The 576,716-nt window shown below is 41.1% G+C and overlaps 1 protein-coding gene across 2 annotated transcripts; it reads right to left on the bottom strand.

Annotated features, from left to right (window-relative positions):
• Nucleotides 1-132,783: 132,783 nt before the first annotated feature.
• Nucleotides 132,784-495,821, bottom strand: LOC109909554 (cadherin-18). 2 transcript variants are annotated; one of them, XM_031796728.1, is made up of 13 exons: nt 495,310-495,821; nt 435,213-435,307; nt 310,629-311,218; nt 276,023-276,317; nt 261,115-261,234; nt 201,779-201,946; nt 200,586-200,773; nt 193,548-193,801; nt 182,663-182,799; nt 162,782-162,903; nt 158,507-158,624; nt 147,451-147,705; nt 132,784-133,637 (listed from the first exon to the last, which is right to left on the bottom strand). In XM_031796728.1, exons 3-13 carry the CDS (start codon nt 310,863-310,865, stop codon nt 133,102-133,104), a joined length of 2,430 nt encoding a protein of 809 aa, XP_031652588.1. In that variant the 5' UTR covers nt 310,866-311,218; nt 435,213-435,307; nt 495,310-495,821; the 3' UTR covers nt 132,784-133,101. The 2 variants fall into 2 exon arrangements, with proteins under 2 accessions (XP_031652588.1, XP_020364160.1); XM_020508571.2 differs by lacking the exons at nt 435,213-435,307; nt 495,310-495,821 and adding an exon at nt 352,514-352,733.
• Between the last annotated feature and the right edge of the window lie 80,895 nt (nt 495,822-576,716).

Below are 576,716 nucleotides of genomic sequence, written 5' to 3'. Positions count from 1 at the left end.
GCTGTGGTGAAGCTGTGGTGCTTGAGGTCCCGGAACACCTGGTCAGCAGCTGGGGACAATGTGAACGGAACCATGGGAGTGGTGAGTGCAGACAGGGGGAAGCTAGGGTGCTGTAACCCAGGATAAAGCAGCAATAAAAGTTGGCAAATCCCAGGTAACGTTGCAGCTGCAACCACCACTCCTCACCTTCCCGGGATCCATCTGTACATTCCCTTCAGCAATGATGTAACCAAGGAAGGGGGGTGGTGGAGAGATGGAATTCACATTTCTCGGCTTTCACAAAAATCTGTCGTACGTGGAGCATGTATTCTTGGGCTGAGTGGGAGAAAACGAGGATGTCGATGAGGTAGACGAAGACAAACCGTTTCAACATGTCGTGAAGAACGTCATTAACCAGGGCCTGGAACACATCTGGAGTGTTGGTAAGGCCAAATGGCATGACCAGATATTCGTAGTGACCGCTGGCCATGGTGAAGGCAGTCTTCCACTCTTCCCTTCCCGTATTCACACCAGGTGGTAGGCGTTCCACAGATCCAACTTGGAGAAAACGGTGGCCCCCTGGAGTGACTCGAAGGCTGAGGCGATGAGTGGGAGCTGGTAGCGGTGATGTCATTGAGGCCCCGGTAGTCAAAGCACAGGTGCAGGGCTTTGTCCTTCTATTCCACAAAGAATTACCTTCTGCCTGCGGGGGAGGCAGAAGGATGGATAGTCCCTACAGCTAGGGAGTCCTTGATGTAGGTCTCTATAGCCTTGGTCTCCGGACCCGACAAGAGAGTACAGTCATCCCCGGGGCGGTGTGGTGCCTGAGAGAAGGTCGATCCCGCAGTCATAGCGTCAGTGCGGAGGAAGTGAAGTGGCCGGGCCTTACTGAAAACCTCCCAGGAGTCCTGGTATTCTGCGGGACTGGCGGAGAGGTCCGGGGCAATTTCAAAGCCCACAGGAAGATGTCCTGTGGCAGTCTGCGCTGACTTCAGGCAATGGTCATGGCAGAACGGGCTCCAGCCCATGATGGGACCAGCAGTCCAGTCTATGAGGGGATTGTGTTGCTGGAACCAAGAGAATCCCGAATACCGCGGGAGCATGAATTGGATTGCCTCGCTGTGGTTCCCTGACACTCGTAGGTTGATGGGAGTGGTATTGCGGGTGACCCTGCCTAACGTCCATGGGATTGGAGAGGGGCTGAGTGGGGATGCACAGTTCGGACACCAGGGTAGCGTCCATTAAACTCTCATTGGCCCCAGTCGATGAGTACCTGAAGAGATTTCTACTGGTTTCCCCACAGCAGGATGGTATGGAAAGGGGTGCGAGTAAGGGGAGAGGAAAAGTTATCCGTATGGCCCACCAGAGTACTCACCCCTAACGGTGAACCTGGTCTTTTAGTGGACAGGAGGACACAAAATGACCAGTAGTCCCACAATACAGGCAACTCTTCTTGTGAAGCCGGTATAGACATTCGGCTGGGGACAGCCTAACTCTGCCTAGTTGCATCGGCTCGGGAAGCAGTGAATCGGCAGACTTCGGAGACTCTCGGGGGAACTTAGGTAGCCTCGGGTCCTCTCGGCCACGAAGATGACGGGGACTTCCGGGATGCTTCGGAGGTGAGGTGGAATTGGACCTCCTCTCCTTCCTACATTCCCGAACCCGCCCATCGATGCAGATGGTAATGAGCGAGTTGAGATCTGTCGGTAGTTCTCATGCTGCAAGCTCGTCCTTCACTTCCTCCGATAATCCATGCAGAAATGTGTCGAACAGCGATACTGGGTTCCAGGCACTCTCAGCTGCCAACGTGAGGAAATCCACCGCATCATCTGCCACACTGCGGGAGTATTGCCGTAGCTGGAGTAACTTCCGGGCAGCCTCTCTCCAGGACAATCCAAAAACTTCTTCACCTCCGCCACAAACTCCTCCAGACTGAAGCATACGGCTAACTGTTGTTCCCACACAGCCGTAGCCCATACGAGAGTCCTCCCAGACATCAATGTGATGAGCTAAGCTATCTTTGAGTGGTTTGAGGGGAAGGAGGAGGGCTGCAGCTCTATGATGAGAGAACACTAAATGAGAAACGCCCTACAGGTTCCCGACTCTCCAGCATTCCGGGGGAGGTAAGCAGGGTTCTCGGGAAACCGGGTTGGCCGGGGAGGCTGCGCTGCTAACAGGCTGGGTTACTGAGGGGCTTGGAGGTTACCGTCATAGTAGGCTGCCTGACAGACAACCAGCGGAATTGCTCCAGCAATGTGTTAAACGCACGGTCATGGCATTCAGGTAAGGTCTGGAACCCTTCCATAAGACCATGAAACAACTCCTCATGCCTTCCAATGGTGGCTCCTTGGGAGGAGATGGCGTTGCGGAGCTGGTCCGAGTCTGCTGGGTCCGTCATTGCCAGTTCATACTGTCATGGCTCAGGAGAAGACCCAGATGCAGACAATTTTGAAGTAACAAAAGTTTACTACAAAAACAGGGGGGCAGGCAAATGACAGGTCAAGGGCAGGCAGAGGTCAGTAGGCGACACCTGGAGGGAGCTGGAGACAAGCACAAAACAGGTGAAACAAATGAGGGTGTGACAAGCGTATCATTATCTGATGTTTTAGATGGATTTTCCATATCCGTCTCCATCACTAGTAAATTGTTCATGTTTTTCAGGCCCTTTACCATACTGCTGAATTTCCTATTGACTACTGAACAATCATTCAGACAAAACTCAAAAGTTGTAATAATCTGTTTTCAATTAATTCCATACGTTTTTATGCATTTTTCTGAAAGATTGTTGCTGATGTGATTATATTTATTTGTTTCTGATAATCGGTTAGTCTCAGGCTGTTGTGTAAATATGGATTTTGTTTGTAGTATGTTTTACAGTTGAATGAAAAAATATATTTGTTTTGAGCATATTTTAATTTCTTCATTCACAGGTTAAATGTGAAAATAAGAAGTAATATAATTGTGTGGTGTGACTAACACAATGGAATAATTTCCTAATCCACTGAAACTTCTTCATGCCCAAGTTGTTTTCAAATACAGATACTCACACACCCTGAGAGTCTTAGTACTAAAGGTTATCCATATCACATCTTAGGAATCATTTTGACCCACATCGACTATCTTAACAGCCCCATTTCAGATGTTTATTCTCCAAAAATATGTATTTACAGGTGAGTGAAATATTGTTTATTTGTTATTGTTTAACAATTGAGAAAAATAACCTACGGTGAAACAGGGAGACACTGATGTTTTAAATACTACACATATGCAGTTCTAACAATTAATTATACTCTTAAAGGATGTTACTGTATGTATTTTAGCTGTCAAGATATGTCAGGACTGTAGTACTACACTAATACTACATTGTAACATGCTCCGACTGTACAACTATCCTAGATGGTAACCTTTTACAAACGTACCCGTAAACGGGTTGAAAATGGCAGATTTGGGCACTGATAGGTGCCTAAACTGAAATACAGTGGCTGTACAGTAAAAATATATACAGTGCCTTTGGAAAGTATTCAGACACCTTCCCCTTTTCCACGTTTTGTTACGTCACAGCCTTATTCTAAAATTGATTAAATATTATTTTCCCCATCATTCTACACGCAATACCCCATAATGACAAAGCGAAAAGAGGGTTTTAGAAATTTAGCAAATGTATAAAAAATTAAAAACAGAAAGACCTTAGATACTTACATAACTATTCAAACTCTTTGCTATGAGACTGAAAATTGAGCTCAGGTGCATCCTGTTTCCATTGATCATCCTCGAGCTGTTTCTACAACATGATCTGAGTCCACCTGTGGTAAATTCAATTGGACATGATTTGGAAAGGCGCACACCTGTCTATATAAGGTCCCACAGTTGACAGTGTATGTCAGAGCCAAAACCAAGCCATGGGGTCGAAGGAATTGTCCGTAGAGCTCCGAGACAGGATTGTGTCGAGTAACCGATCTGGGTATAGGGTACCAAAGAATGTCTGCAGCATTGATAGTCCCCAAGAACACAGTGGCTACCATCATTCTTAAATGGAAGAAGTTTAGAACCACCAAAGCTCTTCCTAGAGCTGGCCAAACTGAGCAATCAGGGGAGAAGGGCCTGGGTCATGGAGGTGACCAAGAATCCGATGGTCACGCTAACAGAGCTCCAGAGTTCCTCTGTGGAGATGGGAAACCCTTCCAGAAGGACAACTATCTCTGCAGCACTCCACCAATCAGGCCTTTAAGGTAGAGTGGCCAGACGGAAGCCTCTCCCCAGTAAAAGGCACCTGACAGGCCTCTAGGAGTTTGCCAAAAGGCACCTAACAAGATTCTCTGGTCTGATGAAACCAAGATTGAACTCTTTGGCCTGAATGCCAAGTGTCACGCCTGGAGGAAACCTGGCACCATCCCTACGGTGAAGCATGGTGCTGGCAGCATCATGCCGTAGGAATGTTTTTCAGTGGCAGGGACTGGTAGACTAGTCAGGATCGAGGCAAAGATGAAAGGAGAGTAAAGTACTGAGAGATCCTTGATGAAAACCTGCTCCAGAGCGCTCAGGATCTAAAACTGGGGCCAAGTTTCACCTCAAATCAAATCAAATCAAATTTTATTTGTCACATACACATGGTTAGCAGATGTTAATGCGAGTGTAGCGAAATGCTTGTGCTTCTAGTTCCGACAATGCAGTAATAACCAACAAGTAATCTAACTAACAATTCCAAAAAACTACTGTCTTATACACAGTGTAAGGGGATAAAGAATATGTACAAAAAGATATGTGAATGAGTGATGGTACAGAGCAGCATAGGCAAGATACAGTAGATGGTATCGAGTACAGTATATACATATGAGATGAGTATGTAAACAAAGTGGCATAGTTAAAGTGGCTAGTGATACATGTATTACATAAGGATGCAGTAGATGATATAGAGTACAGTATATACGTATACATATGAGATGAATAATGTAGGGTATGTAAACATTATATTAGGTAGCATTGTTTAAAGTGGCTAGTGATATATTTTACATAATTTCCCATCAATTCCCATTATTAAAGTGACTGGAGTTGAGTCAGTGTGTTGACAGCAGCCACTCAATGTTAGTGGTGGCTGTTTAACAGTCTGATGGCCTTGAGATAGAAGCTGTTTTTCAGTCTCTCGGTCCCAGCTTTGATGCACCTGTACTGACCTCGCCTTCTGGATGATAGTGGGGTGAACAGGCAGTGGCTCGGGTGGTTGTTGTCCTTGATGATCTTTATGGCCTTCCTGTAACATCGGCTGGTGTAGGTGTCCTGGAGGGCAGGTAGTTTGCCCCCGGTGATGCGTTGTGCAGACCTCACTACCCTCTGGAGAGCTTTACGGTTGTGGGCGGAGCAGTTGCCGTACCAGGCGGTGATACAGCCCGCCAGGATGCTCTCGATTGTGCATCTGTAGAAGTTTGTGAGTGCTTTTGGTGACAAGCCGAATTTCTTCAGCCTCCTGAGGTTGAAGAGGCGCTGCTGCGCCTTCTTCACGATGCTGTCTGTGTGAGTGGACCAATTCAGTTTGTCTGTGATGTGTATGCCGAGGAATTTAAAACTTACTACCCTCTCCACTACTGTTCCATCGATGTGGATAGGGGGGTGTTTCCTCTGCTGTTTCCTGAAGTCCACAATCATCTCCTTAGTTTTGTTGACGTTGAGTGTGAGGTTATTTTCCAGACACCACACTCCGAGGGCCCTCACCTCCTCCCTGTAGGCCGTCTCGTCGTTGTTGGTAATCAAGCCTACCACCTTCCAATAGGACAACGACACCAAGCACACAACCAAGACAACACAGGATTGGCCTTGATTGCCAGAGCCCGGACTTGAACCAGATTGAACATATCTGGAGAAACCTGAAAATAGCTGTGAAGTAACACTCTCCATCCAACCTGACAGAGCTTGGGAGGATCTGCAGAGAAAAATGGGAGAAACTCCACAAATACAGGTGTGCCAAGCTTGTTGCATCGTACCCAAGAAGACTCAAGAAGGCTATATCACAACCGGCCGTGATTGGGATTCCCATAGGGCGGCGCACAATTGACCCAGCGTCGTCCGGGTTTGGCCGGTGTAGGCTGTCATTGTAAATAAGAATTAGTTCTCAACTGACTTGCCTAGTTAAAGAAAAAAGAAAAAATTAAGGCTATAATTCTTGACGCACCCATCCCGTTAGCGGGATCATTTTCATCAACATCCCCTGAATTGCATAGCACCATATTCAAATTAAATTACTAAAAATATTTAATATTTTCATGAAATCACAAATGCAATATAGCAAAACATATCTTAGCTTGTTGTTAATCCACCTGGCATGTCAGATTTATATAAAGCTTTTCGGCGAAAGCATAACAAGCGTTTATGTAAGAACATCTCTCTCAGTAGACAAAATATTACAAACAGCTAGCAGCCAAGTAGATTGTTCACGAAAGTCAGAAAAGCAATACATTAAATCGCTTACCTTTGATGATCTCCAAAATACCTCCATTTGTTTGGCGCGTTACGTTCAGAAATCCACAGGCTCGAGCGGTCACGACATCGCAGACAAATATTCGAAATAGTATCCGTAAAGTGCATAGAAAGTCAAATGTTTTTTTAAATCAATCCTCAGGTTGTTTTTACAATATATAATCGATAATATGTCAACCGGAATGTAGCTTCTTCCATAGGCAAGAGAGAGAAAATGGCTGTTGCGCATGAAAAACTCTGCTGGTTCGCTCATTTTTCAAAATAAAAGCCTGAAACTATGTCTAAAGACTGTTCACAGCTTGAGGAAGCCATAGGAAAAGGAATCTGGTTGATATCCCTTTAAATGGAGGCAAGGCATCCAATGGAACAGAGAGCTTTCAGGAAAAACAGCACTTCCTTGTTGGATTTTCCTCAGGTTTTCGCCTGCAATATCAGTTCGGTTATACTCACAGACAATATTTTGACAGTTTTGGAAACTTTACAGTGTTTTCTATCCTAATCTGACAAATATATTATATGCATATTCTAGATTCTGGGCCTGAGAAATAGGCAGTTTCAAATGGGTACGTTTTATTGCCAAAAACGAAAATACTGCCCCCTACACTCAAGAGGTTAATCGCTGCTAAATGTTCTTCAACAAAGTACTGAGTAAAGGGTCTGAATACTTATGTAAATGTGATATTTCAGTTGTTTATTTTTATAAAATGTGCTAATATTTCTAAAAACCTGGTTTTGCTTTGTAATTATGAGCTATTGTGTGTATATTGAGTAGGAAACATATTTGATCAATTTTAGAATAAGGTGTGGAGAAAGTCAAGGGGTATGAACTCTATGTGCTTGAATATGTTCCACATACTTGTACAAATTGTACCAACGTGATTGGCAAAAATCTAACTTCTAAGGCTCTGTGAAGTCCAGAAAACTGTTTGTTGATACCCCACTGGGCCAGGTGTGATTGCTTTGGGAGGCCTAAGCCTACCCCCAACCAGTTTGATTACAATGTTGGATTTCAACCCGACCCCCGAAACACACCTCATTCAAAACAGTTTAAACAGGCCCCTCAACCAAAACCCTACCCTCAACACCAAAACCGTTTCAACATGCCCAAACAAACCCCCCTCCTCTTCACCCACAAACTTGATCAAAAGTCACAATAGACCTTGTCTTTCCTATAAATCCTCTTAGGACTAGGGGGCAGTGTTCAGGTGAATGACGTGCCCAAAGTAAACTGCCTGAAATGCATATAATGGTAGCATTGGATAGAAAATACTCAAACGTTTCCAAAACTGTTAAAATAATGTCTGTGAGTATAACAGAACTGATATGGCAGGCGAAAACCCAAGGGAATCCATCCGGAAAAAGTTTTTTTGAGGTCACAGTCCATTTCAATGCTTGTCTATGGGATATTCAAAGGAATTCCTCCCAGATTGCAGTTCCTATGGCTTCCACTAGATGTCAACAGTCTTCAGAAAGGGTTTCAGGCTTGCTTTTTTTTGTAGTTTTAGTTTTTCCAAGGTGTCTCTCATCAAGAAACAAAGAGATCTTCTGTTGAATCTGACAATTAATCTTAATGGTTGTACAGTCGTCTCAAATAAAACTGTGAAGGACCTCGGCGTTACTCTGGACCCTGATCTCTCTTTTGAAGAACATATCAAGACCATTTCGAGGACAGCTTTTTTCCATCTACGTAACATTGCAAAAATCAGAAACTTTCTGTCCAAAAATGATGCAGAAAAATTAATCCATGCTTTTGTCACTTCTAGGTTAGACTACTGCAATGCTCTATTTTCCGGCTACCCGGATAAAGCACTAAATAAACTTCAGTTAGTGCTAAATACGGCTGCTAGAATCCTGACTAGAACCAAAAAATTTGATCATATTACTCCAGTGCTAGCCTCTCTACACTGGCTTCCTGTCAAAGCAAGGGCTGATTTCAAGGTTTTACTGCTAACCTACAAAGCATTACATGGGCTTGCTCCTACCTATCTCTCTGATTTGGTCCTGCCGTACATACCTATACGTACGCTACGGTCACAAGACGCAGGCCTCCTAATTGTCCCTAGAATTTCTAAGCAAACAGCTGGAGGCAGGGCTTTCTCCTATAGAGCTCCATTTTTATGGAACGGTCTGCCTACCCATGTCAGAGACGCAAACTCGGTCTCAACCTTTAAGTCTTTACTGAAGACTCATCTCTTCAGTGGGTCATATGATTGAGTGTAGTCTGGCCCAGGAGTGGGAAGGTGAACGGAAAGGCTCTGGAGCAACGAACCGCCCTTGCTGTCTCTGCCTGGCCGGTTCCCCTCTTTCCACTGGGATTCTCTGCCTCTAACCCTATTACAGGGGCTGAGTCACTGGCTTGCTGGGGCTCTCTCATGCCGTCCCTGGAGGGGGTGCGTCACCTGAGTGGGTTGATTCACTGTTGTGGTCATCCTGTCTGGGTTGGCGCCCCCCCCCCCCTTGGGTTGTGCCGTGGCGGAGATCTTTGTGGGCTATACTCAGCCTTGTCTCAGGATGGTAGGTTGGTGGTTGAAGATATCCCTCTAGTGGTGTGGGGGCTGTGCTTTGGCAAAGTGGGTGGGGTTATATCCTTCCTGTTTGGCCCTGTCCGGGGGTGTCCTCGGATGGGGCCACAGTGTCTCCTGACCCCTCCTGTCTCAGCCTCCAGTATTTATGCTGCAGTAGTTTATGTGTCGGGGGGCTGGGGTCAGTTTGTTATATCTGGAGTACTTCTCCTGTCCTATTCGGTGTCCTGTGTGAATCTAAGTGTGCGTTCTCTAATTCTCTCCTTCTCTCTTTCTTTCTCTCTCTCGGAGGACCTGAGCCCTAGGACCATGCCCCAGGACTACCTGACATGATGACTCCTTGCTGTCCCCAGTCCACCTGGCCATGCTGCTGTTCCAGTTTCAACTGACCTGAGCCCTAGGACCATGCCCCAGGACTACCTGACATGATGACTCCTTGCTGTCCCCAGTCTACCTGGCCATGCTGCTGCTCCAGTTTCAACTTCCACCTGACTGTGCTGCTGCTCTAGTTTCAACTGTTCTGCCTTATTATTATTCGACCATGCTGGTCATTTATGAACATTGAACATCTTGACCATGTTCTGTTATAATCTCCACCCGGCACAGCCAGAAGAGGACTGGCCACCCCACATAGCCTGGTTCCTCTCTAGGTTTCTTCCTAGGTATTGGCCTTTCTAGGGAGTTTTTCCTAGCCACCGTGCTTCTCCACCTGCATTGCTTGCTGTTTGGGGTTTTAGGCTGGGTTTCTGTACAGCACTTTGAGATATCAGCTGATGTACGAAGGGCTATATAAATAAATTTGATTTTGATTTGATTTGATTAGAAATGTAGTCTTGTTGCGGGCGTGAATGAGGTGCGCGCTATTCATTTATTTATCTTCCCTATTGAACATACTATTCTCCGTCTTAAATTGTATAATTTATTTGGATATTGGAGTACCTGATTAATTAGTGATTAATTAGACTTGTTTGGACTTGTTTGGACTTTACTGGTAACTTTTTGGATTTGTTTGTATGAATGTTGAAAGAGTCAATTACTGAATAAAGCGTGCCAACTAAACAGACATTTTCTGGATATAAAGAGGGACTTTATCGAACAAAACAACAATTTGTTGTGTAGCTGGGACCCTTGGGATTGCAAACAGCGGAATATCTTCAAAGGTAAGTGATCTATTTTATCGCTATTTGTTACTTTTGTGACGCCTGTGCTGGTTCGGTAAAGTATTTTGGTGTGAGGCACTGTCCTCAAATAATCACATGGTATTCTTTTGCCGTAAAGCCTTTTTGAAATCAGACAACGTGGTTGGATTAACAAGAAGATGACCTCTTAGGGGGTGTGGGACGCTACCGTCCCACCTGGCCAACATCCAGTGAAATTGCAGAGCGCAAAAACAGAAATACTCATAAAAATTTATGAAACATGCAAGTGTTATACATCGGTTTAAAGATTAACTTCTTGTTAATCCAACCCCGGTATCAGATTTCAAAAATACTTCACGGCGAAAGCAAACCATGCAATTATCTGAGAACAGCTCCCAGCAGACAAATCATTACAAACAGTAACCAGCCAAGTAGATGAGTAACAAAAGTCAGAGATAGCGATAAAATTAACGACTTACTACCTTTGATGATCTTCATATGTTTACACTCACAAACCTCCCATTTTGTTCGATCAAGTCCCTCTTTATATCCAAAAACCTTTATTCAGTAATCCACTGTCTCAAACAACATCCGGTGAAATTGCAGAGCATGAAACTCATAACATAAATTCTCATAATGAACATGGCTTCCTGTTAAGGCAAGGGCTGATTTCAAGGTTTTACTGCTAACCTACAAAGCATTACATGGGCTTGCTCCTACCTATGTCTCAGATTTGGTCCTGCCGTACATACCTACACGTACGCTACGGTCACAAGACGCAGGCCTCCTTATTGTCCTTAGAATTTCTAAGCAAACAGCTGGAGGCAGGGCTTTCTCCAACAGAGCTCCATTTTATGGAATGATCTGCCTATCCATTTAAGAGATGCAGGCTCGGTCTTGACCTTTAAGTCTTTACTGAAGACTAATCTCTTCAGTAGGTCCAATGATTGAGTGTACTCTGATCCAGGAGTACGAAGGTGAATGGTGTGAAGAACTGCCCTTGCTGTCTCTACCTGGCCGGTTCCCCAATCTCCACTGGGATTCTGTGCCTCTGAGCCTATTACGGTGGCTGGGTCAGTGGTTTACTAGTGCTCCTCCATGCCATACCTAGGAGGGGTGCGTCACTTGAGTGGGTTGAGTCACAGACGTGATTTTCCTGTTTGGTTTTGCGCCCCCCCTCGGGCTTGTACGGTGGAGGAGATCTTTGTGGGCTATACTCAGCCTTATCTCAGGGTAGTAGGTTGGTGGTCTGTTGAAATCCCTCTAGTGGTGTGGGCACTGTGCTTTTGGCAAAGTGGATGGGGTTATATAATGCCTGATTGGCCCTGTCCGAGGCTATCATCGGAAGGGGCCACAGTGTCCCCAGACCCACCCCTGTCTCACTCCAGTATCTATGCTGCAATATTCTTTGTGCCCGGGAGCAAAGGTCAGTCTGTTATATCTGGTGTAATTCTTCTGTCTTATCTGGTTTTGTGTGTGAATTTAAGCATGCTCCCTCTAATTCTCTCTCTCTCCCTCCCCTACCAGAGGACCTGAGCCCTATAGGATCATGCCTCAGGACTACCTGACCTAATGACTCCTGGCTGTCCCCTGTCCACCCGGTCATACTGCTGCACCAGTTTCAACTGTTCTGCCTGCGTCTAGGGAAACCTGACCTGTTCACCGGACAAGCTACCTTGTGCTGGACCTGCTGTTTTACGACTCTCTCTCTCTCTACCGCACCTGCTGTCTCGACCTCTCAATGCTCGTATATGAAAAGCCAACTGACATTTACTCCTGAGGTATTGACCTGTTACACCCTTTACAACCATTATTATTTGACCCCGATGGTCATCTATGAACGTTTGAACATCTTGAACTACAATCTGGCCTTAAATGGCCATGTACTCTTAGAATTTCCACCCGGCACAGCCAGAAGAGGATTGGCCATCCCTCAGAGCCTGGTCCTTCTCTAGGTTTCTTCCTATGTTCCTGCATTTCTAGGGAGTTTTTCCTAGCCACTGCGCTTCTACATCGGTATTGCTTGCTGTCTGGGGTTTTAGGCTGGGTTTTTGTATAGCACTTTGTGACATCTGCAGATGTAAAAAGGGCTTCATAAATACAATTGATCGATAACATATGAGAAGAGAAAATAAAAGAGGAGAAGAGGCTCTTCAGTCCCACGTAAAATATGAGAAGGGAAATAGAGAAAAAGGATACATGGTACACACAGCTGGTACTCTTAGGTTAACTGGGTCAGGTGATTTTTCTCTTTGTGGCAAAGCGGGAGAAAATAAGGAAACTGACAGAGGACTTGAAAGACTTGTTAACAAAAAGGAGCTGAGGACAGTTACTGAAAGTCACTGCATGGGGCAAATTTGAACTTGTATGACGGTATTCTTGTATTATTTTCTTTATCTCTTTCTTTTTGTATCTCTCTCTTTCCCTCTCTCTCTTTCTTAGTCTCCCCATCCGTGTTACAGGAGTCGCATGGGTTTCCCATTACCTTGGCTGGGTTGATGAATCAAACCTAGCTATGCAGCTGCAACATATGGCTATTCCCACTGTCAGTCCCAGAGATCATTTCAGATTAGATATCTCTTATGACCTATGTGACACCCCAATTGAAACAATATATATTCAAGCGTCCCAAATGGCACCCTATTCCATATATAGTGCACTATTTCTGAATGTGCTCTTGTCAAAATAAGTGCATTATTACGTTTCAGAAAGGAAACATTAGATGTTTGTATAACCGTTTATTAGAAAAGATTACAATGCATAGTCTTGGTGTAAGGTCTCTGCTCCTTCAGAGTAGCTCACTGCCAGAGCGGCGTGCATATGAAGATGATAAAGATGATAACTACAGGCAGTGCGCACAATATGCTATATCAAATCCCCTGTAGAAAGAAACAGAACCCAGACAGGCGGAGGTGGTGTTTTATCAGAAAACAGCAAGCAAAGCGAGTAACAGCTAGTAACAGCAGAAAAGCAATGGCAGCAAGAGACACCATCACATGCTTATACGTGACATCTGGCATTGAGGAAGCATGTGTAGAACTGGTCAACGTAAATACACTGCATGTAAGTAGAGTGTAAATACCATTGGTGAAATATCCGCTGATGCCACCACACTTGGGTTTCCTCTATGTACCATCTCCACTTTATTTCAGAAAGGAAACACCACATGTACGCCATATTAGAAAATATTTTAATTTTAGGCGTTCGGGCTTTGCTCCTTCAGTGTAGCTCACTGCCAGAGAGAAGTGTCATATAAGGAGGATAATATAACTCAGAGAAGCGACTTTGGTTTTAGAAGTACTGCAGGGGGGTAGATCAGCTTTAATATTGCAGATAGATTGTGGGTTCCATCAATGTAATTGTCTGCATCATTTTTAATATATACAGTTGAAGTAAGAAGTTTACATACACCTTAGGCAAATACATTTAAACTCAGTTTTTCACAATTCCTGACATTTAATCCTAGTAAAGATTACCTGTTTTAGGTCAGTTAGGATCACCACTTTATTTTAAGAATGTGAAATGTCAGAATATTAGTAGAGAGAATTATTTATTTCAGCATTTATTTATTTCATCACATTCCCAGAGGGTCAGAAGTTTACATACACTCAATTAGTATTTGGTAGCATTTCCTTCAAATTGTTTAACTTGGGTCAAACTTTTCAGGTAGACTTCGACAATCTTACCACAATAAGTTGGGTGAACTTTGACCCATTCCTCCTGACAGAGCTGGTGTAACCGAGTCAGGTTTGTAGGCCTCCTTGCTCGTTAACACTTTTTCAGTTCTGCCCACACATTTTCTATAGGATTGAGGTCAGGGCTTTGTGATGGCCACTCCAATACCGTGACTTTGTTGTCCTTTAGCTATTTTGCCACAACTTTGGAAGTTGTGGTCATTGTCCATTTGGAAGACCCATTTGCGACCAAGTTTTAACTTCCTGACTGATGTCTTGAGATGTTGCTTCAATATATCCATATAATTTTCCTCCCTCCTCATGATGCCATCTATTTTGTGAAGTGCACCAGTCCCTCCTGCAGCAAAGCACCCTCACAACATGATGCTGCCACTCCTGTGCTTCACAGTTGGGATGGTGGTCTTCAGCTTGCAAGCCTCCCCCTTTTTCCTCCAAACATAGTGATGGTCATTATGGCCAAACAGTTCTATTTTTGTTTCATCAGACCAGAGGACATTTCTCCCAAAAATACGATCTTGGTCCCCATGTGCAGTTGCAAACCGGAGTCTGGCTTTTTTTATGACGGTTTTGGATCAGTGGCTTCTCCCTTGCTGCGTGGCCTTTCAGGTTATGTCGATATAGGACTTATTTTACTGTGGATATAGATACTTTTGTACCTGTTTCCTCCAGCATCTTCACAAGGTCCTTTGCTATTGTTCTGGGATTGATTTGCACCAAAGTACGTTAATCTCTAAGGGAGACAGAATCCGTCTCCTTCCTATGCGATATGACGGCTGTGTGGTCCCATGGTGTTTATACTTGTGTACTATTGTTTGAACAGATGAACGTGGTACCTTCAGGCATTTGGAAATTGCTCCCAAGGATGAACCAGACTTGTGGAGGTCTACACTTTTTTTCCGAGGTCTTGGCTGATTTATTTAGATTTTCCCATTATGTCAAGCAAAGAGGCACTGAGTTTGAAGATAGGTCTTGAAATACATCCACGCACCTCCAACTGACTCAAATTACGTCAATTAGCCTATCAGAAGCTTCTAAAGCCATGACATCATTTGCTGGAATTTTCTGAGCTGTTTAAAGGCACAGTCAACTTAGTGTATGTTAAGTTCTGACCCACTGGAATTGTGAAACAGTGAATTATATGTGAAATAATCTGTCTGTAAACAATTGTTGGAAAGATTACTTGTGTCATGCACAAAGTCGATGTCCTAACCGACTTGCCAAAACTATAGTTTGTTAACAAGAAATTTGTGGAGTGGTTGAAAACGAGTTTAATGACCCCAACCTAAGTGTATGTAAACTTCCGTTTTCAACTGTATCTACAAAAATTCATCTCACCTCTGTCAGACTGGTCTTCCTTGGCTGCCTGACCCTTCTGAGTCCCCTGTCACCATCTGATCCTCCTATAATGAGGCGCTACAAAAAATTATCTTGGTGTACATTTATACATTATATTATTCGAAAACAGAATCAACGTTTCAAGAATTGAAATGACCATTATTCCCCAGATCTCAGACTGAAGCTTTGAGCTTAAGTTACTGTCCTGTATCTACTGTAGGTCTGCCCATCATTTCAAGATGGAACTTTGATCATTCTCTGAATATAATGCAAAATTCACCTGAGCTCCATAGACTGGATTTCCCTGGCTGTCTGACCCTGCTGGGACCCTTGCCACCATCTGATCCTGTTTTAACATGATGAACATAGTGTTGTGTACTGACTGCACTAGAGGGCTGCATTCCCGCTGGATGCCTGCAGGACCTGCGGTTCCAACAGAGAGCATTGCAGCACGGTCAGCATTTTTCAGGCTGCAGGCGGAAGCAGGCGGTTAGACAGATGACATTGTGATGAAAATATTTTGGTTGTCCACAGAAACGGTCCTCTTTCTGCTTTGTACGTGTTAGCCTAACTACTGTACTAAAATCACATATTTTTCGCATCATTCACACACTTAAAATTCGCTGCTTCAACTTCAGTAGCCTACCTCTCCTAGTTGGGCATGAGAGTTCACGTGGTCCTAGAATGTGTGGTCTCATTGACATAGAGTAAGCTGCCTACATGTGCGGAGAATCACTTGGCAGCTAACTTGAATATGAAATTAACTTAAATATGATTAGACTGTTTCTTCAATGTCTATTAAATAAAAATGTATAAAGAAAATAAGTGGAGGGCGCTCAACCAACGTGAGTCTAAGTGCAATCCAAAAATGTAATCATCATTGAAAAGGAAAAGGTACAATGCACACATAGGTTAGCTACTATGGTGAGCGAGCATGCACCTTTTCCTTTTCAATAAGTTTGGATTACCCATTTATTTTTCTTTGCCTGCAAATCGTCCTTGGCTGATATAGCCCAGTAATAAAATGTAAGGGCCATGTGAGAATATCTGGTAATTGAACTTTTATTTATTTATTTATTTTTGCGCATTTGATATTGCTTATAGGGTGCAAAATGGCTGGCAAGTAAAATGAAATAACATTGTGGGACTGTGGTTGTCTTTGGGACCAGTTCTTGAAGTAGCGGGTAGGAGTGGGACAGAAAGCCAGCGGTGCCAGACCTCTACTGTGCACCATGACAGTGAAGGCTGTAACATTAGAGCTGTTTATGACTGTGTCAGTGTGAAAAGTAGGGAATTAGCTAGGGAAACTGACAGATCAATAACATTAAATTGCCATACTGATTAATATAACTAACTTTGTACTGTAAAAACGTCAGAATATCAATATTCCATCGTTTGGCAAATTGTTTCGCTTGATTCAGGTCTAGTTTGATTGAGGCAAAAATAATAGCTAATGAAAGCCAACTTTTGACCAGCGCTCTCTCAAACAGTATATCAACTGGCGAAAGCTTGCCAAGTTGATTTACTTCTGAAACTTTTGCAACTCGGTTGTATATCCAGTCAGCGCAACACTCTAAACAGCCTACCCTACTGTTCGGAGGCATCCGCATGGTCCTAAAGCATACCGTTGCAGAGTTTTGTATCACATTCCAATGATAAAACTGAGGGGGACAAAAATACAATTTCAGAATGGAGAGGCATGTCCCCCCCCTGTACCAGTGAAAGTTTTGCCCCTGATAGGCAGTGAGCATGATGTGCTATATCAAATCACCCAAAACAGCAGAACCACAAGCTAGATGATTAACTACTGTACAGTATGTGTAGCAATTAGTATTAGTACTTCAGTCTCCCCTGGTTTCTCAGCTGCAGCTGAAAGCGGCCGTCATGGCGGTGGCGGTTTTGTCACAAAACTAAGACCAACGTCAAACCTTCCCAGCTCTGCAGATTTTGCAGAGACAGAATCATTCATTCATTTGTTTCGGTATTGTCTATATGTAGCTTGTTTTGTTTGCAAGTCCAGGAATGGTTGAAGAAGTACAACTTTTACCTGGAGCTAACTCTGTAGATAGCACTACTCGGTGATTTGAAAAGTCACAGTTAATCGATCAATAATATATTATTATTTTTAGCACATATGTTTATCTTTAATTTACAATCTGTAGAAACAATGAGAATAGAAAGGTTCAGAACTTGGGTGAAACATCACAGCACAGCTGAAAAATATATGGCAAAATAAATGGATGGTGTTAAGAGATAGATGTTAGGGGTTGAGTGGAGCTGAAGGGTGGGATTAAAAACAACAAGATAACTAATATAAAAATATACTGTGTCCGTAAAATGTACAGTGCATTCGGAAAGTATTCATCTTTGCCTCGATCATGGCTAGTTTCCCCGTCTCTGTCGCTGAAAAACATCCCCACAGCATGATGCTGCTACCACCATGCTTCACCGTAGGGATGGTGCCAGGTTTCTTCCAGATGGAACGCTTCGCATTCAGACCAGAGTCTTTTAGGTGCCTTTTGGTAAACTCCTTGTGGGTTGTCATGTGCCTTTTACTGAGGAGTGGCTGCTGTCTGGCCACTCTACCATAACACTCTACCATAAAGGACTGATTGGTGAAGTGCTGCAGAGATGGTTGTCCTTCTGCAAGGTTCTCCCATATCCACAGAGGAACTCTGGAGCTTTGTTAGAGTGACCATCGAGTTCTTGGTCACCTCCCTGACCAAGGCCCTTCTCCCCCGATTGCTCAGTTTGGTGGGGCGGCCAGCTCTAGGAAAAGTCTTGGTTGTTTCAAACTTCTTCCATTTAAGAATGATGGAGGCCACTGTGTTCTTGTGGACCATCAATGGTGCAGAATTTTTTGGTACCCTTCCCCAGATCTGTGCCTCGACACAATCCTGTCTCAGAGCTCTACAGACAATTCCTTCAACGTCATAGCTTGGTTTTTGCTCTGACATTCACTGTCAACTGTGGGACCTTAAAGGAGTGCACCTTTCCAAATCATGTCCAATCAATTGAATTTACCACAGGTGGTCTCAGATCAAGTTGTAGGAACATCTCAAGGATGATCAATGGATACAGGATGCACCTAAGTTCAATTTTTCATCTCATAGCAAAGGGTCTGAATACTTAAGTAAATAAGGTATAACTTTTTTTTTTGCAAGAATTTCTAAAAACCTGTTTTCACTGTCATCATGGGGTATTGTGTGTAGATCATTTGTTTTATTTAATCCACTTTAGAATAAGGCTATAACGTAACAACATTTGGAAAAAGTCAAGGGGTCTGAATACGTTCCGAATGCACTAGGTTCAGACCTTTTAGTGAAACAGCACAGGTAAACATATATGGCAAAATATAACTAATTTCTGTGTTTTATTCATGTGCTTTTCTAATATCCGTTTCCTGTGTTCATGCAAGTGACTGACTGAATGAATCCTAACTATCAGTCGCTGCAATTTGGCAGTATGGCCAGACCTTTGTTTTGAGAACAAAAGATATCTCAGTTTCAAGGTCTCAGCTTAGAGAGAAGAAGTCTCATGAGGAATTGGTCTGTCACGTTATGAACCAGTATTGGTCGGTCACATGAATGAAACAAAATGGTAATGATGAATTAATCATCCTAAATCATGCAAATATAACTTGTGTGTGTATAGCGGTATAAAAGACAACTGCTGGGACTGCCCCAGCAGAGCTTTTTGACAGACGTTCACTATGGTGCATTAAGTTTGTTGGAAGCTCTCTAGCGCTGACAATAAACAATGACACATTTAAGATTGACTTTGAGTGTCCCTGTGTAAGAATTTCCACGACATGTCCATAAAATGTATATAGTATACGATGGAAGTAGAAGCCTAAGTGTTGTTGTCCATTAGTTTACTCCAATTAGGGGAGGGGGAAAATAACAAAGGGAAATATATTTAAAAGAGATATGTATATACAAAAAATAGATATGGGGGATTAGAAATTATGCAGACAATTATATTGATGGAAACTGAAATCTATCTGCAAAATTTAAATGTAATAATAATAAAAAACTAAAAGGTACAAACAAAACCAATAAATAATGTTTGTTTTGTAAAACATAATAAACAAAGATGGTTCTGCTGAGTTATTTGAGGAAGGAAAGAGAGAAAGGTTCCACACCACTCTCTCACTTGAGATCCTTACCTAATTATTTACAGATTCTTATTTTGCTCTTTTCTAGTTTCGTCAACTCTGTGTGTGTTTTCTACACCTGTTTGCACCTCTCTCTGTAGGCTTTACAGATGCCCCCCACCGCTTAGCTGCAACCCTTCTAATTTAGTGTACCCTGCATGCACAACCCATGTAGAATTACAGGTATCCAGCAGTGTTTGGATCTGTCGATCTGCGGTCAAGAACACAGAGTTCATCTCAGTCTATGCCGACCCTTCAGTCCCTTGACTCTCTCCTCTTCCATCCTATAATCTCTCCCTGATGCTAAATCCTTCTCTCTCCTGATTCTTCAACCCTACTTTCCTCCCTTTCCGCATCCTATGACTCGCACTGTCCCCTTCTCTCATGACCTGCTTGGCCTTCCCCTCCTGCTCCGTGGCTGAGTGACTCATTCCGAGCTTACAGAACAGGGCTGCAGGCAGCTGAGGGAAAATTGTGGAAAAATAAACTTCTGGAGGACCTATCATCCTTTCACTCCATTCTCTTCTACATTTCAAGCTTCTGCCTCTTATCCTAGGACACTCTTATTCACCTCCTCCTCCCTCTGTCTGCACCACGTACTCTCACTACTGGTGTCTCCCAGTGCTCGTTTCTAGGTCGTCTCCTCTTCTCTCTATACACCAAGTCACTCAGCTCCATCATGTCCTCACATGGTCTCTCCTATCATTGCTATGCGGATGACACTCAACTACTTTTCTCCTTTTCCCCTTCTGACACCCAGATGGCGACACATATCTCTGAGTGCCTGGCAGGTATCTCCACTTGGATGTCGGCCCACCACCCGAAGCTCAACCTCAACAAAACAGTGCTGCTCTTCCTCCCAGGGAAGGCCTGCCCGCTCAAAGACCTCTCCATCACGGTTGACAACTCCACATTTCCACCCTCCCAGAGTGCAAAGAACGTTGGCGTGAACCTGGACAACACCCTGTCATTCTCTGCAAACATCAAAGCAGTGACTCACTCCTGCAGGTTCATGCTCTACAACATCTGTACAGAAAGACCCTACCTCACACAGGAAGCTGTGCAGGTCCTAATCCAGGCATGTGTCCTCTCCCATCTGGACTACTGCAACTCGCTGTTGGCTGGGTTCCCTGCTTCTGGAACTTATCCAGAATGGTTTTCAACCTTACCAAGTTCTTTCATGTCATCCCACTCCTCCGCACACTCCACAGGCTTCCAGTCAAGGCTCGCATCCACTACAAGACCATGGTGCTTACCTAGTGAACAGCAAGAAGAACTGCCCTTCCCTACCTTCAGGCTATGCTCAAACCCTACACCCCAACCCAAGCACTCCATTCTGCAACCTCAGGTCTGTTGGCCCTCCCACCCAACTGGAGGGCAGCTTCTGTTCCGCCCAGTCCAAGTTCTTCTTTGTCCTGGCACCCCAATGGTGGAACAAGCTTCCCCCTGGAGCTAGAACAGCAGTCCCTGCCCATCTTCCCGAAAACATCTGAAACCCTACTTTCAAACAGTATCTTACTTAATCCTCCTCCTCACCTCGAAAATATACTTTCTATGCATGTGATATGTGAATATTCCACCTAGCTATCTTAAGATACATGCACTAACTGTAGTTGCTCTGGATAAGAGCATCCGCTAAATGGCTAAAATGTAAATTGTATGTCAGAATGAGCTGCTTGAGAGCTCTCAATAGACCAGCGAAGGTCATTCTAACATGATATGAATCTAACAAGATTATCTCACCACTATAGATAACTAGTTGGGGAGAAGTTATAAAGCCTCATAGCATGTGGCTAAGGATCTGCAAAAACATTCTGTTTGCACCTGGGTAAAATGTATCTGTGTTATATCATACTGCATGCTAAGAGCAAATTCTGTGGAAGGGGTGGCTAGTGTTGGGAAAGGGGATATCTAGTCAGTTGCACAACTGAATGCATTCAACCAAAATGTGTCTTCCACATTTAACCTGTTTGGGATAGAGGGCAGCATTTTCACGTTTGGATGAAAAGAGTGCCCAGAGTAAACTGCCTGATAGTCGGTCCCAGTTGCTAATATATGCATAGTATTAGTATATTTGGATAAGAAACACTCTGAAGTTTCTAAAACTGTTTGAATAATGTCAGTGAGTGTAACAGAACTCATAAGGCAGGCGAAAACCTGAGAAAAATCCAACCAGGAAGTGGGAAATCTGAGGTTTGTAGTTTTTCAAAGCTTGGCCTATCGAAAAGAAAACAGTGTCTATGGGGTCAAATTGCACTTCCTAGGGCTTCCACTAGATGTAAACTGTCTTTAAAAACTGGTTTGAGGCTTCTACTGTAAAGGAGGGGCTCATAAGGGCTTTTTGAGTCAGTGGTCGCATTCCATTGCTTTTCTACAGACAAAGGAATTCTCCGGTTGGAACATTATTGAAGATTTATGTTAAAAACATCCTAAAGATTGATTCTATACATCGTTTGACATGTTTCTACGGACTGTAACGGAACTTTTGGAATTTTCATCTGGACCTAGTGCTCGCGCCTCATGAAGATGGATTACTGGGCTAACAACAAGGAGGAATTTGGACATAAATTATGAACAATATCGAACAAATCAAACATTTATTGTGGAACTGGGATTCCTGGGAGTGCATTCTGATGAAGATCAAAGGTAAGGTAATATTTATAATGCTCTTTCTGACTAATGTGGACTCCACAACATGGCGGATATTTCTTTGGCTGGTTTGGTCTCTGAGCGCCGTACTCAGATTATTGCATGTTGTGCTTTTTCCGTTTTCTGAAATGTTTTTTTTTAAATCTGACACAGCCGTTGCATTAAGGAGAAGTCTATCTTTAATTCTGTTAATAACACTGATCTTTTATCAATGTTTATTATGAGTTTTTCAGTAAATTGATGTGGCTCTCTGAAAAATCACCAGATCTTTTGGAAGCAAAACATTACTGAATATAACGCGCCAATGTAAACTGAGATTTTTGGATATAAATATGCACTTTATCGAACAAAACATACGTGTATTATGTAACATGATGTCCTATGAGTGTCATCTGATGAAGATCATCAAAGGTTAGTGATGAATTATTATCTATATTTCTGCTTTTTGTGACTCCTCTCTTTGGCTGGAAAATCTATGTGTGTGTTTTTGTGACTTGGCTCTGACCTAACATAATCATTTCATCATCATAATCATTGTGCTTTCGCTGTAAAGCCTTTTTGAAAACGGACATGATGGGTAGATTAACAAGAAGTTTATCTTTCATTTGGTGTATTGCACTTGTTAATGTGTGAAAGTTACATATTTCAAAAAAATATTTTTGAATTTTGCGAGCTGCCTTTTCAGCGGAATGTTGTCGAGGGGTGAAGAAGTGTTAACCCAACCTCTCTTAATTAGAGAGGTGTGGGGGGCTGCCTTAATCAACTTCTAGGTCATCAGTACCCAAGGAGCAGTTGGGAGTTACCCTGCCATGCTCAAGAGAAGAATGGCAGATTCTTTCATCTTGCTGGCTCAGAGATTCGAACCAGCGGCCTTTCGATTACTGGCCCAATGCTCTTAAATACTTGATGCACCCATCCTGTTAGCGGGATCATTTTCGTCAACATACACTGAATTGCAGAGAGCCAAATTCAAATTAAATTACAAAAAATATAACATTTTCATGAAATCACAAGTGCAATACAGCAAAACACAGTTTAGCTTGTTGTTAATCCACCTGGCGTATCAGATTTCAAAAAAGCTTTTCGGCGATTGCATACCAAGCGTTTATGTAAGGACATCTCTCTCAGCAGACAAAACATTACAAGCAGTTAGCAGCCAAGTAGATTGGACACGAAAGTCAGAAAAGCAATAAAAATAATTGCTTACCTTTGATGATCTTCAGATATTTGCACTCACGGGACTCCCAGTTACACAGTAAATGTTCCTTTTGTTCCATAAAGATAATTATTATATCCAAAATACCTCCATTTGGTTGGCGTGTTATGTTCAGAAATCCACATGCTCGAGCATTCACGACGGGGCAGACGAAAATTGCAAATAGTATCCGTAAATTTCATAGAAACATGTCAAACGTTTTTTTTATAATCAATCCTCAGGTTGTTTTTACAACATATAATCGAATCGGACCTTAGCTTTTTCAATAGGAGTGAGAGAGAAAATGTCTGCTCCACTCTGTTGGCGCATGCAAAACGTTGCTGGCACCCAGCCCTCCAATTATGAGATGTGATCTTTCTCGCTCATTTTTCAGAATGAAATCCAGAAACTATGTCCAAAGACTGTTCAGACCATGTGGAAGCCATAGGAAAAGGAATCTGGTTGATATCCCTTTAAATGGAGGGAAGGCATGCAATGGAACAGGGAGATTCATTTCGCTTAGGCACTTCCTTGTTGGATTTTCCAGTTTTTCGCCTGCAATATCAGTTCTGTTATACTCACAGACAATATTTTGACAGTTTTGGAAACTTTAGAGTGGTTTTTATCCGAATCTGACAATTATATGCATATTCTAGCTTCTGGGCCTGAGAAATAGGCAGTTTAATTTGGGTAAGTTTTTCATCAAAACATCAAAATATGCCCGCTATGCCACCACCACAATATCACCATGTGCTCTTGGCAATAACAAAAATAGCAGCCATGACATAACAACTACAGTTGAAGTCGGATGTTTACATACACTTAGTTTGGAGTCATTTAAACCTGTTTTCAACCACTCCACAAATCTCTTGTTAACAAACTATAGTTTTGGCAATTCGGCTAGGACATCTACTTCGTGCATGGCACAAGTAATGTTTCCAACAATTATTTACAGACAGACTTTTTCACGTATAATTTACTGTATCACAATTCCAGTGCGTCAGAAGTTTACATACACTAAGTTGACTGAGCCTTTAAAAAGCTCGGAAAATTCAAGAACATGTTATCATGGCTTTAGAAGCTTCTGAAAAGCTAATTGACATAATTTGAGTCAATTGGAGGTGTACCTGTGGATGTATTTCACGGCCTACCTTCAAACTCAGTGCCTCTTTGCTTGACATCATGGGGAAATCATAGGAAATCAGCCAAGACCTCAGAAAAGACCTACACAAGTCTGGTTCATCCTTGGGAGCAATTTCCAAACGCCTGAAGGTACCACATTCATCTGTACAAACAATAGTACCCAAGTATAAACACCATGGGACCACGCAGCCGTCATACCGCTCAGGAAGGAGACAGATTAAAGACAATGGCTTAAAGACAACAGTCAAGGTATTTTAGTGGCCATCACAAAGCCCTGACCTCAATCCTATAGAAAATGTGCGGGCAGAACTGAAAAAGTGTGTGCGAGCAAGGAGGCCAACAAACCTGACTCAGTTACACCAGCCTTGTCAGGAGGAATGGGCCAAAATTCACAAAACTTATTGTGGGTGGCATCTGGAAGGTTATACGAAAAGTTTAACCCAAGTTAAATAATTTAAAGGCAATGCTACCAAATACATTCAATTAGTATGTAATCTTCTGACCCACGGGGAATGTGATAAAATAAATACAAAGCTGAAATAAATCATTCTCTATACAAATATTCTGACATTTCACATTCTTAAAATAAAGTGGTGATCCTAACTGACCTAAGACAGGGCATAAATGTCAGGAATTGTGAAAAACTGAGTTTAAATGTATTTTGCTAAGGTGTATGTAAACTTCCGACTTCAACTGTATATTTCTCAGTGTTTTAGAATAAGTTGCTTATTAGGCTATGTATCGACGTGTGCACGATTCCGCCCCTCATCTATGACTCTCCACTGGACATGCAATATTAATTGTGACTATAGGCTTTTTAGTGTCGTCTCAATCAAATGATCCATAGCATATAAACTTTAGGCTATGACGTGCATGCTCGGAGAAACAGAGAGCACAGCTATATATCTATGATAGCTGCTGGGATGGTGTTAATAAAACTAGGCTGCATTTCACACTGCTTAACCAATGACTGTGCAGTGTACTCCTATGGTGACAGATCAAGAGGAGAGTCAAAGGTTTCGAAAGGTTTCTTCAGAAAATAGTTTTTATCAGGCCTAGTCCAAAAAATTCACTATCTTGTGAGTGGAGTAGCATATAGCCTATGCTCTTTTCAGTTTGATAGTAGTAGCCCATGCTCTGCTCAGCTTGAGAAGGAGGTCGCGATGATCAGAAAGAGGATAGCTTGCTACTACTATAATTGATTTTATTAAAAACAATATGTTTCTTGCCCATGATGTATTTTTCAAAGTTCTAGACCTCACAATAAACCAGATTAGAGTAATTTACATTTTTGTGCTGAATCTTGAAGCAGCAGCCGTGGCACATCAATCGGAAATGGACAGCTCATGGTGATGGGAGTAGGCAAATTCGAGGTGGCATCATTCATTTAAATGGCAACAACAGTAAAAAAAAACGACATCCTCCTCTTATGATATTAATGCACTGGCATCATCACTGTTTTAAAATGCAGGACTGCCCCACACTCATTATCATTATTATTCTAGCGGGGTTAATACAGTGCCATCAGACAGTATTCAGAACCCTTGACTTTTTCCAAATTTTGTTAGGTTACAACATTCATCTAAAAATTATTGAATCGTTTTTTCCCTCATCAATCTACAGACAATACCCCATAATGACAACGCGAAAACAAGGTTTTAGACATTTTTGCAAATGTGTATATTAAAAAACTGAAATATCACATTTAAATAAGTATTCTGACCCTTTACTCAGTACTTTGGTAGTGACTACAACCTCAAGCCTTCTGGGGTATGACGCTACTAGTTTAGAACACCTGTATTTGGAGAGTAGCTCTATCAGGTTGAATGGGGAGCGTTCAATCTTGGTTTATTCAAAGCAGAGAATCTTGTTTCTTGCAGTCTGAGAGACTTTAGGTGCTTTTTGACTAACGCCAAGCTGGTGGTCATGTGCATTTTACTTCTTCAATTTAAGAAATATGGAGACACATTTCTGTCTCTGAGATCTGCGGACAATTCCTTTGACCTAATGGCTTAGTTTTTCCTCTGACATGCACTATTAACTGTGGGACCTTTCCAAATCATGACCAATCAATTTAATTTACCACAGGTGGACTACAAACAAGTTGTAGAAACATCTCAAGGATGATCAATGGAAACAGGAGGCACCTGAGCTCAATTTCAAATCTCTTTCAAGGGTCTGAATACTTATGGAAATAAGGTGTTACTGTTTATTATTTGTAAATATTTCAAAAAGCCTGTTTTCGCTTGTCATTATGGGGTATTGTGTTTAGATTGTTTTTTAAATCCATTTTAGAATAAAGCTATACACATTTGGAAAAAGTGAATGGCTCTGAATACTTTCCGAAGGCACTGTATGTGTCCTTTGCCCTTCCTAATGTCCTTTAAACACACACACGTTTTCTCTTTGGATTTGATTTGATTTGATTTGTCAAGCTGATTGTTTTCTAGGTTTCTATTTCTGTGGAATTAGTGCTCAGATGATCTTATCTCTGTCTGGGGCTATGGTCAATAGTAGCACACTTTATAAGGAATAGGCTACCAGCCTGTGTCTATCATTGGCAACACAAGAGGAAAAGGAGTCCAATTCCAAAAAAGAATATCCTCCTATAATGCTACAGTATTAATGTACTGGCATCACCACTGTGTTAAAATGCACTCATCACCATAATTATTCTAGTGGGGATAATATATGTGTCCTTTGCCCTTTATACTTAAGAGGGAGATAATATCATGCTTGACACACTGACTTTATTAGGATCAAGAATTTCCAGCTTTAATTGTGCATGTCCTTTTTTAATTAGCATTTATTGCTGCAGTGGGGTGCATTGCAGATGGGCATGATATGAAATATGTCCAGACAGAGTAAAGAGTCCAGTGGACATGGGAGTTGTTTGGTTCTACCGAGGCTTGCATCACAAATGGCACCCTATTCCCTATATAGTGCATATAGGAATTGTTCCTATTTTGTTCAATTCCAACCTGTAATTTATATAGATTTTTATTTGGATTTCAAGTAACGGACATTCAGAAAATAGTCCAAATTGGTGAAAATACAAAAAAATATATTTAAAAAAGTGGTGCATGCATATGTATAGGGCTCTGGTCAATGGTAGCACACTTTATGAGGAATAGGCTACCCGCCTGTGTATATATATATGTCCAAACAGAGTAAAGAGTACAGTGGAGATGGGAGTTGTTTGGTTCTACTGAGGTTGTATCACAAATGGCACCCTATTCCCTATATACAGTTGAAGTCGGAAATTTACATACACGTTAGCCAAATACGTTTGAACTCAGTTTTTCACAATTCCTGACATTTAATCCTAGTAAAAATGTTATTTCTATTATTTCTTTCATCACATTCCCAGTGGGTAGGAAGTTTACATACACTCAATTAGTATTTGGTAACATTGCCTTTACATTGTTTAACTTGGGTCAAACATTTCGGGTAGACTTCCACAAGCTTCCCACAATAAGTTGGGTGAATTTTGGCCCATTCCTCCTAACAGAGCTGGTGTAACTGAGTCAGGTTTGTAGGCCTCCTTGCTCACACACAGTTTTTAGTTCTGCCCACACATTTTCTATAGGATTGAGGTCAGGGCTTTGTGATGGCCACTCCAATACCTTGATTTTATTGCCCTTTAGCCATTTTTCCATAACCTTGGAAGTATGCTGGGGTCATTGTCCATTTGGAACACCCATTTGTGACCAAGTTTTAACTTTCTGACTGATATCTTGAGATGTTGCTTCAATATATCCACATACTTTTCCTCCCTCATGATGCCATCTATTTTGTGAAGTACACCAGTCCCTCCTGCAGCAAAGCACCCCCACAACATGAAGCTGCCACCCCTGTGCTTCATGGTTGGGATGGTGTTTTTCGGCCTGCAAGCCTCCCAATTTTACCTCCAAACATAATGATGGTCATTAAGGCCAAACAGTTCAATTTTTGTTTCTTCAGACCAGAGGACATTTCTCCAAAAAGTATGATCTTTGTCCCCATGTACAGTTGCAAACTGTAGTCTGGCTTTTTTTATGGCGGTTTTGGAGCAGTGGCTTCTTCTTCTTCATTGCTGAGCGGCCTTTCAGGTTATGTCGATATAGGACCCGTTTTACTGTGGATATAGATACTTTTGTGCCTGTTTCCTCCAGCATCTTCACATGGTCCTTTGCTGTTGTTCTGGGATTGATTTGCACTTTTTGCACCAATGAACGTTCATCTCTAAGGGAGACAGAATCCGTCTCCTTCCTGAGCGGTATGACGGCTGCGTGGTCCCATGGTGTTTATACTTGCCTACTATTGTTTGTGCAGATGAACGTTGTACCTTCAGGCATTTGGAAATTGCTCCCAAGGATGAACCAGACTTGTGTAGGTCTACACTTTTTTTTCTGAGGTCTTGGCTCATCATGATTTTCCCATGATGTCAAGCAAACAGGCACTTGAAGGTAGGCCTTGAAATACATCCACAGGTACACCTCCAATTGACTCAAATTATGTCAATTAGCCTATCAGAAGCTTCTAAAGCCATGACATCATTTTCTGGAATTTTCAGAGCTGTTTAAAGGCACAGTCAACTTAGTGTATGTAAACTTCGGACCCACTGGAATTGTGATAAGTGAAATAATCTGACTGTAAACAATTGTTGGAAAAATTACTTGCACAAAGACGATGTCCTAACTGACTTTCCAAAACCATAGTTTGTTAACAAGATATTTGTGGAGTGGTTGAAAAATGAGTTTTAATGACTCCTACCTAAGTGTATGTAAACTTACAACTTCAACTGAAGTTCACTACTTTTGTCCAGGGCCCTATGGGTAGGGTAGGATGCCAATTGAGATGCAACTTGAGGCATACAGTGCCTTGCAACAGTATTCACCCCCTTGGCGTTTTTTCTATTTTGTTTCATTACAACCTGTAATTTAAATATATTTTTATTTGGATTTCATGTAATGGACATTCACAAAATAGTCCAAATTGGTGAAGTGAAATAAATAAAAATCCTTGTTTAAAAAAATGTGTATATATTCAAATGGAAAAGTTGTTTGTGCATACTGTATGTATTCACCCATTTGCTATGAAGCCCCTAAATAAGATCTGGTGCAACCAAATACCTTTAGAAGTCAAATAATTAGTTAGATTGCACACAGGTGGACTTTATTTAAGCGTCACATGATCTTTCACATGATCTCAGTATATATACACTTGTTCTGAAAGGCCCCAGAGTCTGCACCACCACTAAGCAAGGGGCATCACCAAGCAAGCGGCCCCATGAAGACCAAGGAGCTCTCCAAACAGGTCAGGTTAAAAGTTGTGGAGAAATACAGATCGGGGTTGGGTTATAAAAAAATATCAAAAACTTTGAACATCCCATGAAACACCATTAAATGCATAAAAAAAAAAAGAATATGGCACCACAACAAACCTGCCAAGAGAGGGCTGCCCACCAAAACTCATGGACCAGGCAATGAGGGCACTAATCAGAGAGGCAACAAAGATACCAAAGATATCCCTGAAGGAGCTGCAAAGCTCCACAGAGGAGATTGGAGTTTCTGTCCATGGGACCACTTTAAGTCGCACACTCCACAGAGCTGGGCTTGACGGAAGAGTGGCCAGAAAAAAAGCAATTTCTTAGAAAAAAATAAGCAGAGAGACTCCCCAAACATATGGAAGAAGGTACTCTGGTCAGATGAGACTAAAATTGAGCTTTTTGGCAAATCAATGAAAATGCTATGTCTGGCGCAAACCCTACACCTCTCAACACCCCGAGAACACCATCCCCACAGTGAAGCATGGTGGTGGCAGCATTGTGGATGGGGGCTAAATATAGGGAAATTCTTGAGGGAAACCTGATTCAGTCTTGAAGAGATTTGAGACTGGGATGAAGGTTCACCTTCTAGCAGGACAATGACCCTAAGCATAAAACATATTTTGCATCTTCAAAGTGGCAGGCATGTTGTTTAAATCAAATGATACAAAGCCCCTAATTCCAGGTTGTAAGGCAACAAAATAGGAAAAATGCCAAGGGGGGTGAATACTGTACCTATGTAATGGGCTGGGATCTTGCCGTATAGTCCTAAAGAGTTCAGATTGAAGCTACTGTAGTGTTTGGAAGACCTATAGAACCACACAGTTCAGATTGAAGACACATACTGTAATGTATGGCAAGTGTATAGGCTCACACAATTTGGCAGACGTATAGAGAGGCCCCTCAGTTCAGATTGACGATATTGTAGTGTATGGCAGGGCTGTCATGTTCATGCTATAGCTGTTACCCGTAGAGCCGCTATGCTTTGTTAAAGAAATTAAATGCTGCCAGGCCTGCTTTTACTCTCTCTACCTCCATCCATCTTTCTCTACCTCCCTCCCTACATCTCTCCACCTCCCTCCACCTATCCTCTCTAGGCCAGAGGAGAGGCACAAGCACACAGTCTCTCTGTTATGATATGTTCTGCACTGGGCTGAGCTACACTGAGCCTTTGGTTGCATCCCAAATGGCACCCTATTACTTATGGGCCCTGGTCAAAGATAGTGCACTATACAGGGAATAGGGTGCCATTTGAGACATAGCTTTTGTCAGTAGAACTCCTTTGTACCCTCACTCTTCTCATGTATTGAAAGTCTGACTGAATAACTCCCAGACTTATTGATTAATTATTTATCTTTTGATGTATATTTGACCCCCTCCAGTGGAATCAAAAGAGAGGAGGAGGCAATTGATAATGTAGAGCAGTGTTTTGCAACTCCGGTCTTCGAGTACCCCCAACAGTACATATTTTTGTTGCCCCGGGCAAGCACACCTGATTCTGCTTGTCAACTAATCATCAAGTCCTTGACAAGTTGAATCAGGTGTTTTTGTCCGGGGCTACAAGACAAATGTGTGCTGTTGGGGGAACTGGAAGACTGGAGTTGGTAAATATTGCTCTAGAGGTGTCACGCCCTGGCCATAGAGAAGCTTTTATTCTCTATTTTGGTTAGGCCAGGGTGTGACTAGGGTGGGCATTCTAGTTTCTTTATTTCTATGTTTTCAATTTCTTTGTGTTTGGCCGGGTGTGGTTCTCAATCAGAGGCAGCTGTCTATCGTTGTCTCTGATTGAGAATCATACTTAGGTAGCCTTTTTCCCACCTGGGTTTGTGGGCAGTTGTTTTCTGTATAGTTTTAGTTACCTTACAGAACTGCTCGTTTCTTGCGTTGTTATTCTTGTTCAAGTGTTCAGATTGCAATAAATATCATGAACACGTACAACGCTGCGCTTTGGTCCACTCCTTCTTCATCTTCAAGCGTGACTATCCTGTTTTAGTAAGCTTGGAGGTGTGTGTAGGTGTTTCTGTGTGTGTGTTTTTTTGTGTGTCTTAGTCACTTATTTGACACATCTATTTGCTGCCTGATACTCATGGGCTAATTTGAGCTAACCTGCTGACTGTAAGCACTTGAAAGGCCACAGGAAATGACTCCTTTTTCTGTTGCTAGGATGTTTTTTACATTATTCTGCATGCAGTCTCAATTTACTGTTGGTCCCATTTTGTGAATTCTTGGTTGGTGAGTGGACCACTGACCTCATAACCATAAAGGGCAATGGGTTCTATAACTGATTCAAGAGTTTTAGCCAGATCCTACATTTTATGTTCCTCTTGATGGCATAGAAGGTCCTTCTTGCCTTGTGTCTCAGATCATTCAAAGCTTTGTGGAAGTTACAGTGGCACTGATGTTTAGGATGAGGTATGTATAGTGTTCTGTGTGCTCTAGGGCAACAGCGTCTAAATGGAATTTGTATTTGTGGTCCTGGCAACTGGACCTTTTTTGGAACACCATTGTTTTTGTCTTACTGAGATTTACTGTTAGGGACAGAAGCACCAGATCATCAGCAAACAGTAGACATGTTAATCCAGATTCTAGTAGGGTAAGGCCGGTTGCTGCAGACTGTTCTAATGCCCTCGCCAATTTGATGATAGATACAGTACCAGTCAACGTTTGGACACACCTACTGATTCAAGGGTTTTTCTTTATTTTTACTATAATAGAATAGTAGTGAAGACATCAAAACTATGAAATAACACATATTGAATAGTGTAGTAACCACAAAAGTGTTTAATCAAAATATATTTGAGATTCTTCAAAGTAGCCATCCTTTGCCTTGATGACAGCTTTGCACACGCTTGGCATTCTCTCAACCAGCTTCATGAGGTAGTCACCTGGAATGCATTTTAAGTAACAGGTGTGCCTTCAAAGTTAATTTGCGGAATTTCATTTATTCTTAATGCAATTGAGCTAATCAGTTGTGTTGTGACAAGGTAGGGGTGGTATACAGGAGATTTCACTATTTGGTAAAAGACCAAGACAATATTATAGCAAGAACAGCTCAAATAAGCAAAGAGAAACGACAGTCCATCATTACTTTAAGACATGAAGGTCAGTCAATCTGGAAAATGTCAAGACCTTTGAACGTTTCTTGAAGTGCAGTCGCAAAATTCATCAAGCACTATGATGAAACTGGCTCTCATGAGGACTGCCACAGGAAAGGAAGACCCAGAGTTACCTCTGCTGCAGAGGATACGTTCATTAGAATTGCCAGCCTCAGATTGCAGCCCAAATATATGGTTCACAGACTTCAAGTAATAGACACATCTCAACATCAACTCTTCAGAGGAAACTGTGTGAATCAGGCCTTCGGATTGCGGCAAAGACACTACTAATAAACGACACCAAGAAGAATATACTTGCTTGGGCCAAGAAACATGAGCAATGGACATTTGACCGGTGGAAATCTGTCCTTTGGTCTGATGAGTCCTAATTTGAGATTTTTTGTTCCAACCGCAGTTTCTTTGTGAGACGTAGAGTAGGTGAACAGATGATCGCCGCGTGTGCGGTTCCCACCGTGATGCATGGAGGAGGAGGTGTGATGGTAAGGGGTGCTTTAGAATTCAAGGCACACTTAATTAAAACTTCTTAGGGCTAGACCACTTTTTTCTCCACTTCCTGTCTGAATGATGTGCCCAAAGTAAACTGCTTTTAGCTCAGGCCCTGAAGCCAGGATATGCATATAATTGGTACCATTGGAAAGAAAACACTTTGAAGTTTGTAGAAATGTTAAAATAACGTAGGAGAATATAACACAATAGATATGGTAGGAGAAAATCCAAAGAAAAACCAACCATTTTTTTTTTTTGAGAGACCATCCTCTTAGAAATTCAAGAGAAAGGTCATATTGAACATTTGCTCAGGCTTCTAACTTCAAAAACAAATGATAAATATCAGTTTTAGCAGAAGGACACAGTCTTGGAAATTTGTGTTTGAGTCCGCTATGAAGAAATTACGCATCTGCTAAATTCGGTTTCCTATTGAACATACTACTTTCCGTAATAAATATTATAGTTTGATTACATTTTAGGGTATCTGAGGAGTAAATAGAAATGTATTTTGACTTGGTGAAAGAAAGTTTAGGGGTAGATTTTCGGATTCCTTTCTCTGCATGTTGAATGAGTGGATTACTCAAATCGATGGCATCAACTAAAGAGACTTTTTTGGGATATAAAGAAGGATTTTATCTAACAAAACGGCACTGCAGGTTATAGCTGGGACCCTTTGGATGACAAATCAGAGGAAGATTTTCAAAAAGTAAGTGAATATTTAATTGTTATTTGTGAATGTATGAAACCTGTGCCGTGGAAAAATATTTTGATGTGGGGCGCTGTCCTCAAACAATCGCATGGCATGTTTTCACTGTAATAGCTACTGTAAATCGGACAGTGCAGTTAGATTAACAAGAATTTAAACTTACATTTATAGGACACTTATGTACATAAATGTTTAATCCATATTATTTATGATTATTTATTTTAATTGGGCGCCCTCCAGTTTCACTGGAAGTTGTCCCACTAGCGGGACCCCTATCCCTAATTAAGCAGCATGGCTTCTGCAGCAATACGCCATCCCATATGTTTTGCACTTATTGGGACTATCATTTGTTTTTCAACAAGACAACGATCCAACACACCTCCAGGCTGTGTAAGGGCTATTTGACCAAGAAGGAGAGTGATAGTGCTGCATCAGATGACCTGGTCTCCAGAATCACCTGAACTCAACCCAATTGAGATGGTTTGGAATGAGTTGGACCACCAAGTGAAGGAAAAGCAGCCAAAAAGTGCTCAGCAGATGTGGGAACTCCTTCAAGAATGTTGGAAAAGCATTCCTCGTGAAGCTGGTTGAGAAAATGCCAAGAATGTGCAAAGCTGTCATCAAGGCAAACTGTAGCTACTTTAAAGAGTATCACATATTCTTTTATTTTTTTTAACACTTTCTTGGTTACTACAAGATTCCATATGTGTTATTTCATAGTTATGATGTCTTCACTATTATTCTACAATGTAGAAAACCCTTGAATGAGTAGGTGTGTCCAAACCTTTGACTGGTACTGTACCTCTTAGTTCACGTGATGGGGCTTGGGAGGGTGCATTAGTGGGGGTTGGGCCTCGTGCTCTGCTCACGGCCTGGTTTTATGTGTGGCTGTCATGTTGAGGTCCTTGCTGCAGGGGCATGGGGGGGGGGGGCAGAAGGTGCATAGGTCTGATCTGGGGGGGCCTATATAGGGTGTGACCAGGGTTTGTTTGGGGTGGTCTCAGCTGTTTGGGGTGTGGCTGGCGAAGCTGTGGTCTGGGTGTAGATCCTCTTGGCGTGGGTTTTCTCGGTGCAGGTCCTTCTTGAGGGGGTCTTGCAGGTCTGGGATGGTCTCTCTCTGGTCTGGGGGGGGGGGGGGGGTTGTCCGTTGCTCTGTCGCTCCAAAAGTTGGGATTACTGCCTTGTAGAGGTGGGCCTGGTCGTAAAGGCTGTTCAAGTTCAGGGTGGAGTGATGGGACAGGTAGACATTTGGTTTTGAGGCAGTCCCGGGTAATGCTTGCGTTCACCCACTGTAAGGTGGCAAGGTGAATGTCTTTTCATGTAGGAGGGTGGAGATAACCACTTGGGGAAAGTGGAAGAAGCTTTTTCAAACCCTCCCTTGAGTGCTCTGGCCACCCTTTCCTGCTGGGGTCTCTGCTTGTTTGTGCCTGTGTGAATTATAATGTGGCTGGGGGACCCTAGTCTGTCCTCTGACAACAGCTCCAGGGCATGCCTAGTGTTTGGGTACCAGAGTTTAGCTACTGTGTTTAGGAAAAAGGTTTTTCTCTTGAATGTACTTGCCATTTGTGTCAATGAGAAGCACAATTTCTCGCTTTTGTGCACCCTCAGTGGATGTGTGGGGGTCAGGAGGGCTATCTGGGAAGCTTACTGTTAGGAAGGAGCCGGGTCTGTAGGGTTGGTGGGTCCTATGTTGTCTGTCCCATTATGGTGTTGAGATTGTGGTCCGGGTCTGATGTAGGCTGTTCTGCTGGCTTCTCTTGGGGAGTGTCCTGCTCTCTGTCACACCTCAGCTTTCTCACCTCTTACTTCAATGCTGTTAGCTGTGCCATGTGTTCCTCTCCCTCCTCCTTCAGTGCTGTCATCTGTGCCATGTGTTCCTCTCTCTCCTGCCTGAGAGAGCTCTAGTGTAGCCAGCTCTCTCAGGCAGCCATCCATCTCCACCTTCAACCCTCAATTTCTTGTTGGAGGGGGGTGTTGTGCTGGTCTGTTTTGTGGGTCTGTTCTGTCTGGATTGTGTGGACTAGCTCTCTGAGCTCCACCACGTCTCCCTCCAGCTCTGTGAATTTATCCCTCTCAATGATGGAGGAGCAGTGCAGTTGTGGGACCTGGGTGTGTTCAATGCTGGGGCTGATTACTATCCTCATCTGCAGGACAGTTTGAAGAGGTGTGATCAGATCCTCTGGATGGGGGGAGTCGACACTGAGACAGAGCTTTTCCTGCTGTGCTCTCTCTTTGATCCCGTAAAAGTCCTGCTGGAACTGCTTTAGGATGTCCTGCACCATTTCTGTCCCAGACCTGTACACATTCTCTCTCTCCAGTTGTCACCTCTTCTGGACACCTACCATGGCACCTATAACATACCCTCTTTCCATTTACTGTAACAAACATCCTCACCCACTGAGCACCGGCCCGAGACCTGATTTGTCCATGGACGTTGAAAAGTAGTTAAAATTTGGTCAGTATGCCCTGGCCGGACCAAATCTGAACAAATCATAGATGTCAATGTTTCACAAGTTTGGACAGAGCAGTACAGTAGAGAACAGTAAAGTAGAGTTTAGTACAGTAGAGCACACTAGAGTAGAGTACAGTATAATGTACTGTATTGTACTCTTCTGTACTGAACATTTCTACTTTAATGTACTCAACTGTATTCTACCATATTGTACAGAACTCTACTGTGCTGTGCTGTGCTGTACTCTAATGTGCTGTACTGTGATGTCTAAGTTTCACAAGTTTAGACGTCTGTGATTGGTTCAGATTTGACCTGGTCCTTACCAACTGAATATGGTCATGTTTGGGGGCAGAGCTCATTACAGCAATAGCCAGTGTGTTGAATAAAATCCAAATATACAAAATAAGGATATTGCATATTTCTACTTTTGTGTACCTATTCAGGATACATCACCATGATGAGAATGATATTCATATCCATAACTATGTTTTTATGTATACTATAGATCTGGAAACCGTGATGTAATTCCGTTACCGGATGTAAATCCACTTCACCTACTATAGCTCAATAACCAAAATACACTTTTTCAAACTAAAGGTGTCCTGTCATATATTGTAATAGAAAACTGTAAATTCTATGAAGATAAATACTCTGAAAGATTTCACTGCAGCATACTGTAAATTATGGTGCATTGTCGGAAAATGTTAAGGGCGGGGAAATAATTGCTGTATTTCAAATGGTACTGTAATTCCACCCTACAGAATACAGTACTGTACCATATGTTTGGAGAGCCAAAAAACCTTTTAACTACTAGTGGGTGCATGGTAGTGTTGTTTCTGGCTCATTAACATATTTTGAGGTGTGCATTTTAAAAGGCTTTGTTTGTTGCACCCATGAGTGAGAATGCTGTACCAATTTAACTCCTACTGTATGTTGTTATAGTGCCTAAACAATTTGCAGAGGAGACATATTAGACAAACAGCCAGTCTTAAACCTTAAATGGTTGCGCATTTTGCCATATCCTTTTGGTCTGTTTACCCAGTAGTCATTGCCAGTTAGTGCATGTTATATAAAGCACCAAATATTCAGTAAAGGAGAATTTCACCCTGGCTCTGTCACGGCATATAGTCATTACTATGTTAACAATATTTTGTTTTTATCATAAACATCACAATTATCCAAACCACAAGCTAGAACATGAGCATTTGTGTAGGGGCACAGACTGAAGAGTGGGCTCTGCTTAGGAATCTCCGTTCTCTGATGCATTCCAATTCCTCTTGAAAGGCATCATGTTGCAGAGTGCAGATTATGATGGTCTTGGCTTGATCCAGATCTTCAGTGGAGTAGGGTTTGTTGCAAATGTGCCATCCTTTGCAGCTGCTGCCTTGAAGGAGTGAGCAATATGCACAAGCATTGCTGTTGCATGTGTCATTGCTTGCCAGCTTGAGAACCTCTCAAAGCGCTTGGAGTCTAACTTGCTGCTGGAGACATTGGTGGCGTGACAAGCAATTTAGGGGCAGATCTCGTAATCAGATCTGGGGTCAACCAAGTCGAAAGGTGTGTGAAGGGGATCTGGCTCCGCTGACCTGAACAAGAAATCTGTTCCTGTCAACCATGTGCTATGAGTCAAGCTGCCTGCTGGGACTGATCACGAGGCATGATCAGCAGGGTTCTATTCAGTAGATCTGTGCTTCCACTGTTATGGGCTGGTAGATCTCCTGATACATTGCTCCCTGTTATTTACATACACGTAAAATTATTTGGTGTCGTGAATGTAACCCAGGACCAAATTCATGAAAAATTAACACTTACTTAAGTATTCAGACCCTTTGCTATGAGATTCGAAATTGAGCTCAGGTGCATCCTGTTTCCAATGACTATCCGTGAGAGTTTTCAACAACTTGATTGAAGTTCACCTGTGGTAAATTCAATTGATTGGACATGATTTGTAAAAGCACACATCTGTCAATATAAGGTCCTACAGTTGACGTTGCATGTCACAGCAAAAACAAAGGCATGAAGTAAAAAGGATTCTGTGTAGAGCTCCAATAGAGGATTGTGTCCAGGTACAGATCTGGGGAAGGGTACCAAAACCGTTCTCAAGCATTGAAGGTCCCCAAGAACACGGTGGCCTCCAGCATTCTTAAATGGAAGAAGTTCAGAACCACCAAGACTCTTTTTAGAGCTAGCTGCACCGCCAAACTGAGCAATCGAGGGAGAAGGGCCTTGGTCAGGGAGGTGACCAAGAACCCGACGGTCACTCTGACAGCTCCAGAGTTCCTCTGTGGAGATGGGAGAACCTTCCAGACGGACAACCATCTCTGCAGCACTCCACTAATAAAGCCATTATGGTAGAGTGGCCAACTGGAAGTCACTCCTCAGTAAAAGGCACATGACAGCCTCCTTGGAGTTTGCCAAAAGGCACCTTATGACTCTCAGACCATGAGAAACAAGATTCTCTGGTCTGATGAAACCAAGATTGGACTCTTTGGCCTGAATGCCAAGTGTCACGCCTGGAGGAAACCTTGTACCATCCTTACAGTGAAGCGTGGTGGCAGCATCATGCTGTGGGGATGTTTTTCAGGGGCAGGAACTGAGAGACTAGTCAGGATCGAGGGAAAGATGAACAGAGGACCTAAGACTGGGGTGAAGTCTCACCTTCCAACAGGCCAACGACCCTATGCACACAGCCAATACAATGCAGGAGTGGCTTCGGGACATGTCTCTGAATATCTTTGAGTGGCCCAGCCAGAGCCCGGACTTGAACCCAATCAAACATCTCTGGAGAGACCTGATCCAACCTGACAGAGCTTGAGAGGATCTGCAGGGAAGAATGGCAGAAACTCCCCCATGCTTTTAGCGTCACACCCAAGAAGACTCAAGGCTGTAATCACTGCCAAAGGTGCTTCAACAAAGTACTGAGTAAAGGGTCTGAGTAGCTGGCGCACATCTCTGCTCCAGGAACAGTGTGACGTAACCATTCTCTATAATGTTTGTCCTGAAGGCGTTAACTGGTGAATTGTTGTGTGCCACTCTGAGACAAACACCTCCCACTATCACACAGCAGAGGGCTAGGCACTGTGTGAAGGGAGCATGCAGGGGCCCGTTGCCCTGCTCCAGCACCTTGTGCACCTGGATGATGTCTCTCCCTAGAAGTAGCAGGATCTCGGCCTGAGGGTTCAGAGGGGGTATCTTAGTGGCTAAGAACTTGAGGTCAGGGTGGTACCTTGTAACATCTGGTATAGGGATTTCTGCTCTATTGTCTGGCAGGTTGTTTCACCTGATGAGTTTGGGAAAAGGTAAACAGGTATTTTCATCAGCTGATTCCACAATGAAGCCTTTTGCTCTCTGGCCGACAGTCTCTGAGATACCTGAGCATGTCTTTTATAGTTTAAAAAATATATAAATATATATATTATTTAAAAAAATTATGGTGTAGATCAGCTTTAATATTGCAGATAGATTGTACCTTGCATCAATGTAATTGTCTGCATCACTTCCAATCCCCCATATATATTTTTTGCAAATATACATATATATATATATATATATATACACACTACCGTTCAAACGTTTGGGGTCACATAGAAATGTCCTTGTTTTTGAAAGAAAAGCAAAAAAAATTGTCAATTAAAATAACATCAAATTGATCAAAAATACAGTGTAGACATTGCTAATGTTGTAAATGACTATTGTAGCTGGAAACAGCTGATTTTTAATGGAATATCTACATAGGCATACAGAGGCTCATCAGCTAACATCACTTCTGTGTTCCAATGGCACATTGTGTTAGCTAATCCAAGTTTATCATTTTAAAAGGCTAGTTGATCATTAGAAGACCCTTTTGCAATTATGCTAGAACAGCTGAAAACTGTTGTCCTGATTTAAGAAGCAATAAAATTGGCCATCTTCAGACTAGTTGAGTATCTGGAGCATCGGCATTTGTGGGTTCGATTAAAAACGTTTGTTTCTGGCACAAAATATTTGTTTTATTTGTTTCTGGCTCAAAATGGCCAGAAACAAATAACTGTTTTCTGAAACTCGTCAGTCTATTCTTGTTCTGAGAAATTAAGGCTATTCCATGTGAGAAATTGCCAAGAAATTGAAGATCTCGTACAACACTGTGTACTACTCCCTTCACAGAACAGCGGAAACTGGCTAAAACCAGAAGAGGAGTAGGAGGCCCTGGTGCACAACTAAGCAAAAGGACAAGTACATTAGAGGGTCTAGTTTGAGAAAGTCCTCAACTGGCAGCTTCATTAAATAGTACCCACAAAACACCAGTCTCAACGTCAACAGTGAAGAGGCGACTCTGGGATGCTGGCCTTCTAGGCAGAGTTGCAAAGAAAAAGCCACCTCAGACTGGCCAATAAAACGAAAAGATTAAGATGGGAAAAATAACACAGACACTGGACAGAGGAACTCTGCCTAGAAGGCCAGCATCCCAGAGTCACCTCTTCACTTTAGGTGGCTGGTTGTAACGTTGTAGCTTGCTGTTTAATAGCTAGCCATATCTACAGCTAAAAAGAGAACAGGTTTTTACAATCGAGGTACAACTGATCTCCAATTGTAAAACATCTTCGCTATATTCCGTTTGAAACATGTATGGTTGAAAGTCACCGTGTAGCTAATAAATGCTTCATCGTCAAATTCGTGCTGTTGAGAGGAATCAATTGAAGCCATTGCGTCTGGTCAGTACTTTCAGTTTGCCCAAAGGATTGTAGTTATTGTCTGCCTCCTATTTAAAAAAGCCCACTTTGGGGGAGGGATGGGGGCTAGAGCACGAAGCACACTTTCAGAGATTGGAAAAAATGTGTCTGCTTGTGTATTTAGCAATTATACCATATTTATATTACAGTAGGTCTACTGTAATATGATATACAGAATTATTTTTGTCACCGAGCTGCCTTTAAACTACTGTCAAATTCACAGTAACCCCTTTACATTGTAACTCATACTCCATTCTTTCTGCAGAAATCTTTTAATCTTAATTTGTGTTTGGAAAACATGGTCACACAAAAGACTGGGAAATTTTACTGTAGATCTTCTACCAAACTTTGCATGTGCACAGTTCTTCCAGTAATAGTTTTTTTTTCAAATGTTGTGTAAATTGTTCGAAGGAGTCTTTGTACATAGAGTTAGTTGTATTTTTTGTTAAACTTTGAAATCAATGCGTTTTGTTTGGCATACATTTGAAAGGTGAGTTACCATGGAATTGCCCATATTATGATTGACATTTTTCATGCTGCTGCTTCTTGATACCACAACCTCCAACATGGAAATGTGAGTAATATCTATATTTTTTAAAACACTAAAAGATAGGCCTGCTGTATGTTGTGTGATTTGTATCAAGGGAGAAATAGATAGGATATTTATGGTGTTCCTTGACTCATAAAGGTGGTAGCACCCAGGCAGAGGATATTATATCTAAACATAGAATAGATCTGTATCATAAGGTGTAGAAAGAAAACGTAGCATCGTCTCCATTGGCAATTATTTCTAACTCTTTATTGTGTGATGTTCATCTCAAAGATGTGTGTTTGTCTACCATGTCCATCACCAACAATGCAATACTTTCACTCAGGTGGCACTATTCCATCAAAATAATGTTGTGGTAAATGAGCTAGTTGACCCTGCTTGTTTCAGTTCATTTTATCTGTTAACCCCCTCCTATCAGCTTGTCAAATCTGCGGAGGATGCAGCGATCACAGCGTCTACACATTCAACCTATTTCAGTCAGTCAGCCAGGCCCTCCTTTAAGGTCTCTAAAGGAGAGTCTGCATGGATACAGTGAAGTACATAGGATGCATCCCAAATTGATCCCTATGTTCTATATAGTGCACTGCCTTTGAACAGTTTGTATGACCAAAGTGAAGGGTAGCATGGACAGCCGACAGTTCTCTTTCTCTGAAAATTGGCCGCAGATTAATTTCATTCACCACCATTTAGCCCTCCAGCCCTTTGTTCCCAGCGCCCCAAAAGTAGTGCACTATATAGGGTGCCATATGGGATGCACACCATGTTACTACAATAAAATACTCATACACGCTAATGAATGCAGAGGAATTAAGCAAAAGCCTAAGAAAATAGGCCTCATTAATTATTCATATACAACTTAATTGATTAATTATTATGGCAGACAATCTTAATCGGTTTTAATCACCCTGTGTGTGGGGCTGGTATGTACTGTAACAATGCTATTTAGTGAAGTAGCACTTATCTATAATGCAATGGTTTTTGGCGGTGTTTCATCTCTTGACTTGACATTTTTCAATAATTCTGGCATAGATATTTCACTGCTCATTAAATGATTTATTTTCATAATTTTGTGTCCTGGGTACAAATAGTTTTTTTTCTTTACAATAACGTAATTTTCCAAGAACTTGAGCCTGCTTTTCGGAATAGTCCCAAAAGTGCAAACCTTGCCCATGTGGCATTGGAGAGGCTCAATTTAGGGTTCAAAATAGGGATGATTGAGTGTCAATAGTCATAGCCACTGATTACCAGAGGTGGGACCAAGTCATTGTTTTACAAGTCACAAGTAAGTCTCAAGTGTTAGCACTCAAGTCTCAAGTCAAGTCCCAAGTCAAAACAGGCAAGTCCGAATCAAGTCTCAAGTCAAGATCGTCAAGTATCAAGTCAAGTTTCGAGTCCTAAACAAGTCATAATGTTCTCTTCACCAAATGTAATACCATTTCATTTTTTAAACAAGAGGAAGTATATTACATTTACGCAAATCATGAATTATTTTTAAAATGTCTATATATTTATTACATTCCAAATAAATGTTATATTTCCATGGAAATACATGGGTAGTCATGAGAAAGACACACCCCTCCAATAATGATCGAGGATCGCTATGGGGCGCAATTGGGGCGATGTAGGCTTGTACACAATCGCCCAACCTTACAGAAACACAGCACACACAACACACACACTCTCTCTGGGTGGTTACAGCTAACATATGTCAATGGGTTTAGGAACAGCAGTAACATCAGGCAGGATTTATGCTACCAACTGCATAGCCAGTTGTAGATCAATTTTGTTGCAATGATCACGTTCCCACACTGACTGACTGTGTGGAGGCTCATTGATTTAACGTTACTTTACTACACTAGTAAAGTAATAAAATATATAGCTGTCGGCTATATTAGCCACGACTTACCGTTCTTTGTGCAGCTTCAAATGTCGAACAAAGTTGGAAATTGTTGCGCCTCCGTCTGTAAGTTGCAATCCGTTTTTTGTTGATACAGCATCGTCTTTATATCCGAAAATAAACATTTTGGGTATCATCTTTCCAAAGGCTCCATCTGAATTCACCCGCCGACATTCCTCTGCACTGCCACGCACAACTTTTTCTCAGCTGGCACAATTTGATTGGCTGCTGTCCGATTCAAACTGTAATCCGTAGCATAATTTTGGGGAGGCGACCAAAGGGGGGTATCAAGTCAGGTTGAGTCATAAGGCTCAAGTCCAAGTCAAGTCACGAGTCATTGGTGTTAAAGTCAAAGTCGAGTTGCAAGTCATCATATTTGTGAATCGAGTCTGACTGGAGTCCACACCTCTGCTGATTACCCCCTCCTAGAGTCTTCCACCTGCACACACCATCCCCTCTCAACAAGCACTCAAAAAAAGAATGGGCTAAAAACAACCCCATTTGGATTATTTGATATCTCAGTGCTGGTTAAATAGTGAACATAACCCATGTTGGGTTATGTTGACCCAGCCAGTTGGGAGTGAGTGAATAACCCAAAAAGTTGGGTTGTTGAGATTACCCAAACATGGGTCTATTTAACCATCAGTTAGGTTTTTTTTTTTATTCCCATGCTGGTTTGACTTACTGTAGCAGGTGGGTCTTTTTGAAAATAGCCCATTGGTTAGGGGTGTCTTTCAGCTCTATCTAATTGGCCACCCAATGGAGTAAATGTCATTCCTGTTCATCAAGTTACATTTACATACTGTTAATAACATACTGTTTATATTTTTCAGTATAAATTATACAGTTTTTTTTTACAATCACTAACACCTTTTTGTCCAATCTGTAATCATATTTTCAAAACTCTAAACACAATTAGCACAACATCTGTCTGTTGTGGACCATACCTTTAACACAATTCATGTTGTTTTCACAGAATGTGCAGGCAATTAACACATTTCTAAAATGCTTCAATTTTCTTTACATACAAGCTTACCCAATACCAAAATGATGTCTCTTTCTTGTCTTATTTACAATTGCTTGCACACGGCATGCCAGGAATGACCTAATGTTCAAAACTTTAAATATAGTATAAAGCCTCTACTTCTACATCAACAGCAACTCAGAAGATATATTGAAAAAACTGATAAGCATTTTTGAATGAACAGATCATTGAAATATTGAGAAATAGCTGATTTACTGTAAGTTGTGTAAAATAGACCAACCACAGCTGATTCCCATCTCAATGGGAAACTGGGAAACATAGACAGGTGTTGAAGTTCTTTCAATTACATGGACATACACAGTAAAAAGGTGACTCTTTGGATTGATTTAGTTCAATGTGGATACAGAACAACACAGAGGAGCAGAGAGAAAAAATGTCTGGAGAAGGCAGAGGAGTAGCTGGACCAGGGAGAGGAATAGCTGGACCAGGCAGAGGAATAGCTGGACCAGGGAGAGGCATAGCTGGACCAGGCAGAGGAGTAGCTGGACCAGGGACATGAGTGGCGGTACCAGACAGAGGAGTAGTTGGACCAGGACAAGGGAGAAGGAGAGGTAGGGGGAGAGGAGTAAGAATGCATGGTGGTGTTCAAAGGAGAGAAAGAGCTGTTGTCACTGATTAAATAAGAGCCACCATCCTAGACCATGTGGTAAACCATGGTCTATCACTGAGAGAGGGTGGTGAAAGAGTCCAGCCAAATCTCAGATGGTCAATAGTGGCTTCCATTATCTGGAATTTTCAACAAACCAACAGGTAATGCATTTCACAAGGGCTTCTTCTGTCATTACAGTTGCTGTGTCCCACAGTAACTGTAAGCCACCAGTCCCAATGCAAATGCATATGTTGTATTTTTGTTCCTCTAAAGGACGCAATGTCTTCCTCCCGCTGGGGGAAGAGGAAAGGTCCTCAGTGAAGACCAAGAGCATGCAATTGTAGGATTGGTCATTGCTGAGAATGCAATAAAACTGAGAAATTCAGACCAGAATTGTAGAGGACAACCTGGTATTTCACAATGTGGAAAGCATCAGCCTGACTACCATGGCTCGGACTCTGACCAAACACAGAGTTCGAATGAAAGAGTTGTACACAGTTCCTTTTGAAAGGAGCATCGACCGGGTCAAGGAACTCCGGCACCAATACGCCCAGGTATGATGTCTCTCCAATATGTCTTGTTCTATAGTGAGTTTTACACTATGCTACTCTACATGTAAACATGGGTTACAGTACATACAGTAGGACATACTGAAAAGCATTGACACATACTGTGTTTGATTTCTTTCAGAGAGTCATGGCAGCGTAGCCTAGTGGTTAGAGCGTTGGACTAGTAACCGGAAGGTTGTGAGTTCAAACCCCCGAGCTGACAAGGTACAAATCTGTCGTTCTGCCCCTGAACAGGCAGTTAACCCACTGTTCCCAGGCTGTCATTGAAAATAAGAATGTGTTTTTAACTGACTTGCCTGGTTAAATAAAGGTTAAAAAAAATAAATGGAGGTGGAGGCTATTCAGACCACACATTAAATAATTTATGTAGATGAGGCAGGGTTTAACCTGGCGAAAACACTTTGGCGGGGAAGAAACGTAATCGGGAAAAGGGCCACCATTGATGTGCCGGGTCAGAGGGGAGAAAATATCACAATGTGTGCTGCAATCTCGAGTGCTGGTTTGGCCCTGCAGAAATGCCAGATTGGTCCCTACAACACTGAGCGTCTTCTTTTATTTTTAGATGACCTCCACCAACAACTGGTGCCAGAAGCAGAAAGGGAACAGGTGGGAGGACACAGGAGGACATTTGTGATTGCATGGGACAATTTAGCATTCCACCATTCACATGCAATCACAAACTGGTTTGCAGCACATCCAAGAATGGTTTGCCTTTTCCTCCCCACCTACTCGCCTTTCCTCAACTCCATTGAAGAATTTTTTTCTGCCTAGAGGTGGTAAGTGTATGATCATCGGCCACATGACCAAATGTCTCTCCTGAATGCAATGGATACAGAGATCTCTCAGCTGAAGACTGCCAGGGGTGGATAAGGCATGCCAAGCGTTTCTATCCAAGGTGAATAGCGAGAGAAGACACAGGATGAGATGTGGATGAGAACATGTGGCCAAATGCTGAAGATCGTATAGATTCGAACAGGACTGTGCATTTTTGTGTTTTTGCCCTTCTGTGCCTTTTTTTACTGTAATTGTGTTTTATCTTTACACATGTGGACCAAAGGCCATGTATGTTGGATTTTTTTGGTGATTACTAGCAGCAATTTCATGTTTTTAATAAAGCTTTCACTGCAGCAAATCTGTCACTTACAAAAACAATTCTACTGTACATTCTATAAAGTAAAGTTGACTCATTCACTTTTAGTATGTTGCCAAAAATGCACACATTCGACACTCAACCAAAAAAATGTAGAGTGGTTTACAGTGAAAGGAAAATGAATTATGATAAACAATGGATTTCACATTGTCTATTGTATGCAGGTAGAACTGAAACATGAAAAGTAATGCCGTTTTTGTAATGCCAACAGCTGTTAATATTTTTTAAGTCATTGTGCTATGATTGACTATATGTTCCTCTTGGACAGAAAACATGTGCTAATGTTTTGACAGAATTATTAGATATTGAGTCGGTTTTGTCGTGTTTTGATAGTTAGTATATGTAGAGAAAGTATTTTTGCATTGTGAAATGTAGAGTTTGTAATTAACGTCTTCGGGATCGGTGTCCCTTCCCTTCCAACGTAGGCTAATGCGATTAGCATGAGGTTGTAAGTAACAAGAACATTTCCGAGTACTACATATACCTAGGTGTCTGGTTAGACTATAAACTCTCCTTCCAAACTCACATTAAGCTTCTCCAATCCAAAATGAAATCTAGAATCGGCTTCCTATTTCACAACAAAGCCTCCTTCACTCATGCTGCTAAACATACCCTCGTAAAACAAACTATCTTACCGATCCTTGACTTCGGCGATGTCATTTACAAAATAGCCTCCAACACTCTACTCAGCAAATTGGGTGTAGTCAATCACAGTGCCATCCGTTTTGTCACCAAAGCCCCATATACTACTCACCGCTGTGACCTGTATGCTCTCGTTGGCTGGCCCTCACTTCGTATTCGTTGCCAAACCCACTGGCTCCAGGTCATCTATAAGTCTTTGCTAGGTAAAGCCTCTCCTTATCTCAGCTCACTGGTCTACATAGCGACACCCACCTGTAGCACGTGCTCCAGCAGGTATATTTCACTGGTCATCCCCAAAGCCAACTCCCCCTTTGGTCGCCTTTCCTACCTGTTCTCTACTGCCAATGACTGGAATGAATTGCAAAAATCACTGAAGCTGGAGACTTTTATATCTCCCTCACTAACTTTAAGCATCAGCTGTCAGAGCAGCTTACCGATCACTGCACCTGTACACAGCCCATATGTAAATAGCACACCCAACTACCTCTTCTCCATATTGTTATTTATTTTTGCTCTTTTGCACCCCAGTATCTCTACTTGCACATCATCATCTGCATATCTATCACCCCAGTGTTAATGCTAAATTGTAATAATTTCGCCACTATGGCCTATTTATTGCCTTACCTCCATAATCTTACTACATTTGTACACACTGTACATAGATTCTTCTATTGTGTTATTGACTGTACGTTTGTTTATCCCATGTGTAACTCTGTGTTGTTGTTTTTGTCGCACTGCTTTGCTTTATCTTAGCCAGGTCGCAGTTGTAAATGAGAACTTGTTCTCAACTGGCCTACCTGGTTAAATAAAGGTGAAAAAATGTGTGTGTGTATATATATATATATATATATATATATATATATAGACATATCTGATATTGGCAGAAAGCTTATATTCTTGTTAATCTAACTGCACTGTTCAATTTACAGTAGCTATTGCAGTGAAATAATACCATGCTATTGTTTGAGGAGAGTGCACAATTTTGAACATGAAAAGTTATTAATAAACAAATTAGGCACTTTTGGGCAGTCTTGATATAACATTTTGAACAGAAATACAATGGTTCATTGGATCAGTCTAAAACTTTGCACATACACCGCTGCTATCTAGAGGCCAAAATCTAATAATACATTATGGCCTTTCTCTTGCATTTCAAAGATGATGGTACAAATAAAAAAACAAAATAATGGTTGTTTTTTCTTTGTATTATCTTTTACTATAAGGTTATATTCTCCTACATTCCTTTCACATTTCCACAAACTTCAAGATGTTTCCTTTTAAATGGTACCAATAATGTGCATATCCTTGCTTCAGGGCCTGAGCTACAGGCAGTAAGATTTGGGTATGTCATTTTAGGCAAAAATTGAAAAAAAGGGTTGGATCCCCCTTGGGGATAGGGCTGATTGCTGCCCCCTTTGGGGTGATTGCGTGCCCATAGTAAACAGAAAAAACATCTGTCAAAAATTGCTAATATATGCAATAAAAAATTATTGTTGAATAGAAACACTCTAAAGCTTCTAAAATCGTTTAAATTATGTCTGTAAGTAAAGCAGAACTCTCAGGGCACTCATTCTCCCAAACTCTCTCTTGTCATCATAAAAGTTGGCCCAACTTTGACGTCATCGCCCCCACCCTTCCCAAGCACCTACAGTCCTGGGAACAGTTTCTATGCCTTCAGCGCGATGTCCACTTTCAATGGGGCTTCTCATTGTGTGAATCGCGCGTTCACGAGACTTTTGGCGGGCCGAAACCTTTCGGTCACGCGAGAAAACAGGTTACTCTCATGCGCGTTCTGCCCCGGTGATGTCTTTCTTCCAAGATTGATTAAACGATGCGTGTGTTTCTGTTCGTCCTGAGAATTGCTGTGAAGCTATATAACATGCTAACGCTGTGTTCTGAACATAGTTTGACAAGTTTAGTCGACATATAACATGTAATTTCGACGTTTTGGTGCGCACCCACTTTACTTTTTGGCTGCATTTCAACCGAAATATGTCGTGTTTGATAACCGAAAGACACAGACTTCAAAACTAAAGCTGTTTTTGGTAAGTATAAACCCTTCCAGGTCTTCTGATGGAAGAACAGCAAAGGTAAGGGAATATTTCTGTGTTAAATTTGGGTTTCTGTGGACTCCGAGATAGAGGAGCCAAAATGCTAATTCCTGAGCGCCGACTCATATTATAGCCTAGTGAACGAAATCTGTAACGTTAAAAATAAATGTAACACAGCGATTGCATTTAGAAGAAGTGTATCTTTCTATATATATGTAGAACATGCATATTTAGTCAAAGTTTATGTTGTGTATTCCATGTTAGCTGACGGCATCTGCAGAAGCCATCGTCATTTCTCCGGACATTTGAGTAGCATTTTTTTAACATGGCGTCATTGTAAACAGAGATTTATGGATATTTATAGCATATTATTGAAAAAAACATAAATGTACTGTGTAACATGTTATATTACTGTCATCTGATGAAGATTTCAAAAGGTTAGTGAAATTATTTTTCTTTTAATCCTGCGTTTGGTGATTGCATATTTTGTTCAATTTGGCTATGGAAATTAGCTGTGTCTTCGGTGTCTTCGGTGGTGGTTTGACATAAATATGTGCTATGTTTTCGCCATAAAACATTTTAGAAATCTGACTTGCTCACTAGATAAACAAGTTGTTTATCTTTCATTTGAGCTATTGGACTTGTTAATGTGTGGAGGTTAAATATTTCTAAGAATAATTTTGCATTCCGTGCGCCACCGTTCCAGCTGACGGTGGGAGCGCTGATCCCCAATTGGGAACCAACATCTTTGTCAGGAGGTTTTAAGTATAGGTACAGGCTTGTTTGCAATTGTAAAAAAAAATTTTTATTTTTTAGAATGGTCCTTGGTCAAATGTCGTACACTATATAGGGAAAAGGGTGCCTTTTGGACCACACACATTGTTAGAGGTGACAATAGGGAGACAAGTGTGGCCTCAATAACTTGGCTGCTGTCTCTAGGATAAATGTGTGTAATGTAATATGACCTAAGAACATGCCATATTATGCAGTGACAGATATACTCATTGAAGCATAGCTTTTCTCTTAAATTCATTATAAACACATAATAGCATACCGTAGGAAATTCATATTCTTGATGTTGTTCAGAGCTGGCAGATCTGAGGGTAGATAACAGGAGAGAACCGATGTAGATTCCTCGGATTAGGATCCTTCTATGTATCTGTGTACACTTCTAAGAGGGTTCTCTAGTTAAAACGTAATAACTTGTTTCATTCTTAAATTAAATCAGATTCAACACAATCTTTTAAGGTGGAATAATACACTTCAAGATGGGCTTAGTCTAATTAGAATTGTGAACATAAAATCAAAGACTTTGTCTCAAGATGTGAAGCAAAGGAATCCTCTGAAATAACTTCCAATAGGTTTTCTAAATTACAAGCTGTTAGTTCATGATAAAAACCTTTTATATTCCTCATTATTTCACAGCTGACATTTGGCTATTGACCATGGAGCTCTTTTGCAGAGCCACTAACAGGAAGATTGTGCTTGTATTTATGCACTGACATTCAAACCAATATCAATATCACTGAGTCAGTGTTCATTTTTATTAGTATTGGATGATCTGTAAAGCTCGATGAACTGTTTGAACAGGAAATGCAGGTGAAACATGTCAACAATGTTGTACTAAATTGATTATTATTATGCCGTTGCCCATCTTTCAATTTACCAAACCAATTCTACAGTTAAAAGAACTAGAGTGAATACATTGCATATTGTCTCCCCAGGCTGCTTAGTACTCTGACACAATGGAAACAAGCAGCGTAGAACCATCAAAGACAGTAATGAGTTGCCATGCTGGTTTTAATAGTCGTCCCTTGTTTTGAGAAGATGATTGGATTTAAATATGTTTTAGTAGATGTGACTTTAAATGTCTCCATCTTTGTTTACTTGCAAGTGTATAATGAAGACTTGTATTGCAGATGTAAATGTGGGGATTCATGGTTCAATCAAATTATATTTGTACTGTTATAGTGATATGGCAGAACAGTATAACAAATGAAAGACATTCATATCACTAAACTGCAATCAAATGTTGTAATAAATTGTTTATGAATAAAGCACGCCAGTTCGTGTTTTTCCCACAAGAAATCATTTTACTTCTGTAATTATCTTGTCTTGTTTTGGAAGTGTTGACGAGAAAGCAGCTGATCAGGCTCTGTGGATATGTTGACACTTTATACACACTGAGTGTACAAAACATTATGAACATTATGCTCTTTCCATTGACGGACCATTTGAATCCAGGGGAAAGCTATGATCCCTTATTGATGTTACTTGTTAAATCCACTTCCATCAGTGTAGATGAAGGGGAGGAGACAGGTTAAAGAATGATTTTTAAGCATAAAGACATGGATTGTGTATGTGTGCCATTCAGAGGGTAAACGGGCAAGACAAAATAATTAAGTGCCTTTGAAAGGGGTATAGGGTTAGTTGCCAGGCACACCGGTTTGTGTCAAGAACTGAAACGCTGCTGGGTTTTTCGCACTCAGTTTCCCATGTGTATCAAGAGCGGCAACTCAATATTAGGAAGGTATTTTTGGGGGGGTTTTGTACACTTAGTGTACATCTATATCAATTACCAAGGTAATAGATTAAGAACTGGTTAAATCCAAGTCTGACATGGTCAGTCAGTCACATTTGAAACATAACGGTATGGTCCAGAATTACAATTTGGAGATCTGCTGCAGGACATTTTCAAAGAGGTTAGTTGTGCATTTCCACTAAATCAGCCTCCTTCCTGGCTATTTCCTGGATACACTGTAGTGACTGAAAGGTAAAAGTATAGTGTGTTTGATTTAACATTCATGTTGTTTCCTCTCCCTCAGAGCCATGCTGTAACGGTTCTCTTGAGGTGAAGGAGAGGCGGACCAAAATGCAGCGTGGTTTCTATTCATGGTTCTTTAATAAAGAAAACTATACATGAATAGACTAACAAAACAATAAACGTGAGAAAACCTAAACAGCCCTATCTGGAGCAAACACAGAGACAGGAACAATCACCCACAAACACACAGTGAAACCCAGGCTACCTAAGTATGATTCTCAATCAGAGACAACTAATGACACCTGCCTCTGATTGAGAACCATACTAGGCCGAAACATAGAAATACCTAAATCATAGAAAAACAAACATAGACTGCCCACTCCAACTCACGCCCTGACCATACTAAATAATGACAAAACAAAGGAAATAAAGGTCAGAACGTGACATATGCTGTTCAAGTACAGTGAAAACTATATTATTAATAGACCTAGAGGAATGCTACAAGTACAAAACAACATGGGTTTTCATCTCCCTTTGATCACCAGCGTACCGGTCACTCGCAAAACCAGCATTTAGTCACATTATGCTCACTTGCAAAGTGATGTCTAATTCCTATTGGAATATCTGACAATTGTGTCAAGGAGTATGATTCTCAATCAGAGACAACCAATGACACCTGCCTCTGATTGAGAACCATACTAGGCCGAAACATAGAAATACCCAAATCATAGAAAAACAAACAGACTGCCCACCCAACTCACGCCCTGACCATACTAAATAAATACAAAACAAAGGAAATTAAGGTCAGAACGTGACAGTACCCCCCCCCCCCCCAAAGGTGCGGACTCCGGCCGCAAAACCTTGACCTATAGGGGAGGGTCTGGGTGGGCGTCTGTCCGCGGTGGCGGCTCTGGCGCGGGACACGGACCCCACTTAACCATTGTCTTAGTCCGCCTTATTGTCCGCCTCCGTGGCTTTCTCACCATGGCCACCCTTCTCAATGACCCCACTGGACAGAGGGGCAGCTCGGGACAGAGGGGTGGAAGCTCTGGACAGAGGGGTGGAAGCTCTGGACAGAGGGGCGGAAGCTCTGGACAGAGGGGCGGAAGCTCTGGAAACACACAGTGAAACCCAGGCTACCTAAGTATGATTCTCAATCAGAGACAACCAATGACACCTGCCTCTGATTGAGAACCATACTAGGCCGAAACATAGAAATACCCAAATCATAGAAAAACAAACAGACTGCCCACCCAACTCACGCCCTGACCATACTAAATAAATACAAAACAAAGGAAATAAAGGTCAGAACGTGACAAATTGGAACTTTTATTCTCCTACAATCTGCATTCAGAATGACTGCCAGGGTTAGAAAAATGAGAGAACGAGATTACCTAAACCATCTAAACTCAAACAACTATTTTAGTAAAGGTGTAAGTCCAAGGCCGTGTCTACACTTGACAGTTCATACAGCATTAGTATTCTGATCATATAGTTTGTGTCATGCATCTCTATCTACATTTAAATGTGTTTAACCTTGTCCACAGTGTGTCCGGATACCCTTTTCCCATGCTATATTCAAGTGCCGGTATGCATTCTACAAATGTTGGAATAGACAAAATATGATAATAACACAACAACAACTGCTAGCAGTAGCTAATTACTGTAGCGCCAAGTCTAGGTCCAAAAGGCTCCTTAACAGCTTCTACACCCAAGCTATAAGACTGCTGAACAATTAATCAAATGGCCACCCGGACTATTTACATTGACCCCCCTTATTTTTTACACTGCTGCTACTCGCTGTTTATCATCTATGCATAGTCACTTTACCCCTACCCACTTGTACAAATTACTGCCAATAACCTGTACCCCCGCACATGTACTCGATAACGGGCCCCCTGTATATAGCCTCGTTAATGGTATGTAATTCTACTGTGTTCCTTTTAATGTTACTTTATTTTATTTAGTCAATATTCTTTTCACTATTTATTGAGCTGCACTGTTAGTTAACTTCTTTGGGACTTGGGGGCAGTATTGAGTAGTTTGGACAATAAGGTGCCCAGAGTAAACTGCCAGTTACTCAAGCCCAAAATCTAGAATATGCATATAATTAGTATATTTGGATAGAAAACACTCTGAAGTTTCTAAACTGTTTGAAGGATGTCTGTGAGTATAACAGAACTCATATGGCAGTCAAAAACCTGAGGAAGTGGGAAATCTGAGGTTTGTAGTTTATCAAGTCATTGCCTGTCAAATATACAGTCTATGGGGTCATCTACACTTCCTAAGGCTACCACTAGATGTCAACAGTCTTTTGAACCTTGTTTGAGGCTTCTACTGTGAATGGGGAGATAATAAGAGATGGTTGAGCCAGGTGTCTGGCAGAATGCCATGAGCTCAGTCTCGCGTGCGCCCGTGAGAGTTTGCTGCATTCCATTGCATTTCTAAAGACAAAGGAATTGTCCGGTTGAAACATTATTGAAGATTTATGATAAAAACATCCTAAAGATTGATTCTATACACCGTTTGACATGTTTCTACGAGCTGTTATATAACTTTTTGGACTTTTCGTCTGAACTTTCACCTGGACTTGCCCACGCCTCGTGAAGAAGCTGAAGCTGTTAACTCTCGAGGTGCGGGCAAGTCCAGGCGAAAGTTCAGGCGAAAAGTCTGTTTTTGGTGACAAGCCAAACTTCATCAGCCTCCTGAGGTTGAAGAGGTGCTGTTGCGCCTTCTTCACCACGCTGTCTGTGTGGGTGGACCATTTCAGTTTGTCCGTGATGTGTACGCCGAAGAACTAAAACTTGCCACCTTCTCCACTATTGTCCTGTCGATGTTGATAGGGGTGTGCTCCCTCTGCTGTTTCCTGAAGTCCACGATCATCTCCTTTGTTTTGTTGACGTTGAGTGTGAGGTTATTTTCGTGACACCACACTCCAAGGGCCCCCAGCTCCTCCCTGTAGGCCATCTTGTCGTTGTTGGTAATTAAGCCTACCACTATAGTGTCGTCTGCAAATTTGATGATTGAGTTGGAGGCATGCTTGGCCACGCAGTCATGGGTGAACAGGGAGTACAGGAGAGGGCTGAGAACGCACCCTTGAGGGGCCCCAGTGTTGAGGATCAGCGGGGTGGAGATGTTGTTTCCTACCCTCACCACCTGGAGGCATCCCATCAGAAAGTCCAGGATCCAGTTGCACAGTAGAGGGGCGAGACCCAGGTTCCCGAGCTTAATGACGTGTTTGGAGGGTTCTATGGTGTTAAATGCTGAGCTGTAGTCGATGAACATCATTCTTACATAGGTATTCCTCTTGTCTAGATGGGTTAGGGCAGTGTGATTGTAATTGCGTCATCTGTGGACCTATTGGGGTGGTAAGCAAATTGGAGTGGGTCAAGGGTGTCAGGTAGGGTGGAGGTGATATGATCCTTGACTAGCCTCTGAAAGCACTTCATGATGACGGAAGTGAGTGCTACCGGGCGATAGTCGTTTAGCTCAGTTACCTTAGCTTTCTTGGGAACAGGAACAATGGTGGCCCTCTTGAAGCATGTGGGAAGAGCAGACTGGGATTGATTGGTAATTAAGAAGGTGGCAAGCTGACTCCACACTCCAAGACTGCTTCCATCACGTGGACTGGGAGATGTTTCGTATTGCGTCAGATAACAACATTGACGAATACGCTGATTCGGTGTGCGAGTTCATTAGAACGTGCGTTGAAGATGTCGTTCCCATAGCAACGATTAAAACATTCCCTAACCAGAAACCGTGGATTGATGGCAGCATTCGTGTGAAACTGAAAGCGCGAACCACTGCTTTTAATCAGGGCAAGGTGTCTGGTAACATGACCGAATACAAACAGTGCAGCTATTCCCTCCGCAAGGCTATCAAACAAGCTAAGCGCCAGTACAGAGACAAAGTAGAATCTCAATTCAACGGCTCAGACACAAGAGGTATGTGGCAGGGTCTACAGTCAATCACGGACTACAGGAAGAAATCCAGCCCAGTCACGGACCAGGATGTCTTGCTCCCTCCCAGGCAGACTAAATAACTTTTTTGCCCGCTTTGAGGACAATACAGTGCCACTGACACGGCCTGCAACGAAAACATGCGGTCTCTCCTTCACTGCAGCCGAGGTGAGTAAGACATTTAAACGTGTTAACCCTCGCAAGGCTGCAGGCCCAGACGGCATCCCCAGCCGCGCCCTCAGAGCATGCGCAGACCAGCTGGCCGGTGTGTTTACGGACATATTCAATCAATCCCTATACCAGTCTGCTGTTCCCACATGCTTCAAGAGGGCCACCATTGTTCCTATTCCCAAGAAAGCTAAGGTAACTGAGCTAAACGACTACCGCCCCGTAGCACTCACATCCGTCATCATGAAGTGCTTTGAGAGACTAGTCAAGGACCATATCACCTCCACCCTACCTGACACCCTAGACCCACTCCAATTTGCTTACCGCCCAAATAGGTCCACAGACGATGCAATCTCAACCACACTGCACACTGCCCTAACCCATCTGGACAAGAGGAATACCTATGTGAGAATGCTGTTCATCGACTACAGCTCGGCATTTAACACCATAGTGCCCTCCAAGCTCGTCATCAAGCTCGAGACCCTGGGTCTCGACCCCGCCCTGTGCAACTGGGTACTGGACTTCCTGACGGGCCGCCCCCAGGTGGTGAGGGTAGGCAACAACATCTCCTCCCCGCTGATCCCCAACACTGGGGCCCCACAAGGGTGCGTTCTGAGCCCTCTCCTGTACTCCCTGTTCACCCACGACTGCGTGGCCACGCACGCCTCCAACTCAATCATCAAGTTTGCGGACGACACAACAGTGGTAGGCTTGATTACCAACAACAACGAGACGGCCTACAGGGAGGAGGTGAGGGCCCTCGGAGTGTGGTGTCAGGAAAATAACCTCCCACTCAACGTCAACAAAACTAAGGAGATGATTGTGGACTTCAGGAAACAGTAGAGGGAACACCCCCCTATCCACATCGATGGAACAGTAGTGGAGAGGGTAGCAAGTTTTAAGTTCCTCGGCATACACATCACAGACAAACTGAATTGGTCCACTCACACAGATAGCATCGTGAAGAAGGCGCAGCAGCGCCTCTTCAACCTCAGGAGGCTGAAGAAATTCGGCTTGTCACCAAAAGCACTCACAAACTTCTACAGATGCACAATCGAGAGCATCCTGGCGGGCTGTATCACCGCCTGGTATGGCAACTGCACCGCCCTCAACCGTAAGGCTCTCCAGAGGGTAGTGAGGTCTGCACAACGTATCACCGGGGGCAAACTACCTGCCCTCCAGGACACCTGCACCACCCGATGCTACAGGAAGGCCATAAAGATCATCAAGGACATCAACCACCCGAGCCACTGCCTGTTCACCCCGCTGTCATCCAGAAGGCGAGGTCAGTACAGGTGCATTAAAGCTGGGACCGAAAGACTGAAAAACAGCTTCTATCTCAAGGCCATCAGACTGTTAAACAGCCACCACTAACATTGAGTGGCTGCTGCCAACACACTCAATGACACTGACTCAACTCCAGCCACTTTAATAATGGGAATTGATGGGAAATGATGTAAATATATCACTAGCCACTTTAAACAATGCTACCTTATATAATGTTACTTACCCTACATTATTCATCTCATATGCATACGTATATACTGTACTCTATATCATCGACTGCATCCTTATGTAATACATGTATCACTAGCCACTTTAACTATGCCACTTTGTTTACATACTCATCTCATATGTTATACTGTACTCGATATCATCTACTGTATCTTGCCTATGCTGCTCTGTACCATCACTCATTCATATATCCTTATGTACATATTCTTTATCCCCTTACACTGTGTATAAGACATTAGTTTTTTGGAATTGTTAGTTAGATTACTTGTTCGTTATTACTGCATTGTCGGAACTAGAAGCACAAGCATTTCGCTACACTCGCATTAACATCTGCTAACCATGTGTATGTGACAAATCAATTTGATTTGATTTGATTTGAATATGTCCGTAAACACATCAGCCAGCTGGTAGGTTGCATGCTCTGAGGATGCAGCTAGGGATGCCGTTTGGACCGGCAGCCTTGCTAGGGTTAACACGTTTAAATGTTTTACTCACGTTGGCTGCGGTGAAGGAGAGCCCGCAGGTTTTAGTAGCGGGCCGCGTCGGTGGCACTGTATTTTCCTCCTGGTTTTCATTTTGTAGTCCGTGATTGACTGTAGACCTTGCCACATACCTCTCGTGTCTGAGCCGTTGAATTGTGACTCTACTTTGTCTCTATACTGACGCTTAGCTTGTTTGTTTGCCTTGCAGAGGGAACAGCTACACTGACCCACTGCAATTGTGATACAGTGAATTATAAGTGAAATAATGTGCCTGTAAACAGTTTTTGGATAAAGAAATCTGCGTCATGCACAAAGTAGATGTCCTAACCGACTTGCAAAAACTATAGTTTGTTAAAGTTTGATAGATAAATGGCTGGTTCTTTTTTTCCTTACACCGTAGGTTCATGTACTTTGACATGAAGCAGTCAACTTAGTGCTCTATAACCATTTTTTTCCTTTAATCCTAGAAAATGGGCATTAACTGAAAAAGTGTTGAAGCCTCGACGGCATATTGTTTCTGGGCTAAAAGCCCATTTGGCCAAACCTGTGCTCACCAAGTTTCGTCTTTGAAGTCTTTTTCATTTAGGAGAAATGGCCATGTCACTTTGGTGATGTTTTGTCCATTTGCAATAAGCAGCCAGACGCCATCTGGAGGGATTTTCTGGAACAACGGAAAAATAAACAAAACAATAAACAGTTTATTAAATGGAAACAAAATGTCTGAGATACTTTATTTGATGACTTCCTGGAAGATCCGTCACTCTGGCCCACCTGAGTCCATCTGACTATTTTAATAAAACTCGCGGACATCAGGTAATGGACCCTACATTTGCAATATGGAGATCCTCATCAACCATACGGGTAATGGAATCGGCATGCTTATTTAAGATGGTGAGGAAAACACTTTTAAAGAGCAACCAGGCATCCTCTACTGACGGGATGAGGTCAATATCCTTCCAGGATACCCGGGCCAGGTCGTATAGAAAGGCCTGCTCACTAAAGTGTTTTAGGGAGCGTTTGACAGTGATGAGAGGTGGTCGTTTGACCGGCTGACCCATTACGGACGCAGACAATGAGACAGTGATCGCTGGGATCCTGGTTGAAGACAGCAGAGGTGTTTAGAGGGCAAGTTGGTCAGGATGATATCTATGAGGGTTCCCATGGTTACGAATTTAGGGTTGTACCTGGTAGGTTCCTTGATAATTTGTGAGATTAAGGGCATCTAGCTTAGATTGTAGGACGGCCGGGGTGTTAACCATATCCCAGTTCAGGTCACCTAACAGTACGAACTCTTAAGATAGATGGGGGGCAATCAATTCACATATGGTGTCCAGGGCACAGCTGTGGGCTGAGGGGGGTCTATAACAAGCGACAAAGGTGAGAGACTTGTTTCTGGAAAGGTGGATTTTTAAAAGCAGAAGCTTGAATTGTTTGGGCACGGACCTGGATAGTATGACAGAACTCTGCAGGCTATCTCTGCAGTAGATTGCAACTCCGCACCCTTTGGCAGTTCTATCTTGTCGGAAAATGTTGTAGTTGGGGATGGACATTTCAGGGTTTATATTCAAACACAGCTTAGCCTTTTGTTAATCACCCTGTCATCTCAGTTTTAGAAAATATGCTTTACAGCCAAAGCAAGACAAGCATTTGTGTAAGTTTATCGATAGCCTAGCATACCATTATGCCTAGCTAGCAGCAGGCAATCTGGTCACGAAAAATCAGAAAAGCAATCAAATAAAATTTACCTTAAATTTACCTTTGATGAGCTTCAGATGTTTTCACCCACGAGACTCCCAGTTAGATAGTAAATGTTCCTTTTTTCCAGAAAAATTATTTTTGTAGCCAAAAATGTCTTCACGTTTGGCTGAGAAAACGACCGGAAATTGCGGTCTCGGCCACGCCGAAAAATATTCAAAATTAGCTCCATAATATCGACAGAAACATGGCAAACGTTGTTTATAATCAGTCCTCAAGGTGTTTTTCAAATATCTATTTGATAATACACTGCTCAAAAAATAAAGGGAACACTAAAATAACACATCCTAGATCTGAATGAATGAAATATTCTTATTAAATACTTTTTTCTTTACATAGTTGAATGTGCTGACAACAAAATCACACAAAAACTATCAATGGAAACCAAATGTATCAACCTATGGAGGTCTGGATTTAGAGTCACACTCAAAATTAAAGTGGAAAACCACACTACAGGCTGATCCAACTTTGATGTAATGTCCTTAAAACAAGTCAAAATGAGGCTCAGTAGTGTGTGTGGCCTCCACGTGCCTGTATGACCTCCCTACAACGCCTGGGCATGCTCCTGATGAGGTGGCGGATGGTCTCCTGAGGGATCTCCTCCCAGACCTGGACTAAAGCATCCGCCAAGTCCTGGACAGTCTGTGGTGCAACGTGGCGTTGGTGGATGGAGCGAGACATGATGTCCCAGATGTGCTCAATTGGATTCAGGTCTGGAGAACGGGCGGGCCAGTCCATAGCATCAATGCCTTCCTCTTGCAGGAACTGCTGACACACTCCAGCCACATGAGGTCTAGCATTGTCTTGCATTAGGAGGAACCCAGGGCCAACCGCACCAGCATATGGTCTCACAAGGGGTCTGAGGATCTCATCTCGGTACCTAATGGCAGTCAGGCTACCTCTGGCGAGCACATGGAGGGCTGTGCGGCCCCCCAAAGAAATGCCACCCCACACCATGACTGACCCACTGCCAAACCGGTCATGCTGGAGGATGTTGCAGGCAGCAGAACGTTCTCCACGGCCTCTCCAGACTCTGTCACGTCTGTCACATGTGCTCAGTGTGAACCTGCTTTCATCTGTGAAGAGCACAGGGCGCCAGTGGCGAATTTGCCAATCTTGGTGTTCTCTGGCAAATGCCAAATGTCCTGGACGGTGTTGGGCTGTAAGGACAACCCCCACATGTGGACGTCGGGCCCTCATACCACCCTCATGGAGTCTGTTTCTGACGGTTTGAGCAGACACATGCACATTTGTGGCCTGCTGGAGGTCATTTTGCAGGGCTCTGGCAGTGCTCCTCCTGCTCCTCCTTGCACAAATGCGGAGGTAGCGGTCCTGCTGCTGGGTTTTTGCCCTCCTACGGCCTCCTCCACGTCTCCTGATGTACTGGCCTGTCTCCTGGTAGCACCTCCATGTTCTGGACACTACGCTGACAGACTCAGCAAACCTTCTTGCCACAGCTCGCATTGATGTGCCATCCTGGATGAGTTGCACTTGTGTGGGTTGTAGACTCTGTCTCATGCTACCACTGGAGAGAAAGCACCGCCAGCATTCAAAAGTGACCAAAACATCAGCCAGGAAGCATAGGAACTGAGAAGTGGTCTGTGGTCACCACCTGCAGAACCACTCCGTTATTGGGGATGTCTTGCTAATTGCCTATAATTTCCACCTGTTGTCTATTCCATTTGCACAACAGCATGTGCAATTTATTGTCAATCAGTGTTGCTTCCTAAGTGGACAGTTTGATTTTAAAGAAGTGTGATTGACTTGGAGTTACATTGCATTGTTTAAGTGTTCCGTTTATTTTTTTGAGCAGTGTATATCAACTGCCAGGTGGAAAAATGGCTTCCTCTGTCTTTTGAGTGAGAAATACACAAAGAGCCATCAGGTGGACACTGACACAATGTTGTCGCTCAGGCTCATTTTTCACAATAAAAGCCTGAAACGATGTCTTGTGATACTAGACACATTAAGGAAGCCATAGAAAAAGGAATCTCGTTGATATCCCATTCACTGCTCAATAGGGAAGCATAGGAAGGGACTCTTATTTAGAAACCGCTGCGTTCCTGATTGGATTTTTCTCATTCTTTTGCCTGCAATATCAGTTCTGTTATACTCACAGACAATATCTTTACAGTCTTGAAGCTTTAGAGTGTTTTCTATCCTAAGCTGTCAATTATATGCATATTCTATTTTCTGGTCCTGAAAAATACCGTGTTTACTTTGGGAACGTCATTTTTCCAAAAATAAATTAAATGACCCCTAGATTCAACAAGTTAAACCAAGGCTTTTACGGTTACAGAAGTCAACAACTGAGATTGCCTGCTGGGGAATAGGTGTGGTGCTGGAGGCTACAGGGCTTTGGTTAACTTCTACATCTCCAGAGGTACAGAGGAGGAGTGGGATAAGTGTACGGCTAAAGGCTATAAGAACTGGTCGTCTAGTGTGTTAGGAACAGAGAATTAAAGGACCAGATTTCTGGGCATGGTAGAATAGATTCAGGGCATAATGTACAGACAAAGGTATGGTAGGATGTGAGTACAGTGGAGGTAAACCTAGGCATTGAGTGATGATAAGAGCGGTTGTGTCTCTGGAGGCACCAGTTAAGCCAGGTGAGGTCTCCACATGTGTTGAGGGTGGGACAAAAAAGCTATCTAAGGCACGTTGGGCAGGGCTGGGGGCTCTACTGTGAAATAAAACAATAATAACTAACCTAAACAGCAGTAGACAAGGCATATTGACATTAGGGAGAGGCATGTGTAGCTGAATGATCAAAGGGTCCAATGAGCAGCAATAGGGTGAGTCAGAGAGCCATTCGGTAGTCGTTACTACGCTAGGCGAGCTGGAGACACGGCAATTCAGAAAGATAGTGGGCCGGGTGCAATGTCACAACAGAAAATCCTGTTGAAACCTCCGACAAGGAGAGGATATTCAGTCCGTAGATGGAAAGTTAGATTAAAATATATATTCGTATGAAATATATACGAGGAAAATAACAATTTACATAGGACAAGACAAACACGCGTCCGACTGCTACAGCATCTTGGCTTTCGTTTGTCGTGTGATAAGCTTGAAAGGGGCGCCGTCACATACTGAACCTTAACTCTTGGCCTTGAATGTAGCACTTAGGGAACTCCATCACCCACTCTACCCCTGTCGTGGGCTCTTACTCACCACAATGGTCACAGAGAGATGGATAACTATGTGGTTCGCAAAGGTCTTCTGTGTCTAAAGTGATGCGAGAGGGCAAAAAAAACATCTAACGATGCACATAGTTATCCAAACGAGTGCTCTGAGGCAGGCGTTTAATTATGAGCGTACAACATAGATAACAATAGGTTTGGGAAACGGCTTGAATATTTATCAATGCTCCTACTATAGTTCTAACGATGAACTTAGCCTTAAGATGCTATTGAGAAACCGGGCTCTGGTCAGATGCTGACCCGTTCCGATCCGAGTGATGGAAGCAGCAGAAAAGTAATTGATAAAGTTTGATCATAAAGTTACTGATCCCCTCCCCCATGTCAAACATTTGGAATCATGAGGAGGGATTGCTAAAGGGATAGGGTGACATAATTGTATTACACCATTGGTAAAATGTTATTCTCTTACCCAATTTAAATTAGTACGGCCTTGTAAGCAATATTGGAGAAGGCATGTTTGCAGAGGGGAGTGGTTTATATAGTTAGATATCTAATCTACTGGTGCCAAAATTGACTGTCGGCTGTCAGCAAAAAACGATTAAAAGTTTCAACTATTCATCTATGGCAAAGATACTTATATGTTTCCACTTTCATCTATGTCTGGTGTTAGCTAGTTACTGGCTAGCTAGGTCTTCAGCCAGCATGGAACAAAACAGGGGGAAGGGTCATTCAAAACTCTGGCGCAGTTGTCATGACAACACATGGGTCAGGGGAGGCTTATGTGAGTGAGTGACATAGGGGAGCAGGGAGGCAGGGAAAGACAAGAGACAGCAACTAACAAGCTGACTCTTGCTATAGTATAGCTGCCATGCGTAGGTTATTGCAACATGATTGCAACATGATTATATAGTTCCGATTATGTAGTTCAGCTGGGATTTCAACAGAAATCTCATAATTACATTTCTCAAACATACAAGTATTGGACATAATTTTAAAGATAAAAGTCTTTAATCCAGCCACAATGTCTGATTTCAAAAATGCTTTACAGTGAAAGCTCCTCAAACAATTATGTTAGGTCTCCACCAACTCACAGAAAAACCCAGCCATTTTTCCAGCCAAAGAGAGGAGTCACAAAAAGCACAAATAGAGATAACATGAATCACTAACCTTTGATGATCTTCATCAGATGACACTCATAGGACTTCATGTTCCACAATACATGTATGTTTTGTTCGGTAAAGTTCATATTTATATCCAAAAATCGTATTTTACATTGGCGTGTTATGTTCAGTTTCAAAACATGCAGTGATATTGCAGAGAGCCACATGAATTCACAGAAATACTGAAATAACTTTAGATACACTTCTCCTTAAAGCAACCACTGTGTCAGATTTTAAAAAAACTTTAAACATAACCCGAGAACGGAGCTCAGAGCCCAAACCAGCCAAAATAAATATCTGCCATGTTGCGCAGTCAACATTAGTCATAAATAACATTATAAATATTCACTTACCTTTGATAATCTTCATCAGAATGCACTCACAGGAATTGCAGTTCCACAATAAATGTTTGTTTTGTTCGATAATGTCCATTTATGTCCAAATAGCTTCTTTTGTTAGGGCGTTTGGTAAACAAATCCAAAAACGCGTTCAGGTCCAGTCGGACAAAAAGTTCAAAAAGTTACATTACAGGTCAAAGAAACTTGTCAAACTAAGTATAGAATCAATCTTTAGGATGTTTTTATCATAAATGTTCAATAATGTTCCAACCGGAGAATTCCATTGTCTGTAGAAAAGCAATGGAACGAGAGATACCTCTCATGTGAAATGCGTGTGACTGAGAATGAGGATGCTGGCAGACTCCCTTCACAGAATAAGCCTGAAACAATGTTCTAAAGACGGTTGACATCTAGTGGAAGCCTTAGAAGGTGCAAAATAACCCATATCCCACTGTGAATTCGATAGGGGCTGAGTTCAAAAACGACAAACCTCAGATTTCCCACTTCCCGTTTGGATTCTTTCTCTTCTTTGCCTGCCATATGAGTTCTGTTATACTCGCAGACATCATTCAAACAGTTTTAGAAACTTCAGAGTGTTTTCTATCCAATACTAATAATAATATGCATATATTAGCATCTGGAACTGAGTTGGAGGCAGTTCACTCTGGGCACGCTATTCATCCAAAAGTGAAAATGCTGCTCCCTATCCCAAAGAAGATAAAGGTTAAATATTTTTTTTTAAATAAAATCAAAGTAACAGATTGGAATACTTTAGAAACATGTATTTTATTTATATTTGAGTAGGTTCATATTAATTAATCAATCAATGTACATGCAAAAAAAAAAAACTGCAATAGAGCATGCTGGGCGTTTGTTTTGGATCATCTCTGGTTATTAGTGATGTTATGTTTGATACCAGAGCTCTGAGGCATGCGTCTAAATCGCTAAGCAGTTTACCTTATGCAGTGTGCCGATGCCTTTATCACTTTATCAGAAGCATGTGATCAATGACATCTGAAACTTAGTTTCATCGAACAACAACCTGATTGGTTTGGCTTTGGTTTTGGAAGAGTGCGACGTCAGCTATAATCATGTATTTTTTAAATTATTTTGACGAGCAAGTGCCACTAGTTTACATTGTGTGGATGAAAGCCTTAAGTAACTAATCTATTTATTCGACACAATTGTCTGGAAAGCCTCAACGCTTCAGGAAGCTTCGTTTCCATATCACTAATGGTTTTTAACACCAGAGTTATTTTACATCGCCAAGTGTTAATTTAACTCTTTAGAGTGTTCCTTTAACTTGATAAATGTCACATAAAAAAATCAACACTAACCAATTTCCTGTGTGCTATGAAAGGGACAGATCTGCAGGCTTCCATACATTTCCGGAACATTTTAAATTCTGAAGAACCGTAGATGCCACATCAAGAACCCCACACTTAAATTATAGGTTATTTTATCGGACAAGAGTTCTCCAAGGAATCTTTAGAAAGGGAGTCTTTCTATGAACAATAAACACCTCAACTTTTATTATTATTAGTAACTCCTCAACCCCACAAGGTCTTCCTGAAGTGGTAAAATTTTATTTTCAGGGTCTGTGAACATTTTTTGTATATTGTCTACATCCCACACGGCACCTTATTACCTAGAGTGCACTACTTCTGACCAGAGGCCCATTTGGGTATCAGGCAAAATCCTACAGTATATCTAGGACAGGGGTGGGGTTGCTAAAGAATTCAGTAAATCATTAACAATAATAAACACGTTTTTCTTAATCTGGTTGTAATCTAAATTGCGCTAATACACAGCAGTTGTCTTAATCCGTAGCTTCAGGACAATGCAACATCACATCATGCTGTTTTGAATGATATGGAAGGGAGTCTATCTAGTGCAATGGCTGGTCCTTAATCCTATTTTGCAATTAATTACACACCACTTCAGAAACCTGGCCCTGTTAGACCCAGACTGTGGGATGTTTGGAAAACCTGCACCTAAAATCCCAATACATTGTGTGATATCCCCAGAGGGAGTGCTTGGCAGTGTGATTGTTCGTATTTATACTCCTCATATTCATAGCGGAAAGTGCATTAGCATATCTGTCTGGCTGTGCAGACATTAAACGCAGGTGAAGCACAACGAGGGTATTATCACATTTTGTTAATCACACAAAGGGAGGCACACATGCACACTCTTCACAAACACTGTCTCTTCATTCATCTGTCTCACATAGACACAAAACATCAGGTGGGTGCATGCCTAGCATACTCTTCTGAATCCCAAATGGCACCCTATTTCCTATGTCGTGCACCACAGCTCTACACAGCACCTTCTCCAGTTTTAACGGAGAAGGTTCCAATGTGTATATGCTCCCTTCTCTTTTAGTGTTGATTTAACACTCTCAGTGTTGATTAAGTTTAACACTGGTTCCAGTATGGTCACACTCTTTCAGTGTCGATTTAACACTCTCAGTATTGATTTAATACTGGAGTATTTGCTGTGATATGGGCCCTGATCAAAAGTAGTGCACTGTATAGGGAACAGGGGGCCATTTGGGATTCATACACTCTTATTGTAATTGCCTGGCTGCTTATATGGATTCCGGCCCATACTTCATGTTTGTAGCGTCTCGTTAGCTGTTGTTGTATCATGTTAGTCTCTTTATTTAGGTACATTTGTTACTTTTGTTCCATTGTTGAATATGCATTCACCAATGAAAATCCTATTCTGTTATCTTAAATCATTTGCATTTATGCGCACTGTCTATTCAAGAACTGTCTAATTATGTGCACTGTCTGTTTAAGAACTGTCGATAGATGCAATGGTTATGCAAGGATATGAATGATTATCATTGATTAGTGAAGCCTGACCTGTGTATATACATTCCCATATGTCATGTGATTAAGGTAGTGGTTGCTTCTAGAGAATGAAGAATTCTTAAGGATCTGCCCCTTTTTTTTTATTTTTACCTAAAATGACATACCACATCTAAGTGCCTGTAGCTCAGGCCCTGAAGCAAGGATATGTATATTATTGGTACCAATTGAAAGGAAACACTTTGAAGTTTACAGAAATGTGAAAGGAATGATGGAGAATATAACACAATAGATCTGGTAAAAGATAATACTAAGAAAAAACTACTTCTTTCTATTTTTTTGTGTACTATCATCTTTGAAATGCAAGATAATTGCCATAATGTATTATTCCAGCCCAGGTGCAATTTAGATTTTGGCCACTAGGTGGCAGCAGTGTGTGTGCAAAGTTTAAACTGATCCAATGAACCATTATATACCTGTTCAACATTTTGTATCAAGGCTGGCCAAATGTGCCTAATTTGTTTATTAATAACTTTCATGTTCAAAATTGTGCACTGTAATAGCTACTGTAAATTGGACAGTGCAGTTAGATTAACACGAATTTAAGCTTTCTGCAAATATCATATATGTCAATGTCCTGGGAAATGTTCTTGTTACTTACAACCTCATGCTAATAGCATTAGCCTATGTTATCTCAACCATCTCATGGATGGGACATCAGTTTTTAACATAGCCCCTGTGTACTGCCCCTGTGAAGACTTAAGTTTAAGGGTGGCAGATTTTTTCACACTTTTAAACTCGGGCAAAACAGAGATGCTAGTTCTAGGTCCCAAGCAACAAAGAGATCAACTGTTGGATCTGACAATTAATAATCTTAGAACTACCCATCCCGGATCCGGTATATTTGTCATCAGCCATGCTGAATAGCATAGCGCAACAGTCAAAAAATATTACTAGAAAATATTAATGTTCATGAAATCACAAGTGAAATATAGCGAAACACAGCTTAGCCTTTTGTTTATCACCCTGTCGTCTCAGATTTTGAAATTATGCTTTACAGCGAAAGTAATACAAGCGTTTGTGTAAGTTTATCGATAGCCTAGCATAGCATTATGTACACTTAGCATACACAAAAATCAGAAAAGCAATCAAATTAACCGTTTACCTTTGATGATCTTCGGATGTTTTCACTCACGAGACTCCCAGTTAGACAGCAAATGTTCCTTTTGTTCCATAAAGATATGTTTTATATCCAAATACCTCTGTTAGTTTGGTGCGTAATGCCCAGGAATCCACAGGAAATAGCGGTCACGACAACGCAGACAAAAATTCCAAATTATATCCATAATGTCGACAGAAACATGTCAAATGTTTTTTATGATCAATCCCCAAGGTGTTTTTCAAATATCTATTCAATAATATATCAACCGGGACAGTTGGCTTTTCACTAGGACCGGTAGGAACAATGGCCGCCTCTCGCTTTTGCGCAAAAATCACTCTGACAGCCCCCACCTGACCACTTATGTAATGTGGTCGTTCACGCTCATTCTTCAAAATAAAGGCCTGAAACTATGTCTAAAGGCTGTAGACACCTTAGGGAAGCCATAGAAAAAGTAATCTGGTTGATATCCCTTTCAATGGTCAATAGGGATGCATAGGAACACACAGGTTTCAAAATAAGAGTCACTTCCTGATTGGATTTTTCTCAGGCTTACGCCTGCAATATCAGTTCTGTTATACTCACAGACAATATTTTTACCGTTTTGGAATCTTTAGAGTGTTTTCTATCCTAAGCTGTCAATTATATGCATATTCTAGCATCTGGTCCTGAGAAATATGCGGTTCACTTTGGGAACGTTATTTTTCCAAAAATAAAAATAGTGCCCCCTAGCTTCAAGTACTTTTAATCAGTGTGCATGGCCACTGCATTTTCATGTCATCTGACCGACATGAAAATAGAGCTCTTCGGCGATGCACACCAGTGGTGGGTTTGGCGTCAAAAAACGAAAGAATACAAGATAGCTCAGCATTATTTATTCTACACTGTATTTTTTGCTCATCTTTGTTAACACTGTAAATAATTCTGGACCCCACTGTATATTTTGCTTTTGCTTTTTCAAAATGGATGCAACGTAGCTGCATGGGTGCGCACTCGTGCGAGAAGATTTCTGCTGTCCGACCAGCAGGGTACTCGGTAGGGATTGATGGAGCTGCCTACCTGTGTGCCGGGTGGGAAAACTTACTGTAGCTTAGCTGCTTTTGCCACTTTTTGACTGCATGTGTGAAACCAAGATAGGTCTCGAGTGAGGAGGCCGGTGCACCAGTGGCCTGTTGTGTGCATGTGGGCCACTCATGGGACTTCAAGTTGACCACCCTCGTGGACTTTGGTGGTTTCAAGGAAATGTTCATTCAACTTTGTTAACAAAGAAGACTGTAAAGGTGTAGTGAAAGCTTAATTTACACTGTTGGTATATTAGCTATATAAATGTTCTGTCAGTGGTAAATTTTTTTATGTGTGTGGAGATTATAAAACATTTTTAGCATATTCTATGATAGTCTGGGGTAATGTTAGCTGTATCAGGATTATTTGTATAAAATGTATCTCGGCAATATGCATATTATGTTCAAGTATATTGCTTTTAAAAAGTACAGCGTTCCTTTTATGTTTTTTAACCTTTATTTTACTAGGCAAGTCAGTTAAGAACAAATTCTTATTTTCAATGATGGCCTAGGAACAGTGGGTTAACCGCCTGTTCAGGGGAAGAACAACATATTTGTACCTTGTCAGCTCAGGGGTTTGAACTTGCAATCTTCCGGTTACTAGTCCAACGCTCTAACCACTAGGCTACCCTGCCGCCCAAGAAACAATAAAAAAAATTGTAAGAGGGGGACTTATGTAAGGATGTGAATTTCATGTTTATCATTTATAGTAATGCCTGTCTTGTGTCTATAAATTATTGTCTATCACGTAAATGGATTGAGATGGTGCTTACTTCTAGAGAATAAAGACATGTTTTACATAGCTCCTGTGTGCTGTCTCTGTGTAGTCTTAAGGTTTGGACACACCAATAGCGTTTGCCGGCCGAGAGTACTGTACTTAGCACCTCTGAACAGAGTGCAATAGAATTGCACAATAATGTTGGCAGTCAGACGCCCACCAGGGGTGGTTCCTATAACACAGCACGCCAAACAATCGGCAGACAAATGTCAGATCAACATTCAGTGTGGCGTTTGTGGTCCTTTAACTTTCCTATTGTTGGCGTTCCACTTCGACATCCATGCACCAAAAGATCATTGCAGTAATGTCGTTATATAAAAAGGAATGACATTGTGTGAAAATAAAAATGTGGAAACATCTCAAACATCTGACCTTTAGCGATTTCTAAGGATGTAAAGTGCTCTAACAACGCAAATTCTCTGAAGTCACAGCAGGAGCCACATAGCAGCTGAACGTCTTGTCCTCTCCAACACGCCTCAAGGAAGAAAGGAGCAATTGAGTATTTCACTGAGAGTTAAGAAAATTATCTATTTTCACAACTAAGTCACCTAAGGAGAGGATTATTAGACACAATTATTCTAATTTAAAGTAGTGTAAAGCTGTACTTTCAGAATTGAGAACACTTCATATCTATCTGAAAACAGACACTTCTTGTTCAACATAGTTAAGCGTTATTTTATTTTGAACAACTTTAAGCTATTAGGTCAGCTAACAATAAATGCAATTGGTACACATGGAGCACTTGCTACAGATTTGACGTCAAAACATTCAACATTCACACATTTCAAATCTAAAAAGCTTTCTCTAACCAAATATTTAACAAAAACCCACACTCAGACTTATAGTAAAAAGACACAAGGAAAAACCACAATATTATACAAGTTAGATGAGGCTATTTGCAATTCATTGCTGTAGCACAGCTAGATTATTTATAGCGACAATAAAAGTTGGGGCGCAGCTAGCTAGCCAATTAACAGCAACCTGTTTAAATACACAGGATGTGTGATCACATGCTGATTACCACATGGACAGCATTGCGAGATAGGATTTCTCTTCTCCCACCTGCCGGCTCCTCACAGCATGATAGTTGTATGATGATGATGAGGACTCTCATTCAAAACAGCACACGAGCAGGTTTTAATCAAACTATCACATCATTACATGTAACCAGCTCTAACGGTGTTACTCTTTCATTTCGATCATAGTGCTCTTAGACCCGTGACATGTTATTTAGCAATCACCAGACAAATAGGGTGCATTAGGTTATCATGACAAGGTATATGTTATTAGCTTATGATGACAAGCTATATATTATTTAGCAGTTATCATGGAATTTAAGGGGATTAATTGTACCGCATATGTGCAGGTGTTGTCTTTCCAATCTCTACTGATTCAGAACATGTCACCCAACACCTTGGCATATTTACTTAGATTACAATGGATAATGTCATGATCCTCACCTCATAGGGACATAACAGAAAATATGAGGCAACATGTTTAATTCTCTCTCTCTCTCTCTACCACCCTCACTCTACCCTACCTCCCCCGCTCTCTCTCTCCCCTTTGTCTCTCTTTACCCCCATCCCTCTCTCTGTCTGCCAGAGCTGAATGACCTCCTTGATCACGTGTCCCGCTCGTCCGCTCATTTCGATATTGTCTCTCACCTGGCAGGTCAACTAAGCAACATTTCCATTCCCGAGTTGTAAACGTTGAAGTGTGATACGTTTATCAATTAGGCCCAGGTATGTGTCTAGTCGGGCTGGCGGGGGCCCTGCACCGGTGCAGGGCATTAGCGATGTAATTATGTTTTAGATGGATAATGGCTTATTTACAAAACCCAGTGGTTCTCAGGGTCATGTTCTCTCCACATAAAGCAATTTGCTTTGATAGACCCTCAGAAACCGCTTGTGCATGCAAATAGTGGCATTAATTAATATGTGACCGCTCTCCCTATCTCTCAGCATAGCATGGAGAGGCTATTACATTACAGCCAGAGAGGAAATGGTGATGGAGCAGCAGCCATACTCTCTCTTCAGACTGCTAGCTCTGCTGTTGTTTAATTTAGGTACTTGTCTGAGGGAATGGTAGTTGTTATACCTTTCAGAACCCCCACCCCCCCCACCCCCAGTTGGCCTGTGGTTTTTAAATGGGCAGATTACATTGTAGATTGGAAATGGACCCATCGTGCTCGCCGTCGGATGTTGTGTGTGCTAGCGGTGAATGTGTACACAGAGTGGATGACATTGACATGAATGTAGATGGTCCTCATCTTAATGACTCAGGTTGCATCCCAAATGGCTCCCTGTTCCCTATTTAGTGCACTACTTTTGACCAGGGTTCATAGGCCTCTGGTCAAAAGTAGTGCACTACTGTACATAAGGAATAGGGTGGTGTTTGAAAATTCACCCTCATTGATCCCACACAGCACAGAGAGAAGTATGACAGACAGATAACAGTTATACACACCGAACCAGCAGTTTTACGACATTAAGTCCACACTAAAGCTATTCTGCCAGTGTGAACTGAGTTGATAATAAACTCAAATGCAAACAAGCCTTAATAAATTGTTTATGACGTAGTAGTACTAAGCGGTTGTGCCACAGGTGTGAAAAAGAGCCTTTAATGTTTACTTCTCTTATTAACATTGGGAACATTGACAAAGGACTAACTAAAAAATGGACCATGCAACTTCATTCATTGTTTGTTTCTTGTCACAGTTTGCTGCTACAGGATTGACGTCAACATTATCTACAAACAAGAATTTAAATGTTTAAAACCTTGTTACCCTTACTAAAGCCTGGGCGCCACATATGACATAATAGCCTACACCCGTTTGTCTAGTAGTCTAGTTCAAATAGCTGGTTAACAAACACGGGGGCATGGACTCCATGGAGTAATCCAAATAATGATGCATTGCCGTCTGGCATTTCAGGAGATGTTGCATAAGCTCAATGTCTGACAAGCAGCATATGTCTAACGCTGTTCCTGCCCTTCTCCACTCCAATATAAAGTGCTCCTCCCAGCCCAGCCGGAATGCCGCTACCAGAAAATAAGTCAGCACTCTCCAAGGACTGTGTGCAGGTGGGCCAGACAGGAGTCGCTTTGCAGGGGGAAGAGATGGGGGGGAGATATGGAGGGAGGGACTCAAAGAAAAAAAGGAGTGTCAGGAGGTGCTTAGAGAGGACGAGAAACACATTTAGGATACAGAGGAGGAGAGTAGTAGAGAAAGAAAGTAAGACAGATATAGCTGGATGGGACAAAGAGCAGACCAGGAGGGGAAAGAACAGCAACAGGAGAGAAAGACAGATAGGTGTTAAGACAATGCACTGGGGAGGGAGGATGAGTGAATGGGATGGAGGGAGAAAGAAAGAAAGAAAGACAGACAGACAGACAAAGAAAGAAAACACAAAGACTGTGTTAAAGAAAAAAGACTTGGCGAGAAACGGAGAGTAATTGTGAAGAGAGGGACAGATAAAAGGAGAAATAAAGCAGAGTCCCTAGCTGAGGTACTGCAGGGTGGAGAGGCATAAACTAGAAATAACTGTCCACTTTAAGGAATGGAACACAAGTCACTTTAATAATGTATACATTTCTGGCACTACTCATCTCATATGTATATACAGTGGGGCAAAAAAGTATTTAGTCAGCCACCAATTGTGCAAGTTCTCCGACTTAAAATGATGAGAGAGGCCTGTAATTTTCATCATAGATATACTTCAACTATGACAGACAAAATGAGAAAAAAAATCCAGAAAATCACATTGTAGCATGTTTAATGAATTTATTTGCCAATTATGGTGGAAAATAAGTATTTGGTCAATAACAAAAGTTTATCTCAATACTTTGTTATATACCCGTTGTTGGCAATGACAGAGGTCAAACGTTTTCTGTAAGTCTTCACAAGGTTTTCACACACTGTTGCTGGTATTTTGGCCCATTCCTCCATGCAGATCTCCTCTAGAGCAGTGATGTTTTGGGGCTGTTGCTGGGCAACACGGACTTTCAACTCCCTCCAAAGACTTTCTATGGGGTTGAGATCTGGAGACTGGCTAGGCCACTCCAGGACCTTGAAATGCTTCTTACGAAGCCTCTCCTTCGTTGCCCGGGCGGTGTGTTTGGGATCATTGTCATACTAAAGACCCAGTCATGTTTCATCTTCAATGCCCTTGCTGATGGAAGGAGGTTTTCACTCAAAATCTCACGATACATGGCCCCATTCATTCTTTCCTTTACACGGATCAGTCGTCCTGGTCCCTTTGCAGAAAAACAGCCCCAAAGCATGATGTTTCCACCCCCATGCTTCAGAGTAGGTATGGTGTTCTTTGGATGCAACTCAGCATTCTTTGTCCTCCAAACACGACGGGTTGAGTTTTTACCAAAAAGTTATATTTTGGTGTCATCTGACCATATGATATTCTCCCAAACTTCTTCTGGATCATCCAAATGCTCTCTAGCAAACTTCAGACTGGCCTGGACATGTACTGGCACTGCAGGATTTGAGTCCCTGACGGCGTAGTGTGTTACTGATGGTAGGCGTTTGTTACTTTGGTCTCAGCTCTCTGCAGGTCATTCACTAGGTCCCCCCGTGTGGTTCTGGGATTTTTGCTCACTGTTCTTGTGATCATTTTGACCCCACAGGGTGAGATCTTGCGTGGAGCCCCAGATCGAGGGAGAATATCAGTGGTCTTGTATGTCTTCCATTTCCTAATAATTGCTCCCACAGTTGATTTCTTCAAACCAAGCTGCTTACCTATTGAATATTCAGTCTTCCCAGCCTGGTGCACGTCTACAATTTTTGACATCTCTTTGGTCTTGGCCATAGTGGAGTTTGGAGTGTGACTGTTTGAGGTTGTGGACAGGTGTCATTTATACTGATAACAAGTTCAAACAGGTGCCATTAATACAGGTAATGAGTGGAGGTCAGAGGAGCCTCTTAAAGAAGAAGTTACAGGTCTGTGAGAGCCAGATATCTTGCTTGTTTGTAGGTGACCAAATACTTATTTTCCACCATAATTTGCAAATAAATTCATAAAAAATCCTACAATGTGATGTTCTAGTTTTTTTTTCTCATTTTGTCTGTCATAGTTGAAGTGTACCTATGATGAAAATTACAGGCCTCTCTCATCTTCTTAAGTGGGAGAACCTGCACAATTGGTGGCTGACTAAATACTTTTTTGCCCCACTGTACTGTATTCCATACTATTCTACAGTATCTTAGTCACTTAAAAATGTTTACATATCTTGCATTACACATCTCATATGTATAAACTGTATTCTATACTATTCTACGTCATCTTAGTTACTTAATGTTTACACTTCTTGCATTACTCATCTCATATGTATAAACTGTATTCTATAGTATTCTACTGTATCTTAGTCGTTTACATAAACCTTAGCCAAATACATTTAAACACAATTCCTGACATTTCATCCTAGTAAAAATTCCCTGTCTGTAACGATCGTCGTAGGTGGAAGAAGGTGAGGACCAAGGTGCAGAGTGGTATGTGTCTATATTTATTAAATGAACACAGCAATAACAAACATAACAAAGCGAACTACCGAAACAGTTCTGGCTGGTGCAGACACACAACAGAAAACAACTACCCAAAAATCATAGTGGGAAAACAGGCTCCTAAGTATGGTTCTCAATCAGAGACAACGATTGACAGCTCCCTCTGATTGGGAACCATACCAGGTCAAAAGCAGAAATACAAAACAAAGAACAAAAACATCAAATGCCCACCCCAACTCATGCCCTGACCACAGTAAAACAGAGGCATAAAAAAAGGAACTAAGGTCAGGATGTGACAGTACCCCCCGCCCCCCACCCCCCAAACCTAACCCCATAGGGGAGGGTCTGGGTGGGCATCTGTCCGCGGTGGGGGCTCTGGCGCGGGATGTGCACCCCACTCCACCATAGTCTTGGCCCACTTAAGTGGGCCTTTGGAGCGGTGACCTCGGTCTGGGGACCCTTGCAGCGGGCCTTAATAGACAGGAGATTCCGGCAGCGCCGGACAGGCGGGGGACTCCGGCAACACCGGCGCGAAGGGTGACTCAGGCACTCTGGCAGCGACGGCGTGAAGGGCGACTCTGGCAGCGACGGCGTGAAGGGCGACTCTGGCAGCGCCAGCATGAAGGGCGACTCTGGCAGCGCCGGCGTGAAGGGCGACTCTGGCAGCGCCGGCGTGAAGGGCGACTCTGGCAGCGCCGGAGTGAAGGGCGACTCTGGCAGCGCCGGAGTGAAGGGCGACTCTGGCAGCGCCGGAGTGAAGGGCGACTCTGGCAGCGCCGGAGTGAAGGGCAGCTCTGGCAGCTCCTGACTGACGGGCGGCTCTGGCAGCTCCTGACTGACGGGCGGCTCTGGAAGCACTGGACAGGAGGGAGACTCTGGAAGCGCTGGACAGGAGGGAGACTCTAGAAGCCCTGGACAGGAGGGAGACTCTAGAAGCGCTGGACAGGAGGGAGACTCTGGAAGCGCTGGACAGGAGGGAGACTCTGGAAGCGCTGGACAGGAGGGAGTATCTGGAGGGAGGAGACCTTGACATTGATTTCCTTAAGCCATTTTGAAACAACTTTGAAAGTATGCTAGGAGTCATTGTCCATTTGGAAGACGCATTTGCGACCAAGCTTTCTTGAGATGTTGCTTCAATGTAACCATATAATTTACCTTTCTCATGAGGCCATCTATTTTGTGAAGTTCACCAGTCCCTCCTGCAGCAAAGCACCCCCACAACATATGCTGCCACCCCCATGCTTCAGGGTTGGGATGGTGTTCTTCGGCTTGCAAGCCTCCCCCTTTTTCCTCCAAACATAACGATGGTCATTATGGCCAAATAGTTATATTTTTGTTTCATCAGACCAGAGGACATTTCTCCAAAAAGTATGATCTTGGTCCCCATGTGCAGTTGCAAATCGTATTCTGGCTTTTTTATGACGGTTTTGGAGCAGTGGTTTCTTCTTTGATGAGCGGCCTTTCAGGTTATGTCGATATAGGACTCATTTTACTGTGGATATAGATTATTTTGTACCTGTTTCCTCCAGCATCTTCACAAGGTCTGTTGCTGATGTTCTGGGATTGATACAGAAGGCCTGAAGGTACCACATTCATCTGTGCAAACAATAGTACGCAAGTATAAACAGAAGGCATCTCCTTCCTGAGCGGTATGACGGCTGCGTGGTCCCATTCTGTTTTTACTTGCGTACTATTGTTTGCACAGATGAATGTGGTACCTTCAGGCGTTTGGAAATTGCTCCCAAGGATGAACCAGACTTGTGGAGGTCAACAATTTTCTTTCTGAGGTCTTGGCTGATTTCTTTTGATTTTCCTCTTTGTCAAACAAAGAGGCACTGAGTTTGAAGGTAGACCATGAAATACATCCACAGGTACACCTGATAGCGTGACGTATAAGTGAAATAATCTCTCTGTAAACAATTGTTGGAAAAATTACTTGTCTCATGCATAAAGTAGATGTCCTAACTGACTTGCCAAAACTATAGTTTGTTAACAAGAAATGTGTGGAGTGGTTGAATAACAAGTTTTAAAGACTCCAACCTAAGTGTATGTAAACTTCCGACTTCAACTGTATATAGTCTTAATTCATTCCTACTTAGATTTGTGTGTATTGGGTATATGTTGTGTAATTTGTTAGATATTATTGCACTGTCAGAGCTCAAAGTACAAGCATTTCACTACACCCGTGACAAGATCTGCTAATCACTTGTATGTGACCAATAACATTGGATTTGAGGGGGAGAGAGACAGAGAGAGCGTGAGAGAGAAAGAAAGAAAAAGAACGGCGAGACAGATGCCGAGAAAGAGAGACCACAAATACTAATTCCATCTAGACAACGTTGGCCTAGAGCACAAAAAAACTAAACATACCTCGGAATAAGCATCAACGCAACAGAACTTCCACAATGCTATGAACGATCTGAGAGACAGGGCTAGAAGGGCCTTCTATGCCATCAAAAGGAACATAAAATTCAACATAGTAATTAGGATCTGGCTAGAAGTACTTGAATCAGTTATAGAACCCTTTGCTCTTTATGGTTGTGAGGTCTGGGGTCCCCTCACAATCCAGGAATTCACAAAATGGGACAAACACCAAATTGAGACTCTGCATGCTGATTTCTGCAAAAAATATCCTCTGTGTACAATGCAAAACACCAAATAATGCATGCAGAGCAGAATCGATAGCAGGTCGATACCCGCTAATTTTCAAAATCCAGAAAAGAGGCGATATATTCTGAGATTCCCAAACCTTCCATCACAAATTCATCACCTACTGAAAGATGAACCTGGAGAAGAGTAAACCTAAGCAAGCTGGTCATGGGGCTCTGTTCACAAACAAAAACAGACCCCACAGAGCCCGAGGACAGCAACACAATTAGACACAACCAAATCATGAGAAAACAAAAATATAATTAATTTACACATTGGAAAGAATTGTCAAAATAAATTAGAAAACTAGAATGCTATTTGGCCCTAAACAGAGACTACACAGTGGCATAATATCTGACCACTGTGACTGACCCAAAATGAAGGAAAGCTTTGATTGTGTACAGACTCAGTGAGCAAAGCCTTGCTATTAAGAAAGGCCGCCGTAGGCGGCTATGTGCACACTGCCCACAAAATGAGGTGGAAACTGAACTACACTTCCTAACCTCCTGCCAATTGTATGACAATATTAGAGACACATATTTCTCTCAGATTACACAGACCCACAAAGAATTCAAAAACAAATACAATTTTGATAAACTCCCATAACTTTTGGGTGAAATACCACAGTGTGCCATCACAGCAGCATGATTTGTGACCTCTTGCCACAAGAAAAGGCAACCAGTGATGAAGAAACGCCAATGTAAATACAACCCATATTTATGTTGATTTATTTTCCCTTTTGTACTTTAACTACTTGCACTTCGTTACAACACTGTATATAGTCATAATAAGACAATTGAAATGTCTTTATTCTTTTTGAACTTTTGTGAGTGTAATGTTTACTGTTCATTTTTTATTGCTTATGTCACTTTTGTTTATTTTTCTATTTCCCTTGCTTTGGCAATGTAAGCATGTATTTCCCATACCAATAAGGCCCCTTAAATTGAAAATGAAATTGAGAGAGACTGAATAAAACCTTGTCACAGAGCTTATGGTCCAGATGTCAGGGCACAAAAAGGTCTGTGCAGCCCATGATCACCAGCAGCTTGAGTATGGCTATTCAGGCCTCTCAGTGCCTCTCAGCCAGGCGGTCAGGTGGGCAGGGGACAGATATAATAAGATGGTCTATTGTGTTTGAGGGTACTGCAGAGAAGCCGAGGCGGCTGGCGTCTAATAGAGCTCCATGTTCACACACTCACCACGCAAAAACTTTGCAGCATGGCCCTCCGCCCGTTAGCCGCTACCACATGATAACTGTCTGCTCCGCTTTATACCGTTTCATGTTCGACAGGAAATTGAACAGTCGTCTGAGATAATGGAGTGTGTCATGACTGTCCTGACCAGGTCAGGTTACAGGAGACCACAACCCTACAGATTATCTCTCAACCCCAACAGAGGAGGAGAGATCTAGGGGTCTGAAGATGTGGGGAGTTTTATGACCCCTCACGTCCCTGGTAAATCTCAGGCCACAGACAAATTCCTTTGTCCTGTTACTATGGAGAACCAGCCTCAGAACATTAAACATTAAATAAAGGGACTTTGGAACAATGGTTTCCGTCAGCCACAATGGTGGCCATGACGATAGATGGAATATGAAAATGTATGTTATTTTTATTTTGTTATTAAAGGTTAATAGTTCACATTATTATGAAAACATTTTCCTAGTGTATGTTTGATGTTTATACATTGTACGTTGTATGGAAAATATCCAAATCAAAGAGAATGTGTTGGGGAAGATGAAATATTACGTTTTGTTTTTTTTGTCTAAAATTGGATTTGAATAACTTGGTATGCCCAGAGAATTTCCCTAAAGGCAGTTACGCCCACTTCTGACCCAAGGGTATAAAACCTGTGAGTATAGAATTTACAAGAGGACTACGTGACCCCAGCTGCAGCAAGGTCTAAAAAGTCAACGAACCCAGCAAGTTTGAGGACAAAGAAATCATTTTCTACCCAAGCTACGGATGAGTAGCTGTGTCTAAGCGGGTGAATTCAAGTCGAACCACCCAGCCTCCATCTCCCATCGAATCGTGGTATCTAAAGGGTTTCATTCCTATGCTGTGAGCTCTGAGCTACAGGGCTGTCTGTCCTCAGAAGACCCCTTCCAGAGCAAAGGGTGAGGGAACAGACTCCTAAGCCAAAAAGGACACTGACATCGGGAGGACTCTCAGAGAGGTGCTCTGGAGGAGCGCGTCATCGAACAGCTGAAGGCCTACGCAGAGAATCCTCTGAGATCATCCCCACGTAATTACATCATTATATTCTGACCGATAAGAGCAGCAGTTTGGGGCAAGGCTAGGGTTAGAATAGCATAGCTGACAAATTCACCCAAATGTATATTTCTCGTGTACTTTCTGTTTTCTCTCAGAACGAGATTGGTAGAGGCAACTGGTTGATTAGCGACTGCTGTAAAATCAATATTCTGATATTCTTAGAGTTCATTTGGGAAATAGAAACTCAATAAAAACTTGTTTTCCCATGGTGCCCCAGGTTAATGAGTTAATCATTGCTTGATTCAGTTAATCACGCAATTAGAAACTTTAATCATTCGATGAACAACAGTCGTCACATTAACTAATACAACGTCACGACAAGTGTGTGAACCTTTTGTCCTTTGATATAAATAACGATAACAGAGAAAGATAACACCTTGGATGATGTAATGTGTGGGTGTGTGTGTGAGTGAGTGCATGTCTCTGATACATTGATGAGGGTTTTGTAGTTTTGCATGTGAAATGGAACCTGATGTTAGCTTCTTTGTAAGCAAATTAAAAGGGCACCAAGGGGATTATGTGGAAAGCATAATGGCAGCATATTTGGTCCCTCCACAAACCTTAATTCTAGTCTTAACCCTAACTCTAGCCTTAACCCTAACCCTGTGATGGCAGCCTGCCCAGTCTACATGTTAGCACCCTTCCGTTTGAAAGAGTTTAAAGAAAATAACCACCAAACACCCATCCACGACAACAACAAGTTGTGAAGAGGCGACTCCGGGATGCTGGCCTTCTAGGCAGAGTTGCAAAGAAAAAGCCATATTTCAGACTGGCCAATACAAATAAAAGATTAAGATGGGCAAAAAGAACATAGACACTGGACAGAGGAACTCTGCCTAGAAGGCCAGCAACCCGAAGTCGCCTCTTCACTGTTGACGTTGAGACTGGTGTACTATTTAATGAAGCTGCCAGTTGAGGACATGTGAGGTGTCTGTTTCTCAAAGTAGACACTCTAATGTACAGTGCCTTGCGAAAGTATTCGGCCCCCTTGAACTTTGCGACCTTTTGCCACATTTCAGGCTTCAAACATAATGTTATAAAACTGTATTTTTTTGTGAAGAATCAACAACAAGTGGGACACAATCATGAAGTGGAACGACATTTATTGGATATTTCAAACTTTTTTAACAAATCAAAAACTGAAAAATTGGGCGTGCAAAATTATTCAGCCCCTTTACTTTCAGTGCAGCAAACTCTCTCCAGAAGTTCAGTGAGGATCTCTGAATGATCCAATGTTGACCTAAATGACTAATGATGATAAATACAATCCACCTGTGTGTAATCAAGTCTCTGTATAAATGCACCTGCACTGTGATAGTCTCAGAGGCCCGTTAAAAGCGCAGAGAGCATCATGAAGAACAAGGAACACACCAGGCAGGTCCGAGATACTGTTGTGAAGAAGTTTAAAGCCGGATTTGGATACAAAAATATTTCCCAAGCTTTAAACATCCCAAGGAGCACTGTGCAAGCGATAATATTGAAATGGAAGGAGTATCAGACCACTGCAAATCTACCAAGACCTGGCCGTCCCTCTAAACTTTCAGCTCATACAAGGAGAAGACTGACAGAGATGCAGCCAAGAGGCCCATGATCACTCTGGATGAACTGCAGAGATCTACATCTGAGGTGGGAGACTCTGTCCATAGGACAACAATCAGTCGTATATTGCACAAAACTGGCCATTATGGAAGAGTGGCAAGAAGAAAGCCATTTCTTAAAGATATCCATAAAAAGTGTTGTTTAAAGTTTGCCACAAGCCACCTGGGAGACACACCAAACATGTGGAAGAAGGTGCTCTGGTCAGATGAAACCAAAATTGAACTTTTTGGCAACAATGCAAAACGTTATGTTTGGCGTAAAAGCAACACAGCTCATCACCATGAACACACCATCCCCACTGTCAAACATGGTGGTGGCAGCATCATGGTTTGGGCCTGCTTTTCTTCAGCAGGGACAGGGAAGATGGTTAAAATTGATGGGAAGATGGATGGAGCCAAATACAGGACCATTCTGGAAAAAAACCTGATGGAGTCTGCAAAAGACCTGAGACTGGGACGGAGATTTGTCTTCCAACAAGACAATGATCCAAAACATAAAGCAAAATCTACAATGGAATGGTTCAAAAATAAACATATCCAGGTGTTAGAATGGCCAAGTCAAAGTCCAGACCTGAATCCAATCGAGAATCTGTGGAAAGAACTGAAAACTGCTGTTCACAAATGCTCTCCATCCAACCTCACTGAGCTCGAGCTGTTTTGCAAGGAGGAATGGGAAAACATTTCAGTCTCTCGATGTGCAAAACTGATAGAGACATACCGCAAGTGACTTACAGCTGTAATCGCAGCAAAAGGTGGCGCTACAAAGTATTAACTTAAGGGTGCTGAATAATCTTGCACGCCTAATTTTTCAGTTTTTGATTTGTTAAAAAACTTTTGAAATATCCAATAAATGTCGTTCCACTTCATGATTGTGTCCCACTTGTTGTTGATTCTTCACAAAAAAATACAGTTTTATATCTTTATGTTTGAAGCCTGAAATGTGGCAAAAGGTCGCAAAGTTCAAGGGGGGCGAATACTTTCGCAAGGCACTGTACTTGTCATTTTGCTCAGGTGTACACCGGGGCCTCCCACTCCTCTTTCTATTCTGGTTAGGGCCAGTTTGCGCTGTTCTGTGAAGGGAGTAGTATGCCGCATTGTACGAGATCTTCAGTTTCTTGGCAATTTCCCACATGGAATAACCTTCCTTTCTCAGAACAAGAATAGACTGACAAGTTTCAGAAGAAATGTATTTGTTTCTGGCCATTTTGAGCCTGTAATCGAACTCACAAATGCTGATGCTCCAGATACTCAGCTAGTCTAAAGAAGGCCAGTTTTATTGCTTCTTCAATCAGGACAGTTTTCAGCTGTGTTAACATAATTTCAGAAGGGTTTTCTAATGATCAACTATCCTTTTAAAATTATAAACTTGGATTAGCTAACACAACATGCCATTGGAACACAGGAGTGATGGTTGCTGATAGTGGGCCTCTGTACGCGTATGTAGATATTCCATTCAAAATCAGCCGTTTCCAGATACAATAGCCATTTACAACATTAACAATGTCTACACTGTATTTCTGATCAATTTGATGTTAATTTAATGGACCAAAAAAAATGTTTTCTTTCAAAAACAAGGATATTTCTAAGTGACCCCAAACTTTTGAACGGTAGTGTACATTTTACGGACACATTATGCTTAGTTATCTTTTTTTGTTTTTAGTCCCATCCTTCAGCTCCACTCAACCCCTCCGATCTATCTCTGAACACCATCCAGTTTTGAATTTTATTTGTCATATATTTTTCAACTGTGCTGTGATGTTTCACAAAAGTTCTCAACCTTGCTATTCTCATAGTTTCTACAGATTGTAAAATAAAGGTACACAGCAGAAGCCAGGGAGGAATAAGAGATAGAAATGTGGAGTGAGGAGTGGGGGAGTGGAGTGAGAGGAGAGTGGAGGGATAGAGGAAGAAGAGAGTGAAGGAGAGGAGATGGAGGGGAAGAGGAAAGTGAAGGGGAGGGAGAGGAAAGTGAAGGGAGAGGAAGAAGCAGAGGGAGAGGAGGAGGAAGAGATAGGGGAAGAAGGAGAGCACACCCTAGAGGAGGGCCTACGTGTCCATGGCATGTCAGCCCGAAGTCCAACCATGCGCCCTTGTACGACAAAGCCTGGGCCTAAAGTGACAGTGGCAGGGGTTTTGGAGTTGGTTTTAAAAGCGGCAGGAACTGATATCTGCTCCAGTGCTTGTAATGGATTACGATAAGAACATGGGCGGGGTTGACCCTCTTGACCAACTGAGGAGCTATTACAGTGTTGGACAGAACATGGTGGAAGTATGTGTTTTGGGGATGCTCAACATTGCCATCGTAAATGCATACATTGTGTAGGGGATCCTGCAAAGCCCCTCCCAAATACCACAGGCATTCATCCCTAAAGGTGTTCAAAATGTAGCTTGTGCATTCACTTTGTGGTATGGCTACAGTGGCAGGAAGATAGGAAACAAGAGTGTGGCACCGGAAAATGTGGAGTGAGTTGTCACTCCTGTCACGAACCGGCTCAAAGTGCGTAACAAAAAGGGAGACCACGCGGAGATTTTTTATTTTTGAAATTTCACCTTTATTTAACCAGGTAGGCTAGTTGAGAACAAGTTCTCATTTACAACTGAGACCTGGCCAAGATAAAGCAAAGCAGTGTGACACAGAAAAGAACACAGAGTTACACATGTAGTAAACAATAAACAAGCCAATAACACAATAAACAAGTCAATGACACAGTAGAAAAAAAATAAAGTCTATATACAGTGTGTGCAAAAGGCATGAGGAGGTAGGCAATAAATAGGCCATAGGAGTGAATAATTACAATTTAGCAGATTAACATTGGAGTGATAAATGAGCAGATGATAATGTGCAAGTAGAGATACTGGTGTGCAAAAGAGCAGAAAAGTAAATAAAATAAAAACAGTATGGGGATGAGGTAGGTGGGCCATTTACAGATGAACTATGTACAGCTGCAGCGATCGGTTAGCTGCTCAGATAGTTGATGTTTAAAGTTGGTGAGGGAAATAAAAGTCTCCAACTTCAGCGATGTTTGCAATTCGTTCCAGTGACTGGCAGCAGAGAACTTTAAGAAAAGGCGGCCAAATGAGGTGTTGGCTTTGGGGATGATCAGTGAGATATACCTGCGGGAACGTGTGCTACGGGTGGGTTTTATCGTGTCCAGTGAACTGAGATAAGGCGGAGCTTTACCTAGCATAGACTTATAGATGACCAGGAGCCAGTGGGTCTGGCAACGAATATGTAGCGAGGGCCAGCCGATTAGAGCATACAGGTCGCAGTGATGGGTGGTATAAGGTGATTTGGTAACAAAACGGATGGCACTGTGATTGACTGCATCCAGTTTGCTGAGTAGAGTGTTGGAAGCTATTTTGTAGATTACATCGCCGAAGTCGGGGAGCGTTAGGATAGTCAGTTTTACTAGGGTAAGTTTGGCGACGTGACTGAAGGAGGCTTTGTTGCGAGATAAGAAATAACAAAATATATTTCTTAACTGAAGTAAACTAAATATAATTAACAGTGGTGTGTGTGTAGTCAGTAATCAGTAGTGTAAGTGATTGGTTGCGTGCATAAATGTGATAATGAGGGGTGTTGAAAGGTGCCGAAGCAAACAACCAAAAACAGGCACAAAAATGCCACAACCACAATCTGTGTCTGCATGGAGAGAGTCTCTCCAATGAATGGTGAAGAGCTGCATTTATCCTGGGACACACCCGAGTCCAGGTGTGTCCGTTTCTCTGATGACCCTCCCGGCTCCGCCCACCGACATCCTATTAAGGAAAACAAGAGCAAAGAGTAAGAATTTGGCAGACAGAGTGGGAGGGTCGCCACACTCCTTTAAAATCAGGGTGAAGTTTGAAAGGCGCAAGAGAGGGTGTGTGGTGTGCATCTCTACGTGTTCTGTGCCACTTTGCAGGATGGGTGCGTGCTTAGAGAAGTTCCATGACATGTTTTAGGCTAAATGAAAAAACTAAAGTGACAGTGTGAAATATGAAATTGTCCTACAACTATTTTATTGTCTCTGAACAGTTGTTGCGTTTTGTATCTTCTCTCTTTATCTGTCTCTATCTAATATGCGTTGCATTCACAGAATTTTTTTCAAAGTAGGCTACTATTTCTACATTTATGTTTCAGGCCTAGTCTGTACTAAATCTTATTGGGAGAGGATTTTGAAATAGTCTCTGAATAGTTTGCATTTTTACTCATGTTACAGTAGTAAGAATTGTTGTCACTCAAATAGCCTACTTTGTGTGGGTTTTGAAATACTTTCTGAATATTGTCCTCTGGTCACATTTTTGCATTTCTTTAATATGTATATATATTATATTATATTATACTTGGTACATTTTGAGTGAGTAATTGTACTACAATTTAAATACTCTAGTTTTTTGTTGTTGTTGAGCGTTAAACATTTTTTCATGGTGAATGTCTTTACACAATGGAAGACAACATATGTGTTATTCCTATTTACATGAATGCGGTGTCATATTAAAGAAGAGGTTGTGCTCTTTAAAACAAAGTTAACTTGTAATTGTCATATGTTCTGTGTTTTTGAGCTACTGTATGTCTGTTTGTTTGAATTGTGTGAGAAAATTTGCTCAGTAAAGTACAACATCATTCTAGAATTCTATTGGAGTCTAAAAGGGTTAAACCAGAATAAAAAAAAAACCTGTATGGTTCTATATAACAGTTCTATAAATAAGCATAAAAAGGGTTCTAAATAGCCCCAAAGGGTTGTAACTGGGGTTGAATGGCAGGTTACCGAGATTTACCCCCCAAAACCATTCCCCTTTCCCGGGATAAATAACTGTGAGAAACTGGTAAATTATAGTAAATTATTATATGAATAGCATGGTGTGAAATGGAACAATTAAATTATACTGTATGTAATGTCTAAATCTGGCTTCTCTACAGCCTCTGGATGATGAATCAACACTCAGGGTGGGGACAAATAGCCCATCTCAGTACAGAGTGCACTTCACAATGCATGTACACTAGACCTATCATCTCATCATGGTAACTTTTTTTCTTGTCACAGGTAGGTCTACATTTGCTGCCGCATAGCCTATGCTACAGTAATAAAGACCGAATGCGCATCTAATTTACCCATCTCCATCTGGCTTTCGGGTTCACCTTGTTTTTTAATTGTAAAGATTGTAATATGTTTACATTTCAGCTGCAGATTATTGAAACAGCCTATCACTTGAATATTGTTGGTATAAATCAAAGCATGCGCAAGCACTCTCCTGTTCAAGATTGATATAATTTAACTAGAATTACAGGTTCCATTTAGAACCTTATGAGCATGGTTCTTTATAGAACCAAAAAGGGTTCTGCTATGGTTACAAGCCAAATAACACTTCTTTGGCACTATATAGAATGATTTGTTTTTAGTGTGTACTGTAACAATTTAATTTGACACAGTTGGTCGGGGTGAAAACCACAACACTAGATTGAAATATGCACTCAGTCCCCTGATTATTCTGTATCTGTGAATAGGGCACTGAATAGCTGTGAGTGGTAGCTTTCAGCCAGCCAGCTACTGGATGCAATTAGCAGTAATTGCAAGATGAATGATGAATTATGAAAATAACCATAAGAAGAACTTGGAAAATTGCTGATGTTTATTTTCTAAGTAATAGTCCCCTCAAGTGGTTTCTAGATAACGACTGAAATTACTGAGAAAACGTGTGGTCTCTCACAGCACAAACTGTGTAGATGTCTTTATTGAAAAGTAATGCAGTACATGTTGTATGTTTGCAAGTTGCCTTTAGTGGTAAAATAGTCTCTCACAGTTCAAAACGTATATAGAGCATCTTTGTTGTAATGCCAATACACAGTACATAGAATTTCAGAGTATCCTAAATATTGTATTTTAAAGATGCACTATGCAGAAATCGCTCCACCATTTCCTGGTTACTAATATTGTAATAGTTCACCTAATTTCAGTTTATGTGACAAAACAAGCAAGTATAGTGTAGAGAATTATTGTACCATTTAAATTGCTGTGAATTTTGTTTTCCATAACCATAAATATTGTATTTTCAGGTGTTTGAAGATGGTGTACAAAACCGAGAGTAAATTAAGTAAAAACTAAACGTAAGAACGGGAAGCATAGAAATAGCGCACATAGAACAGATCAACAGCTTCTTAGACTTGTTTTCATTGAGCATGACAGATTTATAACACACATATATGTGAATTTGGTTGGGTCACCCAAAAAGTTACATATTGCAGCTTTAAGGTTCACCCTGGCTACATGGCTACCATCTTGTTTGTTCAGCAAATTATCTGTATAGGAATGGTGGGGAATAATGATAAGGTGGGGAAATGAAGGACAAAGGATAGATAGTTCTCTCCTCCATGTCATTATCAAGGTAGCATTAAGATATCTCTCAAAGCACAACCATAGGGCTTTTTTCTTCCCACGTGAAAATGCCAAGCGTGAAGTCTCAGGATTTTAAATGTTTCTCCTTCATAAGAAAGAGTGAGCCCTGGGGTATTTAAGTAGATAACTACCTTTGAGGTTAGGGTCTATACCATCATGTTTAAATTCGGTAGAGAACAAGAGATATTTCTCTCTCTGAAGTCTACACTCTCCAAAAATGTTCTATTGATGGGTTCTTTGTCAGGGGTGAGAATGATTTGTGTAACGATTTTTCAGGCAGAGTTCGTTACTGCTCAGGCAGTTTTTTTTACTGCTGTGATGATGGTTGTGAAGAACCATCCTGTTCTTTCCTTCTCCTCCACCATGTTTTCCTTTATGCCATGAAATGCTATACTGTAAAAAATTTCCTGTAATTTTACAGTACACTACAGGCTACTGGTTGCAGTGAAAATGCAGTAAACAACAAGTTACTGAATGTTGTGTATTTGTGCCAACCGTCGGTAGAAGTGTTGTACCAGTTTAAGAGGTTAACCTTTTAACAATTTCTATCATACCCACAGACCCGGTGGTGTAGAAAACCTGATATATCTAGCCATGATGGAGCTCTCATTTCTGTGTGTGGCACCCTATTCCCTATATAGTACACTTCTTTTGATCAAGGCCCTTGTCAAAAGTAATGCATTATGTAGGGATATAGGGTTCCATTTGGGAAGCAACTTCATCTGTCCAGAGGGGAATTCTTAGTTGGATTTTTATCATTATCACATTATATCAAAATATAAAAAATATTCCAATGATTAAAAACTCTCATGGAAGGAAGAAAAATATCAATTCACAATGATCCTTAAAACATGTTCTAATTTCCTCTCTCTCAGATATTAGAGGGATGAAAAGCCAATTGAGCTGAGACTGTCTTTTAATATGGGGCTAAGGCTGTCTTTGTCCCAAATGGCACTCTATTCCCTTTTTAATGCACTACTTTTGACCAGGGCCCATAGTGCACTGGTCAAAAGCTGTGTACTATTTAGGGAATAGGGTGCCATTTGGCACACAGTCAGCCTTAGCTCCATATTAAAAGACTGTCGTTAATATACCTCCATTTGGAATAAGGGAAGGATCCAGTCAGCAGAACAGAAATATATTAACTAGCTTCATATCCAGTCAAACTAAAAGAGAAAGAGCAGATTGCCAAATGGAGGCTGACAACTTAAAGCGATATCACTGGTATTTTGTTTATAATGCCCATAAATATAAATCTGTGGTGGAGGCATATATAGTCAGCAGATTTAGACTACAGTAAATGCATCATGTTTTGCATGTCTTGGAAAAGGGGATTTTTATAGTAGATGCAAGTTGAATGTTGTGGAACAGCTGTTCTGTTCATTAAAACATGGCCATGTAATATATTATGCCCTCTCAACATACCCGCCCTCTCAATTGAAAGGTCATGGTATGATGACATAATTCTTTCAGAGGTGCAGTAGGGGGTAAATATAAAAGGTTAATGTAAAGGTACATGTATCTTTCTTCTTGTCCTTTCAAACCCCTGACAGTTCCTATAATATTAGGGCCTAGATTCAATCAGATCAAGCGTTAACTGGCAATAGCAGACAACCACATAGCGGATGTTTGGAGATCATTGTCATGAAGCCACATCTGCCCTACTCGCATTAGTTCAGAATGAGAAAGTTTAGGCTATATAGAAACATTTACGGTCAAATTGAAAAATCATTTGACTAAATCATGAGAATTTCTATCATCCTAATCTTTCCAGTGTTTGAACTTGTAAACAAGGTTGCATGGGATTTCTGTTAATGCGACTGTCATGGCAATATCTGCTTTAGGTGTAATGCTGGGAGCAATTTGTGGATTTGACAGCTCTAACACAGTTCCACCTCTGACACCGCCAAAACAACCGCTATGTGGATGTTGGCTCAAGCGGATCTGATTGAATAAAGCCCTAAGTAATATTCCCATAAAAGTCATGATCCACCACCACAATCAAAACATTCTATATACATTCAACAACCTAACTCTCAAAATGAAGAAAGAGTGGAAAAAGCTGCAATTGGATATCTAGTGTGTGGATAAAACCTGGTCTCATTTGAGGTGTTTATTTATTTATTTATGCTCTCCTTACTGATTAAGGGGGTTATCTACGGGACACACAGGTGCATCCAAAGTAGTGCTATAATAATGTGGAAAATATATTTTTTTTACAGAAAAAGCTTCTTTGTCGATTTGAATGCGTCACATAACCTGTTGAATAGCTCTGATTGGTGGGGGCTCTGATTATGATTATCACTCCATCTTGTTCTGAATGCAGCATGAAACAGTCTGTGGTCCATCCCAAATGGACCCCTATTCCCTGTATAATGCACTACATTTGACCAGAGCCTGTCAAAAGTAGTGCACTATAAAGGGAATAGGGTGTTATTTAGGATACACCCACTGTCTGAGGATGTAATAAGGTAATCAAAATGGGAAGATCATTATCTGCCAAGGTAATCAGAGAAACTTTGAAATTCAGAGAAAATAACTCAGCAGCCAGATAAATTACTTGAACAGCAGCGAACTGACAAGGGTATCAACATCTAGACCCATTTTAGAACTACGGTATTACTCATAGAAAACTCAACTTGTTCCACTATCTGCTGTCTAAACAAGAAGTGGTTTTCACAATACAGTATGTGTGGAAGAATTACATGACCATAGCATTTTTTTTGTTGATATTGATTGGACACCAGATGGAACATTTGTTGGATGCTTATCAGTATCATTGATAGATTGGTGAAATACAACAAAACTAGGCCTACATAAATAAACTATCCCAGAATATCAATAAATTATTCCAGAATATGAGGTGTTACCAAACTAATTAACACAGCTCAGGTGTATGCTATACTCAGCATGGGGGAAAAAACGATTGGGTTGGTTTTAAGTTGGCAGTAAGTTACTTATTATTCAAGTCAATGATGTTTGAGTGGATATGTGGATGTGTTTGTCTTAAAACTGTTTGGCTCCTTATTGATTTGGTTTCTGAGTAATGGTAATTGTCTCTATCACATTTCCTTACACCTACTTTCCATTTAACCTTTATTCATATAGATCACATTTTGCATCCCAAATGGCACCCTATTCCCTAAAGAGTACACTACATTTGAGCACAGCCCTACGGGGGAATAGGGTGCCATTTGGGATATATACAATATTTCCCAGTATTCTTCCAACCAAACCTACTCTTCTCAACCAATGTTATATAGTCATTCTAGTGGTCATCCTCACACAACTAGTGTTTTTGCTGTGAGAAATTTTAGTTTTCTTTCCATAAAGAATTGGAGTCTAGGGTGAATCTGACTGGAAATAAGGGTCAACACACTCTGAACAGAATTTAGATCCTTTGGTGTTTCCAATAAACACACAGTGGTCGCAGGGGAACTCCAGAGCAAGTGTTAATAAAGTGCTCGGTAGCAGGGGTTTCATTTATTTCCTCTAAAGAATCATATTAAATAATCTCTCCTCTGAGATTTGGATACCCGGGCCTTGGTTTTTGCTAGCAGGCAATAGCAGTACAGGCAGAACAGGCAGAATAAAATGTTTCCCTTCTCAGTAAGAGGGAGCATGCAGAGATTCAAGATTCAACGGTAGCTATATTATTTTTAAAATTTGGATCACATTCCAGTAATATTTTCCCCGAAGACAAGGGAATGGAGGGAAAGAGCAGTTAGAGTAGCATATACAGTTCATGCAGTACATGCATGATAATTAAAGTGATTCCACTCTAACGTTCTCTGGGGAGTCATCTGAAGGAAGATACTCAAGGCCTGATACACTATTAGTGAGGATCCAACATCTAAGCTCCTTATTATACACTTTATAAAGCCACCTAGATGTTTCAGAAACCTTTCATACGCAATTGTAAAGGATCACACAGAAGGGTTGTGGAGTATCTATGAAATGTTTTTGAAGACTTTATGAATGCTCTATAAAGTTATTGTTGGTTCTTTAAAGTGGGATGGAAATGTTGGTTATGTAAATGAGCTAAAAAGCAAACTCCGGTCCTTTGCTCTGACATTTTCTATTCAAATTCCTCAAGACAAAACATCTCAGTTTCTGAGGTATTTCATGTAGACTAAAGACTTTACTAAAGCAGTTGAGGAGAATACTTTAGTTACCCACTTCGTGAATCTTTGAGGTTGTTCTATATGTAGCTATTCCAGGAACATCACTGTTCGTTGTTCCTTCATAATCTCTGCATATGTTTGCCTTTCATCTCTAGGGCTTCATTCATTCTGATTTGGAGTGCAGCAAGGTGGTGTTTCTGTGTGGATATGTCGTCTACGTGCTTCTCCTAAATACATAAACGGCTCAGGAAATGTGGACAGCACCGGCAAGAAACCTCCCTAAAGGCCAACACAAGCTTTTTATCTCCGCTTCGGTGAGAATAATAAGTCCCCATGTGCCATGAAAATGGTCACACATAATCACGAAACTGCAAACATTAATGATCACTGACAATTCTTACTATCACCTATAGGGCTTTAGTGTTTGTTGTCTCTCACTACAGGTATTCCCAAATCTTTTTGCATGTCTTCAGCATGCTTAATGACACTACAAATGCATAGCGGAATGCACACTGGATTCAGTTGGATGATCTATTAATACCAACAAAACAACCAATGGAATGGCCTCTCCCCATGGAACACTTTACACTGTAAAGTATGCACTCCTATATACACTCCACTACAGAAAATGACTGAATATGAAGTTGCAATAAGCATATAAACAACAGACTGCAGTGCTACACTTTCCCCTACACTCCAAATCAGAAATTGTGATTGTTTGGTCTTATGCATATCATGGATGATGGATAAAGAGGGAATTCGCAACAAATATATCTTAAATTCTTCTTCTCATAAAGTGTAGGCCCTATTTTTATATATTTTTTTGCCACTTGACTTTGTCTCCAAAGAGCTCATTATCTCTTTAATTTCTAATTATTCTGAAATCCCATGGCCCTGCTCTCAATGACATACCTGGGATAGTGTATTGTAGCATCCGCACTCCTGTCTGTCTGTCAGATGATCAAAGAATCCCGTAGACGCCTGTATACCATTTATGCAAAGTAAGCCTATATTCCATAGAATCTGAGGTAGAATTATTTTCCTTCCAAAAAATAATTTAGAAGGTGGAATGTGGAAGGCTTCCTCCTGGGATTTCATGCACAACTGTTAGTCTTCAAGATGAGTTGTTGAGAATGATGCATTATGGGAAAATCTGTCCGATGGGGAACGGGGAGGATCATTTACTCTTGTTTAGGTTTTTACTCATGTTTAGATTGCTCCTCTCTGGAGACTTCGATTTAGAACTTGACTTTAACAAATCAAAACAAAGGGTGAAACTGTTACAGACTACAGTTAGATAACTCGGGAAAAAAATACAGGATAGAGAATACAGATAACAACTGAATAAAAATATGAGACAGTCAACAGGGTATGGATACAGTAAAGGTAAACAGGGTATGCATATAATAAAGTCAGGCCCAACGCAAAACATGGGGATTGGTATATATACTATATATATGCGCAATTTTGGAGTGCCAAGTCTAGGTCAAAAAGGTTTCTTAACAGCTTCTACCCTGAAGCCGTAAGACTGCTGAACAATTAATCAAAATGCCACCCGGACTTTTTGCATTGACCCCCACTTTGTTTTTACACTGCTGCTACTCGCTGTTTATGATCTATTTATTCATAATCACTTTACCCCTACCTACAGTACATGTAATTTTGTACTTTTTTTTGTAAATTATATCTTAACTCTATTTTCTTAAAAATGCATTGTTGGTTAAGTGCTTGTAAGTAAGCATTTCATGGTAAGGTTTGTATAAGACGCATGTAACAAACAAACAGGTGTATAAAATTGAGCACACAGCCATGAAATCACCATAGACAAACATGCAGATCTCAGTGACCATCATAGGGTGCCACCTTTCCAACAAGTCAGTTCATCAAATTTCTGCCATGCTAGAGTTGCTCCGGTCAACTGTAAGGGCTATAAGTGTGACGTGTAAATGTCTAAGAGCAAAAATGACTAGGTTGCACAAGCTCACAGAACGGGACTGGCGAGTGTAAAAATTGTCTGTCCTTGGTTGCAACACTCACTACCAAGTTCCAAACTGCCTCTGGAAGGAACGTCAGGACAATAACTGTTTGTTGGGAGCTTCATGAAATGGGTTTCCATGGCCGAGCAGCTGCACACAAGCCTAAAATAACCATGTGCAATGCCAAGCGTCGGCTGGAGTGGTATAAAGCTTGCTACTATTTGACTCTGGAAATGCGTTCTCTGGATTGATGAATCATGCTTCACCAACTGACAGTCCAACAGGCAACTCTGGGTTTGACGGATGCCAGGAGAATGCTACCTCCCCCAATGCATAGTTTCAACTGTCAAGTTTGGTGGAGGAGGAATAATGGTCTGGGATTGTGTAAAGGAAATGTTACTTTGTGCATCTACGTCTTTGGTGTCATAAACAATCCTTGGTTCCTGCCTGTGCCTTTTAAAGATAGGATTTTCCAATTGTAAGAATGGAGTCCTTGTTGAAGGAAATTGTCTTAGTAATTTGAAGAAGTACATTTTTCCGTATAAGGACGAACAGAGGGATTGAGCATTGGGACTGATATTAAATTACAGGCTGCTCACTCTTCAAGGCCTGGTCCACTGCTCTGGTGTAATCTGTTTTTTGGGTTAGAGATACGATTCCTGTGGAACAATAGATAGCTGCCAGTACCTTCTGAACCTAAAGAGGCTGTAAGAGAGACAGTGGGGACAGTGGGGAAAGGAATAACTGAGGTGTTAACTGAGGTATTTAATAACTGAGGTATTACATTTGAAATTTAGTTTTTTACATTGGATAAAAGTAGAGACTCAGAGCTACACAATGGTGTATTATACACTTTGTCTACACCCATTCAGCATCATCCACCACCTCTTAAGCTTTAGCCCCACCCATGTCTTTAAGGGTTGATCCGAGCGTTCTGTACTAACAACAGCAGTCAAGCACCCAAGCTAACTTGCTAGCTACTTCCAGACACAAATGAGAGAACAGCTCACTTAACATTACCCGCCCTTGCATGGCTGGTTAGGCTGTTAAGTTATCCTGAGCGTTGGTGAGTGCAACTGTGCTGTCAGATTGTCTGTTCGTAAATTCTGAGTGTTTCAGTCTTGGAGCATTCAATGCGCACACTGTATGGTTGATCTGAACATTCCTACCTCACAATGGCAGTCAAGCACCCAAGCTAACTGGCTAGCTTGATAGCTACTTCCAAACACAAATGAAAGAACACCCCATTCTGACCATTTTGCTCGCCCTAGCAGTGCTGGTTAGGTTGTTTTCATGTTATCCAGAGCATTGGTGACTGTAACTGTGCTGCTGACAACACTTTAACGTGAAATGAAACCACTTTCTGTCAAAATTAGAAACGTGTAATGTCTGCAATTGTAGGTAGCCAGACTACTTTACCCGTATACATCATTCATGGATGGATGCATCTCCTGTCGGATGCCATAGTTGCCCTGAGTTTGAAGATGTAATCCAGAGACAGGTGTTTTCTCCATGAGCTATTATACTCGAATTTCACTGATTTCAAAACTCTGTCCTGCAGAGAGTGGAGAGCAACACTTATGCAGTTGTACTGTGTTAGACAGGATTACCTAGACATAATGACCAGCTCAAATAGACAGAAGCATGCTATATCGCAGACTAATCCAGACTCATCGCTCGGCATATCCAGCCCACTCATTATCTCAGCCAATCATGGCTAGCGGGAAGGTTGCTTACTTTTTCTGTAGCTAAACTAACTAGTCTTGTAATTTAACAATTGTATTCATATTTAAAGATGCATACATGTTTGTTATTAAGGCACATGAAAGTTCACATGGTCGAGAAGGCATTTCTGGCAAAAAAAAACACATTTTGCTAAAAAAACAAGGTACGCTCAAATGGCTCTCCTTGTGTAGTAGTGACATATGCCTAAATACTATGTATTTCTAAATTCTATAGTTTAGGTAGAACCAGTGATTTAAGTAAGAAGGTAATGTCATCTAAAACAATAATCTTTTTTCATTATGTGGCACTGTGTCCAGAATTGAAGTAGATCCAAGTAAACGTTTTTAGTACTGAATATATGCTATTTTCTTTTCTTCACATGCCTGCCAGTAAAAGTAAAAATATGTTGGTAATGGTTGACAGTTAATCCACATGGATTGAAGTTTTCCCCACTTCGAGTGAAATGTTTGTATTGCTGTTGCTGCTTTCTTTCTTTTTCTGTTTTTGTCTTGCTTCAATAACAAATCTCACCAGATTGTGTCTGCTAGATGTTCGCGATTTCTCCCTAAGTATTAGCCCTCTAACTCCCTGGCCCTGTGCCTGTAACTCTGCAGTGAGATTGCCAAGATGATAGGGGAGTGTAAGCCAATTTGGGGGAAGAAATGGTTTCAACTGTGTGTTGTTATTCTCTTTGACATTTGTTTTAGAAATCTGTATTAAGAATCAGGTAGTAGTAATAATATGTCATAGAGTAAAGCATTTGTCTAGATTTCCTGAATCAGAAATGCCCGAAACTAAACTGTTGTTCTGGCCTGTCCTTTCTCAAGGTTATGGCGAATGTGACCACAGATGGTATCTAGATGCATGGAAGGGATAATTTGACCAAGAACAGTGTGAACCTCAATCCCCCCCTAACTGGCTGACGCAATTGCGACAATGGCTTTCAGTATGGTCCTTCACCACTTCTACCATGAGACCTGAGTCCGAGCCAGCAACCTGTACACAGCATCCAGTCGAAGCTATCAACTGCCTTTTCTCTCATGCCTTTTCTCTCTCACTCCATGTGGACAGGAGTCCACATGGAGTGAGCATGGAGGGAGATTCCATCCTTCTCTCATGCTGCTGGTGGACTAGTAGGAAAATGGACAATACATACTTTTTACTTTGTGAATCTTGTCTTTGGTGTTATAAACCATGCTTAGCAGCTGGCTGTGCATGGCAAAGATGTGAGGGGTAGCCGTAATGACCTCCTCCTTTAGACTATGTGGTCGAACGCCCAGAATATGTTCTTTAAGGTAAGATAGGAGACGGTGCTAGACACAAGACATCAACTCTATGAACTATGCCTAATGTAACGTGTCTCCAATCAGTATATAAGGGAACTAAATGGGACTGCCTCGTTAGAGCTCACTTCAGACCTGTACTTTATGCATCTAAGATTGACTGTGTCCTCTCCAGCTTGCTGACAATAAAGAATGACCAAAAAATTAAGAAAACCCTTGAATGAGTAGTTGTGTCCAAACGTATTGTAGGTATTTGTAAATCATTATAAATAGTAATTTGTTCTTAACTGACTTGAGGTAGTCACCTCATACAAGTAATTGAGAGTAGGGCTAGACAGTACACTGTCCTTCTCTCAGCACATATCAAAGCTGCAGGCTAAAGTTAAATCTAGACTTGGTTTCCTCTATCATAATCGCTCCTCTTTCACCACAGCCACCAAACCCTACTCTGATTCAGATGACCATCCTACCCATGCTAGATTATGAAGAAATCATTTATAGATCGGCAGGTAAGGGTGCTCTTGAGCGGCTAGCTGGAGACGTATATTTCCCTCACTAACTTTAAACGTCAGCTATCTGAGCATCTAACCGATCTCTGCAGCTGTACATAGCCCATCTGTAAATAGCCCACCCAATCTATCTACCTCATCCCCATATTGTTTTTATTTACTTTTCTGCTCTTTTGCACACCAGTATCTCTACTTGCACTTCATCATCTGCTCATCTATCACTCCAGTGTTAATTCTCTAAACTGTAATTACTTCGCTACTATGACCTATTTATTGCCTTACCTCCTCACGCCATTTGTACACACTTTATATAGACTTTCTTTTTTTTATTTTGTGTTATTGACTGTACGCTTGTTTATTCCACATGTATCTCTGTGTTGTTGTTTATGTCGCACTGCTTTGCTTTATCTTGGTCAGGTCGCAGTTTGGTAATGAGAACTTGTTCTCAACTAGCTTACCTGGTTAAACAAAGGTTAAATAAAAAATATTAAAAATATTCTTTACCATTCGGCCATCAGATTTGCCACCTATTCTCCTGAAAGGACACATCAGTGCACGCTATACTCTTCTGTAAACTGGTAATCTCTGTATACCCGCTGCAAGACCCACTGGTTGATGCCTATTTATAAAACCCTCTTAGGCCTCACTCCCCCCTATCTGAGATATCTACTGAAGCCCTCATCCTCCACATACAACACCCGTTGCCAGTCACATTTTGTTAAAGGTCCCCAAAGCACACACATCCTTGGGTCGCTCATCTTTTCAGTTCGCTGCAGCTAGCGACTGGAATGAGCTGCAAAAAACACTCAAAGTGGACAGTTTTATCTCAATCTCTTCATTCAAAGACTCAATTTTGGACACTCTTACTGACAGTTGTGACTGCTTTGCATGATGTATTGTTGTCTTTACCTTCTTGACCTTTGTGCTGTTGTCTGTGCCCAACAATGTTTGTACCCTGTTATGTGCTGTTACCATGTTGTGCTGCTGCCATGATGCATTGCTACCATGTTGCTGTCATGTTGCATTGCTACCACGCTGTGTTGTCATGAGTTGCTGCCATGCTATGTTGTCGGCTTAGGTATCTCTTTATGTAGTGTTGTCTCTCATGTCGTGATGTGTGTTTTGTCCTATATTTTTATTTTTAATCACCCATCCCCACAGGAGGCCTTTTGCCTTTTGGTAGGCCGTCATTGTGAGTAAGAATTTGTTCTTAACTGACTTGCCTCGTTAAATAAAGGTTAAATAAATAAAAATATATTTGTAGGCCTGATGTGGCCTGTAAAACAGAGGTTCTAACTATGCCCTCAATCAAAGGCCTTGTGATATACTGTACATTGAGTATACCAAACATTAGGAACACCTACAAGGTGTCGAAGGTGCTCCACAGGGATGCTAGCCCATGCTGACTCCAATGCTTCCCACAGATGGACCATTCTTGAAACACACAGGAAACTTTTGCCCCTGAACAGGCAGTTAACCCACTGTTCCTAGGCTGTCATTGAAAATAAGAATTTGTTCTTAACTGACTTCCCTAGTTAAATAAAGGTAAATAAATAAAAAGGTATGGGGTATGGTAGTAGGTGCCAGGTCACATCAATAAGGTATCATAGCTTTCACCTGGATTCAACTGTCTATGTCATGGAAAGAGCACGTGTTCTTACTCAGTGTTTATAATGTATTGTCATAAATCCTTTAATTGTAAAGCTAATATGGCTGGTGGAACCACTCATAGAGGGTTCACAGAAGAACCCGTAGATGATTTAAAGGATTGTTGTTAGAACCCTTCTAGAGAGTTATAGGCAGTACCCTTCATAGAGCGTTCTAGGTAGAACCATATACAGGGAATTCTATGAAGAACCCTACAGTACATAGAGGGTTTTAGGTAGAACCCTCTGCAAAGGATTCAACCTATGTCCAAAAAAGGGTTCCCCTATGGGGACACATTTTCTACATAGCACCTTTTGTGTAGGGTTCTTGTAGTGTAGGCATAGCCTTTTATTTTGGAAATAGAAGTCTCTGGTAGGAAGTGGTGAATGACAGTTTTAGTTGTAATTACATTGCTTTTACATTTTCATTAATGCTTCCCTAATATGGTAATGATCAACAACGTCCTGGTATAAATTAATAAACTGGTTGTTATTTATTCAACTCACTCAACCACATGACTCCCATAAGGGGGTGTGTTTCACAGGAAAATTATATTTACCATCCCTTCATTGGGTTTTTCATTTTGAATCCCGGTTATGAGGTCTCAGATGAATAATTTACTCTTTAAAATATGTCTGCTTCTCAAATGGCATCCTATGGGACCTAGTCAAAAGTAGTGCACTAAATAGGGAACAGGGTGCATTTTGGGATCCTTCCTGGGAATGGTGCAGAGGCTGAAATCAAAATGAATCACTCGGGCTTCGTCGCAAATGGCACCCTATATACAGAATAGCTATTGGTTGAAGCTCAATGTTGAATTCAAATCTCCCTACCATCATATCTAAGCCAATTTGACACCAATCTCAATGAAAATGTGCAAATCAACTCGACTGGAAGTACACAACACACTCCTCTCCTTTGTCATGAGCTGTCCCGTGGTTACCGAGAACCACATACCATTAGTAATTGATTTTTAAGAATATTTCTTGCGTTGGCCGATCTCAAATTCTAGTCGTTAGATTAAAAAGAGACTATAGTGCCCATAAAGTGACCGTTGGACCTAAAAGAAATGCAACAGTTTTAGTAAGTGCAATAGTTTTTATTACATTTATAATTTATCTCTCTCACTTGCTAATTTCTGTCCGTTAAGAACCAATGATGTACTACCTTTTTGCAGCATTTCTGACAATGCTAACATATTTTTTCAGAGTTCTAAAACCAGGTTGGTTGCTCGGCAACAACACAGCTGCTTGCACCATCCTGCCTCTGCCAGTCATAAGATGTGTATGCAAACTAACCTATGCTACTGTGTATAACTAGCTATATGGTGGTATTCAAGTTGAGGTTAATCAATAAATGCAAATATATATTTTGATTAGCTAGGTATCTAACTAGTTAACGTTAGTTAAAGTCCAGCAACTAGCCTCTAGTTATCTCTCATCAGCCAGCTGAAATGTTGCTTGCTAAAGATCGGGCAAATAAATGTAGCTAGCCAATGAATGTGGTTTTATTTTGATTAGCTAGGTAGGTAGCTAGCTTGCTAACATAATGTTATACCAGTCAAATGAAAGCTAATGTTGCTTATGTAGCTAAGTAACAAGCGATGAATATGGCCATCTAGCTACATTTAGCCAAGTATGTTTTTTCACATAAGGCTGAAGTCATCATGTGTAAACTGCTGATCTTGACACATGTGTGTAATCGGAGCACAAACACATATGCGCAAATAAACTAGCTAATGTCTTGGCAGCAATGATAGCCAATTCACTTTAGCTAGCTAAGTAATGTTAACCTTAGCCAACATAGATTGTAACATTGGCTAACGTGTATGGCAAGTTCATGTACCACAATAGACCATACTTTCTAACACAAAACATAATTAGTTAGTTATGTTAAGTTTAAAACCACTAAACTTTGGGAAACTGCCACTCTACTCAAGTTAATTTGCATTACACAGACCAATCTATGGTAAAGATGAAGTAGCCAGATTTCAGACAGGAGAAAAGCTGCAGTTAGCTACGCTACATTTACTCAAAGAACAACCGAGACCACACAAACCATAGCCGAGAAAACATTTTTTTTAAAGAAACAGTAAGATAGTTATGAAGCACATAGAGTAAATGTATACACAGAACCTCTGTTTACCAGACTTGACTGACAGCATCACTGTTTCAAACAGTGAATAGACTCCAGCACCGGCATAAACTCTTTCTCCTGCTGTTTTGTCATTCTTATAAATCCAATTCGTACTGATGGATCAACAGTGTCAAGTTACTTTTCAGTGTCTTCACAGAAAAAAATGGCCCTTACAAAAGTAAAAAGTAGTCAGGAGAGGCGATTGTTTTGTGATTTGCCTTGTTTTTGAGAAACCTATCCCAGCTGTGATTCACTTTCTTATTGCTCATTGTGCAGTATCAGGCCATGACCTACATCACTATACTGAGAGCATGTCTGTTTCCTTATGTGTTTTTGGAGCTTAATCATGTCTTTAAACGTGCCCTGATACTGTACAACGAGCATTGAGGACCCTTCCATAACATTTCCATCAAAAATAGAGATTACTTCAGAAATAGGAAAATTATCCTTAAAGACAAAAGATGTAAGGTGGTTGGTCGGCGTGGAAGGATGGGCGTATAACGAGAATGTCTAGCAACCCAAAAGTTGAGTGTTCAAATCTCATCATGGACAACTTTAGCATTTTAGCTAATTACCAAAGTTTGCAACTACTTATTACTTTTGAGCTACTTTGCAATTACTTAGCATGTTACTTAAACGTTCCCCTAACTCTAACTTTAATAACATTTAACATAACTCCTAACCCTAATCCTAACCTCTAGCCTAAGTAACATTAGCCTCCTAGCTAACTTCAGTGTTAGACACCTAGCTAACGTTAGTTACAACAAATTGGAATTGGTAACATATCATACGTATTGTAAATTTCTAACATAGTTTACAAATAAACATTTGGAACATATCATACATTGCGTATGCAAATCGTAACTAATTTATAACATATCATGTGAAATGGATGATAACATCCACAAATTAATACATACCATACGATTTGCAATTTGTAACATATACGAATTGTAATTCATAATATATCTGTCACGGTCGTCCTCCTCTTCATCTGAAGAGGAGAGGCGAGATGGATCGGAGGACCAAAATGCGGCGTGGTATGTGTTCATCATTAATTTTAATAAAGAAAACACTGAACACTGAAACGCTATACAAAAACAATAAACGAAATAACAACCGTGAAGCTAATGCGAACTGCGCTGAAACAAGCAATAAACATAGACAATCACCCACAAACAAACAGTGCAACCCAGGCTACCTAAGTATGATTCTCAATCAGAGACAACTAATGACACCTGCCTCTGATTGAGAACCATACTAGGCCGAAACATAGAAATCCCCAAATCATAGAAAAACAAACATAGACTGCCCACCCCAACTCACGCCCTGACCATACTAAATAATGACAAAACAAAGGAAATAAAGGTCAGAACGTGACAATATCATTCTAAATAGAGTATTTCAGTTTTACGTACAGAATAATACGAATTGCTATGAGAACAGGTTGCTGCCTGCAGCAGCGCTCAGTCAAAAGAAAAGGAAATGATTTTTAATGACTTAATTAAATTAGTCAGTTTTCAACGAATTGACTGTTTTAGAGTATTGCATTTTAACCAAGCAAGAGAAAAAAACATGAAATCATTACTGAGTGAATGAACAAATTGTGACCCGTTTCAGGAAACTAGGCGTATGTCCCCGGTCACTACTTCACACGAGAGCCATTTGAACTTAATCTTTTTTTTTACAGCTTTCTTCCCTCTAGCCATGATTAGCTGAGATAAGGAGTGGACTGGACATGCCGAGAGATGAGTTCAGATTGGTCAGCCATTTAACACGCTTCTGTCTATTTGATCTGGTTACAATGTGTAGGTAATCCTCTCTAACACGTTATTATTTATGTATCTCGTAGTAAACCTAAATAAGCCTAATGTCAAGTTAAAGTGTACTGTTAGCAAGCTAATGTTACGTGTATCGTCTCCACTTTCTGGAGGACCAAGTTTTGAAATCAGTGGAATTCGATTAGGATATTTAAGGAGAAAACACCCGTCTCCAGATTACATCTTCAAACTAAGGGCAACCATGGCATCCTACAGGAGACAAATCCATCCATGAATGATGTGTATGGGTAAGATAGTCTAGCTAGCAACATTTTCAGATATTACACATTTCTAATTTTGACAAAGTAGATTCATTTCAAATTAAAGTGTACTGTTAGCTAGCTAGCTAACGTTAGCTGGCTCGCTCGCTAGCTAATGTTACGTGTATGATCGTATTATTCGTATTTCAGACCCATTTGCTTAATTAGTTATAGACTAATATTAGCTAGCTATCGTTGAACCTGGTTGGGGAGTTACCTGCAGATTCATGCAGGGTAGTAACATCATGAGTTGGGATTATGTTCATTGTAACTAACTCACTTTTGTACATCGTGCTGGTCTGTACACCTTATTTTAGCGCCCAAAAAACGTAATACTTCCAGATCAACTGTAATATCAATACCATTGTAAAGCACACTTTCTCCCCTTCCAACAAAATTAATGGCGAGACCTTCATGATACCCATCTCTGCATGATTCAAGAAGGCAATGAGCTCTGTCTTGTCTTTTTAAAAATGGTGGGTGGGGAAGTGTAACCTATTGCGTAATAGTGAAAGGGAGAGATATGTTGCGTGGGGAAACTGCTTTTTTCACCCGATCTGTCCAAGTTATCATCTTGTCACCTCTAAAATGTAAATAAAACACTATAAAGATTTTATGCAATGTGTCATTACATACCTATTTGAGGGTTTGTCTCAAATTTGAATCAGGTTTTAGGGCATGGCTAAAGTTATCTTCAGAAGTTAACAGCGGCTGTTGCGGCTTATGAGAGTCATGATTGCTTGCAGTGATGATGGAAAAAATGACTAGGTATCCCCCTTACCCCGTCCCTGTCCCTTTCTTATTTTTAAACTGTGAGAGAAGCGCTACACCTGGTGGAGAGAGGCTGTAAGACACAGAATGAGTTGCTTTATGCGTGCTGTACGTTACTTCATGACATCACAATTTAATTAACATACAGTGTCAGAGGGGGCAGCTTTTAAAACTTTTCTCCAATACTATTGCCATGTCAATCAACGCTTGAATAGAAACGTAGTTCACACCCCAGATTTTGATGTTAAAACAGTCGCTACAATCCCATTAGTTTTCATTGCAGCCTCGTTCGAATGTCGCGGTTGTGCAAATTTGTACGGAATGGGGTTAGTCACTGTTACCTAGCCAGCTAGCTGCATCTTAATAAAAAACTCTCGTCTGAGTGTGCCAGAGAGCAGAATAACTGATTAATTTACGAAGAATATGGTCGCTGTCAGTAATTGTCAGCAAAAAAGCATAATTCAATTGTTGCCATCAGCACAATTATTATTATTTGACCCTGCTGGTCATCTATGAACATTTGAACATATTGGCCATGTTCTGTTATAATCTCCATCCGGCACAGCCAGAAGAGGACTGGCCACCCTTCATAGCCTGGTTCCTCTCTAGGTTTCTTCCTAGGTTCTGGCCTTTCCAGGGACTTTTTCCTAGCCACCGTGCTTCTACACCTGCATTGCTTGCTGTTTGATGGTTTAGGCTGGGTTTCTGTACAGCACTTTGATATATTAGCTGATGTAAAAAGGGCTTTAAAAATACATTTGATTTGATTTGAACTACAGTCACAAACACACTGGATAACATGAAAACAGCCTAACAAGCTCTGCTAGGGCGAGTAAAATGGTCAGAGTTTTGTGTGTCTGGAAGTAGCTATCAAGCTAGCCAATGTTAGCCAGTTAGCTTGACTGCTTGACTGCCGTTGTGAGGTCAGAACGCTCGGCTAGACCCTACTCCCTGGCCAAAGCGTTCAGTGTGCGCTTGAACGTTCCTAGAGCGAAACGCGCTGAATTTATGAATGGACAATCTGACAGCACAGTTGCAGTCACTAACTCTCTGGATAACATAAAAACAGCCCGAACAGTTATGCTAGGGTGAGTAATGTTCAGTGAGCTGTTCTCTCATTTGCGTCTGGAAGTAGCTAGCAAGAAATATACAAACAGGAGTACATAAACATAACAGACAGGGCTATTACATATTCAGATACATTTTCACTTTGTCAAAAAGTTTTATGGTACGTAAACATTGTGAAGAGGGGTTTATGTACAACAAATTAACAATGGAAGTTATATCAGGGTCCATATAATTTGGATCAAAATAAAACATAATATCAGAGTATTTCAAATTAACATTAATAGCAGTTTATTTTAATATAAAATCTAACCCACTCCAAAATCTTCTTACATAAGAACAGTCCCAATATAATGGTTCAAGAGTCTCTTGGTCACAACCACAAAATATCCATTTGTTATCAATAGTTATTTTGAATCTGTGTATAATAAAGGTCTTTACACGGGTGCTTGACTGCTGTTGTTCGTACAGAATGCTCGAATTAAACCTTAAAGAGATGGTTGGGGCAAAAGCTTAGGAGGGTGTAAACAATGCTGAATGGGTGTAGACAAAGAAGGGCTCTCCAGTTGTAGTACCAAAACATTCCAGTCCATTTGCTCAAAAGCAAGTTTTCATGTTTATCAACTTTCAAAGCAAAATTAATTTCCCATTGTTCCTCAACTGTAGTGTATGATTTACCATTTTCTAGCTCTGAGACTCTACATTTATAAAAAAAAAAATTTGAAATGTTGCTACTTAAAACTTCTTAGAGATCTGGGGCAGTATTCGGAAGTTTGGATGACTGAGGTGCCCAAAGTAAACTGCATGTTACTCAGGCCCAAAAGCTAGGATATGCATATGCATGGTAGTATTGGATAGCAAACACTCTAAAGTTTCTATAACTGTTAAAATAATGTCTGTGAGTATAACAGAACTGATTTGGCAGGCGAAACTCAGAGGACAATCCATCCAGGAATTTTGTTGTTGTTGAGGTCATTGGATTTCCAATGCTTTTCTATGGGGAATCCAAATTATTAGGACCCAGATTGCAGTTCCTATGGCTTCCAATAGATGTCAACAGTCTTTAGAAATTGTTCAATTATTATTTTTTTATTAAGAAGTAGTCATATTCTTTCTAAGTGTCACTCAGGTGGACCCTAGTCTTTTGGTGCGCGTGAATGAGAGCACGCTCCGTGTTGTTTTTCTCCGGTATTGGAAACAGTTTATTCCGTCTTAAATTTTATCGATTATTTACATTTTAGGGTATCTGAGGTTGGATTAGAAACATTGTTTGAAATGTTTAATAAACAAACAAACAGACATTTTTGGGATATAAAGGACTTTATCGAACAAAACTACCATTCATTGTGTTACGGAGACCTTTGGGATTGCAAAAAGATGAAGATCTTCAAAGGTAAGCGATTTGTTTGGGCGCTATTTCTGACTTTTGTGATGCATCTGTTTGGTTCGAAAATGCTTTTCATGCTTTTGTATGCGGGGTGCTGTCCTCAGATAATCACATGGTGTGCTATCACCATAAAGCCTTTTTGAAATCTGACAAAGTGTCTGGATTAAGAAGCCAATGTATAACACTTGTATTTTTTATGAATGTTTATTATGACTATTTCTGTATGTACATCGGATGTTGTCGAGGTGGGTCGCTAGCGGAACACCTGCGCCAGAAAGGATAAGACCGATTTGAGTCACATATGTGACTCACCACCTGGATTTGGACTCATGTAGAAAGATTTGAACTTGGGTTTTTTACATTGGATAAAAGTAGAGACTCGGAGCTACAAAATGGTATATTTTATTTATTTTACCTTTATTTAACTAGGCAAGTCAGTTAATATTTGAACCTTGTCAGCTCAGGGGTTTGAACTTGCAACCTTCAGTTACTAGTTCAACACTCTAACCACTAGGCTACCCTGCCGCCCCATATAATACACTGCATTTTGGATGAACAATTTGGAAAGTATTTCTACTTTGAAAGTTGATACACTTGATACACTAAACTCACTTTTGAGAAAAGGCCTTTGAATGTTTTGGTACCTACTAGAGAGCTCTCCTTTGTCTACACCCCTTCTGCATTGTTCACACCCTCTTAAACCAGCCCCACCCATCTCTTTAAGGATTCACATGAGGTCATGTGCTAAACAGTGAGTAGTGTAGTGAAGACTAAGATTAAGATGGCGCCGCTGTGAGAGAGAGTGTTTTCTCGCTCGTCAAAGCAACATTGAGGGTTAGGTGGTTAACAGTCTAATATTGGCTATCAATGTTGAAAGAAACTAACTATAACTTGTTTTTGCAACATAGGATAAGTTTAGAGTTAGTTTTTGTCAGTTGAATGGGAAGAACACGACAGAAAGACAATAGTAGACAGAATATCCAAGTCTCAACAAGAACCAGAGCAGCGTGGATACACAAGAAGCTGCGTACTCAAGCAAGAGAAAGAACAAAACTGACCAGGATGAAATCCTTGCAACCTCTTTACCTCAGACCCCAATGAAAAATCCACTGGTGAATAAAGTAAATTTCTCTGCAATCCAGTCCCTGTCTACTAAACAAGACTAACCAACGTTCTCCAAAGTGTCCATCATAGAGGTGGCCACCGAAGAAACATCAAAGAAGATCGATAATTTGTCAGAAACTGTCAGTCAGCTACACAAAATTGGGAGCGAGAACAAGGAAAAGATAACGTTCCTAGAGAACGAGTTGAAGAAACTGCAATCACAAAATATTGAGCTGTGTGAGAATGTAGCTGAAGTTCAAAGGTACTCTCGCAGGTGGAATCTGAAAATCCAAGGTGTAAAAGAGGTAGAGGGTGAGGATATTAGGTAAGCAGTCATTCATATCCTGGGAAAGGTGGCTCCGTGCATCAAAGACAAGCTAAGCGACGTGATCGACGTGGTGCATCAACTTGGGAATTGAAGACCTGATGGAACCCTCGCAATGTCATCTTGTGCTTAACTATGCGCCATTACAGGGACATCATCTGGAAAATGGCCAAGGGGAACAAGTTTCTGGACGAGAAGAAGCTCCGCATCAAAGAAGCTCTGATACCACAGGATCAGACTACCAGGGAGAAACTGTGGCCGCTTATACAGAAGCCATGACAAGAGGAAAAGAAGGCTGGGTTCAAGGGCCCACACGCGTTTATTGAAGAAAGAATGATTACTGGGTAACTCTGTTGACATTAATAAAACTGGAACTGTCAGTACTGCCAAGAGTACAGTTAATGTACTGCCATGAGTAAATATACCGTTCGAACTACAACTGATGAACACTTGTCAAATATTAAAAAAGGAAGTAAATAGATTTGTTATACGGTTACCCACCGCTACCTCAGCTGAGTGTAGTTTTCCGTCGGAGTAATCCTCTCAAGGTTCAATGTTTGTTTTATTCTTCACATTACTACTTCTGTTATCTAATTTGTGTTCTTTATTTTTTTAATGCAGGAGTTCATTTACAACTCACTCAATATTGTTAGTCTGAATGCTAGGGGTTTGAGAGATCTTACGCAAAGGAAAGCCTTATTTTTATATTGTAAACGCAGTAACGCAAATTTTGTCCTTCAGGAAACTAATTCGGGTGAAGGTGATATGAAATTTTTGAAATCACAATGGGGAGACATGGCCTTTTTCAATCATGTATCAAATCATTCTGCTGGTGTTTTGACACTTATTCACAAGTTTAAAGGTGACATTCTAGAATCCACATCTTCACCGGATGGGAGATGGATCATAGTAACTGTTAAACTTGACAATGCTATTTTAATAATTTGTAATGTATATGGACATAACTCACATACCTCAAAATAAGACCCTTTTTACCCAATTTACCAGAAAAGTACAGGATTTAAGCAAAAATACTCAGAGGCTTTTCAAATTATTTCAGAGGATTTTAATGAAACACCTGATGCATCTGTTGATATTTTTCCGCCTAGAACGATTCAAAGCCTTCAAAATAGCTAAATAATCACTACATTATGCAAGGATCTCTGTGTTGATGATGCCTGGCGTTATTTCATCCCGGATTCAAAGGGTTATACCTGGACCAACAGAACTATGTCAGGTAAACCTAGAATAGATTTATTCTTAATTTCCCCCATTTTGTTACAATTTGTTATAGATGCAGATCATCAGTGGGCTCCCTTTTCTGATCATCACTTGATTTTCCTGAATTTGCAAGCTACTAAAAATTCAAAAGGTACTCGAGGATATTGGAAATTAAACAACACTCTTCTTAAAGATCCTACTCTCATCGAAAACATCAAATCGTTAGCCAAAGATATTTTTTTCAAGAAAAGACTTGGGTCATGGAAGTAGATGGGAGTTTTTCAAATATAAAGTCAAAGAGCTAATGCACTTTTTTTAACTAGGCAAGTCAAGTTAAGAACAAATTCTTAGTTTCAAGGCTAGGAACAGTGGGTTAACTGACTGTTCAGGGACAGAATGACAGATTTGTACCTTGTCAGCTCAGGGGTTTGAACTTGCAACCTTCACAGTTACTAGTCCAACACTCTAACCACTAGGCTACCCAGCTGCCCCAATGTAAAGAACCTTAGAGAAAAAGAGTTGATGAGCATGCTTGACAGTTTTCTAAAGAAAGATAATCTATCTGAATAAGAGTCTGTATTTAAGTCTTTATAACTAGAATTAGCTTTACACGGATCTGGCAAATGTTGCCTTTGTAAGGTCAAGAGCAAAATGGATGGACGATGGGGAAAGAAACACTAGTTACTTTTTTGCACTTGAAAAGAGAAACTACAAAAGAAAATCTAACTGCACTCAAAATGAATTATGTTTTATGCAAAGATCCCATTACAATATCATAATTTGCCCATTCCTTTTATGAAAACATTTACAGCCCTCAGCTCTCAATTTCAATTTATGTCCCTGTAGTTGAGGATTATTTCCACTCAATTTGCGATTCACCTGTGTCAATTGAAGACATTAGAGAGGCTCTGAATTCAATGAAAAAAAGGCCATCAGGGCCAGGTGATTTCCCATCAGTTGAATTCTATAGACAGTTTTGGGAGTTACTAGAAGATCCGATTTTTTTATGTGTTTCAAGATTGCATTAAAAGTGGGGAAATGGTCTCCACTATGAAACAGGACCTTATTTCATTGATTCTGAAGCCCGATAAAGACCCTTCTCTCAATGACAAATGGAGACCAATTACTTTATTAAATATTGATTACAAATGGATTGCTTTGGTTTATGCCAAAAGATTAAAGAAAGGAATAGATACCATTATAAATGAGACTCAAACAGGATTTATGAAGGGCTGTCACAAGCTCTAATATTCTTTTAGTCTTGGAACTTATAGATTATTCAGATGCAATTGACTCAGATGTGGTTGTCTTATTTTTGGACTTCTATAAAGCCTTTGACACAATTGAACATGAATTTATTTTTAGGTCACTTAAACTTTTTGGATTCTGTGAAAATGTTATCAAAGTCATTCGTATGTTTTAAATATATATAAATAGTTGTGTTACTAAACCTTAATACTTCCAAAAGATTCAGTATCAACAGAAGTGTATGACAAGGATGCCCAATTTTGCCATTTTTATTCATTTTGGTTGTGGAACTTCTATCTCTAGATATTCTGAATAATGTAAATTTGGATGGTTTAACCATTATTAACAAAGAAATCCAAATTTCCCAACTGGCTGATGATACTACTCTTTTTTTAAGAGACAATGTAACGTTCGTCGTCTTCCTCTGATGAGGAGAAAGAGAGCGACCAATTTGCAGCGTAGTATGTGCCCATATTGATAATTTATTATCATAAGAACACTAAACAAAATAACATCGAAGAACGACCGAAACGGTCCTGTCTGGTGTAGATACAAAGACAGAAAATAATCACCCACGAAACACAGTAGAAAACAGGCTCCCTAAATATGGTTCTCATTCAGGGACAACGATTGACAGCTGCCTCTGATTGAGAACCATACCAGACCAAACACAGAAATAGCAAATCATAGAAAAACGAACATAGACAAACCACCTAACTCACCTAACCTAAGAATCTCAAATAGCAAATATATTTTGATTTGTTTAACACCTGTTTGGTTACCACATGATTCCATATGTGTCATTTCATAGTGTTGATGCCTTCACTATTATTCTACAATGTATAAAATAGTAAAAATAAAGAAAAACCCTAGAATGAGTTGGTGTTCTAGAACTTTTGAATGGCAGTGTATACGTATGTGCACAGTGCCTTGCAAAATTATTCACCCCCCCTTGGCGTTTTTCCTATTTTGTTGCATTCCAACCTGGAATTTAAAATGGCTCTTTTTAATATTTTCTTTTTTACTTGTTTAAAAATAATAAAAATAAAAACGGGAAAGGGTTGTGTGCATATGTGTTCACCCCCTTTGCTATGAAGCCCCTAAATAAGATATGATGCAACCAATTAATTAACTAATGCAATCTAAGTGTCACATGATCTGTCACATGATCTCAGTATATATACTCCTGTTCTGAAAGGCCTCAGACTCTGAAACACCACTAAGCAAGGGGCACTATGAAGACCAAGGCACTCTCCAAACAGGTCAAAAAATATTCCACGGAGCACAATTAAATCAATTATAAACAAATGGAAAGAATATGTCACCACAACAAACCAGCCAAGAGAGGTCCGCCCACCAAAACTCATGAACCAGGCAAGGAGGGCGTTAAATTAGAGAGGCAACGAAGAGACCAAAGATAACCATGAAGGAGCCGCAAAGCTCCACAGCAGAGATTGGAGTATCTGTCCATAGGACCATTATAAGTCATACACTCCACAGAGCTGGGCTTTACAGAAGTGTGGCCAGAAAAAGCCATTGCTTGAAGAAAAAAATAAGGGGGTGAACAGTTATGCACGCTCAAGTTTCCTTTTTTGTCTTATTTCTTGTTTGTTTCACAATGAAAAATATTTTGCATCTTCAAAGTGGTAGACATGTTGTGGAAATCAAATTATACAACCCCTCCAAAAATCTATTTTAATTCCAGGTTGTAAGGCAACAAAATAGGAAAAATGCCAAGGGGTGAATACCTTTACAAGCCACTGTATATATATGTATATGTATATCACCAGTGAAAAGTTTGGCTTGATATACAGTACCAGTCAAATTGTGGACACACTTATTTACACCCTCCTGTTTGGCGCAGTCTCCTCCTTGCACAACTCGACAGCCAATACGTCTCTGTTGTTAGGCAGGAACGTAGGTGGTTTGTGTGTAATATAACTGTTCCTTGTCACTTCATCTGACCTGCCCTCGGCTCGAGTTCCTCAGTCCTCCCTACTCCACGGCTGTCCTAAATTATCAATGACTGAAACCAGACTGTTGTCCTTTGTTCTTATCCATAGAAAACATGAGATTTAACACTAACATATTCTGCAGAATGTTAACTTTTTGCATTCCCTTTTCTCACTCAGTAACTTTCAATACACCTGGTTCTCATCCACCCACCATTGACCACAACATATATATTCATTATACATGTAAAGCAATCCATTTCTAGCATAGCAAGTATTTTAAGCTAGAATCCAAAAGAGGCAGGCAAGTGACATTGAGTGTGGTGGTGTCCACTACTGTGTGTGTCTTGAACCCTAAGCAACCTGCCTAGACATATTTTGAAGTACAATACCAACATAGATACTCTAGTAGATCAAAGCTTTGTGCTGGAAAACCTTGGTAGAGCATGGGTGGAATAGGCATTATGGTGCTCATGTGAATTTCCTTTTTTTTCAGCTTCAGACCAATGCTTATTCTCACTTAAAACTTTGTTTTTTGTTTAATAGGGCTCTGGTCAAAAGTATAGCACTATATAGGGAATAGGGTGCCATTTGGGATGCAGACCTTAGAGCAGCATACAGTCAGTAATGTTGGTGAGAGTTCAGAGCTGTGAGAGCCCAAATTTACAACAAGGGGTATTTCTAGGTTATCCATCTAGCTGACAGAGGCATTCTGAGCCTCTCATCTCTCACAGTCATTTATTTTGGGGGGCGTTTCTATGGAGATTATTGTCATAGTGGATGCGCTCTAGTCAAAGGGTGTACATGCTGATTTTCTTGTTGTGTAGAAACAAATTCATTTGTAGATGGATATAAATATTTAATGAAGAGTAGATGTATATGAACGGTGTTTGTGTCTGCGTGCTTGTGCATGCATCCGTGCATATTCTTGTCCATAGTTCCAAGGCCTTTGACGAAGCCAAGATGTCTGTATGGTAATACATAATAACATTGAATGGCAACACATAATGTAGAATTAGAATCAAGGAATATGTCATTCTATTTCTATGTGACACAACCCCTGGTCAATAAGGAACTTTCCCACTTTCTTCTTGAAGTGAAATGTCAGCATAAAAAACTTTTCATAACTCATGACTTTTCCCCACTGCAAAAACACAACGTCTACTTCTTTACGTTTCAACACAACAACTCCTCTCTAATGATAGTGGATTGACTTTTGAAGAGGGGCTTAGTTCTTTGATGTTTTTAATTCCATTTCACCTTCAGACACTTTGAAGACTCATGAAAATTCAGAGTATGCAAAGATAGGCCCTCCTTCAATCATATTTACAGTATACCCTCCGTCCGTGATGCCTGGCAGGCTGTGTGCAGTCCTCTGGGGAGCCTCTGACCTCAAATGCCATGAAAGGCCTCTCAGTATTGACTCTTAAGGCCAAGTGTTACGCAACCACCGTACTCCGTGAGGACATGCACACACGTGTACACTCGAAGGCAGGTAGGTGCCCCCACACACACACGTACAGTACTTAAAAACACAATACTCACACAAAAACACACACACATGCAACAACTTTAATCAAATATAGAGGCAATGCTCTGGAATCAGTGAAATTTCCCTCTTTTCCCTATACAGTACACTCCTTTTGACCATGGCCCTATATAGGGACTAGACCTTTTGAACAACGTTGCAACGCCCACTTCCGCTCAACTTCCTACCCGATACATAGCTTCCTGTCCCAATCACGTCCTGTCAGCCTGATTTTAGCCATACTAGTCTCGAAGTCGCTCGTTTTATCATTATCTCAGTATATTAATATAATCATATTTCCATTTTTTTTATCATTCTTGTTGAAAATTCTGTTTATCCATTCAGTTAGGGATTTTTGTAACTCGATTATTGTGTTCTGTGTCTTTTTGTGTCTCTTAGCTAGCGAGCTATTAACGCACTAACTAGTAAGGTGGCTAGCAACTTCCCTTACCAACACGGTTTTACACAAGCTGCTTGCAAGAGCTGCCAAAGATAGCAGTGACGGATGTACATTGTCTGGCCAAGACAAGTAGCAAAGCACCGACTTCCAAGTTGGAAAAAGGATTCAAACTTTGTCTCCAGTTACCTTTGAACTATGAAGGTAAGTATAGCCAAGTTGTTTGGTAGGCCGTAGGCCATCATTGTAAATAAGAATTTGTTCTTAACTGACTTGCCTAGTTAAATTAAGGTTAAATAAAAAAAAAAAAAAAAAAAAAAAGTATTTTTACAGGGTCTGCAACCTGGGCCCATAGGCAAAATGACCATCACCAAGCCCACCAAAAAGCGCATGGCAGGAGGGATTAGGTGAGTATTCCCTAATAGCCAGAATAGTAGGTAGTAGCTGGTCATGTGCTATTACACTTTGACTGTATAAAATGATTTAATTTCAGTTGGTTTCAAGTACGTTGTTTAGATTGGCTAACCACAGCGGCTGCTTTGCTTTGCAGAAGTACACTCTACAGCGCCCTTCTTGAACCGCTCCCTGACCTCTCAGTTCTCCAGATAGAGGAGGCATACAAGAATTTTGACCCTCCATCCAAGTCATTGATATGCAGCATGGGGATGTCTGCGGAAAAGCTTTTAGTCGATCGACTCCCATTTTGGAAAGCGACAGGTGGGGAGCCTCCTGTCTTACCAGCAGCCTCCAATCAAAACGCGACATGTAGTTCACCATAAGGAGACACCACACTTCCCTTCACTGCTCCTGGATGACTACAGACTGGAGAGCAACTTTCAAGGCTGCACATTTGTGCTCAGTGAAGAAGACCAGCTTCACGTAGTCTCTTCAGGTGTGAGAATACATAGAGACCCAGTGGTGTTCTCACTAATTAGAGAGAAGGGTGACTGGTACTATTTATGTGTACATGCAAAAGTTCTTAAGCAGGAAAGACTAAATAACTAAATAAAGGGACAGGCTCCTTTATCTTTCAATTAATGAAAGAGAAACAAACCAACAAATCTGTCTGTGCAATTAATTAATTAATCATTTACATGAATTCAGTTACATTCTTCTGTTCTCTTGTGGCTAAATAAAAACTCTATAGCATTTTGTTTGGAGTATAAGCAGAGGTGTGTATTATCTATAAATAGATTACGGGGTGTTAGACGATGTGGATGGTCACAGGAAAAAAAGGAAAGATGCATTGCAGTAGTAGCTCATTGCTCCTTGGCCCACGGCTTCACAAGAGGCCCACACTGGTAGTTCTGTGAGAAGGCAAGCCACAGCCCAGATGCAGTTGATGCTTCCCATCAGTGACATGAGGATGTCTTGGACATGGTAGTTATTCCACTGGAATAGCAAAGGTACTGCTCTCTTCTTCAGACGTCGAAGCCCACTAGTAGGTTCAATGAAATCTTCTTAATTTCCTAACTTTCAATAAAGATGCCGCACCAACTAATAACGTTAACATCGTTAGCACTAATATTAGCTAGGTACTGGTAGCTAACGTTTGCTAGCTAAAGAGACAAAAAAAGAAAATCACTAACTGAACGACTTCGAGGCTAGTATGGCTACAATCAGGCTGACAGGACGCAATCGAGACAGGAAGCTATGTATCGGGTAGGATGTTGAGCGGAAGTGGGCTTTGATATGTTGTGCATGTTATGTATGTTATGTCTACAGGGTACAATTTGGGACGCAGCCTCAACCTACTCCTTGTCATAGAAATCTGGTGCAACATAAATCTATGATGTGCAGAGATTTACTCACTACTGACACTAAAATGTTATAAAGTGCCATTTTCCATGTTATGTTACCTCTGCACACAAACACAATTCAAAGCACAATGTCTCCACAAACCTTGTCGTATTACAATCGATTAAATATGATATTAAGATTGTTTCTCAACTGCAAACTGTAATTGATGGGAAATGAGTTATGCCAGTCATGTTTGAAAGATGTCCCCTCATATAAACTACAAGACTGTTCTTTTCTTTACTAGATTTATCCTCTGCACTGTATTTTAGGCTTGAGTGTAAAGATCACACACACGCAGGCACGCACACGTGAGCGTACACACAGACACAAGCACACACACAGACGGTGGTGGATGGAGGAAATTAGATGTTTTGAAATGTGTTGATTGCACAACTACATCAATTAGAGCTGGCAAGTGATTTCCTGGCATGTGACACTGGAAACCATTGACTTGGACATTATCTGGGGCACAGGGAAGCACACACATAAACACATACACAAAGACATGCAAAGACACACATGTACAAGCAGACGCAAACACACACACGTTAATGGGCAATAGTGATACTCTCTGCTCCAAACCAACGTCCAGTAACTCAAAGCTTTCTAATCTAACCATGTCCCAATATTTTAACACCAACGTGACTCACATCGGGGGATTATTGTTTTCTCCCGGTGGGGGAACTGTGGGGGAGAGTCTCGGATGATTGAGGGTCAGCTCTCTGGGAACTGTAGGGAGGATCTTGGAGGGCTGGTGGCCTCGCGGTTGGGAGCTTTGGCTGGTGGCTGATCGGTCGCTTGTTCGGGTCCCCGTTTTTGACCTTGTGGGAGATCTGTCGACGTGCCCTTGAGCAGGGCTTTGACCCTGGTTTCTTCTGTGGATCGATCTGGATGGGAGTCTGCTAGATGAAAATGTTGAGGGGCTTCACTGCAAGTAGATTGTATGTTTTACAGTTTTTCTCAATTGCTAAAACACTAAAACCCATTGGCTGAACAAAGTTCTCAGTTGCCATTTAGCTAATTATGCAGTCTGTTGTCAATACCTTAAACCATTTCACATGGTAAAACACAATTTGCAGATCTCACTTAGACTTTTCAGTAAAACTCTAAACACATTTTCATTTTCAAAACACATTCTGCACTCTAATGCACATGTCATCCATACTGGTAAACACAAGTGGCAACAATCAAATACAAATAGAGAACATATGTCATTGATTGAACACATCCACTCAAAATTGATTTAACCTGTTTCAAATGATGCGACACAACCAATATAAGCCAGTTCAGAGAGCAAACAGGTTGTTGAAGGTGGGAAGGAGAAAGTCTGAGAATGGATACTGTAGTACAGTGCATTGTAGGCGGTATACTGTGCAATGGACAAATTGTATGGCCCTGAACATTGTGCTTTCTATTTATTAACAGTACTGACTGCTCAATAGATTTTGACTGGTTGCAGATTCATATCAACAAAGAATAAGATCTATAGTATCACAGAGACAAAGGACAAGTTTGTGAGATGCAGGGTACAGTACTGTAAAAATAGGGGTGCAAGGAGGAGGAAGAACAAAAAACAAAATTGCAAAGAGCAAAGCAGAGCAGTAATTTCTGATCAATTTTGAGCTACTATGATAAAGCATGTTTTCATTCATCAAAAGACAATGATGGAAAATATGAATATTTTTTTTAATTAAAAATGTACTTCTCCCTGAGAATTGTATGTTTTGAACAATGTGTTTTCTATTTTTCGGTGTATTGTTTACTGACTGCTTGAGAGTGTATATCATTTTGATCACTTTGTTTATGATTTGAAAGCAGTGTTTGATTTTGAACACAGGTAAAAATGTTTTGAGGCGAATGTTTCATTTTGCAAGAGGATTCAGAGGTTATGTAAATAGTGCTTGAAGATGAGGTTTTGTGTTTAATGTTTTCAGGAAATGGAGCAAGGTTTCAGAAAATGTGTTTTAGCAATTGAGAAAAACTGTGATATTCCACAAAAACGTGACTCACGTGTCTTCAATACTGTATCTGTGAATTTCAGGAGAAAAGACAGATAATAGAGAAGGAAGGAGAGATACAGTAGCAAGTGAAAGGGAGAGAGAGAGAAAGTGAGAGAGAAAGCTTCAGAAAGGGAGTGAGAATGCAAGAGAGAGAGAGAGAGAGAGAGAGAGACTGTAGGTAGAGATAGCAACAGAGAGGGAGTAAGGGAGGTATCAAAAGACAGAGATAGAGAGCATGAGAGAGAAGGAGAGAGAGGAGATGTGAAGAGATAACGAGTGAGTCTGTAATATTCATCAGTCTCCCATCCCTTCATCCAGACCCTGTCAGTGTCTTAGTAGCAGCCATCCCTTATGGAAAAAACACATGAATTCACATGTGACATTGCTAAGTTATGCATGTGGATTTTCACATGATCATATAACGTTTCACATGCAAAATCATGCGGTTTTGGAACACTTCACATGTGATGATATTTCAAAAGGATATTTTTCAAGAGATTTCACCTGCAAATAGAAATGAGTCGTTAGCAGTTTTGTATTACACAAATCCAGTCTCTAGACCACATATTGAGTGTCTCTGTCTTATCTCGGTATCAGATACATTTTTACTGGGTCTTGACTCAGTCACAGAGAGTGAGGACTCATAAGACCAGCTTCCATTCAGTCAGCATAAAACGGCTTCGCCAGGCTAAATACACAGTATACACTCCTTTCTTGAAGCACTAATACACTATTTTAACAGCCTTCATATCTGTTATAAACATGTTTGCATGTTTGGCTAACCTATCGGTCTTCAGTGTGTGACAGGTTCGTAATTCTATTTAACTAGACAAGTCGGTTAAGAACAAATTCTTATTTACTTATTTACAATGACAGCCTACCCCGGCCAAACCCTAAAGACGCTGGGACAATTGTCCTCCGCCCTATGGGACTCAGCACAAAGTGATCATGTCAAATGTAATTATATTGATTAAAGGTGTTTACTCTATTTTAGCTGAACAGCGTACCACTTACTTTAAGTAATGATGATGACAAATACATTACTCGGTAAGGTCACTCCTATAGAATTCTATGTTCACTCCCACCAAGGCCACATTTGAATAGTTGATAACCCAGGCTTATATGTGCAGTGTTTGCAATAGCCTGGGGACGACATCACACCAAGAAACACTTACCTTGATGAAAGCCCCCAAACTAAAGAAATTGAAAGTGTCTTTCTTCTGAAACCAAGTTACATGTTGCTCAGTCAGTACACAAACACGGACACAACAAAGATTTGCCATACCGTGAGATGCTGGACCCATACAGGTCTTTGACACATTTACCCACTCAAAATGTTGGCACCATTGTAACAGGTTGTTATCAAGCCCCAGTTTCCTGCGGTAGTATCATGTTGGACAATTCTAAATCATGTAGATTCTGACACACACACACAAACGCAAGCTTTGCAGGTCCATCAAGCAATTTAAATACCTCTCACACCCTACATTTACCTGTGGATCCATGTAGTGTCCTGTAATTCATGTAGTGTCCTTTATTAATACTTTGAAGTGAGACACCTTTGGTCATTCATAACACATCCATATAGACTATATCGCATGACGTTGTACTTCATTTAAAGTAAGACCCCTTTGGTCATTTATAACACATACATAAATGCCTTATATCATATGACACTGTTCTTACAAGGTCACATACACTACATGACCAAAAGTATGTGGACACCTGCTCATCGATCATCTCATTCTAAAATCATGGGCATTAATATGAAGTTGATCCCCCTTTGCTGCTATAACAGCCGCCATTCTTCTGGGTAGGCTTTCCGCTAGATGTTGGAACATTACTGCAGGGACTTGCTTCCATTCAGACACTAGAGCATTAATGAGGTTGAGCACGGATGTGGGGCGATTAGGCCTGGCTCACAGTCTGCGTTCCAGTTCATCCCAAAGGTGTTCGATGGGGTTGATGTCAGGGCTCTGTGCAGGCCAGTCAAGTTCTTCCACACAGATCTCGAAAAGTAGTTAATTTCTTGACGCTACCCATCCCTGTCGCGGGATCATTTTCGTCAGCGACCGCTGAATAGCATAGCGCCACAGTCAAATAATTTTACAAAAAAATATTCATATTCATGAAATCACAAGTGCAATATTGCAAAACACAGCTTAGCCTTTTGTTAATCCACCTGTCGTCTCAGATTTTGAAATTATGCTTTACAGCGAAAGCAATCCAAGCATTTGTGTAAGTTTATCGATAGCCAGCATAGCATTATGTACACTTAGCATCAGGAAGCTTGGTCACGAAAATCAGAAAAGCAATCAAATTAACTATTTACCTTTGATGATCTTTGGATGTTTTCACTCACAAGACTCCCAGTTACACAACAAATGTTCCTTTTGTTCAATAAAGATTATTTTTTATAGGCAAAATACCTCTGTGTGTTTGTCGCGTTATATTCAGAAATACACAGGAAAGAGTGGTCACGACAACGCAGACGGAAATTCAAAATAGTCTCCATAATGTCCACAGAAACATGCCAAACGTTTTTTATAATCATTCCTCAGGTTGTTTTTAAAATATATATATTTGATAATATATCAACCGAGTGTGTAGGTTTTTCAATAACCACGGGTGGAACATTGGCAGCTTTACTCTGTAGCGCAAAACTCACTCTGAGAGCCCCCACCGATCCACTTACGCAATGTGATCTTTCACGCTCATTTTTCTAAATAAAAGCCTGAAACTATGTCTAAAGACTGTTGACACCTTAGGGAAGCCATCGAAAAGGAATCTGGTTTATATCCCTTTAAATGGAGGATAGGCATGCATAGGAACAAAAGCGTTTCAAAATAAGAGGCACTTCCTGATTGGATTTTCAGCAATATCAGTTCTGTTATACTCACAGACAATATTTTTACAGTTTTGGAAACTTTAGAGTGTTTTCTATCCTGATCTGTCAATTATATGCATATTCTAGCATCTGGTCCTGAGAAATAGGCCGTTTACTTTGGGAACTTTATTTTCCCAAACATAAAAGTAGTGCCCCCTAGCTTCAAGAGGTTATTAAGTTTAAAATAGTTCAGATTTAAGATTTACCTTCACTGGAACGAAGGGAGCTAGCCCAAACCATGAAAAACAGCCCCAGACCATTATTCCTCCTCCACCAAACTTTACCTTTGGCACTATGCATTGGGGCAGGTAGCGTTATCCTGGCATCTGCCAAGCCCAGATTCGTCTGTCGGACTACCAGATGGTGAAGCGTGATTCATCACTCCAGAGAACGTATTTCCACTGCTCCAGAGTCCAATGGCGGCATCCTTAACATCGCTCCATCCAATGCTTGGCATTGCACATGGTGATCTTAGGCTTGTGTGCGGCTGCACGGCCATGGAAACCCATTTCATGAAGCTCCCGACGAACAGTTATTGTGCTAACGTTGCTTCTAGAGGCAGTTTGGAACTCGGTATTGAGTGTTACAACTGAGGACAGTCGATTTTTACCCGCATTCGGAAAGTATTCAGACCACTTGACTTTTTCCACATTTTGTTACAGTACAGCCTTCTAAAATGGATTAAATTGTTTCCCCCCCCCCCCCCATCAATCTACACACGATACCCAATACTGACAAAAAATAAACTGAAATAACATATTTACATAAATATTCAGACCCTTTACTCAGTACTTTGTTGAAGCACCTTTGGCAGATGTTATAGCCTCCAGTCTTACTGGGTATGACACTGCAAGCTTGGCACATCTGTATTTGTAGAGTTTCTCCCATTCTTCTCTGCAGATCCTCTCAAGCTCTTTCAGGTTGGATGGGAAGCGTCGCTGCACAGCTATTCAGGTTCAAGACCGGGCTCTGGCTGGCCACTCAAGGACATTCAGAGACTTGTCCCGAAGCCACTCCTGTGTTGTCTTGGCTGTGTGCTTGGGGTAATCGTCCTGTTGGAAGTTGAATCTTCGCCACAGTCTGAGGTCCTGAGTGATCCGGAGCAGGTTTTCATCAGGGATCTCTCTGTACTTTGCTCCGTTCATCTTTCTCTTGACCCTGACTAGTCTCCCAGTCTCTGGAACTGAAGAATATCCACACAGCATGATGCTCCCACCACCATGCTTCACCGTAGTGATGGTGCCAGGTTTCTTACAGACATTACACTTGGCATTCAGGCCAAAGAGTTCAATCTTGGATTTCGTCAGACCGGAGAATCTTGTTTCTCATGGTCTGAGAGTCCATTAGTTGCCTTTTGGCAAACTCCAAGCAGGCTGTCATGTGCCTTTCACTAAGGAGTGGCTTTCGTCTGTCCATCATAAAGGCCTGATTGGTGGAGTGCTGCAGAGATGGTTGTCCTTCTGGAAGGTTCTCTAGAGCTCTGTCAGAGTGACTATCGGGTTCATGGTCACCTCCCTGACCAAGGCCCTTCTCCCCTGATTGCTCAGTTTGGCCAGGCAGCTAGCTGTAGGAAGAGTCTTGGTGTTTCCAAACCATTTAAGAATGATGGAGGCCATGGTGTTCTTAGGGACATTCAATGCTGCAGACATTTTTTGGTACCCTTCCCCAGATCTGTGCCTCAACACTATCCTGCCTCTGAGCTCTACATACAATTCCTTCAACCCCATGGCTTGGTTTTTGCTATGACATGCACTGTCAACTGTGGGACCTTATATAGACAGGTGTGTGCCTTTCCAAACCATGTCCAATCAATTGAATTTACCACTGGTGGACTTCAACCAAGTTGAAGAAACATCTCAAGGATGATCAATGGAAACAGGATGCACCTGAGCTCAATTTCGAGGCTCATAGAAAAGGGTCTGAATATTTATGTAAATAAGGTATTTCAGTTTGCAAAAAATGGGTGTTGTGTGTAGATTGACAAGGATTTTTATTTATTTATGCCATTTTAGAATAAGGCTGTAACGTAACAACATATGGAAAATTGAAGGGGTCTGAATACTGAATTTACTGTCTAAGAAAGATTACATGTATTTATCCATTTTTGTCACTAAACAGCCTCCATATACATTGCCTTCAGAAAATAATCAGACCCATTTACTTTTTCCACATTTTGTTACGTTACAGCCTTATTCTAAAATGGATTAAATATATATATATTTTTTTACACAATACCCCATAATGACGAAGCGAAAACAGGTTGTTTGAATTTTTTGACATTTATTCCAAATAAAAAGCAGAAATACCCTATTTTCATGATAGTCTCATCTCTCCATAGAGGGTTCATAATATACTGAACGAAAATATAAACGCAACATTTTCATGAGCTGAAATAAGGATCACAGGAATGTTCCATACATACCGAAAGTTAATTTCTCTCAAATGTTGTGCACAAATGTGTTTACATCCCTGTTAGTGAGTATTTATCTTTTGTCAAGATACTCCATTCACCTGACAGGTGTGGCATATCAGAAAGCTGATTAAACAGCATGATCATTACACAGGTGCACCTGTGCTGGGGACAATACAAATAAAAAAAGTTTTGAGGGAGCGTACAATATGCATGCTGACTGCAGGAATGTCCACCAGAGCTGGTGCCAGATAATTGAATGTTAATTGCTCTATCATAAACTGCTTCCAATGTCATTTTTGAGAATTTGGCAGTACGTCCAATCGGCCTCATAACTGCGGACCAGTTTGGAACCAAGCCAGCCCAGGACCTCCTTCTTCACCTGCAGAATTATCTGAGACCAGCCACCCGGACAGCTGATGAAACTGAGGAGTATTTCTGTCTGTAATAAAACATTGAAGGCCAAACTGCTACAGACGATTTGAGAGAAGACTGATTCATGGTCTAACAAACACAGCTCTAGCTCTGTCATTTTTCACAGCAGATGCGGGAGTGTTACATAGATGGATGCAGTGGATTGATACGGATCCAATGCAAAAAATATTCTCTAGCTTAAGCGGTGCTTATGCCACCCTTTATAAAGCACAGGTGTATGTCACATTTGACATTGGTGGTGTCACATAATTATGCCACACTTTTAAACCTTTTAAAAGCATGATATATGGTTATAGATCATTTGTAAAACATTTTTCGTAGAGTTTATGAAGGCTTTATGAAGGCTATATGAAGTACTACTGGAAGAAAAACTCAGTGGCTGTTTTGAAATCAATATACCTTTTAAGAAGAATCATGGTTGCTGTCTATGGTGTAAAATAGATAAAAGGAATAGTTTGCCCTAATTACAAAATGTGTTGAGGGAAAGCTTGAAAGTCTATGTTCATTGTTTTGTGGGGTGTCACACATGACCAGTTTAAGTGGTTGTTTAAAATAGATAAACCTGAAATGATAGAAAATATTACACTTGTAAATTGTTATTAAAGTGCAAGTGATGGTTCAATATAACTTTTTGTGCATTAAGTATGTAAAGCTTTGCGTAAACTCGGTTCTACACAAAAAAAATAAAAGGTTCTTAAATGGTTCATCCTCATCTCATAAGGTTCCTTGTAGAACTCTTTCCAGATAAATACACTTTTGTTTTATGTGGGGTTCTTGAGGTGGTATTTACGGGTCTTCAAAATTCTAAAAGGTTCTTGAAATATATGGAAGCCTCCAGATGTGTCTCTTTCATAGCACACAGCAAATGTACCAGTGTTCAATAGTGTTGATTATTCAGTGTAACTAGGACTGTCCCAGACTAAAACACATCTTGGTCAAACGAAAGTTGTCTGTTCTTATTTTAAACGTGTATTTTTCCATATATACTGATAAAAATAAATATGCTATCTATAACATTGGCTACGCTTGGCCTGTCTGCAACGAACTTGAAACATTGTATCAACTAATAACTTGGGCCCTCATTATTCTGTGCATTCAGAGTTTGCCACACCAGTGAGCTCAGGACAGACATAGCTGTAGGCTATTTGCTCAAGAGAGCTCACCAGACCTGTGTACCGGCACCTCAAATTGTCTACTGCTTGATCTCCTGTTCCTTGTATAGAATATTAGCTCAAAAGTATTGTGGACCACCTGCACTTAAATATAAATACTACCAGCACCAAAAATGAGTACCGGAACCTACAGTTGAAGTGATACGTTTACAAACACTTAGGTTGGAGTCATTAAAACTCGTTTTTCGACCACTCCACAAATGTATTGTTAACAAACTATAGTTTTGGCAAGTCAGTTAGGACATCTCCTTTGTGCATGACACAAGTCATTTTTCCAACAATTGTTTACAGACAGATTGTTTCACTTATACTTCACTGTATCACAATTCCAGTGGGTCAGAAGTTTGCATACAGTTTGCACACAGTTAACTGTGCCTTTAAACAGCTTAGACAATTCCATAAAATGATGTCATGGCTTTAGAAGCTTCTGATGGGCTAATTGACATAATTTGAGGCAATTGGAGGTGTACCTGTGGATGTCTTTCAAGGCCTACCTTTAAACTCATTGCCTCTTTGCTTGACATCATGGGCAAATCTAAAGAAATCAGCCAAGACCTCAGAAAAGAAGTTAATCCTTGGGAGCAATTTCCAAACGCTTGAAGGTACTTCATTCATTTGTACAAACAATAGTACGCAAGTATAAACAGAATGGGACCACGCAGCCATCATACTGCTCAGGAAGGAGACGCGTTCTGTCTCCTAGCGATAAACGTACTTTGGTGCGAAAAGTGCAAATCAATCCCAGAACAACAGCAAAGGACCTTGTGAAGATGCTGGAGGAAACAGGTACAAAAGTATCTATATCCACAGGAAAACCAATCCTATATGGACATAACCTGAAAGGCACCTCAGCAAGGAAGGAGCCAGACTGCTTCAAAACTGCCATAATAAAGCCAGACTACGGTTTGCAACTGCACATGGGGACAAAGATCGTACTTTTTGGATAAATATCCTCTGGTCTGGTGAAACAAAAATAGAACTGTTTGGCCATAATGACTGATTTAAAGGCAATGCTACCAAATACAAATTGAGCGTATGTAAACTTCTGTCCCACTGGGAATGTGATGAAAGTTGAAATTTTATTAAGAACAAAGTCAGTTAAGAACAAATTCTTATTTTCAATGACGGCCTAGGAACAGTGGGTTAACTGCCTGTTCAGGGGCAGAACGACAGATTTGTACCTTGTCAGCTCTGGGGTTTGAACTTGCAACCTTCCGGTTACTAGTCCAATGCTCTAACCACTAGTTTAAATGTGTTTGGCTAAGGTGTACGTAAACTTCGGACTTCAACTGCATGTGTAATCAGGTACTCCTCCTTACTCAACATTGATAGGTGCGCTCCAAACAAAAGACAATGACATTCATACTTCTTGACCTTCGAAGAGAAGTGCAGAGCTGTTGTGAAAGAAGCTGTCAAGGAAGTGCATTTGTGTTTACACAGGCTGTACCACCCCCACCTACCATCAACCATTCATGTCAATGTGGAGCCCTCTGCATTGTTCCAACATATGGGAGGCCATGGTGATGCACTTCTGGGCTCGATTTGGCCTCTGCATGCCTCTGGAGGCAACACACCCTACATATGGAGTCTCTGACCACATTTTCGGAGCACAAATGTACATTTAGTCTAGGCCTGCGCAATGGATTAGTTCACTGAGATGGGTGCATATGTGAGTGACTGGCTCAAATCGGTCTTATGTAGCAACATTTTAAATTGTGTTTTTTTACATTGGATAAAAGTACAGACTCATAGCTACAAAATGGTATATCATACACTACAGTTGAGGAACAATTGGAAAGTCATTTTGCTTTGAATTTGATCAACTTGTAAACTCACTTTTGAGAAAATGGCCGTTGAATATTTTGGTACTACTACTGGAGAGCCCTTCTTTGTCTATACCCATTCAGAATCGTTCAGACCCACTTAAGCTTTAGCCCCACCAATCTCTTTAAGGGTTGGTTCGAGCGTTCTGTACTAACAACAGCAGTAATGCACCTAAACTAACTTTCTAGCTACTTCCAGACACAAATGAGAGAAGAGCTCACTTAACATTACTCACCCTAGCAAAGCTGGTTAGGCTGTTATGTTATCCAGAGCGTTGGTGACTGCAACTGTGATGTCAGATTGTCCATTTGTAAATTCATAGTGTTTCGCTCTCTGAGTGTTCAGAGCGCACACTGAGGTTGATCCGAACATTCTGACCTCACAACGGCACTCATACGTTCATACGTTGTGCAGAACACACCACCCTCTGGAGAGCCTTGCGTTTGAGGGCAGAGCAGTTGTCGTACCAGGCTGTGAAACAGCCCGACAGGATGCTCTCGATTTTGCATCTGTAAAAGTTGGTCAGGGTTTTGGGTGACAAGCTAATCTTCTGTCTCCTGATTTTGTACGTGTGACCACTGACAAATAAATTATCAGGCTATAATTGTAATGGTAGGTTTATTTGAACAGTGAGAGACAGAATAACCACAAAAAAATCCAGAAAAACGCATGTTAAAAGTGATATAAATTGTTTTGCATTTTAATGAGTGAAATAAGTATTTGACCCCTCTCAAACAGAAAGATTTCTGGCTCCCAGGTGTCTTTTATACAGGTAACGAGCTGAGATTAGGAGCACACTCTTAAAGGGAGTGCTCCTAATCTCAGCATGTTTCCTGTATAAAAGACACCTGTCCACAGAAGCAATCAATCAATCAGATTCCAAACTCTCCACCATGGTCAAGACCAAAGAGCTCTCCAAGGATGTCAGGGACAAGATTGTAGACCTACACAAGGCTGGAATGTGCTACAAGACCATCGCCAAGCAGCTTGGTGAGAAGGTGACAACAGTTGGTGCGATTATTTGCAAATGGAAGGAGCACAAAATAACTGTCAATCTCCCTCGGCCTGGGGCTCCATGCAAGATCTCACCTCGTGGAGTTGCAATGATCATGAGAACGGTGAGGAATCAGCCCAGAACTACTTGGGAGGATATTGTCAATGATCTCAAGGCAGCTGGGACCATAGTCACCATGAAAACAATTGATAACACACTACGCCGTGAAGGACTGAAATCCTGTAGCGCCCGCAATGTCCCCCTGCTCAAGAAAGCACATATACATGCCCGTCTGAAGTTTGCCAATGAACATCTGAATGATTCAGAGGACAACTGGGTGAAAGTGTTGTGGTCAGATGAGACCAAAATGGAGGTCTTTGGCATCAACTCGCCGTGTTTGGAGGAGGAGGAATGCTGCCTATGACCCCAAGAATACCATCCCCACCGTCAAACATGGAGGTGGAAACATTATGCTTTGGGGGTGTTTTTCTGATAAGGGGACAGGACAACTTCAGCGCATCAAAGGGACGAGGCCATGTACAATCAAATATTGGGTGAGGACCCCCTTCCCTCAGCCAGGTCATTGAAAATGGGTCGTGGATGGGTATTCCAGCATGACACTGACCCAAAACATATGGCCAAGGCAACAAAGGAGTGGCTCAAGAAGAATCACATTAAGGTCCTGGGGTGGCCTAGCCGGTCTCCAGTCCTTAATCCCATAGAAAATCTGTGGAGGGAGCTGAAGGTTCGAGTTGCCAAACGTCAGCCTCGAAACCTTAATGACTTGGAGAAGATCTGCAAAGAGGAGTGGGACAAAATCCCTTCTGAGATGTGTGCAAACCTGGTGGCCAACCTCAAGAAATGTCTTACCTCTGTGATTGCCAACAAGGGTTTTGCCTCCAAGTCATGTTTTGCAGAGGGGTCAAATACTTATTTCCCTCATTAAAATACAAATCAATTTATAACATTTTTGACATGCATTTTTCTGGATTTTTGTTGTTACTATTCTGTCTCTCACTGTTCAAATAAACCTACCATTAAAATTATAGACTGATCATTTCTTTGTCAGTGGGCAAACGTACAAAATCAGCAGGGGATCAAATACTTCTTTCCCTCACTGTATTCCAGTCTGCGTGATCAAAACAATCTTGAAGCGTGGCTTCCGATTGGTCAGACCAGTGTTGAATGGTTCTCCTCACCGATACATCCTGTTTGAATTTACGCCTATAAGACGGAACGAGCAAGATGGCGTCGTGGTTGGATTTGCCGAAAGGAGGGCGGGGGAGGGTTTTGTATGCATCGCAGAAGTTAGAGTAGCAGTGATCGAGAGCCCTGCGAGTCGTGCAATCAATATGCTGACAGAATTTAGGCTGCCTTGTTCTCAAATTCTCTTTGCTGAAATCCCCAGCTACAATAAACGCAGCCTCCGGAGATATGGTTTCTGGTTTACATAGGGTCCAGTGATGGTCCTTGAGGGCCGTCTTGGTGTTCGCTTGAGGGTGAATGTACACAGCTGTGACTAAAAATGATGAGAACTCTCTTGGTAGGTAAAATGGCCGGAATTTGATTGTAAAGAATTCTAGGTCATTTGAGCAGAAGGACTTGAGTTCCTGTATGTTGTTATGATTGCACAATGAATCGTTAATCATAAAGCATACACCCCCGCTCTTCCTTTTCCCAGAGAGATGTTTATATTTGTTGGCACGATGCATGGAGAAGCCTGGTGGCTGAACCAATTCCAACAACATATCCCGAGAGAGCCATGTTTCTGTGAAAACATAGACTGTTACAATCTCTGATGTCTCTATGGAAGGCAACTCTTGCTCGAATTTTGTCTACCTTGTTCTCAAGAGACTGGACATTGGCGAGTAGTATACTCAGGAGCGGTCAGCGATGTGCACGTCTACGGAACCTGATCAGGAGGCAGCTCCGTCTGCCCCTTCTGCGGTGCCGTTGTTTTGGGTCAGTTTCTGGCATTAGGTCCATTGTCCTGGGTGGGGGTCCAAACAGAAGATCCGCTTCAGGAAAGTTGTATTCCTGGTCGTAATGTTGGTAAGTTGACGTTGCTCTTATGTCCAATAGTTCTTCCCGGCTGCACGTAATAGGACTTAAGATTTCATGGGGTAACAATGTAAGAACAAATAATACATAAAAAAAACTAAATACTGCATAGTATCGCCATCTCTGTTGGAGCCATTTTTGTACCTAGACATATTGACTTACTCAAATAGACAGATGCGTGCTATATGGCAGACCAATCCAAACTCATCTCTCGTCAGGTCCAGCCCACTCATTATCTCAGCCAATCACGGCTAGCGGAAAGGTTGCTACCTTATTCTGTGGCTAAACCAATTGGACTCGTAATTTAACAATTGTATTCGTATTTACAGATAGCATTCAAGTTTGTTATTAAGGCACATGAAAGGTCACATGTTCGAGAGGTCTTTTCTCTCTCTCTCTCTCTCTCTCTCTCTCTCTCTCTCTCTCTCTATATATATATATATATATATATATATATATATATACATATATCAGTCAACTGCTCGATTGTTTGGTTGACCAAAATTGTTTTAATTGACCAGTAGCATATCTCTCTCTCTCTCTCTCTCTCTCTCTCTCTCTCTCTCTCTCTCTCTCTCTCTCTCTATATATATATATATATATATATATATATATATATATATATATATATATATAGAGAGAGAGAGAGAGAGAGAGAGAGAGAGAGAGAGAGAGAGAGATAGAGATATGCTACTGGTCAATTAAAACAATTTTGGTCAACCAAACAATCGAGCAGTTGACTAAATAGGGTCAGCCCTCGATTCAAGAGTTAAATTAACATTCAATGGTGTAAAATAACCTCAGTATTTGTGTTAATAACCAGAGTTAAACCAAAACTACACCCATCATTATCATATATCACAGCATGCTCTACTGCAGGCTGATATTTAGAACTGTTTGTTTCAATATCTAGATTTTTACATTTATATTGATTGATTAATAATCTTATACTACTCAAATATAAATAACATAAATTTTTCTATACTATTCCAATGTGTTACTTGGACTTATTGAACCCCTTACTGAAATGATTGTTCCAGTTTAGTTGTTTAGGGTAGTCTCATATCCTGGTCGTCCGAACTCTGGCAGTCATTGTGAATGGAGGTTACGGGTATATTACATTTCCAAATGTTGGCCATCCCCTTTCCAATAGGAATTACTTACCACTTTACAATTCAGTATAATGTGACTTACTGGCCTGATGTGGCCTGTCAACCATGAGTTTTAGGCCACTATATTAGGGTAAAAACGGGCCCTTAAAAGCAGGCCTTATGAAATATGAATTGTCTTCATGAATACAATTTAAATGTCAATATATCCATTTAGAACTTGTTACAGGGAAAAAATGAATTAGTCCAACAAGCATTTCTCTGGCACTAGCAAACAGATTTATGGGTGGTACTGGTAACTTTAAAATGCACTCGAAAGGCACCCTGGGAAATATGCAAAAAAGGCTTAAAACCCTACAGCAGGGCTATTCAATTCTGGTTCTGGAAACATTTCCGTTTTTTTATTTTTGTATGATACTTGTATGATACTATCCATAAAATGGTTCCCTTATGGCACCGCTCTTAATAACCTTATTTGGTTCCAACTTGCAACTTTAAATTTAAGAGTGTAAGATAACCCTTACTCAGTGGATCTTCAGAAAAAAAGTTGACACTCCGTTTCACATATATCCACTCATATGGAATTCAGGACTTTATTGAGCAATAAAAAATATACACCAGGGAAAATATTTTCCTTTTTCCGTTAATCCTTAATATTTTTCCATCCACGAATTCTGATTAAATTCTTCTGCATATTAGACCCATGATCCAAAAGGAAAACTGAAAAAAGGGGCAGTCAGTTATTCAACAGTAAAAGTAGATCAGCTGGAATGAGTTCAAAAGCATTTCTGTTTCATTGTTTTAAAATGATTTGAGGAGGAGGATTGAGAGAGAGAGAGGATTAGTTTAACAGACGTTGTGACAGACGTTGAGAGTCTAGGTCGTCACTGTCACTGCAATCGCTACATCCAACTCTGCCACATCCATATCCTCCCCGTAGAGTTCTGCCAGTTTCTGAAATTCGGGCCCCCAGTCATCCAGGTAGTTATAATCCTGTTCTGAGTGTGTTCCTGGGGAGTCCAGAGAGCTGATGGAGCCTGTGGGCGACCCTTGACCCTCGTATGCATAGGTCTGGAGGGAGTCATAGGGAGGCCCACCAGTGTCCATGTCTGCCTCCACCAGTCTTTGTTTAATAAACTTCTGCACATTCACCTGGTCCAGCTCTGGGGGACTGTGGCAGCCCCGCGCCGGCCTGCCACATTGTCGGGCCGACTCCGGCCGGACGTCCCGTCGGAACTTGAGCTCTTCAGCGGCGGCGGGGTTCCGCAGGGCAATAATGTCGAAAGCCTCAGTGTCCTCTTCACCGCCGCCCTCGTCGTCGTAGGTTACCACGTTCTCACGCACGTCCTCCTCTGAGATGATGAGGGGCTCCTTCTTGCTCCGCCGCAGGGTGATGAACAGAACCACGATCACTGGAGGAAGACAAGGACAGATGCTGTGTCAACAACAACAACAATAATATCAACAATGCATTCAAAAAAACAGTGAACAGAATCACAATCGCTGTAAGAAGAGAGAAATTAACAGAGATATCATGTCAATAACAACAACAACAAAATGGTGATGAACAGAGCCACGATAGCTTCAGAAGAGCGTGACAAGCAGAGACACCCTGTCAACAGAAACAACAATAATGGAAACAACATCATCAAAATGGTGCTTTTACAATGCCACTCCAGAGAGTGATGAACAGAACGATGATCGATAAAATTAGAAAATGAGACATGTAGAGAAGCCATGTCAACAACAACAATAATGACTGTAATGAAAACATCAACAAAACGGTTGGTTTAACAACACCCCATCATTATTGTAGCAGTTGCGTTTCAGCACAATATCCAAGCCTGGTCGCATGCTAATTCCATGCTCTGCATATGGTGTTTGCATGTAATGTATTAAGTCATACAAAATGTGCATGTTTTGGGTCGTAAACAGCTAACAAAATGAAAGCTCTGTCTTTGTCCCAAATGGCATTCTACTCCCTATAAAGGTAAGAGTACCATTTGGAATGTAGGCCCTGAAACATTCCTTCTTTTTATTATAATACATATTAATTCCTGATTATACACAGAAGCGAGCAGAGCTGTAAATCAGTATTTCACATTAGCAGTCATCAGTATTAGCTGTGAGGATACTCTGAATGCAAGCTGCTAGGATGCTGATGAGAATCTTCTCATTATAGGCTGAGTCCCAAATGACACCCTATTCTCTATATAGTTCACTACTTTTGTTAAGGGCCAATTCTATATTTAAATGTAATAGGAAATTAGCATTGTGAAATCATTGTCAAAACCGCAAGAGATACTGTTGTATGTAGGTCTAGAGTATTTATGTATTGATCATATCAAAACAGAAGTATTAAACATTACTTTAACAACTGAAAACAACTGTATGTGGCGCCGGAACCATTGACTTGCTGCATTATTATATTATTAAGATGCTTGATGGGAACTCTTAACTGGTTTGGACAACTCATGAGGTCTCCTAAATATCTGTTGACTTGGTTAGTTTTTATTTTTACCCAAAATAGTAGGAATAAAATGGCTCTATTCTCAGCACTTACAAACAATTTTCTACTCTGAGACGCTTAGTGGATATGGGCCCTGGGCGGTACCTCAAACTGTCATGATTACCAGCTGAGAAACCTTTATGAATTGATTTTACTCCTAGCTCAGAGTTTGTCTGGGCAGTGTCTTAACATCATCCTAAAACATACTCTAAACTGGGATTTATTTTGCCTTAAATCAGGTTAACAGGATTCCTAAGACCCTTTCTGAGATGCTTTGTGGAAACTGGCCCAGGTCTCTGCTCCGTTCTAGCAAGACGCACACAGTAGTACACACCACCACACTCAGTCACTTGCCTGCCACTCCACGAACCCAAAGGCTCTTTTAAGAGCCACCTAATAAATGTAAATATGTGTGTGTGTGTGTGTGTGTGTGTGTGTGTGTGTGTGTGTGTGTGTGTGTGTGTGTGTGTGTGTGTGTGTGTGTGTGTGTGTGTGTGTGTGTGTGTGTGTGTACCTGTCAAACTATAAATGGGAAAATGTAGAGCCCTAGGTGGTAACGCTAACCATTACGCTACAAACCCAGTCGTAAACATGTTAACTTGACAGTCTATTTAAATGGACACTCTGGTGATGATAGGAAGCATATGTTCCAAAACGTTTTTTTTTGTTCATTCACTCAGTGCTGATTGAACATGTGTTTATCTTGCTTGGTTAAAAGACAACCATCTAAAACAGTTGATTTGTTGAAAACAGACACATTTTATCATGTAGCTCAGTGGTTCCCACCCTTTTTCGGTTAGTGTAACACTAACTGAATTTAAGACTGCCTGGAGTACCCCTGAAGTACCCCCTCATGTGCATTTTACCAGTAAGTCTATGGTCTCATGAGTCTTCTCAAGTACCCCCTTGTGGTTAGGCCAAGTACCCCCAGGGGTCCTAGTACCCCTGGTTGGGAACCACTGACGCAACTAAACGTGTTAGCAAACGTTGCATTTTATTTTGACTACACACAGGTCACACAAGCAAGCAATGATGTTGTTGTTGTTTTACCACCTATTTTACTTTTTTGTTGTTGTAAAACAACCACACAGCTTACACAACCTATGGCAGCCCAATGCCATCACTGTCACACCAAAGCGACAACAGTGACACATCGAGGGATAAGAGTGTGAGAAGGCTTGTGATGCTGAGTTGTTGAGCAACCGAGTTGCTGTACCCGGTTTTAGAACTCTTGAGATTCAGATGAAAAAGATATTAGGGTGGTCAGAAATGCTATAAAAAAAGTTGCACATAGTTGGTTTTGATTGGGCACATGAGAGCAATAAATTATTCATTTAATAAAAACTGTTACACATACAAACTTGTAACTTCTGAAACATGGCAAATTCAATGGTCCCTTTATGAAGGCTGTAGTCTTGTTATTATCCGATGCCTAGATTTTGAGCTAGGTCGAGGCGGAACATTTAGTTTTTTCCTCATGGTCACGACCTTGTTAAAAATCGGGTTCTTAAATGGTTTTCCCTAACCTCTTAAGTTGATAGCCCCCGAAATTGGGCACTAGAATTACTTACAAAAATATATGTAGATGTTTACAGTACAAATTTGGTTGATTTCTCACCGTTTTATAAATCAGAAGACAGCCATCTAGAGCTTCCTAGGACCATGTCAATGTCCTCTGTCGAATAAACGTGTATTGCCTCCTGCTGGTGGTCGGCTACATCATTATATCAATTTATATAACTTCACTCCAATGTTATGTCAAAGGGGCAGAAAAACATGTATCCAGCTCGACTGCTTCACGGCACAGACATGGCAAAGCAATCGCTGAACTTGTCTTGAGCAGGCAGATCTAAATAGCTCTAAGATAAAGTATGCGACCTACACACTTCCTTAAGCCTAAAATAATAAAATAAGTCATTTTGTGTGGAAGGCAAACATTTGTTTTACGTCAGACACATTGCATATGCTCAGAACAACAAAATCAAGGCCTTTACATAGCCCTTCTCCCTTGTCTGTTTGACTATCAATAATGTCATGGTATGTTTGGTAAAGAAGGTAAAATATTTTGAGTACATGTTCTTAAAACAGATTTGAATGATATATGGACATATTACGAAGTATGAAAAGGCATATTCATTCACAATGTTTTTTTTATATTATACCATATTTGTAAATATTTTGTGTACTAGATCATATGGGTTGGAAAATAATTTTACTCCAATCATTATCATATTTCCCAGCATGCTCATTACAGGCAGATTTTTGGAATGGTTTGTTTCAATATCTGTTTTTGCGTGTACATTGATTAAAGTTCGACTGCACTTACTCATTTGGCCTTGTTTTGAATTTTGCTCACTAAGATATGCTAGCGGCCAAGACTTTACCAAAACAAGAGTTGTCTGGGGGCTGTGGTTTGATGTGGGTGTGTTATGTTTGTATATCGTACCCCGGGAAGGTACTGTTGTTAGTCCCTCTTCAGTTACCATGGCAACCACATAGCCCTTTCCTCCAAATAGTAATTTCCTTAAAATAGTCAGAATCAATCTAAGATAAATCAATAAACCTGTAAATCATTTATACATTTTTGCTAAGGAGGTCTTAGTCGTGCAATTTTACATCTAGCTAAGGTGATTGATGCAGTATTTCTCAAATAAATCATGAAAGAAATGAGTCGAGAAAGTATTGCTGCACACTAATGACATGATTTTGTCACCAAATCTATATATTTTTTGGGGGGGTAAAATTCATGTAAATTAATAGTTAGCGCTCATCCAGCCGTGGGCTCCCACTTTTTTTTAAAGGTACACAAATACAAAGCATTAACCACCATAATCATAACACAGAGACAAACAATAACAACCCATCCTGTGGGCATGAAAGCAAAGAAAGTAAAAAATATATACATATGCCACCACCACCATGTGTCGCCGTAGTGATGGTGTCAGGTTTCCTCCAGATATGACGCCTGGTATTCATGCCAAGTAGTTCAATCTTGGTTTCATCAGACCAGAGAATCTTGTTTCTCATGGTCTGAGAGTCTTTAGGTGCCTTTTGGCAAACTCCAAACAGGGTGTTCCTTTTTTACTGACGAGTGGCTTCCGTCTGGTCACTCTACCATAAAGTGCTGATTGCAGATGGTTGCCCTTCTGGAAGGTTCTCCCATCTCCACAGAGGAACTCTGGAGCTCTGTCAGAGTAACCTTTGTGTTCTTGGTCACCTCCTTGACCAAGGCCCTTCTCCCCCGATTGTTCAGTTTGGCTGGGTGTCCAGCTCTAGGAAGAGTCTTGGTGGTTCCAAACTTCTTCCATTTAAGAATGATGGAGGCCACTGTGTTCTTAGGGACCTTCAATGCTGCGGAAATGTTTTGGTACACTTCCCCAGATCTGTGCCTCAACACAATCCTGTCTCTGAGCTCTGATGGCTTTGACCTGATGGCTTTTTTTTGCTCTGACATGCACTGTCAACTGTGGGACCTTATATAGACAGGTTTATACCTTTCCAAATAATGTCCAATCAATTGACTTTACCACAGCTGGACTACAATCAAGTTGTAGGAACATCTCAAGGATGATCAATGGAAACAGGATGCCCCTGAGCTACATTTCGAGTCTCATATTAAAGGGTCTTATGTAAATAAGGTATTTCTGTTTGTTGTTTTTTTTGCAAGAATTTCTAAAAACCTTTTTCTGTTTTGTCATTATGAGGTGTTGTGCGTAGATTGATGAGGGAATGTTTTTATTTAATCAATTTTAGAATAAGGCTGTAACGTTTTTTTATTTTATTTATTTTACCTTTATTTAACCAGGTAGGCAAGTTGAGAACAAGTTCTCATTTACAATTGCGACCTGGCCAAGATAAAGCAAAGCAGTTCGACAGATAAAACGACACAGAGTTACACATGGAGTAAAAACAAACATACAGTCAATAATGCAGTATAAACAAGTCTATATACAATGTGAGCAAATGAGGTGAGAAGGGAGGTAAAGGCAAAAAAGGCCATGATGGCAAAGTAAATACAATATAGCAAGTAAAATACTGGAATGGTAGTTTTGCAATGGAAGAATGTGCAAAGTAGAAATAAAAAATAATGGGGTGCAAAGGAGCAAAATAAATAAATAAATTAAAATTAAATACAGTTGGGAAAGAGGTAGTTGTTTGGGCTAAATTATAGGTGGGCTATGTACAGGTGCAGTAATCTGTGAGCTGCTCTGACAGTTGGTGCTTAAAGCTAGTGAGGGAGATAAGTGTTTCCAGTTTCAGAGATTTTTGTAGTTCGTTCCAGTCATTGGCAGCAGAGAACTGGAAGGAGAGGCGGCCAAAGAAAGAATTGGTTTTGGGGGTGACTAGAGAGATATACCTGCTGGAGCGTGTGCTACAGGTGGGAGATGCTATGGTGACCAGCGAGCTGAGATAAGGGGGGACTTTACCTAGCAGGGTCTTGTAGATGACATGGAGCCAGTGGGTTTGGCGACGAGTATGAAGCGAGGGCCAGCCAACGAGAGCGTACAGGTCGCAATGGTGGGTAGTATATGGGGCTTTGGTGATAAAACGGATTGCACTGTGATAGACTGCATCCAATTTGTTGAGTAGGGTATTGGAGGCTATTTTGTAAATGACATCGCCAAAGTCGAGGATTGGTAGGATGGTCAGTTTTACAAGGGTATGTTTGGCAGCATGAGTGAAGGATGCTTTGTTGCGAAATAGGAAGCCAATTCTAGATTTAACTTTGGATTGGAGATGTTTGATATGGGTCTGGAAGGAGAGTTTACAGTCTAACCAGACACCTAAGTATTTGTAGTTGTCCACGTATTCTAAGTCAGAGCCGTCCAGAGTAGTGATGTTGGACAGGCGGGTAGGTGCAGGTAGCGATCGGTTGAAGAGCATGCATTTAGTTTTACTTGTATTTAAGAGCAATTGGAGGCCACGGAAGGAGAGTTGTATGGCATTGAAGCTTGCCTGGAGGGTTGTTAACACAGTGTCCAAAGAAGGGCCGGAAGTATACAGAATGGTGTCGTCTGCGTAGAGGTGGATCAGGGACTCACCAGCAGCAAGAGCGACCTCATTGATGTATACAGAGAAGAGAGTCGGTCCAAGAATTGAACCCTGTGGCACCCCCATAGAGACTGCCAGAGGTCCGGACAGCAGACCCTCCGATTTGACACACTGAACTCTATCAGAGAAGTAGTTGGTGAACCAGGCGAGGCAATCATTTGAATACGGCTGCACAGTAATGTTTCTTATCGATGGCGGTTAAGATATCGTTTAGGACCTTGAGCGTGGCTGAGGTGCACCCATGACCAGCTCTGAAACCAGATTGCATAGCAGAGAAGGTATGGTGAGATTCGAAATGGTCGGTAATCTGTTTGTTGACTTGGCTTTCGAAGACCTTAGAAAGGCACGGTAGGATAGATATAGGTCTGTAGCAGTTTGGGTCAAGAGTGTCCCCCCCTTTGAAGAGGGGGATGACCGCAGCTGCTTTCCAATCTTTGGGAATCTCAGACGACACGAAAGAGAGGTTGAACAGGCTAGTAATAGGGGTGGCAACAATTTCGGCAGATAATTTTAGAAAGAAAGGGTCCAGATTGTCTAGCCCGGCTGATTTGTAGGGGTCCAGATTTTGCAGCTCTTTCAGAACATCAGCTGAATGGATTTGGGAGAAGGAGAAATGGGGAAGGCTTGGGCGAGTTGCTGTTGGGGGTGCAGTGCTGTTGTCCGGGGTAGGAGTAGCCAGGTGGAAAGCATGGCCAGCCGTAGAAAAATGCTTATTGAAATTCTCAATTATGGTGGATTTATCAGTGGTGACAGTGTTTCCTATCTTCAGTGCAGTGGGCAGCTGGGAGGAGGTGTTCTTATTCTCCATGGACTTTACAGTGTCCCAGAACTTTTTTGAGTTAGTGTTGCAGGAAGCAAATTTCTGCTTGAAAAAGCTAGCCTTGGCTTTTCTAACTGCCTGTGTATAATGATTTCTAGCTTCCCTGAACAGCTGCATATCACGGGGGCTGTTCGATGCTAATGCAGAATGCCATAGGATGTTTTTGTGTTGGTTAAGGGCAGTCAGGTCTGGGGAGAACCAAGGGCTATATCTGTTCCTGGTTCTAAATTTCTTGAATGGGGCATGTTTATTTAAGATGGTTAGGAAGGCATTTAAAAAAAATATCCAGGCATCCTCTACTGACGGGATGAGATCAATATCCTTCCAGGATACCCCGGCCAGGTCGATTAGAAAGGCCTGCTCGCAGAAGTGTTTCAGGGAGCGTTTTACAGTGATGAGTGGAGGTCGTTTGACCGCTGACCCATTACGGATGCAGGCAATGAGGCAGTGATCGCTGAGATCTTGGTTGAAGACAGCAGAGGTGTATTTAGAGGGGAAGTTGGTTAGGATGATATCTATGAGGGTGCCCGTGTTTAAGGTTTTGGGGAGGTACCTGGTAGGTTCATTGATAATTTGTGTGAGATTGAGGGCATCAAGTTTAGATTGTAGGATGGCTGGGGTGTTAAGCATGTTCCAGTTTAGGTCGCCTAGCAGCACGAACTCTGAAGATAGATGGGGGGCAATCAGTTCACATATGGTGTCCAGAGCACAGCTGGGGGCAGAGGGTGGTCTATAGCAGGCGGCAACGGTGAGAGACTTGTTTTTAGAGAGGTGGATTTTTAAAAGTAGAAGTTCAAATTGTTTGGGTACAGACCTGGATAGTAGGACAGAACTCTGCAGGCTATCTTTGCAGTAGATTGCAACACCGCCCCCTTTGGCAGTTCTATCTTGTCTGAAAATGTTGTAGTTTGGAATTAAAATGTCTGTGTTTTTGGTGGTCTTCCTAAGCCAGGATTCAGACACAGCTAGAACATCCGGGTTGGCAGAGTGTGCTAAAGCAGTGAATAGAACAAACTTAGGGAGGAGGCTTCTAATGTTAACATGCATGAAACCAAGGCTATTACGGTTACAGAAGTCGTCAAAAGAGAGCGCCTGGGGAATAGGAGTGGAGCTAGGCACTGCAGGGCCTGGATTCACCTCTACATCGCCAGAGGAACATAGGAGGAGTAGAATAAGGGTACGGCTAAAAGCTATGAGAATTGGTCGTCTAGAACATCTGGAACATAGAGTAAAAGGAGGTTTCTGGGGGCGATAAAATAGCATCAAGGTATAATGTACAGACAAATGTATGGTAGGATGTGAATACAGTGGAGGTAAACCTAGGTATTGAGTGATGAAGAGAGAGATATTGTCTCTAGAAACATCGTTGAAACCAGGAGATGTCATTGCATGTGTGGGTGGTGGAACTAATAGGTTGGATAAGGTATAGTGAGCAGGACTAGAGGCTCTACAGTGAAATAAGCCAATAAACACTAACCAGAACAGAAATGGACAAGACATATTGACATTAAGGAGAGGCATGCTTAGTCGAGTGATCAAAAGGGTCCGGTGAGTGGAGAGGTTGGTTGGTGATTTAGACAGCTAGCCAGGGCATCGGTAGCAAGCTAGCATAGGATGGAGGTCTGTTGTTAGCCACCTCTTGCGTTCCGTCAGTAGATTAGTGGGGTTCCGTGTGGTAGAGGGGATTAATCCAAATCACACAACAACAACAAAAATAAAAACAATAGATATAGTTATAGAGGCCCAAGAAGAAAACATTTAAAAATAAAAAATAAAAATAAAAAATAATATTGTCCGATTGTCTATTCAGATAGCAGCCGGTAAGACAGCTAACGGTTAGCAGGCCGCAGATGGGCGTTCAGGTAACGTCGCGACAGAGGAGCCAGCCGAATAACTCCTTCGGGTAGATAACGTCGGCAGTCCAGTTGTGAAGGCCCGGTGGGGCTCCGCGAAGGCAGTAAAACGGGTCCGGATAGGCGACTGCAGCCTATCCGAGTGTGGCATAACAAGAAGTTGATTAAACAGCATGATCATTACACAGGTTCACATAGGTATAGGTGACTGCAGCCCAGGTGTGATTGATGGAACTCAGGAGTGATTGACGGAGCTTGCTAGCTCCGGAATAATTGATGTTTGCTCCGGAATCGACGAAGGCCGATAGTCACACAGATAGCAGCTAGCTAGCTGTGAGATCCGGGTATGAATGTCCAAAGAGCAGTCGAAATCCAGGGACATGGAGAGAAAAATTGGTCCGGTATGTTCCGTTCCGAGCCGCGCTGCGCCGTACAGAACTGGCGATAGATTTTCGAGCTAAAGGATAGCTGATGACCACAAACCGTGGTTAGCTGAATACTAACGATTTGCCAGTAAAGGAGCTAACTAGCTTCTGAACTAGCTTCTGGATTAGCTTCTGGCTAGTTTCAGGCTAGCTTCTTGGAGTTTCTGGCTAGCTTCTTGGAGGATTACAGATCTGAGGTAAATAATACTTTTTTATAAATATACATTGGTGAGGTGGGTTGCAGGAGAGTGTTTTGAAGATGAGTTGATGGAAAATAAAAATAAAATGTATGTGAAAAAGTTGTAAATATATATATATACACAGGACACGACAAGACGAGGACAAAAGACGTCTGAACTGCTATGCCACCTTGGCTTTGTAGCAAAATGTGTAAAAGATCAAGGGGTTTGAATACTTTCCGAATGCACTGTATTATATGCTGACCATCGCTAAGGGAAACGCTGGCATCCTAAATAGTTTTTGTTCATTTTTTGAATTAATTGAATGTATTTTCACCTGGAAAAATTAGGCTACAGCTGTGACAACATTTTATCATCATGTCAATGTATTATTACACCTGGACATGTCGCCTACAGATGCCTGCCACATTGCCAAGCAAGAAAGATATTTCGCAATCGTCAAACGCAGTGAGTTGTTATGGCTTGGATAGGTTTAAACCCGGTCGGGCGGAGGAGAGTGAGAACAGGGTAGTGGACAAAGTCACGTAAGCAACAAAGTGAGGTAGTTTGTGTGGATGATCAGATTGAATGATGTGTGCGTGTGATCAGCTACATGTGCACGAGTGAGGCGAGGTTGTAGATATAATTTCTTAAATTTAGGAGCTAGACAGGATTATCTAGGTTTTTACATTGGCGTCATCTACGGGCTGAATGTTACGTGGATGGACCAGTTATCCATCTCTTATACATTTGTATAAACTTCAAGTATTACTGACTAAAAATTCTAATCTGGCAAGCTGTTTTAGCTTTCTACCTACGGCTAGGCTAGGCAGTAGGCTTGTATTGATCATCTTTGAGGTGATAACACTATTTGCTTTGTAATTTGTTAAAAACAGTCAAATTACTTTTCAAGTCATGTGCTTCAATTCTTGTATACAATCACATCGGACATTTTAACAAGCACATCGAAGATTTGTAATAAATGCAAAAGTGAACAAACTAAGTTGGTCTTATTCGGGCAATGGGTGCAGCCATCTTTGACTTTGTTTATTTGCGTCCTAATTAAAGCGAATGTTATTCTGGGATTTGTCCATTTCTGCTTGTCAAACAGAAACAAACATGGCTGCCATCATAAAGAATTTAGTACTGGGGGGGGTAACTTCACCAGTACCAACCATCTATTCCATCCAACTTCAAAAATCTCACTCCCACTGGACCAAACCTATCTTTATCATAACCATGTCCATCAATGCAAGGCTTGGGCTCCGAGCGCCTCACAACACCTTCTACCTCTTCCATTTCCACTCCAGAACTCAAACTGGTGTCCGGCTCGCTATGTTTGGATTTAACACCAATCTTCCTCGACAAACCCTCTCCCTTGTTATTACTAGCTTCAACAGATTCAAACCCATCCTCTGCATCCCTCAGTCTTTTGAACCTCCTCTCTCTTCCCCTCCCATCCTGCTCCCCAATTACCCAATTCCTGAAAATATTCAACTTTTCCAAGCTGAAATCTCTTTTCAGCCTCCTCGAGAGACACGCCAAGCCCTGTACTCCAATGTTGAAACGTTCTTCTCAACAGTCATTGGCACAAGACATTTGTTTTTCACCAGGATGCTCAATCACTGATAATCTGTTCATAATCAGGGACATGCCTGTCAAGGCTTTCTAATTTACATTTTTAAATGGTTACCTTGTACCAGGAGGAAGCCTTAGATTGGGTGGACCATGGATATGTATTCAATGTGTTGTCTTATTTGGTTATGGTGAGAATTTTGTGGCCTGGGTTAAAGTGTTGTATGCTGGGGCTTCATGTATGGTCAAGGTCGGGGGAGGGCATTCGCCAGGGATGCCCTCGGTCGGGGCCGCTATACACTCTTGTTATTCTGTCTTTTCTGGGCCTGTTACTCAGGAGACTACAGGGAGTGTGTGAACCAGGCATAGGGTTGGCGACAGTTATAGCAGTGTCAGCATATACTGATGATGTCTCAGTGTTGGTTAAGAATGAGCAAGAAATAGTTTGAGGGTGTACGAAGCAAGAGTGAGGCTCTGTTATGTGGGGCATGGAGGGACAGGGCACCTCTGCAGTTTCGAAGGGGGTTGCAGTGTGCTGTGAGGGTCTCAAGATGCTTGGGGTGTCTGGGCTCAGGGGCGTGGGTTAGGAAGAACTGGGAAGGAGTGTCACAAGCAGTGCTGTCAAGGTTGACGAAGTGGAGGTGGCTCTTGTCCAAGTGTCATACAGAGGGAGGGTGCTGATCATCAACAACTTGGCAGCATCCTCCCTATGGCAGAAATTGGCCGTTCTCAATTGTCTGCTTGCGGAGCTGCAGTGCAAGTTAGTGGATTTTTTTTAGTCGGGTGATCTGCTTGCGGAGCCGGTGGTCTGCTTGCGGAGCTGCAGTGCAAGTTAGTGGATTTTCTTTAGTCGGGGCATCACTGGCTGAGGGCGGCGGTTCTGTACCTGGAGAGGGGACTAGGCCTGGTGGACCTGGAGAGCAGGGTGGAAGGGATCCGACTCAAAGCGGCAGAGAAGGTACTCTACCATACTGTGCTTTGTTGAGAAGGTACTCAACCAGCATGTGCTCTATTGAGGAGGGCTGGTGGTTTGGGGCTAGATCTGCAGCTTTTCCTAATGCGGCCGGAGAGACATAGCAGTGGTCTCTGATTTTTGTGCTGCAGTACTGAGGGCCTGGCAACTGCTGAGACCCACACGAGAGGGGGGGGTATGGTGCCTGGGCCATGGGTGTGGGAGGAGCCCATGTTCCACGACCCACTTATCCCTTTGAGGTCTGGTCATTCAGCCACCCTGCACAGACGTATAATGGCAGCAAGCATCAAGAGACGAGCAGACCTACGGCTGCTGGGGGGTGGAAAACTGCCCAAGAGTTGGCACAGCAGTTGGGAATGACGGGGGCATCAGATCCAGTGTTATTATTCAAATGCATGGTCTCTGCGTGTCTTAGGTTTGAGTTCAAGATTTACAAAATGATCAACAGTGTGGAGATGTTTCCGGAGGCATGGGGGCTCAAGGGGGCTGTCTTTAATGCTGGAGAGGGGGGGGGGCTAGATGTACTGTTGTAATGTGGTGCTGAAGGGTGTATTGTACTGTTGTGTAAAGTGTAATGTGATTGTGTGGAGGTTATGGTGTCGCAAAATTCATTTTTTGTGGGGGGGGGGGGGGGGGGGGGGGGGGTGTTTTTTTGTATAATGAGGATGGCTCATTACAGTAAGACCATTCAGTCAATCTATCTCTTGGCATGAAACAGCTTTGTTTCACACGAACAATTCCTTCCCCACCTTATCTCAATATTCCTGCACCAGACAGTATCGCGCTCACTCACTCACTCACTCACTCACTCACTCACTCACTCACTCACTCACTCACTCACTCACTCTGCAGTCTCTCACTCTGCAGTCTCTCACTCATGTGTTTGCTTCAAACAGTGATGATGGCATTTAGTTGCTGGGTGCCTCAGTCTCTGACAAAGCCGTGGTGAGACTGATATGAATATTCATCACCTTCACGCACCGATGTCCACGGACAATCAAGGGAGATGGGGTGAGTGGGTGATGGCGGATTCTGTTCATTATACACAGTCTCTTCACTGTCCTACCGCTGTTCTGTTTGCTCTGGAGAGGCACTTTGTTGGTATTTGGCAGTGGGGGCAGTGCAGTTTCCCCTATGCTGAAATTCACATGAATTCTGTGGCACATGAATTCTCTGTGATCTCTGATTATAAAGCATTTATTATTAGACAACACATTAATTTAACCTAAATAGTGTGTTTATCCTGACTCTATGGAAATAGAAAGCATCAGAAGATCTCTGGACAGGTCTAACACAGCTCTACCCCCCTTCTGTGCCACGCTCTCTAAAGTCTTGTTTCCCTTCCTTTACCTCCTTCTATTCTCCTCTTAGTCCATTTTTCTTCACTCATCCATCTCCCCATCTGGCCCAATCTCACTAACTCTCTGTTATCCACTTCTACATCATCCTGACCTTGTCCCTCTCCTCCCTCTTTCTAAAACCCACTTGTGTCCTTCCTTACCCTTCCATTCATCTCTCTCCCTATCTCCTCCTCTACCCTTGGTCTGTCATCCCTCCTTCTGTGAGGTCTCCACTCCTCCTCCTGCTGCTCTACTCCTTACACTTCACCCTGTCTTCAGGCGTTTTTAACACCCATACCCTTCACCACCTTGCCCCTCAGACAAGATGCCCCCGGGGTGTTCCAAAAACATGCCCTAAAGCGTGATGCCATCTAGGCCTGCACCCATACCATCCATCATCACCACCAATAATTGCCCAAAGGTGGGGGGCCCTCCAGGTGGCCCATAACCTCCTCCATACCCTTAGGCTTGATGTTACAAAGACCCAGGCAAGACCTACCCAGCAAGATGACGATGCACAGCAGGATGGCGATCAGGGCCCCCGTGCTGAGGCCTGCCGAGGAGAGGAGGCCCCTCTCATCCTGGCACGTCTGCACCCTCCCGTTCCACTGACATGGGCACACCTGCAGGGTCAGAGTGCTGGTGCCGCTCAGTGCCGGCTCCCCACCATCCCACACCACGATGGGCAGCTCATACAACTCCTGGACCAGTCGGCTGAACCGCCTCCGGCGCGCAATGATACTGGCCGTGTTGTCTGGAACGAGAGAGAGACAGAGAGAGAGCGGAGAGAGAGAGAGAGAGAAAATACACTCATTAGGACAAATTAGAGGAGAGGACTCATTCAGGACGACTAGCTACCCAGGCCGCACTTCCCATTAGGGGCGATTCTGTCCAGAGCGCTCCATTCTAACCCACTTCCACAGATGGATTTTTAATGGAGACAGCGAGCAAATGTACTTTCACTTTGAAATAGAAAATTATTCTATTCCACAAGTCTACCGATATACACATACATACTCCTTGTCTCTTTCAAGCTGGTAAATGTCTCTTTCTCTGTGTCTGTTAACTCTGCTTGTTGTTTACTTTTTGTTCCTGTTATAGCTCATATCCGAGTCATTCCAATAAACCACGAAATAAGCAGTTCACCTTGAACATCCACGAGGCCACTCTACTAATAAAGGTGAGACAGGAAGGAAAGAGACATGAAAGAAAGATGGAAAAAGGGAAATAAAAGGAGATATTCCAGTGGAGGTTGCGAGAGGCACTGGCTCCTCTCTCTTCACTGTGAAAACACTTCCTCCATACAGACGGCACTGTAGTGTAAAGTAGTAGCTACCAAACTAGTGTTCCTAGACCTCCACCACCTCACACTCTAATCTCTACTCCATCTATGGAATAATTACAATGATTGACAGTCGGAATGACAACACGTACTTCAAGCTTTATTAACTCAGACTCGCCGTATCACACTATCAGCAAGACAGGAGGGGGCGGAAGAGAGAGAGAGAGAGAGAGAGAGAGAAAGACAGAGTGAGAGCTGTAAGATAAAGAAAAGAAAGAGAGTGATGTTTGGTATTCACGATCATAGCTTGCATTTCTGAAGCCCAGATCCAAGATAATATAGACTCCATGAGAGCCTCCTGGTGTGCAGGGACAAATAAAAGGGTTCTATGTGGCACCCAAAAAGCTTCCCCCAAAGGGAAAAATGACAGAATGTCTATTGGTTCTAATCTTTTAACAATCTGTATCATACAGTGGAGTAGGAGGAAATTCAGGCAGCTGGCAAAAGAGAATATGATATTTTTTTTAATTGTTTATTGCAATATATGTGTTTTGCATGTACACTGATTGATTAATTAATCAATTAATTGATCTTGTGTGACACAAAGATAAATAACATATCTAAAGTAATCAAATATGTTAGGTGGATTCATTGCACCTATTACTGAAAGGGTTGTTCCAGTTTAGATGCTTTAGGTAGTCTCATTAAATCATCCTTTTCACCCTGGTAGTCATTCTGGATGCAGATTTTGGGATTCACTCTGGTTGGATTCCAATGGGAATTAAACATCCTTTTGTCAACATAATGTCACTTGATGCTATTTTTGCTTTAGCTTATGACCAAAACACAGCGAAGGCTGGTCACCAGTGAAATCATAACGATCTGCCAGCATAACCAGCTAGACCAGGCCTGGGTAAAGGCCTGATTCATTACGGCCTGCGGAATCAAGTTTTGAAAATTAAAAGAACATATGTGGATTTCCCTCAACTGCAAGATAAAGAATGGTTGGCTGATTTTGCCTTCCCTGTAGACATTAATGGCCCTCAAGAATGAACTGAATTCCAAACTACAAGGGAAGGGTCTTTTTTCACATCAGATGTACAGCCTTGTCAAATCATTCAATGGAAAATTTCTCCTCCTGACCCACCAAGTAGAAGCCAACAATCTCACCTACCTTCCGACACTACTAGTCTGTTCCCTATCAGATGATCAGCGGGAGAAGTATACATCGCTGCTGCGTGCTTTGAATGTTGAGTTTTCTCGTCCTTTTGAGGATTTCAAAGTGTTGGAAAATGACATGCTTTGGTTTCCTCTCTTTTCACCTTCAATGTGGATAACGCTCCCACTGACCTGCAACTTGAGCTTATCGATCTTCAGTCTGATGCAGTGATTGGAGAACTATTCAAAACAATGTCACTTACGAGGTTCTATGCATCTCTCGATGAACAAAACATTCCAATTATTAGGAGTTATGCTCAGAAGTTGTTTGTACGGTTTGGGTCAACATATGTATGTGAACAGACATTTTCAGTGAAAAAATATAACAAGTCAAGGCACAGATCATCTCTTACTGACTCTCACCTCTCAGCAATCCTGTGCATAGCGATGTCAGAAACTATACCTGACTTCACTGCTCTAGTCAATACCCATCAGAGACTTCACTCCTCACACTGATTGAGTAGTTTGAATGTAATGTTGAGCTCTCTCTCTTTCTTGTGTTTTGTGCATACCCGTTAACAAGAGTTCTGTCCGTGGTGCTGAATGCACAATGTACTTTTCCCTCCTTGTAGTTCATTGAATGTTTAATAACGAAAATATTTACCAAAAGGAAAACATGGATGTGGTCTATTTCTGTGCATGTTAAAACAGTAAATTAAGTAGTATATCTGGATGTGATTTACAGATACAGTACACTACGTCACTGGATGTTTTGTAATGCATGTTATAACACATTTCATCAAATGGCTGCATCATGCAAATAGATGCTTTTTAATGTAGGCTTTTTGATATAAATGTCTTAGTGTCTTTCCCAAGTTAGCAAAGCAAGCACATTTTGGAGTTAAGAATGATCGTAAATACTGGATTCTTATAGTACTCTTTGGCACAAATACTCCAAAAGCTCAACCAGATGATCGTGTCTCAAATGTTAGATAGAAATAGAGCATAATCGGTAAATTGTTGTAAGAATGATACATCGGCTAATTAAAATTTCCAAATATCAATGGCTTGACAGCGTTGCTTTCTACCAAGCTGGTTAGCTTGGAATAACAAAAGGTCCTCTGTATGAAAGGCCTTCGCAAATCTATTGATCTATTCAAATAACTGGGTTGTTTAGAAAACATAGCCTTCTAGATAATTAACAGTGAAGAAAAGCAAATGTCACCGCAATGATGTGGCACAGATAACTCTGATCATAGAGGGATGTAATGTTGAGTAATTGGAAATCACCATTGGGAAAGGCAACGTCTGTTTATCTTTTTTTATGTAGATAATGTAACAAAATGTGGGATACACTGCACTACTTTACCAGCATTATTTGAGACGAGCCCCAGATTCTACAACTCACGATTGCATTGTGTGCATCAGCTGTTGTCTTACATACCTCTTTCCCATAGACATTGTTTAATGAAACACTGCAACATAAATTACGCCATGGCTTTTTGATTTGAAATAATGAAATAATAACTACTCATTCTGAGAAGAACAGAGAATAGCACACAATGGAATTCAGGTTTTATAATAGCTTTAGAGATTCAGCAAAGATGGGGTTGCAAGCAGACAGGAGAAATGGGCCTCTGAAGTATCCGTAATGCTTTCAGGGCTGTTTTAAAACGCAGAAACGGGCAGTCAGCTGAAACCAGAGACGACATAACACCCTTAACAATAGCATCGTTCAGAACGTATCACTTAGCCAGTGTGTTTTCTTTAACCTAGCTTTTATGGCTAAAAGTGTAAAAGTGTTTGCAGCAGCAGTAACGCAATGATAGGGCATAGGATTTGTCCCAAATAGCACTCTATTCCTTCCCTAAATGGCACTCTATTCCTTATATAGTACCCAATGGTCCCTGGTCAAAAGTAATGGACTATAAAGTGAATAGGGTGCCATTTGGGATGCAAATGGGGTTGTCTGTCTGAGGGTGTGTGTGAGGAATTTTCTTAAATTTCACGACAACAGATGGGAAGTATTAGGAACTGGCAGACAGACATCCACTCCCAACCTCTGTAGTAGTGCAAGAGCCTGCTGTAAAGAGGCAAGAGCTTACTCTACACGGGGGAAAAAGGATTCTTAAAAGGGTTCTTCCTCAGCTCTTAAGGTTCCTTGGAGAACTCTTGCCCGATAAAGAACCTTTGAGTTAATTTTGGGTTTCTTGACGTGACATCTACGGTTATTCTGAACTCTGAAAGGTTCTTGAAATAAATGGAAGCCTGCAGATACTATATGTCCCTTTCATAGCACACAGCAAATTAGCGTTAGTGTTATCTAGTGTATATTTTTGTGTGACTTTTCTTGTGTTGACTTAAGAGTAAAATTAAAACTATAAAGAGTTCAATTAACACTCAGTGGTGTAACATACCCTGTGTTGGTGTTAACAACCAGCATTGAACCAAAACCATGCACATCATGGTCATATTTCCCAGCATGCTCTATTGCAGGTAGTTTTTTTTAAATTGTTTGTTTCAATATCTGTGTTTTTGCATGTACATTGATTGGTTCATTGATATTGTTTTACTCAAATATAAATAACATACATTTTTCTAAACTATTCCAATATGTTACTTGAATTTATTGCACCCTTTACCAAAATAGTTGTTCCAGTTTAAATGTTTAATATAGTCTCATATGTAAGTCTTTCTGAAATAATTATGAATGCAGTTTGCAGGTGAATATTTCAAAATGTTGGATATCCCCACTCAGGCTAGATTCTATAAGGAGTTAAACATCACTTTTCGATCAAGCAAAATGTGACTGATGTGGCATGTACTGAGTTTCAGGCCACTATATTAGCATAAAACATCAAAAGAAGGCCTTACGAAATATGCATTGTCTTAAAATATACATTTCAATGATATTCACTTAGGAACTGACTCAGTGAAAACCACAGGAAAGGAATGAATGCAACAACACTCTGTCACTAGAAAATATAGGCATGGCTGGTACTGGAAACTCACATGCAAATAACCCTGGAAATTATGCAACTAAACCCTATAGCAGGGCTATTCAATTCTGATCCTGGAGAGCCGAAACATTCCTTGTCTGGGATTTTTCTATGGTTCTTCAAAGAACCATCACATTTATGGTTATTCAGAGACAGAAAGTGAATCCAAGACAGTACTCCTAATTACGGTGGAATCGTTCATCAAGGGTTATAGGAAGAACCCTTCAACGATAAAAGGGTTATCGGTATAACTCTTCATAGAGTGATCAGGTAATCAAATGGCTACCAGGACTCTTTGCATTGTCCCGCCCCCCCCAACCCCCCTTTTACGCTACTGCTACTCTCTGTTTATCATATATGCATAGTCACTTTAACCATACCTACATGTACATACTAACTCAATTAACCCGACTAACCGGTGCATGTACAGTGCCTTGCAAAGGTACTCACCCCCTTGGTGTTTTTCCTATTTTGTTGCATACAACTTGTAATTTAAATTGGTTTTTATTTGGACATCATGTTGGACATACACAAAATATTCCAAATTGGTGAAGTGAAATTAAAAAAAAGACTTATTTCAAAAAATAAATAAAAATAAAAAACAGAAAAGTGGAGCGTGCATATGTATTCACCCCCTTTGCTATGAAGCCCCTAAATAAGATCTGGTGCAACCAATTACCTTCAGAAATAACAATTATAATAATTAATAATTGTGTGCAATCTACACCTGTCCTGAAAGGCCCCAGAGTCTGCAACGCCACTATGTAAGGAGCACCACCAAGCAAGAGGCACCATGAAAACCAAGGAGCTCTCCAAAAAGGTCAGGGACAAAGTTGTGGAGAAGTACAGATCAGGGTTGGGTTATAAAAAAATATCAGAAACTTTGAACAGCCCACAGAGCACCATTAAATCCATTATTAAAAAATGGAAAAAATATGGCACCACAACAAACCTGCCAAGAGAGGGCCGCCCACCAAAACTCATGGACCAGGCAAGGAGGGCATTAAACAGAGAGGCAACAAAGAGACGAAAGATAACCCTGAAGGAGCTGCAATGCTTTACATCAGAGATTAGGGTATCTCCATAGGACCACTTTAAGCCGTACACTCCACAGAGCTGGGCTTTACAGAAGAGTGGCCATAAAAAACCCATTGCTTAAAAGAAAAAATAAGCAAACACGTTTGGTGTATGCCAAAAGGCATGTGGGAGACTCCCCAAACATATGGAAGAAGGTATTCTGGTCAGATGAGACTAAAATGTAGCTTTTTGACAATCAAGGGAAAACCTATCTCTGGCACAAAAACAACACCTCCCATCACCCCGAGAACCTCATCCCCACAGTGAAGCATGATGGTGGCAGCATCATGCTGTGGGGATGTTTTTCATCAGCAGGGACTGGGAAACTGGTCAGAATTGAAGGAATTATGGAAGGTGCTAAATACAGGGAAATTCTTGTGGGAAACCTGTTTCAGTCTTCCAGAGATTTGAGACTGGGCTCTACAAAGTCTTGACTTTGGTGGGATGAAAAGTTATGCACGCTTAAGTTTTCTTTTGTTTCATAATAAAAAATATTTTGCATCTTCAAAGTGGTAGGCATGTTGTGTACATCAAATGATACAAACTCCCAATAAATCTATTTTAATTCCAGTTTGTAAGGCAACAAAATAGGAAAAATGCCAAAGGGGTGAATACTTTCGTAAGGCACTGTATTTAGCCTCGCTACTGTTATAGCCACGCTACTGTATATGGCCTCACTACTGTTATTTTTCAATGTCTTTTTCTGTTGTTTTTTATTTCTTTACTAATTTATTGTTCACCTATTACCTATTCTTTACTTAAGAATTGCATTGTTGGTTAGGGCCTGTAAGTGAGAATTTCACTGTAAGGTCCATACCTGTTGTATTCGGCGCACGTGACAAATAAACTTTGATTTGATTTAATTAGAAGGTTCTAAGAAGAATCTTTAGAGGATAAAATTGTTCTTGGTAGAAGCGTTCATAGAGGGTTAGATATAGGGTTCTAGGTAGAACCCACATTTTTATAAGAGTGAATTAGTATAATTTAATCAAATCAAGCCACAATCGACAAAGGTAAGATATAGGCACATTTGATCAATCCTGAGAAGGAAATTGTTCAGAGATAGGTACACACAAGTCACAGACTATCTAAAATTGGAAGAAAACATGATGTCAAGTTGGACAGACAATTCAAGGGCAAACCCAGTTGCATGCATACTATTTTGCATCATTTTTAGTTTCACACATAAACACATTTCGACCACTGTTTTCAATTAAGTGCAACTGCAGCCTGCAATTTGGAGCATTCCTGCACGTGAGCATTCCCTTGAGCATCCCATTGATTCCTACATGAATGCCCCCCCCTCCCCCCTCAACATCCCATTAGTTTCTACATGAATAAGAATATGTACATATAAATATATGGATGAGCGATGGCCGTGCGGCATAGGCAAGATGCAGTAGATGGTATAGAATACAGTATATACAAATGAGATGAGTCATTTAGGATATGTAGACATCATTAAAGTTGCGTTGTTTAAAGTGATTAGTGATACCTAAATTAAATCTATTTTTTTTGTATTAAAGTGGCCAGAGATTTGAGTCTGTAAATTGGCAGCAGACACTCTATGTTAGTGATGGCTGTTTAACAGTCTGATGGCCTTGAGATAGAAGATATTTTTCAGTCTCTCGGTCCCAGCTTTGATGCACCTGTACTGAACTCGCCTTCTGGATAATAGCGGGGTGAACAGGCAGTGGCTCAGGTGGTTGTTGTCCTTGATGATAATTTTGGCCTTCCTGTGACGGGTGGTGTAGGTGTCCTGGAGGGCAGGTAGTTTGCCCCCGGTGATGCGTTGTGCAGACCGCACTACCATCTGGAGAGCCTTGCGGTTGTGGGTGGAGCGGTTGCCGTTCCAGGCGGTTATACAGCCCAACAGGATGCTCTCGATTGAGCATCTGTAAAAGTTTGTGAGTGTTTTAGCCAAATGTCTTCAGCCTCCTGAGGTTGAAGAGGTGCTGTTGCTCCTTCTTCACCACTCTCTCTGTGTGGGTGGAACATTTCAGTTTGTCTGTGATTTGTACTTCGAGGAACTTAAAACTTAAAACTTTCCAACTTCTCCACTACTGTCCTGTCGATGTGGATGGAGGGATGCTCCCTCTGCTGTTCCCCGAAGTCCACGATCATCTCCTTTGTTTCGTTGACGTTGAGTGAGTAGTTATTTTCCTGACACCACACTCTGAGGGCCCTCACCTCCTCCCTATAGGCAGTAGTCTCGTCATTGTTGGTAATCATACCTACCACTATAGTGTCGTCTGCAAACTTGATGATTGAGTTGGAGGTGTGCTTGGCCATGCAGTTATGGGTGAACAGGGAGTACAGCAGAGGGCCGAGAACGCAACCGTGTGGGGCCCCAGTGTTGAGGATCAGCAGGATGGAGATGTTGTTTCCTACTCTCACCACATGGGGGCGGCCCGTCAGAAAGTCCAGGACCCAGTTTCACAGGGCGGGGTCGAGACCCAGGGCCTCCAGGTTAATGACGAGTTTGGAGGGTACTATGGTGTTAAATGCAGAGCTGTAGTCAATGAACAACATTCTTACATAGGTATTCCTGTTGTTCAGATGGGATAGGGCAGTGTGCAGTGTGATGGCAATTGCGTGGTCTGTGGACCTATTGGGGCGGTAAACAAATTGGAGTGGGTCTAATGTATCAGGTAGGATGGAGAGGATATGATTCTTGACTAGTCTCTCAAAGCACTTCATGATGACAGAAGTGAGTGCTACGGGGCGATAATCTTATTGTAATCCGTGATTGACTGTAGACCCTGCCACATACGTCTCGTGTTTGAGCCGTTGAATTGCGACTCTACTTTGTCTCTATACTGATGCTTTGCTTGTTTGACAGAGGGAATAGCTACACTGTTTGTATTCTGTCATGTTTCCAGTCGCCTTGCCATGATTAAAAGCGGTGGTTGGTGCTTTCAGTTTTGCACGAATGCTGCCATCAATCAATGGTTTCTGGTTAGGGAAGGTTTTAATAGTCACCGTGGGTACAACATCACCGATGCACTTGCTAATAAACTCACTCACAGAGTCAGCTTATACGTCAATGTTATCGTCTGAGGCTACCCAGAACACATTCCAGTCCACGTGATCGAAGAAATCTTGAAGCGTGGAATCCGATTTGTCAGACCAGCGCTGGATAGACCTGAGCATGGGCGTTTTAGTTTCTGTCTATAGGCTGGGAGCAACAAAATTGAGTCATGGTCAGATTTGCCAAAGGGGGGGAAGGCTTTGTATGCATCAAGGAAGTTAGAGTAGCAATGGTCCAGAAAGCTACCAGCTCGTGTCGCGCCTTCGATATGCTGATAGAATTTAGGAAGCCATGTTCTCAGATTAGCTTTGTTAAAATCCCCAGCTACAATAAAGTAATCTCAGGATATATGGTTTCCAGTTTACATAGAGTCCAGTGAAGTTATTTCAGGGCCGTCGAGGCATCTACTTGGGGGTGGATATACACGGCTGTGACTATAATCTAAGATAACTCTCTTGGTAGATAATGCTTTCGGAATTTGAGTGTAAGGAATTCTAGGTTAGGTGAACAAAATGGCTTGAGTTCCTAGTGTTAGCAAACTGTCTATCTTACAAGTTAGGAACACAATGTGCTAGAGCTAGAGCTAGCAGACGGTGTTGCTCCCGCCTGCTGTGTACCAGCCTAGCTAAGCTAGCACACAGAGTCCTTTGCTACCGCCTGACGAACACCTGCCCACGCCGTTGGGAAACAGTGCACGACAGGCTGGGACGAATGACACTGTCTAACTGTGTACAGCTAGCTAGCGACAGTTGTTGACACCACCCCCTCCTTCTGTGGGGTTTATCGGCGGCTGGCATCCAACTTTATTATGCATTTACGCCACCTACTGTACTGGAGCGCCCCACCTTCTGCTTGTCCTAGCTTAAAAATTGATCAATAGAAAATTATTAGGGGTTCCTGCAGATGCAGGAATGGCCACATAAAGGAACTCCCTGAATTGCAGGCCGTAATTGCACCCTTGTCACTTTTTTTACCTCAACATTAAACACTCCAGACCAGTCAGTACTTTTGGTTGTTGACCTAACTACCTCCATGGAAGGTATAGGTTGAGAGGAAGTGAGGAGGGTCTGCAAGTGCCACTTGGATAAACACGGTAAATCCAGTCTCTGGGCTGGGTTTATAAAGGGAAGGTGGACAGAGGAGGCGGATGGTACAGAGCTAAGGTAAGGTCTGCATCCTAAATGGCACCCTATTCCCTTTATGGTGAACTACTTTGACCCAGGCCCATAGGGCTTTGGTTATCAACTATATAGTGGAATAGGGTGCCATCTGGGACACATTCATCGTCTCTGGTCTGTATTGGTGGTGTGGACCTAAGGTACTATAAAGGCTCAACAGCCTTATCTCCTATTATCGCATTGATTTTCTTTCGCTTCTTTCCCCTTCCTCTTTCTTCCTCAGGGATCCAGAGATCTGTGAACTCTCATCTCCCAGAGCTACCTACCTATGGGGTCTATCGTCCGCAGAAGAGAGTGTAAAAGCCTCATGATTGCAACACAGAAACCAACCTGTGGGTCTTAGAGCTAAGATAAGTAGCCTATCTATTCCCCTGACACTCACCCCTGACTGCCAGTTGCCATGGTAACTATTCACTGCTCACTCGGCCTCTGCCTTGGTACACAATACAATAAGGCAAGTGGTAGAGCAGTACCACGAGAGAGGCACGGACTAAAGCAATGAGAGAGAGAGGCACGGACTAAAGCAAGTAATCTGTCTGACAACAACAACAGTCCCAAGCATTCTATTCCAATCCCTTTATGCACTCTAATGTTTTGTGGAAATCACATAATATGAGCCCTCATTGAAATTTTGTTCCCTGAAATGTCAACAGTGCCTAACTGTGATGTGTTTGACAATCAAGCTATGTATATTTACAAGTAGCAGGTATCTAAAGATATCTGGTATTGAGTGGTTGAATGTGAAACCTTGGATGGAGGTTTAGCCAAAGGGCATAGCTAGAGAAAACTCATAAGAAATGCACACAGACTATATTGAACGCAATAAATACCTTCATTGTCCTTGAGGGTGAAGTTGGGGTTGACAGGGATTCCGCTCAGCAAAGAGAAGGAGAATCGCTGGCCGTTTGCAAAGTCATCCTTATCCACTGCAGCGATAGTCTGAATCACCTGTTGTTTATCAGGAAAGAACAACATCAATACCTAACTAATAATGAGTCATGACCTGTCTTCATATTAAAAACAGTGCAAACCAAAATGTAGGCACATTTTATGGTCGGCTGCTTACAAGATGTTGGATCTTAATTTGACCTTTATTGTCACATCAAAAATAATCCTGCAGTAACAGGATTTGAACGTTTGTTCCATAATGTTGCTTGATCAGTGGTTAAGCTGGCCAAAAGTAGGCTACATGAAAAGTGCAATACTGTTAATACAACTGTGTTGGTGTGGGTTTTCAGTGAATTTATGTAAATCACAAAAGCAGTAAAGTGCAGTAAACTTCTCAGTAACAAAAGAGTGATCAAATTAAGATCCTACATCTGTACGTTCATGCTTAACTAACAAGTAAACATCCAGAAGTCAGTCCTCGATACGCAATATCATGTGAACCACAGTTTAAAACATTTGCAGGGGATTTATAATTCATAATTTTGTTTAGTTATTCTGATCACATGCATCAGACATATCAATCTGACCTATGCATCATGCATAATCATCTACTTAACAAATACCCGTACTATGTCTGAAATGACACCTTTTGCATTACATTTGACCAGAGTCAATAGAGATCTGGTCAAAAGTAGTGTACTATATAGGGTACAGGGTGCCATTTCAGATGCCGCCCCTGTCTTATCAAAACACACTTCTCGTTGGCAACCATCTGTTGTCCTCACGTACATTTCTTTATGCGATGGAAGCTGAATTGTTGAGGGCCTATAAATTCTCGAACGTCCTGCTCCAGCCTCGCAGACAGTAAGAGTTATCAAGGCCTGACGAGTGCTCTCATAAATGACACTTCTGCACTGTTGTCTGCTTGTTACCCTTAATTGGTAAGAGACTGAGAACCAGCCCAAGGAGAGGCACCCCAGGAGGCGGCTGACCCGACAGACCCTGCCACTGTGGGTAATGTTTTGATGTATACAAATGTTTTGAGGTGCACAAAACTGCTACCGCTTTGACTGTCAACCTATTTAACTGCCGACATGTAAGGCATTCAGAAATTTACATTGGAATTAGAGGACAAGGGCTCCTCAGCTGCTTAAGAGCACTAATTTAAGGGCAATCAGCAGTTGCTACATCCATTTTTAGGACTAAAATGAATTAATGATATGTACCTATTGATTCTTGAAGAATGTATAAATACCTCATGAGCTTAGTTCAACTGTCGTACCCCTTCAGAATGTTTGCAAACAAAGTAAATGTAAACAAACACAATATAGCCTCAAGACTATATTTTTGATATCAAGGATGGTCAGTCCTTGCATCCATAGCTCTGTCTATGAATTTGAGTGTAGTTGGGTTGTTCCACAAAAAGAGTGCATGTTGTGTCCCTTTGATATTTTAAGTAGAAATTGAGCACCAATATAGAATTTGTAAAAGCTTAGTATGTATAGAAATGAAAGTGCCCTTTAATATAGACCACATGGATTTGTATATGGATAAAGACAAGCTAGTGCCAAAATTCAGCATTTTGAAATGTCCATCGTTCCATCTTCTGTGACTTTTAGGAAGATTTAACCCACTCAACCACAAAATGTCTCCAAGTTTTCCCCATTATTGTAAAGTCCTACACTGTAAACATTTTCCCGTGAAATGTGTTTTGTGATTCCTTTACGTCTGTCCATAATTTTATGTGTCCCAAACTCTCATTCTGATTCCCATGCAAAATAGCTTTTTTTTATGCAACTGTTTGGTTGTTGTATTAGCGTCAATATAGACAAAACGTTGGCTGTATAATTTAGCTAGCTAGCCCAAATTTAGTTGACAGCACTGTTTATCAAGCTAGCCAGTTCATCTTGGAGAATTTCAGTTACAACTTTACAGGGTGTAGTCAGGGTACCTGTCATGAAATATGTATACTGACTATCAGATGATTTTGATATACTGGAGCATGACTATCGATGATGTCAATAAGATTGTATAACTTTTCCGTTTGGCATGTATCTTGATGTAATGACTGCTTCAGAGTTTTGGACAACTCTTTCCTAGCTAGCCAGTTACTAGCTAACACCAGACACAAATGAAGGAGAAATCTATAAGTATATTTGCCATGAATGAATAGAGTAAACCTCTAATTATATTTTAGCACTAGTAGACTAGCTACCTAGCTATGTAAACCACACCCCTCTGCGAACACGCCTGCTGCAATGTTTGTTACAAGGTGGTACTTATTTAAATTAGGTAGAAGAATAAGATGATACCATTGGTGCATTAACATAAGGCTTTTTGTGATTTCACAAAAATACCTTAATAATCCTGCCTCTATCCCGCCTCCTGAATCCAAATGTTTGATATGGGGGAGAAGACCAGTAACTTTATGATCAAACTTTATCAATGTAAGAAGCAGCAATAATTTTTCATACTTTGGCAGTTCTACTTACATTTTTATCCTAATTGTATCCAATGATTTTGACTGTCCGGGACCTTTAAGGTCAACTCTGTTACATGAACTGAACTCTCGTTTTAAAATGGTGAAACTAAATATGAAATATTAACACTTTATTTGGATAGTCTACAGACTATCAGCAACATTTCAACTAACTATCTACTAACCTTAACCCTAGCCCTAACTCTAACCTTAACCCTAGCCCTAACTCTAACCTTAACCTTAACCCTAGCCCTAACTCTAACCTTAACCCTAGCCATAACCAATACATATTGAACATCTAGTAGTCAAATCATAGTGTAAAAGCAGTTGAACTGGTTCTACTCCTCTGGTGTTTTGTGTTGGAAAACTGAGCAGGTCGAGCATAACACGTCAAACCTGTTTTTTTTTAAAGCTAGCATTCAATTGCCCCTCCCTGTTGCACACAACAAGCTTTCATTCCCCGTCACAAGGGGATTTATGGCTGATGTAAGATGTTATGGACAACCATGTTACTTTATTTGGCACTTAATAGGCAATTACTATAGTCTTTTTTTATTTAACATCTTGAGATGGGAAACATTTTTTTATGAAGTTGAATATCTGCCCTTTATGACAAAATGTTAAAATTATGTGAAATATACTTAAAAACATTTTGTTTAACAAGTTACACTTCTCAAAAGGCACTGAATGGTAAAATTCAGTTACATTTCTCCAGCCCCATCCCTCGACTTTTTACAGAAAATGATTTGTTATTGAATACGGTTACATGCACACAATAATGTGATTATTCTGGATCGATATAATAAAGTAGTCTGATTAAAATGTTTACATGCTTTGCAAGAAGAACAATTTCCCTAATAATTCTGTTTACATGGACACATCTGAAATCAGGCTACCTGATGGCACTCTGATGTAGAAAATGTCAAAATCTAAATAAACAATCTACCACATCTACGATGTCATTTTTGGGAAGTATATTTGATTCTGAGTTCTGACCAATAAAGTTTGTATGTGAAAACTATTACTAAGACACATACATTCAATTGTTCTGAACTCACTTCACTCGCGTTAACGAGGTAGGCTTGCGCTACTGGCGCTGGCACATACGCAGATCAAATACACAGCTGGAATGCCGATTAAGGTGTTTACATGTCCTAATAATTTGAAAAATTTCTCTGAAAAACAGATGTTTAATCAGCGTATGCTTACCCCCGATTTTGACCTTATGCCAATTAAGATTAACAGAGCACTGTAAGGTGTTTATATGACTGTTGCATAATCTGCCTACTGCCATAATCTGTTTAATATTGAGGTTTTACTGTACAGTAAACATACTCATTGTTTCTACTACTGACTGCTGCTTTAAGCCTATTTTTTATCTGCTGTTACTTAAATATGGACCACTTAAACAGTGTGAACCACACCTATCCACCTTGACAAGGTTTTGCCAATTTGGCAGTTCATTTTCAGCTAAATCTCTTTTTTAGATAATAATCTTTAAGTATGAACAGCTTTAAAAGCCATGTTTTATATTTTGTTATTCAGTATTCCTTTATTGAGCACTTTCATTCAAACTCAAACTTTATGAACCCCCCTCAATTTTTTTAATAAAATATACTTATTTTCTTTAACTCAAGGTTTTGTTGCCATGGTGACACAACTAAACTCACTCTTAAAAATGTATTAACTGCACCTTATCACCGCCCCCTCCACTCATGTGTACGTGCATGATGCTCACCTGTCCTGGTCTCGAGCTTTCACAAACAACGACCTCCTCATCTGTTTTAATTTCAGGAGGGTTGTCGTTCACATCCAACACCTGCACCGTGACTGGGACGTGGCTGAGTAGGCTGGGGTTGTCTGGATAAAACATCAACACAAACACTCATAAATAATATTAAAACACACAAGTGAGAATAGGTAGAGAAGTTAGGCAGGTCTGAATAATTTTCCTGCACCACAGTAATGAAAATGAGCTTTGTGATTTACATATATTCACAAAAAAATGCACCAACACAGTTATATTAACAATATTCCACTTTTCATGTAGCCTAAAACTACGATCAAGCAACATTATGAAAAAAACATTCAAGTCCTGTTGCTGCAGGATTATTTTGCTGCGACAATACAGATACAATTAAGATCCTACATCTATATGGCAGAGGTGGGCAACATTTTTGGCTCAAGGGCCACTTCAGGAATTCGAAATTCAAGCAAGGGCCGTACAGATATTTAACGATTTGTTTATTGAAATCAATATGTGGGCCAGACAAGGGGTAGTTATTTGAAAATATATAGGTTTGTTACAATTAAAAATACTTTCTCTCTAGTTTTAGAAGTTCAAGAGTGGGTTCAAGTTTTTATTAAAACATTAAATAAACCCCAGATATATAGCATACATCTTTGAACAAATATATTCACAAGGATGTCGAAGAATCACAAGGATATCATATTTTTAAAGCATTTTGGAGTAGGAGTGCTGGACAGCAAATTCTCCAGTGTTAAATAAAATACAATGAACACAAAAAACGCTGTCTCCCGTGGGGTAGGGGACTAGTAACTTTATGATCAAACTTTATCAATATAGAAGCAACAGTAATTTCTTTATACTTTGGTCTTGATAGTTTGATATTGTTTCATCCAGTTACCATCCAAAAACATATTTAACACAATACAATACATATTTCACAAGGCCTTATTTTGCGGGCCTAGTTTTAACCTAAAACATGGGCCTGAAACTCATTAACATTGTTTTGAAAAAAAAACATAATTATCATATTTATCCACCATGCTCTATTGCAGGTAGATTTATTTTGTTGTTTCAATAAGTATATTTGCGCATTAATTGAGCTTATGCAACTCAAATACAAATGAAAAACATTTTCTAAACTAATCCAATATCTTACATGGATTTGTTACACCCATTACTGAAACAGTTGTTCCAGGTCAGATGCTTTAGGTAATATAATAACTTAGTATTCCCAACCCTGGCTGTCGTTTTGAATACAGGTTGCGGGTGATTAATATAGTCAAATCTTGGATTTCCCACACTTAATGAATTCCAATAGGAATCCCTTTACAAGACAGAATAATGTGATTTGCAGGCCTCATGTTGTGTAAACGATGAGTTTCAGGTCATTGAATTACACTCTCAGAAAAAAAAGATGTAGATTTTTTTTCAAAAGTGGTACAAACAATTGTCACTGTAGTGGTAGCCTGTAAGATCATCGTTTGTGCATTTAGTTATAAGTAGTGATGGGGAAATTACAGCCAATTGTATCGAAAATAGGTGCATTACTCAAGGCTTTGATCAACACAGTGTACGCTACTGGCACCTGCTGGTCAAAATAATTTAGAGCAGTCAAATTACTATAGATGACGTCCCGCACCCCGTAGCGCGTCCTTTTTGTTTTCTTCCAAACCAATCAGGTGGTTGTGCGACGAAACAAAGCTCCAGACGCCATTGATAAAGTACTTCTGATAAAGTGATGAAGGCATCGGCACACTGCTTCGAGGTACACTGCTTAGCGATTAGCTGGCATCAAACGTAACATCACTAATTAAAGTGCATAATTGTACCCCATTTCATAACACAGCCCACATCAAGGCTGCAAGTAGGGTTGCAAAATTACGGAGACTTGGTTGAAGTCCTGGTTGAAGGATTTTGATTTCCTGTTTCTGTTTCCAAGAAACTTCCAAACAGGGTTTCTGGAAAACATGGGAATTTAGAAAAGTTGCCTGAATTTTGCAACCCTACCTTCAAGTCACTTTATAATGGCGTGCAAAGTGATGTCTAATCCATCAGAAGCAAAGCTATCCAACAGTTGAATATTGTGTTCACCAGCATCCTGCATTCAGAATGCATGCCATCGTTAGAATCCTGTATTTAAAATGGAACAAACATTTAAATAACCGGTGCATAATTGAATGTTATTTATCTTTGTGAAGGATTTGGGGAGTTTCTACAATTCTTCTCTGCAGATCCTCTAAAGCTCTGTCAGGTTGGATGGGGATTGTCGCTGCACAGCTATTTTTAGGTCTCTCCAGAGATGTTCAATCAGGTTCAAGTCCGGGCTCTGGCTGGGCCACTCAAGGACATTCAGAGACTTGTCCCAAAGCCACTCCTGCATTGGCTTGGCTGTGTGTTCATGGTCATTGTCCTGTTGGAAGGTGAACCTTCGCCCTAGTCTTAGGTATTGAGTCCTTTGGAGGAGTTTTCATCAAGCATCTCTCTGTATTTTTCTGTTCATCCTTCCATCAATTTTAACAAGTTTCCCACTCCCTGCAGCTGGAAAATATAGTTTACCATAGGGATGGTGCTAGGTTTCCTCCAGATGTAACTCTTGCCATTCAGGCCAAATAGTTCCTTTTGGTTTCATCAGACCAGAGAATCTTGTTTCTCATGTTCTGAGTGTCCATTGGGTGCCTTTTGGCAAACTCCAAGCAGGCTGTCATGTTCCTTTTACTAAGGAGTGACTTCCGTCTAGCCACTCTACCATTCCTTCTGGAAGGTTCTCCCATCTTACAGAAGATCTCTGGAGCTCTGTCAGAGAGACAATTGGGTTTTTGGTTTTTGGTCCCTGACCAAGGCCCTTCTCCCATTGCTTAGTTTGGTCAGTCGACCAACTCTAGGAAGAGTCTTGGTGGTTCCAATCTTCTTCCATTTAAGAAGGATGGAGGCCACTGTGTTCTTGGGGACCATCAATGCTGCAGAAATATTTTGGTACCCTTCCCCAGATCTGTGCCTCGACACAATGCTGTATCGGCGCTGTATAGACAATTCCTTCGACCTCATGGCTTGGTTTTTGCTCTGACATGCCCTGTCAACTGTGGGCCCTTATATATACAGTTGTGTGCCTTTCCAAATCATGTCCAATCAATTGAATTTACCACAGGTGGACTCCAATCAAGTTGCAAAAATGCTCAAGGAAGATGGAAACAGGATGCACCTGAGCTCAATTTTGAGTCTCCTAGCAAAGGGTCTGAATACTTCTGTATAATAATAATGCATTTAAAAAAAAATAATAATAATAATTTGCAAAATTTGTAAAAACCTGTTTTCGCTTTGTCATTATGGGATATTGTGTGTAGATTGATGAGGGATATCATTTTTTAATACATTTTAGATTAAGGCGGTAAATTAACAAAATATGGAAAAAGTCAAGGGATCCAAATAATTTCTGAATGCACTGTAGATATCTAAACAAACAAGTCTAAACCTGCAATAGAGCATGTTGGGGAATAAGATAGTGATGGGCGTGGTTTTGGTTCAATGTGATGTGTATGAGTTGCAGGCCACTGTATTAGGGTAAAACTAGGCCCTCAAAATAAGGCCTTATGAAAAACATATAGTATTTTGTTAAACACAGTGCCATCAAAAAGTATTCATAACCCTTGACTTATTCCACATTTTGTTGTGTTACAGCCTGAATTCAAACTGTATTAATTAGATTTTTTTCTCTCTCACCCATCTACACACAATACCCCATAATGACAAAGTCAAAACATGTTTCTAGATATTTTAGCAAATGTATTGAAAATGAAACACAGAAATATCTCATTTACATAAGTATTCACACCCCTTTGCTATGTCACTCGAAAAACAGAGCTCAGGTGCATACAATTTATTTTGAGCTTCCTTGATTCTGTAAACACAACTTGATTGAAATCCACCTGTGGCCAATTAAATTGTTTGGATATGATTTAGAAAAAAAACACACCTTTCTATATAATATTCAACAGTTGACAGTGCATGTCCGAGAAGAAACTATACCATGAAGTCAAGGATATGGCTGTAGCTCTCCGAGATATAATTGTGATGAGGCATATATCTTGGGAAGGGTATAAAACCATTTCTAGTGTTGGAAGTTTCCAAGAGCATAGTGGTCTCCATCATTGGGAAATGGAAAAAGTATGGAACTACCTCAACTCTGCCTAGAGCTAGCCATCCAAACGGGAAAGAAAGGTGTTGGTCAGGGAGGTGACCAAGAAGCCAATGACCACTCTGACAGAACTACAGAGTTCTTTGGCTGAGTTGGGAGAACCTGCCAAAAGTACAACAGTCTCTACACCAATCTGGATTTTATGGGAGAGTGGCCAGATGGAAGCCACACCTGGTAAAAAGGCACAAGACCACACTCCTGGAGTTTACATAAAGGTATGTGAAAGACTTTGAGAGGCAAAATAGTTTGTGGTCTGATGAGACAAACATGTAACTCTTTGGCCTGAATGCAAAGTGCTATGTCTGGAGAAAACAACGCACATCTCATCACCCATCTAACACCATCTCTACCGCAAATCATGGTAGTGGCAGCATCATGCGGTGAGGACACTTTTCAGCGGCAGGGACTGGAAGACTGCTAAGGATAGAGGGAACGATGGATGGAGCCAAATACAGACAAATCCTTGATAAAAACCTGCTTCAGAGTGCTAACAACCTTAGATTGGGGGTAAAGATGTAGGTTCCAACAGGACAATGACCCAAAGCATTCAGCAATTCAGTGCTGGATTGGCTTCAGAACAAGAATGTGAAAGTCCATGAAAGCCCAGACTTGAATCCCATTGATAATCTGTGGAAAGACTTGAAGATTTATGTTCACTGCCACTCCCCCTCTAATTTAACAAAGCTTGAGAAAATCTGCAAGGAAGAATGGGAGAAAATGGCCAAATCCAGATTTTCAAATCTGACATAGACATACCCAAATGACTCAAAGCCTAAGGTGCTTCTACAAAGTATAGACTAGGGGGTATGAATACTTATGTAAAGGAAATATTTCTGTATTTAATTTTCAATAAATGTGAAGAAAATTCTTTAAACATGTTTTCACATTGTGATTATGGGTTATTGTGTGTAGATGGGTGAGGAAAAAGGTCACTAATTAGTAAGGATCCCCCCACACCTGGTTGAAAGGATAAAACAAAAACCTGCAAACACTAGGCTGTCCATGGAATGAGTTTGTCACACCATGCACTTAACAGTGTGTTCATTTAACACTGTTCCGATGTGTATATGGGTCCACAGACTCCACACTTCCAGTGTTGATTTAAGATTCAGCGTTATTTACTTATCTGGATAATTTGCTCTGTGATCTAAGATCATGTTACCCCCTGTTCACATTGGCTAATCGTATTAATTAAGATCTTAACTGCAAAACTGATCCAATATCAGCACTCATACTCTGAGGCGCTTTATGAATACAGGTCCTTAAGTAAAGAAAACACAAACTGATAAATTGGTTTCCAATGCATCTTACTTTGCACACCATAGACATATTGTGTACTTAAAATGGACTTGTATCACACTGTTTCTACATTAGATTTTCTAATAAAACAAAAAACTAAATTATTCAGCAAGATATTCTAAAAGTCATGAAGCAATATGTTTCTTAACTTGGAAGCCAAAGAAACATAAAAAACAATATATGTATATATGTATGTTTTAGTTCATTCATGTTGTGGTTGATGGATCATTTGGTCCCCAAGCTTGCATAGGCGATTATTCAGCATATCAGAGTAAGGGCCCAGTCTACTAAACCATGTGCCGGTGTCCATTCATGTGTATATGGACCATTCTCTCTGGCTGACGAATAACAGCTCTGATTTCGCTGATGCATTCAAGGGAAAATTCATGCATTTATGCAAGTACTGTATACTGAACAAAAACATAAACAAAACATGTAATGTGGCAGTCCCATGTTTCATGAGCTGAAATAAAAGATTACAGACATTTTTCAAACGCACAAAAAGCTTATTTATCATTTCTTTATATCCCTGTTAGTGAGCATTTCCCCTTTGCCAAGATAATCCATCCACCTGACAGGTGTGGCGTATCAAGAAACTGATTAAAAAGCATGCTAAATACACAGGTGCACCTTGTGCTGGGGACAATAAAAGTCCAATCTAAAGTATACAGTTTTGTCACACAACACAATAGCAAACCTGACTCAGTTACACCAGCTCTGTCAGGATTAATGGGCCAAAATTCACCTAACTTGTTTTTTTTCATAATTTTTTATTTAACCAGGAGGGCTAGTTGAGAACAAGTTCTCATTTTCAACTGCGACATGGCCAAGATAAAGCAAAGCACTGCGTCACAAACAACAACACAGAGTTACACATGGAATAAACAAACATACAGTCAATAATACAATAGAAAAAGTATTCTTGTGGGAAGCTTGTGGAAGGCCACCTGAAACATTTGACTCAATTAAACTATTTAAAGGCAATGCTACCAAATACTAATTGAGTGTAAGTAAACTTCTGACCCAATGGGAATGTAAATAAATAAATAAAAGCTGAAATAAATAATTCCCTCTCCTATTATTCTGATATGTCACATTCTTAAAATAAAGTGGTGATCCTAACTGAGCTAAAACAGGGGATTTTTACTAGGATTAAATGTCAGTAGATGTGAAAAACGGAGTTTAAATATATTTGGCTAAGGTGTATGTAAACTTCCGACTTCAACTTTACACATATTTAGCAGGTGTTGTTGTGGGTGTAGTGAAATGCTTGTGTTCCTAGCTCCAACAGTGCAGTAATATCTAACAATTCACAATAATACACACAAATCTACAAGTAAAATAATGGAATTAAGAAATATTCAATATTAGGACGAGTAATGTCGGAGTGGCATTGACTAAAATACAATAGAATAGAATATATAATATACAAATAAAATGAGTAAAGCAGTATGTTAACAGCTATGTAAAGTGATTAGTGTTCCATTATTAAAGTGACCAGTGATTCCATGACAATGTATATAGGGCAGCAGCCTCTAAGGTGAAGGGTTGAGTAACCAGATGATAGCCGGCTAGTGATGGCTATTTAGCGATCTGAGGGCCTTGATATAGAAGCTATTTTTCAGTCCCATCCTTGATGCACCGGTACTGACCGCGTCTTCTGGATGATAGCGGGGTGAACAGGCTGTGGCTTGGGTGGTTGATGTCCTTCATTATCTTTTTAGCCTTCCTGTGACATCGGGTGCTATAGGTGTCCTGGAAGGTAGGCAGTGTGCCCCCGGTGATGTATTGGTCAGACCTCACCACCCTCTGAAGAGCCCTGCGATTTCAGGCGGTGCAGTTGCCATACCAGGCGGTGATACGGCCCGCCAGGAGGCTCTCAATTGTGCATCTGTAAAAGTTTGTGAGGGTTTTAGGGTCCAAGCCAAATGTCTTCAGCCTCCTGAGGTTGCTGTTGCACCTTTTTCACCACACTGTCTGTGAGGGTAGACCATTTCAGATCGTCAGTGATGTGTACGACGAGGAACTTGAAGCTTTCCACCTTCTCCACGGTCCCGTCAATGTGAATAGGGGCGGCATCCATCTGCCTTTTCCTGAAGTCCACCTTTGTTTTGTTCATGTTGAGGGAGAGGTTATTTTCCTAGTGCCACTCCTCCAGGGCCCTCACCTTCTCCCTGTAGGCTGTCTCGTCATTGTTGGTAATCAAGCCTACTACAGGTGTGTCGTCTGCAAGCTTGATAATTGAGTTGGAGGTGTGTGTGACCACAGAGTCATGGGTGAATAGGGAATACAGGAGGGAGCTGAGTATGCACCCTTTTGGAGCCCCTGTGTTGAGGGATCAGTGAAGTGGAGGTGTTGTTTCCTACCTTCACCACCTGTCATTGTCCAGCCAGGAACCAGTGGCACAGGGCGAGGTTCAGACCCAGGGCCCCAAGTGTCACACCCTGACCATAGTTTACTTTGTATATTTCTATGTTTTGGTTGGTCAGGGTGTGAGCTGAGTGGGCATTCTATATTTCATGTCTAGTTTGTCTATTTCTATGTCTGGCCTGATATGGTTCTCAATCAGAGGCAGGTGTTAGTCATTGTCTCTGATTGGGAACCATATTTAGGTAGCCTGGGTTTCACTGTGTGTTTGTGGGTGATTGTTCCTGTCTCTGTGTTTTCACCAGATAGGGCTGTTTCGGTTTTCATTACGTTTTGTAGTGTTTGTATTGATTCGTGTTTTACGTTTGTTTATTAAACATGGATCGCAATCTACACGCCGCATTTTGGTCCGACTCTCCTTCACCACAAGAGAACCGTTACACCGAGCTTGATGATGAGCTTGGAGGGTAATAGGGTGTTGAAGGCTGAGCTATAGTCAATGAACAGCATTCTTAAATGGGTATTCCTCTTGTCCAGGTGGGATAGGGCAGTGTTTAGTGCAATTGCATTGTCTGTGAATCTATTTATCTATTGTCAGGAAAGGTAGAGGTGATACAACCCTTATCTAGCCTCTCAAAGCACTTCATGATGACAGAAGTGAGTGCTGCGGGGCGAAGGTCATTTAGTTCAGTTACCTTTGCTTTCCTGGGTACAGGAACAATAGTGGACATCTTGAAGCAAGTGGGGGCAGCAGACTGGAATAGGGAGAGATTGAATATGTCCTTAAACACTCCAGCCAACTGGTCTGTGGAAGCTCTGATGATACGGCTAGGGACACCGTCTGAACTGCCAGCCTTGCGAGGGTTAACACACTTGAACGTCTTACTCACATTGGCCATGTAGAAGGAGAGCCCACAGTCCTTGGAAGGGGGCCGCATTAATGGCACTGTGTTATCCTTAAAGCAGGCGAAGAAGGTGTTTAACTTGTCTGGGAGCAAGACGTCGGTGTCCACGACGTGACTGTTTTTCCCTCTGTTTTCCGTGACTGTCTGTAGACCCTGACATATATGTCTCGATTCTGAGTCGTTGAATTGCGACTCTCTGTACTGAGGTTTTGCCTGTTTGATTGCCTTAAAACATTCCATGTTGCGTTCATATTTTTGTTCAGTGTACATGTAATGTATATTAGGTGCTCAATTTACTGAAACAGCATATTGAAATCATTCGAGGTGATACAAGGGAACACTTATGTGAATTTTGTTATTGCTCTGCATCATGTTGAGATTTTCATGCCGAGATTATAATTTTCCATCTGCAATAGTGACACATTATCTCTTTTTAAATGTTATGATACTACAGTATATCATATGACAACACACATACTATGAGTTTACAATCTGGAGAAAAAGCTGCAAAGCATGGTACAGAATATTTTCCACTTTATGCCAGTTTCCCAGACAGAGATTAGGCCTAGCCCGAGACTAAAAAGCACTTTCAATGCACGGAAATAAACGATTGAGAGTACATGCAGTAAACAGACCAATGGAACGCAGACGTGGACACCATAGAACGAGGACACCATCATTGACGCCCATTCAAAAAAATCTGCTCTAACAAAGTGGATATTTGTCAAATTCATCATGATTTACAATATGTGTTCTAACAGGCCCACAATGTGGATACAAAAATCAGATTTTGATATATTTGGCTATTTTCACTGCAGAATGTAGAAGTTGTCATTTTTGGCTTTAGGAAAAATATCTGGTAATTGCTAACTCCCGTTTGAATAAACTGGTAGCATAACACTAACAAATGGCTGTAAATTTACTGTAAAACTTGTACATTTAGCTGCTATAATCTATATTACAGTACAGTCCTGTAAAGAGCAATGCATTATGGGGCCTCAATGGCATTCCGCTACACTGCTGCAAAATTACAGCAAATACAGTAAAGTACAATGTTGTGGGGAGCAAAATAATCTCTGTCTCATTAACATATTTTGAGCTCCCATTAGTGAGAATGCTGCACCCCACAGACTATATTTACTGGATGTCAGTACCATCCTACTTAATACAGTACCATAGTGTATTTTTGGACTCTAGAAATATTTTCTATCAAATCTATAGGAATTTACTGATTCAGTACCACTCAACAGCCTTTTGTGGTTGCATGGTATTGTTAAAGTTCTCTAATTAACACATTTTGGAGGTGTGCCTTATAAGATGCAATACTTCTTGCACCTGTTAGAGTACTGTACCAATATAAGTGATTTGTGGTAGTAGTTCCCTAGAAATTAAATGTGTATAGGGAACAGATCAGAGTGCCAGCATGGCTGTAAATTTACTGTAAAACTTTTACATTTAGCATTTTGATCTTTTTGCCCTGTAGTCACTGCCTGTTTGTAAGCCTTTGTTTGTAAGCCTTTGTTTAGGCTTAGGTGATATAAAAACACAAAATATTTTGGAGTACGCTGTAAAATATAATTCCATATTCACTTTTAGCAATTGCTGTAGATGTATTAAAATGTAATTTAACAATAAAGTACTGTTATGCTATATATTTACTGCAGCACCAATTGAGTCAATCAAAGCAACATAATAAAACAATCCCCATCAAAATCCGTCAGTTGAAGCTAGAGATATTTTTTGCATGTGCTGTGTCTCAATCCACTGCATCTACCTATGTTGGCCTTCCATATCTGCGGTGTTTGTCAGACCATGAGACATCCTGAAAATCTGTCTCCTCAGGACGTATGTAGCGTCCGAATGGTTTTGGCGTGCAAACTATTACGAAATACGTTTTTCTCTACGACCCCCCACAAGGATCACGGGACTCGTCTGAAATCGGCAATGCTATTGTGCCAACTTCTGTCTGTAGCTTCCGAACTGTTTGAGCTACAGACTAACATATATTATGGGACTCGTGACTTGTCTGAAGGTAACACATACAAACTAATGGAAGTATGGAGGTAGTTATATATGTGGGTTAAATATGTGTCCAAAAACACAAATATATCTTGAGCTTTTTTGTATCTCTTAGATACAGGACAGACACATCAAAACCTTTTTCCTTATGATTTATTTTTTGACAGTTTTTTTTTGCCATTTATGAATGTGTTATTCAATGCATTTCTATGGGCGATAGTAGTAAAGGTCAAATGTAATATTTTATCAAATAGGCGACATGAATTGTTGTTCAGGCCGGTGAAATAAAGTAATGATGGACTGTCTTTTCTATTTGCTTATTTGAGCTGTTCTTGCCATAATATGGACTTGGTCTTTTACCAAATAGGGCTGTCTTCTGTATACCACCCTTATCTTGTCACAACACAACTGATTGGCTCAAATCCCAATTAAGAATTAAGGAAAATCACAAATGAACTTTTAACAAGGCACACTTTTTAATTGAAATACATTCCAGGTGACTACCTCATGAAGCTGGTTGAGAGAATGCCAAGCATGTGCAAAGCTGTCATCAAGGCAAAGGGTGGCTACTTTGAAGAATCTCAAATATAAAATATATTTTGATTTGTTTAAAACTTTTTTGGTTACTACATGATTCATACAGTGCCTTGCGAAAGTATTCGGCCCCCTTGAACTTTGCGACCTTTTGCCACATTTCAGGCTTCAAACATAAAGATATAAAACTGTATTTTTTGTGAAGAATCAACAACAAGTGGGACACAATCATGAAGTGGAACGACATTTATTGGATATTTCAAACTTTTTTAACAAATCAAAAACTGAAAAATTGGGCGTGCAAAATTATTCAGCCCCCTTAAGTTAATACTTTGTAGCGCCACCTTTTGCTGCGATTACAGCTGTAAGTCGCTTGGGGTATGTCTCTATCAGTTTCGCACATCGAGAGACTGAAATTTTTTCCCATTCCTCCTTGCAAAACAGCTCGAGCTCAGTGAGGTTGGATGGAGAGCATTTGTGAACAGCAGTTTTCAGTTCTTTCCACAGATTCTCGATTGGATTCAGGTCTGGACTTTGACTTGGCCATTCTAACACCTGGATATGTTTATTTTTGAACCATTCCATTGTAGATTTTGCTTTATGTTTTGGATCATTGTCTTGTTGGAAGACAAATATCCGTCCCAGTCTCAGGTCTTCTGCAGACTCCATCAGTTTTTCTTCCAGAATGGTCCTGTATTTGGCTCCATCCATCTTCCTATCAATTTTAACCATCTTCCCTGTCCCTGCTGAAGAAAAGCAGGCCCAAACCATGATGCTGCCTCCACCATGTTTGACAGTGGAGATGGTGTGTTCAGGGTGATGAGCTGTGTTGCTTTTACGCCAAACATAACGTTATGCATTGTTGCCAAAAAGTTCAATTTTGGTTTCATCTGACCAGAGCACCTTCTTCCACATGTTTGGTGTGTCTCCCAGGTGGCTTGTGGCAAACTTTTTATTGATATCTTTAAGAAATGGCTTTCTTCTTTCCACTCTTCCATAAAGGCCAGATTTGTGCAATATACGACTGATTGTTGTCCTATGGACAGAGTCTCCCACCTCAGCTGTAGATCTCTGCAGTTCATCCAGAGTGATCATGGGCCTCTTGGCTGCATCTCTGATCAGTCTTCTCCTTGTATGAGCTGAAAGTTTAGAGGGACGGCCAGGTCTTGGTAGATTTGCAGTGGTCTGATACTCCTTCCATTTCAATATTATCGCTTGCACAGTGCTCCTTGGGATGTTTAAAGCTTGGGAAATCTTTTTGTATCCAAATCCGGCTTTAAACTTCTTCACAACAGTATCTCGGACCTGCCTTGTGTGTTCCTTGTTCTTCACGATGCTCTCTGCGCTTTTAACGGACCTCTGAGACTATCACAGTGCAGGTGCATTTACACGGAGACTTGATTACACACAGGTGGATTTTATTTATCATCATTAGTCATTTAGGTCAACATTGGATCATTCAGAGATCCTCACTGAATTTCTGGAGAGAGTTTGCTGCACTGAAAGTAAAGGGGCTGAATAATTTAGCACGCCCAATTTTTCAGTTTCTGATTTGTTAAAAAAGTTTGAAATATCCAATAAATGTCGTTCCACTTCATGATTGTGTCCCACTTGTTGTTGATTCTTCAAAAAAATATACAGTTTTATATCTTTATGTTTGAAGCCTGAAATGTGGCAAAAGGTCGCAAAGTTCAAGGGGGCCGAATACTTTCGCAAGGCACTGTATGTGTTATATCATAGGTTTCATGTCTTTTCTATTATTATACAATATAGAAAATAGTACAAATAAAGTAAAAGTAGGTGTGTCCAAACTTTTAACTGGTACTATATATAAACAATAGCCTAAATGAAGGCTAATTTTGGTGGGTGGCAATTAGGAGCTTCTGTATGTACCCTGCATGCGTGTGGCCTTTCCATTGCATTGGTCAAACTCTTACTTGCTCTATTTTTTTAAATTCAGGACTAGGCTCAATCTGTGTCTGGGAAAAAAGGCCCGTTTTAAAGAAATCAGTCTTGATATAGAAACATATTATTCACAATTTTGATGGGAAAAGTTTAAACATGCCATTGTACCTTTTGCATACTAAAGAGAGGCAAAGAGATAAAGACACATTTGTATGCAGCCCCAGCGTCAGTTGGTGAGGGATTGCCTAATTGTGATTACAAATTAGCCTGATAGGAATTCCTGAAGTCGTCGGGGCCCAAATTGATTTAATGAATTTACAACATAATATTAAGAATACAAAGAACAGTGGAACATTGACTAATTTGATAATTGATTAGTTAATAGGAAATATAGCTAAGGACACAAATGTCTGACTGTCCAATTTAAACCAATGCTATAAATGTGCAAATATTTGATTTATTGTATGTATGACTTAGTTTTTTTTGCATTTTCTTACCAAACGGTTTTACATTTATAAATCATAATATCAGTCTATACTGTATATGATGTGCACATTTATTGTATAAGTTCCACAATGTCCTAGCAATAGAAATAAAAAAATGACCTAAACTTGAAGCATATAGATGTGGGTGTGAGAATATTTTTTTAGTTAGTTATTGGTTAGATTTGGCATGTGCAAGTTGAGGTCATTAGCTAGGTTTCTATCCAATTGGCGATAGATTTTCAAGTGAATATTCAAAAATGTGCAAAAAACAATATGCACATTTTCCCACTAGAGATGTGCTTCCATCACGTTGACTTAATAGGATAATAATAAGCTGTGGGTGGAGGTAGTACACATAAAATGTTAAAATCAAATTGAACTCTACTGAGTTCAAGTCCCTTGATATTTATTGGAAAGGAGCATCAAGTGCATCACCTTGCACTTTTACTACCCTGTGAAGTTCATAATAACTTCCAGTGCCTTCAGAACGTATTAATAGCCCTTGACTTATTCCAAATGTTGTTGTCTTATAGTCAATGTACAAAATGGCTTACATACTGTAGATTCTCAACCACCTACACCCGATACCCCATAATGACAAAGTGAAAACATGTTTTTAGAAATGTATTGAGAAAGTATTTACACCCCTGAATCAATACTTTGTAGCAGCACCTTTGGCAGTGATTACAGCTTTGAGTCATTCTGGATAAGTCTATAAGAGTTTTACTCACCTGGATTGTGCAACATTTACCCATTAGTCTTTTCAAAATTCTTCAAGCTCTGTCAAATTGGTTGTTGGTCATTGCATGACAAGCATTTTCAGATCTTGCCATAGATTTTCAAGCATATTTAAAGTCAAATCTGTAATTTTCCCATTCAGTAACATTCATTGTCTTGTTGGTAAGCAACTCCAGTGTAAATTTGGCCTTGTGTTTTATGTTATTGTCCTGCTGAAAGGTGAATTTATCTCCCAGTGTCTGTTGGAAAGCAGACTGAACTATGGTTTCCTCTAGGATTTTGTCTATTCTTAGCTCCTTTACGTTTATTTTTTTTATCCTGAAAAACTCCCCAGTCTTTAACGATTAGAAGCATACCCATAACACCACTATGCTTGAAAATATAGACAGTGCTACTTGGTAATGTGTTGTATTGCATTTGTCCCAAACATAACACTTTGTATTCAGGACAAAAAAGCAAATTGCTTCGCCACATTTTTTTGCAGCATTACATTAGTGCCTTGTTGCTACAATAACAGTGCCATGTTTTGGAATATTTTATTTTGCACAGGCTTCCTTCTTTTCACTCTGTCAATTAGTATTGTGTAGTATTGTGGAGTAGCTACAATGTTGTTGATCCATTCTCAGTTTTCTTGTATCACAGCCATTAAACTTTGTAACTGTTTTATAGTCTCAATTAGCCTCTTGGTGAAATCCCTGAGAGGTTTCCTTCCTATCCAGCAACTGAGTCAGGAAGGACACCTGTATTTCTATAGTGACTGGATGTATTGATGCACCATCCAAAGTGTAATAAATAACTTCACCATGCTCAAAAGGATTTTAAATGTATGCTTTTTTCTACCGATAGGTGCCCTTCTTTGCAAGGCATTGGAAAACCTCTATGGTTTTTGTGGTTGAATCGGTGTTTAAACCCATTGAGGCCAGTAAAGAAGGCGGGCAGGAAAAAAATGAAGAGAGTGGAATATGATAAGAGTATGGGTTGCTGCAGAAGAATATTGATCATGAAGAGAGTGAGGATGAATTAACTGCGTTGGCAAAGTTTCAATCTCATCCTGATGGTGATGAATATGTTTTTTTGCCCAGTCGGAGTGACATTTTTGGAGAGAATGGATCCTTGCCTTCTGGCTGATCCATATGTGGTGTCAGGTTGAGTGGAAAAGAGGTCCGGGAATGTTTGGTCGATGAAAGGGACTCAAAGTGTAATCAGGTAGATTTTTTGCATTTCTGCCTTCCAGACGGAGTGTGTGCTCCACACCACGTGACTGGGGACAAGAACTGTGACTTGCTTTCTTCTCCATAGCAGGGCGCAGTTGAAAGGAATGATAACTGGAGAGGTGTTAAATGTTGAGGAGGGTCAACCGAAGTTGAAGATTCCTGGTGTCTGTGACGTCCTCTGTTTGGTGCAACGCAGGCACAGAGGAGAGTGTGGTGAAACAGAGAAGACACTGTATGTACTACTGAGTTTTGATGCAGAGTTTTAACCAGATAAAGTCAAGTAAGGATGTCAAATCAAATCAAAATCCTAATGTTATTTGGTGTTCTGTTTTTAATGGGTGTGGAGGTAGTTGGTAGGGCAATTTTTTTCACAAAGTGTATTGAATACTACAGAATAGTAGGCTGATAGATTGCCAATACAGTACGTTGCGTTATTCACCTAAACTCAGCAAAAAAGAAATGTCCTCCTTTTCAACCAGCGCTTACTATAATAGGGTATTATAATAATTTTCAGATTTTCACAGTATTATTCCAACCTCATAGTGTGGATATAAATTCCTCTCACTGTCAACTGCGTTTATTTTCAGCAAATTTAACATGTGTAAATATTTGTATGAACATAACAAGATTCATCAACTGAGACATAAACTGAACAAGTTCCACACTCATGTGATGAACATAAATGGAATAATGTTTCCTTGAACAAAGTGGGATCAAAATCAAAAAGTAACATTCACTATCTGGTGAGGCCACCAGCTGTATTAAGTACTGCAGTGAATCTCCTCCTCATGGACTGTACCAGATTTGCCAGTTCTTGCTGTGATATGTTACCCCACTCTTCCACCAAGACACCTGCAAGTTCCCGAACATTTCTGGGGGGAATGGCCCTAGCCTTCACCCTTCGATCCAACAGGCCCCAGACGTGCCCAATGGGATTGAGATCCGGGCTCTTCGCTGGCCATGGCAGAACACTGACATTCCTGTCTTGCAGGAAATCACGCACAGAACGAGCAGTATGGCTGGTGGCATTGTCATGCTGGAGGGTCATGTCAGGATGAACCTGCAGGAAGGATACCACATGAGGGAGGAGGATGTCTTCCCTGTAACATACAGTATTGAGATTGCCTGAAATGACAACAATCTCAGTCCGATAATGCTGACACACACTGCCCCAGACCATGACGAACCCTTCACCTCCAAATCGATCCCGCTCCAGAGTACAGGCCTCGGTGTAACGATCATTCCTTCGACAATTAACGCGAATCCAACCATCACCCCTGGTGAGACAAAACCGTGACTCGTCAGTGAAGGGCACTTTGCCAATCCTGACTGGTCCAGCGACGGTAGGTTTGTGCCCATAGGTGACGTTGTTGCCGGTGATGTTTGGTGAGGACCTGCCTTACAACAGGTTTACAAGCCCTCCAATTGCGGACAGTCTGAGCACTGATGGAGGGATTGTGCATTCCTGGTGTAACTCGGACAGTTGTTGTTGCCATCCTGTACATGTCCCGCAGGTGTGATGTTCGGATGTACCGATCCTGTGCAGGCGTTTTACACGTGGTCTGCCACTGCGAGGATGATCAGCTGTCCGTCCTGTCTCCCTGTAGCGCTGTCTTAGCCGTCACACAGTACGGACATTGCAATTTATTGCCCTGGCCACATCTGCAGTCCTCATGCCTCCTTGCAGAATGCCTAAGGCACATTCACGCAGATGAGCAGGGACCCTGGGCATTTTTCGTTTGGTGATTTTCGGAGTCAGTAGAAAGGCCTCTTTAGTGTCTTACGTTTTCATAACTGTGACCTTAATTGCCTACCATAGGTTGTTAGTGTCTTAACGACCGTTTCACAGGTGCATGTTCACTAATTGTTTATGGTTCATTGAACAAGCATGGGAAACACTGTTTAAGCACTTTTCAATGAAGATCTGTGAAGTTATTTGGATTTTTACGATTTATCATTGAAAGACAGGGCCTTGAAAGAGGGCCGTTTCTTTTTATGCTGAGTTTATAACATTTGTATGCGGACCACGATAATGAAGAAGAAGAAGAAGAAAAGTGGTCACTGAATTGTTTGATGAGCATGAAAACTATGTAAACCATATGCCATGGCCATCTCAGTCACCAGTTCTCAACCCAATTTAACACTTATGGGAGATTCTTGAACGGCACCTGACAGAGTTTTCCACCACCATCAACAAAATATCAAATTATTTAATTTCTCATGGAAGAATGGTATCGCATCCCTCCAGTAGTGTTCCAGATACTTGTAGAACCTATGCCAAGGCGCATTGAAGCTGTTCTGGCTCGTGGTGGCCCAATGCCCTAAGACGCTTTATTTTGGTGTTTTCTTTATTTTGGCAGTTACGTGTAGATATCATCATAAGTGCATCATCATCCCTTTGCAATGTTTTGTCGGAGTCTTTGTGATGCTGAAATATTGCAGTTAAATGCTATGCTGTTAGATAGAATACTTTATATCATTATTCCATAATGATGTTGACATAGTGACATCTTGACATGTATATCATGTGGGTTTGTATGAGACACACTTATTTCAATCTCAAGTATACACAGTTGCGGCAAACTTCCTGCAAGTTTGTCAAATTTACTGTAAACTATATAGTGTGCTACAAAATGTTGCCAGAAGATTGAAAATGTTTGCCACTATTGGTGAATTTGCAGCAAAACATTGACAAAAAAATAGTTATTTCCACTAGAGGCAAACAAAGTGCCAGAGGTTTTTATCTGGCAAACAATTTTCTCAAGATTCTATTTGAATCTGTGGCAAACTTGTGGCAACAATACTTATTGCCAGCAACAGTTTGCCAGAAGCCAGTTCTGGTGAACACATGAGTTCCAAGAACAGTAACCGTTGACAAGCAGTCAGGAGAAGAAATATCTGTTGGAAAATGGAAACCAAGCTAGCTAAAATACCCACCAGGGTTGTCCGGTGAGTGTAATTTATTAAACTTCCTTCTAATCTTGCAAATTGTGTATGCCAATTAAGGCCTGGTTCGCAATGTCATGTTCTGTGGGATAATTTGAAACACATCAGTTTCAATCTGTCAGCACGAATGACTGTCTAGTTAGCTAGCTAGAATGTTGTTTTTGTTTTGTGGTTTGTTAATGTTTCAATGCATGCAGTACAATGCAAGTGGAACTAACTATGTTTATGAGAATAGTGAAGGGCATTGATGGCCAAAATGTCATGATTTTAATTATAATTTGACAAATAAAGCATCAATATTTTAATTATGAGCGAGCTTTCCCCTATTCCTTCTAATTGACCAATAACTTAAATAATAATTGTTCAATCTGAGACGGAGTACAGTACATTGCCTTTGTCAATCATCTGCTTTACCAGCAGTGAGCCTGAAGTGATTAACTCTGTGGATGGGATATAAACAAATTGAAAGCTGTTTAAAGTCATTTTTTTCAACACTTGAGGAGAAATCTTGCAACTCTTCATGACCCATGCATAATACTATACTTTTAAAAGCCAAAATGGTATGGGAATTGTATTATTTCTTCATTAAATGTGCTATGAATAGACTGTTAAAGCTTTTCCAAAACAACATCTCTATAGTTGTGCTTTTCATAAAAGAACAGCATTTTGGAAACGGTAACAGAAATGACACATTAGACAACCAGAATTGAAATGCTTTATAATAGGTTATAAAACACAATCATTCATTAATCATATGGTAACGTCCCAAATGGCAGCCTATTCCTTATTTAGTGCACTACTTTTGACCATAGCCCTATGGAATAGTGTGACATTTGGGTCACACACTGTGACTCAGCCCCACAGCAGGGATGTCAACAACTTCATAAGTCATTTATCACTCAATCACCTCCTTACAACCACAACTAAACCCCTCATTTCAAATTCAACAGTGACATACACACCGATTCATATTGAATCATCTCCAAATCTGATGCAACCATCTAGGCATATACCTCAATACCATTAGTACATCATTATGTTTGTGTAAAGGCTTAAGGAAAGATTAATAGCAGTGATGAGGTCAGAACAAGAATATATGAATTGATTGACCCTTCAAACCTCACCTCCCAAACCTCTATACGGTAGATTTGAGATTTTAAGTTAGATGCTTCCCCTACCCTTTAGACACACACACACACACACACACAGACACACATACAGACACACACCCTGCTGCAGTAGGAATGGAAACCCTGGGTACCTACCAACCTCCGAGGCCATCACAGTAATGTTGTGCCACGGCATGTCTTCCCGGTCTAGACTCTGGGTAGTCTTTATAACTCCGCTGTCCATGTCAATGTTAAAATACTTATCTCCATGTTCACTGAGGTTGATGAAATACCTATTTTGAGAAAGGAGGAGGTAGAGGATAGTTTAAAAACAGATTAATACCGTTTCTGCACAGTCTAATAAAAATGTCATGCAGACCTGTGGAAATGGGAAATGCATCACAATGCAAAAACAAATTACCCTTGAAGGGTTGATGTCAAATGTATCCCTGTGTGCTATGGAGTCTACGGTCCACAGTTTACAGTACAGTGGGTGTGCATCCCAAATTGCACCCTATTTCCTATTTAGGGTGCAACTTTTGACAAGGGCCCATAGGACTAGGGCTCACTATAAGATCAGGACCCATAGGACTGCATCAATCTAAGTATCATAATAAAAAACATCCCCATCAAAATATGTCAGTGTAAGCTACAGATTTCAGTTTTTTTTGCATGGGCTATGTCTCAATCTGCATATGTCCGCCTTACGCATCTGCGGTCGAAGATGGCCGAGCTACAGCAGTGCAGTGATGTAAAGTACTTAACCCTTGTGTAGTCTTAACATTCTGTATACTCCCCATGTCCTAAGGGTAAACAATTACCCTCCTTCAATTAACCCCTAAAATAAAGCAGCTTAATTGAATTTTAAACCCCAAATCCCCCAATCTATTTTGCATGAAGAAACAACCTGTCATTCATCACAAACCTTGTGAATATCTGTGTTTTCCCTCTTCACAATGCAAAAAGACTGCATTTAATCAGTGGACACCACCTGTTGTTATTACAACACACCTGTCATAATTGTTTTATTTACTAAAGTAGAGGTTTATTATTATTATTGCTAAAGATACTGCATAGGTGTAAACATATATTTTTTTAGCAAGAGATAGCTCTTGTATAGCCTAAAAGTTGCAGAAATGTGAAGAAAGTAGTTTTGAATGCATTTTATTGAAAGGAAGCAACTGGAGTGGTAGTGGGGGTGAAGGCAAACTTTTATGAGAAGGCCTCTCTCCCCCTTTTTGCGAGGAGTGCAAGGAGCTCAAGCTTGTTCTTTCTAACAGTGCCAACCATGGTGATCCTCCTCTTCAGGAGCTGCTGGCTGAGTTCGATCAGTAGCACACATAATCTCAAATTCTCATTGTATGTGTGTGTGTGTATTTGTGGTTTTAGTGGTGTATAAATTATTTTATAACTGCCGGGTCAAAAATGACCCTAAGACAATCTTTTATGGAAATATGAAGAAAGGTGATGTTTCACTTTTTCTAATGTTGTGGTCACTCAAATTTCAAGTTGAAAATGATCATGTAGGGGGTTTTCTCTGTGTAAGGTTCTGTATTTATGTTCTCAGTCAACCTTGTGTTCTGTTTCGTTGTGTTCTTGAACGTAGCCCAGTTTTCATTGATTTCACCTGTGTTAGTTACTCATCTGGTCTCATCAGCTCCTTATTTAGTTCAGTTCATTCTGTTTGTGAGGTATTGTTCATTTAGACTACTAAGCCTTTTTCAAGCTTGTTTGTGACAACCAGTTAGAGCCTTCAGTCCTTGTTTTGATTCACCTGCCTGTTTGCCTACCTACCTACCTTTTTTGAAGCGAAATACACACTTGCCGCAAGCTGAGCGTGAATATACACATTTTTCTCCCTGAGTATTCCCTACAGAATACATCACACAAAACCGGAATGGATTTAGGGGAGCTACAGCCACGCATAACCCAGTAAGAGAAGCGTATGTGAAGCGTATGTGAGAAGCGCATCTTCTCCGCCAGCCTATCCCTATTCCTCCGGTGCCAGGTATCGTAACCCATAGCCCTCCTTCATTCATACCCATGCATGGAAAATATGAGGGATCACCTGGGAAATTTCAGGGATTTCTGATGCAATGCAGCAAATACATTGAGAACAACCCCACTAAATTCGCCACCGAAGTTAGTGGGGTTGTGCTCAATGTATTTACAGGCAAAGCCCTGGAATGGGCCACTGCCATATGGACTGCCAACAGCACAGAACTCGGATCCAAGACCAATTTCCACACCCTCTTCAAAGAGGTATTCGATCACTCTCCTTCCTGTCATCCTATAGGACACCTCCTCATAGAACTTCAACAAGGACGCAATTCAGCTGCCGAGTATGCCCTCGAGTTCCGCACCATGGCTGGAGGGAGTGGATGGAGTGAGTCTGCTTTACTTACTGTCTACCGAAGACGGTTCAAGAGGGAACTTCAGGCGGAGCTGGCCTGTAGAGGTGACCTTCAGGATTTAAATCAATACGTTCATATGTCCATCTCCATCGTTGCCGACCGCCGAAGAACTCTGCCACCCAAGAACCCGAAACCTTCTCTTTCCATGATTCTGCCATCCCGTCCAAGTCTTCCAGAGCCCATGCAGTTGGGCCATGCTCCTCTCCCGTGTATCGAATTTCAAAAGCAGGTCCAAGAAGGGCTCTGCCTATACTGTGGAGGGAAAGATCATCTACTCAGCCATTGCCCTGTTTGCCCCCCACGGAGAGATGAGAAGGGTCCGTCCACTGCCATGCAGGTAGGTGTGTCCTTATTTCTAAATATCTCCCAGAAGCAATTCGTCGTCCTAGTATTGATAACTGTGAAGTAGAGGGCTTGATAGATTCGGGTGCAGCAGGTAATTTTATCGATCACCAGCTAGTACAAGAGCTTGACAATGATCTAACACCTGTCACCCCTCTTTCTCCCTTAAGGATTAACACCCTGAACGGGCAGCCACTGGGCACGGGCTTCATTACGCACCTAACAAAGAGTGTCACCCTCCAGATTAGAGTCTTCCACACCGAAACTCTTCAACTCATGGAACTCTCCTCCCCCAAACAGCCACTCATCCTCAGACACCCAAGGTTTTGTCGTCACGACCCTGCCATCTCGTGGAGACAAGGTGAACTACTGTCCTGGTCTTCTACCTGCGTCACCAGTTGTCTCAGCCTACCCTGAGACAATAGTCACCACCATTGAGGACTCTGCCTTTGCAGTGCCACCCACCATACCATCTGAATACGACCAGTACAGCAATGTCTTCAGCAAAATTAAGGCCTCCACTCTGCCACCACATCGCCCAGGGGACTGTGCTATTGACTTACGCCCTGGAGTGTCCCCACTGAAGGGCCGTGTTTCCCCCTATCTATCCCGGAAAATGAGGCAACAGAGAATTACATTGACGAATCACTAAAATGCTTTCATTTGTTCTTCTTCTTCCCCAGCTTCTTCTTTGTTGGTAAAAAGGACAGTGGTCTCCGTCCATGTATTGATTACCGTTCCCTGAATGACATCACGGTAAAGAACCATTTCCCTCTTCCTCTGATCCCAGTGACCCTTGAACAAGTGGGCCGCCCCAACATCTATACAAAACTCGACCTGCGAAGTGCATATAACCTTATCCGTAAAGACGACCAATGGAAGACGGCCTTTATCACCACACAAGGGCACTACGAATACCTGGTCATGCCCTATGGCCTCACTAACACCCCCGCCGTCTTCCAATCCTTCACAAACAAGGTTTTCCAGGATATAATCAACTGCTTTCTCATCGTCTACATTGATGACATCCTGATTTACTCACACTCCCTGAATGAACACATACAGCATGTGCAAAAGGTTCTTCAACGGCTCCTTGACCATAACCTTTATGTGAAGACTGAAAAGAGCACCTCCCATGTAACCTTTGTAAACTTCCTCAGTTTTGTACGGACACCTGGAGGGGTCAGCATGGATGAGAAGAAAGTCACAGAGAACAAAGTCACCAAACCCACCACCGTTAAGGAACTCCGACATTTCATTGGGTTCTACAACTACTATCGCCGGTTCATTCGGAACCACCTCTTCACCTCAGCTCCTGTCCTTCGCCAACCTGATCCGACCTTTCCTTTCACCCTGGAGGTGGATGCCTCCGATGTAGGAGTAGAAGCCATCCTCTCTTAGCGGGTGGGAACACCTCCAAAATCACATCCCTGTGCCTTCTTCTCCAGGAAGTTATCCCCTGCTGAGAGGAATTACGATGTGGGGAACAGAGAACTCCTCGCCATCAAGCTGGCCCTCGAGGAGTGGCGCCATTGGTTGGAGGTCGCACAACATCCTTTTCTCATCCTAACAGATCATCATAATCTGGAATATATCAGAGGGGCCAAGAAGTTGAACTCCAGACAAGCCGGCTGGGCTCTCTGCTTCACACGTTTCCATTTTTATGTTACTTACGTCCCTGTAAAGAAAAACGTAAAAGCTGGTGCTCTCTCCCACCAGTTTGACATTCTGTCCAGTAACTCAGACCCTACACCCATTCTTCCGTTCTCATGCATTATGGGACCGGTACAGTGGGAGGTTCACTCTGGCATACAAGAATCCCTAACCTCAGACCAGGCTACTCCTGAGACACCAGCTGGGAAGAATTACATACCAGCAGCTGTTAGCCCCAACTGATGCAATGGTGTAACAAGTCCTTGGTGTCAGGACATCCGGGCATTACACGAACCACCGAACCGAGCCCGTAAGTTCTGGTGGTACTGTAACGTTTAGTTTTTATTTTCTTAGTCAACCTTGTATTCTGTTTCGTTGTGTTCTTGTACGTAGCCCTGTTGCATTGTGTTCTTGAACGTAGCCCTGTCTTTCATTTTTGTTCATTTCTTTCACCTGTGTTAGTTACTCACCTGGCCTCATCAGCTCCTTATTTAGTTCAGTTTATTCTGTTTGTGCCTTTGTGAGGTATTCTTCATTTAGACTACTAAACCTTTTCCTAGCTTGTTTGTGTGAACCAGTTAGAGCCTTCAGTCCTTGTTTTGATTTACCTGCCTGTTTGCCTAACTGTGTATGACCATTGCCTGCCTGTGACTATAATTCCTGCCTTCTGTGAATGCGAAATGAACACCTGCCATGCTCTGCGCGTGAATCTACACTTTTTTTTATCCCTGAGTATTCATTGCACCCTTAAGACATCACAAGGGTTAAGTATACTTTAAAGTACTATTCCATTTTTTTAAAGTACTATTCAATATTTTTACTCCACTACATTCCTACAATTAATTTGAGTTTTTACTCCATACATTCTCCCTGTCTCCCAAAAGTAGTCATTACATTTTGAACACATAGAAGGACAGGAAAATGGTGAAATTCACCCACTTATCAAGAGAAAATCCCTGGTCATCTCTACTGACTCTGATCTGGCAGACTCACTAAACACAAATGCTTTGTTATGAATTATTTCTGAGTGTTGGAGTGTGCCCCTGACTATCCATATAAAAAAATCATAATAATAATTAAATCATGCCATCTGGTTTGCTTAATATAAGGAATTAGAAATTATTTATACTTTTACTTTGATACTTAATAAGTATATTTAAAATGAAATACTTTTACTCAAGTATTATTTTACTGGGTGCCTTCCACTTTTTTACTTGAGTCATGTTATATTAAGGTATTTTTACTCAATATGACGAATGGCAACTTTTTCAACCACTACAGTTGTGTTTGTGTGACCATGAGACATCCCGGAAATCAGTCTTCTGATGAAAACGTCTGTAGCGTCGAATGGTTTGGCCTACAAACTAATATGGCCACTCTAAGCTCTCTGTTTTGCTCTACAACCCCCACGCATCACGTTCGAAGGTGACCCATACAAATTAATGGAAGTATGGAGGTAGTTTTGTTGCAACACAAATCAGGGGTTAAATGTGTATCCAAAAAAACTTAAATTTCCTGATCTTTCTTATATCTCCTCGATATAGGACAGACACTTCAAAACCGCATACTGCCATTTATGAATGTGTTATTCAATCCATTTCTATCGGCAAAAGTACTTTTACATTTGACATTTTATTAATTTAGCAGACGCTCTTATCCAGAGCGACTTACAGTAGAGTGTATACATTTTCATACTTTTTTCGTAGTAAAGGCAAAAGTCTATATTTTATTAAATGATATATACAGTGCCTTGCGAAAGTATTCGGCCCCCTTGAACTTTGCGACCTTTTGCCACATTTCAGGCTTCAAACATAAAGATATAAAACTGTATTTTTTTGTGAAGAATCAACAACAAGTGGGACACAATCATGAAGTGGAACGACATTTCTTGGATATTTCTAACTTTTTTAACAAATCAAAAACTGAAAAATTGGGCGTGCAAAATTATTCAGCCCCTTTACTTTCAGTGCAGCAAACTCTCTCCAGAAGTTCAGTGAGGATCTCTGAATGATCCAATGTTGACCTAAATGACGAATGATGATAAATACAATCCACCCGTGTGTAATCAAGTCTCCGTATAAATGCACCTGCACTGTGATAGTCTCAGAGGTCCGTTAAAAGTGCAGAGAGCATCATGAAGAACAAGGAACACACAAGGCAGGTCCGAGATACTGTTGTGAAGAAGTTTAAAGCCGGATTTGGATACAAAAAGATTTCCCAAGCTTTAAACATCCCAAGGAGCACTGTGCAAGCGATAATATTGAAATGGAAGGAGTATCAGACCACTGCAAATCTACCAGACCTGGCCGTCCCTCTAAACTTTCAGCTCATACAAGGAGAAGACTGATCAGAGATGCAGCCAAGAGGCTCATGATCACTCTGGATGAACTGCAGAGATCTACAGCTGAGGTGGGAGACTCTGTCCATAGGACAACAATCAGTCGTATATTGCACAAATCTGGCCTTTATGGAAGAGTGGCAAGAAGAAAGCCATTTCTTAAAGATATCCATAAAAAGTGTTGTTTAAAGTTTGCCACAAGCCACCTGGGAGACACACCAAACATGTGGAAGAAGGTGCTCTGGTCAGATGAAACCAAAATTGAACTTTTTGGCAACAATGCAAAACATTATGTTTGGTGTAAAAGCAACACAGCTCATCACCCTGAACACACCATCCCCACTGTCAAACATGGTGGTGGCAGCATCAAGGTTTGGGCCTGCTTTTCTTCAGCAGGGACAGGGAAGATGGTTAAAATTGATGAGAAGATGGATGGAGCCAAATACAGGACCATTCTGGAAGAAAACCTGATGGAGTCTGCAAAAGACTTGAGACTAGGACGGAGATTTGTCTTCCAACAAGACAATGATCCAAACATAAAGCAAAATCTACAATGGAATGGTTCAAAAATTAACATATCCAGGTGTTAGAATGGCCAAGTCAAAGTCCAGACCTGAATCCAATTGAGAATCTGTGAAAAGAACTGAAAACTGCTGTTCACAAATGCTCTCCATCCAACCTCACTGAGCTCGAGCTGTTTTGCAAGGAGGAATGGGAAAAAATGTCAGTCTCTCGATGTGCAAAACTGAAAGAGACATACCCCAAGCAACTTACAGCTGTAATCGCAGCAAAAGGTGGCGCTACAAAGTATTAACTTAAGGGGGCTGAATAATTTTGCACGCCCAATTTTTCAGTTTTTGATTTGTTAAAACAGTTTGAAATATCCAATAAATGTCGTTCCACTTCATGATTGTGTCCCACTTGTTGTTGATTCTTCACAAAAAAATACAGTTTTATATCTTTATGTTTGAAGCCTGAAATGTGGCAAAAGGTCGCAAAGTTCAAGGGGGCCGAATACTTTCGCAAGGCACTGTATTTGTATATTTATAATTAAAGAGGTCCTAAAATGTAAAATAAAATAGCTATATAATGCACATTAAGACCCTTTTAAAACAATTCCATATGTTAGCCTATATGCAGGTCAGATTTTTATTATGTGTAAAATGAACATTGAATGTGTGGTTGGTAATTTATCTTTTAATTAACCAATTAAGACTGAAAGAGAGATGTTAACAGCAAGGTTCAAGCGTTTGGTGATTACATGGGAGGAATCAAAAACAGAATGGGCGTTTGCATGATCATGTGATTCCATAAGACGTCGAAATAGTGAAATGTTTTTAAGTGTGAAATTTTGACAGCACAAAAAATGCCTAAACACAACCTCATATCATATCAATTGCTTGGTGTGGTGGGTTTTGCTTCAGTCTATAAGGTAACTGAATACGATGGCAAAAGTTACACTCTCCTGGTAAACTGAAATCCTCTAACAAAGTTTGCCTGTCAATTATTCATATGTCAGTGTCCTGAGATGGACATTCGCTAATGGCCTATACTCCTTATAGGGGTCAAGTAAGTCCAGAATTGGGCAGATTACTTTATAAATGTAATCTTTACAGGTTCTAGTTAACTGTCCAAAATTGTAATCAGTAACGTAACTTTTGGATTACCAAAACTCAGTAACTTAATCGGATTACTTTCAGTTACTTTCGAAATGCTTTCCCCGTAAAGAGATTCTCCAGTACTTCTGTATACTTTTAGCCAGTTGTTCTGAAAGTAGCGCTCACAAGACAGAAGTGGTCCCTGAAAACTGCCTACTACCTCATATTTGCAACATGTCATTTCTCTCTCTCTCTCTCTCTCTCTCTCTCTCTCTCTCTCTCTCTCTCTCTCTCTCTCTCAGTATGCATCTTACTAGCTGTAACTCAAATGGCGAGGGGCTGAAGCTCATTGGCTAGAACTCAAATTGCAAGGGAGGCTGGCGCACGTATAGGAAAATGTAGGAAAAATGGTACTAAACAGCTTCCATGAAACAGTTGCTTTCAAACTAGGATTTTCGTGTCTAATTGAGTTAAAACAGTAATTATGCTCATAGATTATATGCATGTATTAACTACATATTGACGCATCAAGCCCAAAGAGGGAGGTTTAAAAAATGTTTTATATTCACCAAAATTCCAGAGTATGTCTTTAAGAGGCATTGGAAGACAAAAAGGATCAATCAAACGCATTTGGTGTGTCATCATAGTGCTCTCTGACTTGTGGTGGAACAAACGTAAACTTGTGGCTTTTTTCACTGCTGAATTAAATGTCATTGAGAAGACTGAAAGGTGTCAATGTACTTTTTTTGCAAACATATTTTATAAATGTAAAACCCCTTTCATTGCAATATAGATAAAACAAATTATGGTTCTTTATATAACCTTTATGGAGAATGGTTCTATAAAGAATGATTATTTGTAGATCCTTTCAAAGAACCATGCAGGTTTTTTTTTATTACGGGAAGCCATATTATATTCTTAAAATTCCATAGGTGTTATTATTGTGTTCGCTGACAAGTTTAATCAAGTGAGCTTCCTCTGGAACAGCTGCAGTTCCCCAAGGAGAGACTTGAAAACCATTGATTGATTTAGTCAACCATTCTCAATTGTTCTCAATTGACTCAAAGTCTTTTACAAGACACTTTCACTGGCCATAGTATAGAATGGCATAAAACAACACGTTAGATGAACTGGAATGACACTCACTCACGGTTGCACAAAAAGAGCCGCTCCAAAATATTCTAATGAGCTGCTTCCCCTACATTTGAATTATGACTAAACGACCAAAGAACCCTTTGGTGAACTGTAAAGAACCATCAAAGAACTCAAAGGTCAATTTGAGTCATTATGATTCCGCATAGAACCATCACCCTTCCCAAAGCACCCTTGAGGAACCCTCATAATTTAGTGTGTACAGTTTTTTTTGTTTTTGTAATCAGATAACTCTCTAACCCTGAGTCATACATAGGGCTTTATTAAAAAATATGTTATTACTATTACAGAAGACCATTTACAGTGCAGAGTGTGACACAGGTTATTACTCTCTGTAACGTAAGGAGTTGCTAGAGAACTCTCATCATGGAGGTGTCAGATCAGACAGCACCTTGGTCAGAGGAACTTGAAGATGTTGCTGTGATGATTATGACTCACCACCTTGTTCAGCAATTAAAATGTGTCAATAACAAAGGGACCTGAAATCTAACTACTGGCCTTATTTCTTTGTATCTTGAGGGAACATAAATGATACATGAGGCAAAAGCAGCATCAGCGATCAGAGAGAGAGAGAGAGAGAGAGAGATTGCTATCTGTCCCCAACAGCAAACCGTCAACCACTACCTCAAGGAATATTATTTTGTGGCATTTTTCTTTTCCTCAGTTCAAATGGATTTTATTCAAACCTTTCCCATTGTCTCTTCCATTCTGGTAGTGAACAGTGAGACAGAGAGCTCTACGAATTAGACGAGGGGGAGGTATCCCACCAGGACCCTTTCATATGTAGATTTCCTTTTGTTTAACACAAATCCCTTTCAAATATTTTAAACTGTTGATTCACAATAAGAATCTTGTTTAAAAAATGTCAGACTCTGTCAGAATCTCTATCACTCCTTGAAAATGTATTATAGATACATCTTTCTTCATAAAGGGTCTGGCTAGCCAGCCTGTCTTTTGCAGACATGGTGGAAAGAGATATGGCCACAATAACATGTGAAGGGACTGCGGTTCAGTGCTTAATACAGTTGAGGAATTCCCATATGTACAGCGTGGTGTTTCACCAAACCAAGATCTTATATCATGTAATAGGGACTATTAGATTACAATCTATTGGGGTATGGATAATATACTGTATCTGATATGAGGTTATGACGCAATTCCCTCTTCATTTCTTGGAATGTGAAAATGAATACAAGGTTTGTATAGACTGAATGGCCCTAAGCTTTTAGACATGATAATTGGAGCCCATGCCGTGCAAACTAGGAAAGCTGATTCCTATTAGGACACTTGAAAGGTTATATGTTTTTTTAAATCAGGTTAATATTACCATATCTTTGCGCATGAGTATACATGCATATTATGTGTTGTCTAGTAGTTAAATGTATACTCATAACAACAAAACATTTGCCTGACCAGACTGGAGAATCATGTTTGAACACAAAACATGGAGTGGACACCTGATTAGCCTAGTTCTGGAAACTGTACTACCCAGGCTTAGCGATGAGGTGATGCAGACAGAGAATAGATTGTCTCCAAGCTCTTACCTGACAGGACTGTTTTTGCTGTCTGGATCCCGGGCTGTTACAGCCCCCACCTCTGTACCAATATGAGCGTTTTCATAAACATCCATGATGTAATAATCCATAGAGAATACAGGAGGCTCGTCCACATCTCCCACGGTGATCTTTAGGGTGGCAGTGTCTTTGAAAGGACCAAGGTAGGAAAAACGAGGTTCCACGTGGGTATTCACTCCTTCAATGTGAAGGGTGTAGGTCTTCTTCCTCTCATAGTTCAGTGGCTGTATGTCCAGGAAAAAGGCACCAGGAAAACATGCAGGATTAGGAACATACTTTACTCCACTTGTGTACCATGTAATTACAATGCAAGTAGCCCACTAAAGTACTATGTTACAACATTTTAAACCAATGCGTCCCACAGCAACACCAGCATGTTTTAAACCAGTGTGTTTAAGATGTCTACAGACTTCTGGGTTATACCATTGGTTTAGTCTATTCATTCTGTATCAATAGATATCAACCATTAGTATGTGTGATTCATGGGGGCTGAGCTAGAGCGGTGTTTGTGAGACCGAATGGTTTGAGGTTTAAACTATTAGCTCTATCGATGAAAAGCTGTGATGCTCACGAACACGCACATTTGCTCTATGACGCTCACAAGCTATAGAAGTGTTTTTACAAGGTAAGGGGTTCTTCTACAAAGAAGATCATTAGAAATCCCATGACATATTGTAAATAATACTGTAATAATCTCACATGGTTGCTGTCACAAACTCCACACAATTGTCACTGACTAGTTGCATATTAATTTCACAGCGAGCAAACAATTTCTGTACAGCATTCATATGAATTCATTTTTATCAGGTTTTTGCTCTGGCAAAACATTTTTATTGACATTTGTAAAATGGAATGGAAAAACACTTAAGTGTGAGGCCAAATACAGGGGCTGGACATGCAGATAAATGAAAAGCCAATCTTTGCTGGGGTCTCGGGAGAGATAGGGTTAATACAAGTGTTCCCAAACTAGGGTATGCAACCCCAAGTTTCCAAGACCACAGTGTTCTCCATCATTGGGAAATGGAAAAAGTATGGAACTACCCAGACTCTGCATAGAGCTGGCCATCCTAACAAACTGAGCAAACGGGCAAGTAGGACGTTGGTCAGAAAGGTGACCAAGAACCCAATCACTAGTGACAAAAAATACGAAGTTCCTTTGCTGAGATGGGAGAACCTGCCAGAAGGACAACAAACTCTGCACCAGGGGCTCCCAAACTAGGGTTTGCGACCCCACGTGGGTTAATGTAATATGAAAATGGAATAGCTGGAGAATTTCTACAAAACAATAAATAATAATACATACATATATCCTACCAGCAAGACATTAGAAACTGTAATATCTTATGTTTCACCAATTCGTTGCTGAAAGATGACATGAATAACATACTTATTATACACTGTACTGGCAGGATAGAACAGTAGCCTCTGGTAAGACAAGGGGTGGTGGTCTATATACATTTGTAAACAACAGCTGTTGCACGATATCTAAGGAATGCTCAAGGTTAAATGAGTCAGGTTTGTAGGCCTCCTTGCTTGCACACACTTTTTCAGTTCTGTCCTACACCCCCGTGCTTCACGGTTGGGAGGGTGTTTTCTGCTTGCAAGCCTCCCCTTTTTTCCTCCAAACATAACGATGGTAATTATGGCAAAACAGTTCTGTTTTTGTTTCATCAGACCAGAGGACCTTTCTCCAAAAAGTACCATCTTTGTCCCCATGTGCAGTTGCAGGCCGTAGTATGGCTTTTTTATGACGGTTTTGGATCAGTGGCTTCTTCCTTGTTGAACGGTTTTTCACCTTGTTCTATTTAGGACTCGTTTTACTGTGGATATAGATGCTTTGTACCTGTTTCCTCCATCATCTTCACAAGGTCCTTTGCTGTTGTTCTGGGATTGATTTGCACTTTTCGCACCAAAGTACATTAATCTCTAGGAGACAGAACGCTCCTCCTTCCTGAGCGGTATGACGGCTGCGTGGTCCGATGGTGTTTATACTTGTGTACTATTGTTTGTACAGATGAACGTGGTACCTTCAGGCATTTGGAAATTGCTCCCAAGCATGAACCAGATTTGTGGAGGTCTACAATTCTTTTCTGAGATCTTGGCTGATTTATTTAGATTTTCCCATGATTTCAAGCAAGAGGCACTGAGTTTGACGGTAGGCCTTGAAATACATCCACAGGTATACCTCCAATTGACTCAAATGATTTCAATTAGCCTATCAGAAGCTTCTAAAGCCATGACATCATTTTCTGGAATTTTCCGAGCTGTTTAAAGGCACAGTCAACTTAGTGTATGTAAACTTCTGACCCACTGGAATTGTGATACAGTGAGTTATAAGTGAAATAATCTGTCTGTAAACAATTGTTGGAAAAATGACTTGTGTCATGAACAAAGTAGATGTCCTAATCGACTTGCCAACACTATAGTTTGTTAACAAGAAATTTGTGGAGTGGTTAAAAAACAAGTTTCAATGACTCCAAACTAAGTGTATGTAAACTTTCAAATTCAACTGTATGTGAGAATGCTATTCATTGACTACAGCTCAGCTTTCAACACCATAGTGCCCTCAAAGCTCATCACTAAGTTAAGGACCCTAGGACTAAACACCTCCCTCTTCAACTGGATCCTGGACTTCCTGACGGGGCACCCCCAGTTGGTAAGGGTAGGTAACAACACTTCCAGCACGCTGATCCTCAACACTAGGGCCCCTCAGGGGTGTGTGCTCAGTCCCCTCCTGTACTCCCTGTTCACTCATGACAGCACGGCCAGGCACGACTCCAACACCATCATTAATTTTGGCGATGAAACAACAGTGATAAGCCTGATCACCAACAACGGTGAGACAGCCTATAGGGAGGAGGTCAGAGACCTGACCATGTGGTGCAAGGACAACAACATCTCCCTCCCAACAACCTCTCCCTCAACATGATCAAGATCGAGATGATTGTGGATTACAAGAAAAGGAAGACCGAGAACGCCCCCATTCTCATCGACGGGGGGCGTGTAGTGAAGCAGGTTGAGAGGTTCAAGTTCCTTGGCGTCCACCTCACCAACAAACTAACATGGTCCAAGCACACTAAGACAGTTGTGAATAGGGCACAACAAAACCTATTCCCCCTCAGGAGACTGAAAATATTTTGCATTGTCTTCAGATCCTCAAAATGTTCTACAGCTGCACAATCGAGAGCAAGCTGACGGGTTGCATCAGTGTCTGGTTTGGCAATTGCTCGCACTCCATCCGCAAGGCACTACTGAGAGCAGTGCGTACAGCCCAGTACATCACTGGGGCCAAGCTTTCTGCCATCCAGGACCTCTATACCAGGCGGTGTTAGAGGAAGGCCCTAAAAATTCTCAAATACTCCAGCCACCCTAGTCATAAACTGTTCTCTCTGCTACCGCATGGCAAGCGGTACCGGCTACTCTGCACCCTGATCTCTCTTTTGACGAACATATCAAGACTGTTTCAAGGACAGCTTTTTTCCATCTACGTATTCTATTGCAAAAATTGGAAACTTTCTGTCCAAAAAGAATGCAGAAAAATTATTCCATGCTTTTGTTACTTCTAGGTTAGACTACTGCTCTACTTTCCGGCTACCCGGATAAAGCACTAAGTAAACTTCAGTTAGTGCTAAACACGGCTGCTAGAATCCTGACTAGAACCAAAAGAATTGATTATATTACTCCAGTGCTAGCCTCCCTACACTGGCTTCCTGTTAAGCAAGGGCTGATTTAAAGATTTTACTGCTAAACTACAAAGCATTACATGGGCTTGCTCCTACCCATCTTTCCGATTTGGTCCTGCCGTACATACTTACACGTACGCTACGGTCACAAGACGCAGGCCTCCTAATTGTCCCTAGAATTTCTAAGCAAACAGCTGGAGGCAGGGCTTTCTCCTATACAGCTCCATTTTTATGGAATGGTCTGCCTACCCATGTGAGAGACGCAGACTCGGTCTCAACCTTTAAGTCTTTACTGAAGACTCATCTCTTCAATAGGTCATATGATTGAGTGTAGTCTGGCCCAGGAGTGTGGAGGAGAACAGAAAGGCTCTGGAGACTAGTCAAGGATCATATCACCTCTACCTTACCTGTCATCCTAGACGCATTTGCTTACCGCCCCAATAGATCCACAGCGATCGCACTGCACACTGCCCTATCCCATCTGGACGAGAGGAATACATATGTAAGAATGCTGTTCATTGACTATAGCTCAGCATTCAACACCATAGTACCCTCCAAGCTCTTCATTAAGCTCAAGGCCCTGGGTCTGAACCCCGCCCTGTGCAACTGGGTCCTGGACATCCTGACGGGCCACCCATAGGTGGTGAAGGCAGGAAACAACACCTCCACTTCGCTGATCCTTAACACTGGGGCCCAACAAGGGTGTGTGCTCAGCCCACTGCTGTACTCCCTGTTCACCCATGACTTCGTTGGCCAAGCACGCCTCCAACTCAATCATCAAGTTTGCAGATAACACAACAGTAGTAGGCCTGATTACCAACAATGACGAGATAGCCTACAGGGAGGAGGAAAGGGATCTGGAAGTGCGGTGTCAGGAAAACAACCTGTCACTCAATGTCAACAAAACAAAAGAGATGATCGTGGACTTCAGGAAACAGCAGAGGGAGCACTCCCTTATCCACATCGATGGGACTGCAGTGGAGAAGGTGGAAAGGTTCAAGTTCCTCGGCATACACATCACTGAAAAATGAAATGGTCCACCCACACAGACAGTGTGGTGAAGAAGACACAACAGTGCCTTATCAACCTCAGGAGGCTGAATACATTTGACTTGGCACCTAAAACCCTGACAAACTTCTACAGATGTACAATTCAGAGCATCCTGTCAGGCTGTATCTGAAGAACTTTGCTTGGCATGTAAAACCCTCACAAACCTTTACAGATACACAATTGAGAGCATCCTGTATCACCGCCTGGTATGGCAGCTGCACCGCACGCAACCGCAAGGCTCTCCAGAGGGTGGTGCGGTCAGCCTAAAGCATCACCGGGGGCAAACTACCTGTCCTCCAGGACACCTAGAGCACTCAATGTCACAAGAAGGTCGAAAAGATAATCAAGGCCAACAACCACCCGAGCCACTGCCTGTTCACCCTGGTATCATCCAGGGTAGCTACTGCCCCATCAAAGCTGGGACCGAAAGACTGAAAAACAGCTTCTATCTCAAGGCCATCAGACTGTTAAACATTAGAGGCTTTTTCCTATATACATAGACCTGAAATCACTAGTCACTTTAACAATGTTTACATATTTTGCATTTCTCATCTCATATGTATACTATGTATTTTATTGTATTCTACTGTATCATAGTCTATGCCGCTCTGACATTGCTCATCCATATACTTAGTTCCATTCCTTTACATAGATTTGTGTGTATTGGGTATTATGTTGTGAAATTGTTAGATATTACTTGTTAGATATTACTGCACTGTCGGAGCTAGAAACACAAGCATTTCGCTAAACCCGCAATAACCTCTGCTAAACACGTGTATGTGACTGATCAAATTAGATTTTTATTTTGAAGATTTGGGATCAGAGAATAACAATGTTCTATTTCACACCAAGGTTTGGTGGTTATCGAGGGGGGGTGTTGGAAAGATTTTTTGCATTGAAAGTGGATTTATTGTCATTCAAAATGGATGTGAAAAAACGGAGTTGGTGTCGGACTGGTGTCTCCATGCCTCTGTAACAGACATATTTGGGAAACGGAACCAAAGCATGCAGGGATAATACAAAAACATTCTACAGATGAGTGACCGAATCAGTGGATTCAGAGGAAATAATCATTATTGGATAGAGTCTTTCAAAAGCGAACCATGTCCCCTTTCCGCGGCTGTGCATGTTTATTGACAGAAAACAGTATCATTAAGTGTCCCAGACAACTGATGACTTCTCACCTCTAACGCTCAGAGGAGCAGTTTGGGACATACTTCCCAATTTGTTTGACTGTGATCCTGGCTCAGTTGACATGCCGGTAAGCGAAATTGTGAAGTGGGCACGACAAAGCCTATTCCCCCTCAGGAAACGAAAAAGATTTGGCATGGGTCCTGAGATCCTCAAAAGGTTCTACAGCTGCAACATCAAGAGCATCTTGACCGGTTGCATCACTGCCTGGTACGGCAATTGCTCGGCCTCCAACCTTTTTTTCGCACTATTGGTTAGAGCCTGTAAGTAAGCATTTCACTGTAACGTCTACACTTGTTGTATTCGGCGCACATGACAAATAAACGTTGATTTGATTTGAATCGAACAGCTGATCGAATGCATTCAAATTATGTGCGACTGTCGACCACGCCCCCTGACTTTGAGAAGTTCTGACGTAACATGCATCAAGCACACCGATCTCATTAGTGGTGGTGAGACAAGATACTGTACATTATGTCAGACTAATTTGCAAATTGACTGTCATAGCCCAACATTTAAAGTATGTGATGGTGAGTTGAGGAAACCATCAGAAATACTGTTAAATACTAAAAAAGTTAACATTGGCTATTAATTACAAAATTGTTTTCACATGGTTGGGGTCGCAACAATTTTCCGATATCAAAATGGGGTCATAGGCCAAAAACGTTAATACAATGTTTTTACTAAAATAATAACAGTGTTATTACACAGGAATAGAGAGCAATATCATTGTTTTCCTAAAGTTTGCATTTGCAAAATATGTCACATGGATTTTTACAATGGTAGAAACTCTCTCCAACCAATGCTTACAACAATTGTATGTTTTAAATCCATGACGGGGAGTGTGCAAGTACACACTTCTGGAAAAGAGTGCCTTAAGCACAACTTTGTCATGTACCTTCATGAAGTTGATTATTCCCTCCCTGTTGTCCCTGTTACTGTTTCATTCATTCATTGATTCATTCATTTACTCTGTTATGTACCTTCTTGAGATTGATTATTCCTTCCCTAGAGTGCCTGTCATTGTTAATTAATTAATTTATTCTTTAATGAATTAATGAATTTATTCATTCACTCTGTATACCTTCTTGAGGCTGATGATTCCCTCTCTGGTGTCTCTGTCTGTGGCGATGGAGAACATGGCTGCTCCTTCTGAGTTGATGATGCTGTACTTGATCGCTGCATTTACGCCAAGGTCCTCATCATTGGCTTTAATCTTCCCTACTGGCTTGCCCACCTGGGCTGATTCAGGGACGTACAACTGGTAATTTTCTGTGGATCATGAACATAACAATACAGACATTGTTTGCATCTGAAATGGCACCATATTCCTTAGAGTGTACTAAATAGGGAATAGGGTGGCATTTGGGACAAAGGCTAAGAAACAGCTTAGCATCACTAGTTGGTGGCATATTTTGGGTGGATTTTCCAAATGATGATGTATTTTACCTGTGTCACCCTGATTTGACTTCACAGAATGGAATTGTTACTAAATACCTTTTGATATCAAGTCAGATTGCTTGAATCAACATTTAGAGCTACAATGCGTCTGAGCGCACTTGAATAGAATTTACTTTAACTTGGACTCTAAAAGAGATGTGATTATTAAACTATAATTTTACAGTATTGATGTTCAGTGTTCTTACATATTTATTCAGCCAGCATGGCATTTGATGAGATAGATTTTGAGATCATATGTCATATCAATATATGATTATTATTACATAGGATAGATTAAAAAAATATATATAAAATCAGGACTCACAATTGGTAAGGTTTTACTCAATGCTATACTCATCTAACTAATGTATGTTGAACATATGTTAATTATTAAGGATTGGGCTCCTGACAGTCAATTAAAGCTGTTTAGTTTTTCTGTAATTAAGCTCAATCCATTTGAGTGAGGAGGAGTGTATTTCGATTCTTTAATAGATATATGAGAAATCTCCATTTGTAATTGGCTAAACATACTCTCAAATTGACATTGTGCCAGTCACGTGACATATCTGAGAAGCACTGCTGTTTATTAAACAAAGGAATTAGACAGTCGATTTCTTAGATACTGTAAAGACATTTTTAAAATCACGTTCCAAGTGATATGGAGTAACTGGGCAACGTTCTGTAAATGATGTGAAACGTTGCTAACATAAATTCTACGAATAAAACTGACGTGATTCCTTATTCCACATGTCAGAGAGGTATCTTATGTTCTTTCTCTCTGAACACTCTACAACGTTTGACTGCTGAAGGCAACCCTGGTGTCTATACAGTACTCACTTTGCGGGAACTTGGGTGGGTTGTCGTTGACGTCGGTGAGGGTGATGTTGATGGTGGTGGATCCAGAGAGTCCTCCAACCGATCCTGCCATGTCTTTGGCTTGAATGACTACAGCATAGTGTTCCCTCGCCTCCCGGTCCATGTTGGCTAAGGCAGTCCTGATGACTCCTGGACAGGGGGAGAAGAATATCAATAATAGAAGAGTACCAATGTTACTACACACTTAAAAATAAAGGTGGAAGTTGTAAACAAATAAGGTTCTTGAGAACTATTCCATAGGGGAACCATTTTAGTCTCTCTGAAGAACCATAAATGGGATGGTTCTTTGAATAACCACACAAAAATCCCAAACCAGAAATGTTTCAGCCCTTGAGGATCTGAATTGAATAGCCTTGCTGTAGGTTTTTAACCCATTCAAATTCATTTTAGAGTTAGCAGTACTACCCATAACTGTGTTTCCTGGTGATGGAGACATGGTTGTTGTATTCTTTGAGCCTTCACCAAGTGAGGTCCTAGGTGAATATGTTGTCATTAAAATGTAATTATTTAAGACAATACAAGACCTGTGTGGTTCAGTTGGGTAGAGCATGGAGTTTCCATCACCAGAGTTGTGGGATTGATTCCCACGGGGGACCAGTATGAACATGTATGCACTCACTACTGTCATATGTTCTAGTGTCTACCAAATTACAACATATTTTTTTACATGTTTCATAAGACCTTCTTTCGAGGGTATAGTTTTACCCTAATACAGTGAGCTGAAACTCATAGTTTACAGGCCTCATCAGGCCTGCAAGTCACATGATGCTGGCTTGCAAAGTGATGTGTAATTTCTGTTGGAGTCCAGACAGAATGGGGATTTCCATCATTTTGAATTTGTATTCACCCGCAATCTGTATTCAGAATGACTGTCATGGTTGGGAAGACTTAGATATGAGACTACCTTAACCCATTCACATCCTTGTACTATACGGTGCCTTCAGAAAGTATTCAGACCCCAACACTTTTTCCACATTTCCTTAAGTTCCAGCCTTCTAAAATGTGTTCAATAAAACGTCCTCAGCAATCTACACACAATACCCATAATGACAAAGCAAAATAAATGGAAATACCTTACTTACATGAGTATTCAGACCCTTTGCTATGAGACTCGAAATTGAGCTCAGGTCCATCCTGTTTCCATTGATCGTCCTTGAGATGTTTGTAAAATTTGATTGGAGTCCACTTGTGGTAAATTCAATTGATTGGACATGATTTGGAAAGTCACACACCTGCCTACATAACGCACTACAGTTGACAGTGCATGTCAGAGCAAAAACCAAACCATGAGGTTGAAGAAATTGCCTGTAAAGCTCAAAGACAGGTTGTGTCGAGACACAGATCTGGAGAAGAGTACCAAAACATATCTGCAGCATTGAAGGTCCCTAAGAACACAGTGGCCTCCATCATTCTTAAACGGAAGAAGTTTGGAACCACCAAGATTCTTCATAGAGCTGGCCAGCCGGCCAAACTGAGCAATCGGAGGAGAAGGGCCTTGGCCAGGGAGGTCACCAAGAACCCGATGGTCACTCTGACAGAGCTCCAGAGTCCCTCTGTGGAGATCGGAAAACCTTCCAGAAGGACAACCACCTCTGCAGCACTCCACCAATCAGGCTTTTGTGGTAGATTGGCCAGACAGAAGCCACTCCTCAGTAAAAGGCACATGACAGCCCGTTTGGAGTTTGCCAAAAAGCACCTAAAGACTCTCAGACCATGAGAAACAAGATTCTTTGGTCCGATGAAACCAAGATTGAACTCTTTGGCCTTAATGCCAAGCATCACGTCTGGAGTAAGCCTGGCATTATCCCTATGATGAAGCATGGTGGTGGCTGTGGAACAACGCTCCTCATCCAACCTGACAAAGCTTGAGGGGATCTGCAGAGGAGAATGAAACTCCCCAAATACAGGTATACCAAGCTTTTAACGTCATACCCAAGAAGACTCGAGGCTGTAATTGCTGCCAAAGGTGCCTCAACAAAAGTCAAGGTCTGAATACTCATGTAATATTTCAGTTTTTTATATTTAATAAATTAGAAGAAATAGAGTGGAAAAAGTCAAAGGGTCTGAATTCTTTCCAAAGGCACTATATTTAGTGCAATATCAAAATGCGCCATTGAACAAATTCGGTTTGACAGGCCACATTGACACAGAAAGTATGATAGATAATAACAATCAATCAAAGTTGGGATTTTGAGAAAATGTTCAAATATCATTAAAATAATTTCAACATATGTATTTTGAAATACATTTCAGAATTAAATAGTTTAACGTCATATAGCATTGTTATTTGACTTGTTCTATGCTCAAATATGCCAAATGTCTGATTCATCTGGTTGTTGTTTTTGAAGTGTTTAGTACTACATGTGTACAAACATACCACAGACACATGCGGGTGTGTGTTGATTTCTGTGATATGTGTGTACACACACGTGTGCTTGTGGGAGAGAAAGATGGAGAATGCAGTAGCTGGCCTCACTTGCCATTGACATATTAGATTTGCTTATGCTGTACACAAATCAAATCATATTTTATTGACCACATACACATATATAGTAGATGTTATTGCGGGTGTAGGGAAATGCTTGTGTTCCTAGGTCCAACAGTGTAGTAGTATCTAACAATTCACAACAATACAGACAAATCCAATAGTAAAATAATGGATTTAAGAAATGTTTATAAATTAGGTCTAGCATTGTTGGAGTAGGAATGACTAAAATACAGTAGAATACAGGATATACATATGAAATGAATAAAGCGGTATGTAAGCATTATTAAAGTGACTTGTGTTCCATTATTAAAGTGGCCAGTGATTCCAAGTCTATGTATATAGGGCAGCAGCCTCTAAGGTGCAGGGTTACATAACCGGGTGGAAGCCGGCTAGTTATGGCCTCGATATAGAAGCTTTTTTTCAGTATATCGGTCCCAGCACCTGTACTGACATTGCCTTTTAGATGATAACGGGATGAACAGGCCGTGGCTCGGGTGGTTGATGTCTTTGATGATCTTTTTGTCCTTCCTGTGACATCGGGTGCTGTAGGTGTCCCGAGGACAGGTAGTTTGCCTCCGGTGATGCGTTGGGCAGACCACACCACTCTTTGGCAAGCCCTTGTGGTTGCAGAAGGTGCAGTTGCCGTACCAGGCAATAATACAGCCCAACAGGATGCTCTCAATTGTGCATCTGTAAAGGTTTTAGTGGTCAAGACACATTTCTTCAGTCTCCTGAGAAAGAAGAGGCGCTGTTGCACATTCTCCTCCACACTGTCTGTGTGGGTAGACCATTTCCGATCATCGGTGATGTGTACGCCGAGGAACTTGAAGCTTTCCACCTTCTCCACTGCGGTCCTGTCGATGTGGATAGGGGCATGCTCCCTATGCTGTTTCCCGAAGTCCACGATCAGTTGCTTTGTTTTGTTGATGTTATTTTCCTGGCACCACTCAAACAGGGCCTTCACCTCCCCTCTGTAGGCTGTCTCGTCATTGTTGGTAATCAGTCTCCAAACTTGATGAGGCGTGAGTGGCCACACAGTCATGGGTGAACAGGAATTGGGCTGAGCATGCACCCTTGTGGGGCCCATGTGTTGAGGATAAACAAATTAGAGGTGTTGTTTCCTACCTTCGCCACCTGGGGGCGGCCCTTCAGGAAGTCCAGGACCCAGTTGCACAGGGCTAACGTTCCGACCCAGGGCCCCAGGCTTAATGATGATGTTTGAGTGTACTATGGTGTTGAATGCTGAGCTATGTATGGGTATGTTACAGTCCCTGATGTCTCTCTGGATGGAGCTCCTAGCCTTGAGCTTGTCCACTTTCTTGTCCAGGGACAGAGCATCTTGGATCAGCCTCTGAGATGAGTTCAATTGCTCCAGGGGATACGAACATGCTGGTGAGTACCCTATTCTGATATCCCAAAGTTATTTCTGGCTGTTTGTAATAACACAAAAAACTGTTCTGGGCTAATGATGTAAGAAATATATATATGCCTTGATGACAGCTTTGAGGAAAATCATGACAAGGGTTTAACTCATTACTGGAGCAATTCCGCGAACCATCTATTGGGCAGCAAGCCACAATGAAAACCTCCAGGATGCTCTGTAACCCCGCCACCAGTGGTGCTTTTCCCCAGCCTACCCTGGCTTCCAGAGAACCGCCTTTACCTCCTCCGGATCGCTATGTTGGGGAGCCTGGGACCTCCCGGACGATTCTCTCCCAGTGCTACCTCATCTTTGAGCTGCAGTCCTCTTCATTTCCTTCAGATCGTTCGAAGGTAGCATATCTCATAATACGGATGTCTGGAAGGGTGCTTGCCTGGGCTACGGCTGTGTGGGAGCAACAATCCGCCACTTGCCTTCGTCTGGAGGATTTCATAGCAGACTTGAGGAAGGTGTTCAATTCTCTGGTGTCCGGTAGGGAGGCGGCTCAGAAGCTACTTCAACTTCATCAAGACTTCCGTAGTGTGGCAGACTATGATGTCGGCTTTCGCACGTTGGCCTGGAACCCGGAGTCCCTGGTTGACACCTTCCTTTATGGTTAACCTGTCTTGGACTGGAGTAAAAACAGCCATGGACACAAGCTAAACACCTTCTTCGCTTGCTTTGAGGATAACACAATGCAGGTTCATCAGCAGGTACGAGTACGCTGGTATGCCATACTAGAAGTCTCCAAACTCGTATTACTCGTACTCCTCTCCATGCCATCCTGCTTTGGGGTCAAAATCTCTCCCAGTGCTCATTGACTCTGGGGCTGACAAGAGCTTCATGGATGCTACCCTGGTATCTGAGCTGGGTATCTCCACACAACTCCTCTCTATTCCCATGGACACCAGAGCATTGGATGGACACTCAATTGGCAGGGTCATTCACAGTACGGTTCTCATTAACCTGCAAGTGTTGGGCAATCACAGTGAGTCCATACAGTTTCTACTAATTGAATCTCCTCAATTTCCTGTGGTTTTGGTATTTTCATGGCTCCAGAAGTAAAATTCTACTTTAGTAAAAGTATGAAAATATTTCAAATTCCTTATTTATTTATTTTTTATGGAACGCAAACAAAGCATGTAGGTTTAGTGAGTCCGTCAGATCAGATGCAGTAGTGATGATATAGGGTTGTTCGGTTGATAATGCATGAATTGGACTATTTTCCTGTCCTGCTAAGCATTCAAAATGTAAAGAATAATTTTGGGTGTCAAGGAAAATGTTGGCAGTAAGAAGTACAATGTTTTCATAAAGACTGTAGTGAGGTAAAAGTACTTAAGTAGTACTTTAAAGTATTTTTACTTCAAGTACTTTACACCACTGCCCAGGACGTCCTCCTGCGGGCTTGGTAAAAGCCTTACATCTCTCCACTGTTCCTGCGGAGTACCAGGACCTCTGAGAAGTCCTGGTACTAACCAATACTCCTGCAGTGTTCAAGGCCCTGTTCAACAATGTGCTCCTTGACATGTTAAACTGGTTTGTGTTTGTCTACCTCAACGACATCCTTGCCTTTTCCCGTTCGGCTCAAGAGCAAGTCCTCCAGCACCTCCTGGAGAACCAGCTGTTTGTCAATGCAGAGAAATGTGAATTCCATCGCCCCACTATCTCCTTTTAGGGATACGTCATTGCTGCAGGGAGCGTTCAGATGGATCCTTGCAAGGTGAGAGTGGTGGTGGATTGGCCCCAACCCATATCTAGAGCGCAGCTAAGAAGATTCCTGGGATTTGCACACTTTTACCATTGCTTCATTCGGTGTTACAGCACCCTGGCTTCCCCCCTCTCTGCACTCACCTCTCCCAAGGTTCCGTTCAAGTAGTCCCCAGCTGCTGACCGGGCATTTGTGGATCTTTCACCGCTGCCCCCATCCTAATCCATCCGGACCCGTCCCATCAGTTGATGGTGGAGGTCAATGCATCTAATATTGGGCCGTTCTGTCCCAACGTTCTGCCCAGGACCAAAAGTTGCATCCCTGACCTTAACATCCCATTGCCATAATCCCGCTGAGAGGAACCAAGATGTTGGTAATCAGGAGTGGAGGCATTGGCTTGAAGGGGCGGAACACCATTCTTAGTGTGGACCGGCAATAAGAATTTAGAATATCTTTGCACCGCCAAACGCTCCAACTCCAGGCAGGCTCGTTGGGCTCTGTTATTCACTCAGTTCCATTTTACAATCTCCTACCGCCTCTGGGTCCAATAATGTTAAGCCTGATACCCTTTCTCACCTGTATAGTTCTATGGCTACACCCTCTGACCCAGAGACCATCCTCCCTACATCCTGTCTTGCAGCTACACTTGTCTTGGGTATCGAGAGCCTGGTCCGCAAGGCACAGTGTTCCCAGCCGGACCCAGGGGGGCAGTTAACCAGGTGTTTGTCTCTGATTCGGCCAGGTTCCCGGTCCTGGAATAGGCTTATTCCTCTAAACTTACCTGTCATCCTGGCTCCCATCAGACCTTGACTTTCATTCAACAATGTTTTTGGTGTACAACCATGGTTCCTGATGTCTCCGCATCTGTCGCCGCCTGCACTGTGTGCGGGCAGAACAATACTCAGCGGCAAGCTCCTGCTGGCCTCCTTCAACCACTCCCTGTTCCACACCACCCCAGGTCCCTGGATTTTGTCACTGGTCTCCTCCCATCAGATGGAAACACCACCATCCTTACGGTTGTGGATAGGTTTTCCAAAGCCACACTTTTCATTCCCCTTTTCAAGTTAAATATTTATAATAGTGTAGTTTGATTTTCGCACTCTGCAATTTCACCGGATGTTGGCCAGGTAGCGCCCCACCAGGTAGCGCCCCACGTAAAATCTAAAGTGTAATACATCAAAATAAAGCGTAACTTCTTGTTATTCCAGCCACTGTGTCAGATTTCAAAAAGGCTTTATGGCGAAAGCAGACCATGCGATTATCTGAGGACAGCGCCCCGCACACAAACACATGAAAAACATATTTCAACCAGGCAGGTGCGACACAAAAGTCAGAAATAGCGATATAAAAAATGCCTTACCTTTGTTGATCTTCTTCTGCTGGCACTCCAAAAGGTCCCAGTTACATCACAAATGGTCCTTTTGTTCGATAATGTCCTTCTTTATAGCCATAAAAACTCAGTTTAGCTGGAGCGCTTCAGTCAATAATCCATCCATTTTCCCTCCATCTAAATGCATACAAAATGAATCCCAAACGTTACTAATAAACTTTTCCAAACAAGTCAAAAAACGTTTATAATCAAACCTTATTATGTACCCTTATACGTAAATAAACGATCAAATTTAAGATGGAGAATTGTTATTGTCTTTCCCGGCAAAAAATACCAACGAACGTGCTCTCTTCCATGCACTTGAAAACATTACAGCCAAAATGGGAGCCACCTACAAAAACTACAATTTTTGGCTAATTTTTCTGAAAACCAGCCTGAAACTCTTTCTAAAGACTGTTGACATCTAGTGGAAGCCCTAGGAACTGCAATCTGGGAGGACTTGGCCTTAATTAATTAAAGTGATAGCCATTGAAAATGGAGGTAGGCTGAAATATATTATTCTCGGGGTTTCGCCTGCCATATCAGTTCTGTTATACTCACAGACATTTTTAGTAACTTTAGAGTGTTTTCTATCCAAATCTACCAATTATATGCATATCCTAGCTTCTGTGCCTGAGTAACAGGCAGTTTACTTTGGAAATGCTTTTCATCCAGAGGTCAAAATACTGCCCCCTACCCAAGAGAGGTTAAAACCTGTTGAGGCTAGGGGGCAGCATTTTCACTTTTGGATAAAAGGTGTGCCCAGAGTAAACGGCCTCCTACTCTTTCCCAGATGGGAATATATGCATAGTATTATTACTGGTGGATAGAAAACACTCTGGAGTTTCTAAAACTGTTTGAATTATGTATGTGAGTATAACAGAACTCATATGGCAGACAAAAACCTGAGAAGAAATCCAAACAGGAAGTGAGAACTCAATTTAGAAAACAGTGCCATTGGATGTCCACCTTAGATATGGATGAGAATGCACTTCCTAGGGCTTCCACAAGATGTGACCGTCTTTAGATTCTGGTTGTATGATTCTACTATAAAGGTGGGGCTCATAATAGCTCTTTGAGTGAGTGGCCTGGTAGAAAGCCTCGGTTTCAATACGCGCGGTCACGAGAGTGTTCTTGCGTTCCTATGCTTTTCTTCAGACAATGAAATTCTCCGGTTGGAACCTTATTGCTGATTAATGTTTAAAACATCCTAAATATGGATTGAATACATCATTTGACTTGTTTCTACGACCTGCAACGGAACTTTTTGAGTTTTTGTCTGGAGGAATTGCTCGTGCTTTTTGAGGGATGAATTCTGGGCTGAACAAGCTAACAACAAGTGGCTAAATTATGGGCTTTTTGGAACTTTATGGAACAAATCAGTCATTTATTGTCGAACTGGGATTCCTGGAACTGCCTTCTGATGAAGATATTCAAAGGTAAGTGAATATTTAATACTTTTTTTTGTAGCTTCTGTTGACGCCAAAATGGCGGCTATTTCTTTGGGTTCTGAGCGCCGTTCTCAGATTATTCTTTTTCCGTAAAGTTTTTTTAAAAATCTGACAAAGCGGTTGCATAGAGGATACATTTATCTTTAATTCTGTGAAAAACACTTGCATTTTTAATCCATGTTTATTGTGAGTATTTCTGCAAAATCAACGGATGTTTTGGAATCAAAACATTACTGCACGTAACGCGCCAATGTAAACTGAGATTTGTTATATATACCTGTATGCAGTGGGGCAAAAAAGTATTTAGTCAGCCACCAATTGTGCAAGTTCTCCCACTTAAAAAGATGAGAGAGGCCTGTAATTTTCATCAGAGGTACACTTCAACTATGACAGACAAAATGAGAAAAAAATATATCCAGAAAATCACATTGTAGGATTTTTAATGAATTTATTTGCAAATGATGGTGGAAAATAAGTATAAGTCACCTACAAACAAGCAAGATTTGTTTTGATCTTCTTTGGGTATTTCGTGGGTTATTGTCTATGTCTAGTTGCCTGTGTCTGCACTAGTATAATATAGCTTCACGGTCGGTTTGTTGTTTTATATAGTTTGTTAAGTGTTCTTCGTCATTCATTAAAAAGTATGTATTCCAATCACGCTGCGCTTTGGTCTCCTCACTACGACGATCGTGATAGAATAACCCACCATAAAAGGACCAAGCAGCGTGGTAAAAGGCAGCAGCAATTGCAGGACTCATGGACTTGGGAGGAAATTCTGGACGGCGGAGGACCCTTGGCACAACCACGAGAATATCACCGCCCCAAGGCAGAGCTGGAGGCAGCGAAAGCAGGAAGGCGCCGGTATGAGGAGGCAGCACGGCAGCGCGGCTGGAAGCCCGAGTGGCAGCACCAAAAATGTATTGGGGGTGGCACTTGGAGCACTCTGCGAAGTTGAGGGTTGAGTCTGAGATTGCCGAGGAGTTATTGGACAGATTGGAGGAGAGTGAACATAGGGGAGATTATGAGACATTCGAGGAGTTGTTGACGAAATTGGAGGAGAGTGAAGAGAGAGAGCTGTTGGTTTGGCATAGTATGCACGGCATTCGCCCTGAGGAGCGTGGTAGCTGTCCGATGCCACCTGTGCGTCCGGCAACGGTTGTGTCCTTCTATCTACCGTATTTTCTCTGTCTTGTATTTTCTATCGACAGACTTGGGGACAGTGCTAGTAACAGTGTCTTTAACGCGGCTGGTGCTGTTCCCCTAGTTCACAGACCACTCCGATACCTGAAGGACTGTGGACAAAGGAAAGGTAACAGTGGCTTGTCTTTGGCCTGACCTGACTCCCAAGTCCACGGTCCACCCCCCTCAACCCGCTGAGGCCCTCATCCAAATCTCCAATGAAATTATCAGACCTGGACCCCCCAATAACCCATCATGACCCTGACAACACACAACAAATAGAAGGACATTCCTCAGACGGCTGCTCATGGTTGCCTCCCCACTAGGGAATCCACCTATAGACAGTACAAGGTACGTACAGAGAACTGCCCCCATGGAAGTAATCGTACTGAACACACCCACCAACTGTTTGTGAGTGCTCCGTGGCCAGGTGGGTCTGGGCCCTGTTTGCTCCCTCTGTCTTCAAGCATCCGGAATCCAGCTTTGCCACTGCATCGCTCCTCCTCCAACACCAACCCAGGCAGATGGACAGGCCCTCCACCAACCCCAACCCCCTGCTCTCTCTTTATCCCTTTCACCCTTCCTCCCTCTAAATGTATAACTCTCACAGAACCAGACCAGAACCAGGAACCATTCATCACCAGACCTGAAGAGGCACGTGTTTCAAATACTTGTTCTCCCCACTGTATATGTTTTCCCTTTCATCTGTGTCTGCTAGTTACTAGCTAGCTAGGGCTTGAGCCAGCATGGAACAAAAGGGGGGGAGGGTCATTCAAAACTCTGACACAGTTGTCATGTCAACACATCCGTCAGTGCTGCTGTGAAATGCATCACAAAAGACGTCAAATGAAAGATGTATAAAAAAAATGTACATCGTTGATGCTATTTTAAATGATTGAGGAGCTTTGTGTATCATTTGCTTGAGATGATTTGATGGTAACACTGCTCACTGCATCCAAGTTGCTTGACATAGGTGTTACAAAGAACTATCAGTCAAAGTGAGCTCATGAATATATGCTCCCCGCCCAATCAACCAGTCTTTTCAAACTTCCTTGTAGTTTGTCATGAGAGAAACATTTATTTTTGTAAAATGTTAAGCATCTCTATCCCCCCAAAAATTTTAGGTGATATTTTGGTCACTCAAAAGGCTATTTTAAATGGGAATCAGATTGACTGTTCAGGACCTTTAAGGCCTCTAGAAGTGTAAGTGAGATAAAACACAAATAATAAATTAATGTGGTGTCATGTACAGTATGTAAAGACTTTACCTAGCAGCCAACCTGCTTGCACCAATCCCTTGTAATTATAGTAAAATACTGTGAAGTACAAACCCCTCCACTCAATGAATCTCATCCATCCATCCATTCCAATTATAGTAGCATTTACTTTTCTAGAGTATAATACAGTCAATTGTACAGTGTTGTACTGTGTGTCATTACATGGTACTTGCTTTGATAATGTATTTATATTACAGTAGGGGTATTGTAATAAAAATTAATATTTGCCACGAGCTGCCTGCAAGCTACTGTTAAATTCACGGCAACCCCTTTATACATGGTGGTTAAAGAGCCTGACCCTAGGCTCTTTACTTTACAGTAACTGATAATACAATTTTAGGAAATAGATTCTGAAGGGAGGAAGTTATGGTGTGGAAGTCTTTGAGTTAATATGGCATTACTGTCTAGGATGGAATTTGGATTCTCACAAGAGCCTTGTTAAAAATAATCATACAGTTTGACAGTTTAAGATGCATTCATAATAATAGGCTGCTCCAATATCCTTACGATCTTGATTCTTATTTCATTGCCAAGGTTAGCTTCTCCACTTTTCATTATATTTCAAATGACTATGCAACCTTTTCAGGACAGAGAATGCAACCTTCCTGAAATAACCCATTCAATCATGTTTATCACTATGATAACGCAGGAATTAGCACCATGATCTTTTTATTATTTATTATTTCACCTTTATTTAACCAGGTAGGCAAGTTGAGAACAAGTTCTCATTTACAATTGCGACCTGGCCAAGGTAAAGCAAAGCAGTTCGACAGATACAACGACACAGAGTTACACGTGGAGTAAAACAAACATACAGTCAATAATACAGTATAAACAAGTCTATATACAATGTGAGCAAATGAGGTGAGAAGGGAGGTAAAGGCAAAAAAGGCCATGGTGGCAAAGTAAATACAATATAGCAAGTAAAACACTGGAATGGTAGTTTTGAAATGGAAGAATGTGCAAGGTAGAAATAAAAAATAATGGGGTGCAAAGGAGCAAAATAAATAAATAAATTAAATACAGTTGGGAAAGAGGTAGTTGTTTGGGCTAAATTATAGGTGGGCTATGTACAGGTGCAGTAATCTGTGAGCTGCTCTGACAGTTGGTGCTTAAAGCTAGTGAGGGAGATAAGTGTTTCCAGTTTCAGAGATTTTTGTAGTTCGTTCCAGTCATTGGCAGCAGAGAACTGGAAGGAGAGGCAGCCAAAGAAAGAATTGGTTTTGGGGGTGACTAGAGAGATATACCTGCTGGAGCGTGTGCTACAGGTGGGAGATGCTATGGTGACCAGCGAGCTGAGATAAGGGGGGACTTTACCTAGCAGGGTCTTGTAGATGACATGGAGCCAGTGGGTTTGGCGACGGGTATGAAGCGAGGGCCAGCCAACGAGAGCGTACAGGTCGCAATGGTGGGTAGTATATGGGGCTTTGGTGACAAAACGGATTGCACTGTGATCTATGGCACCTCATCTCAGTCCTAGAGGCATCACTACAGACCCTTGTTTGATTCCAGGCTGTATCACAACCGGAAGTGATTGGGAGCCCCATAGGGCAGCGCACAATTGTCCCAGTGTCGTCCGGGTTTGGCATTGTAAATAAGAATCTGTTCTTAACTGACATGCCTATTTAAATAAAATTAAAATTTAAAATTTAAAAAATTTAAAAAAGATCGCTGCCCCACTCAGGATCCCCCCAAGTGGTGCAGTGGGTTACTCGGGTTAAACATAGGTATCCTGCATCAAAGCATTGCATACTACAGTAAATATAGTATAAAAGTAGGAAGGTAAGTTGTCACTACAAATAAAAAATGTGTTCTCAATGTAATGTTGGAGCTGTTGTACTATATTTAATTTTCCACACATTGAAAAGAGTACATCTGTTCAACAAACTCCCATTTTAGTCCATTAGCAAACGTTCTAATCCAGATTTACAGGAACATTTTGGGATAAGTGCCTTGCTCAAGGGCACATCAACAGATGTTCTACCTAGTCAGCAAATTGATTTTAACCAGCAACCTTTTAGTTACTGGTTCAATCTACTTAGGCTACCTGCCGGCTAGGCTACCTGACATCCAGATTAGTGTGTGTGTGTGTGTGTTTGCGTGAGTGCGTGCGTGCGTGTGCGTATTTCAAGTTTTATTAGTCATATGTATGGGATACTTATGATATACGGTACATCGTCCAACGAAATGCTTACTTGCAGGTTCCTTCTCCAAAATGCAATAACAATAAGAAATAATAAGACAAGAATACGAACATAACGTAAACGGCAGCAGAATATAATTATACATTTTAGCATAAGAATAATACAGGAAGGCACAATTTATAGTCCAATATTTACATGTGCATTTGGGAAGGGGAATTGGGGAAGGGGGACGGGGGGGAAAGTGTATGAATTGGGCAGTATAATAGTCTGGTAGCAGCAGTTGTGATGTGTGTAGCATGTGTGTGTGTGTGTGCGCATGTTTGCTAAGGTGCGGAGAATCAGAGCAAATGGCCAGTCCAGTTCAAGTCTTCAGCAGTCTGATGGCTTGAAGATACCACCAGGCTCAGAGACAGTTTTTATCAGACCTCATGCTCCGATAGCATCTGCCCGATGGTAAGGGAGAGAACAGCTCATGGCTGGGATGTGTGGGGTCCTTTATGATGCTTCGTGTCTTCCTCAGACACCATTGAGTAAATTCCCTGGAGAGGTGGGAGCACGATCCCAGGGGTGTGTTTGGCTGTCTTCACTACCCGCTGAAGGGCCTTGCAGTCATGGATGGAGCAACTCCCATACCAGGCCGTGATGCAGCGGTAGTATTTGTAGAGGACCCGGGGCAGTATGCCACATTTTTTCAACCATCTTAGGAAGTAGAGACGCGGTTGCGCCCTCTTGACAAGAGTAATGGTGGTGGTGTTGGTCCATGACAAGTCCTCAGTGATGTGAATGCCGAGGAACTTATAAATCATGACACTCTCTACTGCAGTCCCGTTGATGTGGATAGGGACATGTTCCCTCCTCTGCTTCCTGAAGTCAACAATCAACTCCTTTGTTTTGCTGACATTGAGGGAGAGGTTGTCATCACAATACCACAATGCCAGTTCACTTACATCCTCCCTATGATCTGACTCGTCGTTTTTGGTTAGGCCTACAACCGTGGTGTCGTCAGCAAACTTGATGAAGTTGGTGTCGTGCAAAGCCACACAGACTTGTGTGAACAGTCCTACAGCAGAGGACAGAGGACACACCCCTGGGAGGCCCCTGTGTTAAGAGTCAGTGTGGAGGAGGTGTGGTCTTTTCCGTTTGCCAATCCTCACAGCCTGTGGCCTGCCTGTCAGGAAGTCCAGGATCCAGTTGCAGAGGGTAATGTCCAGACCCAGGGCTCTGAGCTTGGAGTCAAGCTCGGAGGGAATTATAGTGTTGAATGCTGAACTGAAGTCAATGAACAGAATTCTCACGTAGGTGTTCCTCTTGTCCAGATGTGTTAAGGCTGTGTGAACAGCAATGGAAATGGAATCTTTCATTGATTTGTCGGAGCGGTTGGAAAATTGGAGTGGTTCCAGTGTACATGGCATGCTGGCCTTGATGTGGGGTGGGGCATGACCAGCCTCTTGAAGCACTTCATGATGATCGAGATGAGCGCGAAGGGGGGATAGTCGTTTGTGCATATACAGATGAAATCATGTGTATGTGGTGTGTGTGTGGGGGGGGGGGGGTTAAAGTGGCCCACTGTCTCGCCCCGCTGTACACTGAAACCAGATCAAGGACCTTGATTTACTATGTGTTGCCTGTTACCTCAGTTTTCATTCTCAATCTCTTTCTCGCTCTTGGTTTTCTGTTTCTCTCCCGGAGGCAAAACCCTAGAGCAACTGGTGAACTTGTGTTCTTGTGAACCTGTGTGTGAACTCTGTAACAGCAATCTACAGAACACAGCAGGGTCTCGCCTGTGATATAAAATCATTGATCAAGAAACGAAGTGGTTGCTACTGAAGAGGAGTGTGTCCTAGGTTATTTGAAATCACAGCTATCAATGACAAGGTTATAGAAAAGATGAGCAGTCATGTGTGATTTCATCACTACAAGGCCCCTTGAATAATATGTCAATATGGAATTCAGTGACTATGTTTGCAGGAATTGGGTTGTTTACTTTTAACAATATCAGGAACGTTCTAGGAGACGATCTGTAAATTCTTGGAGTAAAAGTGCAGTTTGTCTTGTTTTCCTTTTTCTTACTCAACCCCTTTTCTATGTACTTCTTCCTTGAGGGTAAAAATAATACTTGTTTACTTGGTAAGGTAGTCTCTGCATGTGGAAAAATCCTCAAAGTAACAAACAAACAAAACAAAGGTTTACGTCTGGAAAGAGCACATAACTAGTTACAATCTTCTCAGTTTCACGCCCACCGTTGCCATAAATCAAAATACATTAATGTGGAGAAGAAATGGGAAGCCGAAAGGCACCCACACAACAGACAGAGTTGCAATATTATGTGCATATCTAATGTAAGTATTTGCAATATGGTTTTACTATTTCTGAGCAAAATGTGTCTATTTGATTTTGGTAGGACAGAGACATTGTAACAATTTATTCATGACTTATCCATGATCACTATCTATCTGTTTGAATAGAAATAATGAAATGTTAATGAAAAATAGGCTGTTGCTTTCCATTACCAGTCCTGCTGGACATTGTTGATCTATAAAAAAAATGTATCCTCTTGTACTCTGATCGGATTCTAAGAGCAAAGACATCTTAATATTCTAACTGTTTCAATGTTTCAAAAGAAAGGTGTTTCCATTACAATCCTGCCAGATATTGTTAATCTATAGATAAACCTTATTCCCTGTATCCTTATTCTATTGTATTCTTAGAATCCACTGATCATCCGCTGATCGGATTTTAAAAGCGAAGCCATATTTAGATTTTATCATGCACCATCAAACCAAGTTTGGACAAAAGAGGCCCTACTGATGTTTATTTTCTTACAGCAATCCATTCTTTCTTCTCTTTTCAAGAAGATGTTATAGGCAGAAAATAATCCAATCCAATTGCCTCGGGCAGAATAATCACGAGAAGTGGGTCAAGGAGCAATGCAGCCAACATTTTTACCATCCAATGGATATGGGAGGCTAGGTTAAATATTGCTTGTATCCCAAATGGCACCCTATTCTTTGTTTAGTGCACTACTTAAAAAAATATATATAAAAAATGCCGACAGCAAGTCTACCAGACATAACGAAAAAGACATGACAGGCAAAAATGTTAACCATTAACATATACATTACAAACATATACAGTGTACAATTAATTAGTCTCCCGGTCCATGTTGGCTAAGGCAGTCCTGATGACTCCTGGACAGGGGGAGAAGAATATCAATAATAGAAGAGTACCAATGTTACTACACACTTAAAAATAAAGGTGGAAGGGTTAAACAAATAAGGTTCTTGAGAACTATTCCATAGGGGAACCATTTTAGTCTCTCTGAAGATCCATTAATGGGATGGTTCTTTGAATAACCACACAAAAATCCCAAACCAGAAATGTTTCAGCCCTTCAGGATCTGAATTGAATAGCCTTGCTGTAGGGGTTTAACCCATTCAAATAATTTTAGAGTTAGCAGTACTACACATGACTGTGTTTCCTGGTGATGGAGACATGGTTGTTGTATTCTTTGAGCCTTCACCAAGTGTGGTCCTAGGTGAATATGTTGTCATTAAAATGTAATTATTTAAGACAATACAAGACCTGTGTGGTTCAGTTGGTAGAGCATGGAGTTTACATCACCAGAGTTGTTGGTTTGATTCCCACGGGGAACCAGTATGAACATGTATGCACTCACTACTGGCATTTGTTCTAGATAAGAGTGTACTAAATTACAATATATTTCATAAGGCCTTCTTTTGATGGTCTAGTTTTACCCTAATAAAGTGGGCTGAAACTCATAGTTTACATGCCTCATCAGGCCTGCAAGTCACATTATGCTGGCTTGCAAAGTGATGTGTAATTTGTATTGGAATCCAGACAGAATGGGAATATCCATCATTTTGAATTTGTATTAACCCGCAACCTGTATTCAGAATGACTGTCAGGGTTGGGAAGACTAAGACATGAGACTACCTAACCCATTCACATCCTTGTACTATATAGTGTCTTCAGAAAGTATTCAGATCCTAAGACGTTTTCCACATTTTCTTAAGTTCCAGCCTAATATTGATGTTCTCAGCAATCTACACACAATAACCATAATGACAGCAAAAAAAACAAAAAAATGGAAATACCTTACTTACGTAAGTATTCAGACCCTTTGCTATGAGACTCGAAAATGAGATCAGGTCCATCCTGTTTCCATTGATCGTCCTTGAGATGTTTCTAAAACTTGATTGGAGTCCACCTGTGGTAAATTCAATTGATTGGACATGATTTGGAAAGTCATACACCTGACTGCATAATGCCCTACAGTTGACTGCATGTCAGAGCAAAAACCAAGCCATGAGGTCGAAGGAATTGTCCGTAGAGCTCTGAAAAAGAATTGTGTCGAGGCACAGATCTTGGGAAGGGTACCAAAACATCTCTGCAGCATTGAAGCTTCACTAACTTTATGCATCAGCTGTCAGAGCAGCTTACCAATTACTGCACCTGTACACAGCCCATCTGTAAATAGCCCACCCAACTACCACATCCCCATATTGTTCATATTTTTTTTGCTCTTTTGCACCCCAGTATCTCTACTTGCACATCATCATCTGCACATCTATTCACTCCAGTGTAATGCAAAATTGTAATTATTTTGCCACTATTGCCGATTTTATTGCCTTATCTCCCTAAACGACTACCGCAGCACTCACTTCCGTTATCATGAAGTGCTTTGAGAGACTAGTCAAGGACCATATCACCTCCACCCTACCTGACACCCTAGACCCACTCCAATTTGCTTACCGCCCAAATAGGTCCACAGACGATGCAATCTCAACCACACTGCACACTGCCCTAACCCATCTGGACAAGAGGAATACCTATGTGAGAATGCTGTTCATCGACTACAGCTCGGCATTTAACACCATAGTGCCCTCCAAGCTCGTCATCAAGCTCGAGACCCTGGGTCTCGACCCCGCCCTGTGCAACTGGGTACTGGACTTCCTGACGGGCCGCCCCCAGGTGGTGAGGGTAGGCAACAACATCTCCACCCCGCTGATCCTCAACACTGGGGCCCCACAAGGGTGCGTTCTGAGCCCTCTCCTGTACTCCCTGTTCACCCACGACTGCGTGGCCACGCACGCCTCCAACTCAATCATCAAGTTTGCGGACGACACAACAGTGGTAGGCTTGATTACCAACAACGACGAGACGGCCTACAGGGAGGAGGTGAGGGCCCTCGGAGTGTGGTGTCAGGACAATAACCTCACACTCAACGTCAACAAAACTAAGGGGATGATTGTGGACTTCAGGAAACAGCAGAGGGAACACCCCCCTATCCACATCGATGGAACAGTAGTGGAGAGGGTAGTAAGTTTTAAGTTCCTCGGCGTACACATCACAGACAAACTGAATTGGTCCACCCACACAGACAGCATCGTGAAGAAGGCGCAGCAGCGCCTCTTCAACCTCAGGAGGCTGAAGAAATTTGGCTTGTCACCAAAAGCACTCACAAACTTCTACAGATGCACAATCGAGAGCATCCTGGCGGGCTGCATCACCGCCTGGTACGGCAACTGCTCCGCCCACAACCGTAAGGCTCTCCAGAGGGTAGTGAGGTCTGCACAACGCATCACCGGGGGCAAACTACCTGCCCTCCAGGACACCTACACCACCCGATGTCAATGGAACCCATAAAGATCATCAAGGACAGCAACCACCCGAGCCACTGCCTGTTCACCCCGCTATCATCCAGAAGGCGAGGTCAGTACAGGTGCATCAAAGCTGGGACCGAGAGACTGAAAAACAGTTTCTATCTCAAGGCCATCAGACTGTTAAACAGCCACCACTAACATTGAGTGGCTGCTGCCAACACACTGACTCAACTCCTCATATGTATACGTATATACTGTACTCTATATCATCTACTGCATCCTTATGTAATACATTTATCACTAGACACTTTAACTATGCCACTTTGTTTACATACTCATCTCATATGTATATACTGCACTCAATACCATCTACTGTATCTTGCCTATGCCGCTCTGTACCATCACTCATTCATATATCTTTATGTACATATTCTTTATCCCCTTACACTTGTGTCTATAGGTATTAGTTTTGGAATTGTTAGCTAGATTACTTGTTGGTTATTACTGCATTGTCGGAACTAGAAGCACAAGCATTTCGCTACACTCGCACTAACATCTGCTAACCATGTGTATGCGACAAATAAAATTTGATTTGATTTGATAATCTTACTACATTTGCACACACTGTACATAGCTTTTTTTCTATTGTGTTATTGACTGTATGTTTGTTTATTCCATGTGTAACTCTGTGTTGTTGTTTTTGTTGCATTGCTTTGCTTTATCTTGGCCAGTTCACAGTTGTAAATGAGAACTTGTTCTCAACAAGCCTACCTGGTTAAATAAAGGTAAAATACAAAAATACAAGCTTGTCATACCTGTATTTGCGGAGTTTCTCCCATTCTTCTCTGCAGATCCTCTCAAGCTCAAGCATCTAATTTCAGGTCTCTCCAGAGATGTCTGATCAGGTTCAAGTCCGGGCTCCAGCTGGGCCACTCAAGGACATTCAGAGACTTGTCCCAAAGAAACTCCTGCGTTGTCTTGATGTGTTCTTAGGGTCGTTGTCCTGTTGGAAGTAAAGCAAGCTCTAGGAGGTCTTGGTGGTTCCAAACTTCTTCCATTTAAGAGTGATGGAGGCCACTGAGTTCTTGGGGGATCTTCTTTTGCTTTTCTTTATATTTCACCTTCATTTAACCAGGCAAGTCAGTTAAGAACAAACTCTTATGTTCAATGATGGCCTAGGAACAGTGGGTTGTTCAGGGGCAGAATGACAGATCTGTACCTTGTCAGCTAGCGTCATACCCACGAAAACTCGATTCTGTAATCGCTGCCAAAGGCTGCTTCAACGAAGTACTGAGAAAAGGGTCTGAATACTTATGTAAATGTGATATTTCTGTATTTTGTTTTTAATAAATTAATAAATTAGTAAAATGTATAAAAAATTTTTTTCCTTTGTCATTATGGGGTATTGTGGGTAGATTGATGAGAAAATAACGATTTAATCAATTTTGTAACTTCAAATTTCAAATAGTGTATATACACTATATATATATATATATACACTTAGATATATATACACTTACACATATATTCACTTAGGTTGGAGTCATTAAATCTAGTTTTTTTACCACTTCACAAATTTAACAAACTATAGTTTTGGCAAGTCGATTGGGACATCTACTTTGTTCATGACACAAGTCATGTTTCCAACAATTGTTTCCAGACATATTTTTTCACTTATAACTCACTGTATCACAATTCCAGTGCGTCAGAAGTTTACATACACTAAGTTGTGCCGTTAAACAACTTGGAATATTCCAGAAAATTATGACATGGCTTTAGAAGCTTCTGATAGGCTAATTGACATAATTTGAGGCAATTGGAGGCAATTGGAGGTGTATGTATTTCAAGACCTACCTTCAAACTCAGTGCCTTTGCTTGAAATCATGGGAGAATCAAAAGAAATCAGCCAAGACCTCAGAAAGAAAATTGTAGACCTCCACAAGTCTGGTTCATCCTTGGGAGCAATTTCCAATTTAATCTGTACAAACAATAGTATGCAAGTATAAACACCATGGGACCACGCAGCCGTCATACCGCTCAGGAAGGAGACGCATTCTGTCTCCTAGAGATGAACATACTTTGGTGCGAAAAGTGAAAATCAATACCAGAACAACAGCAAAGGACCTTGGCCATGATGACCATCGTTATGTTTGGAGGAAAAAGGGGGAAGCTTGCAAGCTGAAGAACACCATCCCAACTGTGAAGCACGGATGTGGCAGCATCATGTTGTGGGGGTGCTTTGATGAAGGAAGGACTGGTTCACTTCACAAAATAGATGGCTTCATGAGGAGGGAAATTATGTGGATATTTATTTTCCCAGGCAAGTAAGTTAAGAACACATTCTTATTTTCAATGACGGTGGGTTAACTTCCTTGTTCAGAGGCAGAACAACAGATTTGTACCTTGTCAGCACCTTTCAATTACTAGTCCAATGCACTAACCACGAGGCTATGCTGAAGCAACAGCTCAAGACATCAGTCAGGAAATTAAAGCTTGGTCACAAATGGGTCTTCTAAATGGACAGTGACCCCAAGCACACTTCCAAAGTTGTAGCAAAATGGCTTAAGGACAACAAAGTCAAGGTATTGGAGTGGCCAATACAAATCCCTGACCTCAATCCTATAGAAAATGTGTTGGCATAACTGAAAAAGTGTGTGCAAACAAGGAGGCCTACAAACCTGACTCCGTTACACCAGATCTGTCAGGAGGAATGGGACAAAATTCGCCCAACTTATTGTGGGAAGCTTGAGGAAGGCTTCCCAAAATGTTTGACCCAAGTTCAACAATTTAAAGGCAATCCTACCAAATACTAATTGAGTGTATGTAAACTTCTGACCCACTGAGAATGTGATGAAAGAAATAAAAGCTAAAATAAATCATTCTCTCTACTTTTTTTCTGAAATTCAACATTCTTAAAATAAAGTGGTGATCCTAACTGACCTAAGACAGGGATTTTTACTAGTATTAAATGTTAGAAATTGTGAAAACTGAGTTTAAATGTATTTGGCAAAGGCGTATGTGAACTTCTGACTTCAACTGTGTGTATATATATATATATATATACCGCTCCAAAAAATAAAGGGAACACGAAAATAACACATTCTAGATCTGAATGAATGAAATATTCTTATTAAATACTTTTTTCTTTACATAGTTGAATGTGCTGACAACAAAATCACACAAAAATCACGCAAATGTATCAACCCATGGAGGTCTGGATTTGGAATCACACTCAAAATGAAAGTGGAAAACCACACTACAGGCTGATCCAACTTTGATGTAATGTCCTTAAAACAAGTCAAAATGAGGCTCAGTAGTGTGTGTGGCCTCCACGTGCCTGTATGACCTCCCTACCATGCCTGGGCATGCTCCTGATGAGGTGGCGGATGGTCTCCTGGGGGATCTCCTCCCAGACCTGGACTAAAGCATCCGCCAACTCCTGGAAAGTCTGTGCTGCAACGTGGAGTTGGTGGATGGAGCGAGACATGATGTCCCAGATGTGCTCAATTGGATTCAGGTCTGGGGAACGGGCAGGCCAGTTCATAGCATCAATACCTTCCTCTTGCAGGAACTGCTGACACACTCCAGCCACATGAGGTCTAGCATTGTCTTGCATTAGGAGGAACCCAGGGCCAACCGCACCAGCATATGGTCTCACAAGGGGTCTGAGGATCTCATCTCGGTACCTAATGGCAGTCAGGCTACCTCTGGCGAGCACATGGAGGGCTGTGCGGCCCCCCAAAGAAATGCCACCCCACACCATGACTGACGCACCGCCAAACCGGTCATGCTGGAGGATGTTGCAGGCAGCAGAACGTTCTCCACGGCGTCTCCAGACTGTGACAGCCTGTCACGTGCTCAGTGTGAACCTGCTTTCATCTGTGAAGAGCACAGGGCGCCAGTGGCAAATTTGCCAATCTTGGTGTTCTCTGGCAAATGCCAAACGTCCTGCACGGTGTTGGGCTGTAAGCACAACCCCCACCTATGGACGTCGGGCCCTCATACCACCCTCATGGAGTCTGTTTCTGACGGTTTGAGCAGACAAATGCACATTTGTGGCCTGCTGGAGGGCATTTTACAGGGCTCTGGCAGTGCTCCTCCTGCTCCTCCTTGCACAAATGCGGAGGTAACGGTCCTGCTGCTGGGTTGTTGCCCTCCTACGGCCTCCTCCACGTCTCCTGATGTACTGGCCTGTCTCCTGGTAGCGCCTCCATGCTCTGGACACTACGCTGACAGACACAGCAAACCTTCTTGCCACAGCTCGCATTGATGTCCCATCCTGGATGAGCTGCATTACCTGAGCCACTTGTGTGGGTTGTAGACTCCGTCTCGTGCTACCACTAGAGTGAAAGCACCGCCAGCATTCAAAGTGACCAAAACATCAGCCAGGAAGCATAGAAACTGAGAAGTGGTCTGTGGTTATCACCTGCAGAACCACTCCTTTATTGGGGGTGTTTTGCTAATTGCCTATCATTTCCACCTGTTTGTCTATTCCATTTGCACAACAGCATGTGAAATGTATTGTCAATCATTGTTGCTTCCTAAGTGGACAGTTTGATTTCACAGAAGTGTGATTGACTTGGAGTTACATTGTGTTGTTTAAGTGTTCCCTTTATTTTTTTTGAGCAGTGTATATATATATATATATATATATAATATAGAAAAAATACAATAGACACACATTTACACACACACAAAAATAAGAAACAATTCAACGAAAGAATAATAATGTCTCGGTGTGTGTCATAGTGTGTGCTTGTAATTGTGCATTCATCAGTTACACAAACTTGGGCCCCGGTTAAAAATAATGCACTAAATAGGGGATAGGTTGCCATTTGGGAGGCAGCCTCATCTGTCACCCAGGGGAACAGATCAAGTAGTCCAGTTGTCTGTGCTCTCTGATCTCCACACTACCGTAGCCTTCCATTTCAAAGAAAAGAGATAGACGGCTTTAAGCACACAATAGATAAGAGGATGCTGTGCTGGCGGGCCAGTAGCTTTGACTGCCAGGGGCAGAATGCAGAAAGAATTTATAGTCACAATGGGTAGGCCCTGTGTATGCCAAAGTATTAAGTCAAAGAGCCATTTTTCTGTATTTATTGCACAGGCTACCCTTGGTGGCATAACACACATTCAAGACATTGGTAGCCCATCTTGTGAACTGTTCTAGATCATCTGGAATCTGGAAATAATGCAGCCTTTCAAAATGTACAGCATGCATAGCTGGGTAAGCAAACTAGATAGGAAAGGAATGAATGTTTGATTTCACCTTAGCCCAGTACTTGTGCATGAAATAGTTATTGTTTTTACAAGGGATGTAATAAAATGGTATGGGGGTTTTAATAAATCTTCTTAGATGTAAAGTCCCCTGTTTAGCGGACCTGCGTGGTTCTGGTACCTGTTCTAACCGACATTTTCAGTTATAAATCGACCATAGATCGAAATGGCTTGCATTGAGTGGTAGCCCTGATTTTCCCGGACACAGTAGTATATTTTCAATGAAATCTGAAACCAACTGAAGCCGGGATGTCCTTCCTACGATTTGATTCGCTCTTTCGACTGTCCACCAATCCATGGCTGAACCCTACATCACAGCTACTGACAAAGGACATGCATGCAATCCTTACATCGTAGCACAGCAGGGGAGAATGGTTTCATCACTGTAGCAAATTCAGAGATTGATATATACTGTAGCTGTGAATATAAAATAATTAATGGATTTTTAAGCTCTGTGATACGTTCACAGCAATGGGGGCAGATGTTTTGATCAAGCGATTCTTCTCTAACACTAAACATACAAATATGTATTTTACAGTTATAAGGAAGGTGAAATTGTATTATTATACTACATTTAGAAAGCATATGTCATTTCAAGCGTTACTCACACAGTTTTGTTGAATAGGAAATACATCATCAAATACTTGCATATTTTTATCATCTTTTTGCTGTGTAATTGAGCTTGTGTCCTCAAAAATGACTCCAGTGCAGCAATTTATAAAACATTTTACCAGAAAGGTTTGATTTTAACTTGGAGTATGCAGCATTGCTTTTCTATTACATTTAGTTACATTTAACTGTGAAGGTAAGTGGTACGCTGTTCAGCAAAAATAGTGTAAACATCTTTAAACTTCTTATGGCTGGGGGAAATATTGAGTAGCTTGGATTAATAAGGTGCCCAGAGTAAACTGCCTCCTACTCAGGCCCAGTTGCTAACATATGCATATTATATATGCATAGTAGATTTGGATAGAAAACACTCTGAAGTTTCTAAAACTGTTTGAATGATGTCTGTAGGTATAACAGAACTCATATGGCAGGCAAAACCTGAGTAAAAATCCAACCAGGAAGTGGGAAATCTGAGGTTAGTAGATTTTCAAGTCACTATCTATTGAATATAAAGTGTCTATGGGGTCATATTGCACTTCCTAAGGCTTCCACTAGATGCAAACAGTCTTTAGAACCTTGTTTGAGTCTTCTACTGTGAAGGAGGGGGGAATGAGAGCTGATTGAGTCAGGGGTCTGCCAGAGTGGCATGAGCTGATCACGCACGCTCACGTGAGAGCGACCTGTGTTCCATTGCATTTCTACAGGCAAAGGTATTCTCCGGTTTAAACATTATTGAAGATGTATGATAAAAACATCCTAAAGATTGATTATATACTTCGTTTGACATGTTTCAACAAACTGTAATATAACTTTTTGTCTGAACTTTCGCCTGGACTTGCCTGCGCCTCATGAGTTTGGATTGTGTACTAAACGCGCAAACAAAAAGGAGGTATTTGGACATAAATGATGGACTTTATCGAACAAATCAAACATTTATTGAGGAACTGGGATGCCTGGGAGTGCATTCTGATGAAGATCATCAAAGGTAAGTAAATATTTATAATGCTATTTCTGACTTCTGTTGACTCCACAACATGGCGGATATCTGTATGGCTTGTTTTGGTCTCTGAGCCCTGTACTCAGATTATAGCATGGTGTGCTTTTCGGTAAAGCTTTTTTAAAATCTGACACAGCGGTTGCGTTAAGGAGAAGTTTATCTAAAGTTCCATGCATGTATTTTCATCAACATTTATGATGAGTATTTCTGTAAATTGATGAGGCTCTCTGCAAAATCACCAGATGTTTTGGAAGCAAAACATTACTGAACGTAACGCGCTAATGTAAACTGAGATTTCTGGATATAAATACTAACTTTATTGAACAAAACAAACGTGTATTGTGTCACATGAAGTCCTATGAGTGTCATCTGAAGATCATCAAAGGTTAGTGATTCATTTTATCTCTATTTCTGCATTTTGTGACTCCTCTCTTTGGCTGAAAAATGGCTGTGTTTTTCTGTCACTAGGTGCAGACCTAACATAATCGTTTGGTGTGCTTTCGTCTTAAAGCCTTTTTGAAATCGGACACTGTGGTGGGATTAACTTCTTGCGTCGAGCCATCCTGGATCCGGGATCATGAATACAGCCTCAAGCTCATTACCATAACGCAACGTTAACTATTCATGAAAATCGCAAATTAAATGAAATTAATATGCTAGCTCTCAAGCTTAGCCTTTTGTTAACAACACTGTCATCTCAGATTTTCTAAATATGCTTCTCAACCATAGCAAAACAAGCATTTGTGTAACAGCTAGCGCAGCTAGCGTAGCATTTAGCGTTAGCATCAGCAGGCAACATTTTCACAAAAACCAGAAAATCATTCAAATAAAATAATTTACCTTTGAAGAACTTCAGATGTTTTCAATGAGGAGACTCTCAGTTAGATAGCAAATGCTCAGTTTTTCCTGAAAGATTATTTGTTTAGGAGAAATCGCTCCGTTTGGTGCGTCACGTTTAGCTACGAAAAAAACCTGTATCCAGGAGTGTAATTATCCCCGCAGCTCATTAGCATAACACAACGTTAACAATTCATGAAAATTGCAAATGAAATGAAATTTATATGCTAGCTCTCAAGCTTAGCCTTTTGTTAACAACACTGTCATTCGCCTGTAGCATGAGTTCTGTGGCATTCACAGATAATATCTTTGCAGTTTTGGAAACGTTAGAGTGTTTTCTTTCCAAAGCTGCCAATTATATGCATAGTCGAGCATCTTTTCGTGACAAAATATTGCGCTTAAAACGGGCACGTTTTTTTATCCATAAATTAAAAGAGCGCCCCCTATATCCAAGAAGTTAACAACAAGTTAATCTTTAAAATGGTGTAAAATACTTGTATGTTTGAGGAATTTTAATTATGAGATTTCTGTTGTTTTGAATTTGACTTCCTGCACTTTCACTTGTTGTTGTCATACCGAAGTTTTAATCAGTATGATTACATTTGACATGATTTCTACAACCTCTGTGATTATTATTATCTGACCCTGCTGGTCATCTATGAACATTTGAACACCTTGGCCATATTCTGTTATAATCTCCACCTGACACAGCCAGAAGAATCCTGGTTCCTCTCTGGGGTTCTTCCTAGGTTCTGGCCTTTCTATGGAGTGTTTCCTAGCCACCGTGCTTCTACACCTGCATTGCTTGCTGTTTGGAGTTTTAGGCTGGGTTTCTGTAGAGCACTTTGTGACATCAGCTGATGTAAGCAGGGCTTTATAAATACATTTGACTGACATGCATTGGTGGCTCTGTATAGGCAAGATATTAACTGGAACCAGTTTACTACTTAACCTGGGGTCCTTAAGTAACAGAAAATCTTGGCAAATGGCCACGGTTTCCATTAAACCAATACAAAGACAGATGATCTGACCTTTACAGTGGCTTTTTCCTGATTTACTCATGAAGGTGCATCGCTCCCGAGCCATCATTCACCGAATATTGTTTAGGAATAGTGAGCACAGCCCCACAATGAACTATGAAATGTCTCTTGGCTCTAGATATTCTGCACTTTTCCATCCAGCTATTGTGTCTGAAAATGAATCGTCAGCCTCCTCCCAAAGACCGTCTGAAATCTGTCAGGAAGATAGAAAATGGATGAAACTCACTAGACATACCACTTCTACAACAGCAACAACAACAATTAAAGCTGCAAGCAGCATTGCCTGGGTTCAAGCTGTGGTCTACTATGTCACCATAGGAAAATTTGGACACATTGCCGTAGGGTGTGACACTTCTGTACCAGCAACTTAGTAGTAAAGACATTCACACTCTTTTCTTTTTTCATACTGGTCCCTCGTGGGAATCAAACCCACAACCTTAGAGTTGCAAGTGTCATGCAAACACCATTGCAAGCGCCATGCTCTACCAACTCCATAGCAGAGTTGGCAAATATTAGAACTCAAAATAAACCAAATCATGCTAAATGCTTTTGATGTATTTTGGACACATTTTTATGATATTGATTACTTTAAATGTCTCCTCCTGAACCACTGAACCGATCGGAACCAAGTTTAGTACAGTTGAAGTCAGAAGTTGGCTGTTGTTCTGGGATTGATTTTCACTTTTTGCACCAAAGTACGTTCATCTCTAAGAGACAGAACACGTCTCCTTCCTGAGCGATATGATGGCTGCGTAGTCCCATGGGGTTTAAACTTGCGTACTATTGTTTTTACAGATGAACGTGGTACCTTCAGGTGTTTGGAAATTGCTCGCAAGGATGAACCAGACTTGTGGAGGTCTACATATTTCTTTCTGAGGTCTTGGCTGATTTCTTTAGATTTTCCCATGATGTCAAGCAAAGAGGCACTGAATTTGAAGGTAGGCCTTGAAATACATCCACAGGTACACCTCCAATTGCCTCAAATTATGTCTAACAGAAGCTTCTAAAGCCATGACATCATTTTCTGGAATTTTCCAAGCTGTTTAAAGGCACAGTCAACTTAGTGTATGTAAACTTCTGACCCACTGGAATTGTGATACAGTGAATTATAAATTAAATAATCTGTCTGTAAACAATTGTTGGAAAAATGACTTGTGTCATGAACAAAGTAGATGTCCTAACCGACTTGACAAAACCATAGTTTGTTAACAAGAAATTTGTGGAGTGGTTGGTTGAAAAACTAGTTTTAAGGACTACAACCTAAGTGTATGTAAACCTCCGACTTCAACTGTAGCATCTACTGTATGTGTGCACATCTTTAAATGCAACATTTTCCAAGAGTCTAGTTAAAACAACATGAACCAATGAGCTTGCATGAACGTTTTGTTCTTTCCATCAGCGCCACCATGCGGCCAAACTCAACCATACTCAACCATACGCTACAGGTTAGCTAGCCTCACCTCCCTGAGTGTGTGTGCCAAATTTCATCACTGCCTGTTACAGCGGCAGGTAGCAGAGTGTTGGACTAGTAACTGAAAGGTTGCAAGATTGAATCCCCGAGCTGACAAAGCAAAAAGCTGTCATTCTGCGCCTGAACAAGGCAGTTAACACACTGTTCCTAGGCCATCACTGAAAATAAGAATTTGTTCTGAACTGACTTGCCTAGTTAAATAAAGATTTAAAAAAGTAGTGCCACTGTGTGTTTGATCAAAATGCGCTTACATATGTTGAGGCTCAGTGTTTGTAACATGTGGACCCATTTTTCTCACAATACAAAGGTCCTTGTCTGACTTCCATGCATTTATGTACGAAACCATGTCCAGGTGAATGCTCATTGCTCAATAGTGGCCATGTTGTTTTGTAACAAGTCTGGAAAATATTGCATTATCGAGACCTTGGTCCATAAATGCCACATGTCAAGTTTCATGCTGATCAGTCAAATCGGTACTAGAGGAGTAGCATTTTAAGTAATTTTCACAAAATTCAAAATTCTTAATAGTTTCATCAGGGAAATCTGTTCCTTGTGAGGAGAGGGACCTATGAAATACATTTCAGGACTCTAGGTCACACGTGGTACGAGCTGATCTTTCAAAATATGCCTTTTCATTCGCTTGTTATAGGTCTACCATGTGGCCAATTGGCATGGTATTGCATGAGAGGGTGTGGTCCTTGGGCCTTTACCATGTTGCTAAATTGCAAAGTCATTGGCCTTTTCATCTCACAGGAATTAGATTTTTTTCCACCAAAACTGCAGAAATAGGAACCATAAAAATAACAATAATGATCTGGAACAAATACAATAGGGTTTCACAAGTTTTACTGCTTGAACCCCTATCCATTACTGCTCGCACTAAACCTTAGATATACAATCTTAAAGGGATGCTTAAATAGGCTTATGGAAGAATCAAAAACAGTTTACTGTTAATATTAATATTAATTCATATTAATTAATATTTCTAGAACACATGCATTCAATAGATGTGTAACTATACTGTGAGAGACAAATGCTACAGTTCTGAATATTTCACTAAAATACATACTCTGGATGTGATTCCCTCCAAATTGGCCAAATGTGTTCAGGGGAATATCCTACCAAACACAACATAGACAAAGTGCATATACTTCCTCCAAAATGAGGTACTATAACAAAAACGCACTGTCCTGAAAGGTGCCTTGACAGTTTGACATAAGAATGATCCTTGAATCCCCTCCTCTACCGATTTCCTCTAGCTTACATCCATCCCTGGTAGTCTGGGCTAGGTCTCAATGGAACAAGCCCATTAATTTAGAAAATAATTGAAAAGGAGCTGTCTTGCTTGAACCCAGGGCTATTTGAGTGAGTGAGATGGTTAGCCTTAACTTCAACCCCCACCAGTCTATTAGAGTTGATACCATCACAATATACACCTCTTTGTCTGGCTGGAAACTTCTAAAGGAGGACAATCTCCAGGGTGAACAGAAAGGATTATGGGGAGATTACCAAAGCTTTTCTCCTGCTCTCGCCTGCTTCAGGGGCCCTTGATTTTGTGGTCCACAGTGCAATCCTTTGTATGTCTCTTGTCTTTATGATCCTAAGATCCTTCAGACAAACTAATTGCCTAAAGTGCCATACTGCGAGAAAAACAAATAATATTATTTTGTGGTTCTGTGGTTTAACAAATAAAAACAATTATCAGATGGAACAAACTGTGGACATTGATCTTTGAATTGACAAATCTGCATGGATCTTCAAGAGTCTTGGAGAACAGGAACCTTTTAAATGATGAGACAAGACAGGACTTCTCACTCACTAATTTTCTCGTTACATCTTGAAGGTTTATTCAAGCATTCAAAATAGCCATCTTAATTATTTTGAACAATAACATATTTGGAAGTTTTGTTATGCATCTACCCACATGCCTTCACACTTCTGCTAAACCAAAAATGTAAAGACATAACAAAGAATTGCCAGTTACAGTGTTTTGATTAAAGCAAATCTACATTGTAGTTACAATTCAACAACCTTTGCAGACAATAGGCTAACCAGGAGATATAACGCATTGAGAATACTACACCATTTTTTTCTTCATAAAGCATTCATGTACATTACACAAATTCCAATTTGATCTCAATATATATACACCCTTTCTGAAAGCCCCAAAGTCTGCAACACCACTAAGCAAGGAGCACCACCAAGCAAGTGGCACCATGAAGACCAATGAGCTCTCCAAACAGGTCAGGGACAAAGATCTGGAGAAGTACAGATCAGGGTTGGGTTATAAAACATATCCAAAACTTTTAACATCCCACGAAGCACCATTAAATCCATTCTCAAAAAAATTGAAAGAATATGGCACCACAACAAATCTGCCAAAAGAGGGCCACCCACCAAAACTCACGGACCAGGTAAAGAGGGCATTAATCAGAGAGGCAACAAAGAGACCAAAGATAACCCTGAAGGAGCTGCAGGGCTCCACAGGGCATTTGGAGTATCTGTCCATAGGACCACTTTAAGCCCTACACTCCACAGAGCTGGGCTTTACGGAAGAGTAGCCAGAAAAAAGCCATTGATTAAAGAAAAAAAAAAAAAAACTCTTTTGGTGTTCGAGTCTCGCCCCCCCCCCCCCCCCCAAAAAAAAGGTTGTAAGGCAACGGAAAACATGCCAAGGGGGTGAATACTTATGCAAACCACTGTATACGTAGGGAGTTGAAAAGAGAACAAACAAAAGGCTGTCTCTTGTCTCTGGATTACATGCGCAACCATGGCATCCGTGACAGAGAGGGATAAGCATATATCCATGTATACAGGTAAAAGAGTCTAGCTACATTTTCATGTTATATACGTTTCTAATTTGGTCAGAAAGTGAAAGCGTACTGTTAGATAGCTAACTTTAGCTGGCTAATGTTACATGTATGATCTGTGTAGTAATGTTATTCGTATCTCAGAGGCATTTGCATTTCTAGTTTTAGCCTAATGTTAGTTAGCTAGCTGACATTGAACATAGTTGGTTAGCTTGAGCTACCTGTAGATTCATGCAAGGTAGTAACGTTATGAGTTGGGATTATGGTTCATTGTTTAGCTAGCTAGTAACCATTTCACACAACCGCAAGGCTCTCCAGAGGGTGGTGCGGTCTGCCCAACGCATTACCGGGGGCAAACTTTCCACCCTCCAGGACACCTACAGCACCCAATGCCATAGGAAGGTCAAAAAGACCATCAAGGACATTAACCACCCGAGCCACTGCATGTTCCCACTGCTATCATCCAGAAGGCGAGGTCATTACAGGTGCATCAAAGCTTGGACCGAGAGACTGAAAAACAGCTTCTATCTCAAGGCCACCAGACTGCTAAACAGCCATCACTAGCACATCAGAGGCAGCTGCCTATAGACATAGATTAGGAATAACTGCCCACTTTTAGAAATGGATCACTAGCCACTTTAATAATGTTTCCATATCTAGCATTACTCATCTCATATGTACTGTATGAACTGCACTCCACACTATTCCATGGTATTTTAGTCACATTTAAATTGTGTTTACATATTGCATCACCCATTTCATATGTATATATTGTATTGTATTCCATACTACACCACTGACTGTTAAACAGCCATCTCCAGCACATCAGAGGCTGCTGCCTATAGACATAGATTAGGAATCACTGGCACTTTAAGGAAATGAAACACTAGCCACTTTAATAATGTCTCCGTATCTTGCATTACTCATCTCATGTGTATAAACTGTACTTTATACTATTCTACGGTATCTTAGTCCCTTTAATTGTGTGTAAATATTCCATCACCCATTAGATGTATAGACTTTACTCTATACTATGCCACAATATCTTAGTCCAATGCTGCTCTGATATGTATATATAAATATGTATTCTTAATCCATTCCTTACTTAGATTTACGTGTATTTTGGGTATATGTAGACATTACTGCACTGTCGGAGCTAGAAGCACAAGAATTGCGGTCCACCCGCAATAACATCTGCTGAACATATGTATGTGACCAATACATTTGATTTGATTTGTATCCTGTGCATGTGATTAATAAACTTCATTGACTTCATTTCATATAGTGTGTGTTTACCAGGGACGGTAATGTGAAGAAAAACAGGACATGCACCAAAGTCAAATTAGGATATTACGTTAGGTCTACGAGATAGTGTCTAAGTTCTAAAATGATCTGCTTTTATTTAGTCACAATCACAAACGTAAGCTATTTTCTGTAATTAGCTCACCATTAAATTGTCAATGATGATCTTGTTGTGAGTTTATTTTCCTGTAATAACAAATACAAATGAGCTAAAGTTAAGACCTTGTCAGCTATGTGATATGAAGCTACCAGCTTGGCACACCTGTATTTGGAGAGTTTCTTCCATTTTTCTCTGCAGATCCTCTCAAGCTCTGTCAGGTTGGATGGGATTCGCTGAACAGCTATTTTCAGCTCTCTCCAGAGATGTTAGATTGGGTTCAGGTTCTGGCTGGGCCACTCAAGGACATTCAGAGACCTGTCCCAAAGCCATTCCTGCGTTGTCTCTGCTGTGTGCTTAGGATCGTTGTCCTGTTGGAAGGTGAACCTTTGCCCCAGTCTGAGGTCCTGAGCTCTCTGGAGCAGGTTTTCATCAAGGATCTCTCTGTACTTTGCTCTGTTCATCTTTCCCTCAATCCTGACTAGTCTCCCAGTCCCTGCCGCTGAAAAACATACCCACAGCAGGATGCTTCCACCACCATGCTTCACTGTAGGGATGGTGCAAGGTTTCCTCTAGATATGATGCTTGGCATTCAGGCCAAAGATATCTATCTTAGTTTCATCAGACCAGAGAATTTTGTTTCTCAAGGTCTAAGAGTCCTTTTGGTGCCTCTTGGCAAACTCCAAGCTGGCTGTCGTGCCTTTTACTGAGGAGTGGCTTCCGTCTGGCCACTCTACCATAAAGGCCTGATTGGTGGAGTGCTGCAGAGATGGTTGTCCTTCTGGAAAGTTCTCCCATATTCATAGAGGTACTATGTTGGTCATCTCCCTGACCAAGGCCCTTCTCCCCCCAGGTGTGTGCCTTTCCAAATCATGTCCAATCAATAGAATTTACCACAGGTGGACTCCAATCAAGTTGTAGAGACATCTCAAAGATTATCAATGGAAACAGGATGCATCTGAGCTCAATAGCACAGGGTCTGAATACTTATGTAAATAAGGTATCTATTTTCTATTGTGAATACATTTGTAAGCTATTGTGTGTATATTGATAGAATAAGCCTGTAATATAGCAAAATGTGGAAAAATTCAAGTGGTCCTATTGCACTGTACTCTCCTTTTTGGATGTGAAACATGGACAGTCTACAGCCTTTCACATAAAATGCCTCTGAGGAATTTTCAAAGTGACCTGACAGGACCGTACTCCATACTCAGAGATCCTGCAGATAACCAACTGCAGGATCATTGAGGTGTCCATCACACACCACCAACTTAGATGGCTCAGCTATGCCATCCGAATACCAGAGGATTGCCTGCCGCGACAGATGCTATATGGACAGCTACAACAGGACATGCCTTTGTGTGCTCTGTCTGTGGCAGACAGTGTGTATCCCACATTAAACCATCATCAGCAAACCCACAAGTAAGTAAGTTTAACTATCTGACAGCTAGCTATATTAGTGAATAATGGGGAAATGCTAGCTAGTTTCACCACTCTGGGTTAGTACGTTTCACTTACTAAAATAGTTGCTTGGAGTCTGAAATTGGGAACTGAATTTGAATGGTTTGAAAATTAATCCTTGCCAAATCCGTTAAAGAAAGGTCAAACAGAAAAATGTTTTCCTGTCTCCTTATTTAGTTACAAACAAAAAAAAGTCACTTCAATGCACCTAGGTAAGTACATTGTATATAATACATGTATATCCCCAGCAACAATATTTTAATTACAGAGCTGCTTGTTAAAGATTGTTACATTTTAAGTACAATGTCACTGAAATAGTTATTTATTCCTAACATTCTTCCATCTCCTATTTTATCCTGGTTAGCATATTGTCTCCATTGTTACAAAGTGATTATAAAGGTTATACCCTACTGGGTTTCACTTTACATTAAGTGGCTTGCTCCTGGGTAGGTAGATGATCATTACAAGTATACCTTATGTAAATAAATTGTTCTTGCACTACACTTGATTCGATTAGCCTTTGAGCCATGTCATAACATAGAAATAAACACATGTAAAATGACTGGTAGTTAATGACAGGGTGTGCCTTGTTACAATTGTTGTTACCAGGTCCTAGCCTACTTATCAACCATGGTATTTCATGCGGATTCGATGGTAGTGGCACCTTGTACTTACATGTATGGTCAGATTTTGGTTGAAGTTATTAACATGGTAATTCACAGGTGACTTTCAAACATGTAATTACAAAGCAGATACATAGTGGAAAAATAAAATGTGTAATACAATCAGTAATTAGACATGTGGAATAAGCTTCCGCATATGGATGTGTAATTACACATTCCTTGTTCCAATTGTGTAATAACTGATAGAACTACAAGCTTATTACCGTGTACTTACATAGTAACATCTATATAACTATTAAGTTGTTACTACAGTTATTACTGTGTAGTTACACAGTAATAGAGGTAACTTAATGTAAAGTTTTCGAATACGGGAAGAGATGGAGACCCGCACCCTGTAGAAAAAGTAAAAAATAAATCAAAAATTGAGGATTAAAGCAAAAATAGTGATGGTTAATTGTGTGAACAAGACGTACTCCCTAACATCTAGCAGTGAGGGTTAGACTACAAGGTAAATCTCTTGACTGGTATAGTCTAGGTGACCAAGTGACGGTGTTTAATTTGATCCAACAAGGCGTAGAACCTAATCCATGCTCTGAGAAAACCACCCGATCTGTGTCAGCTCCTTCAATTGAATTCCAGATCAGCTGAGAAATGAACCTACTTAAAATGCAGTGGGAACCGAGGGGTAGGAGGGTGGGTTCACCATCAGACTTAGAAACTCAGCAGTGTGCCATTTGGGACACAGCCAGAAACTCAGCCAGTGAGCTGACTACATGCCTTAGTTAACTCCCTGGGTAACTGTACTAATGATTGGAGAAGACGGGAGATATGACCCGGCTATTAAAGAGGATAAATAATTTTTTTCCTTTTGTTCTGCTGCTAAAACATGTAATGCTAAAAAAGATCCCGCTTGCAACTTGAGCAGTTCAAAACTCCCTGCGCACACCAATGGAATCCATTTAACTAACTTTTATGACATGCCGTTGATTTATATAGTAATGGTTGGCCTACTTTTCTACAAGTCAGGATTGGTTTTTCCTACTATGTGTAAACTGTCATTGTACTTTTCACAAGATTTTCACCTGCAACAGAGCAATGTCTTCTTAGGCACTCATACTGTTTGTAAACATTCAATCTATCATGCAATGTCTTATGAGAGTCGAGGATTATTCACACGAGAAGAGTCCATGCCTGCAAAGAATGTTGTCATCATTAATGAAGTATGCAGTGACACACACATAGATATACACTAACATTCAAAAGTTTGGGGTCACTTAGAAATGTCCTTGTTTTCATGAAAACATACATGAACTGAGTTGCAATATGAATAGGAAATATAGCCAGGATGTAGATTAGGTTAAAATAATGATTTTTAATTGAAATAATAATAGTGTCCTTCAAACTTTGCTTTGGTCAAAGAATCCTCCATTTGCAGCAATTACAGCCTTGTGGACCCTTGGCATTTTAGTTGTCAAAATGTTGAGCTAATCTGAAGAGATTTCACCACATGCCTTCCTGAAGCACCTCCCACAAGTTTGATTGGCTTGATGGGCACTTCTTACGTAGCATAAGGTCAAGATGCTCCCATAACAGCTTAATAGGGTTGAGATCCGGTGACTGTACTGGCCACTCCATTATAGACAGAATACCAGCTGACTGCTTCATCCCTAAATAGTTCCTGCATAGTTTGGAGCTGTACTTTGGGTCAATGTTCAGTTGTAGGTGGAAATTGGCTCCAATCACTTGGCGTTGCAAAATTGAGTGATAGCCTTCCTTCTTCTAGATCCTTTTTTCCCCTTTATAAATCTCACACTTTACCACCGCCAAAGAACCCACAGACCAGCACATTGCCTACACCATGCTTAACAGATAGATGAAACTCAAACAGGATGTACCAGTGACGAGAACCTGAACCAGACGGCTGGCCCAGGCGGCATCCTAGCCGCATCCTCAGAGCATGCGCAGACTAGCTTGCTGTTGTGTTTACAGACATATTCAATCTCTCCCTATCCCAGTCTGCTGTCCCCACATGCTTCAATATGGCCACCATTGTTCCTGTACCCAAGAAAGCAAAGGTAACTGAACTAAATTACTATGGCTCTGTGTCAATCACTTCTGGCATCATGAAGTGCTTTGAGAGATTAGTCAAGGATCACTATCACCTGTCACCCTACACACACTTCAATTTGCTTACCGCCCCAATAGATCCACAGGCGATGCAATCACAATCGACCTGCACACTGTCCTATCCCATCTGGACAAGAGGAATACCTATGTAAGAATGCTGTTCATTGACTATAGCTCAGCATTCAACACCATAGTACCCTCAAAGCTCATAATTAAGCTTGAGCAGATTGTCTGTTGGTAAATTCAGAGCGTTTCACTCTCAGAGCATTCAGAGAGCACACTGGAAAATGTGGCTGAGGAGTAGGGTTGATGTGAGCGTTCTGACCTAACAGCAGCAGTCAAACATCCAGGCTAACCGGGTAACGTTGGCTAGATTGCTACCTACTTCCAGACACAAATGAGGGAACAGCTCACTCTGATCATTTATCTCGCCCTAGCAGAGCTGGTTAGGCTGTTTTTATGTTATCCAGAGTGTTGGTGACATACAAGTGTGCTGTTGGAAATTTTATTACGCTTTTTTTGCCAATGTTTATTGACACCGGCCATATTCAATAGGTGTTGAGCATTCATAAATTGGTCAGTTATTCTGCACTCTGGCACATTCAGATGAGTGCTCTAAAATCAGAGTAGATAGCCAGAGCAAATTTACCAGCTTAGTCTATCGACAGTTGTCGCAGTGAGATCATGAACATTCTATTGAAATGGTTACTTGCATAGTGGAGTCTTTTGTTTAGACTTGTAGCTAGCTAGCTAAACAATGAACCATAATCCCAACATATAATGTCACTACCCTGCATGAATCTGCAGATAGCTCTAACCAGGTTCAATGTTAGCTAGCTAGCTAATATTAGGCTATAACTAGCACTGCAAATGGCTCTGAGATACAAATAATACAACTATACAGATCATACACGTAACGTTAACTAGCGAACCAGCCAGGAAACTTTAGCTATCTGGCTTACAGTATGCTTTAACTTGCAAAGAAAATGACTTTGACCAAATTAGAAATGTGTAATATCTGAAAATGTAAATAGCTAGACTATCTTATGGATGCTTCTCCCTCTCTGTCATGGATGCCATGGTTGCCTTAGTTTGAAGATGTAATCCGGAGACATGTGTTCTATACAACAGCGTTCTGTGTGTTCTCTTTTTGACTCTCTGCATATTTGCAATCAAACTGCAGAATTTTCTCCATCTGTTTAGCTGTCATACTATAATTCCACTGTGCATTCCACTGATTTCAAAACTCGGTCCTCCAGAAAGTGAAGAACCACACCTTTGCAGTTCTACTGCGTAATATCTTTCAAAAAAGCTGCGTTAGAAAGTATTACCTACACATACTGACCTTCTCATATTATATACAGAAGCCATTCTCCATGGCAGACCAATCCGAACTCATCTCTCAGCATGTCAAGCCCACCCATTATCTCAGGAAATCATGGCTAGCAGGAAAGTTAAACCATATTTACAGATGGCGTACAAGTTTGTTATTACGGCACATGACAATTCACATGTTCCAGAAGACATTTCTGCCCAAAAATTCATTTTGATTTTTAAAAAAAGTTTAAATTCAAATGGCTTCAAAGCACCTTTGGCAGCTATTACTGCCCCAAGTCTACTTGGATATGACACTACAAGCTTGGAAGACCTGTATTTGGGGAGTTTCTCCCATTCTTCTCAGAAGATCCTCTCAAGCTCTGTCAGGTTGGATGGAGAGCGTTGCTGCACAGATATTTTCAGGTCTTTCCAGAGATCTTCGATTGGGTTCAAGTCCAGGATCTGGCTGAGCCACTCAATGATATTCAGAGACTTGTCCCGAAGCTACTCCTGTGTTGTCTTGGCTGTGTTCTTAGGGTTGTTGTCCTGTTAGAAGGTAAACCTTCTCCCAATCTGAGTTCCTGAGTGCTCTGGAGCAGGTTTTCATGAAAGATCTCTCTGTACTTTGCTCCACTAATTTTTTCCTCAATCCTGACTAGTCTCCCAGTCCCTGCCACTGAAAAACATCCCCACATTATGATGCTGCCACCACCATGCTTCACCGTAGGGATTGTGCCAGGTGTCCTCCAGACATTACGGTTGGCATTCAGGCTAAAGAGTTCAATCTTGGTTTCATCAGACTAGATCATCTTGTTTCTCATGTTCTCAGAGTCTTTTAGGTGCCTTTTGGCAAACTCCATGTGGGTTGTCAGGTGCCTTTTACTGAGGAATGGCTTCTGTCTGGTCAATCTACCATAAAACCCTGATTGGTTAAGTGCTGCAGAGATGGTTGTCCTTCTGGAAGGTTCTCCCATCTCCACAGAGGAACTCTGGAGCTCTGTCAGAGTGACCATCGGGTTCTTGGTCACCTCGCTGACCAAGGCCCTTCTCCCCCAATTGCTCGGTTTGGCCGGGTGGTCAGCTCTAGGAAGAGTCTTGGTGGGTTCAAACTCTTTCCATTTAAGAACTATGCCAACCACTGTGTTTTTGAGGACCTTCAATGTTTCAGAAATGTTTTAGTACCCTTCCCCAGTTCTGTGCCTCCACACAATCCTGACTCTGAGTTCTACGGACAATTCCTTTGACCTCATGGCTTGGTTTTTGCTCTGACATTCACTGTCATCTGTGGGACCTTATATAGACAGGTGTGCGCCTTTCCAAAGCCTGGCGAATCATTTGAATATACCACATGTGGACTCCAATCAAGTTATAGAAACATCTGAAGGATGATCAATGGAAACAGGATGCACCTGAGCTCAATTTGTCTCATAGCAAAGGATCTGAATACTTATGTAAACAATGTATGTGTCATTTATTTGTATTACATTTACAAAAATTACTAAAAACTTGTTTTGGCTTTGTCCTTATGGGGTATTGTGTGTAGATGGATGGGAAAACAATGTTAGTAAATTCATTTTAGAATAAGGCTGTAACGTAACAAAATGTGTAAAAAGGGAAGGGGTCTGAATAGTTTCTGATTGCACTGTACAACTGCACGCTGTTGGCTAGAGCGCACATATAGCCTACATTATTAGATTAATATGGACAAAAGAGCAAGATACGTTTTATTTGCAGCCAAGTATTGATGACCATGTCACCAAAATAAGACCCTCGATATTTATTGGAAAGGATCATCAAGCATATCACTTTGCACTTTCACCAACCTTTGAAGTTCATCATAGGTTTTCATCTGTAACCTAATAAACTGCATGCTTTCCCAGGGAGTCATAGTGGGAGGACCACACATCGTTTGAAGGTCACTTCAATATGATGGTTATTATATCAATATTTGCACATAAAAACGTTTCCACTGACATTTCTCGCATAATTCATTGTACCAACACAAAAAGATCCAACCTTGTCTTGCGGATTTTGTTTTGGTTTGACATTTGAAAAGTTTACCGAAGAATCAGGCCTGTCATTACATTTTTTATCCCATGTACTGTATTCCCATAAAAAAGTTGGAGGGAGAGCCTCCCGATTAGTGCGGGGGTCTAAGGCACTGCATCGCAGTGCTAGAGGCATCCCTACTGAGCTGGGTTTGATCCCAGGCTGTATCACAACCGGCTCTGATTGGGAGTCCCATAGGGTGGCGAACAATTGGCCCAGCGTCGCCCGTGTTTGGCCAAGGGAAGTTTATTTGGCTCATTGCGCTCTAGTGACTCCTTGTGGCGGGCCGGATGCCTGCAGGCTGACTTGGTCGTCAGTTGAACAGTGTTTCCTCAGACACATTGGTGCTTCCTGGTTAAGAGGTTGGTGTTCAGAAGCGTGGTTTGGTTGTCCTGTTTCGGGGGGGACGCATGACTCGACCTTCACCTCCCGAGCCTGTTGGAGAGTTGCAGTGATGAGACAAGATCGAAATTGGGGAGAAAAGGGGAGTCATTCTTTTTTAAAGGTTGGATGGAAACCTGTATACTACCAAAGTGTTGGCTTGGTGACCCATGCAATGATCTCCATTGATCAATACATAAAGAGTTTTATGTTCAATATAATGTGTCATAGTTCATTATTCTTGTCAAGCCAGTCTTTGTGATAAAGTTCCATACCACTTTCTCAGACTTAAGTTATACATAAAAATTAAGATTGTCAAATTAATCTCAGAAACAGACTTCAGTGGGTGAAACAAGGACACAGTTTAATAACACATGCTTGGCTTGAGATGCCTTAATAAGAGTAGGAAGCTGAGGAGTGAGGCATTCTAAGAACCCATAAACAAATTGTAATTTAACATCCAGAATTCCAAACTATATGAGTATGAGGTATTTGGTGACAGGTTTGCACATAGTAGCCTGAAGCGTGAATGGTCATGATTAGAGGTGACAGTGTAAATTGCTGACTGACCCCTGTGTGCTTGTTGAAGGCTAAGAGCATATAGGTTGCAGGCAGGTGCATCACCATGGAAACAAGCACTTCAGGTATACTTTAAGAAGGCATGTTGAAATCTGTCTGTACCTTTGGCAAAATTGTATTGGCAACAAGAAAAAAAAAATGTGTTAATTGCTGCTTGATGTTTTAGGCATAATTGCAGGCAGTATTTTACACAGGTAATGAAGGAACCAAATAATATTCTGAGTGCGATAAGAAGTTTACACATTGGCCTACTGTTTATTTCTGGGAGATGTTGTTGGATTTATTACATTGTTGTTACGCAGGCCTACAGCAAGTGTAGTTTAGATTCCAGTAACACTATACTTATTGGGTTACTGCGAGATTCCGGCAGTCAAGCCCTTGTTCTACTTACCCAGAGTCAGGTAAACTTGTAGATACCATTATTATGTCTCTGCAGCCTTGAGTCTTCTTGGGTATGAATTTACCACAGGTGGACTACAATCAAGTTGTAGAAACATCTCAAGGTTGATCAATGGAAACAGGATGCACCTGAGCTCAATTTCAAGGCTCACAACAGAGGGTCTCAATACTTATGTAAAATAAGGTATTTCTGTTTTTTACTTGTAATACCTTTGCAAAAACTAAAACTAAAAACCTGTTTTTGCTAGAATAGATTGATGAGGGAAACTAATTATTTAATGCAAGGTGTATTTTTGAATATTTCTGAATGCACTGTATATACTGAACAAAAAGTTAAAATGCAAAATGCAACAATTTCAAAGATTTAACTGAGTTACAGTTCATATGAGAAAACCAGTCAATTGAAATAAATTCATTAGGTACAAATCTGTGGATTTAAAATGACTGGGAATACAGATTTGCACAGGTTGGTCACAGATACCTTAAAAAAATGGACCTCACAATGGGAAACAGGATCTTGTCACAATATTTTTGTGCATTCAAATTGCAATCGATAAAATGCAGTTGTGTTCGTTATCCATAGCTTATGCCTGCTCAAACCAAAAACCCAACCAAAAACCCCAAAAATGCAACATTGGGGCTCTCTGTCCACAGTGTTGACATCAGCAAACCCCCATACACGTGGACTGCGGTTATGAGGCCAGTTGGACCTACTGCGAAATTCTCTAAAATGACGTTGGAGGCGGCTTATGGTAGCGAAATTAACATTACATACTCTGCCAATAGCTGTGGTGGACATTCCTGCAGTCCGCATGTCAATTGCATGCTCTCTCAAAACTTGAGACATCTGTGGCATTGTGTTGTGTGACAAAACTGCACATTTTAGAGTGGCCTTTTATTGTCCTCAGTACAAGGTGTACCTGTGTAATGATCATGCTGTTTAATCAGTTTCTTGACAAGCAAAACCTGTAATGTGGATTGATTATCTTGGAAAAGAAGAAATTCTCACTAAAAGGGGACAAATTTGTGCACAAAATTTGTGAGAAAAAGCTTTTTGTGAGTATGGAAAATGTCTCGGATCTTTTATTTCAACTCATGAAACCAATACTGTCGCGTTTATATTTGTGTGTCTGTATGTATGTACAGTACCAGTCAAAAGTTTGGACACACCTGCTCATTCAAGGGTTTATCTTTATTCATACTTTTCTACATTGTAGAATAATAGTGAAGACATCAAAACTATTAAATAACATGTATGGAATCCTGCAGTAACCAAAAACGTGTTAATCAAAACTAAATATATTTTATATTTTATATTCTTCAAAGTAGCCACCCTTTGCCTTGTTGACAGCTTTGCACATTCTTGGCAATCTCTCAACCAGCTTCGTGAGGTAGTCACCTGGAATGCATTTCAATTCACAGCTGTGCCTTGTTGAAAATTCATTTGTGGAATTTCTTTCCTCCTTAATGCTTTTGAGTCAATCAGTTGTATTGTGACAAGGCAAGGTAGGGAGGGTATACAGAAGATAGAAGATAGACCAATTCCATATTATGGCAAGAAGAGCTCAAATAAGCAAAGAAAAATTATGGTCCATCATTACTTTAAGACATGAAGGTTAGTCAATGTAAAATGTCAAGAACTTTGAAAGTTTCTTCAAGTGCAGTCGCAAAAACTATCATGCGCTATGATGAAACTGGTTCTCATGAGGACCGCCACAGGAAATGAATACCCAGAGCTACCTTTGCTGCAGAGGATACGTTCATTAGAGTTAACTGCACCTCAGATTGCAGCCCAAATATATGCTTCACAGAGTTCAAATATCAGACACATCACAACATCAACTGTTCAGAGGAAACAGCGTGAATCAGGCATTCTTGGTCAAATTGCTGCCAACAAAACACTGCTAAAAGGACACCAATATGAAGAAGAGACTTGCTTGGGACAAGAAACACGAGCAATGGACAATAGACATGTCCTTTGGTATGATGAGTCCAAATTTTTCATTCCAACCGCCATGTCTTCATGAGACGCAGAGTAGGTGAACAGATGATCTCTGCATGTGTGGTTCCCACCATGAAGCATGAAGCATGGAGCATGAGTAGGTGTGTCCAAACAATTGACTGGTACTGTATATATATATATATATATATATACACAAACACACAGAGCCTTTGGAAAGTATTTAGACCTCTTGACTTGTTCCACATTTTGTTAGGTTACAGCCTTATTCTATATTTGATCAATTTGATCTGAACACAATACCCCATAATGACAAAGCAAAACTAGGTTTTTAGACATTTCTGCTAATTTATTAAACATTCAATATTATATTTACATAGTATTCAGACACTTTACTCAGTACATTGTTAAAGCACCTTTGGCAGCGAGTACAGCCTCGAGTCTTCTTGCGTCACGCTACAACTACAAGCTTGGTACACTTGTATTTGGGAGTTTCTCCCATTCTTCTCTGCAGATCCTCTCAAACTTTGCCAGGCTGAATGGGGAGCGTTGCTACACCGTTATTTTCAGGTCTTTCCAGAGATGTTCGATCGGCTTCAAGTACGGGCTCTAAGGGCTTACGTCTGGCCACTCTACCATAACTGCCTTATTGGTGGAGTGCTTAGAGATGTTGTCCTTCTGGAACTTTGGAGCTCTGTCAGAGTGACTATCATATTCTTGTTCACCTCCATAGAGGTGCCTTTAAAAATCATGTCCAATCCATTGAGTTGACCACTGGTGGACAGGCAACATCCGCATCGAGCTAAAGGCTAAAGCAGGAACGGGACACTACTCCGGACGCTTATAAGAAATCCCGCTATGCCCACAGACGAACCATCAAACAAGCAAAGCATCAATACAGGATTAAGATTGAATCCTACTACACCGGCTCTGATGCTCATCGGATGTGGCAGGGCTTGAAAACTATTACGGCCTACAAAGGCAAACCCAGACGCGAGCTGCACCACAGATGCGCGCCTACTAGACGAGCTAAATGCCTTTTATGCTCGCTTCGAGGCAAGCAACACTGAAGCATGCACAAGAGCACCAGCTGTTCATGGCTCACATCAACACCATCCTCCCAGACACCCTAGACCAACTCCAATTCGCATACTGCCCCAACAGATCCACAGATGACGCAATCGCAATCGCACTCCACACTGCCCTTTCTCACCTGGACAAAAGGAACACCTATGTGAGAATGCTGTTCATTGACTACAGCTCAGCGTTCAACACCATAGTGCCCACGAATCTCATCACTAAGCTAAAGACACTGGGACTAAACATCTCCCTCTGCAACTGGCTGCTCCCAGGTGGTAAGAGTAGGCAACAACACATCTGCCACGCTGATCCTTTACACGGGGGGCCCTCAGGGGTGCGTGTTTAGTCCCCTCCTGTACTTCCTGTTCACCCACGACTGCGTGGCCAAACACGACTCCAACACTATCATCAAGTTTGCTGACGACACAACAGTGATCAGCCTGATCACCGACAAAGATGAGACGGCCTATAGGGAGGAGGTCAGAGAACTGGCAGTGTGGTCCCTCAATGTGAGCAAGAAAAAGGAGCTAATCGTGGACTACAGAAAAAGGCAGGCCGAACAGGCCCCCGTTAACATTGACAGGCTGTAGTAGAGCGGGTCAAGAGTTTCAAGTTCCTTGGTGTCCACATTACAAATTAACTATCATGGTACAAACACACCAAGACAGTCAAGAAGAGGGCACGACAATACCTTTTCCCACTCAGACGACTGAAAAGATTTGGCATCGGTCCCCAGATCCTCAAAATCTCTACAGCCGCACCATTGAGAGCATCACCGCCTGGTATGGCAACTGCTCGGGATTTGACAGTAAGGCGCTACAGAGGGTATTGCGAACAGCCCAGTACATCACTGAGGCCAAGCTTCCTGCCATCCAGGACCTATATAATAGGCGGTGTCAGAGGAAAGCCCATAAAATTGTCTGAGACTCCAGTAAAGTTATAGACTGTTTTCTCTGCGACCGCACGGCAAGCGGTACCGGAGAGCCACGTCTAGGTCCAAAATGCTCCTCAACAGCCTCTACCCCCAAGCCATAAGACTGCTGAACAATTAATACAATTGACACCGGTCCATTTTCATTGACCCCCCCCTTTAGTACACTGCTGCTACTGTTTATTATCTATGCATAGTCACTTCACCCCCACCTACATGTACAAATTACTTCAACTAACCTGTACACTGACTCGGTTCCGGTGCCCCCTGTATATAGCCTCGTTATTGTTATTCTTATTGCGTTACTTTTTTATTATTACTTTTTATTTTTGTCTACTTGGTAAGTATTTTCTTAACTCTTCTTGAACTGCACTGCTGGTTAAGGGCTTGTAAGTAAGAATTTCACGGTAAAGTCTACACTTGTTGTATTTGGCGCATGTGACAAATAATTTGATTTGATTAGATTTAAAAAAAAAAAAAATTATACATTTGCAAACATTTCTAAAAACTTTTTTCGCTTTCTCATTGTGTATTTCATACATAACAAAATGTGGAAAAATGAAGTAGTCTGAATAATTTTATTTATTTGTAATTTTTTTAAATTAATTTTTTAAACTCTGTTTATTAAGGTTTACACACACACAGACAAGACAACACAAAGCAATATAAAGAATATACTAAACTAGAAGAAAAAAAAGCTTTAAATATACCATACTTTAGACAAGTTAAACACACCAGGCAGAAGGCTACAAAGGTTAAAGGGCAATCTATAGTACAGGGACAGAGCAAACACGTCACCATTGTTCCTGTAAACAGTCAAGGGTTTTAAGGTAGCCTTGGATCATACAATTACACAACAAATTACACATCGGAAATACACCAGAAAATGTAGATACAGACAGATAAAAAAAATAAACACACTCATGAAAACAATCACACTAGTCAGCAAAAATGTCCTGAATCAACACTCTGAACTGCCCGAAAGGCACCAATACATCCATATGTAGGGAACTCTGAAGTTCGTCGTGAATGTCGTGCAAAGAAACTTAACCTTTCTAGTGCAGAACCCCTCGACAACAGCGCTCGAAATTCAAAAATATTTTTCCGAAATTGGTAACTTTCACACATTAACAAGTCCAATACAGCAAATGAAAGATAAACATCTTGTTAATCTACCCATCGTGTCCAAACTAAAAAATGCTTTACAGCTAAAGCACAACATATGATTATGTTAGATCACCGCCAAGTCGAAAAAACACACAGACATTTTTCCAGCCAAAGATAGGAGTCACAAAAAGCAGAAATATAGGTAAAATTCATCACTAACCTTTGATGATTTTCATCAGAAGAGACTCATAGGACATCATGTTACATAATACATGTATGTTTTGTTCGATAATGTGCATATTTATATCCCAAAATCTCAGTTTACATTGGCGTGTTACGTGCAGTAACGTTTTGATTCCAAAACATCCGGTGATTTTGCAGAAATACTCATAATAAACATTGATAAAAGATACTAGTGTTATTCACAGAATTAAAGATAGACCCTAATGCAACCGCTGTGTCAGATGAAAAAGCATAATCTGAGAACGGCGCTCAGAACCCAAAACAGCCAGAGGAATAGCCGCCATTTTGGAATCAACAAAGTTAGAAACAACACCATAAATATTCACTTACCTTTGATGATCTTCATCAGAAGGCACTCCCAGGAATCCCAGTTCGACAATAAATGACTGATTTGTTCTATAAAGTTCCATCATTTATGTCCAAATAGCCACTTGTTGTTAGTGTGTTCAGCTCAGTAATCCATCTTCATGAGGCGCAGGCAAAAACTCAAAAAGTTCCGTTACAGTCCTTTAGAAACATGTCAAACGATGTATGGAATCAATCAATAGGATGTTTTTAACATACAACATCAATAATGTTCCAACCGGAGAATTCCTTTGTCTTCAAAAAGCACTGGAACGAGAGGTAACTCTGTCGGGAGCGCGCGTCATGAGACCTAGGCTCTCTGCCAGACCACTGACTCAAAGAGGTCTCATGAGCCTCACCTTTATAGTAGAATCCTCAAACCAGTTTATAAAGACAATTGAGATCTAGTGGTAGCCCTAGGAAGTGGTAGGCCAAGCTTTGAAAAACTACAAACCTCAGATGTCCCACTTCCTGGTTGGATTCTTCTCAGGTTTTCGCCTGCCATATGAGTTCTGTTATACTATACAGACATCATTCAAACAGTTTTAGAAACTTCAGAGTGTTTTCTATCCAATACTACTATGCATATATTAGCATCTGGGACAGAGTAGGAGGCAGTTCACTCTGGGCACTCTATTCATCCAAAAGTGAAAATGCTGCCCCCTATCCCAAAAAGGTTAAAGCAGATTTTCCTAAGTCTGTCGCAACATTCGGAATTTCCAGAGTTAGCCATCGCTGTGATCGGGTATGGTAACTCGTGCTTCTATGGGTAATTAAAGATGTCAGGTAATGTGGGAGTTTTAGCAAAAGGGCTTTATAAATGAATTGTCACGCCCTGACCATAGAGAGCCCTTGGGGTTCTCTACGGTGCAATAGGTGAGAGCGTGACTATGTTGGTGTGAGTATGGTTCCCAATTCGAGGCAGCTGATGATCGTTGCCTCTAATTGGTGATTATACTTAGTGTGGTTCTATTCCCACCTGCGTTTGTGGGATATTGGTTTGTTTTGGTTTATTGCTATGTGTGCTATGAACTTCACGTTCATTTATTCTTTGTTGTTTTGAAGGTTCACTTTAATAAATGTCTGGAACTCTACTCACGCTGCGCCTTGGTCCGCTCATTATGTATACGATGAACGTGACATGAATAAAATGCAGTGCTTCGACCTACGTGAGCCATCCTATGTTCTGACAGAGAAAGCAGTAATAAGTGCAAAACCTGTCATTCGTGATAAAACAAAGTGCACTATGGTAAACTGCTTCTAACTGCTATAATGAAGTGGCAGCTGCATTCATGTAGATGATGTCGCCATAGTCTAGGGGAGGAATACATGTCAACTGAATGATCTGCGTTCTAATATTTACTGAGAGGCATGACCTATTTCTATAGAAGAAGCCCAACTTCTTAGTTAATAACTCAGAAATATGCTTTTTACCTATCCAAATGCCCAGATATTTGTAAGCAGGGACATAAACGAACAATGTTGGGACCATCCAAGGTACATATTCTTAAATCATTATAACAATTTTTGTGTGCTCTAGAAGACAACATATACTTTGTTTTATCTGCATTCAATACGAATTTAAGATCAATTAAAGGTTTTCTGTAAAACAATAAAAGAAGACTATAATTCAGATAGAACTTCGTCAACAGTGGGGACAAAAGAATACACAGTATCGTCCACATACAGGTTACAATTATTTTACAGACAAACCAGTATTGTTAATGTATACAATAAAAAGTACTGGACTCAGAACCGACTCCTGCTAGACACCTTTCATTATAATCAGAAAACTTGATTTACCACCATCAGTAGTTAGTCTCTCACTCACTCACTCACTCACTCACTCACTCACTCACTCACTCACTCACTCACTCACTCACACACACACACACTAGAGTCACGTGCTCGTTTTTGGGAAAGGGGCACCAGTCCATAAACCTTTCAGATACCACAAATTGTATGGGAAACTCATTCCGATACCCTCTGTGCTATAGCCCTTAGTAGACTCTCGTTGTAGTTTTGATGTTTTTTATTTATTGTCACGCACCGGATAGGTACATTGAAATGTGTTATTTTACAGGGTCAGCCATAGTACGGCACCCATGGACCAAATTAGGGTTAAGTGCCTTGCTCAAACCAGCTACCTTTCGGTTAATGAAAAGGATTGGACAGATTAGTTACTAAAACAGCAGACAGAGACAGTATTGTATTAGCATGCATGGCTAACACTGCTATGGAGTGGAGAGAGTAGCTGCTGGCTACACCTTCGATCACATCCCCCACACACACACATCCCTGCACCTCCCTCCATGCTTCATGCCCCATGCTGAATTACAATGCAGACAAGATGCAGAGTCAGCCCAAGCAAAACAACCCATCGAAAATATGACCAAGAGCACACTGCTGCATATGGGTAAAAATGACCATTACATACTTTATGCTTGGTGCAGAATAACAATGAACCCTTTTACACTCAATAATACCAACTGCATTTACAGAGGTTTCAACATCCAATTATTGATTAGGCAATGGGGAGATGTTAATTTTGTTGGGACATACGGTAGGCTGCAATGCTCTACTGCAACATGTTTTATCATATACATTTCTATGGAGAGACTTTCCCAAGAGACATATCTGAACTCGTCTTCAAGTCATCTTTCATTCATCTAGGTCATTAAAGCATTGCTTCTATGTGAGTAGTTCATGTTACGAGACACATGTATGCTACACACCCTTGCCATCTTACACAGACACAGAAGTATTGTGTGTACCTTGCCATCCGCATTAAATATTTTATAGAATCATGTAAGGCCATCCAAAACAAAATATGCATTTTTGAAAAGAGTGAAACAGTTTAAACCTTTGTTTTAAATTTTATTTTAAAGGCTGACTGTAGCCCAGAGAGAGAGAGTGCATCTAATACAAATGACCTCAGAGGAGATTGTTAGTGATTGCCTACAGAGTAAATAGGGAGCTGAACAATACCTTAAAGCAGTGGTCACCAACCTGAGCAGCTAACCAATCGCTGCAGCTGTATATAGTCCATCTGTAAAAAACGTTTACTTTGCTGCTCTTTTGCACACCAGTAATCACTACTTACTCACCATCATCTGCTCATCATCATCTGCCCATCGATCACTCCAGTGTTAATCTGCTAAATTTGAATTACTTTGCTACTATGGCCTATTTATTGCCTTACCTCCTCATGCCATTTGCACATACTGTATATAGACTTTCTTTTTCTTCTATTGTGTTATTGACTGTATGCTTGTTTATTCCATGTGTAACTCTGTTGTTGTTTCTGTCGCACTGCTTTGCTTTATCTTGGCCAGGTCGCAGTTGTAAATGAGAACTTGTTCTCAGCTAGCTTACCTGGTTAAATAAAGGTTAAATAAAAAAAATTATCAATGAAAACCTTTTCTGAGTCAAGATCACTTTCACAGTCAAAAAGCAAGCCAAGATCTATCATGTCTTTGGCTATGCCGGATTAAGTGATATGACATGCTATTCTATAAAATAATTTCTCTGTCATTAATATTACCTGATAAAGCTAATCATGTAAATGTAATTAACTAGAAAGCAGGGGCACCACGACATAATGTTTATAGAGCTGTTATCTTCCGAATAAACTCTTAAAGACCTATTAATCTTTTACGTCAGTAGCAGTCAATATTTAATCATCACTTTATTCAGGCTCATCTGAAAGTTGTAAATTCTTCGTTATCTTTACGAACACTGGCTAACAAGTTGAATCAACTATACAAAAATTGGTTTTACTAAATACCTAAATAATTACGCAGAATTACATATACACAGAATGTATCATACGTTGATTACAAATGATGTCATAAAGGAAAACATCCGTAGCGGACGGAACAGATATGACGCCTAGTTACCCAAAGAAAGGGGGTTGGGTTTGAGTGAAAGAGCGGGAAGACTGAGGAACAAAAAGTTTTTGTGTCTCTATCGGGCCGTAGGAAGCTATGTTATCGTAAATACAGTATCTTATGCAGTCTAAATATCCGCCCATTTGAAAAAGGAAAATGCAATAAATATTTACTCTGAGCTGCGCTTCGGTAGATTGGTCATAGATAGAAGGCGGGGTGGTCCAGCATGGATCTCTGGTCCTCTGAAGAATGTCTAGTGGTGAACTGGAGTGTGGTAGAATGGATACTCTGTCCGTCCTCTCCTAGCCCACGTCTACAGTTGCTGCGCTAATGCTAAATTTGATTCGTTAGGTTTGTCGTTCAACCAGAGCTCACGCTGAGGTTGGCTTAGTTCTGTCGGTGACCTTGTCCTTTTTAACATGGGGACCGCAAGTCCGCACGTCCCTGGAACAGGAAGAATCATTTTTGTTAACGGGTTTATATAGTGGTGAAATTTTGGATGAAAAGCGTGCCCAAAGTAAACTGCCTGCTACTTAGGCCCAGAAGCTAGGATATGCATATGATTTGGATAGAAAACACTCTGAAATGGCAGGCGAAAACCTGAGGAAAATCCATCCAGGAAGTGTTATTATTTTGAAATGGGTGTTTTTCCATTGAAATCCACCATTTAAAGGGATAGGACCCAGATTCCGTTCCCTATGGCTTCCATTAGCTGTGAACAGTCTTTAGAAATTGTTTCAGGCCTTTATTCTAAAAAATGAGTGCACCTTTCCTGTTTTTCTTTTATATTGAAGACATTATTGTCTGCTTTAAATATTAGCGATTATTTAGGCAAAAAAACATCTGAGGATTGATTATAAACATCGTTTGACATGTTTCTACGGACTTTATGGATACTATTTGGAATTTTCGTCTGCCTCTTGTGACCGCATTTGAGCCATTGGATTACTGAACAAAACGCGCCAACAAAATGGAGGTTTTTGAAATATAAAGAGGGACTTAATCAACCAAAACAAACATTTATTGTGTAACTGGGAGTCTTGTGAGTGCAAACATACGGAGATCAAAGGTAAGTGATTAATTTTATTGCTATTTCTGACTTTCATGACTAATCTACTTGGCTGCTAACTGTTTGTAATGTTTTGTGTGCTGTCCTCAGATAATCCTCATGGTTTGATTTCGCCGTAAAGCCTTTTTGAAATCTGACACAGCGGCTGGATTAACAACAAGTTACGCTTTATTTTGATGTATTGCACTTGTGATTTCATGAAAGTTAAATATTTATTGTAATTTAATTTGAATTTGGCGCTCTGCAATATCACCGGAAGTTGTCAAGGTGGGAAGCCACTGATCCCTAAAAAGTTAAACATTTAAAATGCACAACAATTCCATGTGAATCTGATAACTAGAATGTGTCGACTTTCCAAGATACAGTTTGTCATCCTGTCATTAGTAGTAATGTCTTAGACAACAACTGATCTGAGATCATATTCATTAAGTACCAATGCATATTTTCAACTGGTTGGATTACTGAAATATGGTTCCGTTTCCCACCTTTCAATGTTACCAGACTCTCTATGTTACAAAGGCTTTACAAGAGTCAACTCTATAGAGTAGAGAGAGAGAAAGGGAGAAAGGTATTTATGGGGGTCATAAACCTCCCCCCACACGCCAATGTCATGACAGTGCATTAGGCCAAATACATTATCACAGCATATTGGATATATGCTTGCCATGACAATATTATTCTTCTCAGACCATATTATATTTCAAAACTCAAGCTTTGATGACAAAATAAAATGGATTTGTGAAGAATTCAGACCCCTTGACTTTTTCTACATTTTGTTACGTTACAGCCTTATTCTAGCGAATAATGACAAAGCAAAAACTATTTTTTACAAATATTTTTACATATATTACAAATAACAAATGGAAATATAAAATTTGCATAAGTATTTAGACCCTTTGCTCAGCACCTTTGGCAGCAATTACAGCCTCGAGACTTTTTGGTTATGACAATACAAGCTTGGCACACCTGTATTTGGGGAGTTTCTCCCATTCTTCACTGCAGATCCTCTCAAGATATATCGGGTTGGATGGGGAGCGTCGATGCACAGTTATTTTCAGGTCTCTCCAGAGATGTTTGATCAGGTTCAAGTTCGGGCTCTGGTTGGGCCACTCTGGTTGGGCCACAGGACATTCAGATACTCCCGAATCCACTCTTGCGTTGTCTTGGCTGTGTGCTTAGGGTCGTGGTCCTGTTGGAAGGTGAACCTTCACCCCAGTCTAGGTTCTGAATGCACTGGAGCAGGTTTTCAACAAGGATCTCTCTGTACTTTGCTCTGTTCATCTTTCCCTCAATCCTGACTAGTCTCCCACTCCCTGCTGCTGAAAAACATCCCCATACCATGATGCTGTCACTACCATGCTTCATCGTAGGGATGGTGCCAGGTTTCTCCATACGTGACGTTTGGCATTCAGGCCAAAGAGTTCAATCTTGATTTTATCAGACCAGAGAATCTTGTTTCTCATGGCCTGAGAGTCCTTTAAGTGCCTTTTCTCAAACTCCAAGCAGGCTGTCATGTGCCTTTTACTGAGGAGTGGCTTCCATCTGGCAGAGTACTGTAGAGATGATTACCCTTCTGGAAGGTTCTCCTATCTCCACAGAGGAAATCTGGAGCTCTGTCCGAGTGACCATCAGGTTCTTGGTCACCTCCCTGACCAAGGCCCTTCTCCCCCTACATCTCAGTTTGGCCAAAAGGCCAGCTCTAGTAAGAGTCTTGGTGTTTCCAAACTTCTTCCATTTAAAAATTATGAGGTCCACTGTGTTCTTGGGGACCTTCAATGCTGCAGACATTTTTTGTTACCCTTCCCCAGATATGTGCCTTGAGACAATCCTGTCTCGGACTTCTATGGACAATTCTTTCGACGTCATAGCTTGGGTTTTGCCCTGACATGCACTGTCAACTATGGTAACTTTATATAGACAGATGTGTGCCTATCCCAACCATGTCCAATCAATAGAATTAACCACAGATGGACTCCAAGTTGTAGAAAAATCTCAAGGATGTTCAATGGAAACAGGATGCACCTGAGCGCAATTTCGAGTCACAGAGCAAATGGTCTGAATACTGTAAATAAGGTATTTCTGTTTTTTATTTTAATAAATATGCTCAAATCAGTTTTTGCTTTGTCATTAAATGTGGAAAAAAGAAGGGGTCTGAATACTTTCTGAATGCACTGTAGATATTGGTGTAGTACTTGCGAGCCTCAGTGAAGCATATATTGAAATACTTCGCTTTTTAATTTTACTAGACTGATGGTACCTTCGTCTGATGGTCATGGGGTTTCAAGACAAATGGGCTACACAGACAAAATTATGTCAGTGAACACCAGGTCGGAAAGTCGAAGCCCTAGAAAGATGTTTTCGAGTTGGATGACCATTCAAAACAGATTTCCCCAGCCGGATAATTTTTTTTCAGAATTGTCTTGAACGCACTGAAATCGGAAGTCAGAGATTTCCGAGTTCCTAATTGGTTTGAACAAGGTATTAAGCTTCAGTGGAAGGAGGGAGGGAGAGAGCAGCAGAGGGTTCGCCTCTCACGGTCCCTGCTTACTACTTACATTCCTTCGGTGAGACTGACCAGAGAGAAGGGACACAGTCTTGCACCTAATGTCCAAACTTGAGTCGCACCGCATCTGCCTCAGGCAAAAATGTATGTTGTTACTATGACCAGAAGAAGTGAAATATTCCTCGATATTAAAAGACACGATGAGCTGCAAATAATAATAATAAAAACACAGGGCTATCGATACACTTAGCTATATCATTGCAGCTGTAGCGCGAGTGGAAGTAGAGTGAATTGCTAGTTTTATGTTTAGTAATAAGGTTGAATAAAACTTAGACATGAACTCACTCATAAAAACAGCAGCTCTTTGCTGTATTCTTTGACAGTCTCTCTCTAGTCATGGTTGTAAAAGTTATGAGATCTCACGTAGGCTAGTGTCAAACTTTGCTATGGCCGGGGACATGGAAGCTGTAGGTAGACCGAGGGATTGTTCCGAATACAACAGGTGTAGAACTTACTGTGAAATGCTTGCTTACAAGCACACAACCAACAACGCAGTTGAAGAAATAGAGTTAAGAAAATATTTACTAAATCAAGTGAAAAAATAAATAAAAAGTAACAATAAAATGACATAACTTCGACTGGGCGTGTAGTGGAACGGGTAAAGAGTTTCAATATATGTTCAATATATGCTTCACTGAGGCTCGCAAGTACTACACCAATATCTACAGTGCATTCAGAAAGTATTCAGACCCCTTCTTTTTTCCACATTTAATGACAAAGCGAAAACTGATTTTAGCATATTTATTAAAAGGCTTTATACAGGTGATGAGTCAATACAGGTTATACAGGGGTACAGGTTAGTCGAGGTCATTTTTTTGAACCTTTATTTAACTAGGTAAGTCGGTTAAGAACAAATTCTTATTTTCAATGACAGCCTAGGAACAGTGGGTTAACTGCCTGTTCAGGGGCAGAACGACAGATTTGTACCTTGTCAGCTCAGGGGTTTGAACTTGCAACCTTCCGGTTACTAGTCCAACACTCTAACCACTAGGCTACCCTGCCGCCCCTACACCCTGCAAGGTGACTATGCATAGATAATAAACAGTGAGTTGCAGTCTAAAAACAAAGGGGGGGAGGGTGTCCATGTATATAGTCTGGGTGACCATTTGATTAATTGTTCAGCAGTCTAATAGCTTGGTGTTATAAGCTGTTAAGGAGCCTTTGGACCTAGACTTGGGGTTCTGGTACCGTTTGCCGTGCGGTAGCAGGGAGGACAGTCTATGACTTGGGCGACTGGAGTCTTTGACAATTGTTGGTCCTTCCTCTGGCTAGTATATAGGTCCTGGATGGCAGGGAGCTTGGCCCCAGTGATGTATTGTGCCGTACCCACTACCCTCTGTAGTGCCTTACGGTCAGATTACGAGCAGTTGTCATACCAGGCGGTGATGCAACCGGTCAAGATGCTCTCGATGATCCAGCTGTAGAACTTTCTGAGGATCGGGGGACCCATGCCAAATCTTTTCAGTCTCCTGAGAGGGAAAAGGTTTTGTTGTGCCCTCTTCACGACTTTCTTGGTGTTTTTGGAAAATGATAGTTTGTTGGTGATGTTGACACCAAGGAACTTGAAACTCTTCACCCGTTCCCCTACACGCCCAGTCGATGTTAATTGGGGCCTGTTCAGCCCTCCTTTTCCTGTAGTCCACGATCATCTCCTTCACAATGAGGGAGAGGTTGCTATCCTGGCACCACACAGCCAGGTCTCTGACCTCCTCCCTATAGGCTGACTCATCATTGTCGGTGATCAGGCGTACTACTGTTCTGTCATCAACAAAATTAATGATGGTGTTGGAGTCATGCTTGGCAATGCAGTCGTGGGTGAACAGGGAGTGCAGGAGGGGACTAAGCACGCACCATTGAGGGGCCCCTGTGGTGAGGATCAGCGTGGCAGACGTGTTGTTGCCTAACTTTACCACCTGGGGGGGCGGCTCGTCAGGAAGTCCAGGATCCAGTTTCAGAGGGAGGTGTTTAGTACCAGGGTCCTTAGCTTAATGATGAGCTTTGTGGGCACTATGGTGTTGAACGCTGAGGTGTAGTCAATGAACAGCATTCTCACATAGGTGTTCCTTTGTCCAGTTGGGAAAGGGCAGTGTGGAGTGCAATTGAGATTGCGTCATCTGTGGATCTGTTGCGGCTGTATGCGAATTGGAGTGGGTCTAGGCTTTCCGGTATGATGGTGTTGATGTGAGCCATGACCTTCAAAGCAATTCATAGCTACCGACGTGCTTCGGGGCGGTGGTCATTTAGGCAGGTTACCATCGCATTCTAGGGCACAGGAACTATGGTGGTCTGCTTGAAACATGTGGGTATCACAGACTCGGTCAGAGAGAGCTTGAAAATGTCAGTGAAGACACTTGACAATTGGTCCATGCATGCTCTGAGTACACACTCTGGTAGTCCATCTGGCCCCACGGCCTTGTGAATGTTGACCTGTTTAAAGGTCTTTCTCACATCGGCTATGGGGATAGTGGTCACATAGTCTTCCGGAACAGCTGGTGCTCTATCCGATTGGCTATTCGATTGGACAGCACAGTAGGAGCACTCGATTTAGCCAAAGATCCCTTGTTCCGCCGGGTAGGCAAAGTTTGTATTTTCATACAAATTAAATGGTCTACCTGGTGCACAGGGCTTCTGAACCAAGTGCACCTACCGCCAACAGCACAACACAAAAAAACTGAGCTCAAGCCTTTATGCTTTTGTCGTTGGCTTTTCTACAGAAATGTTTGGTGATCGACTAGGATGATCGACCTGTTGGTGACCACTGCAATAAAGAATGTGGAGGTTGTATAGAGCCCCACAATGGAGGTGTCATAATACCTATAAAACCCAGCGGTCAAACAGGAAAATGGTTCTAATCCTTTTTCAACCATTCATTTTTCTCATATGGAATTTTAGAAACACTTAAAATAAGTGCTGTGTTTCGTGAAGTGGTGTAAAGTACTTAAGTAAAAATACTTTAAAGTACCACTTAAGTAGTTTTTGCTGTATCTGTACTTACTTTACTATTAATATTTTTGACAACTTTTACTTTTGCTCCACTACATTCCCAAAGGAAATAGTGTATTTTTTATTCCTTACATTTTCCCTGACACCCAAAAGTACTTGTTACATTTTGAATGCTTAGCAGGACAGGAAAATTGTCTAATTCATTCACTCACTTCATCCCTGCTCATCCCTACTGCCTCTGATCTGGCAGACTCACTAAACACAAATGCTTCATTTTTAAATTATGTCTGACTGTTGAAGTGTGCCCCTGGCTATCCGTAATTTTAAAAAATGAATAAAAAAATCCTGCCATCTGGGTTGCTTAATGTAAGGAATTTTAAATGATTCAAACTTTTACTTTTGTTACTTGAGTATATTTAAAACCGAATACTTTTAGACTTATAATTGATGTACTTTTTACACCACTGGATTTCGTGTAAGCTTACCCTGGTGTGACTTTTTGATAATCATATAAATCTCTCTCGGACAAGGTGACTTTTATTAATATATTCGGCTATATTTACTCTCAGAATCAAAAATGCTAATTAGCATCAAAGTAGACATCATGCACGACTACAAACCCCTGTAAGCTCCTACATGTATTCTCTAGCTGACACCTTTGCTAACAGGTATTGTGCCAATCTAAAACTTGTACAAGAGAACTGTCAATTTAAAAAAATGTAGCCAATTTAATTATTACTAAATTTAGCAAACATTTAGAGAGTTAAATCAGAGATTCTTACCTTTGCCTCAATTCGGTAGTCTCGTCCAGATGATCATGGCAGTTGTAGTTCTTTATATGCTTTATGAGTGTTATGACTTATACTGTGGTACTCTATGGCTGTAGTTTGCTTACATCTCAGAGATAGCTTCTGTCATTACCTGTACACTGTATGTCATTTGCCCACGGAACCATTGTGGAGAGATTTCCGTGGAGATAATTCCGAAGTATCAATAAAGAAAATCACTCCATATCGGACGATAGTATATGATGTATAAATATTTTATGTTGATTCTATTTCATGACTAATTCAAACCAGCACTGCATTCAGTCAAAGTAAGTTGATAATGTGTACAATATTGTGTCTTACCAGTTTTGGGATCAATAGAGAAATATGGCTGTCCTTGGAGAATACTGTAGACAACTCGGGCACTATTTCCATACGTTGGGTCATCAGCGTCCGAAGCAGTAACTTGATATACAGAAGTACCTGAAAATATAATGAAAGAAAAATCAGAATCAAGCATTCTTATCGATATGTGGTACTTATGAGTATGTGTGTCTTCATGAGTGCCTTTAATTCATGATGTTGGGTAACTTCATATATTTAATTGAAGAACTAATCGTTTCAGGACTGTTGATGGAATTTATATGTTTAAATGAATGACTAGAATATTACACCCTGAAAGCATATAATTGTATGAAATTGATTAGGATCATTACATTATTATTAATGATGTGTGTAGTTTTAGTCAGTAAAATTATATATCTGTACAATATATAATTTTAGTATCTTAAACACAGACTGTCTGAGCATTATTCGGTGCCGACCTTGCTAGGGGCCTCTGAGAGATTTGGGAGAAGGCAGTGAGTACTCCCTAATCTTGAGGGAGGACAGGGAGTACTTCTCACGGTCCCTAATCTTTGTCGGCTGGGTATTGATACAGTATGTGCGTAGGATACTTACTGTTCGTGTGTATTTATGTGCGTATTGTATCTACTGTTTGTGTGTAAAAGTATGTGCGTAAGGAGCTAGTATAAAATGAATGGTTTTGTACAACGAACTAGCGCTCTCATGAATAAACATTTGGACTATTTAGCTGGGCCTCCATCTGTTTCATTCAACCAGTATCTTACAAATTCTGGGTTGCAGGCCGAGTAGTGTAATTGAATTGGGTTATGAACATTGAGAACATAATTCTCGTGACAATTTGGTCCTTCGAGCCGGATCTCAATACCTGCCTCTGTCGTCCCAAGAAACTGCTGAAAACCGTGCACGGGCGGATCCAGGATCCGTAAGACAAAGACCTGACCTCTGAATTCAGGGTTTATTTCAGGCTAGTGGTGAACTGGTACACGACAGAGGTGGTGACGAGATCCAACCTACATTGCTTTTCCCAGTCTACGAGACGAAGGTCAGTAAATCTTTATTCACGAATTCTGGGGAATTGATGCTCGGGCTACATTCAGACATTTTTGATTGTTTTTGTGTAGTTTAGGTGCTGATTTTAAAATTCCCATAAGGCATTCTAACACAGTGACCTATCTTTAGAATTTTGTGTAGAGAAAAGTTTTAAAGGGAACAAAGTATTCTATGCAAATGGAAGATAGGAATTGGGTGTAGAGCCACCTAGGCAGCAGTAGAAGGGGGTCCGTAATGACACCGGGTATCTGCAGTACCAATATAAACTAGAGAATATTGAGATCTAACTGTAAATAATCTAGGGGATATTAGCAGGAAGGGGAGAGTCAGATCTTCGCACATCTAGGTCTGATTATCCAACGAAGAAGGGAAGCCTATTTTAGCGGAGTGAGTTACGAGATATTAACGAGATATTAATCAAAATAACAAGCAACAACAGAAAAATAGGCTGCTGAGTAGGGATTTACGACCCCTGGAAAATAGCTTATAGGTTGTATACGGGTGAGACCTAGTGTCCGATCGGCACCTCTATAGATACAGTTTCAAGAAAGCATAATAAGCATAGTAACTGTGAGCCAACACATAGGGAGTAGTGACATACACATCAGTGAGACACATAGCATTAATTTAATCAGAATTAGAAATACTTACACATAGATTTTGAGAATAAGATAAAGGGAAAATAGCACATACATAGATCATAGAAATACATACACATAGATTTTGAGAATAAGCATAGGAACTCCAAGGTTTTACTAACGATCGGTAGTAAATCCTCAAAGGAGGTCCCGGAATTAACCGGAGATAAGAGATAAATCAAATTCCCAAAATGGAGAGGTAAATCTAATGCCCAAAATTAAGAAAGAAGTATGAATTTGAGAGACGTCTAGATGTAGAAAAATGTGATTTAATGATAAAGTAGATACATAAGACGTGTGTAGATAGTCAAGGGAAACAGCAGGTTGAGGGTTAACTACCTGGCTGTCTGAATCCCAGAAAAGAAGGTAAGAAGGCAAGCGTAGAGAAAGGGTGAGAGAAAGTTACCAGAAGGATATCAGCAGGGGAAAAAATGATGTGCGTGTGAGACCTAATAATTTATCAAAAGTCATAATAGTAATTGTTCCTAAATGCTGAGTAGGAGATAGAGAGAGTGACAAGGGTCAAGAGAGGAAAGGAAAAGAGAAGATAAGGGGACATACAAGGAAAAGAGAGAGGCAGAGACAACGAGAGAGAGTAAGGAGAATCCTCACTGGGGAAACGCTTGGACCTTTTTTCTATTTTCTGGGAATTGTCTCGGTAGTACGTACCGGAGTTTACGACTGCAGACTAATTATAATAATTGGGTTATTTGCGTCTCCATCATTTCAATAGTGTTGGTGGTCCAGGGGTTGAATTTTTGCCTACACGCGGGATAATCAAGTTCGTATCTCAGCCTATGCACCAATAGACTAAAATTAATTCTGATTGTAATTCAAATATTGATATGTTTGGCTGGGAGAGATACGGTTGTTAGTGTTTGTTTAAGATATAAACGGAACGTTTTAATAGCTGGTTTAGGTTCAATTGAAAGACTAATTCATTCTAAATAACATCGAGGCTATTTTGATGTAATACGTTGTCTTGCCTAACTGATCTACTGGAATAACGTATTGAGAAAGGAGTCATATTGAAATTACTGAATCATAGAAGAGACAGTTACCTAAATCTAAGGAATTCTAAATAATAAAGGAGAGATAATTGTGGTAGAGTTGTGCCCATCGAATGGTGCTTTTATTCTTATGGATTGACTGATGTAGGTTATACATTTTGGCGATTTGCATATTGCTTTTAAGTCTGGGACAATTCATAAGGGTGAAGCCGAAAGAGAAGGGAAAGTTATAGATTGTTTAGGTAACACCAGTGAATTTGAACAGGAAGTTAATGTATTCTAACATTATAATCTGTTTCCATTACGTGGAACAATGTCAGCTCAGCAAAGTGGATTGCAGGTTGAGTTAATTTTATTTTAAAGGGACAGTGCACATTAATCATAGATGTGTGTGTCTAACGGCAGGGTTTCCTATTAAGCATTTTCAGAGACTGTTTGCAGACATACTGAATGGGATTTAATGTTGCAAAGCAAGCTTGGGCTAAACTAGTCAAGTAGTAGGGGAATTTCATAGATTTAAAGTACAGCATTGTAACCAAGGGTAGCGCACGTTCAATTAAGTATAATGAATCATTGAGGAAATGTAAAACTAATGATTGGAGGGAGTACAATGGAATTATCATTATTATTAGGTTTTGTTTGTAGTAAGCGTTTGGGTTTCTGAATCAGGGTAGTATAATGAATGCTGACCAAGTGTTTTTTCTGTGAAAAGGAGAGCTTCATTGTCTTTCTTTCGGATGTTTTCTGGGGGCTGTAATCTTGAAGGGAGCGAGTGAGATAGAGGTATGTTCCTACCAAATTGAAAAGGCCTGGAAATATTTTGTTTGCTTTTAGCCTTTGGGTTTGAGGAGATTTCCATGTTTCCTAGATACGATATCTTAAAGGGGTGCACACACATATGGAATATTAGAAGTTTTAATTAAACGTGAATTATTTTGATAATGTTCTGGGAACCTAGGATACAACATGTAGAAAATGTTTGATGGTCTTTCTTTAATTTGTATAATATAGTATGAAACACGACTGTAAAAGGGTGGTATGACTTTTGACCTCTATCATGGCTTTCCTTTGTGGTCTGATCAGCCTCATTGGAGGGCCATTTAGATAATGAATTGAAATAATGGATGACAGTTTAGCTAATCAGGTAGAACAAATAGAAGGCCAGCGTTAGGGACCAGAACAGAACAGAACAGAATATATACTAGCAGAACACATGAGAAGACTGTTTGTTAACCAAATCCGTATGTCCAAGATTTTGTGTCCTACAGGTGAATTACAGGAGAAGGTGATTCACTCAATCCAACAAGGAGACGGGGCGGGGGGTGAATCCAGTCCCTGAGGAGAATATACTGGAAGCAGCCCCGTTGGGAAGGCCCATACCAGGTTCTGTTAAAACCACTGCCTTTGCCATTAAAATAGCTGAGAGAGTCACTTGGGTCCACGTTACCCACTGCAAGAAGGTATTTACACATATAAACACTGCTGACACTGCTGATCACACAGAGTTAGGAGAAGAACCAAGTACCAACAGGGTCCAGGGGTTACCTCCTTATCGAACATTTCCTATCCCGACCGTTCATCACTGTGTGTGCTCCTAGAAGTGTGAGTATGGGGTGGTACCTAGCAGACCGACTAAGGGCAGGAGAGGGTTGGCGGTTTTCGGGAAGAGTAGGGGCTCTGAGCTGCATCATAGTCTTGGTAACCTTTCTGATACTTCCAGATCCATCACCTGCCGGTACTGATTATATGACGCCATTGTCATTGATACAAAGTAAAAGATAAACTACAGAATAAGTAGTCAAAGAAGATCAAGATGTAGGATTTAAGGTAAACATTAAACAATTCCCTAGGAAAGCAATAACTCTAGAGAGATTGGGTTGGCCAGATTGATGTACTCGGCCAACCCACCTCGGTTCACTTTAACATTTAAAAATAATAAGTTGTATTACAAAAGTAGTTTGAAATGTTTTGGCAAAGTTTACAGGTAACTTTTGAGATATTTTGTAGTGACGTTGCGCAAATTGGAAGCTGTTTTTTTCTGGATCAAACGCGCCAAATGAATGGACATTTTGGATATATATATCGACGGAATTAATCGAACAAAAGGACCATTTGTGATGTTTTTGGAAACATAAGAGTGCCAACAAAAGAAGGTCGTCAAAGGTAAGGCATGATTTATATTTTATTTCTGCATTTTGTGTGGTGCCTGCAGGGTTGAAACATGCTATTGTCTCATTGTTTACTGTTGTGCTATCATCAGATAATAGCTTCTTAGGCTTTCGCCGAAAAGCCTTTTTGAAATCTGACATGTTGGCTGGATTCACAACGAGTGTAGCTTTAATTTGGTATCGTACATGGTTGATTTAATGAAAGTTAGAATTTTATAGCATTTTTTAAAAATTTGGCACTCTGCATTTTTCCTGGCAATTGGCCAGGTGAGACATCAGTTCTGTTATACTCACATACAATATTTTGACAGTTTTGAAAACTTTAGAGTGTTTTCTATCCTAATCTGTCAATTTTATGATTATTCTAGCATATGGGCATGAGAAATAGGCCGTTTACATTGGGAACATTATTTTTCCAAACATAAAAATAGTGCCCCCTAGCTGAAAGAGGTTAATGGCTGAAAGGTCATCGTTAATGTGACTCATTTAGGTTTGGAAGAACAGGAGACAATTCTTAACCTCACAACAGCTTTATCTGATGTAGGGTGGGCTCGTACCAGCAAAGGACGCATACGATAGAAACCACCAGAAGGTGGTGGTTAGGCACTTGCGCTCCTGGGTTATTGGTCCAACCAGTTGGAGTTAACCTTTCTAGCGCAGGGGTAGCGGAACTCAAATATATTTTTTTGAAATATGTAACTTTCACACATTAACAAGTCCAATACAGCAAATGAAAGATAAACATCTTGTTAACCTCTCTAGGGTATGTGGGACGCTAGCGTCCCACCTGGCCAACATCCAGTGAGATTGCAGAGCGCCAGATTCAAATACAGAAATACTCAATATAACAATTCAGAAAACAAAATATATTTTACATAGGTTTAAAGATGAACTTCTTGTGAATCCAACCACAGTGTCAGATTTAAAAAATGCTTTACGGCGAAAGCATACCCTACGATTATTTGAGAACATAGTCTAGCAGACAAATCATTGCAAACAGTAACCAGCCAAGCAGAAGAGTTACACAACTCAGAAGTAGAGATACAATTAATCCCTTACCTTTGATGATCTTCATATGGTTGCACTCAGAAGACATTAATTTACTCAATAAATGTTATTTTTGTTCGATAAAGTCTCTTTATATCCAAAAACCTCTGTTTTGTTTGCTCGTTTTCTTCAGTAATCCACAGGTTCAAACACAGTCAAAACAGGCAGACAAAAAAAATCTAAATTGAGTCCGTAAAGTTCATAGAAACATGTCAAACGATGTTAATATTCAATTCTCAGGTTGATTTTAGCCTAAATAATCTATAATATTTCAACCGGACAATAACGTCGTCAATATAAAAGGTAAAGAAGAAAGGCACTCTCTCGGGATTGCGCATGAAAAAGCTCTGTGACACGTCAGGGTCCACTCATTCAGACTGGTCTTACTCCCTCATTTATCAGAATACAAGCCTGAAACAATTTGAGTCCTAAGTCAATGGATACTGTAATGGCATTGAATAGAAAACTACAAAACCAACAAAAAAACAACTTCCTGAATGGACTTTTCTCAGGTTTTTGCCTGCCAAATCAGTTCTGTTATACACTATTTTAACAGTTTTGGAAACTTCAGAGAGTTTTCTATCGAAATCTACCAGTTATATGCATATCACAGCTTCTGGGCCCGAGTAGCAGGCCATTTAATCTGGGCATGCTTTTCATCCAAAATTTCAAATGCTGCCCCCTACTCTAGAGAAGTTTACCTTTTTGGGATAGGAGGCAGCATTTTCACTTTTGGATGAATAGCGTGCCCAGAGTGAACTGCCTCCTACTCTGTCCCAGATGCTAATATATGCATATTATTATTGGTATTGGATAGAAAACACTCTGAAGTTTCTAAAACTGTTTGAATGATGTCTGTGAGTATAACAGAACTCATATGATAGGTGAAAACCTGAGAAAAATCCAACCAGGAAGTGGGACATCTGAGGTTTGTAGTTTTTCAAAGCTTGGCCTACCGAATACACATTGAGATATGGATGAGGTTGCACTTCCTAGGGATTCCACTAAATGTCAAACGTCTTTATAAACTGGTTTGAGGATTCTACTATAAAGGAAGGGCTCATGAGACCTCTTTAAGTCAGTGGTCTGTTAGAGAGCCTCGGTCCCATGACGCGCGCTCCCGACAGAGTTACTTCTCATTCCAGTGCTTTTCTGAAGACAAAGGAATTCTCCAGTTGGAACATTATTGATGTTTTATGTTAAAAACATCCTAAAGATTGATTCGTTTGCCAGGGACTATAACGGAACTTTCCGAGTTTTTGTCTGGATGAAGTGCCTGCGCCTCATGAAGATGGATTACTGGGCTGAACACGCTAACAACAAGTGACTATTTGGACATGGATGGAACTTTATGGAACAAATCAGTCATTTATTGTCGAACTGGGATTCCTGGGAGTGCCTTCTGATGAAAAAATTTGTTTACATCCCTATTAGTGAGCCTTTCTCCTTTGTCAAGATAATCCATCCACCTGACAGGTGTGGCATATCAAGAAGCTGATTGAACAGCATGATCATTACACAATAAAAGGCCACTGTAAAATGTGTAGTTTTGTCACACAACACAATGGCACAGATGTCTCAAGTTGAGGGAGCATGCAATTGGCAAGCTGACTGCAAGAATGTCCATCAGAGTTGTTGCCAGAGAATTAAATGTTCATTTCTCTACCATAAGCTGCCTCCAACGTCATTGTAGAGAATTTGGCAGTACGTACAACTGGCCTCAGAACGGCAGCCCACGTATAACCATGCCAGCCCAAGACCTCCACATCCGTCTTTTTTACCAGCAAAATTGTCTGAGACCAGCAACCAGGACAGCTGATGAAAATAGTCTGTAATAAAGCTGTTTTGTGGGGAAAAACATATTCTGATTGGTTGGTCCTTGGTCCTGGCTCCCCAGTGTGTGGGCCTGGCTCTCAGAGGGTGGCTGCGCCACTGCCCATTTGTGAAATTCAAAGAATAGGGCCTAATACATTTATTTAAATTGATTTATATTTTTGTTCAGTATAATTACAGGTTTCCCCAATTAATCTAAGGCAAAGACACTTATAGGTTTCTGCTTTCATCTGTGTCTGGTGTTAGCAAGTCACTGGCTAGCTAGGTATTCAGCCAGCATGGAACAAAAGCGGGGGAAGGGTTGCCCAAAACTCGTCATGTCATTACATCATGAGATATGGCAAACAGACTATGCATAGAAGATTGTTGGAAGACAACTGCAGAAAAACCCCACCAAAGAATACGTTTCATACAAAATGTTTGATGTCATTGATAGTCATGGTATATCATATACAGTGGGGCAAAAAAGTATTTAGTCAGCAACCAATTGTGCAAGTTCTCCCCCTTAAAAAGATGAGAGAGGCCTGTAATTTTCATCATAGGTACACTTCAACTATGACAGACAAAATGAGAAGAAAAAAAACAGAAAATCACATTGTAGGATTTTTTATGAATTTATTTGCAGATTATGGTGGAAAATAAGTATTTGGTCACCTACAAACAAGCAAGATTTCTAGCTCTCACAGACCTGTAACTTCTTCTTTAAGAGGCTCCTCTGTCCTCCACTCGTTACCTGTATTAATGGCACCTGTTTGAACTTGTTATCAGTATAAAAGACACCTGTCCACAACCTCAAACAGTCACACTCCAAACTCCACTATGGCCAAGACCAAAGAGCTGTCAAAGGACACCAGCAACGAAATTGTAGACCTGCACCAGGCTGGGAAGACTGAATCTGCAATAGGTAAAAAGTTTGGTTTGAAGAAATCAACTGTGGGAGCAATAAGTAGGAAATGGAAGACATACAAGACCACTGATCATCTCCCTCGATCTGGGGCTCCACGCAAGATCTCACCCTGTGGGGTCAAAAATGATCACAAGAATGGTGAGCAAAAATCCCAGAACCACACGGGGGGACCTAGTGAATGACCTGCAGAGAGCTGGGACCAAAGTAACAAAGCCTACCATCAGTAACACACTACGCTCAAAATCCTGCAGTGCCAGACGTGTCCCCCTGCTTAAGCCAGTACATGTCCAGGCCCGTCTGAAGTTTGCTAGAGAGCATTTGGATGATCCAGAAGAAGATTGGGAGAATGTCATATGGTCAGATGAAACCAAAATATAACTTTTTGGTAAAAACTCCTCGTTGTGTTTGGAGGACAAAGAATGCTGAGTTGCATCCAAAGAACACCATACCTACTGTGAAGCATGGGAGTGGAAACATCATGCTTTGGGGCTGTTTTTCTGCAAAGGGACCAGGACGACTGATCCGTATAAAGGAAAGAATGAATGGGGCCATGCATTGTGAGATTTTGAGTGAAAACCTCCTTCCATCAGCAAGGGCATTGAAGATGAAACATTGCTGGGTCTTTCAGCATGACAATGATCCAAAACACACCGCCCAGGCAATGAAGGAGTGGCTTCGTTAGAAGCGTTTCAAGGTCCTGGAGTGGCCTAGCCAGTCTCCAGATCTCAACCCCATAGAAAATCTTTGGAGGGAGTTGAAATTCCGTGTTGCCCAGCAACAGCCCAAAAACATCACTGCTCTAGAGGAGATCTGCATGGAGGAATGGGCCAAAATACCAGCAACAGTGTGTGAAAACCATGTGAAGACTTACAGAAAACGTTTGACCTCTGTCATTGCCAACAAAGGGTATATAACAAAGTATTGTGATAAACTTTTGTTATTGACCAAATACTTATTTTCAACCATAATTTGAAAATAAATAAATAAAAAATCCTACAATGTGATTTTCTGGATTTTTTTTCTCATTTTGTCTGTCATAGTTGAAGTCTACCTATGATGAAAATTACAGGCCTCTCTCATCTTTTTAAGTGGGAGAACTTGCACAATTGGTGGTTGACTAAATACTTTTTTGCCCCACAGTATGAAGTGTACCCAGACTTCACCCTGTCTAGTTTCAACTCTAATAGTCCAAGATGAACTAGCTAGCTCGATAAAACAGTGCTGACAATTCATAAATAATTTGTGAAACCATAATGTGTGACAGGATTGAATGTTGCATGCAATGTTCAATGTTGTATGAGTTGCTTTTGTATCAGCAAATTTGCTTGTGCTGATCTCACCACAGCACTGCTCAATGTGTCCATGTTACTTGACATGGGCGTTTTCTAATATCTAGTTGAGCTCTCCGCCCACTCAGGCTGTTTTTTGGTCTTTCTAATAGTTAGAAAAAGTACATTTTCAAAAATGCTGAGCATTTCTAGCTGGAAAACTATTATTGGTGATGTTTTGGTCATTCAAAAGGTTATTTTACATGGGATTCAGAATGACTGTTCGAGACCTTTAGAACCCATGTCACATACCTCATCTTATTGTGATGCTGCATTCATAACCAAGTGGGAACAATATTTAACGGCCCTCGAAATGGTAATTACTAGTGGGAACTCGTTCATCATCCTGAGCTCCCACTTCTCTCACATGCTCGACAACAGCATTTTTGGCATTTAAATGCAACAAAACATTATTTATAAAATGCGATCTATTAATATATTTATTTTAAACACAATCATTTGTGTACAAGCTTGATAGCTGTACTTTTAGTTTATGGTTCATGCAGCATGATGACCATTAACCAATCAGTGATTCTCAATGTGTTCAAAGCACGTGAATGCATCCAACTTGTATTTAAGACATCACAACTAGTAAATTCCCACCTCCTACTTGATTACGAATGCAGCATTACCTATGGCTTGTCCCTGCTCAATTTCATTACCTCCCATTGGTTTCAATCCATTAATCTACACTGTCTGCTGTCTACTTATTGCAGGGACCACAAACCAGTTAATGCAGTTTTGAGAGCTCAAGATGACCATTTGAAATATGATTCAGTAAAATTCAGTGAAAGTCACAGCAAAATGAGAGAAACTGTCCACCTTCAGACAATTCAACATTACTACCACATATTTTGTTTCTGTTTGAAAACAATTCCAGTTCATGGGGTAGTTTATCGAATGAGCTCAGTGCTTTATGAAAAGTTTAACAAAAGCAGTAAGTGCTAAGGCGATACTTCCTGAAGCTTTTAGACTGATGATCGTCTCAGAAGACAGAAAGGGGAATCCTAGCACAACAGACAGGTAGAAACTGAAATTTAAATCCCCCTGTTAAACAGCATCTTGAAAAATGACTTTTCATGTAATATGGATTGAAGAAATGTAAAACCACTTCATCGTAGACAAAATTACTTTCTTCTTGCCAGCTCCCATGGGGTAGCATTGATCTGTATTTTATGACAGGTGACAGCACCTATTGGGATACCCATTTCTCACATGCCAAGGGTTTAGATTGAGGAAGGGGGTAGAGGATAGAAATGTGTGTTCCATCTTTTATATTGGGGCCTTGAATTCCTTTTAATATCTAAACATTCTAGAACAGAACAAATATAATTTTAGTTACTCAAAATGATTGTCACCCTTCCATATTTACCAGTTGAAAACACCCTTAATCTTTTAACTTGTATTTTACACCAATTAAACAACAATATTCTGGCCAGCTGAGGGAAGATGTATACAGGAAAGAGAGAGAGAGAGAGAAATGTATAAATGCACACCCCCTGTCCATTTAAAAATGTTCAAGCAGGAGTGTTTGCCAGAGATCAGAGTCGAGTAGATGAGTAGAAAATGGATACCCCTTTCATCTAAGCCTCCGAATATTTTTTTTTTTTCGGTTCAATTCTGAGAAGTGAAATGGTAATGTTGGAGTACCCTTGCACATGCCCGGCTAATCAATTTAGACAGCAAAAAGGAACACCACAGGCAATTAGCCGCCACACTCCCAGACAGCCCGTTCATGGGTAAGGAGAGAGCAGGTATTGACAAACTCAGGGGAATTAGAGCTGTGAAGTGTGAGGACAGTTGATTGTTACAGCCGATTTGATGCCACAGACGCCAGCAGGCCGAAGAGGATTAGCTTTAATGGACACAAGCAAAAGGGGGGAGCGGGAGGGAGAGAAAATGGGTAATTATTTTACCCATCACAGTCCTTGATTCCTACCATTGGGTCATCAATGTTGATTGATTCTACATGTTGTAGGGACTAGCTACCTGGCTGGTTGGCAACGTTTTTCCAGGAAACAGGGAAACTTTTGAAACCTGTGGATTTTCCCCAACTGAGTCAAATCATAAAATGTCGAAGCAACACATTAGATGCAACATGGAAGCTCTCAAAACAGTAGCCAAATACATTAACATAGCAGTTTGTTAATGAGCCACCAACACATTCAGCCAATATTTGGCTTGTGAACTGCCAATTCCTACAGCCACTACATCAAACATTCCTGTCAGCTTTTATCATACGTTTACATTGAGATTACGAAGCATTTATTGTCCAGTATGAAACAGGGCCTCATAGAGGTTTATAAACATGGATGCATGGGGTTTGTAGAAAGATGTTTAGCAACACAGCTCTAAGGAATGCATGTCTGCTCATTAAAATGCATAAATACATCAAGGGTCATTATCATGACACAAGGAAAGACCCAGATGCAGACACAGGAGGCAGATGGTTGGAGTGTTTATTAATCCAAAAGGAGTAGGCAAGAGAATGGTCGTGGACAGGCTAAAGGTCAAAACCAGATCAGAGTCCAGGAGGTACAGAGTGGCAGATAGGCTCATGGTCAAGGCAGGCAGAAAGGTCAGGCAGGCGGGTTCAGAGTCCAGAAACAGGCAATTGTCAAAACCGGGAGGACTAGAAAAAGGAGAATAGCAAAAAGCAGGAGAATGGAAAAAACGCTGGTTGACTTGGAAAACATACAAACAAACTGGGGCAGAGAGACAGGAAACACAAGGATAAATACACGGGGAAAAATAAGCGACACCTGTAAGGGGTGGAGAAAATAACGAGGACAGGTGAAACAGATCAGGGCGTGACAGTCGTATTGACTGTTTATGGATAAGGCCTCTACAGGCCTTATTGGGTTTACAGAGGTCAATATATTTTGGACAGATCCACACTGTCAATCAAGTTTTTTTAAAAGTCAAATACTTCTAGTAAGTTGAACTCAATGTCAATTAAACGTAATTATTACTTTAAATGTTTATGTGGTACTGACTCAAATCTATATGAGACGTCACATCAACAATTGTTTTGAAAGTTACGATAAAAAATATGTATTTTTGCTTTTAGTTAATGCTTGTAGGTAATTATGTCGAAATCCCTAAGCAGTGTACTTCGAAGCACTGTGCCGATGCATGTATCACTTTATCAGAAGTACTTAATTATTGATGTTCAAAGCTTCGTTTGATCACATGCTTTTTTCAAACCGTGTGATGCAAAATGCGAGATCCCACTGGTTTTGTCGTGGTTCCGGTGCTTTTTTAGATTGCAAGCTGTTTGAAACACCGACCTCTACTGGTCACCTTACTTACAAATATGTGAAGGTAGTGATGGGGGAACCAAGCTTCCTGAAGCACTGAGGTTTTCCAGCATATTGTGTAAAATATAGGCTTTGAACTTCTTTTTTCAATTTCCGCCTGAAGACATACCCAAATCTAACAGCCTGTAGCTCAGGCACAGAACCAAGGATATGCATATTCTTGGTACCATTTGAAAGAAAACACTCTGAAGTTTGTGTAAATGTGAATTGAATGTAGGAGAATATAACACAATAGATCTGGTTTAGATAATACAATGAAAAAAAACACTGTTTTCTTTACATTTTCAAGCTGATACAAGTCAAATCTGGACCCCATTTATGGTCACAGTGACTCTATTGGTTTGAGTAATGACTACAAATCACTATAAGTAACTGTACTCAGATATATTCCGTGCGTATATTACGTACGTATATTACATGTTTCCTGAAAAGTTTTGAGTCATGACATCACATTGGGGTTTACAGTGCAGGTCTATACAGTACACTGAGTGAATTCCACTTTAGGCCCTATTCGCTAGACCACCCCAGGCCATCATTTGTCATTTTTCAAAAGCACCTAAGAAGCTCAAAACGATAAACACAAAAATGGGTGAATGTGGAAGGAAAGGAGGATAGCTTCTCAAAGAACACAAAAAGTGGCATTGATAGACCAATCATCACCAACTTTGAAAAATCTGACCAAGAGTCTAAAAGATGATGATATAAGCTTGCCACCATTCTGGGCAAAACACAACACTTTTTGGACACACGTCTGATATGTTTCAGCAAAACATTGTAGAGCCATTTGGCTGCCAGGCAGAGAGAAATCCATTGCACTGAAAAAACAATAAAAACAGCTTTTGTTTGTCCATAGCTAAAATGGAGAGACAACATAGATGGTGCCACATGATGCAGGCATATCAGGAGGAGGCAACTGGACTCTTTCTCTCCTTGATGGAGAGGCTTCCAGAGGCTTGCAGAGTCTTGAGGGAGGGACGGAGGGATGACGGAGAGCACTATTGAGTGCTTCATAAAGACCTTCCTTTCTCTCTCGCTGATGGTTCCCCCATCAGAGAGAGAGAGAGAGATAGAGTAAGTAAATATAAACAAAAAGAGAAAGAAAGAAAGAAAGAAAGAAAGAAAGAAAGAAAGAAAGAAAGAAAGAAAGAAAGAAAAAGAAAGAGGGAAGGAGGGAAGACTCCACTGCCACACAAAAATATGAAAATGGAAATGAAAAGAGAGGAAACAACTGAGAGCATGGAACATGTTGCGGTTTTTATCATCCTGTTGTTGTACGTGTACACTATAAAACTATGTATGGGCTTTTAACAATGAATTTAGTAGTGTAACAGGGTCAGAGTTTTAATAGTCGGGTTAAATAGTCGGGTTAAATCTTTTAGAATGTCTTAAACACAGTGATCTTGTACCAGATGTTTTCGAATCGCAATCTATTTCTTAAGATTCCAATTATTTAAATAATAACATGTTGTAAATAAGAATTCCTAGATAAAGGACACACTCCAACAATGCCAACATGGCCACCACGTCTTTTATCTAGTATTTGCATACTGCAAAGTCAAGTTAACTTATTGGAAGCAGGTAGCAAATTACAGGGCTGTCCTTACCCACTTGAGACATCTCAGGCACAGCAGCTACAAAGGGACCATCTGGAAATTTGGGGGCATTGTCATTGATGTCCTGGACTTTGATGATGAATTCCGACTTTGGTTCCAGGGGCTTTTCGGTGTTGCGGTCGAAGGCTTGTGCGTGGAGGACGTAGTGTGCTTTCCTTTCCCGGTCCAGGCTCTCAGTTGCATGAATATCTCCTGTCACCTCGTTGATGATGAATATACTCCCAGCACCTTCCCCGCTCAGAATGTACCTTACGGAGCCATCCCCTTTGTCTGAGTTGGAATGAAGCTGTAAGAGAGACCAGAGACAACATATCAGAGCTCTACTACATTGCATAACCATAATTATTAGATCATTAACTCCTTTAAGTTATAGCAATTGTAAAACTTAAATATTTAATAAGTGCTAAATGCCAGTCCAAAATGCTACAAAATATGGAGATATTCTCTAGAAAATCGAAGGAAGCCTATTAGTTGTGAGTGGGCTGGTAAGCTAATACATCAGACAAACCTGTGCGTCTTAGATTATTCAATGTAACATATTCAAAATGTCCTAGACAAAGCTTTAGCCAGGGATTTCTAAACATGTGTTTGCCAGTGTTTCCCTGTGCCAGCAGATTGCTTTTACACGTGTACAGATAGGCGTGCTTGGGAGAAGACGAAAGCAGTGAATGTGTCTTTAGTCCAAATTCCAGTGAGGCAGCCTGGTTGCCTAGTCGTAAATATCTGCTGTTCAGCCAGGAACCACTCTCCTTCTCTCTGTGGCACGTCTCCCTCAACAAAGCATTTTGTTTGTATGCTCTTGTCAAGATAATAATTGTACCAGAATGACTTTACAACTGACAGCGCCGAAGATTGTTATATTTATAAGTGGAGCTCTCTGAAGATTATTAGAGGACATCACCATACAATTCTACGGAATCTACAAACTGAAACTTTGCTGCTGCAGAACAAATAAAAGGGTTTCTATTTGAAACTTTATTCTAAACTTTTTATTTCCATGCTCCACCTATGTTGGTAAAGACCCTGTATTATTATAGATTGTTGATATGGTGTTTGGTAATTATCAGAGGACCTCACCTCTATAAGAAAAAAGGTGGCATAGAATGGCTACTTACTCAGTGCTACACTTACTAAAGCTTAATTCTCAGTAAGAGAGCATAACATGGGAGAGAAAACCAAGCAGTTTGTTCAGGCATAATTGATCACTTGAGAATTGTCACTCTCATGCCAGTTATTCTGCTCAGAACTTCACAACAAATACTAACAACAAATCTCATATTATTCACCTGCTTCTAACCAAATCCGAATTAGTTGACAGTTTTAGTTTGTATCCTGTGAAGTTCTTACGGTAATAGTCACCTGCTTTACCAAATCCCAATTACCTGACTGTTTTAGTTGGAACTTAAAAGCAAAACCATAAAATATGTTTGATTTACGGGGTCAGTTACAGTTTTACAGCAAATGAGGGTTAAGTGCCTTGCTCAAGGAGACATCCGATTTTTCCACTTTGTAGACTAAGGTATTCAAACCTGTGATATTTCGGTTGCTGAACCAACTTTTAAAAATATATATAAGGTACTAAGTAATAGGTAACTTATCATTTAAAATGTATACAGTGATCTAACAAAGCCTGAAGAGTTCAATCGTCCATTTACATTCTCACCTTCTACATGAATTAATGTGTCAAACATCAAGGGGCTAACCACAACAGGCAATTTTGACTTCACAGCAATAATGCTTCATGATAGCAGCACCATTTTCATATTGCATTGCATATGTATCTACCCCAACCTTTATTGAGCATATACAGAACTCCTGAAGTCCAAGGCAAAAAATGTACAACAAAATTGGACTCTTGGAACTTAGTATCTCATTTGAATTACTTATCTCGTTCAAACAACTTAATTGTTATTTTCTTTTAATAAGGGGTAATTTGTTATGCAGTGCCACTTGTGCTTGTCAGACCATTGATGCAGCCATTCATTCACTGATTCCATCCATTGATATGATTATTAATTGGCAGTTTTTGATAGGGCTGCGTTTGAATGCAAAAGCATGCGTGGGCCAACATGATCTCACGGTTTTACCAATTTGAATTCAGATTCTGACATGTATCCATGTTTTTGGCACCCTTGGCTGCTCCTCCTACTCAGCACCTTCATTCAAATAATTCCAGATGCTTAATTTAAAGGGGCAATCAGCAGTTGAAACAATAAGAAAGTGCTATGGATGCAAGGAGTGACAATCCATATCAACATTATATACTGAACCAAAATATAAATGCAACATGTAAAGTGTTTGTCCCATGTTTGATGAGCAGAAATAAAAAATCCCAGAAATGTTCGATACTCAAATTTTGTGCACACATTTGTTTATATATCTGTTAGTGAGCAAGCTCTCCTTTGCCAAGATAATCCATCTACCTGACAGGTGTGGCATATCAAGAAGCTGATTAAACAGCATGATCATTACATATGTGGTGTGGTCAATAATTGGCCACTCTAAAATGTGTAGTTTTGTCACAGATGTCTCAAGTTTTGAGGGAACGTGCAATTGGCATGCTGACTGCAGGAATGTCCACCAGAACTGTTGTCAGAGAATTGAATGTTCATTTCTGTACCATAAGCCACCTCCGACATTGTTTTAGAGAATTTGGCAGGATGTCCAATCGACCTCACAACCCCTGCCCACGTGTAACCACCCCAGACCAGGACCTCTATATCCAGCTTCTTCACCTGCAGGATCGTCTGAGACCAGCCAACCGGACAGCTGATTAAACTGTGTGTTTGCACAACCAAAGAATGTCTGTACACACTGTCAGAAACCGTCTCAGTGAAGCTCATCAGGGTGCTCGTCGCCGGCACAAGGGTGTTGACCTGAATGCAGTTCGGCAAATGCTCACCTTTGATGGCCACTGGCACGCTGGACAAGTGAGCTGTTCACGGATGAATCCCGATTTAAACTGTACTGGACAGTGTACTGGACAGTGTGTATAGTGATGTGTGGGTGAGCGATTTGTTGATGTCAACATTGTGAACAGACTGCCCCATGGTAGTGGTGGGGTTATGGTATGGGCAGGCATAAGCTATGGACAATGAACGCAATTGCATTTTATCGAAGACAAGTTGAATGCACAGAGATACCATGATGAGATCCTGAGGCCCTTTGTCGTGCCGTTCCTCTGCCGCCTTCACCTCATGTTTGAGCATGATAATTCACAGCCCCATGTCGCAAGGATCTGTACACAATTCCTGGAAGCTGAAAATGTCCCAGTTCTTCCATGGCCTGCATACTCACCAGATATGTCAACCATTGAGCATGTTTGGGATGCTCGGGATCGATGTGTATGACAGCGTGTTCCAGTTCCCACCAATATCCAGGATACATTGAAGAGGAGTGGGACAACATTCCACAGGTCACAATCAACTCTATGCGGAGGACATGTGTCGCGCTGCATGAGGCAAATTATGGACACCAGATACTGACTGGTTTTCTGATCCACACCCCTACCTTTTTTAAAAGGTATCTGTGACCAAGAGATAGGTATCTGTATTCCTAGTCATGAATGTATTTAAATTGACTGATTTCCTTATGTGAAATGTAACTCAGTAAAAACATAGAAATTGTTGCATGCTGCACTTATTTTTCTGTTCAGGGTAGTTTTAACCATGTTTTGATGCAAAAATGTTGTTTACATTTACTTTGTTATAAACATTTGAGTAAAGCAAGATTATATGTTGGGTTCTGATGTGGTATGACAGTTAAAATAAGCTTGTGAGGTATTTATACGTTATATTCTTTAATAATCAATGTGTACATATTATTTTATAAGTCCAAAAAAGTATGTAGCAACTCCAGGTTACCATTTTAAGGGTGAAGGTTTTGGATAGGGTAAAAAAAGAATAATTTACCACTTGGATTGAACATGCAACCTTCGGAATGATGATGCTGAGCAGTAGGAGCAAACCTGAGGTCAAATAACACTGAAAACATTTGACAATTGGAGCAATGTGGATAAGTGGCAGAATCGGCGGTCAAATTGGTAAAACTGTCTGATATTGTTGGCCCACTTACATTCTCTGGCATTCAAAAGCAGCTCTATCAAAGAACTGTCAATGTATAATCATATCAATGGATGGAATTAGTGAATGAATGGCTGCAGCAAAGGTCTCAAAAGCACAACTGGCACTGCATAAAAATGAGGCCTAATTAAGTCGTTTGAACAGATAATAAGCCATTTAAACGACAAAATAACTTGTTTGGACGACATATTCTCAATGTGTTTTTCAGAGATCAGTAGGTAAGTGCTTGTGCAAAATAAAAAAGTTGCGTAAGCAGCATTTACATGTGTTTTCCCTCCACTAACTACACCACTGAAGGTAGCCATTATGAAGCATATGAGGTAGCCATTACTGAATTTATGAGGTAGCCATTATTGATGAGGTAAACTCCTCCTGAGTGAGCATGTGAGGTAGACTCCCAGTGAGTGACAGACAAGGAGTACTGCATTAAGTCAGCAGGGCTTGTTGGTGGTGAAATACTCTATTTACAAAGAACTCTAGTAGTCCTGCAGGACAGCACCCAAGGGATGGTTTGGAGTCACGGTCTAGTTGTCAGCTGATTTGCACTGGCAATAACAGGCTATTGAGTTCCGATTACAATGATTATCTCAATTAGACAAATACAAAACAGCAGGGGACATAAAAAAGACTTAATCGCTGGTGTCCTTCTGCATGTCAGGAATTACCCCTCCCCTACACACATCTGACCCCATCTCCCCTTGTTCCCCTCTGTATTTCAGAACATTAAGTTGAGCAGTGCGAAAGGTACCGGGTCCAAATCTAATCAAAACTGTGCCGAGCAAATGAATCCCTAATTAAAAAGCTGCTGGCTGATTGTAAGGCTTGCCACTTGATGGGAGCAAACTGTCCTTTCTCTGGTACACATCAGAGCCTCTAATTAGGTACGGAGTCAAAGATCCCATTGAGTTTTTCCTCTCCTAATCAGGAATCAGGATTAAGTTAATGACAACCCACCAACCATACAAAAGCACACAATGAAACAGGCTGTTTACACTTCCCATGGGTGATGGAGACTGCAGGAAAGAACCTGGAGTAATAGAGTAAATGTAATATTATAGATTTTAAATGTGCATTATACATGTGAGTGTTATGATCAGGGTGTGTAGTGTTTGGAGAAATATGGAGGTAGGGAGGAAATAAACAACACCTTACTACAGGAGAAGAAACCACTTACATGTCCGAAGGAGGCACTCTGCAAGTACAAGCACATAAATTTAATTTAGCCTGCGGTCAGAGTGCTAATTTGGCCATTGACTTATTTGGCAAGAGCTAATATATCACAGTCGCTTAAGAGAGTGTGAACCACTGAGCATATGGTGACTGGTCCCTTTCCAAAGCCAGGAGATAAAAGTGATAACAGGTTACGGGTCATTACCCCAACATCAAACACTATAGGGGAAGACACAGTTTGTTAGGCCACATGGGAACAACAAGACTGACACAGAAGTCATAAAACCAAATCAGATGGACAATACCGATCAGCATCAAAGGTAGACCAATCTATGTTGTTACAGAAAGCTTCCTTTGGGGCTATGGCTACAACTCCATGTGGAGTGCACTTCTGATACTTGTAATGCATTTGATTCCAGCAGAGTCAGGAAAAGCCTGATTGACATAAAAGCCATAACATCATATTCGATGGCCAATATTGATATGCTAAACCTACTAGGAAGACCCATCAATGCTCTAACAGACATAATACTTTGTAAACGGCTACATCTCTATGCAGTCTGACTTCTAATGCATTCAAAACCAGTAGTCAGGGATCATTTATTTATAGTTCATTTTATAGTTCAAATTTGTTAATACAGTACATCAACGGGCCTGTCCGAAAAGAGCTGAACATACATCATCACTGTCTGTGTGTATGGGTGTGTATGTGTGTGTGTATGCGTGTGTGTGCTTGTGTGTGTGGAAATAATGAAGGCCATATGAAAAACAACTGCAATGTCCTGAGGAGGGGATGGAAAGATGTGTGGGGGACTGCCTGTCAGTTGGCGGTGAGTGTCCACATACAAATAAGTAGAAATCCTCTCTACTGAGCTGCTTCCTCCTCTCTCTCCTCAAGGCAGGCAAAACATCGCTAGGTGAGTCGTGTCTTGATTGGCCACTAAGGGAGAGTCAGCTAGTTTTTTCTTTATTATTTTAACCAATAAGACATACAGTGCATTCTGAAACTATTCTTCCACATTTTGCTACGTTATGTCCTTATTCTAAAATTGATTCAATATTTTTTTTCTCATCAATCTACACACAATGCTCCATAATGACAAAGTGAAAACAGGTTTTTAGAAATACCTTATTTAAATTAGTATTCAGGAGTTTGCTATGAGACTCGAAATTGAGCTCCTGTGCATCCTGTTTCCATTGATCGTTCTTGAGATGTTTCTACAACTTGATTGGAATCCACCTGGGGTAAATTCAATTGATTGGACATGATTTGGAAAGGCACACACCTGTCTATATCAGGTCCCACAGTTGACAGTACATGCCAGAGCATCAGGTAAGGAATTGTCCGTAGAGCCCCGAGACAGGATTGTGTCAAGGCACAGATCTGAGGAAGGGTACCAAATCTGCAGCATTGAAGGACCCCAAGAACACAGTGTCCTCCAGCATTCTTAAATGGAAGAAGTTTGTAACCACCAAGACTCTTCCTAGAGCTGGCCGCCTGGCCAAACCGAGCAATCAGGGGAAAAGGGCCTTGGTCAGGGAGGTGACCAAGAACCCGATGGTCACTCTGAAAGAGATCCAGAGTTCGTCTGTGGAGATGGGAGATCCTTCCAGAAGGACAACCATCTCTGCAGCACTCCACCAATCAGGCCTTTATGGTAGAGTGGCCAGACGGAAGCCACTCCTCAGTAAAAGGCACATCATAGGCTGCTTGGAGTTTGCCAAAAAGGCACCTTAAGGACTCTCAGACCATGAGAAACAAGATTCTCTGGTCTGATGAAACAACTATTTGGCCTGAATGCCAAGCGTCACGTCTGGAGGAAACCTGGCACCATCCCTACGATGAAGCATGGTAGTGGCAGCATCATGCTGTTGGGATGTTTTTCAGTGGGAGACTAGTCAGGATAGAGGGCATGATGAATGGAGAAAAGTACAGAGAGATTCTTGATAAAAACCTGCTCCAGAGCGCTCAGGACCTCAGACTGTTGCGAAGGTTCACCTTCCAACAGGACAATGACCCTAAGCACACAGCCAAGACAATGCAGGAGTGGCTTCGGAAAGAGTCTCTGAACGTCCTTGAGTGGCCCAGCCAGAGCCCGGACTTGAACCCGATCGAACATCTCTGGAGAGATCTGAAAATAGCTATGCGGCGATGCTCCCCATCCAACCTGACAGAGCTTGAGAGGATCTGCAGAGAAGAATGGGAGAAACTCTCCAAATACAGGTGTGCCAAGCTTGTAGCATCAACACTGCCAAAGGTGCTTCAACAAAGTACTCAGTAAAGGGTTTGAATATTTCGGTAATTGTGATATTTCAGTTTTGTATTTGTTATACATTTGCAAAGATTTCTAAGAAATACCCCTTAATGACAAACCAAAAACAGTTTCATCAATTTTAGAATAAGGCTGTAACGTAACAAAATGTGGAAAAGTTCAAAGGGTCTGAATACTTTCCGAATGCACTACAAGTTACTTTCAAAATGGCAACCTATTCCATATACAGTACAGTGCTCTTTTATTACAGCTGCTACTGCCACTGCTACTACTGTTACTGCTAATACTGCTACCGGCTGCTACTGCTACTGCTGCTACAGGGCTCTGGTCAAATGTAGTGCTCTATATTAGTATATAAGGAAATAGGAAGCCATTTGAGACGTACTGTACTGAAAAGTTGAGCCCTCTCCTCCACTGTGCTACAGAGAGGAGGATGCAGGGATTGTGTTTCTCTCTCTCTCTCTCTCTCTCTCTCTCTCTCTCTTCCTCTCTCTATGGTGAGTTCAATAAGACCTAGCCAAAAGGATGACTGTCTGGCGCATGGCTGGTGGATGGTGACTGTCTGCATGGAATGCATTAGGACATTGAGTGTTAAAGGGATCAAAATTGTCAGGGGCAACACAGTCACTGGCAGGAACATTCAGATCCCCAGACAAACCCTTTGATCAACGAAGTCTAGATAGATTTAATCACTTGGCCAGTGTGCAGCCTGCTAATGGAGGGGTACACAGAGACAAAGCTGTGTACATAACATTTTTACTTGCTATGACTCTGATATGTTCATGTTCATCTACCTTAGTTTATTGCACTGACTGTAAGTCAACCTTACAGTCAATAATACCCAGCAGTGTGCTTTGCAAGTCTTCATTTTTCACATTTACATTTTGGTCATTTAGCAGATGCTCTTATCCAGAGCGACTTACAGTCAGTGCAATAAGCTAAGGTCGATGAACAAGAACATAACAATTAATTTGTTACAAATACCATCATACGATTACAGTAATGCACTGTACTGTTGTTTGAGGGTAACTTACAGGCAGCTAGTTGCTTGTCAGTGATCATAAAAACAATGGTAAAAAATATTACAGTAACAGTATTGGATACCATAAAATATGGTACGCTAACACGTGGTACCTTTTCTACGGTAATTATAGACAACTCTCTGACTGTAAGTTACTGTAAAATAACAGGACATTTTTACAGTGTAGTGCACTATATAGGGCATAGGGTGCTATTTGAGAGACAGACATGAATTAGCATATACATCTACTTGTTGGGATGTGTGATTATCTCAACTGATTATCTTGTTGTTTGTGTCTGTACGTGCACTTGGAGTGTTTGTATTTGACCATTACGATTTATATGCTGTCACATTTGCCAGCTGTGCTATGCTGCAGGAACCAAACAATTGTTGGTGTCAACTGTCTTGCTAGGGAGCTGCCTAGATTCATCTAAGAGTTAGCATCTCTGAAAACATAGAAAAGTGCTGATGGGGAGTTGGAGAAGTTAAGGATATGTGTCTTTAGGGACGAGCTCTCTGTCTTTCCATAAATAGGCAAGGAGGAGAGGGGAAGCGGTTTGAGAAAAAGGGGTTGGCTCTTCAGCGCCAGGCCTCACATTTGCAATTAGCAAGGAGGGTTTGTTTTTTATTAAATTTCAGCCCTTATTCTTCGCTCAAGAGGACTTAATCACTTTTTATGTGGGTGCGCTTGATTATTGCTTGATTATTGCTGCATTTCGTCCGTGCTTCCCCCAATCATATCCTCATAGCACTCTCTTGACAATTGATTTGTCACAGTCTTAGGCACCTTGGTGATGATGGAACACACAGCTAATGACCGTGAATTGGGAGATTGTGATGGGGTCATGATAAAGATGTGCTGTTTGTCGCTGATGCACATCATCTTCCCTAATGGCTGTCCTCTATTTTGACTTCTACTGCTGCTGGGGGAAATAAAATGAAACCCGGCACTCAATATGCACAAAAAGCTTATTTCTATCAAATGTTGTGCACAAATTTGTTTACATCTCTGTTATTGAGCATTTATCATTTGCCAAGATAATCCATACACATACCAGGTGTGTTATATCAATAAAATGATTAAACAACAAGATAATTGCACAGGTGCACCTTGTGCTGGGGACAATAAAAAGGCCATAAGCGGGCTCTAACATCATTTTAGAGAATTTGGTATCATGGGGGCGAGCGGTTTGCTGATGTCAACGTTGTCTGTACACAATTCCTGGAAACTGAAAATGTCCCAGTTCTTTCATGGCCTGCATACTCACCAGATATGCCACCCATTAAGCATGTTAGAGATGCTCTGGATCGACATGTATGACAAAGTGTTCCAGTTCCCGCCAATATCCAGAAACTTTGCGCACAGCCATTGAAGAAGAGTGGGACAACATTCTAGAGGCCACAGTCAACAGCCTGATCAATTATATACAAAGGAGATTTGCCGCGCTATATGAGGTAAATGGTTTTTTTTTAAGCTATCAGTGACCAACAGATGCATATCTGTCATGTGAAATCCATAGATTAGGGTCTATTAATTCATTTAAATGGACTGATTTCCTTATATGAACTGTAACTCAGTAAAATCTTTGAAGTTGTTGCATGTTGATTTTATATTTTTGTTAAATACAATTGATGTTCACAGTAGAGGTCTGTGCAGGACTGATTTTTATACCACACCTGCCTGCTGCTGCCGACTTATTTTCCGACTCCCACTCGCTCATGCAAGAACTAGTCCTGAACCCAACCGCAGACACTCAATGTTATTTTAGGTGTATGTGATTGCAGCTCCCTTTGCAGGCCCATGCCAGCAATTTTGACACCCTAGTCAAGTTCAAAATGTGAAATAATTGCCTTAGAAATAGGTTAAAATACCAGAGATTCTCACATGGCTATTGGTACAGATATTTATATACAGTGGGGAGAACAAGTATTTGATACACTGCTGATTTTGCAGGTTTTCCCACTTACAAAGCATGTAGAGGTCTGTAATTTTTATCATAGGTACACTTCAACTGTGAGAGACGGAATCTGAAACAAAAATCCGGAAAATCACATTGTATGACATTGTAATTCATTTGCATTGTATTGCATGACATAAGTATTTGATCGCCTACCAACCAGTAAGAATTCCGGCTCTCACAGACCTGTTAGTTTTTATTTAAGAAGCCCTCCTGTTCTCCACTATTTACCTGTATTAACTGCACCTGTTTGTACTCGTTACATGTATAAAAGACACCTGTCCACACACTCAATCAAACGGACTCCAACCTCTCCACAATGGCCAAGACCAGAGAGCTGTGTAAGGACATCAGGGGTAAAATTGTAGACCTGCACAAGGCTGGGATGGGCTACAGGTCAACAGGCAATCAGCTTGGTGAGAAGGCAACAACTGTTGGCGCAATTACTAGGAAATGGAAGAAGGTCAAGATGACAGTCAATCACCCTCGGTTTGGGGCTCCATGCAAGATCTCACCTCGTGGGGCATCAATGATCATGAGGAAGGTGAGGGATCAGCCCAGATCTACACGGTAGGACCTGGTCAATGACCTGAAGAGAGCTGGGACCACAGTCTCAAAGAAAACCATTAGTAACACACTACGCCGCCATGGATTAAAATCTTGCAGCACACGCAATGTCCCCCTGCTCAAAACAGCGCATGTCCAGGCCCATCTGAAGTTTGCCAATGACCATCTGGATGATCCAGAGGAGGAATGGGAGAAGGTCATGTGGTCTGATGAGACAAAAATAGAGCTTTTTGGAAGAAGAATGAGTACAACCCCAAGAACACCATCCCAACCGTGAAGCATGGAGGTGGAAACATAATTCTTTGGGGATGCTTTTCTGCAAAGGGGACAGGACGACTGCACCGTATTGAGGGGAGGATGGATGGGGACATGTATCGCGAGATCTTGGCCCACAACCTCCTTGCCTCAGTAAGAGCATTGAAGATGGGTCGTGGCTGGGTCTTCCAGCATGACAACGACCCAAAACACACAGCCAGGGCAACTAAGGAGTGGCTCTGTAAGAAGCATCTCAAGGTCCTGGAGTGGCCTAGCCAGTCTCCAGACCTGAACCCAATAGAAAATCTTTGGAGGGAGCTGAAAGTCCGTATTGCCTAGCGACAGCCCCGAAACCTGAAGGATCTGGAGAAGGTCTGTAATGGAGGAGTGGGCCAAAATCCCTGCTGCAGTGTGTGCAAACCTGGTCAAGAACTACAGGAAAAGTATGATCTCTGTAATTGCAAACAAAGGTTTCTGTACCAAATATTACGTTCTGATTTTCTGATGTATCAAATACTTGTCACACAATAAAATGCTAATAATTACTTAAATCATACAATGTGATTTTCTAGATTTTTGTGGACACAGTTGAAGTGTATGATAAAAATTACAGACCTCTACATGCTTTGTAAGTAGGAAAACCTGTAAAATCGGCAGTGTATCAAATTCTTGTTCTCCCCACTGTATATACAGTACCAGTACCAGTTTGGACACATCTAATCATTCAAGGGTTTTTATTTTTACTATTTTCTACATTGTAAAATTATAGTGAATACATCAAAACTACGTGTGAAAGAACACATATGGAATCATGTTGTAACCAAAAACATGTTAAACAAATCAAAATGTATTTCATTTTTGAGATTTTTCAAAGTAACCACCCTTTGCCTTGACAGCTTTGCTCACTTTTGGTATTCGCTCAACCAGATTCATGAGGTAGTAACCTGGAATGCATTTACATTACAGGTGTGCCTTGTTAAACATTAATTTGTGGAATTTCTTTCCTTCTTAATGCATTTGAGCCAATCAGTTGTGTTGTGTCAAGGTAGGAATGGTATACAGAAGATAACCCTATTTGGTAAAAGTCCATATTATGGCAAGAACAGCTTAATTAAATAAACAAAGAGAAACAACAGTCCATAATTACTTTAAGACATGAGGTTAGTCAATCCGGAAAATCTTCAAGTGCAGTCTCAAAAACCATCAAGCTCTATGGTGAAACAGGCTCTCATGAGGACTGCCACAGAAAAGGAAGACCCAGAGTTACCTCTGCTGCAGTAGAAAAGTTCATTAGAGTTACCAGCCTCAAAAGCTGCAGCCCAAATAAATGCTTCACATAGTCACCAATAAGAAGAAGAGACTTGCTTGGGTCAAGAAACACGAGCAATGGACATTAGACCGGTGGAAATCTGTCATTTGGTCTGATGAGTCCAAATGTGCGATTTTTGGTTCCAACCACAGTGTCTTTGTGAGACGCAGAGTAAGTGAACGGATTATCTCTGTAGAAAACTTGAAAATAAAAGAGAGCCACACACTCTAGGAGCTCAGATGCAAAAATGTAGTACCAACGTTTCGACAGCCAAGCTGTCTTCATCAGGGTATCAATGATGAAGACAGCTTGGCTGTCGAAACGTTGGTAAATTACATTTTTGCATCTGAGCTCCTAGAGTGTGCGGCTCTCTTTTATTTTCAAGTTTTCTACTCCGCTAGCCAGCACCTCGCCTAAATAGGTGTGCGTTTCTTTTTCTTCTAGATCACTCCAATACATTGACTTTGTTGTCCTTAAGCCACTTTGCCACAAATGTAAAAGTTTGCTTGGGGTGGTTCATTTTTCAAATATTTAAATATTCAAATATTTTTCAAATATTGGAGTGACCATCACAAAGACCCGACCTCAATCCTATAGAGAATTTGTGGGCAGAACTGAAAAAGCATGTGCGAGCAAGGAGGTCTACAGACCTGACTCAGTTACACCAGCTCTGTCAGGAACTTATTGTGGGAAGCATGTGGAAGGCTACCCGAAACGTTTGACCCAAGTTAAAGAATTTAAAGGCAATGCTACCAAATACTAATTGAGTCTATGTAAACTTCTGACCCACTGGGAATGTGATGAAAGAAACAAAAGCTGAAATAAATCATTCTCTATACTATTATTCTGAAATTTCACATTCTTAAAATAAAGTGGTGATCCTATCTGACCTAAGACACAGAATTTTTACTAGGATTAAATGTCAGGACTTGTGAAAAACTGAGTTTAAATGTATTTGGCTACGGTGTATGTAAACTTCCGACTTCAACTGTACACACTGCCGTTCAGAAGATTGGGGTCACTTTGAAATATCTTTATTTTTGAAAGAAAAGCACATTTGTTATCCATTAAAATAACATCAAACTAATCAGAAATACAGTGTAGACATTGTTAATGTTGTAAATGACTATTGTATCGTAATAGGGTTTTCTAATGATCAATTAGCCTTTTCAAATGATAAACATGGATTAGCTAACACAACGTGCCATTGGAACACAGGAGTGATGGTTGCTGACAATGGGCCTCTGTACGCCTATGTAGATATTCCATAAAAAAATCTGCCGTTTCCAGCTACACTAGTCATTGACAACATTAACATCGTCAACACTCTATTTCTGATCAATCTGAGGTTATTTTAATGGACAAAAAAAAAAGTTTCTTTAAAAAACAGGGACATTTCCAAGTGACCCCAAACTTTTGAATGGTAGCGTAAATATAAATACTGGTGGGTATAGACAGTATTGACGGTATATTAATAGAAAAGGTGTGTACAGTTATATAGGATGTGCCATAACTAGAATACAGTATATACATATAAAGTTGTTAAACAGCATGTAAACATTATTAAAGTTACCTATGTTCAATGACTATGTACAGTACGTAGGGAAAGCATTTCAGGGCAGGGTTCTGCGTGGAGGCCGGCTAGTGGTGATTGTTTAACAGTCTGATGGCCTGGATATAGAAGCTGTTTATCAGTCTCTCTGTGCCAGTTCTCTGTCCCAGCTGGGTGAACAGGCCGTGGCTCGGATGGTTGAGGTTCTTATTGATCTTCTTGGCCTTCCTGTGACTCTGGGGGCTGTAGATGTACAGGGGCAGGCAGTTTTTTTTTTAAGGATCCCCATTAGCTGCTGTCACTCTTCCTGGGGTCCAGCAGCATTAAGGCAGCTATACAAAATGATAAATATTACATGACATTACATTTCATAACACTTTTCACAACACATTAAGTGTGTGCCCTCAGGCCACAGCCTACTACCACATACACTGTATCTACAATTCGAAATCCATGTGTACGTGTTTTCAGAGTGCGTGTCTTATCATGTGTATATGTAAGCGTTTGTCTGTGCCTGAGTGTGTGTGTCTTCCCAGTCCCCACTGTTCCATAAGGTATTTTTAAAAATGTTTTTTAAATCTAATTTTGCTGCTTGCATCAGTTACTTGATGTGGAATAGAGTTCCATGAAGTCATGGCTCTATGTAGTCTGTTCTGGGCTTTGGGATTGTGAAGAGACCTCTGGTGGCATGTCTTGTGGGGTATGCATGGGTGTCCGAGTGCTAGTAGTTTAAACAGACAGCTCGGTGCATTCAGCATGTCAATACTTCTTACAAAAGCAAGTAGTGATAAAGTCAATCTCTCCTCTACTTTGAGCCATGAGAGATTGGCATGCGTATTATGAATGTTAGCACTCCGTGTACATTTAAGGGCCAGCTGTGCTGCCCTTTTCTCAGCCAATTGTAATTGTAATCCCTCTTAGGAAAGTGTACACCCGATGGTGCGTTGGACTGACCACAGAACCCTCTGTAGAGCCCTGCTGTTGCGGACGGTGCAAATTCCATACCAGGCAGTGAGACAGCCCGACAGGATGCTCTCAATGGTGCATCTGTAGAATTTTACAAGGGGCTTAGGGGTCAAGCCAAATTTCTTCAGCCTCCTCTCCTGAAGAGGCGCTGTTGCACTTTTTTCAACACACTGTCTGTATGAAGAGACAGTTTCAGGTCGTCAGTCCTGTGCACGATGGGGAACTTGACGCTTTTGACCGTCTCCACTTCGGCTCCTTTGTTTTGTTGACATTGAGGGAGAGGTTATTCCTGGCACCACTCAGCCATGACTCTCACCTCCTCCCTGTAGGCTGTCTCGTCATTGAAGGTAATCAGGCCTACCAATGTTGTGTGGCCAGCAAACTTGAGTTGGAGACATGCGTGGCCACGCAGTCATGAGTGAAAAGGGAGTACAGGAGGGGGCTGAGCACGCACCCCTGTGAGGCTCCCGTTTCGAGGATCAGCGTGGCGGAGGTGTTGTTGCCTACCTTCACCACTATGGGTAGGCCTGTCAGGTAGTCCAGGACCCAGTTGCACAGGGAGGGGTTCAGACCCAGGGCCCCGAGCTTAGTAAAGAGCTTGGTGTTGAAGGCTTAACTTCTGCTATATGTCGGAAATGTATAGGGCAGCGCAATTGCGATTGATTCCTCTGTGGATCTGTTTGAGCGGTATGTGAATTGTAGTGTGTTGGGGTTCGTTTCCTTGTTCCTTGTCAATCATTGGCTCATTGGTGAAATTAGCATTATGACAATAACTTTAATCAAATCATTCAAAACATGTATTATTGCAATTGCAGACAGAAGTTGACACCAGGAACATAGCATGTTATTTTATCAAACCCGAAGTCCAGCCCTAGTGATGTCACTGCCTATGTCATTATCTTTTACTGATGAGACCAAAACCATGCCTAACAACACTAAAACTCTTGTTTATATAGCTATCTAAACTTAGCAGTAAATGTCCAAGTTGATTTATCGTGGAATGTCTGACTAATCTCTTATCTCTTACACTCCCTGCAGAGTTCTGTCTTCACAGTCACACATTTCTCAGAGGGGTCTCTTTATAAGAGGCAAAGAGACCAGAGAACAACTGTGGAACAATACTGAACCTCTATAATGAATATATATTGTGTAGTCTAGGACCCTATAAATGTAAGGAGGGCGGGGTCTTATAATGTAAGGAGGGTGGGGTCTTATAACCCCTCCCCTTCTGTTATTATAACATAAGCACAATCAATTATTATAATACATCCGACATTTGGTTCTCCACCCATGCATGTAGCCTACAGGCTTTTTAATTGACTCCACGCATAGGCACATTTGATCTCGCACGCTCAACACAAGAGAGCAGAGGTAGTCCACTGAACTTGAAGCAGAATTAGCCTACTAGAATTTGTGAATGGTGTGACAGGTGCTTTAAAAACCCATTACAGTCCTGTCTTAGCAAGGGGTTCAGGGGGGGTTCAACTAAGTTATACGGAATTGTTTAAGGTCATATCAAGGATAATTTAGCTATTTGATTTATAATTTTAAGACCCCTTAAAGTATATATTTTTTCATGAATATTAAAAAATAATTAACTAATATATATTTTTTTTAAATGTGAAGGAAGTTTGTTCTGAAGTAACTGTCCTATATCTGATAGATATATGAAAGATATCTTTTTAACATGTATTGAAACCCTTATTTTTGTCACTAAACAGTCTCCATATATACTGTACTTCCATTCATTTTTTCAACTGGTACATTCAGGGAACATTCAGACATTATTGGGGGGCGTCCTAGAGCAAAACGGAGAACATCATCGTGTCCGTGAGAGTCTCATAGTAGTTTGTAGATGCATCCAGCGCAAAACCCCTGTCACTTTCTGACCTTAGTTCCTTTTTTATGTCTTTGTGTTAGTTTGGTCAGGGCGTGAGTTGGGGTGGGTAGTCTATGTTCTTTTTTCTATGTTGTATTTCTGTGTTTGGCCTGGTATGGTTCTCAATCAGACGCAGCTGTCGATCGGTGTCTCTGATTGAGATTCATACTTAGGTAGCCTGTTTTCCCCATTTTGGTTGTGGGTGATTGTTTTCTGTTTAGTGTATGTCACCTTACAGAACTGTTTCGTTTCTTCCATTTCACTTTGTTATTTTGTTTTGTGCGTTCAGTCAATAAATTATGACGAACACTTACCACGCTGCATATTGGTCCGATCCTTCTTACTCTTCCTCAGATGAAGAAGAGATTCGTTACAACCCCAGGTGCACTGAAAGGCTGAGAAAAATCAATACACAACTATGGATGCATGACACACACACAAGCAGGTGGTGTTTCAGGAATCTGGGAAGTGGTTTACACTTGTGAGTGCACATAACCTAACTGTAACTGGGTTTAGAGTTTTGTAAAAACCAACTCTTGGAGGATTGTTTTTTTTTTGTATTAAAAACGGTGAATGACTCGAGCTGTGACAGTGTATTTTTTGTTCTGTTCTAAATTACCACTCAATGTGTAATGAGCATTCAGAACCCAGCAAGCTCTCAGCTCAGCTCCTTTGCAAAGCATGGGTGCAAAAAAAGCAATTTAACTAAAACCCTTGCTTCACTTTTTTCCACTGTAGCATTAAATATAAGACAGTTGCCTGATTCTGTCACAGCACAAACCATTTATAGCGGTATGAATAAAACATTTAGGTACCTTTTCTTAGAGGTTGGCATTTTGCTCTACAAATTAAAGGTCCCGAACAGTCATTCTAATTCCCTTGTAAAACAGACTTTTGACGGACTAAACTATCACCCATCATTTTTGTTTTGGATAGTAATGCTCAAAATTCGTTTTTTCATCGCTAGCTACCTGGAAGTTTGAAAAGACAGGCTGAGTGGGCTGGGAGTTTATATTCATGAGCTCACCTTGACTGACTGCTCTTTAAAATGCCTATGTCAAGCAACTTAGATGCAGTGTTGCAGTACAATCATCTTGAACCAATTTGGTGATACACAAACCAACTCAAATGACATTGAAATTGCATCAATGATGTCCCAAACAAATTCATAGTTCTCCCGTTGATGATGTGGTTCAGATCAGATCAGTTCAGATCAGTTCAGTTCAGATCAGCACTGACGGATGTGTTGACTTGACAACTAACTGCGAGCCATTAACTAGCTAACACCAGACACAGATAAAAGGGGAAACATATACTGTAGACATTATTGAAACATATACATATACTGTATCTTTGCCATAGATGAATTAAACTTTTAATTATATTTTCTGACACCATACAGTACCATTTTGGCACCAGTAGAGCAGCTGTTTAGCTATTTAAACCACGCCCCTTCTGCAAACACACCTTCTCCGATGTTGGTTACAAGATGGTACTTATTTAAATTAGGTAAGAGAATATCATGTTACCATTGGTGTATTAAAATGAGAGCGTTAGGGTGATCTCACCCTATCCCTATAATCTTGCCTCCTTAATCCAAGTGTTTGATACAGAGGGGACCAGTTACTTCATGATGAAAGTTTATCAATGTAGAAGCAGTCATTTTTTCTAATTTGTTCTTCATACTTGGATCTGGTTTCATGCAAGTTCATAAAAAATATGTAACTTTTTAGGCCACCCAACCAAATTCACATAGAAATGTTTCTCATAGATATGTAATTCTCATTCTTATTCTCCAGTCTTCATTGAAAGCAAGTCTAAGAAGCGGTAGATCTGTTCTATGTGCACTATTTCTATGCTTCCGGTTATTTGAGTTTAGTTTTGCAACTTTTACATTCGGTTTTGTACACCACCTTCAAACAGCTGACAATACAATATATTTAATTTTATGGGAAATATATTTCATAGCGGTTTAGATGGTACAATGATTATCTTCACTATACTTGCTTGTTTTGTCACATAAACTGAAATAAGGCGGAGCGATTTCTGCATAGTGCATCTTTAAATACATGCCTCCTGAAAGTAACATGAATAAAATCCCAACTGATGGTTAAATGAACCCATATCAGTTCAAAGGCGTGGCCTATTGGTGGCATATCTTTCGGATAGTTATTTCTGGCTAACCATGAGAGTAGATGTCATTCATGTTCATCATTTTGAGTTTGTACACTGCAAATAAAATGTAGTCAATAGTTTTGCACATTGCTTTACATGACATGACATGACGTCTTGCCTTTTGTGCTGTTATCTGTGCCAAATAATGTTTGTACCATGCTGTGTTGTCATGTGTTTCTCCCATGCTATGTTGTTGTCTTAGGTCTCTCTTTATGTAGTGTTGTTTCTCTTGACGTGTTTTGTCCTATATTTTCATTCAATTTATTTGAATTCCCAGTCCCTGTCCCCACAGGAGGCCTTTTGGTATACATTTTACAACATTTGAATCTTATTTAAGTGGTAACTATTGCAAAATGCATAGGAACTTAGGGAGCTCATACTCTTATGTAAACTTTATTAATTGTCCAACATCAGTACCCAACGTGTGAACAATAGAACGGAACAGGTTAACTGGAATGACATTTACTCGCACGGGTGGCCAAAACTAACTAGCGGAAAGCCACACCCCTACTAAGCCATGCCTACAGTCTTCTGATCTGACCTGGTGGTTCATAGCTCAATAACCCAGCATCAACAACCCAATTTGAAGGGTTGTATGTGACCCAACTGGATGGGTGAAAATAACCCAACATGTTACATGTGTTCTGCCTAATACTTACACAAATTGGGTTGTTTTAATTCAGCATTTTTTGGGGTGTAGAGAGAGTAGGGGCATATGGGTGTGGAAATGCAATTGAAGACTTGTTTTAGAATGGGCATTGTCATACAGCAGAATAGCATACTATTAATAACTAGTGTAACAACATCAGGGCACCGTGTGGCTTTCCCTGGGTGACATGAACACATCCAAACCTCCCCCTGGGCCTGTGGGCGTCTTCCTGTCTGCTTCTCAAATAGCACACTATTTGTTATATAGTTCACTATATAAGAAAATGGTGTCATTTGAGACGCAGCCACCCGTCTCACTGTACATATCAGCACAAGGCCAGTCCCTTACCTTGTATTTCTCTCTCTCTCACTTACACAGACCTGTAATTTCCCAAATGCATGGGTCCCCAGAGAAGTGTCACTGGGGATTATACTACACACCACAAGTGGATTAGGGACACAGTTTGACAGACTGGCTTCCACACTCACTCATTCAAATTCTGAAGTAGTTCTGCAATGTGTGCACATATGGATCCCACTACCACGTGTGTGCGTCCGTGTGCGCGTATTGGGGTACAAGCTCCGAGACAGCTTGTACCCCAAGCCAGAACACTGCTAAACAGTCATAAGACTGCTAAATAGTTAATTAAATGGTAACCTGGACTATCGTCATTGAGTCTATCTTGCACTGACTCTATACACACCCATTACGGAAAAACCACATGTGAAATTTCCATGTGGCTTCGGAACACTTCACATGTGATGATAAATCACATAAAGATTCACAGGTGATGCCCTGCAAATAAAAATCTGTCATAAGGATGTCCCCGGAATGTCAAGAAGTTGCAGTCTTTTCAAATATTTGACATACATGATAACATTGTGTTTTATTTTATTTATACACTAATTATTCATATTATTCATTATTATGTCTTTGATTTGAACTCTCAACCTCTTGGTTCACAGCATTCTGATCTTCCTGCTATGCCACCATGGCTGTGTAAATAACTGATTTTACATTGAAGTCCAAAGTGTAGGAATCCATGTAAATCTGTTAAAAATACTCCCAAGAGAAACCATTATATTTATCATAGTGATTCAGGTGTAACATTAAAACAAAATAATATGCCCCACCAACATTAAACAACTATACAGTAAGCACTCAAATTGCTGAAATAGTAAATGAAATCAATGATGAGAGAATAGTCAGATGAACTGATAACTAAAATAGCAGTGCAGTTGAAAAACCCCACTCACATATTGACACACACAGACGCAAGCACACCACCATGCACATATGCATAAGCACACACACACACATTTCATTGTGTTACAGCCTGAAAATCATTTTGTGTCACTGGCCTACACACAATAACTCATAATGTTAAAGTGGAATAGTGTTTTAAGAAATGTTTACAAATTAATAAAAAATGTTAAGCTGAAATGTCGAGTCAGTAAATATTCAACCCCTTTGTTATGGCAAGCCTAAAAAAGTTTAGGAGTAAAAATGTGCTTAACACATCACATAATAAGTTGCATTGACTCTGAGTGCAATAGTCTTTATTAACATGATTTTTGAATGTCTACCCCATCTCTTTACCCCACACATAAGTCCCTCAGTCGAGCAGTAAATTTCAAACACAGATTCAGCCACAAGGACCAGGGAGGTAATATCCCTTTGAGCATGGTAAAGTTATTAATTACACTTTGGATGGTGTATCAATAGACCCAGTCATTACAAGATACAGGCGTCCTTCCTAACTCAGTTGTCGGAGAGTAAGGAAACTGCTCAAGGATTTCATCATGAGGCCAATGGTGACTTTAAAACAGTACAGAGTTTAATGGCTGTGATTGGAGAAAACTGAGAATATATCAACAACATTGTAGATACTACACAATTCTAACTTAAATGACAGAGAGAAAAGAATAAAGAATAAAAATATTCCAAAACATGCATCCTGTTTGCACTCAAGTAAATCTGCAAAACATGTGGCAAAGAAATGTAGTTTATGTCCTGAATACAAAGTGTTATGTTTGGAACATGTCCAAAACAACACCACTGACTACCACTACCACTTTTCTAGGGAGTTTTTTTTATAAAAAGAAAGGAATAGAGCAAAGCACAGTTAAAATCCTAGAGGAAACCGTGGTTCAGTATGCTTTCCAACAGACACTGGGAGACAAATTCATATTTCAGCAGGACAATAAAATAAACACAAGGCCAAATATACACAGGAGTTTCTTACCAAGATGGCATTGAATGTTCATGAGTGGCCTAGTTACAGTTTTGACTTAAATAGGCTTGACAATCTATGGCAAGACATGAAAATGGCTTGCTAGCAATGATCAACAACCAACTTGACACTGCTTGAAGAATTTTAAAGAGAATAATATGCAAATATTGTACAATCCAGGTGAGCAAAGCTCTTAGAGACTTACCCAGAAATACTCACAGCTGCAATCACTACCAAAAATGATTCTAATATGTATTGAATATGTATTGACTCAGGTGTGAATACTTATGTACATTTATTATTTCTGTATTTAATTTTCAAAATATTTGCAACAATTTCTAAAAGCATATTTTCACTTTGTCATTATGAGGTATTGTGTGTAGATGGGTGAGAGAAAAATATATACTATTTAATCTATTTTGAATTCAAGCTATAGCAACAAAATGTTGAATAAGCCAAGGGGTATGAATACTTTCTGAAGCCACTACACACACACACTTTCACATTCATCACATGCTTCTGCTAATCTGTACTTCCTTCTTGCTTTTATTATTATCCATTCTGATGCCAAATCACTTTACGTTGCCTTTGTGTACATATCTACTTCAAATACCTCGTACCCCTCCACACTGATCTGGTACTTGTACTTCCTGTATATAGCTTAATTCTTGTGTATATATATATATATATATATATATATATATATATATATATATATATATATTACCTCTTGTGTTACCATTTTAAATGTGTATTGTTTATGGCATCTTTGGGAAGGGCTCGTAAGCAAGCATTTCACAGTAAAGTCTACAGTCGTTGTATTTGGCACATCTGACTAATACAATTTAATTTGTGTCTGTGTATGTGTGTGTGGCTAAGAGATACAGATGAGCGCCCACAGAGTAATTCTGAATTCTCACCATGTCGGGTTGGGTTGCATTATGTTTCTCCCATTTTTACTAAACCAGTGAATGAAATGCAGTGCAATTAGTGTTATACTCTATGAATACTATTACTTCACCTGCACATATTGGAGGGTACTGTGTACACCGTGTGTATCAAACATTAGGAACACCTTCCTAATATTGAGTTGCAACCCGCCCTTCCCTTTTGCCCTGAGAACAGCCTCAATTTGTCGGGGCATGAACTCTTCAAGGTGTTGAATGCGTTCCACAGGGCTGGATGTCGTTTGGGTGGTGGATCATTCTTGATACACACGGGAAACTGTTGAGTGTGAAAAATCCAGCAGCGTGCAGTTCTTGACACAAACAGGTACACGTAAGACCTACTACTATACCCAGTTCAAAGGCACTTAAATCTTTTGTCTTGCCCATTCACCCTAAGAATGGTACACATACACAATCCATGTCTCAATTGTCTCAAGGCTTAAACATCCTTCATAAACCTGTCTCCTCCCCTTCACCTGCACGGATTGAAGTGGATTTAACAAGTGACATCAATAAGGGATCATAGCTTTCACCTGGATTCATCTGGTCATGGAAAGAGCAGGTGTTCTTAATGTTTTATATACTCAGTGTAAAATGTCCTAATAGTTGGTTGCACTGGTGATTTGATGTGTTACACTTCATTAAAATAAATATTGTACAGTATTTATTCTCATGATTTTCAAAAGTATTTATTTTAAGCAATTTAAAACACACAACAAAAAAGCATGGGCACGGTTCGACATTAAAAACAAACCTGCCAATTTCTTCAGGGGAAACCTCCTCCCGTTCCTTCATTGCTGCTTGCTAGTGTCTGCAATTTTTGTCAAGCGCAGTGACGAGAACAATATAGTGTTTGAATGTGAAGGATTAATCCTCCTCTCTTGGCTTAATTAGGGGTCATTCAGTCTCCTAGCCACATTAAGACATGGCACAGCAATCCTGCAGCCTCATAATTAAATGTTGCCCAGTTTCTCTCCAGCCATCAAGACACTTCATCATCTCTCTCCATCCAAATGTGGTGTGTCAAATTAATTCCTTAAAGTACAGTATAATATACTGTACATATGTCCAGTGTTCCAGATGTTTTATGAATTATTACTTCAAATTAATTACAATATGAATTAAATAGATATCATTCACAAAAAATAAGGAACTATGTTAAAAAGCAGCTTTTCTTTGTGCCCGATCTTGATATTTTACGACAGACCAGAGTGGTTTGGGCTCACAAACACAACATATTAACTGGGGGCACGGCGGCAGACTCCGGCTGCACCAACTCAAATTGGATGAATGGATTGAATTCAGGATTTGTAAATTATTGAGGGAACTACTATGGCACTTTACTATTACAGCAACAAATGCAGGCTGATTATTTCACAGGGGTGAGTTGTTTTTGTCCTATGTTCCTGATATTTTTGTTGTTAGCTACCTATCTAGCTAGTTAGGTCGTCATGAAGTAGCTAGCTAGCTACTACCTCTACCTACATCAGTCAACAACAGCCAACTAGGTTTCCTCTTGACATAAAATGTTTAGCAACAAACCACATGATTTAAATTAGAATGGCGAGATGGTTGTTGTGTAGGATCTGCTTTGACTTGCTTTCTTGTTGGCTCACCAACTAGCTCATGATAACTCATGTTAGCATGCTAATGTTAGCTAACTGCTTCTAAAGAGCCTCTTACAAACCACAAATCTTACAAACCACATAATTTCAAATAGAAGTGACTGGCAAGACGGTTGTTGCATAGGCTTTGTCCTTTTGATAAAAACAGCTGTGGATAGCTTGGCTTGCTAGCTACTTTGCACTTGTGCTGTAAGCTCGTTTCTCCCCAAGTCTAGAAAAAGATTGTTCTCCCCAACGGAGAATGAGGAAAAATGGAAAAAGCTGCTGGACAAATCACATAATGATGTCATTATCCAAGCAAATTTGTTTGAGATGGGGTTTTTGAAGTGTTTTTTTTTCTTCTTCTAATGTGTATGCTTTGGCCACAAATACTGTATGAATATAGGATGAGTCAACAACATTATTTGGGTCAACAGAATATGAGTTAACAGAATATTAACTTTTAAAAGTGAGATTTTCACTGCAGACAGAGTAAGGATGACCTGTTTTCGTTTGTTTTCATCATCATGCATGTGTCCGAAATGGCATCCTATTGCCTATATAATGCACTACCTTTGACCAGGGCCCTGTACAAAAGTTGTCCACTATGAAGGGAATCGGGTGTCATTTGGGACGCACCCCATCACAATTCCCTCTACTGTAGAATATGAGGGATGGAGAGACGTGGCCAATATCAACTCAGCATGATAGCGACAGCAAGCCAATCAAAGTCTTCAAATGATGAGCAGCAGCTGTATTAAATGTTAATATAATCCATGAAAGTAATTATTCTCTCATGTAATTAGTGGCAACTGATACACTGCCATTATACAATGTTGCCGTTTCAATAAGGATGTTCTCTACGCTAATATCCTTGTACTACTCCAGGTAGTCAGCTGTAATAATACAGACAGAACCACAGAAAAAAGCTGAGAGAATGTTTTGGTGGCACCTTGGGAATGTTGTGGTTCACTCATGCATTTTATAACCTTAGCTTCAGCATGTTTCATCAATAAATAACACCTATAAGGATTCGTTTTTCCCTGCTCTGTCAAAACCACTACCCAGGCATCTGTGATAAAGCCATGCCTTCTGTAGCACACTGTTGTCATCACGGTGATTATAACAAACTTAGTGGTGATGGTGAGTAATAACATTAAGAAGGATATTAGAGGGGTTTAGTGTTTTCTTTCCATCCCTCTATGTTGTCTCTCTGGACTGCTTTCTTTTTTTGTTGTATTTCTCTATTCCACATCATGCTCCCTCCTATGTATTGAAATACAGACATATGCGCATGCAGTCAGAGGGAGAGGAGTGATCTGCCTCCCTCGTTCTTTCTGAGTGCCGGTCGAAGGGATTAGCTTCTGCCCGAGTGCCTAGAATAATGATCACTGCAGCGGAGAAACACATTTCCACATTCCAGGAGATAAGGGGGCAGGCAATCTGCAAGCAGAGGACTTATTAACCAGTTTCCAGTGGCCCATTGTGTAACTAACAGAAAAATCATCACAGCGACCGCAGACCAGACTTGCTGGGTTGGTCTTGTCCTCCGAGCATGAGGATAGGACCACTAGTCATCTCTGGTACCTGCCTCAGTCTTTGTGACACCCATATGTCTGTGACAGTCTGAGCCCATGGCTGGTATGACATGCAGCTCAGACCAGCCACAGGTCTCAGAGTGGTGTGGCAGAAAAAAGTAAGGGGCCTGTATGTTTGATATGGGCCATGACGGGACCAGAGTTTTTCTAATCAGGTCACGTTTTAAAAGATCTGATGGAAAAACTCCTTGCCTTGGGAATGATGAAAACCTTGTCAAACTGCAGCAACCGTGCACTTGTTCATATGAATTATATTTTAAATAAGGACTAGGGGGGTTTCCTATACACAGAAACAGAGAAAGTAACATGATTGGACAATAAAACTCACAGGGCTGACCTTGCTTTATGCTGGTTTGTATCATGTAGTCCTGCCCTATGCAACTGTAGGCCTAATAAAACATTAACTCACAGTCTATGCTAGCTATTGTGTTTATTGATTAATTTCAGTTAATGATTTTTGATCAAAAAAGTCTGTTGTCTAGTCAGCCCAAGTTTGAATATAAACCAAATTTGATCCTAATCACATTTTCTTACAAACTAATGGGCTATAAATACACATTGTTACTCCTTTGTTACACTGGCCAGAGGGACAGGGTGCATAGTAGGCTAGACTATGCAGGTACTTTTGTTAGTAGCCTACAGTTGATCAGACCAAAGAATTGTCTCGTTTCCATGCAATGAAACATGTCGGATCGCTAATGCTTTGGTGTATTTACTGCTACGAAGCAAATTGGTAAAAATAACAGCCCTTTGGCCCTCTTTTTTTGCCAATATATTTGATTAAATAAAATAAAATGTGATTTAAAAGTGCTGTGGCAAATGTTGCCACGCCACACGTTTTCCAGCGGCCCTGGCTCAGATGTACTGCTACAAAAGGCCCACAGTCACAGTAGATATCGTGTACATAAATAAGTGACTTTATTCTGTTACCCTTGATAGTTTTTTTATGGAGGCTATATGTATTTCATAAATTGTAAAATAAATTCAATTCAATCCACACTAACTATGTAATCAAAAGCCATTTCAACATGGACGTTACGTAGTATATGAAAATCCAGGATATTCAAAATAGTATGATAAAGGCGGAGGTTTACATACACCTTAGCCAAATACATTTAACCTCAATTTTTCACAATTCCCTGACATTTAATCCTAGTAAACATTCCCTGTCTTAGGTCACATCGGATCACCACTTTATTTAAAAAATGTGAAATGTCAGAATAATAGTGAGAATGATTTATTTCAGCTTTTATTGCTTTCATCACATTCCCAGTGGGTCAGAAGTTTACATATACTCAATTAATATTTGGTAGCATTGCCTTTAAATTGTTTAACTTGGGTCAAACGTTTAAGGGTAGCCTTCCACAAGCTTCCCACAATAAGTTGGGTGCATTTTGGCCTATTCCTCCTGACAGAGCTGGTGTAACTGAGTCAGATTTGTAGGTCTCCTTGCTCGCACACACTTTTTTTTCAGTTCTGCCCACAAATTGTCAATAGGATTGAGGTCAGGGCTTTGTGTTGGCCACTCCAATACCATGACTGTGTTGTCCTTAAACCTCTTGAAGCTAGGGGGCACTATGTGTCTGTTTGGAAAAATAACGTTCCAAAAGTAAACAGCCTATTTCTCAGGACCAGATGCTAGAATATGCATATAATTGACAGATTAGGATAGAAAAAACTCTAAAGTTTCCAAAACTGTCAAAATATTGTCTGCGAGTATAACAGAACTGATATTGCAGGCGAAACCCTGAGAAAAATCAAACCAGGAATTGGCTTCTATTTCGAAAACTCCATGTACCATAGCCTCCCATTGCTCCATTTAAAGGGATATCAACCAGATTAATTTTCCTATCGCTTCCTCAAGGTGTCAGTCTTCAGACATAGTTTCAGGCTTTTATTTTAAAAATGAGCCAGAATGATAACATCGCGTCTGTCACGCCCTGGTCTAAGTATTTTGTGTTTTTCTTCATGTATTGGGTCAGGCCAGGGTGTGGCATGGAGTTTTTGTATTGTGGTGTGTTTTGTCTTGGGGTTTTGGTGTGTATGTATTTGGGATTGTAGCTAGTGGGGTTATCTAGCAAAGTCTATGGCTGTCTGGAGTGGTTCTCAATCAGAGGCAGGTGCTTATCGTTGTCTCTGATTGGGAACCATATTTAGGCAGCCATATTCTTTGAGTTTGTCGTGGGTGATTGTCCTTAGTGTCTTTGTTCCTGTCTTTAGTTGACAAGTATAGGCTGTTTCGGTTTTCATTACATTTATTGTTTTGTAGTGTTTTGTGTTTATTTGTATTTACGTTTGTTTTCATTAAACATGGATCGCAATCTACATGCTGCAGTTTGGTCCGACTCTCCTTCAACACACCTAGAAAGCCGTTACAGCGTCAAGTGGTCACATGAGTTTTGCTCCTGCAACAGAGTTTGGATAGGTATTGCTTTTCCCTCTCCTACTGTGAAAGACATTTGCAGTTGATAGGATTGATTATAAAAAAACGTTTGACATGTTTCTGTGGACATTACGGATATTATTTGGAATTTGTCTGCGTTGTCGTGACCACAATTTCCTGTGGATTTCTGAACATAATGCGCCAAACAAACAGAGGTATTTTGGATATAAAAATTATCTTTGTGGAACAAAAGGAACATTTGATGTGTAACTGGGAGTCTTGCGAGTGAAAACATCCTTAGATCATCAAAGGTAAAAGATTAATTTGATTGCTTTTCTGATTTTCGTGACCAAGCTACCTGATGCTAAGTGTATTTAATGTTTTGTCATGCGATTGATAAACTTACACAAATGCTTGGATTGTTTTCACTGTAAAGCATAATTTCAAAATCTGAGATGACAGGTGGATTAAGCAATTTTGCCACAACTTTGGAAGTGTGCTTGGGGTTATTGTCCATTTGGAAGACCCATTTGCGACCAAGCTTAAACTTCCTGACTGATGTCTTTAGATGTTTCTTGAATATATCCATATAATTTTCCTACCTCATGACGCCATCTATTTTGTGAAGTGCACCAGTCCCTCCTGCAGCAAAGCACCCCCACAACATGATGCTGCCACCCTCGTGCTTCATGGTTGGGATGGTGTTCTTCGGCTTGCAAGCCGCTTGATGGTCATTATGGCCAAACAGTTATATTTTTGTTTCATCAGACCAGAGGACATTTCTCCAAAAAGTACAATCCCCATGTGCAGTTGCAAAATGTAGTCTGTCTTTTTTATGGCGGTTTTGGAGCATTGACTTCTCCCCTGCTGAGCGGCCTTTCAGGTTATTCCGATACAAGACTCGTTTTACTGTGGATATAGATACTTTTGTACCTGTTTCCTCCAACATCTTCACAAGGTCCTTTGCTGATGTTCTGGGATTGATTTGAACTTTTCGCACCAAAGTACGTTCATCTCTAGGAGACAGAAGGTGTCTCCTCCCTGAGGGCAATGACGGCTGCGTGGTCCCATGGTGTTTATACTTGCGTACTATTGTTTGTACAGATGAACGTGGTACCAGAGGTCTATAATCTTTTGATTCTCCCATGATGTCAAGCGAAAAGGCACTGAGTTTGAAGGAAGGCCTTGAAATACATCCACAGGTACACCTCCAATTGACTCAAATGATGTCAAAATAGCCTATCAGAAGCTTCTAAAGCCATGACATAATTTTATGGAATTTTCCAAGCTGTTTAAAGGCACAGTCAACTTAGTGTATGTAAACTTCTGATACACTGGCATTGTGATACAGTGAATTATAAGTGAAATATTAAGTCTAACAAAGTAGATGTCCCTAACCAACTTGCCAAACTATATATTGTTAACAAGAAATTTGTGGAGTGGTTGAAAAACAAGTTTTAATGACTCCAACCTAAGTGTATGTAAACTTTCAACTTCAACTGTATGTTATGTTTGGTATGGTAAGTATTAATTTGTGGATGTCCATCACCCATTTCGTATGATGTGTTATGCTCGATATGCTCACTTCAAGGCAAGCAACACTGAACCATGCGTGAAAGCACCAGCTGTTCCGGACAACTGTATGATCGCGCACTCTGTAGCTGATGTAGGAAGACTTTAAACCGGAATAACATTCACAAGGCCGCAGGGCCAGATGGATTACCAGGATGTGTACTCAGAGCATGAGATGTCCAGCTGGCAAGTGTCTTCACTGACATTTTCAACCTCACTGTGGCCCAGTCTGTAAAACTTACATGTTACAAACAAAACACCATAGTTCCTGTGCCTAAGAACAACAAGGTAACCGGTCTAAAAGATTACCGCTCTGTATCACTCACATCTGTATCCATGTAATCCTTTGAAAAGCTGGTCGTATCAACACCATCATACCAGAATCCCTGGATCCACTCCAATTTACATACCTCCCCGACAGATCCACAGATGAAGCAATCTCTATTGCACTTCACACTGCCCTTTCCCACCTGGACAAAAGGAACACCTATGTGAGAATGCTGTTCATTGACTACAGATCAGCGTTCAATGCCCGCTCATCACTAAGGACCCTGGGACTGATCACCTCCCTCTGCAACTCGATTCTGGCCTTCATGACAAGCTGCCTCCAGGTGGTGAGGGTAGTCAACAACACATCCCGCATGCTGACCCTCAACGGGGGGGCTCAGGGGTGAGTGCTCCTCATGGGTGAGTGCTCAGTCCCCTCCTGTACTCCCTTTTCACCCACGGCTGCATGCCCGCGCACAACTCTAACAAAATCATTAAGTTTGGCGACAACATGACTGTGATAGCCTGATCACCGACGATGATGAGACTATTGGGGCGGCAGCGGCAGCGTAGCCTAGTGGTTAGAGCGTTGGGCTAGTAACCGGAAGGTTGTGAGTTCAAACCCCCGAGCTGACAAGGTACAAATCTGTCGTTCTGCCCCTGAACAGGCAGTTAACCCACTGTTCCCAGGCCGTCATTGAAAATAAGAATTTGTTCTTAACTGACTTGCCTGGTTAAATAAAGGTTAAAAAAAAAAAAGAAAAAAAAAAAAATTGGGAGGAGGTCAGAGACCTGGCAGTGTGGTGTTAGGACAACAACTTCTCACTCAATGTTGGAAAGACAAAGGAGATTATCGAATGCACCCCCATTCACATCGACGGGGCTATAGTGGAGCGGGTTGAGAGCTTCAAGTTTCTCAGTGTCCATAACTAAGAACCTATCATGGTCCAAAGTGCATGACAATGCCTCTTCCTCCTTAGGAGGCTGAAAAGATTTGGCATGGGCCCTCAGATCCTCAAAAGGTTATACAGATGCACCATTGAGAGAATCTTGACTGGCTGTATCACTGCTTGGTGTGGCAACTGCTCGGCATCTGACCACAAGGCACTACAGAGGGTAGTGCGTACAGCACAGTACATCACTAGGGCCAAACTCCATTTCATCCAGGAACTCTATACCATGCGGTGTCAAAGGAACACACCAAAAAAGACTCCAGCCACCCAAGTCATAGACTGTTCTCTCTGCTACCACATGGCTAGCGGTACCGGAGCACCAAGCCTGGGACCAAAAGGCACCTGAACAGCTTCCGTTGGGTAGGTGGCTCGGTTGCTAACGTTAGCTAGACTAGGACTTTAGGTTAAGGTTAGGGGAAGGGTAAGCTAATATGCTAAGTACTTGCAAAGTAGCTCAAAAGTAGTAAGTTGTTGCAAATTTCTAATTAGCTAAAATGCTAAAGTTGTCCCCAATGAGAACATTTGGATTGCTAGATGTTAGCATGATATGTCTACCCTTCCACCCCGACCAACCACCCTCTAGTTTTTTTGCCATAAGTAACCTTATGTAACCATACCAAATGTAAGAAATTATACTAATTTGAGTGTCCTGGATTTTCATTTACTGTGTTACGTCTAGTTTATGAGACCAGCCCGGCCAATTATGGGTCACCTGTGGTACATACCTTGGGAAAGAAACAGGAATTTCTCATGATCTTATGTGAGGTTAATGTGATAACGTGACAATTTAGTTATAATTTTATCCGATTATTCTCTCATTGATTTCATTTCTTGGACACTGTGCTATCTAACCTCCAAACGAGCTTCAATGCCATACAACACTCCTTCCGTGGCCTCTAACTGCTCTTAAACGCTAGTAAAACCAAATGCATGCTTTTCAACCATTCGCTACCTGCACAGGCACGCCCGACTAGCATCACCACCCTGGATGGTTCCGACTTAGAATATGTGGACATCTATAAGTACCTAGGTGTCTGGCTAGACTGCAAACTCTCCTTCCAGACTCATATCAAACATCTCCAATCTAAAATCAAATCTAGAGTCGGCTTTCTATTCCGCAACAAAGCCTCCTTCACTCACGGCGCCAAACTTACCCTAGTAAAACTGACTATCCTACCGATCCTCGACTTCAGCGATGTCATCTACAAAATAGCTTCCAATACTCTACTCAGCAAACTGGATGCAGTTTATCACAGTGCCATCCGTTTTGTTACTAAAGCACCTTATACCACCCACCACTGCGACCTGTATGCTCTAGTCGGCTGGCCCTCGCTACATATTCGTCGCCAGACCCACTGGCTCCAGGTCATCTGTAAGTCCATGCTAGGTAAAGCTCCGCCTTATCTCAGTTCACTGGTCACGATGGCAACACCCACCCGTAGCACGCGCTCCAGCAGGTGTATCTCACTGATCATCCCTAAAGCCAACACCTCATTTGGCCGCCTTTCGTTCCAGTTCTCTGCTGCCTGTGACTGGAACGAATTGCAAAAAAAGTTGGCGACTTTTATCTCCCTCACCAACTTCAAACATCTGCTATCTGAGCAGCTAACCGATCGCTGCAGCTGTACATAGTCTATCGGTAAATAGCCCACCCAATTTGACCTACCTCATCCCCATACTGTTTATATTTATTTACTTTTCTGCTCTTTTGCACACCAGTATCTCTACCTGTACATGACCATCTGATCATTTATCACTCCAGTGTTAATCTGCAAAATTGTAATTATTCGCCTACCTCCTCATGCCTTTTGCACACAATGTATATAGAGTCTCTTTTTTTTCTACTGTGTTATTGACTTGTTAATTGTTTTCTCCATGTGTAACTCTGTTGTCTGTTCACACTGCTATGCTTTATCTTGGCCAGGTCGCAGTTTTAAATGAGAACTTGTTCTCAACTCGCCTACCTGGTTAAATAAAGGTGAAATAAAAAAATAAAAAAAACTTATTTCAGCAATTTCAATGTTTTCTGTATAGTTGTCTAATGTTGGTGGGGCATATTATTCTGTTTTAATGTCACTCTTGAATCACTATGATAAATATAATGTTTTTCTTGAGTGTATTTTTAACGAAGCTGAGATTTATTGTACATTGAAGTCCAAAGTGTAGGAATAAAAGTGAAAATCTATTATTGGCATAGACATGGTGGTGTAGCAGGAAGATCGGAATACCATCAACCAAGAGTTTGTGAGTTAAAATCCCAGGTGAGGGCATATCGAATAATAATTACTGCGTAAATTAATATGTAATCAAGTGTGTCAAATATGTAAGTTGAAAACACTGTGACTGCGTGACATTCTTATGACAAAGTTTTGTTTGCAGGGCATCACCTGTGAAATTTCTTGTGACATCACATGTGAAGTGAACTAAAACCACATGGTTTCACATTTTGTGCACAACGTGGACATTTCACATGTGAAATCATGTGTTTTTTTTGGTAAGGATTGGTTTGATTTTGTACTATGCTTAATTAAAACAAAGAACAAGCTATTTTCACAATTGAATGTCACATCCCTTAACAGATAGCCGAAAGTGACAGACTAAGATGATCTAAGGGGAGCTTGTTGATTAATCCTGCATAAAACATAAGACATTATCATGAGAAGAACTTGGACAGCGTAGACCTCTTTTCTCTACAAAATATACCCAAGTGAGATTTGTTGTGCATCCCAAAAGTCACTCTATTCCCTACACAGTGCACCACTTTTGACCAGAGCCCTATTGGCCCTGGTTAAAATGATTGTGCTATGTATGGAGTAGGGTGCAATTTGGAACATAGCCTCGGCTTCTACATCATTAGACAGAATAAAAGCACCTGGAATACCAACAAGGCAAGTCACATTAATAATCAAAGCTGTACCTGCCACAATGCATTTCCAACACACAAGACTGCCGAGCAGAAAAACAGAGTATTTGTCAAAAAGGGCTCCCTTTTCCATAAGTGGTGCACTACTTTTGACCATGGCTCGGGGCTCTGGTCAAAGGTAATGCATTATGTAGGGCATAGGGTGCCATTTGGGACACAAGTCAGAGCCAAGGAGTCAAATATCCTTGTAATGAAAAAGTGGTTGTTTACAAGCATCTAAATTCAAGCCATGAAGTACTGTGAAGTAAGATAAAACAATACCTTTCCCACATATTGAGCATCTGGTCCAATGTGTTCTTCTAAAACAAAGAATTGGTTCCAGATCCAGCCACGTTTAGGTCTGTGGTGCACTTCCGTCTCGCCATTGGCCAGTTTGGTCTGGTTCTTTGTGATGGGCACTTTGGATGTTGGGACATGATGGCTAACCCCATAGCACCTCTGGAGAAAGCAGAGGCAGACCAGTACGGGACAGAGACAGAAGATCGTGGATATCCTCATGGTGTTTCCTCAGTATGTTTGTAAATATATCCCAGTGTTTTTTGTGCTACGTTTGAAAGTTCTCCCACCACCGCCGTCGCCACCACCACCGGCCACGCCTGCAGCCTCACGTGGCTTGCAGTCTCAACAGAAGGACGAGGGTGGCACTAAATCCAAACTGGGGAAGACCCTGTCCGGGTTACAGTAGATCCTCTAAGGCTCATGGCCTAGCCGTCTGTTGAGTAGAATCAAGGCAAGCTTCATTTACATTATGGAGCAGCCAGGGAGGGTCTGGAGAAACACACGGATGGATTATGGCTTTTGTTTAGTTTTACCAGAAACTGGAGTTGATTATGGCGACCATTTTGTGTTTCCTGGAAGAGAAAAAGAGAGAGAGAAGGATGTATTACATTTTTTTAGTTTTAACTTATTTAATCTCCTAAAAATGTGTAGGAGCTGGCAATAATAATACTTGACACAGAGGGAAAGCATTTTAAATAGATGTCTTTGAATACAGAAAAGATGCCACTATCAGATGCCACTATCCTTACATTTAGTTCGGAGAACACGAAACACATTTCTGGTGAGTTTAGGACTCTTACCGTGACCTTATTGGTTATTTAAGTGTATAGATGACATGTATGTATATTTATTTTTCCCATGCCCATGTTCAGTGACAGGTGCATGATAATGGTCTATTGTAAATCAAAACTAATTTCACTCATATTATTTAGTATATGTAAAGACAACATTACATTAAGAATAGTCTGATGAGTGACAATATTAGCCTATCACTTGTGAACGATGTATTATCACTTGTGAATGATGCTCAGTGTGTGCTGTAAGGCAAGACATTTTTCAAATCATAGTTGCACACCTCATATAGCCTAGCCAAAAGCCAAATACTGTAGCTTCTTGAAATTAAGGACATTAATTAATCTGCTTTACAACCGCTAATTGGTTGAATTTTGGAACATTCACACTTATAGCCTACTGCCATGTGCGCATTGCTGTGCTTATGTGAAGAAATAGCCTAATAGTTCGTTAACATTTTAAGGTAACTGTTCTGATCTGTTGCATCAGCCTTTTAAAGTTTTTTTTGATTCGAGAGGTTGTATTAATTTGGGGTCTATCGCATCCCACAACTGTCCCAGTGTATGTTTGGAAAATGTATTTCTTGCACAGAAGGATAAGTTGAATAGGTCAACTTTTGTACTGTGGGGGATAGTAGATTGACATAGGCCAGTGCTTTTGCTTTTCATTAGGCCTACTCATTTTAATGGCTGACAAAAAAGTAGGCTAAATGTGGACAGTTCTAACATCTTCAATATGCACCTGGAAATTTGATGAGGGACGCAAGCAGTTGCATCCCCGACATGTTGGTCTTCACTTGTAGATTAATTCTTAGCTGTGAGAAGGACCAGATCATGTGACGGGCATTGGCTAATAAGAATTGAGACATAGAGCACCATGTAAGTGAGAGATGCTTCGGTGCACGCCAGCCGGGAGAAGGGAATTATAATTCTTATATTCAGCCCAATGGCATAACGGCCATTTTGGCCACAAAAGGCCTGGATTTTTTTTTGGGGGGGGCATTACAGTCTCACAAGGGACATTGGCCAATAAGAATTGAGATATCATAGAGAGCCATGTAAGTGAGAGGTGCTTCGGAGAACAGCACCCTGGAATTATAATTATTATATTCAGCACAATGGCACACGTTTGTATGACAACTAACGTTGCATAAATAACTCTAAATTAAGCATATAGGAGGACCTGTTTCTTTGTTATTTACTCAAAACTTTATATTTCCTTGGGAATCTTTCAGAGAAAATATACTTTCGATTTTATTCAGCTATGTTCAATTGTATTCTACATACTATAAAATAATACTAAAATAATTCCACAGAACTCTAAGCAAATGTTGTTTGCTAAATGAACTAGTGAAGCCCACAACCATATCAGGGCCTAACATAAGGACAACTCAGAGTATTCTATTCTGTTCTTCTGAAATAGACTACATTTTCTTCATGTCATGTTTCTTTAGACCTGTCTAAAATAAATCACTATCACTTATTGTGATAGTGTAGGCTACGTTAAATAGATTTATTCAACTTTTAAAAATGATGTTCCAAAAGTTCTACATCAGTGGCTTGTAGGCTATGGGTGGATGCCAGGTGATGCTAAAAATGTTTATGTTAATTACCGGTCAATTATCGGGAGACCTGCAGTTATTTGCTTGACAACTTTCATGACTACCACAACCCTAGGTGACTTGTTCAATTATTCAAAGGTTGTCTGTGCCGGTGAGGTCACAGAAATGGTTTGCATCCCAAATAGAACTTTAGTGCACTACTATTGACCAAACCTATATGGAACCTGGTAAAAGTAGTATACTATATAGGGAATAGGGTGCCATTTGGGATGCAGGCATGGCATTTTCTAAGTAATAGTGCCCAATGAGTTAGGATCCATCTATAAAGCCAATATGGGGCTATAACTGTAGTGCAGGGGTAGGCAACCCTGTTCCTGGAGTGCCGCAGGATTTTGTTCCAATTAGGCACCACACCTATTTGATCAGTTCAGTGAATGCCTTCTAGGTCAGTTAAAAACATGAAGTGCCTGCTGCACTCCAGGACCACGGTTGCCTACCCCTGCTGTAGAGACTGAGATGAGTTGGTGTTTTGTTGATAATTATTATTTATTTTTCAGTGCTGGGCCATTGTATGAAAGGATTAGTTGGTGCCTTGGCAATCTGAATTATAACCAGGGCAGCAAGAAATACATTTGCGGTGATAACGACAGATATTAAGCTACTCAAATGCATGACATTTGGAGAGTGTGTTTCGGTAGGCAATGGAAAATGAAAGCGGAAAACTGTTCTAGTAAATGGGTTTCTTCTGAAAACTAAATTGCATATTCAAGGCAAAATTTAAGTGCAAAGAATATGACTATTTATAATGCCCGTATTCTTTTTCTTCCCCTGTAATTTTGCACTTGATTATATTCAAGTCAGCAAAAGTGCATATTTAAAAAGAAAACACGTTTTGTTGAAATAATAATTAACTGCTTATTCCCGGATATGGTTATGGTCTATTTGAGTACCACAGAAAATTCTCCAGTGTAAAAAGACAAACAAATGAACACTGAAAGTGTTGAGTCTGTAGACTCTTATAGAGACCGGAACAGTGTTAAATTAACACACTGCTTAATGTAAAGCCTTATTCAAATATTTCCCAGAGTGCCTAGCATATCGAGTAAATTGTAGTATTACCACTCATGATTTCATTTGTTAGAGACAGAGACATGCACGTTGCTTCCATCCTTTATTAGTCATGTGGACATCACAAAGTGACATAAGTGAAAATGTTATAATAAAGTATGTATGTAATTAACACAAAATTGCTGAAGTTGGAGACTTATTTCCCTCACCAACTTTAAACATCAACTGTCTGAGCAGCTAACCGATCGCTGCAGATGTACATAGTCCATCTGTAAATAGCCCACCCAATCTACCTACCTCATCCCCATACTGTTTTTATTTTATTTACTTTTCTGCTCTTTTGCACACCAGTATCTCTACTTGCACATCATCATCTGCTCATTTATCACTCCAGTGTTAATCTGCTAAATTGTAATTATTCGCTCCTATTGCCTATTTATTGCATACCTCCTCATGCCTTTTGCACACACTGTATATAGACTTTCTTTTTTCTACTGTGTCATTGGCTTGTTTATTGTTTTCTCCATGTGTAACTCTGTGTTGTCTGTGTCACACTGCTTTGCTTTATCTTGGCCAGGTCACAGTTGCAAATGAGAACTTGTTCTCAACTAGCCTACCTGGTTAAATAAAGATGAAATAAAAGACAACACTTTTTTTTTTTTAAATACCATAAGTATTTCATAAGGCCTTATTTGAGGACCTAGTTTTACCCTAATACAGTTGCCTGAGGAAAAAACATGTATGGGTGAAGTTAAAGGTAAGGGTTAAGGTTTGGGATAGGGTTCAAACGGAAACATTTTTAATGAGTGCCTATAGCACTGGGATTGAACTCACAGTACTATATCCCTGCATCGAGGTACGTTTTCTGACCCATATCTCGCGCTGGCTCAACGGCATCTTAATGTTACCATGATTGTGTTCCGACCCCAGTGCAGATCAGTGTAAGCAAACGTAAAGGTAAGGTTGGTATATTCTGGCAACCTGTATCACTATGCTAGATTTGTGTAAGCTACCTGTATCCAGTGGTGTGAAGTACTTAAGTAAAAACACTTTAAAGTATTACTAAAGTAGCTTTGGGGTATCTGTACATTTATATTTTGATAGCTTTTACTTTTACTCCACTACATTCCTAAAGAAAATATATACTTTTTACTCAAATACACTTTCCCTGGCGCCAAAAAGTACTCGTTGAATGCTCAGGAAGGACAGAATTATGGTCCAATTCACGCACCTACACTACATGACCAAAGTATGTGGACACCTGCTCATCAAACATCTCATTCCAAAATCATGGGCATTAATATGGAGTTGGTCCCACCTTTCCTGCTACAACAGCCTCCAATCTTTCGGGAAGGCTTTTCACTAGATGTTGGAACATTGCTACGGGGACTTGCATCCATTCAGCCACAAGAGCATTAGTGAGGTCGGGTTTTGATGTTGGGTGTTTAGGCCTGGCTCGCAGTCGGCATTCCAACTCATCCCAAAAGTGTTCGATGGGGTTGAGGGAGGTCAGGGCTCTGTGCAAGCCAGTCAAATTCTTCAACACCAATCTCGACAAACCATTTCTGTATGGACCTCGCTTTGTGCACGGGGCATTGTCATGCTGAAGCAGGAAAGGGCCTTCCCCAAACTGTTGCCACAAAGTTAAACGCACAGAATCGTCTAGAATGTCATTGTATGCTGTAGCATTAAGATTTCCCTTCACTGGAACTAAGGGGTCCATCCCGAACCATAAAAAATATCCCTAGACCTTAATTTCTGTAAGCTTGTGTGGCCTACCACTTTGCGGTCGAGCTGCTGTTGCTCAGAAGTTTCCACTTCACAATAACAACACTTAGAGTTTACTGGGGCAGCTCTAGCAAAGCAGAAATTTGACAAATTGACTTGCTGGAAAGGTGGCTTCCTATGATGATGCCATGTTGAAAGGTAAGCAGGTCCATTCTACTGCCAATGTTTGTATATGGGGATTGCATGACCGTGTCCTCGATTTTTTGCTGAAATAACCGAATCCAGTAATTTGAAGGGATTTGTTCAAATATTTCAGTATATATAATGTATCAACATAACACGTTGCCATCCTTACTGCCTCTGATCTGGTGGATTCACTATACACAAATACTGTGTTTGTAAATGTGTTGAGTGTGCCCGTCTCTTCCTAAATTCCAAAAAAAAGATATCATGCCATCTGGTTTGTTTAATATAAGGAATTTGATGTATACCATTTACTTTTACTAAAGTATGACAATTGATTGCTTTTCCCACCACTGTACTTTTAGACTTTTACCCAAGTAGTATTTTACTGGGTGACTTTTACTTGAGTGATTTTCTATTAAATTAATGTGTCTTTACTATTACTCAATTACTTTTTCCCAGCACTGCCTGTATCCCTATGCTAGACTTGTGTGAGAAACCTGTATCCCTATGCCAGACCAAGTAAGCCCATTCTATTATCAGTGCTTTCAGGCTGGCACCTCCTGTGTAGCTCTTTAATCAGTGTGCTAATTGTGTGGTAATCATGTTGATAGGTGGTAAAACAGTGATGTCAGACAGTCATTAAATAAGCAGCAGCTGGCATAGTCAGTGAAAGGCACCATATCCCACGATCCAACTGATATGGTGGAAAAATCAGCTCAGAAGGTATATACACATATAGTACATATGATTGGGGCGTCCAAGTGGTGCAGTGGTCTAAGAAACTGCATGTCAGTGCTAGAGGCATCACTATAGACAACTTGGTTCAAATCCAGACTGTATCACAACTGGCCGTGATTTGGTGGTGCACAATTGGCCCAGCGTTATCTGAGTTTGGCCGGTGTAGGCTGTCGTTGTCAATAAGAATTTGTTCTTAACTGACCTGCCTAGTTAAATAAAGGTTCAATTTAAAGAAGTGTTCAAACACGGTTGTTTATCCATATGTGATAAGTGATGAGGTGAATGGTTAATTACAACAGAAAGAGAGAGAGAGAGTAAAGAAAGAGAAACAAAGAGACAGAGCGAGAGCTCTGTCGTGAGAGCTCTGTCGTGAGAGATTGAGGGAGCCCTTGCCTGCTGTCTATGGCTAATGCTTTGGCCACCTGCTGAGTGCAAACCCACTGCATTCGTTTCACAGCATCAGCTTTCTGCTGATTTCAACCACAAGATAGCAGAGGAGCGAGAGGGTCAAACACATATCACTGCAACAAACAGGGCCAGGGACTGAGAGGAAGGAACCACAAATAATAGAACTCTTGACTTTACACCTCTCCTAAATTGAATGAGGGTGGGTGGCATAACAAAACGGGGAAGGGAAGGAGAATTTTGAGAGACATTGTAATGACATTGTGAAATTCCATGTCTACCAAATGAGCTTAATGTTTATTTGAAAACGTTTATCAATTTGTTGCCAAACTAATTTGCATTTGTATGTCCCAATATACAAAATTGGATGCAAACCAAATCCCACAGTTGAGCCCTAACTGAAATTATATCTTGAACAGAACACAAGTTTTTTTTTAAATGAATATTCATATACATTTCACACTAATTTGAGACCATTTTTGGCAACAGAATGAATGATATTTTCTGGTCCCCAGAGTGCATATTTGATGGAGCTAACCTGCAGATGATGACAGTTTTGGTTTCATTACACAATCAAGCGAAAGCTTGACAGAAAACACCTCTACATCATCTAATAATTATGACCTGTTTTGTGTGTTCTTTTTCTTTTCCCCTGCTGTCAAACTGAGATCTGCTTAACCACCTTCACAACCTCCATGAAGAGATTCAGGATAGGAGATAATTTTGTTTTCACGCTACAGGCAGAAGAATTGGCTTCCTGAGTTCTGTTGTAACAGTTTGGAGCTTTACAAATTAGGAAATGTGTGGTTGTCAAACAGACATCCAAATCTGCAATCAAATCAAGCTTTATCCATGAAGCACATTTCAGACATGGAATACAATGCAATGTGCTTTACAGGAAAACATTTAAATAAAAAACAATGCTAAAATATTGACTACAAAACAAACAAAACAATTGAACTAAAAATTACACTAATGAAAAACAAAGCAAAAAATATGTTTTAAGATCTATTTTAAAATACGGTACCAGTCAAAAGTTTGAACACACCTCAATGGTTTCTTTATTTTGACAATTTTCTACATAATAGTGACATCAAACTATGAAATAACAAATATGGAATCATGTAGTAACCAAAAAAAGTGTTAAACAAATAAAAATATATTTTAGATTTTAGATTCTTCAAAGTAGCCACTCTTTGCATTGATGACAGCTTTGTACACTCGTCTACCCAGGCCCATCCATGTCTCGCCCTTGATGCAAACACTTCGGACTGCATTTTTTCAATACCTGGTTTGCATACACATTGCATACACATTGTTGCCTTAGCATTTACTGGTAGATATCATCAATTGAAAAGTCTTTCCTATCCTACCGGGTACTGACGTCATTATTGTGTGAGCTGCACTATCCCAAAACCAGTTGAGAGCTGCACGCACCTGCTGCCTGCAGATAATATTATGCTTAAACTAGGCTGTGTGCGGCGCTAATGTGAATATATTTCACGTGATTTGCGATTTTATAGGCTACTTTGTGCATGATTTCTCTGTTGTGCCTGAGTATACCCTCCACTACACCACTGGCTCTTTGTGTTTTACAAAAAGTGCACTCTCCTATTTCAGTGAGCTCGTATTACAGTTGCTGTCATTTCAGAATCACAAACCTGTCACACACTGAAGGCCTATATGGCCTTATAATAGATAAGGCTGTTAAGATATTAACGTTTCAAGAAAGGAGTGTATATACTTGGCCTGGGGAAGTGGTTTTATGCCCTGACTGAATGGGAGCTGATAATGAGGAGTTTACTCCACTGGTCTCAATTACCAGTCCTCACTGTCTGAGACCAGTCGGGAACGAGTACAAATGTACACAACACCGAGACAAGATCGAGACACTTAATATGTGGTCTTGAGTACTAGAACACTGGCCAGAGGACCCTACTGGGTACACAACTTAAAAGCAATTCTGACATGTATTGCGGTGCATAATCGTGGATTGATTTAAAAACCTATAGAAGAAGCTTAAAATGAATTCTAAAACTTAAAGGCAGCCAGTGCGGAGACCTTAAAACGGTGTAATGTGTGCTCAGTCTTATCTTGGTCACTGACCGTTCTGCAGCACTCTATGTTTCGCAGTTGACCAATGGCTTTCATTGGTAGACCAGGCAGGAGAGCATTACAGTAGTCAAGCCTGCTTGATAATAAAAGCATTGATGATACACGTTGATGAGTCTCTGTATCAGCCTGAGAGAGACACGGCCACACCTTGGCATGTTCCTCAGGTGGTTAAAAGCTATTTTGGTCACATTCCTAATGTGTGACTCAAAACTTTGTTCAGAATCTAAAATAAAACACCAGGTAACAAACCTAGGTGTTATCTTGATGATCCATGAATTAAAATGTGCGGCTAGATTCTCTCTGTGCTTTCTCTCCAACAATAAGTACCCCGGCATTGTTTTGATTTAGCTGGAGGAAGTCGTGGGCTATCCAAGTATTTAAACCACTAATACAGTGTAATAATTTAGCAGTGGAGCTAAAATCCTCTGGTGACACAGAAATGTAAAGTTGTGTATCGTCTGTGTGAAAATCAATGTTGCGCTTTCAGATAACGGTGCCAAGGGGTAACATATATAAACTGAACAGTCCTGGACCCAAAATCAAACTTTGTGGAATGGTACATGTGATTTGTATTTTCTCAGAGTTATGTCAGAGTTAGGTCCTAAACTAGATAAATAGGCCAACCCACCTCTCCAGTCTGTCCAGGAGGACATCATGGTCAACAGTGTCGAATGCAGCAATTAAATCTAAGGACAGAGAGCTGTTTGTCATCTATGTTGGTTCTACGATCATTTACCACTTTAACTAAGGCTGTCTCTGTGCTGAACACGAAAACCAGATTAGAATTTTTCAAAATACAGAATTTAAAAAAAGAATGGAAGGAATGGAGATTGGCTGAAAATTGCTAAGAGCTGAAGAATCTAGATTACTTTTTGTCAGAAGCGGTTTCACCATAAATTTTTAGTGCAGTGGGGAAAGTGCCTGTGAACAGTGAGTGATTAACAATAGTTTGCACTTCTTCAGATATGCAATTAAAAACTGTTGAAGAAGGTGCTGGGGATAGGATTGAGACGGCAGGTAGAAGGCTTATATTGTGATATCACTTTCCTGAGCATGTATGTGTCAACCAGAGAAAATAAATCCATAGTGCCTTTGTGTGGTAGGCTAGGGGACATGTCATCCAACTTCTCATCAGGTCTTGCTTGACTGATAACCAGCCTAATGTTAGTTCTTATATTTAACAGTCTGGTCTTGAAATAGAAGCTGTTTTTCAGTCTCTCGGTCCCAGCTTTGATGCACCTGTACTGACCTCTCCTTCTGGATGGTAGTGGGGTGATCAGGCAGTGACTTGGCTGGTTTAGTCCTTCTTGATCTTTTTGGCATTCCTGTGACATCGGGTGCTATAGGTGTCCTGGAGGGCCGGTAGTCAGCCCTCTGGAGAGCCCTGCGGTTGTGGGTGGTGCAGTTGCCGTGCTTCACTATAGGGATGGTGCCACGTTTCCTCCAGACGTGACACTTGGCATTCAAGAGTTCAATCTTTATTTCACCAGACCAGAGAATCTTGTTTCTCATGGTCGGAGAGTATTTAGGTGCCTTTTGGCAAACTCCAAGCGAGATTTCATGTGGCTTTACCTGAGGAGTGGCTTCAGTCTGGTCACTACCATAAAGACCTCATTGATGGAGTGCTGCAGAGATACTCATCTAAAAGGTTCTCCCATCTCCACAGAGAAACTCTGGAGCTCTCTCAGAATGACCATCAGGTTCTGGTCACCTCTCTGACCAAGGCCCCTCTCCCCGATTGCTCAGTTTGGCTGGGCGGCCAACTCTAGGCTGAGTCTTGTTGGGTCAAACTTCTTCCAATTAAGAATGATGGAGGCACTGTGTTGTTGGGGACCTTCAATGCTGCAGACATTTTTGGTACCCTTCCCAAGATCTGTGCCTTGACACAATCCTGTCTCGGAGCTTGGTTTTTGCTCTGACATGCACTGACAACTGTGGGACCTTATATAGACAGGTGTGTGCCTTTCCAAATCATGCCCAATCAATTGAATTTACCACAGGTGGATTCCAAACAAGTTGTAGAAACATCTCAAGGATGATCAATGAAAACAGGATGCACCTGAGCTCAATTTCGAGTCTCATAGCAAAGAGTCTCAATACTTATGTAAATAAGGTATTTCTGTTTGCTATTTTCAAAAAAAATTCTAACATTTCTAAAAACCTGTTTTCGCTTTGTCATTATGTGTAGATTGATGAGGCAACAAAAATAATTTTATCAATTTTAGAATAAGGCTGAGACAACAAAATGTGGAAGAAAGTAAGGGGTCTGAATACTTACGAATTCATACGTTTTCCTATCGTCTATGTAAATCGAAGATTTGGACGAGACTGACTTTGTGACCAAAAAACAATCCTATTTACATTGTTTAGTCAAATGTAACACTAGAATAAATGTTTGACTCATATTGATGCCACAGGCTGTTTTTAAAACGAGAAGTTGTTTTTTAGGGGCAGTCACTTTTTAAACACAGATTAGACCGCATGGTAATTAGGTAACAACTCCCACTGAGACGTGGGCCGGGCTGCATGGCACTCATCACCTACCACCACCTCTCCCAAAGTCAACAACACCCGGCTCGGTACTGTCTCTGTATACGTCCTCATCTGCATCCCAAATGGCAACCTTTTCATTATATCGTGCACTAAATTTGACCAGGGCCCTGGTAAACATTAGTGCTCTATATTGCGAATAGGGTGCCATCCCACCATTCCCCCGCTCTCCAAAATGCCATGTGTTCTAACCTCAAATCAACATTGATTACCTGCTCTATTATATCTGTTGCAGTAGGTGTCACTTTTCTTGTTGGTGGTAAATTAGAAAACATTCCTGCACTTTTCAATCCCCTTATACGTCATTTGGCCCTGTGTCCCAAACGGCACCCTATTCCCTATGGACTCTGGTCAAAAATAGTGCACTCTCTAGGGGATAGGGTGTTATTTTGGACACAGTTTTTCTCTTACAGCACTTTTGGAGTGCCAGGACATTGCAATAAGCACCAATTTGCTGGCCACTGCAGGGAAATATATAGCTTTTATCTTTCAACTCCCGTTATAATCATCTCTCTCTCTCATTGTCTTTCTGCTCACTGTTGCTTTATATTGGCAGGTAACCTAGTGTTTAGAGATTTGGGCCAGTAACAGAACGTTTTCTGGATCGAATCCCTGAGCTGAGAAGGTTAAATATTATTATAATTTTATTTTAAATAGGCGTTTTCAAATAAACACCAGTTAAGGTGTGTTCTCCACGCCCACTCAGCTTACTAGCTCCTCGACCATTCAGTCTGTCTTTTTCAGCCATCATGTTAATTTTACATGAGAGAAAAAGTATTTACACTGTACAAAAATATAAACACAACAATTTCAAAGATTTTACTGAGTTACAGTTCATATATGGAAATCAGTCGATTCAATTTTTTTGTGGCTTTAATCCATGGATTTCACATGACTGGGAAAACAGATATATATCTGCTGGTCACAGAAAACCAGACAGTATCTGGTGTGACCACCATTTTCATGCAATGCGACATCTTTTCATATAGAGTTGATCATGATTGTGACCCGTGGAATGTTATCCCACTCCTCTTCAATAGCCATGTGAAGATGCTGGATATTGGGGGGATTTGTAATACACGTCGACCAGTGGAGGCTCCTCAGAGGAGGAAAGGGAGGGGTATCCTCCCCAGTGAATTTCATAAAAATTGTGATTTAACCTCTTGAAGCTAGGGGGCACTATTTTTATGTTTGGAAAAATAACATTCCCAAAGTAAACGGACTATTTCTCAGGACCAGATGCTAGAATATGCATATAATTGACAGATTAGGATAGAAAACACAAAAAAAAAATCAAAAAGTGTCAAAATATTGTCTGTGAGTATAACAGAACTTATATTGCAGGCGAAACCCTGAGAAAAATCAAACCAGGGAGTGGCCTCTATTTTGAAAACTCCATGTTCCATAGCCTACCATTAATCCATTTAAAGAGATATCAACCAGATTCCTTTTCCTATCGCTTCCTCAAGGTGTCAACAGTTTTCAGACATAGTTTCAGGCTTTTATTTTGAAGAATGAGCGTGAACGACCACATTGTGTAAGTGGATAAGTGGGGGCTCTCAGAGTGAGTTGTGCGCAAAAGAGAAAGGTGGCCATTGTTACACCCGGTCCTAGTGAAAGGCCAACTGTCCCGGTTGATATATTATCGAATAGATATTTGAAAAACACCCTGAGGATTGATTATAAAAAACGTTTGACATGTTTCTGTGGATATTATGGATATAATTTGGAATTTTTGTCTGCGTTGTTGCGCTATTTCCGGTGGATTCCTGGGCATAACGCACCAAACTAATGGAGGTATTTGGATATAAAAAATATCTTTATGGAACAAAAGGAATATTTGTTGTCTGACTGGAAGTCTCGTGATTGAAAACATCTGAAGATCATCAAAGGTAAACGATTAATTTGATTGCTTTTCTGATTTTCGTGACCAAGTCACCTGATGCTAAGTGTACTTATTGTTTTGTCGAGCGATCGATAAATTTACACAAACGCTTGTATTGCTTTCGCTGTAAAGCATAATTTCAAAATCTGAGACGACAGGTGGATTAACAAAAGGCTAAACTGTGTTTTGCAATATTGCACTTGTGATTTCATGAATATGAATATTTTCTAGTAATATTATTTGACTGTGGCGCTATGCTATTCAGCGTTGCTGATGACAATTATCCTGGATCCGGTATGGGTGGTTCAGAGAGGTAAAAAAAAAGTATCATTTTTAAATAAAAACTAAATATATTTACATTAATTTAAACACTGTTTTGCAGTGACGGTCTACAGTATCCTGAACAGCACTCTGTAGGGTAGCACCATGGTGTAGCTGGAGGACAGCTAGCTTCTATCCTCCTCTGGGTACATTGACTTCAGCACAAAACCTAGGAGACTGGGGTTCTCACCCTCTTCATAAATTCATAAATTCAAAAATGAAGGAGGATCAAGTTGGAGAGAGTGTGATAGCTACAGTTAAAGTCAGAAGTTTGCCTTTACTCAGGTTTCACATCTCCTGACATTTATTCCTAGTAAAAATAGTTTTAGGTCAGTTAGGATCACCACTTCATTTTAAGAATGTGAAATTTCTGAAAAATAGAAGAGAGAATGATTTACTTCAGCTTTTATTTCTTTCATCACATTCCCAGTGGATCACAAGTTTACATACACTCAATTGGTAGCTTTGACCTTTAAATTGTTTAACTTGGGTCAAACGTTTGGGTAGGCTTCCACAAGCTTCCCACAATAAGTTGGGTGAATTTTGGCCCATTCCTCATGACACAGCTGGTGTAACTGAGTCAGGTTTGCAGGCCTCCTTGCCCGCACATGCTTTTTCAGTTCTGCCCACAAATTGTCTATGGGATTGAGGTCAGGGCTTTGTGATGGCCACTCCTATGATGGCCACTCCTATACCTTGACTTTGTTGTCTTTAAGCCATTTTGCCACAACTTTGGAAGTATGTTTGGGGTCATAGTCCATTTGGAAGACCCATTTTTGACCAAGTTTCTTGACTGATGTCTTGAGATGTTGCTTCAAAATATCCACATCATTTTTATCCTCATGATGCCATCTATTTTTTGAAGTGCACCAGTCCATCCTGCAGCAAATCACCCCCACAACATGATGCTGCCACCCTCGTGCTTCACGGTTGGGATGGTGTTCTTCGGCTTGCAAGCATTTTTCCTCAAAGTTATATTTTTGTTTCATCAGACCAGAGGACATTTCTCAAAAAAGTATGATCTTTGTCCCCATGTGCAGTTGCAAACCGTAGTCTGGCTTTTTCATGGTGTGTAACGGCGTTCTTCGTTTGTTGAGAGAGAGTCGGACCGAAATGCAGCGTGGTGGTTAATCATGATCTTTAATAAAGAAAACGGCGATACATGAAATAACTAAATAAATACGAAAACAACAAACGGAACGTGAAACCTAATACAGCCTATCTGGTGAACACTACACAGAGACAGGAAGAATCACCCACAAAAGACAAAGCGAAACTCAGGCTACCTAAATACGGTTCCCAATCAGAGGCAACGAGAATCACCTGACAGCTGATTGAGAACCGCCTCAGGCAGCCAAGCCTATACAACACCCCTAATCAGCCGCGATCCCAAATACAACAAACCCCAATACGAAATACAACACGTAAACCCCTGTCACACCCTGGCCTGACCAATTATATAACAAAAACACAAAACACTAAGACCAAGGCGTGACAGAACCCCCCCCCCCCCCCCGGAGTGTATGTAACCAAAGCTCGGGACTGAGGCAGCTCGGAACTGAGGGGCAGCCCGGAACTGAGGGGCAGCCCGGAACTGAGGGGCAGCCCGGAACTGAGAGGAAGCCCAGTACTGAGAGGAAGCCCAGTACTGAGAGGAAGCCCAGTACTGAGAGGAAGCTCAGGTAGGTAGTAGGCTCCGGTAGATCCTGGCTGGCTGGCGGATCTGGAAGATTCAGGTTGACTAGCATATCTGGAAGATTCTGGTTGACTGGCGGATCTAGCTGCTCTATGCAGACTGACAGCTCTGACTGCTCCATGCAGGCTGACAGCTCCTTGCAGACTGGCAGCTCTTTGCAGACTGACAGCTCTGACTGCTCCATGCAGGCTGACAGCTCCTTGCAGACTGGCAGCTCTGACTGCTCCATGCAGGCTGACAGCTCCTTGCAGACTGACAGCTCCCTGCAGACTGGCAGCTCTGACTGCTCCATGCAGGCTGACAGCTCCTTGCAGACTGGCAGCTCCTTGCAGACTGGCAGCTCCTTGCAGACTGGCAGCTTCTTGCAGACTGGCAGCTCCTTGCAGACTGACAGCTCTGGCTGCTTCATGCAGACTGACAGCTCCTTACAGACTGGCAGCTCCTTGCAGACTGACAGCTCCTTGCGGACTGACAGCTCCTTGCGGACTGATAGTTCCCTGCAGACTGGCAGCTCCTTGCAGGCTGACAGCTCCTTGCAGACTGGCAGCTCCTTGCAGACTGGCAGCTCCTTGCAGACTGGCAGCTCCTTGCAGACTGGCAGCTCCTTGCAGACTGGTAGCTCCTTGCAGACTGACAGCTCCTTGCAGACTGGCAGCTCTGGCTGCTTCATGCAGACTGAGGCACCCTGCAGACTGGCAGCTCCTTGCAGACTGGCTGCTCTTTGCAGACTGACAGCTCTGGCTGCTTCATGCAGACTGACAGCTCTGACTGCTCCATGCAGGCTGACAGCACCCTGCAGACTGGCAGCTCCTTGCAGACTGGCAGCTCCCTGCAGACTGGCAGCTCTTTGCAGACTGGCAGCTCCCTGCAGACTGGCAGCTCTTTGCAGACTGACAGCTCCATGCAGACTGGCTGCTCAGGCTGCTTCAAACAGGCAGGAGGCTCCGGCAGCGCTGTAGAGAGAGAAGGCTCTGATAGCGCTGAACAGGCGGGAGACTCCGACAGCGCAGGAGAGGAGGAAAACGCTGGCTGCGCTGAACAGGCGGGAGACTCCGACAGCGCAGGAGGGAAGGAAGGCTCTGGCTGTGCTGAACAGGCGGGAGACTCCGACAGAGCAGGAGAGGCGAGGCGCACTGTAGGCCTGATGCGTGGTGCGGGCACTGGTGATACTGGAGCGAGGACACGCACAGGAAGCCTGGTGCGGGGAGCTGCTACCGGAGGACTGGTGTGTGGAGGTGGCTCTGGATAGACCGGACCGTGCAGGCGCACTGGAGCTCTTGAGCACCGAACCTGCCCAAGCTTACCTGGCTCGATGCCCACTCTAGCCCGGCAAATACGAAGGGCTGGTATGAACCGTACCGGGCTATGCACCCGCACTGGAGACACCGTGCGCTCACTAGCATAACACAGTGCCTGCCCGGTCTCTTTAGCCCACCGGAAAGCACAGGGAGTTTGCGCAGGTCTCCTACCTGGCATAGCCATACTCCCTGTAAGCCCCCCCCCAATAATTTTTTGGGGTTGTTTCTCGGGCTTCCTTGCCAACCGTGTTCCCTCGTATCGCCGGCTCCTATCTTCTGCTGCCTCTGCTTCCTCCTTGGGGCAGCGATATTCACCAGGCTGAGCCCAGGGTCCTCTTCCGTCTAATATCATCTCCCAAGACCAGAAGTCCTTATATCGCTGCTCCTCATGATTAACAGGGAGAGTTGGCTCAGGTCTGACTCCTGACTCTGCCACTCTCTCCCTGAGCCCCCCCCAATACATTTTTGGGGCTGCTTTTCGGGCTTCGCTCTGCGCCGCCGTGTCTTTCTTTTCTCCAACTCCATTCGCCTATAGCCTTCTTCACACTGCTCCAGCGAATCCCATGCGGGCTCCTGCACTCTCTCTGGGTCGGCCGCCCACCTGTCGATTTCTTCCCACGTCGTATACTCCATAACGTCCTCCTTTCGCTTTTCCTGCGGTCGCTGCCTGTAACCACGCCGCTCGGTCCGTGTGTGGTGGGTGATACTGTAACGGCGTTCTTCGTTTGTTGAGAGAGAGTCGGACCGAAATGCAGCGTGGTGGTTAATCATGATCTTTAATAAAGAAAACGGCGATACATGAAATAACTAAATAAATACGAAAACAACAAACGGAACGTGAAACCTAATACAGCCTATCTGGTGAACACTACACAGAGACAGGAAGAATCACCCACAAAAGACAAAGCGAAACTCAGGCTACCTAAATACGGTTCCCAATCAGAGGCAACGAGAATCACCTGACAGCTGATTGAGAACCGCCTCAGGCAGCCAAGCCTATACAACACCCCTAATCAGCCGCGATCCCAATTACAACAAACCCCAATACGAAATACAACACGTAAACCCCTGTCACACCCTGGCCTGACCAATTATATAACGAAAACACAAAACACTAAGACCAAGGCGTGACATGGTGGTTTTGGAGCAGTGGCTTCTTCCTTGCTGAGCGGCCTTCCAGGTTATGTCGATATAGGACTCGTTTTACTTTGGATATAGATACTTCTGCACCAGTTTCCTCCAGCATCTTCACAAGGTCCTTTGCTGTTGTTCCGGGATTGATTTGCACTTTTCGCAAATCTTTTTTTTCTGAGGTCTTGGCTGATGTCTTTTGATTTTCCCATGATGTCAAGCAAAGAGGCATTGAGTTTGAAGGTAGACCTTGAAATACATCCACAGGTACAACTCCAATTGACTCAAATTATGTAAATTAGTCTATCAGAAGCTTCTAAAGCCATGGAATTACTGGAATTTTCCAAGCTGTTTAAAGGCACTGTCAACTTAGTGTATGTAAACATCTGACCCACTGGAATTGTGATACAGTGAAATATAAGTGAAATAATCTTTCTTTAAACAATTGCTGTAAAACATTACTTTGGTCATGCAGGAAGTATATGTCCTAATCGATTTGCCAAAACCATTGTTTGTTAACAAGACATTTGTGGAGTGGTTGAAAAACTAGTTTTAATGACTCCAACCTAAGTGTATGTAAACCTCCGGGTTATTGCAACCGTTACTGAAATTGTTTTTGCAATTTAAATGGTTTAGGTTGTCTTCTTTTTACTTATGTACACTATGTAGGTGGATGAAAATGCCTGGTTTTGGATAGCCTATCTCTGGCTGGATTCTAATAGGAATTGCATATCACTTTGCAAGCCAGTGTACTGTGCCTTGAAGATACACAGTGCCTTGCGTAAAGTATTCACCCCCCTCCTATTTTGTTGCATTACAACCTGGAATTGAAATAGCTGTTTGGGGGATTTGTATCATTTGATTTACACAACATGCTTACCACTTTGAAGATGCAAAATGTTTTTTATTGTGAAACAGACAAAAAATATGATTTTTTTGAAACTGAATGTTACGGCTTTCTTCCTTCGAAGGAGAGTCGGACAGGCTCCGGCAGCGCTGTAGAGGAGGAAGGCTCTGGAAGCGCTGAACAGGCGGGAGACTCCGACAGCGCAGGAGAGGAGGAAAACGCTGGCTGCGCTGAACAGGCGGGAGGCTCCGACAGCGCTAGAGAGAAGGATGGCTCTGGCTGTGCTGAACAGGCGAGGCGCACTGAAGGCCTGGTGCGTGGTGCTGGAACTGGTGGTACTGGATCGAGGACACGCACATGAAGCCTGTTGCGGGGAGCTGCCACCGGAGGACTGGTGTGTGGAGGTGGCTCTGGATAGACCGGACCGTGCAGGCGCACTGGAGCTCTTGAGCACCAAGCCTGCCCAACTTTACCTGGCTCGATGCCCACTCTAGCCCGGCCAATACGAAGAGCTGGTATGTACCGCACAGGGCTATGCACCCGCACTGGAGACACCGTGCGCTCCATAGCATAACACGGTGCCTGCCCGGTCTCTCTAGCCCCCCGGTAAGCACAGGGAGTTTGCGCAGGTCTCCTACCTGGCATCGCCATACTCCCTGTGAGCCCCCCCAATACATTTTTGGAGGTGACTCTCAGGCTTCCATCCGCGTCGCCGTGCTGCCTCTTCATACCAGCGCCTCTCCGCCGCCAGTTCTTCTTTGGTGCGTCGATATTCACCAGGCTGCGCCCATGGTCCTTCTCCGTCCAATATCTCTTCCCAAGTCCAGAAGTCCTTTGATCGCTGCTCCTCACGATTAACAGGGAGAGTTGGCTCAGGTCTGACTCCTGACTCTGCCACTCTCTCCCTGAGCCCCCCCCAATAACATTTTTGGGCTGCTTTTCGGGCTTCCTTGTCAACCGTGTTCCCTCGTATCGTCGGCTCTTATCTCCGGCTGCCTCTGCTCTCCTAAGTGCCTCCACCTGTTCCCATGGGAGGCGATCTCTTCCGGCCAGTATCTCCTCCCAAGTGTAACAACCTTTGCCATCCAACACGTCTTCCCATGTCCATTCCTCCTTTCGCTTTTCCTGCTACTGCTGCCTGTTACCACGCTGCTTGGTCCGTGTGTGGTGGGTGATTCTGTTACGGCTTTCTTCCGTCGAAGGAGAGTCGGACCAAAATGCGGCGTGGTGGTTACTCATGTTCTTTTAATATGTACGATACATGAAATAACTTAAATACAAAACAACAAACGAAACGTGAAAACCTATACAGCCTGTCTGGTGCTAACTAACACAAAGACAGGAACAATCACCCACAAAATACACAGTGAAACCCCGGCTACCTAAATATGGTTCTCAATCAGAGACAACGAGAATTACCTGACTCTGATTGAGAACCGCCTCAGGCAGCCAAACCTATGCTACACCCCTACTCAGCCGCAATCCCAATGCCTACAAAACCCCAATACGAAACACAACAAAATAATCCCATGTCACACCCTGGCCTGACCAAATATAAAACGAAAACACAAAATACTATGACCAAGGCGTGACACTGAACTTGATTGTGCATAACTGTTCACCCCTCCAAAGTCAATACTTTGTAGAACCACCTTTTGCAGCAATTACAGCTGCAAGTCTATTGGGATATGTCTCTATAAGCTTGGCATATCTAGCCACTGGGATTTTTGCTCATTCTTCAAGGCAAAACTGCTCCAGCTCCTTCAAGTTGGATGTGTTCCTGCTGGTGTACAGTAATCTTTAAGCCATACCACAGATTCTCAATTGGATTGAGGTCTGGGCTTTGATGAGGCCATTCCAAGACATTTAAATGTATCCCCTTTAAACCACTCGAGTATTGCTTAGGGTCATTGTCCTGTTGGAAGGTGAACCTCCATCCCAGTCTCAAATCTCTGGAAGACTGAGACAGTCTTCCAGAGACAGTCTTCTTCTCTGTACTTAGCACCATCCATCATTCCTTTAATTCTGACCAGTTTTCCAGTCCCTGCAGATGAAAATCATCCCTACAGCATGATGCTGCCAACACCATGCTTCACTGTGGGGATGGTGTTCTCGGGGTGATGAGAGGTGTTGGGTTTGTGCCAGACATAACTTTCCTTGATGGCCAAAAGGTACATTTTGGTCTAATCTGACCAAAGTACCTTCTTCTGTATGTTTGAGGAGTCTCCCACATGCCTTTTGGGGAACACCAAACATGTTTTCTTATTTATTTCTTTAACCTCTCTGCGCACGGAACCCGCTAGGGGGCTGAAATTCCACAACATACGGTGATCGCTACATAAATAGTCATATTAAACATTCATGAAAATACAACTGTCTCACATGTATCGAAAGCCTAGAATCTTGCTAATCCAACTGCGTTGTCAGATTTAAAAAAGGATTTACTGCGAAAGAATACGATGCGATTATCCGAGCATAGAGCCAGCACAGGCATAACGATCACAAACTGCATTAAACTAAATCGTTTACCTTTGACGATCTTCGTCTGTTTGCAATTCCAATGCTCATTGTTACACAATGAATGATCTTTTGTTTGATCAAATCCGTTTTTATAGCCTAACACAAAACATTTTGTGAATCGCTTGTGTCGTGAATTCCGTCTCATTCCATTTTCGACAACACATTCCAGGTAAATAACCCACACAGAACGTGACTTTTCCAGTCATGTTTGGTTTCACTGCAATCAACTGGTTTGTTTGTAACACAATCAAACCTGATGGGCCATTTCGCAGGATGTATTGACTGAAAGAATCCGATTTGAAGACAACAAGTCATGACATCATTGTGCACCAATAATTTATCCGCTGTTTCGTTGATTGACTGTCTTTTAACCCAATGACCACTGATCGTCTTGAAATCTAGCTGGGTAGATAGCCAATGAGCTGAGCTAAACGGCAATACGCCATGTTTATGTGTTGCAAGACCAACCCATGTAGTAAGCTCCAGCGTAAAGTGAGTCATTCGCTATTGAAGTTTCATACCGGAAGAAGCTACGCATATTACGCACTGCATTATTTGGTGAACGCGCAGATTCAGCTGTTAGGGAAAGCTAAATCTAAGTCTAGATATACAGATGTACACACAATTTTAGAATAAATTGATTGGGAAGGTGAGACAGAGATTGTTGTAGGACGCTTCATTTAGCGATTGTGGACAAATATTTTTTGAACAGGAGAGGACATCGTTTTGGACTGGTAAGTTCTTATCATGCTAATGCCCTTGTTTGAAATTAATAATATAAAATATTATTTGTGATTTTTTATTTATTTTAGAAGCAATATATAAACATGTAATGTCATGAAATGTGAGATGCGTGTGTCTGCCGCCCCAGTCCAACCCACATGAAATAGCCTATTTGAGGCTGTTGAGGAGAGGGCAGGACCACATCAATGGCAAAGTGAAATGGAGACAGTAGATACAGCAGGTCTGTTGTAAAATAATAAAGACAGTAGATCTATCTGGTCTGTAATAATATAATAGAGACAGTAGATCTAGCTGAAATGTCATAATATAAAAGAGATAGTAGATCTAGCAGGTAATAATAATATAATAATATATTCAACCTAATATATTCAAACTTCAACTCTCTATATATAAATCTATTTATTATACCTGTTGAAACAGGGCTCATATGTGAAAGTATTCTAACTGAATATTTAGAATGGGAGTCTTATCCAGTGTCCTGTGTGTCCTGTGTGAATTTAAGTATGCTCTCTCTAATTCTCTCTTTCTCTCTCTCTCGGAGGACCTGAGCCCTAGGACCATGCATCAGGACTACCTGGCATGATGACTCCTTGCTGTCCTTGGTTCTGTGCCTGAGCTACAGGCTGTTAGATTTGGGTATGTCTTCAGGCGGAAATTGCACAAAGTAGGGGGGGAGCTGTAATTAAGCTATGGCTTTTTTGGCCACTCTTCCAAAAAGCCCAGCTCCGTGGAGTGTACGACTTAAAGTGGTCCGATGAACAGATACTCCAATCTCCGCTGTGGAGCTTTGCAGCTCCTTCAGGGTTATCTTTGGTCTCTTTGTTGCCTCTCTGATGAATGCCTTCCTTGCCTAGTCCATGAGTTTTTGTGGGCGGCTCTCTCTTGGCAGGTTTGTTGTGGTGCCATATTCTTTCCATTTTTAATAATGGATTTAATGGTGCTCCGTGGGAAGTTACGGATATGTTTTTATAACCCAACCCTGATCTGTACTTATATCCAAGATGGTGAAGCAGTAAGACGTGTTTGTTTTCATCCCATGTAAATATTGTATTTTTCATTTTTTGTATACATTTCAATCTCTTTTTTCCATTTACGAATTAAATATACCTTCCTGCAACCCGCCTCACCCAATGTGGTACGGATCTGCTATTTTTTAGACCTTATAACTGGATCCTCCATCATGCTCTGCTAGCTGTCTTTTCCTTTAGCTCGGACTCCAGCTGCTTTAGCCTGGATAGCCCGGATAATACCTGCCAGTCAGCACAGCGCGATACCATCCCTAGACATATCTGACTGCTTTTTATCCACTACACTGGATTTCTGCCGCAAGCTCTGGACCATTACACCAGATCTTCGCAGCTAGCTAGTTGCTCCTGGGTGGCTATTGTGGCTAATGCCCTTGTCCAGAAGCATGCACCAGTTAGCCTCGAATTAGCCTTGAACTAGGCCCATCTCCCGGCTAGCAAACAAAGTACACCAACTACAATACCTCTCTTGCCAATTGGCCTGGACCTTTCGTCGCCTTGGAGCCCCACCGATCCATCACTACTGGTCTGCTGACGTAACTCAGCCGATGTGCTCTCAACCGGCCTCTGCGTTATGGATGTTTGGTGATGATCCATCTGCTATCCCCGGCCTGCTAGCTCCCTGAACGGCGTATCTCCCGCTCGCCTAGCGTAGTAACCGACTACCGAACGGCTCCCTGTTTCATCTATTGCTGCTCATTTGACCCTATGATCACTCGGCTACACAGCCGATGCCTGCTGGACTGTTCATTAACACGGTACTTCATTTTGTTAATCTGTCTGCCCCAGCCTCATACTCAGGCCTTGTGTGTAGCTAACTGACCCTCTCTGCCCATTCATCTCCATTTACCTTTTGTCATGTCACCTGTTGTTGTCTTCTCCCAATCAACACCTGTGATTGCTTTATGCCTTTCTCTAATGTCAATATGTCTTGTACTGTTGTTTAGGGCTGCACTCATTGTTTTATTTTACTGCAGAGTCCTGCTCTTCATGGCTCAGATAGCTCCCACCCCCAACACATGCGAAGACCACACCTAGCTTAACTTGCGCCTAAAGAGATGCAACCTCTCTCATCGTCACTCAATGCCTAGGTTTACCCCCACTGTACTCACACCCTACCATAACCTTGTCTGTACACTATGTCCTGAATATATTCTACCACGCCCAGAAATCTGCTCCTTTTTTTCTCTGTTCCCAAAGCACTAGCGACCAGTTCTTATAGCCTTTAGCCGTACCCTCATCCTACTCCTCCTCCATTCCTCTGGTGATGTAGAGGTTAACCCAGGACCTGTGTGTCCCCAGGTGCTCATTTGTTGACTTCTGCAACCATAAAAGCCTTGAGTTCATGCATGTTAACATAACATTCTTCCTAAGTTTGCTTTATTCAGTGCTTTAGCACACTCCGCCAACCCTGATGGCCTAGCTGTGTCTGAAACCTGGCTCAGGAAGGCCACCAAAAATTCTGAAATTTCCATCCCCCAAATGCAACATTTTCAATCAAGACAGAATTGCTAAAGGGGGTGGAATGGCAATCTACTGTAGAGATAGCCTGCAGAGTTCTGTCATACTATCCATATCTATGCCAAAACAGTTTGAGCTTATACTTTCAAAGATCCATCTCTCCAGCAATAAGTCCCTCAATGTTGCCGCTGGTTATAGACCCCCCCTCAGCGCCCAGCTGTGCCCTGGACACCATATGTGAATTGATTGCCCCCCATCTACCGTCAGAGGGGGGGACGGGGGTGTTCGGATGAATGACGTGCCCAAAGTAAACTGCCAGAATGCCATATGCATATAATAGCATTGGATCGCATTGGATAGAAAATCTGATGTTTTCACTCACGAGACTCCCAGTTACACAACAAATGTTCCTTTTATTCCATAAAGATTATTTTATATCCAAAATACCTCCGTTTGTTTGGCGCGTTATGTTCAGAAATCCACAGGAAAGAGCAGTCACGACAACACAGACGAAAATTCCAAATAGTTTCCATAATGTCCACAGAAACATGTCAAACGTTTTTTATAATCAATCCTCAGATTGTTTTTAAAATATATAATCGATAATATATCAACCGCAAATGTCTTTCACAGTAGGATAGGGAAAAGTAATACCTATCTGAACTCTGTTACGCGAGCAAAACTCATGTGACCACTTGACACAGTGTTATCGTTCTGGCTCATTCTTCAAAATAAAAGCCTGAAACTATGCCTGAAGACTGTTGACACCTTGAGGAAGCGATAGGAAAAGGAATATGGTTCATATCCCTTTAAATCCAGCAAAGGGAGGCTATGGAACATGGAGTTTTCAAAATAGAAGCCACTTCCTGTTTTGATTTTCCTCAGGGATTCGCCTGCAATATCAGTTCTGTTATACTCACAGACAATATTTTGTCCGTTTTGGAAACTTTAGAGTGTTTTCTATCCAATGCTAATAATAATATGCATATATTAGCAACTGAGACTGAGGAGCTGGCCGTTTACAATGGGCACCTTTTCATCCAAGCTACTCAATACGGCCCCTGCAGCCATAAAAAGTTAATGAAATCAATGGCACCAACTAAACTGACTTTTTTGGATATAAAGAAGAACTTCATCGAACAAAACGACATTTCAATGTGTAGGTGGGACCCTTGGGATTGTAAACAGAGACAGATTTTCAAATGTAAGGGATTCATTTTATTGCTATTTGGGATTTGTGACGCCTGTGCTGGTTTGAAAAAGTATTTTGATGTGGGGCGCAGTCCTCAAATAATCGCATGATATGCTTTCGCCATAAAGCCTTTTTAAAATCTGACAATGCGGTTGGATTAACAAGTAGTTAAGCTTTTAAACGATGTAAGACAATTGTATTTTCATGAATGTTTAATATTACGATGTTTGTATTTTGAATTTTGCGCACTGCAATTTCACCGGATGTTGTCATAGTGGAACACCGATCCCAAAAGAGGTTTAGCACCCCAGCTGTCCTACAATCTAAGCTAGATGCCCTCAATCTCACACAAATTATCAAGGAACCTACCAGGTACAACCCCAGATCCATAAACATGGCACCCTCATAGATACCATCCTGACCAACTTTCCCTCGAAATACACCTCTGCTGTTTTGAACCAGGATCTCAGCGATCACTGACTCATTGCCTGTGTCCGTTACGGGTCCGCAGTCAAACGACAACCCCTCATCACTGTCAAACGCTCCCTAAAACACTTCTGAGAGCAGGCCTTTCTAATCGACCTGGCCTGGAAGGATATTGACCTCATCCCGTCAGTAGAAGATGCCTGGTTGTTCTTTAAAAGTGCTTTCCTCACCATCTTAATAAGCATGCCCCTTTCAAAGTAGAACTAAGAACAGATACAGCCCTTGGTCCACCCCAGACTTGACTGCCCTTGACCAGCACAAAAAAAACCTGTGGGGTACTGCACTAGCTTCAAAATGTCCCCGCGATTTTCAACTTTTCAGGGAAGTCAGGAACCAATACACAGTTAGTTAGGGAGGCAAAGGCTAGCTATTTCAAACGGAAATGTACCTCCTTCAGCTCTAATTCCAAAATGTTTGGGGACACTGTAAAGTCCATGGAGAATAACAATACCTCCTCCCAGCTGCCCACTGCACTGAGACTAGTAAACACTGTCACCACTGATATATTCACAATAATTGAACATTTCAATAAGCATTTCTCTACAGCTGGCCATGATTTCCACCTGGCAACCCCAGCCCCAGCCAACGGCTTCTCCTTCACCCAAATCCAGACAGCTTGTGTTCTGAAAAAGCTGTAGAATCTGGATCCCTAAAAATCAGCTGGGCTAGACAGTCTGGACCCTCTCTTCCGAAAAGTATCCGCCGCCATTGTTGCAACCCCTATTACTAGTCTATTCAACCTCGCTTTCGTGTCGTCTGAGATTTCTTAAAATTGGAAAGCGTTCGCAGTCCTCCCCCTATTCGAAGGGGGAGACACTCTAGACCCAAACTGTTACAGACCTATGTCCATCCTGCCCTGCCTTTCTAAAGTCTTCGAAAGCCAAGTGAAGAAACACATCAACGACCATTTCGAATCCCACCGTACCTTTTCCGCTATACAATCTGGTTTCGGAGCTGGTCACAGGTGCACCTCCGCCACGCTCAAGGTACTAAATTATATCATAACCGCAATCGATAAAAGACAGTATTGTGCAGCCTAGCCAAGGCTATCGCCTCTATCAATCACTGTATTCTAATCGGCAGACTCGGCAGCCTTGGTTTCCCTAATGACTGCCTCGCCATGGTTCACCAACTACTTCACAGATAAAGTTCAGTGTATCAAATCGGAGGGCCTGTTGTCCAGACCTCTGGCATTCTCTATGAGGGTGTCCCAGGGTTCAATTCTCGGGCCGACTCCTTTCTCTGTACATATCAATGATGTTGCTCTCTTTCACGCAGGTGATTCTTTGATCCACCTCTATGCAGACGACACCATTCTGTATACATCTGGCCCTCCTTTGGACACTGTTAACAAACGTCCAAAACAAGCTTCAATGCCATACAACACTCCTTCCGTGGCCTCCAACTGCTCTTAAATGCTAGGAAAACAAAATGCATGCTCTTCAACCAATCGCTGCCCGCACCCACGTGCCTGACTAGCATCACTACTCGGGATGGTTCTGACTTAGGTATTTATAGTTGTCCACATAATCTAGATGTCTGGCTAGACTGGAAACTCTCCTTCCAAACTCACATTAAGCATCTCTAATCCAAAATGTAATCTAGAATCGGCTTCCTATATCGCAACAAAACCTCCGTCACTAATGCTGCCAAACATATCGTAAAACTGACCATCCTACCGATCCTTGACTTCGGCGATGTCATTTACAAAATATATTCCAACACTCTAGTCAGCAAATTGGATGCAGTCTATCACAGTGCCATCCGTTTTGTCACCAAAGCCCCATATACTACCCACCACTGCGACCTGTATGCTCTCGTTGGCTGGTCCTCACTATATCTTCATCGCCAAACACACTGGCTCCAGGTCATCTATACGTTTTTTCTAGGTAAAGCTCCGCCTTATCTTAGCTCACTGGTCACCATAGCAACTCCCACCCATAGCATGGCTCCAGCAGATATATTTCACTGGTCATCCCCAAAGCCAATACTTTCTTTGGCCGCCTTTCCTTCCAGTTCTCTGCTGCCAATGACTGGAACGAATTGCAAAAATCACTGAAATTGGAGACTTATATCTCCATCACTAACTTTAAGAGTCAGCGGTTAGAGCAGCTTACCGATTGCTGCAGCTGTACACAGTCCATCTGTAAATAGCCCATCCATCCAACCAACCAACTACCTACCTCATCCCCATGTTTGTTTTTCTGTTCTTTTGCACACCGGTATTTCTACTTGCACATCATCATGTGCACATATATCACTCCAGTGTAAATTGCTAAATTGTAATTACTTTGCTAATATTGGCCTATTTATTGCCTTACCTCCTTACTTCATTTCCACACACCGTATACAGATTTTTCTATTGTGTTATTGACTGTACGATTGTTTATCCCATGTGTAATGCTGTGTTGTTTTTGTCGCACTGCTTTGCTTTGTCTTGGCCAGGTCGCAGTTGTAAATGACAACTTTTTCTCAACTGGCCTACCTGGTTAAATAAAGGTTAAAAAAAAATTATACTTAAAAAAAATGTGTCCCTGACCTGTTTGGAGAGCTCCTTGGTCTTCATGGTGCTCCTTGCTTAGTGGTGTTGCAGACTCTGGGGCATTTCAGAACAGGTGTGTATATATACACTGAGAACATGTGGCAGAACATGTGACACTTATATTGCACACAGTTGGACTTTATTTAATTAATTATGTGACTTCTGAAGGTAATTGCTTGCACCAGATCTTATTTAGGGGTTTCATAGCAAAGGGGATGAATACGTATGCACGCACCACTTTTCCGATTTTTATGTTTTAGAATTTTTTTAAACCAGCTAATTTTTTTCTCACTTCACCAATTTGGGGTATTTTTGTAGGTCCATTACATGAAATCCAAACAAAATAGGAAAAATGCCAACGGGGTGAATACTTTTGCAAGGCAATTTAGCCTTTGACCTCAATGGTATCATTGTTGCTAATGTGCTCTAATGTGACTAGAATGACGTTGTATTCAACAACCAACTTTCCAGGACATAGACATTCACTGTAAGAAAGCTTAAATTCTTGTTAATCTAACTGCAGTGTCCAATTTACAGTAGCTTTTACAGTGAAAAAATACCATGCTATTTTTTTGAGGAGAGTGTACGTCACAAAACACTTTTATCACGGCAACTGGTTTGATACATTATCTCCGAAGATAAATAATGAACTTACATTCAGTAATCTTGCTCTGATTTGTCCTCCTGAAGGTCCCTGAGATAAAAGTATTCAGTTTGTTTGATAAAAATCTATTTTTATGTTCAAATGTAGGAACTGGCTACTACAGTTCGACCCCACTGCTGTCTCTGGCTCCACACCCACCCCTCCCGGCCATCAAAATGTTTGAAAGTTAGTTTATAAGCTAACGATACATCATGAATGACATTCCTAGGAGTGTGTAAACTAAAATATTTTATTTCCATATAAATGTTTGTATGATCTCTGTAGTTATGTACTTGAAAATGTATTGACCAATTCAGCACAGTTGGGCAAACTCCTGGTAAAATATTGTGCAGTAATGTAATCCTTTACTCGATCAGTCTGAAACTTTGTACAAACACTGCTGCCATCTAGCGGCCAAACTCTAAATTAAACTTAGACTCCTATCTGAAAGTATGGCCTTTCTCTTGCATTTCAAAGATTGTGGAACATCAAAGTGTTTCCTTTCAAATTATATCAAGAATATGCATATCCTTGCTTCAGATCCTGAGCAACAGGCAGTTAGATTTGGGTTCCTCATTTTAGGTGAAAAATGAAAAAAGGAGTCAGATCCTTATTAATCAATAAGTGTCAGGCAACTGTGCTAGGGTAAAATTAGGCCTTAAAATAAAGCCTTACTAGACATCTAATGTATCTCAATAAACAGCTACATTTTAGTTGCATTCATCTTAAAACTCACTTGGTGAAGGCAACATGACTGAATTTTAACAAATTCAACAACCATGTCTTTGTTACTAACAAATATCGTCATGTGTGGTAACTCTAAAATTCACTGGAAAGGCAAGGCACACTGGGAAATAATATTGGAGGTGTGGCTTTCAGTTTGGCTTTTCAATTTTAGGCCACCTGTGAGTGGTAGTGTTGTACCAGTTTAACTGTTCTATGGTTGTTATTTTAAGTGTTCCCCCTGCCAGTTTTTGTAAATGCTCACATGAGATCATCGGACAATAAGGAATTGAGAATAATTATGTGATTCATGTGACCCTACACTAGCAACACTGTCTTGTCAAAATGCTTACATTTTTGTAATTTAGCAGATGCTTTTATCTAGAGTGACTTACAGGAGCAATTACAGTGACTTGCTTAATGGCACATCGATGGATTTGTTACCTAGTCGGCTCGGGGATTCAAACCAGCGACACTTTGGTTATTGGCCCAACGCTCTTAACCGCTAGGCTACCAGCCGACCAGTAATAATACTCTATGAGGTGAACATTAAAAGTGTCAATTCCCTAACACTGACAAAGTGTAACAGTATCAGCACCAAACACAGTGTTAATATAGCAGTTAAAAGTGTGGCCCATATGCAGTAATACTGCCCCAGTGTTTCATTTAACACTCTGAGTAATCACATTTCCATCCACAGTTTTTATGCAAGTAGTCATACCGTATAAAAAAAAATCATGACAACTATCATGGAAACAGGAAGTTTTGGTAAAATTGTATAAATGCCGACAGATCATTTGTTAGTTCGACATGGTGGGTTCTTTTTGTGTTGGTAAAATGTATTATGTGAGAAATGACAGTGGAAATGCCTTTATGCTCAAATACTGATATAATCACCATCATATCAAAGTCAACTTGGAGTCACGCAATTATATGTAGTGTGGTCCTCTCACTATGACTCGGGAAACCATGCAGTTTATTAGGCTAGATTAAATAAGTTGTGATCATCTTCACAGGGTGCTCCTGTCCAATAAATATCGATGACTGCCATTTGACAAGTAAGAATATTCTCGCTTTAATCCATAATAATATCATCACCATGTAGACTAGCCTACGCGCACAGAGTTCCCGCACTGCTAAAGTGCAGGTACTAAAACCAGAGTAGGCACATATACATATGCTAATTAATGCAACAGTTGTGACAAAATTATCAATAGAGTTGAAAATGCGATGCAAACACATTGAGCTTTCGATTGTTATTCTGGGTACATGAAAACGTAAGCAAAAAAAGTACATTTTGTGTTCACTGTCATCACGCACTGATTTTTATCGACAACAAGTCAGTCTGGTGGACACTGTTGGGAAAACGTGCATGTTTTCTTTATGCCTGTTTTATAATATTCTCAAGAATATCTGTTGCCGATTGGATGGAAACCTAGCTAGTGTTGATTCAACATTGGATTATTTCCTGTGTACATGCAGCCCTGGGAATCTTTTTTGTCTGGAAAGGTTGCATTTAAAGCTATGGAAGTTTGGCAGCCCCCCATTTTACACATGCTAAATAAACAGAGAACTGAGAATACCAGACATGCGTTCCAAATGGCACCCTTTTCCCTATATAGGGTATAGAGTGCCATTTGGGTATTATTGCTCTCCTCTCCTCAAAGGAGGTCTGGAGCTGTCTGCATTAGCATTTCATACAGAGACACTGAATGTCCTCCTGTTGCCAGGTGGATTCCCCCGTGAGAGGAGGTGGTAGAGAAAGGTGTTAGTTTTCACATAGCCCCTCGTCAAGCAGAGAGAGAGAGAGTGAGACACCGATAGAGATGGATAGACAGAGAGAGAGATGAGAAAGAGAGAGGAGAAACAAACAAATAAAGAGCTTCATGTAGGTCGGACTGATGAAGGCCAGTGCAGTAGCGAAATGCTAGGTGACAGGAGAAAGGAGTGGGGAGGGGTGAGGTGGAAAAAGGAGAATGTGGGGGAAGCAGTGAGACTGGACGAAGGAGATAGTGTGGAAGTATTGTGGTGGGTGGGGTGAGGGGAGTGGGTGAGGCAGGCTGGTGGGTGTGGTGAGGTGAGTGGGTAATGTGTGGACAGCGCACTACGGCTTCTCTCTCATCTAAGTTCTGTAAATCGATGGAGACGCCCTGCCTCTCTCTCTCTCTCTCTCTCTCTCTCTCTCTCTCTTTCTCACTCAGAGTGTTGGCATGGGCCAATTAGCATCTCTCTCACATTTCCCCGTCTCTGCATTGCACGTGAAGGGCACAGAGTCACAGGCAGGCCGCTCGGCACACTGTTTTATTATCAGTGAGATACATCAGGCATCCTCTCTCTGCACTCAACACACCACTGACTGACTGATACCCTTGTACTTGATGGATGACTCAAGGTCACTAATTAGTAAAGAACTCTCCTCACTTGCTTGTCTAGGTCTTAATTGAAAAGAACAACCAAAAACCTGTAGACACTAGGCCCTCCATGGAATGAGTTTGACATCCCTGGACGAGAACAAAAGTACATTTTGTGCGTAGCAAATGACACCCTATTGCCTATAGTGAATGGCGTTTGACCAGGGCCCATAAGGGACAGGGTGCCATTTGGGTAATGACCTAGTACAGCAGTTACACTACACAGTATATGCAAAAGTATGTGGACACCCCTTCAAATGAGTGGATTTGGCTATTTCAACCACACCCGTTGCTGATGGGTGTATAGAAATCGAGCACACATCCATGCAATGTCCAATGAAAAACATTGGCAGTAGACTGGTCTTACTGAAGGGCTCAGTGACTTTCAAAGTGGCACCGTCATAGGATGCCACCTTTCCAACAACTCAGTTTGTAAAATGTCTGCCCTTCTAGAGCTGCCCTGGTCAACTGTAAGTGCTGTTATTGTGAAGTGAAAACGTCTAGGAACAACAACGTCTTAGCCGCGAAGTGGTTGGCCACACAAGATCACAGAACGGGACCGCTGAATGCTGAAGCAGGTAGGATGTAAAAAACGTACATTCTTGGTTGCAACACATATTACCGAGTTCCAAATTCCCCCTGGAAGCAAGAACTTTTCGTCGGGAGCTTTATAGAATGCTATTCCATGGTCAAGCAGCCGCACACAAGCCAAAGATCACCATGGGCGATGCCAAGCGTCAGCTGGAGTGGTGTAAAGCTCACCGCCACTCTGGAGCATTGTAAACAGGTTCTCTAGAGTGATAAATCATGCTTCACCACCTGGCAATCCGACGGATGAATCTGGGTTTGGCGGATGCCAGGAGAGTACTACCTGCCCCAATGCATAGTGCCAACTGTAAAGTTTGGAGGAGGAGGAATAATGGTCTGGGGTTGTTTTTCATGGTTCGGCTAGTCCTCTTAGTTCCAGTGAAAGATAATCTCAACGCTACAAAATACAATGACATTCTAGACGATTCTGTGCTTCCAACTTTGTGTTAACCGTTTGGGGAAGGCCCTTTCTTGTTTCTAGTATGAGGGGGCCCGCAGAGACTGGCCTGCACAGAGCCCTGACCTCAACCCAATCAAACAACTTTGGAATGAATAGGAATGCCGGCTGCGAGCAAGGTCTTTTCGCCCAACATCAGTGCCCAACCTCACTAATGCTCTAGTGGCTGAATGGAAGCAAGTCCCCGCAGCAATGTTTCAACATCTAGTAGAAAGCCTTCCCAGAAGAGTGGACTCCATATTAATGCCCATGATTTTGGAATGAGATATGCGAGGTGTCCACATTCTTTTGGTCATTCAGTGTATTTCCCCCCCCAGTGTTTGGATGGAATCTAAAATCTCTGCTTGCTCGTTTATGGGAGTCCGTAGTTTATATAACAATCAATCTGAAGTTGAAAAATAGTGTCTGGCGCTGTACTATAATTGAAAGTTTACCCATATCTTAACACTGTCTAGACTGAATAGTATTGACTGTTTCTATTGACCCCCTGCAATAAAGGGATGGAGGAAATAGGGTTTAGATAGAACAAAACCAAGTAAATACTTCCTAGGTGTTCGCCAAGCCTTGAGTATGGATTGTAAGTCCCATATAAATCACACCTTTGCCCTTTAAAGTGGCAAGGAGGTATACCTACAGTGCTGTAGCGATTTTAGCACATGTCAACAGTGCAACTCCACTTGCGGATCTCAAACTCAGCCCATAGGCAGAGCTGCTAACCAAGTCTAAACTATAACTGATTTGAGGAGAAAGAGTAGGACCAGGAGGCAGCCCTTAGGTTCCCAGCAGTAGCTCCAGTAGGGATATTACATAATCACTATTCCTCTTAACAGCTCTTTAAAAAAGGAAGGGGAAAAAATGTAATATCTCCTAGCAAACACTCTCAAATGAAGGAGGAGAAAATCCTAGCAATCCTAAAATGCGAAATTAAATATTAACGCAACCTTTTGCCAATCATCTATTTATTTGCATTCTTTCCTCGAGTTTTATAATGTAGACCTTTACTGAAAACATTATTATAAAAAATATTGGGGGGCGGGAAATTATTTATAAATCATGCTCTGTTCACAAGGATGTTTTTTTTGTAAAGGTCCCCAAAAGTATGTAATTTTCTCTGCGGCCACAAATATGGAGTTTTCTAACTGACCCTCTAATGCCATTTTCATACCCCATGGAATAAGTAGAGATCACAGGTACTTTGCAAATGGAGGCTATATTCTCGTATATATTATGTATTTATCTCAGGAAGATAGTTCTTTGATTGCCCAGGTGACGGATCTCTGTAAAAGTTTAAAATAAATACTTGGCTATGTTTCAATGCAAATCTATAGGCCTACACATACTATTTCTGTTGGTTTGGCGACTAATATGTAGCGAGGGCCAGCTAAAGAGAGCATACAGGTCGCAGTGGTGGGTAGTATATGGGGCTTTGGTGAAAAAACGGATGGCACTGTGGTAGACTACATCCAATTTGCTGAGTAGAGTGTTGGAGGCTATTTTGTAAATGACATTGCCGAAGTCAAGGATCAGTAGGATAGTTAGTTTTACGAGGGTATGTTTGGCAGCATGAGTGAAGGAGGTTTTGTTGTGAAATAGGAAGCCGATTCTAGATTTAATTTTGGATTGGAGATGCTTAATGTGAGTCTGGAAGGAGAGTTTATTTATAGTTGTCCACATATTCTAAGTCTGAACCGTCCAGAGTAGTGATGCTAGACGGGTGGGTGGGTGTGGCAGCGATCGGTTGAAGAGCATGCATTTAGTTTTACTAGCATTTAAGAGAAGTTGGAGCCAACGGAAGAAGGGTTGTATGGCATTGAAGCTCGTTTGGAGGTTTGTTAACACAGTGTCCAAAGAAAGGCCAGATGTATACAGAATGGTGTCGTCTGCGTAGAGTTGGATCAGAGAATCACCAAAAGCAAGAGCGACATCATTGATATATACAGAGAAAAGAGTCGGCCCGAGAATTGAACCCTGTGGCACCCCCATAGAGACTGCCAGAGGTCAGGACAACAGGCCCTCCGATTTGACACACTGAACTCTATCTGAGAAGTAGTTGGTGAACCAGACGAGGCAGTCATTTGAGAAACCAAGGCTATTGAGTCTGTCGATAAGAATGTGGTGATTGACAGAGTCGAAAGCCTTGGCCAGGTCGATGAAGACGGCTGAACAGTACTGTCTTTTATGTTGGTAGGTTCATTTTCAAATATACATTTACATTTTGGTCATTTAGCAGACACTCTTATCTGGAGTGACTTGCTCAAATAAGGTAGAAAAACATATCACAGTCATAGCAAGTAAAAAGGTTTCTGTAACCGTTACTGAGCGTGTTGTTGGTATTCGTGCCGTCTACTTGCCAATGTATTTTAAAATACAAAAATACATTTATTTTAATTAAATACATTACGAAATCATTTCTTGTTTATTTTGATACATTGAGCTTTATGGTATTTTGTCATTCTTGCCCATCCCTGCTTTTGACCATTTTAAAAGAGTAGCTTTTTGGCACTCCTATTATTTTCCCTCTTTTCAATCTGCATCGCTGAAGCATTACAGATTGTGTGCTAGAAATGTAAAGGTAATTTCAGATTGACCTGACATATGCAGCGTTTACCGTGAATGCAGTCTCCTTGACTACGGGAATATGGTCTTTTATTGTCATTTGTGCTAAAAAGCTGAACTTCCGCGATACGGATTGAATAGAGCCCTAGGTTGAACCATATTTTGAGGCTGTACAGTGTGTTTGTTTACATTTACTTTGTTTACAAACATTGCAATAAAACAAGCTTATAATTTGGGTTCGGATGGGGTATGACAGTTAAACTAAGCTCATGAGACATATATATGTTATATTCTTCAAGAATCAACGGGTACATATCGTTCGTTTAGAAATCCAAATATGTATGGAGCAACTGCTGATTGCCCCTTTAATAAATACACCAAAACATAATCAGCCTTCATCACAGGGTTATCACTGACCTCTGGCATGCTGATTAAAATCATTAGGATGCCATTTGTTAGACTGTGACTGAAGGTGATCTGGAAATGGAAAAACATCATGATTTCACTGCCCCAGTTGTGTTTCTTATGGAGAGAAAAGGGGATGATAAAAATGAAGAAATTATGTAAGAAATCAATTTGTCAGCTCTTGCTGACTGACCATGCATTGTTCAGAAACAACCTTTGAATTCATTACTATTACATGAGAAACTGAAACTAGATAACCCAGAGCAGAACAAACTTATCTCAGTTTTACCACAAGTCCCTCCTACAGAGATATAGAGTGAAATGGGGACGAGAAACTCCATATTCTCTCTTCTTGTTAAATTGGTGTTTTGAAACCCACTCACTCACAAAGTAAGAAACCTCTAAACCAGTAGATGTACAGTACATGTCACAGCTGGAGAACAATAACAATATGCTTGTTCTAAGACTGTATGTTTGTAGGCTAAATGTGTCTATATCTTTGCAATTCTATTCAGGCTACATTTTGACTGCCTGCTCTGTGTCTCATCAGTGCTTGATGTTTAATTCCGTTAACTTTGATGTATAACTAGCATCATATTGACAGATATCAAATTTCAAATTGGCATGCCGTACAGTAAGAGGGGTTTACAGTGTTACAAAGCATTGATTATTATGATAAGCAAGAAACCAATTAATTTGATTATGGTTTCAAACAAGCCTGATAAATGCTTTGCTAACATTATACATTCTGAAGAGACAAACAAACAATGAACACCAATATTTAGCAACATATATCATCTTCAAGTTCTACTGCGCAACAAGTAAGAGGAAAGAGCATGCTCACACTGGAGACGCTATTAGCATAACTGTACCCAATTTATGGATTACATTTTTTTTCCTCATCAATCTACACACAATACCCCATAATGACAAAGCAAAAAAGGTTTTTAGAAATGTTTGCAAATTTATCAAAAAAGAAAACAGAAATGCCTTATTTGTAAAAGTATTTGCTGTGAGACTCGAAATTGAGCTCAAGTCCATCCTATTTCCACTGATCATACTTGAGTTGTTTTGACAACTTGATTGGAGTCCACCTGTGGTAAATTCAATTGATTGGAAATTATTTGGAAAGGCCTGTCTATATATGTTCCACAGTTGACAGTGCATGTCAGAGCATAAACCAAGCCATGAGGTTGAGAGATTGTCTGTAGAGCGCCGAAATAATCCGAAAGAATCAAAAAGAAGAGATTCTGCAGTTTCTAAATCACCCATCCTTGCCAAACAACTCATAAATGTACCCCTTGAGCTCTATTTCAAATAACATGCACTCTCCGCGTACATTGGCAACACTCAAAGCACAGTGACATATTTCAAATCAAAATAGGCCATTCTGTTCTTTTGAAATGCATTTTCAGAAATTCCTAACGTTCCTTAAATACCTTAATGAATTAATAATGAATGATCTTTGTGATGGTGTTTAATTCATGGGTTTTAACACTTTAAATTGTGATGTTTTAGTGATTTTTCATGTGTACGTACTGATACATTAACTAATAAAAATGCCATTGTGTTAATTGAAATACATTTTCTTTGGTATTCTAAATGTTACCTTCATAAACAGAAATCAAATGATTAGTCTTCCGATAGCATATATGAAATGTAATTATTAGACTGTTAGAATGTTGACGTTCAAAAGAAGCGTCATTTGCCCGACGGGGGGTCCAACAAGGCTTTTCTAGTGTTAAGTGCCACGGCATATTATTTGAAACCTTGGGTTGAGTGGTTTTTAAAATCTATTTCTAACCTAAGTATAGCTTAGTACTTGTTTTGTCTGGCAAGGTTGGAGAGGTTGGTGAGTGTTAGCGACAAGGACAAAGTACAAACCGTTCTGTCTTCACTGTCGTACAAGTATTGTGCACTTATTATTTCAATTTATCATCCAACACAGCCATTTCTCAACATACCAACCTTCCAAAAACATGATGCCTTAAGTTTATGCTTAAACTTTCACTCCAATTAAACTGTTATATTCAATTTGTCTGTAGCCAAAGCTGTATGCTTTCAATAGCATTCTACAAACACTGTCTGCGTTATGCATCAATAAGATCTGTTGTTTGAACTGACATCACGTCAAGCAACAAAGGCTGGATGATGGCCTCTGAAAACACTGTATGGGTACGAAATGACAATCTATTTCCTTTGTAGTGCACTACCCATAGGGCTCTTGTCAATGAATGCACTATAGGGATGGGGTGCCATTTGGGGCACAAACACTGCTTGGCAACGATGGTGGAAATGGTTGCCTGATTCATTGTTTTAATGACACTTTGATGAGGCTGTTTGAATAGTAAATACTTGTGTTTCCATTGTTTGACTAATTTCCTCAAAAAGCTAGGGAGGGATTAAATATGCCGTAGGAAGTGCTCCAGTGATGACTGATTCTTCAGTTTGGCTGAAGTGACTACTATGAGTCACATACGATCCGTATCAGGCCAGTATCACAGGATTGATCCTGGTCAACATCCACAAGCTACCTAGAGGTTACTGTAAAATGTCTCATGAGGAGAGACAAATGATGGAATCCAGATTCTGTCCAGACACTTTCAAATGCCACTTAGGTATGATATTTTAGGGGATGTCAGATGAGTCTTCCTTAAAGTGCATACTTTAACTATGTATTCAGATAAGGAATTATTAAAAACAATCAAAATATTTTCTAAAAGTATGGACCAGGTGCTATAATATCAATCTATACAAACAATATGGTTGGTATGACCTTCAATTCAATACAGTATCAGAGAAAAGCTTTGGATCGTGCTTCAGTCTTTATAATAATTTAATAATAATAATTGATTGGATTTTTATAGTGCTTTTTTCACTTAGGTGCTCAAAGCCCTTTAGGGTGAAACTCACCTCATCCACCAACATAGTGTAGTACCCACTTGGGTGACGCACGGCAACCATTTGTGCCATTGAGTTTCAGCTATGCCTCTAGAGAAAGCAAGCTTGAGCCATTAAAAGACATAATGGTAACTGCGGACACCAGTTCATTGCCCGGTCTACACCAATGACAATCACATTGATGCCAAGGTCTGTGCTTCAAACAAATAATTAAAAGACATGTTCTGGTACTTCAGCAACTAAGAAAGTATTTTTTAAACCTCCCGCTTTGGGCTGGATGTGTCAATGTGTAGTTCATGCATAATCTCTTATCAGAATTACTGTTTTACCTCAATTAGCCACGAAATCCCTAGTTTGAATGCATCTGTTTTCTTGCAGCTGTGCTGCGCCATTTTCCCAACATTTCTCCCCACGTGGGCTGGCCCCTTAGCAATTTGAGTTCTAGCCAAAGAGGCCTGCCCAGCATTATCCAATGAGGTTGCAAGGCTGTCCCAATGGCTCAGTGGACACAGCAGAGAAAAAGAGTAAGAGCAATGACATGGTGCATATATGTGACGTAGTATACAATTTTCGGGAACCACTTAGAACTACTGGCTAAAATGTACAGTATACACAAATATCGGAGAATCTCTTTAAAAAGAGCCACTGATCTAGGCTGAATGAAGAGATGGGGATAATTCTGCCTTCAAGTCAGACTTTCATCCATGTTCAGTGTTCTTATTTTCTGAAGAAAAGGTCTAGATCCCCTGAAGCTAGTTTAGAGACATCATGAAAAGTCATGGAGTGATTGCTATTATCCCTTATGGGCTGTTTTCTGGACACAGATTAAACCCATTGTACTGGATTAAGAATAATGCTCAATGGAGATTCTTAATTTCAAGTGTTTTGTAGACAAGCACTAGGCTTAATCTGTGTCCAGGACACTGGCAATGGATGTCCAGGTTTCATCAAGGAATATATTGGTTGATTTCTGATGGGAGCCACTACAGAATACTCCTAAAGCCATGCCACCTGCACCAGCCAAAATTCTCACCAAAGTTGACGGCATTTAAATGCGGTTGATTGAACGTCAGCCCAGGTAATGCAGTGAAATGTCTCCACAATAGCGGGCTGGAACTCTCTAATCAGAACAGAAAATATATTCAGTTCTTAATGCAAATAATTATGGCAATACTCTGACTTGTGTATGGTACAGCGGCTTGACATACTGTACAGTATATGCATTATTATGCTGTGCAAGGATTTGATGTTCAAAAGCTGTTGTCAAAGCACAAGAGAACCTATAACGATACAAAAACAACAACAGTGCTTCCATAAATTCTCTCACACTCCAACCATTTTACCGTCACCCCTCACTCTGCTGAGCACACCTTCCTAGACAGAGATTTACAATCACGATATCAACAGTGCAAAACTGAGCAGAGTCTAACGAGGTACAACTACCTACCTTACACTGGGGGGGAAAAAGGTTCTTAAATGGTTCTTCCTCAGCTCTTAAGGTTTTTTGGAGAACTCTAGCCTGATAAAGAACCTTTGAGTTATGTGTGAGGTTCTTCACATGGCATCTACAGTTCTTCAGAATTCTAAAAGGTTCTTGAAATGTATGGAAGCATGCAGATGTGTCAATTTCATAGCACACAGCAAATTGGTCAGGGTTAAGTAGGGTTCATTTTTTGTGTAACATTTATAGTGTTGATTCAAGAGTTAAATTAACACTAACGAGTTTAATTAACACTCAATTGTGTAACTGTAAACGAACCCCAGTGTTGGTGTTAATAACCAGAGTTTAACCACGCCCATCATTATCATATTTCCCAGCATGCTCTATTATAGTTATATTTCTTTGAATTGCTTCTTTTAATATCTCTTTTTTTACTTGTATATTGATTGATTATTACATTTGAAGCTGCTCAAATATGAATAACATATTTCAAAAAATATTCCAATCGATGACTTGGACTTATTGCACCCATTACAGAATTGGTTGTTCCAGTTTACCTGTTTAGGGTAGTATCACATTGTAGGCTTCTCAACCTTGGCAGTCAATATGAATGTAGGTTGAGTGTGGAGAGAAATTCCAAATGTTGGATATCCCCACTCCGGCTGGATTCCAATAGGAATTACACATCACTTTGCAAACCAGCATAATGTCATTTGCAGGCCTGATGTGTCCCATAAACTTTGAGCCCTACAGCAGGTCTAATCAATTCCGGACCTGGAGGGATGAAGCATTTCTGGTCTTAGATTTTTTTGTATGCTTCTTCAAATAACCACCACATTTATGGTTCTTAGGAAACCCTAAAATGGTTCCTTTATGGCATTGCTCTCAAGAACCTTATTTGGTTCCAACTTGCACCTTTATTTATAAGAGTTGTGTTTCTAAAGCATTCCAACATAAGGGCATGCCTGCCTCTCTTTTGAAATTATATTTCAGAGTGGGAGATGGAATCTGATACGGAGAAAGACCTCTGCTAATAAAAGGATAAGAAATCAATGAGTGGAGTCCCGTTTCCTGCAGCGCATTTATATTTGTGTCTGAAGCTACTGCTACAGTGGCGCTGCTCATGCATCAGCTATCCTAACTCACACTCACTATCACACCCCTACAGCAGCTGTAGCAGCGGCAGAAGCAGCAGTCCATAACTCCAGCGAGGGAGAGAGAGGGAGGCTTACAACGTACACACCACAGGAGACAGAGGCAGAGCCAACGAGCTGCAAGTGCACTCATTAGTACCGAAAAATAACCTGTGATAAACCCCCTCGCTCCGTTTCTTTGTCTCTCTCACACATACACATACACAGAGAGAGAGAGAGAGAGAGACATTCAAACACTCACGCACATATTCTGTAGAAACAGCTCAAAGCACAAATGGTACTTTAATTTTTCCATACCTGGTGGGACTTCCTTTGACAGGCATGACAGCTGAGAGTTCGTGAGGATGAGTGAGAAGGACTTTCTGTGCTTGCCTCACCATTTTCTCTCTTTCTCTCGCTCCCTCTTTCCCTTTTTCTCTACCACCGTCTGTCTCTCTGGGGCAGTGCTTAGTGCTCGGCTAGCGGAGAGCCCACTTTCTTTCTCTCTCTCTCCCTCTTTCTCTCACTGTGGGTGTGAGCAGAGGATTGAAGGAGTGTGTGTGTGAATGGTATAAGCCATCGTCCAATCCAGCCTGACTACTGCTCTATGGCTGCAGCAGCTCCAGGAGGAGGAGATCTCTGATTGGTCGGTTTAGAGCTGAGTGCATGTCTGTCAGGCTTGCACCACCCTCTTCGTCTTTCACACTACCCTCCTATTTTTTCTCTCTCTCTCTCTCTCTCTCTCTCTCTCTCTCTCATCCCTCTGTCTTTCTCTATATGTTAACCTTCATTTTCATCCACATATTTCTCCCTATTTCTCCATCCCTCAGTCATACGTGTCTCCCTGTATTCTTGCTCTCCTTCTCATGCAAGTGCGCGCACACACACACGCACACACTCTCCCTCTCTCAGGTACCCTAGGGCTTTTACTCTCTCTGGCTCCAAAGGGAAACTTAATGAATAATAAACAGAGGAGTGAAAGGGGAGAGTTGGGGGTGGAGGTAGAGGAGCGGGCAGTGGGAGAGAGGAGAGAGAGAGAAAGAGGTCCTTCAGGGCCATGGCACATTGGAGAGATGCAGAGAGGGCTACTTTGAGGTGTTCACCCATCAAGTCGACAAGAAGAGAGGAAGAGAATAGAAGACGTGGCAAAGTGGAAGAGGACAGGGGACAGGGGATAGAGGGATGAGGTGAAGGGGTGGAGGTGTCTAAATAAAGAGGGCGCTTGGTGAAGAGACAGATTACACTCCAGAGACAAGGAGGGAGGCTTGGGTTGAGAATAGAGGCAGGGGGAGAAATGGATGTTGAAAGAAAGGGGGACTCACTAGAAGACGTCACAGGAACAGCCTCTCCTCAACAATGTGGTCCATCTCCTTCATCTATCATCCAGACCCAGTTCTCTCAGACAGACCAGAAGTGTTTCTCATTTACTAAAGAGTTTAATCTGCATACTACTAGTTAAACATTTCTGAAACGTAGGATATATGTTTGAAAAGAAACAGTACATCAGAGGTTTTCAAAACTATTTTTAGATTAACCGCGTTACAGAGTATATTAAATGGTTTGGTTGTTTTGGAGGATTTCGGCAATTTTTGACTCGAATCCATTCGGCATTCATATGATACATGCATCTAATGACTGGGTGGGCTATAATATAAACAAAATTGTGGTTATTGGTGGTTTATTGATGTGGGTTAGTTAGACACCTAGTTGCAGTCATACATGAATGTTAACCACTTAGCATTTCCTTACAGACACCACACCAGTGTCTAAACATGGCCATTTTGTTTTCCAAATAAATCGAATTACAAACTCTCACTTTGTTCAAACCAAGGGCATCCACCTCACTGCCTGTTCATTGGGCTTTAAGAGGTTAGCCCTGACCATTGACTTCAAAGCTGGTCTGCCATTTTGTTAGCTCAAACACTGAGTGAGCGAGTGTGACCATGGATTCATGTAGTGTGAGATGGTTGTGTGTTGCTGTGGTTGGTCCCCTCCATAAGAAACACTTGTGTCAATTAATCACAGCTAAGCAGAACAGAGAGATTATGCAGTCGACTGAATCTCATTTCAAGCTGATGGTTTGTGGTATAGGTGGGTGTGTGCGTGGGACATGCTGGGGACACAGACAAATGGCCAACTCTGTGGGCTCCAGCATCAGTGGAGCTATAGGGAGACACATTACCGGGCTGGAATAAAGAATGTGTCTTCCTCCCATAACTTGTCTAATTTATGTGGTGCTGGACAAGTATCAAGGTTACATTGCATGTTTCCATTAAAAAGCGATACACCATTGTTTCACTGCAGCAATGGAGGAAATACAGTAAATAATTTTACCCTTGGGCAAATTATCCAACAAATGAGAAGAAATAGCTACCAGACTATTCTACAGAAATACAGTGTATTCGTAAAGTATTCAGACTAATTCACTGTTTCCACATGTTGTTACGTTACAGCCTTTATCATTCTACACACAATACCCCATAATGACAAAGCAAAAACATGTTTTCAAATTATTCTTTTTTTGCAAAAAATAAACCAAATATTTACGGAAATATCACATAAGTATTAAGACCCTTTACTCAGTACTTTGTTGAAGTTCCTTTGGCAGCCATTACAGCCTTGAGTCTTCTTGGATATGACGCTACTAGCTTGGCACGACTGTATTTGGGGAGTTTCTCCCATTCTTTACTGCAGATCCTCTCAAGCTCTGTCAGGATGGATGAGGAGCGTCGCTGCACAGCTATTTTCAGGTCACTCCAGAGATGTTCGATCGGGTTCAAGTCCGGGCACTGGCTGGGCCACTCAAGGACATTCAGAGACTTCTCCCAAAGCCACTCCTGTGTTGTTGTTGCTGTGTGCTTAGGGTCGTTGTCCTGTTGGAATCTGAACTGTCGCTCCAAGTCTTAGGTCCTGAGCGCTCTGGAGCAGGTTTTCATCAAGGATCTCTCTGTATTTTGTTCTGTTCATTTTTCTCTCTATCCTGATGAGTCTCCCAGTCCCTGCAACTGAAAAACATCCCCACAGCATGATGCTGCCACCACCATGCTTCACTGTAGTGTTGGTGCCAGGTTTCCTCCAGATGTGATGCATGGCATTAAGGCGCATCTTGTTTCTCGTGGTCTTAGAGTCCTTTAGGGGCCTTTTGTAAAACTCCAAGTGGCCTTCCATGTGCCTTTTACTGAAGAGTGGCTTCTGTCTGGCCACTCTACCATAATGGCCTGATTGGTGGAGTGCTGCAGAAATGTTTGTCCTTCTGGAAGGTTCTCCCATCTCCACAGAGGAACTCTGTCAAAGTGACCATCGGGATCTTGGTCACCTCCCTGACCAAGGCCTTTCTCCCCCGATTGCTCAGTTTGGCTAAGCGGACAGATTTAGGAAGAGTCTTGGTGGTCTCAAACTTCTTCCATTCAAGAACAATGGAGGCCACTGTGTTCTTGGGAACCCTCAATGCTGCAGAAACATTTTGGTACCCTTCCCCAGATCTGTGCCCTGAGCAGCTCTACGGACAGTTCCTTCAACCTCAGGGCTTTGTTTTTGCTATGACATGCACTGTCAACTGTGGGACCTTATATAGTGTCATGACTGTCCTGTGAGTATCACAATTGGTCAGATCAGCTTGGCAATGTCTGACAATAAACAGACATTCTCTCACCCGCAGAGAGAATTCTCTCACCCGGGTTTTTGACACCTCCACAGCCAGTCGTAAATTAAGCAGAAGAGGACTCTCTCCAAACCCTCCGGTATTGGCTAAAGGAATGTCCCTTTGTCTCCAGAGACTTTTGCCAGGCCAAAACTCTTAACGTCCAAAAAGTGGATAATTGTACAATAATTCTAACATAAAGAATGTTATGGTCAGTGGGGAGATGTAGAAAACTAATGTCATATTGTTTTTCATTTTGTGATGTCATTAAAAACTGTATGGACAAAATACTGTAACTTGGAAAGGATACCGTATTTATCTGTCAAGTTTCCATCTAATACATTGGGCATATGATATGAAAAATGAGAAAATTGTTTTTCTTAAGATAGGAATGTGATTTTAGGAGTCATAAGAGATAATAAGCTGTCCCCTTTGTGCATAGTGCATAAAAAGCCTTGGTAATAAATGTAACACTAGACCAGGAGACGTGAGGCAGAGAGCTAGACATTTGAAATTGAACAAACAATTACTTTACCTACCAGACCAGGACATCACCAGTCAGCAGCTGCACGTGTAAAGTTGTTCAAACTCGGATTATCCACACGAGGTGGAGATAACTCCCCTCTCAGACAATCACTGTTAGAGCTAAGAAGAAGTTCTGAGGAAACACCCTATGGAGTTTGGACAACTAAGAAAAATGGACATTGTGACCTCTGGTAGACAATCAGAGCATGTACAAGTGGGCAGAGGAAAGGCCCAACCAAGCCCTTTTCAAGAAGGCTTTGATCCGACAGAGATAAATGACAAACGAAGACATTTCACACGTAAATACATTCATGATTTCTTACTCCAAACAGGTGGCGGTTCGTGTGCAAAGTATATGATTAATGGGACAAAAGTTATAGAACGTGTCCATAATAAGTGTCCCTTTTTCGCTATCTCTCTCTTCTCCCCAACTCTCTTCATTCGTTGTGTATAAGCCCGATATTTTGTCATTCCACTTGGGACCATGACTCGTGTAGTATGTGTGTGTGTGTGTGTGTGTGTTTAGTCTGTGTTATTATTTAGTTAGCTAGTAAATAAATCATTAAATAAATTAGAATAGTACTGAAAAATTAGCAAGGCTGGGGTTTTTGCAGATCCAAGAGGTTATGACCGTTCAGAATGATGAAATGATAAGAGGTTATGACTAATATTTTGACTGTTTTATGGATGTTATCGAGTTTAATTCGGGAGATGGGAACTATTTAAACAACTTCTTCCATGGTGCCCCAAATCCTAATGAGTTAATTGTTACATTATTGATTTAAATCGGGTAACAATTAAACATACTTAGTGGATTAAAATAAATAGTCATCAGATTAATGAAAGTAAAGTCACAATAATAGACAGACGTGTGCCCTTCCAAATAAAGTCCAATCAATTGAAATTCTAACTGGTGGACTTCAATAAAGTTGTAGAAACATCTCAAGGATGTTCAATGGAAACAGGATGCAACTGAGCTCAATTTTGAGTCTCTGAATACTTATATAAACATATATAAATAAGGTATGTCTGTTTTTTTTTATACATTTGCAAAAATGTCTAAAAACCTGTTTTCACTCTGTCATTATGGTCTATTGTGTGTGGAATGATGAGAGAAAATGAATTGAATATATTTTAAGAATAAGGCTGTAACGTTACAAAATGTGGAAAAAGGGAAGGGGTCTGAATACTTTCCAAATGCACTGTATATATACACTGAACAAAAATATAAACGCAACATGTAAAGTGTTGGTCCCATGTTTCATGAGCTGTAATGACAAATCCCAAAAATGTTCCATACATACAAAAATAATATTTAAAAAAAATGTGTTTACATCCTTATTAGTGAGCATCTCTGTTTTGGATAGATAATCCATCACCTGACAGGTGTGGCATATGAAGAAGCTGATTAAACAGCATGATTGTTACACAGGTGCACCTTGTGCTAGTGACAATAAAAGGCCACTTTAAAATGAGCAGTTTTGTTACATAACACAATGCGACAGATATCTCAAGTTTTGAGATCGTGAAATTGGCATGCTGTCTACAGGACTGTCCATCAGAGCTGTTGCTAAATAATTGATATTCATTTCTCTACTCTAAGCTGCCTCCAACATATTTTTTGAGAATTTGGCAATGCGTCTTAGCGGCCTCACTACCACAGACCACGTCTCCCCAGGACCACCACATCCGGCTTCTTCACCTGCGGCATCATCTGAGGGGGGTGCTGAGGAGTATTTGATGGAGGCCATTGTGTTCTTGGGAACCTTCAATACTGCAGAAATGTTTTGGTACCCTTCCCCAGATCTGTGCCCACATAATCCTGTCTCGGAGCTCTACGTTCAATTCCATCGACCTCATGGCTTGGTTTTTGCTCTGACATGCGCTGTCAACTGTGGGACCTTATATAGACAGGTGTGTGCTTTTCCAAATCATGTCCAATCAATTGAATTTGCCACCGGTGGACTCAAATACAGTTGTAGAAACAACTCAAAGATGATCAATGGAAACAGCAGAATCCCACTATAAGATGCAAATAAACAAAGGCAAAGATAGATGCCCCCATTGCCTGAAAAATATTAACTTTTCAGCATATTGCAAATCTTCAATATACTTAATACAGTGTATACAACAACCAGAGTATATAACTTGACAAGTCGTTTACAGTTTATGACAAATCACAAAGGAAATAAATGTTGTTTTCACCCCACAGATCATCGTCAGATTGGAAAAAATTGCTTTGAACGATCATCCTCTTTCTAGAGCTCCGACTTTCCAACATGAAAATCATTGACTTCATGATTTGACCATGATTTGAGTTCCCAATTGTCTTGAATGCTCCATAAGTCTGTAAGTCTGTCGAGTAAACAGCTTTGGTCTGACAGACCAAAGATAACCAGAATGCATTGTATAACGTCAACTAACATGGCGCAACACAAAGCTGGCAAATAGCTTCGCATTAGCTCATCATAATCAGTACAACCTTCAAAAAAGTATTTTACACATATTACAATCTATGCAAGAATCAGAATGCATGATTTGAAAATGTGAATTAAACAGTAAATACATTACGCTCCATAGATATGGCATGCTATAGTAGGAGCGACAACACGCAATACAGAAAGTAAGGCACTGTCTTTGATAGGATTGCACACATGTTCAAAGTTATTATTTGTAAGGAAAACCACAATGAAGACAATGCGGGTGCGATCTCGAAAATGTGCCAGGGAGAAAAAGTTTGTGCAAGGACTTTTCTGACTAGAAATACGAAAATGTCTGAATACTTGAAACACTGGGGAAGTGCTTGGGCTCTCGTTAAAAACGTTTATCCAGCTAAGTAAAGCCTTAAACATTAAAGCCTCAACTTGAAATGGGCTACTTCTTATGTGAATTATTGAGGAAGTGGAACACATCTCAATTCAAACTGTTGTGGAAAAGAATTTGAAATTGACAAGTTGAAACATAGCCTATGCATAATTAGAAGGCAGCATGGGTTAACTGTCCTGTTGCAGCATGGGTTAACTGTCCTGTTGCGTAACAATCACATTTAGCAACAGCGAGTGCATTCTGACATCATGCTCATAAAAAAAACTCAAGCTGGGGCGACTGTTAGAGATATTTGGAACTCACACATGAAAAAGGGTCACTTGTAAATAATGAGTTTATTTTCCCGTAGTAATGAATGACAACTGTATGCAGACATGTCGATAGACGTAGTATAAACCAGACTTCAGTCTTGAAATATTTTATTGTTTAGACATGGCTTCACGTGAATCCTTAAGGAGATGGGTGGGGATAAGGTTTACGAGGGTGTGAACGATGCTGAATGAGTGTAGACAAAGAAGAGCTCTCTAGTAGGTGTACCAAAATATTCAAGCGGCATTTTCTCAAAAGTGGGGATACAGGTTTATCTCTTTGCACTGATCGGGGATGCAAACTGGTGAGGGCCAAAAAAGATGACACTTTTCTTTTTGCACTGAAACATGCAAAAAAATCCCTGCTAGGGAAAAATGCAGGTTAACTAATTTACCAAGAAATAATATGATCTACATGATCAGTCTCTGCGTGTAAAATAAAAAGTGGCTATTGTGAACCTAACTCACAGCAAAAAAATGTAAAGAAAGCAATCCAATGTTGTTTGTTGCTAGACTTTACTGTAAATGACTCTCAAGTTGAGAAAAAAACAACACACTAATATTGCAGTTAGCCATGACAGCCTTTATAATAGAACAATTGTGACCACACACATATACATATTGAACTTGGGAAAAAACATCTTAAGGTAGAAATAGAATGAAACAAACAGGCATTCTATTTTTGTCTTTTATAGTGGCCACTATAGTAGACATCGATCAAGTGCACAAGGCTACATGTGTGCAAAAATAACATTCACTGAGTAAACATTTTTATAATGCCCCCTCACTCACACACAAGTGTTCCTGTCAAGTTCAACACATCAAAACAATATATTTGGGCTACACTGCACATTATTACATTGTACACTTTCTGCCTGTGGACATCTGTTCTACAATGTGCCAGCAGAGCATGATACCCTTTGTTGGCATAATTCTTCAATTTTAGACCTGGCAAATCTCCCTTTTTATCCACTGTATTGAAAAAGTAAGAAAGAGGGAAAGTGTGTGGTGTTCCTTTCACCTCTATAGTGGCATCCAGCTTAAGCCAGGCCCAGCTTCAGCTACACTTGATCCCTGAATCCACTTGTTTAACAAGCAATGCCTAATTTTCACCTTATTCTCTCATTCTGAAAATGAACCACATACTGTAGAGGGAGAACATTAGCTAACAGATAGTGGTTAGTTCATTCGCTAGTTAACATTCCACACAGATTGGCAGGTAAGTAAGCAACTAACACATTATAACTTGAGGAACCGCAAGGAGTCGTATACCAGTTAATACTATGGTTAGGTTACTAATGTTAGCTCATCTGATGTTGTAACGTTAGCTAACCAATGTTAGCTCTCTGACTTTATTAGCAACCATATTTTCACACCATAAACTTAATTATTTGATCAGATAAGTTGGCTAACGTTGCTCAACATTTCTCTGGCTAGCTAACGGAGAATTTGATCCAGCTAGCAAGATACTTAACAATGCTAACAATACTTGTTCCACAATACTTTCTTCCTCACCTCAAACTTTCCAAATGCCAGTTGTTTTTCGGTTACAGCTCATGAAGTATGGTTCATCACCTACTTACCCCCGTCTCCATGGTCAGGCTTCTCACCTAACGTTACCTCTTCGTTATTGTTCAGGGACGCGCTGCTGTAACTGGCAAGCTGCCTTTCCAGAGCGCACACTGATGCTGTAACTAGCAAGTTGGTTGTATCTTCTTTATTCTGTAGCGTGCTGCACTGCATTATGTTGTTATGTAAACGAATGGCTGAGCCTTGGATACAGCCAGTATTGCTCCAAACGCGCATCACTCGTTCGTTTACAGCCAGTAGTGATCCAAAGCCCCCCCCCCATCCCCTTCAAAACTTTTCTCATCGGATGTACACGAATCAGGTAGGACACCTATTTTGGATTCAAAAAGGTGACTAGCTTGCATACCTAATTTATGGCGGAAAGCAGGTTTATGCGGAAAGACAGATTCCATAAAAATAGGTTAAAATATTAATTAATTCATGTCCTATAGTTTGTTATTGCCTGTGAACTGCTACAGCTGTACTAAAATGCAATGGCAATGCAGACACAGGATACAATCTCGATTCTATAGTCCAGTAGCTAGCTAGCTATTTAGCTATCATTTCATTGGGTTTAGTTAGCTAGCCAACGATGCATGTGTCCCTATAACGTAACATGGGGTTTGATTAGTATTCGGCACAAGAGTGGCTATTTTCGGTAGCCAGCTAGTTAAACATAAAACAGTTTATAATCATGTCATGCATGCCTTAGCACATCAGCAATCAACATTAACAGCAGAATGCAACTGGCCAGCTAAGCTAGCTGTCTTAACACTGCTTGGTTCCACAACAAGCCATCTGTAAACAATGAATGTCTTGTTGCGGGACAATGCAAGCTATATGGTACCTGTATGCAACTGTCTAGCTAGCTAGCTACATAGCTAACAACAGCTAGACATAAAAAATACTTTCTGATACAGTTGAGGCAATAACATACAGTTGAAGTCAGAAGTTTACATACACTTAGGTTGGGGTCATTAAAACTTGTTTTTCAACCACTCCACAAATGTCTTGTTAACAAACTATAGTTTTGGCAAGTCGGTTAGGACATCTATTTTGTGCATGACATAAGTAATTTTTCCATACACTAAGTTGACATTATTTCACTTAAAATTCACTGTTTCACAATTCCAGTGGGTTAGAAGTTTACATACACTAAGTTGACTGTGCCATTAAACAGCTTCCAGAAAATGATGTCATGGCTTTATCAGCTTCTGATAGGCTAATTGACATAATTTGAGTCAATTGGAGGTGTACCTGTGGATGTATTTCAAGGCATACTTTCAAACTTAGTGCCTCTTTGCTTGACATCATGGGAAAATCAAAATGAATCAGCCAAGACCTCAGAAAAATGTGTAAACCTCCACAAGTCTTGTTCATATTTTGGAGCAATTTCGGAGCAATTTCCAAATGCCTGAAGGTACCACATTCATCTGTACATACAATAGTATGCAAGTATAAACACCATGGGACCACGCAGCCGTCATACTGGTAAGGAAGGAGACACGTTCTGTCTCCTAGAAATGAACGTACTTTGGTGCGAAAAGCGCAAATCAATCCCAGAACAAAAGCAAAGGACTTTGTGACGATGCTGGAGGAAACAGGTACAAAACGATCTATATCCAGAGTAAAACGAGTCCTATATCGACATAAACTGAAAGGCCGCTCAGTAAGGAAGAAGCCACTGCTCCAAAACTGCCATAAAAATGCCAGAGTACGGTTTGCAACTGCACATCGGGACAAAGATCATACTTTTTGTAGAAATGTCCTCTGGTCTGATGAAACAAAAGTAGATTTTTTTTGGCCATAATTCCATCGTTGTGTTTGGAGGAAAAAGGGGGAGACTTGCAAGCCGAAGAACACCATCACAACCGTGAAGCACGAGGGGTGGCAGCATCATATTGTGGGTGCTTTGCTGCAGGAGAGGCTGGTGCACTTCACAAAATAGATGGCATCATGTGGTAGGAAAATTATGTGGATATATTGAAGCAACAGCTCAAGACATCAGTCAGGAAGTTAAAGCTTGGTCGCAAGTGGGTCTTCCAAATGGACAATGACCCCAAGCATACTTCCAAAGTTGTGGCAAAATGGCTTAAACACCACAAAGTCAAGGTATTGGAGTAGCAATCACAAAGCCCTGACCTCAATCCCATAGAAAATTTGTGGGCATACAACTGAAAAAGCATATGCAAGTAAGGAGGCCTAATAACCTGACTCAGTTACATCAGCTCTGTCAGGAGGAATGGGCTAAAATTCACCCAACTACCAGAAACGTTTGTCCCAAGTTAAACAAGTTAATGGCAATCCTACCAAATGATAATTAAGCGTGTGCTAACTTCTGAACCACTGGGAATGTGATGAAAGAAATAAAGGCTGAAATAAATTATTCTCTCTACTATTATTCTGACATTTCACATTCTTAAAATAAAGTGGTGATGCTAACTGACCTAAGACAGGGAATGTTTACTAATATTAAATGTCAGGAATTGTGAAAAACTGAGTTTAAATATATTTGGCTAAGGTGTATGTAAACCTCCGACTTCAACTGTAATGTACATGTAGCTATCTTGGAATTTTAACTATAAACTCTTACTGGTGTACGGATTATAATGATTCACGGCAGACTGGAACCCTTTCAAAATAATCCTTCTCATGCCACTCGACTTCAACCAGTCCAGACTGCTTTAGCCACAGAAGACAGAGCTGTCTTCAGAACAACACTGGCATTGAAAGCTGTAGCTACACTTTGCATGTTGTCCATGATGAAAATATGAGTAAATCCAACAGATCTTTAAAATATCTGCGGTAGCAGAGAGCAGGATGTACCATTTGACAGAGAAGCCTTTAGTGACAGAATGGACTCTCTTTCTTGTGAATGTCCCACCCCCCTCATTGTTTCAACCAATCATGACTAGGCAAGATTCTATATTTTCTCCATGTCTAAACAGCTTTGTGATTTCACATTTTATTTATATTTACAGATCACATACATGTTTGTTATTAAGGCACATGTTTACTATATTAAGTTCACACTTTGATAAAAATAAAATACGTTCAATTGCCTCTCCTGTGAAATAGTGATGGGGAAATGAAGCTTCCTGAAGCATTGAGCATATTCAACCAATTGTGTCGAAAATATGTTCATGACGCTAGGCTTTCATCAACACATTGTACACTAGTGACACCTTCTGATCAAAATAATTTGAAAAAGGCCAAATTATTATAGATGACATCGTGCGCAGGGTAGCCTTTTTTGTCTTCTACCGAAACCAATACCAACCCAATCAGGTAGTTGTTCGACAAAACTAAGTGTCAGATATCATTGATCACGTGCTTCTGATAAAGTGATACAAGCGTCGGGCAAACTGCTTCGAAGTAAACTTTGCTTAGTGATTTTGACACATACCTCAGACCTCCGGTATGAATTGTAACATCACTAGTGTGAAGAAGTGACGTGCGACTTAAGCCCCAGCTTTCTGTAATGGGTCACATTTGAGAAAATCGATGGTGCTGTGCCAGTGAACAGCATTTGAACACCGGGCCATTCACTGCACCGGGTGGCTGTGTAATGAGTGGGTTGCTTTTTGAAAATAGGATACCAGACTGTCTACAGCCATAAAGTTTTGAACCTAGAAGAAGACTGAGAAATGCAATAGGCAAGAAGGAGTCAACCTGAATTGGAAAGAAGAATGTTGAGTTGTCCTGAAAAGAAAGGTTAGCTACAGTAGTAGTTGGTTAGCTAGATAGCTAACAAGTTGTGTTTTACAGCCAGACTGTCAGTTTTACACATAGCTAGCTAGTTAATTAACTAAACTGCAACTACCGTAAGCCATTATTATCTAGCTACCTATGGTAGCAATATCTGTCAGATGTAAAGCAAGAAGGATCCTGGCATATTTTAGAAGCAATGCATGTTGATAAGCTACCTCATATTAGCTGGATCCCATCAGCTAGCTAGCTGTAGCCTACAGATTTAAATAGGAAGTGTAGCCTACTTAAGCAGCAGAGTTGATACTTCAATAAGGTTGTCACTTAGCTCGTCTGAAATGTAGTGTGCACTTAGTCCAGCGCAAATCCTATCAACTGCTTGCTGAACACGGTTGTTTGAATAATTTTTCTCCATACATCGCTTGATATATTCAACTTTTGCCATAGCCAGTTGGCAAGCATGCTAAAACGTATCCTTTGCCAGTGATCTTTTTTGCATAACTGTGGCAGTGTCTTAAACGATGGGTTGGATGCTGCTAAGATTCAAAATAGCTGTGTTGAATTGAACACCATTTTATTACGTTTGCAATTGCAACAAATAATCTGCTTAGACCCCAACCAAGGAACATCAAAAGTCGTGCTATAAATTCACAGACAACACAAAGATTCCTTGATGCCCTTCCAGACTCCCTCTGCCTACCCAAGGACGCCAGAGGACAAAAATCAGTTAACCACCTAACTGAGGATCTCAATTTAACCTTGCGCAATAACCTAGATGCAGTTGCATCCCTAAAAACAAAAAAAATGTCTCATAAGAAACTAGCTCCCTGGTACACAGAAAATACCCGAGCTCTGAAGCAAGCTTCCAGAAAATTGGAACGGAAATGGCGCCACACCAAACTGGAAGTCTTCCGACTAGCTTGGAAGGACGGTACGGTGCAGTACCGTAGAGCCCTTACTGCTGCTCGATCATCCTATTTTTCTAACTTAATTGAGGAAAATGAGAACAATCCGAAATTCCTTTTTAATACTGTCGCAAAGCTAACTAAAAAGCAGCATTCCCCAAGAGAGGATGACTTTCACTTTAGCAGTGATAAATTCATGAACTTCTTTGAGGAAGAGATTATGATTATTAGAAAGCAAATTACGGACTCCTCTTTAAACCTGCGTATTCCTCCAAACCTCCGTTGTCCTGAGTCTGCACAACTCTGCCAGGACCTAGGATCAAGAGAGACGCTCAAGTGTTTTAGTACTATATCTCTTGACACAATGATGAAAATAATCATGGCCTCTAAACCTTCAAGCTGCATACTGGACCCTATTCCAACTAAACTACTGAAAGAGCTGCTTCCTGGGCTTGGCCCTCCTATGTTGAACATAATAAACGGCTCTCTATCCACTGGATGTGTACCAAACTCACTAAAAGTGGCAGTAATAAAGCCTCTCTTGAAAAAGCCAAACCTTGACCCAGAAAATATAAAAAACTATCGGCCTATATCGAATCTTCCATTCCTCTCAAAAATTTTAGAGAAGGCTGTTGCGCAGCAACTCACTGCCTTCCTGAAGACAAACAATGTACACGAAATGCTTCAGTCTGGTTTTAGACCCCATCATAGCACTGAGACGGCACTTGTGAAGGTGGTAAATGACATTTTAATGGCATCGGACCGAGGCTCTGCATCAGTCCTCGTGCTCCTAGACCTTAGTGCTGCTTTTGATACCATCGATCACCACATTCTTTTGGAGAGATTGGAAACCCAAATTGGTCTACACGGACATGTTCTGGCCTGGTTTAGATCTTATCTGTCGGAAAGATATCAGTTTGTCTCTGTGAATGGTTTGTCCTCTGACAAATCAACTGTAAATTTCGGTGTTCCTCAAGGTTCCGTTTTAGGACCACTATTGTTTTCACCTCTTGGGGATGTTATTCGAAAACATAATGTAAACTTTCACTGCTATGCGGATGACACACAGCTGTACATTTCAATGAAACATGGTGAAGCCCCAAAATTGCCCTCGCTAGAAGCATGTGTTTCAGACATAAGGAAGTGGATGGCTGCAAACTTTCTACTATTAAACTCGGACAAAACAGAGATGCTTGTTCTAGGTCCCAAGAAACAAAGAGATCTTCTGTTGAATCTGACAATTAATCTTAATGGTTGTACAGTCGTCTCAAATAAAACTGTGAAGGACCTCGGCGTTACTCTGGACCCTGATCTCTCTTTTGAAGAACATATCAAGACCATTTCGAGGACAGCTTTTTTCCATCTACGTAACATTGCAAAAATCAGAAACTTTCTGTCCAAAAATGATGCAGAAGAATTAATCCATGCTTTTGTCACGTCTAGGTTAGACTACTGCAATGCTCTATTTTCTGGCTACCCGGATAAAGCACTAAATAAACTTCAGTTAGTGCTAAATACGGCTGCTAGAATCCTGACTAGAACCAAAAAATTTGATCATATTACTCCAGTGCTAGCCTCTCTACACTGGCTTCCTGTCAAAGCAAGGGCTGATTTCAAGGTTTTACTGCTAACCTACAAAGCATTACATGGGCTTGCTCCTACCTATCTCTCTGATTTGGTCCTGCCGTACATACCTACACGTACGCTACGGTCACAAGACGCAGGCCTCCTAATTGTCCCTAGAATTTCTAAGCAAACAGCTGGAGGCAGGGCTTTCTCCTATAGAGCTCCATTTTTATGGAACGGTCTGCCTACCCATGTCAGAGACGCAAACTCGGTCTCAACCTTTAAGTCTTTACTGAAGACTCATCTCTTCAGTGGGTCATATGATTGAGTGTAGTCTGGCCCAGGAGTGGGAAGGTGAACGGAAAGGCTCTGGAGCAACGAACCGCCCTTGCTGTCTCTGCCTGGCCGGTTCCCCTCTTTCCACTGGGATTCTCTGCCTCTAACCCTATTACAGGGGCTGAGTCACTGGCTTGCTGGGGCTCTCTCATGCCGTCCCTGGAGGGGGTGCGTCACCTGAGTGGGTTGATTCACTGTTGTGGTCATCCTGTCTGGGTTGGCGCCCCCCCCCCTTGGGTTGTGCCGTGGCGGAGATCTTTGTGGGCTATACTCAGCCTTGTCTCAGGATGGTAAGTTGGTGGTTGAAGATATCCCTCTAGTGGTGTGGGGGCTGTGCTTTGGCAAAGTGGGTGGGGTTATATCCTTCCTGTTTGGCCCTGTCCGGGGGTGTCCTCGGATGGGGCCACAGTGTCTCCTGACCCCTCCTGTCTCAGCCTCCAGTATTTATGCTGCAGTAGTTTATGTGTCGGGGGGCTGGGGTCAGTTTGTTATATCTGGAGTACTTCTCCTGTCCTATTCGGTGTCCATTATGCGTTCTCTAATTCTCTCCTTCTTTCTTTCTTTCTCTCTCTCGGAGGACCTGAGCCCTAGGACCATGCCCCAGGACTACCTGACATGATGACTCCTTGCTGTCCCCAGTCCACCTGACCATGCTGCTGCTCCAGTTTCAACTTCCACCTGACTGTGCTGCTGCTCCAGTTTCAACTGTTCTGCCTTATTATTATTCGACCATGCTGGTCATTTATGAACATTTGAACATCTTGGCCATGTTCTGTTATAATCTCCACCCGGCACAGCCAGAAGAGGACTGGCCACCCCACATAGCCTGGTTCCTCTCTAGGTTTCTTCCTAGGTATTGGCCTTTCTAGGGAGTTTTTCCTAGCCACCGTGCTTCTACACCTGCATTGCTTGCTGTTTGGGGTTTTAGGCTGGGTTTCTGTACAGCACTTTGAGATATCAGCTGATGTACGAAGGGCTATATAAATAAATTTGATTTGATTTGATTTGTTGAAAACATCCTTAATCTGCATGTCCACAGGCGGCGGAAGGGAGGGATTTGGCCGAGAGTTTATTTTTGTGAGGGAGGAGACTTCACTTCCTTCACACAACAGTCATCACAATTGTTCATGTTTTTCCCCCCAGAAGTTAAACAGAAGTGACAACTTTCGCAATTATTTTACTTCTAGGTAACCGAAATGATTGGCAAATATATTTAAATGTCTCTGGTGTTAGCTAGTAACTGACTAGCTAGGTCTTCAGCCAGCATGGAACAAAAGGTGGGGAAGGGTCATTCAAAACTCTGAAGCGGTTGTCATGTCAACACATCAGTCAGTAAACTGCAGCACAAGAGACATGCCAAATGGGAAATGTATATATATAAAAAAAAGTTATATTATTGATCCGTTGTTTGAGTTGCTTTGTGTTCACCAAATCTTCTTGTGAAATTTACTACAACACTGCTCACTGCATCAATTGATTTGTTCTGATCAGCATGATAGGCCTACCTCTGTTTTTTTAAGCCAATGGAAAGAAATAGGTTATCCCGCTCAGGGTCAATAACAAGAGAAAAACAACATAAAAAGCACTGCCATCTCTGGTCAAAGGTAGTGCACTATAGAGGGAATAGGGCTCCTTTTTGGATGCATCAACAGTCAAGTCAAGTGTGATAAGTCTTAATAGACTGACTGCAATTCCAATGAAGGATGGAACACTGGTTTAATGAAAACAAGAGATACAATAATAGAAGTTGGTCAAGTAAGGAATACGAATCTCGTGAAAGTATGGAAATTATCACATTTCTCTTCTAAAAAAGAATCATTTGTTTACTACTAATATTTTTGTCTAATAACAGAACCAAAAAACAAAACGTAGCTTGTTTATTATCAGAACTGGATTACTCCATCTAAAATGGAATGTGGAATGATTGAACATAATCCAATATCCTTAAATATTAAACTTGCTGGTTTCATTAATACATTTTAAAGGCCATTTTAAGATATTGATGTGTAATGATTGGTTCAGTTTTGCTATCTATTAATTCAGTTCACATATAGCACAAGAGTCTGAAATTGTGCAATACAGGACATTCCCTTAGTTATAAAGGAGGTTCCATTCATGTTCTGCATTGACCTTGAATATCTCTCTAATGTGCAATAATCAGTCAGGCTCACATGTTCTCATTCTACCTTAAGGCTTTACACAGCAGGACACCATTATTCCCTCTCATTAATGCTACGCTAACCTTGATCAGAGTTACTCTATCCTATATGCTGAGGAATAACAATGTCGTTTTTTTTTCTTTTGCCTCTTTTTTCCTTTCTTTCCCTTCCATTTGTTAAAATCCAATCAAGGGAGACTTGCAAAATCTGCCACTCCTGAATTCATTTTTTTTAATGTTACAAAAAGTGAATCTGGATGTATTTCATAGACTGAGCCAAATTGAAAACCTTAACGTTACTTCCGCCCTAAAACATATAGTGAATAGGCTGTAATCTTAATAATGGACAATCAGAAATAACTAAAAAAGTGGTTTATAGGGAAGGGTTTGACAGTAGAGCATTAGGATATGGGAGATTTATGGTCATTGGCAGCCATCAGGGAGTTAATACTAGACTTTTGGAGCCACTGGGAGATGTGAGTGGTCTTGTGTGTGTTTAGATCAATACTCAAGATCTAATACCGGAACAATCACATAAGGGAGATTCTGCAACTACAGATTTTTTTGTGTCCCTGGGGTAGATTAAAAAAATAAAATCCATATATATATATATATATATACTTTCAATTTTTTTGGTAACACTTTATTGGGATAGTCCATCTGTAGATGCTCTACACTACTAACATTTCAACTATCTATCTACTAACCCTAGCTCTAACCCCAACCTTAACCTTTATCCTAACCCTAACTTTAACACTTACTGTAACCGTAACATTAGCAAGCATTTGTTTGTCAACAGATATACTAAACAAAAATGTAAATGCAACAATTTCAAAAATGTTACTTAGTTAAAGTTGATATAAGGAAATCAGTCAATTGAAATTAATTCATTAGGCCCTAATCTATGAATTTCACATGACTGAGAATACAGATATGCATCTGTTGGTTACAGATACCTTAAAAAAAGGTAGAAGTGTTGATCAGTAAACTAGTCAGTATCTGGTGTGACCACCATTTATCTCATGCAGCGCGTCACATTTCCTTCGCATAAAGTTGATCAGGCTGTTAATTGTGGCCTGTGGTATGTTGTCCCACTCCTCTTCAAGAGTGACCTTTTCCTGTCCCCCAGCACAAGGTGCACCTGTGTAATGATAATGCTGTTTAATCTGCTTCTTGATATGCCACACCTATCAGGTGGATGGATTATTTTGACGAAGGAGAAATGCTCACTAAAAGGGATGGAAACAAATTTGTGCAAAACATTTGAGCGAAATAAGCTTTTTGTGCGTATGGAACATTTCTGGGATCTTTCTTTTCAGCTCATGAAACATTAGACCAACACTTTAGATGTTGCGTTTATGTTTTTGTTCAGTGTAGTTTGTTGATAGTATGACCATCTGTAGAGCATCTACAAAATCTGACGCCTCACAAGCTCTCAACTGGCTGCCTCATTAAATAGCAAAACAACAGTCTCAACGTCAACAGCGATGAGGCGACTCCGGGACGCTGGCCTTCTAGGCAGAGTTGCAAAGAAAAAGACGTATCTCAGACTGGTCAATAAAAAGAAAAGATGAACATGAGCTAAAGAACACAGACACTGGACAGAGGAACTCTGCCTAGAAGGCCAGCATCCCGGAGTCGCCTCTTCACTGTTGACATTGAGACTGGTGTTATGCGGTACTATTTAATGAAGCTGCCAGTTGAGGACTTCTGAGGCATCTGTTTCTCAAACTAGACACTCTAATGTACTTGTCCTTTTGCTAAGTTGTACACCCGGACCACACTCTCTTCTTTCTATTCTGGAGAGAGATAGTTTGAACTGTTCTGTGAAGGGAGGAGCACACAGCGTCGTACAAGATCTTCAGTTTCTTAGAAATTTCTCACATGGAATAGCCTTCATTTCTCAGAACAAGAACAGACTGAAGAGTTTCAGCAGAAAATGATTTGTTTCTGTCCATTTTGAGCCTGTAATCGAACCCACAAATGCTGATGCTCCAGATACTCAACTAGTCTAAAGGCGGACAGTTTTATTGCTTTTTTAATCAGTCAACAGTTTTCAAATTATACACTTGGATTAGCTAACACAAGGCGACTTTGGAACACAGGAATGATGGTTGCTGATAATGAGCCTCTGTACACCTATGTAGATATTCCATAAAAAATCAGCCGTTTCTAGCTACAAAAATCATTTACAACATTAACAATGTCTACACTGTATTTCTGATCAATTTTATGTTATTTTAAATGGACAAAAAAAATGAACTTTTCTTTCAAAAACAAAGACATTTCTAAGTGTCCCCAAACTTTTGAACGGCAGTGTACGCTGTGCATTTGTTGGCTGCCTTTACTTCACTCTGCGGTCCAACTCATCCCAAACCATCTCAATTGCATTGAGGTCGTGTGATTGTGGAGGCAAGGTCATCTGATGCGGCACTCCATCACTCTCCTTCTTGGTCAAATAGCCCTTACACAGCATGGAGGTGTGTTGGGTCATTGTCCTGTTGAAAAACAAATGATAGTCCCACTAAGTGCAAACCAGATGGGATGGCGTATCGCTGCAGAATGCTGTGGTACCCATGCTGGTTACGTGTGCCTTGAATTCTAAATAAATCACTGACAGAGTCACCTGCAAAGCACCTCCACACCATCACACCTCCCACTCCATTCTTCACGGTGGGAACCACACATGCGGAGATTATCTGTTCACCTACCAAAAATCCTTACCAAAGGACAGATGTCCACCGGTCTTTTGGTGTCCTTTAGTAGGGGTTTCTTTGAAGGCCTGATTCACGCAGTCTCCTCTGAACAGTTGATGTTGAGATGTGTCTGTTACTTGAACTCTGTGAAGCATTTATTTGGTCTGAAATTTCTGAGGCTGTTAACTCTAATTAACTTATCCTCTGCAGCAGCGGTAACTGGGTTTTCCTTTCCTGTGGCGGTCCTCATGAGAGCCAGTTTCATCATAGCGCTTGATGATTTTTGCAACTGCACTTGAAGAAACTTTGAAAGTTCTTGAAAGTTTCTGGATTGACTGACCTTCATGTCTTCCTGTAATGATGGACTGTCATTTCTCTTTTCTTATTTGAACTGTTCTTGCCATAATATGGAATTGGTCTTTTACTAAATATGGCTATCTTCTGTATACCACCCTTACCTTGTCACAACACAGCTGATTGGCTCAAACGCATTAAGAAGGAAAGAAATTCCACAAATGAACATTTAACAAGGCACACCTGTTAATTGAAATGCATTCCAGGTGACTACCTCATGAAGTTGGTTGAGAGAAAACCAAGCGTGTGCAAAGCTCTCATGGCAAAGGGTGTTTTCTTTGAAGAATCTTAAATATAAAGTGTATTTTGATTTGTTTAACACTTTAGTGGTTACGACAGGAATCCATATGTGTTATTCCATAGGTTTGATGTCTTCACTATTATTCTACAATGTAGAAAATAGTACAAATTAAGAAAAACCCTTGAATGAGTAGGTGTATTCAAACTTTGACTGGTACTGTAGATGATGAGTACCTTAGTCAGAAAATCCCAGGAGTGGTCAATGCACATCACCGGACCAGTATGGTAAATGGAACCAATGAGAAAAGCCTGTTGACATTACTGTTGTTTGAGGAGACTACCTGAATATGTGAAGCTTGGATACGTGAGATATGCGGTGAAAACATTTGTGTCCAAACCATTACAGTGTGGAAATTGTAAAAGATATGTTCACGTGTCAAATGTTTGCAGACAGTAGAAGTATGATATTGAAGAATCTGTGAATGGAAAATGTTTGTAACATACTCTGGACTTCCTTGAGTGCCCTGTTAGGGTGAAGGAAGTTGAGGTGTCAAGGATCAAGGCTGTGCAGCAGATCTCCTGTGAAGAGTCGAAGGGGCAAGAGGCAACAGTGTGAATACATTGCAATCTGTTGCTAGGGTTAAGAAGGTGGATTTTGTGTTATAGCCACAGTGATTAATTGTACAGCACAAGTGTCTAATAAGTCCAAGAAGCTGCATTATATCTGCAGCCGAGAAGTTTTTGGGGCTCCAAAACTTTACAGCAGAAACAGTAAGGACTTTTGTCGCTAGTAAATGTCCAGCCCTCACAGAAGGCTTCTGAGCATGTGTTGGGACCTGATTTAAAATGTGTTTTTACAGAAAAGCAGATTGATTCTGTTTAGATCATTTCATTTTTTTTTATAGTTTGTGTGATATTTTATTTATTTTTACCAAATATTTACCCAAATATTTTCCTTTTTTGGGATCCTTATTATCCACCCGCACTGTAGATGGCGGAATGCACATTTAATTGTTACGAATTCCATTATACCATAGAAGAATAAGAAGTAATTTGTTGTAAGCTATGGCTACCTCGGGAAAATGAATCCATCATCGCCAGAAAAGGTGAAGAATTTATTCTGTAATGGCTATGAAAATATGTCTTGCGTGTATAAATGCGATATTGTCTACTTGAGAATTTTTTTATTACAGTATTGAGATGTAAGCTGCAACCGTCTGTTCCATCTTAAATAAACTGCGCTCTGAATCCGATGGCCCAGAGCTAAATACTTGAAATAGCTTATCTGTTGACGACTGTGAAGTGGGTACAATAAACGAGTGATGGAACGAATGGTATTCTTGTTGTAGGCCTATGCTACCTCATGAGTATGACACCATCACAGAAAAGGTGAGGAATTAATTATGTAATGATCATGGAAATGAAATAAATAATAGCTTAGGAAATAGATGCCAATTTCTAGTTATTTTAAAATGCAAAATAAGCTAAATAGATTCTCGCTTTTCACTAACGGCAATTTTTTTAAATTATTGTTATGAATAATTGTGTCCATCATACCCCCTGTTTGCACAAAATAGTAATCTACTTGTCTGCTTGAGATGCAATCCTTCAATCACTAGAAACTGTGCATGCGCATGGTCTAAAGTTTGCAGGAAGGTGAGCACATTTTCACATCAAGTTCCTGTTTTTATAAATGCCAACTTTTTCGTGAAAACTGGTGCGCGCATGTTTTGGGGTCTATTTTGTACTTACACACGATTTATAAATGAGACCTCAGACAGAACAGGTCCCACTCTAACCACTGCAGGTTACATGCAATAACACTACTGGTCCCAATCAATAGTGATGACTATCACACATGACAGTCAGAGAGTGATGGGTTTCATTTAGATCAGGGTTGTCAAACTCATTCCAAGGAGGGCCGAGTGTCTGCGGGTTTAATTTTTTTTCCTGTCAATTAAGATCTACACAACCAAGTGAGGGGAGTTCCTTTCTAATTAGTGACCTTAATTCATCACTCAAGTACAAGGGTGGAGCAAAAACCACACAGACACTCAGACTTCCATGGAATGAGTTTGACATGTGTGATTTAGATCGTTGGGGTAGGCAGGGTTCTGCATCCAAAATTGCACCCTATTCCATTTATTGTGCATTGCTTATTTCCATGGCCATGGCTTGCTGGTCAAAAGTTGTATACTATATAACAGGTGGGACCAAGTCATTGTATTACAAGTCACCAGTCTTAGCACTCAAGTCCCATGTCAAGACAGGCAAGTCTCATGTCCTAAACTTTGAGTTTCGAGTCCTAAACAGGTCATAATGTGCTCTTCACCATTTCATATTTTTAACAAGAGTAATAGTTAGTATTTTACATTTACGCAAATCATGAATGTTTTTATATATATTTAATACTTTTCAAATAAACATATAATTTTTCCATGGAAATACATGGTGGCCATGAGAAAGAACCTCCCCATAGCGATCAACTATCGAGGATTCCTATGAGGTGCAATTGGGCCATGTAGGCTTGTACGCAATCGCCCAACCTCAACACACACACACCCACACCCTCTCTGTGTGTGGTTACAGTAGGCTAACGTATGCCAATGGTTTTATGAACAGCATTAACATCAGGCAGGATTTAGGCTACCAACTTGCCTAGCCAGTTGTAGCTCAATCTTGGGTGCATTGATTACGTTCCCACACTGACTGACTGTGTGGAGGATAATTGATTTAAAGTTATGTAAACCTACATGCTACACTAGCAAAGTTATACATTATATAACGTTAGCTGTCAGCTATATTAGCCACGACTTACCGTTCTTTGTGCAGCTTCAAATGTCGAACGAAGTTGGAAGTTGTTGCGCATCCATCTGTAATTTTCTTCCCGCATGTTTTTAACAGCGTAGTCTTTATATGTCAAAATAATAATTTGGGGTATCATCTTTCCAAGGGCTCCATCTGAATTTACCCGCTGACATTCCTCTGCACTACCACGCGCATCTTTTTCCCAGCTGGCACAATTTGTTTGGCTGCTGTCCGATTCAAACTGTAATCCGTTAAATGAAGAGTTTATGCTTTTTTAATAGCATCATTTTAAATATTGGGCTTGGGGAGGGTATCAAGTCAGTTCTTGTCAAAAGGCTCAAGTCCAAATTAAGTCACAAGTCATTGGTGTTAAAGTCGAGTCTGACTCGAGTTCATGTCACGTGACTCGAGTCCACACCTCTGCTATATAATGAATAGGGTTGAGATGCAATCAGGGAAAATTGAAAAATAAGAAAAGGATCTTGCTATCATATTTTTTCAGCATGGATGGACGATTAAAGAAATGGATTGTGCTGTTTATGTCACTCTGCCAAATTACACATAAGGAACTGGATTGAACCGCCCAAGGATAGTTGCCATGGTATTCAAGCTACTTGAAGAATGGTGCTGTTGGGTAACCTTGCAGGATGCACAAAGCTTGTAGGACATGCTTTTATTTGTCACATCACGACAAACATATATTTCTGTGGAATCCCACTGTTGCTAGCCTGGGTACCAGTCTGTTTAGCTAACATTCCACTCATTGTACTTCGCGTCATTGCTTAGCTAGTGAGTTACATCATATTCTGATTCTCAGAATATCTCTTTGACCTCAAAACAAAAGCCGAATAAGGATCATGATCAATTGTAGATCAATGTTTCCCTCCATCACTATTGACACTGTGAAAATGTGCAATTCATCACATTCAATTATCATACAAATGGTATGTTTGTTTATTATCATGCAATGATGGAATGGCTGCCAGTGACTCACTGTGCCCTTTGAATCTTTACGGCAATCAATACTGGGTCCATGTGGTTTGACTGCAGATTAAATCTAAGTGATGGGGGCATTGAGGAACACTAACCACAATGCCATTGAATCATCCGTAATAAAAGCTTAATGCGAGACTGGATATCTGATGACGTCTCAAACCTATGATAGATTCTATCTGGAGCATTTAGTCCATACCTTTCAACATGTAGGTTTATCATCTGTCGTTTTTTTAACAGCTACCTTAGATAAATGGGTTCAGAATCGATTTGAAACAAACTGACATATAATACTTTGATACAGTTTTCACACTGTTTTCTCGGCCGATTATTTGCTGATTATTCTCCCTCTGCCTCGTAGTTTGAACACTTACATGGTATTTTCTCTGAATGGCACAGCAACAGTTTCATTGGTATTGAAACTTTATACGAACCTCAACCAAACCACTATGAAATGGTCATTGATTCGGATTCGGCTATTGCATAACCCCTTAACTCCTATCTTCTGTTATTATCTGATCCAATATAACAACACTTTAGTCATCCATTTTCTTACACAAAAACAAGCCGTTTCTGTACACTTTATTTTACAACATCTTCAAAACAGCTGGTCTGTTGAATGAATTAATTCATTAATTACTGTGCAGTGCACATACCTACAGTTCTGTAATAATACTATTTCCTACACCAACAACAGAATTAAATTAATATAGGGAATATAAGAAATGAACATGCAATAGTTTTGGCATCAGATTGCAATTGTAAACCTACAGTGATAGGATTATGAAATCTGAGGGTCCAATTATAATAATTTCCTGTTACCACTACAGTCCCAGCCAGCAGTCCCGGTCAGATTCTGTCTCTGTCTACCAAATCTACATGAACATTGAAGGGTATAAAGAGCTAGTTATTGGCTAGTTATTCAGAGGATGTTCATCACAAGACATTACTGTAATTGCAAGCTTCACACTAAAGAATAGCCACTCTAGTCATGGTTTTCCAAGTACATTTAACTAGTTCAATAGCATTCGATGACAGATGAAATGACAAATATTCCCTAGCAATGGTTCAATGACTGAGAAGACTTTAGCCAGAAGCTTTAAGGGAATTGCAGACCTGCCATCTGTGCTGTTGCCATTCACTCAAGGAAGAGGTGACCTTTAGGGACACCTGTGTAGCTCATCTGTCCCAGAGGGTGACAGTCCACAGACAGTAACATGGACTATCTGATCAGAATAGACACTGGACACAGAAGGACTTGATATACTGACACAATGAAGACAAACAATCTTTCTGCCTCTTTCTCTCTCTCTTTCATTTACTCAGTCACGGTGCTCTCCAGCACATAAGAACCCCCCCACCACCCCCCTCTCCAGAAAAGACCTACATTTCCTTCAGGTTTCATTGTCTACCCTTGGCTGGCAGTGTTGACCTCTGATATATATGCAACCTTGGAGTGCTAATCTTGTCCATCACGTTAACACTCTTTGAGGCTCTCATAGAGACTGAAAAGGAACCCTTGAGAACTTGTTCTGTGGGAAAGTGCTTCAATGAAATTGAATTACTAGTTTTACACAACATACAAACATCATATAACCACTCTTGGCCCTGGATTCGGAGATGCTGTATTCACCAGAAGTAGGTCTATGTATATCTGCACTTGATCACATAATCAAATAGATGTAAATTAAGTATCTTTGTGCTAATTATTTTTGTGTCAATTAAAAAAGGATAACATCAACAACATTCAGGTCTGTAATTTGGCTGAGGCAACGCTATACTTCCAAGGCCATGGACTTGGTGACTTTGGCTACAGATGAATGAGAGAGCAGGAGTACTCTTCTCTTTGCCTGTTTCAAGTTTACTGCGGCTCTGTACACACACAAACCCCAAAGTACACAAAGAAACAGTATATTTTATTTTCGATGAAGCTTGCTTCATAATCTGGGAACGAGACAAGGCACTCTCCCACTGCGAAGTGAGACGGATCACAAATGTTTTGAGCTGCTCTTTCGGCATGTGGGTCTCCGCTTCAGTTCTCTCTCCCACACAAAATGTTTCTATTCCGATGGCGTTCATTATGTTCTCCTACCCTCCACCACAGCTAGAAAGGAAATGGCTCAGGGTTCTACAGCAGCTAAGATTTAAGCGTAAAATTGATATGTCCTGGATCTGTTTATTTAACAGTAGCGACATGAACAGGGAATAACTTATTTTACCACACACAGATACACACAGACAGACACACACACAAACTAGGGTTGTCTAATGAGAGGCAATGTTTGTAAAAAGATGGAAATTACTCAATGTATATTTATGTTATTTACAGTATATGTGTTATACTGTACCTCCAGTAGCAATTTAAAAACACAATATTTCTAATGCTGTTTAGGAATAATAAATTGTCTCCAGAAGTTATTTATTTATTTACATTTTTGCATTTTGAATATCTTATCTTGTTCTGCTTTGCATGCCAATGATTTCTTGAGCAGTTTAAATTGGGAGAGACAAAGCAGGGATTAGCGAATTGTGAGGTACAGTGCAGTGTATCAGCAGGTAACCCAGGCTGTCTCACACTGTCCCAGAGGTCAGGCCTGTCAACATTTGCTTCTAAATCCAGCCGACAGTAGGCACAACAGTAGGCCTCTGTCTGCGTACCAAATGGGCGCTGGTCAAGGTCTGGGGAATACTAACGGATAAGCTTTTTCACCTTGTTACCAGTCAAGAACCGTTTCTACTTTCAACTCAGAACAACTCAGAATTTGGTGGATAGTTTAGCCTCAATTTCAACTCTTACTCACTCTCTTTCTCTGAAAAATAAATCTGTACATAAGTGTCTTACTCACAACATTTCATAATGTTTAATCAATGCTACAGTTTATGGGGTCAAATGCTGGCTTTATAGCTCTGGAGGACGCCTGCATGGCAAACATGATGTCTCAGTAATCTTATAAAACATTGATTCTTGGAAAGCAAGGGTCAGGCGCCAGCCACACCTCTCAGAAGCGCAAATAGAGAAAACACAATTTATCCACAGGGTCACAGCAGTTAGACACACATCTTTACCCTGTGGGCTTTGACTCAGGCCACATCCACATACCAGACACTCTGGGTTTTAAGTACACTGTAAACCAAAAGCCATTTTTAACTCAATACTTCTAGTAAGTTGAACTCAAAGTCAAAAGTTTCTGTGGCACTGACTCAAAACTAAATGAGAAGTCACATCAACTAAATATGTTTAAGTTTTTATAATCAATGTTTTTATCCTCCATCATGCTCGACGACAGATTGATTTAAAATAATAATAATAATAATATCTGCGTTTTTGCATGTACACAACCGTTCAAATGTTTAGGTTCACTTAGAAATGTCTTTGTTTTAGAAAGAAAAGCACATTTTTTTGTCCATTCAAATAATGTTTTTGAAAGAAAAGCACATTTTTTGTCCATTAAAATAATGGCATTCTAGGCAGAGTTACTCTGTCCAGTGTCTGTGTTCTTTTTTTTTTTCAGTGTAGTTTGTTGATGTAGATGCACTGCAGATGGAACATCTGACGCCTCACAAGTTCTCAACTGGCTGCTTCATTAAATAGTACCAGCAAAACACCAGTCTCAACGTCAACAGCGAAGAGGCGACTCCGGGATGCTGGCCTTCTAGGCAGAGTTGCAAAGAAAAATACGTATTTCAGATTGGCCAATAAAAAGAAAAGATGAACATGGGCTAAAGACACTGGACAGAGGAACTCTGCTTAGAAGGCCAGCATCCCGGAGTCGCCTCTTTACTGTTGACGTTGAGACTGGTTTTCTGCGGGAACTATTTCATGAAGCTGCCAGTTGAGGACTTGTGAGGCGTCTGTTTCTCAAACTAGACACTCTAATGTACTTGTCCTCTTGCTCAGATGTGCACCGGGGCCTCCCACTCCTCTTTCTATTCTGGTTAGAGACAGTTTGCGCTGTTCTGTGATGGGAGTAGTGCACAGCGTTGTACGAGATCTTCAGTTTCTTGGAAATTTCTCACATAGCCTTTATTTATCAGAACAATAATAAATAGACTGACGAGAATTTAGAATAAAGTTATTTGTTTCTGTCCATTTTGAGCCAGTTTTTTTTTTCTTCCCACCTTTATTTAACCAGGTAGGCTAGTTGAGAACAAGTTCTCAATTACAACTGCGACCTGGCCAAGATAAAGCATAGCAGTGTGAACAGGCAACAACACATTTACACATGGAGTAAACAATAAACAAGTCAATAACACAATTGAAAAAAAGAAAAAAGAGTCTATATACATTGTGTGCAAAAAGGCATGAGGAGGTAGGCGAATAATTACAATTTTGCAGATTAACACTGGAGTGATAAATGATCAGATGGTCATGTGCAGGTAGAGATACTGGTCTAAAGAAGGACAGATTTATTGCTTCTTTAATCAGTGACCCCAAACTTTTGAAATGTAGTGTACTTTGAGTGATTCATTGATTCATCTTATGCCACACAAAGATAAATAACATACATTTTTCTAAACTAATCCAATCATTTAGTTTTTTTGCACCCGTTACTGAAATGGTTGTTTCTGTTTAAATGGTTTAGGTAGTCTACTCTCAATGTTTCTAATCCTGGCAGTGATTATGAGTGCAGTTTGAGGAGGAAAACATTTTAGACTGTTGAATATCTTAACTCTGGGTGGATTCCAATAAGAATTACACATCACTTTGCAAGCCATCATAATATGACTTGCAGGTACAGTGGAAAAACTGGTACAGAAGTCCTGGTTGGAAGATTCCTGGATATCCTTCAACCAAATCTTGGAATTTTGGGAAAGTTTGCAACTCCAACTTACATGCCTGATGTAACTTTTCAACCATGAGTTTCTGGCCACTATATTAGGATTAAGCTAGGCCTCAAAATAAGGCATACGTATTGCCATAAGAGAGTTTAATTATAATGATAACATTCATCTGGAAAACCACTTATTGAAGCCCACAGGGCTGAAAAGGACCAACATTTTTAATCACCCACAACTTGCATTAAGAATGAATACAAGGGTTGTGAAGAACTATATATGAGAGCTAAATCATCTAAACTAGAACAACCATTTCAGTATTGGGCACATTAAGTCCAAGTAACATGTTTTGTTAGTTTAGAAAATATATGTAATTTATATTTGTGCAGGATGAGATTAATTAATTAATCAATGCTCAAACACAGATATTGAAAGAAACAATAAAAATTATCTACCTGCAATAGAGCATGCTGGGAAATATAATGATGGGTGTGGTTTTGGTTCACAGTCACGTGAATGAGTTTCAGGCCCCTGTAGGGTAAATCTCAGCCCTCAAAATAAGACCGTATGAAACACGTTTGGTACTTTGTTATAATTCATGTGTTTTTAATGAAAACACATTGACTTAAGATCTCACTTGTTGAAGTCCAGAGGACCAAAATTAACATTAATTAATTAATGTTTAATTAATTAATTATTCAATTAACATTGAATAATTAGCTCTGCAGGAAGCCAGCTAGCAGAGTGAATGGTAATCTAAGGTTGTCCTTTATCTCCCAGGTTGCCTACGTCCCAAATAGCACCATATCCCCTATTTAGTGCAATACTTCTGACCAAGTCCTATGGGCGGCTGGTCAAAAGTAGTGCACCATATAGGGAACAGGAGGCCATTTGGGATTGACATTTAATATAACCACTCAAATAAATCCTTTCCCCTGTCAGTCACATCTCACACCGACCATATTGGCCTGTCCTCCACAGCCTCCCCTACTAGAGCCATGTTAGATTGGATCCCTTTGGAAGGAAAGGATAAATCAGGACAGGGTGTTATGTCCTAATCTGATATAACATTAACAATATTTTAGTATGACTCCGGTGACACTTTACATTAGGTAAGTTGCTCACCTAAGGCTGTAATTATTCCAGTAACAACATGTACCATTCAGAATTAACATTAGGTTTACTTCATGACATATAAGCATTTGCCATGTTCCCTCATTAAAACAGTTAATGGTTTCACCCTGTGAAAAATTGTCTATAACCTCCCAAGTTAGAGCTTGAGGTCTAGCTATATCAGAAAGCACTCTATCACAGCCTATCCAAACATTATGGTGAACAAGAAGCCTTTGAATCCACCATGCTAATTGAGCCTTAGCGATTGGAGGGCGGCATCTTAATCTCTTACCTCATTAAGCGCTATAATGTGGAAATATTTTCATTCAAGGCAGGGACAGGAAAGCAGCCAGACAGTGTTGAGTTTGAAGTTCCAGCAAATGATGACAATAAATCACATGCGGATGGTGGTCGGCGGTGACTTGTTGTCTGAGTGAAATGCTACAAGAGAAAACGCTTAGAAACAACCACTTTTACCATGGGTTGCTGTTAATTCTCTGAGTAATCCCTCTTTATCATTTTAGGGAAATAAATCACATGAAGGGATTGCCTTGGTATAAATGACTTCCAAACATGTCTGTTCAATAGGGACCCTTTGTACTTTGCCACTTTAAATCTGCAAGGACAAGAAGTGACAATCTAAGCAACACTTTGTGATATAAAATGCTATGGTTACTTATAAGACAGATAACCAGATATAATACAAGGTGGGTTTTGGCATTGAAAAAGACATGACCAACATCTTAGTTTAGGAGCAACCTGGCTTTCTTGGTGTCAAACTGAAAGTTTGCACTTTCATAACTATACACACTTATATTATTTACTCATATTTATTTTACAACTTACTTACTTAAACAACCCTTTTCTAACCAGGCAAGTCAAGAGCAATAAATGTTGTTTAACAAGTACTCTAAAATGTTTTATGACATTGGAGAACATATTGGGAATGATCTTAGACCAGTCCTCCATACAGAACCTTTCCACATCCTTGATATCCTTTGTTTGTACTTATGGACTGCCCTCTTCAATTCAAACTACAGGTTTTCAATGGGGTTCAAATACAGTGCATTTGGAAGGTGTTCAGGCCCCTTCATTTTTTTCCACATTTGTTACATTACAGCCTTATCCTAAAATGGGAAAAATTATTTAATCGCTCATCCATCTACACACAATACCCCATAATAACAAAGCAAAAACAGTGTTTTTTTTATGTTTGAACATTTACGTAAATACATAAATATCACATTTACATATGTATTCAGACCCTTTACTCTTTACTCTCCACTCTGTTGAAGCACCGTTGGCAATGATTACAGTCTTGAGTCTTGTTGGGTATGACACTACAAGCTTGACACACCTGTATTTGGGGAGTTTCTCCCATTCTTCTCTGAAGATCCTCTCAAGCTCTGTCAGGTTGGATGGGAGTGTCGCTGCACAGCTATTTTCAGGTCTTGCCATAGATGTTCGATCAGGTTCAAGTCCGGGCTCTGGCTGGGCCACTCAAGGACATTCAGACTTGTCCAGAAGAAAGACCTGTGTTGTCTTGGCTGTGTGCTTAGGGTAGTTGTCGTGTTGGAAGGTGAACCTTTGCTCCAGTCTGAGGTCCTAAGCTCTCTGGAGCAGGTTTTCATCAAGGATCTTTCTGTACTTTGCTCCATTCATTTTTCCCTTGATCCTATCTCTCAGTCCCTGAAAAACATCCCCACAGAATGATGCTGCCACTACCATGCTTCACCGTAGAGATGGTGACTGGTTTCCTCCAGACGTGACGCTTGGCATTCAGGCCAAAGAGTTCAATCTTGGTTTCATCAGACAAGATCATCTTGTTTCTCATGGTCTGAGAGTCCATTAGATGCCCTTTGGCAAACTCCAAGTGGGCTGTCATGTGCCTTTTACTAAGGAGTGACTTCCGTCCGGCCACTCTGCCGTAAAGCCTGATTGGTGGAGTGCTGCAGAGATGGTTATCCTTCTGGAAGGTTCTCCTATCTCCACAGAGGAACTCTGTAGCTCTGTCAAAGTGAACATCAGGTTCTTGATCACTTTCCTTACCAAGACCCTTCTCACCCGATTGCTCAGTTTTGCCAGGCAGCCAGCTCTAGGAAGTCTTGGTGGTTCTAAACTTCTTCCATTTAAGAATGATGGAGGCCACTGTTTCCATGGGGTCCTTCAATGCTGCAGACATTTTTTGGTATCCTTCCCCAGATCTGTGCCTCGACACAATTCTGTCTGGGAGCGCCACTGAAAATCCCTTTAACCTCATGGCTTTGTTTTTGTTCTGCCATGTGTTGTCAACTGTGGGACCTTATATAGACAGGTGTGTGCCTTTCCAAATCATGTCCAATCAATTGAATTTTCCAGAGGGGGACTCCAATCAAGTTGTAGAAACGTCTCAAGGATGATCAATGGAAACAGGATGCACCTGAATTTCGAGTCTCATAGGAAAGGTTCTGAATACTTATGTAAATTAGGTATTTCTGTTTTAGTTTTTTTTTTTATCTGCAAAGCATTCTGAAAACCTGTTTTCGCTTTATCATTATGGGGTATTGTGTGTAGATTGATGAGGAAAACATTTTGTTTGATCAATTTTAGAATAAGGATGTAACGTAACAAAATGTTGAAAAAGTGAAGGGGTCTGAATACTTTCCGAATGCACTGTACGTAGACTTGTTGGCCATTGCAAAATGTTGATTTTGTGGTCAATTAACACTTTCCTTGTGTAATTTGATGTGGGTTGGGGTTATTGTTTTAGTGGAAGTTATGTTAATTCATAGGTTATTTTCTGGAGGTGTGGCCCATTGGGGGTGTGGATTTCAGATAGGTATTTTTGGCCACCCCTGAGAGTAAATGTAATTCGTGTTCATCATGTTATATTTCTAAACTGCAAATTTAAATTCCCCTTCAATAATTTTGCTCATAACACATTTTAATTAATAAACAATTAATAACATTATTTAAATATCATGAAGTTGAAGATATCCCAACATTGGCATAGGCACTTGTGTAAGCCTCATTAAGCTACAAAGCGTCAACGCTCAACCTTAACATGTGTTGACAATTTTCTGATCTGACCTGGTGGCTCATAGCTTAATAACCCATCACCATCATGAACCCAACTTAAAGAAAACAGTGGGTTGTTTGTGACCTAACTTTCTGGGTCAAAATAACCCAACATGTGTTCTGTCCAATATGTACCCAAATTGGGTTGTTTTTAACATTTTACATTTACTGTACATTTCGCTGCATTTGAAGATGAGGAAATCTTAAAATACTCTGCAGACATTCAGTAGCATGATATGAATATTCATGGTAAATGTGGGGTAGGCGTAACACAAGACAAATACATAATTTGTGTTTGAGTGAGAGGACTAACTGGTGTCTCCAAGTGGCCACACACCTCTCCAAAATGTGCACAGTTCCAAAGTAATTTCAATGCAATGTCAGGTGGGCATCATTTGAAAGCCTGTTCTATTGCCAACATGACTAGCTAAGTTATAAAATATGATATTACAGTACTAGGCTTTCACAATGAAATTCAGGGAAAAAGATCATTCATTTTCGGAAGCATAGAAGGAGTCATGAGGGCATGTGTGCTGCTGCAAATTGTCTTCACAATAGACAAACATAGGCTCATTCTGTTTAGAATAACCCAGGGTATGACGAAATGTAATCTTGTAACTGTACATCAAACAGAGTGATCATAAGCGTTTACGATGAGCATGGTTACATGCACACAATAATGTGATTATTGTGGATAGTCAGGTTAATATAATAGTTTGCTTAAAATGTTTACATGCTTTGCAGTAGAATGATTTCCATAATAATCCTGTTTACATGGACACATCTGAAATCAGGCTACTGATGGGACTTTTGATAAATGCAGTATATCGCCAATCAAAATAAACTTTCCACAGTGGCCTTTTCTGACATATAAAGTTTGCATGTGAAAACTATTCATAAGATGCATAATCTCAGTTATTCCTAACTCACTTCACTCAAGCACAAGAAGGAGGATTGCTTAACCTGGTGCTGGCACATGCGCAGATCAACTACACAGCTGGAACGCCAATTAATCTGTTTACATGTCCTAATAATTAGAAAGATTGCTGAGAAAACCCGGTGTTTTAATAGGCATATGCTTACTTCGGTTATGACCTCAAGCCGATTAAGATAAGCAGAGTAAGGTGTTTACATGACAAATGCCATACTCGGCCTTCTGCCATAATCAGTTTAATATTGGATTATTAGTGTGCACTGTATATAATATGAGTTTTATGAAATGGAAATGTGAAGTGCAATTTGTACTCATGGGTGTTTGGCATGCTTGCATGACATCAAAGCAGTATTTATTATAATCATCAAATCTCATCTTTCAAAATACATATGTCACGGATCCCTCCAGAACATTCATTACACACACGTGTGCCCTATTCCTACTGATTAATACCTGTATAAGTCTGCCCCTTGGTTTCCATTGGGCTGTCGATTATTGTTACAATGTCCGTTGGTGTGTGTGAGTACCAGTCCTGTGTGTTTTGGCTTTTTTGACATTGTGGATTGCGCAGATGATTACATGTCTCGTCCTGTGTGTTAATCATTGTGTGCCTTTGTTATTTATTCAAGGTACTTCTCTGTCTTTTGTTTGGGTTTCAATCCTGTGTTTTGTTACATGTTTGTTATGTCTTCATCCCCATGCCTTTACACGGCACGCCGTAATTTGGGCTTAATAAAAAGAACTATTACGCATTCCTGCATCTGTCTCCCGATCCTTCATACCAGCATGACAACGTAGTCTTAATTTACTGCATTTCTCTCACTTAGGCAACAAAAAATTGGCAAAAGTTGCCCAATTAGCAGGAGTGATGGGGGCAATTTTTTGTTGTGCACAAGGTACTCAAGTTCAGAACGGCTGAGAATGTTGAAAATGTTATTCCTGTTCGGGCCGGCTACTTGCAAATGTGTTTAAGTATTTTAAAACACAAAATACATGTATTTTAATTAAATACATTTCAAAATACAAATATTTGTAGTTTGTTTTGATGCATTGATCTTTATGTTATTGTATTGTATTTAATAATTTTTTCTCATCCCTGTCAGTGCCCAAGTCTCCCATTGTCAACGTGTATACAGGTACAGTGTAAAGGGCTACGTGAAAAAGTAACTGCTGGCTTAATGCTGAAGATGTGTCAGATAGATGACGACATGCTTCACATAGGGTACCCCTTACGGAAAAACCACATTATTTCACATGTGACATTTCCACATGTGGATTTTCACACGATCACATAATCTTTCACATGAGATTTCACAGGTGATGCCCTCCAAATAAGAAACACAGAGTGCTTTTAATCAGGGGTTGGCAACAACATTTTTATTCAATTGTTTTGTTCTGAACAGAAGCATTCCTTTTTTTCCCATTCGGACCAGCAAAATACATTTTTGAACTTGTTCGAAGTAAACAAATCTTACGGTTTATAGTGTTCCTTTCTGTTCCTTTTTAAACCTCTGAAATCTATTTTTTAAATTTTATTTAGCTTGACATTAAATTACTTCACCAATCAGTGTGGATAGAGCCACTTTTTTTTAATTGGACAGAGTGTAGGGTGCAAGATGCAACAGACAGGTAGGGAGAGCGAAATAGAGTGCAGGAGGAGGCTTGGCTTGAAGTGCTGGGCATCTTGTTATGACATGCATTAACTGAATTAGGGCCACAGAATTATACCCACGGAGGAGCAGCTTCTTTGAGGGAACTTTGAATGCCTTTGAACTTCCGAGAGTTGGTTTAATGTTGGGCCAGTGGTAGCTAGCCAACATGTCTGTGTCAGTTACGGATTTCACCGGTATTCAGGCCAAGTAAATCTCAGCTTTGTTGAAAATACACTCAAGAAAAACGATTATATTTATGATAGTGATTTAGGAGTATCATTAAAAGAGAATAATATGCCCCACCAACATTAGACAACTAACAGAAAACCCAAAAATTGCTGAAATAAGTAAATTAAGTCAATGATGAAAAAATTGTCAGAATAACTGATAGTAGTGCAGAGATGTATTATATGTAATGGATGTTTAGGGGAATGCTACAAACGTTGTGGTGCAGCAGAAAGATCAGTGAATGTCTTATCCAGAGGTTCTGAGTTCAAATCCCTGGTACTGTCATATTTTAGCTGAACAGCAATAACAGCAATAACACATAGAATTACGTGATCAGATGTGAAGTGTTAAAAAAAAAGTGTTTTCACATGTGGAATGTCACATGAAGTGTTCGAAAAACACATTTTCCCATGTGAAATGTCACATGGGAAGTGTTCTTAAAACATGTTTTTACATGTAAAATGTCACATATGAAGTGGTCCAAAAACACATGCTTTTGCCTAGTTAAATAAAGGCTAAATAAAATTTAAATAATCACAAATACATTTTTCACATGAAATATCACGTCAAGTGGTCCAAAAATACATTGTCACATGATTCCACATGAAATTTCACGTTTCGTGTGTGAAATCATGTGATTTTCCACATATGAAATGATGTGGTTCAACATGTGATAATAGCCATTGCTGTTAGAGGTACATTTTACAGTCATTATATGGTATTTCTCTACAGTAATAGGATACTGTTTTAGTGTTTCGCTATACATTTACTGTCACTTGCAATGCACTTGGGTACTTTTTTGCAATTTCATTTAAACATATAGGATACTTTAGATGCGCTTATGGCACAAACTGTTATTTAAAAATCCTGTAATTTTATAGGAAGTTACATGCTACTGAGCTGCGGTGAAAATAGTGGAAATAACATTTAATGTATTTCTACAGCTGAACTGTATTGTGTCAGTAAATACACAACAATGAACTGTATTCAGGAAGTACAAAGAAATTCCAATTCTAATTCAATTATTTTCATTACCAGAAAATGTGGTTTATTTTCTAAATTAACTGGAATTCATGTATATGGAATAGACCTCAACGTTGGTTAGCAAACTTTGGATACAAACACACAGCAACCAGAACTTTCTGCTTTGCCACCAGTCTGGGACCATGACAGAGATTGGCCACAGATTTATGAATACATTTATGCACTTCACTAAAGATGGCCAGATTAACATTTCCTGTATGTTACTGGCAAAAATAATAAATTCACAGTAATAAATGACTGTAAATGTCACAATAACATCTTCACAGTTCAGCTCAACAACAACACATTCCCTTAACAAATTTGCACAACAAACCACCGTACCATCAGACACTTAAACTGCTACAACAATTCCACTGACGGTTGGCACAAATGTTCACATTTGACCACACCCCCAAATCTGCTAATGAGCCCTACCAGTACACTGCCTTTAACTATCAAAGCGCAGTAATGATTGTACCTTATATTCAACATAACGGTGAGAAAAATGTCCCATTATACCTACATGGAACCAAACTGTACCTTGTATGAGTTCAATTGGATAATTGAGTTATCAAATCTGAGTTCATATGAGTAATTGTGAAGTGTACCTTTGACCTTTGTGTACCCCAGGTAACAACACTGCAGTGTACCCTAACCATACCTTATTTGTTCAGTGTGTTAATATATGTTCCAAGCAATTAATATGAATCTGATGGCACTGCATAAACATCATTGCACTGCCAACTAAGAGGTTGTAAGTTCAAATAATTAATATTTACTCTATGTCAAGTGTCCTTGAGCACTGCTAGTTTTATGTTGGTGGTGATAATTTGACAATCATGTACTTGTTCTGCGCAGCTTTCAGCAAAGTGCAGAAATGCATTCTGCGGGAATATTTATTTCATGTTCATAGGTCTGGTGGTATCTGCACTGTAACAGGACATTTCAAGTTGGTAGCGACCAAGAAGTTATTAGTTAAAATCCTGTTTACCCCCTAGAGCTGATTGATGCACCAGTGCATCAATGTAAATTACCTAACAAAAACATCAAAGTCAGTCAATTTAATCTAGAGATATGTGCTAGGCCGGTGTTTGTCAGACCATGAGACATCCTGAAAATGTGTCTTCTTACGTAAACGTCTGTAGCATCCGAACAGTTTGTCCTACAAACTAATATGACCACTCTATGGAAAAAGAGACTCCCACGAACACGATGAGGGTTTGAAGTCGGGTACTCTCGATGTGCCAAATTCTGTTTGGTAGCATCAGAACCGTTTGGTCTACAAACTAATGGGATTCTCACAAACTTGATGGTTTTCTACATTTTGCTCTACGACCACCACAAGTGTCACAGGACTCGTCTGAAGGTAAAAATGATTTGAAAAATGGATTAAAAAAATGAATGGAAGCATGAAGGTCATTTTGTGCCTGCCCCAAAAAGAGGTTAAATATGTGTAAAGAAATGAATTCATATGTATATACATCACCAGTCAAAAGTTCAGACACAGCTACTCATTCACAGGGTTTTCTTTATTTTAAGCTGGTTGAGAGAATGCCAAGAGTGTGCAAAGCTGTCACCAAGGCAAAGGGTGGCTACTTTGAATAATCTAAATATAAAATATATTTAGATTTGTTTAACACTTTTTGGGTTACTATATGATTCCATATGTGTTATTTCATAGTTTTGATGTCTTCACTTTTTTAAAATAAAATATAGAAAATAGTAAAAATAATGAAAAACCCTTGAATGAGTGTGTGTCCAAACTTTTGACTGGTACTGTATATACACTGCTCAAAAAAATTAAGGGAACACTAAAATAACACATCCTAGATCTGAATGAATGAAATATTCTTATTAAATACTTTTTTCTTTACATAGTTGAATGTGCTGACAACAAAATCACACAAAAATGATCAATGGAAATCAAATGTATTAACCCATGGAGGTCTGGATTTGGATTCACACTCAAATTTAAAGTGGAAAACCACACTACAGGCTGATCCAACTTTGATGTAATGTCCTTAAAACAAGTAAAAATGAGACTCAGTAGTGTGTGTGGCCTCTACGTGCCTGTATGACCTCCCTACAATGCCTGGGCATGCTCCTGATGAGGTGGCGGATGGTCTCCTGAGGGATCTCCTCCCAGACCTGGACTAAAGCCTCCACCAACTACTGGACAGTCTGTGGCGCAACATGGCGTTGGTGGATGGAGCGAGACACCCCACACCATGACTGACCCACCGCCAAACCGGTCATGCTGGAGGTTGTTTCAGGCAGCAGAACGTTCTCCACAGCGTCTCCAGACTGTCACATCTGTCACGTGCTCAGTGTGAACCTGCTTTCAGCTGTGAAGAGCACAGGGCGCCAGTGGCGAATTTGCCAATCTTGGTGTTCTCTGGCAAATGCCAAACGTCCTGCACGGTGTTGGGCTGTAAAGCACAACCCCCACCTGTGGACGTCAGGCCCTCATACCACCCTCATGGAGTCTGTTTCTGACCGTTTGAGCAGACACATGCACATTTGTGGTCTGCTGGAGGTCATTTTGCAGGGCTCTGGCAGTGCTCCTCCTGCTCCTCCTTGCACAAAGGCGGAGGTAGCGGTCCTGCTGCTGGGTTGTTGCCCTCCTACGGCCTCCTCCACGTCTCCTGATGTACTGGCCTGTCTCCTGGTAGCGCCTCCATGCTATGGACACTACGCTGACAGACACAGCAAACCTTCTTGCCACAGCTCGCATTGATGTTCCATCCTGGATGAGCTGCACTACCTGAGCCACTTGTGTGGGTTGTAGACTCCGTCTCATGCTACCACTAGACTGAAAGCACCGCCAGCATTCAAAAGTGACCAAAACATCAGCGAGGAAGCATAGGAACTGAGAAGTGGTCTGTGGTGTGGTCACCACCTGCAGAACCACTCATTTATTGGGGGTGTCTTGCTAATTGCCTATAATTTCCACCTGTTGTCTATTCCATTTGCACAACAGCATGTGACATTTATTGTCAATCAGTGATGCTCCTAAGTGGACAGTTTGATTTCACAGAAGTGTGATTGACTTGGAGTTACATTGTGTTGTTTAATAAGTGTTCCCTATATTTTTTTGAGCAGTGTATATATTTCCTGAGTAAAAAAAAATAGCTCCTAGATTTAGGGCAGACACTTCAAAACCTTGTTTCTTATTTTCATTTTTTAACTGTCTTTTTTGCCAGTTAAAGGTTTAATTCAATGTGTTTCTATGGGTTTTAGTAGTAAAGACCAAAATCAATTTTTGTTGTGCATGTTTTTGTGATACCTAAAGGGGTCCTAAAATTAAAGTAGCTAGCCCTTGTGTGGTGTTCGGGTCTGTGTGACGCATTTTCAATGTTTACAAAAAGAAAAATGATACAATTAATTATTTTTTCAACTTGAGACTCATTTGCCTTGTCTCGTTTTCGGGGTAAAGAACATGTAAAATTGCACATTTTCATTGAATTCACACTGTGCACCCCCCTACACATTTATATTACATTTGTGGTGTTCTGGTCCACTTGACCCGAGGGTAATAAAGGTGTGGAAAAGTGTGTGTGTACAGTAGATCAAAACAAGTACAAATAAAACAAAAAGGTTTCCTGTGTGCCATCACTCTGTTTTCCGCTTCCCTGGGCCTGCTCTTTAACTTCATGGTGACAGGGGGCAGTATTTTCACATCCGGATGAAATGCATGCCCCGAATTCAACTGCCTGCTACTCATCCCCAGAAGATAAGATATGCATATTATTAGTAGATTTGGATAGAAAACACTCTGAAGTTTCTGTGAGTATAACAGAACTTATTTAGCAGGCGAAACCCCAAGGACAAACCATTCAGATTTGTTGTTGTTGAGGTCACTCTCTTTTCAATGGGTTTTCATTGGGAATCCAGATTTCTAAGGGACCTTCTTGCAGTTCCTATCGCTTCCACTGGATATCAACAGTCTTTAGAAATTGGTTGAGGTTAACCCTTTGTGTAATGAAGAAGTACGGCCATCTTGAACGAGGGTCACTTGAAGTGTACTGTTAGATAGAGGAGCGTGACCAGAAAGCATGCTACAGTTTGTTTTCTTCCTGTATTGAACACAGATCATCCCGTCTTCAATTCTATTGGTTATTTATGTAAAAAAATACCTACAGTTGTATTACAAAAGTAGTTTGAAATGTTTTGGCAAAGTTTACAGGTAACTTTTGAGATAATTTGTAGTCACGTAGCGCAAGTTGGAACCGCTGTTTTCCTGGATCAAACTTGCCAAATAAATGGACATTTGGATATATATCGACGGAATTAATGGAACAAAAGGACCATTTGTGATGTTTATGGGACATATTGGAGTGCCAACAAAAGAAGCTCGTCAAAGATAAGGCATGAATTATATTTTTATTTCTGCGTTTTGTGTTGCGCCTGCAGGGTTGCAATGTGGTTTCTCTCTTTGTTTACGTAGGTGCTATCCTCAGATAATAGCATTGTTTGCTTTCCCCGAAAAGCCTTTTTGAAATCTGACATGTTGGCTGGATTCACAACAAGTGTAGCTTTAATTTGCTATTTTGCATGTGTGATTTAATGAAAGTTTGATTTTTATAGTAATTTATTTGAAATTGGCGCTCTGCATTTTCCCTTGCTTTTGGCCAGGTCCCACATATATGCCAGAGAGGTTAAACAGAGCACCAAAAACCTGTTTGTCTCCCTGCCTGTCTGCCTGTCTCCCACCTTTCTTGCACGCTTTACCCTTTGTAGTGTGTGAAACTACGCAATGTCTTGCAGGAATCTGCACAATGTTATTACAATACATTATTTAGACACATTGTAAACAATTCTGTAGCTTCCCCCGCTCAACCCCAACCAGGTGAAATTGGGGGAGACACACAACAAATAAATAGCTTTGCATGTGTGGCTCCTTACCACAATCAAACAGTATGGCAAAAATAATCTCTGCTAATAGAGCCTTAGAAATATTTTTTTTTGCAGAGAGAGAAGCTAGTGTGGAAGGAGCGTCTTCCTCTTTGGAAGATAACACATTTTCCGAATATGAGGATCATGTCTCTGTCAATTCGAAGTCTGACAGTGAGTTGGAAGAAGAGGATGAGATTGACCCTCAGCCAGCCCCAGGCCAGCCCATCAGCAGCAAGCCCCAGGACCAGCCTGACAGCAACCAGCTAATCAGCAGCCTGCAGGAGGAGAAATATGAATGTCAAAAATTGTGAAATTGAATGGTCTTCTTGCCCAAGGAATCACACTGCATGGCTGCCAATGTGATAAAGATGCAACCAGGGCCAACGCGGTTGGCTATTACTCATGTGCAGGACATAAAGTCTTCTTTTGAAATCCTCATCCCAGACACCATCCATAAAATCATTCTGGACTAATTTGGAGGGAAGGCATGTTTTTGGAGAGAGATGGAAGGAGATGGACCAAACTCATTTACATGTATACTTAGTTATAAAAAATCTTTGATGGTGTTTTCTGATCAAATGGGGGGATCCACAGAATCCTTGTGGGATCCTTGTGGGATGCAGAAACTGGCAGAAACCTTGCAATAATCTCTGGAAAACTCTTTCCATGTTTATCGGCTTCGATAACCTAGACATCAGACCAGGTCGGCGGCAGAGAGACAAGCTAGCTGCAATCAGGTCAGTGTGGGACAAGCGGGTGTACCGCCTTCCCGTGTTTTACAACCCTGGACCCAACGTTACTGTTGATGAGCAGTTTATGGCATTTATGGGCAGCTGCTCCTTCAGGCAGTACATACCGTCTAATCCGGCAAAATATGGAATCAAGATCTGGGCTGCCTGTGCAAGTGTGTACGGGGAAGCCAGATGGAGGAGCCCCTGAGAAGAACCAACGGATGCAGGTCGTCCTGGACGTGACACAGGGACTTCCTGGCCACAACATCCAATGCGAAAACTTTTTTACTCCGCTGGGACAGGAACTCCTCCAGAGGAAGCTAACGATGGGTGGAACAGTACTAAAAAAACAAGCCAGAGCTTTCACCTCAGCTGTTGAAAACACTGAGCAGGCCTATCAATTCCTCTAAGTTTGTGTTCACGGCCGACACGTCCCTAGTGTCCTACGTGCCAAAGAAAGGCTAAAATGTGGTACTCATGAGTACTCTGCATAGGGATGGGAGAATCTGTGGCCATGAACATCAAAAAACAGAAATCATAATGGATTATAATGTCACAAAAGGAGGGGTGGACAATTTAGACAAGCTCTTGACTGGCTACAGCTGCAAAAGAAGAACCCTACGCTAGCCACTTGTGATATTCTTCAACATCTTGGACATCTCGGCGTACGACACGTTTATCATCTGGATGGGGTTGAACCCAGATTGGAACAGAGGGAAGCTCCAGAGGAGACAGCTCTTCCTCGAGGAGCTGGGCAAGGCATTGGTAAGACCTCAAATCCTGAGGAAGCAACATATCCCAATGACCCCAGCTTCTGCAGCCATCGTGAGGAGGATTAAGGAGGAGGATGCTGGTGCCCCATCCGACCACAGAACCAAAAACTCCAATACCAGGAAGTAAGTGTGAGTGATGTTTTTGCATGTGTGTGTGTGTGTCTGAGTCTCCTACCTTGACCTGCTGTAACTATATATGTGAGTGAGTCAGTGAGATGTTAGTAAAATTCCTGAACTAAGTGTTTTCATCATTCTAGATTGCAGCCGGCAGCAACAAGAAGAAGCGCTTGCGATGTGTGTGGACCCAAGAAGGACAAGAAGACAGGACACATGCATCAAGTGCAAGAAATACATTTGCGACACACACACAGTAAAACTCTGTCCCTCATCTGGTGTGTAGACCAGCCTTCATTTCTGTTCAATGGGGCTCATTTATCATTTACGTAAAATATTGTATGAAAAATGTATCCTTACAATTTGTTCAGTTCAAAGCAATAAACATCAGTAGTGATGAAAGCCTTGTTTAATGTATATTTGTTCAAGATAAACATGATTTATTCCACCCATGTCTTGATTATTTATATATATATAAATATATAGAATATACATATAGATTTTTTTATAACAAAAGCGCTTTATTGATAACTGATCTTGCAGAGGTAAATGTCAAATATTAGCCATGTATGCTGTCTATATTGCTTGTAATTGATTTAAGTTAACATCTATGTAATTTGTTATGGCCGTATTGTTTTAAAAACCTAATCATGATGTGGGTCAATCAGACCCGCGAACACTGGACGAATAACAAAAACATGAACACCACAAAAGGGTTAAATGGTCCATAGTATGACCATCTTATAACAATTCCATCTCAGTTTAGCACCCCACCACCCCCAACGTTTTTTATTATCTAAAGAATTCATGCCGAGTCCCAATTGTGTGTACAGTGCAAGGTTTTGCAGTTATTGAAATCAGAATACAGCAGCATACTAATATTTTGTAGGAATTCCATCTATTACATATTTTAACCTATTTTTACTCTAACTTTTGGTAAGAATACATTCCTGCACTTTGTCTCAACTCAATTACATCCACAGACCTGGTGGCACAGCAGGAACTTTATGTAGCAAGCAGACAAGAGGAAACAACCACATGTTCTCATCCCACATGTGGTTAAGTGTCAAATAAATAACAAAATGTATTTTAACACCTGCATTTAGCTATACAAATACATCAACTGCTTACAGGTTTACCGTATATTCATTGCAACTAGAATAAAACCTCCAGGGGACCATGACTGTTTAAAATGAATTAATGTAAATTATTCAAAATTACATTTGACATCTGGCTTTTCACATGTGCTCAAATGTTGTCACGTGTAGATTCATGGTATCACATGTTGATATGTTGCATCCCCATGTTGTCACATTTATATCAAATTACATCGTGTTTTCACCTGCTCACATGAGATCACACGAGATAACATGTTCACGTGAAATTCATGTGTTTTTTCTGTAATGGACACACTGATCTTTTGAACTACAACTGGTTTGATAGTTACCTTTAAACATGTTCAGCTATCCTGAGGGAATTGTGTACTCAACTCAGCAAAAAAATAAACATCCTCTCACTGTCAAATGCGTTTATTTTCCGTAGACTTAACATGTGTAAATTTGTTTGAACATTACAAGATTCAACAACTGACACATGAACTGAACAAGTTCCACAAACATGTGACTAACATAAATGGAATCATGTCTCCCTGAACAAAGGGGGGGGGGTTAAAAATCCAAAGTAACAGTCACTATCTGGTGTGACCACCAGCTGCATTAAGTACTGCAGTGCATCTCCTTCTCATGGGCCGCACCAGATTTGCCAGATTTGCCAGTCACAGACGTGCTAAATGGGATTGAGATCCGGGCTCTTCACTGGCCATGGCAGAACACTGACATTCCTGTCTTGCAGGAAAACACGCACAGAATGAGCAGTATAACTGGTGGCATTGTCATGGTGGAGGGTCATGTCAGGATGAGCTTCCCTGTAACTCACGGCGTTGAGATTGCCTGCAATAACAACAAGCTCAGTCCGATGATGCTGTGACACATCGCCAGACCATGATAAACCCTCCACCTCCAAATCGATCCAGTGTACAGGCCTCGGTGTAATGCTCTTTCCTTTGACGATAAACACGAACCCGACCATCACCCATGGTGAGACAAAACCGCGATTCGTCAGTGAAGAGTACTTTTTGCCAGTCCTGTCTGGTCCAGCGACGGTGGGTTTGTGCCCATAGGCAACAGTGTTGCCTGTGATGTCTGGTGAGGACCTGCCTTACAACAGTCCTACAAGTCCTCAGTCCAGCCTCTCTCAGCCTATTGCGGACAGTCTGAGCACTGATGGAGGGATTGTGCGTTCTTGGTGTAACTTTGGCAGTTGTTGTTGCCATCCTGTACCTGTCCAGCAGGTGTGACGTTCGGATGTACCGATCCTGTGCAGGTGTTGTTGCATGTGGTCTGCCATCGCGAGGACGGTCAGCTGTCCGTCCTGTCTCCTGGTAGTTCTGTTTTAGGCGTCTCACAGTACGGACATTGCAATTTATTGCCCTGGCCACATCGGCAGTCCTCATGCCTCCTTGCAGCATGCCTAAGGCACGTTCACACAGATGAGCAGGGACCCTGGGCATCTTTCTTTTTTTGGTGTTTTTCAGAGTAAGTAGAAAGGCCTCTTTAGTGTCCTACGTTTTCATAATTGTGACCTTAGTTGCCTACTGTCTGTTCGTATCCCTTTTTGGGATAGGGGGCAGCATTTTCACTTTGGATGAATAGCATGCCCAGAGTGAACTGCCTCCTACTCTGTCCCAGATGCTAATATATGCATATTATTATTAATATTGGATAGAAAACACTCTGGAGTTTCTAAAACTGTTTGAATGATGTCTGTGAGTATAACAGAACTCATATGGCAGGTGAAATCCTGAGAAAAATCCAACCAGCAAGTGGGACATCTGAGGTTTGTAGTTTTTCAAAGCTTGGCCTACCGAGTACACATTGAGATATGGATGGGGTTGCACTTCCTAGGGCTTCCAATAGATGTCAACTGTCTTTTGAAACTTGAGTGAGGATTCTACTAGAAAGGAGGGGCTCATGAGACCTGTTTGAGTCAGTGGTCTGGCATAGTGCCTCGGTCTCATGACGCACGCTCCCGACAGAGATACCTCGCGTTCCAGTGCTTTTTCTGAAGACAAAGGAATTCTCCGGTTGGAACATTATTGATATTTTATGTTAAAAACAACCTAAGGTTGATTACATACATCTTTTGACATCTTTCTAAAGGACTGTAACGGAACTTTTCGAGTTTTTGTCTGGATGAAATGCTTGCGCCTCATGAAGATGGATTACTGGGCTGAACACACTAACAACAAGTGGCTATTTGGACATAAATTATGGAACTTTATGGAACAAATTAGTCATTTATTGTCGAACTGGGATTCCTGGGAGTGCCTTCTGATGCAGATCATCAAAGGTAAGTGAATATTTATGGTATTGTTTCGAACTTTGTTGATTCCAAAATGGCAGCTCTTCCTCTGGCTGTTTTGGGTTCTGAGCGCCATTGTCAGATTATGCTTTTTCCGTAAAGTTTTTTTTAAATCTGACACAGCGTTTGCTTTAAGGAGAAGTCTATCTTTAATTCTGTGAATAACACTAGTATCTTTTATCAATGTTTATTATTAGTATTTCTGCAAAATGACCAGATGTTTTAGAATCAAAACATTACTGCACGTAAGGCGCCAATGTAAACTGAGATTTTTGGATATAAATATGCACATTATCGAACACAACATACATGTATTGTGTAACATGATGTCCTATGAGTGTCATCTGATGAAGATCATCAAAGGTTAATGAATAATTGTATCTATATTTCTGCTTTTTGTGACTCCTATCTTTGGCTGTAAAAATGGCTGTTTTCGACTTGGCGGTGATCTAACATAATCATATGTTGTGCTTTAGCTGTGAAGCATTTTTGAAACCGGACATGATGGGTAGATTAACAAGATGTTTATCTTTCATTTGCTGTATTGGACTTGTTATTGTGTGAAAGTTAGATATTTATTTTCAGCGGAATGTTGTTGAATGTTGTTGAGTTGTTCCGCTAGTGGAACCCCTGCGCTAGAAAGGTTAACGACCATTCCACAGGTGCATGTTCATTAATTGTTTATGGTTCATTGAACAAGAATGGGAAACAGTGTTTAAACCATTTACAATGAAGCTCTGTGAAGTTCCATGGACTTTTCTGAATTATCTTTGAAAGACAGGGCCCTGAAAAGGAGTTTAGTTACACTACAGAACACAAAACGCTCACATAAGAATGTGTTACCTTGTCTTATCTTAAATTAAAAAGTAGCACTTTTGTTATCTGAGACCATTTACACATCTAAATGAGTTCAGTCTTTGTTAGGCCTCAGAAATATGCCATAATTGGATGAGTGATATTAATTATGTGTCTAGTTCTATGGATGCTAATACTGTGTTTTTCAGTGTAGATAACACCGCAAAAAAGAATGACTGTTCATACAGCTGTCGTGTCTTTACTATCATTAACTGAAGTCTGATAGTTTTTATTAAAGATTCTCTGTAATTAGTTACTACGCGATCAACTGATTAATCACGTAACTCATTAACTAGGAAGTCGGGGAACCAAGGAAAAATATTCAGATTACAAAGTAATAATTTCCTAAAATAACTTTTCAGATATTTTATCTGATCAATTAGTCTTGGAGTTAATGAAATATTTACTTTACCTTATGTTAGTCTCATTCCAAACGTCGTAAATTGTGGATATCTGCACGAACCCAGTCTTCACTATGAGTCATCCATACATCAATTGTCTTAAATAATTTATTTATTACTAACTATGTAATTCACAGAAATGCATAAACAAACAAACAAGGTAAATGTAATGATATGAGAATGTGCCCTAGTGAGCTAAACCGGCATGGCAGCTTGTTAGACAAAAGGTGAAGTGGGGGTCGACTAAGAAGTCACTACATAATTATAACAATTGAAATGCTAATCCTTTGCACATGAACGCTCACTCATTGGGGAACAATTGCAATCAATATATATATATATATATATATATATATTTACGCTCAGTGTGTCATCTTGATCACTGGTGAAAAGTTCATTTATTTTGTAGAATTGTCCGTCTCTCTCCCTCTGTTGGGGTTAGAGGCGATTGTTCAGAGTGACATTAGTTATAGAATGGATGTTTCGGCGGTTATCGTTCTTCGCGTTCAATGATGCCGAATTCCTAGCTGCAGACTAGTAATCAATATCAAAGACTTGTTCTTATTCTGTAGGTATCGATAGTCTAAGAGTTTAACCACGTGGTATGGTTAAAAGATTCAGCAATGGTCTACAACCTTTGCCCTCCTAATGGAGAAAAACATGGTCTGCAACCTTTAGCCATCTTGTAATTGAGGTAAGCTCGGTCTGCTGATCGAAAACCCGATTGTTTTTTTTTATTTGGAATGGCAGAAAAGGCTGTCCCAGGATGTCTGACCCTAACTGGGCTCAGGGGCAGTCCTCTGATTTAGTTCAAATCCAATTTCCTTTTTGAGTTTTCCTTCATTAAACAGTCCATAATCACATTGTAAAATTGTGCAAACAGTATCATACTCACTCATTCATCTTATACAACAATTAGATGTAAACCTTATATTTGGGGCTATTATGTAAACAGTGTTATGATAATATGGCCACACCGTCTCCCATGCGCTTCCTAAGTTGTGACAAACGGACCAGTTCGTAGCTGGATTCTTCACCAATCTTTTATACTTTCTCCGGAACATGAAATGTGTTCGTGGGTCAAGTTCTGTGAGATGGAATGATTTCCTTTGTTCTCCATGAAAATCTACTCTCTCTCTACTGTGTGGCCATGTGGCAGGGTCTTCTCAGGAATTTACGAGGCCTCTCTGACCACAGCAACCTAGTTGAAGGAGGCATGGGGGAGGCAGGGAGAGGGGGATGGGCTTGCTATAGCCAAGGAGGCCAACCTCATGACACAGCATTAGCAAGTCACTTCAAATGTACCGTGTCCATATTGGGACAGTCTTAGATAACTCTTAGATAACTCCTTGACTGTGAGGCTCCCAGAGTGTGAGGGTGTCCTAATAGGGACTCATATGCAAATTGTTCCTGGACTTCCTGACGGGCACCTCCAGGTTGTGAACACTGATTCTCAACACGGGGACCCCACAAGGGTGCATACTCAGAGTCCTCCTACTACCCACTACTATGTGGCCTCACACAGTTCCAACTCCATCATCAAGTTCGCTGACGACATGTCAACGACGAGACAGCCTACAGAGAGGAGGTAGGCACTCTGACGGGGCCGACGTGGAGATGGTCAATAACTTAAAAATTCCTCTGTGTACACATTTCAGAGATGCTGAAATGGTCTAACCACATGGACACAATGGTGAAAAAGGCACAACAGCGACTCTTTAACATCAGGATGCTGAAGAAATGTGTCCTGTCCCTGAAGGCCCTCATAGTATTCTACAGGAGCACCATTGAGAGCATACTGTTGGCTGCATCACAGCCTGGCACGGCAACTCCACTGCTGTGGACCGCAAAGCGCTTCAGAGGGTGATACGTGCTGGGTGTATTCTGCTTATCCTACAGGACACCTACTACAAGACCAGATGTCGCAGGAAGGCCAAGATAATCATCAGGGACCCCCAGCCACCCAAGCCATGCCTTGTTCTTCCCACTTCAATCTTTCAGATGTGGGCAGTACTGGAGCATCATTTCAGAAATTGGAAGACTGGCCAATAGTTTCTACCCTCAGACCATCAGGCTGCTGAATATCCACCACTAGTCAGATACCTGCCCCCCCACCCCCGTGCTACTCCAGTGGTCTTCCAGTGGAATGGCCTGGGGGAGATAAAGCAGCCATACAATGAGAATGTCCACCTGGCAGTAGGATATTCTGTGTCACCAGGTCCCAGGGTGGCTGAAGGGTCTAAGCCGCTGTCCCATCCGGCACACCTCCAGGAGGATAATGGACTATCTATGGGGCCCTGGCAGGTGCAGACACTCTGCCTTCTGGGCAACGCAAGGACGCCTGTCTGCCTGTTCATTGTGCTTCCCCTTTGTGCCCCAATTTGCTCCCTATATCCTTTATAGTACTTAGGGCTCCTGTCAAAAGTAATGCACTATACAGAGAATAAGGGCGCCATTTGGGATGCAGGGCTAAGCATTACTAGATTAAGGGTAAATGTGATTCAACTCTATTGTTTTGAGAGAACAAACACTAAACAGGTTCTAGAAGCCAATGTTCCCATAATAATACTGCCCCTTTTTTACTTTGTACATGTGTACCTATAGGCCTCTGAGTATCTCTGAGAGTATGTATACACATTTAGTCAACAAAGTGTACTTTGTGTACTATTATCTAATTTTCTCCTTTTTACAGGAAATGACTCTTATTGCCAGAATCCTCTGCAGTCTCCTTTGCAGTCCCCATGCCAGATGGGAGATAAGTAGCGTATGATTCTCTGCCCAGAAAATAAAAATGGACATCTGTGAACAACAAATGATGAACCTGTCATCTAGGGCTCTATTCAATCCGTATCACGGAAGTTCAGCGTTACAGCGTGCTAATATTTTAATGGCAATGTTCCCGCGTTAGCGGAGAGTGCATTCATGGTAAACGATGGATATGCCGGCACAATCGAAAATTACCTTTACATTTCTATCGCACAATCTGTAACGTGACACAGATTGAGTAAAGCCCTGTACAGCACATAGAAACACTATTATTTTCACAGGGCTGCAAAGTGTTAACGTAAAGACCATACTCCAGGCATCTGTCACAACACACGACTCTAAGATAATTTCAAATGACTCTAAGAACTCTATGGTTATCAATTTCACGAGGAAAACATTCTGGCTCCCTCCAGCCCAGCCAGCTCCTTGGGAAAATATATTTAGAGTTCATACAGAGCACATATAGACCCATAGGTTCAGTCTAATTTTATTTCCCTGTGAAAGTGATGAGTCCATGCAAAGGTGAGTGATGGTGTTTGGCCAGCCCAGACATAGCTGGCCTTTACCTTTTTTCATGTTCTGTGATGACTTTCGCATGGTAATCACATGAAATGTCATCTTCTGTGAGAGGTGGACAGTCAATGAACCAGAGAATGACCACAACTGAAGGTCTTTGATGCTCTTGCTGTGACAATACAGCTGTACACAATTAATGAATGCATTTACAGTGTTTATCATACAAACCAGATTTTCATGTTATGTATGATAATAAAGCATTGCAAAACACACATACACACACACACACACACACACACACACACACACACACACACTTAGATAAAGATATTTTGTCTGAGTGGATATCAAAGTCATTACTGATGAAAGTGCTCTTTCTCATTTAGCACACAGCCTTCAATACATGGCACAGGTATTCATTTGAGTCAGATCTCATCTTCTTTCCCAGTAGGACCTGTAGGATTTAGACCTCAGCTCGTATACAGTGACCTTTGCAAAATCTGACCATATGGCCCACAGTGACACAAGGAGTGAATTAATCTGGATTTATGACCTTACACATATGGTAAGAGCCCAGGGCATCTGCTCTAATGAATCTGGGATAGGAGCTCGATATCTTAACACAATGAGGAACCTTGCGCTAAGCTAGCACTTCGTGCATAGGGGATATCTCATGGCATTACAATGGCATTACAGTGGCATTACCGATACAGGCTTCCTATAGATCAGTTGATCCGATATACTGTGCAGTGCGTCTCCCATCTGTCTCCCGCAGGTTTCAAAGGGCAAGTAACGATAATGGGTGCAGTATTTTGCCTCAAACAAATAAGGTAAGCTTTCAAACCCACACAGGGCTGTTGATTTAATTGCTCTCAACCATGAACTATTCTGTGAGGATTCATTGGTATTTTCAGCCTGGCATTGCATTGGCTTGATCATCAGCCAGGTATGAATAAATGAGAATCCTGTCAAGTCCTGAATATTCTTATTACTAAAACGTTTTATTTTTCAATCACCATGGCTGCGTAAGGTAGCTACACTGTAAAAAATAAAGCTGCATGGTGGAACCAAATAAGGTTCTTGAGAGCGATGTCATAGAGCAGGGGTGTCAAACTCATTCCATGGAGGACCTAATGTCCTCTGGTTTATGTTTTTCCTTTCAAGTAAGACCTAGACAAGTAAGACCTAGATAATCAGGTGAGGGGAGTTCCTTACTAATAAGTGACCTTAATTCGTCAATTGAAGTACAACAGAGGAGCAAAAACTCAGTGGAACGAGTTTGACAAGTGCCATAGGGAAACCATTTTAGGGTTTCTGAAGAACCATACATTGGATGGTTCTTTGAAGAACCATACACAAATCATAGGGATGCCACAGGTTCCGACAGAGATCATTGCGGAGCAGTCTGCCTTTTTCATGCTATGGGCGGGAGCGGGCGGTGGTCTTTCTGCATTGTATGCGTTTGACTTGGCCTACCTATTGCATTAAAAGCTTGTCTTTGTCGCATATTAATCACATACTCTCAGCATTCTACCTCCCCTCTCCTAGTTGGGGTGCGAGATCAAGTGCACCTGTATATGTGGTCTTAATGAAATAGAGTATAGGCTGTCTATGCATGGGCGGAGAATGACGTGGCAGTTATCTTTCCAAGGAACTTAAGTGATTAGTTCACTACAGTGTCTGTAAATAAAAATTGATAATGGAAAGAAATGGCGAGAACTCAACCAAGGCGAGTTGAGGGGCATTTAAAAAAAAATAATAATAATTTGAAAAGGAAAATGTGCAACGGGCTCATACCACGGTGAGCGAGCGTTGCGCCTTATAGTTTCCAATAAAAATGTATTACACATTTACTTGTATCTGCCTGCAAATTGTCCCGCTCCTAAATGGTAGGCTATATACTATCTGCATGCGTAGCTCAAGAAGAAATGCAACTGTTCGCTTTCTCACGAACTGCTCTCCAACTACATTACATTTGGAAAATATTCAGACTCCTTGACTTTTTCCAAATTTGGTTGTGTTACAGCCTTGTCCTAAAATTGATTATTAATTTTTTTTAAATCTTCATCAATCTACACACAATACCCCATAGTGATAAAGCGAAAACAGTTTAAAAAAAATATTTGCACATTTATTGGACATGATTTGGAAAGGCACACATCTGTCTATATAAGGTCCCACAGCTGGCAGTGCATGTCAAAGCGAAGCCATGAGGTTGAAGGCCTGAAACAGCATTGTGTCGAGTCACAGATCTGGGGACGGATACCAAAACATTTCTGCAGCATTGAAGGTCCCAAGAACATAGTGGCCTCCATCATTCTTAAATGGAAGAGGTTTGGAACCACGAAAGAATCTTCCTAGAGCTGGCAGCCCGGCCAAACTGAGCAATCGGGGAAGAAGGGCCTTGGTCAGAGAGGTGACAAAGAACCCAATGGTAACTCTGACAGAGCTCCAGAGTTCCTCTGTGGAGATCATTCCGGAAGGACAACCATCTCTGCAGCATTCCACCAATCAGGCCTTTATGGTAGAGTGGTCAGACGGAAGCCACTCCTCAGTAAAAGGCACATGACAGCTGGCCAAAAGGCACCTAAAGGGCTCTCAGACCATGAGAAACAAGATTATCTGTTCTGATTAAACCAAGATTTAATCTGGCCTGAATGCCAAGCATCACATCCCTACGGTGAAGCATGGTGGTGGCAGCATCATGCCCTGGGGATGTTTTTCAACGTCAGAGACTGGAAAACCTGTCAGGATTGAGGGAAAGATGAATGGAGCAAAGTACACAGAGATTCTTGATAAAAACCTGCTCCAGAGCGCTCAGGACCTTAGACAGGGGCGAAGGTTCAACTTCCAACAGGACAATGACACTAAGCACACAGCTTCAGAAGGTCTTTGAATTTCCTTGAGTGGCCCAGCCATTGCCTGGACTTGAACATGAGCATCATGCCCTGGGGATGTTTTTCAACGTCAGAGACTGGAAAACCTGTCAGGATTGAGGGAAAGATGAATGGAGCAAAGTACACAGAGATTCTTGATAAAAACCTGCTCCAAAGCGCTCAGGACCTTAGACAGGGGCGAAGGTTCAACTTCCAACAGGACAATGACACTAAGCACACAGCTTCAGAAGAAGTCTTTGAATTTCCTTGAGTGGCCCAGCCATTGCCTGGACTTGAACATGATCGAAAATCCCTGAAAATAGCTGTGGAGTGACGCTCCCCATCCAACCTCACAGAGCTTGAGAGGATCTGCAGAGAAGAATGGGAGAAACTCCCCAAATACAGGTGTGCCAAGCTTGTAGCATCATAACCAAGAAGACTCAAGGCTGTAATTGCTGCCAAAGGTGTTTCACCAAAGTACTGAGTAAAGGGTCTGAATACTTACGTAAATGTAATATTTCCATTTTTTTCAATACTTAAAAAAAATATGTATAAAAATGTTTTTGATTTGTTGTTATGAGGTATTATGTGTACATTGATGACGAGAAAAAAAAAGCATTAATCAATTTTAGAATAAGGCTGTAACTTAACAACATGTGGAAAAGGTCAAGGGGTCTGACTACTTTCCGAATGCAATGTATAATGACAGAAGAGAAGCTACATGTATCTAATAATAGACAAGTATAATTTTTTTTTAAATCTAGTAGAAACATATCTAAATCAGGGCAAACAAAATCCTGTACCCTCTGTCAAAAAATAAATCAGCCGTTTCTGACTGTAGCCTAAACGTCATTTTATATATTAGCGGGTTAGGGTAAGGTGCAGGCCTCAGATTTGGACATGATCACATATTGTCAGGCAGTTGCGGATGGCTTATTATCAATTGCGGGCTGGTGTGGGTGAACAAACAACTGACCTGCGCACCCTTACTGTGTAAGGAATATGGTGCCATTTGAGACACATTCCTAGTTTTCCACACATCGAAGGCATTCTGGAATCTACCAGAAATTCTGATGTAAATATTGCTAAAGATATTAACCATACGAAGGGAGAGTGTTATGAATATTTAATTTAAAGGTCCCAAACAGTCAAGATCAGGTTTTTCGTGAAATGTGATGATATTCGGATGAAACCAGATCAAGCAGGACAACAAAGTATGGAAAATTACTGTTGCTTCTACATTACAGTCCTGTATCGGGTCGGATACGCATCGGGTCGGTTGACCCACAAACAAATCAGCTGGCCTGCGGTTCGGTTTGCGGTTCAGAACAATTAAATCAATATACAGTTGAAGTCGGGAAGTTCAACCACTCCACGAATGTCTTGTTAACAAACTATAGTTTTGGCAAGTCGGTTAGGACATCTACTTTGTGCATGACACATGTCATTTTTCCAACAATTGTTTACAGACAGATTGTTTCACTTATAATTCACTGTATCACAATTCCAGTGGGTCAGAGGTTTACAAACACAAGGTTGTCTGTGCCTTAAACAGCTTGGAAAATTCCATACGATGATGTCAAGCTTCTGATAGGCTAATTGACATAATTTGAGTCAATTGGAGGTGTACCTATGGTTGTATTTCAAGGCCTACCTTCAAACTCAGTGCCTCTTTGCTTGACATCATGGGAAAAACAAAAGAAATCAGCCAAGACCTCAGGAAAAAGAAATGTAGGCCACAAGTCTGGTTCATCCTTGGGAGCAATTTCCAAAAGCCAGACTCCAGTTCGCAACTGCACATGGGGACAAAGATCGTACTTTTTGTAGAAATGTCTGATGAAACAAAAATACTGTTTGGCCATAATGACCATCATTATGTTTGGAGGAAAAAGGGGGAATCTTGCAAGCCGAAGAACACCATCCCAACCGTGAAGCATGGGGATGGCAGCATCATGAAGCCCTGACCTCAATCCTATAGAACAGTTGTGTGCAGAACTGAAAAGCATGTGCGAGCAAGGAGGCCTACATCAAACCTGACTCAGTTACACCAGCTCTGTCATGTGGAGTGGGACAAAATTCACCCAACTTATTGTGGGAAGCTTGTGGAAAGCTACCTGAAACGTTTGACCCAAGTTAAACAAATTAAAGGCAATGTTACCAAATACTAATTGAGTATATGTAAACTTCTGACCCACTGGGAATGTGATGAAAGCAATAAAAGCTGAAATAAATAATTCTCTCTACTATTATTCTGACATTTCACATTCTTAAAATAAAGTGGTGATCCTAACTGACCTAAAACAGGGATTTTTACTAGGATTAAATGTCAGGAATTGTGAAAAACTGAGTTTAAATCTACTTGGCAAAGGTGTTTTATTATTTATTCTGTTGCAAATTCCAGTCTGTGAGTGGTGAGGCAGACATAATGTATTATAGGCTACCAGCAGTGGATCAGGGAACTGTCCATTATTTGTGTGGTGCTGAAACGTATGCTTCAAACCCCCCAATTGATTGAAAAGGAGCAACTCTTGCTCAGCATTAAAAAATGCATTGTTTTATTTAAGCTAGGTTATAAGATCAACATTTCAGCCTTAAATGGCCTTCATCAGAATAATCACACATAGGGATTATTATCCACCTGGTAAATTTAGCATAATTCCCCTATTTTCTCTGGCTAGCCTAACGAACTGGATAAATAAAAATAAAAGGTTATGAAATACACCATTGTGGAAACAGGTGCTGAGCGAGTGAAATCCCTGGTTTGGAAGGATTTTGGAATCAATGTGGACATCGACAACAACCCGGTAGAATGATACACTGCCTGGGTATTTGTTTATGATATTCAGTTTATTACCAGTTAATCATTACGTTAACTCAGGATTTCATTCATTAACACAAAAGATTGGCAACTTTGATGGGGGCCACACATAAATCTGACCTCCTTATCACCACCCCCCTGCATATTCTACATGGCACCTTGTGTATTCTACTATTCTAACTAGCGACAGAAAGTTGAGACCCCGTCTGAGTCGTCATCCCCCCCCCCCCCCCAAAAAAAATGTGGGTTTTGTTTTTTGGTGTAAATTGATCCATGAGCCCATCCCAGATTTAGACCAAAGGCTTTGCAGGCCATATCAAGTTTAAACAGGTGCAACTGGTAAAAGTTTGAATTGGCCTACAGCGTAGTAAATACATCTATTTTTGCAGGCTATAATAGATTCTGGGAATAGTTTTTTTCAATTAAACTATTTGATGATCTAAACAATATTGAATGTTAGGGTCTTGTTTTGTTTTGTCGGCTACAGACTTTCATTAGGTAAGAAGGCTAATTAGTAGCCCCTTATTTTCTGAGCTATTTTAGTTGTCAATGTGCTACCTCTCATTGTATTCATGGCATTGGGTTACTTTTATCCAAATGTTGAATAGATATGCAGACAACTTAATTCATGCAAGGAGGGGGATAATAGTCTCCTACTCCAGAGTCATAAAAACAATTACATAAAAAAAATATTATTTGGTTTGTCACAGATCGGCTCTCTGAATAACTCTTTGCAGGTGGCTCGGGCTGCGGAGAAAACTCTGTCCTGATGTCGGGTATCAGGTGAGGCTCGGAATTGTTGAAGCTGGCGTAGGACGGGTGCAGCTCCAAAAAACTGACCCATGCAGGACTATATTCTTGATTGATTAAGTTTGATCATAAAATGACTGGCCCCCTCCCCCATGTCAAACACTTGATGTCAAACATTTCGATTCAGGAGGTGGGATGGAGGCGGGATTATTAAGAGCAATTTGTGACATCACTAAAAGCCACATTTGAATACACCAATGGCAACGTCTTATTCTCTTACCTAATTTAAGTACTGCCTTGTAACCAACATTGCAAAAGGTGTGCATGCAGAGGGGCGTGGTTTACATACTGTAGCTACACTGTAAAAACTGTAACTTTATTTATGGTAACTTAATGGCAGCTTAAAGGTAGTGTAAAAAAATATACAGTATGTTACCATAAATTCCAAAGAAACTTTGGTTTAATAGTACATTACTGTAAGGAAAGCAAGTTACCGTAATAACAGTTATGTTTTTTTATATAGTGTAGGTATCTAGTCTACTGCTGCCGAAATTTAACTGCAGTATGTCAGTGTGTATTCATCAAAGGCAAAGATACGTAGAGGTTTACACTTTCATCTGTGTTTAGTTTTAGCTAACGTTATGACACTAGCAACAGGCTAGCTAGGTCTTCAGCCAGCATGGAACCAAAGCGGGGAAAGGGTTGCCCAAAACTCAGATGCAATTGTCATGTCATTACTTTAAGAGACATGCCAAATGGAATATTTATACCAAGGCAAACCACAGATGACATTGCAGTCCGCCCAACTTCTGTGGTTTTGTTCCTACTGGTAGTTAGTGTATCAATGTACAATGGGCTCGGTTTGGAAATGGAAAGTAGTGTGGATGAAATGGAGCACATGGAGAAAAGGTTGGTAAAGCAACAGCTGTGTTGGAAAAATATGGGTGGCAGTTCTGATGATATAGAGCAGGAGGATGACTGTCAAGGATCTGAATGGTCTGTCGTGGAAAGACATAGGAAGAAGAGAGATCATAATACAGAAGGCAGTGGAGCGTCTATTAAAGAAAGCATAAAGAGAGCCAAGGTAGGAAGCAAGAGTAATAATGTGTCGGAGTGGAAAGTGGTGATGGTGTTTGATGAGACCACAGGGCCTCATTTACACCATATCTGATTAACCAATGCCGTAGAGTAAGAGATAGGTGAAGTCAAACTAGCCTGGTTCATTGGAAAAGGTAGATTGCTAATATTTTGTGGTAGCCAGGCTCAGCAAGGGAAGATTCTGATAATGGAAAAGCTTAATGGGAGGAAGCCAAGTACCTGGTGCTTATGCTAGGTTAAAGGAAGCTATCACTGAGGACCCAATATCTACTGTATGTCCATAGATGATATTAAAGAAATTGTGAAGGGATCTAGAGTGATTGAGGACAAAATGTTGATCAGTAGGAAAGAGGGGCAGGGAAGTGAAAGATTATCAGTACTGCTGAGGTTTGAGAAGGTTTTGCCTGGAAAAGTACAGATAGGATTTCTTAGTTTCAATGTCAGAGAATTTGTCCCATCCCCATTGCAGTGTTTTAAATGCCAAATAATGGGACATTTAGTTGTTCAGTGTAAAGGAAAGAAAAGATGTACCAACTGTGTGGAGGGGAACATGATTACGGTGAATGTGGGAGCAATGTGAAGGTTAAGTTTTGTAATTGGGGACATAGTGCAGTATTTGATGGATGCCAGGTGCAGAGAGAGACTAGAGAGGCTCAGAGATATAGAATCAGTCATGATCTATCATATGCAGAGGCTGTAAAACAGATTGGTGGAACTGCAGTGTGGACTGATGGAGCTTCCATGTCTGCTCCTGAGCTAAGTGGACCTGCTGTTGAGGCTGGTGCTTCTGCTGGTCCTGGCATGGTTTCGAGGCCTGTTCAGAAATCTTGCGATCATGAATGTGCTGTGTCAAAGGACATTTTGATAGTGAATAAAGTTAACTTCATAGCTTTCATTGGTAAGGTTATCAACACGACTCGTGTTAGGGAAAGCAGAAATTACAGGTTGAAGGCTATAGTGGATACGTCAAAATAGTTATTGAGACGTTACTGTCGACAGACGTTACTGTCGAAAGGGTTATTGACTTGCTGAATAATCCTAATGGTGGATTGTTTCAGCACGATACAGATTAAGTTGAATGGATTGGGGGGCTTGGGAGGGATTTTTTGGGGGTTGGGGGTGGTAGAAGTTAGTAGTTATTTAAAAAAAAATGTTTTATTTATTAGTAGTGCAGAATTAGGCAGACCTTGATTGATCACACACTCCAGCACCGTAGAAGGCAGCATGCACCTTAAAATTTTTTGTTTATGGACTGCCATTATATAATAGAAGAAGAAGAAATTCATACAAATTAATTTTTTTATATGAAAAGTACCCATACCCCACCCTGTAAGATGAACTAGCTAGATACCTTAATAAATAGTGCTGACAATTCCATTGGGCTTGCTAGCTAATTTATACAGGACATGTTTTGTCTATATTGGTAGTGGTACAATAACCAAACAGTTGGGGGAAAAAATAAATTGTGAAACCATGACATGATATGACAGGATTTGATGTTGGATGCAATTTCAATGTTGTTTAAAATGCTTTGTGTATCAGTAAATTTGCTTGATATAATCTTACTCCCACATAACTCACTTCATCCATGTTGCTTGACATAGGCTTTTTCAAAGAAAAATGAGTGCCTACTATCTCCCTGCCCACACAGTCTGTCTTTTCAGACTTTCTGGGAGTTTGACATGAGAGAAACAATATTATGGGTGATGTTTTAGTCACAGAAAAACTATCTCCCTTCACATAATATTATGTCATGTTTATGTCTACTTTAACAAGCTTATAGTACATTCGTGTCACTACCTTTGAATCTTGTTTAACATTGTCCCATGTAGGTAGACATGTTAGGTGATGATTATCTGAATGGGAAGCTATTGCTCTGTAGTTGTGCTGTTTAATTCTGGTGTTGCAATTTGATATGACAACCACACAGCATAATCCCTGCATGGAGAATGACACACAGCCAACACAAATCATGTCAACATTGTCTAGGAAACTGGAACTGAATCCACTGAACTGAATCCCACATATTTACAAGATGAAAAACAGGGAAATGTCGAATTGACAGTCAATACAGTTGGTTTATGTTGTGTCTTGGAAAATGCATAGACTAGTTACATTTGAAGTCGGAAGTTCACATACACCTTAGCCAAATACATTTAAACTCAGTTTTTCACAAGTAAAATTTCCTATTTTAGGTCACATAAGATCAGCACTTTATTTTAAGAATGTGAAATGTCAGAATAATAGTAGAGAGAATGATTGATTTCAGCTTTTATTGCTTTCATCATATTCCCAGTGGGTCAGAAGTTTACATATACTCAATTAGTAATTGGTATCATTTCCTTTAAATAGTTTAACTTGGGTCAAACGTTTCAGGTAGCCTTCCACAAGCTTCCCACAATAAGTTGGGTGAATTTTGGCACATTCCTCATGACAGAGCTGGTGTAACTGAGTCAAGTGTGTTGAAGGCCTCCTTGGTTGCACATGCTTTTTCAGTTCTGCCCATACATTTTCTATAGGATTGAGGTCGGGGCTTTGTGATGGCCTCTCCAATACCTTGACATTGTTCTCCTTAAGCCATTTTACCACAACTTATTTTACCACAAGTATGCTTGGGGTCATTGTCCATTTGGAAGACTCATTTGCGACCAAGCTTTAACTTCCTGACTGATGTCTTGCGATATTGCTTCAATATATCCACATCATTTTCCTTCTACTTGATGACATCTATTTTGTGAAGTGCACCAGTCCCTCCTTTAGCAAAGCACCCCCACAACATGATGCTGTCACCCCCGTGCTTCATGGTTGGGAAAGTGTTCTTCGGCTTGCAAGCCTCCCCCTTTTTCCTCCAAACATAATGATGGTCATTATGGCCAAACAGTTCTATTTTTGTTTCATCAGACCAGAGGACATTCCTCCAAAAAGTACGATCTTTGTCCCCATGTGCAGTTGCAAACCGGAGTCTGGCTTTTTAGGGCGTTTTTTTTTAGCAGTGGCTTCTTCCTTGCTGACCGGCCTTTCAGGTTATGGCGATATAGGACTTGTTTTACTGTGGATATAAATACTTTTGTACCCGTTTCCTTCAGCATCTTCACAAGGTCCTTTTCTGTTGTTCTGGGATTGATTTACACTTTTCGCCACAAAGTACATTCATCTCTAGGAGACAGAATGCGTCTCTTTCCTGAGCGGTATGATGGCTGCGTGGTCCCATGGTGTTTATACTTGCGTACTATTGTTTGTAGAGATGAAGGTGATACCTTCAGGCGTTTGGAAATTGCTCCCAAGGATGAATCAGACTTGTGGAGGTCTACAATTTTTATTTCTAAGGTCTTGGCTGATTTCTTTTGATTTTCCCATGATGTCAAGCAAAGAGGCACTGAGTTTGAAGGTAGGCCTTGAAATACATCCACAGATACACCTCCAATTGACTCAAATGATGTCAATTAGCCTATCAGAAGCTTCTAAAGCCATGACAATGTTCTGGAATTGTCCAAGCTGTTTAATGGCACAGTCCACTTAGTGTATGTAAACTTCTGACCTACTAGAATTGTGATACAGTGCATTATAAGTGAATAATCAATCTGTAAACAATTGTTGGAAAAATGACTTGCGTCATGTACAAAGTAGATGTCCTAACCGACTTGCCAAAACTATAGTTTGTTAATTAACAAGACATTTGCGGAGTGGTTGAAAAAACAGCGTATGTAAACTTCTGACTTCAACTGTATGTTATTGTCTCAACTGTATCAAAAAATAGCTATTGTTAGATATATAGCTTGCTCTTATGAGAGATGCCAATCTGACAGTAACATCCTAAGTAATATGGAGTACAGTAAAATGTTATGCAATTAAATACAGTACAACCCACAGAAACAATACTCCAAATCTCTCCCACTACTTTTTCTCTATTTTTGCCAATTGAATAGGTTTGTGTCCCAAACGGAGCTCTATTCCTTTTCCTAAGGTTTAGCATCATATAGGGAATGTCATTTTAGATGCAACTTACTGTTGATCAACGCACCTCCAGGTGAACCCCTGTCCAGAGTAAAGGCTGCCTGCAAACACCTTCTAAGATAATGGCGTATCCTGACAGTGGGCATAGTGGGGACAGAAAATGATAAATACATAACATGGACTTTGATAAGAACCACGAAAATGTTTTCTTCGACAAAGAAGAAAGCACTTTGGAACAAGTAAGAGCTTTATGCTTGCCAATTTGTAGAGTTAATGCAAAGCAAACGTATTCTTTCTTCACTTCTGTTTTATTGCTCATTATTTTCTGTGCCACACAGTTCTGAGATTAGATGAGTAGCTAGGGGTTAAAGGTGACTATGGAATCCCAAATACTTTCTTTCTAAATGTTCACTATACCAATTGCCCACTGCCACTGAGCATTCTCAGCATAATTTATAGTAGGAACATTATTCTCCAATACTCTCACATGAAATGTTCACATGCACACATACCCAATCAGATGTCCCATGTATCTGACTCTACAACGAGAAGAGTTGTTAGGAGTTACCACACATCCATGTTAGGAGTAACCACACATCCATATTATTGGCTGCATTTGTCTTTGGCAACACATCCCTGTGAAGAAGTGTAAATTAATAGGGCCCGGTTGGGTCTGAAATGACACCTTCACCCTGAACAGTGGAGTAGAGATGTCAGGTTGTGAATCTTGACCTATAAAACCCCTTTCGCCATCAATTCTCCTCAACCTTCTCCAGTCACTAATGCTTTATGTGGCTCCACTATGGGAACAACAAACTTCAGACAGGAGTGACTGTGTTGAATGTATTTGTTAGATACCCCGCCCCTTATCACCTCCTCAACGGATAAGGCAGGCAGAACTGATATCGACCCATAAAGCATTTGGATATATCTTTCCCTTGCCATCTCTAGTTTATACTATACTGCATTTCAATAGCTTGGTGAAATGTACATATATCCATGGTGGTAGTAATTCACCATTTCCAGATACTGTGAGATTTAGAAATATGATTTTCCATATGTTGGGTTGTTCAGATACACTATCGTTCAAAAGTTTGGGGTTACTTAGAAATGTCCTTGTTTTTGAAATAAAAATAAAAATGTCCATTAAAATAACATGAAATTAATCAGAAATACAGGGTAGACATTGTTAATGTTGTAAATGACTATTGTAGCTGGAAACTGCAGATTTTTTATGGAATGTCTACATAGGCGTACAACCATCCCTCCTGTGTTCCAATGACACGTTGTGTTAGCTAATCCAAGTTTATAATTTTAAAAGGCTAATTGATCATTAGAAAAAAACGTTTACAATTATGTGAGCACAGTTGAAAACTTTTCTCTGATTAAAGAAGCAATAAAACTGGCCTTCTTCAGACTAGTTGAGTATCTGGAGCATCAACATTTGTGGGTTCGATTACAGGCTCAAAATGGACAGAAACAAAGAACTTTCTTCTGAATCTCGTCAGTCTATTCTTGTTCTGAGAAATGAAGGCTATTCCATGCGAGAAATTGCCAAGAAACTGAAGATCTCTGAAGATCTCATACAACACCCTTCACAGAACAGCGCAAACTGTCTCTAACCAGAATAGAAAGAGGAGTGGGAGGCCCCAAGGCACAACTGAGGAAGAGTGCTGGTATATTAGAGTTTCTAGTTTGAGAAACAGACGCCTCACAAGTCCTCAACTGGCAGCTTCATTAAATAGTACCCGCAAAACACCAGTCTCAACATCAACAGTGAAGAGGCGACTCCGGGATGCTGGGTTGCAAAAAAAATAAAAATATCTCAGACTGGTCAATAAAAAGAAAAGATTAAGATGGGCAAAAGAACACAGACACTGGACAGAGGAAGATTGGAAAAAAGTGTTATGGACAGACAAATCTAAGATTGATGTGTTTGGATCACAAAGAAGAACATTCGTGAGACGAAGAAAAAATGAAAAGATGCTGGAGGAGTGCTTGACGCCATCTGTCAAGTACGGTGGAGGCAATGTGATGGTCTGGGTGTGCTTTGGTGGTGGTAAGGTGTGAGATGTGTACAGGGTTAAAGGGATCTTGAAGAAGGTAGGCTATCACTCCATGCCATACCCCGTGGACAGCACTTAATTGGAGCCAATTTCCTCCTACAACATGACAATGGCCCAAAGCACAGCTCCAAACTTTTTTTTAACCTTTATTTAATACCTAGGCAAGTCAGTTAAGAACATATTCTTATTTTCAAGGACAGCCTAGGAACAGTGGGTTAGCTGCCTTGTTCAGGGGCAGAACGACAGATGTGTACCTTGTCAGCTCGGGGATTTGAACTTGCAACCTTTTGGTTGCTAGTACAACGCTCTAACCACTATTTTGGGAAGAAGCAGTCAGCTGATATTCTGTCTATAATGGAGTGGCCAGCACAGTCACTGGATCTCAACCTTATTGAGCTGTTGTGGGTGCAGCTGTTGTGGGTGCGTAAAAAGTGCCCATCAAGCCAATCCAATTGATGGGAGGTGCTTCAGGAAGCATGGGATGGAATCTCTTTAGATTACTTCAACAAACTGACAACTAGAATGCTTAAGGTCTACAAGGCTGTAATTGCTGCAAATGGAGTATTCTTTGACGAAAGCAAAGTTTGAAGGACACAACTATTGTTTCAATGAAAAATCATTATTTATAACCTCGTCAACGTCTTGACTATTTTTCCTATTCATTTTGCAACTAATTTCATATGTGTGTTCATGGAAAACATGGACATTTCTAAGTGACCCCAAACATTTGAACAGTAGTGTAGCTTTATTTAGCCATCTGGGTGTATCCTTTCAGAAATACTTTCCCCTTTTGCAATTGAAGAACTCGATAGGGTAACTCATTATAACCATATTTTGTCTGACCATACTAGATCAGGCCCCTGCACATCTTTGCCAAGACTTCTTTTTTTTAAATTCCTTTTCTAACAAAGTCAAATTAACAGTTGATGAAGATCCATTGGAAAGCAATGTAGCTGACTATAACACACGTGCAAAGTCCATTTGTTTTAATTGGTGATAAATGTACTTGTGGAGACACTGTAATTGCATCACTTACTGTGAGCCTGTTCACTCCTAACCTTGTGCCTTAATTGATCTCTAGACAGACACAAAAACTAGAGCTGCGTCCATAGGACTTGGTCAAAAGCAGTACACTATGTAGGGATTAGGGTGCATTTTCAAATGCACCCCATCTGTTCAAGCAATGGGTGTCATCCACCCCCAAAGGTTGAGAGTAGACTAAACAGCATTACAAATATCAATGACAACCAAATTAAAATATCTTTGCATTGTTTGGATCTCTTGGCATTCATTATGTTTATCTTGCATGTTTTCTTTTTAAATCTAAAACATTGACAAAATAGAGAGAACATGTAACAAGTATCAATTGCTTGCCTATGACTCAACTGCACCTATGGGAATTGCATGCTACAGATGTAGGATCTTAATTTGAGCCAGTTTGCTACAGCGGGAAAATAATCCTGAAGCAACAGGAAATGTGAATTATTATGTCGATTTTAATTAATGTAGAATGACATAATGAGGGTTTGCGCTCAGGCTAGAATGAAAGAATATACACTATAAGAAAAAATATACACTATATTTACACAATTATGTGGAAAGCCCTTCAAATTAGTGGATTATTTCAGCCACACCCGTTACTGACAGGTTTATAAAATGAGCACAAAGCCATGCAATCTCTATAGAGAAGCATTTGCAGTAGAATGGCCTTACTGAAGAGCTCAGTGACTTTCAACGTAGCACCATCATAGAATGCCACCTTTCCCTGTTGGAAATCCACTCATTTGAAGGGGAGTCCACGTACTTTTGGCCATGGAGAAATCTCACTTCCAGTTTGTAAACAAAGCTGTTGTACTTATAAATTGTAAAACTTTTATTTGTCTCACTTTGAAGTGATCCAAATGCCAAATTCATATTTTATATATACATGTCAATATTTATTAAAACCGATAAAAAAGGTTGTTTTTTAAACAACATTCATATAGGATTTCACTTGGTGAAGGCCATAGGATTGACATTAAATAAATGCTATATCCATGTCTCTGTCACTAGCAAACACAATCATGGTGGTGCTGGTAACAAACAAAAAAATCACTCTAAAGGCATCCTGGGAAATATGCAAATAAGTCTTAAAACCCTATAGCAGGGCCATTGAATTCCGGTCCTGGAGGGCCAAATTATGTCTGGTTTTGGAATCTTGTATGGTTCGAATCATCCCATTGATGTTTTTTTCAGAGAACTTAAAATATGGCATCGCTCTCAAGAACCTTATTTGCTTCCAAATTGCACCTTTATTTTTTAGTGTACAGAAGCTACAGCAATTTGAAGTTCTCTTATTTAAATGTTTTCACACATAGCTTTTCCCTTTCCCTCATCTTCTGATTTAATATAGTCCTACATATGCATCTGCAGCAGAAACTGAATAGAATACTTCATTTCTTTATATTGTGGGAGATGGAACAGTTCAATCTTGCCCCTGGGGAGTTGGCTGGTCCATACCATCCTTATCATCACTGATTTATAAACTTCACTGTAATTTAAAGAAAGTAATTTTCCTCCCCACTGTACCTCAGATAGCCATGCAGTTGAGCTCAATCTCTGGATTCACAATTGCCTATACACAACAGTGATTGGCCCTCCCAAGGAAAATAAAATGAGTTTTTATTTTCCTACCAGCCATTTACCTTTAACCTCTAGTTTATTTGCACAACCATTCACACTTTGAGAAAGTAATGTCTTCCTTATTCATTTGCAAATTTACTGATCATGTGATGCTATCAAATAAAAACATATGACTAGAAAACAAAGTCACATTTGCGATATTGGATCACTCACTCACACACATTTATTTTATTTGTATTTATTTTTATTTAACTAGGCAAGTAGTTAAGAACAATTTCTTATTTACAATGATGGCCTACCAAAAGGCAAAAACCCTCCTGCGGGGATGATGTCTGGGATAAAAATAATTAAATTATAATGATATAGGACATAACACACATCACGACACTACATAAAGAGAGACCTAAGACAACAATATAGCAAGGCAGCAACCCATGACAACACAGCATGGCAGAAACACAACAAGACAACAACATGTTAGCAAAACAACATAGCAGCAGGACAACATGGTAGCAGCACAAAACATGGTACAAACATTATTGGGCACAGACAACAGCACAAAGGGCAAGAAGGTAGAGACAAAAATACATCACGCGAAGCAGCCACAACTGTCAGTAAGAGTGTCTATGACTGAGTCTTTGAATGAAGAGATCGAGATAAAACTGTCCAGTTTGAATGTTTGTTGCAGCCTTTTCCAGTCGCTAGCTGCAACAAACTGAAAAGACGAGCGATGTGTGTGCTTTGGGGACCTTTAACAGAATGTGACTGGCAGAATGGGTGTTGTATGTGGAGTATGAGGGCTGCAGTAGATATCACAGATAGGGGGGGAGTGAGGCCTAATAAGGTTTTATAAATAACAGGACACATCACTGGACTCTATACTCCTCTATAAACTGTTCATCTCTGTATACCAGTCGCAAGACCCACTGGTATACAGAGATTAACAGTTTATAGAGGAGTATAGAGTCCAGTGATGTGTCTTGTAAGGAGCATTGGTGGTAAATCTGATGGCTGAATGGTAAAGCACATTTAGCCGCTCGAGAGCACCCTTACCTGCCGATCTATAAATCATCCCATCCATACTATAATCTAGTATGGGTAGGATGGTTATCAGGGTTAGTTTGGCAGCTGGGGTGAAAAAGGAGCGATTATGAAAGAGGAAACCAAGTCTTGATTTAACTTTAGCCTGCAGCTTTGATATGTGCTGAGAGAAAGAAAGTGTACAATCTAGCCATTCTCCCAAGTACTTGTATGGGGTGACTACCTCAAGCTCTAAACCCTCAGTGGTAGTAATCACACCTGTGGGGAGAGGGACATTCTTCTTACCAAACCATATTACCTTTGTTTTGGAGGTGTTCAGAACAAGGTTAAGGGTAGAGAACGTTTTTGGGACACTAAGAAAGCTTTGTTGTAGAGCATTTAACACAAAATCCGGGTAGGAGCCAATTGAGTATCATTTTTATTTATTTATTTCACCTTTATTTAACCAGGTAGGCAAGTTGAGAACAAGTTCTCATTTACAATTGCGACCTGGCCAAGATAAAGCAAAGCAGTTCGACACATACAACATGGAGTAAAACAAACATACAGTCAATAATACAGTAGAAACAAGTCTATATACGATGTGAGCAAATGAGGTGAGATAAGGGAGGTAAAGGTTAAAAAAAAGGCCATGGTGGTAAAGTAAATACAATATAGCAAGTAAAACACTGGAATGGTAGATTTCCAGTTGAAGAATACAACTGTATTTGTAAATTTGTATTATTTGTAAATACAAATAATGGGGTGCAAAGGAGCAAATAATGGGGCAAATAATGGGGCAAATAATGGGGTGCAAAGGAGCAAAATAAATAAAATAAATACAGTAGTGAACGAGGTAGTTGTTGGGCTAAATTATAGATGGGCTATGTACAGGTGCAGTAATCTGTGATCTGCTCTGACAGCTGGTGCTTAAAGCTAGTGAGGGAGATACGTTTTTCCAGTTTCACAGATTGCTGTAGTTCGTTCCAGTCATTGGCAGCAAAGAACTGGAAGGAGAGGCGGCCAAAGAAAGAATTGGTTTTGGGGGTGACCATATATATATACCTGCTGGAGCGCGTGCTACAGGTGGTGATGCTACGGTGACCAGCGAGCTGAGATAAGGGGGGAGTTTACCTAGCAGGGTCTTGTAGATGACATGGAGCCAGTGGGTTTGGCGACAAGTATGAAGCGAGGGCCAGCCAACGAGAGCATACAGGTTGCAATGGTGGGTAGTATATGGGGCTTTGGTGACAAAATGGATGGCACTGTGATAGAATGCATCCAATTTGTTGAGTAGGGTATTGGAGGCTATTTTGTAAATGACATCTCCGAAGTCGAGGATTGGTAGGTTGGTCAGTTTTACAAGGGTATGTTTGGCAGCATGAGTGAAGGATGCTTTGTTGCGAAATAGGAAGCCAATTCTAGATTTAACTTTGGATTGGAGATGTTTGATGTGGGTCTGGAAGGAGTGTTTACAGTCTAAACAGACACCTAGGTATTTGTAGTTGTCCACGTATTCTAAGTCAGAGCCATCCAGAGTAGTGATGTTGGACAGGTGGGCAGGTGCAGGCAGCGATCGGTTGAAGAGCATGCATTTAGTTTTACTTGTATTTAATAGCAATTGGAGGCCACAAAAGGAGAGTTGTATGGCATTGAAGCTTGCCTGGAGGGTTGTTAACACAGTGTCCAAAGAAGGGCCAGAAGTACACAGAATGGTGTCGTCTGCATAGAGGTGGATCAGAGACTCACCAGCAGCAAGAGCGACATCATTGATCTATACAGAGAAGAGAGTCGGTCCAAGAATTGAACCGTGTGGCACCCCCATAGAGACTGTATCATCTGCATATAAATGGAGGAGAGAGCTTCCTACTGCTTGAGCAATGTTCTTGATGTAAATTGAGAAGAGCGTGGGGCATAGGATCGAGCCAGATGTTTTGACTTTATACATTGCACTCTTTGAGAGAGGTAGTTAGCAAACCGGGCCAAAGATCCCTCAGAGACACCAATACTCATTACGCGGCCCACAAGAATGGAATGGTCTACCTAATATTTGACCAAGTCAATAAAAATAGCAGCAAAACATTGCTTAGAATCAAGGACAATGGTGACATCATTGAGGACCTTTAAGGTTGCAGTGACATATCCATAACCTGAGCACAAACCAGATAGCATACCAGAGAGAATAGCCAGTCAGTTGATTATTGACAAGTTTTTCCAACACTTTTGATAAACAGGGCAAAATAGAAATATGCCTATAACAGTTAGGATCTGCTTGATCTCCCCCTTTAAAAAGGATGAAGCTTGGCTGACTTCCAATCAGTGGGGACCTCCCCAGAAAGGAGAGACACGTTAAAAAGGTCGGAGATAGGCTTGGTGATGATAGAGGAAGCAAACTTAAAGAAGAAAGGGTCTAAACCATCTGACCCAGATGTTTTTTGGGGGGCAAGTTTAAGGAGCTCCTTTAGCACCTCAGACTCAGTGACTGCCGGCAGGGATAATCTTTGTAGCGGGGAAGGGGAAAAAGTGGGAGAAGCGTCGGGGCTAGTCGCATTAGAATGGGTGGGAGATGAGGAAATGTTGGACAGTCAGGGAGGCATGGCTGAGTCAAATAGGAATCCTGACTTAATGAAGTGGTGATTAAAGAGCTCAGCCATGTGCTTCTTGTCAGTAACAACCACATCATCAACATTAAGGGACATGGGAAGCTGTGAGGAGGAGGGTTTTTTCTCCAGGTCTTTAACCATTTCCAGTATTTCTTGGGGTTAGTCCCACATAGAGAGAACTGCTCCTTAAAGTAACTAACTTTGGCCTACCGGATAGCCTGAGTGCACTTATTTCTCATTTCTGGCTTTAAACTTGATGAAACATTAGAGAAGATAGGTGCAATCGCTTCTCCCACAAAAGCGTATTTAATTGCTTTTTAAGTTAAACATTTCACCACAGCCCTAATCAGAATGCAGGGCAATTAATATGTACGTAGGATGGATGACATCAAATGTACTCTTTGAATAAAAACATTTCATCGGATCACATTAAACCAAAACAACTCTCAACCAAGCAAAAAATGTTACACCGCTAGTTGCCTCTAAGTTAAATGAACTATTCGGAGTAATTATTTTCCTTCTTATTCTCTTATTTAGCATTAGCATCACGCTACTCTTTCAGGAGTCGCATATAAGAGTACTTGCAGATGGGATGACTTGAATAAATCCAAAAGCCTCTTAGCTCCAGGACCTGTGGCAATGCTAGTGAAATTCTTTAGAAAAAATACTATTTATTTGTGTACATGTTGGTTCTGCTACTATGATCTTAGTGCGAGAAGATCTACACACGACACTAGGGGGTTGTTATGTTCAGACTTACGAACACCCCACTGATGGATTTTCTCCCTCATCCCTCTCAACACAGCGAGGAGAAGCATCATGCATCTAACCCATGAAATATTATCTTTAAAGTGGATTTAAATCAAGAGATCTCCTCTCCAAGGTTTTGAAACATATTTCCTCTCTCCCAGTCATCCTAATGGCATCACTCATTTTATCCCGTTACCCTCCAACTTCTATTAATGACTTATTTGCTTTTAAGACTGTTAAGCCAAATCTAGAGTATTTGGACCGTGGCAGTCTCTTATTTTATAACACAGACGCACTCTAGAACACGTTTGTTGTGCGGAAATAATGACAGAATCTACAAGTGTTGCTGATGGAACAAAAAAAATATGTTTAATTGATAAGGATAACTCATAAACAACATATAAACATTAAAGTTTTAGCTCCGCCAGTTTGATGGTCTATCATTGGCATATTAAGGAAGTGCAATTAACTCACAATGAAGCCAAGTAATTACCAATTAAATTATAATATTCAAATATCTGCATTTCCATAAACAAGGAAACAACCAAACAACATTTTCAATCGAAGATAAACATTCACCACAGTTGACATCTCATCCGGACGTTAGAATTACTGCTGTTGTGAATGAGCCTAGTTAATATGACTTGATGACTCCTCCAGTCTCCAGAGAGAACTCTGGTAACACTGAGACAAGGAAGATCAAGAAGAAGCGGCAAAAAGACAGGAAGAGGCCTCAACCACAAGCAGCTGGGGAACAGAGAAACCAACTCAAAGGCATCGAGGAAATGATGATAGAATGTATGCAGAGGTTCCTCTGCCGCAGAGGCCGAGGTTCATCTCATATGGTGACACCACCGTCAGATCACGGCCCCCCCGGATGGAGTTGATAGAGTTGCTTGATGGCACATGGGCCATGAAGTTGATGGCACCACAGATTGTTGTCACCTATGAAGGAACCAATGTGTTACCTGACTCTGTGAAGACATCACGTGTAAAGGAGACCATGTGTTATTTAACTTCTCTTAAATGTCAAGTGTAAGGGGGAGGATTCTCTTGTGTGGCTGTAGTCAAAAGAGGTATGGGCTTGGGTAAAAAGGGATTATAAAAACCAATGTAAAAGATAGGGAAAGTGAAAAGATTCTGGTGAAGACAGATCCAGAGCTGATTGATGTATTTGAAGTTAGAATACTTTGAGGGGTAAGGTAAGAACATAACTTAATTACTATTGTTAGAAGCTAGTGCACTGTAATTTCTACATAAAAAACAACATTAAAATGCATCAGTTGTGAAACTGTGGAACCAAAAGAGAAGTGTTACTGGTTTTCAGTTTTCTGGTTAAATTATTTTTTGGATAAAGAAGAAGTGCAGCATTGTAATAACTGTGGTCTGGCCACTGATTTGAGCAGAAAACCACAGGGGAGATTGAGGGTGAATGTGTAAAAAGGACACAAAAGGAGTATTGAGTGTCTGTAGTTCTGTCACACCCTGATCTGTTTCACCTGTCTTTGTGATATTCTCCACCCCCTCCAGGTGTCACTCATCTCCCCATAATCCAAAGTGTATTTATACCTGTGTTCTCTATTCGTCTGTTGCCAGTTCGCTTTGTTCGTCAAGCCTACCAGTGGTTTTCTAGTTTTCCCGGTTTGAACCATTCTGCCTGCCCTGAGCCTGCCTGTTGTCCTGTACCTTGTCCCGCCACACTGGATTACGCACCTCTGCCTGCCCTTGACTGTTGTTTTGCCTGCACCTGTTCTAGTAATAAACTTTTGTTACTTCGACACTGTCTGCATCTGGGTCTTCCCTAAAATGTGATAAGTTTGTCCTTACTCAGACGAAGTGCTGAACCTTGGCTTTCAGCTAAGAATCAATTTCATGAAATTAGTCTTGGCTGAAACCCTATAACTGGGATTTAGCGAGTGTGCCTCACCCATGAGAGTGTTGTCTGGTCAACTATAAATGGAGGACCAGCCGCTAGAAGGAGTGTCTTAGACTATGCTGCGCTTATACAAATAGTATAATCCCGTGGCTGAACGTATCCTTCGTGACCACGTAGTAAGAGCTGGTCCATGCTAAAATAGTGCAGAGCATTATACATTGATATTGGATTGCTCATTAGTGTTGTACACAAAAATGTCCCCCTCTGACGTGTGATATATTTTGGCCCAAACTGCCCGTGAAGTGTTAACAGTAGGAAGAGCGAGAGCTAACCAGAGCTAACCTCTGTGGCAAGCAGAGATGACCAAGAGCGGTGTCCTGGATTTATAAAGTGGATCCCAGTGCTCCACTGCTAACTCAGTTTAGGGTAGGAAGGCAGGACGGCTCGCCCCCCGGGAAAGAGACTCATACCATGGGATAATCCAGATCTACAATGACAGGTGGGAGTTTACCCACCCTGTGTGGTCAAGAGAAGTTCCATAGGCAAAGACTACCCACACGTGAGTGAACCTAGTAGGACCATCTGGGATGCGTTCCGTAGTAGTCACCTTGACACTGTGGAGGCAGCAACGCTGACGGGAAACATCAAACATGGCAAGTGAGAAATGGGAAAATGAGTGTTGTGGTGTGTCCAATGAGACCTGATGCTGGGGGAAGAGAGGCAGAGTGGATGGTAGACAGCCAGCAGCCTGTATCGAATCAATGCTGTCCTCTGAGCACTGTGTCTGTCTGTGTGCCCTGTACACAGAACCAAAAGACAAGGGACAACAAATCTAAAAGGGGACAATGGAAACCTTGCCTTTCTATCTGACCATCTTTTATTGCATCAAAACATCTAGCTACAAATCGCCCCTTTTGATTCGAGGAGGACTCACGCTTATTGTTTTTCTTCTTCTTTCTTACCATGATGACTTAATTCCATGTCAGAGGGACCGGCTCAGCACGGAAACACTGAACATCAGGGCCTCGTTTCCCAGTTGCAACATAACTTAGGCATTATGATGATCGTTACAAACTTTTTAAGAGTGGTTCCCAAACAAACACGTAGAGAGAACATTCACTAAGTGCATCATTAGACCATGTGTTGATACTGATAGGATCAAAAGAATAGCAGTGCTGCTTTCGGATCAGCTTTCTCCATTCAAATCTTACCTTCACATTAGAATTCTTCCACAATACTGGTGACAGATCAGCTCATAGAAATATATTACCACCTATGGCTGTAAATAGGCTATTGAGGCAGCGTATTATGCTTACTCAATAATAAAGCACGACATCAAAGATTGGGAACATCCTTGTTGTCACACATCATGAAACACATTGAGGCAAAAATTACAGACTGTGGCCTAGTTGCAAAATATAAGGGTAAAGATACATCTAACGATGATCTTAATGCTATGCAGGCTCTGGGAAATGAGGCCCAGGCACACTGGTGGTTGCCTCTTCTGTGAAGCACAGCTGCAATGCAGCAGTGGAAGCAAAAGGGGCATCCTTATTTACATCAGTTGCCTGGGCCTTTCTGTGGTGCTCGCCTAGCTAGCACTGTGTGACCATGTGTGGTGGCTTAGAGGCTGGGGCCCTTCCACTGAGCTGAAGGCTTATTGACATGGAGCACACAGTGCCACTGCGACTGCCACCACTGTGGCCCTGCTGATCTACTGTCACTGCTGCAGAAACACAGATGACAATGTTTAAGGGCACAGCCGGGTAGGGAGAAGGTGGAGAGAGGGGTAGAGACGGGGAGAGGGGGTGGGGAGAGGGAACTGATAGAGGGAGATGGGGAAAGAGTGAGAGAGTGAGTGAAATAGATAGAGACAGAGAGAGAGGGGAAAATGATTGAGAGAGCGAGATGGGGGGAGAGAGAGAGGACTGCCTGTCTCCAGAGGAAAATATATTTTAGTAATTACCTCTAGCATGGAACAAGAAAAAGGGAATCTATTTGCTTAATGCAAATACCTAAAAAAATAATACATGTAACACTCCACTCCCTACTTTTGTCCCATGGCTTGGCTATTTGTCAGCTGTGGTTACACATTGTGGAACACGTATAAAAGAAGACAGGGAAAAGGTAAAGGAGGGGGATTATCAAGGGAAGGCCAATAGGGTGACTTGAGTTCCCTGTTGAGAGGAGGTCGCTATATAACACCAGGCTGGGTATCGCAGTTTTCCTTTGTCTATTGTACTATTAGCTACAATAATGCATCTATCTATTCACTATTAGGGACGAAGCAAATGGATGATGATTAAGGGTTGCCTCTTTGGCAACATAATTCATATAAATTGTATAGTCAAATTATGTAATTCAAATCTTACAATGTGGTCTACCATGTAGTCTACCATGAAAGTGTACAAAATATTGAGCATGCAACGTATTAAAGTGCTTCTTTACTGGGCCAAGTAGCCGCAACCTGCCTTTGATACATTTTATCAGGGCAACTCTCAACCACCTGCTTGCTCTACCTGTATCTACCCCTCCGACTTCACAACCTCAGCCTCAACTTGTCTTACCTCGTCAGCTGTCAACCTAGACTAGACCCCATTTCGACTAGACCCAGGGCCGTGGGAAGCAGTGTGGGGGTGGGGGCGCTGTGATTTTTTTCCCGAAGATGTCTATATTGGTCCGCTAGTACAGAACTAGTAAAGGCCCAGTGCACTACTTTTGATGAACATTTTTTAAGTAAATATTTTTTTTTACCAGCATTTGTAACTTAAGTTTGATAATTATGTGTACCAAACAGTCCTTCTGAATATAAAAGTACTTGCTTGATATGTGTTTTTCAGTTTCTTGAAATACACTGCTCAAAAAAATAAAGGGAACACTAAAATAACACATCCTAGATCTGAATGAATGAAATATTCTTATTAAATACTTTTTTCTTTACATAGTTGAATGTGCTGACAACAAAATCACACAAAAATGATTAATGGAAATCAAATTTATTAACTCATGGAGGTCTGGATTTGCATCCGCTAACTCCTGGACAGTCTGTGGTGCAACGTGGAGTTGGTGGATGGAGTGAGACATGATGTCCCAGATGTGCTCAATTGTATTCAGATCTGGGGAATGGGCGGGCCAGTCCATAGCATCAATGCCTTCCTCTTGCAGGAACTGCTGACACACTCCAGCCACATGAGGTCTAGCATTGTCTTGCATTAGGAGGAACCCAGGGCCAACCGCACCAGCATATGGTCTCACAAGGGGTCTGAGGATCTCATCTCGGTACCTAATGGCAGTCAGGCTACCTCTGGCGAGCACATGGAGGGCTGTGCGGCCCCCCAAAGAAATGCCACCCCACACCATGACTGACCCACCGCCAAACCGGTCATGCTGGAGGATGTTGCAGGCAGCAGAACATTCTCCACGGCGTCTCCAGACTGTCATGTCTGTCACATGTGCTCAGTGTGAACCTGCTTTCATCTGTGAAGAGCACAGGGCGCCAGTGGCGAATTTGTCAATCTTGGTGTTCTCTGGCAAATGCCAAACGTCCTGTACGGTGTTGGGCTGTAAGCAAAACCCCCAACTGTGGATGTCAGGCCCTCATACCACCCTCATGGAGTCTGTTTCTGACCGTTTGAGCAGACACATGCACATTTGTGGTCTGCTGGAGGTCATTTTAAAGGGCTCTGGCAGTGCTCCTCCTGCTCCTCCTTGCACAAAGGCGGAGGTAGCGGTCCTGCTGCTGGGTTGTTGCCCTCCTACGGCCTCCTCCACGTCTCCTGATGTACTGGCCTGTGTCCTGGTCGTGCCTCCATGCTCTGGACACTACGCTGACAGACACAGCAAACCTTCAACAAACCTTCTTGCTCGCACACCAAGATGTGCCACAGCTCGCATTGATGAGCTGCACTACCTGAGCCACTTGTGTGGGTTGTAGACTCTGTCTCAAGCTACCACTAGACTGAAAGCACTGCCAGCATTCAAAAGTGACCAAAACATCAGCCAGGAAGCATAGGAACTGAGAAGTGGTCTGTGGTCCCCACCTGCAGAACCACTCCTTTATTGGGGGTGTCTTGCTAATTGCCTATCATTTCCACATGTTGTCTATTACATTTGCACAACAGCATGTGACATTTATTGTCAATCAGTGTTGCTTCCTAAGTGGACAGTTTGATTTCACAGAAGTGTGATTGACATGGAGTTACATTGTATTGTTTAAGTGTTCCCTTAATTTTTTTGAGCAGTGTACTTTGCTAATGCAACTTATTTCTATGAAATGGTGAAATGGTCTATACATTACTTTTATATTTTAGTAGACATTCTTTTTCAAATAAACTTACAGTAGTGCTTACATTTTCATACTGGTTCCCCATGGGAATCAAACCCAGGTAGTCACCTGGAATGCATTTCAATTCACAGGTGTGCCTTGTTAGGTGTGCCTAAAAATGTATTTTTGGAATTTCTTTCTTTCTTAATTAATGTGTTTGAGCCAGTCAGTTGTGTTGTGACGTATGATATGGTGGTATACAGAAGATAGCCCTATTTAGTAAAAGACTAAGTCCATATTATGCCAAGAAAAAATCATATAAGGAAAGAGAAAAGACAGTCCTTCATTACTTTAAGACATGAAGGTCAGTCAATCGGGAATTTTCAAAGTTTCTTCAAGTGCAGTCGCAAACAAACATCAAGCGCTAAGATGAAACTGGCTCTCATGAGGACCGCCACAGGAAATTAAGACCCACAGTTACCTCTGCTGCAGAGGATACGTTCATTAGAGTTACCAGCCTCAGAAATTGCAGCTCAAATAAATGCTTCACAGAGTTCAGGTAACAGACACATCTCAACATCAACTGTTCAGAGGAGACCGAGGGAATCAGGCCTTCATGGTCAAATTGCTGGAAAGAAAACACTACTAAAGGACACCAATAATAAGAAGAGATTTGCTTGGGCCAAGAAACATGAGCAATGAACATTAGACCGGTGGAAATCTGTCCTTTGGTCTGATGAGTCAAATTTGTGATTTTTGGTTTCAAAAATCTTTGTCTTTGTGAAACAGAGTAGGTGAACGGATTATCTCCGCATGTGGGGTTCCCACCATGAAGCATGGAGGAGCAGGTGTGAAGGTGTTGGGGTGCTTTGTTGGTGACACTGTCAGTGATTTATTTAGAATTCAAGGCACACTTAACCAGCATGCCTAACACAGCATTCTGCAGCGATATGCCATCCCATCTGGTTTCTGCTCAGTGGGACTCATTTGTTTTTCAACAGAACAATGACCCAACACATCTCCAGGCTGTGTAAGGGCTATTTGACCAAGAGGGAGAGTGATGGAGTGCTGCATCAGATGACCTGGCCTACACAATCACCCGACCTCCACCCAATTGAGATAGTTTGGGATGTGTTGGACTGCAGAGTGAAGGAAAGGTAGCCAACAAGTGCTCAGCATATGTGGGAACTCCTTTAAGACTGTTGCAAAAGCATTCCAGGTGAAGCTGGTTGAGAGAATGCCAAGAGTGTGCAAAGCTGTCATCAGGGCAAAGGGTGGCTATTTTGAAGAATCTAAACCATATTTGAATTTGTTTAACACTTTTTTGGTTACTAGATGATTCCGTATGTGTTATTTCATAGTTTTGATATCTTCACTATTATTCTACAATGTAGAAAATAGTAAAAATAAAGAAAAATCCTGGAATGAGTAGGTGTGTTCAAACATGTCATATGTTTGATATCGTGTCATTTATTCCATTCCAGCCATTATAATGAGCCTGTTCTCCTATAGCTCCTTCCACCAGCCTCCTCTGCTTCACACCCTTTGAAGATGAATGGTCTTGGTAGAAAAGGCTATGACGTCCTCCCAAATAGCAGACTCCCAGTGGTCTAAGGCACTGCATCGCAGTGTTAGCTGTCCCACTAGAGATCCTGGTTCGAGTCCAGGCTCTGTCACAGCCGGGCGCGTCCGGGAGACCCATGGGGCGGCGCACAATCGGCCCAGCGTCGTCCGGTTTAGGGGAGGGTTGGCTGGCAGGGATGTTCCTGTTCCATTGTGCATTAGTGACTCCTGTGGCGGGCTGTGCGTAATACATGCTGACATGGTCGCCAGGTGTACAGTGTTTTCTCCGACATATTGGTGTGGCTGGCTTCTGGGTTAAGCTGGCGTTGTGTCAAGAAGCAGTGCGGCTTGGCTGGGTTGTGTTTCGGAGGACGCACGGCTCTTGACCTTCGCCTCTCCCGAGTCCGTGCAGGAGTTGCAGCAATGGGACAAGATTGTAACTACCAATTGTATATGATGAAATTGGGGAGAAAAAGGGGTAAAAAAATAGGGCTATGACAGCAAGTCATCATAGTATCCTGGAGAAATGAACCAAAACATACTACCATACAGTGTTTCCAAAGAGATGATTGATTTAGCCACGTTGTCTTATTCGAGGAGTGGTGAAGTTCAGCCGTGTTTGGCATGGACACAACACAATTCCCTTCAAATTGTTGGTGTACTATACCCATTCATCCTTTATGAATCAAAGGAGTTTGTGAGTCGCAGCCTGACTTTCTTTCGTCTTTGCCGATAAATAAATAACTACATGAGGATGAATGAATAATGCTACCTATATGTTAAAGTCAAACTTAACAGCCGTAAAGTTGATTTCTCAGTTCAACGTAGTAGCTGTATATTGGAGTACACACATCCCCTTTACATTATGGTTAGTTGTAAATGGCCGCTATATTTCAAGTAATGCATATTCGGGTTATCGGTTTCTTGCCTTTTTTTTAACTGTCCTTAGTCATCTCACTTTCTCATCTTGTAAAAATAACTAAACTTCTAGATAATAATACTTGTTTTTTTATTCGTACCCTAACTGGGTATGATCACACATGTCAATCAATGGAGTAGTGGAGGGTACACACACTTAAACGCCTTGAACACGTAAAATATTGAAAATATAGGAAGTGTTACTTCATTTGCCACAAACTATCAGCTTTTACCCACCTTATTTTTTACCACTACATCACTGATCACTGTTTTTATTTATACATCTCTACATAGAGAATAAATCATGTAGCTCAATGTTTATTGTGTAGCCTGTAGTTCTTATCTTAGTGTACATACCACATTTGTGTAAACTCTGCTTCTACATATGTGGTCTGTATAACCTGTTTAATGTCTGTATATTCTGTTTATTGTGGCAGCACCATTTCACAAATTCCTGAACATGCAAATGTATTTAGCAAATTTAGGTGATTCTGATTCCGATTCTAATTATGCATTTTAGCCGGTTGACTGATCTTAATCTCATGTATGCTGTAAAGCACTGATTCTGAATCATTACGATAATTTAAGGCATTAATATATCTTTGTCTGTTTTACAACGTTCGATAGCCTATCACCAATCACTCAGCCCTTTGATGTTTGATACAATCACATGGCAGCAAAATGCCACATTCATCCAAAGAGGAGAGCCATTTACAAACCCTGCGTTGAATAAATAACTACTGTGTTGTCTGCAACAACAAAACTAAACATGAACAGACCGTTCCTATGCATTTATGTGGTTTTATAATTGAGAACTATTTTGCCGCTATGACAACCTGCTATGTAAAGTTTGCTATGCAAATGTTACAGAACACTCCTCTATCCCCGTACAACCCTATCAAACGAGAGCTACATTAAATTAAGTGACTTGCAAAATTGAATAAACCGAGACTGCACATTTGGCCACTTAAAACCACAGGTTCCCCTGGCCTTTTTGTATTTGCCAGGCATTACTTCTAAATAGGGCTTCTAAAATTAGCTTTATTGTGTGCAATTTCGATTAGTTTGCAAAACTATGCTTAATCACTCATTTCTACTCCAAGACAGCTATTGGCTCAGCATTTTTGCTTAGGGTATGTCCCTAGCATCTAGACTAGAGGAACAAAATGTAGCATCCCAAATGACACCCTATTCCCTATATAGTGCACTACGTTTGACTGGAGCCCTATGGGTCCTGGTCAAAAGTAGTGCACTACATAGGAAAAGGGTGCCATTTGAGCCTAACTGTAGCACACCACCAATTTCCCCTTTGATCTATTCATGAGACTCAGAGTCAGTTTCACACGGTTAAGGATCATCAACTGTCTTTGTGTTTTGTTGGCCTTGCAATTCCTGTACAAGCAGGAAGAAAATTGGTTACACATTTAGTCATTTTCTGCATCCCTGAGAACCGAAACTCAATGGGATTCGGGTTATTTTACACACAACGGAACAGTTATCTACACCAAACAAACAACATCACACACTTTATCACAGGCTACAATGCTTTCACCTCCAAGGTCTTGCCATTGTTTGCTAATTCATTAAATCAATGATCACGCGTCAATGATTCAGTCTTCAGCCACACGCACCTACAGTATACAGGGTGGATTTGTTTGCTCAGTTTTGGTTGTCAGACCATGTCACACTCACACTGTGAGACATGACCCCTCCAACTTAACCACACACAGACACAGACAAACAGACAGACAGACAGACAGACATGCACGCACTCAATCAATCACTCACTCACTCACTCACTCACTCACTCACACACACCATCCCTTTTATCCAAACTATGTGAACAGAGCAGAGACCAGACAAAATAAATCAGCTTTGTGCCCTGTAGGCTACACTTGTGGCGTGCACAAACAGTCCCCATCTGTGTGCTTGTCATTTATTAGACAGCTCACCTTGTTGTTTGGCACCGTAGACCCTCCTCACATAGATCAATGGAGGCGTCTGCCCTTGGTCTCCCACTGGTCAGTCCTCTTCCATCTCCTATGCTCTGTAAGAGAAAAGAACAGAGAATAGCATTTGGTTTGGTTTTGACATTTGAAACCATCTATAATGCAGTAGAGTACCACCGTGAGACACATTGCCACAACACAACCCGTTCCCACAACAACACAACAAGGTAGAAGCTTAAAACACGAGGATCAATGCACTCCTCATGTTGTTTTTAAAATGCTTCATTCTGATGGAATGTTTAGTAGAACAAAATAAGTTGTCAGCGATTACAATAATAGAAGCTAGAAGCTACCTAAAGGTTTTCAGATGCAGCACAAGTCTTCCGTTTTCAAAACATATGGAGGTAAAAGCAGTACACTGCCACAGTTGATTATTTGTGACAACATCAATTTGCATCTCATTATATTTATGAAACAGACATCTGGCAGAATTAGAAGTCATTCAAACTTTCCGTTTCTCAGCCCACACATATTTACATCGCTCGGGTTAAATGATCTCCTCACAAATACTCTCCTCCAAAGTAACCTGATTAAATTAAAACTAATCAAACATACTCCTTATGGATGCTGCACAAGGAAGCCAATTCCATCTTCTATAGCTCAAACAGTGTAAATTATCACTCCTTTATTGGACTGCATTATTCTACTGTACAGTATATGTAGGGTTAAAAATAGGAATGGGAAATCAAAAAAATATTGCTCAGGACATATTCTGGTAAAAGCAACCTTGCAGTAAGTTCATTGATTTTGTGAATTCTCATGTAATATGTACTACACTTTACTGTACAAAATCTCATGTAAAATGTACAATCCTTTTACTGTACATGTATGAATCATGCAGCCAAAGACATAAAGATCCAATGCAACCATTTATATCTCAATATACCGTGATTGTTTTGAATGGAAATGGTCTACAAACAAAGAGCAATTTCTCAAGCAACTAATCTACTGGAAAAATGGAAAACTAGCTGTTATTGGCAGAGAGGTTTGGAACTATTTTCGGGTCTATTGACTAATTGAAACCAGGCAGGGCAAAACTCCACGTAACCAAAACAACCTGATATTGAAGGCGGTATTTTTAAACAGCTCTTACCCTAAAAAGACTATCGTAATTTCCACAATTTCACAGTATTATTCCAACTTCGTAGTGTTCATATATACTATATAGAACACAGGAGAATCAAATGTTTTACTGCTCCATGCCTTTAAACACACACTTGCATACAAATAGCCTTATGAGTTACTTTTAACATACTACATAAATGTGTTTAATTTAAAACTTCGCTTTGTAGAATAACTGTCCTCTAACTGCCCTCCCACTGGCAGTCACTTCATTGGCCGGTGAACACCCATATACAAGTCTCTCTCTTCTGTGTTTTCAACTTGGGTAAAAATCAAGATGAATATTTGGCAGTGGATATTATACAGAAGTAACAGATGGGAAACTGGAGATTTATTTTCATGGTGGAGGAGGTGGAGTACGAGTGGTGGTGGTGGCTGCCTGGAAGCTATGTGACTATGATTTCAAAGGAGTGGCATTAATCTGTCTCCTGTCTCTTTTTGGACCAAAGAACAAGTTCAAGGTGGAAGAAGAATAAGACAAAAGTCACAGCAGAGAGATTGACAGGCCGGTAGGGGGCACAGATACCTGCCTCCAAAGAGAAGGGACAAAACAAGCTTAGGGAGGAGAGGGTAAAGAAAAGGTGTGGATTAAAATAAAAAAAATTACAACATACCTCACAGTTGTATAAGAAGACTCACAGTATATGTAAGGAGAAGTTATGGAGGGAGGAATAGGTTGAATAGTAACAAAATTATACAACAGACTGACCAAAACTGGTCAATCCCTGGTCTAAAAAGGCTGTGATTTAAAATGAGCAAAACATCAAATAAGTCTATTAATGATACTATAAATTACTTGACAGCAATCGGTGTTTCTAACCTTTAACGAGTCTAATTCCCTTTAATTGACTGGTTTGTGTAATAATCAGGCTCCAGATGATGAAAGGCAGGTGAGTCCCTTTCATGTTTCTTTCATGAACTGATGGTCTAGTTAGGCAGAGAGAGAAGTCACAGACATCTATAAGGGCACAAGGCGAGACCCAGATGCAGCCACGGGAGGCAGAGGGTTTAAGTCTCTGATATTTATTAGAATCCAAGGAGTAGGCAAGAGAATGGTCATGGACAGGCAAAAGATCAAAACCAGGTCAGAGTCCAGGAGGTACAGAGTGGCAGGCAGGCTCACGGTCAGGGCGGGCAGGCAGACTGGTCAGGTGGCAGGGAAGCAGGAGACCAGGGAGGAAAACCACACTGGTTGACTTGACAAACTGGCAACAGACAAGCAGGGAACACAGGACTAAGTACCCAGGGACTAATGAGGAAAACGGGTGACACCTGGAGGTGGGTGGAGACAATCACAAAGAAAGGTGAAACAGATCAGGGCATGACAACATCACTCAGTCAGAAAACACCTTCCTTATGGCCTCATCCAGGCATTCGACTTGTAAGCAACAAAATATACAGTATTAGCACACAGTGTATGTGAAACTAAACAAAATTATATATTTTTAGATATCAGAGATTTTTATGGTCTGTACAAGTGGCAGAAGACACACAAAGTACCATGTAGGTTTTACTTGAAGTGAGATGCATTTGAAGTCGATACGAAATGTAAAAACAACTATTTAATTCTTCCTCTGGATATCAACAATGAAGCATTTGAAACAGTGTTGTGTCATATCTACAATATTCGGTTAGGACTGACTCTATCCGCAGCCAGTTAGAAAGATATCAGAGGAGTACGGAGAAGAGGAGGGCGTAGTGTGCCTTGTCACTTTCACTTAGCTTTGCCTCCTCACTCTCTCCACAATGTTTTGAAACACCTGAGTGAGACATTCAAATTCCTCGTGTATCATTTGGCAGAACCTTGAGGTCTGCATTGACAATGATGGATGCAGCTGTCAGGCAGACTGACGTTCGGGTCTTAACAACATTACATACAAAATGTTTTTGCTGCTTTTCAAGGCTAATGCTGCACACCAGTGAGATGAGGAAACTGGCAGTGCCAAGAGGCTCTTGCAGTGGCAAGACACTGTACCTGCATCACACACCGTGCATCCCAAATGGCACCATATTCCATATTTAATAAACCAGGGCCCAATATGCAGTTCTGATTCAATAGGTGCTATGGTCTCAGTATTGGTCTTCTCTTATACAATATGTTATTGGATTGTGTTATGGGTACATGTTCATGAGTTCAGGTATGATATATCATTGAACACTATGGAAGAGTAGACAGAGATCTGATTCTCCCATTTTGCACTATCCTGCGTGTGAGGGAAGACACACTCTGTTAAGCAGTGGGTAGAAGTTAAACTTGCTCACTACTAAATTTCATTAAACAAGACAAGTTCATGAGCCGGGGAAGAGGGATGTGTTTTAAAGGGCCCGGAGTCAGAACGTTGCTGGCTCTGCCGCTCGCTAAAAGGCTGTTAACCTTGTTGTTGATCCTGACAGACTGTGCCTGCGAGCCGCATGTGTTTCAAGTTTTATTGTCACGTGCACAAGTTCAGTGAAATGCCTTTCTTCCAGGCTGTCACGCCCTGACCTTAGAGAGCCTTTTTATTCTCTATTTTGGTTAGGTCAGGGTGTGACTAGGGTGGGTACTCTAGTTTGTATATTTCTAGGTTGGCCTGATATGGATCCCAATCAGAGGCAGCTGTCTTTATTGTCTCTGATTGGGGATCATATTTAGGCAGCCTTTTTTCCCACCTGTTGTTTGTGGGATCTTGTTTTTGTGTAGTGCCTGTTAACACTGCCTTTACTTCACGGTTTGTTTATTCGGTATTGTTTTTTGGTGAGTCTCATTTATTAAAAACATGTCGAGATCTATGGACGCTGTGCCTTGGTCCAATCATTCTAACAACGATCGTGACACAGGCTCTTTCCCAACAATGCAGTAATCCATATTAGATCTATCAAATAAAGTAGAACAAAAAACCCATGAGATATAGAAACAAAAAAGAACACGAGAAAGTAAGTAAGCTATATACAGGGTCAGTGCCAGGGTCAGTGCCGATACCATATGTACAATGTGCAGGGATACTGGAGTAGTAGGGTAGATACAGTGTGTATAGGGGTAAGGTTACTAGGCTTCCGGATATGGTAAACAGTGTAGCAGCAGCATATGTGGTGATTGTATATGAGTGTGTGTGCCTGTGTGTAGAGTCAGTATGAATGTGTGTCTGTGCGTGTGTTTGTGTGTTGGAGTGTGTGTGCATAAAATGCATACCAATAAAATAAAAGGGTCAATGCAGATAGTCTGTGCAGCCATTTTGTTAGCTATTTAGCAGTCTTATGACTTGGGAATAGAAGCTGTTCAGGAGCCTGTTTGTGTAATACATGTTGCTCCGGTACGGCATGTCATGCGGAAACAGAGAGAAAGGTCTATGGCTTGGGTGGCTGAGGTCTTTAACAATTTTCCAGGCCTTCCTTTCACACCGCCTGATATACAGGTTCTGGATGGCAGCGAGTGCGGCTGGGCTGTCCACATGTCCCTCTGTAGCACCATGTGATAGAGGGCGGTGCACTTGCCATAGCATGCAGTGATGCAGCCAGTCAATATGCACTCAATGATGCAGCTGTAGATCTTTTCTAGGATTTGAGGGCCCATACCAAATCTTTTCAACCTCCTGAGCAGGAAGAGGAGCTGTGTCGACCCGCTCCACTACAGCCCCGTAGATATGTGTATGTCTGTGTGTGTGTTACATGAGTTGTCTTGCCCACCCTGCCCCGCCACTGTACTGTAGCACTGAACTGTCTTGCTGCTGGTTAGCCAAGATAGGGCAGTAAGAAATGGGTCCCTGCTGTGCGTGCGTAATGGCATCGGTATGACACTTTATTACAATGCTATTAATTAATGTTCTATTGCTCTGTTATGATCAGTGTCTCCATGTCCCCTAGGGGCACATGGGTCCATATTCAAGTTTGTGTCCCAAATGGCACCCTATTCTCTATTTAGTGCACTACTGGGCCCTGGTCAAAAGTAATGCACTATATAGGGAAAAGCGTGCCATTTGGGACACAGTTCTAGGCTACAGTATGATAGCCAGCCACATGCTGCTGCTTCTGATGTAAGAGGTCTGGTCTGGCTCTGCACTGGGCTACTAATGCAGGTGGTTACATGGGGTTGTGTGTTAGGTCATTCGTGTAACATGGCATAATGGCATTGAAGGCTGTGTCAGGTCTGCTTTGGGAGAACACAACACACGGTAGGCAGGCAGCAGATACTTATCAGCTTATAGCAGCAACCAAAAGCAGTTAACACTTAAAGGGCATTATCTGTTATATTAAAATGGAGATATGGAGAAAAAACCTGGTGATTAATTAAGGCTGGGCTGTTTTAAGATCATTCGCAATCCCAAATGCCACCCTATTTCCTATTTGGTGTTTCTGATCAAATTCCTATGGCCCTGGTCAAAAGTTGTGCACTATAAAGGGAATAGCATGCCATTTGGGACAGACACAGGGACTGAGAGACTCCCACACCATACATTACCAACCCTCTCTTTCTGTATGGTTAATTTGTTTGGAAAATGTACTATTTGAATGCTCCTATTACTGCTGGGTCATGTAAGTGGGATTAATAACCATTTTACTCACGTAGGACATGCATAAAGTGATGGCCTGACCTTCTCTTAACCTGTACTCTACAATGAGAATGGGAAATGTCTGTTCATTGAATATAGGTGGCTCTAATATAACCACTTGAGTTTACTTTGAGGATTTTCTAAAGGGTATGGCTATGTGTCACGCCCTGGCCATAGAGAGGCTTTTATTCTCTATTTTGGTTAGGCCAGGGTGTGACTAGGGTGGGCATTCTATGTTCCTTTTTCTATGTTTTTGTATTTCTTGTTTTTGGCCAGGTATGGTTCTCAATCAGGGACAGCTGTCTATTGTTGTCTCTGATTGAGAAACATACTTAGGTACCTCTTGCCCACATGGTTTTTGTGGGTAGTCGTTTTCTGTTGAGTGTTTGTATCTGCACCAGACAGAACTGTTTCGGTTTTGTTCACTTTGTTGGTTTTTGTTGTATTTTCTGTGTTCTATTCCTATTAAACAATATGAACACGTACGACGCTGCACCTTGGTCCTCACCTTCTTCCACCAATGGCCGTTACACTATGGTTGTTATAAAAACTGTCAGGCGTTTTCAACCAAGAATTCAATAGATTCTATTATTTTATCATTGCAGTATTTTCCATAGTATCTGTCTGTGTATAATATGCTATGTGAACAGAATGTACCAGCCTCAAATAGAATATGTACTCTGTTCAACCTTCCTAGGCAGAATTGCGCCCAAGGCTAAAATAATGTTGTGATTTGGCAGTTGAATCAACTACAGGTGTATAAACTAGAACCCTTAAAGTAATGTTGAGTAAGTGATGATATTCCTAAGTAACATCCTGGCATTTGAAAATGTTTCTTCCCTGCCTTGTCTCTAATATTCCACTTTTATTTTCCCCTTCCTCTTCTACCTTTTTGTTTATGGCTACCTCTGCTACTTTCTTCTCTCCTTCGGCAGTGGCTATCTTTTATCCATGAGACGGGCTGTCACTTACCATATCCATCTTCTCCTTCTCTCCTCCCCATAGCTCTTTCAACTCAGTGCCATTCTTTTCCGTCACTGTAATCTCGCTTTTTGGCTCCACCACTTTGTTTTGACCTCCAGCAGTGTGTGTGTGTGTTTGGTGGGTGTGTGTGTCTGGGTGTGTTCCTTCCTGCAGTTGGTTCAAGGCAGGGGATGAGGGAGGACAGAAAATAATTACATTAGCTGTCTCCCCTTCTCCCCCTCCTACTCCTCCTACTCGTCCTCTTCCTCTGCTTGCCAACGCTGGGGATCATTGCCATATCAATATTTTAGGCTGACATTGACATTGGGGCATGGCTCGGAGCAGGAAAGCAAAACAGGGAATATCAAAAGATTACTCTAGGAAAAATCGTAACTCATCAAAGGGTTCAGTCACTGACTTTAAACGGTGAAACAGAGAGAAAGAAAGTTGCAGCTCAGAAAGGGATGGTATGTTCCAGTTTGTTTGCCAGCTGCCAGTTGAAAGTGTTGATATTGCTAGAAAGAGAGCATCGGCCAAGGACATCTTAAGTATACTATAACTAAAAAAAGATTAAGGAGCATCTGATAGTTACACAGATCAAAGCTTTATGTTTGGTCTGTAACGTTAAAGTATTCAGACAATTTGTGTTATCACTGGTAGGTTCTGACTAACAGTGTAAACTCACGGACAACTTGGAAAATCTCAAACCAAGTTTATTCACCCACTGAATCAAACAGCTGCAAAGACAAAGACATGTTTACACAAGCACATATATACAGTAAATACCCTCCGACTAGGAGTCACCTTATTGCACATCTTGACAGCCAACACATCTCTGCAGCTCGTTAGGAACTGAATTAGTTCCTCTCACTGGTGTAGACATGGCCCCGCCTCCTGTTAGAACTTTTGTGGGCATGTAGGTATATGTGTGTGTGTGTCATACGACTGTTCCTTTTCACTTCATCTGACCTGACCTCGGGCCGAATTCCTCACTGCTCCTTAGTCCATGGCTGTTCTACCTTATCAGTGACTGAAACCAGAGTGTTGCCCTTACCCTCTGTCCATAGGATCCATGAGATTTAACAATGACATGTTTGACTGAATTTAAACTTCCTGTCTCCCCTCATTGTCTCACTCAGTAACTTTCCATACTCCTAGTTCATATCTACCCACCATTAACCCCAGCATACTGTATACAGTACCAGTAAAAAGTTTGGATACACCTACTCATTAAAAGATTTTTCTTTATTTATACTATATTCTACATTGTAGAATCTAGTGAAGACATCAAAACTATGAAATAACACATATGGAATTGTATAGTAAAAGTGTTCAAATCAAAATTTATTTTATATTTTAGATTATTCAAAGTAGCCAAGCTTTGCCTTGATGACAGATTTGCACACTCTTGGCGTTCTCTCAGCCAGCTTCACCTGGAATGCTTTTCCAACAGTCTTGAAGGAGTTCCCACATATGCTGAGCACTTGTTGGCTGCTTTTCCTTCACTCTGTGGCCCAACTCATCCCAAACCATCTCAATTGGGTTGAGGCTGGCTATGTCATCTAATGCAGTACTCCATCACTCTCCTTCTTGGTCAAATAGCCCTTACACAGCCTGGAGGTTTGTTGGGTTATTGTCTTATTGAGAAACAAATGAGTCGCACTGAGCACAAACCAGATGGGATGGCATATCACTGCAGAATGCTGTGTTTCCATGCTGGTTAAGTGTGCCTTGAATTCAAAATAAATCACAGAAAGTGTCACCAGCAAAGCACCCCCACACCAGCACACCTCCTCCTCCATGCTTCATGGTGGGAATCACACATGCAGAGATCATCCGTTCACCTACTCTGCATCTCACAAAGACACGGCGGTTGAAACTATTCTTTCTTGGCCCAAACAAGTGTCTTATTATTATTGGTGTCCTTTAGTAGTGGTTTCTTTGCAGCATTTTGACCATAAAGGCCTGATTCACGCATTCTCCTTTGAACAGTTGATGTTGAGATATGTCTGTTACTTGAACTCTGTGAAGCATTTATTTGGTCTGCAATTTCTGAGGTGCGGTTATCTCTAATGAACTTATCCTCTGCAGCAGAGGTAACTCTGGGTCTTCCTTTCCTGTGGCGGTCCTCATGAGAGTCAGTTTCATCATAGCACTTGATGGTTTTTGCAACTGCACTTGAAGAAACTTTCAAAGTTCTTGAAATGTTCCGGATTGACTGACCTTCATGTCTTAAAGTAATGATGGACTGTTGTTTCTCTTTGCATATTTGCCATAATATGAACTTGGTCTTTTACCAAATAGGGCTGTCTTCTGTATACCAACCCTACCTTGTCACAACTCAACTGATTGGCTTAAACTCATTTAGAAGGAAAGATATTACACAAATTAACTTTTAACAAGACACACCTGTGAATTGAAATACATTCCACGTGCCTACCTCATGAAGCTGGGTAAGAGAATGCCAATAGTGTGCATAGCTGTCATCAAGGCAAAGGGTGGCTACTTTGAAGAATCTCAAATATAAAATACATTTAGTTTTTTTTTTACAATTTTTAGTTTACTACATGATTCCATATGTGTTATTTCATAGTTGTGTTGTCTTCACTATTAGTCTACAATGTAGAAAATAGTAAAAAATATATAAAAACCCTTGAATGAGTAGGTGTGTCCAAACTTCTGACTGGTACTGTATATTCATTATACATGTAAAGTAATCAATAAGCTCTAGTATGGTAACATTAATATGTTTATTTCAAGCTAGAAGCCAACATCAATTTACCCAAATTCACCAATCAGATCTCTTGGCTAGAACTAGCAGCTTTGTAATGTGGTATGACAATAGGACTCTGGTTGGAATAGTTGCAAGGTTTTGTTTTATTTTATGGGGATAATATCTTTATTGTGTCATGTGCTCCACTATGTCAGTCTCTAAGGGCAGCTAGATTTCGCAGTGCCTTATGCAAGTTGTCAGTTCACATTTCTAATCGTCAAAATTTATCACAGTCCATATACGCCATGAATATTATTTCCTTGTCACACAACCCACATTTCATTCTTTGGAATATTTGTTTAGTCATTTACTGCCTTAAACTTCCAAATCACAGAGAGTTAGACATTGAATAACAATGTCATATTCCTTGCCGGGGGATGTGGAAAGATTGAATTTGAAAACAAGTGGACTATACAATACACACAGCATTTACAACCCATTTTCCCCCTGAGGTTCTAGTATTCTTTAACATACTGAGGATGTAATGCTGTAATGTAAATTCATTCAGAAGTCTTTCACTGTGCATCGCGAGACAGGAGTAAAAAAACTGCACGGATAAACGCTGGTGTCAGAGTCTACAGTAAGACTTCCTATTGCTTGCCTGTGGGAGATAGAGAGACTGACAAAGTGACTCTCACTCATCATATGCTGAGCTTCAATATCCCCCAGTCCCAAATGGGTTAAATTAGCAAACACAGGGATGTTTAATACAGTTTGCTAGCTCATTTCGCTGCTAGCCTCTCTCATCTTCTTTCATGTGTGTGCTGTGAAGAAGAAGAGATCTCTATTTAGTCTGATTTCCCTGCAGCATCATATACTGTACACACTATATCCATAATACATGTAATTGATGGATGCTATCATGTTGTTATGAAGATATGCTTGCGTTGTCATCAGTCAAGAAAACATATGTAGGTCTATATTACTGGCATGGTACTGTAAAAGGTCTGCTGGTTACTGTGTGCCTGTCCCAAATGGCACAGTATTCCCTATTTAGTGCACTGTTTTTAAAGTAAGCCTGGTCAAAAGTAGTACACTGTAGAAAGAAAAGTGTGATATTTGGGATGTACCCTGTATGATGTCTAAAGGAGAATTATTCATAAGGATAGAGAAGAATAAATAATCAGCCATTACTCTTTGATTTAATGTTACCTCCGCTATACCACAAATACATTAAACTGTCTTCAACCATACACAATGTCCATACACAATGTCCATGCCCTTATTCTTGGTCTTTATCTCTTTCACTAAATATGTTTTCATTAACATGGCATTGAAATACAATGAATGCATGTCACATCATTCAATTATTTAAACAAAATCACATTCCTTAGTTGGGGGTAAACTTATCAATTATCTACAAATCCACACAAAAGGAATGTCCATTGCCCTTTGAGTGAGGACTGGACTTTTTCAGTATCAAACATTTCTGGCTAACAATTAAGTATCTTATTGTAATTGTTTTCAATTAAAATTGTAAAATAAATAAACAAAATAGCTTCTTAGCAAAGAGCAATTTCTCAAGCAAGAATTTAGCTTAAAAATGGTCTGGAAATGATCTGACTGGGAGGGGAAAACTGAAAACTAGCTGTTCTTGGCAGAGAGGTTTGGAATTCTCTTTCTTATAGGACTATTATCTAATTTACCACCTGGTGATGTGGTCAGGCTGGCCAAAACTCAACCCCACCAAAATAGGCTGAAAATTCTCCAGAGTGGCGCTGCTGTCTAAGGCACTGCATCGTAGTGCTAGAGGCATCACTACAGACTGTGGTTTGATCCCGGGCTATATCACAACTGGCCGTGATCAGGAGTCTCATAGGGTGTCGCACAATTGGCCCAGCGTCGTCTGGGTTAGGGAAGGGTTTGGCCACGGTAAGCCATCATTGTAAATAAGAATGTGTTCTTAACTGACTTGCCTAGTTAAATAAAGGCTAAATAAATTAAACAATAAAACAACAACAAACGGCTTTTACTCTAATAGGGCATTATCATCATGTTCACAATTTCACAATATTGCTCCAACCTCAGTGTGGAAATATACAGTATATCAAACACAGGAAAATCTCATTTTTGACTGCACTGGGCCAATTCAGTTTCATATTTTGTCCATGGACTCTGTTCACATGAGCATTTGATGTTTGGTCCAGTGTAGGAAACACTGGAGGTCACGAGAGTGAACTCTGCTTCCCCAATGGCGATCCAGATTGTCTATTAGTGGGACAAGTTCCCAAAATGGTGAAAATGGATTCCATTGTAGCAACTCACGTGAAAAAAATACTATGGCAGAAATACTATAGTATTCACTGTAGTGTTTTTGTGGACCCTTCTGTAGTATTCACTGTAGCATTTACTATAGTATACTCTAGTATTTACAGTTACAGTATAAAGTATAAATACTGTAGTAAAAGAAAATAGTAGAAAATAGAAAATAGTAGTATATACTATTGTAATTAATGTAGTGTTTTAGTGTACTGTGGTATTTACCAAGGTTATTATAGTAAACTAAAACTACATTTTAAAAAAATCATGGAAACAGTTTTCGTAAACTTAAAATAATTTAACAAACCAGTTTGAAAAACTAAAACTATACTGAAACTATTATTTTTTGAATGCATAGTGAACTAAAATAAAAACCAGCATGAATTATGTTTTCTAAATTAATGGGGTTTTCAAGCATTTGGGGGAATTTCAAGCTAATGAATCTGGACGGGTAAATGCGGTCAGGAGATGAATGTTTAAAAAGTCATAGATTGTGCATCATCATCACTAGCTATCCCTAGCTCACAGGGGGGAAAAATGGCTAGGTAGCTTGATTCTTCCTCAATAATACTAAAGATAAAAAACATTGGATTGGAGTTGCCTTCCACCATATTTTTTGCACCAGTCTCGGTTATATTCCTTTTATCCAAGTCACATTAAAATGGACTATAATTTAAACATAACTGTCACGCCCTGACCTTAGAGATCCTTTTTATTCTCTATTTGGTTAGGTCAGGGTGTGACTTGGGTGGGCAAATCTATGTTTCTATTTCTTTGTTGGCCTAGTATGGTTCCCAATCAGAGGCAGCTGTTAATCGTTGTCTCTGATTGGGGATCATACTTAGGCAGCCCTTTTTCCCACCTTCAGTTGTGAGATCTTGATTTTTGTTCGTTGCTGTATACCCTGCAGAACTTTACGGTCGTTTATATTTTGTTTTTTTGGTGTTCATCAAAATAAAGATGTACGCTTACGACACTGCACCTTGGTCTCATTCCAACAACGGATGTAACAATAACCATATATCTCGAGGGCCCAAAGCCATAAAACCATATGTTCTCATTTCAACAATTGACCACAGCGGGGCCAACATGCACAACTGTCCTGACACACTTTGTCTAACCGTTAATAATCACTCCATGCAATACGGTTTTGGACTTTCATCACCCCAAAATGATTTTAAAAATACAAAAAATGCACTTACTGTGCACCGTTTTAACACAGATTCCCACGGAGGTGTTTTGCGATGCGCTTCCTGAGCTAATGGAAACTTGGGAGGGAAGAGAAAGAAAAACCTTTTGTCTCAAAGCTGTATTGCACACAAAAAACTCAGAAATTTGTGATACATTTGAGATTTACATGATTATCAAAATGTCACTCCAAGGAAAGCCTACATGAAACACAGCCCTTAATTTAAGTGTTTCTAAAATCCCCCATGGGAAAAAGGAATGGTGAAAAAACGATTGCAACCATATTATCAACACACAAGGCGAGAACCAAATGCAGACACAGGAGGCAGATGGTTGAGAATCTTACAATGTTTATTAATCCAAAGGGGTAGGCAAGTGAATGGTCGTGGACAGGCAAAAAGGTCAAAACCCGATCAGAGTCCAGCAGGTACAGAGTGGCAGACAGGCTCGTGGTCAAGGCAGGCAGAATGGTCAGGCAGGCGGGTACAAAGTCCAGAAATAGGCAAGGGTCAAAACCAGGAGGACTAGAAAAAGGAGAATGCAAAAAAAGCAGGAGAAAGGAAAAACCACTGGCTGACTTGGAAACATACAAGACCAACTGGCACAGAGAGACAGGAAACACAGGGATAAATACACTGGGGAAAATAAGCGACACCTGGAGGGGGTGGAGACAACCACAAGGACAGGTGAAACAGATTAGGGCGTGACACATATTCCTGTTTGACCGCTAGGTTTTATGGCTATTATGACACCTCCACTGTGGGGCTCTATGTAGCATGGGAGTCATGAGAAGTGCTAACCTAAGCTATGACCTTACCCATCACCTTATGTATTATTAACACCCCCCAGTTGCAAGAAGTAACATCCCACTGGCTCCTTATCCTCCCCTGCATGCTTCCTGTCCCTAACACTAAAACTGAAACTAAATCATATAAAAACTAAATATACATATTTTTATACAACTTTAACAAAAACAACTAGCAAATCAGGTCTGAAAACTAACTGAAACTAAACTGAATTCAAAATAAAAATCCCAAAATGAATAGATATAAAAACTATAATAACCTTGTTATTTACCGTAATATTTTTGCAGACTGTACTATACTGTAGTGTTTATTGAGTCTTTTGCAGACTGTATTATACAGCAGTATTTACTGTAGTAATTTGATTTGATTTAGTGTTTACTATATTGTCATGCCCTGAACTTAGTTATCTTTGTTTTCTTTATTATTCTGGTTAGGTCAGGGTGTGACGAGGGTGGTTTGTGTAGTTTTTGTATTTTCTAGGGGTTTTGTATGTCTACGGGTTTGTTGTATATCTAGGTGTTTATATGTCTATGGTTGCCTAGATTGGTTCCCAATCAGAGGCAGCTGTTTATCGTTGTCTCTGATTGGGGACCATATTTAGGTAGCCATATTCCTTGGGTATTGTGTGGGTTATTGTATATGTGTAGTTCCATTTCAGCACTCGTGTTATAGCGTTTTGTTAGTTTGTTTCGTGGTCTTCGTTTATTAAAGAAGAATGTATTCATATCAAGCTGCGCCTTGGTCTCCTCATTATGACTAATGTGACATATATTGTATATTTATTTTATTATCTTTGACATTGAAGTGGAAGCTTCCTCCTTGAGGAAATCTACTGGAGAAATACTAAAAGAGCAAATATTCCATAACATGTAATGTAGGTAGGGAAGGAGGTCTGAATGAACAGTTCAGAGCTTCTACTCTTTTCTATAACCTGTAGGAAACACAATATATGATCTTTCCTTGGCATGTAGTTTTCTCACTTATGAGTGGCACAAATTTCGATATGGGGGAGAGGAATGGGCGGGGTATATGCAAATGAAATACTGTAGTATTTACTTAATTAACAAAGTATTGTGTCTTTGTGGACTGTAATGTTTTTGTGTCCATTAATGTAATATTTACTACCGTGTTTTTTCCCCCTGATAACACTGTAGTATACAGTACATTATAATATTCTATAACATTCTATAGTTGGTACTGCACATGATCAAAGGATACTACAGTGTGTAGTATACTATTCTACAGCAGAATACTGTACTATTCTATATTCTAATCTATACTATTCTATAATATACTATTCTATATCAACAACAACACATAAAAGGAGGCTGTAGCCACACTCTGCATCCCAAATGCCACCCTATTCCCTATAGTGTGCACTACCAGGGGGGTCTGGCCAAAAGTAGTGCACTATGTAAAGAATAGGGTGTTATTTGGGATGCAGTCAGTGGCTTAAGCCTCCTTTTCTTATATCAGGCAGTGGGCTCAATGAGGTGGTCACAAAGATCACCATGCAAGGCTTGACCACTTCACTCTCTACAAACCACCTCTGCTGTTCATTTACTAAAAGTTCCTATAAATATAATTTATTTGTCCACAGAAAAGACCGATGTGAGTCTGGTTTTCAAGACCTTCAACTGCACCACATCTGCCAGAACAGATCCACCATCTGCCTTCCACAATCTGACAAACCTGGGAAAAATACAAACACACACGCAGGCAGGCACACATGCATATGCACACACATAACTGCAATGCAAACCACACAAGTTTATGTGAAGGGTGCATTTAATATGTACCATACCTGCCATGAGTCTCTCTTGGACCACACCTGACCCACAAATTAAAACGTCACTTTAAATCTATCCAGCAGACCGCAGATTTGTGGGTGCCAGTTTATATCCGCAGCTAACCAGGTTTAGCAGACACAGCTTCCACTATACTGTAGCCCTGAGGCCTGGACATTGACAGTCGTCATGGGTAGCCAGCCATGTCTGCGTCAGGATTTAAAGATCACTCAAAGTTCAGCCCTTGTTTGTACCCACCCAGAGTCTATGGGTCTCCACAGAGCTTTACAGATTTACTGTGTGTTTTCCTGCAAACTGCAACCGCTCTTGTCGATGTCTCACGAGGGCACAACGCAAATCCCACAGATGTTTTCCCTCATTTCCATTAGGAACGTGAATAATGTGATGCCTTGGAATGATTAATTTTGAAAAGCAGCTGAACAAACAATAATACAAGTAATATCCTTATCCTTAATCTTACTTAGAAGCATATAGGACATTATTGGATTTTCAAAGTTGGGTCTTTAATGATATTTTCAAAGTGACTAAATAGTGAATAGTGTCATGACTGCATGAATGCACACCATATCACCATGTTTGTGTGGTTAGCATGTCATTTTGCTTCAAGGGACCTGTCCCACCTTTTGATTTATTGAGCGCTTGGGGCTAGGGTTTTATCTGAAAAAGATGATTCTAAGATAATTGGCTTTAAAATTCCAAACCCTCATTGGTCTGAATGGTGTCAGCTATTTTTTAGGTTGCATTTTTTAGGTTGCACTTTTGAACTTAACAACATGAATTGAGAGTACTATACAGGTAGAGAAGATTGAACAGAACAAGGCTATGTCAACAACTCAATTTTGAGGAAAAAAAAAAATAAATGCAGCTAGAACCTAGTCTAGTTATGTCAAGGGACTTGGGATCTCAGAGGGCATTGCTATGGATGAGGAACTATTATAAGCATTACAATCTCTACATTTAGCCCACAAGCCATACAGATGATTTTTTTTAACGCATACAGCATTGTGATAAAGAGCACTAAAACACTAATAACAGATTATGAATATTAAATGAGAAATGCACATGAACGATACAGGTGATTTTCAAAAAGTCATAGTGCATTATGATAAAGAGCACAAATAACAGATTATGAATATTGATACAATGTGTATTGGTTAAAGAACAGATGTCTTATTTCGTCTATGTTCCACTATATAGGACATATTTTCTTCCTCAGTTGTGTGGAGACATATCTCAGAGTGATATTAAATAATTATATATTTTATGACATCCATCTATCAAAGTAGTCACTACTTGGCTCCTATAAGACTAGAGGAGCATATGTACAGAATATATAAAAATGTAAATATGCTGACCAAAAATATAAAGGCAACATGTAAAGTGTTGGTCTCATGTTTCAGGAGCTGAAATAAAAGATCCCAGAAATGTTCTATATGCAAAAAAAAGCTTATTTATTTCAAATGTGTTTACATCCCTGTTAGTGAGCATTTCCCCTTTGCCAAGATAATCCAGTTACCTGACAGGTGTGGCATATCAAGAAGCTGAATAAACAGCATGATCATTACAGAGGTGCATATTGTGCTGGGGACAATAAAAGGACACTCTAAAAATGTGCAGTTTTGTCACGCAACACAATGCCACAGATGTCTCAAGTTTTGAATGAGTGTGCAATTGGCATGCTGACTGCACAATTGTCCACCAGAGCTGTTGCCAGATCATTTAATGTTAATTTCTCTACCATAAGCTGCCTCCAGCATCGTTTTAGAGAATTTGTCAGTACTTCCAACCGGCCTCACAACCGGAGACCACATCTAACTACGCTAGCCCAGGACCTTCACATCCGGCTTCTTCACCTGTGGGATCGTCTGAGACCAGCCACCAAGACAGCTGATGAAACTGAGGAGTATTTCTGTCTGTAATAGAGCCCTAGGCCTGGTGGGTGGGCCTGGCTCCCAAATGAATGGGTCTATGCCCTGCCAGGGTCACCCATGGCTGCTCCCCTGCCCAGTCATGTGAAATCCATAAATTCGGGCTTATGTATTTATTTCAATTAACTGATTTCCTCATAGGAACTATAATTCAGTAAGATCAATGAAATTGTTGCATGTTGCGTTTATAATTTGTGCAGTGTACATAGACTACATGAATATGTAAGTGTTCTCTGAGGCGTATGTGCAAAGTGACATATTTACCATATGATTCACAATTTCTATAGCCTGATGTAGGGGAGATATTACACATAATATGTATTATGACAGTCTGTCTTCTATCCAGGGCGATCAGCATGAAAATAAGACACCCACCAACACAGTAAACATGACAGAACTGACATATGTGGTCTTGGTAGTAAGTCACAAAGCTGAAGCATTGTGGGAATGCAGGAAGTCACTTGAGGTGGTGTTGTGTCACATGTGGATTTTCACAAGTGATCACATTACCTAATTCATGTGGTTTTTCTGTAATGATAGTGGCAATGATGAATTGTCATTCCTTTATGCCACTGAGGATAATAAACTCCATAACGTATAATCATATTCTTAGATCCTAAAATCTTGGTGAAGGGATTTTCAAGGATGGGTCAGACCACAATAGAAGTAGAAGGGTAGCAATTGGGTCTATCGGAAGAAACTGCAATCATGAATAATGCATTTATACTCTGTAAGAAAAATTATCTATTATTCGACAGGCCTTATTTAGAATCTCATATTTCAAGGATTATGTAATCAAATGCACCAAATTGAAGATTGGTCTGACCACACACATCTATATTAATGATAATCTGAATCTTATTTGATCTTCATCTTTATTGCCTGACATTTACAGTAGAGCTCATTGTACGAGACCCACTTGTATTTACTTTCCAGCCACTCCTGAATTTATTGAATCCCCTCTCTCTCTCTCTCTCTCTCTCTCTCTATCTCTATCTCTCTCTCTCTATCTCACGATGGTATTGGATGCTTAATGTTGTTGAAGGGTTAGAAGGGTTCAAAACAATACTACATTTGTGCTATTGCATCTAATTTTCACTGTGACGAAACACATAGAGGAAAATAGATGATACTTAATCTTCTCAACCATTCGGAACAGTGTGCCAGTCTGGGTTATAGGAACAAGTATTGATTCTGCTGTGAAAATCAGTTAACTAGTCATCTTAGTTAAAGAAGATCTCAAGCTGACACTGGGGTGTAGATCTCTAGAAATTCAACAGCTGTGAATTCTACCGAATACAATTTCTGACCCAGTGACTGGGAGGGGTTGGTCAAACAATGGATGCATCCCAAATGTCACACTATTCCCTATATCACACTATTTCCTGTATGGTGCAAAACCTTTGATCAGGGCTCTGGTAGATAAAAACAATTGTGCATGAGGGAATATGTTGCAATTTGCAACACACACAATGTGAGCTTCACATGTATCGATTTTGATGAAATATCAGAGTTCCATGCATATTACAATCTTGTGCTTCCTTCTGTAATTCTTTCAATATTACAATATGTCCTCTTGTCCCCGTTAGCAGTGCAGCTAATTTCCCCATGCCTTTTTAATTGAGGATATCATCGTGCCAGGGATTAGGGATGTGGATATCTGGGATATTAGACCATGGGCATGTGCAGACTGAGAATAGTGAGAGAGTAAATGACGCCTACCGACAGTTGGAAAATGCCAAATTTCTGCCTGGCAAAAGAGACATGGTTCTCTTCACATCCAGGGGGACATTCCTTGGAATCAATCCCCCCATCTTAAATGGCAGCCACTCCGCCATCTGTGAATTGGCGGAAGGATTTTGTTTTTGTAATTAATTGTTTTTCACTCAGCAGCCTCCCCCTCTGCAGGGCCACATGAAATGGACTCTGATTTCTGTATGTTTATGTTCTGATCTAATGCTACCTTACGGCATTTCCTCAGTATAGCTATTGTAGATGGCACATTTACACATATGTATTGTGGAGATACTCCACACTGTAGGAATGCAATATAATCATGTACAGCTGTAATAGCTTATTGAAATCCAATCTCACCAAAGTATTTTGAGAGAAATACTGTCATTTTGGACATTTGCATGCAATTTGCTGTAAAAAGATTCACCTTGTGTATATGAGTTCCTCTCAATAAAATCTATCCTGTGTCCACTACAATCCAGTGGTCATAATGTAGGGGGACTGGTAATGTATGCTTTACTATATCCAAGGCCTGCTTTGATTTCATCCTTACTTCCAAATCAGACATACCATAGAAATACCATTACACATGAGGAAATTAATGCCAGATATACAGTCCAACCACTCATTTCTGAGTCTGCCTGGAGTGTAGACCTCGACATTAAAAAGAGGGTCCACAAGATATTACTATGGTAATGCAATGCAGTGGCTGGAGGCAAGGAGCCAACAATTGATCTGCAAATTGACATGCTGTCACCATGACTCCACTGAGATAAAGAAACGTGTGCAAAAAGAAAGGAGAAATCTATTAAACATTTGTACCCTTACAGAGTAAAGTTGTAACATGTTTATTCTGGAGGAGGTTATTGGAGTGAAACATACTTTGAGAGAAATGTTCCATGGTGAGCTTACCCAGGATGCTGCAAACCCTGCCCAGGATGCTGATTTACCATGTATGTAATGTTTTTGGTGTATATAGGAATTTAGATTTTAATTCAAAGATGTGTTATTGTGAACACATCTTTGGGAATACACTGCTGTTGCAGTGAAGTAAAAAAACACAAAAAAAACATATAGCTGTTACACTACTAATATTTTAAATATATTGCTGTCAATCAAACAAATTTTTTCTCCAACTCTTCTCAAGAGCCAGATTGATTGATTGCCATGGTGAGATACCTGAAACATTTATGTATAATAGACTCATTATACACTTACATTGGAGAAATACAAATTTTCACTATGTCCTTTTGCTCTGCATACTGTAGAGCAGGTATTCCCAAACAGTAGAGCAGGTATTCCCAAACATTGAGCGTACCCAGGGGTATGTGCAATGCCGTCGGGGGTACGCCAAATATAAATGTGATTCACATTTTCTTTTTTTCAATTTAAAGTTTTATTAAGTTTTCTTGTTTTTCAATCAACCAATAAAACACATTCCACATTCACAGATGTGACAGACTTAAAAAAAACGTTTTTTAAAAAGTAAAAAAATACAATAATAATACATTTGAAAAAAAATACAATTAAAATAAAAGATTAAGAAAAATAATAAAAGTTGTTTTTTTGTTGTTTTTTTTCTTTTCTTGGTGCATATATATATATATATATATATACACATACATATATATATATATATATATATATATACCCACATATACACATTATATATGTATATACAGTGCCTTGCGAAAGTATTCGGCCCCCTTGAGCTTTGCGACCTTTTGCCACATTTCAGGCTTCAAACATAAAGATATAAAACTGTATTTTTTTGTGAAGAATCAACAACAAGTGGGACACAATCATGAAGTGGAACGAAATTTATTGGATATTTCAAACTTTTTTAACAAATCAAAAACTGAAAAATTGGGCGTGCTAAATTATTCAGCCCCCTTAAGTTAATACTTTGTAGCGCCACCTTTTGCTGCGATTACAGCTGTAAGTCACTTGGGGTATGTCTCTATCAGTTTTGCACATCGAGAGACCGACATTTTTTCCCATTCCTCCTTGCAAAACAGCTCGAGCTCAGTGAGGTTGGATGGAGAGCATTTGTGAACAGCAGTTTTCAGTTCTTTCCACAGATTCTCGATTGGATTCAGGTCTGGACTTTGACTTGGCCATTCTAACACCTGGATATGTTTATTTTTGAACCATTCCATTGTAGATTTTGCTTTATGTTTTGGATCATTGTCTTGTTGGGAGACAAATCTCCGTCCCAGTCTCAGGTCTTTTGCAGACTCCATCAGGTTTTCTTCCAGAATGGTCCTGTATTTGGCTCCATCCATCTTCCCATCAATTTTAACCATCTTCCCTGTCCCAAAGCAGGCCCAAATCATGATGCTGCCACCACCATGTTTGACAGTGGGGATGGTGTGTTCAGGGTGATGAGCTGTGTTGCTTTTACGCCAAACAACGTTTTGCATTGTTGCCAAAAAGTTCAATTTTGTTTTCATCTGACCAGAGCACCTTCTTCCACATGTTTGGTGTGTCTCCCAGGTGGCTTGTTGCAACCTTTAAACAACACTTTTTATGGATATCTTTAAGAAATGGCTTTCTTCTTGCCACTATTCCATAAAGGCCAGATTTGTGCAATATACGACTGATTGTTGTCCTATGGACAGAGTCTCCCACCTCAGCTGTAGATCTCTGCAGTTCATCCAGAGTGATCATGGGCCTCTTGGATGCATCTCTGATCAGTCTTCTCCTTGTATGAGCTGAAAGTTTAGAGGGACGGCCAGGTCTTGGTAGATTTGCAGTGGTCTGATACTCCTTCCATTTCAATATTATCGCTTGCACAGTGCTCCTTGGGATGTTTAAAGCTTGGGAAATCTTTTTGTATCCAAATCCGGCTTTAAACTTCTTCACAACAGTATCTCGGACCTGCCTGGTGTGGTCCTTGTTCTTCATGATGCTCTCTGCGCTTTTAACGGACCTCTGAGACTATCACAGTGCAGGTGCATTTCTACAGAGACTTGATTACACACAGGTGGATTGTATTTATCATCATTAGTCATTTAGGTCAACATTGGATCATCCAGAGATCCTCACTGAACTTCTGGAGAGAGTTTGCTGCACTGAAAGTAAAGGGGCTGAATAATTTAGCACGCCCAATTTTTCCGTTTTTGATTTTTTTTTTTTTTTTTAATATCCAATAAATTTCGTTCCACTTCATGATTGTGTCCCACTTGTTGTTGATTCTTCACAAAAAATACAGTTTTATATCTTTATGTTTGAAGCCTGAAATGTGGCAAAAGGTCGCAAAGTTCAAGGGGGCCGAATACTTTCGCAAGGCACTGTATACATACGCACACATACTAAAAAATTAATAAACTAATCAAACATATACAGCACTATCAAGGTTCTTATTAGCTATTTCTAGCCGTCGCTGAGACGACGAGCCAATAATTCGTTTTTAGGTTTTACAGCACCTTACACAACAAGTATCTGCACATTTCCCTAGTCACCCCGTTCACTCTGTCCAGTTTGAAATATAGTTGAATAGTGGAGAACAGAGTCTATCAATCTTGGGCTGTCTCTTGTGGAGGTCATAAGTGAGCTTTTCAAGAGGAAGAAAGTCAACAATCTGGTCAATCCACATTTTAAATGTAGGAGGGGTATTAGAGGCCCACAATCGAAGAATACATTTCTTAGCAAAGTATGTAATAGTCATGAGCAAATTTTCTCTGTCAGGATCAAGAACAAAGTCCTGCTGGGCATTAAGAAGATAGATACACAGGGTCATATCAAACTGTACCTCTAGTATTTTCTGTGCAGCAGTATGTATAGATTGCCAGAATCTGGCAATCTCTCTACAGCTCCAGAATACATGCATATAGGTTCCACTTTCAGAGGTACATCTTTTACAGTTAGGAGACATGTTTTCATTCTATGGAGTCTCAAAGGAGTATAATAAAATTTGTACAAAAATGTGTAATTAGATTCTTTCATTTTTACATTAGTAGAGGTGCAGTATACCCTGTTGCAAACCTCCGCCCATAACTCATCACTGATAGTCAGACCAAGGTCCTTTTCCCAAATTATTTTCAAAGGAGTAAAGGAGGAGCCTCCTTTCTCAGAAAGGAGTCTATAGATGTAAGATATTTAGCCTTTAATGGATTGTGCTGTGACAAGAATGGTTTCAACTTCATTAAAATGAGTTCTAAACCTCCTCCTGGAGGTAAATTAGGAAATTACATGTCTAATTTGAAGATATCGAATTCACTGCAGAGCTCTTGAAAAGATTTCAGTGTAGTGGTTTTCTGACGAAATAGGTCTGAAAAGGTCCTGATTCCTGGAGTATGCCAAAAATTAAAGTTGGCATCCCTCAGGGCTTTTGGCAAGTCTGGGTTGTCTACTATAGTCGAATGAGAATATATTTCTGAGGAAATGCCCAGGTATTTCTTACAGTCCCTCCACGCTAGTAGGTTTTGGCTATGTTGCCCACTTCACTAAAGTTATTAATGAATATAATCAAGCTTAAGGGCAATGAACCACAGGATTGGGCTTCTATCTGGTGATTCACATTTTCAAACAGTTCATTTATATTTTCCATCTGGGCTATACATTTGGGTGAGATTTTTTTCTCATCTGAGTAGCCTCGTTTCACTGCCAAAAATAAAATCAAACCATCTATTGTTCACTAAATAACAACACAATGTCAAATACAGGTAGCCTAGTAAAAATAATTTACATCCAATCACATTAACCGTTACTCTCAATTTGAAAAATAATCCACGGGGTTATTTTCTATTCGACTTCGAATAGTAAGACATGTATAAAAGCAGCAGATGCCATTAATAAGAAGGGTCTAGAAGAGTCTTATATGGTGAGCTACCGAGTGACTAGGACAGGCAAGCCCCATACTATTGTGGAGGCCTTTTATTTTCCTGTCGCCGCAGATATGGCTGTGACCATGCTGGGGGAAAAGGCCTACAAAACTGTACAGACAATGTCTTCATCAAACAACACTGTTTCACGATGCATCAGTGACAATGCAGGAGATGTTTTGAAACAATTACTGCTTTGCATACAAGCCAGTGAATTCTATGCTGGGTGAGTGAATTCTACGCTGGATGAGTCAACAGACTTGGCGGGCCTTGCACAGCTCCTGGGATATGTCCATTACATTTATGGGGGGTCAATTAAGGAAGACATATTCTTCTGCAAACCACTGGAAACTAGGACAACAGGAGAGGATACGTTTAAAGTTCTCGACAGCTTTGTGACATCAAATGGACTTTGGTGGTCAATTTGTGTTGGTATCTGTAATGATGTTACAAAAGCCATGACAGGGAGACATAGTGGAGTGGTACAAGTTGTTGCTCCCAACGCCACTTGAGTACACTGCAGCATCCACCGAGAGGCTCTTGCAGCCAAAGGAATGCCTGACAGCTTGAAAGACTTTTTGGACACCAAAGTGATTTTTTTTACTTTGTTAAAGCAAGGCCCCTGAACTCTCGTGTATTTTCTGCAGTATGCAATGATATAGGCAACGGCCATGTAATGCTTTTACAACATACAGCAGTGCTGGTTATCAAGGGGCAAAGTATTGACACGTTTTTTGAAATGAGAGACGAGCTTAAAGTTTTCTTTACTGACCATCATTTTCACTTGTCTGACAGCTTGCATGATGACAAGTTTCTCACACAAGTGGCCTATCTGGGTGATGTTTTTTCTCACCAGAAAGATTTGAATATAGGATTACAGGGACTCTCCGCAATGTGTGGGACAAAATTGAGGCTTTGATTAAGAAGTTGGAGCTCTTCCCGGTCTGCATTAACAAGGACAACAAACAGGTATTTCCATCATTGTATTTGTTGTGTGCAAATGAACTCAAGCTTACGGTCAATGTCAAGTCTGATATAGCGAAGCACCTGAGTGAGTTGGATACACAATTACATAGGTACTTTCCTGAAACGGATGACACAAACAACTGGATTCATTCTCCCTTTCATGCCCTGCCTCCAGTTCACTTACCAATATCTGAACAAGGAGAGCCTCACATTAACCTGTGGGGAGTTATTCACAATTTTCGATTAACGAATAAGGTTTTGTATGTAAGATGGTAAAACAATTATTGATTATTATTATATTGTTATTTGTGCCCTGGTTCTTTGTCACTTCTCATGAGCCAGGTTGTGACAAAAACTCACAATCATTCTTATGTTTAATAAATGTATCTTCTAGTCTGTGTGGCAGCCTTACAATGATGGCGAAAAACTGTATTTGAGAGTGCGCTGACCCTGGTGCTAGAAGGGGTAGCACCTGGAGGTTGAATGTTTGAAGGGGTACGGGACTATAAAAAGTTTGGGAACCACTGCTGTAGAGAAACGCTTTGAGTGTGATTTTTAATACTGGCCATACCCAATTTCTGCCTTATTGCAGAGTGTTTGCATCATTCTAGAACATTGTAGAATGTTGTGTCAGATAACTGCCGACAGACAGTTATTAAAAAAAAATCTTTAGGCTGCGACCCTTTAAAAACATTTCAAAAATAAAATAAATTTCATCATTGCTCTCTCTCCATTCTGGACCGCCACACTGCCACACCAGGCCGATAAGCTTCAATGAACACTGAAACACAAAGTAGTTAAGATGATGGTCTTTTGTGTTCAACCTCAAATGCTCCTGGAACAGTTATCCCGAAATGATGATTGTAACAAAACATGATAACAGTTTTTATTTGTGCGCTATGCCACATTGTAATTTTAGTTTTTTGTTGTTTCAACTAATTATTATTAAGTAACTGGTTCCAAAACCTTTTTTAGTTTACTAAACTTTTCGGTCAATATTTTTTGTTTGCCCAAACTTAGCTCCAACTTTAGAAAGTTTAGGCAAAAATTCAGTGAACTTACAATGATGTGTTTTTCAACTTATTCATTCAACTAGAAATTATTATTTTGGCTCCCGAGTGGCGCAGCGGTCTAAGGCACTGCATCTCAGTGCAGCAGTCCCTGCTATGAATCCAGAATGCATCACATCCGGCCGTGATTGAGAGTCCCATAGGGCGGCGCGCAATTGGCCCAGCATCATCCGGGGTAGGCCGTCATTGTAAATAAGAATTTGTTCTTAACTGACTTGCCTGGTTAAATAAATAATTATTTGGGGCATTTTCACACAAAAAAGGGTTAGGATCAAGTGACACACATGGTGGTTTTGTTTTCAGCTTACATATTTGACACACATGATTACATTGTGCATTTATACAGTAATTATCATTCAACATATCCTCACCAGGGTTTGAGCTTACAACCTTTTGGTTTAGGGTATTCTAATCTTCCTGCTATGCCACAATGTCAGTGTCAATTGTCAATTAATCTGACTCTTCTCTCATTATTGATTTGATTGACTTATTTTAGGATTTTCTTGATAGTTGTTGAATGTTTGTGGGGCATATTGCAATTTCTTTTTACGTTACTACTTAAACACCTCATCACTATGAAAAATAAAATCGTTTTAGGTGAGTGTACTTTTCACAAAGTGTAGCAATACAGGTGAGCTCAATTAATGACACAGACATGATGGTGTAACAGGAAGATTGGTATGCCAGGAACAAGGAGATTGTCAGTTCAAATCCTAGATGATGACATGTTGAATGATAGTTATAGTACTCTATAAATGAGCATGCACAATGTCAAATATGTAAGATTAAAAGCACCATGTGTGTAACTAGTTCCCCAGCCATTTTTAGTAGTGAAATAATACTTTTTTATTGAACAAACATACGAGACAAGTTGAGCAAACACATTATTTTAAGTTCACTGAATTTTTCTCAAGTTGGAGCTAAGTTTAGGCCAACAAAACATTTTAAGTTCAGGTAACACTGATCGAAAAGTTGAGTAAACTAATAAAGGCTATGGAACTAGTTACTTAACAAGAATGACTTGAAACAACAACAAAAATAAAAATAAGGCGATTGTTATACAAGAGTCCTCTATGATTACATCTCCAATCAAAGGTCAGATCTCCCAATTTCTCAAAAGAAATGTAGCTAAACATTTCATTAGACATTTGAAGGGTATATGTACCTATCATCATTCATTACGTAAGTACAACCACGTATGTGTAATTGTATGGCAACTTGAATGGTTTGTATAATGACACTGGTCAGAGATGATCTGGACAAGTCATTTGTTGATCCACTTTTCTCACAATAGTTTTATTTGACCATTGACTACTTTTCGGCCAATGCACTACACCCGACACAAAACACATGTATGAGGGGTTTCACTTTCCCCTACAAAACATTCAATGTCATTACTTCCCCTGGATGATTTAACCTTTCTCTCCCCATCTTTTGACGAAGGGTTAGCTCTTGATCGAGTTAATAAGAAATTACTTACCAGAGTCAAAACCTGTCATCCTCACTCAATTCAGCTGTTAGTCTATTTTACTCATCCATACCCTCTGGCAAGTAGCATTAAGAGCACCTTGGAGCTGTGGTTTTTGGCAAAGATGAAGGATTCATTAAAGTTCAACCGGAGCCTCGAGGGAAATCAACAGTGGGAAAGTCCAACGAGCATTAACCCTAATCCAAACTGCTCCGAGATGAGTAATACAATCGGTAGTGCTTTATGAGTAATACAACTTCAAATATTTTGCCTGTTTAGAGACTTTAATGGCAATCGTTAGGCCCAGATACATATTCAAATAGACATTGGCTTCTTGCCTTTTGTTATCGTGTACATCTGAAGCCCTGGAAATGTTGTTTAAAAAAGGGTTTATGTATTGGACTTGGTGATCTACAACATTAGGACATGACAAATAGAGAGTGGAATAGCCCTTCCAAAAATTATTTTAATTTAACAAATCCATCACCAACTGGCCGAGATACTGTAGATTTGAATCTAGTTTAAAACCAGCACAGCTGTAAGATCATGACGCTCACTCATTAGCATTTTCATTATGGAACATCCTAAAAAAATGAGGGTGCTCATCTACTAAGCCACCCCTCCAATCTTCAAAGAAAACAACCAATCTTACTGACCCAACTGGCTGGGTCAAAATAACCCAACGTGGGTTCTGTTCACTATTTACCCAGTGCTGGGCTGTTTTTAACCCAGTGCTGGGCTGTTTTTAACCCAGCATTTTTTTAAGCGTGTGAATACTTTATCTAAGTATTTTTCATAGCTGTCTATCTACCACCACAAACCGATGATGGCACTAAGACCACTTTCATGCTAAACACCCCGACAGTCCTACAATCTAAGCTAGATACCCTCAATCTCACACAAATCATCAAGGAACCCACCAGGTACAACCCTAAATCTGTAAACAAGCACACCCTCATAGATGTTATCCTGACCAACTGGCCCTCCAAATACACCTCCGCTGTCTTCAATCAGGATCTCAGCGATCACTGCCTCATTGCCTGTATTCGCTACAGGTCCGCAGTCAAACGACCACCCCTAATCACTGTCAAACGCTCCCTAAAACACTTCTGCGAGTTGGCCTTTCTAATCGACCTGGCCCGGGTATCCTGGAATGATATTGACCTCATCCCGTCAGTTGAGGATGCCTGGTCATTCTTTAAAAGTAACTTTCTCACCATCTTAGATAAGCATGCTCCGTTCAAAAAATGCAGAACTAAGAACAGATATAGCCCTTGGTTTACTCTAGACCTGACTGCCCTCGACCAGCACAAAAACATCCTGTGGCGGACTGCAATAGCATCGAATAGTCCCCGCGATATGCAACTGTTCAGGGAAGTTAGGAACCAATACACGCAGTCAGTCAGGAAAGCCTTAGCCATATTTTTCAAGCAGAAATTTGCATCCTGTAGCTCTAACTCCAAAAAGTTCTGGGACACTGTAAAGTCCATGGAGAACAAGAGCGCTGCCCACTGCACTGAGGCTAGGTAACACGGTCACCTCCGATAAATCCATGATAATCGAAAACTTCAACAAGCATTTCTCAACGGCTGGCCATGCCTTCCTCCTGGCTACTCCAACCTTGGCCAACAGCTCCCGCCCCCCCCCCCACCGTAGCTACTCGCCCAAGCCTCCCCAGCTTCTCCTTTACCCAAATCCAGATAGCAGATGTTCTGAAAGAGCTGCAAAATCTGGACCCTTACAAATCAGCTGGGCTTGACAATCTGGACCCTCTATTTCTGAAACTATCCACTGCCATTGTCGCAACCCCTATTACCAGCCTGTTCAACCTCTCTTTCATATCGTCTGAGATCTGAGATCCCCAAGGATTGGAAACTGTTTCAGACCTATATCCAGCCTTCCCTGCCTATCTAAGGTCTTCGAAAGCCAAGTCAACCAACAGATCACTGACCATCTCGAATCCCACTGCACCTTCTCCGCTGTGCAATCTGGTTTCCGAGCCGGTCACGGGTGCACCTCAACCACGCTCAAGGTACTAAACGATTTCATAACCGCCATCGATAAAAGACAGTACTGTGCAGCAGTCTTCATCGACCTGGACAAGGCTTTCGACTCTATCAATCACCATATTCTTATCATCAGACCCAGTAGCCTCGGTTTTTCTAATGACTGCCTTGCCTGGTTGACCAACTTCTTTGCAGACAGAGTTCAGTGTGTCAAATCGGAGGGCATGTTTTCCGGTCCTATTGCAGTCTCTATGGGGGTGCCACAGGGTACAATTCTCGGGCCGACTCTTTTCTCTGTATATATCTATGATGTTGCTCTTGCTGCGGGCGATTCCCTGATCCACCTCTACGCAGACGACACCATTCTGTATACTTCTGGCCCTTCATTGGACACTGCGCTATCTAGAATATGTGGACATCTATAAGTACCTAGGTGTCTGGCTAGACTGTAAACTCTCCTTCCAGACTCATATCAAACATCTCCAATCTAAAATCAAATCTAGAGTCGGCTTTCTATTTCGCAACAAAGCCTCCTTCACTCACGCCGCCAAACTTACGCTAGTAAAACTGACTATCCTACCGATCCTCGACTTCGGCGATGTCATCTACAAAATAGCTTCCAATAATCAACTCAGCAAACTGGATGCAGTTTATCACAGTGCCATCCGTTTTGTTACTAAAGCACCTTATACCACCCACCACTGCGACCTGTATGCTCTAGTCGGCTGGCCCTCGCTACATATTCGTCGCCAGACCCACTGGTTCCAGGTCATCTACAAGTCCATGCCAGGTAAAGCTCCGCCTTATCTCAGTTCACTGGTCACGATGGCAATACCCACCCGTAGCACGCGCTCCAGCAGGTGTATCTCACTGATCATCCCTAAAGCCAACACCTCATTTGGCCTCCTTTCCTTCCAGTTCTCTGCTGCCTGTGACTGGAATGAATTTCAAAAATCATTGAAGTTGGAGACTTTTATCTCCCTCACCAACTTTAAACATCTGCTATCTGAGCAGCTAACCGATCGCTACAGCTGTACATAGTCCATCGGTAAATAGCCCACCCAATTTACCTACCTCATCCCCATACTGTTTTTATTTATTTACTTTTCTGCTATTTTGCACACCAACTGCACATGACCATCTGACCATTTATCACTCCAGTGTTAATCTGCTAAATTGTAATTATTCGCCTACCTCCTCATGCCTTTTGCACACAATGTATATAGACTTTTTTCCCCCATTTCTTTCCTACTGTGTTATTGACTTGTTTATTGTTTACTCCATGTGTAACTCTGTGTTGTTGTCTGTTCACACTACTATGCTTTATCTTGGCCAGGTCGCAGTTGTAAATGAGAACTTGTTCTCAACTAGCCTACCTGGTTAAATAAAGGTGAAATAAAATAAATAAATAAAATAAATAAATAAAAGTCTTTGCTTGGTGACGCCCCATCTTATCTCAGTTCACTGGTCACCATAGCTGCACCCACCCGCACACACTCTCCAGCAGGTATATTTCACTTGTCACCCCCAAAGTCAAATTCTACTTTGGCCGCCTTTCCTTACAGTTCTCTACTGCCAATGACTGGAATGAACCGCAAACATCGCTGAAGCTGGAGACTCCCTCACTAACTTCAAGCACCAGTTGTCAGAGCAGCTCACAGATCATTGCACTTGTACATAGCCCATCTGTAAATAGCACATCCAACTACCTCATCCCCATACTGTATTTATTTACTTATTTTGCTCCCAGTATCTCTGCCTGCACATTCATCTTCTGCACATCTACCACTCCAGTGTTTAATGGCTATACCTCGCCACTATGGCCAATTTTTTTTGCCTTACCTCCCTTATCTTACCACATTTGCAAACACTGCAGTTGTAAATGAGAACTTTTTCTCAACCAGCCTACCTGGTTAAATAAACGTGAAATTTAAAATAAAAGAAATGTAAAAAAGAAATCCCTCTATGACCTCCGAACCATCGAACAAGCAAAGTGTCAATACAGGACTAAGATTGAAACCTACTACAGTGGCTCTGATGCTCATCTGATGTGACAGGGCTTCCAAATTTATGGACTGCAAAGGGAAGCAACGCCGTGAGCTGTCTGGTGGCACGAGCCTACGAAATTATCTAAATTACTTGTATGTGCGCTTCGAGGCAAGCTACACTGAAGCACGCATGAGAGCACCAGCTATTCCGGACAACTGTGTGATCACACTCTCCATAGCCAATGTGAGTAAGACCTTTTGACGGGTCAACATTCACAAGGCTGCATGGCCAGACAGATTACCAGGATGTGTACTCCGAGCATGCGCTGACCAACTGGCAAGTGTCTTCACTGACATTTTCAACCTGTCCCCTGACCAACATTTTTCAAGCAGACCACCATAGTCCCTGTGCCTAAGAACATCAAGGTAACCTGCCTAAATGACTCCCGTCCCGTTGCACTCATATCTGTAGTCATGAAGTGCTTTGAAAGGCTGGTCAGGGCTCACATCACCACCATTATCACAGACATCCTAGACCCACTCCAATTCACATACCGCCCCAACAGATCCACAGATGACACAATCTCCATTGCACTCCACACTGCCCTTTCCCACTTGGACAAAAGGAACACCTACGTGAGAATGATATTCATTGACCTCAGCGTTCAACACCATAGTGCCCTCAAAGCTCGTCACTAAGCTAAGGACCCTTGGACTAAACACCTCCCTCTGCAACTGAATCCTGGACTTCCTAATGGGCTTGCTCCAGGTTGTAAGGGTAGGTAACAACACATCTGCCATGCTGATCTGCAACACGGAGGCCCCTAAGATGTGCATCTTCAGGCCCCCATGGCCAAGCACGACTCTAACACCATCATTAAGTTTGCCGACGACACAACAGTGGTGATGCCAATGATGCCAGACGGTGTAGGAGGAAGGCCCTAAAAATGTTCAAAGGCTCCAGTCACCCTAGACATAGGCTGTTCTCTCAGCTACCACACGACAAGCAGTATCGGAGTGCCACGTCTAGGTCCAAAAGGCTTCAGACTATTTGCATTGACCCTCCCACCCCATTTTTACACAGCTGCTACTCTCTGTTTATTATCTATGCATAGTCACTTTACCTCTACCTATGTACATGTACATATTACCTCAATTACCTTGACTAACCCCCTCACATTGACTCGGTACTGGTACGCCTTGTATATAGCCTCGTTACTGTTATTTTATTGTTGCTCTTAAATTATTTGTTATTTTTCCATTTTTATTTTAAAGAATGTACTGTTTACTTCAGTTTATTTAGTAAATATTTTCTTTACATTTATTTTTTCTTAAAACTGCATAGTTGGTAAAGGGCTTGTAAGTAAGCATTTCACTGTTGTATTCAGAGCATGTGACCAATACAATTTGAATTGATTTGATAGCAAAGGTGTCCACTAGAGATAACTCTAATTAGCATTTTTTAAATCTGAATCTAAATAGAGCTGAATATATTGAGAGTGCTGTAGTCGCCTCCACGAAAAACAGCCCTTGTTTTACGTTTTTAGAAAATCCCCTATGGGAAAAATGAATGGTGGAAAAACGATTGGAACCATTTGCGTTTGATCGCTAGGTTTTTATGGCTATTATGACACCTCCACTGTTGGGTTCTATACAATACAACATGAATAGGAATCACATTTTACTCTCAATAGTGGCCAAAAATAACTATTTTAAAGCCACACCCCTACTAAACCACAGCGCCAGTCCTCTGATTTGGCCCCTGTGGGTTATAGCTTAAGGTTCCTTGGAGATCTCTTGTCCGATAAATAACCTTTGAGTTAAGGGTGGGGTTCTTGACATGACATCAATGGGTCTTCAGAATTCTAAAAGGTTTTTGAAATGTATGGAAACCTGCAGATGTTTCCTTTTCACAGCACACATCAAATTGTCCAGTGTTAACTAGTGTCAATTTTTCAGTGTAACTTTTCTCGTGTTGATTCGAGTGTTCAAATAACACTGTAAAGAGTTCAATAAACACTCAGTGGTGTAAAAAAAAACAGCGACATTGGTGTTAATAACCAGTGGTTAACCAAAACCACATCCATCATCATATTTCCCAGCATCCTCTACTACATGTAAATTTTTAGAATTGTTTCAATATCTAGGTTTTGCGTGTACATTGATTGATTAAAGAATCTTATCCTACTCAAATATAAATACGAAATTCTAAACTATTCTACTCTGTAAATTATTCTACTCTGTTACTTGGAGTTATTGCACCAGTTACTGAAATGTAGGTTCCAGTTTAAATTTTTAAAGGTTACGAGCAGTCATTCTGATTCCAAAGTAAACTTGCTTTTTGAGTGACAAAAATGTCATCCATCACATTTTGGGAAGAAGTAAAAATGCTTAAAATCTGAGATAGTTTATTTTCTCTCATGGCTAACTGCCAGGAAGTTTGTAAGGACGAGCTCATTGAGCAGGGAGTTTTTATTCATGAACTCTTCTTGACTGGCCTCTCCTTGAAATGCTATGTCAAGAAAACTTTGATGCGGTGAGCAATGTTGCAATAAAATAATTCTCAAACCATATTGTTGATACACAAAGCAACAAAAACAGCATTGAAATTGTTTCCATCCACAGTTTTTATACCAGTAAAGTCATACCATGTAAATTTTTTAAAATAATAATCACGTCAGCTGTGATATAAACAGGAAGTTTCTGTACAATTTTATAAATGCATACAGATCTTCATTCGACGTGGTGGGATCTTTTTGTGTCAGTAAAATTAATTATGCGAGCAATAACGGTGGAAATGCCTTTCTGTGCAAATATTGAAATAATAATCATCATCTTGTCAAAAGTAAACTTGGAGTCACATGACGATATGGTGTGTGGTCCTCCCATTCCGACTTTGGAAACCGGTTTATTAGGCTACAGATTGAATAACATGATGCAATTCACAGGGAGGTGAAAGTGCTCGGTGATCTTGATGCTCTTTCCAATAAATATTGAGGGTCAATTTCTGGTGACATGATGATTGATACTTGACTGCTGTTTGACAAAGACAAATCATTTCGCTCTTATCCTCAAAAATATAATAATGTAGCCTAGCCTAGCCACACTCTATCTGCTAGCTGCTGGCTAGAGTGCATGCATCAAGACCAGAATAGGCAGATTTGCTATTTAACACAGTTTTTGTGGCAAAACTATCAGGAGAGTTCAAAATACGATGGAAACGCATTGAACTTTAGATTTTTATTCAGTACATGAAAACTTAAGAGAAAAATAAAATGTTGTGTGCGCTATGTCACCATGCAACGCCATTTATCAGCAACAATTACATTTGATGGAAGCATCTCTGGTGGGAAAATGTGCATATTGTTTTTATGCAGAATTTTTATTATTTGCAGTAGCATCTGTAGCCAGTTGGCTGGAAACCTAGCTAATGCTGTGAAAAAATGTATACATCTCTCTTTTGGCAAGTCTCTTGTGAGGCGGTTCACAGCAGCACTGACGGACGTTTTGAGAAGACTTGACAACTGCGTCAGGGTTATGCAGGTTACAGCCTTATTCTAAAATGGATTAAATTGTTTTTCCCTCTCTTCAGTATACACACAATACCCATAATGACAAAGTAAAAATAGTTTTTTAGAATGTTTTGCAAATGTATAAAAAGAAAAAACTTCAGATTTACATAAGCATTCAGACCCTTTACTCAGTACTTTCTTGAAGCAACTTTGGCAGCAATTACAGCCTCAAGTCTTCCTGGGTATGACGCTACAAGTTTGGCACACCTGTATTTGGGGAGTTTTTCCTATTCTTCTCTGCAGATCCTCTGAAGCTCTGTCAGGTTGGATGGGGAGCGTAGCTGCACAGCTATTTTCAGGTCCCTCCAGAGATGTTCGATGGGGTTCAAGTTCGGGCTATGGCTGGGCCACTCAAGAACATTCAGAGACTTGTCCCAAAGCCACCACAGTCTGGGGTCCTGAGCTCTCTGGAGCAGGTTTTCATCAAGGATCTCTCTGTACTTTGCTCTGTTCATCTTTCCCTTGATCCTGACTAGTCTCCCAGTCCCTGCCACTGAAAAACATCCCCACAGCATGATGCTGCCACCACCATGCTTCACCGTAGAGATGGTGCCAGGTTTCCCTCCAGACGTGATGCTTGGCATTCACGCCAAAGAGTTCAATCTTGGTTTCATCAGACAAGAGAATCTTGTTCAAGCGGGCTGTCGTGCCTTTTGCTGAGGAGTGGCTTCCGTCTTGCCACTCTACCAAGTCCTGATCGGTGGAGTGCTGCAGAGATGGTTGTCCTTCTGGAAGGTTATCCCATCTCAACAGAGGAACTCTGGAGCTCTGTCAGAGTGACCATCGGGCTCTTGGTCACCTATCTGACGATGGCCCTTCACCCCCGAATGCTCAGTTTGGCCAGCTCCAGGAAGAGTCTTGGTGGTTGCAAACTTCTTCCATTTAAGAATGATGGAGGCTACTGTGTTCTTGGAGACGTTCAATGATGCAGAGTCTTTTTGTACCTTTCCCCAAATCTGTGCCTCGACACAATCCTGTCTCGAAGCTCTACAGACAAGTTCTTGGACCTCTTCTTTGCTCTGACCTGGACTGTCAACTGTGGGCTATTATATATACATGTGTGTGCCTTTCCAAATCACGTCCAATGAATTTCATGTACCACAGGTGGACTCCAATGAAGTTGTAGAAACAGCTCAAGGATGATCAATGGAAACAGGATGCACCTGAGCTTTCAATTCTTTCAAGTCTCATAGCATTATGTAAATAAGATATTTCTATTTTTCATTTTTAATAAATTAGCAAATATTGCTAAAGTCATGTTTTTGCTTTGTCATTATGGGGTTTTGTGTGTCGATTGATGGTCACAGATACCTTTAAAATGTAGGGGCATGGATCAGAATACCAGTCAGTATCTGGTGTGATCACCATTTGTCTCATGCAGCACGACACATCTCATACATATATACTTGATCAGGCTGTTGATTGTGGCCAGTGGAATGTTGTCCCACTCCTCTTCAATGGCTGTGCAATGTTGCTGGCTATTAGTGGGAACTGGAACAACGCTCTCATACATGTCGATCCAGAGAATACAAAACATGCTCAAGGGGTGACATGCAGTAATTGGGAAATTTTCAGCTTCCAGGAATTTTGTAGAGATCCGTGCGACATGGGGCCATGCATTATCATGCTGAAACATGAGGTGATGGCGGCGGAAAAATGGCACAACAATGAACCTCAGGATCTCGTCACGGTATCTCTGTATATTCATATTGCCATCGGTAAAATGCAATTGTTTCTGTTGTCCATAGCTTATGCCTGCCCATAGCATAACCCCACTGCCACCATGGGGCACTCTTATCACAACGTTGACATCAGCAAACCGCTCGCCCTGTCTGCCATCTGCCTGGTAAAGTTGAAACCAGGATTCATCCTTGAAGAGCACACTTCTCCAGCGAATCAGTTGCCATCGAATGTGAGCATTTGCCCACTGAAGTTAATTATGACGCCAAACTGCAATCATGTCAAGATCCTGATAAAGACAACAAGCACGCAGGTGAGCTTCGCAGAGACGGTTTGTGACAGTTTTGCAGAAATTATTTGGTTGTGCAAACCCACAGTTTCATCAGCTGTCCGGGTGGCTGGTCTCAGACGATCCCACAGGTGAAGAAGCCGGATGTGAAGGTCCTGGGCTAGCGTGGTTACACGCGGTCTCCGGTTGTGAGGCCGGTTGGAAGTACTGCCAAATTCTCTAAAACAATGTTGGAGGCAGCTTATGGTAGAGAAATGAACAATAAATCATCTGGCAACAGCTCTGGTGGACATTCCTGCAGTTAGCATGCCAATTGCAACTCCCTCAAAACTTGAGACATCTGTGGTATTGTCTTATGGGAAAAACTGCACATTTTACAGTGGCCTGTCATTGTCCCAAGCACAACGTGCATCTGTGTAATGATCACGCTATTTAATCAGTTTCTTGATATGCCACACCTGTCAGGTGGATGGATTATCTGGGCAAAGGAGAAATGCTCACTAACAGGATTGTGAACACATTTATGCACCACATTTGAGAGAAATAAGCTTTTAGTGTGTATGCAACATTTCTGGGATGTTTTACTTCAGCTCTTGAAACATGGGACAAACACTTTACATGTTGCATTTATAATTCATTTCAGTATATTATAATCCTATTTCACCTTTGTTTTAATTCAATGAATCAAGATTTTAATTGTTTTAATTTGGTGGAAATGACACATCACCTTCAAACTACTTAGCGGACTACACTCCACGGTGAACTTCCTTCACAATAGAGTGGATTTTAGTTTGGCTATAACTACTCTGTTGAGAGTGTTTATTGTGTATAAAATATTTGGTTTTTATTACATTTTGTATTTTAAAGTGTGTAATTGTTTTTGCAAATGATGCCTAGCTCTCAATGTAATTTTTCCTTGTTATATAAATGAAGAGAAAGCCTATTGTGAAAAAGTGTGTCGTCAAACTGTCAAAAACAAGCCACAGTTATGAATTAATAATTTTGAAACATTCTTAAATAATTAACCCATGTACCCTCAATCCAACATGGAACAAATGCATTATAGATTTTGCCCAATATGCTAACGGCCCTCACCATATGTCTTGGCTAACACTTCAACTGATTTCTCTCTCCCTTCCTATGAATATGGACAATCTTAATTATATCAGACCACAGATGAGCCACGAGTTACTGTTACATAACCCTGATAATACAGAATAATTTAATACTTATTTTGGGAGGGTAGGGACAGACCATAATCTATATATTTGAGTCTACTGTTAACCATTTGGGACTATCTGACTGGGCCTTCTACATTTTGTTAAATTGTTATACACCACTAGCAGCTACTGTGCTTTCTCTAAAAATTCCACATACTCATTAAAGGAACCTCTACGGGATCAGTGTACCCCCACGGGATGGCTGAGCTAACGTAGGCTAATGTGATAGCATGTGGTTTTAAGTAACAAAACATTTTCCCAGGACATAGACATATTTGATATTGACAGAAAGCTTAAACTGCACTGTTCAATTTACAGCAGCTATTACAGTGAAAGAATAACATGCTATTGTTTGAGGAGAGTGCACAATTATGAACTTGAAAATGTATTAATAAACCAGTAAGGCACAATGAGGTAGACTTGATACAACATTTTGAACAGATATGCAAGTAATTGAATCAGTCCAAAACTTTGCACATCCACTGCTGCCATCTAGTTGCCAGAATCTAAATTGCAACTGGGCTGGAATAATACATTATGGCCTTTCTCTTGCATTTCAAAGATGATGGTACAACAAAACAAAACAAATACGTTTTTTTCTTTGTATTATCTTTTACCAGATCTAATTTGTTATATTATACTACATTAATTTCACATTTTCACAAGCTTCAAAGTGTTTCCTTGCAAATGTTATCAAGAATATGCATACCCTTGCTTCAGGTCCTGAGCTACAGGCAGTGACATTTGGGTATGTCATTTTAGGTGAAAGTTGAAAAAAAGGGTCAGATTTTTAAGGAAAGATCAAATGTCCATAAAAATGGCGTAACATCATATGATGCAAAACTTGTCATACCGGCATTTTTACGCCTGCTTGAACATCAATAGCTCAGATACACATGAAAATATGAAATGAGACTTTCCTTCAAGGGCTTATGAGTGTGACTAAACAACGTTTGCAGAGGAAATGTATATTGGCAATCATGAATTGCTATGCAATTAACTGCTTGGTGGGCCTTGTGTTTACCTACACTGTGAAACATTTCCTGTAATGTTTACATTAAATTGCTGGCAGCACAGAAGCCAGTAAATTACTGTAGATTTACTGCAACATAAATTTACAGCATACTCCTGGAACACATGACTACAGGAACATGCTTTACTTCTAGAATTTACAGTGTTTTCCTGGAAACACAGTGGTTAGTAAACTTTTGCAGATTTACAGTGCAAGTACTGTAGCTAGTGCAAAGTGCAGTCAATATTTTTGTTACATGTATTTGATATAATCTCAGCAAAAAAGAAACATCCCTTTCTCAGGACCCTGGCTTAAACAGTGTTTCCCATGCTTGTTCAATGAACCATAAACAATTCATGAACATACACCTGTGGAACGGTCGTTAAGACACTAACAGCTTACAGACGGTAGGCAGATAAGGTCACAGTTATAAAAACGTAGGACACTAAAGAGGCCTTTCTACTGACTCTGAAAAACGCCAAAAGAAAGATAGCCAGGGTCCCTGCTCATCTGTGTGAATGTGCCTTAGGCATGCTGCAAGGAGGCATGAGGACTGCAGATGTGGCCAGGGCAATAAATTGCAATATCCGTACTGCAATATCCGACGCTGAAGAAAGCGCTACAGGGAGACAGGACGGACAGCTGATCATCCTCACAGTGACAGAAGACAGGTAACAACACTTGCACAGGATCGGTACATCCAAACATCACACCTGCAGGACAGGTACAGGATGACAACAACAACTGCCAGAGTTACACCAGGAACGCACAATCCCTCCATGAGTGCTCAGACTGTCCGCAATAGGCTGAGAGAGGCTGGACTGAGGACGTATAGGCCTGTTGTAAGGCAGGTCCTCACTTGACATCACCGGCAACGTCTCCTATGGGCACAAACCCACTGTCGCTGGACCAGACAGGACTGGAAAAATGTGCTCTTCACTGATGAGTTGCGGTTTTGTCTCACCAGGGGTGATGGTCGGATTTGCGTTTATCGTCAAAGGAATGAGCGTTACACCGAGGCCTGTACTTTGGAGCGGGATCGATTTGGAGGTGGAGGGTCCGTCATGGTCTGGGGAGGTGTGTCACAGCATCATCGGACTGAGTTTGTTGTTATTGCAGGCAATCTCAACGCTGTGTGTTACAGGGAAGAAATCCTGCTCCCTCATGTGGTACCCTTCCTGCAGGCTCATCCAGCATGACAATGCCGCCAGACATACTGCTCGTTCTGTGTGTGACAGGAATGTCAGTGTTCTGCCATGGCCAGCGAAGAGCCTGGATCTCAATCCCATTGAGCACGTCTGGGACCTTTTGGATCGAATGGTGAGGGCTAGGGCAATTCCCCCCAGAAATGTCCGGGAACTTGCAGATGCCTTGTTGGAAAATTGAGGTAACATCTCACAGCAAGAACTGGCAAATCTGGTGCAGTCCATGAGGAGGAGATGCACTGCAGTACTGAATGCAGCTGATGGCAACACCAGATACTGACTGTTACTTTTGATTGTGTTCCCCCATTTGTTCAGGGATACATTATTCCATTTCTGTTAGTCACATGTCTGTGGAGGTTGCTCAGTTTATTTCTCTGTTGTTGAATCTTATGTTTCCACAAATATTTGCAAGTTAAGTTTGCTGAAAATAAACGCAGTTGACAGTGAGAGGACGTTTCTTTTTTTGCTAGGTTTAGGTATTACAATACCGATTTTGTCATTTGTACTTCACTGGCCTCAACTACAATTTTTGTAGCCTATTTTGTATAGTTAGAATGCATGCATTATGTATTTTCTAATTCAAATATGTACTTGCAAGTAGGCTGCTTAACTACAAAATTCTCTAACGGTAACATAATCTTTTTGCTTGCTATAACTGTCATATTTTTGTTGAACTTTGTTTAATACACTGACTGTAAGTCGCTCTGAATAACAGCATCTACTAAATGATCAAAATGTACACGGCCGTTCAAAAGTTTGGGGTCACAAAAAAAAAATTGTACATTAAAATAAAAAGAATTGTACATTAAAATAACATCAAATTGTTCGGAAACACAGTCTAGACCTTGGTAAAGTTGTAAATGACTATTGTAGCTGGAAACGGCAGATTTTTTAATGGAATATCTACAGTGAGGGAAAAAAGTATTTGATCCCCTGCTGATTTTGTACGTTTGCCCATTGACAAAGAAATTATCAGTCTATAATTTTTATGGTAGGTATATTTGAACAGTGAGAGACAGAATAACAACAAAGAAATCCAGAAAAACAAATGTCAAAAATGTTATAAATTGATTTGCATTTTAATGAGGAAAATACGTATTTGACCCCCTCTGCAAAACATGACTTAGTACATGGTGGAAAAACCCTTGTTGGCAATCACAGAGGTCAGACATTTCTTGTAGTTGGCCACCAGGTTTGCACACATCTCAGGAGGGATTTTGTCCCACTCCTCCTTGCAGATCTTCTCCAAGTCATTAAGGTTTCGAGGCTAACATTTGGCAACTCAAACCCTCAGCTCCCTCCACAGATTTTCTATGGGATTAAGGTCTGGAGACTGGCTAGGCCACTCCAGGACCTTAATGTGCTTCTTCATGAGCCACTCCTTTGTTGCCTTGGCTGTGTGTTTTGGGTCATTGTCATGCTGGAATACACATCCACGACACATTTTCAATGCCCTGGCTGAGGGAAGGAGGTTCTCACCCAAGATTTGATGGTACATGGCCCCATCCATCATCCCTTTGATGCAGTGAAGGAGTCCTGTCCCCTTAGCAGAAAAACACCCCCAAAGCATAAGGTTTCCACCTCCATGTTTGACGGTGAGCTTGGTATTCTTGGGGTCATAGGCAGCATTCCTCCTCCTCCAAACACAGTGAGTTGATTTGATGCCAAAGAGCTCCATTTTGGTCTCATCTGACCACAACACTTTCACCCAGTTGTCCTCTGAATCATTCAGATGTTCATTGGCAAACTTCAGACGGGCATGTATATGTGCTTTCTTGAGCAGGGGGACCTTGCGGCGCTGCAGGATTTCAGTCCTTCACGGCGTAGTGTGTTACCAATTGTTTTCTTGGTGACTATCGTCCCAGCTGCCTTGAGATCATTGACAAGATCCTCCTGTGTAGTTCTGGGCTGATTCCTCACCTTTCTCATGATCATTGCAACTCCACAAGGTGAGATCTTGCATGGAGCCCCGGGCCGAGGGAGATTGACAGTTCTTTTGTGTTTCTTCCATTTGCGAATAATCGCACCAACTGTTGTCACCGTCTCACCAAGCTGCTTGGCGATGGTCTTGAAGCCCATTCCAGCCTTGTGACATCCTTGGAGAGCTCTTTTGTCTTGGCCATGGTGGAGAGTTTGGAATCTGATTGATTGATTGCTTCTGTGGACAGGTGTCTTTCATACAGGTAACAAACTGAGATTAGGAGCACTCATTTTAAATGCAAATCAATCTATAACATTTTTGACATGTGTTTTTCTGGATTCTTGGTGTTATTCTGTCTCTCACTGTTCAAATAAACCTACCACTAAAATCATAGACTGATCATTTCTTTATCAGTGGGCAAACGTACAAAATCAGCAGGGGATCAAATACTTTTTTCCCCTCACTGTACATAGACATACAGATGCCCATTATCAGCAACCATCACTCCTGTGTTCCAATGGTACATTGTGTTAGCTAATCTAAGTTTATAATTTTAAAATGCTAATTGATCATTAGAAAACCCTTTTGCAATTACGTTTGAACAGTTGAAAACTGTTGTCCTGATTAAAGAAGCAATAAAACTATCAAGGAACAAGGAGAGATCCAAATGCAGACACAGGAGGCAGATGGTTGAAGTATTACAATGTTTATTAATCCAAAGGGGTAGTTAAGAGAATGGTCGTGGACAGGCAAAAAGGTCAAATCCAGATCAGAGTCCAGGGGGTACAGAATGGCAGACAGGCTGGTGTTCAAGGCAGGCAGAATGGTCAGGTAGGCTGGTACAAAGTCCAGAAACAGGCAAGGGTCAAAACCGGGAGGACTAGAAAAAGGAGAATGCAAAAATCAGGAGAACGGGAAAAACACTGGCTGACTTGGAAACATACAAAACGAACTGGCACAGAGTGACAGGAAACACAAGGATAAATACTCTGGGGAAAACAAGACACACCTGGAGGGTGTGGAGACAATAACGAAGACAGGTGAAACTGATCAGGGTGTGACAAAAACTGGCGCCTGAATTCTAGGAGTGCCCTGTTAGGGTGAAGGAGAATGAGGTGGCAAGGGTAAGGAGTGTCCAGCGTGTCTCCTATCTGGAGGCGGTGAGAAAATTGGAAGGAGGGAGTTGCGGGGGAGAAGCAATGGTTGTTGAGCCACCAAGACCAGTGAAGGTTTTTCATCAACCAAGGGATAGTGAAATGATACATGTTAAAAAGGTGGACTTTGTATTATTTATTGCAATTGTCATAAACTGTACAGCACAAGCGGAGAAGTCTTAAGAAAATTGGAATCATTGTGAATGCCGCTGAACATTTTTGGGCTCTTCATGATTTTACTGCCGAGGCGGTGCAAGAAATCCGTTTGGTGAATGTAGCCCCATCACAGGCCCCTGAGCCTGTGTAGGGATGTGTTTTGGAGTGGAATGTGATTAAAGAAGTATGATGATTTTTTTTAAAGAAATACAAATGATTTTACCTTTTTTATTTTGTATGATGTCGTTTTACCCCTTTCCTGGAATGTATTTAAAAAAAAGTTTCTTATTCAATAACAATCTGGTGGCTGTAATGCCCAATTAACATTGGATGCCAACCGCCTTTAAACCCCATCAAAGAAGAAGAATCCTGTATTTGTAAAAATATACCTTTTGGATGCATCTTTGCCCATCTCTGGCTAGTGCAAAGTTCATGACTGTAAAATCCACTGTAACTTGTCACAGGCTATCTGCAAGTTACTGTAAAATGCAGAGAAATTACATAGTACAATACTGTAAAATTACCTACAACTGTATACTGTGAGAAAGTAAATGCTACTGTAATCGTTAACTACCGTTTTCTTTGTTACAGATATAAATCATTATAAAGGTTATATCTTACTGGGTTTCCCATTACATTGACATTATGTTGCTTGCTCCTGGGTAGGTACATGATAATTACAAGTATATCCTATGTAACTTCATTGTTCTTACATTACACTTGATTAGGTATTGCCTTTGAGCCAGTCGTAACATAGAAATAAACTAATTGAAAATGACAGGTAGTTAATGACAGGGTGTGCCTTGTTACAATTGTTGTTACCAGGTCCTAGCCTATTTATCAACCCTGTTATTAGATGTGAATTTGATAGTAGTGGACACCTTGTATTTACATGTAACATGGTCAGATTATGGTCAGAGTTATTGACATGGTAATTCACAGGTGATTTCAAATGTGAAATCACAAAACATTAGTTACATAGTGGAACATGAAAATGTGTATTAACATCTGTAATTACACATGTAGAATAACATTCAGCAAGTGGACATGCAATTACACATTACTTGTTCCAATTGGGTAAAAACAGCTAGCGCTACAATCTTATTACCATGTAAGTACATAGTAACACCTATGTAACTACTATGTTGCTACTACAGTTACTGTGTAGTTACATATTAATAGGGCCAACTTAATGTAAAGTGTCACCTAATTTGTTAGTCGGTACATAACAACAATAAATATGCAAACACTGATTGAATAGCTCGTTTCCAGTTAATCCATGTGTAAATGTACAATGTGTGATGAGCATTTTAGGAGTCTTACAACACAGACAGCACAATAGTTTTTCTCCATTTGGAATGAAGCAGCCAAGCAGATGCCACTCACACATTAACGTTTCCTAAATTAATTTAAGAGTAAACAATCTCTTGGTTCTCCGTTGACACCAGGTTAGATATAGGCCTAGAAACTTGTGAATTTGCAGTCAGTAGGCTTCATTAGCATGCTCTATACATTTCAGTAAGTCACTGAGGATAGTAGGAAATTCAACTTTAATGATATTTATACACAGCAGCCCACAATACCCATTATGCACCCTTTATTTTATTTTATTTTATTCCATGGCAACAAGGCGTTTAAGTACCATATCACAGCGATGGATCCTAAGCCTCCACTATTCTATGTGGAGTTTCATTTTGTGAATTAACAAAACTGTGTGCTTAGTAATTAGGAGGCACTAGTGTGTTTGGCCCGAGGGCTGGAGTAAAGAAAGCATTCCCACGGGTGATGTGTTATGCATGGGATTCTCTTATGTACAGTGTAGGTTAGCATGGTGTGTGATGTTGGCTAGCCCCTCCAGAGATGAAAACAAATACTTTGGGTAACCTTCTAGACTCTTAACTACAGTATATAGACTTTGTTACATTTCTGAACAAAGCCGAAACATTTAACATAACATTTAACATATATATATATATATATATATATATATATATATATATATGCACTACTCAAAAAAATTATGGGAACACTAAAATAAGACATCCTAGATCTGAATGAATTACATTTTCTTATTAAATACTTTTTTCTTTACATAGTTGAATGTGCTGCCAACAAAATCACACAAAAATTATCAATGGAAATCAAATTTATCAACCCACGGAGGTCTGGATTTGGAGTCACACTCAAAATTAAAGTGGAAAACCACACTACAGGCTGATCCAACTTTGATGTAATGTCCTTAAAACATGTCAAAATGAGGCTCAGTAGTGTGTGTGGCCTCCACGTGCCTGTATGACCTCCCTACAACGCCTGGGCATGCTCCTGATGAGGTGACGGATGTTCTCCTGGTGGATCTCCTCCCAGACCTGGACTAAAGCATCCGCCAACTCCTGGACAGTCTGTGGTGCAACGTGGCGTTGGTGGATGGAGCGAGACATGATGTCCCAGATGTGCTCAATTGGATTCAGGTCTGGGGAACGGGCGGGCCAGTCCATAGCAGCAATGCCTTCCTCTTGCAGGAACTGCTGACACACTCCAGCCACATGAGGTCTAGCATTGTCTTGAATTAGGAGGAACCCAGGGCCAACCGCACCAGCATATGGTCTCACAAGGGGTCTGAGGATCTCATCTCGGTACCTAATGGCAGTCAGGCTACCTCTGGCGAGCACATGGAGGGCTGTGCGGCCCCCCAAAGAAATGCCACCCCACACCATGACTGACCCACCGCCAAACCGGTCATGCTGGAGGATGTTGCAGGCAGCAGAACGTTATCCACGGCGCCTCCAGACTGTCACGTCTGTCACATGTGCTCAGTGTGAACCTGCTTTCATCTGTGAAGAGCACAGGGCGCCAGTGGCGAATTTGCCAATCTTGAAATTCATTATCAATGAATTTGATTTTCATTGATAATTTGTGTGTGATTTTGTTGTCAGCACATTCAACTATGTAAAGAAAAAAGTATTTAATAAGAATATTTCATTCATTCAGGTCTAGGATGTGTTATTTTAATGTTCCCTTTATTTTTTTGAGCAGTGTATATATATAAACATTTATACAAAGGCAATGAATTAATCATTTTACAAATGTTATCCGTTTAGAGGCTATTCATTGAGCTATACTGTACTTGCAGATGCAGACCAAGGCACACACTAAACTGCTCTATGATTCTATGCGCCTGTTTTTGTCTTGGACTGCCAATTGTCAATCTGCAGTCCAAGACAAAAACAGGAGCATGGTATCCCCCCATAAAAATAGTTTCAAAGGAAGAGAAAATTATCTTAGAACCATATTTCAACACAAATCTTTTTTCCACTTTTTGTAAATGTTGACAAACTCAGGTTGCACTTTTCCCGACAACATGGCATACTGTCATGCATCAATAGCTTGTCTTTTTGTGTAAAAATAGCTGTGTTGAGCTTTTTAGGTACTGTGAACAAGCAGCTACTACGAGGAAACTGCCAGGCACATCCAATATTGTTGTTTATATTTCCTGGATGACACATAGAAAGAAATATAAAGAAACTTTTATCCAAATATCCTCTCATAAAAAAAACATACATGCACAGACACACCAACACAGCAATGGGAACTCCAATTCCTCACTTCCTTGTCTTATTAATTGTTTAGCTCTAACTGAAGACATTTCAAGTAAACAACTCTGGACAAACAAAATATTAGCTTTTTAAGCATCTAGAGGAAGTTAATTATGTTTTTTTTCACAAGCAATTCATCTCAGCTGACGATGGTGAGAGGATGCACCCTCCACCACCACCACCACCACCACCACCGATACTGTTGACAGGGATAATAAACATTTTAAACAGTCCCCGAAACGGTTGCTATGCCCTGTTACTGTTTAAAGCATGACTAATTCTAAGTGGCAACAACAAGCAAGTCGATGCCGGCTCCAAAATAAGTCATCAAGCTAAATGTCAAAGGGAGACGTAACCTTTTAAGAGGGCTAACCTTTAAGGCAAAGTGGCAAGATGGAGAGTAATTTAGTAGTGCAGGGGGCTAGAACTGGGTCCTAACAAGTGTTGGTATGTGTGATAACAATTAACTGTGGGTTAATGATTAGAGTATAATCGAGGAGCTCCCCATTATTACAGACATGCACTGCACACACACAAACAAAAGAGCGTGCATGCACACACATACACACACATACACATATAGTATGGGGTGCTAATCCACTTAATTAATCAACCAAGGCACAAGGTAGTGAGGTCTGCACAACGCATCACCGGGGGCAAACTACCTGCCCTCCAGGACACCTACACCACCCGATGTCACAGGAAAGCCATAAAGATCATCAAGGACAACAACCACCCGAGCCACTGCCTGTTCATCCCGCTATCATCCAGAAGGCGAGGTCAGTACAGATGCATCGAAGCAGGGACCGAGAGACTGAAAAACAGCTTCTATCTCAAGGCCATCAGACTGTTAAACAGCCACCACTAACATTGAGTGGCTGCTGCCAACACACTGACTCAACTCGAGCCACTGGGAATTGATGGAAATTGATGTAAAATATATCACTAGCCACTAAACAATGCTACTTAATATAATGTTTACATACCCTACATTACTCATCTCATATGTATATACTGTACTCTATACCATCTACTGCATCTTGCCTATGCCGTTCTGTACCATCACACATTCATATATCTTTATGTATATATTGTTTATCCCTTTACACTTGTGTGTATAAGGTAGTAGTTTTGGAATTGTTAGGTTAGATTACTCGTTGGTTATTACTGCATTGTCGGAACTAGAAGTACAAGCATTTCACTACACTCGCATTAACATCTGCTAACCATGTGTATGTTACAAATACATTTGATTTGATTTGATTTTTGCAAACTCTCACTCTCGCTCTCACACACTCTTTCACTCACACACTTTTCAGACATTTTTATTTATGATTGGAATTTAATTCTCTCCTAACCTTAAAATACCTTAAATATGGAATCGGCAGTAGGTGGAACAGCGCCACTGTACATCCCACCGCCTTTGTTATTAGTTCTTGTTTTTTTACTAAGCGGAGGCGAGGAGCGTCGTGCAACTTGGTAAAAAAAATGTGGTGCATACTGTATTCTGCTTTTCTATCGCGCGTGTAATGATGTCCGAGTTAATTGTTTGCAGTAACTTCTTTGTTGTAATATCTCACACGGAACTGGAAGTGTCACCATTAAGGATTCCAGCCTTAAATAAAATGTGAATCCAGACCATTGTAAGGGCAGGTATACACTGAGTCTACAACACATCAGGAACACCTTTCGATAGAAATCCACAGGTATGCTGGCCCATGTTAACTCCAATATTTCCCACAGTTGTGTCAAGTTGGCTGTGTTTCCTTTAAAGTGGTGGACCATTCTTGATACACGCGGGAAACTGTTGAGCGTGAAAAAGCAGCAGCATTGCAGTTCTTGACACAATCAAAATGGTGCGACTGGCACATACTACCATACCCCATTTAAAGGCACTTAAACCTTTTGTCTTGCCCATTCAGCCCCTGAACGGCACACATATACAATCCATGTCTCAATTGTCGCAAGGCTTAATTTTTTATTTTTTTTACCTGTCTCCTCCTCTTCATCTACACTGATTGAAGTGGATTTAATAGGTGATATCAATAAAGGAACATACCTTACTTTCACCTGGGTTCACCTGGTCAGTCTGTGTCATGGAAAGAACAGGTGTTCCTAATGTTTTGTACACTCAGTATTGCAGGCATGTTGTTCATTATGTTATACTGAACGCTACCATTTAACATTTGGCAAAAATATACTACTATGCATGTTATGTATTAGCTAACTCGTGTATGGCTCTATTCAATCGGTAAAGCTAAAGCAATACAAATTCTGCGATATACATTTTAAGGTATTTTCCAATTGTGTCGACGAATTCAACGTTTACCGTGAATGCAGTCTCCGCTAAAGCGGGAACATTATTTAAAATTTCAATCACGTTGTAAAACTGAACATCCGTGATAAGATTTGAATAGAGCCTTTAGTCTGAATTACTTCATGTAAAGTTTAACACTGTTCATGGACACAAAACATGCTCTCAAAATCAAAGCCATTTTGCTCATGTCTAGTTCTTTTCCACATGATTTCCAATGCAAAAGGTCAGATGACATGGCTGTAAAAGCTTTATAGGTAATTTTTGGTCATTCCAGCACAGTCTTTGGCTATGTCCCAAATTACACCCTAGTCCCTATATAGCGCACTACTTTGACAAGGGCCCATAAGGCTCTGGTCAAAATTAGTGCACTATAACCCTGGTCAAACTGTGTGCACAATAAAGGGTGCCATTTGGGAGATAGCAATGTCTTTAAGGGCTGCTGTCTGCAGCATTGGGGGCATGATGAAGCATCTTGCCCCGGGTTTAAGTGATAAAAGTGGAAGTGCTGGGCCATAAAACCACTTTTTCTGAGTAGGTAATCATAACCATTAATCATACAGGCACACTTCTCTTTCCCATTGGCCACAAATAATAGGTCATGGCTAAAGACAGTACCTCAGACATCGACCATGACTACTGGTCCCTCCCCCCACTCAAGGCTGCTTTAGATTTTTATTCATAGTAAAGATTCTGTGAAATTACTACCTGAGAAGCTGTGCAGCTTGCTGAAAATAAAATGGCTAGTAATGATAAATCACCACATTTCAAAATGGATGAAAGCAATAGGGCCAATTAGATGCTGTCTTGTTGAACTACAACATACAACCCAGACAATCCTAGAAAAATATTATATTACCATTAATGAGACAATCCTGACCTCCCAACTCCCGACATGCAAAGCCAAAAATGTTTGATATGTATTATGCCAATTCAGGCTCTTTAAAGTTATCTTCATTCCTTTGGTTGCCCTCTCAATTTTGGTGTTCACACAAATGTATCTAATCCCTGGCCAGCATTTTGGGACTGACTCAACGCAGAACTGAATATGACAAAATGAGGTCACACAGATAGCTGCTGCCACTGCTGCTACTGCTGCTGCTGCTTATGCTCAGGGACAGACTGGAACCAGAAATCGGCCTGGGTACTTCTAACACACAGGCTTTTTTTTCGATGTGCAAAACCCACAATTTAAACAAACCCACTGGGGTAAAGATGGATAAGCCCATCTGGCATTTGCCTGAACTGCCCTATTGCCAGTCCATTTCTGCTGCTTTTCCTGCTTGGTAAACTGCACTGTGCTCGTTGTGGGTATCATAATGTTGTTGGCAACTGGCTGCTGCCCTGCATAGTGTCTGATTGTTATCAGGGTGATAGATACCTGACAAAAGATACTGTAAAACTACCACCCGACCTTTGATTGAATGGCTGGATGCTACTAGGGGCTTATGGGGTGGTGTTCCCTGGCACTTGTCTCATGATGTTTGTTTCGTTACAATGCATCTGACAGTAATATACTATAATAAATATTCTGTTTATAGATGAAATGTAATGTATCTATATCTGACGTGTGAAAAGTGTTACCAAGGCTTCTTGCTGTGATCAAGACCTAGTGTAATTAGCATAGATTGAAAATATCACAGGTCTTCTTGATAAAACTAAAACTGCCATATAAAATAGAAATCTTTGAATGAATCTTTCATGATGTCGGGAGAAGAAAAGCTTAAAAAGTGATGACATGCCATGCTAGTGATGATACATTTGTCTGTTGGCATCATCCCCACACCCCCAGCGGTGAACTGGATCCAAAAATCTGCCCTGGCATTTCTAACACACCAACCATTTTTTCCTTTGAGGCCCCGACAACGGACCATTTTTTTTTGCTTGAGGCCACCATTATTACACAGGCTAAAAATTGACCAGCGCATCTGACATTTTCCTGAAATGCCAGATGGCCAGTCTGCGCCTGCTTACCACCCACCCAACTTCCTCCTTTCATAATTGAGGTAATTGAGGTTTCAGTGAATGTACATTACATTCAAAGTTTTGGGTTCACTTAGAAATGTCCTTGTTTTCCATGAAAACATACATGAAATGAGTTGCAAAATGAATTGGAAATATAGCGAAGACACTTTACCACCACCAAAGCACCCCCAGACCGTCACATTGCCTCCCCCATGCTTGACAGATGGCATCAAGCTCTCCTCCAGCATCTTTAAATTTTTTCTGCGTATCATGAATATTATTCTTTGTGATCCGAACACCTCACACGTAGATTTGTCTGTCCATAACACTTTTTCCAATCTTCCTCTGTCTGTGTTCTTTTCCCCCATTGTGATCTTTTATTTTTATTGGCCAGTCTGAGATATGGCTTTTTCTTTGCAACTCTGCCTAGAAGGCCAGCATTCCGGAGTCGCCTCTTCACTGTTGACGTTGAGACTGTTTTTTGCGGGTGCTATTTAATGAAGCTGCCAGTTGAGAACTTGTGAGGTGTCTGTTTCTCAAACTAGACACTCTAATGTATTTGTCCTCTTGCTCAGTTGTGCACCGGGGCCTCCCACTCCTCTTTCTATTCTGGTTAGAGACAGTTTGCACTGTTCTCTGAAGGGAATAGTATACAGCGTTGTACAAGGTCTTCAGTTTCTTGGCAATTTCTCGCATGGAATAGCCTTTACTTCTCAGAACAAGAACAGACTGATGAGTTACACAAGAAAGTTATTTGTCTGTCCATTTTGAGCCTGTAATCGAACCCACAAATGCTGATGCTCCAGATACTCAACTAGTCTGAAGAAGGCCAGTTTTATTGCTTATTTAATCAGTACAACAGTTATCAGTTGTGCTAACATAATTGCAAAAGGGATTTCTAATGATCAATTAGCATTTAAAAATTATAAACATGGATTAGCTAACACAACGTGCCATTGGAACACAGGAGTTATGGTTGCTGATATTTGGCCTCTGTACGCCTATGTAGATATTCCATTTAAAAAATCAGCCATTTCCAACTACAATAGTCATTTACAACATTAACAATGCTGACACTTTCAGATCAATTTGATGTTATTTTAAATGGACAAAAAAATTGCTTTTCTTTAAAAAACAAGACATTTCTAAGCGACTCCAAACTTTTGAACTGTAGTTTATATGAAGTGTAATTCAGCCTTGCAACTTCTTTACAGAAATTGTGTGAAATCCCAATGGAAATAGAGCTGAAAACAGTTTATGTTACACTGGACAAAAATGACAATGATTTTACTGAGTTACAGTTCACATAATGAAATCAATGAATTGAAATAAATTAATCTGTTGGTCACAGAAATAAAGAATGTAGGGCCGTGGATCAGAAAATCTGTCAGTATCTAGTCTGACTAGTGCAATACATCTCCTCGGATAGAGTTGATCAGGCTGTTGATTGTGGCCTCTGGAATGTTGTCCCACACGCTGTCGTACACATCAATCCAGACCCTCCCAAACATGCTCAATAGGTGACATGTCTGCTGAATATGCAGGCCACGGTAGAACTTGGACATTTTCAGCTTCCAAGAATTGTCTAGGCAGCGCCCCTTCACCTTTTCCACATTTTGTTACGTTACAGTCTTATTCGAAAATGTATTCATAAACACATTTTTTTCTTCATAAGTCAACACACAATACCCCATAATGACGAAGTGAAAATAGGTTTTTCGAAATAAGTATGCAAATAAGTATTCAGACCCTTTGCTATGAGACTCAAAATTGAGCTCAGGTGCATCATGTTGCCATTGATCACCCTTGAGATGTTTCCACAACTTGGAGTCCACCTGTGGTAAATTCAATTGATTGGACTTGATTTGGAAAGGCACACACCTGTCTATATAAGGAACCACAGATGACACTGCATGTCAGAGCAAAAACCAAGCCATGAGGTCGAACAATTGTCCATAGAGCTCAGAGTCAGGATTGTGTTGAGGCACAGATCTGGGGAAGGGTACCAAACGATTTCTGCAGCATTGAAGTGTCATGCCCTGACCTGAGATATCCTGTTTTCTTTATATTTTGGTTAGATCAGGGTGTGACTAGGGTGGGTACGCTAGTTTTGTTTTGTCTAGGGGTCTTGTATTGTCTAAGGTTTTTTAGGTCTAGGGGTTTTTGTAATTCTATGTTGGCCTGATATGGTTCCCAATCAGAGACAGCTGTTTATCATTCATATTTAGGTAGCCATTACCCTTTGGTGTTTGTGGGATCTTGTTCTATGTTTAGTTGCCTGTCTGCACTATTCGTGTAGCTTTACATTTTGTTTGTGCTTGTTTGTTTTGTTTTGCTGAGTTTTATTTAAAACATGTGTAACTCTACCCACGCTGTGCCTTGGTCTCATCTTTATAACAAATGTAACAGAAGATCCCACCACAAACGGACCAAGCAGCGTGGCCAGGAGGAGCAGACATCATGGACGATTTTGGCTGGTAAAGGATCCTGGACGTGGGAAGAAATCATTGCTGGAAAGGATCGCCTACTGTTAAGGTTTTCTTCCGGGGAATGAGAGGTGGACCAAAATGCAGCGTGGTTATTTCGCTACATGTTTAATAAAAGATAAACACGAACAATACAAAACAAGAATCGTACCGTGAAAACCTAAACAGCCTTATCTGGTGCAAACAAACACTGAGACAGGAACAATCACCCACGAAACACTCAAAGAATATGGCTGCCTAAATATGGTTCCCAATCAGAGACAACGATAAACACCTGCCTCTGATTGAGAACCACTTCAGGCAACCATAGACTTTTCTAGATAACCCCACTATACCACAATCCCAATACCGACAAAAAACCTCAAGACAAAACACACCACATAATTAACCCATGTCACACCCTGGCCTGACCAAAATAATAAAGAAAACACAAAATACTAAGACCAGGGCGTGACACCTACCATGGAAGTAGGTGGAGATAGCGCAGCAGGAACGACGACGATACGAGGGGACACGGCTAGCACGGAAGCCCAAGAGGCAGCTCAAACATTGTTTGGGGAGGAGGCACACGGGGAGATTGGCTGAGTCAGCTTGGAGACCTGAGCCAACTCCTCGTGCTTACCGTGGGGAGCGTGTGACTGGTCAGACACCGTGTTACGCAGTGATGCTCACGGTGTCTCCAGTTCGCATTCATAGCCTGGTGCGCTCTATTCCAGCTCCTCGTACTGACCGGGCTAGAATGGGCATCCAGCCAGGACGGATGGTGCCGGCTCAGCGCTCCTGATCTCCAGTACACCTCCTTGGACCAGGATATCCTGTGCTGGCTCTGCGCACTGTGTCTCCGGTGCGACTGCACAGCCCAGTGAGTCCTGCATTTGCCGGGTGAAAATAAACATCTAGCCAGGATGGGTTATGCCAGCTCTACGCTCCAGACCTCCAGTGCGCCTCCACAGTCCAGTACGTCCTGTGCCTCCTCTCCGCACACACCCTGAGGTGCGTGTCATCAGCCCGGTGCCACCTATATCGGTCCCACGAATCAGGTCTCCAGTACGCCTCCACAGTCCAGTCAGTCCTGTGCCTCCTCTCCGCACTCACCATGAGGTGGTTGTGTCTTCAGCCCAGTGCCACCTGTATCGGTCCCACGCATCAGGTCTCCAGTGCGCCTCCACAGTCCCAGTACGTCCTGTGCCTCCTCTCCGCACTCGCTCTGAGGTGCGTGTCATCAGCCCGGTACCAACAGTACCGGTCCCACGCACCAGGCCTCCAGTGCAACTCCACAGTCCAGAGTTTCCAGCGACAGTTCCCAGTCCAGAGCTTCCGGCGACAGTTCCCAGTCCAGAGCTTCCGGCGACAGTTCCCAGTCCAGAGCTTCCGGCAACATTTCACAGTCCAGAACCTCCAACGACGGGCCACAGTCCGGAACCTCCGCCAAATGTCCACAGTCCGGAACCTCCGCCGATGGTCCCCAGTCCGGGGTCTCCAGCGACGGTCCCCAGTTCGGGGTCTCCAGCGACGGTCCCCAGTCCGGGGTCTCCAGCGACGGTCCCCAGTCCGGAACCTCCGGCGATGATCCGCGGCCCGTTTCTACAAAGGCGAGGGATCAGCATAAAGAGGAGGGGCTGCATCCAGAACCGGAGCCACCACCGAGGGTAGATGCCCACCCGCACCCTCCCCTACAGGTTCAGGTTTGCGTCCGGGAGTCCGCACCTTTTTTGGGGGGGGTGGTACTGTCACGCCCTGACCTGAGATATCTCTGTTTTCTTTATATTTTGGTTAGGTCAGGGTGTGACTAGGGTGGGTAGGCTAGTTTTGTTTAGTCTAGGGTTTTTGTATTGTCAAGGGTTTTGTAGGTCTAGGGGTTTTTGTAATTCTATGTTGGCCTGATATGATTACCAATCAGAGACAGCTGTTTATCGTTGTCTCTGATTGGGGATCATATATAGGTAGCCATTTCCCTTTGGTGTTTGTGGGATCTTGTTTTATGTTTTGCTGCCTGTCTGCACTATTCGTATATCTTCACGTTTCGTTTGTGCTTGTTTGTTTTGCTGAGTTTCGGTTTTATTAAGAACATGTGTAACTCTACTCACGCTGCGCCTTGGTCTCATCTTCATAATGAACGTGACATGAAGGTCCCCAAGAACACAATGGCCTCCATCATTCTTAAATGGAAGACGTTAGGAACCACCAAGACTCTTCCTAGAGTTGGCCACACGGCCAAACTGAGCAATCGGGGGAAAAGGGCCTTGGTCAGAGAGGTGACCAAGAACCCGATGGTCACTCTGACAAAGCTCCAGAGTTCCTCTGTGGAGATAGGAGAATGACAACCATCTCTGCAGCACTCCACCAATCAGGCCTTTATGGTAGAGTGGCCAGATGGAAGCCACTCCTCAGTAAAAGGCGCATGACAGCCCCTTTGGAGTTTGCCAAAAGGCACTTGAAGACTCTCAGATCATGTGAAACAAGATGATCTGGTCTGATGGAACCAAGATTGAACTCCTTGGCCTGAATTCCTGAATTCCAAGCGTCGCTTCTGGAGGAATCCTAGCATAGTCCCTACAGTGAAGCATGGTGGTGGCAGCATCATGCTGTGGGGATGTTTTTCAGCGGTAGGGAGACTAGTCATGTTTGAGGGAAAGATGACCAGAGCAAATTACAGAGAGAGCCTTAATGAAAACCTGCTCCAGAGTGCTCAGGACCTCAGACTGGGGTGAAGGTTTACCTTCCAACAGGACAACAACCCTAAGCACACAGCCAAGACAAGGCAAGAGTGGCTTCGGGATAAGTTTCTGAATGTCCTGGAAGCACCCCACCTAGAGCCCGCACTTGGAACCAATCGAAGATTTCTGCAGAGACCTGAAAATAGCTGGGTAGCGATGCTCCCAATCCAACCTGACAGAGCTTGAGAGGATCTGCAGAAAAGAATGAGAGAAACTCCCCAAATATAGGCGTGCCAAGAAGACTCAAGGATGTAATCGCTGTCAAAGGTGCTTTAACAAAGTACTGAGTAAAGTGTCTGAATGCTTATGTGAATGTTATATTTAAATTTTAAATGTTTTATATATTTGCAAAAAATTCTAAAAACCTGTTTTTGCTTTGTCATTATGGGGTACTGTGTGTAGATTGATGAGGGGGAAAAAACAATTTAATACATTTTAGAATAAGCCTGTAACCTAACAAAATGTTGAAAAATTCAAGGGGTCCGAATACTTTCCGAATGCACTGTAGATCCTTGTGACATGGGGCCTAGCAAACTATCATGCTGAAACATGAGATTATGGTGGTGGATGAATGGCACGACAATGGGTCTCAGGATCTCATCACGGTATCTCTGTGCATTCAAATTGTCATCAATAAAGTGCAATTGTCTTCATTTTTCTTTAGCTTATGCCAGTGTTGAGGATGATGAGCACACACATGAGCTTCCGAAACCCTGAGACGGTTTCGGAAAGTTTGAGCAGAAATTCTTTGGTTGTGTAAACCCAGAGATCATCAGCTGTCTTATGTGGAAAAACTGCAAATTTTAGAGTGTCCTTTTATTGTCCCCAACACAATTTGCACCTGTGTAATGATCATGCTGTTTATTCAGCTTATTGATATGGCACACCTGTCAGGTGACTGGATTATCTTGGCAAACAAGAAATACTCACCAACAAGGTGGTAAACAAATTTGTGAACAACATTTTAGAGAAATTAGCTTTTTGAGTATATGGAACATTTCTGGGATATTTTATTTAAACTCAAAAAACATGGGACCAACAATTTACATGTTGTGTTTATATTTATGTTCAGTGTACATGTGATTTATGAGTTTTAGAAGCTTTTTGAATTTTTACCATCACCTCAAAAGATCGATGGAAGTCTGGGAATACTGCTTTTAGTCAGTCAGAAATCCCTCCACTGGTAGAAATACAGTGCCACCATAGGATGATTTTTAAATTACACCCTAAAATCCATTTAAAAACCTTCATAACAGCTCTGCAGCCAGCTGGTGCCAAAATCCCCCACCCCCCTAAAGGGATCGTTCATGCAGAACATCCCTGAGCTAGAACCTCGCTGACTCCATGGCGTATCTTTCTGTAAAATCTGTATGAGAATCATCGCACTAATGGTTTACAGTGACAATAAAAAGTATTAACTGTGAAGGAGAGAGAGAGAGAGAGAGAGAGAGAGAGAGAGAGAGAGAGAGAGAGTCCTTAATATCACATTCCTTTCTAAATAAGTAATTTTGCTATTAGTGATTGGTAATATCGTGATACCATTAGGTCCTATTCATAGATTAGTATGGACTGATTGAAAGGAAAGAAGGTATGGTGGTAGGCAGGGGTCACTGCATTTGGATTTGTCCCCTGGGCCTAGTGATCAAGGTTAACACACCCCAAGCATTGAATCTGTGAAGATCAATGAAGGCCAAAGCTAGCCAATATACCAGCATTGTCAATCACACACATATTGAAAATAAATATTTGAACAATAAGCTGGTGAAGACCACAGAAAAATGACACATTGATACCTCACATATAAAAATGGACAGCTTAGAATATAATTTTTAACATGTACTCTGACATTTACAAACATCCAAGTAAAACATCCCACTGTAATTGGAATGTAGAGCATTCACACAATGTCTCCTTATTGCCTTCCAATAGCAAGTAGCAGCTGTGTAATATAACACACCTGCTGGAGGCATTTTTAATCAACAGTTGTGATTCATAATGCTGCTTGTACCATACTGGTAAAAACCCTGTATCAGTGAATTATACAGATGCAAAGCCCCTTCTTTCCATAACACCATCATCAGTGCAATACAAATGATAATGGTCAATATGACGGCAATGTTTGACATCATGTGTTACTTATGACATTCCAAATACTTTTACTCAATTATTCAAATATGCCAAGTATTTCCATTAGACATATATTTGGATATGACTGTGGATGGTGATTTTATTTAGACATCCATGTATCTTTTACCTATAAAATAAATCCTTATTCCAGTAAGACTATTTTTTTTAAAGAATTGTAAAATCTAGACAGTATCACAGTGAGAACCTAGTCTTTGAAATCCAGCTGTGTTGACAATGCTGTCTCAGTGCTTCAATGCACCTAGCACTTCATTGGGTAACACATCAGGGGACTGTCTAGCTGACATATTACGGCTCTGATTCTAGAAAAAAAGTATACAGTATACAGCCACACACACAAATACACACTCGAGAACACACCGTTTCTAGAAAAAAAAGTATCCCTCTCTCTTCCGCATATTAAGTCTGCTACCATCCAAAACAGGGCATTTCCAGGGTCACTGACACTCTTAACAGTGAGTGAAAAACAAAATAGCAGAACACATTTACTCAATTAGCCTCCGCATAATCAGTCAGGTATGTTGAGAGTGTAGCCTATAATAAAATAATATCTGGTAATTTGTCAATTAAATCTCCAACATACAGTATACAGGGACACACACTCAGTATACAGCAAAATACACACAAGAACATACAGTATAAATGTTTACAGTATGTGATCTCAGTTCTGCCTATTCACAGAGCTGTGATATAGGGGTTATTAGCAGAGGAGGTAAAGGCTATATCTCTAACTAGCAGAAGTGGCACTGTCCTGTGTCCTTTGAGCACCACCAAGAAACAAGAGAGGGAATACACATTATGTTAGGTTTGCCCTCTCCCTCTGCGAGTAGATGAAGCAAGAGGAGGGGAAAGGGGGGTGGGGAGTACGTGTGTGTGTGTGTGGGGGGGGGGGGACACTATCTAATCTTACACAATGCTTCAGGGTGGAGACCAAGCCCATACAACAAAAGTCTTTTTTTTTTCCACCAAAAGAAACTTCCATTACGACTTGCAAATTGCAATCACCTTTTTTCTTTCCCTTTCTTTTCCAGCACACATTCTCTCATTTCTGAACTGGCTCGAAAATACACATACTGGACATACAAGATCAAACAAGCCAGACTTTTACATGATTCAAACAGTAAAATAATGATTACATGTCCAACACAATCCAAAGCTCATCAAGCACATTTACTCTTACCTTTGTACTTTAAGTTGAGACTCCGGAGCTCTGGCTTGATGAATTATTACCACAGGAAGGCTGTGCTGGAACAGGAGTGTAACCTACAACAGCATCAGTAGCTGCAGCGTACGGCATTAGCAGCAGCAGTAGGAATAAGAAGAAGGCAAAGAGGATAACAGGAGCAGGAGGAAGGCGTGAACGCTGAATTATGGATGTAGAGAGAGGGAATCCTGTCCTGTCCACTCTCACTCCCTAGATCGCATGGCGTGAATCAGCTCTTGCATGAATCAAAAGGCTCAGTCAACTCAGGTCCTTGCACTGAGAGATGAGAGGAACAGAGGGAGCTCAGCCAGCAGCTGGATGGGGAAGGAGGAGGGAGGGAGGTTAAGGAAGAACAGATCAGTAGAAAAGAAGCGTGGAGCAGTGGAGAGTACGTGGACAAATTCCTCCTCAGCCAAACACTCATCTCCTTGCATCACTCTCCTCCTCTGCTTGCTGGTTCTCTATCACTTGCTCTCTCTTTCTCTCTCTCTCTCTCTCTCTCTGTCAATCTGTGTTTTTTCTCCTGGTGCCTTGTTTACTCACTTCCCGTTCAGAGTACACATACTCATTCCTCTTCTGTATAATCAATCTAGACTGACGGGAGATAATAATCCTCTTCTTTTTTAACCAGACAATCATTAGCAAGAATGCGGTACTGTAGCCTGTATCCCGGGCAACGCTTCACTAGTAATGCAAACAATAGTGGTTTTTACCTGCTGTATGATTTAGAATTTAGGCAAATGAAGAAGAAAAAATTGCAGAAGAATGATTACTCACTTGAATATTAATTCTGGAAGAGAAAGTGGCAATATCTAAATTAGAGGAAATGTATGGACTCAGCAAGTATCACACAGATCGACAGATGATAAAATGTATGTTAACAGTTTGTCACAAAAGATTACCCTCAGTGCGACAAATTAAATTGTCTCTAAATTGCATTATTATTAAAGTAGCTATTTTGTCATGATTAAATAAAATCCTCTCACAGGAAAATAGTTCCAGTTTTCAGAATAAACTATGTGTGTTACTCCTTTCTGAGCAGACATGAATAAAATCATTCAACATACTACTCTAGAGAGCATCATTTAGCCACAGAGGATCAATAACTTTTAAAATAGCTTTGGATTAAGTTTTATCACAAGCACTTAGAGTGGGGAAGGCCACAATTTGGGCAGCATGTACACCACATATAAAACAGTATGTTGCATTGTGGCCATAGACATACACTGAGTGTAAGAAATATTATGAACAACTTCCTAATATTGAGCTGCACCGCCTTTTGCCCTCAGAACAGCCTAAATGTGTCAGATCATGGACTCAAGGTGTCAAGGTGACTCAAGGTGTCGCAAGTGTTGCACAGGGATGCGGTGCCAGGTTGACTCCAATGTTTCCCACAGTTGTGTCAAGTTGGCTGGATGTCCTTTGGGTGGTGGACTATTCTTGATACACACATGAAAATGTTGAGCATGAAAAACCCACCAACGGTGCAGTTCTTGACATATTCAAACGAGTACGCCTCGTACCTACTACCATACCCCGTTCATAGGCACTGGACTTGTTTTCATCATGTCAGAGGCATTTCTAGGACAGTAAGATGTTTCACACATAGTTGCCCAGGAGGAAGGCAGGTCTGAGCTTCGTGAGCTGAATTATACACCCTATGACAGCTTCCGGTGTATTGGGGAGGGGGGGGACTAGATTTAAATATACATGGCTCTATGTTATACTGATCGCACTATGCATTTTTGCGGATGTAGATATGCTTGTCCTTGTTCGATAGAGCCTTTGGTTGTCGTTCAGCGATGTTCATATTGGCGGATTCACTGCTAAATATATGAGCAGAATAATTTTTTCTGTCTCAGGAAGACTACTTGTGTTGTGTTGGTGCATCCTGTTTCCACTGATCATCCTTCAGAGGTTTCTACAAGTTTATTGGAGTCCACCTGTCGAAAATTAAATTGATTGTACATGATTTGGAAAAGCACAACCCTGTCTATATAAGGTCCCACAGTTGACAGTCCATGTCAGAGCAAAAACCAAGCCATGAGGTCAAAGGAATTGTCTGTAGAGCTCCGAGATAGGATTGTCTCAAGGAACAGATCTGGGGAAGGGTACCAAAAACGTTCTGTTTCATTGAAGGTCCCCAATAACTTATTGGCCTCCATCATTCTTAAATGGAAGAAATTTGTAACCACTTCCTAGAGCTGGCCGCCTGGTTAAACTCAGCAATCGGGGGAGAAAGGCCTTAGTCAGGGAGGTCACCAAGAACCCAATTTGTCACTCTGACAGAGCTCCGGAGTTCCTCTGTGGAGATGGGAGAACCTTCCAGAAGGACAACCATCTCTGCAGCACTCCACCCATCAGGCCTTTATGGTAAAATGGCCAGACAGAATCCACTCCTCAGTAAAAGGCACATGGTAGCCCACTTAGAGGTAATTTGTAATGCATTTGAACACATTTCTCAAAACCTGTTTTTGCTTTGTAATGTGACGATCCTCCCACTAGGTCTGTCGAATTCTTTCTCTTTGCTCTTGTTTTCCTTATTAGGATGTCGGAGGTCGGAGCCGGGAGGGTCGTCAGAGAAATGGGTCACAACTGGGCCCGGGTTTGTCCCAAGATAAATATACAGTGCCTTGCAAAAGTATTCATCCCCTTCGGCATTTTTCCTATTTTGTTGCATTACAAACTTTGCCTACCATTTAATTTTTTAAAATATATATATATATATATATATAATATATATTTCACCTTTATTTAACCAGATAGGCTAGTTGAGAAGTTCTCGTTTACAACTGCGACCTGGCCAAGATAAAGCAAAGCAGTGCGACACAAACAACAACGCAGAGTTACACATGGAATAAACAAACATACAGTCAATACCACAATAGAGAAAATAAAGTCTATATACAGTGTGTGCAAATGAGGTAAGGCAATAAATAGGCCATAGTGGCAAAATAATGACACTTTAGCAAATAAACACTGGAGTGATAGATGTGCAGAAGATGAATGTGCAATTACAAATACCTAGGTGTCTGGCTAGACTGTAAACTCTCCTTCCAGACTCACATTAAACATCTCCAATTCAAAATTAAATCTAAAATAGGTTTCCTATTTCGCAAAAAAGCCTCCTTCAGTCACGCCGCCAAACATACACTCATAAAACTGACTATCCTACCGATCCTCGACTTCGGTAATGTCATTTACAAAATAGCCTCCCAACACTCTACTCAGCAAATTGGATGCGGTCTATCACAGTGCCATCCGTTTGTCACCGAAGCCCCATATACCACCCACCACTGCGACCTGTATGCTCTCGTCGGCTGGCCCTCGCCACATATTCGTCGCCAGACCCACTGTCTCTAGGTCATCTGTAAGTCTTTGCTAGGTAAAGCTCCACCTTATCTCAGCTCAATGGCCACGATAATAACACCCACCCATAGCACACGCTCCAGCAGGTATATCTCAATGTCATCCCCAAAGCCAACACCTAATTTGGTCCCCTTACCTTCCAGTTCTCTGCTGCCAATGACTGGAATGAATTACAAAAATCACTGAAGCTGGAGACTGATATTTCCCTCACAAACTTTAAACATCAGCTATCTGAGCAGCTAACCGATCGCTGCAGCTGTACTTAGCCCATCTGTAAATAGCCCATCCAATCTACCTACCTCATCCCCATATGGTTTTTATTTACTTTTCTGCTCTTTTACACACCAGTATTTCTACTTGCACATCATCATCTGCACATCTATCACTCCAGTGTTTAATTTGCTAAATTGCAATTACTTCGCTACTATGGCCTATTTATTGCCTTACCTCCTCACGCCATTTGCACACACTCTATAAACTTATTTTTTTTTCTATTAGGTTATTGACTGTTCCATGTGTAACCCTGTGTTGTTGTTTGTGTCACACTGCTTTGCTTTATCTTGGCCAGGTCGCAGTTGTAAATGAGAACTTGTTCTCAACTAGCCTACCTGGTTAAATAAAGTTGAAGTAAAAATAAATGTTTTAAAAAATTGTGGCCGGTTTGTTTTATTTGCTTCGGCATCTTTCAACACTCTTCATTATCACATCTATACACGTACCCACTCACTTACACTACTAATTACTGACTACATACACCGTTCTTTATTTGTATATAGGTTACCTCGGTAAATAAACATATTTTTGTTATTTCTTATCTCCACGTTGTCTCCCTTTTTGTTATGGGCTTCGAGACGGTTTGTGACCGTCATTATGGGGTATTGTGTATAGATTGATCAGGGGAAAAACTATTTAATCCATTTTAGAATAAGGCTGTAACGTAACAAAATGTGAAAAAAGTCAAGGGGTCTGAATACTTACCGAATGCACTGTATGTAGTACTGTGCGCCTCCCATAGTCTGGATTTTGGCATTGGGAAGAGACCTCTGATGACATGCCTTGTGGGGTATGCATGGGTGTCCGAGTGCTAGTAGTTTAAACACACAGCTTGGTGCATTCAGCATGTCAATACTTCTTACAAAAACAAGTAGTGATGAAGTTAATCTCTCCTTCACTTTGAGCCATGAAAGATTGACATGTACGTTTAAGGACCAGCCCATGCTCCCCTGTTCTGAGTCAATTATAATTTTCCTAAATTCCTCTTTGTGGCACCCAACAACATGACTGGACAGTAGTCAAGGTGCGACAAATCTAGTGCCTGTTGGACCTGCTTTGTTGATAGTTTTGTTAAGGCAGAGAAGTGCTTTATTGTGGACAGACTTCTCCCCATTTTAGCTACTGTTGAATTAACATGTTTTGACCATGACAGTTTATAATCCAGGATTACTCCAAGCAGTTTAGTCATCTAAAATTACTCAATTAATGTGTTTCAATGTCACAAAAGTATAGGCACGAAGCAAGACAGAATTCCAAATAGATCTGAATAACAAGTCTTGCATATCCAGCAATCTAGCTACGTAGCTAAAATGACTAGCAAACAATGAGGATAAACAATAATACAACAATTTACTGTTGTAAATATCTACACTTAGGTTGGTTTTAGTATAAGACAATATTTAAACATGCCTGTTAGACATGTCTGTAGGTAGACACTGTCTGCCTACCTACCTTGGTACATTTGTACAATCTGGCGACTGTGCAAAGGTTGACGGTTATGCCATATTTCCGTCTACTAAACATTGTTGTAAATGTAATATCTGTGCCTTTGCAGATGTATGTATGCATGTTCAACTAGTCTACCCTAATGTTATGCTGGCACAGTTAAACTGTTGTTCAAACTACAATAGTGTGTACTTTATTACTGTTTTTTTGTCTTACAGACAATACTTTGTTGCCTGGACTTCTTCCTGGAGTGTATTCTAGATACAGCAATTCCTTTGCCTGCGTGTGTCATTATAGCAGCACTGTATCCTGTGAAGTGTATCACTCTCAAAGGATTAGACATTATGCTGGATTTCAAGCAGACTACTCATGCGGAGCTGAATGGCAGTTTGATCATGACAATACGGTTCCCACAGCTTTACAAGTATTCCCTGAACTTTACTACACTGATCATATTGTATTTTCTTTGTGAATGGCAATTTCATAATGATCTCTTAGCTACAGATTGTTACACCAAAAGCCATTTAACCAAAGAGTGTTATAGGTAGGTACCATTTGGTGTAGCACAGAGAAGAGTTTAACCAACCTCAGCGATTCCTTCTTCTTCCTCGATTCGGGGAAGCAGGAGTCTCATAAAATGTCTATGTCCAGTTGTAGGGGATCCGTTTGAATTTAGAAAGTGCTCCATTCTTAAAGTAAACACTTTTTTTGCTCCATGAAGTAGTCCAACACTGTGTACGTTGCCATATTGTCTATTTCTCATTGATTGAGACAGTTCTCTGTCATCATGACATGCAGCCCTTTGGGGTGGACACCCCTCTGTCTCGATCAATGAGAGAAAACTTGAAATAGACAAGATGTAGGAAAAAATCTTTGGGTAAATCACATTACCTGGTGTAACAATATGTACCTACAGTTCTCTGCACTTGTGTGTCTCTATAACACGGAACTGTACTACATTGTTCAGAAATAAAACGGATATGTTAATTTTACCATGTAACATTACTGTTGAATACCCAGTTCTCTTGAGTTAACATTAAAGTGTACACACCCATGTAACATTAAAGTGTACACACCCATGTAACATTGAATAGTGTACTCCTCTGTATTTTAGATTTTGACAAATAAACATTCTTTGGATATCTGAATGTCTAGCATCTGTTTGATGCTACAGAGCCATGTACAGCTTATATAAACATATTATGTGAATCCATTTCGAAGAGTGATAGAAAATATCCATATTTATTTTATGGTGGTTTTACATCAAGGCTCTCCAACCCTGTTTCTGGAGGTTTTCACTTCAAGCCTAAGCTAGCACACCTGATTATAATAATTAGCTGGTTGATAAGCTGAACCAGGTTATTAACAACTGGGTTTGGAGCGAAAACCCACAGGAGCATACCTCTCCAGGAACAGGGTTGGAGACCCCTGTTTTACATGGTGTAATGCTGAGTCACACTAGCTGCGTTTACACAGGCAGCCCAATTCTGATATTTTTCCCACTAATTGGTCTTAATTCACCTGAGATATTTTTCAGAACTGATCTGATTTTGAAAAAAATATCAGAATTGGGTTCCTTCTGTAAACGCAGCCATAGTCCGTTATCCGTCTTCGGTAGACTGGCATGGTGAGCTAGGGATGCGGAGACTTTGTTCTTTGTGCTTATGGTGAATGGTGTTTTGCTGTCTGCCAAATGCCAAGTGTGCAAAGCTGTCATCAAGGCAAAGTGTGGCACATTTGAAGAACCTCAAATATAAAATATATTTTGATTTGTTTAACACTTTTTTGGTTACTACAAGATTCCATATATGCTATTTCATAGTTTTGATGTCTTCACTATTATTCTACAATGTAGAAAATTGTAAAAAATAAATAAAAACCCTGGAGTGAGTAGGTGTGTCCAAACCTTTGACTGGTACTGTGTGTATATATATATATATGGATGTAGCAACTACAGATTTCCCCTTTAAGTCTATCAAAGTGTGCGAGTTTGAGCATTAGACCTTTTTTTTCTATCAGCATGAATTAGATTGAGCAATAAAGGCCCCACTTATTCCATATTCTGGGATCAGCACTATGCAGCTGTTGAAAGAGCACATTTTCACTCACTGTCCACTAGTTTCAAAAACAATGATTGATTGTCAGCTTAAACTTCTTGAATTCAACCATTATTGAGTTAAAATGCACATTTAGATTTGTGAACAGCCATTCACAACAACCACAATCCACTAGGCGCAAATAGCTAAATGATAGAGCAGCAGTGTGACTCATATCAATGCGCTTTTTATCGCCGTAGATTAACCCCTGCTGTCGTCCTTACCACCAAGCGTTTTTTCAAGTTGGATAATCTTTGGATTTCGACAGCAGTCGCACCATTGGAAGAGATCGCTTGGACTGTTGCCTACAAAAACCTATTCCTGCTCTTTTCCCACTATCCATCCAACAAATTTGGTGTGTCATCATAGTGGTCTCTGACTTGTGGTCAGACATGGTGAGATGGAACAAACTTAAACTTGCGCCTTTTTTCAATGTTGATTGAAAATGTATCTGTGACATGGCACCGACGGAGATGGCAGCATCGCGACTACACCGCAAAAAGTCAGCTCTCAAAAACAGGAAAAGAAATACAAGAAAATGGCGGAAATATTACTTAATAAAATAAGCTAAATTATCTGCCAATAGAACAAGAAAATTTCACTTGCCAAGATTTTTAAAACAAGTAAAAATATATAGTCTCAAACAACGCACAGATATCTTAAAACTAGTGCGTCCAAACTAAAAACAAGTACATTTGTCTGGATACAAAGAAAATATCCAATGCTATTGCAATCGTCTTGAAATAAGGCTATGTACCCTGGAATTTACAGAAAAATTGCATATTGTGCTTAACTCTTAGGGATGATGCGAATTTTCGCAGCTTTTTGTTAAAAATCGCACAACATTTCAGCGTCCTGCTACTCATGCGAGGAATATAGTATATGCATATGATAAGTGTGTGTGTATAGAAAACACTCTGAAGTCTCTAAAACTGGATAAATCGTGTCTGTGGCTATAACATAACGTGTTTAGGAGTCAAAATCCGTCGAAAAACTGTTCACAAAAACACACAAAAAATGTCCATCCGCCAATGTATTGTCTAAGGCTGAAAAAATGGGAACCCCCTGTAAACGCCTACAGCTTCCACACGATGTCGCCAGTGCTTGCATTTTGGGCCTGCTTTATCCTTGGTTTGGTTACGTTTAGGCATTTCCTTTCTTGAGGCTCACCACAGGATGTTATGATTGTGAAAACATGGATGATGATTTCAAGACTTGCTGCTATCGAATACAGATCGCCCCGTGATCAATTTAATAGATTATTAACGTTTATTAATACCTAAAGTTGGTTTAGAAAAGTAGTTTGAAGTGATTTGTAAAAGTATATAGGCAACTTTTGTAATTTTAAAAAGTGACGTTGCGTCTTGTAAAGGGGCATTTTTCTGGATCAGACCGGTCTTCAGCAAATCACATTTTGGGTATACAATGACCGATTTAATCGGGAAAAAGACCCAATTGTGATGTTTATGTGACATATAGGAGTGCCAAGAAAGAAGCTCGTCAAAGGTAATGAATGTTTTATATTTTATTTCTGCGTTTTGGGTAGCGCCGGCTACCGCAAAATCTGTTGTTTTGTTGACGGTCTGGTATTTTGGGGGGGTGATTGCTATCAGATAATAGCTTCTCATGCTTTCGCCGAAAAGCATTTTACAAATCTGACTTGGTGGCTAGATTCACAACGAGTGTAGCTTTAATTCACTACCTTGCATTTGTGTTTTAATGAAAGTTTGAGTTTTATCGAAAACAATAGGTGGCGCTCTAAAATATCCAGCCGATTTTGATCCCGCCACAGGGACCTCATACGTAAGAAGTTAAAAGAAGTAATCATGACTAAGATAAATGTGTTTTTACTACTACTAGAAATTAGATTGGCTTGCTTAACTTCTTAAGGTATAGGGGACAGCATTTTCACTTTTGGATAAATAGCGAGCCCAATTTCAACTTCCTGCTAATCATATAAGATATGCATATTATTAGTAGGTTTGAATAGAAAACACTCTGAAGTTTCTAAAACTGTTTGAATCATGTCTGTGAGTATAACAGAACTTATGTAGCAGGCAAAACCCAGAGGACTAACCGTTCAGATGTTTTTTTGAGGTCTCTGTCTGTTCAGTATGTTCTCATTGGGAAACGATACTTCTTAGGAACTTGTTTTCAGTTCCTACTGCTTCCACTGGAGGTCACCAGTCATTGGAATTTGGTTGAGGTTATTCCTTTGTGCAATGAAGAAGTATGGCCATCTAGGAACTGCGTAACACTGTTGAGAGTTGCGCAAGACTTGAAAAGTAGCTTGGTTTGTTGTCTTCCTGTATAGACCCGTCTTCAATTTGATCGATTATTAACGTTTAAAAATACCTAAAGTTGAAATGTTTTGGCAAAGTTTTACAGGCAACTTTTGAAATATTTTGTAGTGACGTTGCGCATTTAGGAAGCAGTTTTTTTCTGGATCAAACGCGCAAAATAAATTGACATTTTGGATATATATGGATGGAATTAATCGAACAAAATTGTGATGTTTATGGGACATATTGGATTGCCAACAAAAGAAGCTCGTCAAAGGTAAGGCATGTTTTATATTTTATTTCTGCATTTTGTGTAGCGCCTGCAGGGTTGAAATATGCTACCCTCTGTTTACTGCTGTGCTATCATCAGATAATAGCTTCTTATGCTTTCGCCGAAAAGCCTTTTTAAAATCTGACATGTTGGCTGGATTCACGATGAGTGTAGCTTTAATTTACTGTCTTACATGTGTGATTTAATAAAAGTTAGATTTTTATATAATTTTATTTGAATTTGCCGCACTGCATTTTCCCTGCTTTTGGCCAAGTGGGACGCAAGCGTCCCCTATACCATAAGAAGTTAAAGAAATAATGAATCTAATTTCTTTTCACTTCTTTATTGAGGACTCCGTACATCCAGAGGCTGCATATGGGCAAAACAAAGGATGCAAAAACAACAACAACAAAGGCCATTGGTGGTCAAGGTGAAAATGAAAAGACCTTTGACAAGATAACAAACATAACAGTGCTTTAAACCTTCTTATAATAAACAACAAATGCCCTGCCTACTTATTAAAGGTTATCGGATCGGTTCTCAGATCAGCCCATACACACAGTTCTGTTATCGGGACTGGAAATAAAAAAAATGGTTGAAAAAATAGGGATAGGAAGAGATTGAATACTTTTGTGAACACACCAGCCAGCTGGTCTGCACATGCTCTGTGGACGCGGCTAAGGATACCATCTTGGCTAGCAGCATTGCAAGGGTTAACAGGCTCCTCACAGCGAGCGAAGGTGTTTAGCCTGTCTGGAAGCAAGAGTTGGTTGCTGATTTTCCATTTATAATCCGTGATTGTCTGTGGATCCTGCCACTGATCCATTGAACTGGGACTCAACTTTGTCCCTATCCCAATGTTTAGCCTGCTTGATTGCTTTGCAGAGGGAATAACTACAATGTTTGAATTCTTCCGTATTTCCAGTCTTCTTTCGCTGGTTAAATGCGGTGGTTCGTGCAATCAGTTTTGCGTGAATGCTCCCATCTTTCCACAGTTTCTGAAAAACTCATTCACCGTATTGGTATATGTGTTGATATTATTTTCTGAAGCTACTCTGAACATATCCCAGTCCGCGTGATGAAAACAATCTTGAAGCGTGGATTCCAATTGGTCAGACCAGCATTGAATAGTCCTCACCACGGCTGCTTCCTGTTTGAGTTTCTGCCTATAGGAGGGGAGGAGACAAGATGGAATCATCATCCGATTTCCAGAATGGAGGGCGGGGGAGAGCCTTATATGTATTCTGGAAGGTAGTATCGCAATGGTCGATGGATTTAGCAGCGCGAGTACAACAATCAATATGTTCCTCAGCAGCTAAACTCCTTCTTATTAACACTATCCTGTCGAAATGTTGTTGCAACGCCAGCAAAAGGGTCAATGAAACTGTTAAAATATATTTATTGCATCTTTTTCAAGTTGACCTGATGTGCTTCCTGAATGCTTCTTTATCACTCCCTCCATCTGCTTCCTGAGGTTGTCCAATGGTGATGATTGATGCTGCTGTACCCCAGCAACAATGCCATTCATGCCTTTCTGAAAATGAGAGCAAGAGAGAGAGAGGTGGTGATGTCATCAATCATGGACATCGGAACACACCATAATGGATACTTATGATATACAGATTTAGCTAATAACATATTTATTAACATATACATAAGGGATCAACAATAAAAGGTGGACAACCTAGCACTAAGAATAAACTCAACCATCACTGAACCACCACAAAATGCTCTGCATAACCAAATACTCTCTGTTCAGAAAATGCATCTTACCTGTGAGAGAGGATGCTTGGCTCTGACATTTATCACAAAAGCAGTGGCAAGTGTTGTCAGATCCAAAAAATAAAGTGGACATTGAATGTAGTATCCTGACATGTGCAGGCAGAACATTACTAGTTCATGACAAGTATAATGTTTGTGACAGGAGAAGAGGTGGCGAAGATAGACATGAACGCCATTAGTAGAGCCAAGTACTTAAACATTTTCATTTTCACTAGATTGCTACCAATCGTGTAACTTATTTGTTGCCATGTAACAGCTCCATGTTGGTCAATGCCCCTTTACCCTTCATCCGAGTCAGGTGTATGGAGTTGCTGATCCTGCTCCTGTGTACCACATATCAAAGAAGCAAATTATTATTTGAAATTGTATTTAGTTTCACCAATAGAGCTATTTATGCGCTTTGTTCCTATTTATTTTCTTCCGAGCAGAGAAATTGGGAGAGTTCTCCAAAATGTTATGTTTGCCATGAGTTTTTGCATCAAAAAGAGAGGGGAAATTCTCTTTAAATAGTGAGGAGTATTGTTTGGTAACTACAATTCCTAGGTAGGAAAACTTTTCTGAAGATAACTTAACTGGAAGATGTTCTAACCAAGAGGTGTTTTTCAACCGTGTGGATATTAATTTGCTCTTGTTCCAATTTATTCTGTATCCCGAGAAGGTACCAAACAAATTAATCACATCAAGAATAGCTGGGATACTAGCTTGGGGTTCTGTTACATAGAGGAGAATGTCATCTGTGCATAGGGAATTCTTATTTAGAGTATCTTTAGTACTATAGCCGTGTATTGCTGCATGAGATCTGATTGCCTGAGCGAGAGATTCAATAATTAGAGTGAAGAGCATAGGTGACACTGCACAACCCTGCCTTGTCCCTCTGTAAAGGTTAAATCGGGGTGACAATGATTGGTTAGTGAGTATTCTCGCACAGTGGTTCCTATATAAAAGCTGGATCCAATTTAAAAACCCATCTCCAATATTACATTTCTGTAGGACCTTGAAAAGATAGGACCACTCAACTTGGTCAAAGGCCTTTTCGGCGGCAAGAGATATAACAGCAAGGTCCACATTAGGTAACCCCTGAGAATACATAATGTTGAAGAGGTGCCTGAGATTGAATGGGTTAATGTTAGGGATAAAGCCAGTCTGGTCTGAATGGACCAATTTGCCAATTAAAGTGCTAAGCCTGTTAGGCAGAGTTTTTGCTAAAATATTTTGGTCTGTATTAAAGAGAGATATTGGTCTGTATGACCCTACCTCTTCCGGTTCTTTACCCTTCTTATGTATAACTGTAATGAACGCCTCATCCAAAGTAGGTGGGAGAGCTCCATCCTCATTGGCCTGAACCAACATTTTCTGCAGGTAGGGAGAGAGCATGTTGCTGAATGTTTTTTAGAATTCACCAGGGTATCCATCTGGGCCCAGGGTCTTGCCACTCATTAGAGATTTAATTGTTTCTCAAATTTCTTCAAGAGATAATTCCTTATTCAGGAAGTTGCTTCAGAGCAGGAAGATTACAGTCCTCCAAAAGTTGGGGGAAGAGAGTTATTCCCCAGATGCAGATTTAATGTTGTGAATCATTCGGTCACTCACATTTTTTCGAAGTTGTCTGGCGAGTATGTGTGGTTTGTCACCAAACTCAAAATATTTTAGCTTGGCATAGAGAATATATTTAGCAATTTTAGCTGAGAGAATCGGATTATTTTCAATTTTAACCTCTAGCGACGAGCAATCCCGTATCCGGGAGCGTAATCATAGCCTCAAGCGCATTACCATAACGCAACGTTTCCTATTCATGAAAATCGCAAATGAAATGAAATAAATTTATTGAAACACAAGTTTAGCCTTTTGTTAACAACACTGTCATCTCAGATTTGGCTGCGTTACAGCCAACGCTAGACAAGCATTTGTGTAAGTTTAGCATGGCATAATGCTATGCTAGGCTGTGCTGGCAGGAGGCAACATTTTCACAAAAATAAGAAAAGCAAACAAATTAAATCATTTACCTTTGAAGAACTTCAGATGCTTTCACTCAGGAGACTCCCAGTTAGATAGCAAACGTCACGTTTGTTCATCCTGCTTGGCTGAGAAATCAACCGAAAATACTTCAACTATAACGCCAAACTTTTTTCAAAATTTGCTCCATAATTTCGACAGAAACACGGCAAACGTTGTTTAGGATCCATCCTCAAAGTGTTTTTAACATATGTATTCAATAATATATCCGTGGAGGCAGTTGGTTTCTCATAAGAAACTATTGGAAAAAATGGCTACCTCAGTATTTTACGTAACGTTTTCTCCGGGAGACACCATGCGTCCACTCGCCCTATATGGTCTCTTACAGCCATTCTCCAATGGAAATGCCTAAAAAGATGTCACAATGCTGCAGACACCTTGGGGAAAGTAAGCTGACTCCTAGCTCCTTCACAGCCATATAAGGAGTCATTGGCATGAGGCTGTTTCAAAAAATGTGGCACTTCCTGATTGGATCTTTATCTGGGTTTCGCCTGTAACATCAGTTCTGTGGCACTCACAGACAATATCTTTGCAGTTTTGGAAACGTCAGAGTGTTTTCTTTCCAAAGCTGTCAATTATATGCATAGTCAAGCATCTTTTCGTGACAAAATATCTTGTTTAACTTCTTGGATATAGGGGGAGCTCTTTTAATTTATGGATTAAAAAAACGTGCCCGTTTTAAGTGCAACATTTTGTTCGCCCGGTGTCCTTTGTCTAAATTGGTGCGTAATCTACAAGCTGCACGCAGTCATCCAGTGATTGAGAGGAGAGAGGAGGCTTTCAACGAGCGATATATCATGAAGAGATATGTGAAAAACACCTTGAGGATTGATTCTAAACAACGTTTACCATGTTTCAGTCGATATTATGGAGTTAATTTGGAAAAAAGTTCTGCGTTTTGATGACTGATTTTTCTTTTTTTTAGGTAGCCAAACGTGACGCACCAAACGGAGCGATTTCTCCTAAACAAATCATCTTTCAGGAAACACTGAGCATTTGCTATCTAACTGAGAGTCTCCTCATTGAAAACATCTGAAGTTCTTCAAAGGTAAATTATTTTATTTGAATGATTTTCTGGTTTTTGTGAAAATGTTGCCTGCTGATGCTAATGCTAAATGCTACGCTAGCTGCGCTAGCTGTTACACAAATGCTTGTTTTGCTATGGTTGAGAAGCATATTTTGAAAATCTGAGATGACAGTGTTGTTAACAAAAGGCTAAGCTTGAGAGCTAGCATATTAATTTCATTTCATTTGCGATTTTCATGAATAGTTAACGTTGTGTTATGCTAATGAGCTTGAGGCTGTATTCACGATCCGGATCCGGGATGGCTCGACGCAAGAAGTTAATACGGGAACGTTTTTCATCCCAATATTAAAATAGCGCCCCCTATATCCAAGAAGTTAAAGAGGTAATTAAAAAAAAATGTTTCTCCATAGATGGATGGCTAGCATTCTCCCTATCCAATAAGTGAATTTGTCCCTCCAATTCTACAAATTTTCCTCTGTTTTTCCCACTCCTGGCAGCCTGAAAGGAGATGATACAGCCTCTTAAATACGCCTTCAGTGTTTCCCACAATAATGCTGGGGAAGTCTCTGTGTTGTCGTTGGTATCAAAGAAAATTTTAATTCGGTCATTAAGATGTTCACAGAATAATGATTCTGTGAGGAGCTGAGGATTCAACCTCCAGACCCTCTCGTTTGGTACAATGTCACCCAATCTCAGGGAGAAGGTGAGTGGACTGTGGTCAGAGATTATAATATCATGATACCTCACATTACAGGTATAGGGGAGTAATTTCGCATCAACCAAAAAGTAGTCAATTTGAGATAAACATTGTGAACATGACAGTAAAAGGAGTATTCCCTACCCGTAGGTTTAGAGATCCTACATATGTCAAATAAGTTAGAATTTTTATGTAGGTATTCTGTCACGTTCGTTGACGGAAGAATTAGACCAAGGTGCAGCATGGTAGACGTACATTTAGAATTTATTAAATGAACACCAAAAAAACAAGAAAGAAAGCAACGACACAAAGTTTTGTAGCGCTAACACAACAACTAAAAAAGATCCCACAATCTAAGGTGGGAAAAAGGGATACCTAAGTATGATCCCCAATCAGAGAGAAGGTTAGACAGCTGCCTCTGATTGGGAACCATACCCGGCCAATAAAGAAATAGAATGCCCACCCAAATCACACCCGACCTAACCAAATAGAGAAATAAAGAAGGCTCTCTAAGGTCAGGGCATGGCCTTGCGAAGCGACCTTTCGAATGGTGCTCTCAATTTTGGGGTCCAGTTCAGCAATAGTCGCCTTAAAACCTCTTATGGATAGGGGAGACGCTAGCGTCTCAATTGGCCAATAGCCTCGGGAAATGCAGAGCGCCAAATTAAAATAAAACGCTATAAAACTCAAACTTTCATTAAATCACACATGCAGGATACTCAATTAAAACTACACTCGTTTTGAATCCAGACAACATGTCAGATTAAAAAAATGCTTTTCGGCGAAAGCATGAGAAGCTATTATCTGATAGCATGCACCCACCTGAACCAGTTGTAAACCAAATAACTAGCATAGCAGGCGCTACACAAAACGCTGAAATAAAATATAAAACATGCATTACCTTTGACGAGCTTCTTTGTTGGCACTCCAATATGTCCCATAAACATCACAATTGGTCCTTTTTTTCGATTAATTCCGTCCATGTATACCCAAAATGTCCATTTATAAAGCAGGTTTGATCCGGAAAAAAACTGCTTGCCAAAACACAACGTCACTACAAAACATTTCAAAAGTTTCCTATAAACTTTGCCAAAATATTTCAAACTACTTTGTGTGACGTACGTTCATCACGTTATCTAGCTACATTAGGGAGGCCTATGAATTACAAAAAAATAAGGCGTCAAAGATGGTCCAAATCTCTGAGTCATCTAACAACACCATGAATGAAGATGGGATGGATGACACATATCCGGGCATGGATCATATATCAACCGCAGTATTAAAAGGTCATATTAATTTGTTTATACCCGTCTACCTTTCTGCTTAGCAAGCTAATGTTAGCTAAAGTTCATTTGGATTGGGAAGTTGGCAAACCAAGTTATTGTGCTAATTTTAACTAGGTAACGTTGACTGTTAGCAGTTAATAACTACATGAACGGCCATCCGTTGCTTTATGACAAATCAAGAAACTGAAGTAGCTATTGGTACCGACAGTAAAATTAGCTAGCTAGTTAGCTAGGTATAGCAACCAAGTTTATTTATTAGGCATGTGGGGAAACCTTAGTAAGCTACTGTAGCTAGCTAGCTAACTTAAATTCAAGAGTTTAGTTAGCTAGCTAGCTAGCTACATAACATAAATATACAGTTGATGAAATAGACAGGTGGGAAACCTGTCTCCTCAGGGCTCTCAACCTCTGGCATTCCAAACCTTCACCTTCTGAAGTTGGCAGTAACCACAGAATGCACATTATACATGCGTACTGTACACACAAGTTTACTCCAAATACTTTGTTCCATATACTAGCTAGCTAAAAATGGCTAGCTACTTAGCTAATGTTAGCCCAATTATAACACTGCAGTGTTATTGAAAGGTTACTAGGTATGGCTACAGATGATCCTTTCCAGTTTATAGCTACAGTATGTGAAGCGTTCAAGACACCTGGGAAATCTGGAGAAAAAAAAAAGCTCAGATACCGGGAAAAGTCTTACTGAAGATCATAGATATTTCTCATTTTATTTGCGGGTTCACAATTGTCTTGAACGGACCAAAAGTAATACGTTACCACCATGGCATACTGCATACATTTTTACTAAATAGCATGCGCTAAATAGTACATAGTACAATTAGTACACATTATGCAGTTTAAGTAGTAGGCAAGCCAGATTTAGGACATGGACACTGCAACTGGACAGTTTATTTAGTAACCAAGTCTACTGTAGCATATATGTAAATATATTCCTCCTAATATTGTTGTTACACCCTGACCATAGAGAGCCCTTGGGGTTCTCTATGGTGTTTTAGGTCAGGGCGTGACGAGGGGGTTTTCTAGTATTTATTTTCTATGTTGGTGTGAGTATGGTTCCCAATTGGAGGCAGCTGATGATCATTGCCTCTAATTGGGGATCGTACTTAGTGTGGTCCTTTTACCACCTGCGTTGTGGGATATTGTTTCCTTTAGTGCTAATGTGCATGACGTACTGCACATTCGTTTTAGCTTTGTTGTTGTTGTTTTGAAGGTTCACTTTAATAAACATGTGGAACTCTACGCACGCTGCGCCTTGGTCCGCTCATTATAACGGACGTGACAATTGTACAATATGTGTGACTCTTCATTAGCCTGGGCTATTGTTTGCATTCAAAACCAGGTCGTTTTTACTGCTCACTAATTTCACTAAATTGTGTGATGTTAAAAAAGAATCTGCTAATGTTTTCTATCATGTAAATGACATAAAATTGCACGAAATGCATTTATTTAAGGAAAACATTTCCCCTGCTAACAAATGTTCATCGTGTGGAAATCCCAAAAATGCCATTACTCAACTCTAGATGTATACAATACTTTATTATAAAGGGGATTTTTTTCTCACGCTACCCCCCTTCTCTCGCCAACTTAAAACATTTTCCCGCTGCTATGTGTGTGCATCATTATATTGGCGACTCTGAGGAGCATTTGTCCCCCCCGAAGCGTGCCCTTGGCTTTCTGATTGAGCTTCACACCTGTGTTTTTCACCCCTGTTATGTTTATGCCTTTTTGAACCCTTCTATACCTCTCTCTCCTCGCGTGCACGGCTGTGAAGGCTCCTCTTCTCCACCAAGTCAAACTGTCAGGGAACGAATGAAGCGACAGCAGCAGCTCCTCTCCCTAAGCCTCAACCCAGCCATGTGTCTGTAATCACTACCCTAGCCGTGTTGCTGATTGGTTCTGCTGTGTCGGGCCTGTGGTAAGTGAATGACCCTCCAGGATACACCCGTCTGCTGTTGATCAATTGGCCCATTTAATCCTCCTGCAGAATGGATAACAGGCAACACATCACAGGCAGTAGGTAGGTAGGGCTGCTACACACACCCAAAGGGCACCTTATTCCCTTTATGGTGCACCACAAAGTCTGTAGCATTCTGAGAAGTCCCTGACAGATGAATTACCTATAATTCATCTCTGCACTAATTGCTGTATAAATAAACATACACAATGTAATCATGTATGTCAAAGTGTGTAAGATATGTAAGTTGAAAACACTGTAAGTTGAAAACATGTCAATTGAAAACACATGTAGTGTTCCAAAACTACATGGTTTCACATGTGAAATTACATTTTTAGATGTGAAATCATGCGATTTTCCGTATGGGCTACTACAAAAGTATGGCATTGAACAGGGAATCGTGTGCCATTTGGGATGCAGACGTGTGCCATTTGGGATGCAGACGTGTTCTCACTTTACAAGGCGTTTAAGCAGCCTTGAGGTTTGTTTTGGTATGGTTTTACCACAGGAGGCTGTTGAGGGGAGGACGCTCAAAATAATGGCTGAAATGGAGTGAATGGAATGGTATCAAACACAAGGAAGCCATGTTTTTGATGTATCAATACCATCCCACTTGGCACACCACATCATTTCAACATGAAAATGTGGGTAATATTTGGTTAAGATGTAGATGAATGAGAATTCACAATGTAAAAAAAGAGAGCCAGACGTTCTTTGAATTCCCAAATGTATCTTCCCTATGCATTTTAACCATCTAAAAGCAAAAACAAATTACAATGGAAGAACAATGTCAGACGGGTTTTATCTATGCAACAACTTAATGTGTTCTTACTGTGCTTCATCTAATAACACAACCAAATGACCTGGATTGCAGTTGAGATTACATTAAAAGTACATAGTGTAAGTGATTAATGCAGTCCATGGATGTTATACTAATTTTAAGGTTGAATAAATACTGTTACTATAGTTTGTTTATGGTTAGCCTTAACATCTCTGTATTACAAAGTAATATTGAATTGTGTTTGGTTGTCAACACAACCAAATAACCACATTTGAAGGAGATGCATCTTTTGTACCACTGATTTATTCTGGCTTTAATTCCAGGGTAACACTTCATTTTGATATTCCATCTAGATGCTCTACAGACTACCAGTAACATTTCAAATAACTACTAACTCTACTAACCCTAACTTTATCCCTAACCCAAACTTAACCCGTACCCTAACCTAAACCTTAACCTTACCCTTATTCTAACCCTAACCTTAGCAAGCATTTTCTTATCAACAGATACAGTGCCTTCAGAAAGTACTCATACCCCTTGACTTATTCCACATGTTGCTGTCTTACAGCCTGAATAAAAAATGGATAAAAATTGGCACCCATCTACACACAATACCCCATAATGACAAAGACTAAATATGTTGTTAGAAATATTTGAACATTTATTGAAAACTAAATACAGAAGTATTCACACCCCTGAGTCTGTGAGTCTTTCTGGGTATGTTTCTAAGAGCTTTGCACAGCTGGATTGTACAACATTGTTAAAGCTCTGTTAAGTTTGTTGTTGGTCATTGCTAGACAGCCATTTTCAATTCTATTCATATATTTGCAAGCTGACTTAAGTCAAAATTGTAACTAGGCCACTGAGAAACATTCAATGTAGTCTTGGCAAGCAACTCCAGTGAATATTTGGCCTTGTGTTTAAGGTTATTGTCCTGCTGAAAGGTGAATTTGTCTTCCAGTGTCTCTTGGAAAGCAGACTGAACCAGGTTTTCCTCTAGGATTACGTCCATTACATTTATTTTTTATCATGGAAAAACTCCCCTGTCCTTAATGATTACAAGAATACCCATAACATGATGCAGCCATCACTATTATTGAAAATATAGAGAGTGGTACTCAGTAATGTGTTGTATTACCTGTGCTTAGCTCTATTGTATTTATTTTTATCCAAAATGAAACACTCTATTCCTTGCCGATGACAAGTGTACCCATAATACGCACAGCATCAGTTGGCAACGGTCCTGTAGTGGACACTCATTTTCCTCTGGGACTACATCATCAGAAATGTACAGCTGAACACTGCTAGAAACACTCGGTGTGTTATTTTTGACTAAAACAATACCAATATTCATTAAATATAAGTACCAAACTTGTTTTTGCGTGGATTCCGGAACGAGGTTAGTTTTTAACAGCTAGGACCGCTGTTTCTTGTCCCGGAATCCCGAATCCTCTTAAGGATCGGACCCTTTCTTTCAATTTTCGCCTAATATGACATAACCAAATCTATCTGCCTGTTGCTCTCAACCTGAAGCAATGATATACATATTATTGATACCATTTGAAAGGAAACACTTTGAAGGTTGTGGAAATGCGAAATTAATATATTGGAAAAACCACATTAGATCTGGTAAAAGATAATACAAAGAAAAAACATATTTTCTTGTACCATCATCTTTGAAATGCAAGAGAAAGTTCATAATGTACTATTCCAGGTTAGGCACAATTTAGATTTTGGCCACTAGACTTCAGACTTCCAAAGAGCCAATGTTTTGCTTGCCGAGGATTATAGGCTTGAGGTGGCTTCTTTGATCACGCAGGTCACCAGCCTACGTAAGAAACTGGGGAAAACGCTGAGTGGAATGTTTACCTTTTTTACGCCGGTAACTGGACGGCGTTCATGCTTGATGGGTGCTACTTCGCCTTGTCATTTGTTGCTATCCGATTGGCCGGTGTTGCCCGGAGCTCCCTCTGATAGTGGAGTCAAAGGAGCACAGCAAGAAGAACATGGCAATCAACAATGGTCCCATCTCACGAACCGTGGAAGCCGAAGACAGCGGCCTCCCGCAAAGCAGTCTACACTCCCAACGAGAGGCCCAGAGCGCATGAGGTACAATTAATTGATTTGCCGTCCTGGAGCCTCATCTTCCTGCACCTTGGTCACTGGGGGTACCTGTGTATGTGGTCGCAGTGCCTACTCTTACGATTTTGAAGTCGGCAACCTTCCTCCATGCTCTGGATTGAGAAGGGCCTCCCCATCTGTCGGAGGCCTGCACCAGACACAGGGAGAAAAGGGCTCAATTTATCCTGCCTCTCGCCCGTCCATAACTGGTTCTCTGAATCCGGTGAAGAGTGGCAGTGGGCAGATTTCCTTGTGTTTCTCACCAGTCGTGATTCTGGGCAGCTCCATGGTAGGAAATGTGACCATTACTTGTGCATAAACAATGTCCTGTCCCAGAGCTTGTGTAAATTACATTACTAAGCTGCTCCTGAATGTACTATGTCAGGACATGGAAATCTATTATATCATAGTTTGGTTTTTTTAATGACATTAAGAAGGGGCAGATCAGTTGAAAATTGATTTTAAAGAGCTGATTGACTCTCTGCTAGACACTAATAAAAGACCCATCATATCTGGCCCTGTGCCCTCACTGGGTTGTGGCACTGAACGCTTTAGCAGGATAATTTATCTTCCTAACTGACTACATTGCAGCACAATGGGTGTAACTTTTGTTGACAATTTCGATACCTTTTGGAAACAAAACACATTTCTTAAGTTGGATGGGATCCACCATAATCATTTTGGTTCCTGGATCCTTTCACAGCATTGTAAGGCTGCGTTGAGAAACAATGACTTATCAATGACCCAAGCCCAGCTCAATTAATCCCTACCATTGTGATGCCTAGTTGTCATAATGCTTCAGCAAATGTACATTAAACCAGGGGCATTTGTAGACACAATGTGAGTAACCTCATTTATGTCCATCTAACTGCCCTGAATGCCTCTGCTGTTCCTACAGCTATTATATGCAGTAATCATGTGCCGATGAACCAAATGTATACTGTTGCACTGAGGTTGTGTGCCCTTGTAGGAAGTCCCCTATGTGCAGCTCACCCTGCACTAACATAAATAACATGAGCATATTATCTACTTATCCTAAGCTTCCCAGTAATGCAATGAAAACAAGTAAGCATCCCAGAAGAAAAGTGCTCTAAACAGCCCACCTTAACATATGTAGCTTAAGAAACAAGGTTAATGAGATCAATCATTTGTTAGTAACAGATGAAATTCAGATTCTGACTATCTATACAGACTATACAGTGGTAGCAATACAAGTTTATAAAATTTACAGAAAATCCAATGGTGGAGGTGTTGCTGTTTATATTCAGAACCACATTCCTCTAAAGCTTAGCGAGATCTCATGATAAATACTGTTGAAGTAATATGGCTACAGGTTCATCTGCCTCACCTACAGTCCATTCTTGTGGGAAGCTGCTATAGACCACCAAGTCCTAACAGTCAGTATCTGGATAACGTGTGAAATGCTTGATAATGTATTTGATATCAACAGAGGTATATTTTCTGGGTGATTTAAATATTGACTGGCTTTCATCAAGCTGCCCACCTAAGAAAAAGCTTCAATCTTTAACCAGTGACTGAAATCTGGTTCAAGTTATCAGTCAACCTACCAGGTCAGTAACAAACAGCACAGTAATGAGATCATCAACATGTATTGATCACATCTTTACTAATGCCGCAGAAATTTGATTTAAAGCAGTATCCAGATCCATCAGATGTTGTGATCACACTATATTAGCCATTTCTAGGAAAACCAAAGTTCCAAAGGCTGGGCCTAATATAGTGTACAAGAGGTCATACTATACGTTTTGTAGTAATTCCTATGTTGCTGATGTAAATAACATTTGTTGGTCCGTGGTGTGTAGTAAGGAGCAAACAGACGCTGCACTTGACACATTTATAAAATAGCTTACTCCAGTTACTAATAAGCAAACACCCATTACTGTAAAAACTGTTATATCCCCTTGGAGTGATGAGGAACTGAAAAATTGTATAGTTGAGAGGGATGAGGCAAAAGGAATGGCAAATAAGTCTGACTGCACAACCGATTGGCAAATGTATTACAAACTGAGAAATCATGTGACTAAATGGAATAAAAAGAAGAAGAAGCTATACTATGAAACACATATAAATGACATAAAGAATGATAGTAAAAAGCTTTGGAGCACATTAAATGAAATGTTGGGAAAAAAGACAAACTCGGCGCATTGTATTTACTTCGCCACCATGGCCTTTTTTTGCCTTTACCTCCCTTGTCTCACCTCATTTGTTCACATTGTATATAGACTAATTTTTCTACTGTATTATTGACTGTATGTTTGTTTTACTCCATGTGTAACTCCGTGTTGTTGTACGTGTCGAACTGCTTTGCTTTATCTTGGAAAGGTCTCAATTGTAAATGAGAACTTATTCTCAACTTGCCTACCTGGTTAAATAAAGGTGAAGTAAATGAATAAAAATACATGTCAGGTAGTACAGCGACTGAAATGACTGCAACACTTAACAAAGAGCTGCAGTCAGTTTCAGAGTGGGTGACAAGTTAGTCCTACATATTTCTAAAACTAAAAGCATTGTATTTGGGACAAATCATTCACTAAACCCTAAATATTTTCATAAATAATGTGGTAATTGAGCAAGTTGAGGTGACTAAACTGCTTGGAGTAACCCTGAATTGTAAACTGTCATGGTCAAAGCATATTGATACAACAGTAGCTGGGGAGAAGTATGTCTATAATAAAGCATTGCTCTACCTTCTTAACAACACTATCAACAAGGCAGATTCTACAGGCCCTAGTTTTGTTGCACATGGACTAGTCATTCAAAACTAATTAAACACTATTATTACACACAGAGTGAGTCCATGCAACTTATGTGACTTGTTAAGGACATGTTTACTCCTGAACTTATTTAGGTTTGCCATAACAAAGGGGTTAAATACCTATTGACTCAAGACATTTCAGCTTTCATTTTTATTTCATTTGTAAAAATGTCTAAAAACATGAAACCACTTTGACCTTATGAGGTATTGTGTGTAGGCCAGTGACACAAAATATGAATGTAATACATTTTAAATGCAGGCTGTAACGCAACAAACTGTAGAGAAAGTCAAGAGTGTAAATATTTTCTGAAGGTACTGTAGTTTGTTGATAGAATGACCATATGTAGAGTGTCTATATATGGACTATCCGAACCATCCAAATAAAGTGTGACCAATTCCAGTTTGTCTACAAATCTATAATTGATATGTTGGATTCACGTCTCTATCTCAACCATTGGGGGTGGGTTTGAGCTAGAGACATGAATCCAGCATATCAGTAATTCATTTGTAGACAAACTGTAATTAAAGCTAGTGTCACAAATGGGAGCAGAAGATACACCTGGTGATTTTTGGTTGCGTTGACAACCAAACACAATTCCATATCCAATTTGTCTACAAGTTATGAATTGATATGTTGGATTCACGTGACTTACTATAAAAGTATGGTTACTTTTCATTTGCTCTGTTAAACTTACCCTTTGAAATGAATTTGATAGCAACAGTGAGCCTATTTTGTTATTAAGATATCTCTCAATATCATTCTCAAGACAGCACAGTAGTCAGAGACACAAAGCTAAACAGGGCTGGGCTTGGTTAAAACCCTGGAGCCGGGACCAAATTGACAGCTGTAGATAGAACAACTCTCCAGTAGGAGGTGCTACCCAGAGTATTGTTTTTTGATAGTGGATATAACACTGTTTCAAAGGTATAAATTCAACATATGTAATGTAAAGTTAGTCTATATTGCCAATGATTACTATGGTGACATAAACCTGTGATTGAAATTTCACACTCAAAAGAAGATTTAACAGTGATACATTTTTTTTCAAATGTGTTTTCCACGTAGATATCACTTCACAATACCTTGACACATTACCTTCAAACATGTTTGTGCCCAATGGGATTCCATCCAATTCATTCCAGCATTCACTATGTATATACAGTGGCTTAATAAATGTATTCACCCATTTGGCATTTTTCCTATTTTCTTGCCTTACAACCTGGAATTAAAATAGAATGTTTAGGGATGTGTATAATTTGATTTACACAACGTGCATACCACTTTGAAGATGCAAAATATGTTTTATTGCGAAATAAATAAGACATAAGACAAAAAACAGAACACTTGAGCGTGCACTAACTATTCAGCCCCCCAAAATCAATACTTTGTAGAGCCACCTTTTGCATCAATTACAGCTGCAAGTCTCTTTGGGTATGTCTCTATAAGCTTGGCTGGGATTTCTGCCAAATCTTCAAGGCAAAACTGCTCCAGCTCCTTCAAGTTTTTCCAGTCCTATTCTGTTAAATGTCCCCAAAGCACACACTTCCTTGGGTCGCTTGTCTTTTCAGTTCGCTGGAGCTAGTGACTGGAAAAAGCTGCAACAAACACTCAAATTGGACAGTTTTATCTCAATCTCTTCATTCAAAGAGTCAATCATGGGCACTCTTACTGGCAGTTGTGGCTGCTTTGCGTGATGTATTGTTGTCTCGACCTTCTTGCTCTTTGTGTTATTGTCTGTGCCCAATAATGTTTGTACCCTGTTTTGTGCTGCTACCATGTTGTGTTGCTACCATGTTGTTGTCATGTTGTCTTGCTTCCCTGCTGTGTTGTCATGTGTTGCTGTCATGCTATGTTGTTTTCTTACGTCTCTCTTCATGTAGTGTTGTGGTGTCTCTCTTGTCGTGATGTGTGTTTTGTCCTATATTTTTATTTTGTTTATTTTAATCCCAGCCTCTGCCCACGCAGGAGGCGTTTTGGTAGGCCGTCATTGTAAATAAGAGTTTGTTCTTAACTGATTTGCCTAGTTAAACAAAGGTTAAATAAAAATATTAAGCAAGTCAGCCATATCAGCTGTGGTTTTAAAAAAGTTAGTAAATTAGGCTGAGTGAACTGTTTAGCTGCCAGATGAGGCTTCGCTGATAGCCAGGTGTAGCGGTAGGAAGGATTCACTCCATGGTGCTGAAGGGAAAGTGCTACTGTCGGGACAGCTTTACGTAGGCCAGTTTGTTGGCACTATTTGTCACCCTTTGTAGTGCAATTAATGTATTTTTTTGTGTTGTGTTGTGGCTTTGTCACCAAGATTTACAAATCGCCACTGATGACGTCCCCACGTCAGTGATGGAATGCAGGGCTTTTTACAATGACGGTAATGGAGTAAAGACACGTTGAAGTTTTCCTCTGAGTTTGGTTGATTCAATTTAGTATAATATTCTAACTGGGCTTAAGTTGTAAGTATAGGATTGACTGCTACAGGGAGCCTGCGTCGCTAGGTCCATGATGGACCAGGTAGGGTTGATGGCATTTGAGCTGCTTGTGAATGGTAAAGGATTTATACTGTCTGGTGACATTGTTGGAGTTGGTATTTTGCATTTTATTGGGATCCCCATTAGCTGTTGCAAAAGCGGCAGCTACTTTTTAGCAGGGTCCACACAAAACATGAAACATAATACAGAATGACATATTACAGAACATCAATAGACAAGAACAGATCAAGGACAGAACTACATACATTTTTTTTAAAGGCACACGTAGCCTACATATCAATGCATACACAAACTATCTAGGTCAAATAGGGGACAGTCGTTGTGCCGCAAGGTGTTGCTTTATCTGTTTTTTTTTTCAAATGAGTGGATTTGGCTATTTAAGCCACACTTGTTGCTGTTCAACGAGCTCTTTGGTCTTGGCCATAGTGGAGTTTGGAGTGTGACTGTTTGAGGTTGTTAACTGGGTTCTTTTATACTGATAACAAGTTCAAACAGGTGCCATTAATACAGGTAACGAGTGTAGGATAGAGGAGCCTCTTAAAGAAGAAGTTACAGGTATGTGAGAGACAGAAATGTTGCTTGTTTGTAGGTGACCAAATACTTATTTGCTAATAAATTCATAAAAAATCCTACAATGTGATTTTCTGGATTTTTTTTCTCATTTTGTCTGTCATAGTTGAAGTGTACCTATGATGAAAATTACAGGCCTCTCTCATCTTTTTAAGTGGGATAACCTGCACAATTGGTGGCTGACTAAATACTTTTTTCCCCCACTGTATATATATAATAAGTAAGGTAAAAATCTATCCAAAATAGTAAATAACCCTAGAGCAGTAAAATAATATACATACATACAGTTGAAGTCGGAAGATTACATACACCTTAGCCAAATACATTTTAACTCAGTTTGTCACAATTCCTGACATTTAATCCTATTATAAATTCCTTGTCTTAGGTCAGTTGGGATCACCACTTTAATTTAAGAATGTGAAATGTCAGAAAAATAGTAGAGAGAATGATTTATTTCAGCTTGTATTTATTTCATCATATTCCCAGTGGGTCAGAAATGTACATCCACTCAATAACAATATGTCTGTCAACAAGTGTTGGAAAAATTACTTGTGTCAAGCCCTAAGTATATTTCCTAACCGACTTGCCAAAACTATAGTTTGTTAACAAGAAATTTGTGGAGTGGTTGAAAAATGAGTTTTAATGACTACAACCTAAGTGTATGTAAACTTCAGATTTTAACTGTATACATCTCACCTCAAAGTTCCCAGCACATATCCCCAGTTATTGCAAGTATATGTGATATGAGTAATGTAAGATATGTAAACATTTTTAAAGTGGCATTGTTTAAAGTGACTAGTGATCAAATTATTAAAGTGTCCAGTGATTGGCTCTCAATGTAGGCAGCAGCCTCTCTGAGTTAGTGATTGCTGTTTAGCAGTCTGATGGCCCTGAGATGGAAGCTGTTTCTCAATCTCTCTGTCCCCGCTTTGATGGACCTGTACTGTCCTCGCCTTCTGGATGATAGCGGTGTGAACAGGCGGTGGCTGTGGTGGTTGTTGTCCTTGATGATCTTTTTGGCCTTCCTGTGACATCGGGTGCTGTAGGTGTCATGGAGGGCAGGTAGTTTGCCCCCCAGTGATGTGATGTGCAGACTGCACCACCCTCTGGAGAGCCTTGCGATTGAGGGCGGTGCAGTTGCCGTACCAGGCTGTGATATAGCCCGACAGGATGCTCTTGATTGTGCATCTGTAAAAGTTTGTCAGGGTTTTGGATGACAAGCCAAATTTCTCCAGCCTCCTGAGGTTGAAGAGGCGCTGATGAGCATTCTTCACCACACTGTCTGTGTGGGTGGACCATTTCAGTTTGTCCACGATGTGTATGCCCAGGAACTTAAAACTTTCCACCTTCACCACGGCTGTCCCTTCGATGTGGATAGGGGGGTGCTCCCTCTGCTGTTTCCTTAAGTCCATGATCAACTCCTTTGTTTTCTTGACATTGAGTGAGAGGTTTTTTTCCTGACACCACACTCAGAGTTCCCTCACCTCCTCCCTGTAGGCTGTCTCGTCATTGTTGGTGATCAAGCCCACTACTGTTGTGTCGTCTGCAAACTTGATGATTGAGTTCGAGGCGTGCATGTTCATACAGTCGTGGGTGAACAGGGAGTACAGGAGAGGGCTGAGCACACACCCTTGTGGGGCCCCAGTGTTGAGGGTCAGCGACGGGGAGATGTTGTTTCCTACCTTCACCACCCGGCCCGTCAGGAAGTCCAGGACGCAGTTGAACAAGGAGGGGTTGAGACCCAGGGCCTCCAGCTTGATGATCTTGGAGGGTATTATGGTGTTGAATGCTGAGCTGTAGTCAATGAACAGGATTCTTGCATAGGTATTATTTTTGTCCAGATGGGATAGGGCAGTGTGCAGTGTGATGGCGATTGCATCATCTGGACAAAAATACCTGTTGGCGCGGTATGCAAACTGAAGTGTGTCTAGGGTGGCCGGTAAGTTGGCGGTGATATGATCCTTGACTACCCTCTCGAAGCACCCCATGATTACAGAAGTGAGTGCTACGGGGCAGTAGTAATTTAGTTCAGTTACCTTTGCCTTCTTGGGTACAGGAACATTGGTAGTCATCTTGAAGCATATGGGGACAACAGACTGGGCTAGGTAGCGATTAAATATGTCCGTAAACACACCAGCCAGCTGGTCTGCGCATGCTCTGAGGACATGGCTACGGATTCCAGCAGCCTTACGAGGGTTAACAAGTTTAAATGTTTTACTCACGTCATCCACTGAGGAGGAGAATGGGGTACCTCTAAGGAATTTTAGGTTGGGTGAGCAGAAGGATTTTAGTTCCTGTATGTTGTTATGATTACACCATGAGTTGTAAAACATACACCCCCGCCCTTCCTCTTCCCAGAGAGTTGTTTATCTCTGTCAGTGCAATGCATGGAGAAGCCCGGTGGCTGAACTGATTCCAACAACATATCCCGATAGAGGTACAATCTCTGATGTCTCTCTGGAAGGTAACCCTTGCTCGAATGTTGTCTATCTTTTTGTCAAGAGACTGGACATTGGCGAGTAGTATACTCGGGAGCGGACTGCCCGTTTATGAAGTCTGACCAGAAGACCGCTCCGTCTGCCCCTTCTGCATCGCCGTTGATTTAGGTCACCTGCTAGGATTAGATCCATTGTCCTGGGTGGTAGTCCGAAGAGAGGATCTGCTTCGGGAAAGTCATATTCTTGGTCGTAATGTTGGTAAGTTGGTAAGTTCTTCCCGGCTGTATGTAATAAGACTTAAGATTTCGTGGGGTAACAATGCAAGAAGTTATACATGAAATAAAATAAAATTACTGCATAGTTTCATAAGAACGTAAAGTGAGGCGACCATCTCTGTCGGTGCCACCATTTATTTAACTAGGTAAGTCAGATAAGAATTTTATTTCATTTACAATGACAGCCTAAACCCTCCTCTAACTCAGACGATGCTGGGTTAATTATGCTCCGCCCTATGGGACTCCTGATCACTCCTGATCGGGATCGAACCCGGGTCTGTAGTGACTCCTTTAGCACTGCCTTAGATCACTCAATAAACCATACTCCATATAGTGATTAATTTTACTTGTTGGATGTTAATTCCCCTATTTAGGCTAACATTTTGGTGTACATAGCACTCATTCCGACAGCCCCATCTGTCTGCATTCCGCTACCACTCTGACAGAGGAGCTGACTTGAAGTGTCAGGTTCCACACCCAATATTTGCATATGGAGTCATGTGTCACCATTTTATTGCCTATCCAGACAAATAATTGACTCCCTCTCCCTCTGTGCGAATGAGCCAGAAAAGCAGATCATTCATTATTAAGCAAGTGGTTTTTTTTTGTATAGGGGGCAATGAGTGTCGAAATTAGTCATTATTAAAATGAATTTCTATTTTGATATGTGATGCTTATTTGGTCTAATATTAATATAAGCTTTGTAAGGATTAGGTTGTTAGGAATGTACTGATATAAGTGTGATGCACGTGATATCCTGGCAACTTTGACAAAAAACACTTTTACATTGGAGTTGTCCCTATTAAAATCTGAGACGGACTGTGCATACTCATGAGGCTAGCATAGCATATCACTCTCCATTGAATACATGCGGTTAACATCAAATATTTTTTTAAGTATTCAAATAACAAGAAGTAATTACCAATTACCAATCCAAAGAGAGGAATACGCAGGAGCTTGACAGCCCGCCGTTCCACTTTGTGGACAACGAATTCCGTTGTTAGGGCAAAGACATCATTACATCCAGTATCTCTGAAGTAGCCCAGACTGGGACACCGCATATGAAAGGGGACAGCCTAGTGAAATCCAGCAGTCATGGTTTCATCTCGGTATGAAATTCTCAGCTGGATTTAGAGCACTCAACATTAAAAAATAATTATGTAGAATTTAAACATGACCACATTCTCTTGGTTATTGAGGGACACAATCACTTTGTACATAAAGCTGAAGTTGTAACGAGTCTGTAGACATTTGAATGTTGCCTCTGTCGCTCAGAGGAGGCTAGGTAGAAAATTATCTGTCATCAGTTATATGAAATGGGGCCACATTTGTACTGTCACTAAATACGTATGATGATATTTATTTTAAAATTATAAAATAGGCAGCAGGCCTAGCTTATGGCCATCTCATAAAAAAGTATTACTTTTGGGTATGTCTATTTAGGTGGAAATCTACATTTTGCCAGAACATTCAAGATTAAACAAAAAAATAAATAAAATTGCCTTAACCCTTTGACACATGCGATCACATATTTGTGATCATTGTTGAGTGGTCCCTGCAGTGTACCATTGCGAATATGTGCTTATCACATATCTGTGAACATTGTTGAGTGGTCCCTGCAGTGTACCATTGCAAATATGTGATTGGAACAGTAGCAACTGAACATATGATGCAACAAAGCATCTAAACAATCTGAAAAACATCTAAACAATGGTTTGTACCAATTGGAAATCAAGGTCTTCACAAACTCCAAAAACCAGTCTAAATAACAGGTTGCGCTGACAAAAAAAACAAACATAAGTTAACAACCTACTGTAACAGCTAGATTTGCTTACAACGTACCACATGTCTGGTGAGCACAAGGGACAAATGTATTATTGTTTTGAAAAGAGATAGGCTAACAGCAGCTAAATTCTTCATGATGGTAGCCATAATTGCTTATGCTTGAAAAGCAAAAACTCCCCAATCCCAGAATGCCATTCACTATAATACGCAAATAAACAAAGTCAAAGATAGCTGTGCCCATTTTCCCACTTTTCAGTTTATTACAAATCTTTGATGTACTTGTTACAGTGTATACAAGAACCGAAGCGCATGACTTGACAAGTTGTTTATAGTTTTTGACAAATCACGAAGCTAATTAAAATGTTCTCATGTCACACATCATCACCCCAAATTCAAGCCTACTGCCTAGCCTAACTGTAGTGTGAAAGCTAAACAGGGTTGCCAGACTATGGTTTGCTTATGGACAAAGATCGTACTTTTTGGAGAAATGTCCTCTGGTCTGATGAAACAAAAATAGACCTGTTTGGCCATAATGACCATCATTATGTTTGGAGGAAAAAGGGGAGGCTTGCAAGCTGAAGAACACCATCCCAACCGTGAAGCACGGCGGTGGCAGCATCATGTTGAGGGGGTGCTTTGCTGCAGGAGGGACTGGTGCACTTCACAAAATAGATGGCTTCATGAGGATGGCAATCTAAGTGGATATTTTGAAGCAACATCTCAAGACATCAGTCAGGAAGTTAAGGCTTGGTCACAAATGGGTCTTCCAAATGGACAATGACCCCAAGCATACATCCAAAGTTGTGTCAAAATGGCTTAATGACAACAAACTCAAGGTATTGGAGTGGCCATCAAAGCCCTGAGCTCAATCCTATAGAAGATTTGTGGGCAGAACAGAAAAAGCGTGTGCGAGCAAGGAGACCTACAAACCTGACTCAGTTACTCCAGCTCTGTCAGGAGGAATGGGCCAAAATTCACCCAACTTATGGTGGGAAGCTTGTGGAAGGCTACACAAAACGTTTGTCCCAAGTTAAGCAATTTAAAGGCAATCCTATCAAATGCTAATTGAGTGAATGCAAACTTCTGACCCACTGGGAATGTGATGAAAGAAATAAAAGCTGAAATAAATAATTCTCTCAACTATTATTCTGACATTTCACATTCTTAAAGTAAATTGGTGATCCTAACTGACCTAAGACAGGTAATGTTTACTACGATTAAATGTCAGGAATTGTGGAAAACTGAGTTTAAATGTAATTGGCTAAGTTGTATGTAATCTTCAACTGTAATTCCGTCGAGTGAACTATCCCTTCAACTCGTAGCAACTTAGTTCTGACAGACGTTTACGTGACAACCAGAATGCATTGTATAATGTCAACAAACATGGCGTCACACAAAGCTGGCAAATAGCTTAGCATTAGTTCATCATAATCAATATAACCTTCAAAAAAGTATTTTACACACATATGTGGCCATTACAATCTATGCAATCATCAGAATGCATGATGTCACCAGTACTTGAAAACATGTAAATACATTTTGCTCCTGCATATGTGCCTGCATGCATACATATGGTGTTCTAAATTAGAAACAACAACAAGGTATACAGAAACTAAAACGAGAACGTAATAATGCACTTAAATTGATAGGACAAAGTTGTCCAAAGGTGTTATTAATAAGGAAAACAACAATGAAGGCAATGCGGTGGTCAGCGTGAAAATGTGTCAGGGGGAAAACATTTGTAATTTTCTGAGTGGAGATGCACAAATGTCTGCATACTTGATCTTGGGAACCACTGGGGAAGTGCTTTGGCTCTCAACGAGAAACGTTTGTCCAGCTCTAACAGACATTTTCCGAAACAGTTATATGGGATACTTCTATGTGAATTAATGAGTGGGATGAAAACACCTCAATTTAAAATAGATATTGACAAGTTGCAACATAGCCTATAGATAATTAGCAGGCACTGTGCCTTGGTTTGAGGGCAGCGTGGGTTAAAACCTCTTAGAGCTACCCCCCTACTTTTTTCAATTTCTGCCTGAAGACATACCCAAATCTAACTGCCTGTAGCTCTGGCCCAGAAGCAAGGATATGCATATTCTTGGTACCATTTGAAAGAAAACACTCTGAAGTTTGTGTAAATGTGAATTGAATGTAGGAGAATATAACTCAATAGATCTGGTTTGGATAATACAATGGAAAAAAACATATGTTTTCTCTTTTTATTGTTGTATCATCATCTTTAAAATGAACAAGATAAAACAAACATTCAGATAGCATGATGGGGACAATTTCTGTGAAAAATATAAGAGGGCAACAGTACTTGTGCAAAGTTTCAGAATGATAACTTCCAAAATGAGTGTGCTTACATGACATTTATCATGAAGTCACCCAGGTGTCCCACACAAGTAGCCCAAATGTACCCAAGAGGCAAAATTGGTCAAGGTATACATTTTGAAAAAATAACTACGTACAAAACGCCAAAATGGTATTCTAACCCCCCCCCCCCAAAAAATGGAGAAAAAAATATGGAAAAAAAATATGAAGAAAAAATATATACATTTACAAAATAACATGGGTAACTATTTACACACGTTCAATATTTGGAAGACCCTCAGTCCTCTATCAAATCAAATATATTTATATAGCCCTTCGTACATCAGCTAATATCTCAAAATGCTGTACAGAAACCCAGCCTAAAACCCCAAACAGCAAGCAATGCAGGTGTAGAAGCACGGTGGCTAGGAAAAACTCCCTAGAACGGCCAAAACCTAGGAAGAAACCTAGAGAGGAACCAGACTATGAGGGGTGGCCAGTCCTCTTCTGGCTGTGCCGGGTAGAGATTATAACAGAACATGGCCAAGAGTTTTTCAAAACTTCATAGATGACCAGCAGGTTCAAATAATAATAATCACAGTACTTGTAGAGGATGCAACAGGACAGCATCTCAAGAGTAAATATGAACAGTATATGGTTCCATAGCCGCAGGCAGAACAGTTGAAACTGGAACAGCAGAAAGGCCAGGTGGACTGGGGACAGCAAGGAGTCATCATGCCAGGTAGTCCTGACGCATGGTCCTAGGGCTCAGGTCCTCCGAGAGAGAGCGAGAAAGAGAGAATTAGAGAGAGCATACTTAAATTCACACAGGACACCGGATAAGACAGAATTAGTACTCCAGATATAACAAACTGACCCTAGCCCCCCGACACATAAACTACTGCAGCATAAATACTGGTTGCTGAGACAGGAGGGGTCAGGAGACACTGTGGCCCCATCTGATGAGACCCCCGAACAGGGCCAAACAGGCTGGATATAACCCCACCCACTTTGCCAAAGCTCTACACAATATTGTGCTGCTGATGCCAGTTGCCATAGCAGTCTCTTTCTGCTGTAAAGCAGAGGGTCACCAAGCATGTGGCGCAGGTGATGGGGGACTTAATTTTGCAAAGAACACAGCGACACCTCCATGCTGTGCCCTTTTGGCCCTGAGGCACATCCATGCCTGCAGAAATACATTTGGGCAGATGAACAGAACTTTTGGCATGAGCTGGATGAACCAGCTTCAGTGGGGGATGGACACCTTGGCCCTGGGGGCTACCATTAGGAGTCAGTGTCACTGTGAAAGAAAATGTTCAGTTAGAATAGTTTCACGTATGAGCCCTGTATCAACACGTATAATAAACAGATATATATATATATATATATATATATATATATATATATATATATATATATATATATATAGAGTACAGGGAACATAAGGTTGAATATATTATGACAGACCAGCTAGATCTACTGTCTTTATTATATTACAACAGACCAGGAGTATCTACTGTCTCCATTTCACTTTGGCCATTGTTGTGGGCCTGCCCTCCCCTCAACAGCCTCAAATAGGCTATTTCATGTGGGTTGGGGTGGGGCGACAGACACGCGCATCTCACATTTTATGACATTACATGTTTATATATTGCTTCTAAATTTAAAAAAAATCACAAATAATATTTTATATTATTAATTTCAAACAAGGGCATTAGCATGAGAAGAACTTACCAGTCCAAAACGGTGACACCGTTACAGATTATACACATTGGCTACAACGGTGTCCTCCATTCAAAAAATATTCCTCCACTTGGGAATCGCTAAATGAATCGTCCTACAACAGTCTCTGTCTCACTTTTCCGATCAATTTCTTCTAAAATTGTTTGTACATCTGTATATCTAGACTTAGATTTAGCTTTCCCTGACTTAGTCGCCTTAATGATTGATATATAAACAGCTGAATATGCGAAACAACGCTGTGCGTAATATGCGTTGCTCCTTCCGGTATGAAACTTCAATAGCGAATTACTCTCTTTACTCTGGAGCTTACTACATGGGTTGGTCTTGCAACACATAAACATGACCTATTGCCATTTATCTCAGCCCATTTATCCCAGCTAGATTTCAAGACGATCAGTGGTCATTGGGTTAAAATACAGTCAGTCAACGAAACAGCGGGCAAATCATTGGTGCACAATGATGTCATGACTTGTTGTCTTCAAATCGGTTTCTTTCAGTCAATACGTCCAGCGAAATGACCCATCAGGTTTGATTGTGTTACAAATAAACCAGTTGATTGCAGTGAAACCAAACATGACTGGGAAAGTCACGTTCTGTGTGGGTTATTTAAATGGAATGAGACGTAATTCACAACACAAGCGGTGTTAGACTATAAAAACTGATTTTATCAAACAAAAGATCATTCATTGTATAACAATGAGCATTGGGATTGCAAACAGACGAAGATCGTCAAAGGTAAACGATTTATTTTAATGCAGTTTGTGATTATGTTACACCTGTGCTGGCTGAAATTGTTTTTTTTTATGGGGCTCTATACTCAGATAATCGCATCGTATTCTTTTGCCCGTAAATCCTTTTTTAAATCTGACAACGCAGTTGGATTAGCAAGATTCTAGGCTTTCGATACACGTGAGACACTTGTATTTTCATGAATGTTTAATATGACTATTTAGCGATCACCGTATGTTGTGGAATTTCAGCCCGCAACCGGGATCCGTGCTCAGAGAGGTTAATTAAGTGCCTTGTTGTGTAACAATCAAGATTTGGAAGAGTGAGTGCATTCTGACATCATGGAGGAGCGACCATTTGAGATATTTGAAAATTCCACCCCAAAACTATTTGGGGATTTGTTTCATTAGTCCATTATTGATATAGTCCTAAAATGCTTTGCATGTCAGCGATCATATTTTCAAGATATACTTTACTTTCAAAATACTGAAATAAATCTTGTATGATGCAAAATGCATCATACTGACTGTATTTCGAAAGTTACATATCTTGAAAACCTGATTGCTGACATGCAAAACATATTGGGACTATATCACCATGGCCCAATGAAAGAAATACCATATGATTTGGGATGGAGTTACAGCGTTGCCCATTACTGTTATTCAAGGGCTACCCATATAGCTTCAACATGGCTATACACACCACCATGATGGGCTTTCCTTTCCCACAAAATTCCAACACCAGCAAAGTGTTTTCTTGTAATTGAATCAATTCGGGGGGTGGGGGAACACAACTATATATGAATTAAAAAAACTGAAAATTCAGTAGAGGTGAGAAGTAGCAGAATCCCTATGCCATGGGTAATGGCTTCATACTTTTCTTCTGGGGTTTTAATTGGGGGACTTTTTTCCTATCCTATTTCCTGTTCTTCTTTGGTGATATATGGACTAGCCTGCTCCAAGCAGAATTGGAAATCATGCAGGCGTCATTGAAACTGCAAGCCTTTGAAATATTTTCCTAAGGTCTTTGAAACGTCACAGTTCTCTGTGTTTTTTGGCCTAAAGATTCCGCTGACATAAATATTTCGCAACCTGATATATTTAGCTGGGCAAAATATTTTACACACTAAATATTTTGCCCAGCTTTGAAATATTTAGCATCTTTTTAAATACATTAGGCCCTAATCTATCGATTTCACATGACTGGAAATACAAATATGAAAATGTTGGTTACCTTAAACAAAAGGTGCAGCATGACAGATGTCCTTTGCATAGAGTTGATCAGGCTCTTGATTGTGGCCTGTGGAACGTTGTCCCACTCCTCTTCAATGTATGTGCGAAGTTGCTGGATATCGGTGGGAACTGGAACACGGTGTCGATCCAGAGCATCCGAAACATGCTCAATGGATGACATGTCTGGAGAGTATGCAGGTGATGGAAGATCTGGGACATTTTCAGCTTCCAGGAATTGTGTACAGATCCTTGCGACATGGAGCCATGCATTATCATGCTGAAACATGAGGTAATAGCACAACAATGGGCCTTAGGATCTTGTCACAGAACTGAATCTCTGTGGATTCAAATTGCCATTGATAAAATGCAATTGTTTTTGTTGTCTGTAACTTATGCTGGATCATACCATAGCCCCACCACCACACACCATACATGCTGTCTGCCTTCTGCCCAGTACAGTTGAAACTGGGATTAATTCATGAAAAGGACACTTGTACAGTGTGCCAGTGGCCATTGAAGGTGAGCATTTTGCACTGACGTCTGTTACGATGTTGAACTGCAGTCACATGTTTTGGAGTGGCATTTTGTTTCCAGCACAAGGTGCACATGTTTAATGATCATGGTTTTTAATGAGTTTCTTGATATGCCACACCTGTATTATGTATTATCCTGGGAAAGGAGAACCAAGAGAAGCAAATTTATGCAATTATTTTATTTTGAGAAAGAAAATGGTGCACAAGGAACATTTGGGGGATTTTTTTTTTTGCTCATGAAACAAGGGACCAACACTTTATGTTGCTTTCATATTTTTGTTCAGTGTATTTCACAAGCAGAAATATTTCGCAGGCCTTCAAACTTTGCAGGTCGAAATAAATCTCAATCCAAAATATTTTCAGTCTTTTACCAAACTTCACATGCCTTTGGAAATATTTCAAAGCTTTTCTCCAATCTTTGCAGCTATTTCCAGACTTAGAAGGCTTTTCAAATATTTTGCAACCTTTTACCAAACTGCTTTGGTTTGCCCCCTAGGGACACCGTCATAATATCACCACAAAGAGTTCTCAACCAACCAACCAACCACTTCCCCTGTGGTGTGGAATGTACTGTAATGATTATCAGCACAAATTTTATTTTCAACCTGGTCTCACAGTTTAATTATTTCCCTACTGAGCTGACTTTCATTTCTCCTGCAGGAACTGGAACTACCGAATCACAACTAATTTGGATCATTATGCTGAGTAATGTGATTCCCTATTAGAGAGAAAAAAAAGGATGTGATATGACATGACATGTATGTTAAGTTTTTCCACTTGTACCTTTCTAAATTATGTCAAGGTCATCACGTTTCTGCATTGGCTTTAAGCATTATAAGGGCTCATACAACATGCTTTGTCAGGTAATAAAGCGTACCTGTTGACATTAAAATGTTATGGCTTTGTATCCAATATTAATCAAAACCGCAGACTCCAAAGTTATTTCTTGGTCGTGTTGTAACAACCGCAATATTTTTGTACCATTTGTTCCCTGCCAGGCAATGTTCTGGAACATTACTCAAGCCACATAACAATCATTTCCAAGTCCTATTTAATGAAAGGTAATAAGACCCAAATTTGTCTTACTTTAAGCTATTTATTGCTTTTGCCTGCCCCTGAATGCTTGATTATCTTAAACATTTTCCTCTTTCTCTCTAATTACTTTCTGCACATTTCAGAAAATTAGAGAACTGGGACACTGATTGTGTGTATGTAAGTGTGTGTGTTTGTGTACGTTCCTGCCTGTGTGTGTGTGTGTCTGTTCTACAGACACTCAACCTGAGTGAACCCGAGCCAGCAGTAAAATGGCAGAGTATAGAACAGATGGGTTGTGTCCCAAATGGCACCCCTATCCCTCAATGTAGTGCACTACTTTTGACCAGGGTCCTTAGGGTCGTGCACTACATAGGGAATAGTGTGCTATTTGGGACGATTCTGAACACTTTCTCTAACAGCTCCTCCATCATCCCATCTCCCAATCAGGCTCTATGATTTAGGCCAATCAGTACCGTCTCGGCCTGCATCTCTGCTTTTCCCACTCCAGCATCAGTGACCCATTCCCTCTGTATTAGCCCTGCACTCAAAATACAACTCTACCTTCAGAATCGTCCTACATGTTATTCCCGCCTAATTGAGGTTTTATAAAAGTCTGCTACTCAGAGTGCCTTACAAAAGTATTCATCCCTCTTGGCATTTTTCCTATTTTGTTGCATTCCAACCTGTAATTTAAATTGAATTCTATTTGGATTTCATGTAATAGACATACACCAAATAGTCCAAATTGGTGAAGTGAAATAAAAAAAATTATGTGTTAAACATTTACCCCTAAATAAGATATGGTGCAACCAATTACCTTCAGAAGTCACATAATTAGTTAAATAAAGTCCATCTGTGTGCAATCTAAGTGTCACATGATCTCTCACATGATCTCAGTTTATATACACCTGTTCTAAAAGGTCCCAGAGAATGCAACACCACTAAGCAAGCAGTACCACTAAGCAAGCGTAGTGGCACCACAAAGCATGCGGCACCACTAAGCATGTGGCACCACCAAGCATGTGGCACCACCAAGCATGTGGCACCACCAAGCATGTGGCACCACCAAGCATGCAGCACCACCAAGCAAGTGGCACCACTAAGCAAGCAGCACCATGAAGACCAAGGCGCTCTCCAAACAGGGACAAAGTTATGGAGAAGTACAGATCAGGGTTGGGTCATTTTTGAACATCCCACGGAGCACCATTAAATCCATTATTAAAAATGGAAAGAAAATGGCACCACAACAAACCTGCCAAGAGAGGGCCACCCACCAAAACTCACAGACCAGGCAAGGAGGGCATTAATCAGAGAGGCAACAAAGATACCAAAGATAACCCTGAAGTGCTGCAACTACACAGCGGAGATTGGAGGATCTGTCCATATGTCATGCCCTGACCTTATTTATCTTTGTTTTCTTTATTATTCAAATCAAATCAAATGTTATTTGTCACATACACATGGATAGCAGATGTTAATGCGAGCGTAGCGAAATGCTTGTGCTTCTAGTTCCGACAATGCAGTAATAAAGTAATCTAACTAACAATTCCAAAACTACTGTCTTATACACACAAGTGTAAGGGGATAGAGAATATGTATATAAAGATATATGAATGAGTGATGGTACAGAGCGGCATAGGCAAGATGCAGTAGATGGTATCGAGTACAGTATATACGTATACATATGAGATGAATAATGTAGGGTATGTAAACATTATATTAGGTAGCATTGTTTAAAGTGGCTAGTGATATATTTTACATCATTTCCCATCAATTCCAATTATTGTGGCTGGTGTTGAGTCAGTGTGTTGGCAGCAGCCACTCAATGTTAGTGGTGGCTGTTTAACAGTCTGATGGCCTTGAGATAGAAGCTGTTTTTCAGTCTCACGTCCCAGCTTTGAGGCACCTGTACTGACCTCGCCTTCTGGATGATAGCGGGGTGAACAGGCAATGGCTCGGGTGGTTGTTGTCCTTGATGATCTTTATGGCCTTCCTGTAACATCGGGTGGTGTAGGTGTCCTGGAGGGCAGGTAGTTTGTCCCCAGTGATGCGTTGTGCAGACCTTACTACCCTCTGGAGAGCCTTACGGCTGTGGGCGGAGCAGTTGCCGTACCAGGCGGTGATACAGCCCGCCAGGATGCTCTCGATTGTGCATCTGTAGAAGTTTGTGCTTTTGGTGACAAGCCGAATTTCTTCAGCCTCCTGAGGTTGAAGAGGCGCTGCTGCGCCTTCTTCACGATGCTGTCTGTGTGGGTGGACCAATTCAGTTTGTCTGTGATGTGTATGCCGAGGAACTTAAAACTTGCTACCCTCTCCACTACTGTTCCATCGATGTGGATAGGTGGGTGTTCCCTCTGCTGTTTCCTGAAGTCCACAATCATCTCCTTAGTTTTGTTGACGTTGAGTGTGAGGTTATTTTCCTGACACCACACTCCGAGGGCCCTCACCTCCACCCTGTAGGCCGTCTCGTCGTTGTTGGTAATCAAGCCTACCACTGTTGTGTCGTCCGCAAACTTGATGATTGAGTTGGGGCGGCCCGTCAGGAAGTCCAGTACCCAGTTGCACAGGGCGGGGTCGAGACCCAGGGTCTCGAGCTTGATGACGAGCTTGGAGGGTACTATGGTGTTAAATGCCGAGCTGTAGTCGATGAACAGCATTCTCACATAGGTATTCCTCTTGTCCAGATGGGTTAGGGCAGTGTGCAGTGTGGTTGAGATTGCATCGTCTGTGGACCTATTTGGGTGGTAAGCAAATTGGAGTGGGTCTAGGGTGTCAGGTAGGGTGGAGGTGATATGGTCCTTGACTAGTCTCTCAAAGCACTTCATGATGATGGAAGTGAGTGCTACGGGGCGGTAGTCGTTTAGCTCAGTTACCGTAGCTTTCTTGGGAACAGGAACAATGGTGGCCCTCTTGAAGCATGTGGGAACAGCAGACTGGGATAGGGATTGATTGAATATGTCCGTAAACATACCAGCCAGCTGGTCTGCGCATGCTCTGAGGGCGCGGCTGGGGATGCCGTCTGGGCCTGCAGCCCTGCGAGGGTTAACACGTTTAAATGTTTTACTCACCTCGGCTGCAGTGAAGGAGAGGCTGCATGTTTTGGTTGCAGGCCGTGTCAGTGGCACTGTATTGTCCTCAAAGCGGGCAAAAAAGTTATTTAGTCTGCCTGGGAGCAAGACATCCTGGTCCGTGACGGGGCTGGTTTTAATTTTGTAATCCGTGATTGACTGTAGACCCTGCCACATACCTCTTGTGGTTAGGTCGGGGTGTGACAAGGGTGGTATGTGTGTTTTTGTCATGTCTAGGTTTTTTTTTGTATAGCTATGGGGTTTTGGTATTGTCTAGGTAAATATAGGTCTATGGTGGCCTGAATTGGTTCCCAATCAGAGACAGCTGTTAATCGTTGTCTCTGATTGGGGATCCTATTTAGGTTGCCATTTTTTCCATTTTGGTTTTGTGGGTTATTGTCTATGTGTAGTTGCATGTCAGAACTCGTTATTATTAGCTTCATTGTTGTTTTGTTATTTTGTTGGTGTGTTTAGTGTTCTTTTTTGTTCTTCGTAATTAAAGAAGAATGTATTCAAATCACGCTGCGCCTTGGTCTCATCGTTACGACGAACGTGACACCATAGGAACACTTTAAGCCGTACACTCCAAAGAGCTGGGCTTTAAGGAAGAGTGGCCAGAAAAAAGCCATTGCTGAAAGAAAAAAATAAGCAAACATGTTTGGTGGTCGCCAAAAGGCATGTGGGAGACTCGCAAAACATATGGAAGGTACTCTGGTCAGCTGAGACTAAAATTGATGTTTTTTGCCATCAAGGAAAACCCTGTCTGGTGCAAACCCAACACTTTTCATCATCCCGAGAACACCATCCCCACAGTGAAGCATGGTGGTGGCAGCATCATGCTGTGAGGATGTTGTTCAATGGCAGGGACTGGGAATCTGGTCAGAATTGAAAGAATGATGGATGGAGCTAAATACAGGGAAATTCTTGAGGGAAATGTGTGTGTCTGCCTGTGCCTGTGTATTTTTTTATATATATTTTTTACCTTTATTTAACTAGGCAAGTCAGTTAAGAACACATTCTTATTTTCAATGATGGCCTAGGAACAGTGGGTTAACTGCCTGTTCAGGGGCAGAACAACAGATTTGTACCTTGTCAGCTTGGGGGTTTGAACTTGCAACCTTCCGGTTACTAGTCCAACGCTCTAACCACTAGGCTACCCTGCCGCCCCGTATACATTGCTGTGTGCTGCTTCTGTATATGTCTGAGGCACAGAGACATAAACATTTTACATGGACTGAGTAGCAAATATTTTCTTTGAGTTTTTATTGATTTCAGTATAATAAATACAACCAATAGACAATTAAAGTTCGAGTCTTACATACACTTAGGTTGGAGTCATTAAAACTCATTTTTCAACCACTCCACATATTTCTTGTTAACCTCTAGTGACTCCCCATCCCGCATGAGGGAGCGTAATCATCGACTGACACTAATTAGCATAACGCAACGGACATAAATATTCCTTGGAAATATTCCTATTCATGAAAATCACAAGTGAAATATATTGAGACACACCTTAGCCTTTTGTTAATCACCCAAAACTATCGTTTTGGCAAGTCGATTAGGACATTTACTTTGTGCATGATGGTCACGCCCTGACCTGAGATGTCTCTGTTTTCTTTATTATTTTGGTTAGGTCAGTGTGTGACCAGGGTGTGTATGCTGGTTTTTGTATTTTCTAGGGGTTTTGTAGGTCTGGGTAATATGTATGTCTATGGTGGCCTGATATGGTTCCCAATCAGAGGCAGCTGTTTATCGTTGTCTCTGATTGGGGATCATATAGTAGCCATTTTCCCTTTTGTGGGTTCTTATTCTATGTTTAGTTGCCTGTCTGAACTATTCATATTCGCTTCACGGTTCGTTTTGCTATTTTGTTTGTTTAGTGTTCATTCTTATAATAAAGAAGAACGTACCCATACCACACTGAACCTTGGTCCGATCATTATGACGAACGTGACAATGACAAGTAATTTTTTTAAACAATTGTTTACAGACAAGTTCATTCCCGTATAATTCACTGTATCACAATTCCAGTGGGTCAGAAGTTTACATACACTAAGTTGACTGTGCCTTTAAACTGCTTGGAAAATTCCAGAAAATGATGTCATTGCTTTAGAAGCTTCTGATAGTTTAATTGACCATTATTTGAGTCAATTGGAGGTGTACCTGTGGATGCATTTCAAGGCCTACCTTCAAGGTCAGTGCCTCTTTGCTTGGCATTATGGAAACATCAAAATAAATCAGCCAAGACTTCAGTTAAACAATAGTTTGGGAGCAATTTACAAACTCCTGAAGTTACCACGTTCATCTGTACAAGCAATAGTACGCAAGTACAAACACCAATGGACCGCGCAGCCGTCATACCGCTCAGGAAGGACACGCATAGAAAACAATTTAAAGGCAATGCTACCAAATACTAATTGAGTGTATGTAAACTTCTGACCCACTGGGAATGTGATGAAAAAAATAAAAGCTGAAAAAATGATTCTCTCTGCTATTATTCAGTCATTTCACATTCTTAAAATAAAGTGGTGATCCTAACTGACCAGGAATTTTCACGAGGATTAAATGTCAGGAATTGTGAAAAAGTTTAAATATATTTGGTTAAGGTGTATGTAAACTTCCGACTTCAACTGTATGTGTTATTCATATAATAATTGATATCATTATTATTATTGCCACAGTCAGAGAAACATTTAAGGCCTATTGTTACAGTCAAAACCTTTGAAGATGATTGTTGCTGTACGTGCTCTGTGCATCTGTGCAATCCTCGGGCAGACTCGCTTCTCTGTTTACATCAATGATGTTGCTCTTGCTGCTGGTGATTCTCTGATCCACTATTCTGTAAACTTCTGGCCCTTCTTTGGACACTGTTAACTAACCTCCAGAGGAGCTTCAATGACATACAACTCTCATTCCGTGGCCTCCAACTACTCTTAAATGCAAGTAAAACTAAATGCATGCTCTTCAACCGATCCCTGCCCGCCCGTCCAGCATCACTACGCTGGATGGTTCTGACTTAGAATATGTGGACAACTACAAATACCTAGATGTCTGGCTCACATAAATCTAGAAATGGCTTCCTATTTTGCAACAAAGAGTGCTCCACTCATGCTGCCAAACATACCCTCATAAAACTGACTATCCTATCGATCCTCGACTTCGGCAATGTCATTTACAAAACAGCCTCCAACACTCTACTCAACAAATTGTATGCAGTCTATCACAGTGCCATTCGTTTTGTCACCAAAGACCCATATACTACCCACCACTGCGACCTGTACGCTCTCGTTGGCTGGCCCTCGCTTCTTACTCGTCACCAAACCCACTGGGTCCAGGTCATCTACAAGTTTCTGCTAGTTAAAGCCCCACCTTATATCAGCTCACTGGTCACCATAGCAGCACCCACCCGTAACACGCGCTCCTGCAGGTAAATCTCACTGGTCACCCCCAAAGCCAATTCCTCATTTGGCCACCTTTCCTTCCAGCTCTCTGCTGCCAATGACTGGAACGAACTGCAAAAATCACTGAAGTTGGAGACTCATATCTCCCTCACTAGATTTAAGCACTGGCTGTCAGATCAGCTCATAGATCACTGCACCTGTACATCGCCCATCTGTAAATAGCCCATCCAACTACCTCATCCCCATATTGTATTTATTTAATTATCTTGCTCCTTTGAACCCCAGTATCTCTAATTGCACATTCCGTTTCTGCACATCTATCACTCCAGTGTTTAATTGTTATATTGTAACTACTTCACCACCATGGCCTGTTTATTGCCTTACTTATCTTACCTCATTTGCACACACTGTATATATACTTTTTCTACCTTATTATTGACTGTATGTTTGTTTATTCCACATGTAACTCTGTTGTTGTATGTGTTGAACTGCTTTGCTCTATCTTGGCCAGGTCGCAGTTGTAAATGAGAACTTGTTCTCAACTAGCCTACCTGGTTAAATAAAGGTGAAATTAAATACATAAAAAAAATCATGGTAAGTGCAAATGTCTCATGCTAAGAGCATTTTCCTATTGGTAAAATCCGGAATCTGCAGTGGCCTTACAGCATTTACTGTGATGCGGCCTCAGCAGAAGTGAGAGCATTCCTACTTGTGCAATGCGGAGCAGAGCAGAGCAGAGCTGTTATGAAGGAAGTTCTCAAGGAAGTGAGGTTGTGTTTATACAAGACCTCCTGCCCCATTTACTGTCAACCAATCATGTCAATCCGGAGCTATATGGAGAACTCCTCATTGTAACAACATTTGGGAGGCACACGGTGATGCGGCACGGTGATGCTCGATTTGACTTCTGCGAGCTTCCAGAGGCACCACAATTGCGTCACATGCTCCAGATTGCATCACTGGAGAAAGCATAAATTGGCTTTAATATGCTTAACATTTTAATACTGTAGTATTTCTTCACATTAGAAGCTCAGCAATGTGAACAAGGCATTGGGCTATGCGCGAACGTTCACTCCATAATGCAATAAGCTGGAAAACACCATTGTCAAAAGCCACCACACATGCGAGCAGTTTCATGACACCGAGATTAAAATATCCAACTTGTCTGAGTTGCTAACATGATTAGGATTGTGCCTTTTGCTACTGTACAATGAAAGAAAGTACATGTATGAAAACAATATCAAATAAGAGAAATAGGCTACTGGTTTCAATGGCATATGGAAGTCTTTATGAAATAATTGCCTGCACGCATGATTGGATTTTGGCTAATCTACTTTGAAGCAAGGTAAGACATGCCACATAATATGTAATCTGTCACACCCTGATCTGTTTAAACTGTCTTTGTGCTTGTCTCCACCCCCCTCCAGGTGTCATCCCACACCCCTCCAGCTGTCACCCATCTTCCCCATTATCCTCTGTGTATTTATACCCGTGTTCTCTGTTTGACTGTTGCCAGTTCGTTCTGTTCGTGAAACCTACCAGCGTTTGTTCCCTTGCTCCTGCCTGTTTCTTGATCCTGTTTTGTTTTCTAGTACTTCCCAGTTTTTACCATTCTGCCTACCCTGAGCCTGCCTGCCGTTCTGTACCTTAGCCCACCGTACTGAATTATTGACCCCTGCCTGCCCCGACCCTGAGACCGCCTGCTGTTCTGGACCCTTTTCACCTTCTCTGGATTATTGACCCCTGCCTGCCTTTGACATATCGTTTGCCTGCTCCTGTATTAGAAATAAACTTTTGTTCCTTCTACAATTTCTGCATCTGTGTCATACCTGAAACGTGATATAATAAAACATTCAGGTTTCAAACAATTAAGTATATGTTTTAAAAATGCATGCCGAAGCCAGTTCATAAAAATAGTAAATGTTTTTAATCGTGGGCCATTTGTTTTAAAACGCGATTGGATTTAGAAATGTTGTGCAGTAATTGGGCTTATAAAAGCAAGTTTCACTCCAGCAGCAACAGTTGTTTGATGAGTGTTAGCAACAGCTCTCGTGGTAGTTGACTGGTATTTCCTTCAATGAATAGGCTAAAATGCATTATTCCGCAACTGGATTTTTTTTCTTCTCTTGGGCAATTTAATTATTATAATATTTTTTTTATCGGCCAAAAGTCGGCTATTACCATCTGATGGAAACCCTGGTGTGTGTGTTTGTGCAACTGACATAGACATGATGTGAACCTACTCTCTTGAGCCTGTAGTTTGGGTGGCCGTGGCACGCTCCACCCTGGGAGATTTAGTGATTGACGGCTAGGCCATTAGTCACCAGACTGCACGGTAAGGCTGGGGAGACGGGGGAAGGCAGCGGGGGACGGCTTAGTAATGGCTGTCCACCTTGTATCAGTGTACACACACATACATGTAGACATACATTTGTTATACAATCCTTGTGAGGACCAAACAATTGATTCTCATTTAAAATCCTATTTTCCCTAACCCCTAACCTTAACTCCAAACCCTAACCCATAACGCCAATTCTACACTTAAAAATAAAGGTGCAAGTTAAAACCAAATAAGGTTTTTGAGAGTGATACCATAGGGTAACCATTTTAGGGTCTCAGAATAACCATAAATGGGTCAGTTCTTTGAAAAACCATCCCATTCATTTCCAGTGCCGGAAAGGAATAGCCCTGCTGTAGGTTTTTAAGCCTAATTTGCATATTTCTCAGGGTGCCTTTCGAGTGAATTTTAAAGTTACCAGTACTACCCATAACTGCGTTTACTAGTGACAGAGACATCATTGTTGCATTAATTCATTTCAATCAAGTGGATTGGATTGATTCAGATAAATATTTCAGGAGCATAATATTAGTTAATAATTCAATGTATGTGTAAAAACATATATATTGAAACACGCAATTCTAAAATGTCAACCTGCAACAGAGCATGCTGGGAAATCTGATAATGATGGGCAGGGTTTTGGTTCAACTCTTGTTACTAACTAATTTAAGTCTTTACAGAGTTCATTTAACTCTTGAATCAACACTAGTTAACACTACGCCAATTTGTTGTGTGCTATGAAAGGGATACATCTGCAGGCTTTCATACACATACACGAATGGATGCAAGCACAGGCACGTGCCCCACAGTGTATTGCATGCAGTCCTTATGGACTACTGTTTAAGGATCAGCCTTTTGTTGCTTTTCTGTATGAGTCCAGAAATAAAATTATTATATTCCCTCTGTGCCTGTGCCTCTGCCTGAATAAAGTGAAAGATTGGGAGGGATGCTCTATCAACAAGATCTCACTGTTTGACTTCAGTATTCAACGTTTGTCCAGGGAGGGGGGGGGGGGGGGGGTAATAAACATCAAATTTTGATGGTCACATTTAGGCATTCATTCAAAATGGTAAATGCAAGGGTTAAGGTTTGGGATAGGGTTAAACAACTTTTTAGATTTTTATGAGTGCCTAGCACTGGGATTGATCACACTTAACTTAGGGATAGCCCCTTTTTTTCATTGTCACCTAAAATGACACACCCAAATCTAACTTCCTGTAGCTCAAGCCCTGAAGCAAGGATATGCATATTATTAGTACTATTTGAAGTTTGTGGAAATGTGAATTGAATGTAGGAGAATATAACACAATAGATCTGATAGAAGATAATACAATGAAAAAAACAACCATTTTCTTTTTTTCTACCACCATCTTTAAAATGCAGCAGAAACGTCCCACTTCCAGCCATCACTCTGGAAGTCGGACAGTGTATGTGCAAAGTTTCAGACGAATAACTTGAAGTATGAGCGAACTACATGACATTTAGTGTGAAGTCACCCAGGTACATTTGGGCAAATCGTGAAGGAGACATTTTTATTCATATTACATTTTTCTGCAAGAATATTGTCAAATCTGTATACTTGGACTTTGATTTAGTTTTCCAGTATTAGTAGCCATATAAGTTCAACATTTGCAAAACAACCAGTTTTCATAACTTCATAACTCTGAATATTCTTATAATCCTTGTCCAAAGGGAAAAGGCAGACTGTCGCAAAAGGTAAGCAGCTACATTTTGGGACAAATACAGGGTTTCCGGATACTCTCGTAAAGCTCATTGGCTATCTATCTAGCTCTGTTTGACCCCGATTGGTGCTTATTTGACAAAGTTAGTCGATCAAGTGAAGACCGCCCGTGTCATCTGCATGCCATGAAGGCGTCGCTCTCTGAACAACTTTGGTGTCCTATAGTTACATTCTAGGATCTCTGAGGAGTTTTTCCTAGCCACCGTGCTTCTACACCTGCATTGCTTGCTGTTTGGGGTTTTAGGCTGGGTTTCTGTACAGCACTTTGAGATATCAGCTGATGTACGAAGGGCTATATAAATACATTTGATTTGATTTGATTTGATTTGAATACATACGAATGTGATTTGGCTGGTTGAAACAACATTTAGGACTAGATTTTCTGATTCCTTTCTTTGCAAATTGAATGAGTGGAAATACAATATCGATCTTGCTTGCTATATGGACCTTTTTAGGATATGACAAAGGATGTTATCTAACAAAATGACACTTATTGTTATCTCTGGGACCCTTTGGATGATACATCAGAGCAAGATTTCAGAATGTAAGTACACATTTCACCTTCAAGGGTGAATTTATCAAACCTATTGCGGTGAAAAGTGTTTTGTTGTTAGGAGCTCTCCTCAAACATTTGCATAGCATTTTTTGCAGTAATAGCTGCTGTAAATTGGTCGTGTTATATTAACAAGAATCTAAGCTTTCATCCAATAAAATACATTTATATGTACTGACATTTGTTGTTTCTCTAAAATCTATGATCGTGACACAAGGCGCTGCATGATTTACAACTGTCCCGTTGACGGGGCGCCAATCCCTAAGACGTTTTAAGCCTAATTGATGGTGAAAACGCTCACCATTGCCCCTTGTGGCCGGTTTTGAAGACATCTCCTGACATCCTGTGGACCTGGCCGAAATTTGAACATCGACTTGGATCTTGAATGACCTCCCTGGCTCTGTACTCACTCAGCTTGCCAGTCTCCGTGTGTCTTCCCACTCAGTTGCTAATTGCATTTATTGAAAATATATGATACAAATTGGTTTGAGGACTGCTTGCTGTGCACAAGTGGAGAGGGATGAACCCTCAACCTGTGTGGTATGTTGTGTACCATAACAGAATTCAATGATTTGTTTTTAAGGAGAACTATCATCAATTTTGATATTATCTTACGAATGAATGTGATAATTGCTGGATGTAAAGTTCCAGACACGAGGCACTCAGACAGTGCAAGACGAAAAGTAGCCAGTACTATAAAGCCCATGGATTAGAGGAAACCATGTCTGACAGGATGATCAAGACCCTTTCAAAGACTCAGTAGATAGCAATCAACTGGGTTTAGTAACACAGTCACACGCATGCATACATGCACACACACACGCTGTGTGGCAATATAAAAGTGAAAGGACATGTTTTCTAACAACCAGCTCAGCAGGGTTGGGTGACATTTTGACACCAGAATATTTATCCTAGCTTCCAGCCAAGCAGGCACCATGCTATCTAGTGAGAAGATTTCAACAGTACTGATTTCAGCAGTAGAGTGCAGATGTATGAGCTAGACTTTAATTGAAAAAGACATGAGGAGAAAGCCTATTGTTACTCAGCAGCACTGTGTTGCTGGGAGGCTAGCAGAAACACTAGAAAGACGTGACACACACAACCCAAACACATATCTTATTTAACTCACCGTCTGTAACGGGCTGTATCAGGCACAACAGGCAGGCACAGCTACACCCTTACAGAAAATTTTTTGATCTAATGTGAATTTATTGTGATAACATGTAAAAGCAACATGTGATAACATGAAACTACACATGTAAAAAAAAAATATTGTGAAAGAAATCTGACAACATGGGCATGCAAAATTTCAACAAAGTTTTTCACATGTGAGAATGCAATTTACATGTGAGGTGAAAACATGTTATTCTCATGTGAAAAGGTGGTGTTAACATGTGAACTCAAAATGTTATACATGTGAACATATGGTTTCACAATTGAATAACTGACCTCGTGTCTCTTTTTATAAATTATTTTGCTACTTCACATGTGAAAATACAAGGAAATTTAATGATAAGGGGATTTAAAAAAAGTGGTAAGATGTTCATCCAATGTGAGAGTTAGATTTGAGTTAGATTTTGAGTTTGATTTTCACATCTGAATGTTTTTCACATGTGAAACTGCAAATTTCACCTCTGAACCTGCAATTCACATGTGAGGTGAAAACATGTTATTCTCCTCACATGTGAAAAACGTGGTGTTAACATGTGAACTCTACATTTAATACATGCACACATGGTTTCACATGTGAAAACAGTTATTTCACATGTTTTTTTGGCAGGAAATACATTTTAGTGGGGGGGTTAAAGTAAGTGACATGCTGTCCAGCTAATATCATGTAAAAAAGTATTTAATCAATGACAATATGATTACATTTGACATGTTCACTTAGTACTAACTTTTCAGCATGACCACTCTTTGGATTTGAATCCACATCCTCTGGGACGCTGATCATTCTTCTACGCTGCAAAGTCTGTAGCATTCCTCTACACATTTTTTTTTAACCTATAATACATCTTTGCACTTAGTTGAAAGAGTGCCGTCTGCATTGCTATTTTAGTTATCAGTTAATCTGTCTATTCTCTTCATTGATTTACTTGACTTTTTTCAGCAATTTCAGGGGTTTTCTGTATAGTTGTCTATGTTATTCTGTTTTAATGTTACTCCTGAATCACTATAATAAATATAGTTTTTCTTGAGTGTATTTAAAAAAAAACTGAGATTTATTACAGGTGTTATTACAGGTGTACAGATTTATTACAGGAATACAGGTGAAATCATTCATTGACACTGACATGGTGGCGTAGTAGGAAGAATTGTATGCAGCCAAGAGCATTTATTTCACCCTCTTTTTAATTCATGCCAAGAAATGGCCTATTGATTAACATCAATTCCAAATGTACAACTGACTAAAAAAGCTTTATGACAAATACAGTTCATACTTTCTCTATTCATCCATTGACTATTGAGTTCATAGAACTCTATGCAAGCTGCTCTCAAAGGTTGATCATGACAATTCTTGTTTGTAGGGCTCAAGCAGTCCGCTATGATCATGTGTGTCCGAAATGGGTCCCTATTCATGATATATTGCACTACTTGGCCTATAAGGCTCTGGTCAAAAGTAGTGCACTGTATATGGAATGGGGTGCCATTTGGGACACATTGAGTGCCTTGGAAGCTGCCAGCATTCAACCATCATAGAAAGGGCTCCAATTATTTTGTAACTAATGTAACACAATAGGGAGAAATATTTTGTGGTTGGGAGGGTTGGGGGAGCTGGGAGGTTTGGGAGGGGAGAAATGATGTCGGTCGGTTAGTTGGTGGTGTCATACACTGCAGAAAATGAATCCCTCTGAATGTGTGAAGTTTTTACTCTGTCATGATAATCCAGTGCGGTTTTGTATCTGATTCAAAGTACAAAGTGCCATGGGTTGTCCCCAGAATATAGATCCCTTTGGATCATATTAAAGGGTCATGTTGGGTATTGCCACCAGTAATTGCACACTAATGTTGGGAATAATGTTTTGGTTCAGATCAAGGGGATATACAGAGTGGCCAAGGGGACACAACACATTGGACCCAATTCTTGGCCCGATTTTACAAAATAATATTGTTGAATTTAAAGAGTCTTTCAAAATCACACACACAAATCTCATGACAGATGTTTCTCTTCTGACAGACTCTTCAGTCCACATTTCTGTCTAATTAGTACAGCACAGCTAACCTAGGGTGTCTCCCAAATGGCAACCTATCTACATATTGCACTACTTTGACCGGAGACGATGTGCCCTGGTCAAAAGTAGTGCACTATACTGTATAGGGAATAGGGTGCCATTTGAGACGGTGCCCTATTTCAACCCTCCTCCTGAATCTGAATGGCACCAGACCCTTGAAAATGAATCATGTCAATTAAATAAAGAATATTCAAAGAATATTTGCATTGCATCCCATGAAAATGTTCCTTGCAAATGTGTGTCAGCAATGATAAAGCATTAAATACAACCTTCCGCAATAGGCATCTTAACTTATCTCCCTATAGGCTCTGGTCAAAAGTAGTGCACTATGAATAAAATAGCATGCCATTTGGGATGCGTGTATTGTGAGGTACAGCCATTAGGTTAATATTACCATAAGATTGGTTTGTGGGTATTCATACTGTATATCATCATGCCCTCATTTCCAAGCTGTCTGATCAGCACATTTTCAGGTGAACACTGCATTTCATAACCACAAGACTACTCATATGGATTTTTCAGACAAATTATCCACATTCCTTTGCACATTCAATGTTCCAAGGTGGCTGACTACTGTACCCTTCTGTCTCACTCATAATGCATTTCCGGTGTTGACATATGTTTCTCCACAGTTTACAGTGTCTGCAAATAGAAATCTAGAGATACATTTTGATCATGCATGTGTAATGTTGACCTTATCTATGAGGACTGTGACTGTGTGGAGACTAAAGTGATACTATATTGGAGAGATCTCTATGACTCAATCTGGACACAATGTTCTCTTTGAATGTTGATAGCTTTGGCTAGGTGTAAATAAGGTCAGCCTACACCCTTGTGATACAATTGTATGTTTTTATATTTATTCAGGAGATTATTCTTAGATTGCATGACTACCAAAGAGTAGCCTGTTGCTCATGTGTTGTAGTCCAGACAAATATTGTTGGGTATTTGTGATCCAGTTAGCAAAGGTGACTGTTGGATTTTTTTCTCTATTAAACAGAGTTGAGAAATGGAAGAGACAGCGAGGAGAGGAGGAGATGCACTTCTTCAGTATTCAGACTAGGTAGTCCTGATTGTGTTTGCTGGTCTCTTTCCCTTATAGGGCTTCATCCCAAATACCACACTTTTCCATACACTGTACTTTTGACTAGGGCCTTATAGAACCTGGTCAAATGTAAATGTAGGGAATAGGATGCCATTTGAGACGCAATCCAGGAGTGATTGATTTACATGGCAAACTCTGTATTCAGAGCGTGTCTCTCTTTCAGCAGACAGATTTATGGGTGCACAAATATGCTCAGAGGTCAAAAAACAACAACACTGAATTTAGAGAAGCCATGATATTCAGATGCAGATTGTTATTTCGGCTATAGGACGTACAGTAATTGCATAACGTCAAACACACAGTAACAGCATAATGTACTTAATAATGTACTCATGCATTACAGCTGAGAGAGGTCAGTGGTGGGTGGAACAGATTTCCATATTTTGTTTAAAACAGGTGTGGTCGCTTTACTCTCATGTAAAACGTAAATATAATTTTATCATTTGGTGTTTTAACCCACATAACATATGAACACATAAAATATACACCTACCGGTCCTTCAACCAAACAAGACATAATTGCAACATAGCTTTGGGTACTTCAAAATGGCAACACAGGACAGGCCATGCAATGTCTTCGACACAACCGTGCAGCTTTGCACTACCATTCACCAGTATGAGTTGGCAAGAACTACAGAACTAATTAAAAACAAAAAAAATCATGTTTTAGGTGAGAATAGGCATTTGTCTGAAGCCGAACAATAAAAGGTAATTCACATGAGCACCACAATGCCTATTCCACCCATGCTTTGAAGGGCATAACTTTGACCTTCTACAGTAGCTATGTAGGTATTGTACTTCAAACAATGTGAAGGCAGGTTGCTTAGGATTCAAAACTTTCCAAACAACCTAATTTATACTCAGAGGGATAATGGACTTAACAATGTCCTGCAATTAGGATGATGTACACCGGTGTGTACTGTAAATATAAACTCAGCAAAAAAAGAAATATCCCTTTTCAGGACCCTGTCTTTCAAAGATAATTCGTAAAAATCCAAATAACTTCACAGATCTTCAATGTAAATGGTTTAAACACTGTTTCCCATGCTTCAATGAACCATAAACAATTAATGAACATGCACCTGTGGAACGGTCATTAAGACACTTAACAGCTTACAGACGGTAGCCAATTAAGGTTCCACTTATGAAAACTCAGGACACTAAAGAGGCCTTTCTACTGACTCTGGAAAAACACCAAAAGAAAGATGCCCAGGGAATGCTGCAAGGAGGCATGAGGGACTGCAGATTTGGCCAGGGCAATACATTTCAATGTCCGTACTGTGAGACACCTAAGACAGCGCTACAGGGAGACAGGATGGACAGCTGATCGTCCTCGCATTGGCAGACCACGTGCAACAACACCTGCACAGGATCGATACATCTGAACATCACACCTACGGGACAGGTACAGGATGGCAACAACAACTGCCTGAGTTACACCAGAAACAAACAATCCCTCCATCAGTGCTCAGACTGTCCGCAATAGGCAGAGAGTGGATGGACTGAGGGCTTGTAGGCCTGCTGTAAGGCATGTCCTCACCAGACAGCACCGGCAACAACGTCACCTATGGGCACAAACCCACCGTCGCTGGACCAGACAGGACTGGCAAAAAGTGCTCTTCACTGACGAGTTGCGGTTTTGTCTCACCAGGGGTGATGGTCGGATTCGCGTTTATTGTCGAAGGAATGAGCGTTACACAGAGGCCCGTACTCTGGAGCAGGATCGATTTCGAGGTGGAGGGTCCGTCATGGTCTGGGGTGGTGTGTCACAGCATCATCGGACTGAGCTTGTTGTCAATGCAGGCAATTTAAACACTTTATGTTACAGGGAAGACATCCTCCTCCCTCATGTGGTACCCTTCCTGCAGGCTCATCCTGACATGACCCTTCAGCATGACAATGCCACCAGCCATACTGCTTGTTCTGTGCGTGATTTCCTGCAAGACAGGAATGTCAGTGTTCTGCCATGGCCAGCGATCTCAATCCCATTGAGGACGTCTGGGACCTGTTGGATCAGAGGCTGAGGGCTAGGCAATTCCCCCCAGAAAAGTCCGTAAACCGACCGGGGTCGGTCGGATCCATCCCCCAGCACCACCGCTTCGATGCCCATGGAGTTGGGAGGTGCTGTGCTCAGGGAGAACGGAGGAGGTTCAGTCTCGTGCACCATCTGTGGCCGCAGAGGTCACACTGTCGGTCGGTGCCGGGTTGGTTCCTCTGGGGGTCGAGGCAGCAGGCAGGGCACTCTGGCGTCACCCCAGGTGAGAAGGCACCATTCTCACCCAGAGCCTTCTGTAGCACACATGCTTTTTTTTGTTACTTTTCCGGAGTTTTCCCTGCATTCCCAGCATAAGGTGCTCGTCGATTCAGGCACGGCTGGGAATTTTATAGACAGATCATTTGCACATAGTTTAGGGATCCCCATCGTTCCTGTGGCTATGCCCTTCCCAGTTCACGCTTTAGACAGTTGACCATTGGGGTCAGGGTTAATTAGGGAGACCACCACTCCTCTGGGCATGGTGACGCAGGGGGGTCACAAGGAGAGAATTAGTCTCTTTCTCATTGACTCCTGCATTTCCCATGGTGCTAGGCCTACCCTGGTTAGCTTGTCATGACCCCACATTTTCATGGCAACGGAGAGCTCTCACGGGGTGGTCACGAGAGTGCCCGGGGAGGTGTTTAGGGATTTCCGTATGTGCTACTACGCTGGAAAGTCCAGACCAGGGCTCCACCGTGCCTCCTCGAGTTTCTTTTTTGTAAAGTAGGAGGGAGGTCTTTGCCCGTGTATTGACTATCAGGGCCTAAATCAGATAACGGTGAGGTACAGTTACCCGCTACATCTTATCGCCACGGCGATTGAGTCAAGGCACAGGGTGCGCTTCTTCACCAAACTAAATTTCAGGAGTGATTACAACCTGGTGCGTCTCCGGGAGGGAGACGAGCAGAAGACGGCGTTCAGGATGACCTCAGGGCATTATGAGTACCTCGTCATGCCGTTTGGGTTGATGAATGCTCCATCAGTCTTCCAAGCCTTTGTAGATGAGATTTTCAGGGATCTGCAGGGGCAGGGTGTAGTGGTGTATATTGATGACATTCTGATATACTCCGCTGCACGCACCGAGCATGTGTCCCTGGTGCACAAAGTGCTTGGTCGACTGTTGGAGCATGACCTGTACGTCAAGGCTGAGAAATGCCTGTTCATCCAACTGTCTGTCTCCTTCCTAGGGTATCACATTTCCACCTCAGGGGTGGAGATGTAGAGTGACCACATCTCATCCGTGCGTATTTGGCCGACTCCCACCACGGTAAAAGAGGTGCAGCGTTTTCTAGGGTTTTCCAATTACTACCGGAGGTTTATCTGGGGTTTTGGTCAGGTAGCGTCTTCCATTACCTCACTGTTGAAGGAGGGACTGGTACGTTTGCAGTGGTCATCTGAGGCGGACAGGGGTTTTGGTCACCTGAGGGCTCTGTTAACCTTGGCTCCCGTGCTGGCCCATCCGGATCTCTCTTTGGCATTCATAGTGGAGGTGGATGCATCCGAGGTTAGGATAGGAGCCGTGCTCTCTCAGTACTCGGGTACGCCACCGAAGCTCCGCCCCTGTGCCTTCTTCTCGAGGAAACTCAACCCGGCGGAGCGAAACTATGACATGGGGGACGGGGAGCTGTTGGCTGTCGTCAAGGCTTTGAAGGCGTGGAGACATTGGCTTGAGGGGGCTAAACACCCTATTCTCATCTGGACTGACCACCGCAATCTGGAGTACATCAGGGCAGCGAGGAGACTGAACCCTCGCCAGAAAAGATGGGCCATGGATCCAACCCCCATACTCCCAGACTCTTGTTTGGTGGCGCCGGTAGTGTGGGAGCTGGGCGCGGACATTGAGTAGGAGCTACGTGAGGAGCCCACTCCCCTCCAGTGTCCCGCTGGGCGTCTGTACATTCCGTCTGCTGTCCGTGACAGGCTGATCTATTGGGCCCACACGTCACCCTCCTCTGGTCATCCGGGCATCTGTCGGACGGTGCGCTGTCTTGATGGGAGGTACTGGTGGCCCACTTTAGCTAAGGACGTGAGGATTTGTGTTTCCGCCTGCTCAGTGTTCACCCAGAGCAAGGCTCCTAGACACCCGCCCAGAGGTAAGTTACAACTCTTGTTGTACAACCTGTTCCACAACAGCCGTGGTCACACCTGTCGTGGATTTCTTAACTGATCTTCCACCTTCACAGGTTAACACCACGATCCTGGTCATTGTCAAGGGTTCACGTCAAGGGTCTGGAAGGCATTCATGGAACGTCTGGGGGTCTCGGTCAGCCTTACCTCAGGTTTTCACCCTGAGAGTAATGGGCAGGTGGAGAGAGTTAACCAGGATGTGGGTAGGTTTCTGCGAGCTTATTGCCAGGACCGGCCGGAGGAGTGGGCGAAATTCGTGCCCTGGGCAGAGATGGCCCAGAACTCACTACACCACTCCTCCACTAACCTTTCTCCCTTTCAATGTGTATTAGAGTCGGACCGAGGCTCCTGCGGTGGAAAATTGGTTCCGGCGCACGAAGGAAACCTGGGAGGCCGCCCACGTCCACATTCAGCGCGCCATACTGGCCAAAACATTGGCGCAGACCGTCACCATAGTGAGGCCCTGGTGTTCACACCAGGGGACAGGGTCTAGCTCTCCACCCGGAACCTGCGCCTCCGCCTGCCCTGCCGGAAGCTGGGTCCGCGGTTTGTGGGGCCGTTTAAAGTCCTGAGGAGAGTGAACGAGGCATGTTATAGGTTACAGCTACCCACTAATTACCGTATTAAACCCTTGTTCCATGTGTCTCTCCTCAGGCCGGTGGTGGCTGGTCCGCTCCAGGAGGCTGAAGTGCGGGATGTTCCTCCACCCCCTCTGGACATCGAGGGGGTCCCGGCGTACTCCGTTCGATCCATTTTGTATTTGAGACGTTGGGCGAGGGGTATGGTCCGGAGGAGAGATGCTGGGTTCCGGTGGAGGACGTATTAGGTCCACCGTCCCATCCGGAAGGCCATGCGCCTCGCCCTCTGGGTCATCCCCGAGGGCCGGTGTCAACGTGCTGCTGGAGCTGCTCATCGGGGGGTACTGTCGATGCCTCTCCTTTTTTGGGTGGTGCTCGGCGGTCGACGTCACCGGTCTTCTAGCCATCATTGATCCATTTTTCATTTTCCATTGGTTTTGTCTTCCTACACACCTGGTTTCAATCCCATTCATTACCTGTTGTGTATTTAACCCTCTGTTTCGCACCATGTCTTTGTCAGAGATTGTTTTATGTTCAGTTTCATGTTGTTTGTATTTGGTGCGCGACGGGTCCTCGTACCCAATTTGTTTAATTTGTATTTATGGTTTTTGGAGTTATGTTTCGTTTTATTAAATTACTCAATTTTACCAAGTTTAATTCTCCTGCGCCTGACTTCCCTGCCACCTGTACACACGATTGTGACAGCATGTTACTGTGGTCAGGTGTTTCAGAAATCTGTTGTAAATTTGTGTGACAATAAAGATCCTGTAAATATACAGTAACTTACTGCCTTCTTTGATGCCAGTAATATCCTGTAAATTTACAGTAACCTGATGGCTATTGTGCTGACAGTAAATTACTGTAAAAATGGCAGGCAATGTTTTACAGTGTACTTCAACATTCTGAAAACTAAATTATACTTAAATCAAATTATGATAAATTAGCTTTTTGGCACTGATGTGGATTGTACTGTCACGTTGGTATGAATGATTCGGGAAACAGTCGCAGGAATGCGTAATCAATTTCACCCAAATTACGGCATGCCGTGTAAAGGCACGGGGATGAAGGCCAAACAAACACTATACAAAACACAGGGTATAAACCCAAACAAAAGAGAGCAAGGAGTACCTCGAATAAATAACAAGAGCACAATGCTTAACACACGGGACGAGACCCGTAATCATCTGCGCAATCCACAATGGCATGAAAGCCAAAACACACAGCACAGGTATTCAGACTCACCAACGGACATTGTAACAATAATCGACAGGACAATGGTAAGCCAAGGACACACTTATACAATTACTATTCACTGGGAATAGGGGCCAGGTGTGCGTAATGAATGTTCCAGAGGGATCCGTGACATGTACTTTGGAAAAAAGATTCACATTTATTTTTTCATTTGACGTAATATGCAAATTATCTAATTTTGTAGTTTTGCTTAAAAAAATGTGTAACACAAACTATTTGTCTAATAATGTTTTGATGAGAAATATGTTTTTATTATGCTATGATGGTTGCGTTTTCCAATAGTTACTTCCTGGGGTTAAAATGTCCCCAGTTTGTAATCGATTTAGGGTGAAGTCGGAGATAATGGGACATCATAAACCGGGACAGCATGGTGTGACAAGAGAAAATAACAACTAGTGTGTTACTAAGCCCTTGCAGGAAACCACATGATCAAAAGCACATCACTTCATTGGTGTGACATCCAAGGAGGTGGCAGAGCAAGCTTCAACAAGCAAGTTCACCCCGAGGAGCACCCGGTACGATTGTGTTTTGATGTTGTAAGGTTATACAACTCTTCAAAATAATGCACTGTGCCAAATTGTGATGTAAATGTGCATACTATGTACTGGTGCATCAAAGTACAAATTGTGCCGCTTTAACCAACCTTAGCTAGCTAAAGTAGCATGGAGCATCTAAAGTGGACAGTAAGCTTTTCAAATGAAGGAAAAAGATCCAGTTTACATTAAGGAACCCTTGTACTTAGGTTTTTTCTTGTAGTACTATATCCTGTTTATTTTTTCTTGTAGTACTATTATTAGTACTGTTATTTGAGGGAATTCATAAATAGTGGGATTCTTCAACATATTAGCCCAACACATGATACTAAACTGAAATCAGATGTTTTCTAATCACACAACATTGAGTTAAATTGTTATTTAGTTAATCTAACCTGCTGTCCCAGTCTACCAAATGTAAACTGAAAATATGGTTTTGACTAAGTGTACACAAATTACGCCTCCTGTCATTATGATATCAACATTTACAGTTGAAGTCGGAAGTTTACATAGACCTTAGCCAAATACATTTAAACTCAGTTTCACAATTCCTGACATTTAATCCAAGTAAAAAGTCCCTGTTTTAGGTCAGTTAGGATCACCACTTTATTTTAAGAATGTGAAATGTCAGAATAATAGTTGACAAAATAATTTATTTCAGCTTTTATTTATTTCATCCCATTCCCAGTGGGTCAGAAGTTTACATGCACTCAACTTAGTATGTGTTAGCATTTCCTTTAAATTGTTTAACCTGGGTCAAATGTTTTGGGTAGCCTTCCACAAGCTTCCCACAATAAATTGGGTGAATTTCGGCCCATTCCTCCTGACAGAGCTGGTGTAACTGAGTCAGGTTTATAGGCCTCCTTGCTAGCACACGCTTTTTCAGTTCTTCCCACAAATTGTCTCTTGGGATTGAGGTCAGGACTTTGTTATGGCCACTCCAAATCCATAACTTTGTTGTCCTGAAGCCATTTTGCCACAACTTTGAAAGTATGCTTGGGGTCATTGTCCATTTGGAAGACCCATTTGCGACCAAGCTTTAACTTCCTGATTGATTTCTTGAGATGTTGCTTCAATATATCCACATAATTTTCCATCCTCATGAAACCATCTATTTTGTGAAGTGCACCAGTCCCTCCTGCAGCAAAGCACCCCCACAACATGATGCGGCCACCCCCGTGCTTCACAGTTGGGATGGTGTCCTTCGGTTTGCAAGCCTCCCCCTTTTTCCTCCAAATATAAAGATGGTCATTATGGCCAAACAGCTCTATTTTTTGTTTCATCAGACCATAGGACATTTCTCCAAAAAGTACGATCTTTGTCCCCATGTGCAGTTTCAAACCAGAGTCTGGATTTTTTTCATGGCGGTTTTGGAGCAATGACTTCTTCCTTGCTGAGGGGCCTTTCAGATTATGTCTATATAGGACTCGTTTTACTGTGGATATACAGTGCCTTGCGAAAGTATTCGGCCCCCTTGAACTTTGCGACCTTTTGCCACATTTCAGGCTTCAAACATAAAGATATAAAACTGTATTTTTTTGTGAAGAATCAACAACAAGTGGGACACAATCATGAAGTGGAACGACATTTATTGGATATTTAAAACTTTTTTAACAAATCAAAAACTGAAAAATTGGGCGTGCAAAATTATTCAGCCCCTTTACTTTCAGTGCAGCAAACTCTCTCCAGAAGTTCAGTGAGGATCTCTGAATGATCCAATGTTGACCTAAATGACTAATGATGATAAATACAATCCACCTGTGTGTAATTAAGTCTCCGTATAAATGCACCTGCACTGTGATAGTCTCAGAGGTCCGTTAAAATCGCAGAGAGCATCATGAAGAACAAGGAACACACCAGGCAGGTCCGAGATACTGTTGTGAAGAAGTTTAAAGCCGGGTTTGGATACAAAACGATTTCCCAAGCTTTAAACATCCCAAGGAGCACTGTGCAAGCGATAATATTGAAATGGAAGGAGTATCAGACCACTGCAAATCTACCAAGACCTGGCCGTCCCTCGAAACTTTCAGCTCATACAAGGAGAAGACTGATCAGAGATGCAGCCAAGAGGCCCATGATCACTCTGGATGAACTGCAGAGATCTACAGCTGAGACTCTGTCCATAGGACAACCAGTCGCATATTGCACAAATCTGGCCTTTATGGAAGAGTGGCAAGAAGAAAGCCATTTCTTAAAGATATCCATAAAAAGTGTCGTTTAAAGTTTGCCACAAGGCCACCTGGGAGACACACCTAACATGTGGAAGAAGGTGCGCTGGTCAGATGAAACCAAAATTGAACTTTTAGGCAACAATGCAAAACGTTATGTTTGGCGTAAAAGCAACACAGCTCATCACCCTGAACACACCATCCCCACTGTCACCACCCAATTTCGCAAGGCACTGTAGATACTTTGTACCTGCTTGCTGTTGTTCTGGGATTGATTTTCACTTTTCGCACCAAAGTGCATTCATCTCTAGGAGACGGAACGCGTCTCATTCCTGAGCGGTATGATGGCTGCATGGGTCCATGGTGTTTATACTTGCATACCATTGTTTGTGGTACCTTCAGGCATTTGGAAATTGCTCCCAAGGATAAACCAGACTTCTGGAGTTCTACAAAAATAATTCTGGGGTCTTGGCTGATATCTTTTGATTTTCCCATGATGTCAAGCAAAGAGGACTGAGTTTGAAGGTAGGTCTTTAAATACATCCACAGGTACACCTCCAATTGACTCAAAGGATGTCAATTCACCTATCAGAGGCTTTTGAAGCCATGACATCATTTTCTGAAATTTTCCAAGCTGTTTAAAAGCACAGTCACCTTAGTGTATGTAAACTTCTGACCCACTGGAATTTTGATACAGTGAATTATACGTGAAATAATCTGTCTGTAAACAGTTGTTGGAAAAATTAGATGTCCTAACAGATTTGCCAAAACTATAGTTTGTTAACAAGAAATTAACGGAGTGGTTGAAAAACAAGTTTTAATGACTCCAACCTAAGTGTATGTAAACTTCCGACTTCAACTGTATTTTTTGTGTGATTAGGATACATCTTGAATATTTCAGAAATGTATCATGTGTTGTACTAATATTTTGGATAGTGTCACACCCTGACCATAGTTTACTTTGTATGTTTCTATGTTTTGGTTGGTCAGGGTGTGATCTGAGTGGGCATTCTATGTTGGATGTCTTGTTTGTCTATTTCTATGTCTGGCCTGATATGGTTCTCAATCAGAGGCAGGTGTTAGTCACTGTCTCTGATTGGGAACCATATTTAGGTAGCCTGGGTTTCACTGTGTGTTTGTGGGTGATTGTTCCTGTCTCTGTGTTTGCACCAGATAGGACTGTTTCGGTTTTCACATTTTCATTATTTTGGTAGTTTTTTTATGTATAGGTTTTTCCTTTATTAAAATAACATGAATCATCACAGCGCTGCATTTTGGTCCGACTCTCCTTCGCCACAAGAAAGCCGTTACAGAATCACCCATCACAACAGGACCAAGCGGCGTGGTAACAGGCAACAGCAGCAGCAGGAGCAGCGTGACAAGAATTTCTGGACTTGGGAGGAAATCCTCTACGGGAGAGGACCCTGGGCTAAACCAGGGGAGTGTAGCCACCCCAAGGTGCAGCAAGAGAAGGAATGGACATGGGAGGACGAACTGGACGGTGAAGGACCCTGGGCTCAGCCTGGAGAATATCGCCGCCCCAAAGAAGAACTGGAGGCGACGAAAGCTGAGAGGCACAGGTATGAGGAGGCAGCACGGCGAAGCGGATGGAAGCCCGAGAGTCAGCCCCAAAAATGTCTTGGGGGGGGGGGCTCACAGGGAGCATGGCGTCGCTAGGTAGGAGACCTACGCCAACTTCCTGTGGTTACCGGGGGGCTAGAGAGACCGGGCAGGCACCGTGTTATGCAGTGGTGCGCACGGTGTCCCCAGTGCAGGTGCATAGCCCGGTGCGGTATATTCCAGCTCCGCGTATCGGCCGGGCTAGATTGAGCATCGAGCCAAATGCCATGAAGCCGGCTCTACGCATCTTGTCCCCAGTGCGTCTCCTTGGGCCGGCTTACATGGCACCAGCCTTGCGCACGGTGTCCCCGGTTCGCCTGCATAGCCCAGTGCGGGCTATTCCACCTTGCTGCACTGGCAGAGCGACCGGGAGTATTCAACCAGGTAAGGTTGGGCAGGCTCGGTGCTCAAGAGCTCCAGTGCGCCTGCACGGTCCGGTCTACTTAGTACCACCTCCACACACCAGCCCTCCGGTGGCAGCTCCCCACACTAGGCTTCCTGTGCGTGTCCTCGGCCCAGTACCACCAGTGCCAGCACCACGCATCAGGCCTACAGTGCGCCTCGCCTCTCCAGCGCTGCCAGAGCCTTCCTCCTCTCCTGCGCTGCCGGAGTCTCCCGCCTGTTCAGCACTACCAGAGCCTTCCTCCTCTCCTGCGCTGCCGGAGTCTCCCGCCTGTTTAGCGCTGCCAGAGCCTTCAACCTCTCCTGCGCTGCCGGAGTCTCCCGCCTGTTTAGCGCTGCCAGAGCATTCCGCCTCTACAACGTTGCCGGAGTCTACTGCCTGTTTAGCGCAGCCAGAGCTGCCAGCCTGCATGGAGCAGCCAGAGCTGCCAGCCTGCATGGAGCAGCCAGAGCTGTCACTCTGCATGGAGCAGCCAGAGCTGTCACTCTGCATGGAGCAGCCAGAGCCGCCAGTCTGCATGGAGCAGCCAGAGCTGTCAGTCTGCATGGAGCAGCCAGAGCTGCCAGTCTGCATGGAGCAGCCGGAGCTGCCAGTCTGCAAGGAGCTGCCAGTCTGCAAGGAGCTGCCAGTCTGCAAGGAGCTGCCAGAGCTGCCAATCTGCATGGAGCAGCCAGAGCTGCCAGTCTGCAAGGAGCTGCCAGTCTGCAAGGAGCTGCCAGAGCTGGCAGTCTGCAAGAAGCCGCCAGAGCTGCCAGTCTGCAAGAAGCCGCCAGAGCCGCTAGTCTGCATGGAGCAGCCAGAGCCGCCAGTCTGCATGGAGCAGCCAGAGCCGCCAGTCTGCATGGAGCAGCCAGAGCCGCCAGTCTGCATGGAGCAGCCAGAGCGGCCAGTCTGCACGGAGCAGCCAGATCCGCCAATCTGCATGGAGCAACCAGAGCCGCCAGTCAGCATGGAGCAGCCAGTGCCGCCAGTCAGCATGGAGCAGCCAGAGCCGTCAGTCTGCCAGGATCCGCCAGTCAGCCAGACTTTTCCAGATCCGCCAGTCAGCCAGACTCTTCCAGATCCGCCAGTCTGCCAGACTCTTCCAGATCCGCCAGTCAGCCAGACTCTTCCAGATCCGCCAGTCAGCCAGGATCTGCCAGAGCTGCCAGTCAGCCAGACTCGTCCAGATCCGCCAGTCTGCCAGACTCTTCCAGATCCGCCAGTCAGCCAGACTCTTCCAGATCCGCAAGTCTGCCAGACTCTTCCAGATCCGCCAGTCTGCCAGACTCTTCCAGATCCGACAGTCAGCCAGACTCTTCCAGATCCGCCAGTCAGCCAGGATCTGCCAGAGCTGCCAGTCAGCCAGACTCTTCCAGATCCGCCAGTCTGCCAGACTCTTCCAGATCCGCCAGTCAGCCAGACTCTTCCAGATCCGCAAGTCAGCCAGGATCTGCCAGAGCTGCCAGTCAGCCAGACTCTTCCAGATCCGCCAGTCAGCCAGACTCTTCCAGATCCGCCAGTCAGCCAGGATCTGCCAAGACTTCCTCCTCTCCTGTGCTGCCGGAGTCTGAAGAGCCCCTCTGTCCCGAGCTGCCCCTCTGTCCCGAGCTACCCCTCTGTCCCGAGCTACCCCTCTGTCCCGAGTTACCCCTCTGTCCCGAGCTACCCCTCTGTCCCGAGCTGCCCCTCTGTCCCGTGTTATTAAGTAGGGTTGCCGTGGCTAGGAGGTCACGGAAGCGGACAAGGTGGGGGACTAAGACTACGGTGAAGTGGGGGCCACGTCCAGCACCAGAGCCGCCACCGCGGACAGATGCCCACCCAGACCCCCCCCGATAGGTTCAGGTTTTGCGGCCGGAGTCCGCACCTTGGGGGGGGGGGGGGGTACTGTCACACCCTGACCATAGTTTACTTTGTATGTTTCTATGTTTTGGTTGGTCAGGGTGTGATCTGAGTGGGCATTCTATGTTGGATGTCTTGTTTGTCTATTTCTATGTCTGGCCTGATATGGTTCTCAATCAGAGGCAGGTGTTAGTCATTGTCTCTGATTGGGAACCATATTTAGGTAGCCTGGGTTTCACTGTGTGTTTGTGGGTGATTGTTCCTGTCTCTGTGTTTGCACCAGATAGGACTGTTTCGGTTTTCACATTTTCATTATTTTGGTAGTTTTTTTATGTATAGGTTTTTCCTTTATTAAAATAACATGAATCATCACAGCGCTGCATTTTGGTCCGACTCTCCTTCACCACAAGAAAGCCGTTACAGAATACGGATATGCGAAAATGTTCCCACTTTAAAAAAATATTTTGACAGTTAAGAGATTACTGCACATTTCCCAGAAACTTATGACAATTGGTCATCAGGAAGTTCATGTTTATTTTCTATAATTTTCTGTCAGCTTGCAGCAAGCAGTTATTGTAAAATGCACAGTAACTTAATGTGGCTGATCTCTGTTACGCTCACTGACCTAATGGTGTGTCAGGGAAGGTCTGTTTGCTGTCAATTAAGAAGTTGAGGCGAGGTGAGGCTGAGTCCCAAGTGTGGTCATCACGAAGAATGCTTAGTAGTAGTTGTCATCAAATGTAAAGTTATCTTGTAATCGGAACATCAGTGAAAGTATTGTAAGTTACTGGCAGCTAGTTGCAGCTACTTGCAAGTGAGTTAGTAGTAGTTACTGACAGCTGGTTCCAGGCAACTAACTGCCATTAAGTTAGGGTGAATTGCATATTACCTCTTGACAATGCAGCTCTTTGTCACATGCTCTTAGAATGACTAAATAACTGACAGTGTTAAGAGGTGCTCAGCCTTTGATAACATATCCAGCAACCACTTAAACTGGTATAACACTTCCACTGACGGTTGACACAAATACACACAATTCAGTAACTTGTTGTTTACCGTACTTCCACTGCAACCAGTAGCCTGTAGTGTACCGAAATAACCGAATGGTTCTTCACAACGATCACAGTAGTAAAGAACCCTTCCTGATATACAAGGTTTTTCTTTTTTTACACGTCACTCTCACCCCTGAAAAAGAACCCCTCAATATTTTTGGGGTTTGTGTAGTAATAACCTGACTATGTGGTGAGCCATGCCGTATGAGCACTCATCTAACAGTCAGGATGCGTCTCAAATGGCACCCTATTCTCTTTATGGTGCACTGCTTTAAAACAGGGCCGATAGAGCTCGAGTCAAAGCACTACAGTATATAGGGAATAGGGTACCATTTGGGACAAAACCTCATCCTCTCCTTTCTTCCCTCATATGAGATGCAAAAGGCACTTGCACAAATCTTAAAGACCTCAGAGTCAGAGACAGGATGACAAATGCCATCCCTACAGCATCATAATGAATCACTAGGCCAGAAGAAAAATCTGAATCAGAATGTCCGTCAAGAGAGCATTATTGTTTTTGGCCAATTCCAAAAGGGGACTGACATTATAGAGTGAAAATAGGCTAGAATGATTTTGATTCATAATTGCATGCTTGTGTTATTTGTGTGTGAATTAATGAGCTCTGTTTAAATCTTTGAAAAAAATCACTGTGGAATTATGCTCAGACGTAAGCGCATAAAACTCCCTCCTTCTTCAGTTGCTGGAATATTACCAGTTACGAAACATTTTGGCAGGTAATTTACAGAGACCTACAGTACATACATTTTTCATATGATTTATTTTTCCCTGCAGCAGCATGGCGTCTTAACAAAACAAATTACCCTCCATCAAAGTAACTTTTTGCATGATTCTCTGTTTCTGGATTCATTGAGGAAAGCTTTGCATTCAGTTTCATGTGCCGAGAGAGAGAGAGAGAGAGAGAGAGAGAATTCCAAAGCATATTGCTAGCCCACAGATAAAAGTTGTTTTTTGGGTAGCCTAGATGTACCTTCTGCTGGTTCAAAATCAAATTATATCCTACAGTTAAGTGAAGTCCATCTGTTTCCATATACCATCTCATGGTTTCTATTACAAAAAAGACGATAATAGTAGTTGATGAGCTATTTGGACGTTGCAGAGAATATTCACATTAAATTTTCTCCTCATTATCACCCAGCTATGCAATCTTCAAATCGACATTTCATGAGTAAACAACAACTGTACAATAATTTTCTAATCTACTCTTAGTAGAAGACTTATTTAAACAGAGCAGTCAGCTAAGATGTCTTACTAGCTCTTAAGCGCAATGTGGGTTGGTAACAAACGCTTTATCGAAAGTGATCGCTTGCTTTTATTGCCAATTAAAGCAGAGCTTTAATGGAAAGGACAAATGCTTATTTGTTTTATTTACTGCAGGTGGTCCTGAAAACCAACCGACACCAGTAAACTGGGCACCCTGGGGTAGGTGGCTTGTGTTTGACATTGTCCCAAATGCATCCCTACTCCCTACATACAGTAGTGCACTACTTTTGACCAGAGACTTATTCCAAAAGTAACACACTTGAAATGTTATAATGTTCCATTTGTGACTGGTAGTTTCCTCTGCCTACCGGCACAGTGTCATAAAAGCTAACACTACCAAAAGTTATATCCATACTTATGTTTACTACTGTGTAGAGATGGGTGGCCTTGAATGAGAGAAATAGAAATAGAAGGAGAGAGATAAGGAATAGGTGGGAGGAGAGTGAAGAGAGCAGAAGGGTGTAGAGAACGAGAGAGAGAACGAGAGAACGAGTGAACGAGAGAGACTTAGACAGGTTGTATTTAGAGTGAAGCCAAGACCTAGCAAGCAATCTATTTATCAGACAGTTCGGCACCTGTTGATTATGGGTGTTGGCTTTAAACAGTTGTGTGAGTAAACAAACAAACAGCTTAAAATAACTAGTACCTACTGTACATCTGACTGAAATAAGTCGGAGTCCCAAATGGCACCCTATTCCCTATGGGCCATGGTCAAAAGAAGTACACTAAAGAATAGGTAATAGAGTGAGATCTGGAAAACAGTTATTATTTCAAGGAGTTGGTGACAACCCAAGAACATTGAAGCTTCTTAAACAACAAAGCACAATGCCAAAATGTAATGAACATGTCAGTGGTATTCACCCGGGGGTCCACGAAGGTACTGCAAGGGGTCCCAAAAAAATAATACAAATAAAATAGAAAGTGAAAGATATAAAAAAAAATTCTCAACGTCTTTAGGAATATCACCAGCAAAAACATAATAACCACATGTTTAATTATATACCTATAATAGAACAAAGGCGAATATCTTATTTCTCATGATGTCAACTTTATTTATGAACTTCTAATATTGTAAAAAATTTAAATAATTTGAGCCAATTGACATGTCGATTTCGAGGTGGAGGTTCCGTCATGGTCTGGGCTGGTGTGTCACAGCATCAGGGAAGACATCCTCCTCCCTCATGTGGTACCCTTCCTACAGGCTCATCTTGACATGACCCTCCAGCAGGACAAATCCGCCAGCCATACTGCTCTTTCTGTGCATGATTTCCTGCAAGACAGGAATTTCAGTGCTCTGCCTTGCCCAGCGATAAGCCCAGATCTCAATCCCATTGAGCACGTCTGTGAGCTGTTGGATTGGAGGGTGAGGGCTAGGGCCATTGCCCCCCAGAAATGTCCGGGAACTTGCAGGTGTCTTGGTAGAATAGTGGGGTAACATCTCACAGAAATAACTGGCAAATCTGATGCAGTCCATGAGGAGGAGATACACTGCAGTACTTGATGCAGCTGGTGGTCACACCAGATACTGACTGTTACTTTTGATTTTGACCCCCCCTTTGTTCAGGGACACATTTTATTGCAGTCTATCATTAGGGGAGCCACAGAAAAAGGAATCTGGTTGATATCCCTTTCAATTGGCAATAGGGATGCATAGAAAGACAGGGTTTTCAAAATAAGAGTCACTTCCTGATGGATTTCCTGATGGATTTTTCTCAGGCTTTCGCCTGCAATATCAGTTCTGTTAAACTCACAGACAATATTTTTACAGTTTTGGAAACTTTAGAGTGTTTTCTATCCTAAGCTGTCAAAAAAGTATTTAGTCAGCCACCAATTGTGCAAGTTCTCCCACTTAAAAAGATGAGAGAGGCCTGTAATTTTCATCATAGGCACACTTCGACTATGACAGACAAAATGAGAAAAACATTGTAGGATCTTTTATGAACGTATTTGCAAATTATGGTGGAAAATCAGTTGTTCACCTACAAACAAGCATGATTTCTGGCTCTCACAGGCCTGTAACTTCTTCTTTAAGAGGCTCCTCTGTCCTTCCACTCGTTACCTGTATTAATGGCACCTGTTTGAACTTGTTATCAGTATAAAAGACACCTGTCCACAACCTCAAACAGTCACACTCCAAACTCCACTATGGCCAAGACCAAAGAGCTGTCAAAGGACACCAGAAACAAAATTGTAGACCTGCACCAGGCTGGGAAGACTGTATCTGCAATAGGTAAGCAGCTTGGTTTGAAGAAATGAACTGTGGGAGCAATTATTAGGAAATGGAAGACATACAAGACCACTGATAATCTCCCTCGATCTGGGGCTCCACGCAAGATCTCACCCCGTGGTGTCAAAATGATCACAAGAACGGTGAACAAAAATCCCAGAACCACACGGGGGGATCTAGTGAATGACCTGCCGAGACCTGGGATCAAAGTAATAAAGCCTACCATCAGTAACACACTACGCCGCCAGGGCCTCAAATCCTGCAGTGCCAGACGTGTCCCCCTGCTTAAGCCAGTACATGTCCAGGCCCGTCTGAAGTTTGCTAGAGAGCATTTGGATGATCCAGAAGAAGATTGGGAGAATGTCATATGGTCAGATGAAACCAAAATAGAACTGACTAAATACTTTTCCCCCCCACTGTATATGCATATTCTAGCATCTGGTCCTGAGAAATACAGTGCCTTGCGAAAGTATTCGGCCCCCTTGAACTTTGCGACCTTTTGCCACATTTCAGGCTTCAAACATAAAGATATAAAACTGTATTTTTTTGTGAAGAATCAACAACAAGTGGAACACAATCATGAAGTGGAACGATATTTATTGGATATTTCAAACTTTTTTAACAAATCAAAAACTGAAAGATTGGGCGTGCAAAATTATTCAGCCCCTTTACTTTCAGTGCAGCAAACTCTCTCCAGAAGTTCAGTGAGGATCTCTGAATGATCCAATGTTGACCTAAATGACTAATGATGATAAATACAATCCACCTGTGTGTAATCAAGTCTCCGTATAAATGCACCTGCACTGTGATAGTCTCAGAGGTTCGTTAAAAACGCAGAGAGCATCATGAAGAACAAGGAACACACCAGGCAGGTCGGAGATACTGTTGTGAAGAAGTTTAAAGCCGGATTTGGATACAAAAATATTTCCCAAGCTTTAAACATCCCAAGGAGCACTGTGCAAGCGATAATATTGAAATGGAAGGAGTATCAGACCACTGCAAATCTACCAAGACCTGGCCGTCCCTCGAAACTTTCAGCTCATACAAGGAGAAGACTGATCAGAGATGCAGCCAAGAGGCCCATGATCACTCTGGATGAACTGCAGAGATCTACAGCTGAGGTGGGAGACTCTGTCCATAGGACAACAATCAGTCGTATATTGCACAAATCTGGCCTTTATGGAAGAGTGGCAAGAAGAAAGCCATTTCTTAAAGATATCCATAAAAAGTGTCATTTAAAGTTTGCCACAAGCCACCTGGGAGACACACCAAACATGTGGAAGAAGGTGCTCTGGTCAGATGAAACCAAAATTGAACTTTTTGGCAACAATGCAAAACATTATGTTTGGCGTAAAAGCAACACAGCCCATCACCCTGAACACACTGTCAAACATGGTCAAACATGGTGGTGGCAGCATCATGGTTTGGGCCTGCTTTTCTTCAGCAGGGACAGGGAAGATGGTTAAAATTGATGGGAAGATGGATGGAGCCAAATACAGGACCATTCTGGAAGAAAACCTGATGGAGTCTGCAAAAGACCTGAGACTGGGACGGAGATTTGTCTTCCAACAAGACAATGATCCAAAACATAAAGCAAAATCTACAATGGAATGGTTCAAAAATAAACATATCCAGGTGTTAGAATGGCCAAGTCAAAGTCCAGACCTGAATCCAATCAAGAATTTGTGGAAAGAACTGAAAACTGCTGATCACAAATGCTCTCCATCCAACCTCACTGAGCTCGAGCTGTTTTGCAAGGAGGAATGGGAAAAAAATCTCTCGATGTGCAAAACTTATAGACATACCCCAAGCGACTTACAGCTGTAATCGCAGCAAAAGTTGTCGCTACAAAGTATTAACTTAAGGGGGCTGAATAATTTTGCACGCCCAATTTCAGTTTTTGATTTGTTAAAAAAGTTTGAAATATCCAATAAATGTCGTTCCACTTCATGATTGTGTCCCACTTGTTGTTGATTCTTCACAAAAAAATACAGTTTTATATCTTTATGTTTGAAGCCTGAAATGTGGGAAAAGGTCGCAAATTTCAAGGGGGCCGAATACCTTCGCAAGGCACTGTAGGCAGTTTACTTTGGGAACATTATTTTTCCAAAAATAAAAATAGTGCCCCCTAGCTTCAAGAGGTTAAGAGCTAAGGAGGAACCATTGAACTGAAACACTTCCTAATTGAATTAACGTAAATCAGACTAGGCATCATCCTTTAATTTCAAGAGCTATATGAGTTTGGAGAGGGCGCATTGGCTGTGTGATTTGTATGATGAAAATAAAAAATCCACTTCTCATACCAAATGCAGCACAAAGCTGCACACAGGACAACTGTATTACCCCAAGGAAGGTAATGCCAGTCATTGATTGTTTTTAATCGAGCAAAGCACTGAGTTGCTGAAATGCAGCTGTGGGACAAAGCATTTGTGCATTTCACGCATACACACACACGCACACACGCACACACGCGCACACACACACACACACACAAACAAACAAAAGACAACAACCAGATAGTCCTGATGAATAAATATAGCCTAGTCGTTTCTCAGTGCAACTGTCTTCTGCTGCACTGAGGGGTGATATTGTATGTGGACTGATGGATGTAGAAAAAATCTCAGTCCATAGCCATGGCAGAGCAGAGCAAGACAGGGACAGTGTTCACTGAACTGACTGTGGGGCCTGAGCCTGTAACTTGATTTATTCCATTATTTGCTGGGTTTCCTTTTTGTTGGAGAAAACATTACCAGACATTGGAGACTCGTGAAGATGTGGTAGAAACAGACCTCGGAATTCTGCCAATCATTTTTTTTTCATTTCACATGTTTTGATACATACAACTCAAATCTGCACATTACTTAAGATTCATGGATATTTCATGGATACTAATGCCTTGCAAAAGTATTCATCCCTCTTGGTGTTTTTCCTATTTCGTTGCATTACAACATGTAATTTAAATGTATTTTGTATTTGGATTTCATGTAATGTACATACACAAATTAGTCCAAATTGGTGAAGTGAAATGGAAAAACTTCAATGGAAAAGTTTAAAAAAATGTTTAAAAAAATAAAAATTGCTATGAAGCCCCTAAATAAGATAAAAAGATAAAGTCCACCTGTGTGCATTCTAAGTGTCACATGATCTGTCACATCTGAAAGGCATCTGAGAGTCTGCAACACAACTAAGCAAGCGGTACCACCAAGAAAAGGGCACCATGAAGACCAAGGAGTTCTCCGAACAGGTCAGGGACAAAGTTGTGGAGAAGTACAGATCAGGGGTGGGTTATAAATAAATATCAGAACCTTTGAAAATAGCACGGCGCACCATTAAATCCATTATTAAAAAATGGAAAGAATATGGCACCACAACAAACCTGCCAAGAGGGCTGCCCACCAAATCTCACAGACCAGGTAAGGAGGGCATTAATCAGAGAGGTAACAAAGAGACCAAAGATAACCCTGAAGGGACTGCAAAGCTCCACAGCGGAGATTGGAGTATCTGTCCACACGAAAAAATGTTTTGCATCTTCAAAGTGGTAGGCATGTTGTGTAAATAAAATGATACAAATCCCCCAAAAATAGGAAAAATGCAAGGGGTTGAATACTTTCGCAAGCCACTGTATGTGGTCGAAACAATACTATCTGGATTATTTCTTAGTTCCAATACATTGATAACCACAACACAACCAAGGTCTTTCCAGATTTATGGAATTCTGCAAAATATACTATACTGTATTAATAAACACAACTCAAACCTAATTAGGATTAATAATTAGCACCTATTACTTACCAACTCAGTGGCCTTGTGGTTATTGTCCACCCTGGCTGAGTCATACCAAAGACTGTGGAAATGGGACCAGATGAGTCTCTGATTGGCACTCATCATTTAGGAGATAGTTTTGGGGTAAGACCCTGCGATATACTAGTGTCCTTCCTGTCCAGGGGGTGTACTTGTATGTCAAGCTGCCTCAAGCCACAGAAACTGGAGATCAAAGAAATGGTGTTGTGGAGGTGTCATTACAAATATGCTGTATTTTGAAATTTACCACTACCACTTTTACGCGTGGAGAATCCTTGAATAAGGTCTATCGAACCTGCAGGTTCCATGTGGGAAAAAATATACTTAATTTTTTATAAATAACCCCATTCTCCATCCACTGTAATTTACTAATTAAAAAGCTATTGATAAGAGCTAGGTAAATGAGTAATCTGTTTGGTTAAGGGAATTGTAAATATAAATTACAATTGTTTTAGATCTATTCTACCTTATGATTGCTGGAGACTAATGTGAAACAAGTCATATTTCAGCAAACTGAAAAGCATGACAACATGACAGGTATTTCAGTCTCTTTTCCACAGTGAAGTGTATATATAGCTGTGTCTTATTTTCAGTATTGTAGTTGCAGTCCTATGGCTTAATAATCTGTTGGGCTGAAATTTAGAGACCAAAGCAGAGGCTGTATCCTACGGAAACCTGTGCACACTGACAGTAGCTCCAAATCTACCAAGTTGATGAATGATTTCTAGAGTGTTTGAGTTTTATGCACTGACTTTTCACTATATTTTTTACAATTTGTATCATGTTAAATATGAACCACTATCGGTAGCCACTATACTAGTATAGCATATACTACATAGGGTACTATGTAGTATACTAGCCAGTATACTACATAGGGTACTAGGGGGTAACAAGCCCCCCCCTAAGAACAATGTCTAATTGCTGACACAAAAAAGTTTGGAGAAAAAATGGTATGTGAATGAAGGTCATGCTTAGGTGAATAAATCATAAATGGCAACTGTTTACACTTCTTTTAGTTATTTAATGAAATGCTTTCAGAAAGGGGCAGGTTTTTTTATATCCCGGGATAACTGCTAAAATAGGAGCACAACTCATGAGCCCACCTCCTGCATCATTGCAGGGGAGAGATGCCAATTGAAGCTCTCTCTTAAAAATGTACCTAGCTATCTAGGTATATGACGTAAAATGTTGTGTAAAATAGCTAAAAGAATATAAAGTAACATGAACTGTTGGAAATAATCACTAGTGGAAATATTTACAACTGCAATTAAGTTACTTAAAAATATATATATTTACTACCTCAGGATCTGGTAGTAAGGTTGCTAGCTAGCATTACTAGCAGCTTATGCTAACAAGCTAGCTGGCTAGCAAGTTACCATAAACGTGTGCTAACTGGGCTAGTCATTGTCTAAATGACAGGTAAAAACACATTCATTTCCTTTAAGGAGTAACTAGCCCCCAGGGGCCTAGTATCATGCAATCATAATGACGGTCACATCAGGATTAGTAACATTGTGAGGAGACTACCTAAACCATTTAAAGGTTGGAACAACCATTTCAGTAACGGGTGCAAAAGATCTGCTTGGATTAGTTTAGCAAATGTATGTTACAGTATTTATCTTTTGTATGGCATAAAATGAATCAATGTACACGGATATTCAAAACATAAAAAAAAAAATCAAAATTCAGTAAAGCATGCTAGAAAATATGAGGATGATAATAAGTATTGTACAAATTTGCATTTTTAGGGTACCACCCCAGTGACAAACTTTACTTCCTTTTATGTGTCAATAATTCCTCATTATAACTTAGTAGGTATTGAGGGTATACTTAATAAGATTGTATCCTGGGAAACAGAAATGTATATTCACATTACCCCTTTTTTGAGTGTGATGAATGTACTTAATTTAAAAAATATATACTCTATCCTCACATGAAAGGTATTGAACAGTACCACGTGAGATCATTGTGTGTACCTCTGAAGGTACATTGTGTATTTACATATTTTTGTAACCCAGGGAACAATCCCGTACCCTTATTTATAAGAGTGTATGGTAGGCTAAGTCCTGAAAAGGTCAGTTGTTTAGAAAATGTGCTTTATAATAGCACCACCTTAAAGCAGCATCACGAAATACCCCTCAGGTACCTACTCCCTGTTCTTGCTAATGAGCAAAATATGTTTTAAGGCCCATTTTTTTTTCTCAACCCACACAGGAAATAAGTAGTCCAGGCAGCTTAGCCCTTTGGCTATCTCAATAATGGGTTCACCTTAAACTCCCCTTCTAGAGGTGTTTGGAAATGCAAACATCATACTAACCCCAGGCTGCAGACTACCTTGGATTATGATTAGCTTGTTACCATACCAACACAAGACATGGATGATGTGTGCAGGGGGTGGTGTGCATGTTGTGCATGTGTGTTATTAGCCATCAACAATTACTTTGGACATACTGAAGGCTTCTGGACAGCTACAGTAATAGTGTAACTTTGATTTGTGCTGGTTCTATTTTTTAAAGCTTTAATCCCTGAGCAACACTAACTAACAGGTCTTCAGTAGCCCTCCCTCTGTGTATAGTAAGCAAGAGTTAGACACTCTTAAATAGAGCAGTGACCAATGAGGGGTGACAATAACCCAGTTTTTTTTAACTGTGCAATACATCAAATCTGTTCCACAATAACTGAAAGGCCGTGTGCAATTAATGTGTGTGCTGTTCTCTCTAGTAATTACATTCAAAAGGACAGCTTAATCATCTTTTGTATGGATGTCAATGCCGTAAATTAAGACAAATTATGAAAGTTTTCGCAACAATCAGAAAAACTGGGAATAACTGTGTAAAAAAAACTGTTGTGTTAATGGTGGAAAATAGAAATGGCTAAAGCATGCATACAGTACTTACTTTATCTACGACATAATTGGATGTCACATACATAACTTAGTATTTCAGATACACTGGGGAAAAAGGGAAGAAAAATTAGCATGTACCAACAGTGTATGTCAAAACCACAGCTTTTTTGGGTTGGATATTTTGGGGGAAAATACACTTGAAGTTTGTCTTCCCCCAATTATAAGCAGCAAGCATATAACATTCTGTTTTAACTGTTACTGTGGGCAGCAGTGTGTGGGTAAAATCACTGGGGAAGCCAAGCCAGGAAAATATTGCTATATTTTTGTGTTATGATAATTGTATTGTTTGCTCTATAACCTGTTAGTTCATATGCCTTGCAACTGCAACATATATATATATATATATATGCCTAAGGCCGAGACAAAGAAGACAAAACCGGAGAGCAACATCTGTCCGGTGAATTCCAAATAGCATATTGCATTTAACCAACACTTACATGACCTAGAGCTAATTTTCCTGACATTTTCTGACTATTAAACAACTATTGATTTAGAACCATGGAGAATTAGGCTACCGCAAGTCACAAAGAAAACTGGAGCTGCCTCCAATATACCAGCACCATTTCAACATCAACTCACCTATGCTTAGTCTAATACAGTGACAACTAAAGGATACCAAAAACTATTAATAAGTTCAATCAACGTAAGCTACTAAATAGGATGTGGCTGTCCATGGTACTGATGTGTGTGTGAGCGTGCGTGTGCATGCATACTTGCAAGTTTAAAAAAACATGTTGACTCACCCTACTTGTAGAGAAAGGCCAATGCCATCATCCTCTTGTTCATGTTGCCAAAATGTTCTATCACTCTGTCATACAGTACATGCTTCTTTTTTTTAACTAGGCAAGTCAGTGAAGAACAAATTCTTATTTTCAATGACAGCTTGCCCCAGCAACACTGGGCCAATTGTGTGCTGCCCAATGGGACTCCCAATCACAGCTAGATGTGATGCAGCCTGGATTTGAACCACGGACTGCAGTGACACCTCTTGCACTGAGATGCAGTGCCTTTGACCTCTGCGCCACTCGGGAGCCCTTTTAGTTTGCTGTCCTAGGCTACATCGCAAAAATGTATGCTCACTAGCTTAACTTCCTTTCATAGGAAACAATGAGACAGCAAGTTAACATTCATTACCCTGCTACATATTGAACTTCCATCCTCGCCGACAAGAATCAGAATCCAAGTTATAATCATTAGCCAGTACAGAGAATTAAGTAAAACCACAAGTCTAAATCCTTAACTCCATCCATGGCTATTTTAGAAAGGGACCATTTCAGCTAGGTAGCTAGCCACCAGAGGACAATGACGTTTGGTATGTGATGTGATTGGTGTGAAGTCACATCCAAACTGACTTCCTTGACACTTTTTTGTTGTTGCGTCAGGACTATTCACAATTGAACTTGCTCAGGTTAGCTCAATGCTTATTGGCTATTATTTTACTTTTTTTTATCAAAGGAGGCCATATGCTTCCCTTGCATTCAAGGCTACAGGCGGGAACAGTATAATACTATTTTTTTACCAGACAGCATCAGGTAGATGGGCTACACATACAGAGACAGTGGCGCTGTTTCGCTTACTCGGGTGCTTTCTTGCGAATTTAAGTAATTATGAAAAACAGAGAGATGAAAGATACATTATTTTAAATGTTTTTTCATTTTTCCGTGGTGATTTTTTTGACAACCATGAATAAACACCACTGGTGGTTACGTCTTTATCTATCAATCACATTGAATGTGATTAACTTAACTGCTTGCTGCAGTTATAAAAAAAAATGACAAAGAACTAGTGTGATAATTTGTTGTGTTTTGAAATGTATATAGAGGAATGACAAAAAAGTATAGAGGTTTCCATCCAATTGGTGACAGATTTTCATTGAAATATTCAAAAATGTGCATTTTTCCACCAGAGATGTGTTTCCATCAAATTGACTTGTTGACTTGTTGTATGTGCATGATGACGTAGTGCACATAAACTTATTTTTACGGTTAAATTCCTGTGTACCGAATAAAAAATACAGGTTAAATGGGTTTGAATGACATTTTCAACTCAACATTTGTGTTATATAGTTAATGTGCCCACACTTGTATTGTGTGCAGATATAGCCTACATGATGAGATAATTATGGAAAAAATCGCAAGATTATTTTAATTTGTAAAACCGCAGCCAAGCATCAATCATCATGTCACCAGAATAACCCTCAATATTTATTGTAAAGGAGCATCAAGCTCAGCACCTTGCACTTTTACCACCCTGTGAAGTTCATCATAATTTATATAATCTGTAGCCTAATAAACTGTATGTCTTCCGAGTCGTAGTGGGAGGACAACACAACATGTATGATGGTTATAATACTGTATCAATATTTGCACATAAAAGGGTTTGCTACGCCATTTCTCGTAAGATTTATTTGACCAACACAAAAAGATCCCACCTTATCCAGCATATTTTGTTTTGTCGACAATTGGAAAGGTTACTGACAAATTAGCTGTTTCCATCAGGCCTGTTGTGACGTTTTTAATCCAACATACTTTAGGTGCATAAAAAGGTTGGATGGTTACTTTCCAGATCTCATTTTGCTCTTTGGGAGCTTTGGCAACTGTTTTCTATTACAGTTCACTCCTCTCCCTGTACACTATACAGAAGCTCTATACAGAGGCTCCCAACCCCTTGGCTCTAACCCTTCTACTTTAGTGTACCTTGCGCGCACAACCCATGTGGAATTCCTGGCCTCTGGCAGCATTTGGACATGCCGATGAGTTCATCTCAGCCTATGCTGCCTTTCATTCTCTTGACCTTTTGGCCTTG

Source organism: Oncorhynchus kisutch, linkage group LG18, assembly GCF_002021735.2.
Source record: "Oncorhynchus kisutch isolate 150728-3 linkage group LG18, Okis_V2, whole genome shotgun sequence".
Lineage (NCBI taxonomy): Eukaryota > Metazoa > Chordata > Actinopteri > Salmoniformes > Salmonidae > Oncorhynchus > Oncorhynchus kisutch.
This window is presented reverse-complemented; position numbering and strand designations above follow the sequence as displayed.

Excerpts from the sequence above, each read along its gene's own strand:
- LOC109909554 (XM_031796728.1), bottom strand. The coding sequence starts at position 310,865 with ATGAGGATATCCACGATCTTCTGTCTCTGTCCCGTACTGGTCTGCCTC. Across the intron at positions 193,802-200,585 it reads GAATCATCAGCCTCAAGAAG|CCACTGAACTATGAGAGGAA; the intron begins GTATACAGAGTG and ends CTGGACATACAG. Across the intron at positions 182,800-193,547 it reads AGCAAAAACAGTCCTGTCAG|GTATTTCATCAACCTCAGTG; the intron begins GTAAGAGCTTGG and ends TTCTCAAAATAG.